This window comes from Varanus komodoensis, unplaced genomic scaffold (genome assembly GCF_004798865.1).
Source record: "Varanus komodoensis strain SLA01 unplaced genomic scaffold, ASM479886v1 scaffold6_4, whole genome shotgun sequence".
NCBI classification, from domain to species: domain Eukaryota; kingdom Metazoa; phylum Chordata; class Lepidosauria; order Squamata; family Varanidae; genus Varanus; species Varanus komodoensis.
In genome coordinates this window covers 14,385,239-14,961,954 of record NW_025336347.1, presented here as the reverse complement: position 1 = coordinate 14,961,954, position 576,716 = coordinate 14,385,239, and the positions used below count along the sequence as shown (strand labels likewise).

The window sequence follows — 576,716 nt, the reverse complement described above, 5'->3', positions numbered from 1 at the left end:
GTTAGTATGGACACACCTTCACTGTTAAGCCAGTGCATTGCCTCCAGAGTCTTTTCTGGAAGCATCTCTTGTCTTCTTTGCTGCTTCTTTGCTGCATCTCTTGTCTCTTTGCTGCTTGAATCTAGCACTGTCTGAGCCTAATAGGCTCTTACCCAGTTTGGCCTTACCCAGTCAATGGACTATTCATTTTTGTGAGCTATTGATTTGGTATCTTCATCATAGGAATCCAGAGAATGGGATTGATTCCTGACTCCTAGACCTTTCAGTGCTTTGATCTATTTGGCACAGAGATCCGAAGCTGGGAGCTTTGGATGTTGGAATCTCTGTACATGAAGAAGTACTTTGAACTGAAGTCTGATCTTGTTTTGGACCCTTATTCTTCAGAGCCCTGGATTCACAGTCTCCAAAGGGTCCAAACCAAGTGGTAGGGTTGCTCTTAGTCTCTCGGTGTGATTACTCAGGCCCTCTTCTGGAAACATTTCTCTTTTCTCACGAGTAATAGGGCTCAGGTCCTTCCTTGTCAGAGTTGCGGTTAAGGTGTTGCTCAGATCCTAAGACCAAGACTGACAGCAGTCAGAGGTTCTAGCTAAGAGGCAAAGTTGGATAGATCTTTATGGAGGTATCCTGGTAAGTCAAGCCAATTTCCCTGATAAATAGAGAATGCTAGTTATAGTGGAGGCTGGCGGCACCCATGCTGGTGAGGCACTGTAGCCTTGCTGAATTTCAGTCTGAAATTTATTTATTTTATTTATTCAACTTATATTCCGCTATATTAGTCTGAAGACTCTCCAAGCAGATTACAATATTAAATAAAATAACAATATTTCATAAAATAACAATAATAAAAACAACCAACAATAAAACAGAGAAATATGCTTAAATTAACATTTATTCGAGGTAAAAACAGCATAAATAATATCCAAGTATAAAATCAATTATTAATATGTCTGGAGAAGAAGATTGTTTTCACCTGGCGCCAAAAAGATTGTAAAGATGGCACCAGGCAAACTACTTTTGGAGGGCCATTCCATAAACTGGGGTGGGGGGGCAGCCACTGAGAAGGCCCTCTTCTATTTGCCATCCTCTTTACTTCTCTAAAGGATGGCTCTCTCAGAAGGGCCTCTTCACCAGATCTTTGGGATCAGGTACATATATATGGGAGCAGGCATCCTGATCCCAAGCTTTACAGAAATGTACATGAGCTGTCTGTGGTGCTAAGTCAACTTTGAAGATGGGAGAGATGGGAGGTTCAGCCTCAAGCACAGAATACAACCCAGAATGGATGCACCACTTCACTGTACAGCCTCCACTTCTCCTATTTATCAGGGGCAGTCTCTGCCATTCGCTACCTCTTTATGGTAAATCAGCCTCTCTTTTTCGTCATTGGTCTTTGCCACTACAGGATGCCCTGCTTACTCCTGTATGAGTTGCTGGTAACGTTCTTCAGGATACAGCCCTTATCCCCAGCGGCTCTGGAGTTACATCTTAGAGTGAGGAATGTGTGCACCTTCACTCCAGCAAGCACTGGTGTAACTGCACGTCTGTGAACCTTAAGATATCCTGCCATATCAAGTGCCAGAATTGCTTTATTAAAATACTGGACAATTCTGAGCTGTTGTTCCATATTTAGAGCTGTTGAAAGCACATTTCAGAGCAGTTGTGTTCTAATATATGTTGAATGAAAAGAACCCACGCTGCATGATAGAGAAGTACAGACACGAGTGGAGTTGCATGTTCAGCACTCTGTAATTAGTGGGGCTGGAATCTAGGACAGCCATCCTTGAAACAATTGTGGTATTATAAGATTGTCCCTACTTTCATCTGTGCAAAGTTAGAGGGTATGGAACTGTGAGTCTTTTACTTGTATATGTAAAAATCTTTCCTTGTCCAACACATGAAATAATGAATGCGACAGAGTAAGGAAATGCTTACCAAACCCAATGGGTTTGCGGGGCTTTCAGACTGAGCTCATATTAGACAACATGGGCTTGGGACAGGTGGCTTGAGACTTTATAATATGTGACAGGTAATAGTCAGTCAGTCATAATATTTTTCTCTTAAATGGCCTTTTCCGAATATCTTGTCTGGAAAGGCTTTTCAGCCATCAAAGTTGATTAGGGAATACACTTGTCTTAAATGCAATCCTTACCCATCATTCTAGTGGATCAGTCTGTCAGAGTCGTAACGGTTCAGCATCCATTTTGACTGGTGTCGATTTCAACCACTACTTAGCTTATTAAGAAACACTTAGAACATTACCCAGGCAGCGAGGAATATAGATCTTGTGTGTGCAAACATGGGCATGTGAGTCATTTCCACACCTTTTGCCACTGCTTCTGGGTTGTGTGCAAAGTGAGATGGCCAGAAGAAAATGCCATTTTACATCATGTATATAAAATCATATTTCTTATTTGTATTCAGATATTTCCTCAAGTGTTACCTCTTTTCCAGAATGTTTGCATACAGTCCATATAATGCCTCTTGCATTATAACCTGTCTGATTGTAACACATTTTTTTGGCACAAGAGCTTCATGTGATGCTCTCTTGGGGAACCACATGTGCATGCACACTACACACATACTTCCCACAAACCTGGTAGCGATAGCACTTTCCTTGCTGCCAGCAGTAGAAGGAAAAGAGCAGTGTGTACGAAGATCTCCAGGGAAGGGAGTAGAAAGTACAAGCAGTGAGAAAATAGTTGGGAGAGCATCAAGTCACCCTTGGGAGGCACAGTAAAGGCTTTGGAGAAGTACATGCTGCTCCAAAGCTACAGGTTGTGCTCCCCTGGTTTAGCGATTAGGGCAAACATGCAATTTATGGAATTCTCCTTGTGTCTCTCTGCATTTGTGCAAGGCTACTTAATGAGTCCATTTCCTTGAAGTATGTTTTCCAAAAGTTACTTGATCAATACATGTAGAACAGTGTTTTTCTCTGTGTAGATGAAAAGATGCAGGCTAAGCTTTAACAACATACTTAGTAAGTAATACTGATCCAGTTTTAAATCAGGTTATTTTTAAAGAGAATCTTTTAAAAAAAAGATATCCATACTGGTATAGCATAAGAATGTACTAGTGCCATTTTAAAACACTGAGATAGGTTGGGGGAAAACTGATGTAAATAAAAATTAGTTATGAAATGACATTAATGTAGTATCTCTGTCCATGTATTTAATGATGGAACTAGTAGGAAGGATGGAGTTTGGTTTTTGTTCTGTTTTTCATTGTAGCACTAATGAATGTTGGTCTGATTTTAGGCAGGGAGAAAGCTAATTGTCCAATTGGGAATATGCATTGAACAACTGTTAGATTTCCTAATTAGTCTTTATAGGATTTCATTAATCTCTTCACTAGACTAAAAGAGTTACAGTCTCTGAAGCACATTTGTCCTGAGATGGAAAAGAAGCTTAGCAATGGCCACCAGATAAGAGGTACCTAGAAGAAGCACTTTCCTTGCATATTAGCTTAGCAGATTTTCTTTGACCAGCTCTTTGGAGTTCATCTGTAAAGAAGGTCACATGCCTTCCAAGAATGGGAAAGAATTTTCAAACAATGACTGCATATTGGAATGTGGAACTCTCAAACTCTGCTTATGCCTGAGTAGACATTTTTGTACAATAGAATGTACCTGATATTTGCAGACTATTTAAAATAAGAGAGGGGATTTGCTGGGAGTATCAAAATGGGCAAGTCCAAATTGGTAATTTGGTAATTCCTCCAAATTACCTAAATCTCTGACTTTTAGAGGCAAAGGAAAAGGACAAATGGAACGTGGGTTGAGAGTATGATTGCCGCAAGCATATCCACTGTAAGTCAAAATTAGCCATATTTTTTCAGTATGCTTGGTAGTACAGAATCTTTAATCCTGCTCTAGTGGGGTTGAACCTGAAGATTATCTGAGGTTAACACTTACCTGTAGACTTTTGACAGGGTGTCCTATTTTTGAAGGGAAATGCTTTCAAGTATCAAATAATGTGTCTCACACCTTACGGTGTCCCTGAGTCGACTGGCAGCTGGCAAAGATGGCAGTAGAGTTGGGCTCATCTCATTGTGATGTTCTGCAGTGCTGTGTCACCACTAACCATCCCACTTGCTAGGCCATTTAACCAGGCCAGATGGGGAACTTGATGGGAACACAATCCTCCTTTGGAGATTGCCTTTGTTGTACATTAGGAAATGAAGAGGGAAGCGATGGACAGAGTGATGAAGGTGGTAACAAAGAGGAGAGGAGAGGCTTAATGGGGAAAGAAAGCTTTTATTGATAAAATGCATGTGCGGAGAGGAAGGAGCACATATATTGGGCTGAATCCCATGCTGTCATGGCAGCCATATCAACAGTGGAACCAGGAGGGTGGGGAGATTTCCCTAAAGCACTCAGAATCTGCTGCAGACGGTCTGGAAACTCACTAGAACAGAGGGGAGGAAAGAGGGAGAAAGCCCTGCTGTACTAGTAGATCATTAGTGTCATACTGGATTTACCCTTGGTCACCAAATGGTTTAATTTCATTGCTTCGTGAGATAGGGGCTGTAGCCTACTAGAAGTTCTCAGAATGTGCTAATATTAGTATCAACTTGCAAAGTGTTCTGTAATGATAGTTACATCCAAAGATAGGAGATGCATCTGCCATTAAGCCAAAGTAAGGTAATTTGCCTTGCTCATCTGTAATTTGCCTGTGAGTAGGTATATAACAAATGATAGTCAGACTTTCCTTGTGTGTTACTTCTCAACTGCAAGCCAAACCCACTCACTGCAAATGCCTGTGTGTGACTCAGATCAGCCCAGCCATAAGTGTCTCCAAGGCCGGCATGTCCAGGGCTACTTGTTACAGTGATGGATGTTCTTTCGGGCATCAGAACTTTATAAATTAAAGCCGATAAACATCATTCCTGTTAAAAGAAACAGTAAGATGAGGTTTTGCTGAAACATTTAGTGATAAATGGGAGTTTGTGAGAATACCAAAAAGTACAACCAGGCCACTTTGAGTAGTGACACCAACTTCGCTGTGTGTTAACTGTATGCACCTTATTGTGGACCCATTTCAGCAGTGAAGGTCCATAAGCCGAACACTGATTATTAATGGATTGTTACTAGGTAGAGGTGTTATGTACCCATTTTAGGAGGCAGCAACAGCCTTTGCAGTGGTAAAATATTAATTGTAAAGCTGACTCTCTTTTCCATTTTGCAGATGACATGGAAGCCATTCCCGTCAAACAGTTTGTTAAGCATATCAGTGAACTGTATGCCAACAACCAGCATGGGTTCTCAGAAGACTTTGAGGTATGTGTTAGAAACCTTTTGCTATGAGATATGTGTTTGAAGCATTTAGGACGTAGATTTTCTCCATGGTGCAGTTTTCTTGTTGCAGTCAGGCTTCAATAAGGAGAAGGTGAACCGCAGTAGCATGATCCCATGATTAGACGCACACCTGATACAAAAGACAGGAGACTTTTAAAGCATACAGTATCCCTCTAGCATCTCTGTTCCAAAGTGGATATAGGATCGCAGCCATTGTATCAGAACCTTTCTAGCGCCTCTGCAGTAGCTGATTAGGAAGTGGGGAGAACGGAAGTCAGGGCAGGCTGCCTGAGTCCTTCAGTGAACAGTTGGGTCATGTGGGAGGGAAACGTGATCATGGATTCCTGAAATATTGCTTTCTTAAGTCAGACAGCCAAAGAGATAAGTTGCAGAAGCACTAGGCTGGCAGACTCATCATGTCCTGGTCACCCTCTTTTGAAAGATTTTGCAAGATGTGGTAGGATACAGCTTATATGTACTTTATCAAAAATACATTTTAATATGGCAGCATCACCAGTGGATGAACACGTACATACACACGCAGGTTAACATATACGTTTCCACTATGCTAGAAGTGCTTCTGAGTTCAATGTACGGTAATTCTGCATGCTGCTGTTTGTGAAAAAGTAGCTTTTGCAGTTCAGTGCATTTAAAAGCAGAGGTCACACGTTTCCTCCATCAACATCGCACATAAAGGTAAACGAAATTATTTAAAGTTGTTGTATATCTACAGTGCAGTAGTAGCAGTAGAATATGGGGAACGGAGGCCTGAACATTAGAGACACAGGGAGGCCATGAGAGCTGAAGACATTTTCGGCTTAAGCACAGGAGTGCCGACAGCTTTGCAGCTGTGCGCAGCCCGTCCGCATGTGCTCCGTGGGTTTGGGGACTCATGTGGCTTGCATAAATACCGTTTCATGCTTAATGGCAGTGGCAGACTGAGGCTCTAATCAGCAAAAACAGTTCTCCCAGAAGCCAGCATTAACCATTCTGTTCCCCTGCGTTCCTTTCAGCCTGCCCACGGTTCGGCTTTGAAAATACTGTCAGGAAGGAGGGATCCTCAAACCTTCTCAACCAAAAATAGTGTGCAGCTGTTGTGTCATCTCCACCAGGGCAAGAAGAGGGAAATAGAGCTTGGGGGTCTGACATGCTTAGTAGCCAAGTATTAAAAGTGCATGACTGAGTCATAAAAGGCAGCTGTATTTACAAAATAAGATATTGTTGCTAAATTGCTGGTTTCCTATTAAACCATTCCCCCTTTCTCCACGCAGCAGAGATCAGGCCACAACCATTGTCCTTCGTGTGGCCCTTTCAACCCTGTTCTTGCTGCTTTTTGCGTTAGCCTTTGTGATTAACTGCACTGTCTGATCATTCGAAACCCAAACCAGAATAACAGGAAAAACCCTATTGTGCCAGTCACCAGGCATTTCGTATTCATGAAGACAGCGGCTGTGCGAGGTGTTAAAAGTGATTTAGTTAAATTGACTGTTGGCTGGATGACTGAACAGGGATATTGAGGCATTTAACAATGTTGATGATATTCAGGACAAACATTTATCCTCGGGAGAGCGAAATTTGATGGGAATGATCAAATGCAATGCCGTCTTCTCAATTATTTATGAATTGAGGCCCCAGTCCTATTCATCACAGCTGGTTCTGACACCATTTAATTATTCAAAATAATCAGCTACACATCTGTAAACTTGCACTGACTTAAAGTGGGCTTTGCTTCATCTGTCTCCGAAATCACTGCCATTAACGAAACAGGGCAGCTTCTGTCTGCCTTGTGCAGCGCATGGATGCATTACCGAAATGGCTGTTCAGAATGCTTATCTCCCATGCAGCCTGTTAGTGACTCAGTAAATATTGTTTTGCCTATTAGTTGTGATTTCTGAACTTGAGTATCTCCTACTAAAGGGAAGTATAATAATTTTATAACTGCAATTTCAAAGCCAAAACCACCCTTTCTCTGCAGTGATAAACTTGAAATGAACCCATCAGGGATTTACATAGGTCATGATTTTTAAGGCCGCCCTGCAATTCAGCAAACAGCTTCTGTTTTCTGTAGGCTTGCTATGTTCCTAATTGATTCAATTCGGTATCATTCTTGGAACGCTTCTTGAAAATGAGCTGTGGGTTTATCCTTTGACCCGCAAGGTGCCAAGAGAGAGATGTCTGGATAACTCATTCTTGTCAACCCTGCTATGTTGGCTCAACTTCCTGCCACAGCAGACACTGCCCAATGAATCGGGGATTAGGATGTTCAGGACAGCAGGAGAGCTGTCCGGCAAGGAGTTATGACCGTTGCTTCAAGTACTGACAAAGCCACAACTGAACAGCATTGATATTAGCACTGCTCCCACACCCTTTCCTTGGTCCCACCAGGGCCCTGATCTCAGTCATCTGAGAAGCCTGGCTTTTTTCTCACAAGTAGGGTTCCTGGGATAGTCGACCTTGTGCTGCTACACAAGGACTGCACCTTTGGTCCTGCACTTCTGCAAGACACACCACTATCCATACTCCTGGTGATCTTGGTGGGTCTGCACCATGGAATGGTACATTGGTCCAAACCTGCAGCCTCCTTAAGTTGGATATCTTCCAGTGCGGTGGTCTTGGAGGGGTTATTGATGACTGCTGACTCATCTAAATAGGGTCAATAACGCATTCTTTCTCCACTTCGGAAGTCACTAGATGGCCATGAACGTAGATGCTTTAAAGGGTGATTGGACAAATTCATGGGAAATAAAGCTCCCAGTGTGTACAAGTCGTGATGGCTTTGGACCTGATGGCCTTATTGGCTCCTCCCAACTCCACTATTTTGTGATATTGCTTCTCTGTTGAGAAGCGACATGGTTCTGAATAGCAATCACTCTGGAATAGCAGTGGGAGAAGGCTGTAGTTCCCATAGGTACCTGATAAGCCACTAAGAGAAACAGGTTGAATGGACTACTTAGGCTTCTGGTTTGATCCAGCAAGGGTCATCTTATGCCTTGTTGAGTTCTACTTGTCTTGCCAGGAAGGTGGAACACAATTGTAGATAGCCAAGGTCAAAGTGGCTCTTGAATGCATAGCCAGAAGTGTGGCTTCTAGATTGAAAGAGGTATTACTGCCACTCCATACTACTCTGGTGCACTCACAACTGGAGTCTTGTGTTCAGTTCTTGGCTCCACATTACAGGAAGGATATAGCAAGATTGGAATTGGTGCAGCGTAGGGCCACAGGGATGATGACTGGATTGCACAGGAAGCCGTGTGAGGTGAGACTGAAGGAACTGGGTCTTTTCAGCCTGGAGAAGACTGTAAGGGGATTTGTTGGCGACATACGGGTATGTGAGGGGGTGTTACACAGAGGTGGGTAGAGACCTGTTCTCCCCTGCAGAGGAAGGCAGGACGCGCTCCAACAGAGCAAAGCTCAGGGAACCCAGGTTCCATTTGGATGCCAGGAAGCACTTCCTGACAGTCAGGACCCCGAGGGTGTGGAATGGGCTTCCACGGGAGGTCGTTGAGGCCCCATCGGTGCGGGTGTTCAAGGACAGGCTAGACATGCACATGGTGGACATGTCGTGAGTGGAGCCGGCTGGAGCCGGGGTCAGACCAGATGGCCCGGAAAACTCCTTATGACTCACTCTGTTTCTATGTTTCTAAAACAGTTCATCATGAGGTGCCAGATGAGGTTTGGTGCTATATGATCAATATGGAGTCATTCTCTCTGTGAAATGCTATCAGAACTCTTGACTGAATGGAAAAGCCCACTATAATGGCCTTATGATATTTTTGTTTGGTTGCATATACCCTGCCATAATACTCCTATTACATGAGCCATATTGCAAAAGCATATTATGAGAACCATCAATAGACACAATGCCTGCCTCTTTCAGCATTCCTTCCACTGTCAGATGAGATTTCCAGGGCATTTTATTTAAGTATCCAAGACTGGAACAATAGATCTGAGGACTGGGTTGTGTATATTTATTGTCATTTATTTAAAGTATTATTGTGCTGCTCTTTAACTCCAAAAAGTCCCCAGGATATCTTATAAACCATCAGTAAAGGACAGTCTGCATACAGGCTTATAGTCTAAAAATGCACAACAGCCAAGGAAAAAGAAAAAGAAGTGGGAAGGGAAAAGAAAAAAAATGAAAATTCCAGCACGGCACCTTGCTTTGCCTCCAAAGTTACCTGTATTTGGATCCTTTCAAACACGGCTTCCTGTGTAACAGCTTTCAGATCCCTTTGTCAAGGGGTGATAGGTCTAAATTGCTGCAAGTGGAATGGCCTCATACAGGGGTGATACGGAGCCACATCTGAGACCTTGCTCAGATTGCTGCCTCCAAGGGAGGCCCTGAGGAGAGGCAGCAAAAAGGAGGGCCTCCTCAGTGGTAGCCCCCCAGTTTTGGACTGCAATACTCATTGAGTCCTATCTGGTATCAGTGTTGCCATTTTTGGTACCAGGTTAAGACTGCCCTCTACTCCTAACCATTTAATAGCATATAATAGGACATATCCATTGTTTAAACAAGTCTAGCTTTTACTGAGATTGTTTTACTTTGTTTTAATTTTCCATGTTGGGATTTTGTTCTGTATTTTATTGTATTTGTATTTTATTGTCATCCATTCTTACTATTGTACCCATTTTAATGAATTTTTGTCACCCACCCAGTTAGAGCTGTAAATATTTTTTTATATTGTTATTATACTGTACATTTTTGTATATTGTTATTTATTTGATTGGAAGTCACCCCGAGGCTTATGCGAATGGGGCGGCATACAAGCACTCCAAATAAAATAAATAAAATAAATAAAATAAATAAATTTGGTGGTATTGAGGAGATGATGATGATGACAGAGGATAGATGATAGAGAACGAAAAAGAAGGACAATGGAAAAACGTGGCATGTGCTGTTCTGTGAATATGCAAAGCATTCAGCTCCCCTTGAGACATTTTCCCAGAAGATTCCTTCATTGTACTCACCACCGTGATGGAAGGATCAGCAGACTAGATAGGCTGGCAAAAGCTGCAGAGCTAATATAAGGAAGTAGTAGAGCTTTGTCCTTATTTGGGATTCTTCTTTTCATCCTGCTCTCTAACTTATCTTTCATTCATTCATTTCATATAGTATTCAGTTCCAACATGTTCTGCCTGCATTTTGGCAAACCTAGTAGAAGGCCTGAGCATACATGCCCGGAGGGAATCTATGTGCGAGAAGACTCTTTGCCCCTCTTAATGCAATGCCACTTCTCTCTCTTCATCTGGGAACGTTAATCTGGCTTTTACTAGAATGTTGGAAGGAGGAGGTTGTCTTAGTTCTGTCCTTTGCATTTCATGAAAGAGGATTAAGCAACAGAATCCCCAAAGAGCAGGCACCAAATGTTTACAGTATAATATGTATTGGATTTTCGAACCCAGACAATTTTGTTTGCTTTGCTGTGAATTCATTAGTGGGTTGGTCATCTCTGCTGCTAGAAAGATTAGCAATGGTGAGTATAATCTTCCTAGCCTTGCCTTGTACTTCTGGAGAAACAGGAGCTGGTGACTGAGTCCCAACGTGGAATCTGAGCTGAAAAGCAGCCGTGCACCTTTGTTCTCACAAAAATCGTTTAATAGCCTTTCCCTGCAAAATGTTCTGAATGGCCAAAGCAAAAACACAAAAACAAAAATAAGAGACAGGCCATGATATCTGGTGAAAGGATTCTGTACTTACTAACTTCACTTTCACAGAACTACTAGACCATTTTGAAAATGGCCATTTATTGAATATGCTTGAATAAAAGGAAAGGGGTGTGAACCGTCACAAGAGTCGGTGCAGTTCTGGAAAGGAAGTGAGGCAACTGGAATGAATAAATGATCTAACATTAACTGACTTCATTTGTTGGTCCTGGTGGAGGTAGCACTGGTATTGTTGTACTGTTCAGTGATGCTTATTAGTAATTATGTTCATTGTTACCAATTGTATTGTTTTTGGTAGCTTCATAAAATTCAAAAATAAAAAGAAGTAACTAGACCAATGCAGGTATTCAGTCTGCACGGGCAAGCCTGACAGTGGTGAGCCAAGTGTGTGCTGCAAGCCTCACCTCGAATGCCCCCCCGCCTGGCCTCTCTCGAGGCCTTCAGAGGAGGGTGTGCAGGAGGGCTGTAATCCCCTTTGCAAGTTGGGTGCACTTGCAGTTGCCCTCTGGACCTCGGTCCTGCACGTGCCGAGCTTGTCAGAGGCGCACGCTGGCCCACGTCATTGGAGGAGGCAGCGAGCCAAACTGTGTTGTGCAGTGACCCATTGGAAAGGCTAGCCCACACATGTCCTTATAAGTATGTATGCTGTTGCTTACTCTCCTCTTTGTCCTGGAGTTGCTTTGGTTTGGCAGAGTAACTCGGTGATGGAGTGGTTCTCAGGGTGATAACTTGCTCACTTGCCTGAAGTTGTATCAGAATGTCTGAACAATCAGCAATTCCGGGGAAATTTCTAGCTCATTATGTCATATTAACAGACATGCAGCAATTGGATTTTACACGTAAATTTACCAAAAGAATATATGAAGTTTATAAAACTAATCAGGAACTTGTTTCAGAGGGACATTGAAAATGAATGAGCCATTAAACCTGGGTGTATTAAATCCCAATCAGTTTTAGCATGGACAATATAATTAAAAGCTAAATTAGCCATAATGACACGGAACAGTTTTAACTGTGACTAAAGGTTGATTAAAACCAAGTGCTTTGGATTTCAGAGTTGTCGACAATACATTTGGGTGGACAAAATGATAAGAACTTTAGCTGTTCATCTTTAAACAGAGTTAACGTTCTGGGAAGTTGAAACATCAAGTACATCACAATAGTCAGCTTGAACCAATGAGTCAAAAAGTGAATAAGAGGAAAATAATTCCAGAGCTTCCACCACAGTAATATTGCCTCAAAGCTTTCCCTTCAGAAGCCTAAAAGTTGACAATACAGTCAATTTATTATTAAGTTCCATGTATATCCCACCTTTCTTCCTCTCCATTTTATCCCCGCAACAGCCACCCTGTGAAGCAGCAGGCTAGGCTGAGAGACAGTAACTGGTCCAAAGTCACACAGTGGGCTTTATGTCTGAGTGGGGACTAGAACCCAGAATCCAGCTTTCACCCCCTTGATGCAATGATCCTGCCCTCATTTCAGCCTGATGGGAGTTGTAGAGGTCACCATAACCCATTTTCTTCATGCCTTCCAGTTGTTAGCAAATAACAAGTGGAAGAATGGTGGCTTTAAACTAACCAGGACGCTGCTGACATCTCGTAACAAAACGCAATTTCATTTTTCCATTTTTAAAATGTATTAAACATCTCAATCACAACTTCAAACTACAAAAATATTAAAATTCACAAGACTTCAGCTATGATTTCTACTGTATTAATTGGTGGATCTTTGGAGGCTTTATAGTTGAACATGAGATTTCAGCTTGTGTTGGGGGCTGTTCCTGTCATAGCCACTTTTCAGCTTCATACATGGAGGGAGAAGGTCTGTACAAGGCTTCTGCAGGTTTTGTATGAGCACTGTCTTCTTCACCAGCAGCCTGGATATGCTTGTGTCAAGAAAGACATAGAGGATACACATTTTGCCTTGGTCTGAGCCATAGATGCCAAGTGCTTCCCTCTTTCTGGAAGCACAAGTGCACAACACAGAGAGGTACACCAAAGAAGAAATGAACATGCACCCTAATTCAGAAAATTTGAGTCAGGGACTGAGGAGGTGCCCTGCAGGAGGTATTCCAAGAGAGGGAAAGAAGCAGGCGAGGAGGACCTCAGAGCCAGTGCCCTGGTGGACCCATTGTGCCTGTCCCCCAGGCCACCTGCCATCAACAGCTTTGTGGGAAGGATGGTGAGGGGAATAACAGCAGGCACCTACTCCAGCTGGATTCTCCCTTTTCTCAGGCCATGGTCCACCAAGTACCTTGTGGGACAGAGCTTGGCGGTATAATGTTATTAACTGTGACCTGACTATTTTTGTGTGATTGAACGCCTCCTTGGTAGGATTTATAAGCCAAAAGGTGGCTTATAAATCATTATAATACAATAACTTTGTGAGGAAATACCATAAACTCAGAAGACAGTGATTGGCAAATATACATAACTGCAGAGCATCTCTTTAAAAACTGTATTCATCCCATATTTGCCAAACCAATTGTAGATTAAACCACAGTTCACAGCATCATTCCTAGACATCCTAACTGAGTCTATCATTGTTGTTTCTGATTTTCCCATAGGAAATGACCCAGTTTCTCAACCAATAGGAATACATCATATTACACTTGCTGTTAATGGACTGGGACCTCCAGACATCCACTGGATATAAATCCAGAAGCTTCTAGGTTTATAGGATGTATGAAGCTTCTCCCAAACACATAAGATTTATCTCTGTTATAATCCATTTTTGGTACCACAAATAGTAAGGTCACAATAAAAACATTAAATCATCAAGATCTGATCCACAACCGGTGGACAAGGGCCTCAGGCTGCATCACATAGCCTGCATCTTCCTGGCTGGTGAAGAAAGATGACTCTACCTGTTCTTAGAAACCCTGCTATTCGGTTTAGAGGAGCTATAAATTATACATTGTATTCCTCTCTTTCTAGTTGTCACACCCACCCACCCCTTTAACCTTATGAGAAACCTATGAGATATATGTTTGTTTATTATATTTATACTCTGTCTTTTTCATGTGAAGAACTCAAGGTGGCATACATTATTTATTTTCATTTATTATATTTATATCCTGCCTTTTTTTCCTTCCAAGGAACTCAGGGCAGCTTACATAACACTCCTCTTTTACTCAATCTTATCCCCACAACAACAACCCTGTGAGGTATGTTAAGCTGAGAATCTGACTGGCCAAAAGTCACCCAGTTAGCTCCATGGTTAGATCTCCTGAGTCCCAGTCCTTCACTCTTAACCACTAAAGTATTGTTATCTCCCCCCTATTTATCTTTACCACACAACCCTGTAAAGTAGGTCAGGCTGAGAGTCAGTAGCTGGCCCAAAGTCATCCCGTCAGCTCGATGGCCACATGGGGACCGGAGCCAGGTACCCTGGGTTCCAGTACAACAGTTACTGCTACACCCTGCAATCCTGATCAACATACTCTTTCCAGGATCAGAGGGATGCTTCTCAATGCCAGTCAGAGGAGCAGTGCTTTTTTTGTAAAAAAAAAAAAAAAAAAGTGCCAGAACTTACCTCTTGGGGGTCACACTTTTACACTAAAAAAGATTTTCAATTCACCAACTTTTTTTGAAATAAAGAACTTATTTACCTTTTGCACATAGCCAGTCACTCTACACACACATAAACATAATGGTCGCCGCTGGCAGTAAGCACTCAGCGCGCGACCACACGACCGATCCCAAGCTGAGCAGCGTCCCGAGCCGAGCAGCGCCCTCACAAGCAGCACGGACACACAAGCAGCCCGCAGGCACTATTTTAATGCTTTCTGTTGCTGACCTGCTACGCTCGACAGGGCGATTCACAATCACATGGAAAAATCCGTCAAAAAAAGGTGCCAGAATGCCGTTCCGGTGCGTTCTATGACAAAAAAAAGCCCTGCATAGGAGAATCATTGCACTCAGTCCAATATGGTAACTGCTGAATTGGGAGCCAGTGAATCCACAGTTGAAGCTGGGTTCTCCCCACCCAAAGACAAAAACAAAACGGCACTACAGTACAGTAGTTATAAAGCTATTGTATTGCAAAGAGCCACCTTTGTATGGATATGCCTAGTCTTTTTGGTTTTATAGTAAGCCTTTGCCAATTTAATCCTAAAAATCTCTGCTGGTGTACTTAACTGGCATAACCACTTTATTCTGGCATAAAACATGCACATTAGTATCTTCTAGTTCATGAGGTTTAGCAAATATTTTCACAAAATTAACTGACAGTTGTAACAGGCTCTCTCCTTTTATGAATCTGGACTTCAGCATCTGTTCCCAAGTCTCCTCTTTCTATTAGTTCTGTATGGACCAGCTGAGACTTCAGTACAATGGAGAAAACCATAAACTCTAAGCATTAGTAAGGTTAATTAAAGTTACTGACCTTGGAAACCGTCCCTATTTGGAAAGGCCCTTCAAAATGTAATGGCATCTGATCCATTTTCAGAGCATGATTTAAAATTATGGTAGATAAATCCATGGCAAATACTAAAATCTGTTCCCAACATGGTAGGTCTTTGGAACAAGTACACTAGCTTTGTTCAAATTGCTTCTAAAGTATATTCTAAAATTAATTCGATCAGTATTTTTTCTATAAAAAGGCGTTAAATCAACCAACATGAAATTGTACTGGAAATGTTTGCTTTCCTTTTGTGCTATCACTCGTCCCATGTAACATGCCGTACACATTTGAAGATGCTAATAATCAATTAATTAATAAGCAGCAAACTCCACAGAGACATTTTTCCCCAAATAGCACCATAGGAATTAATGCACACTTATTGAGGACTCTGATGGTAATAAATGTTGTAATTTAATCATGCACTCTATGAAGAAGTATTTCCTTTCCACTGTCCTGAATCTCCCACAGCTCAGCTTTGTGGAATGACCCCAGGTCAAATAATATGAGAAAGGAAGAAAAGCAGCACCCCATCCATTCATTCCATGCCATACATATTATAAACTTCTATCAAGCCCCTTCTTGTGCGCTTATTTGAACTAAAAAGCGCCCAGTGTTGCCATGTGGAAGCAGCAGTCCACAAGCAGTGTCTTGTCCAGGGGTTCCACATGCACCTGGAAGCAATTGCTTGGAGTTCCAACTATATGTATTAAAGTTGGTTTCCTTTCCTTTGGTTTTGGGGATTCAATTGATCTTGGGGGAACATGGATCTAAAAAACCAAAGCAAAGAGGAGTGAAGTGATTCCGAGTAGAGCCTAAAATAATTTAAGGGAAGGAATTTGCAATTCCTCCTTCTTCCTGGGTTTTGGAAACTGGTTCCCATCCCCCATCCCTTTGGCAAGTCAACCCTTCCCCACCACGAGCCCATTTTTAAAGCCAGCATCTTTGGTAACACAGCACTAGTGGAAGCCTGGCCCCCATCGCTCTTCTTCCTTCCCAGAGTGCCTGTGGAAAGGACAAGGGTGCTGGCATGTCCTGAAAAGGAGGAGCAGCAGCAGCAACCAGAAGACTGCGGCAGCCTTCACACCACTGCAGCCTCCTGCAACACCAGCAGCTTAAAGAAATGGAAAAGAAAAGATGTTTCGAAGAAAAGATGGAGGGGAGGGGACGGGAGGGGAGATAAGCCCCTGTTGTAATTGTGAGCCTCTTTTCCCTGTGAAACCAGTTTGAGGGCCACATCAGAACTCTTAACATGGAATGCAAATGGTGCAATAAATCTTTGTATCTGAAAGCAAGAACTGAAGCCCTCTCTCTTTTAGAACGGAGCACCTCCTAAATTCTCCATAACAGCAATGGTTTGCAGAGGATATGTGTGGGAAGTCAATGGGAAAGACACACAGGGACACACATTTCCCTTTTTTGAGCTTGCTTTTGACTTCGGGCCCCACCTCCCATCTCCCCACCCCCACCAAGTCCAGCCATGCCCACTGGTGGCATGTGGCTCTGAACAGTTTGCCATGAGGAAATGTGCAGTGGCCCTTCAATTGCAGGGGGAAAGATTGCCCTTGCCCCTCCTGCTTTCTATCCCAGGCTACCAATAACATCTTAGATGGTGTGCCATGTGGACTGTCCCATGCTGTAGCTTGATTGTAGCACTGTGGTACCTCTCCACATCGTAGCCCCCATCCACACCTTGAAATGTTCTCCCCACTGCCATGATGGCATGGGCAATTCCCCGCTAGGCACTGACTTTCAGGGAGCTTCAAAGAGGTGCAGTGCGTGTCTTTCTACTAGCCTTTTGGGTAAATTATTGATGCAAAATGATGCAAAAGAAAAAAGACCTGTTGTGGCAATGAATTTCATATAAGGATTACACCTGACACCCAAGTGTTACTTGCTTTTTTATTTTTTTGAGAAGGACTGCAGAGGTTTGCTCACTGTCAAAAAAGCAGCATGGGTACCTGAGCATAAATGTCTCCATTTATACTTGGATTTATGATACTTCGAATTTTCAAAAGATATATAATTGTTTTGGGGCAGAGTTGGCAAGGAAGCTATGAATTGCTCTGCGACTCCTTTATGACATTTCTGCATAATCCTGTCCTCTCGTTGCATCTGCTGTTTTTCTAACATTACTCTTGATAATTTCCTCCATCACTTAGCTCCTCATCCTTCTTTGCAGCAGCTGTCCAGTACTAATGACTTCCCTTATTAGGAATCTTCTGTATTAACATGTAAAGCCCAGAATACCAAACAATTTGACATTTTTGTATTTCTGCAGAGCACTTGGGTACGGAATGGTATTGGTGGTACCCGATGAAGTAACTTCTGAGCATCATTCACTTAGGGTAGATTAAATGAAGAACTGGCAGTGTATTTTTGTTATCTTAATAAGGGTATCAAATTTGCCTTCCCTAACCTAGTGCCTTGCAGATATTTTGGGCTACAATTCCCAGCCTTTCTGGCCATTGGCCTTGCTGGCTGGGGTGGATGGGAGCGGAAGCCCAACACAGCTGGAGGACATCAGGTTAGGCAGTCCTGCTTTAGAGGAATAAGTTTTAAGTGTATGATTAAGAGGAACTCAGAAGAGTGTACTTTTCTATTAACTCACTAACTTTCTGATATATTTGTATAATTCACAAGAAGGCATTCAAGACAGGCAATGCCTGCAAAGTAACCCATTGCTATAATATGAAATCCAATAAGCAAGGAATCACTGATACCATGAAGAACAGAAAACTCAAAAAGTTTTGAGTTTGAGCCATCATGGTTGCTTTCCATCAGTGTCTATCCACAAGCAGAATGGACACTGCTGGCAGATTGAATCCCCGCAAAAGCACACAAGCTCATTGTGCACCCCCACTTATATTTATTTATTTACTTATTTATGTATTAGATTTATATCTCACTTTTTCCTTACAACGAACTCAAAGTGGCTTACATCATTCTCCTTCCCCCCTCAATCTTACCCCCACAACAACAACTCTGTTAGGTAGGTTGGGCTGAGAGTCTGTGACTGGGCCGAAATAACTCAGTTGGCTCCATGGCTGAGTGGGAACTCGAACCCAGATCGCCTGAGTCCCAGTCCCATGCTTTCACCACTACATATCTTAGCTAGAGTGTTGGGAGATCCCCCAAAGCAGATCTGGAAGGGGTTTATTTCAATTTTGAAGAGGAGAAAGGAAACTCTTGCTGAATTTAAAGCATTTATGGGGCTCAGGGGTGTTGTATTGATTTGGCATTCACAGTAAATATTGTACCATAGAGAAGACATCTGCTATAACATTTACTTAGCTTTTCCCTTTTGGGATACTTTTTGGTGAAAAGTATGCATTTTAATTATGTCTCTGACCCTAATGATATGTTCTGCCCATTATTTTATGTGTGCCCCCTTTCAGACATTATAAATTCAGTTGCTTCTAAATTGTACATCTTTTCTAAAATACTGTTTTATATTTGTTGTGCATGTGCTCAACCTTTTCCCGACCCTACGGAATAGCCACTGCATGTCTGTTTTCCGAGGTGCTTTGTTCCCCCATCTCCCTGTGGCACAAAACTGGCTCCAAGCAGGTTTTTAAATGTATGAGAGTAGTTGCTATTTAGGATAGTGTATTTATTTTCTAGTTTCTGAAAGTGCCTGATTTATAATTAAGTTGTGGATAAACAGCTAGCATAAAGCTTGCGACCATGTTGTATCCATTTCTGGGTGACATTAAAGGAAAGACAGACAGATGTAAAAGCTTTGTGTGGGATTTTGCACCTGAGTGAATTTTAATCACCATGGATTTTATCAGATACTGGGAACCAGGCAATATCCGTAATAGAACTGGAGTATGTTTAAACTGTATTATGCTGAGAGAATACTCATGGGGGAAGAAAATCAATTACAACCCAGAATTTCAATACGTTCTGAATGAGCTGCTTGCAAAATGAGACAAACAAAATGTTTTGCACTCATCTGCCTTCTTCAATTTAATTGTTTTCTTAACAGGAAGTACAGCGTTGTACATCTGACATGAGCATCACTGCTGAACATTCCAATCACCCTGACAACAAGCACAAAAACAGATACATCAACATTTTAGCATGTGAGTAATAAAGACCATAAGAAAACCTGTTAACAACAGCAAAAACTGCTGTGCTAAGAATGCAAGTGTCCTCAGCACGAGGTTAGTCAAAGCAACAAAAATTAATTTCATCAAAGGGACAAAATGTCCTTCTGTTGAAATTGCAGACTTTCTGAGAGGGATAATGTTGTCGACAGCTTGATATGAGATTCTTGTGGATTTTGGTTAGAAAAAGCATCCCTCGCCTAAACATTTCACAATGGAATGCTGTGGATGAAATTTCTGTCTCACCTAATTCTGAAACTGACTTAAGGGCAGGCATTATGAAGCAAAAGCTGACATTCATCATTGCTAATGGATGCAATGGAACATTCTCTTTTTCTCCTCCCTGTTGCAGCCCTTACGTGTCTCCAGAAGTGGAGGGTACAGAGGCTGCAGGATGGAAAGATTCACTCCTGCCCCTGTCCTGCTGATATTGGCAGGAGACCACAGATGCGAATTCATCCAATTTGCTTAATTGGCAGCTCTTAGGATTCTGTTGCTTCCCAAAGTGCCTATTCACATTTTCAGGTGCTCCAAGAAAATCCACAATAAGCCGCAGTAGCTGTGTTGGCCATTATAAACTTGAAAACAAAGAAAGAAACCCAAGTCCTTATTAGTGTGATACTTCTATTAAGCCAATGAAAAGGTCACCAGAAATGTATAGTTTTTAATATCTGCAGATCTCTTTACTGAGCAAGTCTCCTCCACATTCCATATTGTGATCCTGATCATGCAGTTACCAAGACTGCACAACCGAGTCAGCATTTTTTCTGACCTGATGGAAAGATTGGGAGATCTCAAAATCTCCAACACTTTTGGTGACCTTTTCATTAACCTGTCAGGTTATGCAGTGGCCTATAAATTTATAAAGAAATAAATGGACGAACAGGAAGTTATCAAGAGGCACTAGTTATTTTTTCTGAACTTTTTTGTACAAGAAATTATTTCACTGCAGTAGTTTCTGATATGGAACAGATAAACTGGTGGCTTTAGTTTGCATATTAATTTCCAGTTAGTGTCATATAGGTAGTGAATCATACCCAAAAATATTCACAGATTGTATCCATTTTAATTCCCTAACATGTTGTGTTCGTTTCCCTTTTCTGCAGATGATCACAGTAGAGTGAAGTTAAGACCTTTACCAGGAAAAGACTCGAAGCACAGCGACTACATTAATGCCAATTATGTTGATGTAAGGTTTTTTTGGTTTTTTTTGCTTTCTCGCTTCTTTTGAGAAAGAACAGTGTTACAGAAGAAACAGAAACCATTATTGCTTATATACTTCTTTCGTATACTAACTTCAACCCCTAATTCCTCAAATGTTCAGCAGGAAAGGCATCTGTTTCTTAATGTATACATTATTAATATGCCCGCCATGCAGATACTTTCATCTTGCTTTGCATTGTGGTTTTCTTTGAAGGGTTACAACAAAGCAAAAGCCTACATTGCCACCCAGGGGCCTTTAAAGTCGACATTTGAAGATTTTTGGAGAATGATTTGGGAGCAAAACACTGGAATTATCGTCATGATTACAAACCTTGTGGAAAAAGGAAGAGTAAGGGCAATACAGCTTTTCAATACCTACTTTTCTCATTTCTCACCCTGAATGTGCAGCTTTTTCTTCAAATACGTTAAAGGCTGGTATCTGTTCCATTAATTATAATATAATACAAACTGGTATTTACAAGTATATACTTCCATTATTACTAGAACCATTCTATAAAATCTATGCTCAGAGAAGCTTACCATAGCTATGGGAAAAGCAACACTTACTGAACATCCATAATCATAACAGTTTGATAGTAGCAATAATAAAAGTATAAATATCATTATCAAAAATTAATTAGACTAGCAATAGCAGATTTATACAAGACAGTATAATAGGCCATAAATACCATGAGCATAACTTTTCATAAATAAAAATCTGACTTTAATACACACAGTACACAATCCTAACTAAAGCAACATTTCTATAAATGTATATTGAATGCCTACATCCCCTAGTTGTGGTTAAACATTTACACATTCTTTGTAAACTTATTCCTACTAGACCCAACACAAAACACCACCAAAAGATACATAAAGGCCACACAGAGCAATAAGAGGTTTTAAAAAATCCCAAAGCAGTCCAGAAAATTTAGCCAGAGTCTGAACACTCTAAGCCAGGCTCATCCTTGCAACAGGTTGATCAAGGGGTTCACACCTGTTCTCAAATCATCAGCAATAAGAAAAGGATACCAGGTAATTTGAGTGTCTCCCAAGAACCCTCACACCACGTTTGCCCTTTCACCCTAGGGAGGTTAGGCCCTTACCAGTACCTCTTTTTAAGAGACAATCCAACAGTGAGATGTCTTTTAGAGTTGCCTCTTTGAAGGCAACCCACCACCTTCAGCACATTCTGAAGGAACTACTTCCAGCCCAGTAAGGACTGGAAAGCACCAAGTAAGACATTTTTGCTGGCAGGGCTTCCCATGAGGGCTCCTGGCAGACTCTGGCTCCACTGTACTCTCTCACTCATTGAACAAAAAATACCTGAGAGATGAAAGAAAATAGAAGAAAAGAATGGGCTGAGAGGAAAGATAGATGGGGTAGTAAGAAGGGCTGAATATCATGTTGATTTGAAATAACCCGCTAGATCTCGGATGGTAGCCTCCTAGTTGTTAATCCCATGTTTTCTAGCGTGCTTCAAAATCTAGTACCTTATGCTACCCTTCCTTTCCTCAGAGAAAATGTGACCAGTACTGGCCAACAGAAAACAGCGAAGAATATGGCCATATCATCGTTACATTGAAGAGCACAAAAGTACACGCTTGCTATACGGTCCGCCGCTTCACAGTCCGGAATGCGAAAATGAAAAAGGTGAGGAAAGTCATTGCAATGTGGTTTAGGCAAAAAATGTCCCTCAGGGATGTTGCTGTCAAGTGTGGTATACACTAATCAGCTGTCCACTAGATCAGCCTCCCCTAACCTGTTGTCCTCCAGATGTTTTGGACCCCCTTTCCGATCAGTCCCGGCCAACCAACCCACTGGTCCTGGAAGTTGTTACCTGAAACATCTGAAGGGCAGCAGGTTGGGGAAGGCTGCACTGAATCGTTGACAAAATGTATGCTTCAGTATTGTTTGGCATACAGCAAAGGTGCCTGACATATACAGAGGAAATGTGTCTGCACATTTCAAGAACTTGAAAAGGTTAAAGAAACTAGAAATGTTACAGAGCAATCCAGTGTATGTTTAGACAGCTGGCTGGGGAATGCTGGGGTTGTAGGACTTTCTTCATTTGAAACATGCACGGGGCGCACCCTTAACACATCGATTGTCTGTCCGCCCATTCAAAGCTGGGAATGATGGAAGGGCAATAGATGGAACTTTGTACATTTCCTCCATCACTGGGCTTCTCAAGCCTGGCTCCGGTGAATCGCCAGAAATCAGAATGTTGGTCTGAACTTGGCTGTTCTTGCCTTAGACACAAGAGATAATCAGATGAAACACAATGGCAAGGGTTAGGACTATGTGTATTGTCAAGATGCTTTGCTGAGCACTAAATGAAGAATACACAATAAATAAATAGAGGTTATGCAAGGGATGAGAAACCTGTGGACATCCAAATGGCAATAAGCTCAAAATCCCATCATCCTCACCCAGCACAGCCAGTTTTGGGAATGCTGGGAGTTGTAGCCGAACAATATCTGAGGCCCACCCATGCTTTAAAGCAAGCAAATTCAATCAGGAGAAACTGTGAAGTACCCTTAGGTCTCCTGCAAGGCCATGGCACAAGGGCTGTCGCATACTGAGAGCCATGGGGTGATCTCACAGGATGAAGCAGCCTGGCCTGCAAGCATCCAGGTCATGACTACTTGTCCAAGTTGGTATTGGTCATCTGAACCCAAGACTTTGAGCTATGCAAGGGCTAAACTACCCTTACATAACCTTAAAAGGAGACATGAGTGCTATGGGGGTTGTTTAACCCTCACAAAACCCACCATTTCCATGTTGGATGACATAATAAGCCATGGCCATGACTTGGATATTCAGAATGGCCTCTCAGGGTGCCATGGTTTGTTGTGACTTAAAACACCCACAAGAAGCCCCAGTGATCAAGTGTATCTAGTCTCAGTGTTCACAAAAGAGCACCTAGCAGAAATTGCCTCTTAAAAGGAATTGAGGGAGAATCCAAGAGCGTTAGACAGGCAAACTAGTTTCCCCCCAATATAGAGCGCAAGTCAGTTTTGAAAAGATGCAATAACATGGCTTGTTGTTGTTACTTTGCATTTATATCCCACCATTTTTCATCCTGTGAAGAACCCAAGACGGCTTACATAGTTCCATTTTATCCTCACAACAACCTTGTGTGGTAGGTTAAGCTGAGAGTGAGAGACTGGCCAAGTGTTGCCCAGTGAGCTTCATGGACAGATGGAAACTAGAACCTGGGTCTTCCCAGTGCAAACACTCTAAAAATTCGATATACCTTTTCAAGTAGAATCCCTCTTGTCCTGGGTTTCTCTACTTCTGCAATTTTCAGAAGGAGATTAAATGAATAATAATAAAGGCAGGAATGCAGATAACTTGGAGTACCAGGCAACTTTGACATGTTAAACTGCCAACTCTTAGATGAAAGAGGAGCCTTTTTCCTTTAATATTATATTTATGTATTAATATTATATTTAATATTTATTCTACCAATAAATATTTTCTGATTGTATTGTTCCAAGGATGAGAGAAACTACACCAGGGAAACCTCCTTTTGACACTGAATCATTAAATGCAAGATTACAAGAGCTTTGTCTCTGTCATGGGACGATATCCCAGCTGGTAAATTGGGGCTGGGGTGCTCAGACATTTACATATACAAAATGTACAGAAGCAGGTATTTGAAAAAATAATGTTGCTTCTAGAATGAGACAGTTGCTTTGCATATGCAGTTTCCAACTGTGTTACGGAGAAAACACACTCTCAGCAATTTGGCGTAGGATGTAGAGCAGAGATGGTGAAACCAGTGCCTTCCAGATATCATGGTGCTCCAGTTTCCGTCCACCCTTGGCAGCAGGGATCCAGAGATGCACAGGATTCACCCTGTTGAGGTAGAGGAATAGATCTCCTGGGGACCAGTCGCTCTGTTGGTGCCTTTGCTGGGGGGCCATGGATCTGCTCCTGAAGAGCCATGGACCCACACTGTGATGCGTCACGGCACAGCATCTCTGGGGTCTTGAAGACAGACTCTGCTGTCAAGAACGCCCAATCCTTGCCCCCCAGCAACTGGGCATTTGCGGAGCGAGCTTAAGATTATTGCCATTTTTATAGCTAGTCAAAAGAAGGACAGATATTGTGCAAGGAGCATCTCATGCTTAGAAAAGGCATGGTCCTATCCTTATCTAATGTGTTTTCTCACCACACATGTGTTGTCCATTCTGGATCCAAAGGGGAATCCTAAAGGACGTCAGAATGAAAGGACAGTCATACAGTACCACTACACACAGTGGCCTGACATGGGCGTGCCAGAATATGCACTGCCAGTGCTGACTTTTGTGAGAAGATCCTCTGCAGCCAGGACTAGCGAGACGGGTCCAGTGGTTGTGCACTGCAGGTACGTCTGCACAGGATCAACCCCATTTTGTGTGCATCGTGTTGTAGGTCACCTCTTGTTACTTTACCATCTCTCTGTATTTAGATCTCCTTCTGCATTGTGTGCATTACAATAGATCTCATTCATCCTATTCTTGTTCCATGGCATTGTCCACACACGCACTTTGGAGTGCAAGTTTTCACGTGGACATAAAAGGACGTTTGCCTGTGGCAGGGTGTACAAACAGCAAATGTATACACAGTGTTTTTATTTGAATGGGGACTAGTAAGTGAGGAACTGAGCTCAAGCACAGTTAACTGGGGGAACTTAGCTCACACATTCACTGGATTCAAAAACGAAGCAGGATCTAATTTTACAAAGATTATTCTCAGCTCTATGCACAAGTATTACTGAGAAGAAAAATGGCTTGCTTTGTATGCACAATGCTCCAGCACATAAAGCCATATGCTCATTCTTAATAGGCTTAACTAATAGGTAGAAAAGACACAGATCTGGGAAATTTGCATTTGCCAAGTATGAAATGGCGGTGGTGCTCAGGAAATGGCAGAGAGGAAGGTTGGAGGCCTTCACATCCAGGAAAGTCTGGGGAAATAGTGGACTGTGGGGGCGGAAAGGGATAGATTGAGGGGAGAGGGGAAAAGAAATTAATCATGACCTGATGTAGAGGAAAAAGAACTTGACAACCGCACTTCTGGCTTGACTTGCAAAAATGTTAAACATGCAGACCACCCTTGCTTGTCTCGGTTATAGTACCAATTTATAATAGATGGGGTGTTAGCTGCTTAGCATTTGGGTACCTTTGAGAACAGTGTTGTCCAGGAATAGTCATAGAATACCCTTTAATAGTGATAACAGGTTGGCATGATACAGATGGAGAGATTAAATGGAGGCTAAGTTGTTGTTAAGGACCCTGAGGCTGCAACCCATTTGAGAAATGTCTGTTTACATAGAGAGTCTTGCCAAGACAGCACCTCCTGAATCTTTCTCAGTTAGATCAGAGGTTTAGCACTTATCCAGGGTTATGTGGTAGCCGTTTCTGTACACTTTAAGCTCACTGCCAGACCACCAAAGCCAGCAACATGGCCTTCAGCGTTCAGTGGGGACAGCAGCAGGACGTGGAGCACAAGCCTGCGCAAAACCGAGCTGCAAGTTACAGAGCTGGTGGAGAGATTTGTGCTACATGCGGACCTGGGCTCAGACTCAGCGAGTAGAGTTTGCTAAAGAGTAAGATGTTCTGTTTCTGGGTGGGCAACATACTGTAAATAGATCTTGCTGAACCTGTTTTGCTCTGAAACAGCAGCATAACTGACTCCTAGCTCAGAACTCTGGGCTAAGCACCAGGATAGAAGAGGGAGCTGGAGAAGGCTGTGAGGGGTGATCGATGTAACACTCCTAATGGTGGATGTCCAGACAAGAAGGAGGAGGACCATTCTCACTCACAGGCTGTTGTGGCATTTTGCATTGATTACTCCCAGGCTAGGCCCGGGCTGTGTCAAAGCAGAGAGGGCCTATCATTGCTTCTTACCAGTCATAGAAGGGGCAGTAGAAGGTAGAAGGTGCAGTGAGGCGTCCTGCCCCTTGATTCCCTTCACTTCTGGCTGGCTATTCAAGTCCCTCTAGCCCAGTGAGAATAAAAGGAATGATTAAGAGTGCTTGGAATATGGCTGACGGGGCTTCTGGTCTGGTTGGGAGGTGGAAGCACCTCAGAATCAGGTCGTGTTTCCCACCAGAGCTATTTACCGGCAGACACAAAAGGGGCTCTCTTAGATAGTCAGCTGGGTGATGGCAGAATAAGTGGGTAGACATTCACAGGAGTTCCCCAGGGATAGGGAGACCTTCCCTTTAATCAAGGTACAGTTACATGTTCAGGGTAGCTTTTTGCTGTGCACCATTCCCAATGACAATGATTTTCCTGGCAGCTGTGCCAGTCTTTCCTTTTGTGGCAAAATGGATCCCCAGCACTAACATGTCAAGGCATTGTCGAATAAATCCAAGGGCACAAATTCATGTGAATGGAGAGCCAGCATTTTGGGAGCTCCCTGTAACCCCAGGAATAGGGAGGATGCACAGCAGAGAATTAAGTCTGTGTAACTGTAATGCCATAAGGCCATTGCCTGAATCCAGGACTGAACCAAGGTCTGTGCAAACTGTTTCTGGCTCACAACTCACTCGGTCCACTCATTAGTGGGAAATTCCCCTATAGATAAGGATGACTTATCAGGAGCTCCTAACTTTGTGTACATTTCAGGCATTTCCAAGTTTTGCGGCAGAATTTTGTTTCTAGTTAAATGAAAGCTAAGGCTCCTCCTGCAGTCAGTCAGCCTGTGAAACTTTGAGGAAATGCAGCATCCCAGCAGTTCAATTAAAATGGAACGTTTGCAGTCATGCATTGCGATACTCTGAAGAAGACTTCGTGAATTTCAAGGCTCTCGTGTCAACAGTAGTATTTAAGCATGGTGTGTGTTTTTTACTGGTACTTAACTACGCTTTCTCTTGCATCTCTTTTGGCAGTGCTGGTGTTGGCAGGACTGGTACCTACATTGTGATAGACAGCATGCTGCAACAGATAAAAGACAAAAGCACAGTTAACGTCCTGGGTTTCCTGAAACACATCAGGACTCAGCGCAACTACCTCGTCCAAACGGAGGTGAAAATATGGAGACGTATTCATTGTCATAGCAGTGAACGGTTAAAATTAAATCTTTCTACACAGAGAAAGATTTGCCAAGTATAATTTCCATGAGACTTTCTCTGTTGAATACATACTATGTTTCTGATATTTGTTTTAGATTCAGCTTGGAAGGGCATGTAGATATTATTTATCATTTGTGTAGCACTTAAAATAAATATTTCACAAAGAGTTTTTAAAAGGCCAAAAGCTCATGGTCATATGTAGTAACAAGACAGAAGTGGGACTTTTAATATGTAAAGGTAATGAATCCTTTATAATATGCAGTGCCTTAATTTAGGTGGAGAGTTATTGAGAAAAATTAAATGATGTTGCCCTAATTCCAAACATGTTAAAAACTTTTTTGGTAACAGTAAATCATGAAAACTCTGAGGGATGGTGAGGACAGGAGAGCCTGGAGGAATGTTGTCCATGGGGTCGCGATGGGTCGGGCACGACTTTGCGACAAACAACAACAAATCATGAAAATATTCATAGAAGAAGCAAGCTGTGCCAGAGAGGAGGAGGAGGAGAATTCCATGCATTAAGAAAAGTGAAAGAAAGCACAGAAAATGTATGGAGGGGGGCAGGGGAGTAAAAGAAAATAGAACAGGAAAACTACAAAGTGGTCTAGGAGGTAGTAAAGTTGTTGCATGTATAGCGCTTGCCTCTGAAACGCCTGAGCTCCAGTCACTCACAATGGAGTTGCTTTGAACTACGCCTTGTTTGTACCTGCCATTCCAGGAGCAGTATGTATTTATTCATGATGCCTTGTTGGAAGCCATTCTGGGGAAAGAGACTGAAGTTTCTGCCAACCAGCTACACAGCTACGTTAATACCATTCTTATACCAGGCATTGGAGGCAAGACTCGACTAGAAAAACAGTTCAAGGTAAGCTTCTGCCTTTGCCCTCAGCCCTGCTGCTCTTTCCAGGTCAAAGTACCAGATTAAAACTGGAATTTTATCAAAGGGAGGATGGTCTGAAAAGCGTGTTCCAGTCCCCAGGAAGAGAGTTCCCATTGGCACTGTACTAGAGGCGGTACAGCACAGCATCTCAGAGCGTGCGTGCCTCGGACTGCAGCCGGGCTCCTGGATTCAAGGGCAGAAACAGCCAGAGGCACGTGCACACGGACACCCGCTTTAGCTCTGTTCAGAGTAAATGAAAACACTCTTGTTTGTAAAAAGTGAGTGTGGGAAGAAGAGGGGACTGACCATAGAAGGCAGTGATCCTAGAATCATACAATAGTAGAATTGGAAGGGGCCATGAAGACCATCAGGTCCTCGCTGTTGCAGGACACGGTTTGCACCATCCCTCTCAGGTGGCTGTCCGGTTTCTTTCTGAATGTCTCTAGTGAGGGAGGGCCCATGACCTCTGTAGGCAGCTGGCTCCACTGTCGTATTGCCGTGATGGTGAGGAAGCTTGTCCCCCCTCGGTCTTCTCTTCTCAAGGCTGAACATGACCACTTCTCTCAGCCTCTCCTCATAGAGCAGTGTTTCGAAAACCTGGATCATTTTTGATGACTAAGTCCTGCTGCATTCCCCACACCCACATTTCCAGTATACTATGTATCAGATCCCTTGTATCAGTGCAGACAGAGATAGATCACTGTAGATCTCTCTCTCTCTCTCTCTCTCTCTCTCTCTCTCGCTCATATTTAACAGTTTGCAAAGTGCAGCCCTCAGGGCCACTTCCTCCACTGTCTATAAGTTTCCCCAGCAGATTTTCAAGAAGCGCAAGGGGAAGGGGGAATCAACAAAGATTGCTTTTCCACAATTTGCCTTTGGGATTCCTGCCCTCCCAGATCCATCCATAGGACTTTATGCTGGATCTGACTTTAGTAAAACTGAAACAATTAACAGATTATAATCTAAGAGTCCCAGATTGTAAAGTATGGTTTAAATGTATTAAAATACCTGTTTGGGGAATGGCAGAGGCAGTATGAAGAGTCTTTCCAGATCTTACAGCGTCCTGTATATTTCAACATTCTGCTAGTCATATATGAGTTTCATACCATCTCATACCTGAGACTCAGTCGGAACACGAATGCTATATAACAGTTCTGTCACAGATTCAGACTACAGTCTCCCACTCATTTCTCTGGAAGTAGGTCCTATTAAACTAAATGGGACTTCTGATAGCACTGTGACCTCAGCCTCCTATGGGCATTTCAGCTTCCTACAGTTGGCATCACTGCAAGCATGATATTTGGTGGTGTAATTCAGGTGAACAGGCAACATAGCAGAACAAATTTGTTCAGTGACAGGATACCATTACAGCTACTCTCTGCATCATTACAACTGTTTGTTTGCTTGTCACACCTAAAGCCTTTCTTTCCTGCATGGAGTTCAAGGCTGTGGACTTGTTTCCCCCACCCATAAGCAGGCATTTTATCTCAACATAGTTTGCTCTAAGAAATAGTGACTGGCCCAAGATTACTCAGTGAGCTTCATGGCTATGAGCAGATTTTAACTGGTCTCTAGTCCCTTGAAGTGCACCTAGTCGAAGCTACATTAGCACACCCCAACCTGGTGCCTCTAAATGCATCGAGTGGCAATTTCCATCAATCTAGAGCAGCATGTCATGGAAACAGAGTGGAAGCTCTCTTGGTCACGTGGCCCAAAGGGCTACCAGGACTGGAGATACCCTTGGCGGCTACGAAGTCCTGAAATAACAAACTTGCATGTCTACTTCCTATATAGCTCCTGGCAAAGCATGCTCGTCATCATGAAACTTACCTCTGGCCTCCTCCATCAGCCAGGGAACCAGGTGGACCAAGCCTCACTGGGAGGCTGCACCCGCTGCCTTCCAGGGTTCACTTGATGCTTGTGCATAGGTGTGAGCCAGCCAGACAGCCTTGGCTACTGGGCTGTATAGAAATGAAAACTGATGATGAGTCCACTGTTCACTGGGCGTATAGAGTCAAGGCTTGAGCAGATTAATCTCACCTCTCCAAGGATCTTGCCCACATCATATGACAGTTTTAAAAATTAAAGTATCTGTAACAGTAGAACAAACCAAAGCTACGTTCATTGTATCTGCATTAATTATGACATTTAAGTGGGAAGAAGTGCAAGTGGCCTTATGTCTAGAGTGACTTGCAGATTGCACCACCGAAGTATCACACAGTTAACTTGGTATGCAGAATAGGTTATCCTGGAAGTAACTGACCTCAGCTACAGTGTTCATGTTTGCAGTTGCAGTAAGGATCCTTAGGCATAGTCCTGTTGTAATGCCTGATCACTAAATGAGGGAGCTTTTCATTTCCTCAGTGTTGCTTCTGACCTGTGTCTACCTTTAGGGTTTTGAAAATAACTTTAGAACCTGTTAAATCACATTGTCTAAGGGTGGAATGGAACTCCATAGTGATGCAGACCTGTGCGAACTGTAGGTCCAAGAAGTATTTGTATAAATGCATTTCTTTAGGCATAATATGGGTTCGCCTGGTATTTTGAATGTCACTAGCAGATCTAGCAATACAATTTGGTCTTCCACCCATTCAAGTTTCTCAGATGTGTGTGTATTTTAAAAGAACAGCTAACCAAAGAATGCTTCAATCTTGTTTCCACTTTGTTCAACTCTTTCAGCTGGTTATGCAATGCAATGCAAAATATGTGGAGTGCTTCAGTGCTCAGAAGGACTGCAACAAAGAAAAGAACAGGAACTCATCAGTAGTGCCATGTAAGATTGATTGCTCCTTTGAGTCTGACTGCTGCTTGGCATAAATTACTTCTGCTAAGTTCTGGATTGTGTTTACATGAAGTGTTGCAGGCCCTGGTTTGGATTGTTAAGCATTACTGGGTCAAAGCCCTCTTTAAATAAAATTGAGTTGCTGGTCCTGGTGCCAGATACCAAATAATGCATTCCAGGACGAAATACAAATCAGGAGTTTCAGACTTTGTGAAAATCAGTATAAGAGTTTTATATATTGTTGAAGGGATCTTAAAGTCATGTTTCAGCATCTTTGGGCTAACTCAGTGATGCAGCTTCACCCCTCAAGGAATGCTTTTCATAAAGCATCTTCTCTGAGCCTAATGGTCATTACTGCTAAGCAAAGCTTCATTGGCTTGGAGAGGAGAGCACAGAGAAGGGGTGCCTCACCTTTTCCTTGCCTGGCATTCCTCGTATAACTTTTTCCCTGCAGCTGTTCCCCCATGTTCCTCCATGGGCATGCGGTCTGTCATTCCGGCCTGGTGAGCCCCCAGCTCTCTCTTGAGCTAGGCCTTGCATAATTTAAAGATCTCCTAATGTGTCTCATCATAGGCAGAACATGCAGTAGTTCTGCTCTCTAGGCCCAAGATACATTTCCCATTTCTTTCTGGGCTGATATAATTGCTTCCCCTCAGATGGCCCAGAGAGCTTCATGTTAGAGGAGGAATATGCTGCTGCCTGTTACTTGGTGCTTTGGGCATTCTGGGGTTAGCAGAAAGTCTTAACATGGTATTCCTAAAATGAAGTCCTCACACGAACTTGTCTTTAATCATTTCATCTCCTGTGTCAGTGCAGCATGTTTCATTGCGCTGGGGCTGGCCCTGGGAGAGATGGCAGTTGTGTTGTGATGTTTCTGCTGTGATTGTGAGCTCCATTTGATTCGACTTTTTGTTTGATATTGCAGCTGAGCGAGCAAGGGTGGGACTGGCTCCGTTACCTGGAATGAAGGGAACTGATTACATTAATGCCTCTTATATCATGGTAAGAAAATCAACATTCCGGTGCAAGTAAATCAATGGAAAATAAGCAGATATACGATGCCTCCCTCTCTACAGAAGATGAAAGAGCATTTTGTCTCGTATTCCAATGAAATGATTCTGAGGTTTGTTTGTTATTTGTTTCCTCAAAGAGCACTGTGCGAAGCCCTGCTGAGCATCATAACATGCTGCTAAGAATTACGAGAATTTCCATTTTTATAACGTAAAAAATAAGGATGTGGCCCATCTCCTCCTATATGTGTAGTTCACAGTATGAATTTGCTACAGAGCTCCTTGGAGTTTTCAAACTCTCCTCCCACCATAGCAGGCCAAACGCCCATTCCAAGTAGCAGCTGGCATGCTTCAGTGCATGTGCATCTGTCAGAGAGCCGAGTACTTAAAGGGGCCATTCAGCCCCAAAGGGAGCCTCTCCCGCTTCCATATAAGCCTGAAGTACTTGATCCTGCCTAATCTTGGAAGCTAAGCAGGGTCAGGCCTGGTTGGAATCTGGATGGATGACTTAATGTTGTGAACTGCTCAGAATGCTTTGGCTACAGGTGGTATGGAGATGTAACGGATAACAACATCAACAACAACAACACAGAACTCTGGGAGTTGTATGTGTGAGCAAGAGGAATATATCAAGCCCTCCGTTTCAAAACCTCACAGTAACCTGTTCTTGACTGTTGGGCAGTTCAGTATTATTTGCAATCACATCCTGCCGAAGGAGCCTTTATAAAGCATCCTAGGTGACACTTATTGTACCAGAAACTGAATGAGTGGCATCACAGAAGGAACACAAGATATCCAACAACGATGCCTCGGGGACCATTCTTTCTAATTAGCATAAGCAATTATTAGCTGCAGCTCATCATATTTGTTTCCAGTATGGCCGTCCTTACTCAGTAGGTTGCCATTCCTAGTGCAAACCATTCAGTTAAGTGCTACATGTTTACTGAGTTTATTTTAAGTTTACATGTTCCCCAGTATTGTTGTTAGGATAAATGAAAACAGCGGGGAGCTGAAAAAAATAGCAATCAAATGCACTAGTTTTGTCTGTTCTCAAGCAAGAAGATTAATGTTGCCAAACTATTCCATACCCAGCCTAACTGCTATGTTTGGTTTCTGCTTTGAAAGGGCTACTACCGGAGCAACGAGTTCATCATAACACAGCATCCCCTGCCACATACAACTAAAGATTTCTGGAGAATGATCTGGGATCACAATGCACAGATCATTGTCATGCTTCCAGATAACCAGAGCTTAGTAAGTTTCTTGATTCCGCACTCTGTATATTGATGATGCAGCAGGGAGCAAGAACTGGGTCACTTAGCTACACATTCTGGCTGTGTTTAGGGGAAGGCGTAGTTGATGTCTCAGTTAACAGCTCCACAATCTACAATATCCTAAGAAGCCTGGAGGGAGGGAGAGGAATGGCTAAGTCTTCCACTGTTAAAATGTCCAGGCTCTGTCCGCCCTACTGTGAAGACAAAGTCAATCCCCTGAACTTTTTCTAACAGAAAGAAAGAAAGTCTTTGCTGCTTTTGTACCATTCACCCCTGAAGGCTTTCAGCTTAACATCATGTCCATGGACCGCCACTGAGAGATTAATCTGCCTGCCTCAGCAACAAAATATGTAGATTTATTTAGCTAAAGCTCTCAGGAAAACATACTTAACATAAAGAGAAACCAATGATTTTATGATTACTGTTGCACTGTATCCCTATAAATAGGAGTTGGACATAGCTGTTGTTTTTATGGAATGCCTACTCAATTCATCACAATTCTTTGCTGGACATTATTTGAGTAGCTTTGGTGAAAGGCAGCCATGCACAGTGACTGCGTTTGTGTGACATGGCAGCAACCTATCATGGGTAACTAGCCACAACAGGTCCTTGTTTTGTCCACACGCAGACCGCTTTGCTGGTTTCTTCCTAACTCGCCAGGCCCAGTGAGCAGAAAAGCAGCCAAGATCATAATGGACCTTCCCAGGATAGCTAGTTGCTTCATGGGCTACAACTCAAGTTTACTAGAAGGCGTATTCTTGCAACTGCTCTGGGGTTAATTCTCCTCAAAGTAGTTCTTCATGCAGGGCATCATTAAACTCACAAATCTGATAGCACATGATGCCCATCTATGTGGAAAGCTTTATGGAGGATAAGGGTATCGATGGCGACTAGTCTTTATTAGATTACACTGGTATCTTGCCTTTTTTCCTTTTGCAAGGAACTCATGATGGCGTTCATTGTCCTCCTGCTTCTATTTTATCCTCACAATTCAGTTAGGCTGAAAGTAGGTGACAAAGTCACCAGTACGTGCCATGTCCGTGTAGGGACCAGGACGCTGACTGCCCCCATTCTGGTCCAGTCCAGCGCTGTAATCACTGCACCTAACTACACAGTCTACAGATGACCTCGGGGAAGCGCTCATTACTGGAAAGCTATTGCACTCACGTCCCAGTTGCAGGCTTCCTATAGGCACCTGGTTAAGCATTATGGGAACAATGCTGGACTAGGTAGAGGTTTGATGTGACCCTCATGAGCATAGCTCATGTTTTCTTACATTCTCATGGGCTCCTCTTGTGAGGACTCCAGGGTAGCTTGTGGGAGCAAGAGGTAGGCCATGATCCCTTCCTGCTCCAGTGTCCCTAAGGAGTGACAATTTGACACTGAGTTTAGGTACAGGCCTAGTCTGGATCCCTGCACTTGTGCTATAAGCTGGTGTTGTCCTTGACAAGTTTCTTCACTGCTTCAGTTTCCCAGAATTTAATCACATCCTCTGGGTCACAACCAGCCAGGTGGTGATATTTTTTAAGACTGATGATTTTAGCAATAAATATTAGCGATATTTTCAAGAAAAAGGGTTTTTTTTTTGTTTTTCAGAATTGAGATCTTTTAACAACTGAAAATACATCTCCAATTTAATCTTAATTTAAAAATATGATCTTTCTAAGTTTGGAAGTCTTTACTACAGAAGGGAACCCTGAGTGTTTGAATTAAAGCCTAAATAGATTAAAATAACTGATTAATAGCTAATTAACATTGTGTTTTTAAGCAGGTGCCTGCCCCAAGGCATAAGCAAAAATACATTATAATGAGATTATATTTCTGGAAATGTGTATTCACTTAAAATTTTAATGATATAGATACATTTTAAAATATATATTTCCCTGTGAAGCCAATTAAATATCAGACTTGCTGTGTTTGACAACTAAAAGTAAACCTACAAATGTCATACTGTTGCTTTACATGAAAGCGTTTTGCAGAAAGGTAGTTTGTGATCCTGCCTATAAACCAACTTTTGATCCACTGAATTTCACCCATATAAATAAAAGATAGAGACGTATATGAAGAATGTTTGTCTTCTGTTTGGTTCACTTGTCTTCAGGCAGAAGATGAGTTTGTGTACTGGCCAAGTCGGGAAGAATCCATGAACTGTGAGGCGTTTACTGTGACCCTTATCAGCAAAGACAGGCTGTGCCTCTCTAATGAGGAGCAGATTATCATCCATGACTTTATCCTTGAGGCTACCCAGGTATACACAACATCCTTCAGAGGTGAATCTGGAATGTGCTTGACATGCAAAGTGCTGCTGATGTCAGCCAGCACTCTGGCGAAGGTTGTCGATGGGCTTGGCTGGACAGCTCTGCTTGGCCATCGCAGGTCTATCAGCTACACTCCTACTTCCCAGGGGGCTTCCTCTTGTTTCAGTTTTCTTTTCAGCCTGCCATTTCCATAGGAATGCCATCTGATCCGAAAGCAAAACTGCTTGGCAAGCGGACAGCACACCAAGGGATCAATACAGGGCGGGACTCACCCACCCGTCCCCCTCTGCAGATACCTGAAACCACTGATAATGAGGAACACGCTATACTGTACAAGACTGTTCTTTTTTCACAATTTCACAGATAGAAGATTCATTTTTACCATACATCCTAGCAACCTCAGCATATGATTTCTTTCTTTCCCTACTAAACTGAGTATTTTCACTAAAGAAAGCACTTTGCGACTCCTCTTTGCCACTTTACAGCACTGCCCAACTTCTCCTTGCCACTTTATGACTTCTCTTTCGAACCAAGGTCCACCACAGTTAAGTAAAAGCACAGCCATTGAACCAGCACATATGGGGGAGGGGGGGGTCAGCTGTATTTTCTTTAGAAAAGGCTTATGAATACTACAGTTCTGGAGCCCCTGGGAAGGCCTCTGAGCAGCCATAAAGTATGCCAGATTTTTCCCTCCAAGGATGGAGAGTGAGGTCAGCATTTGGAGAGACGATCCAGTTGGCAGAGCTCTCCTCCTGGCAGCCATGGAAACCATGGAATCCACTTCTTCTCTGACATCAGAAGGGAGTGAGGTGGGGGACAGCATTACTGGAAGAGATTAACTTTGTCCCCTGGAAACCAGCAGGAGGGAATTCCAAGGAAAGTTAGCAGCCCTGAAGGGGTCAAAAAGCAAAAATGTTGCTTCACCCTGATTTCCGCCCTGCTGGTGAGAGCCTAGCAGTGTTTTGCCCTGTTCAAAACTTCCAGTTCCTGCAAACCCCCAGCCCCCGCTTCAAGTAGTTTTGCCGTGGAAGAGTTCAGTCCAGCCTTCCGTGAGCAGAAGTCCACTTGCACAGTCAGATTCCCACCTTCTCCTGTCCTTTGCAGCCCTCATGACCCCTCCCCTCATGCTCCAGAGCAGATTTGGTGGACATACATAGGCTGCAGGTGGGAAGGGATCTCTGTCACACATGTACTTTCCCTTTTGCTGATGCAGTAACACCATTGCACCCAACCCTATGTTCCTAAGTCCAGTTTTACCCGTTAGAAACTATAGGGGAATGCTTACTAGAATTCTCTGGATACGTTGTGGCTCTTTTTGAAAATGAGCCATACCTGACCCCAGGTAGACAAATTGGGTTGCATCCCATTTTTGTGGGGAAGTTGGTATCCCCTAAGAGATACCAACTTCTCTCTGAGGTTCTGTGCTTTTCCTGAACAAATGGCAGACTAGAAGTAGATCTGTTTCAGCCAGCCATTTGGAAGTAGGTCCATTCCTGAGTAAGCAGCATTCTCTAGTCCCTGTACACCAAGCAGGCATGCCAGCAAGGCATGATGCCTTCTAACCCCTGCCATAGTCCTTGTGCTGATGTCTGAGTGTGTGCATTGCCACTGTTTACAGAAAAAGCAGCATTGAGACAGATGAGGGATTACAGTAGACAAAGAACAAAAGAAAAGGCAAAATGGAACATGGTAGTGGTGCAAACAGCCTAGGCTTTTAGGCGGAAAGGTTTTATTGGACTACTGTGTGTTTTGCAGCAGGAAAGCAGGCAGTATTGCAAGCTTCAGAGTACACTGGGTATATGGATCTTTGGACAGCTGGTGGAAAGATAATTGTGCCTTTGGGGAGAAGAGGAATGGATGAATGACGCTCTTCTTTCTACAGCTTTCCATTTGATTTCATTTTCAACCTAAGGCGTGCCTCACAACTACACCAACCAGGAACCCTTACCCAGCATTGTCTGTTCAAGATTGTGCTGCTGGCTGATGTAGGCCTTGTCTCCTATGGTCCTTGCTACCATGTAATGGATCAAGAGACCAGTAGATTCTCTTGGTCTGCACATGCAATCAGTATGAAGCATAACCACCATTCTCCATGCTACAGGCAGGTGGGGCATCCTTCATCTTCCCATTATATCATCATGAATGAAGACCTTCCTGTTTGCCTGGAAGAACTCCTTACTCATTGTATTCAGACATTCTCCTCCTTCCCCTCAGGAACAAATGTTGTTTGTTGCTAAGACCAAATGCAGCTAAGACCACTAAAAGACTTGAAATGCAGTTAAGTACCCAAATAGGAAAAAGGAGCTCCAATTTTAGGGATGAAAGGTACAAGCTTTTCTCATCCAGAGCAATCAGAGAAATGGTCAACCGCTTTGCAAATACAGTGGTGGGAGTTAGGGGTGGGTTTTAAGCATAGAGGAAGAATGAAAATGGTGCATAATTAGGTTGGTTTTCATTTCAGGATGACTACGTTTTGGAAGTACGCCATTTTCAGTGTCCCAAATGGCCAAACCCAGATGCTCCAATCAGCAGTACCTTTGAGCTTATCAATGTAATTAAGGAAGAGGCCTTAACAAGAGATGGCCCCACTATTGTTCATGATGAGTATGTATATTCGCCGGATGACATTGGTGACTACAATGGATAAGAAAAGTTACAGTCGAAATGGGAGTTTACTTGGTCATTTACTTGGAAGGTGGAGGGGGTATTTTTATTACTTTTAAGTTTCACAATGATTCATTTCCAGTATCTTATAAGATACAGTAGTCTGTGTACAGTAGCTGAAGCACCTGTGAGCGGAGCAGGGTGACTAGCAATAATCTCATGTGACTGGCAATGATCATGAGAGGCAGCGGGAGCATCATGGCTGGTAGTCTCTGTATGCAGCACTGCAGTGCCCCTTGCTTAGATGCCCCAAGGCCACGATATCCTCTGAGAAGGAATCAGAAGAGGATTGAGGAGGAGACGTGAAACAAAGGAGAAAGGAGTCCATGACTCAAAACCTGCCAATTGACGAGGTTGCTTGCTTGTGCCTAAGTGATGCTTCGAACAGAGTGAAGCACGGGGGGGGGGGGGTCATTTACTGCATGATTCATTTCAAAAGCAGTTTCTGCCACAGCATCAGGTGTGGCTGCTCACAGTGGGGCCTTAAGCTGTCCATGGATTATAGCCATGAATTAAAGTGCAGCCAAATGGTCATGAGAATTGTATTTGATTTAATGTCAGAATGTGCATCTTTAACGAGGGGGAACCTTTCCTTGGACAGCTAGGCAAACTGCACACAAATGAAAAATAGGTTTCTTGTATCTTGAATTCCCTTTCCAAAAAGAACTGACTGTGTGCAGGAAGTGTGGATCTAAAAGTAATATTAAGTCAGTAAACCGGCTCAAGGCAGCAGCTGTTTTCAGGGTTATGCATGTATTTAGTATTTCTGCCCTCCTCTACTGGAGGAGGTATCTAATTATCTGTTGCATTCCTACAATGTGAGGATGAGGAAGTCCTCCTAAAAAGGACAATTCAATTCAGGACTCCGCAGGCAGGTTTTCTTTACTACATCTTGCCTTGCTCGTGCACAATATAAAACACAGGTGCTTTTGTCAGCTCATAGTAAGTCATGGCTAGTTTTATTGCGTACCTCATCTGCGGCTGCTTTTGCTGCTCTTGCAGTATTCAAAATTGCTTTAAAAAAATTAAGACAGATATTGATTCAGGCACTTCATGAGACACTTTGAACAAATCAAAGCTGTTTCTAACAGTGCTGAGTCATTTCTTCAGTAAATTGCTTTTCGTATTATTTGTTGTATTTGCTGGGGTTTATTTTTATGCCGTAATACATAATATATGGTCCACTTTTAACTGCATTCTGTGGGAATGCAGCTGAAAATGATTTTGTTTCCTTCTGTATACTTGACTTCATCATCACTTCAGCTATTCATAGGGCACACGAATCCCAAGTGTAGGCAGACCAATCCCAAGTGTAGGCACACCTGCCTGGTAGGAAATATATGTTGCCAATAAAAGAAAACCGAAGCTGAGAGTGGCCTGGTTCGCACATATTAACTTACAACATGGGTTGCTGAATTCTGGATTGTTGTGCTGTATGAATTCGGCCATGCAGACAAACTATGATTTCTTAATCATGAACAACCCAGAAGCAGGATCCATGGCCTGCTGTGGGTTTTGAACTCTGGGTTATGTGAAAACCAGATCCATGGGTTGTTCCACCACATTGCAAAGATAGTGGGCAAGAGAAGTCAGAAAAAAGAGCAGTCGCTCCAGTGCCTCCGAGGCATTTGGGATTCAGAGAAAGAGCAAATAAAGACAGAGGAAAATGAACTGCCCAAGGACTAAGAAAGCAATTGGTTTGTTTGATCATCTACAATTTTTTGATTCTGTGATTCATAAAAGTTGGTGGGGGACAGGAGACAAACCATGGGTTAAATAAACTGTGGGGCAGCATTATGTATGAACCAGGCCAGAAACTCCCAGTGTTTATCACTGCCTGACCAGAGTCCCGTAATTTACTTGTGAGTGTCTCAATGCAATTGTTATCTGGCTTTGCAGGTATGGAGCAGTGGCAGCTGGAACATTATGTGCCCTTACCACTCTGTCCCAGCAGCTGGAGAATGAAAATGCTGTTGATGTTTTCCAGGTGGCAAAGATGATCAATCTGATGAGGCCTGGAGTATTTACAGACATTGTAAGTCCTGAAATGGGAGCAAGTTCTTGAACAGAAAATAAGTGCTGAACAGAAAACCATCCCATTAAAAGCTAAACACACTTTGTGAACAATCCTGCGCCAGTCCCCTGTGCACACAAATTCACACTATCCTCACTTTCTCTGCCTATACTTGTGGAATCTCCACTAGTTTTGCCCTCTGCTCACACACAGAGTACAGCATGATTTTTGATCCCTGTAAGTCTGAAGTAGAAATTCCCTCTGCTTTCCAGTTTGAGTAAGTGCAGTCTAGGAGAGAGAGTATTGCCATTCAGCTACTTCTTCCTTGTTTACATGACTGCAGGCTTGGCAGTAAGCAACAGCAGCAAAAGGTCTTATGTGCACTGGGTCTTCACATGAGAGATGAATGAAAAGTACATACAGTATTACAATGGCGTAAGCCTAAAGACCGCTTTCTGTAGAAGGTCTAGTTTTTGAAAAAGACTTGAAAGAGGAGAGAGGCTCTACCGTGGTAATGCAAAACTAACAAAGCTGTTTGATGTGGCAAAAGATGTTGAGCTAGGAGAGTGACAAGACTGAGGGTACGATCTCGTGCGTGTTCAGAGGGAGGAGAGTCCTATGAATCCTGGCAGGCTGAAGAATGCTGCGAGTTGTGGGCTTTTTCTGCCTAAACACAGATTTATTTTTATTTATTTGTTTTTCGATTTATATCCTGCCTTTTTCCTACAAAGGGCTCAAGGCAGCTTACATCATTCTCCTCCTCCATCTTATCCCCACAACAAGAACCCTGTGAGGTAGGTTGGGCTGAGAGTCTGTGACTGGCCCAAAGTCACCCAGTTGGCTCCATGGCTGAGCGGGGACTAGAACCCGGATCGTCTGAGTCCCAGTCCCACGCTCTTAACCACTACACCACACTGGCCCTCGTATTGCTCCCTAAAAATGTGTAGGTGAACATTCTACATGCTTGAATGTTAGGTAGCTTTAATCTCTCTGGTCTTTCCATTCCAGGAGCAGTACCAGTTTCTTTACAAAGCAATGCTAAGCCTAGTCAGCACTAAGGAAAATGGAAATGGCCCCCTGGCACTGGACAAAAATGGTGCAGTGATGGCCAACGACGAATCAGATCCTGCAGAAAGCATGGAGTCTCTTGTCTAATTGGAATACTGAAAAGGCACTTAATTTGTGGAATTTCTGAAGACTGAGTGAACTTTTTTGAGGCCTTTTTTGCCAGACTCTAGGTTATACAATAACCCAATTACTTTTTTACACTGATAAAAAGTTTTGATATTTATTTTTGCCATTTTATGTCTTAATGGTATCCTACTGAGCATTTGCACCTCTGTTTATTTCACACAGTGAAACACAATTTTATCTAGTTTGCACTATACGATCAGTGTTAACTGCCTATAAAGTTGTAAGACAAAGCAAGCAAGCAAACCCTGATGACATTCCATGACAACAAACACGCTACTTATTAGTTGAAATGCCGTGAAGTTTTGTTAATTTCTTTGAGCCTTGACTTTAAGTCTTGAATGCTAGACAAGAAGGATTCTTTTTGATTTACAAGAAAAATGCTGTACCCTTACATACTCCAATATTTATTGCTTAATTTTCATATAACTTTGGTAATTGTTATAGGTCTTCTGTATTCCAGTAACATGAATGAGTGTTCATTTCTTCTTCCTTTCTTTCTTTCTTTTGACAAAGTGGTGGTTGATCACTAGCTAGAGTGAAGTGCAGTAGCTTCTAGAGGTTGAATAGTTGCTCTGCATTGTCTTGGATTCCTCTTCTTGGTTACACAGAAGCCTATGAATTGTTTTCTATGGAGCATATAAAAGTACATTCCCAAAACATAGAGCAACTGAGATCTGAGATTTAGTTTCAAGCAATGTCTTTACAGCTTCATTGATTCCCCAGTTGTTCTTAAGAACATTTTAATTTCAATATGGTCATAGAATATTTAATAATTCACAGTACAACAGTGTCAGGTCATTTTATTCCAAGAGCATTTAGGTAACAATATTCCCAGCTATTATACTATTCACCATTTTACATTATATTTCATAATTCTTCTGAAACAGGATCTCTATCTTAACAGCATGTTACATGATGGAGAAAGGAATTTCTTAATTTCATAGCTGTTAGATGACGTTTTTACAGGTGTGTGCTTTTCATACTTTAGTGCTAAACCATACTGATCCATATTACTGGCAAAGTGATCTAATAAAAAAAAACTACCTATAAGAGTACATTCTTCCTCTTTTTTTAACAAAATTATTTAGGAGACACCTTCTGATTTTATAGATTCATTCCCATACATTTTACATTATACTGTGCAGCCCTACAGTGCAATCCTATATACATATCTACTCAAAGTAAGATCTACCGAGCCTTACTCCCAGATACGTGCGTATAGGATTGCAGTCTTAACCTCTTTCAAACCCAAGAAAATGGATTTTCATGAGTTCACTTAACACTTTAAGTTGTTTCAGTTTGCTTAAAACTGTTTTCCAAACACCTTTCTGTGCAGCTCATTTAAGTGTGGATGGTCCCCCTGTGCTGCTTTTTATTTACGCTGTAAGACCGGGGAATGAACTAAATTCTGATGAGCTGCTTGGTTACATTGCCAAACCCATCTGCAGTCCTCAATAAGCCATGAATGCCCACAGGAGAAAGATTCCATAGGAGACCTTGTTCCTATCAAGACTGGCTTTAATGGCTAAAATTCCTAATTGTCACACTAGGGCTGCTCAAGTTAATCCAATTTAAATGGCTTATGCTTGGAGTTTCTCCCTGAAAATATTTGTTTAAAAAGGACGTTTTCTGCTCTGAATTCACTTTACGATGTCTCCAACTTGGTGTAGAAAACATACCCACATATGAAAACATTTAGATACAGGTTGGCTTTCTCTCTCTGCCTAAAACTTCTGCACTAGGTGTTGGTGATGAACGTATCTGGGCTTGCGTGAGAAGGATATCTAGGATCAGCCACTGGTCTGCTTGTCACTGGAATGGTAGACCTTCTGGGCTGTATTAATTCGGACTGTAGGTGGGGACTCATGCAATGGCTCCATACACAAATAACTATTTCCTGGCCATAGAAAATTAGATGTCAGGCAGAAGCATTTTAGCCCAGCGTTCTTCTTGACATCTCCTTCTGCTTGTGCAGGTCAGCAGGGCATTTCTTTCTCCATCATGTGAGCCCCAACTGTGAAATGTTGCATCCCAAACCTAGGTTCAGAGAGACTCCAGAGAGAACTAGGTTATTGTGACTGGCTGCAGACAATATAATACTCTGCACTCAGATTGTGTATGGGTTAAGTGTGGATTGTTGTTGGATTCTAGGTTTTTGCTGACGTATGGCTTATGTTTAAACCCAACTTAAGGAAAATCCCACAGTTCACAACCCCACAGCAAACCATGGGTTCTCTTCCTGGGTTGTTTGTGGCTAACAAGCCATCACTTGTTAGTACAGCTGAGTTCAGACAATATGTAATCCGTGCTTCAACAACAGCTCATGGTTCAGTGACAATCAACACTCAATCCTTGCTCTGTCCTTGAATGTGTGCTATCATGCTGTTTGAAGCCAGGCATGTTCAAGACCTCCGTATCTCCTCCATGGAGCTAAATTTACCCAGAATAGCTCTTAAACCAACCAAACCGCCACGAAAAATTCTAACATTCAGTAAGGACTGAAGAGCACCATCATTTATGAAATTGTTTGCATTAAACAGTTCCGGCCACTGCTACAAAAATGTCCTATAATATTACATGCATCGCTATGCAAAAATTTGGTATTCTTGTCACTGCAATGTTCAGCCTGCTTTAAACTGCAGTTTCCTGCAACAGCAGGGAGTTGGACCCGATGGCCTTCATGGCCCCTTCCAACTCTACTATACTATGATTCAGCATCTGTGGGACAAAACCACTTCTTCCTTTAGGGAATCATTTCAGTTCTCTCTGCAAACATCTGAGGGAATGTATTTGGGCATTAAATAACCATTCAAAATAAAACATATACACTTTTAGGGAAAACTGATATAAATGGCCATCTTTCCATTTACAAACAACAACAAATGAGCTTTGTTATCTCACACCTCTTGAAGGTATCTGCTTTTGTTTTCATGGATTTCTTCATAAGGGCAAATCTGGATTGCACCAGATGAACACACATTTGAAACTCTTCACCACTCAATTTCAAGTAATCTGGCTGTCCTTAAGTGGAAAAATTTCAAGCTGTTGCTATTAACATGGGATTTGAGATACATGTATAATTGTCGTTTCTTGTGTCCACAATCAAAATCAAATACTACATTTTCTTAAGCAAATGCCTGCTTCTTATAATACTTCTAACAGTGCCCTCCTGAAAGGGTGTGAAAAGGATCAACATGGCAGGGAAATTGTCCAGCCAAGCAACAGCTGCTCTGAAATTTATCCACTGAGCTGTTGCTTATAATTGTTTGTAATCACACAGTTAAGTGCCTCTGTCACATTGCTGCCCATTTTAAATTTACTCTTGAAGATATCCATGTGGCATTTTAAAAAATAGAGTCTTAAACCGCAGGAAGATCCTGCTTCTGGTTTGACAAGTCTACTGAGAAGGCACTTCCTTGGAAAGTGAGATAAAAGGGGCAGCCCCTCTTGCTCTGAACTCCATCAGCACCATGTACACATTCCACCTGTGGGATGAAGGTGCCAGTGTTCCCAGCCAGTAGGACGCATGGCGTGAAGCTCCCCGGAGGGGGGTTGAATGAGGCCATTGCACTGTGTCAGAGTTAAGATTGCTTGTCCAGGAGCTGCACTTCACCATCAAACCCATTTCTAGTCATGCCGTCTGTCCTGCTTCTGCTAGGACAGAGAGGCTCTGCTTGCATGGCATCAGGGACTGCAGGCCTCCCATTGCTGGCAATGGGCGCTGCTTCAGGAAATTACAACTTTTGAGCATGAGATTCATTTTGCTCATTTCACATCCATGATTTTGTGACAAGAAATGGATTGGTTCAAGAAGTTTAAAGAGGCATTTAGTGGCACATGTGTGTTTGTGCGTATGTTTTCATGTTGACTTTATCGGTTGCTTTCATTTCTGATTTTGTGGAGGGGATGCCACATAGGAAAATGAATGTGTTTGTGACAAGACTGCCTGGCTGTGCTGAAGCCACTTTCTTAATCTTGGTACCACATTGTGCAGGAATATGTTTGGGTGTAAAGTTTAAGTGAAAATTAGACCAGCATCGCTGATGTTTGGCTGTTTGCAAAGCCAGTGCCAGATGAATTGATGATGTAGGATTTCCTGTCATATTACATAGGACTTAGTAACAAGTCTATAATTTTCTTTAACATTCAATAGCCTTGATATTACATGGGAATCAGGCTATAACTTAACATTGCATTCTGCAGGTAAAGAAGGGAATAATAAAGATGCATTCTGGGGGAAGGGTCCAGTTTAAGAATGAGCTTCATTATCTAAGTTCATGATGACATGAAAAGCTGCACTTCCCATTTGGTTCTGGAGCAGCCATATTAAAGAAGGGATGGGCGCCTTGTGGTTCTCCAGATATTTTGGTTGCAATTCCTATCATCAATGGCTACTGATGGGAAGTGCTAGCCAAATCATCTGAAAGATCTTACATTGTCCACCACTGTATTAAAGATTTGAAACCAAATCCAGAGTAAGGCAGGACCAAAACAGGTGTGCCTGTAACTGTGTGCATTTATTCAGCATGCATCTTTGTTATGCAAATAGAGAGAAGCCTGAGGAATCTTGGGTTCATGTGGGGGTTTGACCCTTTCTCCCTGCCCCAGATCACATGAAAAATCAAAGTAGTCGTTTTTCAGAAGCCCTTTTTTCCAGAACCATGGCAGGGACAGAAAAAGAAATGCCCCCTTTTCTCTCATTCTTCAGCAGCTCTGAAGTTTCTCATGCTTCTTCTCAGCATCTATTTACATAACAAAAAGTGTGCATTAATTGCAGTCACTACAGTTGTCCTTAATTGAAATGGAAATCAATGGAACAAGTTAATCAAGTCCCATTAATTTCAACTGTATTTCAGCCCAACTAACTTTCCCTGGCTGGGGTGGTTAGGGTTGTTCCAAGACAAACTGCTTAAAGATTATTACTTTCTTTATTTTTACATTTCAACTCTGCTTTTTAACCAGTGGATCTTGCAGCTGCTTATCTAAGGAATATTGTAGCATTGCTTATCAGCAGAAGTTCTGAATCTATATGAACAGATTAGTAGTCTCAGATTTGGATGAGAGACTGAGATACTTGGACTTCCTGCTAGACTCAAGAACTAGATACTTCATATGGGAAAAATGACATCCTTGTGATGTTGCCTGGATCTTTATTAATTTGAAAACATACATCCTTTCCAATATTAGATGTTCTCAGAGAATTGAACATTTAGGCTGCAATCCTATACACAGTTACCTGGGAACAATCCCATTTAACTCAAAGGACTTACTTCCAAGTAGAAATGCATAGGATTGCATAAGACTGATGTTTGACTATCCTGGCCGGGCTAAGGTGATCTAGAAGCAAAGGGAACATGAAATGTACCATATTGTTTCCGTCTGTCTTTTGGTATTTACCTTACAAGCCTGGAAAATAAATACAAGTAAATGCCCTGAACCCTCAAGCTAAAGGAAAGGGCAGAGTCTAAAAAAAAAAAAAAAAAAAAAACTCCAGCCATTGGTATTCCCAGCTTACAGCCTTGGGGTTCAAACTGCATGATTTACGTTATACTTTTTTAATTATTATGGCAGTGAATATGAAAAGCCACTTGCATAAATTACGTTCATTACACATGCACATTGCAGGAGGCAAACCAAAACGTTTATTCTGACAAAAAAAAATCGTTTAGCATTTTGGAGAGACTGTTCAAGCGATGAATGAGGCAAAAGATTGTGTGTGTGCATATGTGTGTGTGCATGCAAGTCCATGCACATGCATCTGTATGTGAGAAAAACATACTTTTAGAATACATTCTAGAGTTAGTGCGAGCATAATCAGATGGGCAAAGTTTGCGTCTTCATTCTCTGAATGATTTCTGAGAAAGCTTCATTGGAATGCTGTCAAAATACTGTCCCGTTTTAATGACATAGCACAATGACCTTGTTATGAATACCTGTTTTCTTTAAACTGCTACTGTATTTTAAAGTAGAGATATCAATTTTACCAAAGAAAAATACTAATTCTTAGCAAAAAAAATAGTAAAAATATATATAGTGGAAAAATTAAAGAAAAAATAAGTGTAGTTGTCTTAGGCTGCAATCCTATACTCAGTTTCCTGGAAGTAAAGACTCAGTGAACTCATTGGGACCTACTTTTGTGTAGACCATGTATAGAATCGCACTATTAAAGACTTAGCAGTCGTACTCTCAAAATTCATTCTCTTCTGCCACCCACTCCTGTGATAGATGGTTAAATTAAAATGGTGCCAGTGAATTTTATATGAAGGGGAAATGTCTCGTTGCTTATCCACTGCATTTCATTTATTTTCTGTTTGAGATATAATTCTCTGCTCTTGTCAATCCTTTGAGCTTTCTCTCTTGGTTGCCATTATAAACAATGTATACTACATTGGCTTTGCTTATCTATATAGGGAAGGCATGCAAAACAAACAGGAAAGAGAGCGTACACAAAGAAACTGCAATGGAAAGACTTGGCCTCAGACATTGTCTTAGCTGTTCAACTGTTTTTAGTATTTTTGTTAGATATTTGCAAAGGGAAGCCTTTTCTACAGAGGATAATTAATTAATTTCAAGAAAAATGTCTTGAGTTTTAAGAATAAACATGTCTCCAAAAGAGGAGATCGTCAATTTTATAAAATGTCACAACTCTCCAACATTTGGGGTAGTGACCTTTCTTTCTTTTGTTAGACCTTTGAAACTAGCAAGCAGCCATTGTTTCTAAAGAACTAAGTATTCATCTCTATCCATTATTTTCATTTCTTTCATTTTTAAATAGCAGAAATCATTAAAACTGTAAATATTTTGTTGCTTGAATAAGCATCTTCTGGGAACTTTGTATCTATGGTATATAATCATAGAATTTTATATTTTCATATAAAGCTAATTTTTTTCTAGTTTCAACTTCTTCATAGTTTTTTTTCTTTTGTGGTGGATATGTGAATACATATTTTATGTGTATTGAAGTAGTGAAATGCCATCACATTCCAAAAAGAATTCAACACAAGTTATTTCTTTGGGACAGTGATTGTCAATGCTGGATTTCTTTAAATTCCATTGTCAGTGTGTGCAATAGGAATTAGACTTAACCAGTCACTGGATAAGTTTGTCTCATTGACCCATTGGGGATATGTGGTGTTTGGTTTGGGGGGAGTTATTAATTCCTTTGGTTTTTTGTTTTCCTTTTTTGTAACTTGAAGAATTTCCTTTTGTTATGTTTAAAAGTATATCAAATCATTCTATTATAGTGTTATTTAATATGTAAATTGTATTGCTATACATAAAATAAAGTATGGTTTTTGATGTATTTACAATACTGTGTTGCTGTTTCCGCAATATTTATACATATAATGTGTAAACTGAAACAGATGTTTGTCCTAATCCAGCATGAAAAATCAGTGCATGAAAAAGGGGGGACTGATTCCCATGCGTTCCGCCTGGGTGCGAATGCAGCCACCACTGCAGCCTATTTCAAAAATAAACAGCATGCATATCTCCTTTGCGCTGTGCACACAGCAGAAGGCACACAGAGCGACACCCATCTGCAATGCCTGGGAGCCAGAGTCAGTCATATCTAGAGTCCAACGGAACCAATGGGTTTGAGTTAATCATGACTTTAAGTACAGCATTTATTTCAATGGGTCTACTGCTAGTATAACTACATTTTATCCGACCCAGGATTTGGAAGGATAATTATGCACATTCCTATTTTCCTTGCAGAGCAAATGGAGAGGTGTGTGCCATGTGCTATTTTAGGTCATTTGTTGTATGGAATGCTGCAGTTAATGAAACTGGGCTGAAAGGTGAAAGGATAATATATTCCACATTAAAAGCTCAGAGCTGCGATCCCTGCTTAAGCCAAACTGCTGCACCGTGGGACAAGGACAAGATGGGGGGGGGAGGCATCCCCAGGACTTTTTGGGCACATTCTTATGCTAGGATAGAGCAAAGGTCAAAAAAAATGCTGGAAGTTGTAGGTCTTTGTTCTGTCTAACCTTGTACAGGACTATACATTTAAGGGCCTAACTTTGTTCACAGAACTGATTATCTGGCAAAAACAAAAGCAAAATTATTCCATAAATTTCTATATTATTATAGTAACTATTTCTACCACCCAATATTCAAGCTCTCTAGGAAGTTTACAAAAGATTAACATCTTAAAATATATCAAACATAACAAAAATACCATTTACAAAACACTTTAAAACATCCAATAAAAATCCCAGCAGTTAGAACTTTATCCTAGGCTGTCAAATGTCTGGGAGGAAGTAAGGGATAAGCTTAACCTAGCACTGAAAGGAAGGCAGTGTTCATTCAAGACAACCTCAGGGAGGAGAATAGCCCATGATCAAGGCACCACCGCCAAGAAGGCCTCCTCCTTATTGACAAACTTTTGGAAGAGGCCCTAGGGGGGAAAAACCCTTGGATTACTGTAATGTTTGGGCAAGTTTATACGTGGAGAGATTCAGTGTCTTACTACATGTGCAAGTGCATTGTCTGGGCATATATAACTGTTGAATGGCACAATAGAACGCAGCTTCCCATAAACCCTCAAACATGGAGGATTTCCTTCTCCCAAGATCAGGGCTGGGGGAGGCAGAAGCGCTGCCAAGATGCCTCATAGATGCATCATACCCCTCCTTCGAGAAGCAAAAGCAGCTGGGGTGGGTCTTGGCCCAGTCATGACTTTTCGACTATCCTACTTTCCAAGGGAGGTTTCAGAGAAACATGCGTGATGCTGCTTCTGTCCCTTGGCAGCAACCTGACCCGAATCCCCACTCGTTCCAAACCTATTTGCCTCTCAAGCAACTGGCACAAATCACAGCAAGTAAAGAGCAGCTATCAGGCCTGGAAGCACGGAGGCAGCAATGCATATCAATAGGTACAGAAATACCCAACAAACAGCAAAACTACAAAATGAGACTTGGGAAAACAAATACATTTAAAAGCTCTGGGGCAGAAAAGGGAAACTATGTGTCCCTCTTAGGCTTATTTCCATATGGATGACCACAGTCACACCCAGCCAACTAGTCCTAAGGCAGAACAAAAGACAAAGCGCCTCACACAGTCACAACAATGTCACTTCCAGTGAAGAACAACCTGCTGCTATATATATGTTCGCCTCGAATGCACAACTCTAATGCGCAAGACACGTGCCATTTTTCTCTCTCTCAAAACAAACACGCTTAGAATAATAGAAGAAAGTGCAATGGAAGCATTGCATGGTGCAAATCAAAGCACAACAGAAGAGGAAGCACTGGCATGGTGCCACCGGTGGGCTGGGTCCTGTACTAGCACCTGATCCCTGCACCCAATTAAACTACCCAAAGTGATGCCGTACACTCCAGAAGCAACAGTCTGTGTGAAGGTTACTGCAAAGAATCTGGCAGACAGCCGTGCGAGTGGCAACTCCGCTCTAGCTGACTTGCAGGAAACCTTCATATATCACAGCTGGCTGCCGCGGGCATAGATCTGCACCCCGTTTGCAAGAAGAAAATGTTCTGGATAAAAATGGGCATTAGTGCATGAAATCAGCTTGTCCTCATAGCTGTGGTATTGCTTCACTAATGGAAGCAATTAGTTCTAATCCAGGCTACTGCATAGTGTCCAATCCCATGCATGTTTGGACTAGAAAAAAAGTCCTAGAGCTGGCTGAGGGCGCTGGGCATTGTGATACTTTTTTCGGTTTCAGCAAGCCTCGACTTACATGCTTATCGTCTGTGAAAAAAACGGTACAGACCCCCTAGGAGGAAATGAAGTGTCAAATATTGAATTCAATCTGAGTGCCCTACCTCTGCTACTTCCTATGCAGTTAGGGCATTTGTACTATGCTTAAGAACACGAACAAATGTTCCACAAACACTTTCCACTAATAGTGGGAAGACTCAGTTAACAGCATGTATCAGAAGATCCAAACATTATATGGAAGAGGAATTTGGCCTTTAAAAATTCCAAACCTTAACAATGGTCATATTAATTGTCATGAATAACCATGACATTTCTATGCAATGAATGTAAATGCCATTTGCCGCTTCTTCAGGAGACTATAGTCTTTGGAAAAAGTTATTAATGTAGCTGCCTGAGCTCGGCAAGAAGGCAGCCAGCTCCAGTGCTCACAGGAACTTGGTCTTTATTGATCACCCCCATTTTATGTTAAGTCTTCGTTTCCAGTCAATGGTCCTTGATGTTTTCTTGATTTCAAAAGGGAAGCATCAACATCCAGTGTCATTTCTTCCTGTGTTCAATTACTCTTACAAGAAATGTGCTCTTCTCTTTGAAAGCTATGAATTCCACAATGGCCTGAAATCTAACTGAATTTTGCCTTTGTCCATAGAGAAAATCAGATTGGATTAAGACCGTACCTTTTCTGGGACTAAAATCCAATACATGTAAAAGTATTCTGCAAGACCTTGACATGTTCAGTTTTCTGTGCAACACAAGTGTTGACAACATTTTTCCTTTAAATTTATTAAATTTTAAGTTTGTTCTCTTAATGGTTTTACCATTCATTCTTTCTGAGAGTTAAACGTGACTCAGATCAGGGTTTGTTAACATTTCCATTTATACACACACAACAGTCTTGTGGCACTTTAAAGACTAACAAATTCATTCAGGCACAGGATTTCGAGTACACCGTCCCCTTCATCAGACTGTGTCCCTAACACTGACTTTTTTAAAAAGCATTTTAAGTGCCACAACATTCTTAGCTATTTTTTGCCTCAACAGACTAACATGGCTACCCACCTGGAAAACAATGTTTGCTATTTCTTCACAAAAGCTTCACAGAACTATTCTACAACAACATAAAGGCAACAGAAGCCCCTGGGCAAGAGCTGCTCTCAAAGCTTGATCTTCGAAGCCTGGTGTTAATTTTTAAATCTTTAAATGGCTTTAGGGCCAGGTTAGCTCAAGGATCATCCTCTCCTGTATCTACTTGCCTGGATCAAGATCGGAGTCCTGGGTCCCCTTGGCAAATGGCGCGAGGCAGGTAGCCTTTCAAGTGGTGGTACCCCAGCGAAGGAATGCCCACCTGAGAGAGGCTCCCTGGCATCCACGCTGTCATCAAGTCAGCACTAGGTGAAGATCTCTTTATTCTCCAAGACATTTTAGGCCTTCGGTTTTACAAAAAGTACTGTGTTTTTAGGTCTTTATACCACTTTCTGGCTTTTGTTCTTGTTTTTACTCTTTTATACATTTAAGGGTGTTTAGGTCAGGATCTACTATATAGTTACATTTTATGTTTCTAAGTGTTGTAAAGCAACCAAGAGCTTTGACCATTATATGGTATAAAAAGCAAAATTAATAAGACAATAATAGACACTTATTTATTTTAGAATTTATAAAGCACGTCAATAGTCCTAAAAAGGACTTTCTGGGCTGTGAACAATTAAACCCAAAAAATACAAAAATACAAAATTGCACAATTTAAACAGCCACATAAAACAGTTAAATATTAACAGGTATAGTAAACTAAAACCTTAAATAAATTCATATAAAATTTAAAACCACTTAGTTACTAAAATGCCTGAAAAACAAGACTGCCTTTGCCTGGTACTGGAATGACTGCAGTAGGAGTGCCAGGTGTACTGCTCTGAGGAGCCTACTCCACAGGTGGGGCACAACCTCCCCCAGGCTATGCATCCTGTCCTTTAGGGAGAGTGCAACCCTGTCCGGGACAGGTGGAAGGCCCCACGACTGATCAGAAATCCCACCTACCAACAGCATCTTATCTGGATTAAGCTTCAATGGATTGGCCTTCATCCAGTTCATTACCACACCCCAGTTCAGAATGGAAACCGAGGGCCTCACCTGGGTTTGATGAAAATGAGAGGTAGAACTGAATGTCATCAGTGTGCTGGTGACTTCTCAGACCAAAGGACCTCTCCCAAAGGTTTCATGTAGATGTGGAAAAGTACAAGGGATGGTATAGAGCCCTATTGGTACCCTGTGTATCAATGCCATGACGTAGAGCAACTATCCTCCAGCACCACCTTCTGGACACAGTCAGCCAGGTGGGAGTGGAACCACTGCAGAAAACTGCAGTGAGGACCAGGGGAATCAACGGGATTGCACTCCCACTGCTTCTCTCCCAGCAAAGGTCATCCCACAGGGCGACCAAGGCAGGTTCCATCCCAAACCGCAGCCTGAAATCCAGTTGAAATGGATCTAGATAATCTCTTCCATCCAAGAGTGCCTGAAGCTGCTTGGCCATCACACACTCAACTTCTTTGCTCAACTACCTTGCCCAGCAGAGACCTTACCAGTCTATGTTCGGTAACATCCCTTGGGCCCAGGTTTTTGGCAGTGGTTTGATCACAGCCTCCTTAAGGACGGCAGAACTACTCCCACTCTTAAAGAGGCATTGGTAGCCTCCTGGGCCCAACTGCAAACCCCCTGTTTAGATCTTTTAATGAATCATGATGGGCAAGGGTCGAGCAAGCAGGTGGTGGAATGAACCATGCCAAGCACCATGTCCACATCATCAAGCCACAATTGAAACTCACCCATCAAAATCAGACCAAATTGGGCCACCCATCAAAATCGGACTTGCTGCAAGAGGGCAGATGGAGTCACAAATCAGGGTAAGAGATATTCTGCATCAGTGAGGAAAAGCAACGCAACATGAAACGGTCCTTTGGAACAGTATCCCATGTTAGTCTTACTGGGTATTAACTCTAAATAAAGAATCCTCTCCACAGCTTCAACAGGGCTCTCCCTCTCATACACACAGTCCATTATTAAAAAGGAAGGAAAATAAAGGAACTGACAGCAAAAGCTCAATTTAACAGAACACCTCTGAATATGAGGTTCTTTCACTCTACCTGGTGGCTCACCTCTGCGTTTTCCTCATGAGTGCAAAACACTGTTAACTATTTTCTGCTCTGCAAGTCCTGAGCACCATGCATGCAGGCATCATTAACCTTCTGAAATGAGATTAGATGGTTTTAGCAGCGCTGTTCCATATCCTGGCTGCCCTACAGAGGTGGAAGTATGTACCAATTTTCTAATGCCACCATTCTGGTATCCTTCCTGGTTGGTAGGAAGCTTTCATTTTCCATAAAATAAACAATCCTTGTTTGGTTGCTTCCTCTGAAACACACTGTGGCACTGACATCAATGGAATATTCAAGCACAGGCTCTGTTTTAATGTAATTTTAACATTTTGCATCACCTGCTTCCAATGGATTTTTAATAGCACTTTTTTCCCCTTATAGGCTGATAATTCCAAAATAGGTATTCTTGCCTCAGATGCCATTATCTAGGCAATACAATGCCCATTATAAAAGCTAAACAATATAGATATTAGAAGTCAATTTCTACCTAGGTTCTTGACTTTTAAACTACTTTTAAAACCAATTTGATAATCTTAAGGAGCTGGAATCTTAATCTTGGTGCTTTATTTTAATTATTGTTCCATCACAATTACTTGGACGGCTTTTTGATGTGTGTTTCTTTAACCTTTCACCAATAAAGTTAACCAACTGTCATTACATAACAGTACTGAAAGAGTGACTTGTCTTGCTACAGTTTCTGCAATTCAGGCAAATGGCTGTTTCAGTTTCCTTGAACACTTAAAGTCAGGAAACTGGAATCACAAAGAGAATTAAACATGCTGCCTGCACCAACTTGCTACTCAAAGATAATCAAATGATGCTTAGAACCAAGCTTAAGGAAGTGATCTTGATTCCTCTATAGCTTCCCATCCCTATAAGTGGCCTACTTACAGAAACATCACTCTAACCATTATGCCGTATCCCTAATGGAAGGGAAGCACATGGACCTCTCCATTCAGACTGCAGTCTCTTGATTTGTACTTCCCTGTACTGGATGGATGGATACCAACAACTGCCTACAGCAATAATTTATTATTTAAAGCTCACCCTTCTACTAAATACAGATAGATCATAAACATAAAGCCATACCATATCATTATAAAAGTACAACTACAAACAAATTTCTAAAAACAGCAATAAAGAACATATAACCAACACTTATAAACAAGACAAAAACCTAAAAGCAGCAAGGGAAAACGATATGACATGTTATCACTGGCAGGAAAAACCCCAGTTTTGTGTTAAACCCCAGAAAAAAGAAGAGTCTTCAATATCCTAAAGAAGGCAGCACAAAGAGGGGCCCTCCATGCGCACAGTTACTAGTGTGGCGTCCTCCACCTTCATGAACCTGCTCCTGATGTGTGTCCTCAGTACCAATGAGGCCCTGCTCCCACCATCACCCAGTATGAATGAAATGCACATCCAGCCCTCCCTTGTGTCTGAACATTTTTAGGGGTGAGAGCAGTGGGCATGCTAACTTTCAAAATAATCATTTGCTGCTGCTTAGCTACTCGCTGAAGAACGGAAGGCTTCCTCAGAACACAGTTTCAAAAGTATTGCACTAATTCCTTGTATGTTGATTGTCAAAATTTGAGAAGAACCTTCTCCAATCTAATTTACCAAATATGGGGGATGTATCACAGTTCTTTCCCTCATGAAAAGCTCTTGAATCCAGCAAAAGTGTTGATAAATGAAAAGGAAAAATTTGCCTACTCCCACCTCCCATCTACAGCCCTCTTGGATCTGCTCCAGAATTTGGGGAAAACTTTACAAACTGTGAGAAGTGGCATAGGTGGCTGCAGGAGAAAGGGGGAATTTGTAGGGACCTTCCCCATCATTAATGAATCAAAAAGTCTTCCATAAGAAAACACTGCTGGATAAAACCCAATATTACCATATCAATTTTTACTATTGCATTTGTATTATTTAGTTTTGATCCTCCATCATTAGTATTTAGAATTAAGATTTAAACCAATATTATTTTTTCATATAAATTATTATTTCTGTGGATTATGGGATGCGGGGATTATACCAATACATCTTACAAATCAAAAGCCCCTTTACCCCTTAGTTAAAAAAATAAATAAGGGACAATCTTATGCAAGTTTAAACAGACCTATAACTCCTTATAATTTGTTTGGCACGGCCAAACAAATAGATATTTTCTTTCTGTCTAAACTTGCACTGGATTGTGCCGTTTGTAACGTTTCAGTCCCATTATATCAAAGAGAAAATCAATTTTATTTCCTAAAGGTAAATGGATTATCTCACAAAGTACAATCACAAAACACGGATTGCTTCATGAAGAAGATAGTAGATTTATTACAGTAGTTGAGAAAGCCCTCTTCAATATTGCTAAATTCCCAAGTAGAAACCTTATTAGTGCGTTGCTGCAAAAGTACAGAAGAATCTTGTGGCAAGCTCACTGCTCAAAAACTGACATTTTCACTGAGGCTTATATGCTGTGGGGCAGAAGGCTACTTTATTAGGAAAAGAAGGGTATCCATCCAAAGCGAGGCCATAATATGTGACAGAGAGCAGTAGCGGAGTCCTTGTGCTAGCCACTTGGAATGGTTTCTAAGGGGGCAACCCCAGGCAAGTGTAGGCAGAAAAAATGCCCACAATGTCTGGCGGCAGCCCTAACAGCCACTCTGAGGGCAGCATCACAAGGTACAGGGGAATCCAATGTGCAGCCACACTGTGCCACCAAGTGGAGGTACGGATGTAGCAACAAGGAAAAGCCCTGCAAAATGAACCCAGTATCAATGCTGTCTCCATGGCTTTTTGATCAACAGTCTCAGCAGGACTGGACAACACTGGCCATTCCATCTCGGTTTTGCTCACCTGTGGGCCTATCGGAAGCTGTCATCTGCCAACACTACCTTCCTGCCACATAAACATGAGTTAAACAAAGAACAAGTTATGTTTCTATGCAACTGCATAAATAAACACAGATCAGGGACTTTGTGTGTCATCACTCGCACAACATTGGATGAGCGTTTCTTTTTATCAGAACATCCTGTAGCAGGCCTTGGAAGGACACTGCATTTGTACAAAAGCAGGATACCAGCATGAAGCCACTGAACTGGAATTCATGAGCAAATCCGACACTAGAATTTGGACTCCAATAATGTTCCTGGGCTTGATGAGCTCATTAAAGAAATGTATCATCCCCCTTTAGGTATCTAGCATGCCGTTCATCAGCAGGAGCTAGGAGCCCATCCTACTCTCCCTGTGACGTATATTCCATTGACCAGCACTTGTATTCATTTGTGCTCTGTATAATAATGCAACACACCCACTGCTTTCTCTGGCATTGCTTGACCTCACTTTGTATACATCCCCCCCCCCCGTGCTTCATTCTGTCCTGAGGCCATATAATAGAAGTATACTCTGCTTGAAGGCTACCATTTCATGCATCTGATGAAGTGCGACCTCCCTTACACAAGCTTGCATTGTACCACAGTATATTTATTAAATCTTAAAATGGCACAAAACCTTTTATTCTTCAGTTTCAATTTGGTTCATGCTTTAACAATCAAATTATGCACAAGTAAAACCATATATTGTACGATGGTTTTATATTTTATTTATTAAAGGAGGTATGAACAGTGTAATTTATTTAAAATAGTGCACTAATTCACAATCTTTATGTAGTGCAAAGTGATTAAACATATTCAAAATAATTTGTATCAACTCTGTTCACTTTGAAAATGATTTTCTATCTGCATTATTACATAATGGGTCTTGCAGATGTTTAAAGACACTGATTTCCTGAATCTACCAGTCTAATATTAATCTTCAAAACTATCAAATAGAACTGTTTCAGAGAAATCTCCAACAGAAAAAGGCAGGGAGTATTATTCAGTATGTATCAGGAGGTCAAACCATTTGGCCTTTCAGCAGAGCTCATTACATGAGGGTCATAACATGCCTAGTTGCTGGTAGACCGGGCCCCAGGATGCCGAAGGAAGAATGTGTTCAGGAACACAACACAAAGAGAGGGGGTGAGGAAGTACCAGTATCAAAGGAAAGGGAGCATCATAGAGCTCAGTGAGGTGGCTGAAGGAGGTCAAGAAGCCGTGCATATCAAGGCAATGCCCCCTAACCAAAAGGCAGGGATTGAGAGCCTGCCTAGGGAAGGGTCAGTCAAGGCCTGGGATGGTTCTGCAAAGCCCCGGGGTTCAATTAGCGAGAAAGCCGCTCTCTGTGGGAGAAGGTGTCTCCCGCACTGCTTTGGAGCAGGGCTGCTGGGCCTCGGCTGCAAAGAAAAGCGCCCTGCTGGAACAGGACTTGTTTTTTTATTCATTGTTAGCATTTTTATGCCAGTTTATCTGCTAAAGACTGTCGAAGTGTGCTACAATAATCTAAAACAGTAACTCATTAGAACAATAAAAGTGAGAACAGTAACAACCAGGAAATATTAAAATTATAGATTCTGAAAGGCTACCGTGAAAAGATGCAGCGTGGTGCATCTTCATATGTGGGCAGGTGCAGAATGAGGCATGTGGTCCTTTAGCTTGCCAGGTGCTGAGCCATTTAGGCTTTGAAGGTCGGGACCCACACCTTGCACTGAACCCAGAAAGCAATCAGCAACCGGGGTAGGTCTTTCAGGACTGGCTTCATCTGGTCTCGATGCCACACAGCCTGGCTGCTGTGTTTTGCCCAGTCAAACTTCCAGATACTCTACACCTGAGGGAGGCCCGATGGAAAGCACACTGCGATCACCTAAATACAATGTAACATAGGCAAGGAAAGCTGTTACCAATTCAGCACAGCTCAGGAAGGGGTGCAGCTGGTGATTAAAGTGTGGTTGTGCCAGTGTGCCCCACGCCGTCTCTGCCCCTGAAGATCCATGGATAGCTAAGACCCGAGGCACTCCCAAGCTGCACACCTGATCCTGCAGGTGGAGCAAAACCTCTTCTCAAACTGGTTGAGCCCCAGTGCCTTTTCCTGACCACTGGCCCTCTGTTGTCCAAATGTAACCTGCTTGCTCATCCTCATCCAGCCTATTATGAAATGCAGGCAATGTTTAAATTATTGATTTATAAGATTTCTATCCTGCCTTTCATTTTTAAAGCACTCATTCTCATTTCTTTTTTAAAATGCTTACATCATTCTCATCCTCCTCCTCTCAATGTGATCCTCACAGCAACCCTGTGAGGTAGGTTGGGCTGAGAGTCTGTGACTGGCCGAAAGGCACCACGTTGGCTCCACATGGCTGAGCAAGAACTAGAACCCAAATTGCCTGAGTCCCAGCTCCACACTCTTAACCACTACACCACACTGGCTAAGTAAATCTTAAACAAAATCCAGGAGAAGGCAGAGCCTTGCGGGACACCACAGGCCAATGGCTGTAAAGCCAAACTGTGATTTCCCAGCACCACCTTCTGGACAGGGCCTGACAGAAAGGATTAGAATTACTGCAAAACAGCACCTCAAAGCCCAGCTCCATCAGACAGTCTGGGAGGATATCATAGTCAGTGATCTCAAAAGCCAGTGAGAGATCTCAGAGAAGTAACAAGGTCATGCTTTCCCCATCCACATCTGGGTGTCATTCATCAAGCTAACCAAAGTTGACTTAGTCCCACATCCCATCCAAAGGCTGATTGAAATGGGTCCAGATAATCTGATTCTTCCAGTTACATCTGGCCACACACTTTTCAATCTCTTTAGTCAAGAATGGTACATTTGAGACTGGCCCATCATTCGACAGATCTCCTTGGTCAAGGGTAGAGTTCTTTAATAAAAACCTTACTGCTGTTTCTTTTGAGCAAGAGGAAACAGCCCTCTCCCACAAAGAGGCATTAATTGCTTTCCTTACTCATGACATCAGTCCCTCTTTGGCTGATTTAATCAGCCAGGAAAGGCAAGGGTCATGCACACAGATGTTAGCCTTCACCACTCCAGATACCCAGTCTGCATCCTTAAGATCCACTAGTGGAAAATAATTCAAAAGAACTGGACAAGTGTTTGCTGAGGTTTCACACTCTGACCTGTGATCAGTGCAACTAGAGTAACTTTATCCACAAAGAATGAAGCTAATTGTTTGCACTGAGCCACCGCCTGTCCACTGTGTTTCTGTCTGATAGAACAGAATGGACCTTATGGTACGCTGACCTGTACAAAATTACTTGAATCTCGTAACCAGTGGGCTTTTAACCCTATTTGTAAAGTGCATATGATCTCATCACCAGAACAAAAAAAAAAAAAACCCACTGTAACTCCCCAAATGCCTCAACGACTCAGAGAAGTAAGATAGAAATGTTGTTCTGTTATTAAGAAGAACCACTCTCAGGGTTATCTGACATACATTTAACTGAAATTAGATCCTATTGAACTCAACAGGGCTTGCGTTTGAGTACAGCTGTATAGTATTTTATTGTATACCTATGAATTGGGCTTATATATGTTTGAGAAGATTCCAAAGTAAAAAAAAAAAAAAATCACAGAAGTGCCAGTTTGTTTTGTAACAACTTGCTCAGTGTTTTCAAGATAAACTCCTACTTCGAAGATGATCTAAAACACAGGATCATGTATTATTTAACATTTATGCATCAAAAACATGCAACACAAAAATACTGCAAACTAATTAACTGCATCCATCCACAAATGGGTTGCCATCTGTGAACTCAAGAATGAGGTTGATTAAAGTAAGAGTTCTTCCCTTCTGATGAATGTGTTTGCTTCTTTATAGAGATGGGGATTAGTGAGAGGTACATGGGAGTTAAAGTACTTCTCTGTTGGTTGCTGTTACTCAAGTGAACTCTAGAGGGAAATATGTGCACTTGTACATGCAAGATACAAATACACCAGCACGTCTGTGCAATAGGGTGTTTTAGAGCTACATTAATGTGCCACGATCCCTTTGGGACAACAGAAAGGGGAGAAAAGTGAAAGGGACAAAAAATACTTCAACTGGCATCTTGCTTGTAGAAGCAGAGAAAACAACTGCAATGCCTGAACCCTTTTCACAAAAGTGCTTATGCAGCATAAGCAGCAGAGCTGGGAAAACATTGCTACAGGTTTGTTCTGCAGGAACCATCCTTCTGTGTCAGTGGATCAGTGATGAGAGCAGCTTCCTACAGCTTACCATGGCTGCTTCTAATAATCCCACAGGCATGAGCTAGGAAACCCACATTGAACAGAAGGCAGACACATGCAGAGATGAACTCTTTCAGCTAAACACTGTTGGTCAATACCAATGTCTTCTTCTTTGGTATAGAGTAATTTTACCCTGCTCTTCAACTGAACGACTCCCAAGACAGACCTGCCCCTCACACTTAGGCTATAAAGCAGTGATTCCCAAAATGGGCGATATGGGCCCTCTGGGAACTGGATCTTTCGATCCAGCAGGGCAATGAGTGTTTTTTCAAATCTGTAGTAGAGCAACAGAGATGTGGTGGTACTTGGGTTATCGCCCAAGAGGGAAGTGGGTGGCAGCCTAAAAAGGTGTGAGGACCACTCCTCTAAAAGGAGAGAACAGGGTTGGCTAGAAGAGAGAGGGGGAAAGGAAATACAGACAAATGTTCTTTCAACGACTAGTTCAGATGGAAACCACACAGGGAAAGAAGTCAAAGAAACTCATCCCTCAGCAGAATGGCCCTTTGTCCCACCTCTCCCTCTGCCGCAGCCTCATGAAATGCTAAGGGACAGTTTGAAGGACAGAAAGTTTGTGCAATATTTCCTGAATTGGATTGTAACCAATAGAGAACTAAGCTGAAAAATGATGATAAACACAGGAAAACATAACCCATTAAAATTTATTACAACCCCCCCTTCCTACCGATTTTTACAGCATAGACTGCATCCTATTGCTCTGACAGTGAGGAAGCTTCTCCTGATATCTAGCCTGAATCTGGGTTGTCACAACTTGAATTCATTATTCTGTGTCCTACACTCAGGTATCAGTGAGAAGAGATCTTGACCTTCCTCTTTGTGACAGCCTTTGAGGTAGATATCATGTCCCCGCTCAGTCTTCTCAAAGCTGAACATGCCCAGTTCTCTCAGTCTTTCATCACAGGGCTGTTTCCAAACCCTGGATCATTTTTGTTGCTGTTTCTAATTTTTCTGCATCTTCCTTAAATCTTGGTGCCCAGAACTGGACACAGTATTCCAGATGAGGTCTGACTAGTGAGGAGTATAGGGGAACTACTACTGCTTGTGATTTGGAAGTAATACTTCTATTAATGCATCCTATTAATATTAATGCATTCTATTAATGAAAATGGGGAAAAAAGGCACAAGCCTCAGATGTATTTTCCTTCCCTCCTTCTCAACACACAAAACAAGAAGGTTTAAGCCATGGGTCCTCAAACTATGGCCCAAGGGACAGATCCGCCCTACCATGGCCATCCATCTGGCCTGGCTTGCTGCGCAGGCAGGGAGGTGGTGGCTTGCTCGCTTGGAGATGGTTTTGGACTTGCTGGGAGATCTCCGAGTGAGCGAGCGAGCCACCGCCACACGTGCCCGATGCCACCTCGCATGCACCCGAAGCCACCTCACTGGCCCACACCCCCAAGCACCCCCACCTCACCGGCCCATGACGGTCACCACAGCCTTTCAACTGGCCCCCTATTCAAAAAGTTTGAGGACCCCTGGTTTAAGCCTTCTGATCACAATTCTGAACACAATTTCCTATTACACATGCATACAAGAAACTATAGATTGTTCTGGTCATAGTTAGTGCCAAACTGATTGCAGAGTCCAGTTTGTAAATTTGTGAGTAGAAAAAGACACAGATCAAAACGAGAAACATTAAACTTTTTTCCCTTCTCACTTGAAAGGGGAGGGAGAAGGCTTTGAGTCCAAAATTCATGGCAGCTCATCCTAATCACAACATTCAGAGTTGGTTGTGATACCTGAACCAGGTCAATGGGCCTATACTACAATTTACTTCTCATACTTATATGCGCTTCTTTCTTAGAAGAGAGAAATTGAAACAGAAAAATCCCAGCTAGGGGGCAGGGGTAGAGAAATAGTAGCCAGAGACAAGATACATGCTAGCTCCTTACGAAAGCACAAAGCAGCTCAGTAGCTTCCCATAAAGACCATGATTCTATTTCAATCTTCCTGTCTTCAATACTGCAAAGTCAAGTGTGCTCAGACCATTCTGGAGGTTATGTGATGCAAACAGGTAAAAACATATATGTTATATGTATGCATATTTTAGTTGCATATGTAAAAGTTTAAGAAATAAATTGCAGAAAAATCCTTTTGCCTATGTTCAAAGGGACTCAGTACTCAATATACATTTCAGAAGCCCCATCTTTTAAAGAGGCATATGGCATCAATTGGCATTGATAAATGAAAGGATATAACAATAAAATGCACTGTGCTAAATGCTAGTAAAAATGACAAACTAAAATACTATTCCCATAAAAGGAGCAGTGGTAGGTACCACATTACAAGCCTAAATAATATATCATGCATTACATACTTAAACATTTTATTCCACTTCCCTGTAACTATTTGTATACATCTGAAAATATCAGTCCATGACATCTTTTGGAGAATACAATTAACAATGAGTTGGATGAGAATCTTTTATTGTTTCATGCTATTGTATTTTAAAGCAATTTCTGACTTCATTAGTTGTGTTTAAGTGCCACCTAGTGTTAAAATTAACCAATTTCTCTTCAAAAGACATAAAGATGTAGACAAGCTCTTATGGTAGGACAGTCAATTTCCAATTAAGTCTTTAGACAGTATTGTTTCCTGGTTGTGTGTGACTATTTTAGGCTTCGGCAAGGGGCGGCACAGAAATGTTATAATAATAATAATAATAATAATAATAATTTAACAATCTAATTATTATTTTTCATGCTATGATGTATTTCTAGCATCTTATACAACATTTGTCAGGAAAAAGGCCTACCACTCCCAGCTCCCAGCAGTCTAACCTTGCCCAGGGGTATGCCTTCACTTACCAAAGTCCCTGCCTGCTGGAAGGTTCTCCCAGGCTTGGTGGTAGAATGGTCAAGAAGAGGAAATGGGCAGCACCAGTGAGGAACACTGACTTCTAGTGTGTCTTGTTTGCACAGATCCATCGACAAACATGGCAAGAATCTATGCCCATGGGAAGGAATGGGGACAGCAGAGGCCCATTCCCATGCCACCTCCCTCGACACTTTCTCTGTGCGCTGCTGCTCCCCTCCCAAGTTGGGAATGGGTTGGGTGCAGCTGAGGACTCTTGGCAGTCATCAGGGCCAGTGGATTTCCAATCATGCCACTAAGAGTACTGGTGAGGCATTCCTGAGTTGGGCATTGTGGTCTCAGATGTAACTTCTTGGGTAACTCAGGTGCTTAGGATGCAGCCTCTGGGAGAGACACATTCCCATGTGGAACAAGAACAGCAGTGACAATGGTAATTGTCCGGCTGCTGTGTATTTTTACCAGTTAGCCGCTTTTGGCTGTCTACTGCTGGCTTTTCAGGAGAGGGGGGCTTAAGAATACCTTTGCCTCTGTGTTCCTCTTGCTCTGTATAGGTTGCCCGTTGTTCTGCATGTTCAGAGGATTATAGGCAGCCCCACTGGACTGCTTGGTGGATTTCAACCATCACATTAACACACAGTTATAAACAGCAAGTGGATTTTGTGGAGGAAATAAATAAGTTGTGGTTTTTGGCACATATAGGGTAGCACGCACAAAAGAACAAGATTCAGAATGTACCAGTTTGGGGGGTGTTCCTTGATACATCTTTGACACTTGGAACTCAACTGGCATCCATGGCTCAGAGTGCCTTCTACCAGCCTGGACAGAGGGATCCTGGCCTCAGTAATTTATGCTCTGGTAATCTCTAGATTAGATTACTGCAACACATTCTATGTGGCCCTTGAAGATGGTCCAGAAGCTGCAGCTAGTGCAGAACGTGGCAGCCAGATTAAAAACTAGGACCTGGAGGTCCAAACATATAGAGCAGTGCTAACCCATTTGCATTGGCTGCCTACATGCTGCCAGGCCCAATTCAAGGTGTTGGTTTTAACCTATAAAGCTCTACATGGCTTGGGACCACTCTATCTGCCAGGCATCTCCTCCAACCCCTATCTGCCAAGACACTAGACTCAGCCTCTGGGGCTCTCCTCAGGGTGTCAACCCATCAACAGGCTCAGAGGGTGCCAACTAGGGGGAGGGCCTTTTTGGTGGTGGCCCTCTCAACTTTGGAATAACCTCCCTGCTGCAGCCAACCTAGCACCACATTTGCCTTCTTTTCAGTGTTAGGTTAAGATAGCTCTCTTTGCAGAGGCCTTTAAAGACCTCTCTGGTCATTCAGGGGCCTGGTATGATTAGCCAGATGCCTTTTACTCAGCTTTAAACTGTATTTTAATTATCTTTTAATGTTCTTTAATATTATTTTAAATATTAATTGTATTGTTTTTATCTATTGTATTATATGTGTGTGTGTGCGTGTGTATATATATATGTATATAGTGTTGCACACTGTCCAGAAAACTTCAGCTACGGGTGGTATAGAAATGAAGCGAAATAAATAATTTAGTTGCAGAGCAGAAGGCAAGGTTGGCTTCCGCTCGGCTGTCCTCCTGTCAGCAGTCTGACACATTTTTATTCATGCAGGCCTCTGGTGTATAAGCAGTTCTGCTGGGTTCAGTGCTGTTTTTATTCTCATGTTGTTATTTAACGCATTTCTTTTATTCTTGTTTTAAACAAGTTTGCCTATGTTTGTAACTTATCTTGTATGCCACTTTCTTGCTAAAAAGGCAAGATACAAATCAATCAATGTATACACTAAAAATAAACTCAATTTTCAAACAGGTATATAGCCAAAACACTACCACCCACAAACAACTTATTCTAGAGAACAGCCACACTGCAAAACTATCTCTCGCCCCCTCAAAAAATCATGGAGGTGGTGGGGGGCAAAACAAGAACAGAACGAGCAAACAGAAAACATAAACTGATTGCTGGGGAAACAATGGAAAACATGAGGAAGTGAGAAATGTGGAGTTCTGGAAGTGGACATGGGCTGGCTAGTACCCAAAATCGAAGCATTATGCACTTTAACATTTAGTAATAGGTGCCACTGATACATAAGAACATAAGAAAAGCCATGCAGGATCAGACCAAAGGTCCTTCCGGTGCAGCGTTCCATATACCCAGTGGCAAACCAAGTGCACCCCAGGTCACTCAAATGGGATGGGTGCAAGACATCCACTGGCCCATGCTCCTCAGCGAGTGGTGCATGCAGGCACACCTCCTCTCGCGAAGGAGGAAGCACACACAGCCAGCAAGGCTAGTAATCACTGATAGCGAATCTCTTTTTGATGCAATGCAGATTGTTGGCCATCACCACTTTCAATGGCAATAAATCCCATAGTTTAACTATATACTGTGTGAAGTACTTCCTCTTATCTGTCCTAAACCTCCCACCATCAGCTTCATGGAATGAGTCCGTGTTGGAGTGCTGTGCGAGAGGGAAAAAATGTCTCCCTCTCCACTTTCTCCACGCCATGCATTATTTTAAGCACCTCCATCATGTCTCTCATGTCTCCCTTTACTTGCCTTTTCCCGGGCTAAACAGTCCCAGTTTGTCATAGCTGCTCCTCACTGGGGAGTTGCTCCAGCCCGCTGACCAGTTCTGTTGCCCTTCTCTGTACTTTTTCCCAACTCAGTGTCCTTTTTCATGTAAGGTGATCAGATCTGAACACAATATTCTTAAGTGAAGTTGCACCTTAGATTTGTGTAAGTAAGATCTTGGCAGTTCTGTTATCTATTCTGTTCCTACTTATGCCTAGCATGGAGTTTGCCTTCTTCGCAGCATCTGAGCAGTGGGTCAACATTTTCATTGTGCTGCCCACCAATAGCTCCATATCCCTTTCTTGCTCAGTCATTGCTAGCTCAGATCCCATCAGCGTATACTTGAAGATGAGATTTTTTTGCCCCGACATATATTACACATGCTCAAATTGAAATGCATTTTTCATTTTGATGGCCATTCTCCCAACTTGGAGAGATCCCTTTGGAGCTCCTCAAATCCATTTTGGTTTTAAATATCATAAATAGCTTGGTGTCATCAGCAAACTTGACACTTCACTACTTACTCCCGATCCCAGATCATTTAAGAATAGAGTGAAGAGCCTTGGTACTAATGCAGAGTCCTGCGGGACTCCACTGGTGACCTCTCGCTACTGGAAGAAATCGCCATTTACCCCTACCCTCTGTCCTAGAAAATTCTTCAAACAGATGGACCATAAAACACCATTAAAATATGACAGAACAAGACGCAACAACACACTAACTTTACTCCGTAGCAGGGAATTTTAAGTGCTGGATTGTCTATCAAAGAAGAAGGGGGGGGACAAAGAACCCGAGGAAAAACAACCACCATCACCCCTACCTCCCCTGCCTGTTCTCAACTTGGACCAATCCTTTACCCGTCCTAACGATTCTCTTCCTAAGCTTCAAACTATACGCCCCGCCTTGTTTTGGAGGGTCGATTATAGCAACAAGCATGCGCAGTAGGGCACAGGAGTAGAAAAGCAAGATCAGTCCGCTGCTGTACTCACACCGCCTACCAGGCGGGAGAGCCAATCAGAGTCTTCCCGCCTTCGCTCTCCTTTCCTTTCCTCCCCCCCCCCCCCCCACTGGAAGGTAACGCCGGCGGAGTGTTCGTGGATTATCGTAATGGCCCTAACGGATTAAAGTGTTGCTAGCTGTGGCAGTGTCGTGAGATGGAGGTAGTTTCTATCACGCACAAACATAGTTTTCTTAAGGTGCTATCCTATACCAGTCGAAGCGGAAAAGAAGGCTTACAAACTCCGGCTGCCCCAGCCAGGGTGGGGCATGCTGGGAGTTGTAGGCCTTCTGGCTAAAACTTGCATAGGATTGCGCCCTTTGATACGGAAGTGTGCACTGGCCTGCTATTCTTACAACCTCTCCGCTTTTCCACATCACAGAGTGGTCCGGCTGTATCACCCGCTTTCTTGCCCCGCTCTTCTCTCTGTGGTATCATCCACCAGCCGTCATTACTTCGAAGGGCTCTTCTGCGTGGCTTCCTTTTAACAATTCCTTTTGCTCCGCGCTTTTGCATAGACCTTCGAATGGGTCCGTTCCTCACAGTCTTTGAAAGGAACTGAAAGAAAAGGGGGAGAAATGGGGATGAGGGAATGATAGGTGAATGAAGGCTGTGCTCGCAAGGTTCCTTATTGTAGTTGTTTCTAATGCAACAGTACCCTCCTTCAGTTTCAGCAGGCAAGAGCCTCTCACTGTTTGGAGTAAAAATGTCGTTACGTGCTGTCAAGTCGACTTCAGCCTATGACGACCCTATGAACGAAGACCCTTCAAAATGTCTTAACCATGACAGCACCACTGGGGGAAAATGCCCTACGGTTTGCTGGTAACAGTTTCAAGAAGAAAAAAAAACTGCAGTTGCATCTTATGAAATTTCAGGCTGTACATTACTTGGCACCTTAGGGTGTTTCTGTGTGAGGTGTTATTTATGTTGTTATATTTCTATCCCACCTTTTTTCCTTTCAGGGAACTCAGGGCAGTTTACATAATTCTCATCTTAATCTTATCCTCACAACAACCTTGTGAGGTAGGTTGAGCTGAGAGTCTGTGACTAGCTTAAAGTCACCCAGTTAGCTCTGGTAGAATGGGGATTGCAATCTAGATCTTATGAGTCTCGTTCCCATATTCATAACTGCTATACCACACTGGCTCTCATCACCTGCCAAATTATGCCATTGCCAGCAAAATTCGTAGATTTTTGTAGGTGGGTACTTTGGATGATACCTTGCACCCCAAACCCTTCTGTGTCTACCCATTGCTGCTGCTCTATTTTTTTTCTACTATAGAAAACCTGTTATTGAAGGAAAGACAGAATAGCTGTGCTTTTTCACTTTGCTAGTACTAGGAGCCTTCTCTCCAGAAGTATATTTAGTGGTAATGCACTAATCCACCAAAGACCAGCATCAGAGATGGGCACCATGAGGCAGTTGCCAATCATCTGAGAGGTATTCCCAGTATCTTGAGGCAGGCAGACACCAGCCCAGCAGCAAAAAGGTCAGTTTTGCTGGCCCCTGCAACTTCTGGTGCCTGCCATTTTAATTCCCCCTCCCTGTCTCTGAGGTCCCAACAGATTGCTGCAGTGACTGTTTGTGCTGTCTTTTAGAGAGACTCTGGGACAATTAAAATGGTGAGTGCCTACATCAGTGCTTGCTGGCAAGGCACTGTTTCTTCTGCTAGCACCAGTCAAAGGGAATGGAGCTGCTGCCATCCAGGGGAACTTCTCTGGTGCCTGGCAAACAGTTTTGCCACCATCTCCTCTACCATGTGGTTAGCGGACTTTGCCACTATATCCTACATTGTACTGATAGATAACTTTGCCTCTTCCTGGCCCAAGGGATGGCTTGGTAGGGAGGACACTGCAAAGGGCCCACCAAACCTGAAACTGGCTGTGCATCCACCAGGCAGATGCTTAACAGAAGGTGGGATGGGGGATGCCAACTGAAGAACTGCAGCTCTAGCAATTCGAAGTAAAATGGTGAACAGGGTTTCTCCAAAAAGTGGAGATGTTGCTATCCACCAAACAGAAGCAAAAATATATTTGTGACCCCTGCTGTCAGGTAAACATTTCTCATCCATGTTATTGGATTCATGATTTAGCAGATATTTGTATGTGGGTACGATATAAATTGCATTTATAGCCTGCCTTCTGTGATAGAACCCTGATTGTTGCACATAGGATCCCAGGTGGTCTCTCATTCCAGCACAGAGCAGACCTATACCAGCTTAGCACCAGCAGAGTTGCTAAGGATCATGTGGCAGGAAGTTTGAATGGTGAGCGTGAAAGATCTTGTAAGAGAAGAGGATCAAATCTGTAGCGTTTCTGGGCAAAGCTCAAATGAGAGAAGTACAGTGATAGTTCACAACAATCAATAATTGACTGTTTTCTCAGTCTCTACGGACTTAAAATTTGCATCCTAGACTAGTTAGGTCAAAGCTGGTATGTGGGAAGTCCTTCCTAGTCTGGGCAGGGAGAGAGGTATTTGCCACAGTGAACCGTTACCATGCCCTCATTTCTTATTCAGTGTGTGGAGCAAAGTCAATGTTTTGTTGCTTGTAGTGAGTGAGGGAAAATAAAGCTTGAAGAGAGGCTGAACTAATCCAGAGCTGGAAAAGTTATGACTGCTGAAATACTTCTCTATACACTTCATGTGAGTAAGCACAGTGAAAAGAGATTCCAGCCTCATTTTGGCAAGATTATTTGGGAGCAGGCAATTGAGCATCCACATTTAGTGCCAGAGTAGCCAGGCACCTGTCCCTGAAAATCTGATAAATCTTTGTCTTATATGCTTTGGGAAGGCATGTGGGGACAGAAAAAATCTTCAGCTACAGTTACCTGAACTGCTCCTGGGTTGAATGACTTGCACCAGAATAGCTTTAGGCCAATCAGTGTTTGTGTGACATTAACATTGGCACTCTCATGTACACACCCAAATGAACTCAACATATTCAGGCATGCAGCAAAGTAATGTTGACATGCTTCTCCAAAATTCATTTCAAAGAAGGCAAAATACCATTATTTTTTTTAGCTTGAGAAATGTCTCTGTGGTTGTCTGCTCCTTAGAATAAGTGAATCTCAGGATAACCTTATTATGGAAAACCCCTTTGACTAATTAAAACAGAATCATACTGTGTCCAAGGAGCATTTGCCTTTATTAGTGAAGGGTAGCTACACTGCAGTCCAACTAATAAGAACTGTTTATAGGAGAAGAAGCTTCTGCGCATGTATCATTAGGAATTGTGATAAATCTGATGCATATATAAATACTTGTGCTGCCTAGCTTGAATAAGCTGAACGCCTGGATGCATGTGCCCACCAGTCTACCTGATGTAACTGGTCATATTACCTTTTTAAGTGCACATTTTGAAATTATAGTTGAATCACACGAATTTCACTTCTAATTCAAATCTTTATTATACTTGTGTGTTGCACATTCCTCTGCTGCAGATTTGGTAGTACAGCAATTCCATGTGCAATTGCTAAAGCTGAGTTCGATGTTGGTTTCAAAGTTTTCAGGAACTTGTATGTTACTTAGCATAATTCAAATCAGTATCTTGGAATCCTATGCTATTTATTTTTCTAAAGGGTATTGTTATCTTTGCTTCTTATTTTGTTTGATATTGGATTAAAAGCTAGGAAGCAGAGGGTAAGTGGAGATTGTCTTCAAGCAGATGTGTTTCAGTCTCTGTTTATATGTGCAAAGAAGGAATTAAGTTGAATTTAATGTGAGCTACTGGCAAAATCAGAAACTCTTGACTTTCTTCTCTTTAACCCCAATTTAGGAGATCATGTAATGATACCATAGTTATTGCCCATGGTTTATTTAACTCAGTTTGTTGCCCTACCCAGGGCTTGTTTAGTAGGTGATTGAATAGGACATGGTTTGTTTTCTTATTCATTGGGTTGCTTGTTTCCCTCCACAATTGCTGCTTGCTTTCTATTACACAAACGCCTTCCTCACATTGTAGTACTAGCATGTAGAGGAGTATCTGCTGCTGCTATTGTTGTTTTAGCTCTTCCCCACTGCCTCTGTAGCCTAGCAAAACAAGCCACGAAGAGCCCATACATCTGGGTTTGCATATAACCACAGCCCATAATTTAAACAATCCAGAGTTAACAATGCAACAGCAAACCATGAGTTTTCCTTTGGGTTGTTTGTGGGTACCAAACCATAGTTTGTTAGTGTGGCTGCAGTTATCATTGTTACATGCTGTCAAGTTGCTTCTGACTTTATCTCCGCCCTTTGAATGAATGCTTTCCACCATGTCCTGTCCCTGACAGGTCTGCTCTGTGTTTATAAGGGCTGAGCTGTGGCTTCCTTTATGGAATCTATCCATCTCATTTGATGGTGGTGGTCTTCTACATCATCCTCTCCCACTCCCGCCTCCAACTTGCCCTAGCATTATTGTCTTCTCCAGTATTGCTCCCCTGTGATGTGCCCAAAGTACAATAGCTTCAGTTTCATTGTTTTTGTTTCCAGGGCAAGTTCTAGCTTGATGTGCTCTAGGACCCATTTGTTTGACTTTCTTTTGGTCATGGCTACTGACTAAGCTCTCCTTCAGCACCATGTTTCAGTCCAGCAATGTTTTCCTGACAGCTTTCTTCATTCTCCAGCCTTCACACTCATACATACAATAGCATGGATGATCTTGATCTTCATTTCCGGTAAAACCCAGAATTCAACAACTCATAGCATGCAAAAAATTATGTGCAAACTAGGTCAGTGACTTCAGAATGGCCTAAGGAGATAACATAAGGAGAGCACATGCAGACAGTCTCAAGTTCAATCCCTTGTTAGGTAAAATGAATGTCAACAAATGATGGGAAATACCTGAATATGAGACTCTGGAAAATATCTGCCAAACTAGACAATACTGAACTAGATGTACAATTAGATGAGGTCTATGGTGAAATACTATAGCATGTTCAGTAATATCATGTTAGCTTTGTGTCTAAGCTGCATCAGCTACTAGTGTCATTCAGTAGGTCCTGTTTTGTGAAGTGGTTAGTAACATATGCATTGTACATAACCATGTACATTCAAAAACAATAGTAATGTAGGAAAAGAAATAGTCATAAGTATAATAATAAGTATGTAGTCTTACAACTACCAGTGTCAATTTCCAGTCCATGTACGATTCTAAATACAGCTATGTCCATATTATTTCTTTTTCTTTTCTTTAATAGTGTGGTAAAACTGGGTTATTACTCACCTAACTGAAGATGGCATCCTATTTAGCACAAGACATTCAGCTTGCAAAAAGACATGAAGAAATGTAAGTACTTATTTCAGAAGATGCCCTGCCTCTAGGTGTTAGAAAAATACACTTAACAGTTTGACATGCTTGGCTAACATTTTGACATATTTCCCTGAACTGTTTACACATATACCAATTTGTGATGTAATTTACCAAATAAGACTAGCTGGAGAGTTCTACATGAAAGATGTTTTGTAACTATACAGATACTCCAGAAAAAGTGACAGTTTCTTACACTGTAGACCTCTGCTGTGTTCAGTAGGGCTCAATCCTAGTACTTCCCTCTCAGTGTTTATATAGGATTGCCGCCTTACAGCAATATAATTTACTTTCTAAACTCAGTGGATGTTGTAACAATAAAAAGCTGTTCTCTTCTGTCAAAGACTAGGGAAAATGTACCCTCTGGGGGGAGCTCTGCTGCTTTTCTGATGAATTGCTAAATGAATCTGAAGTGACGATCAACACTGAATAACCTGATTAAAATTCTTGCTACAGCTGAGCAGTTGGCTTCTGCCTTCCTAAATTTTATCTCAAGTTTCATTTCAATACATTTTCCATATTGAAATTAAAAATGCAGATTGGTAAAACATCTTATTAAAAGTTTACATTTGGATTAATAACAGTGTTTTAGCTATACTTAACATAATTAGGTTTCTCACCCAAAAGGGGATTATAAAATTATCATCTGTAATGATTTTTATAATTGTATCAAAGAATGTCCATATGATTAGAGTGTTTGGAACTCTTAAAATAGGAAAAGCTCTGTTGTTGTTGTTAGTCGCGAAGTTGTGTCCGACCCATCGCGACCCCATGGACAACTTTCCTCCAGGCCTTCCTGTCCTCCACCATCCCCCAGAGTCCACTGAAGCTCACACCAACTGCTTCAGTGACTCCATCTAGCCACCTCATCCTCTGCCGTCCCCTTCTTCTTTTGCCATCTATTGTTCCCAGCATTAGGCTCTTCTCCAGGGAGTGCTTCCTTCTCATTAGGTGGCCAAAGTATTTGAGTTTCATCTTCAGCGTCTGACCTTCTAAAGAGCAGTCAGGGTTGATCTCCTCTAGGACTGACCGGTTTGATCGCCTTGCTGTCCAAGGGACTCGCAGGAGTCTCCACCAGCACCACAATTCAAAGGCCTCCATTCTTTGGCGCTCAGCCTTCCTTATGCTCCAACTTTCACAGCTATACATTGCAACTTGGAAAACCATAGCCTTGACTATACGCACTTTGTTGGCAGGGTGATGTCTCTGCTTTTTAGTATGCTGTCTAGATTTGCCATAGTTTTCCTCCCCAGGAGCAAACGTCTTTTAATTTCTCAGCTGCAGTGATGGTCTGCAGTGAACTTGGAGCCCAAGAAAATAAAATCTGTCACTACCTCCATTTCTTCCCTATCTATTTTCTAGGAAGTGAGAGAACTGGATGCCATGATCTTAGTTTTCTTAATGCTGAGTTTCAAGCCAACGTTTGCGCTCTCCAGTCAGCTCCTGGTCTAGTTTTTAGTGACTGTATAGAGTTTCTCCATCTTTGGCTGCAGAGCACATAGTCAATCTGATTTTTGTGTTGACTGTCTGGTGATGTCCATGTGTAGAGTCGTCTCTTGGCTTGTTGAAAAAGAGTGTTTGCTATGACTATCGTATTCTCTTGACAAAATTCTACCAGCTTGTGCCCTGCTTCATTTTGTACTCCAAGGCCAAACTTGCCTGTTATTCTGGTTATCTTTTGGCTTCCTGCTTTAGCATTCCAATCCCCCATGATGATAAGGACATCATTTTTTGATGTTAATTCTAGAAGGTGTTGTAGGCCTTCATAGAACCGGTCAACTTCAGCCTCTTCAGCACCAGTGGTTGAGGTATAGACTTGGACTATTGTGATGTTGAATGGTTTGCCTTGGATTCGAACTGAGATCATTCTGTCCTTTTGGAGATTGTATCTCAGTACTGCTTTTCCTACTCTTTTATTGACTATGAAAGCTACTCCATTTCTTCTGAGGGATTCTTGCCCACAGTAGTATACCTGATGGTCATCTGAATTAAATCCACCCATTCCTGTCCATTTTAGTTCACTGATTCCTAAGATGTCGATGCTCAGCCTTGTCATCTCTTGTTTGACCACATCCAGCTTGCCTTGATTCATGGATCTTACATTCCAGGTTCCTATGCAGTATAGATCTTTACAGCATCAGACTCTCCTTTCACCACCAGATACATCTGCAACTGAGTGTCCTTTCGGCTTTGACCCAGTCGCTTCATTCTTTCTGGCGCTACTAGTACTAGCCCTCTGCTCTTCCCCTGTAGCATATTGGACACCTTCCGACCTGAGGGGCTCATCTTCCAGCGTCATATCTTTTTGCCTTTTGGTACTGTCCATGGGGTTTTCATGGCAAAGATACTGGAGTGGGTTGCCATTTCCTTCTCCAGTGGATCACTTTTTGTCAAAGCTCTCTGCTATGACCTGCCGTCTTGGGTGGCCCTGCATGGCATAGCTCATAGCTTCATTGAGCTACGCAAGCCCCTTCGCCATGACAAGGCAGTGATCCATGAAGGATCTGCTAGACCAGTCCAAAAGTCTATCTCCAGGGCCCACCAAAGTTTCAATTCCTCCAAACCACAGGTCACAACCATCCACCATTTGAGAACTACAAGTTACATGAAATGTTTTTGTATATTTCAAATTTAAAACATAACATAAAAATAGCATTATACTTAGATGGTTTCCATGTTCCTTGTATGTATTCTGAAGTCTGTTTGATAAGAACAATGTTCTTAGAGGATGCACATAAATCCTCCATATTTCCCAGATGAAGCCTTCAGAAATTGAGTAGGAGAGAAAGGCCTGGGATTGTGTAGATTAAGTCTTCCATATCAAAGGCCTTATGGAAAGGGAGAAATGTCTTGGAGGAGACAGATTAATGCTGCCTTCCTAGTTGAGGCAGGCAAAATATGGGTGGAAGAGAAAATGGGGAAATGCTAACTGACCATAGTGTGAGTCTAATTCCTCCAAGGTGCCCTGAAGGGTGGAAATATCAACTCACCTCCTATCCTTTAATAGTCTCCTGTTTCTTTTACCTTTTCTAGGTTGTGTTCATTTCTTTCGGGCTGATTCTGCTTTCTTCTACTTCTCCTTTCCACGGTCTACACCTCCGTGGTGGTTACTTATGTATTCTTCCCTTCCCTGTTTCTTCATCAGAGACGTCCTCGATGTCTGTCTTGCATTTGGCCAGGCTGTTTCCATTTATTTTCTGTCCTACATACCAGATGCTTCCCCTTTGCTCTCAGCATGGCTGCAGAGGGCAGAGATGCTGGCACCTCAAGGAGGATTCAACAAGACCAAAAATTAAGGAACCTGGACCATCTGAAATTTTCAATAACTTTGGAAGTAATATGAAGACCTGTAAATAAACAATTAAGCTGCAATAATTTATGCATGCCAAATTGCAGAGGAAATAAATAATGCTAATGCAGTGATTCCCAAAGTGGATGGTACCATCTCCCTGGTGGGAATGGAGAGATCCAGGGGGACAGTGATTGGCTGCTTCAAATTTTCAGTAGAGCAATAGACTTAATACAAAGGAAAAGGTGTGGGGACTCTAGATTTGTTGTCCAAGAGGAAAGGCGTTAGCAGGTCCCCCCAAAAAAACTGAGGATCACTTTTCTGTGTATATGCATCACATAGCACCACATCAGTATGTTACAACAGAAGTCAGTAGTTGCAACATATGCATGTCACATAATAAATGGAATTCCAGTATTTTATTAGAAATGGGAGAGTTCACATACCATAATAATCCACCCTACTTCTGGTGCACCCAACAGATGATTGGGTGCATCATGAGTAGTGGGACTTCTCATTCTCCCTCTTCTCCCCTTGGGCTTCCCACAGATATCTCAGGAGACATTGCAGGAGCCTTCCTTGGGGCAAAGTTCAGGGGAATACCTGCTGCCAAGAGGCAGTAGGTGCACCTTGGACATTCCCCCAGCCAAGGCTCCAAATCCACTTCTCCTCTGTCCCTCTTGGCTTCCCTTGATAGTTTGCAGAAGATGAGTTGTCAAAAGAATTCAGTGACCTGAGGGATCTTCTGGCTGTTCTGCATGACTTATATGCCCTTCATAGCAAGGGCCTCATCTTTTTTTTCAACTTACACCTTTAGTGCACAATTTGTGCTTTGTCCCAAGCCTCTGTGTGCTCCGGAAAGTAGAAAACTGCACCTCCTTTTCCAAAGGGGTAAGGCATGTCAACACTCTTGATCTCTTAAAAGGGGGTGAGTAGGAAATGGGTGGTCTGGGATGTGGACATGCCTCCATGTATGCCCCAATCCAGATCTTCTTTCCTCCAGGCAAAATGCCCTTTTTAAAGGACCTGGAGTTTTGGTGCTAGGTGGCAAAGCTGCCTTATTCCTTTAAAAGTGTGGGTGGATGTGCACATTTTCACTTTCTTAAGCCCCAGAGACTTGGGACAAAGTGCCTTATGTGCACCCCAATGTGAGCCAAAGGAGAGGGGGACAGCGAAGTTGAGATCTCCTGCAGAACAGTCACAAATGGCAGTTTGGGGTCAGCTGGCAGTAATTAATGCCTGAGAGTACATTGGCAAGAGTGGCAAGGAGTTTTTTTGCTGGCTTTGTCAAGTGGCTCACTTGCCATTGGGGTTGACCCATGATGTTGTCCAGTCATGGGTTAAACAACACCTACAACAAATCATGCCTTATTAAAATGGGTTATAAGCCAAACTCAAGCCACCTTGATAAAACCAATTTCACATGACACAACAACCCACTGTGGCTTATGACTGTGTGTGCTAGATCCCCTGGCACTCTAGTTTCCCCTCCCTACCACGGCTTATAAAGCTTCCTCAGGAACTATGTAGACCACTTTTTTACATTATGAAATCCAGTATCATAAGAAAAATTCTACTTTCTCAACTTGCTATATTTTCACTTATATACTGATCAATTAATTAAGGCCAAAATAGCCAAGCATATCATTGAGTGCTGATTACTTCATCTGGAGAAAAAAAATCAAAAACATATTAAACATATTAATTCTAAAGAGAAAAATAAACATATGCTCATTTCATTCCCCCCAGATCCCTCTCAATCTTATTCCCTTAAAATTTGCTAGCGCAAAATTGGTGTAAGCTAAAAATAATTGTAACCCAATTTTCCACAACTAACTCTTTCTCTAAAATGTACTTATGCCCCAAAAAAACCAGTCACCGTACAGGAAAGATAATGCCTCCAAAGCATCCAGGAAGGAAAATCAACTGTGTCTTTATAAAAATGCAGTTCACAATTTCAAAACAAAGTACACATCAAGCTTAATGCTTGCAAATATGCTGTCAAATTAGTACTTTCATTAAAAATTTCAGAGGCCAAAGAATCAAGGATGACTGTCCAGAATGCTTCCCTGGGTAATGGAAGTTTGTCCATATAATCTCTGTTGTGTTCTCAAAATGCTTAATCAGAAAGAAAAAAAATCTTCCTGTCTGTGAGACTTTCAAAGCTACGAAATACCATCTAGAACCTTCTCCTTAATTTTACTGTGATGTTCAGATATCCTTGTTTTCAAAGATGTCATAGCTTTGCATATGTATCTACTTGCAAGCACATATTATAAAATAGATGACAGGTGGTATTGCAGCTGGACATATGGCATAATTTTAAATGCCTATCATCCATCAGATGTATAAATTCCTAAATTTGAAGGGATTGAGGACAGTCCACATTTACAGTAGCCTCTTAATAGTCTCATTGTCAGGGCTTATATAGGAAAAATTGGAATGGTCCTTGAAGGATGTGGTTCTTAGATAACTTACCATTGGTACATCAAAAATCCAGGTAATTAATTCATTATATACCAACACTTTCTAATAATCTTAGTGATCAAAAGGGATAATTGGGAATACTGCATAGAAAAGATACCAATCATCAATGCTTGATGTGGAATTATGTCTGCACTCTTTCCTGCCAGCTGGATCATCTGAGTCAGATATCCTTTCTTTTGTAAATTTACACTTAAAGGTACTGCATAGCTAGTTGGAAGGTGGGGGTGACATTTACCAGTGAATAATTCATTCAGTCTGCTGTCTGCATATTTGTCAAAAGCTTTTTTGGTATACTGCTATGAAGATAGATTGATGGAGATCTCTATCTATCTATCTATTGGAGCGTACTTGTTGCTGTGCTTACTGATGCACTCAAACAACTCCAAAAGATTGGTGAGGTAGAACTGCCTTTCTTGGAAGCCATGCTGATTCCCTCTGCAAGACTTGTTCTTGTTTAATCATACTGTCTAGACAGTTTGTACAGCCTGGGGAATGCTGGCCAATTTGTTACTAAAAACATTCTGCCTCAATGTGCTTCAGACATTGAAAAGGCAGAGAGAGTATTAGGAAAGGGTAAAAATAGTACAGAAATTGTTATAAGTTTAGTACAGAAATCTGTGAAAATTCTGTGCACTTTTCTGGTTGTTTCTTCTCAAAGAGGAAATAGCAGAACTTACAATGTACAACAAGGGCATTACAAATTGTTGCAAGTGTAAAAAAAAGTAGATACTTAATAGAACTAGACTGAATTAATTAGGAAAAATATAATCAGAGTGACAATGCTATTTAACATCTGAAGTCTCAGAAAGAGGTATTAGAAGAAATCTGAAAGTAACTTATACTTACTGATACTTACTTATTCAGCAGAACAAAGCTGTTTCCTTTAGTGGAGGGAATGCAGCTCAGTGATACAGTACATACTTGACAAATGGAAGATTCAAGGTCAGGTCCTTGGCATCTCCAGTTAAAAGAAATTCAGGATAACATAGGAAGTAATGGGAAAGCCCTGGACAGATGTCAGCCAGTAGAGGACAAAGTAGGCTAGATGAACAAATAGCCTAAACTTGCTTGCTGTCCCCTTTTGACTTATTGATTTAAAATAAATAAAATAACCTAGTGATACTGTGTGCCACACTGGCAATGGAAGGTCTATCTACCATATATTGTACTTTATTACAATGTGTTCACAGGCCCATTGTGCAAGCTGCCCCTCACACCAATTCTGTGGGGTACTGCTTGTGCAACAGAGATGTGTCAGTTCCATATCCCCATAAAACAAAACAAAACAAAACAAACACTAACTTCTTGATTGAGACAAGTCAGTAGAGCTCCTTTCTGTGATCTCTGTTGACCTGTTCTGCTCTAGGAACAAGCGTTTTTGCTCATTTCTGATTGTCTGTGAAAGTGCTATATCTCTGTAGTGCAAGCCATGGTTCTTGCTTGCAGGGTAGAATCATTGGGGATGCAACAGATTTGTGGGGGCACACTAACAAATCATATACTGTGCTGTGTAAATGATTAATAGACCTGTTCAGTTTCTCCAGAAGAGAGTTAAATCCTTCTGCTGGAAATTGTTTTTGACTGTGCCCAAAGTGACACTGAAGAATTACCTTATTTACCTGCAGTGCACATTCAAGAAAGAGCTTAACATCCCTGATAACCATGATGGGGTGGTCACTGACCTCAAGCCAGGCATCCTGGAATGTGCAGTGAAATGGGCCTTAGGAAGTCTGAGCAACAACAAAGCTAGTGGAGGTGACAGCATTCCAGCTGAGCTATTCAAAATCCTAAAAGACGATGCAGTTAAAGTGCTACACTCAATATGCCAGCAAACTTGGAAAACTCAGCAGTGGCCACAGGATTGGAAAAGGTCAGTTTACATTCCCATCCCAAAGAAGGGCAATGCCAAAGAATGTTCAAACTACTGCACCATTGCACTCATTTCACATGCTAGCAAAGTTATGCTCAAAATCTTACAAGCTAGGCTCCAGCAGTATGTGGACCGAGAACTACCAGAAGTACAGGTAGAATTTCGAAGAGGGAGAGGAACTAGAGATCAAATTGCCAACGTATGCTGGATCATGGAGGAAGCTAGGAAGTTCCAGAAAAACATTTACTTCTGCTTCATTGACTATGCTAAAGCCTTTGATTGTGTGGATCACAACAAATTGTGGCAAGTTCTTAAAGAAATGGGAGTACCTGACCATCTTATTTGTCTCTTGAGAAACCTATATGCGAGTCAAGAAGCAACAGTGAGAACTGGGCACGGAACCACTGATTGGTTCAAAATTGAGAAAGGAGTTCGGCAAGTGCATACTGTCGCCCTGCCTATTTAACTTATATGCAGAGCACATCATGAGAAAGGCGGGCCTAGATGAATCACCAGTTGGAATTAAGATTGCTGGGAGAAATATCAACTACCTCAGATATGCAAATGATACCACTCTCATGGCAGAAAGTGAAGAGGAACTAAGGAGCATCTTGATGTGGGTGAAGGAGGAGAGCGCAAACATTGGCTTGAAACTCAGCATTAAGAAACTAAGATCATGGCATCCGGTTCTCTCACTTCCTGGAAAATAGATAGGGAAGAAATGGAGGTAGTGACAGATTTTATTTTCCTGGGCTCCAAGTTCACTGCAGACCATCACTGCAGCCGAGAAATTAAAAGACGCTTGCTCCTGGGGAGGAAAGCTGTGGCAAATCTAGACAGCATACTAAAAAGCAGAGACATCACCCTGCCAACAAAAGTGTGTATAGTCAAGGCTATGGTTTTCCCAGTTGCAATGTATGGCTGTGAAAGTTGGAGCATAAGGAAGGCTGAGCGCCGAAGAATTGAGGCCTTTGAATTGTGGTGCTGGAGGAGGCTCTTGCGAGTCCCTTGGACCACAAGGCGATCAAACTTGTCAGTCCAAGAGGAGATCAACCCTGAACGCTCTTTAGAAGGTCAGATCCTGAAGATGAAACTCATTTTGGCCACCTAATGAGAAGGAAGGACTCCCTGGAGAAGAGTCTAATGCTGGGAACGATAGATGGCAAAAGAAGAAGGGGATGGCAAAGAATGAGGTGGCTAGATGGAGTCACTGAAGCAGTTAGTGTGAGCTTAAGTGGACTCTGGGGGATGGTGGAGGACAGGAAGGCCTGGAGGAATGTTGTCCATGGGGTCGCAATGGGTTGGACACGACTTCGCGACTAACAACAACAACAGCAGCAACATATCCTACTCACTATTCTATGTGATTTCTGGCTTTCCCCCTATGTGTAGCTATATTTTTCTTTCTTCTATTCTATTTCCAGAGTTAGGTAATCCATATAAGCAAATGAGCTTGGAGGTTTCTGGTGTTACTGTAACTATACCATAGGTTGCTCTTCAGATTTCTCTATTGTGTGCATGTTTCTCTACAACTCATCACTTTAAACAGCTATCAGTTGTTTCTGAATGCTTGTTGCCAAGTTCTTCCTTATCACCTCTTCAGGGATCTGAAAATTTTACACAATTATCTTTCAGCTATGAGTCATCCCAAGCCAGATACATCACAGCTTTTGTTGGCCTTCTCCCACAAGATAGTTTAAACCTGCTCTGCAACCTTTATGATGATATACTTCAGAAGCCTTGTTCCATTTTGCTTCAAGGAACTCTCTCTTTTGTACAGGTGTGATTTGCCTCAAAAAGTTCTGCAACGTGAACAAAGTATTCTACCCTACATCACCATTTCACTGAAACCCCTCAGCTCTGCTAACTGGCCCTACATACACATATGAAACAGGCAGCATTTTTGCAGATTCTACTTTGGAATCCTAGAGTTCAATTTTTTACTTAGGTGCCTTAGGCTTCCAGAGCTTCATGGTGATGTTTTCTCAATAGTGCTGGTAATAGCATGCAGCACAACCACTAATTCACAGTATCAGCCTACTTAGACAAAATGTGAAGTCTGCAACCATTGTACCAGCTAGGCAAGTTACCAGGCATTTATTATGTCTCTCTCAGACCTATTTATGTTTCTAATTAACAAATTTCCCAGTACTGATTGCTCTGTGGGAAATTATCTCCATTGCTGCAGCATTAACCTCCTGAATTGATAAGAAAAAAGTATCCAGGGATCCTTTGATGTAAAGGTTGATAATGTTAGAGAAGAAGTTAGAATTTTTTAGAATTGAGAGTACAGCCCTGGAAAAACCAAATGTAGCAAGTATTTGAAAAGACCGTTTCTGGCAGAAGCAAATGTATCTGATATTTACAAGAGATCTTCATGGGAAGAAAGAGACGTTAACAAGCCTTAGAGTATAGAAGCCAGTTGAACAGATATATAATGCCAGGAATAGGAATGAGACAACCATCCTTCTGAAAATGGCATCACGTGTTTTCACAAAGCTACCCACAATAGCAGAACCCAGTTAACTGATATAACAACACATGCCACAGATTGCTGATGCTGCCTTGCAAGCACATTTCTTCTGGGGTGTTCATTGCTGGATGTCTCATTTGTGCACAGAGACTGCTTGTTGTACAACATGATGGTTACTTTCTCCACGGGAGCAACAGCAAGGAAGGGACTTCCTGTGCTTTTTTCCTCCTTCAGTGCACCCACACTGTAGTCAACATAATTAGTAGAAAATTGGGTGAGGCTAAAAGGTTGTTGTTTTTCTGGCTGTTGTGCAGAAAGAATGGTCTGCCTACTTATCAGAATGTTTCCCTTTTGTAGCCTGTCTCAGAGATTGGTGCTGCTTCAGCAGATGGAGAGTCATCTAGGAGACAAAGAAGCTGAGAAGACATGGCAAATGCAAGAATCTAGTGCAGCTCATAAAAGAAATGTTGCACTTTTAAATGTAAGTTTCTGTGACTTTTAACCAATAGATGCTTGGTCAGAGTTCCATGTGATGTTTTATATCCTTGTTTTCTGCTGGGTTATCAAATCATGTGTAACATATTTGTGACCATGCAGAGAAGGAAGGAAAGAACTTAAATCTCATTGTGTGATAAGCTATTCCTCATGTTCTTGATATCATAACAAAGATGGTAGAGATTCTTAGACTTGTCTTGCTGGACCAGACCAACAGTCTATGACAATATGGCATGCTTCGACAGTATCTCTCATAATAACCAGACAAATATCCCTGAAAATCTCTAATGTAAGGAATGATAGAAATTCTCACCTGGGAAACGTATACCTGTGTTGAACAGGGAAGCATCATTTGTGCTGTCATATATGAGCATCACTGATATCCCTTTCTTTGTACCACTGAGTCTCAGAAGAGACCCATGAATCAGCTGTCAAATTTACATTTCAGCAGGGCCATATAATGCAGTGGATGAAAGTAATCAAACACTGGATATTTGCCCTCCACTTTTGCCCCTATCTTACTGTTGACCAAATCTTGTACCTGTTCATTTAAAAAAATGTACCTGGGACAAATATTGTACTTGATTCACAGGTAGTGGGTGATGATATTTATTCACAGCCAATGTGTACGCTTCCATTTATTGTCACTGCTGCCAGTGGTGAGGGTCATTGCATTATCATGCCACTTCTCTTCCTTCTTTCAATTCCCTCCTCAAAACTCATCTTTTTCTATGAAGCCTTTTGCACAGCCCCGTATGTCCACATTGTACTCTTACTAATCTTAATTGTGCATAACTGAAAGAAAAGCACAGTCTTTCCCTATTTATCTCTGCCTCCATTTTCGTCCCGTTTCCTGCTGCTCCTCTGAGTTGATTTCTACATTCTGACCATCAAAGGATCTATCCCTTTCATAATTTGCAAATGACCTGCCAACACACACACACACACACACACAGAGGGAGAGGGAGAATGGCACGGCAGGGCACTGTTTAAATACAAACATAAAGTAATACTCAAGTGCACTGGATCTGTTATAAAATGGAACAAGTGCATGATTAGATTGGGTGGGGACAAAACCAGAAACATTTTCAGCATTACTGAAATTGTTTAAGTGGCATGGTTAGTGTTCAGAGTCCTTGACACACACAATGGAACACCATTTAGTTGCATAACAATTCATGGCAATCCAGAATTGAAGAATAGTGTCTGTCCTCTTTTTCTTTCTGTCAAAGAAAATTCTGGGAGATTTATTTCTGTTACTGTGTGGGAATCTAGTTCCAGGTTCATTTGGTTTTAAGCTTAGGCAAGAGCCCTTGGTTCTCAAATGTTTTCCAGCTTGTGTGGGTCAAATCTGATTTTTATATTTTTAGTAGGACAGACAGGGTGTGTTTGGAGAGAAAATTGTCTATAGAAAACAGATTCCTCTCCCCAGAAGGATTCCTATTGATGACCTGTTTTCCCAGTATCAGGGCACTGGGCAGATTTTTCTTTCACCATAATTTTGCATGAAAAGCAGCATTTCACATGTCCCCCATAGGAACTAATGGTAGTTATTCATTTATATGGAAGGAAAAATGGTGTGCACTCCAAAATACTAGTGGCTGGGGGCTAAACCTTTGTGTTGTCCTTCTTTACCTCAGCCATTGAGAATGAAGCCTGTCCTTCTATTGGCCTAGCACCATTTGAGGTTGTTTATTACTCTAAAGCGTTGTGTTATGTTACAGCAGTATTAAGACAGAAGATTTGCAACTGGGTTGATACTGATATTGAACATAGGTAGGGGACTTGTGGCCTTCCACATGTTGTTGGAACTAGAACTTCCATTATCCCTGCCCACTGGCCATTTTCACTAAGGGGTGAAGTCCAGCAATATCTGGAGACCTTCACATTCTCTATCCCAGAAAAAGATGGAAGTTTTAAAAGGCATATGTTGGCCAAGGAAGCCTTTTGAGAACAAAGATGAACTCTTGACAGAAACAGTCTAAATTGATGGAAGGCACCTTCTTTTACTTTATTTCAAAAATTATTTTGCCTGTAAGAAATTATTTCAGTTTGCAGTGTCTGAAACATTTAGTGGTAAGGTGCAGAGTTACCTGGAGTGTGCTACAGGCAATAGATTTCTCCACATCCTCATTCATCACACTGTAAAGACAAAGCAGTCCTTTGGGCACTTCTGCAGTCCCTCCAAGTAAGTTGCTATGAGCTCATGATATTTCTTTCACACTTGCTCACCCATTCCAGCAAAGCCTATCTCCACAAATTTTATGACAAAACATTTCTGTAGGAGTGAGCCAAGACATGAGAGTTCTTCTTCTGGCTCCAATTCAGCAGGTTCTACTGTCTCTAAGGAAACCATTTCCAACTGGCTGCTTACTGACACTCCCTCTCAGCAAGCATACACACAATTCCATTTGGATATTAAGACATTCTTTTCTGTTGTGATGGGCCTGATCGTTTTCTCAAGTTAAGCGGCTTGCTGGTCAACTGCCTGTGGTCCACTGTGCATTAGTGAATCTGTTTCCTAACTTACTTGATTTTGCAGTGCATTTTTCTCTCCCACCCTTCCAATTGAAAAGGAAAGCATGCATGCATTATCATTCCCACAGGGAATATATACAGATAGATTTTCAACTATGCTTTAATGTTCACCTTGTTGCTCTGCTATTGCTTGTTGTGCAGTGTCATGTTTTGTGACAGAGTGTCGTTTTATTTTTCTAGAGACATCCCTGGGGCCGTTCAGTCTTAAAAGACTGGGAATGTGTCACCTCTTCCTTTGAAAAATAGGAAATTACTTCCCTTTAATTGCTTTGTTCTAAACATGTTATGACAGATCACCCACTCACCCACTCTGCTCTTTTTGGAGCTGAGGGTTTTGTAACCTTCTTGTGCATATTTCAGTTCAGTGCATATGGGATTATTTCTGTCTGGAGCTGAAAAGGAAATTTGTACATGATGGGACTCTTAGTTCTTCACAGGAACTGCATTTGGCTACATTTTGACAGAATGAGCAGTTCAGAGCTTGGAGAAGTCCCAGTCTGATCTTTGAAAAGAAACAGCCGGGGGAAAGATGAAGATTGTGTGGAGAGGGGAGTGGTTTGCTATGGCCGGCCTTCTGTGATGAGCCACATTCAGTATCAGACAGGCCTAATTTATCTCTACATAATGTATGGAGTCTAGTGATTCCACAAGGATGTTGTAAGGCAATGATCACTGTGTACCTTCTGTATTCCCCAGAATAGGTTTCTGCCTTGCTGGTATAACTGAAAGGTCCCTATGAGGGTAGAATGTAAGATGAAACATGGGCCATTTTATTAATGTGAAGCAAGGGCTATGGGTTGTTTAGCAACTCTTGTGGTGAATGCTGTGTAGCCTCTGCATTTATGTGTATTGGAGGAGAAGGAATGATTGTAACCTAACTTGTTGAAACCCTAACAATTATTTCAAATATTGTTTTACATAAACATGTGGTGATTTCATATATGCACTTTATTTTATGCACCCTTTTTGCTCACCAGATGTAGAGCAGATGCCAATAGTAGCATGGTAAAACTGACTTACACTGGCATGAAAATAATAGGCTGCAGATCACTATAGAATAAGTCTTTCATGTTATACAGAATATTCCCTGTCTGCCATCACATTGCTCTGAATAATTTCTCCAAGTGTCAGAAATGTTAGAACATTCGTGGAAGAAATAAAAGCATATGTATGACCATCAAAACAAATTGTCTGGCAGGAAAGTGCAGCATTAGTGAGTTTAGATGTATTAATTTTATTCTGGCTTTAACAGGCATGCAGCACTGCAGATGCTTTCTGATAACAAAATAAAACAGGAATGAGATCCATGCAGAATACTATATTAGAACCTTGAAAATAAGGTTCAGATTTATGTGCCAACTTTAGAAAATTGTTCCCGATAGCAGGCATTGTACATTTCACAGTTACCATGTGGAGAGTTGTTGATTTGGCTTTCTCAGAAATACACCGATGCCATGATGAGGTGTCATTGTATTTGCCTGCATTTAAATGAAACTGTGTAAAATTATTTCAGTTTTGTTTTTAGCTATGAAAAGAGTTATTATTGCTCTCTTGGTTTCAACTGAAATTTCATGCTTCCAAAACTGAGAAATGGCTGAAACACAAATATTCAAACTTGGCTTGCTGTATTTGTTTTATTAAACAAAAGAGAATATTAAAATTAGGATAAATTGATTCTTTGAAATGCAAGAGTATTGTGGCTGCAATTCTATACATACTTGCTGGGGAGCAAACTCTACTGAATTCAGTGGGGCCTGTTTCCAAGTAAAACTCAAACAGTTAATACACCAATTTTGCATGTTGGTATTGTCATTTCCTGCCCCAAGTATTAATCGCTGTCTGAAAAAGAATGCTACTAGATTAAAATAATGTTGCATAATAATTCTGTTGTAAACCACCCAGAAAGCTTCAGCTATTGGGTGGTATAGACGTTAGTTGAATAAATAAATGTAACAAACCTGATTTCCTCCCCCTCTACCCAAAGCCATTGAATACACTTTTGTATTCTCATTTGCACTTATTGTTGTGTTTCATTTATATTCCACCTTGTTTTCCTTTCAAGGATCCCAAGGTAGCTTACATAGCCCCCCCCCCCCCATTTTCTCCTTCCAACAACAGCCCTGTGAAATAGGTTAGACTGTGACAGGTCCAGAGTTATCCAGTGAACTTTATGGTCAAGCAGGTCCTAAAACTCACATCTCTCAGGTCCTCAGTCCAACATTCGAATGACTGTACAACACAGACTCTTACTTTTAATTAAACTGTGCTGGAAGCAAAGGATGAAGTCTTTCCTGTAAAAATCTCCATCTAGATTATTCTAAGACATATATCTTAGAATGCCTAGCAGTAGCCTATTCAACTCCCATGCCAGAGAATGGCCTTCTTGACTTTATTAAGATCAAGAACTGATTTATACAAATGATAGCTGATATCCTTGTTCTTTGCCATATTCTTATGCAATCACAAAATAAGAGTGATTTTCCCTGTGAATATTGAAATCCTGTTTCTGTCCCACACTTTCTATGTATCACAAAAAAAAAAAAAAAAGGCTGACCACCAGCTCCACTGTAATTAATACAGGATTTCCTGGTCTCAAGTCTGCATCAGATAATGCTAGGAATGGTTATATATGAATCCAGTGTGTTCCTGCTTCATATTTTGTTATAGGTTTATCTCCATTGAAGCCACGTGTCTGGGTTGGATCTAGAGTTAATCTTATTTAGAGTAGACCCATTGAAATCAATGTCCCTTAAGTTAGTCATCACTAACACAACACTAAGTATGACTACATCTGGATCCGACTAAATCTAGATGCAACCATGTATGTCTAAAGCGTTAATTACTTATGACAGGAATGGACTCACTCCACACATTCTAGCAGAGCCAACATTGCAACAAAATTAAAACCACAGAAGGTCAACTTCCCTTGGGAAAATCTCCATCAATCACCTCTGTAAAAAAGAATGCAGTGCCATTTGGCTAAATGGTAATGTGCTGTCTCTAGTACTGTTAGATGGTGTATAATACTGAGCGAAGCAATGAACAATTTAATAGGAGACAGAACCAGTGCGGAGGATAGGATGTTGGATGCCCACCTGGGGGTATAGGAGTCCAATTCCTTACGGAAACTCATTGCATCAACCACTGTCCCTCACTTTAGACCAACTATTACAGTTGTTGATAATATGAGAAAAGGGGAAAATAGGATAACTGAATATTTTCTTGTTGCAGGGTGTTTGAAAAACAAATGTGACATATAAAATACACTTTTAAAAAGTGTTATGAGCAATGTAATAGTTATTTTGTGAAGTTATTTATAAGCCTGCAGCAATATGTATATACCCTTTTCAATTATCTGCTTAAAGCATTTAGTAGCCATCCCAGAAGCCAGTGGTGACTCAGTGCATTTACTTTTCTTTCTCTATCCTGTTACTTCTAGTGATCTTTGAAAGTTTGATAAAGCCAGGATTTGAAATCACAGTATTTTTAATACACTTAATATGCCAAAGGTGTCTTCACTGGTGACTTTTAAAATATTGAAAATCATCGCCAAAAGCAAACCCTGTCAGTAAACCTTAAAGGGAAGAAAAGACACACACAAAAGAAGACATGGCAGCCTCTAGCTATCAGCAGCCTGCAAAGGTGCCATCTAATATTTCAATGCCATCACTTCCCCCCCACCCTTCAAGGCATATTTCAGCTTCCAGAAACAATTTCTGTCAGAGCCTGTCATTAAAACAGCATTCTGGATGACAATAGACTTCGAAATATGCTGCAACTGGATAGGAGCAGCAAAAAGACACATCTGGTATGTGGACTGTGCCACAGTGCCCTTCTCAACTAAAACCAACACAGCCCAGTAATATTTCCTTTTGCCCCAAAGAACTGTACCTACCATCATAAACATATTTTAAGAAGAAAAAAGCCACCAAGTTGATCTTGGATTGGATCATGTAATCCTGTGGAAATGTCCCCAAAACAATGCTGAGGAACAGAAACATGGCAATGAGATTATAACAATCTGCTGTACAGCATCCTAGAAAACTTGCTTTGATTGGAATCTGAGGTCTTGTTATCATGACAGTGGATTGCTTTGGGCCAGAGTAGGTGTTGCAAGGATACATTTTATGGTGCATCTGCTCTGTCATTTAATTTCTGGAGCTGTTAGTCTGACATTGAGAACTACCCTTCCTTAGAGAGATCAAGAGGTCTTCCACTGCTATAAGTGCAGTTGTGTGGGTAGGAGGAAAGGTTGCTTTCCCTGACTCAGCTCAGCATGTTAAAAATCATTCAGATGGTCACTTCTTTTCATTGCCATCTGCATGAAATTTAGTCTAGAACCCTCAGTCCTTGTTCATGATATTTCAAGTGACTACTCTGCTTTTTGAGATATAGACTGTCCTTGGTTTGCAAACGAGTTCCATTCCTGAGAAAATGAACATTTGCCTTTAAGTTGAATTATTATGTAAGTCAAATCACATATAGGTAACCCTCCACATTTGCAGGGGCTAGGGGTGCAGGACCCCATAAAAACCATGAATAACTCTAGGCTCTCCCACCTCCTAAACGCACCAGTACCTCCTCTTGGCCGCAAGGAAATGCCAGAGAGATTTCCCTCTCTGGATGTGTGGGGCAGGAAGCCATACTTTGGAGGCCTCCCTCTCTTCTCTTTCGCTTCCTCTCTCTCTATGCTGATGACAATTTTCACAATATTTTTTAAAAAATTAATAGGCTTTATGGCAGGTCATTCATAAGTTGCTCATGACTTGGATGTTCATAACTTGGGGACTGCCTGTATTTCAAGTAGTTACCCTGCCCATTTGGAACTTCATTTTTTGGGGTTCTGTTGCACCGGGATCCCAGTTCTTTTGAGCTGCCATGATTTGGGAATGATGGGAAGTCCCTTTGGGGATTTTCCTCCTTTAAAAAAAAACCAACAGCAAACCTTAAATCTGAAAAATGCTTTACTCTCCACACTCACTTTCTGCTCCCGATGATGCCATCTGCTATACTCTCTTCTTCCATTTCTGTTCAGCATTGGCTTCTTCACACCCCACTCCCACGCCCCTTCCCATCTCTCTTAATTTGCCCAAAAGGCCTGCGCTTGATCTCTTTAATGTTTGTATATGAAAGCCCACAAAAATGAGGGGGGTGTTGCAGCTTTAAGGAGGTGCATCTCCTCCCCCTCAAATTGAGTCTTGTTCTTTACAAACCCAGCACATGGAAGTAGAAGCCCATGTGCAAATTTCCTAAGAAAAGCTAATAGAGGTGAGTTTTCACTGGAGTTTGAATGTCTGGTGAACAGCTTGCTGCCTTTCTACATCTTTGTGCACATGTTATGAATGCATATTAGCAAGTCATCTTTGTCTTGAGCAGGGAAGAGTTTCAACAAATTTACTGTCTTTCTTTGTAGCTTTGTTATTTGTAGCTTTCTTTGCAAAAGATTATTGGCTTCCTCTCATGTGCACAGCAAATGCTTTTTTTCCTAATAGTGACTCATCTTAACTGTAAATCACTGCCAGTACATAAAGGTCAAATTGTGTGGTCAGAGCTCTTGATAAAACATACCTCAGTAATACAGCCAACTCTCCTATTCTGAAGACTGTTGTCAGGTTACAGTGGATCGTTAAAAATTTCCATCATATTCATCTTATTTTAGAAGTTCTTTCCCTGGAGATTTTATCTTATCATACAGGAATGGGCAGCATGTATCCTCCCAGTGCAGCCCTTGCCATATTCCACTGTGCCCTGCAATTTATTTATTTTTTTAAATAAGCATTACGGCCCTCCAGCCACACCCCCAAACCAAGTCATCCATATTAACTGTGGAGTACCAAAACAGTTAATTTAGCTTGGCACAAGAAAGGTTACATTTAGCTTGAAAGAGGCAAATTTAGTCTTTATAATACTATGGAGGTTTGCTGACAAATTTTGCTGGCAAACAAGCCAGTTTTGTTTTGCCTTTTAAAATATTGCTTGTGGGGGAGCTGTCCTGCAGACTGTTCTATTCAGACCTCCCAAAATTGCTGCCACTCTTGTAAAGTGAATGATACCCACTTCCATGTGATTCACAGATTTTGAGGGAAGTAGTGAAACATCATAGGTCTAGAGTTAGAGGGATTCCTCATGGGCCATCTAGTCCAACACCCTGCGTGTTGCAGGAAAGTCAGAATTAGAACATCCCGAGCAGATAGCTGCCCTCCATCTGCTAGTAAGGGAAAGGCACCCCCCACAGCCAGGTAATTGCTTCCATGGGTCACATGATTTTGCAGTCTTTCTCTCAGTGCTCCTGATACCCTGCAGCTTAATCTTACTAGATCTCATCTTGCACTCTGGGTCAGCAGAGGGAAAAATATTTACGTCTTCGATGTGACCACCTTTCAGGTATTTAAAAAGTGATTGAAACCACATAGTCTTCTGTTCTTCAGGCTGAACTTACCCAGTTCCTTCAGACTTTTCTATAGTCATTGAAATTGTTTTTCATACCACTGACCATCTTAGTTGCCTTCCTCTAAATACATTCTAATTTGACTACATCCTCCTTAAAGTGTGGTGATAAAGTGAACACACTACCCCAGGTCAGGTTGAACTTATGCTGAATAAAGTGGAACTGTTCCCATATCTTGGGAACTGTGGATTCACTAATGCAATCTGAAGTGGCATTAGTCTTTTTGCAGCTGTATTACATCCAACTCATGTTCAGCTGTGACCAATGACAGTTCCAAGATCTCTTTCACATGTATTGCTGCAATGTTTAATTATTTTCTCTTAGATTTGGGCTTCTGTTGTCATGAAAATTCAGAGTAAGGGCCATTTCACATATTCCATGGTACATGCCCCCCTTCCCCAGGATGTATGATAAATACCTATATGATAAATGTTTTCACTTGTATCGTACATATGGATTGTATCCATTGTTGGTCTAACTGAAATCCCATTCATTTCAATAGGTGTATTTTAAGTAGGACTAACATTGGATACATCGTACAATGAAAAATATGTGAGGAACATCAAAACTTGATGGGATCCAGAAGTGAGGCACTTTCTAACCAGATTTTAGGTACAGTTTGCACAAAGTCATGGGACTTTGGAAAGAGCTTCTGTTGCATATCTGTGGTTAAGTACACTGGTCAGAGACAAAGGAAGCAGGATATTTGACCATAAGAACCAATAAATGGTGGAAGGTGCCAAGGAAGCTCATACTCCAATTCTAAACATTAAAACTGTCTTGTCTGACAAGCAGTTAGTGGTGAAGGATCATGCCTGTTCATCTTAAGTTTTAGAAACAGTTAATTATCCTAAGTTGTTTGTGTATAGAGAAAATAATAAATATACATGGGGAGGGAAAAAGAATGAGTAGATTTGCCATCACTGGCAAGGTAAAAGCGATGTTGGCATTACAACAACAAAAAAGCAAAGATGGCTGAGCTGGCATGCTGCTGTAATACTTGCATTGGTTGGCCTGATAAAGGTATTACAGCAACCTGGGTTTTGGAATGGTGACATCGCACTGGACCAATGCCCGTTTTTAACACTTATTCACTGAATCAGCAGAGGCATCAAATCCAATAAATCTGTAGTTTATTGGTTGAATCTGTTGATTTTTCCTTTTCTTTGCTCAGTCATTTGCATACCATTTCCTTGTGCAATCCTCTTGTTGCTTGAACAGCTTTGATTAGATATGTGAAACAGCTGATAATGCAAAACAGCTGCAAACAAACAACCTTACTGTGTGGGCAAATCAGTTGCCGATTAGACCAAAACTGTATTCAGCTCGATTATTGGGACGATTATTCATACTGGTTGAGTTGCGTTGTGCCCATTACTTTGGGTTTTGAGCACTTCTCCCCTCAAAACCTACTTTTTTCAAGAAAGTCCATAGCTGCCCAGAGACACTGTAAAGTGTGGGATACAAATTTTTAAATAAATAAATAATTTCAGCCACCTCCCCCTACCACCACTGCACACAAAATAGCACAAAGAGATTTCTAAGTATGTATAATGGCATCTGCTTATATTTTGTTGCCCTTATTTTGCATGTTTTTCACTTGTGTATCCACATTTCTGATTTAACTTCTGGCTGAAATGCTTTATGAGAGGTATGGCAATTTTTTAGAATGGGGAAGAAATTGTGCAGAAGCCAGGAAAATACTACAAGCTAGGTGGTGGTATGGGAAGCCCGCTGGTGAAATGGAGATGTGATGAACCCCAGAGGGCCGGAGTTGAGCCTTGAACCAGAGGTTCAACACCCATGCTTTAAATTGTATGCATCATCTTTGTTCACCTAAGCTACAATGCACCATGTGCAGTATGATGTCACTTGTGATTTAATATCAGTATGCATGGGTAAAGAAATGTTTTGACATTTGTTGTTGCTAAAAACAATTTTTAATTTCATGCATGTGGATTCTGAGAGCATCACCATTTTGAAAAGGTGCTCTTGTGTTGTAGGATGTAGACGCAGCATGGAAAAAGCTACAATCAAGAGATCACTTACTTCTGCATCCTGATATTGTTAATCTTGAGGTAACTTGGTAATCCTGGTAGTCTTGGTAAGGCAGACTCCCAGCTTGTGATTGTGTTTAACTTAAACATTTAAGTTCTCTTATTCACATTAACTTCACATAAGCTGTCTTATTCAAAAAAAATTGAAAAAAACAATATTAGTGTTCTGCTGCAGCTTCAGATTTTCTTAAGACCCTTTGTTTGGGAAAAAATAGATCAGAGTAGATTTTTATTTTCATCTGCTATCAGCCACAGCAATCCAACAATGCAGTAAGTATGGTATATCTGATGCTGCTTTAGTTCTATGTTTTTATATTCAGATTTTGGAATTTGAACGTCTTTGAAAGAGAGGTTCAACACCCTTTTTTCAGCTCACTTGATTCATAAAGACTTTTCCCAGCGATGTGAAAAAAGAGTAATAAAGAATTGTTTGAAGGCGCTTAGCATACATTCATGACTGTGGGCAACAACCCTCTTTCCCCTTCCGTTCCTCCTAGCTTCCAAGGAAGCCTGAGATTCTTCCGTGTCATACCACATTTTGGAGGGAAGCAGAAAAGTACATGGACAGACTCTAGACTTCCTCCTGAACTTGAAGCTGGGAAATAAAGAGGGGGATTATACTTGGCCCTACCCTTTGGAGGCACTCTCCACTCTTCAAACGCTGCAACTGACATCTGAGGGAGTGTCAGGCACCTGCTGAATATGCATTGTGGCTAGCTTCTGTTAACGGAAGAATGATTGGAGACATGATGGCAGCAGGGCAGTGTGAGGGATTGGTGGGTGGAGTCAGAGTGAATGACAGTTGAGAAAGGAGTGAGAAGAGAAAATTTAGAGTTACAGTGAGGAGAGAGAAAAGAGAAGGTAAAGCTTGGTGGTTAGGGTAGCTGTTCAAAGAGGGAAGGCTAGGGTAGGCTGGGAGATCAGACCCATTTTTGGTATTCTGTATAAAACGACTACTTTAGTTGTCATCAGAATATATATCAGTAAAGGATTTTAGTTCATGACTGTGTTTTGATCTGGGTGGTTCTCTGGTCAGGATTATTTATCTCACAAGCTTGCTTCCAGTTATATAGCCAAAGAGATACATAGGAGAGGCTTACTACTCTTTGTAGATAAGGAAGGGGAGGCAACAAGTTATTTGGGGGAATATATGGGGGAACTGGACTTACTGGACAGGGTGACTGACTTGCTTCTAGAGCCTTGTGGGCAGGGTGGCAGGGGAAAACTTTCGAACCTAAAGGCTTCCAAAGCCAGCCAGAATTTGTGGACCTCTGAAAAGGTTTCTGAGTTTTTTCTGGGACATAATTCCATTGCCTTGTTTGATGTTGTGGCTATATCCCTTGCAAAATTGATTTTCAAGCAACTTCCAAATCCTTTAAATCAATATGATCTATTATTGCACTTCTGTAAATGCCAAAGCACCTTTAGCCCCCAAATAATTAACATCGTTTTGGACAGGGATTTTAATTTTAATAATTTTGGGATAATGTTGTAGTTCACAGAAACATAACTCCTGTTTAATACAAGGAAACGTTTATGAAGTTCAAGGATTACCATTCTAATACAAGACTCGCCACAAGAGGGCACATCCAATTATTGCAAATTTACTTAGGCATTGAAATTGTTCCAGTCTCCATTATATTGTATAATTGAGGGATTTGAGATTTAGCACCAAAGTAGTTTGGCCTTTTCTAAATTACTTCACACATAAAACAAGAATTAATAACACATTGTATTCTCAGATTGTTTTGTTGATGGGCTGGTAAATAGTATATTATGTTGTGAAGGAGAGTTAAATTGCTTATTGTGTTCTCTCTTTTCCAGACTCGTTATTGGGCAAAAGTAGAAGAATCCATCCCCAAGTGGGAGCCATTTTTTTTAGGAAGAATACAGGCCCCTGTTGGCGTTAAAAAAATCAAGCAAACAAAGCAGTACACAAGTCTCTCAAAAGGATCAATTTTCAAATAAGCAGGAAATGACAATCAAGTAAGGTTCATGGGGAAGACCTGCTCAAGCCTCCAAATGCTGGACCATCAAATGGCTCTTCTAAATGTTAGTGGGATGAGCACCAATCATTCCAAAACTGTACTGAAGAATTTTCCCAAAACACCATTATCTATATGGCTTTCATTCTGAACATGGATGATACACTGAAGGGTGGAAACTCAGCTGTCATCCATTTTACAGAAGAGAAGTTACTTTTCCCAATAAAAGTGGAAGCAGATATCAGTCTGGTTGTCTGTTCCATGTATGGATTTGCTCGAGAGAGGGAATGTGGTACACAACATGTTGGTGGGTTGTATTCAGTGAGTGGGTGGCTGGCAGCCCAATAAAAGCCCAGGTGATTCAGGCTTCAGTAGTGGGGAACCGGGGGAGGGTGGAGGACAGGAAGGCCTGGAGGAATGTTGTCCATGGGGTCGTGATGGGTTGGACACGACTTCACGACTAACAACAACAACAAGTGGGGAACCACTGCATTTGCCATCTCTCCTCCTCCTGAGTTGCATTTCATCTATGGAAACTTGTTCTGTGGCGACACATTGATCTGCCCTCTTACAATAATTCAGTTTGAATCAAGTTGGTTGGTATAAAGGATTTAGTCATAGGATTTTAGAATTTTTTTTCAGTGCCGAAGAGAATTCAGTTTTATTCTTGGGATAAATAATGTGCCAAGACTCTTCCATTGCATACAGTAGCAGAAGCCCATATCAGACTATGTACCTTGTCAGGATTGAACAGGCTGCAGGTGAGATCTCCAGTGTAAAAAAGAAGTCACTGTATATGTGAGTTATAGTTACACACCTATGTATACAGTCATGCACTATTTGTGTGAAGTCCATTCCATTTGAAAGCGGTAGATACTGCTTGTAATCCTCTCTGTGGGTTCACACATAAAGGCACTTACCCATCATGGTGATGTATCATGAGTTGCTGTTAAGTGGCAAACAGCCACAATGAGCCTGACAGATGATCCATTTAATTTTGGCTGCCTTGCTCCGTTCCCCTACTTCATTCTCTCTTACTCTTCCTAGTATCCTCCTAGGGCATAGCACAAGTTAGAATGGGGCTCCTCTCTTTCACAGTGGCAATCAGGAGTCAATTCCCACTTGCTGCAACTGTCAAAGAGTGTGCTGTACAAACAGGGCTCGCTCCCTGAAGCACAGCAAAGAAAGCGGGAGCTGATCAGGCACCCTAATTTCCTGTTTCAGAGGAAAGCTCTGGAGCAGGGGGTGGGGTGCCACTCAGCTAATTATCCCACTTCTGCCTGAGTGACTTTCTCTTGAACAGGGAAGAGAGGTAGATGAGGCGGGTATGCTTCCTTCTCCCTTCCCTGATCTTCAGGAATGCCGCAGGGAAAGGGCTTGTCAGTTGCACCTGAGAGGAGCCTCTCAGGCATGAGGGAGAAACCCTAGAGCAGACCAGACCTGCTCTTTCTTATGGTTTCCAAGCATGGGGACAGGCAGCATGATAAAGAACCATTGATAACCATTGTTAACAATCAATGGTTGCTTGTTATGTCATGCAAGCCCAGTTAGAGTGTGGTAATTCTACACACACATACATATACATTTATGCCCCCTTCTGTTTAGATCCGAAAGAGTTAATTCACTCCTCCTGAGTACCTGAGATGATTGTATCCTTCATAACAGAGGATTAAAATGTATAATTGTTCACCGCATAAATGAGGAAGATGAATTGTTTCTTGCAGGAATAACGATTACATAATTTTTGATTGGAGTCTTTTATCTCACCTGTGAATTAAGCAGAGGGAGAATGTCTAGTTCAGGGTCACCCAGTCAACTGTGCAGCTGGAAGGAGATTTGGAAATGGGGTTCCTCCAATCAAAGCACCCCACTAACCATCATGCCACACTTGTTATAAACTGTCAACTGGCTCAATCTCCTTGCTTTGTATCCTACTTGTCCATGAAAATGGATACTCAGCATGTGGCTCAGTGTTGCACAAGAGTAAATAAAGGGTAGAGTTGAGGTGGGAGAAGTCAAGGATAGTTTTCACTTTTTTGGAGAGCATTGTTGTTTCTCTTGGTGGTTTTGTGGATAGTTTCTTCTTGTCAAGTGGGCAATCTTTAATTCACTGGCTGAGAAAAACATCCAAGTAATTGTAGGACTGTAGCAGCTGAACTTATAAAGCTCCCCGGAGGAGTGATGAGAACAGCAGGTGGAAGCGGATGCTCCGAAGAGGCAAGTAGCACGACTTGCGTCCAGCAGAGGGAGCAGACACACTGCAACCATATTTTTCCAAAAGATCGGAAGGGGTGAAATGTGTAAACCTATTTTCAGAAATTTCAGGGAGTCTGTGCTGCTTGCTATTGTTATCCTGGATACGTAAATTTCAATTACTCTAAAACATATTAATAGGATTCCTACTAAGTTGCTACTTCACAAATGTTTCTATTCTAAAATGGAGACTGAGAAGTTTGCTGTCAACTTTTTCCTTTGCTGCAGGAGTGTCCATTAAACTAATCAGGTTCGTTCTCTCTCTCGCTTTCTCTCTCTCTCGCTTTCTCTCTCTCTCTTTAACAGAAACTGCCATCTTAGAACTATCCTGTTGAGTGGGTGTTGGTGTTTGTAACAATAACGTTGTTTTCATAATATGTGATGGCAGATTAGCACGCTTCTCTGCAGTGTTGTTAACAGTTGTAATTAAGGAATAAACAGTAAAGGGTGTCAGTCCGATGACAATTTCATCTATAGTGTCACAATACAAAATGTCACAAAATATTACTGTTATATAACTACTAAAATATCAAATTAGGCTTTCATCTTAGAAGCAGGGAGGATTTTTAAAAACAAAAACAAAACCTGGCATAGAGGCCATTGCAATTTTATACCTACTCAGTGTTCTGTCATGAAGACAAGTTGGTAATGTTTTCTTCTGTAAGATTTGGTTCTTTGCCATGCAGTTGAATTATGAAATGCGAATCTACGGCTTGGGCTTTACAGACACCACTGAATGTAGGAGGATGGGGACAATGCAACTTGCTGTGGGTGATTTTGGCTTCTTGTGGGAGGATTTTCTAAAGCACATAAACTAAGCATTCGGTTTTAGGTGCATCTTCAAATGATTTCCTTAAGCATTTACTAAAATCTGTTCTAATACATTTTAATTCAAAGATGGGGGGATTAAAAAAACTCAAATGCTTAAAGTATCCTTCCTTGAGTTTTCAAGCCTGTAAGATGAGCCTCACTGGGGTGGTACAATCTGCCTCTAGGGGAGGTGTATGCAGATTGGAAAGTTTGAAATAGCAACCTATGAGGAAAAACTAAGTAAAAGACAACACAAATTTATCCTATTTCTGAAGATGAATATTTGATTATTTTTTACAAGTTATAGCCTACCTTTTGGTCCAAAGCCATGCTGCTAGAAGCCCTTTCACATTGGTATTGTTGTTGTTTATATCCCACCATTTTTCCATTGTGGAAAGTACATGTGGTTCTTCATCGTGGTGTCTGTGCATCACACATATCGGCTCTGTGCCTGCATAGTGCCTGTTGTCAGGAAGATTTTCCCAGCTCAGCTAAAGTTTTGGCGGGAGCCCCACCTCCTCTCCCTCTAGTATAAGTAGGAGGGGCTCCCGCCATTTTCCGCAGTTCTTTTCCGACTGCCATTTGAGTACTGGCATGTTAGCTCTTGCTCTTTACCTCAGCTTTACCTCAGCTTTCTAGAAATTTCCAATCCCTAATTCTCTTTATAACGAAGTAATATCTCTTACTCAACTCCCTTCTTTCTTCATGCTTTTTCTCCCTATGAACGTTACCCTTTTTCCCCCCTAATCTTTCTATCATTACCATTTTCTTCATCTTACCTTTCTTCTTATTGCTCCCTGATGGAAATGCTTCCCTTTTGGAAATGTGTCCACTGTGGTGTTAAAATGCAGACAGACATTCACTCTATCTATTTTGCCTAAGTGAGAATCACTGAGTTGACTCTTGCCCCCAGTGCCACGTCTTTACCCAGCAAAAATCGGGCAGGGGGTCTGAAGATTGAGATGTGGAGCCACATGCTCATGGTTGTTGACTCGGCCACCTCCAACCTTCGTGAGCATCCTTTAACTTCTTGGGCTTCCATCTCCTCTCGCACGCCATCACCGTCTTCTAGAGCTCCACCAGCATTCCATCTGCTCCAAAATTAACCAAGTACTCTCAAGATGAGGAGAAGTTGAAAAAAAGGATTAATTTTTTTTCACAAACTGGTGGAAAAAAAACAAGATGGCAACTAAGATGGACAAGCAAAAACCCTTAAAACATGTCCAACATCACTCAAGCATTGGCTCCATCAGTACACATCCAATCACCTGTCCTGCCAGCAGCCCAAGTTCCCTTGTTTTAAGGGACTTACCAAACCATTGGCCCTGTGACATACCAAACCATTGACTCCACCAAAGGTCCCAGTGCTAGTTCCACTCTCAGGCCCACTTACATGAGCGGAGTCATTGGTGTCCCACTCCTTCTCCAAAGGGGAGATTTGGGACACACTACCCCATACCTCAGCTAGCCCACTAGTCGTCTGTCCACCCAAATCCACTTCTTTGAGGCACCAACAGTCAATACCTTGCCGGCTGCTCAACCATATTATGAGCCTATTTCCCTGACTCCCTCCCATACCTCCATCAGCCAACCAATGAGATTACCTCTATCTTGGGACTGTGACACTTATCGGGTGCCTCCACCAGCAAGCAAACTGTATTACCCCTGGGAATGGAGCACGGTTCAACTACAATATTACACATGTGAGCCACCCACGTATTGATAGTAGGAACCATGGACTTCAATGCCCCCAACTCTGCCTCCAGCCTTGACAACTCTGAATGACTCTGCTTTCCCAGCTGCTGACACCATCCTGACCATCACAGCCGCTATCACGACAAAGACAGTCTTCACCTTCCAAATGTTGCCTTCCTCTGACCCTACAGACTATGCTCCCAACTCAGACTTCCCAAAGACTCAGTGTTGACATTTCCAGAGGACATCATCACTACCAAGGGTCTGGGATCCCCCTCTGAAGACCTGGGACAGTTCTTGAAACAGGTCCTCCGAAAGGCAACATCACTCCAACTGGAGACTTGACAACAAGCTTCTGGAGACTCAACAACTTACCAAGCTTACCATTCTATGATGTCATTCTAATAGAAATCTCCATGCCAGTGGCCATTCCATTCCTTTCCATGCTCCTTCACTCTAAGAAGGAACCATACAGCACAACTGCAACTAACAACATGCCATTTGGAGAGCCATTGGTCCAGGAGAGGAACATCCTATTCTTGCTACACCACCCAATCCATCCCTCATCACCGTAGAGTCAGCACAGGGACGAGTGCAACGGGAGCACAACACCCCCTGCAGATGGTGAGGGGTGACACCTTGACACCTTGGTGAAAAAAATCTACATAGTGATGGACCTGGGCCTGTGTATCTCCGATTATGAGAGATACCAGGTATTTCTCTAGGAGAAGATGAGTGCCCTAGCCAAGTTCCTTCTGAACAACAACAAGGGTATTCCAATCAGAAGCCATCCTCCTGTCTAGGCAGCAGATAAATGCATGTGGATTGTGACTCTTGGGCCCTTGTCGGTGCAGTGGCACGGGAGGCATGCCTACCTTAGAGTAGCAAGTCTTTCTCAGAAGGCACTGGCCCCCATTCAGGACATGCTTTTTGACAGGGAAGGGCTCTTCAATGCACAGCCCAATGACAAGCTCGACCCCATCCAGAGAGCCAGGACAGCAGCAGGGTGGATGGGCTTCAGTCCCACTGAACCACCAACAGCATATAAGTGGACTTGGGGCCTATCCTTTCAAAGCCACAGCAACTTCTACTGCCAGCAGCACCAACCACATGGATGTGACATTCCTCAGTTCCAAAAACCTGCAAAAAAGTTCCCAGACACCACCGCTGACTTCTTGGGTGAATCACCCAACCACTTTGGCTCCAGTCTGTTTGAGGACCACCTTTCCATCTACCTTTCTGAATGGGAAGTCATTGGTGGACTCTCTCCATTGTAGAGAACAGATACTGAATGGAGTTTGACATCATAACAACCCTCAGGACAGTATGCTCAACTTCACCTTCCACTATTTTGGCAGAAGAAGTCACCACACTGTTCCTGATCGGAGCGATCCGCCCTGTCCATCCATCTGATCTCAGTTATGGCTTCTACTCTCAGTACTTCACCATTCTGAAGGATGGCGGTCTCCGTCCCATTTTAGACCTGTGGGATGTCAACTTACCCCTCACAAGTAGTGGTCTCCCTACAAAACCTTCTTCTATTACTGTGCTGAGGGGACTGGTTTGCATCAATTGATTGAAAGGATGCTTATTTCCATACATCCATTTACCTGGATTACCACTTCCTTAGGTTCCAGATTGGGAATGGGGCATTTGAATTTCTGGTCCTTCCATTTGGTCTCTTCCCAGACATCCAGATGTTCACCAAATGTATGACCATGGTTTGTGCAAACCTACATCTACCTGGAATTTAGATCTTCCTGTACTTGAACAATTGTCTCCTGGTTGCCCCATCCTGGGAAGATTAGTTTCCTTTCAGGAAACTTGTAATCTCTTAGACCAGGGGTCAGCAACTTTTAACACTCAAAGAGCCATTTGCATCATTTCCCACACAAAAGAAAACATGGGGAGCCGCAAAACCCTTTTGACATCTAAAATGAAGATAACACTGCATATATCGTTTTTTACCTTAATGCTATGTATAGCTTCATTATGATTTAGCTGCAGCTCTTGTTCAGTCACTAAAAACTGTTATTTTTAATCTTACATTATAAACTAGTAGAACTCCTTTCATATAGTTTGAATAGAACAGCTTCCTGAAGAGTCAAAGTCAGTGCTAAAGGGCTGCATGCATTAAACAGCAAACCCCATAAGTTCATCAGCAGTAAAAGCAAATGAATCTACCCACGTACCATTAAACTGTTTGGTTTTCTTCAGAAACTTTTCTTCGATTTAGATGTGCAGGAGATATAGGTGTGTTTAGTGACTGATTAGCAGATAAACAGTCAAGTGCTGTGAATTGTGACAGGTCCCAAGTGCAGCTTTTAACATGCAGACAGCAGTGTGTTCCTGCATTCCTGAGTGGAGCCTCAGTGGATTGCAGATTAGGGCTGTGCTGCTGTGTGTTTTGAGCGACGGAGCCACAGCAGAGGGGTTCAAGAGCCACGTGTGGCTCCGGAGCCGCGGTTTGCCGAACCCTGTCTTAGACAGACTGGGATGCTGTATTAACAGTGAGAAATCTCTCCTTCTCCCTTCCCAGTCAATCCTGTACATCAGAGTGCATTTGGACTCGATAATAGATTGAGCATGCCATCTGACTGGCTCTCAACCATTATTGCTCCTGTCTTACACCCCCAGCTCTAACCCAGGATAACTGTCCTAAGGGTGCAGCAAGTCTTCAGATACATGGCCTCCATGGTCCACTTCATGAGATTTCAGATGTGACCCCTGCAGTTGTCCAGTCCTGCCAACCCCAGCGGAACTCAAGCAGGAAATGTATTCCACCAGCGTGAGTCTCCCTTGGTGGATCAGCAAGCACAGCCTAGTTAACAGAATTGCCTTAACCCCAATGGAATCATCCCTAACTTTAACAACAGACACCTCCCTCCTGGGATGGGGAGGCACGTTTTTCTATCTTTTCCTGCCTTTTCCTATGATTAGCAGAGCCCTGTCCAAAATCTGACAGGACAAACCAAAATTCATCCTGGTGACCCCATGGTGGCCCTGTTAACCATGGTTTGCTCACCTCCTCCACATACTGAATCACAGGTTCATCTGACTCCCAGAGACACTGGAAATCATCTCCTGAAACCTGGGAATGATTCTCCACGCAGACATCAGAACCCTCCATCTGACAGCATGGAGGATCATCCAATGGACTGCAACAGCTGTCTCCAACATGAGATTCAAACCGCTCTGGTTGTGTCACTGAGGCCTAACACATGCCATTCCTACATGGCCAAATGGAATGTGTTTCAAACCTTTGCAAGGAAAGAGTTCTTCAACCCTCTCCAGGCCTCCATCCACCAAATCCTAAACTTCTACACTCACTCCATATCAAAGGACTAAAACCATCACCTATAAAGTTTTCCCTCGCTGCCGTTTCATCATTCCACAGAGTGGTCAAGGGGTTTTCAGTCTTCTCCCACCCCCTCACCCAATGGTGCCTGAAAGGACTGCATAACCTCAATCTACCTGTCCATTCTATTGTGCCAGGATGGAGTTTGTCTGTGGTTCTTCAAGCACTGATGAAGCCCCCATTCAAACCCCTCACCACTGTAGACCTACATCTCCTCTCTTGGAAAATAGCCTTCCTTATAACAAGCATCTCTGCCAGGACAGGACTGTGTTCCCACCATCCTCATCTTCCATAAAAACACAGTAACCCTCTGACCAGACTTTGCATTCCTACCATGAGTTGATAACCCAGGACATTGTGTTACCAGTCCTTTTCCCAATGCCTTTGATTCCCCCCGCCCCCGGGTCCCCGAGACAGTTCTACATACATTGGACGTTCAAAAGGCCCTAGCTTTTTACCAAGCCTGAACCAAACCATTCCAACAAACTCAAAGACTTTTTGTTGCCTACAGCAAGTGATCCAAGGGTGGGGCTGTCAGTCTGCAACAGGTTGCCCACTAGACTGTAGACAGTATTAAACTGACATACCGTCTCCTGTGACTGCCGCTCCCAGAGCATCTGAAGGTGCATCCCACAAGAGCAGTGGCCACCTCCGCAGCATCACAGGCACCGGCGTTCTGTTGCAAGAACTCTGCCGCACAGCAAGATGGCCTATGCCTTCTAAGACATTCAGTCTAGCTCTCTAAGGTTCCCTAAATGGCCATGTTCCTTTCCCCTGATTTCACCTCACTTCCCCAACTGCTGATTGAAGGTGGTTTCCCCACTCTAAGAGGCTCAAGTGCCTCTCCTAAGGCTTAGTTTCTGGCAGGAAAAGATTCCGGCTCAAATATCTGCGCATTTCTCTCCGATCACCTTCCCCTTTAATTCCAGACACCACTGGAATGCTCCCTTCCACTTCAACATAGCTCCTGCCACCCAAACACCCATTTCTCACATACTAGGCCTCAGTGCATCCAACTTGCACTAGGAGAATCCAAGGAACTTGACTACATCTCATGAGTCAAATGGAACCCAGGTCCCCCAGCTTGCTTGGTCCTCAAAGGTTAGAATCAAAGTTACCTCAGCTGCATCCTAATAACTTTGATCAGAGCTTTCTTTGGTTTGTGTTAATTAAACATGGCAATTTCCCTTGCCTGAACACTAGTCTGTTGTATGCAGATCTTCTGAAATGTATTACCTGAATAAAAAGATGTACATAACACACTTAGCAGGAAGAAAGTCTCAAACATAGGATAGCATAAACCAGAATAATCTAGCTTCAATTATCTATGTTCCAGTAACCTCTAAATTTGATTATGCCAATGTGGTTTACATAGGACCGCCCTAGAAAACTGTTCTCAAGCCGTAGCTATTGGCAGCCAGATAAATAGCAGGGAGCAGAGCGTCTAACACCAGTTCTGGCTTGCTGACATGGGCCACCTGTGTGTTTCAAGGCCCTTTTGAAAGTGCTGGTTTTAACCAATAAAGCCTTACAGGGCTTTGGTCTGGAATACCTGAAAGAACACCTCTCCTGACCTGAATCTACCTCCAACATTGATGCTGGTCAGCATCAGAGGTCTTTCTCTGAAGAAGTAAGATTATGGAAAGCTATCCTTACTACCCTACTGTCTTAGCTGTTTAAAATTTTGTATGTTACAGACTTTATATTATGGTTTTAATATGCTGTATCTGTAGTTTGTGATTTTTGTGGCTCTGCCAGAGATCTTTGACCATTGGACAGTATAGAAATGAAATAAATAATATTAAGAATAGTAGCAAACATGCTTAAGTTTGCACTGTACATTTCTTAATGACATGACTGTACATGTCATTAAGAAATGTACTTTGACTTTGCTTGAAGGTTGCAGTGTTCCAAATGGTGTCATGGTCCAAGGCCCTGACCCCTCGTCTTCAGAGGATGAAGACCCTGAATTAATGGAACAGGGTTCTCTTCACAAACTGGCCTGAAGTTGACCACAGAAGCTGCTCACAAAGCTTCCACCTCCTGGGGACTGAATTCCTGGGGAAGGCCTGAGAGAGCAGCCCCGCTTTGTCCAGGGGAGGTCATGCTGCCTTCCTAAGGTTCTGAGGACTCCGTCCATAAAGCCTCAGGCTGCTTTGATCCGATCACAACTTAGGGTTGCAGAAACAAACCAGCCCCCATTAATACAGAGGTGGGGTTAATCAGCATAAAGGAAGCCAAAACCAGGCCTTTGGCACATTCAGGATCTACTGCTTTTTGAAGTAACATATGTGCAGGCTTGTATGGCGTCCAGCCCCAACGTTTCTCTGGTTCTGCTCTGTTGCTTCTCTAGAAACTGGATTCCTGTTTGTTCCAAATCCTCTGAGCCTGACTTGTCCTAAAACCACACTGTGAACTGGACCTCACAATACCCAACTACACCCGGTTCTTACTGCAACAGGGCTTGTGGGCTGAAACAGAACCGTAAATTTTCATTTTGTCTCAGTTTTTCATTCTGCATAATGAGATTATAAAGAATCATACAATTTAATATGCATTTGTCAAACTTCATCAGGATTTTTATTTCCTAGCCTTATACTGTGGATAACGTCTTCCCTCTAAAAGCAGGTGGGTTTCCTTAAACTGTATCTACCTGCCCACACAGTCAAATCCCTTCCCTTGTGACTTTTCTAGACATCAATCTGAAACTGTATGCCAGTTAAAGAGAGAGACAGAAAGCTTCAGAGGTGGTGCATATTCATAATCACTTAATGACAGTCCAAAGGAAACGAGATCAGCTAGCCTTTGTGCTTTCCTGGAAAAAAAATACCCGTAATAGCAAAACTGTGAGAGACCTAATCTCTCAAAACTGGTTTGGTGCCCAAACGAAGGAAAGTCTGTCACGGTTCCTCTGTGTTGTCTATGAACTGCATTTAGAATGCGCCTGAAGAGCCAGCATTGACCTACACTATTCTGATTTCCAGACATTTCCTCTTCCCCCGTCCTCACCCCCAAACATTTGATTGCCAAGTCATTTGTTGGGCACAACTGTGCTTTTTTGCCTACAGTCAGCCTCCACTTTCTCCTCGTGCTGGAAGCCTTCCGCGGTGGCACAATCCAGGCTCCTGACATCCCCAGTTGGTTAGCAGGATGAATCAGAAGGAAGAGGCTGGTTATAGACATGGAAAAGCTTCTATTTCTGCAGAGAGCCTTGGCAAGTGGTACTGCGAGCAGGGAAGGAAGCGGAAAGCGTCATCCTGGCGGGCCGCGGGGCTTCGGAGAAATATGATGTGGAGGGTCCTGGACCGGCTTCCTCCTGCAGGGATTGGCTTTAAAGTGCCTGTCCTCGCTTACTCCAGCAAGATGCTTCCCTTTACGAAGGACGGACTGAGGAGGCAGGGCTGGCGTGGCCGCGCAGGATGTCTCTCCCCTGCAGGCAGGAACATGTTGCATTCCTTCCAGCGAATGCTGAGACCCAGCAGGAGGGAGCGGAGGCATGTTCTGTCCTCCCTGGCACAATGCCTGTGAGTCCAGTTCCTTAGTTCTCCCAGTTGGAATGGGCAGTAGCCGGTCGGCCGTTTACATGGAAGAAAAAATGGAGGTTGGAAGCTGCAATGAGGGTGGCTTGCTTCCAGCCTCTGTTTTCCCAGGGGACTGAGAAACTGAGAGCACACTTGACAGACCCGACAGAGCCAGTGGCAAGAGATGATGGGAGCCATAGTCCGAAAATATTTCAATGGGCATACCTGGCCCATCCCTGATGTATGGGAATGCTTGGAAGTAGCTAGTTTTTATAATTGCCTGGGCTGAGAAACCTGTGTCCCTCTAGAAGTTGCTGGACTACAGCACCCATCATCTCTGGCTGGGGGATGATGGGACTCCAGTGACATCTGGATGGGCACAGGTTGCCCACCCATTATGTACAGACAGACAAGAAAGGGAACGGCAACAAAATGGTCAGGGAGAGAGGAAGAGAGAGAGAAAGAGAAAGCTGCAAGTCGAAATAAACGGCATAATACACCCAGTCATTGTATCACCCAAGGCAGAACGTCACACAGATGCAAAACAACATAAGAAATTAGACGGGTAACCCTTTGCTGCCCGTTCACGATGCATGGAAAGCACTGCCGGGGGCAGCTGCCTCATTCTACCTAACAGTAGGACCAGCCTTGATCAATAAACGCTGGGGCCAGAAGCAGTCACCAAAAAATGGTGAGCACTCTTCAGCCACAGGGGCCTTAAAGAGCGAACTTCCTCCAGCTATACATGCTCTCCTAACTTCATAATACGCATTCTGCTACTATAGGAGGTGGACCAAAGAGTTCTAGATGTGAGGCGGTTATCATACAGAATGTTTTCTTCTCTTAAGCTAAATTGACACATCATGCCAATTTTTCCCACTAGGTTGGTGAGATCAGCTGATGGCTGCAGATCTTTTTATACCCCTTTACAGACTGTGATAGGACTCTGATCTAGTGGTTTGCCTCTTGACTATACTAAAAAAAGATAGTATAAATTCTCTCCTTTTCCCAGAACAATACTCTCTAGTTTCTTCTCTAGAGTCGGTGGAATCTGGGAAGTTGCCATATGCTGCATCAGACCGTCGGTCCATTTAGCCCCGTCCTTCTGGAGAGCAGCAGCTCTCCAGGGCTTCAAGTGGGCCTTTTTCCAGCCCCATCTGGAAAGGTTGGGCTGGAACTTGGGATCTTCTGCAAACCAAACAGGTATTCTGCCACCAAGTACGTACCCTCCGCTCACGCCTCCTGGATATATCCTTAGGTGCTGCAGTGCACTTTGGAAATGCACAACGATTGTCACCAGGTTTCAAGTCAGGCCTCATCTGCTCCGGAGAGCAGATTCCCACTCAGCAAGGCTGCTTTCTCCTACGTTTTCCATCTCAGTGTCTCATAAGTTAGTCAGCAGCCATTGACAGGGGAGGGTTAAGTTAGAAGAAATCTTCATTGGCCCATAGTGGTGTCATCATAGAATGACTCCACCGTGTTGGTTTCATGCGGTGATTGTGTGTGTGTGAATATACCCTCCTCCCCCACATACTTACCTGGTGGCAACAGATGGTGTTTTCCACTGCAGTGGACAAGCTTGAGTATAAACCGTCTCCCTGATGTGGTAAATACCAGCTTTCCTTATGTGCTTTGATGAGAGAGTCATCACTGAGATTTCAGGATGTTTGGAAGAGCTTCTTAGGCAGAGTTACCATTCAGATGACTGGGGTAATACTAGCATCACTATTACCTTGCATTTAGGCCTTGCCTGCTCTGCAGGGACTTTAAAGAGCCCACAGACTTTGCCTGATAGCACACCCAGGTATAATCATCATGCGGGTGCTTGTGAAATTCCCTGCCTACATCTCGGGCGTCACAGAGAGCCACAGCTCTCTCAATATAGGGATGCTATAACGGTGGCGACATGTAGCTATGGATGTGCATAAAGACTAAGCGTTCTTACACGTTCCTGACTCAAGATGGGTTATGGCCTTGGGCGTCAGACTGCGAACTGATCAGAGTGGTTTATAAATGGTCCACTCGGCGTGCAGAGCCGCAGCCTAGACTTCAGACATTGCCCAGACACCACCCACTCTGCTAGTCGAGAATGTGAACTCCCACTGACCAATGTGGGCACTTTCCAGTGGGCACTGACGCTTGTACGTGCGTTTCCCAACCTTGCTCCCCCCATGCATGTCGACAGGGCAGGGCGCACACTCCTTTGTTCATATTGCCGGGTTGTGTATATACTCCATGCTTTTATAACATGATCACGAGCATTTAACCAATGCCATGCATCACAGTTCTATCTGCTTCACACCAAATGCAGCCAGGATTTGGTGCTTGCTGTGTGTATTTTATATTGACCCACTAAAGAAGCAAACACACACATGCACAGAAGAAGTCTCCATTACACCAATTTTGCGTGGGGCCTTTCTCCTACAGTGAGCAATGTTTCCTAACCCAGAGGTGGACTGTGCTTCCAACACTGGAAAGCAGACATGTTGGGCAAATGCTCAGGAGCTTGAGTTTCTGCAGACACGTCACCCCGGTGCGCTGCGCTAACGCCTGCCTTTCAAACCTCCACATGCCTGCAGCAAAGGCGCTTGCAGCTCCGTGCCCACTGGGTGAAGCCCTGCTGACCTCCCCACTGTCCCGGAGCTCTTGAAATAACAGGGCCCGCCTGTTAATCTGGCCCTACTAGGCCTGAGATTAACCCAGATTAACACCACCTCCCAGTCCGTCCCCAAGGCTTAAGCGGAACCCAGCCATGGTAAAAGAAACGTTGCCCCTCCGGAAGACTTCGCCCTAATCCCCGACACTTAGGGAAGGTTTTAAACAACAGTGTATGAATTTTATTATCTCTGCCCAAAATGTAGTGCGTCCACAAATCCCCATTCATACCCTAATTGGAAGCTTTGCGGTGGATTGCCCAAGATGGAGGAGCAGAGCTTAAGGATGCGAGGGAGGCTGGGCGATGGAGGGGGGCGGGGGACAACATGCCAATGCATTTCCCATCCCGATCGGGGCAGTTGAGGGCGCCACTCCATCCCCGCAGCGGGGGCCTTTCTTTTCTTTTCCCCACCAGCTTTGAGCAGGCCTGTTTCAGATTGGCCTTTTTATGTTTGATCTAAAGAATAGTTGTTGGCCAATTCCATCTTTTCATCACTGTTCTGCCAGGCCTAGATCCAAGCGGCTTGTCAGATGCTCATTAACTCCCCCTTTGGCTCTTTGCAGTGTGTCTTCTAAGCTCATTGTGCCAAGAACTCGCGCTTCTTTCTCTCCCTTTCTCTGCTCCATCAGGGAGACAAATTACTTTCCAAAAAGGGGGATCGCCAGGGACGGTTTAATGAGAATTTCTCTGGGCCTGGCTGTGGAAAGCGATGTAGTTAACATTCGGTGGACTTAATTGGACTTTTCTCTTCTGCCTCCTTCAAAAAAACTCTGAAGCTATCCTGTTAATCTCTCATTTGTAATCAATTGTGTTGACTCAACAAAAGTCTAGGTCGTCCTTTCTTCCTGTCCCAGACAATCCTTTGTTGCCTCTAAATGCCTCATTCTTGAGTGCTCCTGGTCTTGTAGATGGGCTCGATTGTTGACAGTTCATTATTGCGCTTTTGTCCATTTAATCTCCCTCGCTGTGTTTTGCATGTGCATGCCTTAATGAGCTCCGTTGGCAATTAACATGTTTCTAGCAGCAAACCGGTTGCTCAGACGTTCGGAGAGAGGAGTGCAAGAAAAGGGCAACGCAGCTGCCTGGAAGGTGCCCCGCTTCCCAGCCCCGCACCGCGCCGCGGCTCCCGGCCTCCCGCCCGGGCACCTGGGCCGCCTCCTGCCCCGGCCCCCCTCCGGCGGGAGAGGTGAACAGTTGCTCGGCTGCGTGCGAGGGGAGGGGGAAGGCTTGGAAAGCTCCGCCAGGCGAGCGGAGTTTGCACCCAAAGGGATGCTTATTTTTTTATGAAAAATAAAAAATCCGCACGCCTGCAAATGCTGGCAAGTTAGTAAGTGTCATTTTTTACATAGAGGAACCTCTAACCCCCCCTTAGGCACTAGGCCTGTTCAAGCTGTTGTGTTCATGACTGTGGCTTTGGGAAAGGGTTTTTTCCCCCCTCGGTTTTTTCCCTTTTTTTTTTCTTTTTTGGAAAAAAAAATATTTGAAGCTTGCTGGCAAGATTGCTGAAGTGTGAGCAGTCATGGACAGAAGAAACATCTTGTGGGGGAAAAGATAATTGGAGCCTTTTGTGTGTGTGCGTGTGTGTCTGACAGAATTACCCTCCCCCTGAATTTTAGCATGTTAATATCGAGAGTAGCCCAGGATAGGAAGCGGCATCAGTGTTCGAGCCCACCTTTGCTGCAGAGAGGCGGTCGCGGGAGGGACTCGAGGGTGCAAAATGCAATTCATCCCTGCCCAGAAATTCCTATCCGGAAAGGAAAGGGAACTTCCCTCCTCCCATGACCTGCGTAAAATATACGTACATGGTCAGTGGCTAGAACTAAATACCTGCTCTGTCTTGTATTTCTTTTGCCCATTACAAGCTGCAGGCACCGACATATCCACAGAAGCCATCGGGAGGAGTTCTTATCCAAACCCACATCGCCTCTGCATCGTGCCTGCCTGCTGGGTGTTCTTAGCCCACTTTTGCAGCTTTAGAAGGGCCCTCACCGCGGCTCGCAAGATTACACAGATGAAATGTTATCGTTCAAGAGTGACCTGCAAGAAAAGTGAGCTTGCCCCGGCTTTCAACCAGCTAGCCAATGCCCCTTTTCAGGGCGCTCCATTACATCCCCCGAGTGCTTCCCCCCGCAACTCAGCCTCCTGTGCCCACTGCCCATATTCGGACATGCCCAAACGGTTTGAAGAGAAATCCCTTAATTTTTTTAATTATGCAAATAGTGGGGTCCCCGAGGCTTGCTGCTACCTCCTCCTTACGCATGGGTGGTGCTTGTTTGGTTGTCACACTTGGATAATGAGTTTGCTAATTGTATAGAGGGAAAAGAAAGCGGTCAGTGGCCCAGTTAGCCCGGCGCAGCCTCCCTTTTCCGATAGCAGCTCTCCTGGATCCCAGGAAGGCCTTGCCCGCGCGGATCGCCTTGGACCCAATCCGTGCCCAGTCTTCTGTTATTCCCAAGGCGGTTGATATCCTAAGTCTTTAGGAATGCAAAAAGAAAAACAAGGCCTGAGAAACTCCAACAGTGAGGCTATATCTAAGCTCAATGCTTTTCGGACCTGTGAGATCCTTTTTTTTTTTAAGTCACAGTCAGTTAAATTCTGAAAAATAAGCGATGGATGATCTAGGGCTGTGCCCTGAACAGCTCACAGAAATCGTGACTGTTTCTTCTGCACAATCATGAGTTTCTCTGGTGGTGCAAGAAGGGTTGGAGTGTGAGGGGGTTTGTTGCCATCATAACAATAATGAGCACCACAATACTATTGTATTACTGGAGAAAGAATGGGAAAGCATCAGAAGTGCTTCGTGGAAACAGACCGAGGTCCATTGAGCACCCGGCTGGACAAACTGGGGCCCACCAAACTGGGGAGTGGTGCTGGGCTCCTTCAGCCCAGGCTGACCGGGGGCCAGTGATGCGGGATTCTGGCAGCGGTGGCCTTGCAAGCTCCGCGCAGCCACAGGCCCCCCCTTCCCCCTTCCTGTACACTGTTCCGTTGCCAGTGGCATCCAACCAGATGATGGCAGGCGTTCCAAGCAAACACGGCCCGTTCCCTATGGCTTGCCTCGTACGCCATATTTCAAATGCAGCGGTACATTGCGGCATTCCAGGAACTGTCACGATCACTGTCCGGAGACAAAGGGAGGGGCCTGAGCCCTGCCGCGGGTCCTTCTCCCTTCCCACCTCCCAGGCACCGTGCATCCTCGACTCTCCTGCAGCGCACGCGTCCGCTCACAGGCATCCGTGCATGCTGGAGCCACCCGCCTTTGCGCAGCCTTGCTTTCACACGCAGTAAGATGGTTAGGGCTACATCTCTTCTCAACTGATTCCAAAATCTCCATTCATCTATACTGCTACGTTTACGTTTTACCCTGTTTACGCTTGTAAGAACCGCCAAGTGACTTACACGTCCCCCTTCTAACAGCAGCCCTGTGAAGGAGTATAGGCTGTGGGATCACACCTGACCCAGAACACCCACTGAGCTTCATGGCAGGCTGGAGACTTGAGCCCGGGTCTCTCGGGTCACAGCCCGATGCCCCAGCCGCCACGCCACGCTGGCACCATATTAATGTAATACTTTTCAGTGGGCCAGAAAGAAGATCGCCAAGTTATGCAAGCTTGAGATGGCCGTGTGGCTTTACAGGTTGTTATTATTGCTGTTGCTCTTTTCCCCTAAAACTGCTTTGTGTAACACCTTCCCTGAAAGAGAGCTGGACATTTCAAAAGCTTGCACATTTTTGGTGACCTTCTGCTGGCCCAGGAAAGGCTATGAATGTTGGAATCCTGTCTTTTAGCCTATGCTTTTGATCAAAGTTATTTGAAGCAGTAGCCCATTCATTAGGTTGGAAGAGCTATACAACTGGGTGTGGCTTACAGTCAGGGAGAATTAGAAATAGTTACTCCCATATGATTAATTTGTACTGACAACCGTCTTCGCTCAGTTGGACTAAATTTGTCTTGCACGGAAAATGCAAGTACCCCTCTTTTCTCCCACTGTACTCGAATTCATTGGCCCCTCTGTTGCTCTGCTGATGCAAACAGAACTTCCATTCACCTGAATCTCTTGAAGCCAAGGCTTAAGATCTGTTGCTGTCCACTTCAAAGCACTAGTACAAGTGGGGCCATCAGGGGAGGGCTTTGAAGCAGAAGTCTAAGGCCCCACTCCACCGGCTGAGCAAGAAGGATCCCAGGACTGGCTGTCTGCACATTCTGAAGTACACGAAGCAATGCACATTCCCCCTAAAGTGAAGGGCGCTGCAAGAATGTTGGAATCAGACTCTAAGATGATCAAAGAGCGCCACAGTCTGAGGATGGAGTGTCTCTCGGTCTAGCCAGTGCGACAAAAGGCATGTCACAAGAAAGCTCCAACTTCTGCTGCAGATTGAGGAGAAGCTGAGATACTGGAGAGGTGGACAAGACTGGGATTGGTATAAGGCTTCACGGAGAACCTGTGGCCCTGTGACCACTTGTGAACATCATCCTGGCTTCATGCAGACCTCTGACCACCTTGGAAAACCCACCCATGCTGGGCTCTGGTTCCACCTTCGTTTGCCTCCACCTGCTCTTGAGTCTGGCCAGGCTCACCGCTGAAATGCGGTTCCCAAGACATTTTGTCTGAAATAATGTGGAACACCATGGGAAGCCTATGGGAACGTTTAAGTGTTTGTGCTCATAGAATCATAGAATAGTAGAGCTGGGAGGGGCCATGAAGGCCATCGGGTCCAACCCTCTGCTGTTGCAGGACACTCACTCACACCATCCCACTCCTGAAAGTGCTTGTCAGTCCTGAAGGGTTCCAGAGACATCTTCTGTATCATGAAAGCATAACATGCCAGCATTGGAAAATACACAGTTAAAATTCCAGACTCTCCAGCTGCTCAGGGTGATGGGGTAGGCATTGTTGTCTGATCTCTTCTATTGTGATTGAAATGGCTGCATTTAGTTTGAGTTTCTGCAATTACAGCCCCATGTGAAATATCACTTTCCCAGGTGTAACAGAGACAAGGACTTAGTGTTAAAAATACAGAACAGGCAATCCCTTTTCAGACCTGCACAAGGCAGAAAATGCTGGAGTAGCGCCTCTTGAAGCCCTAAGAGGCTCCTGAACTGTGGGCCAACTTCTCAGGTATAAAACGCACTGCAGCCAATGGGAAATTTGCCACTGGCTTCACGAAAGTGAGGGTGGGGATGCCTTTCTTTTTTAATCCATATTGTTATGTAGAGGAAACACCCTTGTTAACCCTTGAAGGGGGGAAATGAAACGAACGTTTCTTTTGCAGAATCAGAGACGCCAGTGGGGAGGAGTTTTCTAAAACGCGGTTCTGTCCCCGTTCTTCCTCTGCCTCAAAGCCTGAAACTTTTTAGAAGCGCACGTTTTCTCAGTGCAGGCTCAGTATGAAGATGACACATTTAGTCTTTGCTGAAGACTTAAAGCAGATGCAAGCTCCAATTTTTAAATGCCACTGATAATTTTGTGATATGTATCTATATATAGAAACACACACGCACTTAAACATACAGAGGGAGTGAAAGTGAGTGGGGGGGGCTCTGTGATTTCTTAATAATATATTTTACAGTATGTCCTGGCTATTCATTGCATTCAGTCTCCTTCTCCTCGCCTTGCTATAATGGATAATCTAGGATACATACAGTGGCGTGGTCACCTTGCCTTTTTTGCAGAGGCTCTTCGAAATAACGTTAAAACCCATTCAAGATGCTTGTGTGGATCTAGAGTTGTTTATTTAGCACTGCTGGAGCTAAATAAATCTTACTTAGTAGTAACAGTAAATGTTTCCTCGAAAGCCGTACATTCCCATGGGGTCAGTGAAAAATCAACTGAAGGCAAAAATAAAATTCCATTCATGTAAAGGGCTAGGCATCCCTCTGGTGCAGCTAAAGAGGCATTTAGTGCAGAAGATGCACCGATTAGAAGGTTACAGAATGACAGCTAGCTGTCTGTGCGATTTAACCAGTAAGCACATTACACTGTAGAATAAGATCTCCAGTTTATCTGTAGCTTTCAGACTGAGAAGAGCATGTTTACCTGGCTGAGTGCGCACATGCGAGCATCAAGGGATGTCTGTCGATCACTTTGAAGAAATCCAGTAAATGTTTTCTGAGTTTGCTACTGGGAGGGAATTGGGAAAGGTCTGAAGCCTCTTACCGTTCAATAAAGCTGCAATTTTAGTAGATCCCTCTGGATTCAGTGCTGCTTACACAGGAAGCATCCTAGGTGGACATTTATGTCCCTGACAAATATTGTTAGTTAATCCCTTTTTCCGTAGTGCCAACTGTGGTGGCCACAGTGCCAATTCCGTATTCTGTGGGATGTCAAATTGATTTTCAAGGGCCAGTCAGACTTACCACTGTCCATGATTAAATAGAGAGAGATTCTGTACAAACCCGCTCTCACTAGTCTTCTAGAAACCTGCTCTCTCTAGTCTTCTAGTGGTAGCTAGAAAGCAGGGCAAAACCTAGAGTAGGGGAGGGCAAACCGAAAGACTTGTGAGAGTTCTCTCCCTCTTTACCAAAACGCTGAGGTCCAGCATCGCTGTTCTGGATGTTCTTGCTGTCGTTATGTGCCATCAAGTTGACTCAGCAACCTACAGACCCCCTCAAGAAGCCCCGTCCTTGGCTGCCCTGCCAGGGGTGGGGGGCAGAGCCAATTACTCACTGAACCCTATACAGGGATGAGCAGCACACAGGAATACTGAAGCGCCTCTGATTTCCAACGGAGGAGGATTCTAACTGTCTGATTTAGGCCTTAAAGTGGCTATTGTTAACGAGCTGGGAATTAGGAAGCCCTTGCCAATGTACTGCAAAGCGCCCCAGATCGATCAGTAGATCAGAGTCTTTCTGCCCATCCCTGATCCGGAGAAATTCCCATTCATTTTCTCTACCAGTGTCATCGCCTCGCCTCTAGGACAGCCCTGTCCAGCACGGCCAGAAGACAGCGCTGCAACGGAGTCAGCATCAGGGCAGCCCTGTGCGCCAGGGAAGGGCCATGGCTGGGGAGAAAGCACAGGCTTTGCTCTCAGAAATCCCCACTCGCATCTCCATTTAAAGGTTACACCTCTGCTAAGAAGAGCTCGAAAAGGCCTCTGCCAGTTGGAGAAACTAGTAATGGATTAGACTGTCAGTATGTGCATGCTGCCTCATTTGGCCAAGTGCCTGATAACGCTTTAAAAGTAAAGAAATAAGCCCTTAAACCTGGTTATTTTGGAAGTCTGTTTGGATATTTGTAGCATAGTTGCATTAAAGCATGCAAAGGACCATAATGTAACATCCAACATAGGTCCTGAGTAGAGGAAAACCATTGAAATTGATGGACTTAAGTTAGCTATGAAATCCCATTCCTTTCATTGGGACTACTGTAAGAAGGGCTTATACCGGATTTTACCAATGAATGGCATGAGGGTAGGTAATGCATTATAACACGAAAGAGGCCTTTTAAAAATATGGACAGAAACACTTTAGAAAAGCTTGACAGGAAGCGCTCCTTTGCCACGCTGTTACCTTGGGTCAGAAGAAGGGTTTTGGTTTAATTATCAAGAAATAGGGAAAGAAGGTTAAAGGGGAATGAAAATTATTTCTGAATGAGCCGATATTGGGAATGCAGAGCAATGATTATGAATGAATATGGAAGATATGGTTGGTAGGGGAAAAAATACAAACCACGTTGCTTGACATAAAGTCTCGTGGGAATGCCTCCTGTATTAAACATTATGAGATGTATCAAAGGCCTAAGAGTATATCTTATAATTCCTCATGTGTTAATTCTCCACTGGGTATCTTGACATGTGTGGGAATGGTTCTCTAGTTAAGAAACTTTATGACTTACAATTGGATTTCCTTCTGTTTTTCCCCTCATTGTTTTTTGTTAGCACGAGCTTACGGTTTTGACTCATCTAGATAAATGACAGCGAAAGGGATTTTTTTTTACAAAGATGCTCTAAAATAATTAATTATCTTCTTTCTGTGTTGATTGTTGTGATGAAAACTAGACCAAGGAAAAAATGAACAAGAGAGAGAAGATCTATATTAAGCATAACGTAAATGGCCTTTTCCGCTACTCAGTCTGAACAGTCCTTTATTAAACCTGCTTGCTTATCAGCATTTAACCACTCAATTAACCAGAGGAAAGGTGAACTCCAGATGAAAATGCCCCCAGACAATTGCAATGTCCTGCTTAATGCTCTGTTTCATTGGCGAGCTTGGATTGAGCAGCACGCACACGGGCGGCCGGAGAATTTCGTTTGCTCCGCTGTAATATTATTGTGAGCGGAATTGACATTGCCGTATTAGAGGGCTTTGTGAGGAGAGAGGGAGGTAGACTAGGCAGAGCCCCCTTCGTTTAGGTAATCCAAGCTCTTGATTATCCATATTCCATTTTTAAAATGCTATGAAGAAAGCGTTCAGGGGCCTGCTGTGGATGACTGCATGATTAATGTAATGCGGTTTGAAGGGCCTGTGTTTTCTCTCTTAATTTGGGTCATTATTCAGAAAGCAAGCAGTTAAATCGTTTCATTAGCGTTCAGGGAGGAGGAGGAGGAGGAGGAGGAGAATAATATAAACACTAAAGTCAAAGAGAGAAATAGTCAATCAGGAAATGACTTAAATAGATCTTAATTGAGGGACCCCCAAAAGCTGATAAATTACAGTTGAAGGAGACAGAGTTTAGTTTCCAGTTTAGCGCTCAACACCATTCGGGGGGCGGGATTCTGCATCCCTCCTTCCCAAATTAGTGGGAAGCTGGGCTTTCCGAACCGGAGATCGGAACAAAATTATCCCCCGGTGGAGGACAAAATTAAAACAAAACTGCGAAGCGACTGGTCTTGGTGGCAGACGGCGGGGGGGGGGGAGGCCGGCCGGCCCGCCCGCCCGGTTTTCACTTGCTCGTCGCGGGGGGGGGGTGCCTGAACAGCATTTTCAAGCCCAGATCGCCCGGATTCTTCCACGTTGCAAAGCTAGCCGGCTCGCCGGCAGCCGCTTCCCCGCAACCGAGGCGCCTCCGCCCGCGCGGCCGCGACAGCCCCGCGAACGCCGCTCCTGACCCGCAGCAGCGGGACGCGCCGTCCTGCCGGCCTTCTCTCGCCGCCCGCCGCCCGGGCTCGGGCAGACCTGGGGGGCCGATCCCCTTTGCCTTGCGTTTCTTTACACGAGATCCTCAGCCCGCCTCGGAGGATGCAGATCCCGTTCGGAGAAGCGGGTCTCCAGGAACGAGCTGCCTAAAAGAGAGGCGCCGAGCCCTCCTCGTCGGACATAAATCTGGGGAGCGGGGGGGGGGGGAGCCAATTAAGAATAATCCAGCAGCAGAAGCGAGAACACGCGGGCCCGCACCTTCCAAACTCCGCCTTTCCCCCTCAGCTCCGGATTAGCCTGGGTGCTGCGTGCAACCGAATGGGCGCCCCTCTTGCGGAGCTGACACGCTTCCGGGCCCCGGGAGAGCTTGACACTCGGACCCGACCGCTTTGGGAAACCCTCCCCTGAAACTGAACGGGGAAAACGCCGTCCACTTCAGCGGGCTTTCGCGGAAGTGGTTCGGGGGGGGGGGGTCCTACCCATGCCATTAAAACCCTGATTTCCCCTCCCCCAAACCTTTGCAATAACTAATTTGGAACCGGGATTAAAAAAAAAATGCTAGGTTTGGGGGGAGCTGGAAATAAGACTCCTCTAAAGCGACCTTTTTATTGCCTCGTGGTTGATATATTCCTTAATTATTCGGCCGTACATTAAAATGTAATTTTACAGTCCTATGTACAGTCCTATCTAAAGTAGGATCGGCCGCCGCCTCGGAGGCCCTTCGGAGTTTTCAGTTCGAGATCCGCAACTATGCCCGTAGTTGAATCCGTAGCAGCAAGGGAGTTTTAAATAAGTTTCTTTGCAATATATATATATTTATATAACTGTGTCTAGCCCCCAAAAAGAGGAGGAGGAGGAGGAGGAGGAAGAGGAAGAAAAGTGATTGTCTCATCAGCGCGGTGTGTGTGCATGGCGGAGAGGTCGGTTTTGTGGATGTCTCAGGCCCCTTGAAAAAAGTTCAAAATCTCCGGCAGTCTCTGAACGCCCCGCTTCGAGCGCATCAGAAAGACTTTGCTCGCTCTCCTTGCATTTTGCTTTACTTTATTTGCACGCGTGTGGATTTTGCCTAGCTTTGCACGGTCCTAGAGAGCTCCTTGGCAGAAGGCGCGGCGGCGGCGGCGGCGGCGGCAGCGGCGTCGTGAAGTTTCCGCACGTGTTTCTTTAAGTCAAAGTTCCTGCAGAAGCCTTTGCCGCAGGTGACGCACGTGAAAGGCTTCTTGTCGTTGTGCGTGTGCATGTGGAAAGTCAAATTGTAGATCTGGTGGAAAGCTTTATTGCAGATGGTGCACTTGTACTGCTTCTCGCCACTGTGGGTCAGTTTGTGGTTTTTATAATTCCCTGTTGGAAAAACCGGAGAGAGAGAAAGAGAGAAGTGGAGATCGGAGAGTTAGTTTCAAGAGGGCTCGCCTGAATCTCTCTTCCCCTCCACCATTTCTCTCCCAAGATTTAAGAGTGTATATAAATATTTATCGCTGGAAAAACGCGTTCCTGTTGCAAGACTTCATTAGGAAGTGTCCTGCAAGGGGCAGTCACGGAGTTGTCAAACTCAGTCTGCGTCAAGGCAGAGCCGCATACAACCGGCGAATTAAAAAATTAGAGGCTGGGTCAGCGTCGTGACCCCGAGCAATTGGCAGGCCCTGGATTAGGACCAAAAAGTGGGGGGCGGGGGAGGAGGAGGGGGGAGGAGGGGGACGCCGCTGCCAAGTGGAAGCCGCGCTGCTGGGACAGGCGAATTTCCCGCCGGATCCGGGCAGGCTGCTCCCAGACGCTCGCTCCCAAGCCTCTTCCCGAGGAGGAGAGCCCGGGGCGCTTCGGACCCCGGGCACGGGCAGGGAGCGCGCCCCGCGGGCCGGCGGAACGGCCAGTCCCTCCGTCGCCTTCGGGGCAGCCGAGAGCCCCGATCCGCCCGGGAAAGCGCGCCCGGAGCCCCGCGGAGGCAACGAGCGCATCGGCCCGGCCGGGACGCCTCCTGGCGCCGCCGCGTTCGTCCCGCTGGATCGCAGGAGCGCAAGCGCGGGTCCCTTCCAGGCGCCCCCGATGCCCGCGGACGGGCTGGAGCGGGCCTTTCCCGCAGCCCGGGCAGCGCCCCCCCCCCCCCGAAGGCAAAGCGGGGCGCTGCGAGCGGCGCGGCGCCGTCCCGGGAGGCCAGCGCGCCGCACGGTCCCTGCGCTCGGGACCGGCGAGGGGCTGCGGGCGGCGATTGTCCAGGCGCCTCGGTCTGGTGGGAAAAGCCCTCGCCGCCTGCCCCGCTTCCCCGCTCCTTTGAAAGCGGCACTTCCAGCTGAATAAGTCGATCCGCGGCACTTCCAGCAACAAAGGGCGCGACCGGGAGCTCCTTTTCTGCAAAAACGAGCCCCGTCCCTCCTAAATGTTAGTCCTCATGCTTAAGCCCCGCTCCCCCTCCTCTCCCTCCTGCGACGGAAGCTCGAAATAAAGACCCCGTTTTCTCTAAATACCTTTTTGATGAAATCCTTTGCCACAGAATTCACACACGAAAGGTTTGTAGCCCGCATGGATTCTAATGTGAGTATTGAGCGTGGAACTTCTATTGAACGCTTTCCCGCATTGGTTACACTTGTGGGGTTTTTCCTGTTGGGGGGCGGAAGAGGGCATTTGAAAGAGGTAAACGAGAGGGCAGGACACCATCCGCCAGCCGCTTCGCCTTCGCGGCCACAGCCGGCCGAGCCTCGGGGCCTCCCGCCTTCGCACGCCGGCCCCGCATACCTGCGTGTGGATGATTTTGTGTCTGCACAGTGTGCTGGCCTGGCGGAAGCCTTTCCCGCAAACTTTGCAGACGAAGGGCCTGGCGCCCGTGTGGACGGGCATGTGTCGGGTCAGATTGTAATGGGCGTTGAACACCTACGAGGAAGCAGACAGCAGGCAACTTTTCAGGCCGCGCAGCTCGGCCCGCTCCCCTGCGCCGTCCCCCGCGGAACCCGCGATCCACTTCCAGAGACAAGGACACGGGGATGGGGATGGGGATGGGGATGGGGGGGGTCGGGCGGGCAGAGCTTCTCCCCCAGCGCTGCTTTCAGGGGGCCCCCAGGAGGACCCAGGTGCCGCCACCGGGCTGCGCGACGCGGCCTGCGCAGGCTGCGGCCCGGCGGCGCCTCGGTGCCACGGGAGCGGGCGCCTGGCCTGCGGTGCGGCGGCGGCGGCGGCGGCGCCTGGCGGTTCGCCGAGCGCTCGCCGCGCCGCTGGGACCCGCGCGGGCCTTTGCAGGAGAGCCTTCCTCGGAGGGACCCAGGCCGAGGAAGAAGAGGCTCGCCGCGGAAGGTGCTGCGCCGCGATTCTGCCGGACGGGACGGGGGTAGGTCGCCCGGAGGCGCAGCGATGGACTCGACGCTTGTCACTTGGACAAGCATCTTTGTCCTGCTAATAGTAGCAGCGAATAATAATAATAATAATAATAATAATAATAATAACAACAACAACAACAACAACAACAACAACAACAGCGTCTACCAATTCGAACGGCGAAGAGTGGGAAGCGTGTGCAACTGTGCGGGTGACCCCCCCCTCCCTTGGATGACTGGTAAAGCACGTGGGGCTTTTCTCGGTGGGGAACCCCGGCAGGAATTCCGCTCCCTCCCCCGAGACCCGGAAGACGCTGGGGCAGAGCCCGGCCCTGCCCGGGGCCACGCGCCCCCCCCCCCCGCCCCGCGTACCTTGCCGCACACTTCGCAGGTGAAGTTCTTGGGCTTGCCGTCGGCCGAGGCGCCGCCGCCGCCGCCGCCGCCGCCGAGCTTGCCGTGGTGGGCTTTGGCGCCGTGCCTCTCGCCGGCCAGGGCCGAGTTCTCCTTCATCACCTGGTCCAGCTGCCCTGGGAGGCGCTCCTTGTGCGGATACTGGGCGTTGGGGAACTTCTCCGGCGGGGTCAGGGCGGCCAGCTTGGCATTTTCCAGCAGGAAGAGCTTCTGGTGAGCCGAGAGGGCGGCGGCGGCGGCGGCGGCGGCGGCCGCCGGGCTTGGGGAGTGGAGGAGGCTGGAGCTGAAGAGCTGTCCGTGGAGGAGCTCCGACGGGTGGTACGAAGAGGCGTCCAGGTAGTTGAAATAGTAGAGGCTGGATCCGTTGGCCGGCATGGCCAGGGCCTGGTTGATGGCCTGCGGCTTGATCACGCCGCGGCCGGTGGCGGGCAGGGCGGCCTGGCCGAGCGGCGGGTGCTGCTGGTGCTGGTGCTGGTGCTGGTGGTGGAGCTCCCCCTTGCAGCACACGCCGCAGCTGGCCTTGCAGAAGCCGCCCGCCGTCGAGGAGCCGCCGCCGCCCGCGCCCAGGGACGCGCCGCAGCTCCGCAGGCTGCTCTTCCACAGCTCCGAGTAGCTGAGCAGCGCCTTCGAGGCGGGCACCTCGTAGCCGGCCAGGGGCTGGATGGGGATCACGCACGGGATGGGCGCGCAGAGGCTGAGCAGCTTCTTGCCGGGCGACTCGCTGCGCCGCGCCTCGAAGGCTGCGGCGGGCTTGGCGTGGTGCGGCTGGGCCGGCGGCGGCGGCGGCTCCGAGCTCTTGGCCATGATCCGCTCGATGGAGAAGGCCAGCGTCTTGGCCGGGTTGGCCGCCCCGGTCCGGACACAGGCAGGAGGCATGACCGTCTCCAGGGAAGCCGAGGAGGCCATCTCTGCGCCGCCGAACGGGAAGGGCGGGGAGGAAAGAAAAGGACACCCAAACTTGAGATGAGCAGCCGGATCTCGCCCATAAAAAATAAGAAGAACGAGAATAATGAAATTTGGAAGGGTGGGGGAGAACCCGAGAGTCAAGTCCGTTTCTCTGCCTGATCTTCCAAGCTCAGTATTCCAGAAAAGCCAAGAGACAAATCAAATTAATAAGCACCCCCCTCTCCCTCTCCCTCTCGCTCCCTCTTCCCCCCACCGCCAACCCCGGCATCTCCTCCCCCATTTACATTCAAATGAACACAGAACAACTGCGCGCGGGGAGACCAGATTGCTGCTCATTAAGCACAAGGCAAGAAACGGGGGGGGGGGGGGGGAGAAAGTAGCAGGCAAACTCCCGAGACCTCGTGGAATGGGCCTGGATTTGAGAAGGCGGCGGGAAGGCGGGGGAGGGCTCGCCACGCCGCCGCCTCGTCCGATCCCTTTCGCTCGGGTCCCACGGTGCTACCCCCGGGGTGGCGGGGGGGGAGGGAGGCGGGGGGCACAAGCCTGGCCTGGGATGAATTACCTTTGCTCAACGCCGCGGAGACGCATCCAAGCTCCGCAGTGCGGCCACAGTGTCAGATTTTGATAACAAACATTTTGCCGAGCGTCAGACCGCTGTCTCTTGCATTTGAAGCTGACATCGCATGAAGTCACTTCAAGCCGAATGACATGGGATTTTGGCCACCGTGGAGGGTGGCTGTGTGTCGGGGCGGGGGGGGGGGGTTCTCTTCCCAGCCAAACATTCAGCTCAGGTTTGGAGGAATGGGAAGGGAGGGGGTGAAAGGAAAGGACCCCCCCCTTCCAATCTGAGGCACGCCGGTGATTCTCTTCTGTGCTGGCCTTTCCGAGGGGAAGAAGGGATGGAGAGGGGGGTGTGCGGAGGGGCGCGGGGGTGGGGTGGAAGGAGCAACTTGCAAATTTTGCATGTGGCAAATTAGGAAGGGAAGTGAGATTCACAAGTTGGGTGTAAAGCAAAGCGTGTACTTAGAAAAGCCACCGAAAAGCAGAGAGCGGAGTTGTATTTATTTTAACAACAACCAAAAAAGGGGGGGGGGTCACAGAAAGAGAATAGGAACAATTTCCAGGATGATCCTTTTCTGCCCCCTCCCGCCCCCATGTTCCAATTTAGGCAACGCGTCCTCAATCAGATCCCTTGCAAAAGCGAGCCGGGAAGATCAAGTGACAATTTATGGACGATCAGCTCTCCTCCCCCCCAGAGCGCGCATAAATGAATAGCTGGTCCATTAATTAGGTCCTGGCCGCGTTAATGCGAATTAAACTCAGTTGAGTGCTGGCGCCCAAGCACTCTCTCTCTAGATCGGCCCTCAGCTTTGGCAAAAAGACGGACAGGCCCATTCAAAGAAAGAAAGAGAGAAAGTAAACAAACAAACAAGCATAGTGAAATCTTTCGGCGGTGGCATCTGATTTTAGTCTGGACCAAGTCCCCTTTTCTGGAAGCGCCGAGATTGTGCAGCAACAAAGCGGAGTGGAGCCAGTTTTTTTCTCTTCTTCTGCCGTTACCTTAGAAAACACCCCCCCCCCCGGGCTAGTAAGTTTCTTTTCTAGGGTGGATGTTTGCAATCATAAAATTAGGGGAAGAACTGTGAGCGCGGAGGGGAGAAGAAGAACGAACCGCCAGATGCCCGGAGGGTCTTTGGTGGGACGGTGGGAGATGGCCCCGTCCCCACCTGGCTTTTGAGGGCAACTCAGCCTTGAAGGGGGCTTGGCCCCTTGCTCGGTTATTCCCCCTTCCCCGTTTCCCCCTCGCGATTCAGAGCTGGCTCAGGCCTCATTCAATAGGGAGACACTATAGCGCTGCGTGGCACCTGATTTTGTCTGTTTCGACAATAAAGAGAAGGATTATTTGGGGGAGGGGGCAGAGGAAGGGTGAGAAAGGAGGCTTATGTAGTAGGTAAAGTAAGGCATGAAAAGCGTCTCCCCCTCCTCTCTTCCCTCTTTCTATTTTTGCAGTCCTCAAACACACACACACACACACACAGAGGCGCACGCACGCAAAACCACCACCCAACTTCGGAGGAATTCCGCTTGCGGTGCGGCGCTCACAAAGGCCGAGTGCGCGCCGCCGCCGCCGCCCCTGGCGGGGGCTGTTTGCAGACACGCCGCTCCACCTGCGCGGCCCGCGGGCCCCCCGAGAGGAGGCCCCCGCCCGGCCCCGAGCCGGCCCCGGATGGCCGCGGCGCGGGAAGAACGGGGAACCGGGCAGCAGAGCGCCCGGCGAGAGGGCGCCCCGCAGGGGCTGGGCACGGGTCGAGGGCCGCTTGTTCACACGGCGGCTTGCCCGGAGAGCCGCCCCCGCCCCCGCCCCCGAGGAGACGCTGCCTCCGCGTCCCCTTAGGAAGCGCGTCGGGCTCGCCAGGGAGAGAGGGAAGGCAGAACCGAAGTGGCGTTTCCAGCCCGCTTAGATCTGTCTCTCCTCCGGTTACTAGACCGGGCGAGTAACTCTCACGCGCAGCGGATATCCCCAAAAGCGTCGGCCTCGGGCTGCCGAAAGACCCTCACGGCCAAGCCCTCCGCTCCCCGCTGGCTGCGTGCTCCTGGCACACGGGAACCTCCGGCTCGGTCCTTTTGCTGGCGCTTCTAGCCCTCACCGAGTCAATCCGGGGCAACGCAGCCTTCCAAGGCGTGCGAGCTGCAGAGGTCTCGGGCGGCTTTTTGAATCCGGCGCACCCTTAGCCGGCGGAAAGAGGCCCCACGGGGCTTACTTCCAGGTAAATGCACTGTGGCTGGGCTGCAGCACTGATTGCCTTTGGCCCCGCATCCGAAGCACAGACCTGGAAGTAATTTTTACGGAACTGATCGGTGATACCTCGGTCCTAGTGACTGCTTTTTAGGTTAGGATCAAGGGGGTGGCGGGTAAACTCTCCTTTTGAGAATTGCAGTGCTTCTCGTGCAAACGGGCGTGCCCATCGGTTTGAGGGTGGGCAAAAAGTAGAGGGAGAGCTAGAAGTTAATCTCTGGATTTCTAAAACTCCCAATAATTTTATCAATAGCAATATAAAATGACACCCAGATCTCTTTCCCAAATGAATTGGTTTTTTAAAACTATTTATATACTTCTAGATGGTATAAGGTTTCAAGTATATGAAAAAATGTGCTGAAAAGAAGCAAGCAGTGGGGCAGATGGACAATCAGGAGTGCGGTTTTGTGTTGAAGGACTGAATTTGGTTCAGTTCTGGTGGTCAAAGCACATTTCCTGACTCAGAAGTCTCTATTTCTATGTCTTTGCAGCTGACTTGGTTTGGTGGATTTTGTTATTCTACTGTGTTTTACATTTATATTTATTAGGACACTTCTGTTCCATCTCTTGCCTCTTGCAAGGAAGTAATGGTGGCTTACATGCTCCTCCTTCTCTTCACGTATCCGCACAAGGGAGCTTAGGCCAAGAGCCCATGACTGGACCAAAGTCACTGCACGGTCAGTGGGGGCTTGAATCCAGACCCGCCAAGTCCTGGGTCAGCAGCAAAAAGATGAGAACACACGTCCTGACGTCTGCTGGCTTTACGTTCTTTACAATGGGGAAAGGAGGTAGACCAGCATCTCCTGGGGACAACAGACCACGGGGGGGAGGGGGCTTTATTACGGATGGTCCTCAGGGGTGCCACCAGGGCAAGTCCAGGCCCCACTCAGCAGAATGGGCAAAGGGGTTCCGAATTCCTGCAGGGCTGCCTCATCACATTTTGCAGCAAGTCAAGGGTTGCTCGACCCACAGAGGAGCCGGACTCGAACCTTACATAACCACCCCGATCTCTGGGCTGAAGTTTTGCGCTGATCTAAGAGTCCAGGGCTGTGTGTTCCTTACTCAGAGTATGGCCCGTGAACTCGGTGGGTCTTTCTTGGAGTACCCACGCACTGCAAGGCTGCAATCCGGTGCACACTGACTTGGAAAGGAGTCTCCCGTAATCGATGGGTCTTGCTTGCGAGTAAGCTTGCGGCGCACCGTGCTGTTGGTTTCCGTGCCGAGGTTATTTTGGAACGTGCGTGTCTGAGAGAGGAGCTTCTCTGCTTGTTCCAGAAGAGGCGGGGATGGAGGAGAAAGTTATCCAGGGCCATTAGCTGCGATGGCTGGACACTCCCACCTGCATGCCCGTGTCCACACGAGCGGGACCATCGCTGAGAGGGTCCTGACGTCCTGCTTGGGGTTGCCGTGAGCAGGTGGCCACTGTGGAGACGGAAGGATGCTGGACCGGAAGCAACGTGGCCTGACCCCGCGCGGCCTCTGGGGCCACTCGCGAATCCGTGGCGAGCGCTGTCGCCGTCCCCGCTGGCCACGAGGGACGCGACCGGGAGGGAGAAGCGCTTTGCAGGTAAACAGCTCGGGGTCTGCGCGCCGAAAAGAAACCTCAAGTTTCCTGCGCTCCCTCCTTCCGCCCACCCGCGTTCTCGCCGTCTATCTGGAGCTGACAAAGAGTTTCTTATCAGTCTAGCCCAGTGAGGCATGTAATCCACAATTGTTCCAGCAGCAGCAGCAGCAGCAGCAGCAGCAGCCTCTCCCGGGGGGGGGGGGGAGGGAGGGAGGGAGGTTTCCCCTCCCCAGCCCGCCTCGGGTCCCCCCTGCGCGCCGCCGCCGCCTCCGGCCCATCTGCGCTCGCAGGCTGCGGCGTTCGTGCCCGGCCTGCGTGGCTGGCGAGCTTCGCGCGCGGGAAGGGCGCTCGGAGTTGAGGCGCCCGGGGCGCCGCTTTTGGCTCCCGCAGAAGCGCGCTGGTTTCAGCGAAGTATTTAATTAGCCTCCACAAACTTCTTCTCCCCGCACCCGCCCCTCCCCTCCCCCGCCTTTAACTTCGCCCGCAGATTATGCCGAGTGGAGGGTTGGGAACTATTTTACACCTTGCCACTCACACGTTAATTAATCTCTATCTAACCCTAATTGCAGCTTATTCGAGCGCCGCTCAACAGCTCACCCACACAATAAAAACACTGAGCTTACTTTTATCCATCTTACTCCACGCTAACACGTCGAGTAATTAACTCCAGTACCAACTAACAGTGCAAACAAATATTTTCTGTAAACGAGAGGATGGGAGGCAGGAGGGAAGCGGGCTGCGGAGACGGGGCGGCGAGGCGGCGACTGCTGTGCCGGGTCACCTGCGCTGAGTCTCCCGTCCCCCCTCCCCCCAGCCCACTTCCCCGCCGCCGCCGCCGCCGCCGGGGATGCGCTCCGCTCCCGCGCCGCCTCCAAGCGCGCTCCGCTCCGCCGCGCCGCCGCTTCTCCCGCGCGCCCGCCGCGCTCCAGGCCGCGAAGCCGCCTTTCCTCTGCCCAGCCTGGCCCGCGCCGGCTCGCCTCGCCATCCCCAGCCCGCGCCCGCGCCCCTGGGTTCAAGCCGGCCGAGGCCCTTTCCCGCCGCCGGGTGGGCCGCGACGCCTCCCTGCTGCCCGGCCCCGCTCGGGCGTCCGCTTCTGCGGGAGGCCCGTGACCCCGCGCGGCCCACGCCGAAGCCGGGCCCGCCGTCTCCTCGGGGCTCGCAGGCCTGGAGAGCCCCGGAGGGCGGGCGGGCGAGGCGTGGGCGCCCCAGGCACGCGGAGGGCCTCGCCGGCCCGCGGCTCCGGCTCTCCGAGGCGAGGCGAGGCGCGCACCGCGGCGCTGCGCTCCGGCCCCCGCGCGCAGCCTCCCCCGCGGGCCTTGCGCCTCGGAGCTTGCCGGCCGGCGGGCAGGCCGAGGAGGGGCCCGGGGCGGGGGTTGGGGCAGGCGGGCGACCTGGGGATGCCTGAGGGGCGGCAAGCGGGCTCGCGGAGGGAGGTGGGGCTTGCGGCTCCCCGTCTGCTGCTGCGGGGACGGACGGCTAAGGGGTAATCCGACCGCGCGCGGAAAGGAGCGAGAGGTCAGCCCAGGCGACGGGCGGGCTGGTGGGGAGAGCGACTGGCCCGCGGGCATTCTGGGACGGCTGGGCGGAGGCGGGGACCGGCTCGGCCGCAGGGCTCCTCCCGCCCCTCCCGCAGCCGCAGGGAGACGCTCGCTCGCCCGCCCGCCGTCTCGGCGGCGGCGTCGCGCAGAACGGGCGTCCGCTTCCCCGTCGCGGCCTCCTCTGAGACAGCCAGCTCTGGTTTGCTGGACGGCCACAACCGGGCTGCCTCAGGGCCTTGCGGGAAGCTCTCGGCTTCTTCCGTTCCAGGGTTCCTCTGACTCCTTGCAGCGGGGCGGCCTCAGTCCTGGACGGGGTGGAGACAGTGAAGACATGATGCCCCTGAACACAAGCAAAATGCTTTCACTGCTATTCGCAGCGCACTTCCGACACAGAACTGGGCTCAAGTGGGCAAGGGAAAAGATTGCAAGCAGCTGCAGCGGCTGTAGGAAGTGCCCCTTCGATCGAGACCCATTTAGCCTCCCTAATTGCCTCCTGTCACTGGTGCAACCTTGGTCCAAATTGGTTGTCCTCAGACAGCTGCGAGACCTGGATGTCATGATTTCGCCTTTTACTTTTCGGTCATTTAATGGCAGGGGTGAGAATATGAAAAAAGGGCAGAGGACAACATAGGAAGTTCCAGTGGCTCCAGAAAAAGTTAAGGGGCAACCCGAAAGCAAAAAAGGACATGTACAGGAGGTGGAAGGAAGGGCAGGCCACGAAGGGAGAAGAAGGAAAAAAACCAGCTTGGAAGGAATCGGAGAGATGATGTAAGGAAGGCTAAAGCAGGAAATGAATTGAGACTAGCAAGGGATGGTAAAAGCAACAAGAAAGCCTTCTTTGGATATGACCATAACAAAAGAGAAATGAGAGAGAAGGGGGTTCAGCCACTCAGATCGTCACAGACAAACGACAAGGAAAAGGCAGAGCTGCTCAACTACTTTGTGTCAGTTCTTCTCCCACAAGAAGGTTTACAGCTTACCTGCTGAAGGGGAAGTACAAGCTGGAAGTGCAGGCTGGCAGCCCAAGATCGACAGAACCTCTAAACGGGCTAAACGCATCCAGATCTCAAGGGCTTGACGAAGGCCATTCCAGAATCACAGAAGAGCTAGTGGAAGAACTCTCAGAACTACTGTCTATTATTTTAAAGAGATCATGGAAAACAGGGGTGGTGCCGGATGACTGGAGAAGGGCTGATGTTGTCCCCATTTTCAAGAAAGGGAAAAAAGATGAACCTGGGAACTACAGACCGATCAGTCTGACATCAATCCCTGCAAAAATTCTGGAGCAAACTATGTGAAAAAATCAGACTGGAAGCACCTTGAAGAAAACACAGTGGTTAATAGAAGCCAACATGAATTTCTTAAATCCTACCAGACTAATCTAACCTCAGTTTTTGACCTCCCAATGGATAGTGGAAATACTGTGGACACAATCTATCTTGTCTTTAGAAAAGCTGTTGACACAGTGCCCCAAAACATCCCAATAAACTCACAAAAAGGGGACAGGATGGAACACAACTTGCTAAAAATTGGACTCAAAGAGTGTCAATCAACAACAGTTTCTCACACTGGAGAAAGATAAGAAGTGGGGTGCCACAGGGTTCCACCCTGGGTCCAGTGCTCTTCAACATGTTTATTAACAATCTAGATGAAGGATAATCTAGATAATCTAGAATTAATTATCTAGATGATAGTCAGATTTGGAGACAACAGAAAAACTGGGCAGAATAGCTAATACCCTTGAAGACAGAAAGAGGATCCAGGGTGATCTAGAGAAGCTAGACTGCTGGGCTGAAAGCAACAAAATAAATTAAGACAAATGACAAATAACTCTAGCTAGGAAAAAGAAACAAAATGCATTGATATAAGATGGGTAACACGTGGCTCAGCAGTACAGCAAAAGAGAAAGACTGGAGCTGTTGTGGACAGCAAGCTAAATATGAGCCAGCAATGTGATGTAGCTGCTAAAAGGGCAAATGCTATTTTGGGATGCATTAGTAGAATGATCACTTCCAAATCACGAGAAGTACTAGTTTCCCAATACTCAGCATTAGTCAGACCTCATCTAGAATACTGTGTCTCGTTCTGGGCAGCAAAGTTTAAGAAAGATGCAGTAAAAATAGATAGGATTCCGAAGAGAGCAACAAAGACGATCCAAGGTCAGGAAACAAAGCCCTTTGAGGGAGAGACTGCGAGAAATGGACATTTTTAGCCTTGAGACGAGAAGACTGAAGGACTATGATAGCACCCTGAAAGTACTCCGAAGGAAGGAAGGAAGGAAGGAAGGAAGGAAGGGATTTGTTCTTGCTCATCCCAGAGTATAGAACGCAGAAGGATGAACTCAAGTTGCAACAATCCAGATTCAGACTAGACATCGGGAAAAAAATCAAGCAATACAACACTGGAACCAGTTGGAGTTGGACCTGATGGCTTTCTTGGCCCCTTCCAACTCTGCTATTCTATGATTTTGGCCTACACTTCCATCATCCCTCACTCTTGACCTAGGGCTGATGGGAGTTGTAGGCCAAAATGTCTGGAGGGCCACAAGTTGCCCACCTTGTTTATGTCTATATCCATGTACGATTCTGACTGAAGTTTATTCACTACATACTCCTGTGGGGCAAGCCATGTGCACTGATCGCCAATTGCCGTAACCACGTTCATTATAATCATCAAAGCACGGACTACTGCGCAGGCAGCCCTACAGCCCTGCTCTTTGCTGGAAATGCAGAAAGTGGCGTGGGTCTCCCTCTCTCAAACTTCTTTCAGCCCTCTTCTCTTGATCATGTGGGCATGCAAGATTAAATAATCCTAGTGGTTCATACTGCACATATTTCTTTTCGTTTCTCCCCCTCATTTTCTTGCTTGTTCTTTTTTATTCTCCTTTGCAGGGGCGGGGGAGAATGCAAAGTGCCTTAAAACAATTCTCAAATCAGGTCTTTATTATTTTGCTTTTACTACAGATAGGTAACTATGTGCCTTATCTTGCTTAAGGCCAGCGGGAGAGGTCACCAGACGGGGGGGGGGGGGGGGGCTGGCCTGAGATAGAGAAGTCCCTGTGGTGCCATCATGACTCTCCCATAGTCCAGGGTCCTGCCCAAGTTCTCCGTGGAAAGGCTGCTTGCGTTGGGATGTTCTGGGGGACGCTTTCACCCCTATTCTTTGCGTGCTTGCTCTGACCTAAGCCCCACTAGCTGCAGTGGGGCCACCTCCCAAGCAAGCGCACGCAGAGGGCCAGAGCAGCAGAGAAGCCAGCGGGGAGGCGGCAGAGGAGCAGGAGCGCCCGCCCAGCGGAATTGGACCAGCGCGGCCCGAATCCGGGAGGCAGCCCTGCAGCCCCTCCCGCTTCCTCCGGCAGCCCCACGTTCGCCGGCCGGCCACCTCCGACCCCGCGGTGGCCCAGCATGAGGGACGAGCGCTTCCCCGGGCTGCGGGGCGGCGGGTCTCCGACGGACCCCACCAGATCCCGGGAGACCAGGCGTGGATGCCCTCTTCCAGCGAGGGAGCCGCGCTCGCTGCCCTGAAAGCTCTCGGGCCGCACTCCAGGGCTAGGCGGGCGCTAAAAGGGGCGCGGTGCGAAAAGGACCCCGAATGCCCGCCTCATTTCGCTTACGGCTCTTTCTGCCCGTAACGCTGCCTTGGGAGGGGATGTCGCTGTCAGGGTGGGGGAAACGGCCTTGCTGCCCGCATATGGCCAGGAGAAGACGGCCCCTCCGTCCGTGGCGCTCCGCGCGTGGCCCTCGGGCAGTTGCGCCCCCTGCGGGGGCTTCGGGAGGGCGCCCCGGGACGTCCAGCCCCAGGGACGGCCCGCTGGAGGGCCAGGCTGGCGCGCGGCGTGGAGACCCGCCCCGCTGACCCGGGGAGCGCCGGCCCCTGCTGTGCCGGCCAAGCGGGGACCGGGCGCTAAGTTTTGGGCCGCCGGTTCCCTGCCTCCCCGGGACGCCCGTGCCTCCCCCTCCCGCGAGTTCACTGCGAGGGCGGAAAGAGCCGCCCCAACGCTTCCCTCTCCCTGCGAGCGACGCAGGGCCCGCGCCGCTTCCCTCCCGCTCAGTGGGCTTCATCCTCGGGCGGGCCGCGGCGCGGCGCTCAGGTGCGGGCCGGCTGCGCAGCGAGCCCCGCGCACTGCCCGGCCTCCCTCCTGCGCGGCCGGCGCAGCGCGTCCCTCCGCTGGCGCCAGGAGAGCCTGCGCTGCAATCCCGCGCGCTCGGGCGCACGCCCTGCAGCGCGCAACGGGACTCACGCCCGGGGGGAGGGGGGCTCGCAGCAGTAATGCCCGCCGTCGGCCCAGTTCTGCGCCTTTTTCTGTTGCCTCTTCACCTTGGCAGGCATCCCCGAGCTTAAATGCATGCGGCGCCCCGTCCCGCCGAGCGCTCTCTTGGCCGTCCAACTGCAGGGAAATCCAGAGCGGCTTCTTTACTCGGGGGCAGCCCAAGGATCTGCGCCCCCAGAAACAGCGCAGCCGCCACGCAGGCTTGGCCGGTTTTATGTGGTGCCTCCTGCCCTGGCTTCCCGACTTTTTCTCGTCCCAGATTTTCCCTGCGTTCCTCACACCTTCTCGCTTCCCGGAAAAACGAAACTTTGCCGGCAGCCAGCGCTTATCGGGCCGCCGGAGCCGCGCGGGAGAGCTCGGGATCGCCTTTCCACATCCCAGGGTCCAAGCGCCCGCTTTCCAGGAAATCCCCGGGAGAGCTCGGGCTGCCCTCTGGACAGGGAGGCGCGCGGGTCGGGATTGCTGACCATTCGCGCATTCCTTCCCGCGTGCGCCCATGGGATACTTCGCCTGCAATCCTATAGCCGCATGCCAAGGAGTGGGTCCCTGGCAAAGGGGTTGACTTCCGAGTAGACATGCTAGGATCGCGCTGCCAAGAAACTCTCGGCCTCCCCAGGCTCGCGCAGCCTCCAAAAGTGGAAGCGGATTACTTCAGAGTAAATAGCTTCAGGACGGCCGTTGCCTGATATGGGCCACGCTCCGAGCTGCCGACCATGTCCCAGTGTGCGAAGCCCCACTGAGTTCAGTCCCCACCCGCCCCCGGAATCGATCTTGGCCAGTACTCCTCAGAACAAGGAAATGAATTTTAAAAGCCCAGGGCAGAGGGGGCAGCGTTCTGGGAACTGCTCTGGGACTTAGGGGTGCAACCCCACGCTTGCTTACCTAGGAGTAATCCCGCCGAACAAAATGAGTTCTCCTTCCGAGTAAGCAGGCATAGGCTTGGGATACAATTCCCGGGAAATCTTTAAATACCGCGGATGATTTAATATCGGTGAATGAATGCTCCGGCTAAAGAGTGAAACTGAAGTTTCTATGAATCAGAGTTTGACTTACGAATTACAAACTGAGTTACAAATTACTTTAAATACCGGAGGAAAAATGTGCACCCCCTCCTCTCACTCATATTCTCTCTCCCCCCCCCCCCATACACGGAAACGTCGTTTTGAAGGGCGAACTTTTATTTTATTAAGTTGTTTCATGGCTTCAGTCTATGCCTGCAGAGAAGCAGATGTAAACTCTTCCCTCCTTGTAATCTCCATCATTGTCATCGCCTTCTCTTGCCCATTCTTTTGGGGCCCAGACAATACTTTACAGACTCTTCTGATGTCACTGCTGGGTTGCAGATGCGTGCAGCCATTTCAAATCACCGGGTGGGGATGCAGTCAAATATTGGCCTATCTCACTGGCAGGAACTGGGGAAGGTAGGCAAGAAATGCACATACAAAGATTAAAAAAAAGGGGGGGGGGGAGATTCGGTCTGCCATGCCAGGTGCCTCTACGGGGGAGCCAGTGCCGCTCATTCCCGCGGTACTTCTTGTGCTGCGGAAAGACTTGCTTTGAAAAAAGGGAAGAGCAGGAAATACCTGGGGAAGAAGTCAAAAGAGGGATGTGAAAAGGGGTGTGTGTACAGATGGCAACGAACGCGAAGACGTTCTGGCGGCGTTATTCGTGACTCGAGAAACAAACGCACCGGGAAGCGCGAGCAGGGCGAGCGGGGAGCGCAGCGGGCGCTGCGGCTCGCCTCGGCCCGGCCCCGCGCGGCATCGCCCTGGGCCGGAGCGAGGCGTCCTTCGCCAGCGCGGCCGCGGCCGCTTTTCGACGGAGTTTCCTGGGGAAGTCGCGCCTCGCGCTGGGCTTGCGTTTGCCCCGCTCGCCTTCTCCCCCTTGGCCCGCTGCCTCCTGATCGTGCCTGCCGGGTGCAGAGATCAGGAATCTGCGTCCTCGTCTGGGATCACCCGGCGCCTTCCAAACAAACACACAAGCCCCAGCAACCGTGACTCAAGGACAACATCGCCTGTCCTCCCCAGCTCCTGGGATGTCTTATGGACCCGTCAGTTCTCCCTCCCTCCCTCTTTCTCTCTCTCACACACCCCTTTCCCTTTCTTTTCAAAACATTTATGCTCGGCTGGTAAGATAAGTTTTCGGATCTTCCTGGTGATTGAACTTGGCAGTTGCTTACACTCCACCGTGGAGGCTGCCCGAAGTTATTAGCATTAAGCTGGCGAATAGGGCGGGGAGGGGCGGGAAGAAAGGGACCCTCTCGCGAAGGCCCGCTCGTGGAAGGGAAGGCAGGCAGGCCGGCCGGCTCCTCGAGGGCCCAGCCTGGACGCGGCCTTCTCGCACGACGAAGCAGGAGCCCTCCGCCGGAGGAAGCGCGCCCGGCGAGGCGGGAGGGCACGGCGGCCTTTTCTTGCGGGACGTCGCAGGGGGCGGGCTGCCTCCGAGCCGGCAGGGCGCGCGAGGGGCGCCGCGCGAGGCCCGTCTCGTTGGCGGGAAGGGCGCCCTACGCAGCCCGCGCCGCCGCCTCCCGCTCCCGGAAGGGCGTGCGATGGGGCTGCCCAGCGCGGAACCCCCCGTGCGATCGGAGCTCTCGAGGGCCCTCACAGAGCCCAGGATTTGGCTAGATCACGTGGAAACCTCGTTTGTTTCGATCGGATGCAGGCAGCTTTGTGGGTCTGAGAAAGGGTTTTTTTTTTTTTTTTAAGGTCAACAGGATCTTGTAGTTTTCTGTAGATGAATCCAGAGGGCGGCGGCGCCGTGGGGAGACACAGTGCTTTTTCGACCAAACCTCCCTGAGTTGCCTTTCTCCTACTTGTTTGGACCCGTACATTAAACGGGGAGAGAAGGGACCTCATCCCTCAAATCAGTGGAAAGGGGATAGTGGAAGGTTTCGTTAATCTCTGTTGAAGAAAAAGCGATTAAGAAACTACAAAAGCTACTGCCTGCTAAGAAATGTTTCACCACATTATCTGTTTCTTTCTCTCATGTTCACAGATGCACTCTTTATTGCGTTTCCTTATTCAGAATTTTTTAAAAAGTCAACCAGGGCCTGCAAACGGAGCTAGTATAATCATTCCTGAGATCTGTGCAGTCCTGTGCGTCCCATTTCTTCAGGAGATTGCTTTGTGCGCAGCGTTTCTTGCTAAATTAATTACCATCGAACATATGCATTACAACCTAATATCAGCAAGGTCCCACACAGCAAGTGTTAGCTTTGTAGCTTCACCACAGGCATCGCACTCCGGCAAGGCCCTTTTGCCTGCTGCAGCAGTCAGGGTGGAAGGCTCTCTCTGGCAAAGCTGTGGCTAGGGAATAAATCTGCTTTCTGAGCAAGGGTCCCTTTAGCGCAATCAGGTGGGTTGGTTTGTAGCCTCCAAGCATTGCAATGCTCCACTTGCTGCATCTGTTTGTGGCTGGCTGCCTTTTCCTGCACTGCCCCTCGAAACAGAGGATTGAGGCGCTGTAAAACTGCCATATTTCTCCCCTCAAGGTGCTACAAATGCAAGATACACAAGGCTAAAGGATGGCCTCATTCACATTCAATGCATTAATTCACTTGAAGTACTACTTGCTTATCCCATCATTTTTCCTTTTGAAAAGAACCTGAGTTGGCTGACAGAAACCTCCTCCTTTCTATTCTCTCCTCACAACTACCCTGTGAGGTAGGTTAGGCTGGGGCATGCTGGGAATTGTGGGACTTTCTTTCTCTCTAAACATGCATAGGATTGCATCTTTAAGGAGGAAAGCATGAAAAAGCTGCTTAACACCCTTTTGATTGGTAGCAATAGAAGCACAGCAGTTAGCTGTATAATGCTACAAGAAAAATGGCTGCGGATCACAGAAGCCACTCACATTTTCATGGGAAGGATGCAATGAAAGATACTTATTCAAGGTCTTCTTAGAGGTCTGTACTGAAAGGCTAAGAATGTATCAGCTAGAAGGAGTTCCTTAACTGTGGGACCAGCACTAAGAAAGTCTGGTCCCTTATGTGCATAAACCTAACTGTTCTTCCAGTGGGAACATGCAGCAAGGATTCTGAAGCAGATCTGGGCATATGGGCAGGACCATGTGAGTGAGGAGGATCCTTAACATAACTTAGTTCCAAGCCATTTTGGAATAGCAACACTTGGAGTTGCACCAGTTATAAATAAGGTACAAAAAGGTGGCTCAAACAAAAGATATGAAAGACCGCTGCTTGCCTACATTCCGAAAGCCCGTATCTGCACCACTGCCAGCTATACTTCCTTGTTTCCTTGATGTGATCCTTCCCATAATCTTGAGCAGTATAAACATGGTGCATCCTGCCACAATTCCCCGTCTTTTAATGAGACTCGAGCTGCTTGTTCTGAACCGAAAGGAATTGCTAGGGAGCTTGATGCAGAGATCGGAATGTTCTCCCACAATGCTGGAATCCTGCTTCCCATGCCATTATGTTAGATTTCCCGTTTGGCTGGGTATTACTCTGGAGTTTACTTGGCATAACGATTCATTCTTCTTCATGGTCTCTCCATCACTTTTTTTTGCAGTTCCCATTTCCCAGTCTCGAGCAACAGATTTCTATGGAAAATCTGGCTGCCAGTATTAATTTTGGCAGATTCTATTTGTGCACAATTTCATTTAATATGGCCAGTTCCTAGCTGTGTACATAAAGACCCTCAGTGCTTTTCTGCACATGCATTTTTCTCACTGTATCATTGACTTTGTACTTTTTCATTGGCTGCATAAGTTACTGGTGGTTCTTGTGCACATATGGTACACTTGCAATGACTCTGCAGCAGTGTTTAAAATACGATGAGAAGGAAGGTGATTTGGCATGAAAATGGTGAAATATTACAGGAGTGAGATAGTGTGGTGAGAACAGAACTTATTATGAGAATATGTAATTCTCATTCATATGAGTGTAACTTGTAAATGGATCCAAAGCATAGTTGATTTTTTTGGGGGGGGGTTGCAGAGAATCAGGATTCAGAAGGGAGGGAACTGTAATGCTTAATATGTAAGTATTGTTGGCTACTGATTGTACAGCTTTTTTGCATTCATGAATGAATACCAGGTTCATATTACAGGCTCTTTGAAACATGTTTGCACTATCATTGATAACGTGAACACATGTTTGACCAGGATGGCCACACATCCTGATGAACACATGTTTGAACTTGGGACCTTGCTGCCTACTCCCATTGGAGCCATTATTGACAGCCTGTTTACATAAAGGCATTAACAGAAGGCCCCCTACCCTTTCATCAGAGCACGCAGTCCACCGTCTGTGGGCTGCATGCACCTCCCATCAGTGGAGTGGTGGCAAATTTTGAAGTGAAAGCACTCTTAAGGACAGTCTCCATAGCCATGACTGGCAGTTAATTCTGGCAGGAAACCTGTCCCAGAAGTTTTCCCATCCGCCAGGAGATCTTGGGTTCCAAAATCTTGTTCCTTTGGACAGACTCACTCTAAAATACTTTGCCTTTCTGGAGGGGTACCTCGCAGCTATATATCATTCCTGCAAAAATCCACACACTCTCTTCCCCTGCCACCTGTGAGGAGTGCAGCCAAGTCCAGAGGGAACAGGGAAGGTTGAAGAGGGAAGGTAGAGGAAGCCTTTAGTCAGCTGCTAGTCAACAATTCCTAGCTCCTTGTCCTGCCCAATCCATTACAACAGTGCCTCCTGTGTTCTGTGCAGTCCTCCAAGACCAAAGCCACTCGTGGAGACAATGCTTCTACCAGTTCCCGTCTTTCAAATCTCCCTTTCGTGGAAAAGCATCTTCCTACTACTTCTAAGAGCCACCGTCGGAGGACTGGACTCAGAGCTGTCTGTGAGTGGCTGCCATGTTGCCTCCTAGCAGCTGCAGTTGGAGTTCTGTGATTCTTTGCTTTCGGTTGGCCACTTTCTTGTCCTGTTGGTGCCAGGCAGAGAACTATTTCCCCAGGCATTATAGACATAATTTCAGTCCTGCTGATTGTGCTTATCTGGCTTCTAACATCTTGTTGGCCTTTCTAGTTCTTGTGTGCATGTGACCATTGACCTGTATCATTTGTATTTTAATTGTTTTATACAAAACCAAAAAAGCAAATGAAAACAAACCTGTTTGGAGACATCTTATTGGCTTGCATCATGCATCTTTGTTCCATCAATAGGACACATTCCAGACTGCTCTGGAGGGGAGTTGAAGGGTACAGAAAGAGGGCCAGTGTGTATGGTGGTTAAAAGTGTTGGATTGGGCCCCCAGGAGATCTGGGTTTTAGTCCCTGCTTGATCATGAGCTTGCTGGGTGACTTTGAGCCAGTTACTCACGCTTAGCCTAACCGAAATCACGGGATTGTTGTGAGGATAAAATGGAGTGAAGGAGGCCTGTATATATTGTCCAGGTTTGTTGCAATTCAGTGGGAAAGGAGAGGCTTTGGTAGTCCCATTCTGCCAGTTTTAGGTGCTGGATCCAAAATGTTGAAGGACATCTGCAAATAACATACAGAAAGAAAAACAGATGGCATTTCCAAGTGGTCTCTGTCTAGACATACCGTATTTTTCGCTCTATAAGACGCACTTTCCCCCCCTCAAAAGTAAGGGGAAATGTCTGTGCGTCTTATAGAGCGAATGTGTGTGTGCCCGACGCCCGGGATGCTGCCGGCCACCTGCACCATGTGGCACCACCTGGCCCGGCACGCTCTGCTCCTTTCCCCCCCTCCTGCGCAGGTGAGAGCTGTGCCACTCAGGGGGAGGCGTGCGGAGGAGGAGGAGGTTTTCCATGTCACGTGTCTTCAGCATCATCTATGATTGGTTAGGGACTGCACTTCATTCAATGGTACACTTAGGCAATGTTAGACTCTGAACTTGATGATCTTATACCTTCTCTTCCTTAGGTAGTATTATGTATTACTGCACTTTAAAATGAGATAAAGCAGCCCCACCCCATCTGGAGCCCCTCCTAATTCTTTTGCATAGACATCTGCTCCAGAGTCCTGTCCTGAGTGAGCCTTGTCTTGTCTGCTTATGCTCTGTTATTTAACATGAAAATAATTCTAAGGCAATCTGGTCATGTGACAGGAAAGCCCCTATATTAAGCAATCAAGGGGATGCCTCAGCCCCCTATCAGTACCAAGTACTCTTGTCTCTGTGTTAGATACCTCTTTCTGCCTGGTTCTTGTGGTATAGATTTATTTAAATATTACAGTTATAGTCTGCCCTTTTCACTTTTAAGGCATTCATAGTGGCTTACATAATTCTCTTCCTCTCAATCTTATCCTCACAACAACAACCCTGTGAGGTGGGATCAGCTGAGAGTTCGTCTTTATTCCTGTCAGAAGCATCACGGTTAAAATAAAGCATATTATAAAACATATAAGAAATCTGTGACTGGGCCAAAGTCACCCAGTTAGTTCCATGCCTGAATGAGGACTAGAATCCAGATCTCCCGGGTCCCAGTCCTGCACTCTTAAACTCCACCCCACCCTGACTTTGAAGTGACATTGAAAGAACATGGTTGCATTACAGACAAAAGTTCACCCCAGATGGGACTTGAACCCACAATCCCTGGCTTAGGAGGCCAGTGCCTTATCCATTAGGCCACTAGGGCTACACAATCACAGCTGCAGTCGCTATCTTACATTAAGCACCAAGGTGAGCTTTGGTCGCCTCTTCCTCCCACCCTTTAAAAGTCATCCCAAATCTGGGTGTGGGTATGGAAAGACTGCTTGGTCCAAGAGCACCTGTGCCTGGCGTGCCTCCCAGAGACTCGCCTGTGCTGGTGCAGAGCCGGATGCCTCCTGTTCTTTATGTCCCGCGCAGGACAATGTTGCGCTGATGCGATGCTTTTACAGCCTGGTGCTACAAACTGTCTTTGCAGCCAGGGAGAGGCTGCTGCCGCGCCAGCCAGCCAGCAATGACACCCACCCTTGGAGCCGTGGGCGGTGTTCCAAACAATAGGAGCTAGGAAACCAACATGAGAGTCATAGGAAGTGCCACAAAGAGAGCAGTTTCCTGCAGATAGTTGTCTTTTTCCTCCATCATCACCTTTAAAAAGTGTTTGAAGATTTTAAGCACACACACAAACACCGTAGGTGTTTTTAGGAGAGCCATGCTTGGTTCCCTTTAGTTAATAATTTATCTTGGCTGTACATTTACCCTTCTGTTTTCTATGTTACTACTTGTGAAATGTTGTATAGATTTTATTATTTTTGTACATAAGCACTCCAACTACCATTCAAGAGTGTTTTGTTATTTCTTTAAATAATCCATCTTTTGCCTTTCTGCATGGAAATGTACCTTAATCATCAGGCCATATGATACAAAAATGCAGCCATACAACAGTCCAAATTAGCAGCTGCTGGACTTAAATGGACTTCACTTCTTGCTGGCATCCAGGCAGTAAGGCGGGCGATGGCACCTCTTAAGCAAGCTGTCTCACAACTTAGGTCCACCACTGAGAAGGCCCTCTTTTCATATCCCCTTGCTTTATCTTGGGCAGCAAGAGAACGTAGAGAAGGGCCTTCTCAGTGGCACCGAGTTCTTGGACAAGTTTGCAATACAGTTAGTAAAGGAATAATATGCCGGGTTCCTGTTCTTGGAGGCCACATTGGGCATTTTGTGCCGCCCCTGCCACCCATCTCTTTCCTGTCAGATGCCTCTGGCCTTCTACTTTTTCTGGCGTGCTCTTCATTCTCAATTGCCTCATTTCATGAGGCTGCTATACATGAGTCTCTGCACTGTGCAGATCCCATTTTGTATGGGTCCATATGCATGGACTGCGATGGCAGAAGTTATTGTGAGGAGTATGTGCCAGCCCCATATAAGGGTTGCGGAGATCACGGCACACTTGATCCTATTAAGAACACGTTGCAAGATCAACAAGAAACTTTGCCTGTTTCAAAAACCAACCTTCTTGTCAGTCTGATCCAATTCGACCACCTGGCTTGTCTTCCAGTCAGACAAATAAGTCATAACATGTTTGTTTATTTCAGTGACTGTCTTTGTTGCATAACAAATGAGCCAATATGTCTGTGATGGGCACGGCAAAATAACATTGTGTTTGCAATTGCCTTGCCCATCTCTCAGCTTCTGATGCCTTCCCATATACCCACAATCTTATTTTTGTACTTCTGGCACCTGTGATTGACTTAATCTTCTTCCAGGGTTTCCCTCTCATTGGTGCGGCCGTTAATTTTAATCGGGTTGATCTTCATATTAGCTGCTGCATTTGTTGCTCAGGGTTTTTCTTTGTTTTGACCTGCAAGCTACTTTCATCAGGGCACAGGGCTTTGCCAGCAGATTGCTTGTAATCTCTCTCTTTTATTCCTGGTCTCCCCAGCCCATAAAAATTTGCAGCATTACGATAAATGCAGATTTAGACTCTCATCTAAAACTCCATGTCACAAAAGGGTGGTGGATGGGAATGGCTATTGCCTATTTGGATAAAGATTAAAAATCCACAAGTCAGGAAAGATTTGAGACTATTGTTTTGAGGTGGCATACAGTTCATACAATAATCCTTCTGTGCAATTAAGAGTGCAGTTAGAGATGAAGAACTGAAGCATCTCTCCTTGCAAATTCACAAGATGCACTGAGGTCACAGAACTGTCTTAATCTACCAGGAAAACCATATTCTCCACCGGGACCGGCATCCTCTCCTCGACAAAGGAGAGATTTCTGTGTTGCAACAGTTGCACCGTCACTTAAGTGAAGCAGCGCGTTGCATGTCCTTGGGCAAGCATTCTGACTGCACACATTTGTACTGGGGATGGTATAAGCAGGTGACTCCCACTGAAGGACCATCCTCTGAAGCATCCGCCTTTAAGGATTGTTGTAAGCCGCCCCGAGGCTTCGGCGAATGGGGCGGCATAAAAATGTTTTAATAAATAAAAATAAATAAACAAACAAACAAACAAATAAATAAAATCTGTTGGATACGCACTGATAGTAGCAAGACAGCAGAGTATGCGGCCAGACATGCAGGTCACCTGGTTGCAGGCTTCCACACAATTTTCTGTATTTTCTGTATTCTATTTAAATTAGAGTAATTTCTCACTTTCCATCTATTCATATATATGTGCACATTTTATGAAAATCGCTGCTACTATCTGTTCTCATTTTTCTAGTGATGTATTTTCCTTTTTATCCGTTCATAGGTGGACATCTGACTTGATGTTCCCACAGCCCTTGAGTGGCTAACATGCATCTTTAAATTCCTCCTAATTTGCTTCTTAACCTGCGCCAACCAGGACTCTACTTTTCTTTTGAAAGAACACGGAAAACAATATGCAGTTGTGGCGTGTGGATGGCTTTGAATTATGAAGAAAACAGCCACCTTTTAATCAGGAAATTGGCTTGGTGTGGGATTAAGGTGGCAGGAGAGCTCCTTTAGACCAGGAAACATGCTTTGCAGCAGGGAGAAAGTCAATTGCTGGAATTTGAATCAAATTGGATTAATAGGTGGTGACATGTGTCAATTTGCTTGCCTTTCCAGTCCCCATGCCTCATGAATTAACACTGCCAAGGCAGGGGCACTTAGCTGGGCTTCCAGAAGATGAGAGAGAATTTGATGGAGCCAGGCACAGTGCTGTAATAGTTGGCGTGAGGCTGGATTCTCTCCCAAGTGAAGCTGATGCCCAGCAGGGCTTCAAAACAGAAGTTCTCCGGTGTCAGTCACTGCGGAGAGAACTGGTTGTTGTCATTTGCTCCTCCCCACTACTGCATACAACACTTAAAACAGTTTTCTGCACGAAAGGGGCTGCTTTCTATGTCTCAGAGCTGGTGTGCAAATATGCATCAGCCGTGCTTATTTTAACTGCAGATGATTTGGGATTCTGTCCATTTTGAAACTTCTTGAACAAGAATTGTGTGGTCAAAGGCAGAGGAGTATGAGTGCTGCTTCTTAGAAGCTGGCCAGGGAGATGCTGCCAGGGCCAGAAAGTTCTGCATGCTGCAGCTTTGTGTTCTCATCTGTGGAGTCTACCAGGTCAGACACGAAGCGGGGGGGGGGGGGGGGCTTTTAGGAAAGGCCTAGAACTCAGAGGAAGATCTTCCTGAAAGCTTTGGAGATTTGCTGCCAGTCAAAGTAGACCATACCAGGCAAGTAGTCCAACATGGTAGAGGGAGGTTTCCTGTCTTCCAGAAGGACATGAATGCAAAAACTATAGCCTGTGAGCTGCAGGAAGCTGCCAGTCTGGCCCCCAAACCACCCAGAATCCCCTGTTGCCAAGACCGGGAGACAGGTGGAAAACCACTCTAGAAACATGCTCTATGGTTCCTGCCATAGAAGCACCATCTCTAGACTGTCCCTGAAGCATCCTGGGAAGTTGTACAGTACTATAGCTTCCTTCCAGCTTCCTAGGGCATTGTGGGCTCCCTAGAGGGTGCAGTGTCTAAGGTGCAATCCTTTCCTTCATCTTGACAGGAAATGGCTGGTGTTGCTCCAGGACAAGGTCGCTGGGATTTCGGAAGGAGGTGTGTGTGTCTGTGTGCGGCTCCCATTGCCCAAGCGGGCACCCTTGTGCTCCTCACAGGCCAAGAGGCTGTGCTCCCAGCATGAGGGCTGAGCTTGCACGAACACTGTGCAGCTTCGGCACTTCTCCTCCAGCGTGGCCTTGAGATGCTTATCTCCTCAGCAGCAAGTTCCATTAAGCTTGCTTGCAGGCAGTGTTCACAGTGGGCATGTTGAACCTTTCCAGCCCCAGGGCTGAATTTTATTTCAGCAAAGCTCTGCATTCAAACAGTGATTTTGGCTGGATGCAAAAGGGGAGTAGCCAAGGACACCCTCCTTTTATCTTAAAATGCCTATTGCCAGAAATGTAGACTAACGAGTGGCATTTAAAGCTCTTAAAATAGGGGGGAAACTCCACAAAAGCTGAGAAACCCTAGCTGGGGGAACGGGGCAGAGGCATAGCCATCTGCAAAGCCCTGGAGGCCCAGATTTCTGCCCTGGGCCTGTGAATCTGTGTACTTGGTGCATATGATTGTAGTTTAAGTGAAATGGAGCTTTGGTTTGTCTTTGGGGAAGATTTCTCTTCCCAGGGAGAGGGCTCTGTTGCAGCTCAGGTGACCATGTTACTTGCTTCTACGAATCAGTGCAGCATAAGCCAAATGTAAGATGGGGTCGCACCAGAGATCTGTGGTAGACCAGAAGTTTCCCAGGGATTTTGGTTGCACAAAAATATTTTAGATGTGTCAGTAATATCTGTTGAAAGCTCTTGAAATAAAGTGGGGTTTGGGTAGAGATTTCAGCAACCAGAAATAGGACCATTTCTTGGTGGAGGAAATTCCCATCTAAAGCCTCTTTCATTTTCTGAGAGTTCAACACGTATTGCTAACACATCTAAAATCCTTTTATTGCCACAATGAGGCCTGTATTCATGCTAAACAAAGAAGAAACCAAAGCCAAATTGTGCTAGCAATTCCACATTCCACACGGTGCATGAAATATACTCAGTTCTGGCCCAGACCTACTGCTAGGGAAGGAAACAGCGCAGCTCAGTGCCACTGGTATAGATTTTCTTTTACTATTGAATTAAATCCTGGTCAGTTAGCATCAAATCAACCCATGGATCCATTCCAGTTAATACAAATTAATGCTGGATAAAGAAAAACAAATTGAAATTCAACCCAGACAAAGTGGAAGTGCTTCCTGTTAAGGGTTGGGATCCTGGATTAGAGGTGTGTCAGCCAGTTCTAGGTGGGGTTGCACTTTCCTGAAAGATCACGCTTGCCGTTTGAGGGTGCAGCTTGACCTGGCCCATCAGATGTCAGCACAAATAGAAGCCATGGTCAAGAGTGCTTGTTATCGGCTTCAACTGATTCACCGTGTATCTTCCTGCAGAATGACCTGAAAACAGTAGCGCACACACTGGTAACCTCTAGGCTCAGTTTCTGCAATGCACTCCACATAGGGCTTCCCTTGTGCCTACTTCAGGAACTGCAACTGGTCCAAAATATGGCAACCAGGTTTGTCTCTGGGGCATCATGGAGAGGCTGTATGTCACTGATACTAACATCTCTGCACTGGCTGCCGATAGGTTTTTGGATGTAATACAAAGTGTTGGCAATTACCCTTAAAGCCCTTCATGGCTTGGTTAAAAAAAACCCTTTGCCCTTATATTTTGGCTTGTCTGCTAAGTTCCTCTGGGGCCAATCTGCTGAAGTTTGCTTCTGCAAGATTAATGTCAACTATCCAGAGGTCTTTGTCAGTGGTTGCCACTAAGCTATGAAATGACCTGCTGGGAAAGATGTATCACATATTCCAGACTGCTACCTTCAAGAGGTAGTTAAAGGCATGTCTCTTCCAACAGGCCTCCCCAGAGTAGCTTTGTTTAATATATCTTTTAAAAGTCTAAATTTGAACTGTTGTTGGTTTTAGTTTCTTGTAAACCAACCAGAGTCTATGGAAATGGGGCAGAATATAAACATCAAAATAATGAAAATCAATTTTGGCCTAATGAAATGGTGTGGGAGTGAATTTGGCTACCTTTATCCATCCTGCCTCCAGGAACCTGCTTAAAGACATATGCAGGTGAGGTAGCTGAGGTTGAGAATGGTCCCAGAGGTGTTACCCAGGAGCACTAGGACAGTTGGTCTCAACTCAGCAGTTGCTTTTCCTTAAAAAATACAGCACCCACTTTAAAAAGTCATTGTAAAAGGTACAACAAGCTACTGTTTGAAACACATCTCTCTACTTCTGTGCAAACATTTGGAGCTGCATAACTTTTGTCCCATTTGCTTTATATCTGTGTGTTCTGGTGAGATTCCCAGGTATGCATGAGAAGCCGACTGTTTTGGTGGGACTGACAACTCCGAGTCTGAGGATGATGGGGAGTTGGCTGACCCGGACAGGGCTGAGAGATTGAACTCTGATAACAGAATTGTTGTAACAGACAGGTCTCTACCTGCAGCCCCCATTTCTTGGTATCCATCTGTGTCTGCTCAAGATGAGTTTAGTTCAAGGGCAGCCATGGGACCCAGTTCACCTGTCTGGGGGAATGAGGAAGAACAACAACAAGGGTTCCACAGCGCCCTTCCTTCCTGAGACAGGCCCAGAAGGGTTCATAAGCAAGCTTTGGGTAAAGCGGGCAGAGAGGGTTCAAGCTGTCATGAGCCAGGTGTTTCCTCCCCAGCAAGACAGACCCTCCAGCACTTCTTGTAAGCGTCTTTATTCTGCACAGAAGTCTTTGGGCATACGCGAAGTGAGATGTTGAAGCCTCTCTGCCCTCCTTTATCCGAAGCTTTGCTTATGAACCCTTCTGGGCCTGTCTTGGGTAGGGGGAGTGCTGTGGAACTGGGTGCAGCTGCTTTCTGCATTTTGAGGCCCTAATTGGCCAGCCTGTGGCTGTGATGATGGGCCTTTGGGTCCACCTCCTCAGGAGGCTGGAGTTCTCCATCCGAGAGACTCGGATCCATCCACATCCCCTCCTTCCAGATCTCCTCCTCCTCCATTCCCACAGATGGGTGGACTGGGCCCCATGGCTGTCTTTGGCTGTCCTTGATCTCATCTTGAGCAGGCACAGATGGGTACCGAGAAGCCGGGGCTGCAGGTGGAGGCTGTCTGTTACAACAACAATTCTGTTAGCAGAGTTTGAGCTCTCGGCCCTGTCTGGGTCAGCCAGTTCCACATCAACCTCAGTCTGGGAGCTGTCAATCCCACCAAAACAGTTAGCTTCTCATGCATACCTGGGAATCTCACCAGAACGGGAGCGCATGACAATCAGTGCTTAAGGTGTGATCTTTGGAGAAATGCTCTGAGCCTGGGAATCGAGGCATGGAAGCATGCCTGGGCATCTTGGAATATAACCACCTTTAGTTTTCCCATTCTGAAACTACAGTTCTAGGCGCATATACTCAGGAGGAACTCTCACTGAGTGTTGTGGGTTTTCTCCTAGCGATGTGTGTGCAAGACTGCAACTATTCAGCACAATGGGATGTGTACTGTGGACAAAATCACATTGAGTCCCATACAGTCTTGCTCCCAAGTATGCTAAAGCCTGAAACCTTGATTCCTAAGTTCTGAAGCACTGCCTTTGCCTGTACCAGCCCTGCTTATAGCTGAAGCCAGTGGCCAAAGTGCCTCTTGTTTACTTACCTTTGAGAACAATCCGACTGGTGGGCATGAGGAGTAGAGCTCTTTCAGTGATGCCACCACACTTATGGAAGTCATTACTGGCTAGGAATTGGGTGAGGCCCTGTCTTTGCAATCATTCAGAAAAGTCCTAAAGATGCATTTATTTGCAATGACCTTCTCCTCAGGGTTTCCTTGATGCTTGATGGAATCCGTTTTAGTGTGTGATTGATTTTAATGCTTATATTTAGTTTTAGTTCTATTAACTGAGTTATATTAGTAGATATGAGATGTTAATTGTGTATTACTGATGCTTTATGACTTTTGTAAGACATCTTCTTTTGTGACATAGGCAGCCTATAAACAGAATTAAATAAATGAAATCATAAAAATGTTTATTTAGAAGCAGCCTCCATTGTCTTTTGCAGGATCCCTGCTCATTAAATGTACATGGGGACATAGCCTTAAAATGCAATTGTATGCACACTTCCTTGAGAATTAATCCTATTGAGCTCAATGGGACTTACTTCGAAGTAGCTGTATATTAGGTCACACTGTTACCTGGAACTGAATGTCTACTGACTCAGTATTTATAAAAATAATGAACTAGTGTGTAGCTGCTGTGAAAATGGAACACTTTAGAGGCCTAGTTAGGAAATAAAACGGCCAACATCACACTACCTCTGTATACAACTATGCTGTAATAAAATACTGAATACAGTTCTGGTTGCGGCACCTAAAATAGAGTATTACAGAGCTGGAAAATGAGAAAAATGCAATTAAAATCATAAATAAAATGGAGCACCTCAACTGTAAGGAACGGTTACAACATCTGGGATAGTTTAGCTTAGGAAAAAATCAAAAGGAGACATGATGTGGGTGTGCAAAATTGTACATTGTGCAGAAAAAGCGCATAGGAAGTATTTTTTCTCCCTTTTTCATACTGTTAGAATCTGAAGTCATCCCATGGAGTACTGGAGATTCAGGATATACAAAAGGAAATAGTTTCTTTCCATAGTCCAACTATGGCATTTACTTCCACAAGATTTAGCAACGGACATTGGTCTGGCTGGGTTAAAAGGGGACTGGACCGATTTCTGGGAGAGAAGGCTCTCAATGGTGATTCATCCTGATTGGCTACATGCTGCAATCACTATGATTTGCTGGGGAATATGGTGGGGATGCCACTGTTGCAATCATAGCCTGCTCCTGGGTTCCCTCGGGCTGGTATAACCAGCTGGTGTTAATAAAAATTCTGAACCAGAGGAATCTTTGGTTTGATCCAGCAAAGTTATTCTTATGTTCTTATGGTCTCCCACCAAAAGCCCTCTCTGGCTGCTCCTCTCATAAAAGTCGGATGATTTAGGAATGTAGGAAAAATACATTCAGTTGGTATTTTAATATAAATATTAAATTTTTGAATATTTTGAATCAATATTAATTTTGAATTTCTGAACCTATAAAGCAGGGTGGGCAATGTAGGAAGGTTGAGAATTGTTTTTGTTGACAACAAAAGGGAGAAAAGAGGAAGGGAGAATAATTTTTTTAAAAATGGTGACCAGGGCTGCAACCAAGTGCCAAAAGGGTTAACTTTAGTTTGCAAGCAACCTAATTTTGTTTTGTAAACAAATACATTTTCTTCAAAATGATCACTTTTTCACATTTTGCAATGAAATTTCCCAACTAAAAATGCATACAAAACATGTATATTTGGGAAAGTTGGCACAAACATGCATATAGCAATGAAAATAATGTGAAAATTAGTTATATTAGTGAAATTTCCTAGTAAAATGCATATATTAAGTAAAACTGTACAAAAGAAATATGCATGAAAATGTGTAAGAGCTTTTCTGTGACCTTTAACTAAGAAATCCTTTGAACTTTCGCAGAAACATGATGAGCCATGCTTAAGAAGGAAAATGAGAAACAGAGAGAAACCAAAACAGCCAGAGGCATCCATCCTTTGGGGTTTCAACCAAGGCAAGGTCTTTTTCATCTGTGGCCCTTCTGGTACAAAATGTCCTCTCCAAAGGAGTACACCTGGCACCCATCATATTGCACTTCAGGTTAACACCTTTTTCCTCCAGCACTTTAGTGAGTTGACTTTTGTTAAGAATGAGTAGTTTTTGTGAGCATTCCAATTTGTTTTACTGTTTATAGTTTGCATTATCATTATTGCTTTTATGTCATCAGCTTTAGGGCCATTGAAGGAATAGGAATACAGGCCAGTAAGCTGAGTTGCCGGAATTGTTTTCTTCTTTCAGTTTACAAAGGCTGACTAGGACAAAAACTAACGCCTCTGCTTAGCTACCTGATCTTATTCAGGTTTACTTAAGGAAGTGTGCTTCTTAATGCCTTTGCAGTCCTGTTTTTAAAAGCAAATCACAAAAAGATCCCCTCAGTTAACAAACTATAAAGGACATCCATGTGAAAAGAAAATTCCTTTATTCTAGAAGATGGGGAGGCTCTTACATAGATTTTTTTTAAAGTTAGCTTAGCTTTTGTTTTCATTTTCCTTTTTCTAAGACAGACATGAAACGACTCTGGCATTTACTCTTAGGACATCTGAATAGTTATTTATTGAGAAGCCACAGTTCTCACACTTTTACAACTGTCGGCTTGTATAAGGCAAAAAAGCAAGATGGATACACTATATTACACAGAAAATAAAAGCTTCTGGAAGGTAACGGGGAACCCAAGGACATGCAAGTTACTGGTCCAAATGCAATGTACATGACAAGATATAAAAACCATTGTGAAAACAAAAGGAGATTTAAATTATGGTTACAATCTACTAAAAGAAATCTTCATATATTGTTATTATTATTACCATTATTATCCTCATTATTATAAACACATCTGTATAGTCTAAGATTGTAATTAAAGTTGTCTTTTTTACAAACACAGTTATCGGAACTCTGAACAAAAAGTGTAACATTTAGAGGGGTAAGACATTGACAGAAAACAACCGCTCTGAATCGTAATGTGGACATGGTGATAAAGATCAACCTCTTGTGGCGATATGGATGACTAGTATTCCATTGGCATGTCACTTCTACAAAGTTAGCTGTGTATATTGAGGGAAAGTGCTTGGGTATATTAAACAGGAATAATTCCAACTTCTGTTTTACATGTTTTTCCCCCCAGGTGTACAAAAAGTGTCATTTGTAGTAGCCTCACTCTTTTTTGAAGCAGTTGGCATCCACAGGAGAGAAACAAAGATATGAAAGTACTTGTTTCACTTGTATTCACAACAATTTTACCATCAATGTATATACAGTACATTAATGAAGCATCATTTATACTTTAATTATAACAGGGACACACCTAGCATGTTTTCTATGCAGAATTTGTTTCTGTTAACAGTTTTAAACAATGGTGTTCCATATTGCTTATGAACATATAGATATGAAATTAGGAAACTCAATAAACCAAAAGAGAGGTGCTAAATCTTAAGTACCACACGGCTAAAATGGCAATTGTATTGGTAGACTTTCCATGGGCATTTAGAGCGGACAGAAAATTTCCTAATGTGGCTAACTGAATAACAGACTAGATTACATGCACTGGTTTCCAGGCTACATCCAGGTTGGGGGCCTCTACATCCAGAAAGCTAATCATCCTCTTCATCCTCTTCATCACTGTCTTTCATGGTGATCCCTTGGAGCCCTCCACCTTCACTGACAGAGGCTGTGGCTTCTTCTACTGTCAGCCGGTTTCGTACTGTGTCGTAGGTTTTGCTGTTCAAGGTGGAATCCAGAACTCCTTGCAATCGAAAATCTCTGTATGTTTTCTAGACAGAGGAAGTTTATGTTGTGAAAGTGAGGATAGGAAGCACAGAAAATGATAGAAAATGGGATTTAACTGACTTTCTCCTCAGACATGGATATTTTATACTGTATTTTGGCCATGTTTTACACTTACCCTGAAGGGGGCTGCTGAAGAAAAAAGTTTAATAGTTAAGCTTATAATGTTGGCGTTCTGAATATAAATATTAATCTTGATGCAAGAGGCAAGATTAAGGGTGCAATTCTGTGCATGCTTTGACAATAAAAAGTCTGCAATTCTATAATTTTATAGATTATGTATAATTATTTTTGTATTATTGGTTGCTTTAATTAGTGTAACATTATAGCCCCTTCTTATTCTATTCTATTTTATTTTATTTTCTCTTATTATTGTTATTAACTGTTTATTTACTTTGGCTGGTTACTACTGATTTTATTGTCATTATTGATTTCATTGCACTTGCTGATTTTACTGTATTGTATTGTTGTATCGATTATATTGTAAGCCACCCAGAAAGCCTCATCACTAATCAGATAGCAAAATAAATAAATAAATAAATAAATAAATCTGGCCATAGTTGCAAACAGATGCACAGTTTGTTTATCAAAGTGCACTATAAAAATTATCTGTCTACAAATAGTTAGTCTTTGTATTTCTCTAACTTTAGAATCTTTTTGATCTTACAGAATGCAACTGCAATTTAAAAATGCACTTGCCATTTGACATCCTGAAAACTTTTAAGGGTGTTTGGCTATCTTACTAGCTTACACAAATTGTTAAAATTTGCATTACCACATAGATCAGATGGCATAAAAGACATTTTCTATGCGTTTCAGTGCTCCCCAAACTAACACATAATAATAATGTGATGATACCTATTGCTTTTATTTATGAAAATTAAAATTCTTTTCATAATTTATTCACGCCTTGATTATCAGAATGTACAGTTCTACTCTTCAAGAAGATGCATGACACAGAACCAAAATGATCAAATATGTATTTACCTCCTCCTGTTATCTTATTATTTCATGTAAGCCACTGAGATTTCACACTGAAATAATTATCAAATGTTCAACATGTGTGCTTGTGCACGGACACACACACTCGGAGAAAAGAGGATACATTCAGGATATCTTGTCTCCCCTTTGCAATCCCTTTTAAAAGATTGTAGACACCTGCTGCAAGGGGGATTATTTCAATTAACAGTAGGCATAATTCTGACTTGAATTTTCAGCAGCAACCTCAAAGACATTAGTGGTGAAGATTTCCATCTAACAAATTTGCATATGTAAATGCCCAAAGGAAATGTATCATTTGGTACCATCCACAGTTTGTCGTTTCAGTTAAACACAGAGGACTGTCCCCCTAGTTGGGGTAGGGAATGATGAAGCGTGGGTCACCCCTGGGTGCAGAAGACCAGCTAGCTCTGGCAAAGGCCTTGTCTCCAGGGCCGAACCTCCTGAATGAGGTGGGGCCTCCACAGAAATCTCCAGTTGTTTTTCTTGCCTTCACATCCTTACATGTGTGGCCCACCACAATTTCCTCTGCTTCAGCTCCAAGCAGGAATCAGTTTCATTTTAGGATTCTCCCATTTGGCTCAGCCATGGCCCCACAAGTCTTCACTAAGGTTCTGCTATCCTTAGTGGCATTACTATGAACCAAGGGGGTCCAGATCCACCTGTGACTGGATGACAATTTGATCTGCTCCCTGACACTGGATTGCAGCCTACAGGACATCCAGTACCATGCTCTCAACATTGTGGAACCTGGATTTCCTGGTCAAGGAGAAGAACAGCTGTCTCTCCTGACCCAGACCGTCCTTCACCTGAGGGTGACCCTGGACACTTGGGGGAACAGTGCAACTCTCTCCAACCAGATAGTGGGCCATGAGCATCCTGGCTGCCTGCATTCAATCCTAAAAGACTGTGAGCCTCAAGAATCTAGCAATTGGGCATGAGGGTCTCCTGTCCAGATTCCATGTGTTGGGCAAAATTTCACTCCAGGCTCCTCCAGACTTTCCTGCAGGAGTTCTAGATAGAGATCACACTGAATTGTAAGCGGACAGTCTTCCTGCCAAGGGAGGTCTCTCTCTCCCACTAGTGGTTGCAGCCAACCAACCTAGCAGAGAGTATCCCCATTTTCAAGCTGGACTGCATCATCTTCACAAGGAACACTTGCTTCTACAGCTGAAGAACCATCATCCGTGAACAACCCAGTCAGGCACACTGGTCCAAGAAGGAATTCCAGTTGTCCACAAACCTGCTGAAACTGAGGGTGATCCGTGTAGCTCTCCACTACTTCTTCCCTTTGATAAAGGACCAGGACAAGCTGGGCTAAATGGACAGTACAATGGCCACAGCCTATATCAACAAGCAAGGTGGAACTCACTCCAGGGGGAAGACCTGAAGTTGTTCCACTGGGCAAGGATACAGCTCCAGTCCATCAGGGCCAAGCATCTGGGCGAAATCCTGAACGTCCAAACTGATGGCTCAGCTGGACTTCCCTGGACCCTGTACCCAGAAGTCTTCAAAGCAATCTTGCAGCGGTTGGGTGCTCCCTACCTTAATCTCTTTCCCACGCTACAGGATGCAAAACTCTCTGAATTTGTCACCCATTATCAGTATGCACAGAGGACGAAGTGGTTGCCCTGCAGTTCTCATACAAGGGCACTCTCCCTGAAAAGGCCATTGAGGCATCCATGACCCCAACTAAATGTGCCAAGATACCCACAGGAGCTGGCACACCACTGGAGGTGTAAGCCAGAACTGCCGTGGGAAGAAAGGGGAGTCTACTGAAGCCAGCAGTTTATCCAGTTGAAATCTGACTCCAATGCTTAACATGCTACATTTGCCGTGTTCACACAACATGACAAGCAACCCTGTGTGGTTACCATGGTTCATGAGTGTTTACCATGACCAACCTGACAATCTAGTGGTTTCTACTTTATTGTGGTTTCCATCATCTCCACTCAGTCCTCCCCCTGTGGACATGTATCCCATCATGCCTGAAATTCAATCCCAAGGTGGATTACTTCCTGCCTGTGTTGCCTGCCTCTTCCTCACTGGTCTACACATAGAGTCTGGATGGTTGGAGCGGCTCCTGCAGTTGCCATCCTTTCTGGAGGATCTGCAGTGGTCACATACCAGGACTGTGGAAACTATGCTCCTGAGTTCAGACAAAATGACAAACAATGGTAGCACAGAGAAACCACAGAAGAAACTGTGGTTTCTAAAGACTAATCTTACCTGGCGAAATACCACGACTAGGATCAGATAACACAACAGACCAATAATGCTGAAAAACCACCATAGCTTGTTGTGCTCTCTGAACCCAGCCACTGACAGCTCATGACAAAGGCCTCATTCAGCAAAAGGTCTCTCAGTAATTATTCTTTGCCTGGGTTTCCCAGTTTTGATTTTGTGCTGCTACTTCCCATTTCACTCTTTGTGTGCAGAGAATGTTTCCTCCAAGAAACACAACACCACGCGTAAGACAGCCAGTATGGCAAAGCAGTTAAGAGTGATGGCCTGAGACACGGGAGAGGTGGATTGTATCCTTCACTTGGCTGTGAATCTCACTGGGTGAATTTGCCCAGTTCACTGACTCTCAGCCTACCTATCCACATAGGTTGAGAGGATAAAATAGAGAGGAGGATTATGTATAAGCTGCCCCGTGTTCTTTGTAGGAGAGAGGGTGGGGTATATATACAAGAAACAAACAAATATATTGCACAGACTCACCTTTACTATTCTAATAAGAGTTTTCAGTTGATAGATGTGAAGCTGAAGGTCCATGCGGTCTGTGAGCCAGGTGCAAATGATGTTCATGGAGCTGGTGTACCATTGCTGCAAAACAAGCGAGAGATCTCCAAGGGGCATGGCAAACAAGGGAAACAGGATGTGCTGCGTATAAACACAGTCCACGGGCAATCAGGCTCTATCAGGCGTTTCAGTTCAATCATGGAAACAAGATGTACTAAGAGTAAAAATTTTGGCCATGAAGGTTCAGGAATTCTTGTCTAGCACTTCCTTGAGCACTCTTAAAGCCAAAACAGACATTAACTTTAAATTTGTATCTAGCAGCTCTCTCACTTTTTTATAGTTACTTCAGAGTAGAACAGGTGCAGGCAATTTATTCAGACTTAGTTCATACTTTAGCATGAAGGAGTAGGGAGATAGGAGATCAGCCCCTGCACTGATTTGACTATAGATTAAATTGAAAGTATAGACATAGCTGCTAGATGCAGATTTAAAGTAATGTATGCCTTGGTCCTTAGAAAACAACCTTGAAGGCATCTTTTCCAGGTATTTGCTTTGGACTTTGTTTCCAAATTCTTAAAAGGTTCGAATGGGGGATAGCAACTGATCTTACTGCTTTTTATCTGTCAGTCTCCCTTGCAGCTGTTCAGTTTCAGAGAGGGAGCCTAGGGGGGGCCATGAGCTTCACAGTCCCACTGCTTAGGCAAACTTGCACAACATTCCAGGAGAAGGACGCAAAGTATACAAATGTGTGTTCCAATGGTGGGAAAGGAACCTTTGAAAACATTTCTGCAAACTTTTATACGACCTAATTGGAAAATAAAAACATGTGGTCAGGGTGCAAAGTGCATGCACAGCCCTTCTTCTGAACCAAACTCCAAGGACCCATTGTAAATGTGTGCGACATATAAATTCGCTTCCACACACAGCCAAATCAGATTCTTGGAGGAAAACCGAGGCCTCATTTCTTAAGCGGCAGGGAAAGGGCACAATTTGGAAGGGAGGAGGCATAAACAGGGAAGGAATAACACTTCAATTTTCTGCCACTTCTTGTGGGCGCTTTGCTTCAGCCAAGGATCCCAGATGAATCTGCTGCCTCTGGGAGAGAAATAGCTGCGGAAAAGGCATGCAGGGGGGAAGCAATGACATTTTAAGAAGGAAGGGGGTTAAGACACACATTTTAACTTGGCGTTTCCATACTTGTTTAAAGTTGCCTTCATTTGCTTCAGAAGGGAAGTACAGAAATACAATGAATAAATAACACACATTTATTTTAATTATTACATTTCTATTCTGCCCCAGAGCCAAAGGTCTCTGAGTTTATCACAAAACAAACTTAAATATGTAAAATACAAATAATAAACTCTTGACCTGCAGCTTCACCCTTTCAATTGGCCTTTCCCTGATTGCTCCCTGGTCTCTTGGCTACATTTATTTATTTATTTATTTTTATACTGCCCATGAGTCAAAAGACTGTCTGGGCACTTAACAAAGTTAAAAAGAACATATAAACAAAAAGTTAATTAATTTATGTTATGTTAGATATTTGTATTTTATTTGTGTAAGCTGTCCTGAGGCTCTTGCAAAGGACAGCATACAAATATCCTAAATAAATAGATAGATAGATAGAACAGAAATAACTGTAGAAAAATAAAACAACTCAAACAGCAGTAATAACAACTGCACAGCCACTGCAATTCAGTTGGCCCAGAGATACAGCAGCAATACATTATACAGGCTGTCCCCAGATTACAAATGAGTAATCTGTAAGTTGAATCTGCATGCAAATTGGACCACGTATAGTTGGCCCTCCACATTCGCAGAGGTTAGGGGTGCAAGACCCCTGTGACAGTGGAAAAACGCACCCAAATTCACCAGGGCCTCCTGTGCAGCAAGGAAATGGCAGAGAGATTTCCCCCTTTGGAAAGGCAGGGCAGGCAGGTGTGCTTTGGTGGCTTCCCTCTCTCCCATTTCGTTTCCTCTCCTCTATGGCGATTCTTTGCAGGCCTTTCCTCTCTCCCCTCTCAAGTCCTCCCCCCCTCCCCCCTATCTCTCTGGTAATGAAGACTTTCTGCAGTATATCTTTTTAAATGAATAGGCTTTAGGGCAGTTCATTTGTAAGTATGGGTGATTCATAACTCAGATGTTTGTAACTTGGGGACTGCCTCTATTAAAACTAAAGTAAAAATTAACTGCTAATACCTGGAAAATAAAAAGGTTTTCACTTGGTGCTGAAAAGAAAAGAGTAGGCACCAGACATACCTCTTTGAGGAGCTCAGTTCATAAATGGGCTTTCACAACTGCGAAGCCCTTCTCCTGGTTGCCGTCCTCTTTCCTTTGGAGGGGGCTCCCTGAAAAGGGCCTCAGAAGATGTTCTTAGGGCCCGACTAGGTACATATGGGATGAGGCGTTCCTTCACATAACCTGGCCCCAAGCGGTTTAGGGCTTTAAATGTTAATCTAGCACTCTGAATCAGGCTCGGACTTCAAGTGGCAACCAGTGCAGCTGAAAGAGGACTGGCATAATATGATCTCATGGCGTGGTTTCTGTTAACTGTCCTGTTTTGAAGCAGTTGAAGTTCCTAGAGCAGGGGACTCAAACTCAACTGACCTGGGGGGCCACTGGAAGTAGAGTCTGGGTGAGGCTGGGCCGCATCAAGTATTCCACCACTGCGGTGGTGGTGGGCCGCTCATCCCGCGTCGCTCCCGGAGGCCGGCCCAGGCACCACCGGTGCTTGGAAGGCTGCAAGGCCCCTTCCCCGTGCCCCACCGTCCCGGCAATTGGCCCGCGGGCCGCGAGTTTGAGACCCCTGTCCTAGACTGTTTTCAAAGGCAGCCCCACACAGAGTGCATTAGAGTAATCCACGCAAGAGTTACCAGAGCATGGATTACTGTAGCTAGGCTCAGTCCATCCAGATAGAATCTTAGTTGCCTCAGCTGATACAAAGTGCTTTTTACCACGGAGGCCACTTGTGACTCAAGCAACGGTTCTGGATCCAGGAGCACCCCCAAACTATGAACCCTGTCCAGAACAGGTTGACTGCCCCCCAGATCGAAAGGTGACCCACCCACAACAGTACCTCTGTCTTGTCTGGATTGAGTCTCAGTTTGTTGGCCCTCATCCAGTCTACCATGCTCAGACACTGATTCAGAACAGTCCCTGTCTCATCTGGTGTTAATAAAAAAGAGAGGTAGAACTGAGTGTCATATGGATAATGATGGTACCTCAGCCCATATCTCTGGATAGCCTCAGCCAGTGGTTTCATGTAGATGTTAAACAGCACAGGAGATAAAATGAAAACCTGTGGTACCCCATGGTATACCTGCTATGGCACAGAGCAATAATGCCCCAGCACCACCTTTTGGAATTGGGCAGTCAAGTAGGAGCAGAACCACCACAACACAGTACCTCCTACTCCAAAGCCAATCAGCCTATCCAGAAAGATACCATGGTCAATGGTATTGAAAGCTGCTGAGAGATCCAGGAGAATCAACAGGGTTGCACTCCTACGTCTTTCTCCTGGAAAGGTCATCCCACAGGGTGACCAAAGCAGATTCCATTCCAAAACCAGGCCTGAAGACTGACTGAAATGGAACTAGATTGTCAGTGTCATCCAAAACTTCTTGGAGCTGCTCAGGCACCACCTGCTCAAGAATCTTGCCTAGGAAGGGAGTGCTGACCACAGGCCCATAGTTGTTCAATCTTCTGGGTTCAAGCTAGACTTTCTCAGGAGTGGCTTAATCAACCTCTTTCAGAGAGGTTGGCATCACTCAGTCTGTCAAGGAGGCATTTGTAGCCTCCTGAACCCAAGTGTGAAACCCTTCTTTAGTTCTAACAATAAGCCATGATGGGCAAGGGTCAGGCAAACAGGTGGTGGGTTGAACTTGACCAAGCAACTTGTCCACATTCTCCTGCCTCAATAACTGAAGTTCATCCAACAAAACTGCACCAGACGGTGCTCTGGATACCTGTGTTAAAGGAACTGCATTAATTGTGGGGTCCAACTTGTGATGAATCTGAGTGAATTTATCTTCAAACTGCTGTGTAAATTCATTACAGTAAAAGAGTTCCATAGCTTCTTTCTCTGGCCCAGACTGTAAAAGGCCAGGAACCACTCGGAAAAGCTCTGCTGAATGGCACTGAGATGAACTCTCTCGTCACCACCTTCACTGTCACAGAATAGGCTTGATAGTGAGCTCTAGCCTATGTTCATTCGGATTCAGCACAAGTTTTCTTGCACCTCCATTCTAGCTGTCTCTCCTCTTGCTTTATTGCTCTCAGCTCAGGTGTATACCAAGGAACTGGCAGAGGTGTGCGCAAGGGAAGAGTGCTTGGGTGTGATCATGTCAAGCTTCTAAGCCATGGGTCTTCAGACTACGGCCCACGGGCCAGATCAGGCCCGCCATGCCCATTCATCCGCCTCAGAGGTGTTGGACATGCTGCGCGCATGGTGAGGCGATGCCTCGCTCGCGGGGAGATCGTTTTGGACTTGCTCGGAGAAAACGACGTTTGCGTGAGCAAGCCGTGGGATAGGGGCACCCCCTTGCTTCCCAAAGTTACCCAGAGACACCTCCAAATATACAGTAAAACAATTAAAAGATGTTAAAACCAACCAGCTGCTGTACCTCAGGCCAGTGAACTGCAGTTGCTGTGGGGTTGTCTTCCCCTCTGCCAAAAACCCCTGGCACCCAAACAGGTGCCAAATGGGCGATGCCCTTTGGCAGCCACCCAAGGCTGCTGCCCTAGATGCAGGTCCCCTGAAGAAGGCTGTGGTGGTGTCGGTACATGTCCAGCTCGGATCAATGGCATTACCAGGTTACGGGAATTCTGAACAAGTACACAACAGACGTCTCAGTTCCAGCACTCTCTAACTGAGGGTTGCGAACTTATTTCTTTGGCAGAACTTCTGCGTCTTTAACAATGGAATGAGAGGCACCTGCTGCACCGAGGAAAAGCTTTCCCTGGTCAACTTTAGCTTGCCATTCCGCTGTTGGAGGCACAAGGGTTTTGCCAGCTTGCAGCACATGACTGTAAATCAGTGATGGGAAAGAGTGTGCAGTTGCATCTTTCTCTATTATGGCAACTGCATAAATTGAAATTCATTTCTTTGCAGACTGGGGCAAGAGTGGCTAGTGAAGCCTAGTTGTGTTTTTCTGTTTTGAAGGAGAGCAGCAGAGCGTCCGTGGCTGCCAAGTTCACAACAGGATCCCTGGGGCGACTGAGTTGGGGTGTGACAGCTCATGTTTTCAGGCGGTTCCCCACTTTCCTTATTAGACTTGCACATCAATTCAAGAGGGGAAGTTTTTCGTTCTGTAACTTACTCTAAATTACTCAGCTCTGCCTTTTTTCAGACTGTCACAAACAGAATGTTCTCATTCTCTCGGAGGCTTTTGGGCACAGGCTACCCTCATAAATATTTATTGTTTCAGCTTTGCATCCCAAGGTAATGAGGATCTCTTGTTTAATACACGCTACTTGTTCTTTTCTACCCATGCAACCCTGCAGCCTTTTCAATCCCAAAGACAGCTAAACTGATACGATTTGCCTATGGTCACAGCAATTTTCAGGAATTAAGTGATTACCTTGTTTGCTTTCCTGCTCTTCAACATTTATTCTGAACAGATTAATCTCAGATGGACTACTTGTATCATTTAAGATGAATACTTTTCTCTGTTAACAATAATAACAGTACCATACTATACTTCATCACCTAATGCATTCTGCAAATTTGAATACAAATGTTATGAAATAAAACAAAATGAAGGCTGCAACTCTTACCTGATAGAAAGCTCTACTGAACCCAGTGAAACTTCTGAATATACCGGCATACTGATTTGTTCTGTAAATCTGTTACCTTCAAATGTGCAGCCAGCAATGCAAGCCTATATCTCCTCAGAAGTAAGTCCGACTGAGTTCAAGGGGACTGAATCCCACATACAGAATTGTAGCCTTAGTGATGTGTTGATACACAGAGGCTGCACACTTATAGGATAGATAACTGGAACAAAGCTAGTAGCTAATGGCCATCAATATCAGTGATGAAGACTGTAATCTTAAGAACACATTCTAAGTAGATGGTTTCATTGTCTCCAGGATGACTTGTATAAACATGCTGAGCTATAAAGTGGCAGTTTACAGGATTAGTTTCCTTGGTTGATAAAACTGTATTTCTATCTAAATACCCTGTAACAGAGTTGCTTCCTGCAGGACATTTAACTTTTAGGAGACCAAATCTAGATCCTTATGACAGTTGCTTGTGTCACATTTCATATGAGAGGAAATAATTGGTTAACACTAATTCTCTGCTCATTTACAATACAAAGTCTTGTAAATGGTTGTTCTTGTACAGTTTAATTTATGAGACTTTTAATGCATTCACTAAAACAATTTACCAAGTTTTGATACATGTAGGTTTGACTGGAAACCTTTTCAAGGTCTGCTTTATCAGCAGTAAGATTCGGGACCATTTTTTACACATTCCATTGGGAAGAGACGAATTCCTGGGAGCTCTCTGTGGCATGTACCCATGTGAGAAATGCATTTTAAAAGGTTTTTAGAACCCATATTGTTACATTTTTAGCATGTACAATATGGGGCATGCTGAAAACATAGCATATGACACAGCCTGACAGCATAGCAGTAAAACAAACAAGTATAATGAGTAACGGCAATACAGTCTAGCTTAGATGAACTTAAATTATACTACTTTATCTGAATCTAAGGAACAAGCTTGTGGGATAATATGCAACAGAAAGAGAGAAAGAATGAGAAGGGGGGTAGGGACAGAGGAAAAATTACCAAATTTACCAAATTTTGCACTTAGGCAAACAGAAACCCTGTTATCCTTTAAAATGTGCACTCAAGTTTTCCAGTCAAGCACTGGGTACAAAAATTTGCATACTAGGGCAAAGTGCATACAAAATGCGTACATTATTGAAAATAACACTGAAAACGATGTTATTATATTAGGAAAACTGCTTTACAAAATTGTGTAAAATATTTTAAATTGCATTAAAACCCATGTAGTGGGAGAAATGAACATAATACGTATACGCTGTCCTGCAAACTTGAGATTTCTGAATGTAAGATTGAAAACCTCAAAATTTGAGACACGCCACTTTAAAATTAGAAGAATTAGAAAGTGAGAAACCCCAAAATGGGCAGCAGTGAGCTCTAGTGAGATGGAGGGTTTTTCAGCAGCAGTGGGCACAGCTGGTGGAAAGCAGCAACACTGACAGCAGCTCCTGCCCCTCTGGCAGCTCAGGGATAAGCAGTGCTGTTCAAAGTCCCTTCCTGTTTAACCAGGAGCTTCATGCTATGTCAGCACCATTTTCACAAGGCTCCTCCTCCATGTGCCGACAACATACCCAGTGTTTACGTTCTTGTGTTTTCAGTCCAAGATAACACTCGCGGTGGTAGGCAGTCAACAGACATTTGCAACATTTGGTGCTGGCTACAAGGAGGCCCTGTCCGAGTCAGGTCTTTTCTGCATCACCATAGACAGACCAGATCATGTTAAAAGCAGCATTCAGAGCAATGGAGACAAACTATTCTGGATCTTGTGAACTTCTGCCAAAAGTCCTAAGACCAGGCATGGGCTACACGTGGCCCTCCAAGAAGTTTTGGCTTACAACTTCCAGCAAGGCTTTCCATTGGCTAGACCTGACGGGAGGGTGTAGGCCAAACCCTTTGGAGCGCCACCCGTCCCTGTAGGAAGGCAAAAAGCAGTGTGAAGTCAGCTGCCTTTAAACCCACTCATTGGTTACGAAAAGCATCCACAATGAAGCGATCTGAAGGCTGGCTGCTTGCAGTCAGTGCATTTATTGTGGTCTCAAGCCCACCCTACATAACGGGTGGTGTTAAAGTGATTCATTAGGGCTCTTTCCTATGGAGACCCAAAGCCCCAAACCTCTAGGAGGCCTTCTGCCCCATCACCCTGCTGTCCATGGGCATTTACTGAAATAAAGGCCCAGTGGCCCTGAAGATCTCCGTCGCATCTAATTCTCCTGGATTAACTGGCTTTTTGCCTACGTGAGCTTCACCTCCTCCCCTGCCCTCTTGCCTGAAAGGAAATACCTTCTTCTCCCCTGTCCATACATTCCTCTTCATGCATAGGAGCACCCTTAGGAGTCAGGGTCCTTTAAACACATGTACACGCATGGGCACGCACGCACACACAGAATTTAGCGCACATGTTAACTGGCATATGCAAATACATGCTTTTTGTTTTTGTCCTGTGGGCATGAGCCACAAATCTTTTTGATACCTAGCACTGCCCCACTAAATAACAGTAGGTACTGGGGTAAATTTTCTAAATTCGTAATGTTACTGATGATGCCAGTAATTTCCGCAATGGAACTGTTAGTATCCTAAGAACATAGCTTTCCTATTTTATGGGGAGCAGTAAGATGGCCCCACTTGCTCTCCAAATGTGGTCACATGACAAAGCACATGGTGGCAGTGCCATTTCTGGTCACATGATCTTCATTTTGTTAAAGTGACTGAGAATATGGTGATCGCATGACTGTATTTTGATAGCAAGGAGGGTCGTCTTCAAAACATTCAGCTCGACCTGGTTACCATTTCTAGGTGATCAGCAACAATGTCTGCTTTGCAATGGCAGCATCTAGCAGCAATAGCTAACTTCTTTTTAGCAAGCTTTTGTAGTATTCCATATACACACAACAGTAATTTGGCTGAATCCACCTCACTTTAAAATCTACAGAATAGTTGATAGAAAAGCTAAGGCAACTTTCCACTGATTATACTGCACAAGGAATTTTAATTCCCTATTCTATTCCTCTCTGACAGTCTGGATATCACTACCTTCCAAAAGACATTGTGGCAGCTGCCCAAGCCTTGGGATTGTATAAAGATCCAGTGAATTCCTCCAGTGATGCTGGAAGTGCTGAAGCACTCATGGTTGATGGCCCCAGAACCAACAAATGCTCAAGCAGAATATATTGCCAACCAGCACTAGATAGTGATAAATTGCAATAATGAAAATGGCAACATCTCATTGGCCAACACTATAAAGTCTACTGTCAATCTAATTTCTCCACATAGAAAGATTGCCTCTCTATTTTCAAGACTGAATTTTTACATAAAGTTAATTTAGCATGACAATATGGATCAAACTGCAGCTGTCAAGACATTGAATGCCAAGTCTTTCTAGTTGCTAAAATTGCAAGTGGAGCTGTTGCTTTCCTTTTAATATACCTAAATCTTAACGCTACCCAGCTAGAAAGAGATAGCAAATCAGCTGAATGCTTAACAACCCATGGAGGAGTATTAAAAGCAAAATATGTTTTCCAGTCATTAGCATGAGTTAACAAATAAGGCTTATGATATCAACCAAGAACTTGGAAATTACACCCTCCATCCCAGATTGGCAACTTCATGCTCTTATGATATTCCTGCCAGTAAAGTGCTTATTCAGTTAATCAGTTGAGAACAATCAATATACTAAGATCCCTTATGCTGGGGAGGCTGGTGACTTAGTGGGGCTCCTCATCATTCACAGCTTTTATTTTGAGCTTTATAGGAGCTATCTGTGGTGCTGAACTCCAACCCTCCAAATAGGTTCACCATTATGGAGCATCATAAATAGCTTCTATAAAGTTCAAAATAAAACTTGTAATGGATAAGGAGCCCCACTGACACAGAAATCAGCAGTCCTCCTTGATTTTATCACATCTGGACACCAACAAAATTGTCACTTTGTAACTACATTGTTAGTCTTGATACCATCTTACAGGCATTAATTCGTATTTTGACCAACTGAATGTATAAACTAAAAGTGCACCAAAACTATCATTAATCTTATTGATGTTGGTACAGAAGACTCTAGTGTTCTGATAAATAAAGTCAGCTGTGCATGAAACAATTTTATATTCAGTGTGCAAACTCTTAACTGTTTCTACATGACCCAGTTGCACACAGCAATAGTTCTGAGTACAAATCAAACATCAAGGGAGATAGAAACAGCCCTGCCTTGATCCCTGCTGAAAACAAAAGAAGTCTGAAAGAATTCTGATTTGCTATCACTCATGACACAGATAAGATAAAATTCTAACACATCTTCCGTGTGGAAATCCAAATTTTTTCCTTGATCAATATAATTTGTCAAATGTTTTCACATCATCAAGTAAAATAATTGTGGCTGAAGCTAATATTTTAGAATTTCGAGCAATCAGATTTACTGCAAGCCTTAAATGATCTTTTCCCTGTCATTAACAAATAAATTCCACTCAGTCGGGATGTATTCATGCTGCATCAGAAACTGAGGTCTTTTAATAAGAATGGCACCTAGTATTTTAGCATCTACACTGATGAAAGGAATCAGCATATAATTTGCACCACTGGCATAGTGTTTGCAGGTTTAGGGTAACTGATTCATAAGCATTCTATAAAGACAGAGTCTGTGATTTGAAATGCAATAAATGCAAAAAATGCAATTTTACAATAAATGCAAAAAAAAAAAAAGGTTAGTAGTCAAGAAATCTAAAAATATCTCCGTTCTAAAGGATTTGTAGGGAGCTCTTTTATTCCTATATAGTTCAGAATAACCAAAGCAAATAGCCTGGCTTTGTCACAAAGAGCTTTCCTGATTGTGTTCAACATATTTTCACATCTTCTTCTTCCCAGATAAGGCACCAAGCTATGATTCCACCTCCCTTATTTCATGGATGGTAGTACTTGGTACTTTTCAAAGTTAATAACTTTGATTTCCTTCTTCCTTGTTGACTTTTGCAGAACCTTTATTCGAGTTTGCATTTCTAAATGCCCTTCCAACTCATTCCTTCCCACCCTCTTAACAGTGCAGTCATTTCTAAAAACAAAAGCATCAGAGCACAATCTATTGTGAAGGCAACACATTCAATTTCTGTTTGTGAAAGAACAGCTGGTGCTTAGAGCTTTTTGTGCACGCCTTTGCACCCCTTTCTTCGTATGTCCCAGGACTGAGCCTAAAAATCTCTAGAGTGAAGTCCTCCTTCAGGGTAAGATGTGTTTCCTGCACTTGAACTATTCTACTTACGCTGCTTAAATATCTTGAAAAGCTACAGCCAATCACAACTTCCAATCAGCCGTTCAGTGCAGGTGGGTTGAAATTGACACACATTGTATTGTATCGTATCTACATGCAGTTGGTGTGGCTTTTCCAGTATGGAAGAGCAGACCTTGTAGAAAATGAATTATACTTGAAGCAGCTCTCAGGCGAGATCCTCAATTGCATAATTTTTAGAGTCCAGTGGAAAATGATACTGAAAAATCACCTTTTTCTGTTCAGGAGCTAACTTCTGCAGGCAAAGCTACACATCTTCAGATTTCTGGCTTCACCCTGCTTTCTCCAAACCAGTATTTAAGAGCATTTATTACAATTTTTAAGGGCTTCATGGTGTAAGCTAGCTGGTTTATACACGAACCTAATGGATTCTAACCTGACCTTCAGTGTAGCAGGTTCAGTGTAGCTTTTCCTGCCTCTGCCTTCAACACACACACAGCACATAGATACAAAAACATGTCCACAGGATAAAACTATCCAGCACAGTTTTGGGTGGTTTTACACAGCTGCTTTACCCCACTAGAAATTGATTTTATGATCCCCCCATGGTAAGGTTCTCAACTTTTCAACTGGCCTTGTAGCTGGGTCTGTAACCAAAGTCTAATATGTACAAATTAGCTGGTGAAGTTTTTCATAAGCCTGGAGGCATATATTATTGCACCCGCTATGGCTGTGAGAGTCATAATTAGACGTACAGCTAACAGAGGCTGGCCGAAAAGCAGTTTGTCTTAGCCTAGACTTCTATGTTGTGAAAGCAACTAACATACCATCTTAAGAACAGAGCTTGCTCAAATTCAGGCTAGGATAGTTGGGGCTGCAGCCAGAGCTAGCCCGAGTGGAGCAGAGAACATGCCCCTTCCCAAATTCAACGTATAATTATGCAAGACCAATGCATTTATTTAGGCACCTGAGACAGAAGAATGCCACAAGTACTTCCCCCCACCCACAGTAAGGATAAAATAATAAATTACATGACTAACAATTTGCTTTCCTTTCATGACTTTCCACTCCTGGAGATGGCTGCCTCAGTCTCCCTTTTGGCAGGAGCAGCCCTGTAACCCCATATGTAATCACTAGTGAATATAGCAGAAATGTTCCTGTTATCTGTAATTATCCTTGCTTCTATTGACAGCCCAGGAAATTCACCTTTTTGAATCTGCGGCAGTGGTCTGTAGCGTAGCAGAACTCCAACACGCATCTCTGAATATATAAGCCGCGTGGGGTAAAAATGATATGAATAAATCTGCAAAGTAACACACAACCGACGGCAGTGGCAGCACATGTGATGAAAAGCTGCGCTGGGGTCCTGCACTCTGAGGGAGGTGGTGTCATTACACATCCAGCAGAACATCTGCAAGCTCCCGTTTCCTTTTGGTAGCTTTGAATGGGAGCCTGACCTCCTGTTCCTTGCCATGAACCTTGAGTTCACACTCACATTTTACATGTTACAGGAAGCTGCAGCTCACTCCAGGGGTGCTGCAAACAGAATCTCATAAGCCAGATGCAATCCTCCTCCTTCATGCACCTGAAGGAGCTGTTTTTGTCATCACCCCCCCACACACAAAGTAGGGGGGTAAGAAAAAGGAAAAGAAGAAGCCCACATACTAGTAGCTTAAGGTCACTCCAGCTTTTGTAAAGAGGCGGACAAAACCAGGAATGCTTATGGGGCTGAGTTGTCAGCAGGGTAGCAGAGGGATTACAAGAAACCTGTGACTCTGCCTCTTTCTGCCTTTGCTGGTAGCATTGTGTGTGTGTGTGTGTGAACAAGTGCCATACAACAGATTGAGGCTGGTATAAAGGCCTGGGACTGTGCAAGGAGCCCCCCGCTGGGCCTCAGCTGTGCTTGCAATTAGCAATAAGCATGAAATGATTATTGTTGTGGTGGCTGATGGCAATCTGAAGTGACAAGTTTTATGGGGGGAAGTTAAAGTAAGTGTGTGTGTGCGTGCGTGTGTGTGTATGTATGTGTAAGATGTTCAGCAAAAGTTTTTCCCTCCCCCTTGCTTGCAAACCATTAAGCAAAGGCTCCGGTGCAGTTTAGTCAGAACGATTTTTTGTCATTCACAAAGGTCTTACAAAGTCTGCTGAAAGAAATATTTTTTTCTCCTCTCACTGCCTCCGAGTGGAGTTTTTCTAGGTCACGGATTCTTTACTGCCCTATTTAGTGTCAAAAATACCCATTTGCCTCAAATTAGCAGAAAGCTTGTCGTGAAGGGCGAGAGATTAAGCATACAAAATTACTCAGCGGGCGGCTGCAGGGTGGATTTGGGGGGTTGAGAAGTCTTTAAAACTGACTACACGACATTATATACTTCTGACAAAAGGACATAGTAATCCTACCTGCTTGCTTTAACCACTGTTGTTTGTCCATTATTATGTGCTTTAATGCCCATGAGAGCAAAACTTCAGGCGATGCTGCTCAATAACCATAGTAACTCACACCCATGACCCCTTCGTTCAGTACTGGCTTCCCAACCAGAACGAATCCAGCCTGCTCAGCCTTATTAAGAATAAACTGAGGCAGGCGTTACACTGAGAAACTCCAAAGACAAGGCTGCCCTTTCTCTCTTGCCCACACTACAGAGCCTGTTTGAAAGGACTTGAAAGAGGGCTTTGCAACAGATCTTTGCATTCAAGGTGTTCCGAAGGTAACAGACTCAATGGTGTGAGGGGATTTCAGCAACACCCGGAATAAAAGCCACAGTCAAGCCAAGCAACAAAGGAGGAATGTGCTCATATGGATGATCACAGCCCCTTTAGAGTTTTTACCGAGAAATCCGCAGTTCAATAGCAATGTTCTATCCACAACTTCAATAGATCAGTAAGATACAAACTCTAAAGCTGGGCATGGTGTTCATTTTTCAACACATCTTTCTGTCATGCTTCCACTGGGCTCAGCTGCTGTGGGTATGAATAAGAATGGGATAGGAACCCACACAGATTTAATGTTACATGAGAGCCTGCTGCTCTCCTCCCAACAAATGGAGATTTGCTACTGGGGATTCTCCCTTCTTCAGTGGCATGCCACAGAAAATGCCCCACGGGGCTAAAATGTTTGGTCCCCCTCTTTGCTCATTCCACACACACTTTTTTTAAAAAAATAGACAACAAAGGATTTTGTGGCACTTTAAAATTTGTGGACTTATTAAGATGAATTTGTTATGGTAAAAATGCATGCTTTAAATTCCTGTGGACCCTGTTCTCAAGACATGGTTTGGTAGGAAGACTCCCCCTCCATTTTGAGATTATGTGAATTTATTTCTTGATTCTAGATCCAAAGCGACTATTGTTAGGAACAATGGAATGTCATGCCAAAGGTTCATACATTTTTCCCTTCAAAAAGGGACGACCATTTGACATGCTGGCATTATTGCTATCAATATTATTAGAGCGTCTATATTTAGTCACTTAATTAGATCTCACCCTTCCACAACCTGGTGCCCTTCAGCTCCCACAAACCCCATTTAACCCCAGCCAGCAAAGCCAAAGATCAGGAATGCTAGGAGTTGTAGTGTATAACATCTATGGGGTACCAGGCAGGGAAAGGCTGAGATAGATTAATGGACTAAATAATATTTAAAAAATACCAAAGGTGTCCTTGATTGAACAAACCACAGGCTTTTTTAAAAAAAATTATTTTCAGAGCAACCACTTACAAAGGTACATACATGAAGTGCCATTTGAGAAGATGATTTTCTTTCCATGTGGCAGGAAAGGCGATTATCTCTTCTAACATAGTGTCTGCTGTCAAAAAATGTAGGGATCATTCTTCCCCTCCAGTTGTGTTCAACGGCAACTCCCAACATTCTAGCCAGCATGGCCAATGGAGTTGTGGTTCAACACAACTAGAGGATACTCAGCTGGGGCTAATGGTCGCCATGCTGGCTGAGTTGTAATCAAATATATCAGGAGGGAATCAAGTTGCAGAAGGCTGGCCTACATCATAAGCAAAAAAGAAAGCATGCCCCCACCTTTACAATTGTTTTCACATGTGCAAATTTATCCAGTTGAATCTACTGATTCAGGAAGACATAGAACAAAATTCAGAGAATTGACAGAGATTCGAAGCAGCCTTAGATATTATGAACTAGAAAAAGGCAATCACAGCAAACGTTCTTGAAGTATAGCACTTTTGTCCAATGGACAGTGCCATCTTATGAATCTCTGCTCAGAAGAAAATGTCACTGGGCTCAGTGAGGCTCGCTCTGTGACAAGGATAGCGGCCTTAATCCTTAATAGATTCAAAAGCAAGTAGATTCATTTACTTCTTTCTGAGCAACTCCCCTTGCTAAATTTCTTTGTCCCTGTTACTGAATTTTCTGAGGCCTCCTGTCCTGTTTCTGGTTAAAGCACGGTGGCCAAGATTGTAGGAATCACTTAAGCAGGAAATGAGCAGACCTCAGAGCTTTGGGGCAAATGATTGGTGTACAACAGAAATATATAATTAACATGTGGTGCAGGTTTCATAATCGCAAGACTTCACTATCTCTGTCCCCTCCATTGTTTGTTCGGATCATGGAAAACGTATCTTGCACCTGGGTAGACTGCTGTTGTCTCAAAACTGTACTGCAGAAAGAGAGATCATGATAGAGAGTCACTTCTGACAGACAGTCAAATCACAGTGGATTATTACATGCAACAAGCTATATGTGAATAGCTCCAGCCCTGAGAATATTTTGACTTCCAGAAGCCCTCAGTCCTGATGACCTATTTCCTTTGAGGGTCAATAGTTTAATGCTGGGTCAAGGATAACAAAATTGCATAGTCCGGGGCATTATTAATCTGTCCCTGTGGGGATCCAGGATAATTCTACATGTTGTATCCATAGATGTCATTCCACAACTGGCAAACAGTATAATGATTTGGTTTTTATCTTGTTTCATTTTTACCACTAAGAACATTAAGCTAAAATAAGTCAGCATTTGGGGGGTTTTGCCCCCTTTGCCTTTCGCCCCACCCTGTTTTGCTTTTAGTTCCACTCACATCTGAAATGTGACCCCCGAGAGTTTCTCTGAAGCTGAAGTAATATGAAAAAACTTAAACACCCTTGCCTTGTACCCACTTTAGTAGAGGTTTAACTTTGCTCTGGTCAGCATTTGCAGTCAAGAGGACAAAATATGAAACATTTGGAAATTAGCTGCATGAACCATCTTGCTTTAGAAACAAACTAAAAATAGACCACTCTTGTCTACTTGGACTACATGGGTTCTCCAGGGTCTCAGGCAGAGTCATCTTACAGTATCTGCTACCTGGCAGACAGGGAAAATGGCTGCACCTCCATTTGCCTCCCCACTGGGATTTTTGGGGAAAATTATCATTTGAATTTGTGACATGACAGTCAATGACAGCCTCTATTTAAATAATGACAGCCTGTTTTCAGAACAGGAACTATTTAATAGAACCCTCTGAGAAATTTAGCCCATAAAGCAGGCCTTATCTGGAAGAGCCTCCAAAAGACCATGGCTGAGGGTCACGTTTTTAATGATCACCATCACCCTAACAATTACTTAAGTAGCATGAAAAAACATCTTACATAGTAACAGGATCCCTGAAGGATTAAAAATTAGAACTTCGCATTTTGAGCTAGAGTTAGGCTCCACCCCTTGGACTTCTATTTGCTGTTTTTCAGTTTCAGTTTCAAGTGTATTCTTTGCAGCCCGCAACAAAGCGGCTTGTTTGTTTACCTGCCCTGACAGCTTGTTTATTCTGCAGTTGTTCTGCTGAGTGGGGCAGGAATGGGTGCTCACTGCTCATGGGTGAAACAGAGAGATAAAGTGATCTGCAAAACCCCCCTACTTTGTTACCCTTCACTCTTTTAAAGCACTCACTATATTCACAATCATAAGGGCTATTTTTCTTGAGAGCTTGATGGCAAAGGATGAAAACAGTCTTAGTGGAATAGAAACACTGCTGTGCATGCCACAGTTAGCCGGCTGGCCGGCCACCTAGGCTGTAACTCAGGCCTAATTTCTGATTTTCCCAATGTGTGCAGCTCAGCATGAGGCCTTTTCAGGGTTTCTGGGCAGAAAAATCAACCCAGCAACCAGTTAAAAAAAATCCAATTGCTTTCCACAATTAGTTTCCAATTGCTTAGTTAGTCCTTTATATTTCAACCTGTTAAAAAGTTTTCCTTTGATTGTCCAACAGGAAGGAGTATCTAAAGGTCAGGAACAAGACAAGAAGGATGGTCCCTCAAGAGGAGTTAACAAACACACCCTAAGGTATTTATGTTCTCTATACCCTTCCCCGTGGGTCAACATTTTTCGTTCTAATTCAGATTGATCAGCTTTAGGGACCTTCAGCAGTTCAAATGGGTTTAGCAAATTTGGTTCTTGCATTTCTTGAAGGAAGGGCAGTTAACCTTATTTTTCATATTTTTACATTACTTTAATTCTATGAAAAATCAGATGCTGCAGTTCTAAATATTTCTAGATGTTATGTATTTTGCTCTCTCTGAAAAAGTTAATTTTGAAGCTAACATTAGAAAAACATTCTCATATGCTTATTCAGTATTTTATATGCACATGAAATGAAATGTATTATGCACTAAATATTTTTTCTTTCTCTGTTTCTGAACCTGCTTTTTGGACTGGTATTGTCATGATACAGGACTAAAACTGAACTATCAAGAAACCAAGCTCCATACTGGTTTTTAATGTTTGGTTACAGCAGAAACAATTTTCATGGTTATACACCTTTTGGTATCCTCTTGTTCATTCTATCCTTAACATTATTTTTCTAATGAATAAAAAATGCCAGTCATTAAACTTCTGATGCTTATACTAAATATTCTGTTCACTTGTCCTTTATGAAGCCTGTTACTTAGTTTAACACATGCTCTGCATGGAAGAGGAGTGAGGGGGAAAGTCACAGCCTTTCTCTTCCCTGGTCGGATCTTCACCCGTGGGGGAAGGGGGGCGATTGACTGGCCCTATGTGTCACCCCACCCCAAAATGGTCCATCTCAATACACAGAAAAAGTTTATGCTACATATATAAAACTGGCTCTTTCCCATCCTCGATCACAGGAGTGACCAATATTTTGGGGCTGGGGGTACATTTGTTCCCACAGACCCCTTGCGGGGGGGCATACATGTGGCAGGGGCTAGAGGGTGGGACCATAACACAGACACTCCGTCTGACACACACACAAGATTGCTGGAGAGGAGGGGCAGCAGGGAAACAGCAGTCTTGAATTTCTACATCTATGCATGCCTACTCAGAAGTCAGTGAGATCTATTCCCATATAAAATATACGGAACTGCTATCTCAGATAATCCATTGGAGTTGAAGTAGTTGATTACGGGAGCCGTGGGTAGATTAAAAAAGGGCAGAACCCCAACTGGTTGGGCACAGAAGAGGTACAGGACCTGTCCCTGTGGCCATCGGTGCCAGTCCTTTGAACTTTCAATTCCAATCGGAATCCTTAACATATCTATAGTCTTCTTAAACTGGAGTGCATCCATCTAACCAAGACATCCTGATGGATAAATCTGCATCTTCATATGCCTCCTAAAAGAAGTCAGTGAGAAATTGCCTCTGTTACATAGCAGTATAATTTAATACCACCAATATCCACAGAAACTAGAAATGAGCTAATGTTGTAGGCATTGATCAGCAAATTTTAACAATTAATGCTTCCAATAATAATAATAGTTTTGGTTTTGTTTTTTTAAAAAAGCAAGCTCCCTTCATCCTTTTATTCACTAGCATAAGAAATTAAACACTTGTGGGCTCTTTCTAAAGAGTGAATGAAATTGAATAAGCTACCTAGTACTTGAGTTTCACAGCGAGTGCTTGAATAGAGCAAACCTCCTAAGTTGAATAGGTTGCCTTTTGGGACCAATTTGCCTCTTTTCACTCTTTAGTATTCCTTTTTTGCTGACAGATGTACAAAGGCGGAACTGCGCTGTGCGGCTTATCTACATACACCCTCAGCAGCTGTCACTTTTGTCGAGCAAGTTAATCAAGCAAATGCCACCATATCCCACTTTCTATAAGGAACAACATGTTATAGACAGTAGTCTTGGGAGAGAAAGGGAGAGGGAAAAAGACTTTATTTTAACTTTGATTAGCTTGATTTTTTCCCCTTACTTTTTAAATGAAAGATGGGGATTATGCACACACACACAGGCACACAAACGTTCATGGTGCAATTTTTAGGGTTTTTCTTTTTTCTTTTAAGGAATTGGTATCTTAACATTTTTATCAACAAGGGATGAAAGAAAAAGTTTCTAGCCCTCATTGATACAGAGAAACAGCAGCTGCATTGGGTTTGAAGGAAAACGCTAATTGAACCCCCCCACACACACACAATTGGGCTACTTGACCCCCCCCCACACACACACAATAAATTTAAATATAAGTTTTGATGGAGGTGGACAGGAGATGATGAACAGGAGAAATCACTTTTCAATATTGTTACTGCCTGTCTTGCCCTCTGTTTACAAGGTCTGCTTGATGTGTTTTTTTAAATAATGATGTGAGAAATGGAGAAAAAATGGATGTTTTTGTTTGTGGTAATGTTGTTTAATAGCAATATGTTACTTTTTTATTGCTGAGCCACAAAGATTACTGCAGCAGAACTTATTTTCTGAATAGCGTGAAAGACTAGCTTTATTTTCTCCTTGCATTTCCCTGAGAGTTTGAACTTCCAGTTCTTATTTATATATGTTCCTTGATAAATTCAACTTATGCATTTGATTTTTATTTTTCGAATATCTTCCCTCACTGGCTACATAAAAGTGCTTAACATGTTAGAGGGAAGTTGGAGCATTCCTTCCTCTGTTAAAAGTATTTCAACCTATCTAATCCAGGAAGACAAACAGCTATGGAAACAAAATTTGTATATAATAAATGATATTGCTGTCCACTAGTAATGAATATTTCTACCACAAGCATTCATTCATGAATTATGCCAGGACTAATTAACACAAAACTTTCTGAGTGCAGAGCAGGCTGCAGCGCCACTAAATTAAAGCAAAGCACCTGGATGCAACTCTGTTACTTCAAGAAGGCTAATGTGGTTCTGCCACTGTATTTGCTGATACGCCACAGAAAGTGACCTGCTTCTAAAGGGACTAGACAGTGATAGTAAGATTGATACCATGATCAGAGCATTCGAATCTAAATTTATCTGTGCTGGTTCAGCACCTTTTATGACTGACATTTGTGTCTATTTTAAATAAGAAGGTTACTCTGTTAAAATAACAAAGCAAACAGGTATATAGAAATAGATGCCTCCTCAGATTATATATTTTCCTCATTCACTCATATTATTTCATACACAGTTTCTTTCAAAAGGGTGAAAGTAGAAAATTAAACTCTCGGTGTTTCGGGGATGTTTGATTGGTTTTGATCCCAAACAAATATAAAATATCATGACATCTTAAATTTTGTAAATAACGCATTAGTCCAATGAAAAAGATCTTCCTTGCCTGTAAAAAATCAGAAATATCTTCATTCATTCATTCTTGTTTGTTTGTATTTTCCAGTTAAAGTCAGTGTACTGGTGAGGATTTAAAAAAAATGTTTTACCTACCCAAGTAATCTATTTTATTGATATATTATTGAAAATACCAGTCTAACATCTAGGCGATTTTCCATGGGGAATCATAGGAAACATGTTAGCTATTTTGAGTATATACATACACTTTGGTGATCCCACTGATAAATTTAAAAAATAATGCTGCAATTATTCAGTTACCTTAACACTGAGTATAATCCTCTACGCCCACTTTACTTTGCACCGTCTCACAATTTGTTGCCTTGCTCCAGTATTATATCCATCACCAGTGAAGTCTTACTCACATCATAAATAAAAATGATGAAGATAGGTAGGAAAGTTAGTGAGCTTTGATATTAACATCATTTGCATTGTTATTTAATAATGCTTCCATGTTGGTATTACATAATAGGGCTAAGCTGCTATCCTGAACTATCAATAATCTCTCTCGGCATTGAATTACATCATCCTTCCCCTCCCTTCACTGGCTAAAATAAACCACAAAAACGTAGCTTAAATAGTGGAAAGGTCTGGTCTAGACAAAACAAGGAAGTGGGTTAAGAAGAAAGCTTAAATTTGCAGACACACATTTATGCTCATGTACAGCAGATTTTTTTTTTTTTTTTGCACTACATATGGTCTATAAGATCACCCACTGTTGAGGGACTTCTGTGATAGGCGATTTAAGGATGGGGTTTCACTCTTAATTGGGATTAAGTTTGACTTGAAGCGGTTTACTGTATGGAATTCCCATCATTATTAATGCATTTTATGTGCTGAATGAAGTCCCATGGGTTTTAACAGGCTGCACTCCTTGGGTATATATTTTCAATACTGAATGTATGGACATATGACTTCCAACTTCCATGATTCTTAATGGGAAATGCATGTTTAATCATCTACAAGAAAATATATTTTCTCTCTGATTTTAACACATGTGTTTCTGTTTCTGTTTCTGACATGGGCATACCTGGGCTCAGTCTATTTTAATAAGTAATAGCCAGAGTTATACCTTATTTCTTTAAAAAATGACAATCAGGTTTAAAAATATTCCTTCCCCCACCATACATACACAAATCTTTTGTGCTGCTATACAGTGTAGAAGATTGAGTTGAACAAATAAGAATAGCCATATTTGTCTTTTGTAGGAAGAAATTAAAAACTTCAATTGGCACTTACATATTAACTGGTTTATGGTGGCAAGACCATTCTACAGAACAGCATATTTTAAAGGATGCATGAAGGGAGTTTGAAATGTATGCAGAATGTATACAGGCTGCTCCAGTTCAGCAAATAAAAGCAATGACTAGGTGCATGTTTTGTATGGATCATCTTCCCAATGTTTACATTGGAATGCTACTGGGGGAATGGGTACCAATGGTCTGCACTTGGATGATTAACTCTAACAGACCATGGTGAATGTGAAGTGATGTAGGTATAGATTTAATATATCAATTAAAAAGTAAAAAGTCAAGTGGTAAGCAGTGTGAAATAGGGAAATAGTTACACTTCATTTCCACTCTTTTTCATGAATTAGACATCCCAGTCTCTGTATTCTGTAAGAAAATTGGCACACATGAATAAAATGCATGCCAATAACCAACCATATCCAGTTTTGATTATCTTTCTTCAGGACATTAAAAAAAATCAACTGATGTAGATGTACTTGATGGACCTGCATCTTCCAGCTGCTTGGTAACATCCTGTTTTGAAGCAATGGAAAACACTGAAATAAGGGAAGAGGGAATGCTTAGCTCTTCTTCGCTCCATGGTCCTTTTCATGTAAAAAATACAATTGATCTCCTTCCTCCTTCCCCAATCCCAAGTGTGACAGGGAAGATCTGTGAACAGAATATTGTTCCATTCACATCTAGTTTGGTGCTCGGTTCAGGTGTTTGAAAGAGGCTTTTTCAGGTGACTGTGGCCAAGGTACTTGTACCATGTCCTGTGTTTCATTGCCTTTGTCAGGGCTAGTGCCAACAGCTGACATCCTTGGGCAACTGTCTGGGTCACCAGATACCCTGGCAGGACCCACTGAGATGCCTGTACTGCTCCCCCCCCCCCCGATTTTACCTGCCCTGCATCCTGGCACTAGGTATACTTTACATTTCCCACAGTGCTCTATAGCTATACAATGGGGAATTGTGGGAATTTTAAAAGATGGAGAGGTCCCAGTGGACATCTGTGTCCAGGAGACTATCCAGTTCTGGAGCTAGCCCTTGCTTCTATGAAGAAGAGCACCGGATTAGGCTGAAGTTGTCATGTTGTGCAACATGTCCAACTAGCCTACTGTTGGTCCTATAGTGTACTAGTCTGCTTTCATTAGCAGTGGATCGTCAAAACTGCGGATCAAGATCTTTCCCAGGCTTGGTCCTTCACATACTTGGACACAGGCAATGCCACATCTGAACCTGGAACCTTCTGCATGGAAGGTCAGTGCTCTATCCTTGAATTGTAGTTTCATCACAGGATGAAAACCCAGTCAATTTGAAAAAGGTGAAATATAAGACAGGAAGGGGAAATGGTAACAGCTCTAACAAGAATGAAAATCCGAAGATCAAGAGATAATGGTTTCCCATTTTTCTAGATAATGAAGCTTTTCTTAAACTCTAAGTATTTGAAGTTATATTTGTACTTGGAGATTTTCCACTGAGGTACTTCTCTGAGAGCCCTTTGAAAGAGGCTAGAAGAATGGCTACCCAGGGAAGGGCCTTTTCTGTGGCAGCGCCCTAACTGTGGAACCTGCTCCCCAGAGAAGGCACCTGGCACAGATGCTTTATTCATTTCAGTGCCCGGCCAAAACCCTTTTGTTCACCCAGTATTTTACTGTATATTTTTATATATTTTGAAGACAGGATAAAATGTATTAAATAAATAAAGTTGCATATTAAATGAAGGCCACTTCATATATTCAGATGTGTAGCTCCCCTGCACTCCATATGCCTGAGTGATTGGGCTGGATATAGTTTAGGGCTATGCCTTGATCACAGAAATTGCTTCTCATTCCGGCTTGAAGCCCTCACTGGAAATCTCTAAAGAATGTACATAGCCTCTACTTAAATATTTGGATTTACTTCGGGAAGGATATGATTGAAACAAGCTGCTGTTTCAATCTCTGAATTGATCCTGAATCGGTGTATTTTGGAGGGCACAGTTTGACATTGATTTTAGTGAGTCCATATTCAAGTTACAAGATTTGTTGAGGACCTTGGCACTGAAATCAATAACTACACTAACTGCTATATCATAGTGATGCCAATGATACGTACAGAATCATAGCCCATTTGCATAAGCATACTAAAGTGAATTCAGGTGCACATGTACTTAAGATATAACTTGAAATCCAGAAATGGATTGCTTCCAGAAAATGTAAAAAAAAACCTCCACCAATTTGTCTAATGTCAAATATGGGAATAAATGTGGACTAAAGGGCATTGTTGACTTTGATTTGAAAGATGCAGATTTGAATTTCAACCCAGCTATGGATTCACAGAATGACTTTAGGAAGTTGATATCTTCAATCTGAGGCATCCATTTCTAAAATGAAAGGCTTTTTTCTCTTTGGTACACATACATTATTTGACTTCCATTCCTTTCCATAACACATTCATAAAGGTTCTTAGTGCTTTCTTGTTGGAGTCTTCATTTATAATTCTAATAGAATGTAAATGATTGGGGGACTGTAGTAATAGGTTCAGCTTTAAGCATGTTGTTTTCATGTTTATTAAAAAATAATAATCTCACTAAAGACATTTCGGACTTTTCAAGTGGAATGAAAATGCCTTGTATTATGTTCCTATAAGACAGTTCCTAATATGTGTAACACTCCCTCTAGTGGCTGATCCTTTACCAGTAGATAAGTACTTGCACCAATGCATTCATACAGTTGCTTTTTGTATAAATAAATAATGCTTCTCAGCAAATTATCTTCCTTGCATCTAGATTCTTTATCTGCTTCATTGCATGTATGCACAAACTGAAGCAAAAAAAGCTTCTACATGCACGCGCAGACATAAAAACAGGCACATTTCTTGTCATCTTTTTCTGCACAGGAGTAATAATCATAAAACAGTTCCAAGAGGACTGACTGCTGAAGTTCCTGAATTCACACAAGGCATAAGACAAAGTATTTCAGTTTGTTTTAGTGATTAAGGTATTTTCCCACTGTTCTTATTTTGCCTTGAAGCTCATGAGACTCTTCACTTACCAGAGTCAATATGCCAGCCTAAATGCCCATTTCCTGAACCCTCTGCATGTAGTGGGTTGGAACCAGACTCAGTCATATCTAGGGAAAGCCCTTGAAAACAATTGAATTTAAGTCATTAAGTGTGTAAGCCCTGCCTTTGATGCATGGAAGCCTCTGGACTTGGAGACTTACGTGCATGCAGTGGATGGCCTGAGATGCTATGGCAGCAAACTCCACTGTGCCTCATCCTGTGCATTTTAACTAGATGGTTATTTTTGTGTTGGGAAGAGGAACTGAAGAAGGCTGGGGTACCAATGGGAATTGCCATATGGAGATGGCCCCAGCCTCCTTCCCTCCCTGCCCACTTACATTCTTCTAAAAGTAGCTCACACAGTTCCTTCTGCACTGGCTGCAAGAGACATGGGGTGAGGCCTCAGCCTTTGGAGTCCCAGCTTCAAGGTTGCATCAAGGGACTCCAAATAATCCACCCTAATAAAGTTGGATTGTGCTCTAACTATGAGTAGGTCTGGATCCAAGGTATGAGATTCCATATGTCTATCCATTTCTATGATCTCTGTTAGTCCGTGGCAATAGTGTGTGCATGCATGCATATGTATGTGTATGCATATGTATTGGTAGCATCCAGCGCTAAAAGAATGCCAGGTACATATATGTATTGGCAACATCTGTATTGGTACTGAATATGTATTGGCAGCATCCAGCGCTAAAAGAATGCCAGGTAGTGCTATTGGAGTTGAGCTGAAAATACGAGGTGAGACACAGAAATAACCGGACTGCGCTTAGGGCTTTCCTGGAAAATTGTCTGGAGGTCAGCTAGACGTACATCATAGAACTATATCTCCTCCTACATGTCCTCTCAAACCACTGACTGGCTAGGTATATCCTATGAATAGCCTGGTCAGTATTCGAACCGCACTTGCTACACGTGTTGCCGTGATAATGTTGGGGGGGGGGGAATCGAACAGTGAATCAACATCGTACCCCCACGCACGCTTTTTCTGTAAAGAAGTTTTTGAGTGGAAAAAACATTCCTGTCCTCGATCATCCTCCTTATTCATCTGATTTAGCTCCCTGTGATTTTTACATGTTCCCGAAAATCAAAAGTGACCTGAAGGGAACACGTTTTGCGTCAATGGATGAAGTGAAGACAAAAACGGCAAGCCTCATGCAAGAAGACTTCCAGCACCGTTTCAATCAATGGAAAATACATACGAAGTGGTGTAGAGATTGGGAGTGGGGTATATAGAAGGTGACAATGTTCAGAATGCCATGATTCATCAATAAATATATTTTTAATTACTAATCCGGTTATTTTTGTGTCACACCTTGTATGTGTTAACACAGTATAATTATCTACGTAGCTCCTATCACATTACATACTGCCCTGTATATGTAAGCATGTACAGTATTTAGCTTATACCATGGAGTCTTCCTTTTTTAGAGAATGGAGATTTCCTTTAAACTATAACACTATGGGAAACATATTGTTTAAAGCCCTGTGGCAACTGGGCTGCTCCTTAACATGACACTTTAACTGGATAAGAGCTGGGGACGGTGGTGGCAATTTTGTGTCACCCACGAAGGCATTTAAAGTTCAGCAACGGTGTGAGATGAACTCATGGAAACACAGAGGTTGCCATCCTATTCATTGGGCAATTCTCTTCCTCTTGCAGCAGACAGAGTCTGGATCCACCTGAGGTTGCTCTTTTTTTAAACGCAGTATTCTGTATTTCAGAGCATTAGAACTCCCAAGCCAAACATAAGCCTTCTGTCAGAACTCACTCATGCCTGCATTATTCCATATGACCCAGCTGAGGCACTGGAACCCTGGAGGCTTCAACTAACTTTGAGGCTATTGTGATATACTGGTTACATGCTAGACTAGGGGAACAGAGACCCAAGCTCAAATTCTTCCTCAGCCATTAAGATCACTTGGGACTACCTCTTGACCATCAGTGCCGCTATTATCTCCTTGCAAGAAAGGCTCAATATTAACAACAGAAGCAGATACATTTTAATTGACAGATATACTGATATGTTTACCTATATTTTCCCCATAAGGGTTTTTTTTAAGTTGAATGAATCAGAGGGATTTCACATGACTTTCGCATCCATCTTTGGATTTAATATATACCATGTGCATAATGTGTAAATATACGTATTTGTTTATAATACTATACCCAATCTTGTGTCTTACAAGTTGACAATGCGTGCTTGCGCTGCACATTGGACCACTTGTGAAGGTATAATTTTGTGCAGAAAACACACTTTTGGCCCCCAGAACATTGTTTTGCAGACAACAGTCCTTGAGAACATAGTCATAGCTGTTGGCCACCGTGGCCACAGAATAAACACTGCAGCTCCAGGTGATCTCTTACTTTGGAATAAAATTGATCTGGGAAACGTATGCCCCTGCCTTATTTCCATGAAAACTGCTGCTTGGATTGACAGCTATGATCATTACAGGTTCTCCAGGCGGAAGCGTGAGAGACTGGGTAGATCTTTGTTAAAGCTGCGAATGGAATAACAGCTATGTAGCTATCAAGTCTGTAGAAAATAATCTGTTTTTTGTAACCCTGCATTAACTCTATATTATTTAAGTCTTTTTAAACAGACACCTGAAACAGTGAACTGTAGAGGGTCTCAAAGGAAATGTATAGCCCTACTATTTTTAAAAGACTCTTTTTGAATACTGTATTCTCTTGTTTGTTCTCTTAAAAAAAGGAATGTTGATATTTTACACTCAATTCTCATATAAAGGTACTTAACTAAACAGACTACCTACATAGCAATTTTGTAAAGGGCCATGCCCTTTCCTAGTCAATGGATTGCAATCCAGCACCAGTGTAATTGGGATGTAATGTTATTTGCACGTTGCAATAGAATAATGATGGTCATACGATACTTTAATTGTATGGGTATTTATGCTTAAACACTAGAAGAAGAATCGAAAGACGTCACAAACTGGACTCCGTAACCTTAATCGAGTCCTCTTGTGTAGCTTTCACATTGTAAGAGGAGTGTTTTAGGGCAGCCTCGGTATTCACTGTGAACTGGATGCTCAGTGAATAGTTGAATAATGCCCTTCCAGTCTCATACTTGGGGTTGCAAATAGATCTCCTGGCTCTTTGTAAGCATTTTTGTAGGCTGATATCATAAATGCAGAGGGAGATTTAAAGTGATACTGGGTGGGAGAAGAAAAGAGCTTCAGATCAAGAGAAATAAGTGACCTATGACTGTTAATCTGTTATGTTCCAGTGATTTCTTTGGAAGTGCTGGTACTTTGGTGGGCAGTGGGTAGAGAGAGAGTTAGGATTCTGTCCAGAAGTGGACAATATCAGCAACTAAATTTTTCAAAATACCACTTCAGTCTGGTGTTAAGTGCTAGGAAATTTCTTCAAAATCCATGTCTATGGCAAGATGGTGATTTTAGTAGTTTCTTCTCATATCAGCACATTCTTGCTTTAGGAGGAGGAGGAATTCTATCACAGCTTGTCCATGCGATTAAGATCCTGCTATCCCCGTATTGCTCTAATTCATACATGCTTCACTTCTAAAAGCAAAGCAAAATGTGACATTCATCATGTGCATCTGTTTATTTTTGTTGTGCAAATAGCAGCTGCAGAGTAACCTCAGCAGCCTCAGAATAATTCTTAACAGTTTCTTCCTTTTCCCCTGCCACGCTTGTAACAAAAATGGCTTCCCCACAGCTATTCCAACCATGAGATGGAGTGACTCCGTAAGTGGATTAACAAAGCCGAGAATTTACAATTGCTGAACAGAGCTGTCATGGATAGGACATTTTGAGAAACTTTTATTCATAGGGTCACCATAAGTCTGAGATGATTTGATGGCACATAAGAACTACAAGCTATTTACATTTGAAAAGGAGCTCCCATGGGTTCTAACGGGGGCTTCCCTTCAAGGGCACATAAGACGCTTTGGAGAACATGGGGATGCAACTGGAAACACACACTGATCCAGGGAGACAGCACCTTTTTGCATGTATCAGGAATGAACCAGTGATGATTGATGCTGTGCTAGCATAAACTAACATTTGTACAACATAAATAGCACAATGGAGAGAAGCAGCTATTTGTTTCTGAAATTTCCAAATTTCAGTGGCAAATTGCCTCTTTGTTCTATTAGGACTGGAATATCATTGAACATTCCTATGTAGTAGAACATAAGTTTAAAAATATGCATGAATGAAAAGCCTCATCTGACTAACTGTGGTACTGAACAGTATCGAGATGTATAGATAACAATAATGCAGGCTTCTATAATCATGATGTGGGTCTAGGAAATATGATATTTGAAAGGAAGCACTTGGCAGTGGCCTAGGAAAATAAAATAAAAACACCACTGGAATAGAGACTGGAAGAATAGTTAAAGATATTTGTATAAAACAGATATTTGTCTAAAATAGGGTTAACATACTGGTTAACTCTAGGTTGAATGTGTATTAGTGTATTTGGAACAAGGCTTCAAAGATTCTTCTGTCAATAGTGTACAGTATGTAAGTATGCATCAGGTACCCTGTTTTAGAAGTTCTAATCATTTCAATTATATCCCAGTAGTCAGTCTTGATGTAGACAAGAAATCTTAGTCATATCTTCCTCAAGCTGAGTTCATGCAGAGTTTTGGGTGACTCCTATCACCTCCAGCCAATATGATGAGGGATGATGTGAACTGTAAGCTAAACTGTCTGTAGGGACCTAGGGTGGGGGAGACTGCTCTACAGAATCCCACAAATTCCAGTGGGACAATGTTCAAGGTGGTAGCTGGAAAAGAGGAACCTCAGTCCTCTACTGAGCTACATTGTGATATATTTGATTCTTAAATCAACCCCCTCCAAACAAACAAACAAACCAGTCCAGGAGTGTCTGATGCCCTCAGTATGCTTATTAAAAATAAGCAAATTTTTCAACAGAGACAATATGATACTAAACATGTCAGCAAGACTGTCAAGTAAGAATAATCCATCTGATTTCTCAGGAAGCAATTCAATGACTGTTTACACTGATGTAGTCCTATTAACATACATGAGTCTGCACCAATGTAGAATGATTAGTGGAACAATCTCCTCTGGAAAAGAAAACCAATTAACTGTCTTCACCAAATGTCTGCTGGAACATGAAAAGCTGCTTCAGTAAAGACCTTTAGGAGCATAAACTCCTACAAGCATACAAAGCCAAGTGACAAATCTAGGACTTATTTTATTAAGGGTCTATCTAAAACAAATTAGACTAAACCCTGCTTAAATTAATACTTCACAAGAAAATAAACCTCCTGACATATTATAGATAGCAATTCCCTATACATGTGCAACTCCTCCACATTTGTGCGGAAAACATTTCCACGGTTAATCAAATTGTCTCTTGTCCTTTTCTTGGTATTGGATGTGCAATTAAGAATAAGCCAAGAAATGCTTTGGAGCTAGTATGTAGGCTTGATGGACACATGTACATTAGACCCAAGACAACTTTTCTCCTCTCTGCCTACATAAATTCCATAGAAACAGATCATCCATATAGTGCTCAAATTACAGAGAAAAAGAAGACTGCAATCCCCATTCCCGACCCCACCAGTTTCAGCTAAATCATTCCCCATAGCATTTTAAAGCAGCAGTTAAGGGAGGGCATAAAAATGGTAGGGCCCTCCCCACCCGCTGTGATTTGAGTACTGAGTCTATAGCTTGTTCAGAACTGGAGGTGACTTGTTTGTGTCACCTTAAGGTAAGGCATTCAACCTCACAAAGCCCGCTACCCTGGCACAGCTCTAAGCCCCTGATAAATAGTTAAGTATGTAGGACATAATAGAAGTAATTGTAGCAGTAGTGTAAGAGCTAAGACTTAGGCCGGTTTGCCTTACCTTACATTTCAGAATAGCACTCTTATTTCCTGCAGCATCACAACTAGCTATTTTTATAACATTAGATGTTATGAATAAAATAGTGCCTAAATTTTCAAAACAAAACAAAAATAAATTTTCTTGGTTGAATTAATTACAGTTCATGAGATGTTTCAGAAAAACAGTATGGTTTAAAGGCTATAGTCAAAGGACTTACAAAGACTTTAAGGAATACAGTCAACTAGCCTGGGTTTGCCAGTCTCACTATTTACATGCTACAAATGAACACAAACCCTTTTGCCAGATGGTCATTTTCGTGTAAGGATACTAAAGATTGTGCAAGGATACCAAACTGATGAAAAGTATCTTGGTCAGCAGTCCACACGCATCAGTCATATGGCAATTACGTCTAACAGCAAAGGTAAAATGATACATCAGAATTTATTTAATGTATTTGTAGTCTTTTGGGTTTAAGCCCTCACAAAACAACTTCCAAATATACACACACAAATATATAACTCAAATTTACCCATAAAGCAGCAGTGATATTACTACTAATAGTGAAGTTCAGGCAGGCATACTGAAGATGAAGTAAATTAAAACTATTGCACCACCAAGTCAGACAAGCACTCAAACTAAATATTTCTAAGAAAAGGTGGATCTAAACTAATGTACAAATCTCACGCACTGTTGACTTGCTCTGCCCCCATTTCCCACTCCTGTCCTGGGCGAAATCTAAACATTACGATGGTTGGGATTTTTGGTCAAAAATGACATGCAGGCAGTGTGCTGGGTCTCTCACCTTCCATTCTGTGATGACTTGCGCTGATGGGGGCAAGGGGGCAGGAGCGCCATTCGGCAGCCACCTCGGGGCGGGGGAGGGGGCATTTTCAACGCAATGAAACAGCTTGAGAGAGTCTGCTGTGCAACTATGAAGCAAGCTGGTTGGAGCGGCCTTGCTTGCTTAATATAAACTTTGACACTGCAAGAAAACGATTTCCCCCCCAGAGCAAATAGTGAATTTGCACAGGAAAAATCTAGAAAAGCACTTAAATACAAAAAGAATGTTTATTACCAACGATTGCTTTGCTGTATTTTTTGTGCTAGAGCCTTCAACAATGAAAGAAGCCCAGACCTTTCTCTATCTCTGAGAAGACCGGCTTGCAAGGTCATATGAACGTATGAATAAAGTTCGCATGGGGTGTAGCTTACGAGTCTGCTTACTCGTTATAAGGCGAGCCTGGTGATCCAGCTCTCTCTTGCCTGCCTCTGCGTGTCCATCTATTGGCATGAACTCATTGCAATACGATCTGTGTAAGGCCACTGATCTACATGGGGCGACGTGCCCACAAGCTTGAGCCCCCGGTCGTACCGGAGGCTCGGGCTGAGCCGGGGCGCGCAAGGGAGGCTTTCCAGGCTTGCTCGCGCCGTTTCCCGCCAGCGCGCCGGGCTCCGGGGAGGCTCGCGCTCCCGCCTGCCCTCCGGCTGCTTGCGGGCGGCAGCGGCATGGCCCGCCTCTCTTCTCGGGCCGACCCAGGCACTTCCAGCTTTACCGGCCGCAACCAGCACCAAGGGCCAGGAGCAGCGACAGCCAAGCGCCGCGGGAGCGCCCTGTGGGGAGGTGAGGGGCGGCTGGACGGGGCGGCGGGTCTTCGTGCCACGCTGCTCCCCCTTTATCCATACCTCATCTCTTCAGCAGGGCATGCACGGATTCGGCTTGCGCCGGAGCCCCTCTTTGTTCAAGCTGCCCCACCAAGTGGAGCCGGGCTGAGACCGAAGCTCCGAGCGAGCCCGTCTCCTCTCACCCTTCCTCCCTCTTAATAGTTGAGGTGAACGCAGGAAGGGAGGTGTGAAATTGGGAGTCATGGGGAGGGAAGGGGAGGGAGAACTGGCATGGCCTTTAGGCACTAGCCCCCCTCAAGCAAAACCGCCCTGTGCCCTTTAACCCAGCCGCACTCCTTGGGGTAGGCACCGCGTCCAAAGATTGATGGAGCTGTATATCAGGCAGGCCTAGCAGAGTGAGATATGGGGGGGAGGGAGCATGGCATTAGAAAGGAGCGGAGTTACCACAGTGGATGGAATACACCCCCTTTTGTAAATAAAAGGGGGGCACCACAGCTAACAAAAACAAATAGCAAAGTGAGATACCACTATCGATCAACAGATGAAAAAATACTTAAGTGCATAAATGGAAAAGGGCAGAATGCAGGGGAAGAAAGTGGTCCTAATTCTACCCAGGTTAGGGGAGGTTCAGACAAAAAAGTACTTAAAAGTGATGAAGGAAAACCCAAAACAACAAAACAGCATTAGCAGGTACCCTTGGGCTTGCTGTGAAGTGGTGCCTTGGGTGGGGAAAGGTCCTGCGCACAAGGCTGCATGGGCAGCCATGAACCCATGGCCTTGTAAGTGGCGCTGGGTGACCCTGGGGGGGAACCAAAACAGGAATAGGGGACAGTGTAGAGTGCATGCCATGTGCAGAAGGCCCTCATATGAGCAATCTAATCACCTTTGCAATGCATTTTATCAAGGGTGGCTAAGTAGCTCTCACATACATCGAACTGGGGTAAGGGGTCAAAGCTGCACCACTGGCAACATTATGAGAATATATAATGTGTTTGGACAGGTCCCCGGGATCAAATCACACATGGATACTGGAAATTCCTAAAGACTAAGGACAGAAAAGAGATATGAAATGCAAGCAAAGGAAATGAATCATGCAGACATCACAGACACCTGTGGCCAGCAAAGGCTGGCTCCCCATGAGAAGGATTGAGGCAAATATATGTGCCAGACAGATGGCAGGAGGAAGGGAAGACGCCACCAGTTGGTGAGTGAGACTCCTTATCAGAAGGGAAATCCCCGGGCCAGCCAGCATCCTGAAGGAGTTACAAGCCCTTTTGGGCCACCTTGATTTTGCCTGTAAGATGTGTGCTCAGAGTCCACCTGGCAAGGGCCACCGCCAGCATACCAGCATTCAGTTAGTACATTGGAATCACTCAGGAATGGAGTATGGGTTTCATTTTTGGAGAGTGGAAATGCTATTGCCAACCAGGATCCATCCCCTCTCACCTCTGGTAAAAGTATTTAGTTGAAGGCATAGACCTTGAGGTTCACTCAAACACATCAGGCAGCCTGGGTTTGGGGGTTTATTACCAGGGCAGATGGTGTTTAGAGATGTGGCTAGAAAGCTGGGTATACCTCAGCATTGCCAGGGATATCACATTCCTGGAACTTTTCCCCACTGTGGTAGCTGCCTGCACCTGGCAAGAGGAGTTTAAGAACAGGAAAATGCACTTTTGGTAACAGTGCTCAACAAACAGCATGCATTTAGGAAGGAAATATGGACTTGTGTGCTTGTTGGCTATTACAGCCTTCTCAGCACGCTACGTTCCAGGCTTGGACAACCGCAGAACAGGCACATTGTCTTGCTTCCCGGAGGAAAGGTTTCAGGCTCTGGAGCAAGGGACAATGTTCAGTCCAGATCCATTCCTGGAGAACCTTTGAGCATTCAGGAACATGGATTCAGTTCAATTTCTCATTCTGCAGAGAGATCACCCATGGTGGTCACCACCTTCATGGCATTCATTGCAGCAGCCAGTGGGGCAGCAGGCACCTGGTCAAATATAGAGCCCATGGTTTTGCAATATTTAGCATGGATGAGCTGTAAAGGGCAAGCTCCAAAAACCATGGGGATGTGCTTAGCAGTTATTTCCCTTTTTAGCAAGATGCAGGGTTTTGGAGATCTATGTTCAGCAAGCATTGGAGGACTGGCTTAAAGGAACACCACCTAAGCTGGACAACAGAAGGCCTTATAACCTCCATATTTCCTGCTTGTCTCTTATATAAGGTCTCAGCCATTGGTTGTCCCTTCTTTGAAACAAAGCTATTTCAAATGGCCTTTCCATTTGCCTTTTATTTCTGAACCATAAGGGTGGGGGAGTTGGTTGCAATATCTAAAAAGAATTGGTCATAGGCTATGCAAATCCAAGACTTGTCAGTCAAGACAGGTTAGGCCAAAAACAATCAGAGGGGTCAAGGAGCCAAGGAGCAGCCAAGAAATGGGGGTCAAGCCCAGTAAAAACCAGTACAAGCAAAACTGGCTCATTCCTGATTCATCAAGACAGCCCACCACTCACCAAGGACTGGTTCACCGGATTCCATGTCTTATATAGCAGCATTGGGCCTACCACCGGAGGAGTTCAGAGCTCATTTCTTTGGGACAGGGTGTCAACATCCCTTAATGAAATGGGGTTGCCTGAGGTAGCCATGAAGGCAGTTGGAAGATGGAGGTCCTCAGCTTACCAAGCATACTGTTGACCTCACCAGGTGCTCCCAAGCAATCACTGAAGCCACAGGTGCAGCCACCACATTGACTTTACAGCATCTCACAAACATTGCCTGCCATAGCACGTATGACACCAGCATTTAAACAATGTGGTAAATACATTTAGACATGGTCACAGAGCCTTCTGCCATATTCCTTAAACCAGGTGGGCAGGTTTTTCATCCTTATATTCCTAGCCTGCTGATTTTGGTTACTTTCTTGGGGCAATATCCCGCTGTATCACTCTGTTGGGACAAACACCACTGTGCTAATGAAAGCTAGGTTCAAAATTATGTGCAAGAAGAAACTCAGCTAACATTATGTTTGGTTTATGGTGGTTTACTTTTATCCGATATGATTTCCTATTTTTACTATGCGTGACAACCAGCACTGCATTGGAAGGATACAGAAAAGAGGATAGAAATATTTTAAATTGTGATAACTCGACCCTAAAGGGTGGCTAACAAATCATTTGAATGATCGTCCATACAGAAACAAGCTACCTCAATGTCTTCTTATATGCATGGTAGTGGAGAGTGCCCCCTGGTGTTCTTCAACCTGAGGAAGAAGTTTATCAGCCAGGTAAGCATTTGAAATGGCTCATACGAGTATCTCCCCTCTCAACTTGTCAAGATACTTCTCTTTTCCTCATTAAGTCTCATTTTGAGATCTATTTCTGTGCTGCATGGAGAAGTGATTTCTAAGTAGTTCTTCTAACAGGGAGCAAAATATTTGTACAGCACGGAATTGTACAGCTGATCATTGCAAGCGACCGTGAAATGGTAAGTCAGACTCTGCAAAAGCGTAGCATCCCTGTATCATCAGGCCCTATCACTACATGATTAAGTTCTTACTAGACTTTTCAGTAAGGCCAACCTTCCTGATCCGGTAACTGTCAAGGGCAAGCCAAATACACAGAGTCAATCTATGAACATTTAATCTCTGCAGAGAAGGCAGATTAAGTGTATAATTGACCCATATAATCCACATATCATCTCCAGTCAAATGCTTTCTATGTCCGGTTTAGACAGACAGGGGCCCTATCAAAGAAAGCTATCAGAGGCCGCGTATTACCAGGGCTGTGGATCTCATCAGAGTTCGAGATGGCTTTTTAATCATTGATCTCAGAGGCTGCTAGACTTAAGCAGATGAGCTAGTGCTAAGCACATCTGTTTTAATCCTTATCTTCTGCTCAGGCAGGCTCGTGTCTTCAAGAAGTACAAGGAGGGGAAAAATAAATTAATTTTTGTTTGGATCTTTGCAATCTTAAGAGCTTCACTGGATGATTTGATTTCTCATATCAAAAACATGTTTTTTAAACTATTTTTTTGAGGAGAGGGCAAGATATTGAATTAATCATTGGAGAGGAAAGAAAAATGCCATCTGTAGCCTTTGTGGACTAGGCATCTATATCTTAAGAAGCACAAGCACCTGGATTTATATCCCACTTTTCAGTACTTTTTACTGCTTTCTTGTGACTGTAAGAATACACTTTTTCATAATCAATACACCAGTTATCTGTGTGAGATTTGTGCTGATTGTCTTTCTGAAGCCAAGGGTGGCCATGTGCCAAGCTAAATGCAACCTTAATCACATGATTGGCCCTTGCGTGCTTCTTGTTCCTACATTACTTAATAGCAGCCTATGTAGTGGTGGGATCTGTACCACATGGCAAAGGGGCTTTAACCTCACCCTCGCATGGCCTTCTGGGTCCAAGTCAGGCTGCTTGCATTGGAAGGGAACTCCTTCTGATGTAACGTGGCAGTGGCTTGGATCCAGCATCTGCCTTCTGAGCGAGAGGACTCCCCTCATGGAAGGTCCCTCCATCTGGTTCGTGGTGAATTCCTATACCTCACATATCACAGCAGTGTCTCCTGACTCTCTGGGCATATTTTAGGGGGCACAAGAAGCTGCCCTGGAAAATGGGGTAGGGAGATTTACTTCCACCAGCACAATTGATGCAGCTTAAATGTAGATTCAACTGTTGCAAGTTGGCTAGATTTGAATAATTACCCTTGGCAACACAGCATCTCATGTCCAAACCTGGCAAGTGTGGTTTGTTGGGGTGGATCATAAGCTAGCCTGCCTAAGCATGACAGCCCAGGGGTTCTGAGTGGTTTGCTACCCAGGCCGGCAAGCTAACTTCACTGTGTTAGATGCTTTCCAGTGAGGGAATTTTGCAGACCTGCCTGGCACCCTGGTGGCACATGGACAGAATGTGCAGGGTAGCTAAGCCGTGGTGACTTGTTTACAACCCTACATTCCTGCAGATCAGGCCAATATGTCCCTTACATTTGGATGCCCTGAACTGGAAACTGCCAGCGTTTCTGGAACTTTGCAATTTCAGTGTAATTACTATTGTAATCGGGTCTGGTTTTTTTTTTTTTTTAACAATAAAGGAATTAATGGTATTTGTATATGCTGTATGTTCTTGCAGTAATACTTGAAAGCCACATTTTACTCTCTGAAAATGCTCATGTAACAATATACTCATTTATCAGTGCATATATCTCGTATGGTATGTCCTCTACAGGGTACATACTCTATCATGACTGCAGTGTGCCTGCACAATGTATATGCACATGAGGTCAGTTTAAAAGGAAAGTATAACTTAAACGTGTTACTGGGAGCACAGCAGGTATTCATGGTATACACATGTCCCTTACTGTAAAACACAAGGGGGGAGCAAGACTGTGCCATGTAGCCGCAACTTGGATGTCATGTATGTTACACAGGTGTCTGTGCATACATATGTGTTTATGTAGGTTCTTCCTTGCAGATGTTCACACTGTGTGTGTGCACATGCAGGGAAGGGCAGCTTACATAATAGGCAAAATGTCAGGGATGGAGCTGCTATAATTACACTTAAGATGATAAATCTCAATGAATATAATGTAAAACACAACAAGCTTAAGTGAAGTAATGGGATTAATAAAAGATACTGATAGAAATCTGATATAACCTGATATAATCAGTTATGCTTCTAATGCATGGAATTTAATTCTTGCTGTAGTCAATGCACTGGAGCTCCAATCTTGAAGTTCCACTGAAATCAAAGAACTGGTGTTATGATTATTTAATTGTTCACTCTGTGTTCTAGCCACCATCAATGGGCTGCCAAAAATTTCCCATAAACATGAAAGTAAACTGGAGTTCTACATGATCCTGTGTCTCTTGTCATTCAAGCAATACTGAATGATGTCTTTTTGGAAGTTACAGTGTATTGTTAATTGCTATATGCATCACAGAAAATGTTTCTGGATAATGAATTATACTCAGACCAGTTTGAAAGAATTAGAATACCTAAGGGGTAACTTGCTTCAGGTAGGAGGCTGGCCATATAAGCTCAAGTAAAAGTTACAAAACTTAAATAAAGGAACACAGTGAGGTACATCTAGCCAAGAAGTACAAATACTCTGTTTCTTATTTGTTACCAATGACCCATTCAGATTCATTACAGCCACCACATTATGGGGACAAGACAAAGAAATCATGTGAAATTCCAGAAAATAAATCTTGGGGAAGAAAATAGCCTTGTTAGATGCTTATTGCCAAACCTTCCTAACCAATCTGCTGCTTTCCCTAGTGACCTGAAGAGAAGATTTTTAAAATGATGATGATGACTTTATTCCACAGTAAACCTGACTAATTTACTGTATAAAGGCGATTAAAATGTAGACCACACAGTAATATTCAGATAATCCCCTACATACCCCAATATCCACCAGGAAGAATAATTCTGCTATTATAGTACACATGGGACAGGGGCCTGGGGAGGAAGTGAAGACTAAGTAGTATAAAATGAATGAATGGCTTCAGGAATAAAAGAAAATGCAAAATTGGCATTTTGAAAATGAGTTGCCAATAACAAAACAACAACTAAAATTAATATTTTTCTTTTGGAAGTGAAAAATGAAGACTGGACAGGGGCAAGGAGGAATCAAATGGAAATAACATTCTTGAGAAATAAAATGATATGGGGTGACTATCTTAAAGATGAATAGTACAGCCCATGGAAAGTAAGTCAGGTTGTGTTTGAGTTTTGCATCCATGGAAACCTGCATAGAATTGCAGTCTGTGCTGTACTTGCTGATTATTTACATTTCAGCAAATGCAATGCAAGGCCTTGGAAAATTCAGTCCAGTCTGCTCTGTGGTCAGGCTCCCATGGTTTAGGGCATGGTGAGTAAGGTGCATCCCTCCGGCTTTTGGACTGTAACTTCCACCAGCCCTTTCTCATATAGCCAATGTTGAGAACGATGGAAGTCCAAAAACATCTGGAGGGCTACATGTTCCCCTTCCTTGCTTTAGGGTAGCTTCCTTTAGGTGGGACTTTCCAGATGATTTGGCCTACAACTCTCATCATCCTCGACAATTGATCATGCTGGTTTGGCTGATAGTAATTATATGTCAAAATTCTGGAGGACCTAGGTTGGGGAAAGCAACCTTAGGATGACAAAGGAGGAGTAGCATTCTGTACCTGTTCTATTCCCAAGGAATATGGCAAGCGGATCAAGAACTGAGGTTTTCATCAGATACATGTAGAGAAGAAGTAATCAGTGTGCTGGCTTAGGAAGGCTAAGGGTTTTGAAGTTTTGGATAGGAATGGCACTTGGCAGTTTCTGTAGAAATGGAGGCTTGGGCATATAATGAACATTTAATATGTGAATGAATGAATGAATGAATGTGATAAATAAAATGAAAGATTATGATTGGAGATTAAAATAAAAGCTACAATTTGAGACTGCAAACTGCTGTATGTCAGTGAGAAATGGTAGAGAATGGGGCACCCTAGAATATAGCAACATGCATGGTTTTTAGTTATGTTCCTGTATCCTCACAATGGGAATGAGGCTGCCCTACGACTGCTTGGATTATGCTTTCAAAGGGAGACATGCCAGCTTTAACCCGGTGTTGATCCTAGCATGGAACCATGTTCTTTAACGGGACTTATATTGCTGAGACATGCACTTCACTTTGGAATGTAGCTTTAAATCAAGCAAGTTCTTGCATTTGCTCTTCTGCAGAGACACCGCCTCAACATTCTAAAAGCTAATTAACAGAAAGATATTTATTAATGCATGCATCCATTCATTAAACTTAAATCCCACCTTTCCATTAAAATGATGCTCTCAGGGTAGACATATGAACTCATAAACCATTGTGTGATTAAACTGAAATATTCCTGTCAACTATTTCTTTTGTAAAGTCCAAAACAAGCTGCCTGGATGCGCACAAAACTGGAAAGTAGTCAAAGAAAAGTCTGGCACTGAAAAGAACAGTCCCTGGAAATGCACTGCTAATAGAAGGAATTTCAACATAGATGGGCAGAGTACTAGCAGATCCGTAACAGAGAGGAAATGACTGCCTCTCTTGTCATTGCCAAGTGGATAGGTGATTTGTCTTTGGCATTTTTTAATGCTTGAAATTCTCTTAAGAGGAAAGGAGTCTCTGGAGTGCTTTATGCATGAATGAGGCATTCTCAGTGGATATGGGTCATGCTAGTAGATGTACACGGGAAGATTATTTGACTCCAATTCATGCCACTTGATATAATGTGATAAAACATTTGACATGAGAGATAAGTTCCATTTTAATCTTCCAGAATATCAGGAAAGGGGAGGTGAAAGAAGAGAATTATGCAGGAGGTAGAGGTTTCAGTGGGAAAGGGAAATGGGAAGAAAGATGTCTAATATTCAAAGGATGCATTTAATGGAGATTTGGGGTGGTTGCTGTGGGAGAGAAAATGCTTTTCTTTTCAATGTAAACAAGGGAGCAAGTGAACAAAGCATCGCAATGCCTGAAAGCTCTCATAGCTGAGTGGCAGAACAGAGGGAAAATGAGAGTGCTGAGAAGTGGAGGGGGAGAAAGGGAAGCTGCTTTTACAGTCACACAAATAAAGAACCATCCCAACAAATTACTGAAACAATAATGCCAAGCGCTGCTTCAAGCATAATGCTACACTGCACGATTGCTACAAGGACAGAAAAAGTATTGCATAGCAAAAGCAACAGAAAGGCAGGAAAGTCCATTAACATGTACTCCATCCTATTTAAAGTAAAATCTCAGATATTTAAAGTAAAATCTCAGATGACGTTTGGAAGCTATCTGGCACTACAACAATGGTCATCTCTGACCTTCTACCTACAAACTGGAATTGCATTAAGGAAAAAATGAATCTTATGCTTGTTGATAAGTACCATCCAATTTTTCGAAGAGGACCCTACTTCAGTTTAAAACACAACGAATGTATTGTACAACACAAAAATCTGATCTAAAAAAATCCATTTTCTTTAATTCTTTAATTTTTTGATGGGAGGCAAAGGTCAAATTTATTTATTTGACCCTTCAGCAGGACAATTCACTCCAAATCAAATGTGCATTCTATCTGACTTCATCACCCTCTCCCACTCTTCAAAAGCAGGACTTTAATGATACATTCATTAAACATGCATCAGAATGATGTATTTACTTAAGGTGGTATAATCCGAAATTTAGACAGGAACTGGGACAAAGTGGAACGGCGTAGAGCATTAAAGCAGACAGAGAGCAGATACGCTGAATTTTGATAAGAAGCAAAAGTAACACAAACCCGTTGCCAAATATCTACTACCGATAACTTATCTCAAAATGTGACTTATCCTCCTGTCTCGTTTTGTCACATTTTGCAGTTTCTCCACCTTGGATTTCCAAGGTGGAGGAGGCATTTACTTACATCAAATAACCTTTCTATATACATCTCCTCATTGACCTTATCACGCAGGATGTCCTGAGAATGGCGAACGAAGGTCACGTAGGCGTCAGCAACATCCATTCCTGGTTTCTGTGCAGAGAAAGGTGGGGAAAGAAAAAAAAAGGGGGGGGGGAAGTATGAAAGTGGCAACTTTCAAGACAATTGTAAGAATTCCCTCCCCCATCCACTGTTATCCCTCACTCTGGGCTAGTCTTCTAGTAGATCTCCGTGACATATTTGGGCATCCGTGACTGCTTTCTGCTTTGTAGGTAGCTGAAGCCACTAACTGCTGGCTTGCACAGCACTGGAGAGCTCAAGGTACACTGTCTCTTGTCCATTTTTTCCTTGAAGGCTGGACTCGCATATTAGTGCTCAGAAGTTCTCTTTTGAAATATTAGGTATGGTGACCTAATCAGTAAAACAGCAATTTCTGCTATCCCCAGTCATCTGTATATCTCCTGCTACAAAAAAATCTGAAGGTTAGAGTTAGTCTGTTTTCATTCTCTTAAGGCTTTTGGAAAACGTATTGCTTGCATTTTAAAACATCATCAGATCCTTAGTGCATGTACCTCATACTATCTCTGTAGTTTTCTTCATTCCATTGTGGGACAATTAATATTTCTGTATGTCTAAGGGTGCAATCCAGTTAAAGTTAAACACTTTGGCAATGTATTGATTTCAACAGAAAGTTAAGCAGATAGTTAACTTCCACTCATTGATACTAATGGGGCATTAAGTCTACTAAGCTTTGGCTTCATTGTGTCCCAAATCTATAACTACTTAGGCCCCAAGCCTGTGTAAAGTTGCCCACAAGTAAGCACTGTTGAACGAAGAGGGACTTAGTAAACAAGCATTGGACTGCCAGTGGCATCGCCAAGTAATATCGAACTATGAACTTTGTGATCTTATTGCGAAGAAGGTGGAAACTTCAGACAGCTATGCGCATTGCTTCAGTTGTGTTAGCATTTCCCCCCCCTACACCACTGCTCCGTGTTTTGTATCTGGTTCTGCATACCTGATGTGTTAGAATGAAACAACGACATCAAATGTTTGCAATCCCAATGGTTCACAGCGCCATCAGGACTACTAGAATATTGCGGAGTCTGCCAATCTAGGCGCTGGCCTTTTTGTGGCTGTTCCCATCATCTGCAGTGGTCATTTTGGAGGCCTTGGAGCTCTGGAGCCCCGGACTTCAGCACCAAGGTCCATCCCTACTCGTGCTACTGAGGACTGCCTGTTACACTCCCACCTTCTCAGTGTGTCTCTCTGTGTACCTATTTCCCTTAAACCTAGTCTAATAAAGCTTGCAATATTTGTGTCGGTCACAGCCCAGTTTGTCTTTCTCTCACAAGAACAAGAAATGGAAATAATTTGGGGGAAAATAACCACTAAATAAGTTCACACTCCTTGATATGTTGGAATCAAACTTATCTCAAAGGAAACCCATTAAAATGCTGAAATAAGAGTCATTATGAAAGGTGCCACACAAATCTTAAATGTCTGTGGCGCATTGGAAGTTTCTTAATAATGGGTGTCATTACTTTTATTACTGTGATTTACTGCAGATCACAAAGTATCATTTCTCTATGAGATGCGATTGTCAGCCACTGTAAATTGAAGTTAGTTAACACTTCTGTGTAATTTCCAGGGTGAAAATGAGGACAGTTTGAGAAGCAGTAGGAAAGTAGTTTATAGATATATGTATTAAAACAGAAATACAATTATCAAGCAAAGGGCCAATGGTTGGCCCTGGAGATGCCAGTAACATTTTTAACACCTACTGAAACAATGACAAGGTATTAATTTAAAAAACAACGAGGACAATATAAAATGTGGCTGTTATACTTTTCAAGCAATTTCCAGCAAGTGGATTGTGCCAGCTTTATGATGTAATAAAGACCGCTTCAATTGTCCAGTACAAAACAATTGTCTTCCTAGTTGAGGAAACAGCTATCTGGTTAATACCAAGAGAGCAAAGCTTTTACCTGATTCTACAGCTGTTTGTTTATTTGTTTGGCTAGGATGTGGTAGTGGCTTATCATTCATAGCATTGCTAGTCACAGGGAAGAGGGTGTAGGAACAGATAGATTGGAGATGATAACTTAATTGTGAAGATTAGAAGGTAGCTGAGCAAGGGGGACCTGAAATTGGATCTAGCTTCTGTAGAAGGAGTCTTTTTGTGGAAAGTCCCTCTGGTCAATTTTCAGGGATTCCCCATCACCTGTATCCAATTCATCCCGATGTGTAATGTTGCCTGGGGACTGGAAGGGCTGCCCTGGTGAAAAGGGGGAAGGGAAATCTGCTTCTACCAGACCAGTTACTCAGGCCTAAAACTGGATCCAGCCTCTAGGATATTTTCGTGTCCGTCCTTTCTCCCAGTGAATGTATTTGCAGGCGTGCAAATCTTGGCATTAAACTGTAAGTGCAGTTTCTTGGCATTTCCATCCTAAATGCTTGTGTGATGAAGTGGTCTTATGAAATTGGCCCACCCCTCCAACATCAGTGTGGGGGAGTATTGGATTTGTACCAAGGAGACTTAAATCTTTGCTTAACTGGAGTGCTCAGGAGGTGCACTTAGAATCATAGAATAGTAGAGTTGGAAGGGGCCGTGAAGGCCATCAGGTCCAATCCCCTGCATACTATGGGTCACTGGCTATTATTTTTTAAGTTTAACTTGCTTAAAGTTAGATGGTGTTTCTTTGACTGTTTTGAAGAAACAGCAGGAATTTTACAGAAAGATAGGTGATATGGTAAGATCAGAAACTACAACCACACCTTTCACCATGTAAAAACAGAAAGGAATCTTGAAGTGTTCTATGGACAGCTAGTTTGCTACCCTGTGAGCAGAGTGCTGGACTGGACAGACTATTCATCTGATCCATGACGGCTTTTATGTTCTAACTTCCATGAAGATATATTGAAGTAACTATAATTGATGTATTGAGTTACAATTCCTATTATCCTCAGTTAGTAGGGATATTGATTCTGCTGGCTGGAAATGGTAGTCTATCTCAAATGGAGGACACCAGGTTGGGGAAGGCTGATTCAAGTCCTACCCACAACTCTAGCTTCTATTTTCTTGACTGTGTAACACCTTTACAAACATGAATTCACATGCAGAATGTGGATGATAAAATTAAAATCTGCTTGCAAATTATCAGAACAAAATGTCTGTCCGTAATTGACTCCTGCTTTATCAGTCGTAATCCCTGGCTCCAGTTGGTGTTCATATATTGCACTTAAACTTAATTTAAATGTTAATTTCTGGTGAGCAGAGTGCTTTGCCTGGAGTCTTTAAGAGTGCTCTTCATTATAATCCAAGCTCTAAATAGAGAACTGTAGCACCATTTGCCCTTTTAAAAATGAAATAATAAGGTTGTCTCACAGGAAAGGCTCCAAGGTTGCTTTTGGCATACACATCACCAGCTCACCAAAAAACATTTCTCCCATATTAAAGTTAACATTATATGAGCACTTAGGAAAATAAGCATTAAAAAAGAATTAACATATTCAAGGTCCCCTGTAATATGAGGTAGACTGTCTTTGTTAAATAATACAACAGTTAAAAATGAACAGTTGACAACCTATCAGGTAATTGAGTACTTAGGCCTGTTATCTCTGTGTTGGCTTGTGGCCTGATTTAAAAATAGGATCCAACATCTGATTGTTTTGGTTCCTGGACCCATTTTGAAGTCATGCCTTGTCAGCAGGCTTGTCATTCCAAGGGAATTCCCATTGTATGTTCTGCCACTGTATACCAACTGCTGGGGGATCTGGGCAGGAGCAGAGCGAGGACCCATTTAGTCCAGTTTCCTGATTATGGAGGCCACACAGCTGCCTGCAAGAAACACCTAAGCAGGACATGTGCGCAAGAGTCCTAGCAACTCATGTATGCAGACAATACTGTCTCTGATACTGGAGGTACCATATACTGATCAGAACTAGTAGCCATTAATGGCCACCTTGTCCATGAACTTATCCAGTCCCCAGTTAAAGCCACCCAAATTGCTTCACATCTCATGGAAGTAAATCCCACTGTTTGCTTTGGGAAGAAATACTTCCTTTTATCAGTCCTGAATTTCCCATCAACCAATTTAATGGGATGGCCCAGATTCTAGTATTAGGGAAGAATGAGAAAAATATCTCCCTGCCCACTTTCTCTGCACAATGTATAATTCTGTACCGCTCCAATCATGTCTCTCTCTACTTGCCTTCTTTCCTAAGCCAAACAATCTCAGTTGCTGTAACCTTTCTTACGGACGAGTTGATCCATCCCCTGGATCTTGTTATTTTCAGAACTGTTCCCAACTCTACAATATCCCTTTTTAGGTCTGGTGACCAGAACTGTACATTCTAAGTATCCTGAATCTGACAGCATTTTTTGCCCAATGCGCATCACTTTACACTTGCTTACATTGAACCGCGTTTACCATTTTGGTGCCCACTCTCCCAGCTTGGAGAGCTCATCTAAAAGTTTTTCACAATTTTTGTTTTGTTTTGTTTTTGTCTTTGGTAGGGGACTCTGTCAAAAGCCTTTTGGAAGCTGAAGTAAACAAAATCTGTCAGAAATCTCGAGTCCACTATATTTACTGACATTGTCTAAGAAATCTAAAATGTTAGTGAGACGGGGGGAACGCGGTGGTGCAGCGGGTTCAACTGCTGATCTGCTGTGCTGCCGATTGAAAGGTCAGCGGTTCAAAGCTGTGCAACGGGGAGAACTCCCACTGCCTTGTCCCTGGATCTTGCCAAACTAGCAATTCTAAAGCATGTAATGCAAATAGGTAAATAGGTACCACTTTGGTGGGGAGGAAGTAGTGCCCTGTGACATCATGCTGGCCGCATGACCGCGGGAACATCTTTGGACAGCGCTGGCTCATGGCCATTGAAACAGAGATGAGCGCTGCCCCTTATAGCCATTTCAGCCAACCGAGTAAAATCCACAGGGACTCAAAAAAATAAAAATAAAAAAAAAATGGTGAGACAGGACTTGCCTTTGGGGAAGCCATATTGATTCTTTCCTTGCCTTCTGTATGCATACTAATTGTATCTTTAATAATGCTTTCAACCAATTTTTCCAACAGAGATGTTAAGTTAACTGGTCTGTAATTTTCCATATTCCCCTAGATCCCTTTTAAATAATTGGTGTTACACTGGCCATTCTCCAATCCTCTGGTACAACAGCTGTTCTCACAGATGTGTTACATATTTTATTAGAAGATTGGCAATTTCATATTTCAGTGCTTTTGAGACTGCTAGGATGAGTAATATCTGGGCTGGATACTTTATTAACTTTAAGTTTGTCAACAAGACTGTGAACTTTTAATTTTTGTCACATCATTTGTCTTTATTTATTAGATTTGTATTCCACCTTTTTTCTTTTTAAAGGACTCAAAGCAGCTCAAACCAGTCTCCTCTTCCTCTCAATCTTATCCCCACAACAACAACCTTTAGGGCTGAGAATCTGTATCTTGCCCACAGTCACCCAGTTGGCTCCATGGCTGAGTGGGGACTAGAACCTGGACTGGCTGAGTCCCAGTCCCATGCTCTTAACCACTACACCACACTGGCTCTCTGTCCTTTATTTGTCCTGCATCTTCTGCACTAGGGACAGCTCAAAAGAATTTATTCAGCTTCTCAGTAACCTCTTTATTTTCTTCCTAGTATTTTTAACTCTATTATACAACAGTCCAACTGTTTTCCTAGCTGGTTTCCTGCCCCTGATATATTTAAAAACATAGGAACAGATCGAGTCAGAAGGAGCCTCCTGGGCCATCTAGTCTGACCCCGGCTCCAGCCAGCACTGCTCATGACATGCCCACCATGTGCATGTCCAGCCTATCCTTGAACACCCACACCAATGGGGCCTCCACGACCTCTCATGGAAGCCCATTCCACACCCTCGGGGTCCTGACTGTCAGGAAGTGCTTCCTGGCATCCAAACGGAACCTTGGCTCCCTGAGCTTTGCTCCATTGGAATGTGTCCTGCCCTCCTCTGCAGGGGAGAACAGGTCTTGACCCACCTCCATATGACACCCCCTCATGTATCTATATGTCTCCTTGGAGTCTTCTCTTCTCCAGGCTGGAAAAACCCTTTTCCCTCAGACTTGTCTCATAAAGGATTCTTTATTGTTGCCTTAGTTGTTGTTAGCAATATGTGCCACAGAATGCATTTCTGCAGCTCTTACTGTCTGCTTGCATCTCCCTTCCACTTTCTGAAGGAAGTCTTCTTATCTCTAATCACTTTGTTGCCACTGCTCATTAATTTTGTTGGTGATTTGGGATGTGTAAGGAATCCATCTTATGCAGAAAATCTGCTGGATTCCCTGTTTTTGGTTTCTGCAATCTGATCCACTTTGCAGTGGCCCAGAGTTCAAATTCCTTGCAAGTGTGCCCTGGTTTGTGGAATGCTTGCCTGGAATTGAGCCTCACACACTATGCAAGTAGCAGCATTCTTCCATGGCAGTGGCAGGGAGTGGGGAAGAAGGCTGGCTTCCATGCCTGCTGTTGCCTCCAGCAGCAGCGAGGGGAAAAGAAGACTGGTTGCCAGGAATGAGGCATTTGAGACTTAAGAGCATTCTTGGACTTCCATTTGGCTCAGCTCACTTTGTAGGGTTGGGCCAAACATGAGAAGAAGTCTATGGATTCTGATGGACCCTAAAAGGGTTTGTCCCAACATCTACTGGTGACCTCTTGGACTTGATGCCTCTTTTCCTAACAGGTGTCATACCCTGTATTTCAGCTTCTTTTATTGTACTTTTGAGTAATCTCCCAGCATTTTTGAGGGGAAAGTCTCTTAACTCTTTCAATTTCCTTTTTATCAGTTCCTTCATTTTAGAGAAGTTTCCTTCTTTTGAAGTCAAATCTGACTGTGTTGAAACTTCCTTGGCAAGTTTCTGATGACACTGTTGTCAGCATTTTCAATGCACCATTTTCAACAAGATTTGCTTCTCATACCAGGTCCTGGGCAACACTGTTTAGAATTACACCAGGATTGGCTCCCTCTGCCAGTTTCATGGCCAGCTATTCCGGGGCACAGTTGGTTAGGGCACTGAGAAATGTAATCTCTTCGTTGCTACTGGAATATGTATTCACCCAATCAATGTGGGGGTAATTTAATTCACCCATTATTAGAGCATTTTTTACTGGAGACCTCCTTGCTTTTATTCATGTCTCAAGATCATTCGAAGTATTCTGGGCTGAGGATATTAGCATATTTCTGGTGCCAACTTAGTTTTGGAGCCAGGAATTTTCACCTACAGTGTTTCTGTGGAAGGATCTGCCTTTTGTATGTTTTCTAGTCTGCTGAGCTGATGCCTTGTGGGTTCTTCACATGGAGTTGATTGGCCATTGAGTGAATAGAATGCTAGAATACATGGACCAGTGGCCTGATCCAGCGTGGCTTTTCTTATGTCCTTAAAGCATGAGCCTAAGACAACTGCACATGAATGACTGTCCTTAAGAACACCGATGTTTGTTCACCACTGTGTAAGGTGTTACATCCTTACACTTTGTTCAGACTCCTTCCACATCTCAGAAAGGAGTAACCATGTCTTGTGATCTACGTAAGGGAGAATGCCAAAGACAGTGCAGCCACATAGTTGTTGATTCATATGCAGTGGTGAAGACTGAAGGTTTACATGATGTTTGTTCCATATTCTTCAATGCATTATATTTCACATTTCACTGGGTGATAAACACCATATGATGCATTTGACAGAAGTCCATAAAAGTAGGCATCACAAGAGGGGGGAAATGCTGGAAATGTTCAGAATGAATCAGCTCTCACAAAACCTTTATACAAACGTCTCAGGTTTCCATTGGCTAAGCAAATATATGTATGTGCCTGCGTATATGTAAAATTGCAAAAATGACACTGTCCCTAAGCCCATTTGTTATTAAAAAAGAGAGACCCTTGCTTAAGTCATGCTTACGGGCACATCCACGTATTTGGAAGCTGCCTTCACCTGAAACAGAAAGATAGCAGACTTTAGATTAAAGTGCCTTGTTTTGAGATAAGTAACCAATACTCAATCAGGGTAACAAAATATAGTACTTTTATTATTAGAAATACTATTTTTGTTAGAGCAATTAAGTTTGACTGAAGGATAGATTATAATTAAGCAAACTGAAGCACTTAGTTGATAAAAAATTCTAAACATATTTGCACATGCATTAATCAAATTTCAAAACCAGGGAGCACAGTATTAAATAAATCAGGTAAGTGGTTTGATTTGAAATGACAGCACAACTTCAGCACTAGGCGGGGGAACAGGGCTCTGTTTCCACCTTATTCTGTGAGGCTGGGAGCCTCTAAAGGCTGATTCCTCCCTGTGCTGCCAAACAAGCATGGAAAGCTCCAGGCCACGCCACCCTGCAGCTCATCCCATGTGCCCTGTGGGTTCTCACAGTACCCTGGCGAGGCTGCTCTGCAGCAACTCCCCTGCCTACTCTAGACTAATGTAAAAAGGAGCCCCAAGCGCTTAGAAACTGTCTCAATGACTAGTGGCCTGTGATTCGCCATATTGACCATGGATGAGATTCCATGGCATGGGGCAGTTGGGACCGATTACATGAAGAAGAAGAAAACCATCTATAGCCCACACATGAATTGGATTTGGTGTTTTAATATTCTGAGAGCCAAAGGAGAGCTTGCTTTCATTTTTACTCTAGTGTAAGCACAGGAGCTCCAATCAGGATAAAGATCTTACCATGGAGTATAGAGGCTTTAGCACTTTCCCAAGCCCATATGCCTAGCATTTAAAGTCATTTATGTCTTTTGATTAATTTCTGCTTTGACTCTGAATGTTCCAAGATGATGAGACACATTGTTTATATCTCCCTATTTCACCTTCCTGCAAGCAAAGGGGAAACCACACATGCAATGCTATCCTTTAAGCCTCAGATGTTGACCGAGATGGGATGGCCCTGACCAACGTGGTTGTGCTTACTTGGTGCAGTATCAGCCCAGGACACAAGCCTGTGGCAGTGTATAGCCCTGGTCCATAGCAAAATCACCTCCCTCACCGGGGGGGGGGGGGCTTTTCAGTCTGGAGCAAGGTTCACTCTCCCAGTGACAGTTCCGTGAGACATTCTCTCCATGTCCATTTCACTGGGACCTTGTCTCACTGTGGCCTGGAGAGATGTGGGAGGCCATCAACATGACCGCTCTTGAACGTCCTCTCCAGTCTGGAAGAACCCACACTGCTCCTTGGTATTCTAGGGAACTGCGGGCAATGAAACAAGCTGGACACAGTGAAAATGGTGAAAGACTTGGGGTAAGGATGAGTGAACACGTGCTGGAACACACACTTGCGCCTATTTCATAGCAGGGGAGGCTGCAAAGAGGCTTGCTGTGCTGCTTCCATCACATTTTCTATTAGTTCTTCCATGTGGTTCAAAGTGTGGTAATATCAACACAAATGACGGAGGTGTTGATAGGCATAGGACCTCACTGCGACCAGTTGGTGTAACACTTCAAAGGCAAACTCACTCTTCTTTGCAACGGCCTTGACTCAGCTGTTGTTGGAAGTGCTGAGGCGTCCGAGGCACCATTTGCTTTAGCTCTCTGGGATCACTTTCAGTTTCCAATACCAAGCATGTGAGAGGATGCATGCCTGCCATTTCAGCCAATGTCCACATTGGGTGATTTGAGCAAGTTGGGAAGGGGGCTTGTCCAAGTGGGCCTGGCTCGTGAGAAATGTTTCCACGCATGGGGGAGCAGTGCCTGCCACTTTAAAGAGCCGGCAGTGCACACACTCTTGAAAATGCCCATCCTTGCCACAGAAGTATCTGAGGATTACCAGCCAGTGGCAAACACTTCCTTTCTAGGTAATGTGTTTGAAAGGGTGGAGGAAACAGATTATCTAGATCCACTCCAAACTGGTTTCAGGGTTTCTGATTTTGGGACAGAATCAGCCCTGGTCACCCAGCTGGGTGGGGGGTTAGGGTTAGGGAAAAGAGTGTAACCCTTTTGATTCTCCTTTATCTTTTAGCATCTTTCGGTATCATTGAACATGATATCCTTCAGGACCAGCTCTATATGCTCAGGATGGGAGGAGCTGTGTCGCACTGGATAGAGGTTGAATTTTGAGAAGATGGAAGCACTGTGAATAGGTGGATCCTATGTGGGGGGAATTAGGTTAAATGTTCTGGATGGGGTTGCACCAGGTTCATAGTCTGTGTATGGTCCCTGAAGTACTGGAGGCTCAGCTGAACTCAATGACTAGGAAAGCCTTTATCAGCTTAGCTTAGTTGGTGTGCCATCTCTGGATGCTCTGGACTGCAGACAGTCTGTCCATGGTGTTCCATGTATTGGTAATCTTAAGGCTGCATTTCTGTAGTGTTTCTAGGTGAAGTTTCCCTTGGGACTAGTTTGGAAACCAGCCGGTGCACAAACCAATGGGTTGCTGAGCAGAGAAGCATAGTATAAACATGCTACACCTTCGTTCAGAGGACTTCATTAGCTGCTTAACGTACTACAAAATGATGCTATTGATACAGAAAGCCCTAAAGAAGTTGGAACAAGTTGCGGGAGGGAGTGCTTTCTGCTTGATTGCTGAGATCTATTGGGGTGGTGGTGGTGCTTCCATGAGTTTGAGTCTAACTGAAGTTTCAAGATGGACAGAGAGCCCCTTTTACAAAGGTGCCATAATGCATCCTATTTGCCTTTCTGTAACATAAAAGCATTTAATTAGAACACACCATTGGTCTCCAGCCCTGTTTAGGTTTCTGAAATGCTTGCCTCTTTCTAAATATCTGGTAAACACACGCATGCACACAGTATTGTGTGATCAACAAATACAGCTGAAACAATGATGGAGACAGAATGTGTGAGTGGGTGGGTGCTGTCCTGAGATGTCTGTGTGAACAATTAAGCGAGGCAAGGAGGCATATGGGGCCATGTGAGCATGGCTGGCTGAAACTGACCCTAGTGTAACCATGTAAAAAGCATAGAAGAATAGACAGGGGAGGGGAGGGGAGGGGAAAAGCCACTGCTATATATGCATAAATTGCCTTGCCAGGGAAGATTAGAATTTAAAAGGTGTCATTGATAAATCTTGGATCCCAAAAAGGGAATAAGACAAACTGTTGAAAGGGTTTCTTTGTCATGCCTTCTCCCAGCTGCTGTCAGAGATCCACGGAAAGCCCTCGGAACACCTTGGATATTCATTTTTTTCCTGAATAATTTTCTGTCTGCTGGGAAACTGTCCCCTTCCCTGATAAAGCAGTTGTGCAGAGTGATGTACATTATTGGGGAATTCTGCCATGTGCATTCTGATTGTCCTGGATGTGAATGTGCATTCAGCTGCACAGCGGAATGTGTTCAAGTGCTGTAAGATGTGCATATCTCGTCCTGCAAAGCCTAGCTTGTCCAGCTGCCAATTTTTTTCCAGCTCAAGTAAATTGGATAGCATTGGACATAAGGCAGGTTTGGAATAATTGTCCACACCAGTGGGACAACACTTTCCGTGATGGAAATCAAACCTGGCGGATTACTGCAGCATCCCTAAGCACTGGTAATATTGTTGCATTTCAAGTTACATATGAGAATGATTCGATTCTTCCTCTTATTAATTTTGGTACTTAAACACATATACAGTCGCTTATTCTCTGGGAAGAATGATTGGATTGCAATGTTTACTACCAGGGACTTCAGTCACTGAGCAGTCATCTTAGGCCACATACAGGCTGTGCCCAGCTTTTCAAAAAGCTGATGGCTGCACTTGAGAACAGTCATTGCCTAAAATAAACACCTTCATTTCCCCCAGTCCTTCTTATGCTCTCCGGTCAAACTGATTTTGGGAGCTTTGGGAGCAATTTCCCTGGCAGAACATGAAAAACCTGAAATTTATTCCCAGCAGAGAGATCAACACTGCTGTTTTGAATGCATGTCTATTTTGGCAGGACCCTTCCAGATATCTGTGTTGACTTATGCTCATAAGGACCATGGGGAAAGGTGTGGTTGAAACTGCCCCTTGCGGTCTCTCCTGTGCTCAGCTGATCAGCTGGAACCAGCTCAGCCATGAGGAATACGAGGTGTGCTTATAGGCAGACCCTGCCTTCCATTCTTCCGTGCCATTCAGTTGTTTGCTGTCAACCAACTGAGCAGTCAGTGGGAGAAATCGCAGAGAAGGGGAGGTTCAACCTCCCCTCCCATGATCCCACTGTGGTATTTGAGTGTGTGTGAGAGAGGGAAAGAGGAAGAGGATGCAGTATGAGGTTGCCTGCCTGGGTGGGACCCTGCATCTCTGCCCCCTCTTCCCTGCTGCTTATCTGACCACTGCCAATCATCTGAGCATCATTGCGGAGGAGGCTCAATTCTTTTCTCCATGATTTGTCTCCACCTACTCAGGTGATTGGTGGAAAAAAACAGAGCGGCAAGGGCTGAGGAGAGGTGGAAAGGCCTCAGAAGGAGAAGCTGAGAAGAGTTATGCAGACTCCATGGGCTGAGTCCAGCCCATGGGTCACTGGTTTCTCAACCCTTGTACACAGCACCTTGAATAACTGACACCAAATAAAGACCAAATAGCAGCAATGGGAGTCTTTAAATTGCTGACCTACATATTCATTAATACATTTGTCAGATGCTGCAGTGTCTGCAGGAAGGGAAAATATAATGTGTTTTGCTATGCTACTAAAACTAGGAATAGAGAGATAATTATAGAACTTGGACCTATGAAAAATGGTATTTTAAAAATAAGCCAGGAAGAAGGAGTCATGGAACTACAGCAAAATAAAATGAACGTTTGCCATGATAAAGATATAATATAGTAATAACTCAATCTGTCCTCCACATTGCCTTCTCACAGCCCCCAACCCCAAGCATAAAAAACAACAAACTCAACCACAACTGCTTGTTTTTCTTGAGTGTAAAATTTGGCTACATATACAGCAATTTCCACACAGCCGGATGTTGTGTGATTTTTTGCTAGGCAGTAGCTCTTAAGGAATTATGTGACTTTTCACATGAAATTTCTCAGTGTACAACAAAAATGTGTGCCGAACAAAAATAAGATTGCTGGTAACCTCTCCCAAGGGTAAAATGCACTTTCTAGTTTTAATTAATGTAGCAGTTAATTCATTCCCCCCCGCCCCCCCCACTCACTTCAACAAGAAGAGACTCTTCAGATTACATGGGTCCTCGACAGCTGTCATCGGCTTGGTTGCAATTCATTTCATAGGCATAGAGATACCTGCCTAATGACTGGATTGCCAGGTTCAAGAAACATAACTGACTGCAGAAAACATCTGACTTCATCTATCTAGCCAAATGTAGAATGAGGTTCCATTTAGAAAAAAATCTCAGAGAATACTTTATAATGATGTTAGTGAGAATGCTATTAGGACAACTGATGCATTAATTTTAAGCTGAATTTCACAGCAAGGATTGGAAATGAGGGTATCCTACTAGGTGATAAAACGGCTTGTCACAAGACCCCTGGTGACATGTCATTTTCAGAGAGGCTGGACAATGTTTGATAAAAGAAGTTGGTAAAAGGCTGAATTTTCTAAGGTATATTTTAAAAAGAAACTCTGACCACAATATTTTTTAGGATAATGTGTTTGTACAGTAGGAGGAACAACAAATGGACGATAATAGGAATTGCCTTTCTTGTTAATCTGAATCAAAGATTATACTAGGAGCCTAGAGAAGTTTGCCCTCTTGGTGCTTCCCTTAGGCATACAGACACAAGCATAGCGGACGTTTCCTCAGGACATCAAATTCTTTGGCCCAGTTCAGATATTTAGTTTTCAGCTTGGGAATGAACAACCAGACCATGTGCCTCTCTCCCACTGCCTCTCTTTCTCGGCATTTATGTCCTGGTTTGATTGATTGTAACGTGGTGTCCTGCAACAGCAGGGGGTTGGACTCTATGGCCTTCATGGCCCTTTCCAACTCTTCTATTCTATAATTATAGTTAGCAGTTACATTTAAAGAAGGAATGTTTAATGTAAGTATACTCAATGGGATCTAAACCAGTGTCAAACTCTAGTTTGTAAACTGAGATTTCCATATAAATGTTAGATCCTTTCAGTTGCCTGTAGGTAACGAAAATGGTGGCTAGTAGCCATCACCACATGGTCTTCTCTGGGAAGAGATACAGTAGCTCTGATGCCTCAAAAATATAGATGAATGTTGTTCAGTATCATCTGGTCCTCTTCACCTTGCCTGAAGTTTCTAATGTGCATTTCTGCACACCAGAGCAAGCAAGCTACTTTGAGAAGACCCAGTGAAGTGCAGCTAAAAAGATTGCTTCCCGATCAAAAGCCAGTATTAGGATGATGTGGGAAGTGTATTTTGTCACTATTCCAAAAGCAATCTAAAGCCATCAGCTTGGGTTCTAACTGAATCACACCAAAAGGGTTGGTGGAGCAACCTGGCTTGGTACTTGAGTATGTGCATCTGAATACAAGAAGTAAAGCAAAAGTTGAGCATATTGTGCCATTCTATTCCTGTGCATCTGCTTTGACTCTGAGAAGTATGTATGACTTTATCTGAGCATATACTGATTAACTGGTTTGCTTTGATTTGCTTTGCGCCTCACCTTTCTTCCAAAAAATTGCAGACAAGTTGGCTTACAGATACAATTAAAATTGATTAAAAGAATAAAACAATATATAAAATATAGAATATAGAATTAAATATAGAATAAAAGAAACATAACCTTTACAGATTATTAAAAACAAAAGCAAGTACAAAACAGCATCCAGCACAACAGACCCACTTACATGCTGATGGCCTTCTTGAACAAGGCAGTCTGCCTGCCTGTGGAAGGAGAGCAGAGGGCTTCCTTGAGTTTAGTTGGAAAGGGGAGACAGAGTTGGAGTTACCAGCATACTAATGGCACCAAGCCCTGATACTTTGGATGATCTTTCCCAGAAGTTTCCCAGAAATGTTAACTAGCATGAGGATAAGATGGAAAGACACCACAGGCCAACAGTCACGCCATCAAACAGGAATCCCATAGTACTACCATCAGACATCACCCCTCCAAGAAGTACTGAAAGTGATTTGGGTGCACTAACGGGGGACACACTCCGCCTGTCTGGTTCCCAGCACAGATCCTCTACCAAGGCAACCAAAGCAGCATGTATCCCACCACAAGACCTGAAAACAGGTCAACATGGATCAGTGTAATTTGTTTCATTCAGAAATCACTGGAGCTGAGAAACTGTTGTTCTCTCTAGCTCTTGCCCCAGAATGGAATATTAGAAGCCCACTGGGAATTATCCAGCTCACTGGGCTTGCAGGAAGGCTTGCCTTTTAACAAAAGTCTTACTACCTTGACCTTTACGCAAGATCGAAGCACACCTTGCTGGAAAGGGCTCTTCACCAAATTCCCTTGCCCACTCAGCCAGTCCCACCTGCTAGCCAGGAATGCATGGACCTGGCACACAAGTGCCTGCAAGGAACCTGTCCACATCCTTAGGCTGTACAAATTTAAAAGTAGCCAGTATAACTATATAAGCAGGAGCGAAAATTACATCTCCCTGTTTACTGTTTATTCATGCTTATCCCAATATTATGCAATTCCTTTTAAAACTCAGGCCAAGACAAGGCAACACCATGACATCTGCATTGATGGACGCACATTACGACTGCCTTCTTTTAGTGGGTACTGGAACAGATGGCCCTTGATCTTGTGCTGACCGTACCCAGAACTGCAAGATGACACCAAGTACACTTGACATTTATATTGTGCTTCAGAATATTCCAAACAATTAAAATATATGATCTTGCTAATGTCTTTTCAACAATCATGTAGGGTTGGTCAGTATTAGCATTATCTTGATACTGAAGATGTGTGGCTGAGGCTGAGCTAAGAAAAGCTGTAACTTTAAATGAGTTACAGAAAGAAGGTAGAATGCTGATGGCTCTTGTATACTTAGCATTTGCATATCAGATTGCCACCTCCCAGTTAGCCTGTTCAGTAATCCAGTTTTTCAAAATGGCATAGTTACCTGGGGAATTCTTAACTCACCCAGCTCTTGTGTTTCAAACTCAACCATTGAAAGGCATGTCTGCTGTGCGGTGTCCTGAGCTGCTAGTTTGGTGCTGCATGAAGTTCTTTCTTGCACAAGACACTTGCCTAGTTATTGTGGAAAGCTAATCATGCACAGGGCACAATGTGTGTTAGGAACCACTAGCTGTGTGAATGACCTGTATAAGCCAAAGTACCCTGCGGACAAGGATTGCAAGGATCAGAAGTACCGAAAGTACACTTCTACTTTCGTAAGTTAAAGCCAATTGGATGTGCCCCAAACTTCATTGGCACAACTGCAGTAAGCCAGAACTTCCATGCCACGCACTGCAAGCAATATTATGCAGTGCTGGAAAGGTAGTATCCACCGAGGAACAGCTTGTTATCTCAGAGAATGAATTGGTCTACTAGGGCTGCTGCCTCCACATCCTCTACTTCTGGCATCCAAAATGCATTCTCTGCTGCTGGCAACTTTTAAAGGAGAGGCAAGCTTGAAAAGCCTGGGAATTATTCTCCAACTTGGATCAGAAGTTGGAATTGGAGAATAATCCAACAGATGAAATTTGTCAGGGTCCTTCTTTGTTTCTTTGGCCAGAAATCAAATACATTCACATTTCAGTGGAATTTTAACCTGTAACAAACTGGTGGGGAAACAGTTTTAGATGGGGTGAGATGAACCAGTCTTCATCCTGCTTGCCGTGGGCGGGATGATATCAGTAGATGTGGCTGATGTCACTGCCTCCCTCCCTCCCATACTGCTTTTCTGTGTTGAGGGAGACAGATGAGTGTTACACGTCTCTGCACAGAAGAAAGGATGCTTCTGCCATCACTTGCGAAACACCCAGCTTTGTTCAGCACTTCCCTATTTACAGGGCTGACCCACACCACACAAATGGACAGCCAGCTCTGGAAAAGGCCGTCATTCCTGCAAGTGCTACTTCAGTTCCCAGTTGTTCGCATTCCCATTGCTATTTCTGGAGCAGGAGGAGGACCCCTGGGGACTGGATTAGGTCCCCAGGCAGAGGCTCACCAGAGGTTCAGTGTGTGAAACAACCTTTTCACTTTCTGTCACTAGTGTTGAGTTCTGCTTTGTTTAAAGCTTGGATTGCTTTTGAAATATATATTTGCATTAGTACTGATTATAGTGCATGGTTTGGTAGAAGAGATATACATGCTTTGCAATAGGGTGATGAAGAGGCTGTAAGGCCCAATTTGAGGACAGGAGAAGGGACCATTTCCTAGTGAGGACCAGTGGAAATTATGCTCTCTTTCCACATTACTGGATTGCATCCCTATAGGGTTTTTCCCCATTCTCAATGCAAACCAGTAGGGAATCTTTTCTCTATTATGGACCCAGCAGAGAGATGGCAGGAAAGTTTTCCAAGGACCCTTGGACTGGAGTGGAGTTTACAATTTTGGGGAGAAGTTCTCTGGTAAATTTTAGGGTAATCTGAGGTATGCTTCAAAGAGCTAACTTGTCTTGATTCTTACTTTTGAAGCAACAAAATTATCTCTTTATGTGATGGTGAGCACAAAGGAGCCAATACTATTGGGTTTTACTGGATTCAGTTTTGAGTTATAATTTTAATTTTTTTCCTGTGATCTCTGTACAGATCTTTCTATAGAGTTAAATGGAAAGCAGCACGAAAAAGTATGTTGAAAGGCAGTCCACAAATGCCATAAACAAGCCAATAATAGAACAGAGACATATTATCAGGTTGCTAATGACTCTGTGGTCATACACAATGGAAAGGACAATGTAGGGGAGAGAAACAAAGACTAAATGACTAAAACAATGGAGAATGAGGCTGTTCACAAGAAGGCCATCCATGGGTGAATATGATCAACTCACCACAGCGTAATTTATACAATAAGCTCACCTGCCTTTCTGTATTGATGCAAATCTGTTCTGATTTTCACCCCCTTTTGGTCATGTATTCTAGCATTTTGTAAAAAGCTTGGAGTGTTAAGATGTTTATGTTTGGATGGCTGAATCTGCCATTTCTTGCTGGCGATCCTGAGTGATGAAGATATTTGATTCTGGTTTGAAAGTACTGTTTAGAAAGTTTCACAATTTGGAAATAATAGGAAACTTGTTTAGCAGTTCATGGTAGACCTCAAAGTTGAGTGCACGATCAGAAGAGGAAAGAATAGAGACAAAGAGAATGTGTGCAGATACAAGGCCCGTTTCTGATGTAATGAATTATGGTATTATAAAACTGTAATATATGAGCCAGGCCTGTATCACAGGCATTTCACTATCTTGAGAACCACTGTAATTTTCTGATCCAGCAGTTTATTACTGGCACAGGAATTTTCATCTGTATATGGATCTCTTCTATACCTGTGGGCTGACCCACTTCAATGGATGAACTTGATCCATATATACTCTCCTTTATACCCATGGATCAAACCCATCTACCGAAAGGAACAGCAAAATCTGAACATGGGTAAGATCTATCACACATGTCTTTGAACTTCCTTGTGGTGTTTATGAAATGTGTGTTGATTTTATATGTGATGATACATTTTATACTGTGTGCTGAGTATTTGTTCAAATGCTTAGAGCCAGAAATGTACTCTTGATCCTGTCTGAATATGTTTTTGTTTTGTAGTTACAGCTATCGATTCAACAAATTAAACCTGGTTTGGTTTTAACTGTTGAAAAATGATTTCATGCAATTATAAACCTTGATTTGGGATTTTACAACAATTGAACAGTATGCTAATGTTTATCACAGGATGCCATTATTTCAGGAATTTGGATCTTTAATGACTTCTGGAGGCAACTAGTTTGACCCTCATGTATCTCATTGCCTTTATTCTGGCCTAGAACATAGAATCACTGCTCCAACATTGGCCAACCAGTCCTGAAATCCTAAGCATGGGAGAGACTAGAGATGTATAAGAATTTTCTTTTAGTTTGTAAATCATCTGAACTTGCCTCTTTGCAATCTTAATATGAATGGGTTAGGGTTTTTAAAAATGTCAGCATATTCTTGAACATGCAATTGTGTTTGAAAAATACATACATTTTGAAAAATGCATACTGTGAAATGTGCATTTTCCAAATAAATAAAAGCATTTTAACACTTATTCAGTGAGGGAAAGTATGCAGTTCCCATTCAAATGAATGCCAAAATATGTTGCAAACAAAAGTGGGAGTGAGGCCCATGTTCAGAGACTATCCCTGGTTCTTCCATTCCTAGGGAAAACCTGTTCCCACTGCCTGGACCATTGCTGGAAGCAGCCAGTGAGGCAACCTGTCAGCTAGAGGTTTCCACAGGTACTGAAGAGGGAGAAATCAAGACCCCCAGTTGTCCACCTGCTCCTGAGAAGAGTTCCTTGCTGGCTTTCTCAGACTTAGATCACTCGTCTCCTGAAAGGGCAAACACTTTTCTGAAGAACTATTTCAGCCCACAGAAACCTTCAAATTACTACTACAACATTCTAGGTTGTTGGCTGGGACTCTGTCATCTGTGCAGCCCACATGTTGCTGAACTTGAGCCTCCACTGCAAACTGTACTCATTTATTCACCTGTACTCCACCTCCTTTTGAGATGGAGTGGCTATTTCCCGATCTGACACCTCTGTTTCTGGGCAGCAGAATGTGAACAGGAGGGGCTTCGGTACTGTTCTTCATTCTGGGTGGGAGAATGAAGGAGGGATAGGTCCCCCATCCCTCTCTTTATCTCAGCTTTATCACACCCGTCCCTAAGAAGTGTAGGCAACATAAATGGTTCCCCCATTTTAGTTCCACAAGTATGCTAAGAAGTAGGTTAAACAGAGAGACAATGACTGGCCCAAGGTTGCCATGTTTGTGGATGGGTTTTTGAATGGGTGGAGATTTGAATGATAGTCTCCCCAGACTATGAGCTGTATCCAATGTTAGTCCTACCTAGAATAGACCCTGTGAAATGAATGAGACATGCATTAAATCAACACTGGATACAGTTACATTTTCCTTTACTTGGATGATTATAGTTTTATTCCTTTCTAACACACTATTTTAAAACTTTCTTTCTCCCATCAAGAAACACAAAGCAGCATCCAAGCTCTGATTGGGCACAGACCATGCTTCCTTGTGATGTTAAGTATAATCATCCTTCAGTCATCCTGTTCAAAGCTATGAACATTAGATAAATTTAAAGTAGAAATGCTAATGCATTGTTTTATTTTATAAACAGAAAAAGTGGGACATACAAAGTAGTGACAATAAAGGGTGAGGGAGAAAACAACTCACAGTAAATGAAAGGAAAGAAGAAAATAATGTCCCTTCATCATATCTGGATAGTTTGGCCAGGACTCCTTCCAGGATGGTGACAAACTGAAGTGAGAGAGAGAGAGAGAGAGAAAGAGAGAATGAGAGAGAGAGATTTCAGACACACAAAAAATAAGCCAGCAGCCTCTCTCTCGCAAATTATGATTGCTATCGAACAAATCAAAAGTAAATAGTAGGGCTTTACAAGTGAATCAATGAGTTTCTGACTAGATAGGTTGCTCAAATGGATTGACATGGTACAGATATAAGAGCCTATCTAATTAACGGGGAGAAGATACGAGAAGGCATGGGTGCATGGAACCCATTTGACTCTTCTGAAGCAGAAGGAGGATGCAGCTTGATCTATTAGCTCATGTTGTGGAATTAGTTCATAAAGAGAACCAAGAAAATACCCCTCGCTCTTTTGGCATGACAAAGCGCTAGTGCAAATGTGCACACCTGGCTTATGCCAGGAGGGTTTGTAATAATGGCTAGTTTCTGCAACTGTTGTTGTTGCCATTATTAGTAGGTAACTGGGACATAAGGACAGGTGAATTTTCCTTTTGTTCAGTTCACTATGCCCATTTCTGCATCAATTTGAACATTTTGTTTTAAAATGTCTGCAAAAATTGCATACAGGATTTTGTACACATTTCTTACAATATACGCATTGTGTGTACACTTTTAACCAACACACATGCTGCTTGTTGAACTTAATTACAGCATTTGGAAATGTGTGGATTTTAGAGCACAAGGTGTTCCAGTTCATGTATAAATCCGAGGAGCATGAATTAGGTGCATTTGCATCAAAATGTGAACCAAACAAAATTCTCATGCATCTCTACTGGAAAGCAGATACAAAGGACAAACATTTCTGCGAAAAATGTTTTACCCTTTCTTGCCTCCATCTAAAACGTTTTCATCTTCAACTGTTTGGGAGGTTTCTCATTCATTTTTCTGTTTTGGCAACAAAATCACATCAAAGAACAAAACTCCTTGTTTTGTGATATCCCAACATTTCCAAAAAATCTGTTGCTCAAAAGTGAATAAATAAAGGTGAACTTTTTGTGACAAAAAATTAGTCATGTTCATTAAAATTCTTGCTCTTTGCCTATTATATTGGTCATCTTGCATACACTGGAGGAAAGCCTGCTATGTGTGTTACAGGAGCTAATGAGAGTGCGACCCCCAAACATAAGGTGCAAGAAATATATTGCTCCTGGAGAGTAATACCAAATGGAGAACAGCTGGTAGGTCCTTGAAGGAGATCCAGAATGGCGCATGTTGGCCCATATGTTCCACAGGTCCTTACACTTCTTATGTGTTCCTTACAGTGTTCTGCTGGTTTGACTAATTGAAGTTAATGAAGAAATGCAATCATGCAGTGTTACACGGATCACAGGCTGAAGTCTGTGTTGCAAGATGGTTTTCAGTCTGGAAACTGAAAACTAGATGAAACAGCATGATAAATGGCTGTTATCCCCATACAATATGTCATACTCCTACATAGGAATGCTTCTGAGTTTAGAGCACACTTGAACCATCTTTGCAGCCCTTTATCTGTTGATAGTCTATGAACAGTAAGCTGTACTCTCGTTTCTGATAATGTAGCAATTACTCTTCAGTGCATGAGAGTTCTGTGTAAGTAGGCTTGGGCTTATCACTAAGATAAAAGGAATGTGAATATAGGCTTATTTTTCTAATCCCAGTATTAGAACCATTATACATGACCCCGATATCCCATGTCTTAGACTACTATATTTTGTATGTCAGTCTACAATTACCTGGAACCGAGTGGAACTTAATTCTGAGTAGACATGTATATCAGTGTATTGCAAGTTTAAAAATACACTTTGTACTAAGGTGGAAACCATTGCTTATGTACATACAATCAGTTACCTCTACCTAGTAAGACCACTTATATTTTACTTCCATATATTGTAGGAATGGTTTTGTGATTCAGGTTTGGGTCATGGGTGGCATTAGTAAAAGGAAACTGAAAGTGGGAATTAAGAGAGTTAAATCCCTTAAAAATTCTGTGAGATTACTCAAAACTGCAATAATAGAAGCTCAGTATATATAGCACAAGAATAGGAAAGGCAGCACCAAGTCCAAGATATGAACAGCTTGGTCAGTGGGCAGTATCAGAAAAACTTTGGGATAAGAGGGCTTCCTTCAGAAAATGAACATTTCACCCAAAAGAGGAAAACAAAAAGGAGCACAAGCTTGCCCAAGAGAGATGTAAGCAAATGCATTTTGATAAAAGTCCAGAAAGAAAGAATTCCTTAAACATATTAGAAGCAGGAAACCAGCTAGTGAGGCAGCTGAAGGAGTATTTAAGGAGATCTCTGAGAAGCTGAATGAATTCTTTTCATCCTTTTTCACTGTAGAGGATAAAGGCAGGTGCCTGAACTGATGTTTTCAGGAAGGGCGTCTGAGGAACTAAGGCAAATAGTGGTGACAAAATATGAAATCCTCAACATTACGGACAAAGGAGACAGATAGGATCCACCCTAGTGTTCTCAAAGAACTCAAACATAAAAATGCTGATCTTCTTACAAATACATATAATATGTCCCTAGGATCAGATTCTGTAACAGAGAGCTGGAAAATGGCCAAAGTAGCAACATTTTCCCCCCAAAGGGATTCAGGTTGGTTCCAGGAAATCGCATGACAGTGAGCTTAACATCCATGCAAGGTAAATTAGTTGAAAGTGTTATTAAAGATAGAACTGGTAAGCACATAGAGGGACAAGTGCTACTTAGAAAGATGCAATAGGGCTTTTGCAGAAATTCTCAATAACTTACTAGAGTTCTTTGAAAGTGTCTGTCACCTCATGGACAGGGGTGAGTGATCTAGTAGACATTGTTTACTTAGACTTCCAAAAGGCTTTTGACAAAGTCCCTCATCAAAGACTCCTGACCAAACTCAGCAGTCACAGAATAAGAATAAGAGGGAAGATTATGTATTAGTAATTGGTTAAAGAATTAAAACAGAGACTGGCGATAAAGGGTCATTTCTCCCAATGGAGGGACATTAACAGTGGTGCTTCACAGGGTTCTGCATTAGAGACATTCAGTAGTTTTCAACTAAATTTATAAATAATCCGGAATAAGGAGTGAGCAGTGAAGTAGGCCACATGTGCTGATGACGCCAAACTATTTAGGGATCTTAAAAATAAAAGAGAGATTGAGAAGAGCTCTTCAGACTGAGAGAATGGCGTCAGAATTACAAATGCAGTTCAATATACAGTAAATAACAGTACAGATATACATAGTGGGGCAAAAAATCCTACTTCAAGTATAAGCTGATGGGCACCGATCTGGCCATGACTTATTAAGAAGATCACAGGGTTTTGGTGATGAAAATTTCAACCTAGTGTGTGGCTACTGTGAAAAAAGCAAGCTTAAAAAATTAGGCATAATTAGGAAAGGGATTGCAAATAAAACTGTCAATCTCATACCACCTGCATTCAAAATATTGTGTACAGTTCTGGTCTTTTAATAACTTAAAAAGACATTAGAGCAGAAAAGAACAACTTTAAAATGATCAAGAGGCTGGAACAACTCTCCTGTGAGAAAGGTCACAGCCACTGAGAATGTTCAGCTTAGAAAAAGCCAAGTAAGAGGATACAGGATAGGAAACGAAATAATTCATGGTATCAAAAAAGGGGACAAGGAGACATTTCTCTCCCTCTTCAATGATGCTAGAACCAAGGGTCATTATGTGAAACTGGTGGGAGATTCAAGACAGATGAATGACAGCGTGTTTTCACAGAGCACATGGCCAAACTACAAAATTTACTTCTATGAGATGGCTTTAAAAGGAAATTGGACACATTTATGGAGGAGAAGGCTATCAATGGCTACTTGTCCTGATGTGGTACCTCCAGTATGAGAGGCAGTATGTGTATATATATTATTGCTGGGGAACCTGATGGGAGGGTGCTGTTCCATGCATATCCTGCTTGTGGGGTCCTGTGGACAGTTGGTTTGGCCACTGTGGGAAAAGCATGCTGGATTAGATGGAGCATTAGTCTGATCCTCATGTATCCAAGCTTCTTCTGTTCTTATATATCCCAGGTCTGTTTGGAAGAGGTTTCAAAGAATGCCTTGTTGATCTTTGGCAGCTGCATTTTGCTGATAGCCATTTCTCCTTGGGCAGGATTAAATGATTGATGGAATGAGCAGGTTAAAGGTGGGCAACCAGGCAGGTAAGAGGATCGCCACTTATTTGATATATTCATAATTCCTCCTTTTCAGCAATTCCTGTGTCTACAACATGGCCAAATCATTTAAAAATATAAAAGCTGATTATAACAAGAAGATGCTTTCCAAGTACAATGAATCAAAAATTGCAGTTCAATACTTATCCAAAGTCTGGGGAAAGAAAAGAAAGGTCTTCTTTGTCTGTTTTCTAAGGATAGAAAGAAGTCAGCAGTGCAAGTCAGAAAGGCAGGGTTGCTCCAAAAACATTACTGCCTGAAGAACAGCCCAAACAGTACCCTGCCAACGCGTTACAAACCCTGGTTACAGCATCCAGATGCTCATTTCTCATTTATCAAAGGCACCAAGGAAAGGATATCCCACAAGATCACGGTACCATGGGGGAAAGTGGTGGGGAGAAGAAGGTGTGTCTTGAAGGAGCTGTGTGCGATGGAGAGGGTAGTGGAGGACCTCCACAGAGATGAGGTAGGCCCATGAGATGTGCCTTTGCCCATGTAGCTCACAGCCTGGCAGTGCAAGCTGGCACTGAAGGATCACAGCTAAGAGGTCCAGGTGACACAGTCAGGTTCTGAAAATTGGAACTTAACCATCTGCATCATGACCAAGCCACAGGCTTCAGCTCGAACACTCTTGTTCTGCTCAATTTCACACAGATTGCAATCATGAGATATTCAATCTGTCAAGCCTAAGTGATGTCTGATCTTTTCTGTGAGAAACAACAAACCACCTAAACTTCTTAATGTGTCACATTTTAATGGAAATGCTATTTAAGAAAAAAAAGTGATGTTAACAGTGAATCGTTTCACCTGAAGCTAAAGGTTACCTTTGCTACTAGGAGCGTTATCATTTCTTTGACGGTTTCTTCAATTAGTTCATCTATTTTTGAATGATACTGGTGCTGAGGAGGGGAGGAAAGATGAAGGCAAAATATTATTAGCATAGATCAGTGGTTGTTATTGTATTGGTTATATTTCAGTGCCATTAAACACGTGCTCTAGTATCATTTACAGTATATGGATTAACATTTACGAAAGGCTTTTTTTAAAACCAAGGAGCTTCTGATAGGATTTTGTGAATGATGATCAAATCCTAGCTTCAGTTCCATGCATACAGCTGAACTAATATTAATGAGAATCAAATGCATGCACCAGAGGACAAAGTCCAGTATTGTTTTGCTATATGCAGATAATGATAATTGGAAAGCAACAGAGGTGAAAGAGCACATTGCATCTGTTCTTTACTTCTGATCACTTTAAAGTGTCGTAATTAAGATATTCACATTTTTTAACGATTTAAGCAATTATTGAAAGACATCTCACATGATAGAACAGGGCTGGGGACTGTGTGGTCCTCCAGATGTTGCTGGGCTACAACTCCCATTAGCTCCAGGCAACAAAGCCAATGGTAAATGATGGGAGTTGTAGTCCAACAACACCGGAAGGGCCACAGATTCTCAAGCCCTGCTGTACAGCAATGCAGCAGCTGCCTCTTGATGCAAGGCTGAACTGCCCTTGGTCAGAGGGAGCCTACAAAGAACTTGATTATAAGCAGACAAGCTGCAGTAAGTGAAACCACTGGGTTTATATGGTTGCCCAGAAAACTGGGTAGAATTTGACTGTGATTCCCTACTTTGCAATTCATGTGCCTGCGAAGCACTCGAGTATAAGAATGATCGGAAAATGGGTGTTCTGACACATGCAAAAGATGGCAAGTGCAGCACTGAGGCCCTCCATGCTGGGGCATTAGGTCAGTGCCGACTTATAGACAAGATCGACACCAACTGAACATTCAGCATCACTTTCTACATGGCGCCCGGCACCCAAAGGCCCCCCAACCACCCAATTACTGACCATCTCAAACCTTTCTGAGCTGTGAGAAAATCACCAAGGAATGTGATTTCAGGCAAGAAATCTGCTATTTTTTAAAAAACTAAAGTCTACTTTTAAAACCAGACTTCTTATTACTAAGGAAACACTATGGCATATTCTTTTGTTTTGCCAAAGAACAGCACAAATATTTAATATATGAGGATTTTTTTCCACATTCCCTCTTCCACACATTAAATAAAACATGGAAAGCGCTGATCTTAGTCACTGTATTTATTTCCACTTGTTTGCGCTAATGTTATTTTAAAATGTTAACATTCAGCCAACCCCCACCCACCCCCAACAACATTAGAGGAGACAGATCTGCTATAAATACTAAATCACGCTTTGGGGAACAAGGAGTGTGAGGGGCAATTAGAAGTGTGAGACGTTGGTCCCTCGGCAATGACTAGAGTTCCACACTAGTTTGAGCTGCTCAGTGTTTTACTTTCTTTCAATGGAACAGTCACATATTACAACAGGAACTTGGAAGAAAAGAAAACAAAATGTAGGACACACTTACCCACTCTTTAGCAAACTTTCAGATGATTGGGGACAGAAATAAAGAGGAAGGTGCAGAAGACAGGAAAAAGAACATATGAAGGTAAACAATAAATAAAAACAAAATCTTCAAAAGAAAATGGGACCTTCTAAATGGTGGGCCATGAAAAAGCAGCAGCGTGCACAGAAACAATAAGCAACAGGAAATGAAAATTATGAATAGAGTCCCTTTTCACTGAAATACCTGAGATGGCTACCAGAGATAATCACGGAGAAATTCAGAAAGGATTTTGAAATGTGATTGTTGCACAGAACAGAACACAGACACAGAACATCTCTAGTGAGACAGAGAAATATCATCTTTTTGCAATTGGAAGAATATATATATATATATGTACAGTTCAGTGGCATGGCAGCTGTTTTCTCAGTTTCAATGGACAGACTTGTTACATGCTCCAGTTTGGTGATGGCTAAAGGTTGGTTGTTTCCCTCTTGCTCAGATTCAAAGGTTCCTGGCCCATGGGAAGAGATGACACCCCCAGAGATAGGAGCTTTGTCCAGTATGTTCACAGGCCACAATAAATTGACTTTTGACTATTTTCCTACCTATATGTATCATCAGTGTTTTTGGCATAACCATCATAATGTGAAATTATAACCTTAAACTGCTTCTGGTTGTATTTTTATTTACTCAATAGAATCTATTGCATTAAGGCGCCATCTTTAGATCTCAACAAACAATAAATTTAAGTGGGACATGGCTGAACAGAAAATAAGCTTTGAACTTCAGAGGTGGTACAGGGCATCCTTTCAATTCTTCTTCCACTGAGTGCACCTTCAGATCCTAGGATGGAAAAGAGGGTGCATGTGGAACGTTGCAGCTTCTCCACAGAAGCAATGCTGACCCGGAGGCTGCATCTACACATAAAGCAGAATGAAGTGGCAGAATCCTGAGGCTATAGGTTAGACTATATGACTCAAGCTATAGGCAGAGGGTGCAATTTTTGAATGCTCCCCTATGGGGGAAAAATTCCTTGCAGAGGCTGCGCCTTGGGACCAAGACAACAGATCACACACAGAAGGTCCCAGTTTTAGTCTCTGTTCTAAGAGAGAATCATGTAGCAGGAGTTGTGAAAGAACTTGCTTGAGACTCTGAGGAATTGCTGCCAACCAGAGCAGGCAATATGGGTCTGGACTAGTCTGTCTGGTATAAGGCAGCCTCCTGCGTGACACATCAGTGCCTGGTGCTACCAATCAAATCGAGTTTTAGGGGCACATACAGGTGTAGAGTTCCTTCTATTACCTCAGGACCCTTCCATCCCATTCTGCTACATGCGTACCTTCACAGAGAACCACAGAAGGTAGTTCTTTATGTATAGGTCTGTGTGTGTATGTGTACGTTGGCGTGCATGTGTGTGTTGTGTGTCTGTAGCACTTGAAAGGAACACGGCAGCACCCGGGTGTGCACGTGTTTGCGTGCACTGGAAACGGAACAGAGGTGCTGGGGAGGGTGGGAAAGGAGGCACTGGCAGCGAGGTAGGGGCCGAGAAAGAATCAGCAGGAGATGCTAAGAAAGCAGCAGCACTTCAGAATCCCAGGGCTTGTTTCTGCATCCCTTCCTCGGGCCAAGGGGCTAAAGACTTGGACCCCTGTAAAGTGTGGGCGCTGAACCTCTTCCAGCCAAAGGCTGCACTGCATTTCGGGGGAGTTCCTTGGGGCCGCATTCTAGTTGTGAATATGGCCAAAAGCAAAAGGGCCAGGGCCAGCGTAACAATAATGTCAGCTTCTCTTAGCTTAATGCTTTTCCTGCCAGGAACTAACCTTTAGGGAAGGCATTTCAACTTTTTAGAATGAAGGCAAAGCTGCACAAAATCCAGGTGACCACCCCAATAGGCAGCATTCATTGATTTAGTTTGGACCCTTTTTTCTGCAAAGGAAAAGCCAATTGAGGCAATGAGGGCGAGGGCAATGGGGTGTGGCCTTCTGGGGAACCCCAGGGGACTCAGCCAGAACCCCAGATTTGGGCCTAGCATTCTCCTGTAAAGAGATCCGCTGCTGAGCCAGGCAGATGTGTTCAGCACAGACCTCCGTATTTGCACAGGAGACGGGGGACTTGTGGAAAGCGAATGGAAATAACAGAGGGAAGGAAGCAGAAGCCAATGTAAGTCTTCCTGTGTTTGCAGTTGGGGGGCTCAGTCTCCCCCAAATCACAATGATTTGCACAGCCTTTGGGCACCCATCCCCAGCCTCCCCTGCTCCCTCTCCCCACTTTGCATAATCCTTGGTTCCACGTGCAGAGCCCCTCTTTTTCCAGCAGCCACAGCCACGTTTGCAGATATTTACTCTGGATGGTGGGATGCAGGCAGCTCTGCCGAGGAGTAGCATGCTATACCATGAAGAACGTGCTTGACAGGACGACTCCTTGGACGCACAAAGCAGCAGACATGTCCTGCAGGATGTAACCCTTTGACATAGGAACACGTGCCACCCACGAAGCACAGGACAGACAAGACTTGCAAATGCACTCCATGCACACCGGCAGAACTGTGTTGTGTCCGGGCTCCATTTTGAAAAGCACAACAAGGCAGGAAAGATTTTGTGCACAATGCTGTACATGCCCAAACCTGGCATACTCCGGCTCTGATAGACATGCATGGAAATGGGACCCCGACTAGCATGTTAGGCTGAGCAGGAGTACAGCAACGCTAATGGACGGGCAAGCTGGACAGGTCCAAAACGACATCTGTGCTTTTGAAAATGCAGCCTTTGGGAAATGGTGGCGATGCATGGACTTGAAAATAAAAGATTCTCTTAGCGGATTGGTTCGTTCTCCCACTTGGGTTCTCCATTTAAATCCAAAAGACATGCTTAATTTGCCACATTATCATATTGTTTTAATCAAGGACTTTTCTTTGGTGGAGGTGAGGGAGGGTGAAATGTCTCTTGTTAGTGTTCATTTTCATTGGATAAATCATGAGATTTAACTAAAAGGATGGCTAGGTGTGTGCAAAATAATGCAGTGTGAAATGTATTGACAAATATATTTTCAATTAAAATCTTGTTTACAACGCAAATAAGAACGGTGGCGGCGGTGGCAGCAGCAGCAGCACTAGAATACAGCCAGAAAGACTGCAGACTCGCTGTCTGATCCTCCAGCATCCTCACCACGGCAAGCTCCATTGACACGAACAAAGCTTGTGCTGGTGGAACTTCTCGGAGGATTGCGGTCAGAGAAAAGGTCCCTCACCTGCACACAGCAAGCACTTTGGCTGCTGGCTAAAAGAAGCAATGTTGCTACTTTCTTCTGAATTTATATTGCTGGATAGAGAATGTGGGTGAGCTAATTCAGCACAGGTTGGTAACTTCCAAGGATCCGGTGCCAATTTTGGCCCGCTGAACCTACCAGGGTGTGCTCCTATCATTGTTGAAACCACTGCCAATTTTCTATTGAACAGTGAGAAAATGCTTCATTTGCTCTTTGGTGTAAGGTGCCCTGAGATGCACATCTTCTTGTAATGCACAACTGAAGTCCTAGAAATCGAAAGGAGCACAATTTTGCATTAAAGCCAAGTGTGGATTCTCTGCATGCCTGGTTCTAAAAGGAAAATGCAGTCTTTTCTCACCACTGCTGTTAAAATTAAGCTGCAATTCACTAGAGGTTTGGAGGCAGTGGGCGCTGCAGGTAAAGATGGGGGTCATGCATGCAGCTGCTATGTTGGTGCCTTCTAATATGCACTGAAGCGAAGTTTTACTCCAGCCGTAAGTTTGCCAATTGTATTTTGTGAACCAAAGCTTAGGAGCTCTTCTTTGCTCCCACATAGTTATTTCTATTGTTTCATAGAAATGGTAAGAGAGGAACACAAATTTTAAGTCAGTGTTTTATTAGGCTATTCATTTTGCGCTGGTAGCTGAGATACGGCACGTTTTGCCCATGTTCTGATTGTGCCACTCTTCAGTCTGGATGATGCAGGTGGTTGATGTATGGTGCAGAGGTGGGTTAATATGTGGATGATCCTGCTGCTGGCAGACATTGGCATGGGGAGCAAGGAGCTTCGCCACGGAATCTCTGTGGCCCTTTTAAATTTGTGGCCCTGAGCCTGCTCCCTACTTACAGCTAACAGGGTCAACCTGCTCATTACCATGAGCAGCAAAAGCCTTCTTCATTTAGTACACCTATCTTTGGCTTTTCATTTGCAGAGTCCAAGGCAGCACGCAGGACCCTTCTCCATTTTGTTTGGACCCTTTTGTTTGGCATGCTACACATGTGTGGTTGCTTGCAAAATTGCAGTTCCTGTTTAAAATGACGTTGCCAGCAGATGGTTTGTGTCTTTGGCTTTTTAGAAAACATAAAAGATTAACTCAGGGGCCAGTCTGGACCTCAACACTGTCTCTGATTTGGCCCTCACACTATTTGTCCATCAGGACTAGAAGTTCCTTCTGGCAGGGAGATGCTTAGGCAATGGTCTTTTCTATCACTTGATAATTGTAACTGAGGACAGCAGAGATTGGACCTGAATACAGAAAAGCATCTGCTAATAAGTTTAGATGAGAATCCTTTATATTCATCTAGAACATGACTTTCCATCAGTACATTCTCTCCTGTATGGGTGTTTTGTTTTTAAGAAATACAAAACTTGCAGTCATGCATCAGGAACCACATACATGCTTGGCTCCACTGGAAAAGAACAGGTCCCAGTCAAAGTCTCTAGAGAAAATACGGAGCAAGCCGCTTAGGAGAGGGCCTTGCAGGGGGAGCAGATGATTGATGGACAAAAGTGCTGCTGCACTGCCCACCTCCGACAGCATCCGTGCGGGCAGACACATGGATGGACAACTGTCAATAAGAGAAGCCACAGGAGAGCCTTCCCCAACCTGGTTCTCCCCGGATGTATTGAACAACTCCTATCATCCCCAGCAAACACACTGGGTGGGGATAGTAGGTATTGTAAACTAATGCATCAAGAAAGTAGCAGGTTGGCAAGGCTGCCATAGGTTATGAGGTCCAAAGCAGAGCTTTATTCATATAAAGACTGTTCTTTTACGCCAGCTACTTTGGGTATGTCTTCTCTTTCCAATCCAAGCTCTACTTTACCCTGCATTGCCCCATAAAATTCATAACTTGTGGCTTCCCTTGCTGGTTCTACTTCTTGTGTATCTGTCTGGAAAAACTGGCAGATACACAAAGTAGTATCTGCATCAAAGTAGGTGTTTGGATTTCCCAACTGTACCTAACTACTGGGAAACTTTAGCTTACTTTATTAGTAGGTAGATATAAGTTCATTTATATTCACTTTACAAAGCGAATTCCATTTGACTTTGATGGGTATGTGAGAGGTACGTTTAAACATGGAGTCACTGACAGATTGTGTGTATGCTGCATTTCTGTTAGCGACCATCTGACCTTGGTAAAGAAATAAAAACATACCAGACCAACAAAGAAATGTTTGATACATGTTTATGCCTGTCAATGCATTAAAATTCAGAGGAAAAAATAAATATTTAAGGTGGTAAATTATGTCTGCCAAATGTCTGAACAGCTGCCTTTGAATATAAGGATACAGATAGAATATGGGTGTATGTATTCCAAAGTGTATTGAAGTCTTCCATATTTAACCATACCGAAGAATTGCAGGAATGATTGGTGGCTCAATGTGATATAATGGGTAGGTCTGACATCCAGTGAGAAGTGGATGAGAATACTGAACTGAGGATACTGTGAGGAAATCAAATAACAGTTCAAAAGTTCATTCCTACACAGGGGAAAGGAGAAACTTGTTTAGTTTCTTCTCTAACTAATGTCAACCTTTTCACCACTCTGTAAAGGCTACAGAGCATCAAAGAAGTCACATTTAGTTAAACTTTACCTATTTACCACTTTGGGGAGGTAAACTGGGTTATTTATTTATTTTTTGCTACTGTAGCAAATTTTGGCAGCATAGTGGGGTCTGCTGGACCAAAAAGTCAAAAAAATGGGAACTGGGAGCATATTGAGGAATTCTGGCAAGAAGAAAGGGCCAGGGTCCTGTGGCACCAAGGACCTGCCGTGGCTTTGGGATCGGGCTGTGACGCAGCGATGAAGAGCTCAGATGGGGGATGGAATGCCTCCCAGCAGCAGCAGCAGCTTGTAGGGACGTGGCTGGCATGAGGCGGAAATGCAAGCACAGTGGGCGCTTTGGAATGGGGCTGGAAAGAGTGATGGTGGAGGCACCTCCATTGAGTTTGAGCAAGGAGGTGGGTTGGATATTAGAGTAACTGGGACGAGTATCACTGGACATGGGACAAGCCTTATCAGGCACTCGGCAGGTTAACGATCGTTCATCTTGAGACGAATAGGAGAAAACCAAAAAAAAAATGGGCTGGCATGAACAACTCAGATGAGGTAGGAAGCCATTAAAATGAATTTAAAAGAAAAGAACGATGGAAGGAGGAGGCGTGTATGATATCCTGCTGTCCTAATCGGTAGCGTGGGCACTGATATTTCACATCTGATTTACAGGTCTGCTCGCTGAGCTATCTATTTAAAACTTCATACTGTAGCAACTGCTACTTCACACAGTGGCTCCATAATCTTTGCAGAACTGTAGCAAAGCCTTCTTAAACAGGCCTACACGGATTGCTCGAGATGCATCAAGGCTGATTCTTTGTGCAACTGAATTGCTGCTTGTTAACAACCAGAATGGGTCATGGCTTGGCGAGAAGAATGTTGGTGACAAAGCAAGTAAAATGGGGGTTGTCCAGGAGCAACTGAGACCAGCAGGTGCCTTTTGTCTGTGTTATACCCGATGGGAAATGAAACTGATACAACTGACAAATGGCAAACGAAAAACCTACAGAACCAAACTTTGCAACAAAGGTGCAACTAATTAAGCTCAATCCTTGCCTTGGTGTGTAGAGAATTTCTAGCATTTATTACAACTAACATTTATTATTATTATTATTATTATTATTATTATTATTATTATTATTATTATTGGAACTTATTATGAGAGGTGCTGGTAGATTATATTTGTCAGGAGATTTGTGATTCAGACATGGAGCACTGAGAATCAGGTGCTGGCTCTAACCAGGCCACTGCTAAAGTTCAGAAGTCATTGTCAGGCAATCATAAGCAACCAACCACCCCCAATTTTCTCCCAGGGACTGTTGGTATTTTTTTTTAAATCCTGAGCATCTTATTACAAAAGGAAGCCACTTGTCTGATCCACTGCATCTGGCAGAATATTATCCAGTCTGCCTACCTATTCTTTGGCATGTTATGCCCCACCTCACCTTCTAAACATGGACTGCTATTTTTGTCTTGGCATAAGCCTGGTCACAAACAATCGATCTCATTAGCCTAGAAGAAAGTGAACAAGGGGGTACTTGATAAAGGTGTATAAAATTATGCATGGCATGGGGAAAGTGGAAAGGGAGGCATTTTTCTCCCTCTCTTATAATACTGGGACCCAGGGAGGCAGTATTAAGAAGCAAAGTGGTGGACGATTCAGGATAGATAAAAGTAATTCTTTGTATAGCATATAGTTAAGCAATGGAATTCACTACAGCAAGAGGTAGTGACACCTACCAATCTGGACAGGTAAATTCATGGTGGATAAAGGGACTCAATAAGCTTCTAGTCTGGATGGGTGCATATTATGTCTGGTATCGAAGGCAATATGCCTCTCAGTACCAGTTGCTGGGGAACAAGAGCAGTAGGGTTCCAGGGAGCTTCTGGGCTTTGCTCATGTGCTTACAGCTTGCAATAGATTTCATCTGCCATGGTGGCTGGAGTCTGATCATGCCAAACCTTATGGACAGATCACTTCAAAATACAGATTTTGCCTCTGTGGGGCTCCCATATTTTTCTGTTCTATGTTTGGAAAGTGATATTAAAAAGGTCTCTCTCCTTAGTTCCTGAGCTCTCTTTGGCTTATACATCTGGCATAAGTCATGAATCATACCGGCATGACATTTGGATGAAAAAATTATTGGGCTTCAGCAGATTAGGTATGATGCTCTTTCTTAAAAAGTGCTGTGAAAAAACTGCACAAATTGAGATGCTGGAAAGTACATCCTGTAGTTCTAGGAACTAAGGGTAATTTCAGGCCAGGATAATGGAAATTCATCTAAGTTCTTGCTTTGACTATAATTGTTTCCTGGGATAAATAACAAGAAACGACTTCTGAAAGAGCAAATGATATATCAAACAAACAAAAAGAAAATGAAGACAAAAGGACCCAATCCAATACTCACTGTAATCAAAGCCTGATCTTGCCTTGCCTTCAGTGGGCTCTGGATTGGACCTTACTTTATAAGTATCAGAATGAGGTAAATATTTTAACAAAACAAAAATTGTAAGCCATCTGAAGTTGATTCTGAACATGAGAAATTGCATTGCTGAAAATGAGACAGGAGAATCCAAGTCCTATGTCTGGACTGGTCATAAACAGAGATGAAAATGTTGAACATTGTTGAAAGCCTTCTGAGCATAAACAGATTGTGATGGTGCATTTCATCTAGCCCAATTCAGCATGTCTTTCTACTTTACATTACATGTAGACATCTTTAAGTTGCGACAATATCTCGAGAAGTAAAACAAATTAGACCAGCAGATGATAAAACTGGACCAGTTTGGAACCTTTGAGTCATTAAGGACCTGGAAGTATTATAAACGTAGATCTTGGACAAATAAATTCAGGCAAGGCAGCATTTCATTTAAGAATAAATGGGTTGAACAATTTAGTTTCCCTTAGTCAGAGGCTTTAAGTCCTTTTGTTTCTCAAAGGATTTTCTTTGTCTGCTGGTCAAAATAATAGTCTGCTTGCAATTGGGTTGTTGTGTGTAAGTATTACAATTGTAGACAAATACATATCTCGTTCCAGGGTGGAGTTAATGACTCAATGTAAAACATTGTCATGCATAAATAGGCTTTAGAAGTACCTTGTATACATCACAGTTCTTGCCAACAGTCACTTCTAAGTGACTGAGGTTCTGAGAATCCATATTCATTATGGAGATTTGTTAGACGGGGTGACCCTGCATTTTCATCTGCATAGTCTATATATAGAAGACTAAATCCAAAACTGTTAGAATGTTTCTGAACCTAGCAGAATATGAGATGCACATTTGCTTATTAAATGTAAAAAAATGCATGAATTTTACCTCTTGGCCCATTTCCATACTGCAAAGTTTTGTTGATTGAGCTTTGGCATCAACCATAACATTAAACATGGTGCATATTGATTGAGGAACTCTGAAATCTGTTGACCGGCTGGTTTTTTGCAGCTTTACTTCAAACGCAATTCTGGTTCTATTAAATATAAGAAGAAAGGGATATTTTGGTTTTAAGAACCTGCAATGAATAATTACTGTGATCAATGCAACATTCAGAAGATTGCAGTGCAGTGCTATTCTGCGTTCTGGGATGAATGCCATAAAACCAAATGGGTAGACTGAGAGAATGGTATTAATAGAGTAGGGAAGCAAGCTTCCTAGCTGCATAGAACTTCAAGGAGGAAATATGAATTTTGCCTGAAGAAAAATTCAGTGGCACTAAGAAACTTGCCAGTTATTATCAGCATTAGTTGGTATGGTGAAATGATTACCTGGATCCTTTCTCTCTGGCTTTCTGATCAATAGGACAACTGTTCTTGTAATATAATACCCAAACAGTGTGATGTTAACTAAATAGTGTGATTATATTATCAAGGCAAGTGATAAAAATGTGCACCTATCATATGACTAGTATTAACTAATGTATCGCTGAAGTACATGAGGGACTAAACAGAAAACTCACAGCATTATAAGAAACCGTATGGGTGCTCAGTGCTTAGCACAAATTAAAGAAACCCGTGAATTGCTTGACTCTACAGAATTATTGCATTTATATTTTGTCATAGCGTGACTTGTTTGCCTGTATGCTTCACAAGCCACTAAAAGTTTTTTCTTTGACAAATAAATATATAACACCTCCTCAGGTTCCATTGTAAAGCAAGTAGTTAAAATGAGTGTAGAATCCTGCTTGCAAATGCTGCCGTTTCCAGCAGTCCTATTGAAGTTGATTTCTACTGTAGACATAATGAGGACAGGAGGCAGAACTCTGGCTTTCCATGGGAGAGAGGAGCCCAAGACTAGTCAGATCTCACCTGGAATACTGTGTCCAGTTCTGGGCACCAAGATTTAAGAAAAATGCAGGAAAAAATAGAAAGGGTCCAGAGGAGGGCAACAAAAATTATCCAGGGTTTGGAAACACTGTCCTGTAAGGAGAGAATGAGAGAACTGGGCATGTTCAGCCTTGAGAAGAGAAGACTGAGGGGGGACATGGTATCCCTCTATAAGTACCTCAAAGGCTGTCACAGAAAGGAAGGTTAAGATCTCTTCTTGCTGATACCAGAGTGCAGGTCATGGAATAATCGACTCAAGCAGTGACAATCCAGATTCAGGCTGGACATCAGGAAAAGCTTCCTCACTGTCAGAGCAGTACAACAGTGGAACCAGCTGCCTAGAGAGGCGGTGGGCTCTCCCACACTAGAGACATTCAACAAGAAACTGGACAGCCATCTGAGTGGGATGGTGTAAAGTGGTGTCCTGCAACAGCAGGGGGTTGGACCCAATGGCCTTCTTGGCCCCTTCCAACTCTACTATTGGAAGAGTCTATGAGACTTTCCCTTTTCTTACGCAGGAGGAGGAGGAGGAGGAGGAGGAAAATGAAGGATGCCACAGTGATTGGTGCCGGTGCCAGTCCCAGTGGAATTTTGCATACTCAGGTAAGAGCACTTGCTGATGTTGGGTCAGTGTGCTACTGCATCCATCATGGGCTGCTTCTGGGTAGCCATTTGTGCCCTGTAGTCCAATCTTAGTGGCACCACTGGAAGTAGTAACAGCACAAAATCGTATGTGATTAGTGCACTAGAAGTTTTGAGGAAGCAGGCAGAACATAAGAAACAGCACCATCTGTGATGGAAGTACCCTTGCGTTTCTCCTCATATGTAGGTCTGCCCTGAAAGCAGTTCTTGCCTGAATTATGTTAGGCAAGTTGTCTTTCAGAGAAGCCTGTCTACAGTTACTGATTTTCTTACTGTGGAAGAAGTCTTGCAAAATTCCAGGGACTCAGTCTTCTCCAGAACTCTATGGACAAAGAACAACTGAGACTTTGGCTCATCTAAAGTCAGATTCTTCCAGGCTTAAAGGGGACCTGACTGAAGAAAAACTCTGTCATCTGGCTCTGTCGAGCAGGTCAAATTCACACCTCTATGCTACTGAGTGCCCTTTCCATGTGGTTTATTCTTACCTCTTCACACAGGACTCGATCATATCACTAGCCATAAGTTTTAGGCGCTGTTCTAAGTGCTTCCCAAATTCTTCCTCAGGCCAATGAAGATCCCTGATGAAGGTCTGTAAGGCATCTAGTTTCCAAAACAGATCTTCTGATGTTCCTGATCCATTGCTGCCAGGGCAAAATCAAAGACATAAATGGCAAGAGAGGTTACAGCTTGCTCCCTGGCTTTGGAAACCTGATGTGGAGATTTTTCTTGTACACGTAATGGGGGCATAACAGTGACTGGAAACACAGAACAATGCCAGGAGAATCTCCATCATCAGGGTTTAGGATTTTACACCACACACTTTGTTCTAGTCTACCTAGCACTTACAAGTCTTTCCAGATGACACAAGGAAGACAGGTAAAATAAGAAGATATAGACATTTTTCTGGAAACAGTGCATACAGAGGAAAAACCAGCCTTTTTCAATAACCACACTTTTATGTAGTTATTGAATCATAAGCTCTACAAGGCGAAAGGAAATATCTAGTTGACAATAACCACAGTACATAGATGTATGTGGTTATTTCTAGGTTTCATGCATGTTCTTTCCCAAATTAGAAGATCTGTTTTCTCTCCTTTCTATGATACCTTCCCCTCTCAGAAGGGTTTCAAGGGAAAAAACCCGGTGCTAACAAGTGGTGAGCGAGGACACATTTTTTGAACAGCTGATGATTCGCAACAGGACATCCCTTTATGTATCTCAAAAAGGCTGACCACTGTACCTCTTTTTAATTTGGATATTTTTTTGGTGGGATGTGGTACGGAGAGAAAGAGAGATCGATATGTCTGACCAGGCTTCTGCAAGATCTTTCTTTTTTCCAATGTCTTTACAAATCAGATTTCGAAAAGTGCAGGCTTTCATACCCAGGTCTTCTCTACCCAGTTGGAAATAGTTTTCTTGCTGGTGATTAGACTTCAGTGCAGCTGTAATTATGCCTAAGGGTTCTACTCACAGGATGAAATGCAAGCTTTGGACTATGCTTTATGCTTAGAAATTTATGCATCTATGTATTATCCTTTCTCCTTCCCTCTCTCATTGTCCCCGCATAATAATTATGACCAAGGGAACTTTAAGAGGCTTATGCCACTCCTCGCATACCACTAATGCTAACACAGTGATTTATATTTACACGCCGTGCATCACCAGGTTATGCTGATATCGTCTATAGAAACAAATGAGGAAGGGTGTTTCTATTGTGACAGATGCCAGCTGCATTGAGTGAATGCTACAGAAAGGAAGATATAACTAAATGTACACTTGGCTACTGCAGGGTGAAAACCATATTTCCAACATGCCAAGAAGAGTCCTTTACATCCCGTACTGGCAAAGATAATCATCTGACGAATGCAGACTTAGTTGTAGGAATAGACGTTTCCATGTAAGGGTGTGAAAACACTGAAATATGTTCTTAACGGGTCAAAGGGAGCTGGGGTCAATGAAAAGATAGAGAATCAGGCATTTCTTTGAATGATTGGCTAGTAAAAGAAGTCGCATGCATCATATCTGAATCATAATTGACTTCGCATCATTTCAGTTTAAACCTACACTGGGAATAATTACCTTTTTAAAAAATCCAGTCTAACCCTGCTTTTGGAACAGAGTGTATTTTTGTTTTATGCAATTAGTTATCCAGGAATGCAATAACTGTTATTTATTATTACAACATGATGACACCCATCTGTTTCCAGAATTTTCAAATTAAAAAAAAAATCTGAGTTGTTTTGCATTTCCCATTTTGAATGGATTTTTAGATGTGGGGAAAAATACCAGGCATTTAATTTCAAACTGATGAGTTTAATTGCTCATTCAATAGAAGTAACATAATTTCTCACATCATATTTTAAAAGAAATGTTTTATATACATGTTCTATTTTTATTTAAAAATCCTTAGAAGGACTGCTCCATTGTGATGTCTTGGGCTGTGATCCTAAACACATGCACTCATGAACATGGGCAATTAGTACTGTTCAGTGAGACTTTCCCATGAGTAATTATGTTTAGGACTGAGGCCTTGATTCTTATCTTTTCAAAAACAAAACATAACATTATCACAGAGCATGCACAGTGAGAATTTTTCCCCATTTACTATTTACATATACTGCCTAGTCTAGTCTAGCCTTTAATAGGTCACCTTAGCATGAATATGGGTTGCATTTCACAGAATTATTTCTTTCATTGTTAACAACACACATGTTTTAATAAATCAGCACACAATTCTCTTGTACAGCAGCTCACTTGACCTGCTCTTTTTTAAATCATAGTGCTTTGGTAGAAACTATCTTTAGATGAAATGTTAATAAAAGTTCCTGCTCCCAAATGATTGTTTAAAGAAAGTAATGTAATCAGTTATGAACTAGACTTTAGATATCACATTAGGTTTAAAGAGTTGCTCTTATATTAATTGTACTGAGTTACAACCAAATGCCATACAAGAGACTCATCATTTGAATCTATGGGTTGCATCCAAAGTTAATCCAATGCAAGTCCCTTTTATTTTAATTGATCTACTTTAAGTGGACCAACATTGGATACAGCTCTATGATGTATTATGTGTGGAAGGAGGTTGTGGTTGTGGCTGTGGGAAGATTAGATTGGGACTAAAGTACTGTGGAAGAAGAAAGCTTGATTCATTCTTCTCCTCTGTACTATTTTCCCTGGTAAACATCACCCTTCCAAGCTGTTAGATTGTCTGCAAGGGAAAACATTACAAAATTTTCTTTGGAGAATGGGGAACATATATGAATTTGAGAAATGGCTTAAGAAAGGGTCAGTGCACTTATAAAGTAAATGGCCCTCATCCAATCCCCCAGTTTTCTTTTATCCGAGTTCTTGATAATGTATTTCCAACATCACATTTACTTTGGCTCTTGTTAATTCACAAATTTGTCAGTGCATGCATGCAAAAAGGCACACCTTTAAAGCTTATAAATTTTGATAGACCAGCTCTTGTGTCTGGAAGAGATGCATGAGGAACAGAGGTCTGTTGGGTCAAGCTTCCATCCTAATGCTGGGAAAAACTTGTCCAAAAGCAAAGAGGTCATGCTAGAAGAAATGGTGGCACACCTATGTGCCATCAAACCTTATGCATACTGACTAGGAGGAATACGCTTCCTCTCCTAAATCCAGATTCCTCCCACTCAGTGCTTTACTTTGGCTGCCAGGTTGAAAAGATTCATGTATTTTAACTCTTCAGATGAACTAGGGAAAGGACAGCGTGATTTTTCCTGTTCATTCCCTTCTGGAACTCTACTTTCAGCCCCACCTCTTCAGCTGAACAGGACTGCAGGTAGAATGTGCAGGAGGCAGGATAAGGTGGCAGATAACAGGAGCAGTTATTTGCAGTGGTTAGCCACGTGCATCACATAGACATTGGGCTGGATCCAGGATCTGCCCTTCTTGAGAGAAAGAGCTTCTGCCACGGAAAGCTTCCTCCACCCAATTTTTGGGATCCACCCTCTCTGCCATGTCACAGCACTCCCCGTTCAGCAGGGTCTCCTAATGCACATTTTCAGAGGGCTGGAAGGGTTGGCATGGGAAACAAGGAAATCCATTTTCACCATTGCAGCTGATCCAACATAAATCTGGATCCAATCCATTGATTCCCATACCTGCTCACCACACCACACCTCAGGTAATGGGGTTGTAGGGTTCATGTACAAGGCTGAAGTCCTAGAGATATCAGGATAAGTACTGAAGCAAGAGCAGGTGAAGCTAGTCTATATTTTGTAGATGCATAATTTCCAGTGATGCAAGGAATCCTTTTAAGACAATCATTCAGGAAAGGAACTGTGCAAACAAAACTCACTGGGTTTCGGTTTTGATATAATTCATGCACAAGGCTCTAAAGGGCATGACAGAATATTAGAAAAACCGCATGCCGCCACCACTGATCCCGTAGCTCACGTGTCGGACCATATATCACAGTGGGATTTTTCTATGCTGGACAGACCAGTTTTTTCAGCAAGTACATTGACTCAAATGTCAACTGGGTAGAAGAAAAATGTCTTTAATTTATGCAAAATTGTAACAAATGGCTTGCCAGATTTTGTCAGGTTTTTTTTTAAATTTTTTGCTACAAACAGAGACATGTCAATCTCGGCTGTTCTTTTGAAATGGCTATATACCTAAATACGATGGAGAGAAATAAACAACCCATATCCATGCCAAGAGTACTTTTGATTTAAATGAGATCTATTGAACTGAATACACACTCAGCATCATATATAGCAGCCATCCATGACGGTGCGGAAAAGGCAGGCATTTGGGGGATGCCTAGCGGGATGTTTACTGGTAGATTTGGAACTTTAGGGAGATTCACATTTGGTAGATTCACATTGGGCAGATTACTTGTTAAACTCCTGTGGAAGAAACAGACAGAAAGAAAAAATACCATCACGGTGACAATGCAGATGCAGCAGAAGCACAGTGGCACTTATAAACAAATCTGCAAAGTTCACGGCAAGACAACAGTCAAAGGACTCAAACCAAAAACATTTCAGAGAGAAGCATGGACATGGAAGGCATAAGTATGGGAATTGGGCATTTTCCCCTCAGCAGTCTGCAATAACACCACCACCACCACCAACAGCAGCAACAACAACAACAACAGCAACAACACATTGCTTGAACAAAAAGAGAGCGAAGACGACAACACAAGGAGAAACATTTACAAAGTAGCAAATCAAAACATCAATACGAAGGACGTAATGTCTGGCCCTGGAGAACATTTCAAAGTGCAGAAACTAGCTCCTAGAGTACAGGAAGGATCAAGGAATTAATAGGTAAGGATATACTGACAGAACTACACTAGCAGTACAATCTTGTGAATGTTTATTCAGAAGAAAATTCCAGTGAGCTCAAAAGGTGAATTCAGAATTGCTGCCTAAAAGACCTAATGGGATTCCTTCCCCTCTTCCAAATAGCAGGTTTGGCCACTGAATGCAAAATCAGAACTTCCTTTCTCCAAATAATTATTCTGTTCTGGGCTCAGGGAATAGCATTTATTCCTGCTGAGTCTCAGTTACCAAAATAAGTCCCTGTTCACACAATCTGTATTTAGGCAGATCCCTACACTGCATGATCTTATACGGATATTTTAATGAACTTCCATGCTTGTATAGGCTTTCCCGTTTACTTCAGCTGAGCGGGATGGACACATAGCTTCCTTTTCTATGCAAGTGAAAGAGGAATCCTTACATGCACAAGTTATTATGGGCATTTATCTCTAGAAGCATGCAACTGTTAAGGGAGTCCCCTGAATACTTCTGAAAACAAAATTTGAGGGTACTTTTTGGTTCTACTCACACTACAGATACATTAAACCTTTCTAGATGTTATGCTCAGAGGCCTCCTTGCCTGCAGTAAACTATGTTGGAGAAATGTGTGAAGCATCAGAATGCACAAGAATGTGGCCCTGAAAAGGATGTTTCTGAAACTTTGTAGAGGCAGGTGTAACATCACAGATGCCTCCATCTGCAGTTAGAAATACTCCAGCCCAGAGAAAAGTCGATCAGTAAGAACAAGGCCCTGTAGTTTTTAGTTGCTTCTCTGAAATATAATTTGACTGACTCTCTCTACTGAATATGTTACAATTTCATAAAATGCATGTTCTAGATAAAATTCACACTGCGGGCCAGTGCAGATGTTAATTTGATGAAGCAGGTATGACCAGAAAACAATGACTTCATAAAAGAAAGCTGATCATCTTGCTATATACAAGGGCTCTCTTTGAGGAATTTTACTATGCTAACAGGAAACAAACATTTTAAAGACATAAACAATGTTCACTAAGGACAGCTGGTTATAGCAGACATATTCAAGGGATGACAGTAAAAAATATTCTCATATCAGCCATTTTTATAAGAAGCAAAATGTTTTAAGTACCATCTGCCTGGTTTGAGAGAATCAACATTCCTATCTAACCAACTGTATATATATCCCATACAATATAAGGTTATTTCAGAAATTACTTGCAGTTCCATTCTGAAAGCAAATCTCAATGCCCTTTCAATCTTAGAATTATACATCAAACTATTAATATGTACTTAAGCATTTTATCATTATGCCAGAGTGGTCAATATTTTGTAAGCTCGATTTCTTTTCTTTATTAGCAGCATTTTCTTGACCCCATATCAAATTTAATTGACACTTGAGAAATATTACATTGTCTGCATTTGAGTTTTGCCTGAAATGGGACACAAGCAGGAGAGGTAACAATGGCTTGGAAGGCAAAGAAGTGAGATCCCTGTGCAAAGCAGAAATGTGTGTTCAGTTGCTGCACTGGATGAAAAACTTGCTTGCCTGTGATTTTGCCCTGGATATGTCTCTTGAGTCTTTGGATCCCAGCCATTATATTTGCACCTAGACTCTGACAGCCCTGCTCAGAGTCTGACCAGCTATCAATTTTTTTAAAAATGCTGTTCCAAGCCACTCTCCAGGAGTAGATTTCTACAGCTGTCTTCCTATTTCCTCAATGCAAATCTTAGATCATATTTTCTAGTCATTCCAGATGAAAAACATTTGATTAACACCAGTGGATATCTCTCTGCTTCAGGTATAAAGAGTGGCTTAATAAGATTTAGCATATTCTTGTGATATCTCCCAATCTTTTCAGGCTACAGGAGAAGACACTGCTGAAGATGAAGACCACATTTACTCAGAAATAACCTCTCCTGTGTTCGGTGGGGCTAATACCTACAATCCTAAATACTGGTCCATGAGAGTAAGTTCCACTAACATTAATACTACTTTTGAGTAGAAATGCATTGGATTATCCTGTAAGGGTTATTATTGTTGCCATTATCCTCATATTCAGTTCCTTCGCTAGAAGATATGGTCTTGCCACCATCCTCCAAAAAAGAGGAGGAAACTCCACAGTACCTCCATCAACTCAGGCTTGCAGACTTTAACAGCCCAACCAGCTTCTCCAGAGTTGACCACACCACAGACTGTGGCTGCCTACGTAAGGCGTCAGATGACTTTACCTGGCTTCTACAATGACATCATCCTATGGTTCTAATAGGAAATCGTTCTAATAAGGAAGAACATGAGGGAAACATACTGGAGCAGAGCAAGGGCACATCTAGCCCAGCCATCTGTGCACCGAGAAGTCCACCAGCCACAGAACCCTACAAGCTGGGCATGAGGGCCACTGCACCCTCCCGAGTCTCCCAGCAACTGGTGCATATTTCATCTGATACCCGAGGTACCACACAGCCATGAGGACCAGTTGCCAGGAAGCTGTCAAATCCCCTTTTGAAGCCATCCGAATGAGTGGCCACCACTACATGGCTTTCAAAATGAATTCCATCATGTAGCGATGTACCGTGTGAAGAAATACTTCCTATTCTGTCTTGAATCTCTGACCAATCAGCTTCATGGGATGACTCCATTTTATAGTATCAGGAGAACAATGTCTCCTCATCCACTCTTTCCACACCTTGTGCAATTTTGTACACCTCGTCTACCTACCTTATTCACTTAAGACATTCTGGCTGTTGTAACCTTTCCTCTTGGGAGAATTGGTCCAGCCCCTTGATCACCTTCCTTGCCATTTTTTTCCAACTCTACAATATCCTTTTTTTTTTTTTTTTTTTTTAGGTGGAGGGACCACAACGCTACATAGTATTTTAAATTTGCTCATGCCATAGATTTGGGTAAGGGCAAAATGATATTGGCAGTTTTATTTTCAATTCATTTCCTGATTATGCCTAATATGGCATTTGCTTTTTCACAGCAGCTGCACACTGGGCTATCCCCTCGAATTTCAAGATCTCTTTCTTGGTCACTTAGCGCTACCACATATCCTATCAGCTTTTATTTGAAGTTGGTGATTTTCCCCAAAGTGCATCACTTTACACTTGGCTACCCTGAATCTGACATCTTGCACTTGCCATTTTGATGCCATACTCCCAGTTCAGAGGGATCTTTTTGCAGCTTCTCTCGATTCCTTTTTTGCTTTAACCACCCTAATTACTTTGGTGTCATAAGCATATTTGGCTACTACACTGCACACTCCTAATTCCAGATCATTTATGAATAGCTTGAAATCATTGGTGCTGATACAAATCCCTGTGGGGGACCATTTTTTACATCCTTCCACTGGGAGAATTTACTATTTCTGCTCTTATCCCATGACTGCTATATCTGGTCAGGTGTCTTTGGTGAAGGACTTGGTGAGAAGCTTTTGGAAGTTCAAGGAAACAAGGTGTCCTTGAATACACCTGCCCAGGTGTTTATTGACACTCTCAATGAACTCTAAAAGGTTAGTGAGGCACGACTTACCTTTGTGGATGCAGTGTTGTTTCTTTCTCAGCAGGCCTTGTCCTTCTATATGCTTTCAGTCAATTTACCCAGAACAGACATTTAGCTAACCAGCCTGTAATTTCCCAGATTCCCCTTGGAGCCTTTTTTTTAAAAAAACTGGACATTGTCCAGTCTTCTGATACAAATGTTGATCTCAGCAACACATTACATATTTTTCTTAAAAGATCAGCAATTTATTATTTGACTTCTTTAAGAGCTCTAGGATGGATACCATCTGGATCCAGTGATCATTAACTTCCCATTTTTTTCAATAAGGTTGAGAACTTCTTTCATTACAACTATTTGTCTTAGTTCCTCAGACTCCCTTCCGGCAAATACCAGGATCTGTCATATATCTTCTGCAGTGATACGTATCACTTCAAAATAACAACAAAATAATTCATTTGGCTTCTCTGCAGTCTCTCTATCCTCCTTTCATACTCCTTTATCTTCATTCATTATCATCCAATGGTCTGCCTTTCTAGCTCATTTCCTGCTTTTAATATATTTTAAGAATTCTTCATAGTTGGCTTTTATGTTGTTGGTATCATTCACCTCAAAATGCTTTTTTGCATCTCTTATTGTCTGCTTGGCACGAGGGGCTGTTGCTGGGACAGCTGAATGCCTTTGTGAGCATACAGCAAAATGCATACAATGATTTGGACCCCAGATCCTGTGCAGAATTTGGTGCGCCTCAGCCCACTGAAGCCTATGAGCAAAACTCAACTACAGTGCTGGCAATTTGCTGCCCAATCATAATGCTCAAATTCTGCTACCTGAAATTGTTCAGGTCACTTTGCCTCATGGCAGGACCAGCCTTGTGACCCTTTCTGTGATCCTTGGAACCTGCCTGAACATCAAGGGCCTCTGAGTGCTTCTGCTGAATTGTCCTTAGGGACAGGGAAAATTGTCCACAGTTCAATGTGAACCAAATTAATTTGTACTTCTCATGCAAATGCATGAGCTGAAACAATCTTAAGTCTTTTGTATTCACACTTTTCTGAATTTTGTGATGGAGAATTCTAACAAAAATGTACATAATTGGGAAATGTGCACAAAACACATATATTCATGACAATAGCATACCGTAGTGTATATACTCAGGAAAATTGTTTGGAAAGCTACTTATATTAGGTAATATTACATACAAGATATATTACAAGTAAATGTGTATATATTTTCATACACATTGGATTTTTTCAAAATGCAAATAGGATGGGATAAACCTAAGATTGGAAAAATGAAAAAGCAAGAGAAATGAAAATTAATCCATCCCTATTCCTCCTACCTTTGTTGTGTTTGGCTCTGTGTCATGTACAACATATTGAGCTGTGCTTCTGGAACTGGCCTGATTCTGGAGCTGATGTTCTGTAGCCTTTCTGTTTCCAATCTAAAGGCCTGCATTCCTCACTTTAAGTACAAGGTTCTTTCTTCCAACTGCTTGTTCCTTGGTATGTTGTTTGTATGTCCTCCTCCTTTCTCTGACATTTAAACTACGGGATTCAGTCCTAAAGCTAGTTCAGTAAGTCACTGGTTTTAAGCTTGCTGAACAAAGGTTTCAGTATCAGGGCTCTGCATCCTAATACTTGATTGAGCTGGGATGCCAATTTTCTGCCTGATCATTCCTAATTAACATTTGGCAATCTGCAACCTGAATAGCAGCGGCGAGGCTGTTTCTGTGGGCCTATATGGAAACACACGTGGGCAATTCTCCACTACTGTCTATGCAGCCAGTGATGCCAGTTAACCTCTTTACTGTGCAGTCCATCTGGTCATGCAGCAGCTGAGCTGTGAGGAGAAGACGGCTGCTCCAGCACTGAAATTAGTGGTGTGGGGACAGCAATCTCATCTGGGTCACTGTGTGTGGTAGCATGGGAGAGGGTACTCACCTCTCCTACTGTCCAGCAATCTCCAGGCAACCAAGGTCCCTGTTAGTGGTGGGGAAACTGCAATCACAGTGAAGTTTGCAATCACAATCACTCAGCAATGGCTTCCCCCTCCATCGTGGAGCAGATGGGACTTCTGGCGGGACAGAGGTTTTCACCTCTCTTCTCCAACAATCCCTAAGTGGGGTCAAGTGTGTGTAGATGTGCTCCCAACCCACCATCCAGTCCCACAAGTGGCCAGACAGTTGCCAACTAAAGCCCATTTCTTACACAGGCTTAAAACCTCCTCATTGTATATTTCCATGGTAGTTGTAACTCTGCATCTTTCTGTGAAAAAAATGCATTAAATCACGTCAGAGTGCAGTAGTGCTGAAGATGCTTTGCGAACAAGTAGAGGAAAAAATTTATTTTTCGTAAGTGATTGCCTAGGAAGGATACACTGACGTTTCTCTGACGTTTCGATTGATGTGACGCTCTCACTCAAGAGCTCTGCCGATCACGCTCCACAGTGCATTGAAATGAGGCTGGCTATGGCGTCCTTTGGGGCTTATTGCGTGACTAGTGCAATGGCGATGCCGGCACGATCCCTCACCTCATGCGACTGTATATTAAATCAGTCTGGGAACAGATTTTACTTGCATATTCAGTGTTTTGAAAAATTGTGTTAGGGCTGCTTTCTTGCTTTGATTCATTTTCCCTGCACAATTTTGCCCACACTTACCAGCTGTGCAACCTTTTAAAGAACAAGTTAACTCATCTTGGTGGGTTTTGCAGCTATTGCAGAGTGAACACAAAAAACCAAAATGAAATAAAGCAAAGTAAAAAACCAAAGGAGGAAAGAAAAAAAGGATATATTTATACAGCATGTCAGGAAATCTTTGATGGTTACAAAACTTAGCTGCATAAATGGCTCAGATTCTTTCTAAATCACTGGACAGCATCTATTTATCAACCTACAGGACATCTTTGCCACACATTTCAACTTTACTTTGCAGGCAGGTGTGTTGCACAGTCTGTTTTAAAGATTCTGTGTTGTGATAGACGTTCCTCGTCCGTACAAGATAGTAAGGTTCCATTCACGTGATTTGACTTAATGATTAAGGAACAGAAAGCTCAATGAGACTTGTGCTTACCCTGCTTTCCCTCTCTGGGCAAACTGGAAAGTCCTTCCTCAGCTCTCTCCAAAGGAAAGAGATTAAATATTTACCAATGTTGCCTTACACTTTATTAACATAGCGGTCAGTCCTCCAATGATCATGTGCTAAGAAGGCTCACCTTCCAGCATCATTCAGAGTCCCACTATGTTTAGCAACCCAGTTCTGAGGCTTTGACTCGCTGCTAGGTGTGATTGACACTGCAAGAAATAAAGCTCCTTCTCTCCAACACAAAGAGATAATATAATGCTAGACCGTGGGCAGACTCCTAAAGGCTGATCTATCCTGCTGGGTGGCCAGCTGTCCAATTTTGCAGAGGACAGTCCTTCATTTAAAGGGAGGTCCAGGTCCAGTTCAAAAATAAAAAAAAAATATAAGAAGGAAGAGCAGCGTCTGTCAGCCACTTGCATCGGGACAGCTGACTGAGTAAGCATATCATGAAGAGTGCCTGGTCATCTCACCCGTGTGAGGTATACTCTATTTCTATTGAAATGAGAGGCATGGAGCAGTATCAGACTCGCCCACTCTGCTTCTGCCACCAGTGCTGCACTGTTGCAAGCAACCTCTAGCCTAATGCCAACAGTGTTGCACTAGAAGTCGCGTACGCCAGTACTGTGACATTGGCTGCATTAGGCTCGTTTAGACAAAAGACTACAAAGGCCGGCATCCTGTTACCCACAGTGGCCAACCAGATGCTGGTGGGAAGTCTGAAAACAAGACAAGCATGCAGTAGCTCTCTTTCCCTCTTGCTCCTCAGCAACTAGTATGCAGAGGTGTGCCGCTCTCGATCCTGAAGGAAGTGGAAGGCCATCATGATCAGAAAGTCTTTGAAGGGCAACTGAGAGGACCCTGCTGTGAGATAAGATGATTGCTTGGGTTGCCTTCAATGTTAGTCTAGAAGAAGTAGAAGTAGTACTACTATAGGATGGAACTCTCAATAAGACACCAAACGGAACCACTGTTTGCTGGAGTATAACACTCTGAGCCCCTTGTGGGGCGAAGCCAGAGCAAATGGCCTCGAAACAGCCACTGAAAAAAGACCCCAGTGTCTGCATGCAAAATATGAGAAGTTGGCACCAGATTTACATGCACGGTAGCAGATGATGCCAGGACATGACTACTGGGTGGTGCAAGGATGAGCGCAATCCAAGGGCTTGCCCTTAGTGACAATTAAAAAGATCTGCAATTTTTGGATTGGATGCTGGGCCCCTAGAAATACTGCCAACTCAAGCAACAGTATCATTTTCTTCCCTTTTTGGTATAGTTAGGCCAATGGTGTGTATTGTAGCTTTTCCCTGAATATTTCATGCAGTAATGATGACAACTAAGAGTTCCCATGGACTTATCTGGAATAAATGCACATTTACCTGTTTGATATCTCTGCAAAGCTGTAAAATAGTTTCCAAACAATATTATGATTTTGGAAAGATAAGGGACTGCAAAGCAGTTGAAGAGATTTAGCAATGTCTGTAAATATAACTATCAGCTCGCTCACACAACCAGCAGGGTTGTTAACTTCCAGTGCTTTCCACTTGTTGACACTATTCTTCCCAGCAAGCAATAGTCCATGCTTGGATCAGGTTTTATCTTTGCGCCAAGATACTGAACATTCCACTAAGTTTTCAAGAACTTTGATTTCCATTTGCAAATCAAAAGTGATATATACCCTTCAGTGCAAATCCAATGTGGCAATTTAGCTAGGTGGACAAACTATTGGAATATACAGTGCATAGAAACAATAAAAAGACAATTTAGTATGATCCTGTTAAGCACTTCTGATTCCTGTAGATTTTAATGGCTCAAAAATACCCTTAAGACCGTATCTGGACTGTGCCCATGTTTGGCCTAAAGGACATTTTTAGATGTATTTTTCCAAGAAGTCATTTATATAACTTAGAATATTACAATAGTACTCCAGTTATTTGCACATGACTGCCACTGGAATCAATGGTTCATGCCTAGACCCAGTTATTGTGATATACCAGAAATTCAGCTCAGGCAGAAACAGGAGGTACTGCTCAATAGTCATAAATCATTACCAACAAAGAGTCTTATAAGCAAGGGAGCTTGTGTAGGAAAAAAGTGGAGGTGACCATTGCGGTTTTTTTATCATGTGCCTTGGGATATAACATATACTTACATCCTTAGGCCTTTCTTCTTGCTTCTTGTTAACAGTAGGTTAAGAGAAGAAATTGCTTCCCAGTACAAAACCCAGTATCAATTCACACCATTTATGCGCTTTTTACATGCCACCATACTTTGACTGAGGATTATACATGCATTTGTATCTCTCTCTAGGTATAAGATCTGACTGAATATGGAAAAGGCACACTTCCTCTTGGGGAAAGAAAAGCTGCTTATGGGTCAAACTACACAGTCTGTTGAATGACTCATATGCTGGCTCCCATTTTGTTTCTTGCTCTAGAGTCAGTAAGTGTAGCTCCAAGAGAACACCAGGAGGGAAGATTTAAAACTTTGCCCTCAGCTCCTGATGTGAGGGTTGAAAAAAAGAAAAGGAAAAACCTTTTATTGGTGTCCATGGAGGCTTCTCCCCCTCCTTTTTTGACCTCCATAAGTGGGAGGATTTCAGGAACCGAGTAACTGAAAGGGAAAGTTTTAAAAGCTCCGTCCTTGGATGTGGAGTACGTTCAGAAAAGCCTTTGTAGGTTAGGACCATTAGACTGAGATTCACAAAGCCCTTTTTCTGAGTACCTGGACTTGGGCTTAAAAGAGGGCTGACTCATTCATTCTTCGCATTGGCTCTGCGGCTGCTTCCCAGTGGCTTTGTCTTAATGCTGCCCAAGTATCATCACTGCCTGCAGGCAGAGACTTACAACCTGCTGGACTGGTTGACCTGTGTCACTGGCCACTCCTTGGAGCTCCATCAAAAGATGGCCAACAGGCTCTGGGGACAGTTTTTTTTTTTTTTTTAACCCCAAGTTACTTCATCAGTTTTCATCTGACCATAGCAAAGGAAATTGTTATCACTTACCAACTCACCATGTAGGGCAAAATGTGTTGTTTTTCTAGGTTCTAGGAGGTCCAGACATGACTTGAGTGATGTGGAAATAAGGCACACCACTAGTTGACATATGAATTGTTTTTTCCTATCCTGGTTTGCAATTTATTAGAATGGCTTAGTAAAAAATATGACATCTCACCTGGCAGCTGGTTCAGTACTCTGATTATGTGGTATGTATTTGGGGCTATAAAGAACTGAAAGGAAAGAACTGATATCGTCTTCTGTGTCTACATTCTTGAATGTAATTCATCTGAAGTGATGCGAACAATGTATAACATACAACAATTCATCTCTTATCTTTTTCATAAAACCTCTGAATTTGAAAAAGTTCTTAAAATTTTAGCACAATACCAGAAAATATCCACAGAGCGTCTAACATTTGACTAATTTATCTGCGCATGAGTCCTCTTGTACCCGAAAACTCCAATGTATCAAAGGAGATTTCCTTACTTTACTGGTTCCCATGACTCCCGCTCAAAGCCCCTGTGAATTGATTGTGCAATTGAGGACTCCATGAGATCGACATATCTAACAACAAGCGGAGCAAACAAGTCTTGAAGATGTTTGTGGTATTTTCCATTGCACAAATTATCTAGAATGAATAAATAAAAGTATAGTAAGACATTTTTCACAGTTAACCCAAACCAGTCATTTTTATTACACAGCTTGTATCTTTTCATAGAAACTTGGAGCAAAACAACTCAACTGGCAAAACAGTGCCCAATGAAAAGTTTTGGTAATTAATTGCAGAGGAATTTCAGTAATTTCTGTGATTCTATAAGTAAGCTAACTGCAGACTAACTGCATTAACTGAAACAAGGAAACGATGCAATCTTATCTATTAGTGGCAACACAGCTACATTACCATTTTTTGGTTATGAAAATAGTGAAAATGCTTTGGTGTACATCATAACTTTGATAGCTAGTGTAACTAGTGCTTTTAAAATGTGTGATTACTTTAAGGTTGCAATCCTATATATGTGCACTTGGGAGTAAGTGTTGCTGAATTAATTGAAGTTTCTCCTAGCAGCCATGTAAAGGATTGCATTCTAAATCTATGGACTAAAAGAACAAACACATACTGCAGAGGAAAATTGGTTTCAGACAGTTTGAATACTGAGAGTACCCTGATAATTGCAGTTTTAGATGTGCATGCAAAATATTGTTAAAAATCTCTGTCTTCAGAACTTTATAAACGTAAGTGCCAGAAGTCCTTGTATTATTTATTTCTATTTATTTATTTTTCGATTTATATCCTAGGGTTGCTGTAATATGTGCATCACAATCCTATGCTGTGTGCTTGGACAGTCCCTAGCAAGCGTGTTTAGGATTGCAGCCTTAAATTGACTGGGATTCGTAATATAGACATGGCCTTATGCAAAACATTTTTTTAAATGCAGGCCATCATGAAATTCCTTCAGTACAGACCCAGATTTTTCTTGGACATTTGTCTTTGTTTTGGATTCACTTGTCAGTCCTCGCACAACAACAATTACATCTTCTGGCACGCTATGCGCAACACCCACTGCCTGCAAGCTCCCACAATCCAGACAGTTCTGATCCATCAGTGGGCTCACTGGTAGAAAGAGAGTCTGGTTAACTGCCATGAGAAAGATGGAGTGGGATATTATAGTCATAAATAAAACATATGCACATGCAAAGAAAACCTCTGCATATTCTTCCTGTGAAGTTTCTATTAATGCTGTTGATGAAGAAAAGCTGCCTTTCTATAAAAATGTGACTGTATCCAATGATAATCCTACTTATTGAAATTAATAGGACCTGATTTAGACTGATGCTGTATATATGATATGGATTCTTTCCATTTCAGCATGAGCCGTTGACATGGAAATATTGGAGACCCTCTTGTTGCAAATGCATATCATTTCCTTGGATTGTGACCAAGAATAGTGCAATAATTCATATATATGACAAGAATTATGCCTTTCATTTTGGGAATTTTCAAGAACAGGGGGGTGGGGATGGGGGGAACCATCAGAGTTGATATGCATACATGCCAGAGCACATTTAATGGGGCTTTCCAGAGTAAACCCATTCCATTCTGTATGGCCCTAGTTATATTTATTTGCATAAAACTCCAATTTAATCCAACAACACTTTTTAAAAGCTCCCACTAATACCAGAGTTCAAAACAAAAAAGCCAATGTTGCTTCTCAGATAATTTCCAAGAGTAATAATCTTGTTGCTTTTGTTATAGTTTTGCTTCTGAGACAACTGATATACACATATATTTTAATTATATATAAATGGAATATATCTGGGCAAGGATATTTTTGGAGAGCTTAGGACACTATAGAGACTAGGGCTTTCCCTGGACCTTTTTAAAAAATACCATCTTTCTATACATGCCCAAACTCTTCTCAAACAGACTTAGGTTTACTTATGTATTTTTTTCTTGAACCTCTTTATGTACCACTAATCTTCCACCAAGGATCAGGAAAACAGTGAATACTACAGGCATTAAACCAATGTGTTTGCCCTACCAGAGAAACAATGTTAAATGGGTAAAATACAATACATACAGTCACTACGAAGGGAATCATTTAGAAGCTGAAAGAGTGGAAAGCTGTCCCAGGAATCTGGGGGCTGGACCTCTAGAGCTGCATCCATATCTACCGCAAACAATGAGAGGAAGGTTTCCGCATGTTCAACCATTAAATCTGACCACCAAGCAAAGGCCTTTAAATGCAGTAGGAAAAAAAGTGAGGAAAAAGCGTTAGTGTTATCCTAAGCCACATTAAATGCCAACTGTGTTCAATAGGCATTTTTTTCAAAAAACCCCTAGTGAACATCCTGTAGAGAAATAGCTTTATTGTAAAGAGAACAGCCACACACTCTGCAGGTATGGTACAAACTGCATCCATTAAGCACCTGCAGCTTTTAGCCAGGAACGTCACAAGGCATGTGGAATCAGAGCCGTGTTGCTCTGCATATCTGTCATGCAACGGAGGAGGTGTGTCTGTTCCGTTTATAATAACCCGCTTAATTCCTTCTGGATCATGCTGTATGCTAGAGGGGTTAACTGATTCTTTGTCTAAAATATAGAACATCTGGGAGTTTCTTCACTGTGTTTGCAGGTTTTCTGCTTTTCTTTCCCACAAAGCCTTGAACAATTTATCTAGGATGATTATCATAATGTGCAAATAGCCCTGGCATGGGGATTTAGTGGCCCTTAAGTATTCCACATTTAAAATTCAAAGTCAGCCAGTGGATAAAAAATAAACTACCTTAATTGTACACATTTAATTCTTAAAGTTGCTCCACTAAATTGAAAAGAAAAATCCAATTTTAGAATGAAAGCGTTAGAAACTACCCACAATCAAGTCAGGCCGCAATGGCAACAGGAAGTAAATCTAAAGTTGAAAACCAAGAAATATCAGTGAAGTAACTCATTGTCATGCGCATGGGTCCTTAAGAATTCACTGTACAGCTTCTCTGAAGTGACATTCACATCATACATGACTCAGATGTGAATGCGTCTGGGACACATGCACGCGTGTTTAGAATCACTGCTGGCTTAGGAACATGCAGCATGAGTGGCATCGTCAACAGGATTTTGTGCAGTTGCTATTAGGCAATATGGAAAGTAGCCAACAGCTCACTGTTTATATATGTTATTAATATTCCTCAAAAGGGAGAGAATGTTAGACTTGAAAGGAGAAAAGGGCTAAGTATATTTAATTAAAGAGCTGCTACCATGTTAAGATCTACCAATGAAGCACTGTTCCATGTTCCGGAGGGGTAATATTGTAATTCAGTAGGACTGGTGCCTTTTCTGTGGTGGCCCAAAAGCTGAGCTGCAGGAAGTGCGCTCGCGCTCGCTCGCTCGCTCGCTCGCTCTCTCTCTCTCTCTCTCTCTCTCTCTGTGTGTGTGTGTGTGTGTGTGTGTGTCCTTCTCCAGTCTTTTTTTCCCCCCAGAATTAGGTGAAGACTTTTTTGTTCTACCAAGCATTTCTGAGTTAGCTGGGGACTTTAATTGTTGCTTTCATTAAAAAAAAAAAAGTTGTTGCAACTGGAAAGTTTTATAGCAAGTTAGATCCAGGTTAACCTGTTAAACACGTTCAGTGGGGAAATGGGATGGAAGAAGAGGCAGAAACTTAAGAGCCTGTAAAAGGACAACATGCTAAACAAATGGGTCAATTAAGCAGAAACAGGTGATCCCACTGTCTGGCACCTGGGCAGTGTGAGCCACAGTGAAGCTGGAGTTAAGACCTTTCAGAAAAGGAATGAAGGAGTGAAGTGTTTCCATCTGGATCCAGATCTTCACATGGGCAGAAACTCATATTTATTTATTTAGGATATTTTTATACTATCCTATACCAGTTGTCCCTGGACGGCTTACAATGTGATAAATACCCAATAAATACAACAATCAATAGCAAGATAAAATATGACTGAGGGTGTTAAAAAACATGATTAAAATATTTAAACTTTAAAATATTGAGTAAATAAAAAGGTTTTAACTGGGTGCTGAAAAGCATGTAACGTCAGCACCTGGCAGACCTCTCTGGGGAGCACATTCCACAGCCAGGGCACCACTGCAGAGAAGGCCCTCCTCTGGGTGTTCACTTTCCTAACCATCTTCAAGGAGGGTTCCCGGAGCAGGGCCTCTGCTGCAGATCTTAAGGGGCAGGAGGGCATATAGGGAAAAAGACATTCCTTCAGGTATCCTGGTCCAAAGCCATTTAGGGCTTTATAGGGCAATACAGCACCTTAAATTGGGCCTGGACTTCAATGTCCCACTAATCATCGGGCACCTTTCTTTTGCATTATGTGCTGGTAAACCTGCTGAGCAATGCTAAAGGACTTTGTTTCTAAAGCTTTCCTCTGCATCTGAAGGAAAGGAACACGGGCAGGAGTCATGCCCACCCCAAACAGAGGATGCTACTATATATGTAAAACAAGAGGGCTGGTATATCTGATGCGTCAGTCAAGCACTTTGGGTCTTGCTTTTTGCCCCTTTGGTTTGCACAGGGAACTTACATGTGGACAGCTGCCAGGGCCTGAGTAGGTGACCTTTTTTTTTACAATGAGCGCCACATAAGATGTTGGCTGGTGGCCCGCTGAGTGGCTTCTGTATGGCTGAGAGAGGGGAAGGACCTTTCCCTGTGCCAACTCCAACTGAGACAGCTGCTTCCTCACTGCCCTTAGAAGCAGCGAATCTTCTAGGCTACCGTTAGAAGCAGAGGATCCCGGTTGCTTTGGGATGGCTGAGGGAGGGGGAGGAAGATGGCGTTTCTGCGCAAGCCAGGTGATAAGCTGGGCTGCTGGGAAAAATGGGTGGGATCCCCCAGGATGCAGGTCACATGGAGAGCATGAAAGACTGTGTGGCCCATGAACTACAGGTTGTTAACACCTGGACTAAGGAATCAATAATAGGAACACATTGGCATAGTTTAAGAGTTAGAATCATGTGCCTTGGGATTTCTAGAGTTATATGGTTCTATGGAAATATGTCATAAATATTAGCTTTAATGGTCTATATTGCTTGGTCATTTGAACCTTATTACTCCTAGCATTACTTTAATATTTTATATACTGTACCCCTTCCATATACTAGTTATTTATTACATTTCTATACTGCCCAATAGCCAAAGCTCTCTGGGTGGTTTACAACAGGTAAAACCATAAAATACACTAGCATGATAAAACATAATATATAAATTTTCAAAGTTTCAATAACCCAGAGTAAAAATCAGTAGCAATGTAAAGATCTAAAAATACAACTGATTTAAAACAATGAAAGCTGAATAACTTAAAATGCCTTGGAGAATTAAAAAGAGTCTTCACAGAATACCAAAAAGACCACAATGTAGATGCCAGGTGAACTCTTCTGGGGAGGGCTTTCGCCACCAGGGCACCACAAGTGAAAGGTCTCTCTCCTCTCTAGTCATCTACTTCATTTTATTTAGTGGAAGGACCCAGAGGAGGCCTCTGAGGACAGTCTTAGGGTCCAGAGAGCTAAATATTGGAGAAGATGGTCCTGGCCCCAAGCTATTTAGAGCTTTGAAAGTTAATTCCAGCACTTTGAAATGGGCCCAAAAATGGAATAGAAGCTGGTGCAGTTTACAAAGCATTGATGTAGTATATTCATATAGACCACCCCCTCTTAACAACCTTCTAGTTTGGACCTGCTGGACGTTTCCAGGCCCTTTTCAAAGACAGCCCTATGTATAGTGCATTGCAGTTAACTGGACAAGATTGTTAGTGAAGCATGGATAACTGCGCCTATGCTATGTCCCTTTGCATCATAGCTAGAGTTTAAGTGGAAAATCTTGTTCTACAACAGTTGCACCTACATAAATTAAGTATGAACATCAGAAGAACACTGCTGGATCAGATCAAAGTTCCATCCAAAATGTTCAATCAGATGCCCCTGAGAAATTTCTAGGGGCAGCAATCCTGAAAAGCTCCTCACGGATAAAGATCACTGTATTCAAAGCTCTCTGCTATACCAGCTTACATCATCACTATTATCATTTATTACTATATCATTGTGTTTATTCTAAGCACTATAATAATGCTGCCTTGTAAATTAAACTGAATAGGCAAGGCTTAAGAAACCTCTTAGTAATTCTGTTCATAAATAATACATCAATCCATTCTTGGGGAACCACAAAAATGTTTTCTCCAAAGGCCAACAGAATTATTATAGAATCTGTCAATTAAAAGCCTATTTCTGTAAGTCGGAAAAAAATAGCATGCTTTAGGAATGTGGTTATTTCCAAATAACAGTATTTTTCATTTTTTTAAGTGGCATTCAGCTACCATTTAATAAGTAAGCTCAATCATGCCCAAGCTATTGCCCTACGATTGCATTTTTCTTCCTTGAAAATGAGAGAAGTAACATGTTGTCACCCAACAATCGCATTCGACAGAGTAATAAGTTCACTTGCCATCTACTTACCTTCTTTGTTATCTTCATGAGGAGGAAGAGTCATCTCTAGAACACCAAATCTATGACTTTGTTTGACCATACCCATGGGAGCTCATGTATATATGCATGTCTTCAAGGAATTAAAATACATATATACATATTCATACATATATACATATGGAGAGAGAACAGCAATACTGAAAGCCAGTGCCTTAGAAAACTAGTTTGACTGTGTAATTTTGCAAAGGGAAAAACACTCTGAGACAAGTGGCATAGACTCAAAAGCACGTTTGGATATGAACAGCTACTTCAGGCCTCGTGGTCTCCATTCTGAATGGATCATTTTATTTAATAGCTAACCTCTCCAATTCACTCTAAAACTCTTCTCAGCTTCAAAAGTAGCTTCTTACGTGGCATGAAAGGGGTGGGGGTATTCTTTCCTCAACAATTCAGATTCAAAGCCTGTTTATTTACATGGAACAACTGCACATTTCTTTGGTACCTGAGTACATACATAATAAACAGCCTCTTCCTTGTTCTGTTGTTTTTTCTTTGCAGCTCACCAATAGCCTTTTTATTCACCAGATGTTTTAATACATAGATTTATATTAATATTGCTTTAATGTGAACTGTTTTATGCCGTGTATTAATTTAATCACCAGGAGATGTCGAAATACTTGGTTTAAATCAGTGCTTTTATTCTTGTCATAGGTTTTTTATCTGTAAACTGCCCAGAGAGCCTCATGGGCTATGGGGCTATGTATGCAAATATTATATATATATATATATATATATATATATATATATATATATATATATATTGTTAATGCACCACCTGTGAATTTACTTAGGAGAAAAGCTTGTTCATGGTAATGTTTTCCAGTATGGTTTCCCCAAGATAGCTGTTTCTCTTCTGGCATGGTTATGATAGCTATAAGAAATTTTAAAAGGCATGTCCACTGCCTATGCTTTCTAGATCTTTTCAGTTGCCTGTCAAAACTAATCATCAATAAGCTGATGATTCACTTCTAAGACTGAAAATTACCTATAGTAAGTCACACAAAACAGGGAGACATTCCTAAAGGTACAAAATCCGTCAAAATGGAGAAAAAGGCACCAACAGCCTTGTGCCACTTGCCCTACACTTACATTTTTACACAACCCTCTTGAAGCACAGACCATCAAATGAATTGGGCCTTGCTTCCTCAAGAGCCAAAATACCTAGCATCAATTGTTAAAGGCTGGTTAATACATTATTATTTCATTATGGCCCTGTTTGGCCGCTGCTCCCCAATGACTCCTTGCCACTTGATTGCAGTACAGTCAGAATAGTGGGATCATGTACTGGTGTGTTAGCGTTTCCAGGTAGGTTTGTCTCTTGTTCCATGTCATCAACTGCCTCCCTTATGGAACCTGTGCTTTAAAGTCACAACCACTTGCCTCCTGGCTTCTTTGTTATCAGATAATTATATGTTTTTCAGATAGTATGAGATATATTCATAAATCATGATAGCGAGGTAGGAAACAACATCATTTTCCTTAGACATGTCACTACAGCTCACAGAATTATCCCCTTTCTAGACTATACTAATACTTCTGAACAACATGAAAACAGATGTTGCTTCACTCCTCAATCCTAGATAATCTCTCTCCATACATAAATATTGTATATATTGGAACAATACACACAGTGAACAAAATCAGAGGAAGGGTACTGCCCTCCTAGCTAATCATTTCTCACTCTTGTCTATTACCAGCAGGTGAACTACAGATCAGGTGTACACTGAGCAACAGGGGAAAACAACAGGCTGAGGAAAGAGCCCAGGCAGGTAGGACAAGTGTTGGGATGTAACTGCAGTGCTTGTAAAAATATATCCATTGCTACATGCACGGGCTGGAGAATTTCCCCCACATCGGCCCTGCCATGTAGGGCTACAGTTCCACAAGCAGTTCAGTCTGAACTTGCTGTTACATTCCTTGGATCCAAAGTTACAAAGCGAGGATGACCCAGGGAAGATCCCAGTAGGAAACATGGCACCGAGAGGACATGCACGAAATATGACAGGAGGTGACTTGTTTCATTCAGCTTAGCCACATACCTCTTTTCCCTGCCAGGATCATCCAAGATTGAATGAACAGTAGAAAAACAGGGAGGAAATTTAAATATGCAATCAGGAATTAGTTGGGACTTGTGGATTGCTGCTTTCTAGAAATAAATTAATTTTACTTTGCTTTTATTAGACATCTTAGTTATGTTTTATTTTTAATGGTGACATTATTTATGTTAAAATGTATTTAATGCAATATTGAAATGTCAATGAGGAGGAAAGCAGAAAATAGGGAATTAATGTTACAGCATTGAAAGTTATAAACAAGAAAAATTTTATTAGAATTTTAAAATAATAATTTATTCTGGCAAGTCACTGATGTTTTCAAAGCATATTGCCTATGATTGAACATAGAACTAATTTCATATATGCAACAGCCTCTACATGGGAGAGTAAATCCTGTCCCCATGGAACGAGAAACCCACAGTGACCACATGTGGGTCAGAATGTCATATAGGAATGAATGAATCTCTTAAATTCTAACAGGGCTTCTGATCTGATGAAACGTTGCAACCTTAAATGAGAATGGGAGTGCGGATTTCAGAAAAAGCTTGCACTCTCCTGAGCCTGCAGTCATGCTAGGAAAATGTGAATATTTAAAAAAATGTTTCATATTTTTGTCCATGGAGAGAAGTTTCCTATTTGGATGTGCACTTCAAAAGGCACACATTTTTTCGACTGAATAAATGAAATCCTCCAGAAACCGGGGAGACATGTCCAGCTGGCAAGGGTGAATGTTAGGATGGGTGTTCAATTTATTACAAGGTAATACCTTCCCCTTTTTACCACTGTGTTGGTGCAGCTGAAGTGACTGAGTGCTGGCAACATCACTGCTGTGCATTATGGAAATCACACAAACCATCCTGGGAAGATAATGTTAACCTAGCCATCATTTTTCCATTGTAAAGAACACACTAGACCAACTTGTACACTTGCACTTGTATTTATAAAGTATAAGTAGTGTTCCCTCAAATGGTAGGAAGAACCTCCTGTCCAAATGACGGTCCTGAATTCCAACTCTTTTTGGAAAGGAAGATGTGATGAGGGCCAGGAGGGAAACTTCACCCTGTCCTGAAATAAACAACTAGTTGTCAACTGAAGTTGGTTAAGTTCTAGTACGGGCTTTTCAGTACATATAATATGGCTTTAAGCATCTCCCCACAACAAAACTTCGATACATCATAACTCTCCCCTTAACTAGCTATATTTTAATTTGTAGTTACACAGCTGTTTAAAACCATTTGGCCAAAGCTTGCTGTCAGTACCACTAATAAATGAGTATATGTATGGTTATTCATGGAAAGCAGACTCCAAAGCTGAAGATTACCACTGGAGTAATCCAAACAAGAACACATTCTGTTGGGATAAAAACGTCTTTGGATTTTGCAAACCAGGACCATGAAGCTGGAGAAGGGGGAGATATAATCTCCTGATTCTGGATGTCTCTTACAAAATTTACATGGATTTGCATTCTGGTAGAGCATTTTTACATGGAATCCCTCACAGGCAATCTTCTGCAAAAAAAAAATTAGATTGGAATAGTCCCTGAAAACACAATCTGGTGATTGGAGGGTCCTTCCTATCCATCAGGAACTGCTCTAATTAAATCCAGTTGAACTGAGCTTGTATGTAAGTGACATTATGTTCTTAGCACTTTAATACATACTTTAAACGTCTTTCTCTACAAGAGTATATTTAGTGATATTTAGTGTTACTTTGGGGTAGCAGTGGCTTTGCCTTGCTCAATGTTCACCATTTGGTATAAAGAAATACACACAGGAACACTCTTGCTCCAATTGCTCTCTGCTTAGAAATGTTTAATGCATTGCTGCTCACCTCTGCATGGTGTTCTTCATTCTGCTGTAGAACTTCAATTACCAGTTCCGCCAAGCGAATTGTATCTTCTAGCTTTTTGGCAGGTGTGACTAACCGACCTACATTTTCTGTAGTACAAGAACTTCAATTAAAATGGAGTGAGATAGGATAGGCTCAATGCAAGGCCAACAGATTAGGTGGTTAATTAAAAGCATCAACAAAACAATTCATAATTGTAATTTTAAAATCTACATCATGCAAGGGTTAAAATGCTATGTAGTTAGTACTGAGCAAACCATAAAGCCACGTTTGTTGTTATACCATGAAAACAGTGCTCCAGCTCTGAATTTAAATATGTGGTAAAAATTGTTTTACTTTGCACTTTAGATGATGGCTAGCATGTAACTAGATGGATCTGAGAAATTTACATTTCCTAGAGACAGCATCTTGGTATTATCTGCATGGAGAACATTTGATTTCACAGTTTATGGATACATATGCTTGTTCTATGGATCTTAAACAGCGTTACAGTTTTGTATGTTATATAAGATGATTATGATGTTGGAGCACTGGATTTAAGTGAATTTATCCCAGAGGGTTATACTGTATTTAATTTAAATTTTCAAGAGCAGGAAGAGAGTTCAAAGAGGTAAACCCTTGGTTCACAGCCTCCAAAACCAAATGCTAATGCAATGATATATAAGGGGTGAATGAATCGTTCACCCATGAATTATTTCAGTCCATTAATCTTCAAACGTTAAAAAAACCTGTACAAAAATGTATATGTAAATACATATTTATATATTTTTCCTTTAAAAACCTTCTATGCATATTTCCCTCAAAATATGCATTTAAAAACATATTTTAATCCTTTTTCTTGAGCAAAGAACTGTGTGATCACAGTCTGAATATAACTCAGTACTGTCCTGTGCATTGGTCCAGGAAGTGTGGGTCAGTTCAGAGTTCACAAATATAAAAATTTCTTAAGCTTTCCTATTATATTTGAGATCAGGCATAAAGGATGTAAAGCACAATTCTTTACCCAAAGCTTGTGCCTTGTCAGTAATGTATTTTTAGAGGCACAAATAATTTCATCCACTGCAGTTCTGCATGATCATGGTGAGGGGAATCAAACCTTTTTCCTCTGGTTCTATGGAACTCTTTCTATGGAAAGGTAAAGCAGAACTCTTAGGATTTTGAAACTTCAACTACTATTATGCTTGATTTTTAGCAGTCAGCATGTTTTGAGCAAGAGTGGCAGCTCAAAATGTTTGTGAAAGACTATCAAATCTTTTACTGGCACCCCTGAACAGGAATTAATGGGGGAAAATTAATTTTCCCCTCTCCTACTCCGAGGAGAAGCCTGACAGGGCATAAGGAGTCATGATAGCTCCTCCATGGCCATTCCCTTACCCAAACCCATAGGTGTGACAGTGCGGTCCTGTGTAAGTCAACTCATTTCTGAGTCAATGTGACAATTCAAGTCCCTGTCACATTGAATTCAATGTGGCTTATTCCCAAGTAACTGGATAGAGGACTGAAGCTCTAAGATCTATGTTAAATCAGAACTTTTATAAATTATTCTATTAAAAGTTCCAGTGCTTCTGAATAGTTTGTAAAGCTGCAGTTGAACATGTAGTTACTATTAAATGTATATGATAAAATGGTACATTATGTAATTTATTCCAATTTGGAAATTCAAGTTATGGATCTAAGTTTATGGTGACTGAAGTCATTATTGTGAAATGACTTTTCTGACTCAGACTACAATAATATAATTTGCAAGTTTTTCTGCTATAAATAATATTACTTTTTTCAATGGAAAACTTTGTATGCAGGCCAAGAAAGGAATAGTATTGGCAGGAAAGAAGGCGACCTTAAAAGTTCTGACAGAGAGTGATCTGCCAATTGTTACAATAACAATCGGATATTACAAGCCTTTGGTTAGCATTGGTATGATGTTACATCCACTCACATCATACTTGCAGAGAGGCCAAAATGCAAATATTTAACAAGCCTTTCTGCAGTAATCTGTCTCTAAGCTAAAATGTAGATCTCTCTTAAGTGTTATTTGCTTTACAACAACTTTTGGGAGTAGGGGAAAAATTCTACAATATTAGTGAATCATTTTATATGCAAAAAGCTGGAGTACTGGTCAATGCAACAACATATGTATCGATATTTTCATACATCCTGTAAATCATACAGATTCACATATCCCATGCAAAATGTTATGCAACAACAATGTTATTTTGTGCTGACGTTGATATTTGAAAATGTTGGATATGTCAGACATTGCTAGACAAAAAATGTGGACATTTTGAAACTAATGCTATATCTAGAAGCGTTGCACTAGGAATTTCTGGATTAAAAGCCTATGCTTGAGACTAGCTTCCTAAAAACTAAACTACAGGAAAATAAGAGAAAGGCTAAACTAGAAAATTCTGAAAGAAAAGCAAGGAAAACTATTACGGTACTTGGTGTTTGCTTAGGTATGCCTTTCAGCATCTGATTTATCATGTTAGTCTGCGTTTGCATGGATGAAGTGGGCCCAGCTGGGGGCTTGGGCACTGAAGATCGAGCTGTTTGTGAATGACGTAGAGAGACAGCAAAAGTAAAGACACACATGACTTCATAAACAGTGACACAAAAGATGAAAACTTTGAACAAAAAGTAAGCAGAAAGGATAAAAGTACAAATGGAATAGCTGCTGTTTTGCTTATCGTCAACTCAAGTACTACACAATTATGACAACAAACATTTTTTTCTAAAGTTGACAGATTCCACTATGCTATGAGAATTCACAATCTAGGATGCTTAAAATTCAGTGTGAATGCTAATTGTTATTTCATGTAGCCAAGTGCAAAAAGCAGGATTTTAGTACAATTTGTTGTTGCTGTTGCTGCTGCTGCTGCTGCTTTATAAAACCTTTCATCCACATGTGTCAAATGTGAAATAGCTTTGCCTGCCTTTTAACTCGTATAGTACCAAGAAATATTGCCTAATGTAGTTTTTGTCTAGATATTATTAGCTTTATTAATTGAAAAGGCAGAATAATGAATTGCTTTGCAAAGATGATAGCATTTTACAAAAAAAAATATGACACCATCTTGGAATAAAAGATAGTTATACAGCATTCCTTGTGCAATTTAAATATGTATTCAAATCTCTCACTTTTTCCCAAAAATGTGTGGTTTCTGATTGTTTCCAGCTCATTATTTTCCACTTGGAATTCTAGTGGCTTTTATATTCTGGGTTGAATCATATATAAAAACTTGCCAGTTCTATCAAATATGTTACTTTGCTGTTCCAAATGTTAGAGTACTGCAAATCAGGACTTGACCCATCTGTCATATAGTTTGTTATATCAGCCTTGGGGAATGAATATATATATATACACACACACACACACACATATACATACATACATACATTCCTTCTGTATGCACACAACAACAAATTCTATATGATGAATATACTTCTCCTATAGTTTCTGCTATATTTAAGACCAACATTTTAATAGCCAAAGCACTTCTCTAAACAATTCTGTCTGTAAGGAGTCTGGCATATTTATCTGGATGGTTGGTTGCCAGGAGCCCTTCTCTTTTGCTTGCATTTCCAAGAGATGGAAAAGTGAAAAAGAGAGACCCCAATAGTTTGGCTGCTTATTTAAAGAAAAGGGATTTCTGGCTGGTTATAATTTTAAACGTTTTATAAAAAGAATATAAGGGAATGTAAGATCAAGGACAGTAGTGATACTAGGTATGGGTGGATACCTGAACAGGGGCCTGCTGGCAAAGACCTTTGAGTTGCTCCTCCTCTTTACTGTTTTATTTCTGTGATTGATTTATACCTCACTTTTCTATCAATAACTACACCCCATCTATTTAATAGATTTTATATTGTTGCAACCAGCTTGTTTCTCTGCCTCTCAGTCTGCCCCATACAGTGAAAATGGTGAGGAGGAGCATTGATAAATGCCACTACTTCCTTGCTCACTGGCTCTCCACCAACCAAGGCAAGTGATTGCAATGATGAGAGCAAGTGACAATGGTGGTAAGATGGTCAACCGACTGGCAGGGGAGGGGCACTGAGTCTTTTGTTCTGCCACTACTCTGCTTAAGGCTTAGCATAGCTGATGTGTTGGTCGGGACATGGCTGCAGCATGCATCTCTCTCTATATATTGTTTTTTCTTTTCCAGACTGCAAGGTCAGGGTTCAGGAACAAGGCTAGGAATAGATCCACACAGTGAACACAACAGAACGTTCTAAGTGGTAGTGGGCTTGAATACATTTTGCTCCAGCATGGAGCAAAGAAAGACTAAGGCTTAAAGAATTGTGTAGCTGGATTCAGATTGGCCCACCTTCCTTCTGACTGAGCCTTTAAAGGGGCATCGCCTGTTCTGGTAATCTGAGGCTGTGATATTGTGGGAATTCCTGTGGCATGCCAGTATCATCACGACCTACAACCTCATGACCATCATGACCTAACCTACATCCTCTCCTGATCACAGGTACAAAACTGGGATGTGGGTGATAGAAGCCTTGTGACACCTGTCCATGGCTGAGCCTTCTCTTAATGCCCTTGAAACCTCTTGCCCAAGGTTCCTTACAAACCTGGAGCCAACATTGATCAAGATAATGCAAACACTTCCCCAATAAAACAAGCCACCACTTTCTCCACTATTCTTTAGCAGGATTCCCAGTTTGTCTGCTTGAATTCTACTAAAGTCAACTGGATTTAATGAACCTGTTTGAAGCACTGTAATCTTAATCTTAATCATAACCCCTTCCATCATCCAAACATTACAGGTCCAAGCTACCCGTAACAGATTGCCTCATCAACCACAGACTGATTAGACAAATTAAGATTCTCTTATGCTTGATTCTCATACTTTGTTTTGATACTATTACTTTTTCTCGAGGTAATTTTAAAAGGCATGCCCTGCATGATGAATGTTGCATTCAAATGCACCCTAAGGGGAAGAATCCACGTTCACTTTGTCCCAGGATCTATTCCTGGCATCTGCAGCAAGCAGCACTGAGAGATCTCCAACAACTTACATAGTATCAAAAGACCAATGGATCCATGTTCTGACTCTACTGAGCTATTCAGAAGGTCCCCCTCAATGCAACAATATGGAGAGATTGCTCTACTCCCCTTTACAGTTAAATGCAATCATAATAAATACATGCCCAATAAGTTAATGCCCCTTCACGATATCCAGATTCTCCTGTATGAAGTGGCCATCTCACTATCTCTAACGGCAAGCCCTCTAATCAGCACAGATTCAGTGCCTGTTTTACCTTGTATAAGGAATAGAAACTTGTATATATGGAAGACACCTATAACTTACAATCTTATCTATTCTATGTCCCTATTACAAAACAAAGTGAGGTATATGTACTTGAATATTTACAAAAATGCAGCAAATGTTTTTAGAGGTTCAGGTACAGAAAACCTTATAGGCGGAATATAAGGATTCAAGACACAAAGGGAGATTATGAATTAAATTTAACACATAAAAGTTTGAGGAACTTGAGGAGTCTTAACAAGATGTTTGAATTTTCTGTATAATTTATGTATTAGGATTACCTACAGATATTGTAGCTTGATCTTTCCTTCCTTCCTTCCTTAGATTTGCCTCGAATCCATTGATTAATATCTCAAAACATCATAAGCTAGTTTTTCACAGGTTAAGGAAGGGAAGGAAGAAGTAAGACTATTCAAGCCTTTTTTCCTTTTATCTCAAGTAATTATATCATTTCTGATTCAAAACCTTAATAGGGTATGAAGTTGGCTACACATTTCGTTCAGCATTTCCATATGGATGGGATTCCTGTCTGTTTAGGGGCTTCCCTGGTGAACAGATGCTCAGCCAGTTCATTCTTCTATCCTTCTCACTGCAGGTCAAGTGTGCATTGTTTAACAAAACACTGCAGCAGACAGAAGATTGGAAGTCTCCTTCCTGTTCTAGACCTCTTAAGAAAACATGTAGGTAATCTTGGTTACAATCTGGATTTTGTGATTATTTTATGACACATATGTAATCCAACTGTATTATTTTTGGATGATCTTTTTTATTAGAGTCTTCAAGAAAAGTTCTCTAATCTCAAATGTGGTAAAGTACTTTGGGGTCTCATGAAATCCTGTTTCAGAGCAAAAGTCTATAAGCCACCATTCATTTCAATTTCTGTTCTGAATTTTCTCCTATATAAAAGTGCAACCTTGCTCATTACATAAAAAACAGAACTGTGACAGTGTGATGGCAAAAAAGTTTTTAATCTTACAGCTCCTGAATTCTGTTCTTACTTCAATGCAATGGGGAGTTAATATTGGGAGAGCTTTAAGAGACTTGGGTCATTTTATCAGGACTCCGAAGGAATCATAAAAAAATGGCATGGGGTCTTCTGAATTTTTGCATCATTTCTGAATTAAAATAGAATGATTTTGAAAGAAACCCATCTCTATATAACTGTAAGATGGTAGATTAGGTTGGTGACTACACGATTTGACAATGAATGATTATGAATGATCCAGTAAGTACCCTATCAAAGCGCCTTTCAAGAAAAAATAAGATGGAGCTTCCTACTCCTTCCAGCTGAAGGTTGGACCCTGCAGCACTGAATGAGAACCAAGGTCAAATTCACCATGGAATGTTGGAAAATGATTCTGTAAGTTGCACATGCTTTGCACTGTGCTCCCTGTCTGCCAAAAAGGAAGTAGCATAAGATAACACATTTTGCAAATGAAAACTGCATAATGGAATAAAAGGGCAAAATTTAAACATTTTGAAAAATATGTAATTTTATTCCAATGAGTTGGCCTACACATTTTGGCCTTGAAAAATACATATTGGCCTTCTTTCTAGAAATGCCTACAGAGATTGCGGCAGGCACTTTGAAAAATACACATCTGTGAAAAAAGCCCATATAGAGAGCTGAAAGATGGGACTAAAACTACAGTTTTTCAACATCTTGAGATGGCATCTCTTCATTCCATTGGACATTTTGGATGCATTTCAGTTTTGTCTGACTAAAAATAGAGCAGGGGACCCACATTCTTAAAAATGATCTCTTTGACAAACCATACAACAACTAACTGGAAAAGAGCTTCCAATTTCCTCTTCTATTAGCTACTTATAGGGTCATTCTCCATGAATCTGACTAAGCCTCTTTTAAAACCACATGAGGTTGTAGCCAAACCCAGGGATTCACTTAGTTTAAGAATGCAAGGTAAGTAGACGTGCTTCCTTTTGTCTGTTCTGACTCTCCAAGCATTTGGCTTCATTGGACGCCACCAGGTTCTAGGACTATGAGAGAGGGCGAAAAACCCTATCTGATTTCTTCACACCCTACAAAATTATATGCATCTTTATCATAACATGTGACAGAATAGAATGTCACCCAATCTAGACACTGTGGACCAGGGAAAGCAGCATGCCTCTCCCGGCAACTATCTCTGCTTCTTTAGAGATATGTCCTTTGTTAGCAACCTTGATGCACATACACAAACATATTTACTAATTATTAAGCCACAGAATGTACACTATCTACAGCGCTCCCCAACATGTGCAGCCCTTGTAAAAAGACACAATCCCTTTCACCCAACAAGCAGCAGTTACTTCATTACTGTTGTGGATGATTTTCATCTGACCTGCTCCCATTCTGTTGCAGTGTGATTGGCAAGTATGCGAGAGATGTTTCCTCAAAGGATATCAAGGCTGGAGGAGAATTGCGCCCATGAGATACAGCTAACCTGCACAGCAAGCCCTGCAGTGATCCTAGTCTGCAGCAGCCTTGAACATGTTTCAACCACTCAGTTTTCCAGCAGCTGCACATTTCTGGCATTTGCTGAAGACCTAGACACCTACAGTGACCTAGCTGAAAAATATATTTCAGAGCTGATGGACATTTAAATTCTACAGCTGTCAAACATGCCTGGGTTGTGCAACTGCAGTTACTGTGTGCACGTGTACACAAAGCAGAATAATTGGGGAAGAGAAGGAAGGAAAAGAAAAAAGATGGGGGGAGGGGGAGGGAGGGAGAGAGAAAGAGAGAGAGAGAGAAGCATAAGACAAAGTGGCCATAGCAGCTAGCCTTATCAAGTTATTTTTAAAATATAAAACACATGACCTACATTAGACTGGATTGTGCTGTTGTCAGCAAACTGATCCACTGTGGTTTCATTTTGTTTTTTTGTTTTTTGTTTTTTTTAATTGAAATAGTAAAAACAGCAACAGAAAGTGTTTTTGAAAGCAGTCAGAGAGGATTTGTGCATATTTCCCTGAAGCTCTGCAACATGCACCACAATAGTAATTAAAATACCCCTGCTGATTCCCTGCTGATGCCAGCAAGTGCATATAGATAGCTCTTGCCAAACACTGGCATGAAAAGTAATTGCTTCATACTATGTTATAAAGGCAGTGGGTAGCAGTAGGAAGATCAATTCACTGTCTTAGAAAAGTCCAAATTCGAATCTCCTCTTTACTGCTTTCCGGATAACACAAGCAGCATTTTTTAAAAAGTACCCTATTTTTATTTATGGATGTATGTGTACTAAACAGACCTCATTTCCCGGGGCTGATTCACACTAGCTGCTGGCCTCCATGGGAATACCCGAGATAGCAGAGGGCTGGCTGGCTGGGTTGCAGATGGGCATGGCTTACGCGGAGGCCTGTGCGAGCTGGCATCCCTGTACAGCTACTGCCTCTGTGAACCCTCCGATTTAGTTTACTGAAGCTGCCACCAGGATCACTTGGAAATATTGATTCACACAAATGAGGTGAACATGCCTGTCTGGAGCCCTGTGCATGTTGGATGTGCTCAACTGAGCCTCTTGATATTCTTGATGGGTGGCATCCCACCTTCTTTTGGAAAGGTTACAGAGGAGGGCAACTCTTTTTTTATTTACCTGATTAACTTGTACCATCCTGAGGATGTGCAAAACTAGGAAACTGCAAGAACATTGGAAGTTTACTGCACGCTCAGAAAATGGTTTCTTTAGCCACCTGTGTGCAGCTCTTTCCTTGATGACACAAGGCAAGGCATTTCCCGTCCCTTACAAGTTGAGAGGCTTCTTCTTTGATATAATAAATACTGGCACGCTCTCCTATTGGTGCCAGTAGAACTATCAGTGTTGTTGCCCGAAGGCAATACTTTTTAGGACTTCAGGAAAGACTGTCAATAGCTCTTAACACTCATGTGATCTATCTCAATGGGCGTTAAGACAGCATGGCTCAACCTTTCCCAGCCTAGTTCCCTGCAGAAGTGTTGGAGTGCAACCTCAACTGTGGGGGGCTAGGCTGGGGAAGGCTGGCACAGGTGATGGGTGGAGATGATCCATCCTTGTACTCCCATTACTATTCATGGAAAGGGATGGAGCCAGACATCTGCATGAAATTAGAAAAGCAAAGCAGAAGGGACAAGACTAAACTTGAATACAGAATAATACTGAGGAAAGGACCAAGCTGGAGTTCCTTTATTGCTCAGAGTTAGACATCTGATGTGGGAGTGCGACGTCTGAAATACCTGAACAGGTGTTTAACATTCAACCAGGAAATGAATGCCAATCTTATAAAACTTCAGTCAGCCTCCAATGAAGCCTTTCATTCCAAGGGAAGCTAACTCCAGAGTAAGCACTCTAGCCTTAGAAATTCGCACCTTCTGGAGAATCGAAGCACACAGAAACAATATAACCCAGCACACAGATAAAAGGTCAAAGCAGATAACAAGTACTGCCCATTGCTGTGGGAAAATCAGTGGTACCACTAGTTTGATGTCTAATAATGTTCTCTTTCAGATGAAGCCCTCCAACTTTGAAACCTGTTCTAGTTAAATCAAACACTCAGCTCTGGGTTAAAGAACTCGGGAATCACCAATGGCTTGCAATTGCATTTCTTCTTTTGACTAGTCCTAGTGGGAAAAGAGCAGGAAAACACTCTCTGCGTTATGTCTGAACATCAGATTGCTTTCTAGAAGTGTTGTGATGTAAAACATACATGCCTTTGCCACTTTCTAGCAATTTCTTTAGGTCTACTCTCCTTAAATTTAACTTCAAAGAATCTCACACACTAACATTTTTGTCATTTTCCTGGACTGCAGAAGAATGGATGGAAGAATGTAAGCTGGGAATGAAAAACCTTTGGCCCTCCAGATATCACTGGACTAATTCCTGATCATTTCCCATGGTTGATGGAATGACTGGGAGTTGGATTCCAAGAACACGTGGAGGATCACAGACCCTGAATACCAGCAGTGAGGATGTGAAGACTGAAATCTTGCTGAAATTCTGGAGAGCTGCAGCTAATCAGAAAAGCCCATCCTGGGCCAGATGGGCAAATAGTTTGTCAATGTGTGAAACAGTCTATGGGAGTCCTACTTTGGGATTATTATGGGACTAACATACTATGGAAGTCCTATTATGGAGGGCCTCTTACATGGCATGCTGAACCCACTTTAGTAATAGGGAGATTATGATGATTTACGCAGCAAAACAGTGGAGCACCCTTTTGCTGATTACAGAATTACAAAAGTGGCAATAACCATCTGTTTGTAAATCACAGCTGTAAGTACTCTTACTGCTTATGTTAAGGATGGGTAACTTGTGACTACTCAGGTGCTTTGGCCACAGGTCCCAGTGATGCCACACCATTGGCTATGAGGGCTTGAGCTGATGGAAATTCTAGGCCAAGGCATGCAAAGTGCCACAGGTGTCCCACTCCTGCTGAGTTATGCTATAAAATGGGTATATTTTGGCTCCAGTATTCATTTCCTCATGTTTCCTTCCCTTCTCCATTTAACATGCAGGTTGTCATTTGCAGCTAATCAACACCTCCTTCCTTCCCCAGACAAACGATACTCTTACTAAATAAAATTAGGACCATACCTATACAAGGAATCAGCTACAAACTGCAATACAAAATAAACCACTGCGAGTGACTGTAAATGGCAAAATTTGATTTGTAAGAAGACTCTCAAAATCCTATTTTTGCAGGACGTATTATGCTTCTTGAACAGACCAAATAAATTGCTGTTGTGAGAATTACAGTGATTAGGGAATTTCAGTAGTGAAGATGTTCAGTTAGCTGTTCAGAAGCATTACAAATTATATCTACCTAAATTTCAGATCCTATAGATTGCTGAAATAATTATTTTTGAGCTGATTTCTTCTAAAAATTCATATGAAAACTTGAGGAAATCTTCTACATTATATTATACGCCATTTGCAATGCTACACTTCAGCCGAACCAGAGTTCTTTATTAACTTCAGAAGAAATGTATATGGCTGCAATTCTCTCAAAATACTGTCTGATGCTAAGTTCACTTCTTTGAGGTTCACTATATTACCATTTTCTCTGGACTAAAAGATAAGGTAAGCATAATTTCATATGAAACATGAATATACTGGATAGAGCCATAATCCATGTTTAATAGAATGGGATGCACATATATATGTATATATAATGCTATACAGTATGGCTCAATTAATCCACAGATTATATACATATACATATACATGTCCAAAATGTGGACAGTGTTGACCATTAGAAGAAAATCTCATTCCTCTGGTGATTATTCAAAAATAAAGAGACAGACTAGTGAACCATCATGTTCACCAAATACATAAGATTCATTACTGTAAGCCCATTATTTTGGCCATTTCACAAGATACACATGACATTAATTGCATGTCATCACAGCTGCCCCCTTATTTTGCAGATATGCATCATGTCCAGTGTATACTGAGCCACCATTTAACTCAAGTAGATGTGGATAAAGCTAACTGATCCTGTCAGGCCAACCCTAACCATATTCAGTGAGTCAGTCCAGAACTGCACTGGGGCAGAATATCTGATAACTTTGCAGAAATATATTATTTAGTTAAATTCAATAAAGCTGGGGGTGCTGCATGCGTGTGATACTGTGGTAACACAGCCACACAAACTGCTGGGTATGTTGCTTTACTATCTCTTACAGGTTTTAAGAGATAGTACAGGTTTTCTGACTCATTGCTCAGTTAAATGAGTAGAATCCCATTAATTTCAATTAGACTGAAATACTATCACGTAGGTCAAACTAGCATTAAGTAACATTCTGTGCATAAAACAATGAAATAGAGCCTGCATGGTCATTCTTACCCAGTGTGGCTTAAATAAGCCACCATAGTTTGCCACATGCGTGCAGTCTATTCTTGTCATCTGAACCTGGCTAGGGTGGAACATGGGTTTTGGGTAGTTTGTTGACCATTCCAACAACCCACACCTGACAGGTTCAGATGAATATACATGGTGTTCAACATACATACATACATACATACATACATACATACAAACTGAGGTTGTGTTACCAAATGGGTGTCCTTGGACAAACTATGGTGGGTTATTTAACCCATGGTGGGTCGCATTTATCATACAAAATCTCACAAAATTACTTTGTAATAGCTTTTTTCAGAGTTGACACTAATGCAACTCAGGATAGAATTTTGTACAATATTATGATTCTTTTCTTTCAAAATGATTTCCTTTCTTTAAAAAAATAATATTTAGACTACCTGTTTCCACAAAACATAAATGAAAGACTTGGGGGGAAAATAAAAATTAAATTAACAGTTCAGATTTTAAGAAATTTTAAATACAAACTTCTTATATAGTGCAATCATGATAAAGGTAGCATGGCCTAGAATCTGGACAATGCCATTTTTTCTAGTTAATTTTTAAAATCTGAACTGTATAATTGTTTCATTACATCACCACATTACAAACAAAAATATTACGACAAACATGACTTTTCTCTGACTGTATTGTTAGTACATATTAACAAGAAACCATTCCACCCAAATAGGGAATAAAAAAGAAGATATGAAAAACAAAAATGAGAATTAGTTCAGATATCAAACAGTGTTTTGAACAGCAAGCCAGACCGTTAATAGTACTGGGCATCAAAATGTTGTTTCAGGATTGATTTTTGAGTAAACAAGTTATGTTTTAATTAGATTGTGTCTCATCTCCTAGTAAGGTTGCACTGCATTCCTGTTGAACTAACTTACTAAAGAGGGGAGGGGAACACTAGCTACATGAATTAAGACAGCACAAATTAACTCCTTAAGTATTACTGCAACTCCAACTTCTCTCTATAAGGAGTACAAATCTTAAGGAGCTATAAAAACAAAGATAAATAAAAACTCAACAATCCTAGCAATTTATAATGCATATACAGTTGTTCACCTGCATCCTTTTGATTCTCTATATGAAAGAGAGAGAAAGCAACAAGGAGAAAGAGAGAAAAACAAGAACAGATATGCAGAATTAATGAGCAAGTGGATTAAAATGCCCCCCAGTTATGTGTGATATATGACATTCAAAAAAAGAAGAAAAAGTTGCCCAATCTCTCCCACCACCCTGAAGCATGGGATCATCAAAACAACTTGTTTTAAGAAGAAAAAAAGTTGTAGAATTGGTGGTTAGGTGGTAGAAGCTCTCAGAACAAACACTAGCTATCAGACTGGTAAATAAAGGTACATAATAGTGAGTAATAAGAATAAAGAATCCAGAATAGCGTTCTGCTTGAAAAATGACAGGCAAGGGACACAAAAGATAAAATGTAGAGGGACATATTGTTCTGTGGTCTTATACACATGTTGTTAAACATTTTAAAAACATAGTATTAGGGGAAAATAGGGAAGGCTCTTTCCCAGTGTCTTTTATCTGACGGCTACTCATCTCTCCCCCATACAGTTGCTAACCTTTTGATTGTGTACCAGTGACAAGTGTTTACAAATTGGGGCTACACAGAAGCAAAGTAAAAATGCATTCAGGTCACAGACAGAAAGAACTGAAAAAACTTACAGACAAATTGGAGTTCATCACATACAAATACAGCTTAATTTTTCTAACCTGCTTTTTAGGCTGATAAAAAGTGACTGGACTTCTCACACTGGGACTTTCACAGACAGAAGCAACAGACAAGCCAATGCTAAAAGACTTGAAGCAAGGAAAGTGAGTTGGTTTGGCTCTGGATTGTACTGAGGTAATGAAAACAGAAAAGAGTGAAGACGGCATGGTGAGGAGGGTGGAAGGTACTCACGAATGGTTAAATCCATCACTTGAGAGGCCAAGCAGAAGACAGGATGTTCATACATTTCTCTCTTTTTCCCTATAAAAGAGGATTTGGGCATGCAAGAGGCTTAGGTCAGAGGTAAAGAGGTTAGAGGTCATAGGTCAGAGGAAAACTTTACATTAGCTCAAAAGGAAAGTAGCTGTAGAGTATTTTGGGATACACACAGGATAAAAATAAAAAAGGAGATTTAAAATTGGAAGTTTACTGGATTAACCATTCAGCATGCTCATGAGTCACAAAAGAGATTGTGACCATGATTCTAAAGGTTTGTTCTGAATTGTTTGCAGGAATATAATGGTCAGAACGTCATGAACAGAAGGAAATAGAATTCTATTGATTTAAGGCTTTGAGATACTAAGGAGTTTAGCCTTCAGTATCTAAGGCTTTCACAGGTATTTCTTCATAAACATAGCCTCAAGCAGCATTGCTGCTAATTGTTTCTTAGACCGAGTGCATTAAAAATTCAGCTGTCTCAACTTAAGGAGGCATTTGCTTTCCAAATGGTAGACTCCTCCAGAAAAATGGGTCACACAATATTTTTATAGTAAATAATAATAGTGTTAAGTTTTAATGAGTGGACTATGCTCATGAAAGAAAACCTGAGGCATGCAGCTTGCGGATGTTGGGTTGTTTGAATTAACAATCCCAGCATGCTTTGAAACTGATGCAACCACTTTTTCATAGAGGGAGCACAGAAAAGTGGCTGAATCAACTACGAACAAGGAAGGAGAGAAGCAGAAGAGAGCAGGTAGTGTGGGATGAAGTACTTCTCTGAAAACAACAGCTGGAATTAAAAAGAAAAAAAGGAAACCAAAAGAAGGTTTGTTGCTTCAAATTTTCCCAGACCTAAAAGTCACAGTGCCAAAAAAGAGGGCAGATAATTAACACAATCAAGAAGAATTGAGGCACAAAAGGAAAGTACACACTAACTGTTCTATGTTTTGGGAAATGAATGCATTTTTACTTACAGATCATAAAGATTGTTTTTGCAAAGATATATCTGAAAGAAGAGAGCAAAGCTTACCGACAGAGTTAGTGAGCGTTACACAGAGACCTAGGGAGCCCAGTGTCCTTTCAAAAGGAGACTAAAACAACAACCCCAAAGCTGCCTTTGAACTGGATTCTCCCATGTCCGCATGAAGCATATTTAAACATTGAAATTTTTAACAGAGTTCACCAATTAAAACCGTTCTGTGAAGCTGAGTGCTTTGATAGATTGCTTGATAGCATAGCGCTCAAGAGACCTGCGTTCCTTCTCTATTTTCATCGCTCATTACTAAGTCAAGAGTTGATAAACATCCTTTTAGTGCCCAATTCTTAAGCGTTTCTCACTGGATGCATAACAATGAATTCATTACCACTGGTACACAATTTGCATTGTCAACGGGGAAAAAACATTGAAAATGATAGGAGGTGTATAATGTCCAGACCCTGGAAATATGTTACTTATCACAATAATCCAGTCCTCCTGAGGAGCAAGGACTAGGGGAAAAATTGAACGGTGATATTGTTTTCTCTAGTGATATTATTCTAAGGGAATTAGAACACAGCTTTAGTAAAGGCTCATAAATGACAAGAAACCACAATCTCTACCACACAATTCCATTTATACATCTAACAGCAAGGCTTTTGCCATGTTGTGTAGGAGTTTCAAATTACTACAGAGCAACCAACAAGGTAACAATGAAATTGATTAATGTGTAAAGATCTATCTGCATGTATAGAACTCTTGCCAAAAGCATATCTCCAAGCGAGTTTTAAAATGTCTTTTTGATGGCTGCATGTGTCTCTGGTCACTAGTTGTTATTCCTTCATAATGTAAAAGGTCAAAAATATCAGCTGTGGTGAATTTAGATTGACAAGAATGAAATCTGATGCAAGCACAGGACCAACTGATTTGACAAGATCTGCTATGCATAAAGGGAAGGCAGCAAAACATTACCCAGGGAAAAAAATGAGCATTTTAAGTAGGCTCACAAATGAATGAGTACAGTTAAATCATTCTTAATTCCTAATATTTCAATTGTTCTATGAACCCCACTGTCGGAAACAATTAGCTGCATTTCCCTTTCCAGTGACAAAAATGGCATATTATGTTTATCTCACTGTTTTGTTTTCTGGAAAAAATGGCAGGCATGAACACCGTACTATTGGCCAAACATGCTTACTTACTCTCCTATGCAGTAATGATTCTGTCATTCATTCACGGTTTTGAAAAAATAAAATATTAACCCTATCCTATCCTGAAAACAAAAGTGAAAATGATTTTGTTTTGTTTTTTCAGTTATATATCCTATAGTAAAAGAATTACTATGGTATAGGCTAACTTTTCTTTCTTTTCTTTTTTAATAAAAATGCAGCTGTCGCATTAGTCTCACTGAAAGACATTAACACCCAAAATGTAAATTTAGTAATAAAATCATCTTACCTTCAATTTTGGCATATTCTGATAGTCGTGTATAGTTAGTCAATGCAGCTTGTTCTAAGCATTTACGGATGACGGCTTTTACCTCCTCTTGAGGAACTGGAGTAACTATGTCTTTCATCAAAACCTTCATACAAGAAACACTAATTTGTTGTGTCATCATTATTACATTAAAAACAACAACAACAATAGAACATTTCATCTACCCTCACAATGCTCTTTGTCTCCCTCTCCTGGCCAGCACATGGACAGCAATAGTATTATCCATTGTTCCTGGGAGTTTCTTGGACTTGACCATCCAGTTCCACTGTTCTGACTTTCCTATTTATACTTTGAAATGGTATGTGGAAGTGGTCAGAAAGTTTCCAAACATCCCTACATCGTAACAGTGCAGATGAATACGTGAAGCACATATATTGTAAGAATCCTCATGTTATCTGTTATTTACATGTCATGCAGACGTGGTTCAATATTGTCTTGACTTAATGCTTGACCTCTTATGGAGTTGAGTGTTGCAGCCTGATACAGGAATGCTGTCTGATGATGCGGATGAAACCGTGCGCCCAGTAAATGTCTTTAAGATGCCACAAGATCTTCTTTGAGGCTGCTTTTCACAGTTTCAAAACATAAACAGGAATCATGCAAAAGGGGAATCAGCATTCTTCTTGGCACTAGCATATTGACCCCCAAAGAACTAGTTCCGTTAGTGATTGAGTTTAAATGCTTTGTTCTCACAGAGCAAATGCTTCAAGTTACAGGTTAATACAGTATGGTTGATGGTATGGTTGATGTAAGTTTGATCTTCTTGTGTTAAGATTTAAAGTAGTAAACTTCCAAATTTAATTTAGGCATACGAATTGTTTGTTCAGTGACACTAGACTACAGTCCCAGTTTTAAGGTTTCTATTGTTTTTGTTATTAAAATAAAGGCTTCAAAACAAATAAAATTGGAATTAGAATTTCAAACATTATTCTGTAACATTACCATAATTAACACATAATTCCATGTGTGGACATGAAGCTTCAGTTAGTGTGTACAGAGCTCGTTTGAAAGGCTGTGAAACTATAGAACCATATAACTGGGATGAGCAAAAAGGTTCGTCTGCCCAAACAGAATTTGCCATGAAATCTAGATCATGGCATGAAAACGTTGCTTGTATAAGACAAACCATGCACCGCAGGAAATGAAAAATAACCTCTCTGTCCAAGGAGATCAGAAGGAAGATGGTTTCCTAACAGATATATAATCAAACCAATTTAAATTCTACTGAATGAAAAGAAACACCTATGGAAACTCATTTTTTCACCAGATTTTCAACCTCCTTATGCTTACCCGTTCCAAGAGTGATAGTGTGGCTTTTAAAGCTCCTTCTGGTCGGCCAAATGGGAAGCAATACCTAGGGTAAATATATTGCTTTTAAAGCTTTTCCACTTATGCAATTATATTAACAGGCTTTACAGTGATTTGATTAAAAGGATACTTCCCCAAGACCTCTGAGTGATTAGTCCTTTTCTTCTAAATTCCTTTATTTAAGCTTCTGTCTAAGACAGAAGGAATCAGGTTGAACTATACTGTTAGTAGGACTACAGTCTTATAAGCATCTGATCCTAGGAGTGAGGTGTGATGCCAGCAATCTCCCCTTTTTGGTCATCCAGCTGAACTGCTGGAGAAGGAGAGGGAAGGAGAATGGGATGCTGAATGGAATCAGTGTGAGCCTTTAGCCCTGGCCTTCTCCACAGCCTGCCCTGTGGCATTCCCCCTTTTGCCTTCTCAGAGGCCTGCATGCAACTTTTCTGGGGTGGGTGGGGGGAAGCTGGTGAAGGTATTTTGGCATTGGAATGGGATGAGCTCCCAGCTTTGGAGTCCCAGCTCCTAAACCACATGATCTTGAAGCTGAGATCCCCAAGAATTCTATGGCCTCCGAAATGATGCCAGGTTGGCGGAGGCATATTGGAAGTTGAAGGTCCTTTCTATGTAAAATGTACGGGATTATATCTTAAATTAGTGGACTTTAAGGAGTCCAGGATTTTCACAATATGGCAATAAATCTAAACATTTTATTTGATTGATGAAAGAGTTTTTTTAGGTCGAGAACCAATATTGCACTGTATATTTGTTTTCTTACAATTTATACTTATAATATAATGGATTTGTATATCACAGACTTTTTTTTTTTAAGATGGGGGCTATCAAGAAAAATCTACATAAAGGAACACACAATTGCTTTGTGGCTGTGACCTTTCAGTGATATTACAGTTAATTCCAGGAAGAAAATGGATACATCTGGGAATTCCAAGTTGGAGCTGAAGAGAGGAGGAACAGCCAATTGCTGACAATAAAGAGATGGGGAAATGGAAGCAACAAGGTAAGAGAAAAGATTGTTTGCTTATCTTGGCAATCGGCCATATTGCATGCTTTAGCTATTGCCCCTATGTGGTGCAAAGTGAATAATAAAAGCAGAATCAGAAAAACTGGGGGACCTCCCAAAAAGTTGATTTTTTGAGGGGGGCAAACAGAATATGAATGTCTAAAAATCAAACTGGCCCCTGGTTTCCCTCCTCTTCTAAGTGCTTGCACTTGATAAATATTCAAAAAAACAGATACAGAAAGTGACATTTGTAACACATTGAACTATTTTGCCATTTTGATGTTGTGTCAGTGCAACGTTCAGTAGCAATAATGCAGCAGTAGCTCTGCGTAAGCCTTTTGTCTAATAACTCCCATCATTGGTAATGCCATATTTTATGCAACCATGCTAGAAACATTTTAAACATTAGCAATGCAAGCATTCATCATTACTGCATCTGAAACTGGATCTATGTTTGGAAGACGAACAGAAGCCATTACCTAAAATGTGTGATTTGATTTTCCAGTAACACCCGCAGCCTTTCTTTGATTTCTTCAAACCGTTCCTTTTCTTCTACTGTTACAGTTCCTATTCCATCAGGTCTGAAGGAAAAAGACTGAGATTAATGCCTATTTTATCTTATGGTCCTTACAGTCTGCCATCCTATTTCCAGTGAAAACACGTATAGAAATAAAGAATAACATTTGAATCCTGGGCACCCACAGAACTGATTATGTGAACTCAATGACTTCAAACTAAACTTCTCTTGAGGCCCCAGTGCACATGTGAAGTGTTGTCCTTCAAAGTTTCACTTCACAGTCCTGCCTCTTAGCCCTGGACAGAGTAACCTTGTTTGGATACTTTCCTGGGTTGCATTCAGTGAAGCCCTTAAATGTACGGTCAATAGTCACGGTGTAACTCAATTGTCCTATGAAAACATTTCTCATATGTTTTTCAGGTATGTCAAACCATTTTGGAAGTCTCCAAGGTTTTTTGATTTCAAATGTTCTTCAGTTTGGGCATGAATATTTCCCATGCGCAGGTACAATCACTTCTCTTGACTTATGATAGGAGGTGCAAAATTCAACAGCAAACCTTCATACTTCTGGGGTGCACCTTTAAATGGCTGTCTTGAAAGTGGACTGGTTGTGTGTGTAGAGAACAGCTTGTGGGAGATCGCTCCTTGAGCTAATATAGATCTTGGTCTACCTGTCATTAGTTATTAAGATCAAAGCTGAGATATGCTATCTGCCCTATTCAGGCATCATCAAAGTCTGTTGTTTAAAGAGACAAGAAGGGGAAGTGCACTGATTGTACCCAATCCATTGTCACTCTCATTGCACTGACCATGTGGGAGGCTACAGTTTGAAAAAATGAAACTCCTCTGTCCTAGCAGTTCCCATGTGATCCATCACACCGATTGATCAAGTAGAGCACAATGACAGAGACAATGGAGAAGGCCTAGTCAGCACACCTTGCCTGTTTAAACAACACAATTTGAGAATGCCTGAAATGGGTTCATGTAGTATGACAAAGTACACATTTTATTTATTTATTTATTTATTAAAACATTTTTATGCCGCCCCATTCGCGGAAGCCGAAATGATGATTGAGGTATGGGTAAATCCCATGTATACCCAAGCTTAGCTGTACTTTACTTTACTTTATTTTATTAATAGATAACTAACTAAAAATCCTAGAAAAAGTTTTGGTGAAAAACTATGGGAACCCTAAAAAATCATTTCTTAAGAATATATATAGAAATCATGATAATCTTTTGTACGTTTCAGAAGAGTGACTTCATCATAATCAATTTCAGAAAGAGTTTTTCCAGTGCTATTATATGTATTACTTTTGTGTATCAGAGTATATTGTCTAGCACAATAGGTAAGCATTTTATCTATCATATACCTGTGATGTGGTACAAGAAGTTAACTGTGTTATAAAACATGCATGGGGATACACAAACTGATAATAGAACACAATCCTATTGTTTGAACTGTTTTGAAAGAAAACAGTCCCAGAACATCTTGTCCTGGGAGTGGCAGGACCTTCTGCTATCCAACCATTCATAGGATTGAGCCCTTAGACTGATATGGTCCGAGAAAGAAATGGCTGCAGAGTGATGGGAATCTTGTGATTCCTCCAACTTTCCCTCATTAATTTTGTTGCATTCCAGGAAAGATGTTGACAAGCCAGAATAAGCAGCATGGCTTCCTACAATTGACAACAAATAAGTATATGGATTTGTTTACCACTATGCAGTGTCCAACTGAAAGCATTTCTCTGCTTTTAAGAGTATTATAATAAGTCTTAAAACTGAACAAATGTTTTAACTTAAAGGCCTCCTCCAGAGTTTGGATTAAGCTTTGTAAATCCTTAGTACTAGTCTAGTTCGGCTATACAAAAGAGTTGGCAAGGGATTACAAAGCTTCTAATGAACCTCCTGTCAGGGGTTAATTGGTAAGCTTTATTTCCCTTTTAAAGAATCAAAATGGCCCTAAGATTTTTTTTTAAAAAATCTGTTAAAGTCAGTATTTCATTGACTTTAAGAAGCACAGATGTCAAAATATAATAAATAATTAATAGCGAAATAATATATATTTAGCACTTAAAACTCAATAATTTTAGACAAGGACATTATACTATTTGTATTTTTCTTTTAGTCTTTGTTTTTTTTGAAATTCAGTGCACACACAAAGTAAATGGTTAAGATTCATGCATATGTCTCACTGCAGCCAGAGGGATTTGCATGCATTTAATTATCTGTGGGGTTCTGTCCACTATACTGGGAAAGTAGTCCTATGGCCCTATGGATACTGTCCATAGATTTTTGGAATCTCAGCACTGATACTGGAAAATAATTCCAATCCTGGAGGTGTGACTTCAAACTCAGAGTTCCTCTTCGCTCTGATGTTGCAAAAACTCCACTGAGTGATTCCTCAAGGTTAGGTAATGGCAATCTTGGGAAAGCTGCTTCAGGAGAATTCCAAGGGGCAAAGAGGGGAAGTGACTGGTGCTACCAAGTTATGATACATCCTGGAGGTGCCTCAGTCACCTTGCCTGCCTTACCAAAACTGGCCATCTGGTTGATTGCAGAAGGGGAGGAGTGGTGACCTTTGCTTATGCATTCCTCCCAACTTGAGTAGGATGCTTGTAATTCTCTGAAGTCTGGAAACTTCTGGGCAGCCCCATTAGATTCCACCTTTAGATTGTTGTGTTTGTAGTTTTAGTAATAGCAATCATAGGGCCAGTATGCAATGTCTAGGGTACCAGACAATAATTTAGATTCCCATATCTGAGGCTAGAGAAAAAGCTCTGACTTTAGAGGTGGGGGGGTCTGTGGTTTGATCCCTCTCCCACACCTCACAGGCAATGCAGAACCACTCTGACTGCCTTTCTGAGGTTGGGAAATCAAGCTCAGGGAGAGGTTAAGAGGAGAAGGCCCTAGGAGGGCAGGCAGGGGAAGAAAATGTAGACTGTCTTGATGGCACTTTAGCCTCCTCGCCTCCTTCTCCAAAATACCTCACCTACATAGCCAAAATCAACCTGCTAGCTGAAATGTGGAGTGGGAAGTACACGCAGATGGAGAGTTTCTCTGCTGCATGTTCCACTCTGCATGAGATGCTCATAGGCCTCAATTTTAAGGGCTTCCAAGCAACACAGATGCAATCAACAGGACTGCTAAATTCAGTATGCTTTGTGCCCTAATTTTAAAAGAACCAACAGTGTGATCCAGTTAGACTGTCCATAACGCTCTGAACTCAGAACATTATCAGCAGCCCATGGAGGATGGAGGGAATAGTTTTGGCCAGGATGGAGGGAATACACTCTGAGTTCAGACTTCCAGCTGCAATCTCAAGCAGGTTTTCAAGGTTGTAGTTGGAACTCCAAATAGACCTATTCCTGACTAGACTTCGTCTAGCAGCCATCGGAGTGTGCCCTAAATGGCTTTAGTACAGTGCAGTCTCATATGTCTGCTCAGAAGTAAATCCCACAGAGTTCAATGGCACAAACCTGTAGCTACATGGGTATAGGATTCTAGTCACAGTGAATGAAAACTAAGCAAGCTGTTTAATTTTACATGCTTGCTTACTGAAACATTTAGAAAATTTTAGATTTCACATTCCATAAGATAATACCTTTCCTATACTTTTTCTTTTTTTTGGCAAGGGAGCAATGAAACTAAGGAAGTGAAACAGGAACATGCAGTTTCAAGTCATGAATTGCTCTGTAAAGGCCACACAAAGCACCTCCTTTTATTTTCAAACAAACATAAAAATGCAGAATCTTAAGTGACTCAATAAGGTTATTATTAATCTTTGGATCCAGTGCTTTTTTTTAAAGTCCTATTTAACTAAAAGTAATTTTCAAGCTTAATTAGTCTAAAATATAGGAAAGGTTCATTTACTGATGGAATTTTAATGTTTGAAATAAAAATGCCAGCAAGAACACAAGTTATGTTTTTGATGTGATAATTGCAGCTATCACTTGATAACCTGAATGTGTGAATCTGTTATCACTAGTTATTACATGATCAGTTATCACAGATCATTGCCTCCTAACACATCAGGCAATTGCCCAATGAAGGAGAATCCAAGATAAGAGGTGATAAGCTTATCATGTAGTTGCCCATCTCATATTGTCAAAGTATTATTAAACTAGATGTGTGAATTTTCCCTGATTGCAGCATTAACCTATGAAGTGTTTTACTGAAAATGTCTTAATGTAAGCCTAACTGCAGGAGAAAGCAAAGCATGGCTCAGAAACTTGTTCTTTTATTTGTCTCCTTTCTTAATTCACTGTATCAATACTCTACATTTTTTCTACAGAGAACACAGCTCATTCTAAAGAAGCTGAGGTGGTCACCATTGACTAGTAATGGCTGGCCTGATTCTGAATCCATTGCAGGGGAACTTACTCCCAATGGTGTTTGGTATCAGAGCACCAAGACTGCTACTTGCTTTGCTGTTCTGCTAGACCCCAGGTTTCAGACGTCCAGGCTACGGACAACCTGTACTTAGGAATGAGTAAAGTCCCACCTCATCTTCAAGCAGCAAGCGGGTGCTGTGCAGCAAGAAGAGGAAGGAAGGAGGGCAAGGGAAGGAGAAGGGAGAAAGTGGTGTGGGCAAGCAGTTAAGTCAGAACTAGAAAGCATCCCCAGTGGTAACCGCAGACCCCTCCCGCAGCACAATCAAACTCTGACTCTCCAGCACCAGGCCCATCTGCATCATCACCCAGTCAACGTTAGGCTTAATGTTAGCTCAAGAAGTGCTAAGAATTAATAAACTTTTTACTATTTGTTCTACTTTCCTATCTAAACTGTTTGAAGAATTATACTGTATCCCTACCCACATCTGTACAGATTCACTCTCTCAATTCAGTACCTGTAGTTACTTTATTATTAAAAAGGTAAAGGTTTCCCCTTGATGTTAAGTCCAGTCATGTCTGACTCTAGGGGGCAGTACTCATCTCCGTTTCCTAGCGGAGGGAGCCAGCATTTGTCTGCAGACATTATTACTGCATTATTATATCATTATTACACTGCTGTATGTTTAAGATGTTTTAGTGTATATGGAAGTGTTTCTTAAGTGTTTTATAATACACACACACACACACATATATGCCTGACTCACATACAGATTCAACTTAACATTCTTAGGAAAAGACCTGCCTGTAACTCAGGGACTACCTGCACTTCATCACTACTCTGGAACTAACATTTTTAAATGCCAAGTGATCTTGCCTGTCCATCGTCCAGCAGAAGCAGAAAGTATTTCATTTCCAGCTAGCTGTTTTCTGCTAACTTCGATAGGAGTAGGACTTACCATACTTCCCAGAGGGTAGCCCTGCTGCTCTGCTGAAACAAAGTCAACAGAGAATCTTTGTTGAATTTATCACAGCATGGCTGAAGCCTTGTACACACTTGCATGAGAATAAGGCCCAGGTTTACAGGATCAGACTATAAATATATTAAAGAAGACAACTGACAGATTCCCAACTAATTCTACTCCGTATTGGTAGCTTAGTACTTATGGCTCTAAATCAATGTGAATTTTTAAACATGTATAAACTGCCTTTGTATATTCAAGACACTTACAAGTACAAATGCAAAACACAAAACAAACCCAAATCAGTGGCAAAGTATTGCCTTGTACATTGCCCTCTGAGGAAACTTTAAGAAACAAACCTTATGTTGGCATTTTCCAAAGAGCTATCACTGAAAAGCCAGAATGTGAAGGAGTTTCCCACTGGATACTTTTCTCTGCCGTACTTCTCTGGGAGCAAGAGCAAATGGTTGGCTGGCTGGTGAAAGCAGAGCTCTTGTAGGCCTTGCACTTAATGTCTGGTTTTCTCCAATCATTTTCAGGCCAACTGAATGCATGGGAATTGGAGTTTCCAATACCTCTTACTCCATGAAACATTGGGAACTACAGTAATCAGAGGCATTTGTAGGAGTAATCACTTCTTATCATGATCAACACACAATGGCCAAAGTTGCACCTGCCAGTTCCATCCTGCTTAGACTACTGTGATTTACTCTGTGTGGGGCCGGTCTGTCTCCAGGCATAATTCAGAGTGCAGGCTATGAGCTACAAAGTCCTTAACAGCATGGGGTCAGGCTTCCTAAGAGGCTGCCTTCTCCCATATGAGCTTGCTTGGGCTTTCAGATCTTCTGGTGAAGATCTACTTTCAAGATTACCACAAACAGAGGTGTGTTTGATCATAACAAAGAAGCAACTGTGGCCACTCCCTGGCTGTGGAATTATTTCCCTTTTAGTTGAACTTTGGTTAAGAAACAATTTTACTGCATTGTACGTGCAATCCTAGAGATCAAATTGCCAGCATATGCTGGATCATGGAGAAATCTAGGGAATTCCAGAAAACCATCTACTTCTGCTTCATTGACTATGCTAAAGCCTTTGATTGTGTGGATTACAACAAATTGTGGCAAGTTCTTAAAGAGATGGGAGTACCAGACCATCTTATCTGTCTCTTGAGAAACCTATATGCGGGTCAAGAAGCAACAATGAGAACTGGACATGGAACTACTGATTGGTTCAAAATTGGGAAAGTGGATGGCAAGGCTGTACATTGTACTCCTGCCTATTTAACTTATATGCAAAGTACATCACGCAAAAGGCCATGCTAGATGAATCACAAGTCAGAATTAAGATTGCTGGGAGAAATATCAACTACCTTAGATACACAGACAATACCATTCTGATGGCAGAAAATGAAGAGAAATTAAAGAGCCTCTTGATGTGGGTGAAATAGGAGAGCACAAAAGTTGTCTTGAAACACAACATTAAGAAAACTAAGATCAGGACATCCGGTCCTATCCCTTCCTGGCAAATAGATGGGGAAGAATTGGAGGTAGTGACAGATGGTGACTGCAGCCAAGAAATTAAAAGACACTTGCACCTTGGGAGGAAAGCTAAGGCAAATCTAGACAGCATACTGAAAAGCAGAGACATTACCCTGCTGACAAAAGTTCGTATAGTCAAAGCTATGGTTTTCCCAGTTGCAATGTATGGCTGTGAGAGTTGGACCATGAAGAAAACTGAGTGTTGAAGAATTGGCTCCTTTGAACTGTGGGATTGGAGAGGACTCCTGAGAGTCCCTTGGACTGCAAGGATATCATACCAGTCAATCTTAAAGGAAATCAGCCATGACTGCTCTTTAGAAGGCCAGATACTGAAGATGAAACTCAAATAGTTTGACCACCTAATGAGAAGGAAGGACCCACTGGAGAAGAGCCTAATACTGGTGGGAACAATTGACAGTAAAAGAAGAAGGGGATGGCAGAGGTCGAGGTGGCTAGATGGAGTCACTGAGCAGTGGGTGTGAGCTTGGGTGGGCTCCAGGGGATGGTGGAGGACAGGAGAGTCTGGAGGAATGTTTTCTGTGGGGTCACGATGGGTCGGATGTGACTTTGTGACTAAACAAAAAACACTGCAATCCTATGGCCACTGGGCAGAGCCCAGTCAGCATTTTGGAATTGGGCCCTGGGTTGTCTCCCACAGGTATTACAAATCAACCCTCTCCAATATATGCAATTCCATTAGCTAAATCAGAAACAATTCTATTCAGATTCTGAAATTATATTTCCTACATTTTTAAATCATAGCAAGCTTTATTTTGCTGCCCTTTCCATTGTAAAATAATGAATTATTGCCCTAAAGTCTATTTCTCTCACAAGTTCACACATGATAGTCAAAATTATTAGGAAGCTAACTCAGAAAGACTTATAGGATATCTGTGAAACAGACACTTGGAATTTTCTTCTAATTCACCAGGTCCTAGTGTCATGTATTTTAGAGCTGAACAGAATTGTAAAACAAATATTGCTGGTTGCTTTAATTCCCAAATAACACTGCTCAAAATCGCACTGAAAATATTGCTTCCAAAGAAAGGGCCAGCCCTATCATAAAGCACAGTGAGAAGGCCACCTCAGGCAGCAAATATAGAATGCCAAGGTGTCCTATTTTATAAAAGGCCATCCTCTATTTTGATGAGTTGGCAGATGGTTTTCCTCTATTTAAAAAGATATCCAGTACAAATGTTTTTAAAACAACCATAAAGGAGAGCAGCCAGAGCCTTGAAGTTGACTATCAAGAGTTAGTACTTGGAGAGCAGACTGCATAAGCCCATAAGTAATTTAATCTGTGTTTTTCAGATTATATGGTGAGATATATAGGAAGAGAAAATGGAAATTCTAAGGGCATAATTTATTTATTATTTATTTAGAACATTTCTATGCCGCCCCCTTCGTAATTGAAAACAATTCCAGCAAGTACAAAAGGAAGAGTACAACAGCAGAAGCCAATATGTCTTCACAAAAAGCTTAGAGATTATCTGAAAACAAAACAAAAAATAATAATAATATGAATAAGAAGTTGAAGGAAGGCCAGGCTACAAAGGAAGAGTACAGGTAGGTAACACGGAATTGCAGGGATGCCATCAGGAATGCTAAAGCTGGAATGAACTGAGGTTAGTGAGGGATGCTAAAATCAACAAAACAGCCTTGAGATTTATCCACGATAAAAGACAGAAGAAAGTTATGTGTAAAGCAAAGAAAAGATGACAAAGAAAAAGCAGACGTGTTCAATTCCTACTTTTGCTCAGTCTTTTCCCAAAAGAGGGTCTATGACCCTCCTGATGAAGAGAAAATACAGGCTGAAGGAGTAGGATGGGAGCTTGAAACTGATAGGCAAATGGTCAAGGATCACCTAATTTGTCTGAGTGAGTTCAAACTCTCAGAAAAAACTGTTATCTTTAAGAAACCATGAAAGATGGTGGAAGTGCCAGGTAAGTGGAGAAGAACTAATGCTTTCCCCATCATCAGGAAGGGAAAAAAGGAAATGCATGGGAACTACAGGCCAGTCACTCTGACATCAATCCCTGGGAAAATTGTGGAGCAGATTATAAAGCAGTCAGTCTGTAAACACCTTGAAAATAATATAGTGATTACTAGAAGTCAACAGGAATTTGCCAAGAACAAATCCCACCAGACTAATCTGATTTCATTTTTTGATTAGGTAACCTCTCTGGTGGACTGTGGGAATGCTATGGACATAATATATCTTGACTGCAGGAAGCCATATTCTGGCTGAACATCAGGAAGACCTTCTTGACTGATAGGGCAATACAACAGTGGAACCAGTTGCCTAGAGAGGTTGTGGGCCCTGCCACACTGGAGGCATTCAGGCTGCAGCTGGACAACCATCTGAGAGGGAATATTTAACTTGGAGTCCTGCACTGAGCAGAGGTTTGGACACGATGGCCCTCTGACCCCTTGCAACTCTACTATTGTAGGATTCTATGAAATGTATTTGTATTTAAATTGCATGTATTGTTAGCCCCTATATATATACATTCATATATGCAAAAGCTACACAAGCTAGTGGTCCTTCTTGTATATTTTTGGCATGTATTCCCTCTCTTTTGTTGACCATTTATTCCCTCTCTTTGTTTAAGTGGCCATTCTAATTTTGGGTGTCATGAAATGGCAGAAATGTTAGTTTACTCTCAGAGTAAAGTGGTGCTCAGAGAGTTTTCTTTCTCAGCTGCCAAAATAATTTGGATGGTCTTTGGTGCTTTGTACCTTGACAAGGTGGGAGAAAGGGGTGTTGTTTGCTGCTCTGCATTAGGCAGCAAAACATCTTGGGACTACTACACTGAACTGGTCCCAGAGGAACAAACGGTGCCAGTGAAAGTGCTCCAAAATCTTCCCCAAATCTCCCATTTGGTGTACTATGGAAACCACCCCATTCCATATTTACTTTATTAAGCAGTAAGTGTTGCATCAACAGTCCTTTCATCCCAACAATCATTTTCATTACAGCCCCATTCCCCTATATCAGTAATATTTTTAAAAAGCAAAGGCACCAACTTTCTACATTGACACCTCATTTGTCGCTTTCCCTTTGGTGCCACTGTTCATCATGCCCGGCTGGTGAAGGCGGAATCAATTCAACAGTTCAACTGCTGTGAATTCACTATGTTGCGATTTGAAGCCTGCTTGTACAGCATTATTTGGAAACTTTTAAACTTTGATTTTTAAGCTGCTTCTTCTGGAACAGTCCCACTGCATTAAATACTATGTCCAATACTATGTTTTCAATAGGCCGAGACATAACAAGAAATCTCATTATGAACTTCAGATAAAAGGATGCATTTGTGCAGCTATTACACAACCTGACCACACCTCTGTTAAACTGAAATAACAATAAGAAAACTGAGAGTGAGGGTGGTGTACTGGTTAAGAGTGCAGGACTGAGGTGATCTGGGTTCGAGTCCCCACTCAGCCATGGAGCCAAGTGGGTGACTGTGGGCCACTCACAGACTCTCAGTCCAACCTACCTCACAGGGTTGTTGTTGTGGGGATAAAACTGAGAGCAGGAGGACAAAAGTAATGTAAGCCGCTTTGAGTTCTTTAAAAAAGGAAGGCAGGATATAAATTAATTAAAGAAAGATACATACATACATACATACATACTATCACCATGAATACATCCATTGTGTTGGCTTGATTGTAACAATTTCAACTGAGTTTTAACAGATTAAATTGGTAGCACATAGCATGGGTTAATGTAACTGTCCTCTTTAACGAAATGCACTGATGGGAATCAATTTTGTCCATCCTAAAGGCCGAATAGTAACAGCAACAATCTAGTCATCAGCTTTTGTGAAAAGTATTCCTATTCTGCACAGCTGTCCAGAGAAAGCATCCATTTTCACTGTTGATTGCATTATATATGTGGCCCTGTATAAAAGGAGACAGCGTATTCTCCAAATATGTATTCACAAGACTAAAGACCAGTGACAAATTATCTCATCTTTTGCTGCATCATTTTCCTGTAGTCAATCTTATTAACATGGGGCAAGAAAATGCAGATCATTGTCTCAAAACTACAGATGATGAGAGTGAATAATCATAGTGTTCAGTAATACGACAGGAACAACAGACTTTGGTGTATCATGTAGAGACAAACTTAAGACAATCTACAGGTCAACTGTAGCCATTTTTGGAGCGGCTTGGATGTCTGGAAGGGCCTGCCAACTAAAAGCCATCACAACTGCAAGGACTTCCTTTCTCAAACAGCTGTGGACTATATTACATCTGACATGATGAACATCTCTTGAATCTACCTTTCAAATATTCGGCAAACCATTTTCTCACTGTCCTTCACAAAGTTGACATTTTCGGCAGCATGATAGGAAAGATGTCATGTCGGCTGCTTTTCAAGTTCTTGTCACAGTGGTTAGCACCAGTTCTGTCATCTTTACTCTCCTCACAATCCCCCATCTTTAGCCATGTCACAAATAATAATACTTCCCATGGTTTCTTTTTTGTCAAATTTTAAATATTATCACTCAGACGCACATCTTTGGAATTTACTGGTTATGTTAATTTTTGTTGCTCATCTTCCCAGAAGCTGGAGCACAAGTTCATTAATTAACCACTAATCTGCAGACAGCACTATGCTGATATAAAAATAAATTAAAAGCCCGCGTTTATTTTATATACTTGCTAAGGGTGGGGTGGGGGGAATGTGTGCACATTTTCTACATGTGCATATGAATTTTTTTTTCAAATACAGATGTGGGGGTTTCTTCACTTCTCCCTTCATTTGGAATGTTGCCTTGATGAAATGGGAAATTTTGGAAAAGAAGGCATTCTGAAGGAGAATAAAAGTAAATTCACATTCTTGCTATTTTTTCTTTGAACTTTCCAGTTAATTCAGTATTTGATGTTTGCTTTAAACACAAAATTAAAAAATCTGCTATTGGTGCACCTTTTGCTTTACCGTTCTACCTTTAATGGCGATATATGCATATGTTATGTGCATCACACACACACACACACACACAACATAAAATGGCACGTTTTAGTTGGGGTCAGGGTCAGGAATAAAAAACATGAAGGAGGAGAGAAGCTGCAAAAGAAATGTCAGACTTATGGTGCCTGTAAAGCTCTCTTCAGTCACACAAAGAATTGCAGACACACTCAGTGTATGCATCTCTGTATGAATTTAGGTCAACCTACAGAATTGGAAATATCTGAGACCTGAATGGTAGCAGATTTTTTCCTGTTTGATACAGTTTGGATTCTGCCAGAGAAATCAGTAGGGCACTTACAGATTGAGTGGGTTGGGTGGAAGAGAAAAGAGTAGGGATAGTGCGAAATATGCCTTTACCCTTGATATTAAAATCCTGAAGCAGCTATTTGCATTGTGCATTTTAAAATAACATGAACCTATTGCACACTGGAAGCTTTAGTTTATCTGCCTGAATCTAATTTTTGATTTCAATCATTTTAAAGCTTTAGAGAAATATTGCAAAAGTGAGTTGTGCAGCTTGCAAATAAATATTTTTAATGTTGAAGACAGCATTTTCTTTAGACTACTTCTTTGTGGAAGCCACAAGGTTAATTATAAATTATAATTAGGACCAAGGGTCCTAAGGCCACTGTTTCTTTCTGGAAACCCTGCCTCCCCCACCATGCCCTTTTCTAATTGTACTCCATTGCCTTGGGGGCTAGTTATGCTGCTAAAACAAATATATCAAAATCACCTCTTTTTAAACCAAAGAGTAATACATGAGGCAATAGCGTGCATTTGTATGTAATTAGAACTACACATGCTAGCTGGTTTTGGGGCATCATCCCTTTGACAACAGCCTGTTCTGCTGTGAGTCTGAAAAGAATATTATAGTGGCTGTTGTACCTGTCCTGATAACCATTCCCATTCTTGGGAAAACATCCCAATAAATATCCAATATAAACTGGTAACATTTAAAAGATGAAAGCAACCCCTTCTTTCCCTGCTTTGCTGTCACTGTTGACACCACGGCCCCTTGAACGTGTTCTCAGGAATAGTCCGTACCCAAGCGCATGGCCTACTGGGGTGTTATCTAACCATGTTACGGGCAGAGTTGAATGTGGGCTGCTCCCGTACATGTGGTCACACCTGAGTTTCATATGAGTCATACTTTGTCAGCCATGCAATTTCACGAGGACAACCCTTTCAAAAGAGAGTGTGCAGGCCTGCCAGCATAAAGGTTGGTGGCCAAAGCATGGAGAACTACTTGTGTGAGCAGTGAGTTAATTCATGAGTATCCCATGAACCCGCTCACATAGGAGGGCAGGTTGAGATGATGTGATCCTTGCTGAATCAGGCAAAGAGTTTTTCTAGTCTAGCATGCTGTTCTCTATAGCAACTAGCCATATATTTAATTGGCATTGCATACCACCTGTGAGCATGGATGTCCTATTTAGTTTATTTAGCTAAAAGTTGTGGGCAGACCCATCAACTTGAAATGTGTCTAATTCTGTTTTAAAACCGTTTTTAAAGTCTTGTGAAAGGGAATTCCATAGATATGTGGATATAAATGAGCAAGTCCTGTTCCAGGTATTCTCTGCTTGGGTGATCACATCTATGAGGGTACGGGGCACAGATTTTTCCCCTCATAATTGGGTCACCAGTTATGGACTCCTCTTCTAAACAAAGCCTGACAGAGAAGAACTATGCCTGTTTTTAGGAAAACCTTAAAAAACTTACTAGATTAAATGTGTCAGAAGTTGTGATGCTAAGAAAATTCTGTGAACTTTTAAGCACAACCTTCTCCAAGAAGATGTTTTTCAGATGTGTTGGGTGTTGGGTTGCAACTCCCATCTTCCCTGACACCATATGCCACAGTGACTGAAAAGATGGGATTCCAATACCTTTGAAGGGGACCAGGTTGAGAAGGCTGTTTTAGAGCTTCACCAGTAGAGAAGGTCTCTTGGTGAGGGGATTCAAAGATCCCTTATGCCCCATTTGAGATTGAATACTAAAATTTAGGGCAGAGGTTTAAGGTATTAATTTTCTCTCAGCTTTTATGCTGTTCCAGTTTTTTTCTTTCTTTTTTTGTGTCTTCTTGTTTTTGCTGTTGTACTTACAAAAAATGTTTTTATAACTGTGTCCTGGTCTTACTGTGTAGAAAAGCAAGGGAAAAAAAATAAAATTATGCATTGAATGGCAGGTTCTCGTCCTTAAGGGTCAAACGAGACATTTCTCTTGATATGTAACATGCACCTACCTACCATTTTTGTAAATTCTTGTTTATCAAATTAATTAGATGAGGAATTCATGCAGGAATGTCATACATGGAAAAGGCTTGTCTTTATATTCCCAGCGAGATTGGAGCCAGTTTCATCCCTTCCCCTGTTTTAGGAAAGTCCCAGTGGTTGCCAATAGGGATCCTGCCCCCCCCAGCCTTCTAGCCTAGTGATTACGCTGAGGACAGAAGAGAGAAATGTCCTCACCAAATACAGTGTGTGCTCTGCAGTCTGCCCCGCTCCTGGGCTTGTAATTAGGTAAGCAAAGCTCTGAAACATAGCTGCATGCTATCTCTTATGTGGTTGGCCCTGAAACTCTGAAGGGGCTCTACAAATGCTCTAAGGATGCCTGAATTGGTTGTAGAAATTAAATTATCATGCAGCATAGCAATGCATTGCAATAGTTAGACAATGCTTTAACTGGTGATACTTCCCAAGATGTGTGTGTATACACACACACATCTTGGGAAGTATCACCAGTTAAAGCATATATATGAATGAGAGAAATGAGAATTATTTCTTGCTTGAATTGACTTGCACAAAATGATACAAAGCTAGCGCTATGCTTTGCAAAATCGGGAGTCATATATTGATGGGACATTTTAGACGTTTGTTTCTCTTGCCCTGTCTGGTTTCCTTTCTTAGACCTACTGCTACATGGGCAAATTTTTCTTGGAGACCTGGATAAGAGACAAGGAGGAGTGAGAGTACTAATAGGTGAAGTCAAAGAAGAATCCTCTAATGTACACTGGAAATCTGAATGGGAAAACTCCTAATCAGGGCAGGAAAGCTCACCTTCTTCAGCAAAGGAGACACTATAGAAGCAGAGGAAAGATTTGGAGAACAAGGTAGGGAGTGAAAACTGGGGACACAGAGCACCTCCTGAGGCATTTGACAAATGGGTAAAATAAACCCGTGAGGAGAGGGCCTGGTCTAGCCCTCCTCCCCTCCGCAAGCATTTCCGTTGCCTTTTGCTGGTGGAGGCAGTGTTCGCAAGAGGAGAGCCTCTCGTATCTCCACATAATGAAGACTGCTGGGAAAAAGTCTAGACTAAACAGCAACAAAAACATGAGCGGCAGGTGATGAGGCTTCTCTCGCCTCTTCTTACACCTGAACAGGGCTACTGTTAATTGGTTAATCCAAAGTGTTTTCAGTGAACAGTCTTTGACAGGATCTGTTACTATGCCAATGAACGGCTTGCAATGTTGCACGTCAGTGCCTGAACTAATCAGTCAACGACATTATTCACTTGCCTTTTGAAAACTGTGTAAAAGCCTATTTTGGTGGGGAGGTTTTGCTTTTCGTGTATGTGTATTAGTCTTCTGGAATTCTTTGTTCAAGTGTGTTGGTGATATGTGTTTTAATGTGCCGAGAGTTCTTTAGGGATTTAATAACAATACTGCTGAACTATAGAATCATCATATCACATATAAACCATCTTTACACATCTCTGGATCAAAATAACATTAACACCATAATCTCAAAATAATGATTGTTCACTTTTAAATACACAGGAATAAAAATTAAACAAACCCTTGTAAAGTACGTTCTATTCTCCCCATAATGAAACATCTGAGGAATAGGTTTACAAAAAAATTCCCTGCAAAGCCAGAAAATACGCGGTGCAAAAGTCTCATTGTTCTCTGTAGACATTTCACATGACATGGCACCAGGTCACAGCTGAGCTAGAGGTGTATTTCTAACAGCAGCCATTTTGTTCCTGTCCTGCGTTGACACTGATCAGATAACCAGACTGTATTCGTGCAGCAAGACCCTGGACAGCATCTAGTTAGTTTCTTTCTTCTGATGGCCTGTCATTCTGTCAGTCCTGACCTTCAGGCTGTCCTGCACCATCTGAATCACACTCTCTCTGCACTTTCTCACTGACTGCAAGCTACTGTTGTCTCACTGTCTGACCTTACACAAACACAATACAAACAGACAACCCACCTCAGCTCCATCACTGTCTATCGCTTACACAGGAGATTGATAGCCACACAGAATTCTCTCTCTTCGACCTTCATTACCAGAGTGGCATATTCTGACTGACAGCCAACCTCATTTCACAGAACGCTAAACTACCAGTTTCGGTGGTATAAGCATTTAGTTTCAAAAAAGAAATGAATTTACTCCCAATTCCAAGACGAACTCTAATAAGAATATGCATTCTTATAAGAGAAAATATGCCTTAAAAATAAAAGTGAAGGAGGAGGAAGGAGAGAACACTATTATGCTAAAAGGCAAAAATAGTAGTTCAGCCATGCAGGATTTATGATCTTTTTTCTTTCCTTTTGAAATTCACAAGTGCAGATAAAGCAACAGTTCACAGCTCAGGTGTTTTAGAAGAGCCATGCTAGACCATAATGGCCCTGCCGTACTTCAGAAGGAGAAGAAATAAAAGGGTTTCCTTGCATTCAATGTTGTCAGGCCACCAGTCATCTAGCAGGTACAACTGGGTATGGATGATGAAAGGAGTGAATGGGCGTGTGCTCCCCTCCACATGGGCATTAGAGTCGTGTGCTTCATTGATACAAGGGTAAACATTTCATTGTCCCAGTTGCTTATACCAGTCTTACCCAATTTGCCCTAATGCATACAGTGGAGCTACGCTTATATGATGCTTCCTGTGTTGTGCTCACTGCGCAGTGTGCATCTTCACATTTCTACAGCTGCAAATGTTTGGGATGGGACCGCAGCACCCAGGGAGGGGAGGGTTAGCCCTTCCCTCCTCTGCCAAAATAATAAACCAGCTTTGGCTATGCATGATGCTTAAGCCCTTCAGATGTTTTGGCCTACACCATAGCTAACCATTGGCCACGGCAGCTAGGTCTGATGTGAGCTGTAAGCCAAAACATCGGGGGGCCAGCAGTAGCCTATCCCAAATACATTGTGGCTTTACATCATGAGAAGTCTCATGCTAAGATTTGCACGTGAAACAACACCAGTGTGTTTTCTGCTCATGGTTCCTTGGGTCTGAGTCACTGAGTTTAGTGGTTGACGTTGGGATACTTGGAGGTGAGATCCATCTGGCTGGCTGGCATGAGACAGATGGTCTTGTCAGTGGTGCTTTCCTTCCCTCACACAAGTTGTGGAATCCTATTCTGACTGAGGTCCATGTATCTCATCGTTAATAGCTTTTGGAGGGGTGTCACAGACTTATTTGTTCTGAATCCATATTTCTTGAAAGTAATTGTACCATTGCTGCTTGACCTATGCTTAATTGCTTTATTCATTTTAATGATATTATTTAATTTATTTATTTACATGTATTTATAGGCAGCCTATAATTGCCAAGGCCTTCCTATTATGCTAGTGTATTGCTGCTATTTATTGTTACTGCTATTTTAGTCCCATTATGTGCCTATTGTGTGGTATCCATTCGCTAAAGGTCCAAGTTTAGCTTACTTTAAAACAGGTGTCCTCAAACTTTTCCATCAGGGTGCCAGTTGAAAGCTGGTGGTACTGGGTGCAGGCTGGAAAGGTGGTGCCGGCGGTGTGCGTGGGCTGGCGTGGGGGTGGTTTGCGCGGGCGCGCGCACTGAGGCGGGGGTGGAGCACGCGGCAAGGCCAGGCAAGGCGAGGTGACGCGAGGCATGGGCTGGCGCGTGCAGTGAGGGGAGGCGAGGCGAGGTGCGGGCGGGGGCGGGCATGCGCCACAAGGCGGGTGCACGAGGCAGCGGCTTGCTCGCTTGGAGATCGTTTTCTCCAAGCGAGCAAACCGCTGCCTCCCCACGCATGGGGTGAGGTGGGAGGCAGCGGGCATGGGTGCGGGTGCGGCGGGTCCAAATGGGTATGGTGGGCCAGATAAATGGGCATGGCAGGTCGGCCCCGGCCCCTGGGCCATAGTTTGAGGACCCATGCTTTAAAACAAAACAAAATTCATGTGCTTCCTATATTCAGGCGGGTAGCAGAGGTCACACAGGGGACCTGAGCTACATGGTAAGCACCCCTGGTTTTTATTGCAAGTTTCCTTGTGAGGGCTTGGTCCTAAAAACACCTAAACTGAACAAATGCATAGCAAATACAGAACACTGTATCAAAGTACAATTGCACCAAGTGCTGTTTCTTACCTTTTGGGCTCTGGAGGTGGCTGGGGTTTGGAATCTTTCCTCTTTTTGGACTCCTTTTTGGAATCCTTTTTTGGCTCTACTTCTGTAGCTGGGGGATTATTTACAACTGGCAGTATGCCACCTAATATCTCTTCCATTTTTTGACTTGGAAGGTGATTAGGGATGGTTGTAAGTGAAAAGGTAAGGACAATCAAAACAGAAAGAAATTGAAAGAAACAAAGATGTTGTAACAGAACAAATTAAAGAAAACAAGCTGAAGGGAAATAAGCATAACAACAGTAACATAAACAATGCCAACAATAAGTCAAGAAAAGTAGTAAAGGAAAGACAGAACAAAAAAGCAAACGAGAAGAACCCAACTCTGTTGCCCTGGCAAGATGGATCAAATGAACTGTGACTTGAGTGGCAGCCTTATAATGTGAAATATCAGCAATGTGTATAATAATTCATGATGATGTTTACCAGAGAACTTACAAAAACACTTCATTATTTTATAACACTCTGTTATTCAGTAGCATATGTAGAACAGAGTGTGACATCTCACTGTATAGAATGCAACTTCCAAAAAGAAAACCTTCAGTGCAACAAATACCGTAGCAGTCTCTATAAAAAGAAAAGCTATCTTGTCAGTACTTTCAGGCATAATATCTACATTATTCTAAAAGCAAGAGTGAACTGGAAATGTCTGTGTCGCTATTGTGGCTGTCAAATGGCAAAAGAGTTTTACATGTTGAAACCTTAACTTGCAACCTGCATGCCATCTGATACATGATCGCAGGCTGAATGGGCACAGCTGGGCATGGGGAAAGCGCTTGTAGAACTTATGGGTCAGTAAAAATCAATACAGCCCTGGCAGACTCTCATGTGAGGTTATTGTTCCATAATACTGGTACAGATTGTTCTGTTAGCGCAGTCTATAATGATGGCACAGAGGATTTTGGAGGGCAAATATGAGTTATCAAATGGATCATCCATCAAGAAAAGTTGTGCGAATTAAAATGGAGCTGAGGACAGGCCAAAGGGTAGATTCCCTCTTGCTTCTCTTCTTCCCGTCATGATGTGATTCCTAATGAACACATCCCTGCTTTACCCCATCCAACACAGAGAGTGTTTGGGACCAAAATGTATACAAGTTCTTCATAGGACTTAAATATACTCTGCAGCATTTCTACAGACCTTTTAAACAATTATGTGAATGATACCACCTAAATCAAATAAAATGTAGAAGTTGTTTAAAGCAAAAGTATCAAAAGCCACCATCTTGTATACAGCAGTCTTTACTAAATTAAAACCAAGACCAAAATCTGAACCTACATTTTTAAGCTACTGTCAAGGTGTCTGTTAAATAATCATTTAAATAATTAAATGATGCTTTACATCTTAGTAAGTGCAACAAAATTCATTGTCTTGCTGTGTTTGTTTGTTTGTATCTAACTATCTCTAATGAAAGCGACACACTTAAAATACATTGTTGTTGTATCTCATTAGAAGCTATATTCTGCAGTCTCAAGCTACCCTGTGTTTTTCCCAAACATATGTATAAAAATAAAGGCAAATAAAAACGAACAGTTAACTTGGATATGAGTTATTCCTGTCTTCCTTTAGATAAGAATCAAAATGAAAAAACAAACCCATCCTATTATTGGATACTTTGTGCACCAAATGCACAATAGTAAGAACACAGACATTAAGGACTGTTGTGGAACATCCAAAGAAACCTGCATTTAGAAAAAGGACCTTCCCTCTCTGGTGGTATCAAACATGGTCCGCCTTACCTGTTGCCATGAACATGGGATGCACAAAAGGCGAAACTGTAGTGAAGCAGGGTGGGATCGATCATCGCTCCATTTTCTGCCCGCTCAAGCAAATCACTGAGGTAGCAGAGATGCCTGTGGCAGCCTCTGACTCCATTACGTGCGCAGTACTCATCTAGCACAAATACCTGGCCAGGACTGAACCAGCCCTGTGTGGAAAGAGAGATACCTTTCAAATGCTGAGTTAAACAGCAGCAGTAGCAGCAGCAGCAGCAGCAGCAGGGGAACGGGGAGGGCATCAAACAAGGCAAATATTTAATGTAAATACATCAATACATAGCCAATCGTTTCTTGAGTTTAACCTACATCAAAGTTGTGTAGGTGACTGTGCTTATGCTGTGGACTTCCCCCATCCCCTTATCTCCTGGAGCGCCTGTGCACTCTGCAAGATCTGGTCTGGGGGGATTCCCAGTCCTCTAGAGCAGAGTTTGGGAGCAGGCAGGGCTGCAGGAAAAAACCTGCCCCGCTGGTGGATGTTACCCAGGCAGTGCGGGATGGACAAAGCAGGATTTCACTGTACGCATCATCATTACAGCACGCCTGTCAATACAGTCAGAACGTTCTATCACATGAGGAGGCAGAACTGCGTGGCGACGAGTGCACAAACGGGTCGGAGGATGACCGAGGCTGTGAGTCAGGTCCCTTCTGGTATCTGCTAATATAAATTAGGAAGCGAGTGGGATAGGAAGCGAGAGGCAGATATCACCTTATCAGGACTGCACCCACTGGACAGGAAATGCCTCGTTTATGAGGAAATTCCTACTTCACTTCATAGTTGGACACCACCACTTCTGATAAGGGAAATGACTTCAAATGCTCCTTGGTGTACACATATTGGGTTGGATCCACACTTAAACATCCCCATAGTAGGCTTACTGAAATACCCAATCTACTGAAGAATTTTGATAGGTCTGCTCCAAGCGTGACTGAATCTGAGCACAACTCATGGACCCATTATTTTTTTGATGCCATGGGAAAACCATTTTATTCAGCCAGGTTTTCAGATTCCTGGCTTGGTCTGGCTTTTATTGAAGTACCCCAATGTTGGTTACTGATATTTTTTCTGGGATTTTGGTTAAATAATATTTTAACATTATTCTTAATTGTTTTGAGAAGCTCATTATACCTGCAAAGTGGTATGCAGATGTCTGACAGAAGCAAAAGCAAACCAATGGCTTATTATCTGAATAATAATCAGAATCTGCAGCATGCATTAATAAGTATGATGCTTCTCTGGTATAAGTATCAGTCCATGAACTGGCAAGCATATACATTGCCTTGTATATTGCTGGATCGGACATTTAGAACTTCTTCACACACAGATGGAGAAGTAGCCCTTGAGGTTGCAACCAGATAGATGATTCAGTGTCTGATGCGGTGCTTCCATGTTTATATCCTGGACTGTTGCAACCTATGTTTCTGCAACGAAGTCTATAACTGCTGCTGCTGCTCATAGTACCACCACCACCGCTGCTATTAGTATTCATTTCCTCTTTTTGCCACCCTTTTGCCAAAGCTTTCTGGGTGGCTCAGCACCATCACCACCTCCACCTCGTATCATTTGCTGCATGTGCATGATTTATGGCTTGGAAGTGACACTGATATTGGTGGATACAATGAGTCAGAGGGCACTTCTTCCACACACAGCCATGTGGCACAAATATGCAAAGAGGGTGCATTATCAGCAATCACGACTGCATGTGAATCCCCACTGAGTAACTTGTATGGTGACAAATTGTGCACCATGCAGGGTCATGTCTTGGGTGAAGGAAAGTGGGCAGCCACTGAGGGTACCAAAGAGATCCAGGACCCCATACGACCTGCAGGCAGGCAGTGGCAAGAGTGGCTGGCCAGGCAAAGTTTGGGGCACAGGAAAGGAAAGTGGGTCCCATGTGGCAGGCTGGGAATGATGACTGGGCATGCTGAGAATCACTGAACTAAAGAATGCATGTATAATGTTCCAAACAAAGGCTTAAAGCACATTATGGTACACTGAAAAATACTGTCTTGCTAAAGACATAGAAATGATCAGAGCAGATATCAATATACAAGCAAACTTTCCTCTTCTGATGCACCCGTTCCATGCCACTCGCTGATTGCAGTAGAGTGGCAAGGCACAACATTGTACCTACCAAGGTACCGGAATTCCCTGAGGCAGCCATAGCCCGAGAGCCCGTGTGGTGCAGGGGTTAAGAGTGCAGTCCTGGGACTCACCCCTATCCGGGTTCTAGTCCTTCCTCATCCATGGAGCAAACTGGCCAGTCACTGACCCTCAACCCAACCTACCTCATATACCTCACAGGGTTGTTTTGAGGATAAGAATGCAAAGAATTATGTAAGCTGCCTTCACTGTCTTGAAAGGAAAAAAACGTGGAATATAAATATAATAAATAAAATATAAATACATAAAATGTAAATAAGAGAACATCATGATGCTATTGAGCTTTTGCACTTGATCCTATGGGATATTGCATGACAATAGTTTCCTTTCAGACTGTGTGCTTTTCCCTTGAATTATGCATTAATGTACAACAGTACAATAGCATGATAATAGTGTATTATCATGCTATGGAAACTATGACTGGGAACAATGTTTTGTCACTGCTTGGGAATACAGCTCAATTATTCATTGCCTAATATTAGCATCAGTGCCCTATATTTAGTGTACTCTCTTCTATTTTCAAAGGTCTAGTTGTCTTTATGGGATACGAGAAAGGAAAAATGCCAGGAAATCATGCAAGTCATTTGCTGTGCAAATAGAAAAACTGTCTGTTTTTGTCAGCTGCTCTGGACCTTGCTTAGATGAAAGAATAAGGTTGCAAGGACTGTTTTGAATAGGAATATAATACATATGACCATGTAAAGTTTCTCAGCTTGAAAATAAGAGGTGGAGTATCCTTTCCTCTTCTATAAGAAATTTTGTGTGTCTGAGAACACAAATTAATTCTTTGAGATACCTTTTAATAATACATCACAGTCAGGGTGACTTTAGTTTTAACATGGATTATAACTGATTTATACCTTACCCTCTTGTAGATTCAGGGTGATTTGATTATGCACATGAGTGTATTAAAGACTCAGACTAGATAACAAAATAGAACTTGTCATCCATGTCCACTAAACAATCCAGCTAAATCTAAATTCCTTACCTTATCTATGAAGGAAGCTAGGACTCTCTAGTAGAGTTCTACAGTTAACAAGAATAGTCCTTTGCACATGTTTAACTCTGTACGGATGGATGACTCTGCACACGTGTTCGCGTGCACAGAATTCCCATTGCATCTCACACCTCTTCCCCATCACTGTTCTCAATGCGCTTGACATCCTGTCTATAGAGGGGTCTCTATGCACTGATGGCATGTAGCACCATTTTTGGTGGAAGATGGGTAAAAATTCAATCAGTAGTTACAAGCCATTGTGAACTGGCTCAGACTACATGGAATACACCCTCCAAAAACAGAAGATAAAGATCAGTGTAAGGAACCGGTGCATATTCCAGGGTATACGTGCAGACATTGTGGGCATGGGTTCTTCAGTTCATGAGACTAGGGAACATTTGAGATCTCAAAGACCACCTTGGTGTATTCTTCTGTACACACAGATGAAATGCTTGTGCAGGGCTAAAGTGCATTTTTTCTCTTGGCAAGAGAGGTGCTCCTGACATCTCCAGGTAGGGCTATGAAAGAAGGGGCCCTCTCTCACATAGGAAGGTCTTTTAGTATACACAGGGCTTAAGCTGTTAAAGGGCCTTACAGGGCAACAGTAAGGACCCTGGAGTATGATTCAAAGGGGACTGGAATCCAGTCCCTACTTAGGTGTCTTGCAAGCATAGCAGTATTATACTCCCGGCAGCCTATGGTGTTTGCATTAGTTGATTTCTCAGAACAATCTACAGGGGCAGCTGCACATGTTAAGAAGTGTTATAATAGTGAAGTTTCAAGGTTACACAGGCACAAATTAATAAGGGACTATCTTTGTAAATCTATCCCAGCATGCCAGATCACAATACCATGATTTTGAAGATGAAAAAGTGTCATTATGAATGCAGCAATAAGAGGTGGTCAGGTAGCAATATCCCCTATTTGGAAATTCTGTACATGCATGAGAAATGTGATCATATCACACATGCAGAGTCTTCAATATTGATAGTGAAGCTGAACAATTGATAAGATGTATCTCTATAATGCTTCAAAACTGCAAAATCTTTCATATTTTAATTGAAAAGTTCCTGCGGCGACTAGATCAGTGCCCTGCCCCTTTAGGCAACTTCTTTGCCACCCCATCTGCCACCCCAAATGCTACGTCTTTGAAATGACGCTGCTGTGAAAAGATTAAAATATATTTTCTACCACTCGGATGACACCAAATCTTTTCTGGATGCCAAAATAGCTACTGTTGAGGAGAGTTGAAGAAATATCAATTAAGAACTCCGTCGAAGGGATTTGCTTATCCTTGTTGGGCCAACTCCAGAACAGATTGAAAAGTGATTAAAATAATGAGGGGCAGAATCAAAGGCATGGGAAACAGACATCATTCCTTTCATTACTCTAATCGCCAGAAAGCGCATGTGTGAAATTGAAGATGCCGATTGAGAATAACGCAGAAGGTGGGCTGTCATAAGAGTCCTCTGATGGCGGTTTCTTTTCTCTGTTTCACTTCAAAAGAGCTACTGAAAATTTGCTTTTTAGTTAGGGCTGAAGCAGAAATATTTCCCCTACTTAAGAAATTCCAGGTGGTTCCTATTTTCATTAACATTTTGGCAATATGCAGGGGGGAGGAAATAAAGTAAAAGGCACACTGATTTCCAGGAGCTGGAATTTAGAATTTCAGAAAAATATTGCAGTTAATGAAAACAGTTACTGAGAGAAAGTGATGCAGATTCAGATACACCTTGTATATGTGTAAAACAGCAGCACACGGTCTTTTTCTGACCATACTTAAGAAAATAGTCCAATGAGTTGAATTTTTCAAGAACAACGAAATGCCTCTTCAAGGATGCCATTTTATTCTTTGATCTCAATGTACAGCTTACCCTAATATCTGCCACTGATATTTGTCTTCTCTTTTTCAGGGCAGTCATAGGCTGGCTATATATGGGCTTTAACTACATCAGGGATTTTGCTGAGACACAGAAGCAGAGTTACAGCTTGTGGTGAAATGCCTACAAAGCAAAGGATTGTAGAAAACTAACGTGCATTATTTGATATTTGGCCTTAAACACCCTGAAAAAAGATAGATAGATGGATACACAGATAGATAGATGGAATGAATGAATGAACGAACGAACAAATGATTGCAGTTATGCTAGTTAACTAAAGACTTTTTCAGTTAATGTTCTATATTTGTGAATCTATGTTGTTCTTTACTTGTATTCTCTTTGCTGCAAATTTCTTTTCTGAGCATGTTATCGGCCCTGAATATCTTTCCAACTTGTCCCTTGTCTGCGTGCCACATTTTTCTAGCCTTGATCACAATTCAGGATTGAGTTACTACAACTTATATCTGGGAGAATTTTATCCTATCGCTTCTTCTATGGGCTCTTTCATGCAATGCACCATTTGAGACCCCCATGGGAACTTCTGTGGTCAGCATCATTCCTGCAGATGGTTGATGCCTCACTCCTTTGTGAGTCTGTATCCTCTCCAGACCCAAATCAACAATCACATGTCATCTCGCAAACTCTCAGCCAACTTTTAGTCAGGGAATAGAATAATATACCTCAGTCCTTCATGACACTTTACAGATCATTATTCAGGGCTGAAGTACTGTTGGGAAGCAGTACTAAACTCTTAAGTATCAATCCAAAAATCTTTTCTGATATAAAAAATGAAATGGTTCTAGAATGAAAAATGGGTAACTTTAGCAACTTCATAACAGTGCTAAAATTTGAAAATGGTCTCTCCATGCTGCACTGGGAATATTTACATTTTAAAAATGTAAAAATCAAAATTAAAAATTTAACAAGAAATTGCCAGGCAAGAGCGAAAGAGAAATTCCCTAATACTTCAAGACTGGGCCTTCCAAAATTTCCTATTGACTATTTCAACAGCTGATTCTTCCATGATTCGGAGTAATGCATTCTGCCATTTTTACAAAGCCTGCATTTTCTCCAATTTTCCATGTGACTATTTTTGCACCAAATCTGATGTTTGAATATAAATATTCCATTAAAAAATCTGCCATTTTTGCAACCTTAAAGAAAATAGCTGCCCTACCTCTGTGACCTCTGAGTGCATTTCAAGGGTAGTAAGATTGGATCCATTAGTCACCGTGCTAAGTCTGCAGGACAGATTTAGCACCAGTCTCAGACACCAGTCCCAGCTATGGAAGGGAGCATGTGCAAATGATGGGCGGCACAGGACTCTTCTAAAAGGCCCTTTGTAGAGATGAACTCATGGAGCCCATGGCTATGATCGCAGTGGCAGGCAGCTCCAGTGAATGGTGCCAGCAACACCCCTGCTTTTCCTCCCAAATGCTTCTTCCTGCCAAGAAGCGTCACCTCTGTCTTATCTGTGATAAGTCAATCTCTTTGTTCACATACAGAATTCTGTCTCTGTCAAAGTGTGAGAAATCAAGCGAAGCTGCTGTAGCAGCCTTCCACAGCCTGGCACTCTCCAGATGTATTAGGCTGCAAATGCTGAATGGAAGTCATGCCTGAGCAGAACTGAAGGGTTCCCCATTGAGCACGTGGTCCCCACCACTTGGACCATTTTTTTTCATGGCTTCTGGGGCAACCGGAAACATTTCTTTCTGGAAGGAGGCAGTGGAACGCACACAAGGGGTTTCACCACTTTGCCTTCTTCCAGAAACAAGTGTTTCTGCTTGTTTGGGGTATTTTCCCAGGAACCGCTAGCTCTCCTTTTTGTGAGTAGTAGGTTCTGTTTCTGCAATGGAACTGGTGGAATGACTAACTGCAGAAACGAACAGGCAGAGACATAACAGTCCCACTGGAGCCTTCCCACTGAGTTTACCAGAATAGGTGGCCAGTCAGGGCTGTGATCACCTGTTCACTAGTTTAGTGTTTAGATCTTATTTGTAGCATGAAAATTGGCTTGAGATATCAAATCTTAGTTGGTAGGTCGATCATAATTGTGGCATGGAAAACCTTAGTGTGTCAACTGTAGCATAAAGCCCAGCAAACAGAGAACTTGGCCTGAAAGCTTTAGTCTGGAATTAGCACGTCTCTCTCTCTCTCTCTCTTGCATGCACGGGTGCACACGCATGCACGCATGCACACGCACACACGCACAGAGAGAGACACACACATAGAGAAAGAAATGGGCCCAACTTCTATTTACTGAGCTTAAGTTTTTAAATTATTCTACATATTGTGGAACAAGAATATAAGGTAGTTTTCTTTAGTGCTATTGTTTAAATGATAAAATATAAAATCTATGCTACTTTTTGAAGGAAACAACTCTGCAGTCAAAGCATGAAAGCCTCTATACCCTCGCCTACCCCTTGCTTGAAATGAAGAAAATAGTGAATGGAAACTGGGGCCCATGGCTCAGCAGCAGAGCAGCTGCTTTCCATGAAAACGGCCCCAGTCTCCTTCCATGGCTTTTCCTAGCAGAACTAGAAAAGCTCATGCCTACCACCCTGGAGATCTACCACCACTCAGTATGGACACCAGGGCTGGTTAGAGGCCTGGCCAGACATAGGCAATGTAGATACCTAGTTTTGCTGACTCTTGTATGGTATATGCACACATTCAGGCATTTTTCCCTCCCAGTGACACATGTGCAGATAGCACCACTTTCATTGTCCTACACTGAGCCTTTGTGTCTACGACTCTCTTGTGTGTGGAAAGATGATTCCCTGATATATTATCCACATACAAATAAACCCATGCTGTAGGATCTGATAGAAGGAGAAACTCTGCCTCATGCATGAAAAGAGATACCTAAAATAAATAAAAGTGAAAATAAAATAATATGCACTGATAAACACAGTCCAATTTGTGGTAAGATACATACAGATTGTTATTCATATGCCTTCATTTTGCTGGAAGGATTACAGCACAATTTATGAACAAACCCTAGAGAACCAGTTCCAAAGCAAAGATTTCATGTGATGTTCTTTAACTACTACAAATAAAAAACATATACACACAATTTTACTTTATACATTGTTCACAGAGCAAATCACCTCTTTCAAATAGTACAATACGAGTTAGAAGAAATCCATGGCCCTCAGTCAAAGGTGGCAAATACATGCTAATCTTGCTACATATGGTGAACAGGAATTAACTTAAGATATACAGTGAAGGAAGCTTTTTAATAAAGAAGGCTGTTCCTTTGCTCCACCCAAATTATGATAAGCCATTGATGTGCTGTAGTTTTACTCCCAGGAAGACTGAAGATGCCCTTTTTTGAGGAAGGACCTCTCACAGAGGCTGCCGAACCCTTCTCCCATTTGGGAGATTCTCCCAGAGTGAAAATTGGGTGGGTTGGCCTTCTGGAGAGGCCAGCCACCTGACACCTTGCTTTGGAAGAGGGCTCAGAGGGAGAGAGGAGGGGTGACTCTTCCTCCTGCAAGGAGACCTGCTCGCCTGCCATTCTCCTCTCGTGGTTGAACGTTGTGGGGGTGGTGCCATTCTCTTCTTGCCTGCCATTCTCCTCTTGTGGGGGTGGTGGGGAGCATGGCTGGATGATTGTGGTCACAGGGACGCCCCCAGCAGCAGGAGGAATGGGATCCATTGCCTTTCCCAGTCTATCGCCTGCCCTGAGCTGGAGATTATTTTTATTTTCTTTTTAAGGAGGGCCCAGGGCAGGGGACAGCAGTGCACCATGATTGAGGTCTGGCAGCTGCTAGGGTGGCCACTCCAAAAAAGAAGGCATTTATCACCAAAAATGCCAAAAGAGGATAGTACCCATAGCTGAGGAAGTTACATGGGATTTGAGATGGAAAAGAGACACGAATGCCTTTTCCTGGGAATGCCAGTGTGACGGCAATAAACACCAACAATTTGCTGCCCTTTCATGACACCCAAAACTAGGCAGCCATCCAGTTTTGCAAATGTTAGGGTTAAATATAGATGGCCCTACCTAGCATGACTCTTGTTATGTTAAAATGACTTCAAGAATATTGACTTAAACTGACCAGTTGTAACATATTTTGCAGGTATCAAAAAGAGAAGGGAAAAAAGAAAGGGAAAAAGAGGGAAAAACTTCACCCTGCTCTGGCTTTTAGTTTACCTCCAGGACTTAAGCATTCATTTATTTTCTGTGGCTTCTTCATAATACAGCTTTGCTTGGCTATCTGCTTAGATGTATTAGTTTTTGTTGCTATCTTACTGTGCTGGATGTGCTCCTGAATTTGGATGTGCTTCCAAATTATTGTTGTCAGTTCTTATTATTAATATTCCAAATTGTTAGTAATTTGTATTTATACTGGAAGCTGCTTTTTAGTCTTAAAAGCTGTCCATAAAACTTCTAAATAAATAAATCAGGTAGCAAACAAATTAAAGATACAGGTTTTCACTATCCACGTAGGGGTCAAGCCATTCTTTAAGAACTTTAAGAAGCAGGTGGCGAGAATTCTCTTCTCTTCAGCATTTAATTAAGTTTGTATTTGCTGGTGTCTTGGCTGTTTCTGCTTTTTGTCTATTTATTTATGTCTCTTACATCCCTTTCCCCCTCTTGTAGAACACCCAAGTGGCTTAAATTGTCTTCCTTCTCTTCTCCATTTTATCCTTACAACAACACTGTGAGGTGGCCTGGGGTGAGAGTCAGGGACTTGTCTAGACCATCTTCATAGCAAACTGGGGACTAGAATGCAGATCTCTTGAGTTTCAGTACAGGACTCTAATTATTACAGAACATTTTTTCTGCTCATTGTTTCTATCTTATTACAATTAAGGTACATCTTTATTGTTCTGTATTTTGAATGGGTAACTCAAAACAAAATTTTGAATTTTGTGACATAATTCTTGTTTTAAAAGTCATTGGTGAAAGTTGGGATATCAGTTTTCCTAATTAGTATTGTATTCTATTGGTTCCTCATCATTTTCTTCTGTCAAATGATCTGTGATAGTGCTGAGAAACATCAGTGAAAAATCACAGGCCTAACATGCAAGTTGTGCTAATCAGTAGAAAATCACCCACATTGACTTTCTAAGGGTCAAACCAGTGTGAAACCAGGAGCAGAGAGGTTAACCCTGCTCCCCAGGCCATCTTTCCAATGAAACATTATCCAACTTGACAGTAACCCACATTAAGCTACATATATCATCCTGTCTGGCAATAGGGGAGCAGGAGAAAAGGAGAAAGACTACCCATACATAGTCAAATTACTGAACCTAATAATAATAATAATAATAATAATAATAATAATAATAATAATAATAATAATTCCCTCCACACCTGTACTGGAACAATTAGTTAACTTTTAAGTCTGGTCTCATGCCTTTTAGAGCAACATGTGACCATGCAGATGTAGTTGGACTGCATCTCCCATCATTCTACTCCATCGCCTAAGCTGGCTAGAGCTGCTGGGAGTTTAGTTCTCTAACATGTGCAGGGCATCATGTTCCCAGCACCCGCTTTAGACTGGAATGTGTATGACTTACTCCAAAACGTGGTCACCAATTCTCCTTGACATCTGCAGTCCTTGACATCTGCCTGTACACTACCTCCACCCTCAGTAGCTTTTGTCAATACTTGTTGGAAAGCACAGGAAATCCTTTCCAGGCTTGCCCTGCACTCTTTGGTCTTAAGATGAGGCATCTATTGTCCAGGCCCCTCTGGGCAAAGCTGGTTACAAGATGAGCTCCTGGTAAGCGCAAGTCCAAATTAAGTTGTGAAGAAGTAAACATATTCACTTTTGTTTAGCTATGACTTGATATACTTACAGAAGAAAAATGTACTTTTAAATGGCAATAATTTCATTAGCATTATTACACAAATTAACTCACACTATTAAAAACAAAACAGGTTGTAATGTTACACATTAGTTAGGAAAAAATATTCAGTAAGAAGAGATTTTTGGAGATTTTCTTCCAAGTAACCATATAAAGGATTGCACTCAAACAGCACAATCCTGTGGATGTTTCCGCAAAGGAAAGTCACCCTGCATTCAGCAGAACTCTTTCCCTAAATAGAGGGTTTAAGGTTTCAGTCTTGTCCTGAAGAATTAACATTTTAATAGTAATAATTTAAAATCTGAAACTGAATCATTTCCCAAAGAAAGTTGACCAAAAAGTTTTTAACACATTTGAACCAAGGCCCAGTGTGGTATGTGAGAACTGTAATTCTGCCATCATTTCTCACAGCATGAGAAATATAAAATTGCCTTTAATAGGATACACATGTAATATTCTGGAGGCTCTAACTCAATATTTGGCATCTTCGTACTTACCAAACAGAAATGCTAAGTTTCTATGGGATCCTTCCTGTCACACACATTTCCAATGGCCATTTTTTTTCATGATGCCGCTCTGCTAGGATGGTAGATACCATCAGAGGCAAATGTGGACACTGGTATATGAGTGACATGCCTTCTTCTTGCCTGATCATATTTCCATGTTAACAGCACATAGTCAAGGGAGCACGAATCTCTGCACTGCATGGTACTGTTGCTAGGCTAGATAGCACATCAACACGGGATGTTTCTCAAACACAGTATCTCTCAGGGCCAAACGCAGACCTGGAGTAAGCAGGCACTACTTCTGCTAATCGAAGTGGCCTGGCACACTTTCACCAGATCAGATTTTGGTGCCAGACATTTATATTGCATAGAGCAAAGAATATACTTGCCAGACACGAATAGGAATCATTAAGCCTGTGGTCCAAAGTGAGGCGCTGAAGCATCTCAAAGAGTGCAGCGTGGTCAAAGTTACAGGGATTGGAAGAGATAAATTCATCCATGCCATGCTTTTGAGCTCTATCTGCATCTGTTTGTTTATACATATAGAGAAAGACACAATTTAGACAAACACATTGCATTGCATTAGATGCATCAAATACACACCACGAAGCATGAGAACTGAGTTGCTTCCTAGCCCTTAGCTGAATGTCAGGCTCACAAGCCTCCATCTATTCTTCAGCTTCCATTGTCAACTTGCAACACGTATTGATTGGCTTACTGCCTTTAGGCCAAAGGTACTAAAATCAGCTCTTACCCTGCTGGCTGGAGTGCATTTCTGCTGTACTTAACAAGAGAACAAAACGGCCAGTAACTTTCTCTTCCTTTATTTTCAAAAACCAAAAACAGTTTACCCCAAAAGAAATCTAGCATCTTGGATTGTAGCATTCAGCTGGTTCCTATTTATTTCTTTCTAAACCAGTGTAATAGATTCTGCCATTCTAAGGAAAAGTGGTTCATTGTGTGTGTTTTTTAAAATTATGTTTGACTAAGCATTAAAATTATGTTTGACTATGGATGTGAGCCGCCCCAAGGCTTCGGCGAATGGGGCGGCATAGAAGTCTCCTAAATAAATAAATAAGCAGAAATTCATTTAGATTTTTGGGACTCAAATATCATCTGTTTTTCTGCTCAACCTGCAGTCAAAGGCATAGATCTACTTTTTTGGTTTACTGTTTGTTTACAGCAGATTTTAAATCTTTTCCGAAAGAAACAACAAAAATGCTTCCCTAAATATTGTGGGAAAGTTAAATAGAGGTACAAGTTCAATTTCAGTGCTTGGTGATTATTTTTAATGCAACTGCTGACAATTGCAACAGAAAATTCAAATTATCTCAAGATTCTGCTTCTAGTTTTTCCTTTCTGGGAGAAGAGAGATACAAGAAGCGGAGTGAGTCTATTCATATTTACTTGGCTGCAAGTCCCATTTAATTCAATGGAACTTACTCCCAAGTAAGTGAGCAAAGCATTGCAACCTCATTTTCTTCAGTATACTCCTCAGTTCATTTTTTGGTGATGTCTTTCAGCACAAAGTTCTTGAAGCTAAACTAATTATTACTCACACAAATTAATTAAAATATACCTAAATAGCAGGAAGCAAGCACAGTAAGGGGCTTGGCTACAAAGACATTCTTCTCAGTTCTGATACAGATGTTTTGTTCAGTCAGGAGAGACTGAATTAAAATACACTTTCCTCTCAAATTCTTTTCCCCATTGACTCAGTTTTCTGCTACATGAGATTTTGCCCAAATCCTTAATAAATAAAGCAGGAGAGCAGAATTTAAATCCCCATCTTGTTTACAGCTTCCTAGGATCTTAAGAGAATTAGCAAGCTGAAGGGCACAGTAACACATTTAAAATGAAGACCTCGAGTTTCCTGGGGATGGTTCTTACTTCAAAAGCACAACAAGAAATAAAAAAACCTGGATTTCAAAAATAGCAATAGGAACTCTGCTTATAAAGAAACAAAGGAGATTTCTGCTAGAGGTTTGTTAACTGGAAAGCATTGCATCCAGTTACAAATTGCTTTGTGAATGTCTGGCTGATATATTAGGTAGACATGAGCCTCATGTATTAAGCAGAAGACAAAGAAGAGAAATAACCTTTATATTGCATTTGTCACCACCTACTTAAATGATGCTGGCTTCCAAAAGGTTACATAAACAAAGTAGAAAACAAAAATTGCAAGAACAGTAAATTAATCAATTGTATTATTTTCCTGATTGTGCATGCTTTGAACTGAAACCTGATCTTGCATGTTTACTTTGAAGAAAGCCCCACTCAATGCCTTGGAACCCACTGCTAAGTCAGTGCTGATACACCTGCAGCATACCAGTGCAATGTGCTATATGATTTCGGGCTATAATCTTTACAAGTTTTGTTCAGTGCTGACATATTTTGGTGTATTTTGTTCAATAACTGGTTTTCCATTTGTTTTATACCTAGCAATTAGAATATAGGTTTTACTTAGCTGGATGCTGCCAGCAGATGATTTGGTATGAGATCAGTGCAGAGTCATGGAATATCCACATGAGAGTTCATTCTTGGATGTTAGGTCTGGCTAGTCTCTCCTGATTCCCCTGCTGCTAAACTAAATTGTTTCCCTTCTAGATGGATCAGGCTGCAAGTTTTCTCTCCCTCTAGGCATAAGATCTTCAGCACAGTCCAGCCTAACCTTGGGTTTCAAATTGCGGCACTCAAAACACTCTCATCCACCAATCAGTTGGCTTCTGTCTGTTTTGACAGATGATGCCCCGTTCCCTCTACTCCTCTGGGCCAAGATCGATTTGATTAATACAAATACACCAGTACTTTTTTTAAAAAAAGAAAAATCTGCTCTCTTCCAGTTTCACATTCTACAGCACCCAGAATAATTAAATAAATAGCTTTGCAGTTTTAACAGGCTGCATCAAGCTTTTTATGCTTTTGATAGTCAGACTGTAGCATTCAAATTTCCCCATGTAGACTGCAAGCTGACAAATTGGCTGGAGGTCTTCATTTGCCAGTTCTGCTCAGATATTTCGTGACTTTTCCAATTATGAGCCATGGTGCCTTGTCAATTATGACGCTTTCATAAGAAAGTCAGAGTAAGGGGCAAAGAGTTTGAAGGGCTTCTTTCCTCTGTGCAAGGCAAATCCTCAAGGAACAGGAATCATATATCTGAACTATGCTTTCCTCTTCATTGTTCAGACTCTTCTCAGTTATTCCAGATTAAATGAACTATTTTGCATGTGTGCATGTGTTTTAGCCACTGGAATCTTATACATGTCTCTTTATATGGGGTACAATAGTAAGCTTGGCTTTGTGTATGGCTGGAGTATCATGAGCATTTGTGCTGTGGGTGGGCTGTAGAAACTGGTCTTAAGAATGGGATCAGTGCGTAATATGAGTCCCGTTCCCAAAAATGAAGCACTGGGTTTTCAATGCAGAGGCAGTCAAATCGAGCTTCTCGCCTTGCCTGCTCCATCAAGCACGAGGGGCAGCTCATTGCCCAGGCATCAGTGCCTGTCCCTGTCCCTAAGAACAGCCCACAGACCTGCTGGCCTTCGGACCGGGCAGCTCCTCAGGAAGGGCCCTGCCTGCCTGAAGGTGTGCTGCGCTCGCTCGCATGCAGCCACCTGCTGGGGAAGGGAGTCCACAGCCCTCCGTTCTGGGTCCCATCCCAGTGCTGCCAGTGTGTTCTGAACTGCAGCACATCTGGGGGGCAAAACTGCTTCTGGAATGTGCCATTTCGGTCTGTGTGTGGAGGGCTGCATGGCTGAACATTTCCCCTGAAAACTATTTCAGTTTTGCATTTTGTATGTACTGCCTGTACATAGAAAATGAATAACCATGGAGAAGATTTCTAAACTAATCCTCCAGATACATTATAATTTTCTATGTGTAGAGATTCCCTATCCTTCATCAGGAACATTTATTCATACTGCCCCCACCTTCAGTTTAGAGTGATACATTCCAGGGGTGTTTCCCCACCTTCTACCCTACAGCTCCCATCATGCCTAGGAAGCACAGACAAAGGTGAGAGGTGAGAAGAGCTGCAGGCCAAAACATCTGGAAGGCCAAGGTCACCCACCCTGGGTCTAGTCAAAGCCTGCTTCTGCCAATATGGGGCAGTTCAATCCTGTCACAGGACAGATGGCTGTGCAGATATGCACCATGATGTGACTACAAAAGGGCAGCATCAAGAAATCTCATGATGAGACAGGGTTACTGTTGGGTGAATACGGCCTATGAACTTTGTATGGAGTGTGTACAACAAACTGGAGGTTTCACAGATGCCAACCCATCCTCAGCCTTGCTCCAAGCTTTACAACACCTGGACACCTGTATTGGCACCTCCACATGAGCACCTTGGGGGTGTATAGAGCTGCCATCGGTCTTGCGGCTGATGTGGGGTGTATACACAATCCTTAAGAGTTCAGGGAGCACGGAGCTGCTAAGAGCAACAGCTTCTTCCGTTTCACACCTGAAACAGCTCTGCATGAAGTTAGCATTGCTCCACCAAGCTGTCTCTGTGACCTTGTCTCAAGGTGAGCCACTGGCGAAAGGAACTGGCTGGTCCACTGAAGAGTGGACTTGTGAAAAGACATAATATATACCACACTTGTGGGTTTGATCTCAGTGCATTCCAAATGGGATTGTTTTAGCATGGGTTCCCTGTAGGAAACAACTGGAGAGCCAGATATAGAAGACACAACATCATTAGCCTTACCCTCTCTATATAAATGACGTTCATTAAGTGCTAGCTTTAGACTGTGATGCTCAACACTGTTCTCTTAGAGAGGCAAGATTCCTAACAAAAGACCTTGCCCACAAAATCCAAATTAAACATGTTTCACATCAGAGCTAGATTTCAAAGGTAACTGTTTGGCATATTAGAATCGAAGATAGAGTAATTTCATTTATGTTCTACCTTTTATTACGGAACTTAAAATGTTATGCTTCATAATGCATTGCATCTTTTTGGAATACCTAGCATCTATGCTTGAGGCTAAAATCATAATTAGCATCCTATGTTGGCAATGCTAATTCTTTCCCCACCCCCTGCCCCCTGCCAACACTATAAAATAAATGCTGTTTTAGGGAATTTGATTGGTTTCCATTTTTAGCAAGTGTTGATTTGGCTGGGGCAGATATATAGACTTGCACTAAAATATTCTCTATCAAGCAAAAGGAAAGCATCTAAACCTACTCTCTCTTGTTACCTTCCCTCCTGCTCTAATCAAAATTACATATGGAGGCCATGGTGTCAATTTAATTCCTGCCAGCTTTATTAAAATATAAATAATCGGAATAGACTGAAAGTATTGTAACCAATTATCAAACAGAATTAAGATTTTATGCCATTATCAAAATCAACAGATAAACGTTAGACGTCTTAGACAATCACTGGTCACAATAAAATATTTTGATTCTTTTAAAATCCTGAGACTTTATCAATGACAACAATCACAATGTATACTTCAACAGTTACATAAATCTCCTTTCCAAGGTGTGCTGAAGCATGTGGCTTATTTAAGATTCATTCAAAACTCTACTGAGGGCCAAGGAAATGGACCATTCAAGATGGGAGTGAATTCCAGTAACAGGAGACTGGCATCACAAACAGATTTCCATGCATGTTTGGAGTTCCAGCCTTTCATAGCACAATGCTTTTCATTATCTATTTTTGTTTGCATGCAGCCTTTAAAAAAAGATGGTAGTAGGGATTCACTGAGGGCTCGCCAAGCACTCCTTCCTGATTACAGTCTCACTGTGATTCTTGAAAAGCTGTCTCAAAGAGCAAGAGGTCCTCTTGTGCAGGTCAGTTAGGTACACTGGGACTGCCACTGAAATGCGGGGGAGGTATACTTTTCATGGGGTACAGATGGATGGGCCCCAAGAGGAAAGATATAGAATATGTGTTTTCATGCAGATTCCCAGGTTTGCCTTTTCTATACAAGGCATTGATTGTGTGCTCATCATTCCCTACTCATGCTTGTTTACAGGTTCTTTAAATGACACTGTGACTGTTCAGTTTTATTTCTGTTTGAAAAAGCACTATAGTGAGGTCTTTAGTAACAGTAGGGCAAATTAGCTATTACTTGTGATGGTGAAAGAAGGTGTGATTTCTGCTCGTGCATTTCTGCTATTCCATGATGCCACAGTGCCATTTAGAGGTTATGAAGCAGGAAAGCAGGAAAGAAATTTGTCCTCGTGTAGTGCTTAGATCTCAGTTTTACAACATAATCAAAAGTTGATGGTAGCAGACTAACTGCTATTTTGTAAAATAAGGAGTTTACTTTTTACATGCGATAAGCTTGTTATAGAAGGGCTACTTTTGATGTGGAGTCTACTGATCAAAGTAAACAGAAGGTAAAACATCTTTCTCTATTTTTTTTTCTTTCTAATTTCTTGTCACTGCATCAAGAATTTTGTCATATGTTGATGGTGCCTTACAAATGGATGCAAAACTGCATAAAGGATTCCTGCTATAAAGTCTGCAATGTATTTATTTGATTGTACATATTTAAAACACTGTTTTGTTTCCCAGGGGAGATGTAGCTTTGTTTTAGCTCAAACAGAAAATGAGCATCCGATTACATTTTTAGAACAGATTTGTTTATTTAAAATGTTCTTAAAAACACCAACAACCATCCAATTGTAAATTAAAAGGTGACTTTGTATTTTATTCATCTGGAAAATGTGTGCTTGTCATATCTGCTTGGTGTTACAAGAATGAAGTTATGGTTTGGACAGTAACAAACAATGACACTAGTCAACCTCATCAGTAGACATGAAATAAAGGAATGGCAATGATTGATGGCAGCTACTCATTTACAGATACTTCTAGAAGATTCTTTATTGGCATAGTCAGGCTAGCATGGTAAGTTTTCCACTGTTGTTAACTCTTTAGCTTTGTACGACTGTAGATGAGAGGGCAAAATGGATTTCAGGCTGCACCAAGGTTTTGGCACACACAGTTGATGGTGTGCTCGGAAGAAATGCTATGTTTCTCATTGGTTTAAGCTGCAATTCTGCAGCCATTTACCTGCGACTAAGCCCCACTAGAACTCAGTGGGACTTACTTCTGGGAATACCTGCATAGGATTGCATCGGTAAGCTGAACAGATACATGAAAATACCTGACACCACAGCAAAGTATCTGAGAACAAGCACACTCCAGATTTTCAAGGGGACTCCCTACCTCTTCAGCAGAATAGAAGGCGATTCTAATCACTGTCTCATTGGTTATCTTGCCATTTGGTATACCAAATCTAATTATAGGAGTGTTGCTATCTCCCTGGCTGTTTTAGAGTATGCCATAATCTGGCCTCCCCTTTGAAGTAATCATGATAATTAATATAGGCCTACTCACTTTTTGCATTTTTTACTCATTTGAGTAAGATTTGCTATACTACTGATCCTTTCTTTGGCATGATTTCACTTTTTAAAATAAAATTCGCCATGCTTTACAGTGTTTTACTCTCTATGGCATAAACCAGAATATTCCTTTACATTTGATTCTATGATTTCTCCTTAATAGTGCATTTCATAGTCAGTCGGTAAATGTGTTATAAATTGAGATCAGAAACAGTTTTAATATTTAGTGGGCTAAGTTTAAGAGTTTATTAGAACAAACTACGTGACCCATTCAGTAAGTCGATTTTAGAGAAGAAAATGGCATGCCATTTCATATTTTAAAATCTTTTAAATTAACTAATGGAACTGAGGGCTCCCCTGATGTTGAAAGGCCAGACAATGATTTACAGAATATTTAAAGTCCATGCAAAAATGTGAAAACTACTTTTTATATTAAAAGTGCATTCCTGTAATGAAGGCATCTGCAAGTTGACAATACAAGAAAACATAGCAGTGTTCTCATGAGAGAGATAGACTGAAGCAACTAAAAGCACACCAATTGTTGAAAACAAAACAACTAAGAGAATAAACAGGAATGCATTCTAGTGCAATATATATACATACATACATACATATATATATATAATGCAGTCAGACCAGAATTCGTTCAGTCTTTCTTTTCTTTTTTCTTTTTCTTTTTTAAAGAAACAAAATCCAGATTTCTACCAAAACTGTTCTATTGCAAATCTGATCCTCTTCAGCTCACCCCCACCAACTTATTAAAAAAAAGGAAAAAGAAAAAGAAAATTGAATAAAGGAGGAAAAAGAATAAAATAAAGTATTTGCTAGAAGTGGTGAAGAAATTCTGCCTGGTATCCAGGGTAGGCTTATGGGAAAAAAAGAAAAGAAAAAAGGAGTATTGTCTCATGGTCAGGAGGTATAAATCCACCTGCTCCATTTCATTATTGCATTCAGAATACTCCAGATACATATTTGCCAGCTCTCGTGACCAGTAATTGATCCAATTCCCTCTTAAGTAAAGGGGCACTCACCATTTGTTTGAGGAACAGCTTTTTGAACGTGAATAAAGAATCAGTGCAGTATATTGTTGCTTTAACATGGGGTGGGGGGTGGGGGGATGTTTTATTAGAAAGCATTCGGCTTGTCTTTCTTTTAAAGCCCAGTATGTTACTAGGGAAAAGTAAACAAAAGGAGATTGAAAAGTATAGAGTCTTACTTTTTTTAATAGTGCCTTGCCACAAAAGAATTAGTTGAGATCGTATGCTAAACATTCATTTTTAACGGATTTTTTTCTTTCTTTCGTGGTGTGGTGGAAGGGTGGAGAAGGTGAGGCTGGGATAAAGGAAGAAAACCTACTGTGTCTAGGCTATTTTCTCTCTTACGTGCTATATCCCATGCATGTGTGCATACACACACACACACACACACACACACGCACGCATTGCACACACACGTATCTATCTACATGTATTAAGAAAATAACAAAATAAGCACCACCCTGGTACCCATTTCTGGCTTGAAGATAATTGAAAGCTGCTGACCCATAAGTACGCATTCTTGTACCCACAGGGAATTGGTTATTATCGTTGTTGTTAATTTCCCCCTTTAACATACTGCACCTTCTCTCATCAGGCTTACTACCCTACCTTTCTATTCTTGGAAGTGTCCAGGGTAAACACCATTCTGCTGGTGCACTACACCATGCTAATAATTAGAAGGGGAAAAAACACAAAAACAAAAGAACGGTAGATTGGCAAAGTGCAGAATGATCTGTGGTCAGGCATTAAAGCAGTCAGACTGGATGTTAACTCCATGAAAACAAAAGTAAGGTAATAGTTACGGTCTCATTGTGATGTTAATTCATATTTACAACCTTGGGATGAAAAAAAAATAGAAAATGTTAATGGTTGGCTTTTACTAAGAGGATCAGTTGATGCCAATATGAAAGCCAGGGAGAGAAGGCAATTATGCAAACATCACATGCATCCTAATTTCAGTATGGAAACTTACATTTCAAACCTAAATTCAGGAAAATAATATGGATTTTTACTACAAAATCTAAACATGAGAAAGATTTAAGAGGAGGGGAAAAAAGCACATTGCATATGTCAGATAATCGACTCTGATTATCTGAGCTGTGCTAGCTACAGGGAAGCACTTACCCTTGAGTCCAGCTAGAAGTTAGCAGGGTAAGAAGGAACAAACCAGAATAACATAAAGACTAGCAACAAGGCTCAGGAAAGCAGACAGGAGTTCTAACCTAGCAGCTAGAGTACTTGGGTTCAAGCAAAGAATGAAACAGAAAATAAGGAAATTAAATGCAAAGAAAACAACTTAAAGAGAATAGGAACAAACAACAACAATTAACAGCTGGAAGTTTCTTAAGAAGCTGAATAAAACCTAGCCATATAAATATATATGTATATATAAAAATTAAAATATATAAAAGGGTGAAACAAAGGATCACACAACTTCTCAAAACAACAGCCAAATTTTTTGAACTTGATGTGACTAACATCATTGAATAGAACAGATATTACAAATAAAACTGAATGAAACATGAAAAGAAAAGCACAAGTGATATGTGAAACAATTACGGAACAATCTTTCATGTTTAAAATAACTTTAAAAATAAAAATAAGAGCTCTCTTTGTGTGTCTGTGTGTATTTGTGTACATGCGTGCAGTTTGGCTAGTGTGCCAATAACAAAAGAGAACAGACAAAAATTGATATCCCCATACAAGTGGCCATTTAATGAAATTTCATATATTGCCAAAGGGTGTTGGGGAATATTTTAAGAGTAAAGAGCAAAGGCTTTGGGGTGGTTTTTTTTTTCTTTTTCTTTTACTGAAAGCATATATAAGATGAAATGTCTAGATTACGAAGGCTGCCATCCTATACACACTTGCCTGGGAGTAAGCTCCATTGAACACATTGGGACTTACTTCTGAATAAATGTGAATAGGATAGTGCTGTTGATTTACTTTTGTAAAGGCAGACAACAGCAACAACAGCATTACTAGTTTTCCCACAAAAAGGGGTTGTATAATGTTACAAAACGGGTGAATAGCAGGATCTATTGTTTTCTGCATTTAAAATGCATGTAAAAATACACTCCACTTTTTTTAAAAAGCTATCTGTTTCATTCAAAGTTGGAACCAGTTATCAAACAGAAAGTCAAGTGTTGCATAAAGTTTATATTTGCTAAGACAAATTAGGTGGGAACCAAATGAATTCAGTATTATTCCCAAGTTTCCCAACTGTAAATGTGTTGTTCTCAAGTTTCTGTTTTACAGACAGCTTCATCCTAAGACCGGAGTGTTTGTTTTATTTTCCTGGTTGGTAACACAAAGCAGTTCTGCCATCTTTAGGCAATTTATGTCAGCTAAGAAAGTATTAACAAAAATTTCAGACTAATAAAGAGTGCCCCTAATGTGTACTTTCTTTCAAGCCTTTCATGTACCAAGAATTAAATGCCTCTGTGAACAAGGAAAAGTAAACAAAAAGGATATGCAAGCTAAATGCACAAGAATAAAAGCATTTCTCACAACAATCCTTACCTTTCAGTGGGCAAGTTAGAAAAATGAAATAAATCCCTTTAAAATGCAATACTTGATTTAGATGCGATCTGAACAATTGGTTCTATTGTCTTATAATACTTGACAGTCATCATCATGTGTGCATAAAAAGGACTCACTTCTGATGCTTATATCGCTACCTGCATAGATGTTATTGCCCACTGATGTATATTAAAAGGTGCTTGGTGTGTTACAACGCAAGAAGAAGAGATGCAAATATGCAGGCATTAATAAAGCATGAACTTGCACAGCCCCAGCTCATGGGTGTTTTGGTGAGCACAAAAAGCAGCAGGGATGCACTGGTTCAGGCGAAAGGCCTGTGCACATATTATGCTTTGGCAAGACTTACCCCTAGGCTTTTGCTTAGTTCATTCCATCCCTGGGTAATTGCATTTTATCTCAAGAATACACGAGCGGTTTTTTCACAATTGCCTCTTGGTAATTTTCAGTTATGAGGTTATGGATTACCTCTAGCAACCTCTAGTGGTAGGTCTGCAGCTACTTAGAGCCACCTATTACAAACATGGTCTTGATCTGAGCTCTTCCACCTTCACGGCATATTGCTATGGTTGTCTTTTATTACTTTAAGAAGCAACAGAAGACCAACTGCACTGGGAATTAAGAATAAGGTTTCCTCCATCTGCTTTTCCCACTTGCTACATCAGAACCAGTGACCTTTATGGGCAGCTTTCTAAAATGGAGCTTGGAGGGCCTGTTTGCTGGTACCGTGAAGGAGAATTGTGCAGAAGCGAAGAGGACCGCTTCTGCCCACCAAGGTTATTCCAGCTTCCCTTCTCTTGCTTACAAAGGAAGGAATTAATGATAAAGCTTGCAAGTGAGGGCAAAGCAAACCATGGAAGCCATGCCTTACAACCCTGCCAATTATTGTCCCCACCAGATGACATCAAGAGTTCACTTTCATGAAATGGTACACTAGGGTGGAACGTCAGTGCTCATTGTAATACAATTTGGGGCTTCTGATAGTGGGGGAATATTTTCCTGTTTAGGTAAGCAGAACACATGTTCATCCACAGAGAGAGATGATACATAATGTGTGCACAAACCCCCCTGACATGCTTCTATCTTTCTCTCTTCGCATTGAAAAGTTGCTCGACATGGAATTAACAATAAAGGACTGCAAGAAGGGGACAAACTGGGGAGGGAAGAAGCCACATTCTGTGATATGCTTGGTCCATTCCAAAGCAATGGAGCAATCTGGTGCAGTCGCTAGTCTGGATTTCCCACAGTCTCATTTTGTAACAACACTGGGAATATTTCCCTCATGATATGCAGCAACTTCTGAGGCTGGAGGCATCATTGTTTACTGAGAAAGCCACAGAGGAAGGGGCTAACCGGAAGTAAAAAGAAGAGAGGAGGGACATTTAGAAATAATTGTGAAGGATCCAGATTCTGACAATGGAGACCTCAAGTGGGTGAGCATATCCCACATCTTGGTTCCGCCATACTGGGATGACCGTTTTTAAAGGAACAGAGAGGAGACTGCAAGTTCAAAATACTGAAAGGGACCTTTTGGGCTGCCTGGCCAGGTAAAGTTAAAGCACATGGAATGCAAGAAATAGGAAGAACACAGCTTTAAGTATGAATACTGGGAAGCAAATATTCCTATTATCTATTTTGGGACCAGCCAGTCATTCGCAGAGCTAGGAGAGGCCACCAAACTGCTCCGTGGCGCCTTTGTGCAAGCAATTTGGAAACGTATGCTGTCGTTACTTACCTTATACGTGTCATAAGCGTGTCGTATAAATGGGATAAGGGAAAACAGGCTGTTCTTAATAGGGCCTTTCTGTTCTGCGTGTGTGTTTGTGTGTGCGCATGTGCGTGTGTGCGCACATGCCTAAAGGGGGTCGAATTAATGCACATGCCATTATAAGGCCCATTGTTGCAGCATTTCACTCAATCAGTCAAACTGCCAGGAAAGAGCAATGGAAATTGTCCTTGTGTCATGTAAACGGGCAACAAAAATGAAAACATGAAATGAATCATCTTCATCCAACTTGCATCATGCCATGTTTTCATTCATATTGAAATGAAAACCAAGCTTTGCTGGGCCATAATAAAGACAGAGTAAGAGTCCAAGCTATGCAAGCATGTGAAAAAAGATAAGCATTATCTAATAATTATCAAACATTGTAATTTTTCATAGATACGCTCTGGGGCGAATGAGGAAGTAAGCATTACCAATAGCAACATGTCTAAGAATCTGCATATGCCATATCAGGTTCCTGAAGGAAAAATTGATACTATAAAGACAAGATTTCAGATTTTCCATAGCCTTTGAACATGAAGGCGCACAAAATATTGAAGGAGATGAACACAACCACAGGGACCTGGCAGAAACTATCACTGAAACGAACCTAATTTAACATTTTAATCCAGGTATCTTTGCACCAAAGCTCATATTACCTTAATGACATAGCTAGCAGTTATGTCTTTTACTGTTTCACTCCACAGCAACAGGAGGACCCTAATCTGGTTCAGGATCGTGGCAGTGGAAGTAAGTCCACTGGCTTAGCCCTTCCCAGCATTGCGGTCATAATCCAGGTTGGTCCCGCTGCCCCTGCAATTTATATTGGCAAATAACAACCCATTAAAGCAAATGGATCAATATTTGGCAATATATTTTCCAGGTACATGGAAAAGCAACTATTTAAACCCAGGACCTCTCTTTTTCAGGATCAATGTAAAATATTTTATTTCAACTAACTTTGGTGGCCAGGAATATGGAGGAATGGGGTTGAATCACAGAACCTACATTTAAATAGGGCAAGGTATAAGTCTAATAACTAACTAACTAACTAACTAACTAACTAACTAACTAACTAACTAACTAATGATGGAACCCTATCCCACCCCCAACAATATCTGGAAGAGGCATAGGACAATTTGGAGACCCTACGACCTCAGAGCTGAGACTCCAATACAGAACCACTGTCCCACGCTCCTCTCAGCCAGCACAGAACCACACTGACTGCTGCTTCAAGGTCAGAAATGGGGCTTGGAGAGGAGGACAAGGATGTGTTGAGGCACATAGGGGAGATGAGGGGAGGGGAGGTGGCTGGGACAGCAGCTTTCAGTGTATCCAGACAGTACTCCAGCTCCTTCCAGCTCCCTCTGCACCTCTTCATCTAGACAGCCAGAGATGGCAGTTTGGATGAAGTTCACAGAGTGGGGTGCAGCATGGCAGAAACTGCCATTGCTGTGCCTCACCCTCAATACATGGAAGCTTCTAGCTCTGATGACTTACATCTATCAAATGTGGAATGCACAGATTTGCATCCTAACTAACTCCGAAACTGACTGACTAAAGTCCAAGCTAACTAAATTGCACATACTAAATTAACTCATTAAAAACTTATTTCTAGGACAGTTTAAATCTATTTGGGGGCATATTTCTATTGATTAAATAAATAAGTCATTATATTTGTATGCCACTGTATAACAAAACATAATTTGGGAAAGTTGACTTAGGGCATATGGAACAGTTAACATTTGTAGAATTCCTTACAGAAAACTAAGCTTCAGATCCTTGAGTTCTGCAGTTAATTTTAAAGGCACAAAATGTGTACTAATAAGCAACTGGACATATCCTACACATTTGCTATTCTGCTGGTAGATGGGGCCGAACGCCAAAGAAAAGGAGCCAAAATGCAAGCATATTTTAGCTTAAAGCTCTAACTGCCACTAGCCAAGCTTTAGGAGAGATGTGTCAACTTTTCAAATAATGAAAAAATGCACAAATGCTGAGAAACCACCAAAGCATCAGCAGTTGTGGAAAAGAGGATGACTGACAGAAAGGCAGAGGAAGTGGGAGTGGCCACCTGGAGCCCACCTGAGATTCTGTGCCCCGTTTTAGAACAAGAGCAGCTGCTGAATACAAAATGTCCTTCCTGGAATAGGCCACTAGTGTGACCCTCTGCTGTCCTAGAGCAAAATGACAATCTTTAAAAGTTTTGTGATTAGCTATTCACTATACACACACAACACCACAGCCAGTTTTCTAGGTGACAGAACTGGGCTGTCCTAATCACTTGACCCAGGAAAAAAGGAAGGACAGTTTAGCTTTGCATGCGATTTTATGGGAAACCCTGTAAGCTCCCAAAACCTATCCTTTAAGATAATTTCCATCAAGTATTGCATTTTAGCCTTTACTCTGGACGTTTCCCCAATATGACTGTTTTCTTGGTCCATTACATGTATTATTTGGAATCCTTAGATGTAAAGATAAACCATGAAAAATTATATGGAAGGAGCATGATTCTTCCCCTCCAACCCTGCCCCATCTATGCACAAACAAACTGTTGAGCAAAAATGGTTGCTGCAATGAGAATATGTTTTACTTACAAAATTGAGAGATTGGGGCATCAAGTTGGGGCACATTTCCTCCTTTAGCATTAAGTTTCTGAACTTGAGTGGGTGGCACAGGTTTGTGGGACTGGCCAGTGGCTCGGTACATGGCTTGGACCCAGAGGATGCGGTCCTGTTCATCATCGCTTGCAAAAATCACTGTGTCTCCTTCTTTCACTGCATTGAAAAATGCTCTGCCACCCTCCAAACCTGGAGAAAATCAGAAAGAACTCATTACAAGGGCCGCACATGGAGATTTGCTTTGTTATGCAGCATTGTGGCTTGGTCCCAAAAATAAAGGGTTGCATCCAGTGCTAGTTCTACATAGAGCAGACTGGGACTACGGTTATCCAGACCAGAGGAAGTTCCTTGTTTCCAAGAGGGTTTTCCCGTTCCCTTCTTCCCACTTGATCTCTCCCACCATGCCTGAGGGTCATGGGGCTCTCCAGAGTGAGACGCAATGCGCTGCAGGAGATTGCATCTGGGAGAAGGTAATTTGGGGCCCCTTTCCCTTGTGTGACCATTCACGCAAATGGCTCTTTGGGCTGAATCCAGTGAACACAAAGGGTAAAATTCTGGGCCAAATGGCCCATCTCACAAAATCTTGTGAAGCTGGGATACCCCAAAGTTGGCAGTTTGAGTATTAAGCTCTTATCTGTCTTTACTCAGAAATAACATGTGTGCTACCGATTCAAGAATAACTTCAGACCTGTCACGGTAATAGCATATTATTTATTCATTGCAACTTCTTTTCATAGGATGGACAAATGCTACGTCTGTGTAATGCTGACCATCCTAGTCTTCACTTTTTTGCCTTGCGCTAATGAAGTCAACCCCTTGTTTCTGGGCCTGGAGACCACATTTTCTGGTTCTTTGCTGATGAGACAGTTCTAGTATGTCTATTTTGGTTGAGCATGGTCACATGGTACTGGGATATAGTTCTGTCTGTCAACCAGACAATTTCTAGAATGAATCTAGAGGCAGGAGAATGACCTCCTGGGGTTGAGGAAAGAAGTGTTGAGAGAGATGTTTGTGGCCATTCTTCCATTGCGTATATATCAGACATGGTTAAAATGTACCATTGCATTTATCTGTGAGTCTCTGGGGGAAGGAAACATTCCCTCCCAAATCCTGCATCAGTTGATGAAATTGTTACTTAATGGGGAGGTGCCAGGCTCTGGAACTCTCTGCCAAGGGAGGCTGGTTGTGCTCTTTGTTGTCCTCCTGTTGGCAGGCCAATATGTCTTCCTTCAGGCAGGCCTTTGGCACAGAAACTGATTTCTTGTTGAAGGAGGTTTTAGCAGGTTGATACATGCTTGCCTTGATTGTTGTGCTATGTCTTGGGATTATATTTTTATTTTATAGAATGGCAGATTTATAGTTTATGATATAAATCTAATAAATCACGCTAAACAGCAGAGCTCATGATCTGCCTGAAGAAAGCACCCAGTTGGCATTGAAACAAAGCAACTCAGAAGCGGCCTCCTGGGCCATCTATTCTGACCTTTGGCTCCAGCTGGTTCCACTTATGACATGCCTACCAGATAAAGCATGACTGGTAGTCCACACCAGGAAAACCTGAACCTGGGATACTTCTACACATCCAATCAGGTTGCTTCAAAAAGGTCAAATTGGCCACCAGCTGGTTATTTAAACTAGTGGGGGGCAGTTATGTTTTCTTCAAAAGGGATCTGACAGTGCCCTTTTCTCCAAGATGCATGGAGGTTAACATATTTATGTTCTGCCTTTCCTTGCAAGTTCAGGTGGCTAAGAAAAGAATAATCCATTTATCAATGAACAGTTTTTGCACAATGCCAACCAAGCCAGCCACAAAGAAAGTGGGTTTGGGCATGTCTGACATGTGTCTTGTCTAGTAACTGGTGTCGGATCAGCAGCTCCTGGGGCTTATCGTCCATGTACTTGCTGTGCTTATTGCAGACACTGCTGTGAAATTGCTGAGTTCTTTCTGACAATTAACAGTATTTCTTAGATTCTTCAACACATACAAGCAATGTCAGTAATGTGATGTGTGTTTGTGTAATGTAAACAATTTTATGTTGGAAATACATAAAGGATCTTCTGTACTATAAGTGAGGTTCTTGGCTGTTGAAATGGTTGTTGAAAATGTTAAGACCCTTCCTAGATAAGCAATAGAGTACATTATAAAACTAAAAACTTTGGCCCCATAAGGCCTTAATAAGGAATTAGATTGTTTATTGTAATTGAGTTTTACCCTTTAGTGACACTAATCTGGTTTTTCCTGTGCAGTTAAACATCTATACAGAAAAAAGAAGCTGTTATTAGATAACCCAGAACCCTGACTTCTTATCTCTGTGAAGTTGTTAGCACCTGTGTAAGTGACTGCCTACATCCAAATACAGGATCGTTAATCAGATGGATCTAGTAATGACTTTATCTACCAGTTATTTAGCTAAAGAAATACTGAGCTCTCAGAAGGCCATTTTAAAGCAAGGAAGTACGAAGACATATGCAATTTCTGAATGTATTAACTGTTCTTTACTGTTCATTTCAATAAAATGTGCACTTGTACCTCTTTTATAGCCTGAAGAAGGCACCTAAAGCAGCAGGCCCCCTACTGAAAATAAAGGTGTATTGTCCAGCATCTTGAAACAGGTTCTTTCTTTGTAGATTCAATCTACACAATAAGCAACCTGCATTCAAATCTCTGGGGCAATTCAGAAGCTCTCATATGGTCCATAACTGTTCAGCAAACCTACGGACAATCACAGAATAAAAGACACTAGACAACTATCTTGCCTACCTGGCTGTGGGTCCGTGTAATCTACTGTGTATCCATCCAGTTGTAGCAGCTCTTGAGGCTCAGCTTTTTTCTCTCGGTAACTGCACATCGCAAACGTATACTGGCTAACCTGCAGAAAATCATAGGCTCAGGTAACGGTGGAAGAATCTGAAAGTGGAAGCTCTTGAAAATATTTATGCATTCACATTTTATCTCCACTGAAATACTAATACATAAGAGCTCTCTCCAGTCATGATGTACCCAGTCCTGACATGCTATAGCAAATTTGGCAATAGAATACCCAAGTTTCTGCTCATCCCTGATCCCATAATGGAAGAGGTTAGCACTTCCTGGCTGAGAGATATGACATCTAGTTTCAGGTATATCACTCTCTATTTCTAGTCCAGTGGTGCAGAACTCCAGAAGTTGTGGCCAGAGCTTGATATGGGGTGCTTTTGAGAGCAGTTTGGAAACCATTTCTGATGAGAACTGAAGCATTTGGAGGGCCGCAAGTTTCTCACCCCTGTCTTAGCCTAACTGCATTGGGCTGTTCACACAGTACATTTAGATCATACCAAGCCGAGGTACAGCTGGTGATGGATAGTATTGGAAAGGAATCTGCTTTCCCTCCCCTTGGTTTAAATTGGTACGAACCACTCAGACAGGTTTAGTTACTGGACAGTACAGAAATTCAAATAAACAAAAAATGGCTGTTTTTATCTTGTTTTATTACCACTAGATTTATCCGCTAACATTACTGAAGAAATAATTGTTGAGGTGGACATTTCACTCTCTGAACTGATTCCAGGGCTTTCTTAGAAGACAAGCAAAATCTATTGTTCGAAAAGAAGACTCTACATGCTCTGAAAAGTCTTATCATTCATTCAGACACTGCCAGAGTGACACTCTGTCAGAAACAATGTGAGCTAAATAAGTGGTTACCAGTCAGATTAAAGCAATCTTGAAACCCCACAGACCTGTGCAGTTGTTGTCATTGGTCCTGCAAATGGCAGCTCTCACTCCTCTGAGTTACAGTCTCTGACATGATGCATTCAATGTCAAATCCTTGATGGCAGTCGTTTTATTGACTGCAGGGGCTTTGACATCGCCTTTAGGTGCCCATCAGGCTGCATCAAAGCCCAGCTTGTACTGAACATGTTTTAAAGCAGGATTGTCTAGAAGAAGGCAGTTAGAAAGCAGAGGATTCTCCTGTGCTCTAGGCTAGGAACAGGGAAATTTACTGTCAAATGATTTCAAAATGACTTTGTTAAGATTGTGTCACATCTTGGATTCCTTACATAATTATATTGGTTTGGACATTTCTTTGACCTCTGGAGGAAACTTTGACTTCTGATGGGCCCTCAAAACTCCTGTATCAATGGATTGTGTTTGTCATTTGGGAGGAATTGGAGATGGGGTGGAGATTATCCCCTCGTACACATCCAGCAAATGGCCAGGATGTAAGGGTCTGCCGGCTATGGTCCAAACTGAGCTCTATGATACTTACTTTTAAACCACACCAAAACTGTAAAAATGAATGCGATTTACATCCAGACACACTTGCAGCTATATCGTAAAAATGTGATTTATGCATAGGAGATTTTTCAAGCAAGTCATGGTAATTCAATGTGATGCTGCCCTCCTCTGGTCTGAAACCAGTATGCTCATAATCCCCAGCCCTGGAACTTGCTACCGTTGACATTTTCTCCATTCTGTCATGCTTCATATTTCAAATATTGCCACAAGATTATTACTATTTGCTTCAAAAAACCCACATGAGGGAAGGGAGCCATTGCCCAAGGTTTACCTCAGAGGAGTTATCACCAGTCACAACTTATCTGAGTGTCTTCATTCACACTTCATATCACACAGGGTGCTATCATAGCCCTTTTGTGTGTGCCCTGTGTTCTTGTTAGCTTTTTTGGAGGCCTTTGCAGGTGTTTCCCCAAAAGATTATCAGCTAAAGGGGTGAGCATAAAGGAAAAGCAAACTTTCCTCACAAGCACTAGTCAGAACAGCCACTTTCTCTCATAGCACACAAAGGTCCATTTGCAACTTCCTCTTTAAAATCAACTGTGGTGCAGTGCTTGCAGTCAGCTTCATGAAATTGCAGGACTGCTAATCCTCTGGGAGGGCTGCCTGAGACCACATCAATGCTGATGCCGGGGCCTTCTAGCCGATCAGAGAATTTGTGCCTCTGTGGTTCTGAGCCCTGCTGGCGTCCACCTCCTCTTTAACGCTGGATCCCAACCTCACTGTCTCTTAAGTATACCCTCCTTCTCTTTGGAAGCACGTGAAAAGACTTGGACATACAGGATCATGGCACTGATGCACATGCATATATTTTGGAGTATGGGATGGAATTTTCATTCCTCTGGAATGGGGATGGGGGCTTTGGAATATGCTGAGGCTTTCATCCTGCCAGGCCCCCAAACAACCAAACTGTTCAAGGCTCACAAGGCACTGCTCCTGTTTCATTATTAGCACTTATTGGGAGTTGGTAAGGTCAGAGGCCTTTACCCAGTGTTTGAACTTGTCCTATGTATCCTGTGCTCATGCACAAGATCCCTACGGTGGGATCCCATCCTATCTCACTTATTCCACTATCTTTGTTCCTCAGGGAAAAAAGCGGAGCAGGCGAAACCTCTCCAAATCCCAGGGTTGTAGAAAGGGGACTTCTAAGACAAAGAGAATTCTATTTGGTTTCTGGCTGTTCGACTTCCTAGCTGTAGCAAGTGCCCCATCCCAGTTTTCCCTTGCACACTTTCAGCATGCCCTTGTCAACACCAACATTTATTTATTCATTATTAGAGTTTAACAGGACCCAGAAAGGCATCACCAGTCGTCAGTCCCCCATCATTGGCTTTCTTGGCCTTTAACAGAGTGAGCACTACAGGCTGAAATGTTGAGTGATCTATCACCAGTGAGGAACTGCAGACATGATTCTAGTGTTGCATTTATTGCATGAACCCCTGAACTGCAGCACGGCCTCCTCAGGGATGTCTGTTCGGATCCTCTCACATTCTCACCCTTCTGCATCCAGTGCTCTCTTGTTCTCCCCCAACTCTCTCCCCCCTTCCTTTATTATCAGTGGCAAGCCATTTCCTGTGGTGTTTTGATTAGGCAAGCATTTCCATCACCTCTTTCTCCCTCTGAGCCTCATCAGACCCCATGCAAGTTTGCCTCATTTTTACTACCTTCCTCTTCTGATATTAGGCAGTAGCCTCCCTTCCCTTTTTCCATCTAAAATCATCCACATTCCACTCCACTAAAGTTATGTCCCTGTTCCCCACATCCCACCCTAGAATTAACCAATTAGCTACTTCCCTTATCTAATTTGCATGCATCTAGTCATCTCTGAAACAAACATGTGTGGGTTCAGTCCTTTTTTTGTTGCTAATTCCCATTTTCTAGGAGAGACTCACCCTCAAAGTCTAGGACAACATTTTCCCACCTGGTACTCTCCAGATGTATTGGAACTACACTCCTGTAATTCCTAGATGGCATGGCCACTGGCCCTGGACTCAGCAGTCATAGCCTCTTGCAATCGATGCCTACCTTTTAGACTACGGATTCAGCCCCTGCTATATGTGACCCACAGAGACCCCATGTTCTGCTTCTCCACAGAACTATACCTTTCTTCCACACTCATATTCCATTCCTTGCCTCAAATTCTAGCATTAGTTTTGCAATTTAGCATGGCACAATAACCCAGTGACCCAGGGTTAGAATCATAGAAGAGTACAGCTAGAAGAAACACCATTGGGTCCAACCCATTGCACAGTGCAGGGCTTCAAATTAAGCACCCCCCACGGATGGTTGTCCAGCTGCTTCCTGGGTGCCTCCAATGTGGCAGAGCCCCTGACCCCCCTAGGTGGCTGGTTCCATCGATCCATTCCATTGATCTATCTGCTCTATTAGTCAGAAAAGTTTTTCTGATTTCCAGCCAGAATCTGGCTTCCTGTGACTTGAGCCTATTGTTCTGTGATAACACTCTGAGAAGACTGAGAGAAAATCTTGGCTATTCCTTGTGTGGCAGACTTTCAAGTACTATTATATCTCCCCTCAGTCTTCTGTAGACTAAACAAACCAAATCCTTCCAGTCTCTCCTAATAGGGCTTTGTCACCCTCTTCTGAATCTTTCCAGTTTGTCTGCATCTTTCTTAAGCTGTGGTGCCCAGAACTGGACAAGTGCTCAAGATGAAGCCTAACCAATGTTGTGCAAGGGGAAACTGGCACTTCAGGTGATTTGGACTGATACTTCATTTAAAGTAGATCAAAGAGCATTTGCCTTTTTTGCAGCCACATTGCATTGCTGGCTCATACTTAGCTTGTGAGGTTATTTTCCTATTATATCATTTTCAGGAATCCAAGCTACCATGTACATAAGCCATATATTCCACACATTCTTAAAAAGAATCGGTGGTCCACATGATACTGGAACAGTCTTTTGTCCCTGTTCACCCAAACTAATTTTAGTATTTACTCTTTTTCTCATACTGGGCTGCATGCCTATTCAAATTTATTTCTAAAGCCAAAAAGTGGGGCAAAAGTGCATAGCATTTATTTTTAATGCATGACAGAGTTCATGACCAAGCTAGTGCTCCACCTATAGGTCACCCCTTGACCCTGCACTCCACATTTCACTTCCTTCTCCCCACTTCATGGCCTTGGTGTGGCAGCCATATTCTCCTCTCACCTGTCCTTCTTCCGTACACTATGGGTGCCTAGAAATGTGCTGATAAATCTTTGTCACCCTGAAACATTGCCGTTGAAGCGTCCAAGTCTGAAAGGCCGTGCATGGAGATTTGCTTTGTGCATCGTGGCTTGATGGTCCTAAGAATAAAGGGTTGCATCCAGTGCTAGTTCTACATAGAGCAGACTGGGACTACAGCTATCCAGACCCTGGATACAGCTCAAACGAGGAAGTTCCGTGTTTCCAAGAGGGTTTTCCCGTTCCCTTCTTCCCACTGTGATCTCTCCCACCATGTCCAAGGGTCATGGGGCTCTCCAGAGTGAGACGCAATGCACTGCAGGAGATTGCATCTGGGAGAAGGTAATTTGGGGCCCCTTTCCCTTGTATGACCATTCATGCAAATGGCTCTTTGGACTGAATCCAGTGAACACAAAGGGTAAAATTCTGAGAGCCAGTGTGGTGTAGTGGTTAAGAGCATGGGACTGGGACTCAGGTGATCCGGGTTCGAGTCCCCGCTCGGCCATGGAGCCAACTGGGTGACTTTGGGCCAGTCACAGACTCTCAGCCCAACCAACCTCACAGGGTTGTTGTGGGGATAAGATGGAGGAGGAGAATGATGGAAGCTGCCTTGAGCCCTTTGTAGGAAAAAGGCAGGATATAAATCAAAGGAAAAAAAACAGTTCTGGGCCAAATGGTCCATCTCACAAAATCTTGTGAAGCTAGGATACCCCAAAGTTGACAGTTTCAGCATTAAGCCCTTGTCAGTCTTTACTCAGAAATAACATGTGTGCTACCGATTCAAGAATAATTTCAGACCTGTCAGGGTAATAGCATGTTATTTATTGAGTCTGAAGACGAGAGTTCATCAGTTAATAGTTATAACACACATGCTCTTCATCTCAGTAAGAAGTTTTTGTCTTCTCTTATGCTGTATGTTGCTGCCACCTGCTGGGCAGCCAGGGAAATCATAACACAACGTATAGTCATCGGCTTCCACCATATGTGCGCAAAGGGAGAGATGCCAGCAGATAACGCATTTCTGAGAGGACTGATTTCTTTATTATCTAGAATTAACAACTCATCTAAAATTTTTGTCCTGCAATTGGTTTTTTTTAAATAAGAGAATATGTTCTCTAATTGAGCAAGCCTGTTTTTAATTTGACATCTATTTGGCCTTTTTGTCTGTTGTCCTGAACCTTCATTTAATTGGGTTAACTCAAGAATTTTAGATGTATAAGAGAGGAAGTAAAATGATCTCTTTTCCTAGTCCATTCCTAGTTCTCTGTGCATCACCCAACTTGTTCTAGTCCCAAAGCCTCCGACAGTTTAGCTGCTCTTTTAGGCCAATCTGCTTTTGTGCTATCCTTAAGATGCACTGGAGGGCAACTCCCTTCATTCTCAGCCATCCTGACTGGGGATAATGACAACTGAAGTCCAATAAACATAGAGGGCACCAGGCTGGGGAAAACTACAGGCAAACTTGTCAAGTGAGTCAAGCTCTTGGATTTGGCATTAGGTGACAGGGGAAGGTTAAATTTAGGAATCACCACCAAAAAGTTTCTTTGGCAGTGGTCACTGGCCAAATAAGTGGTGGGAGCTCCAAAAGGTTTGTCACAGAGTCATAGAATAGTTGTGTCAGAAGGGGCCAAGAAGGCCATCTAGCCCAACCCTCTGTTGGTGTAGGACACCAGTTCACCATCCAACCAATAATGGTCTAGTCGCTTCTTGAATGTCTCTAGTGTGGAAGAGCACATGACCTGTCTTGGCAACTGGTCCCACTGTCGCACTGCGCTCACAGTCGGGAAATTCTTCCTTGTGTCTAGTCTGGACCTGGTGTATTGTAGTTTAGGTTTACTGCTCCATGTCCTACAATCTGGGATGAGTGAGAAGAGGTCTTTTCCTTCTTTGTGACAGCCTCTGGGGTACCTGCAGAGTGCTATCATGCCACCTTGTACTCCTCTTTTGTGAGACCTGGTCACCGGAATCATGCAAAGTGTTGTACAAACTGTGGATGCACTGAGGTGAAGATACTTACAGTCCACAGTTGTGAGATTCTTGGAAGATACCCATCTACAGCAGAAGCAAGCAGATGATTTGCTGGGGAGAACCACTGGCTGTGCTGCAAATTGAGGGCACGGTGGGAAGCACAGGTAGCAGCAGTGCTCAGGAGCAGGCTGGCTCAGCTCAAGATGTCCATAGCTGATGGCCATGCCAGGATGGTGACCCAGCAAGCAGGTGCTTCCTGACATAATGGCAACAGAGATGTGTTCTGCTTTGCTGCCACTTCCCAGTACTGGCTTGTAAGAACCCATTCTCCCTCCCTCCCTCCCTCCCTCCCTCCCTCTGTATTGCCCTTCAGTGGTAGCTGTGATTCTCACCAGAGAATTCCCTCAATGACCTCCAATTTGTATGATGCCACTTGGCATAAATTCCGGAATAATAATTTCTGTACCAGCAAAAAATCCATGTATTTTCAGCAAGAATAGCTTAAATATATGTATGGCTTATTTACTTGATAGCTTGGATAGAGCACCAAGAGGAATCATTCCTGTTTAACAAAAGTGCCATGTAGTATGTCTTATCACTTCCCTGCCTCCCTTTCTTCATGCTATATCTATCTCAAATACTTCAGGAAATCACTCCTGTTATACATTCTCACTACATTTATTTGAAGGAGAAAATGACAAGATACTTATAGGATAATAAGTGATTGGGTTATGGCCTTGGAAGATCAAAAGCTATGTCTTCCATTTACCACGGTAAAACTGCTTAATTTATGATGTTCTCCAGCCAGTTACAAGCATTAGATTGACTTTGCCATGCATTTCCCTGATTTATGATGCTGTGGACACATTTTCATTCCTAACCTTGGGGTCATATTCTGCCATCACTTTCACACGGCATATTTCAGAATTTACAATCAGATGAATAACAAGTCTGTGCCATGAAATTTGCATCTAATTAGCATTCTATTCATTTCAGAGGGTAAATTTGCTTACCAGAGTGGTAAGTGATGTACAGAAGTGCACACAGCAAAATCAAAAGAGAACATTCTACCTTCTGGACTTGCTGCCACAGACACAAATATGCGTACATATTTCTTAAAATGTGTACCTCTGTCTGTGACTTTCCAAACAGGCATTCTTGCAGCCTTTTATGCATATTAAGTTACATTTTTGAGAAAAAGCAGAATGGGATCTGTGGAGAAGGAAGGCCCACAGTTGAGTGCTGAAGCAAAGGCTTCAGCTTAAATCCTCCAAATCTCCAATCAGAGAATCTCTCAGCTAGCAGGGCCAGGAACAGAACTGCATGACTCCCCGGAGAGCTTCTGCTACACAGAATAAACAACCATCAGCTACTAACTCTTAGCAAAGGGCAAATACATGGGTAAAGCAGTATATGTTAAAGCAATAATTGTAGTGAAAGGTGAAAACACATCCCTGTTGTAAGCTGTCCTGAGATGTTTGACATAAAGGACAGCATATGAAAGTTTTTAAATAAATAAATAAATAATAAATCCCTGTCATATTAAAGCTCAGCCCGTTAACTGAAGTCATTGGAAGCATAACAGACTTGTATCCATCATCCAACCCCTGTGTCTGTTGTGGCTTTCCCTGTTGAAATGCAGCCTGCTTCAGCAGGAGTTCTTTCCTGTTTAAAGAACGCTGCCTGTGATGGGGGCGAGTGTCATTTCAGAGGGATTAGGGAGGGGAATCGTGCAGCCTGGAGAAAGTAAGAAGAGCTGCTATCAGCATCACTGCAGTGAATTCCCCTCGTCACCCGGAACTGGTGGAACCATTTTGTGGTTCTGGAACCACATACCCCTGACAGGCAAAATCAGCATTTGCAAGCAACCATGCCAAACTTGATTCCAAACTTCGCGGGAAATGACCAAATATCTCTCTATAATATACAAAGGTTTTCATTGCAATCTCTGTTAACTCTTCCCTACTTCTTTCTTTCATGGGATGGAAGGAAGGCCACCAAAGATCCCTAGAGAAATAAAAATAATCTTTTGGGGTTGGTCTTAGCTTTGTTTGCACTGAGGTCAGGGTCCAAACAATACGTATAAGTGGTAAGACAGTGCAGAAAAAGGTACTACCCCCACCTCAAAAAATACTCAAATGATGCTTCTAATTAATCTCTCTATACTGAATTGAACTAATGGGGAATTTCACTCCTAACTAGTTATGAAACCTGGGGGATAAATGTCTAAAATGTAAAAGTTACTGGTCCAAGTAGGAAGATTGATGGCCACGTAGAACTTTTAGCATCCACACAAAGTATTTCACACTCACTGTGTACAAACCTCCATTGGGTAGATAGGCATCATTTCTCCCTTGCCCTGACAAAGTGAAGTTTAAGGTAATTATTCAGTGAAGGTCATCCATAACCGAAATAGAATATGGAAGACAAGCTTGAATTTTTAGTATTTGAAGGGGTCACATAAGGACTAGCAGTGCTTTGTATTTAGTGGGAAATTGACAGCAAAGGTGGGAGAAGAGATGCAACAGATCTTTACTTATGCCAGAGATCTTTGGCTGTTGAGCAGTAAAGAAATCAATCAATCAATCAATCAATCAAACAAACAAAAATCTAATTTCTTGGCTCATATAAACAATACTGTAGCTTGATTTCAAACAAACATTCAAATCCTGTACGTGCACCATCTTTATGTAACGTGATCCGTTCTCTAAAATCATCTTCCACAAGCATGTAAACTGCCATGAGCTGAATGCAAACTACACGTCAAAAGCCTGGAATATTCTACCCCTTGGAATAGGTGGTAGCATGGACCACAACACACCAGCTCCTACCATGACTTAGGGTGACCCCTGGTGGCAGATTCAGGTGGGGGGAGGTCATACTACCTAGGGAACCTTATGGGGCTAATGGGGTGGGATAAAAACCAAATAAATAAATAAATGTTCGTGTTATAGAGAGGAGGCCAGCCTTTCCAGGTTGCCATCATCCCAATTAGCTCGTCCAGATTCGAAATGGGAGGTGGATGAACAGGAATTCACAGAGGTCTCTCAACCATTGAGTTCACCATGCAAGATTGCTCAGCCAGAGTGTGGGAACCAAACTGCTTCCAGGGAGGTGTAGAGACTGAGGTGGTGGTGGTGTGTGTGTGTGTGTGTGTGTGGGGGGGTTCTTTGACCTATCAAGAGGCATCTGGTCAAGAAAATGGACCAATTAAATATTGTCAACTGCTGTGGTTGTCCAGCCTTCAAGCAGTGTAAGCCACCCTGAAGGTGGAGTCAGGTTCTTTCCAAAAAGGAGAGAAGGAGGGGAATGTTCTAATTTGGAGTCAGTTCTTCACATGGTCAGAACTAGTATCACATAGTGAATAGGTTGTTTTATGCAAATAGGTTGTTTTAAATAGTTATGCTGTATATTTATGATAAGTCTGCTGGACTTTATAACTTGATTAATTCTATGTCTACTGGACAGAGGAAAAAAGGGCAGAGACATGATCCCAACCCACCAGCCAGACACAAAGTACTTCTGCTTTTGCTTTTATAGAAAAGTGGCCAGTGGTGCTCCTGAGAACCCTTATTTGATGCCTGTCAGGTGGGGAAGGGTGCCTTCGTGGCAAATACTGCTTACATTTCATCTCCTGGCACCTCCTCTCAACAACATGTTCATCTATTTCATTGCCATGCTCAGGTCAAACCGCATGTAATTGTTTAGTACGCAGCTCTTGTCTCTACTTTTCCTTTATTCTAAAATAAGCAGGGAAGGCAGATTTGGATCGGGTCCACCATGTGTGGGAAGTGGTCTGAATTTTCTCCTGAATTTCTGTGCTCCCTCCCCCACCCCCCAGCTGTTTCATAAGGGAAAATAACACACATGCTCTGTACTTGCTTGGGCTGGGGAGGAAAGAGGAGAGGAGGAATTTTAGGAGAGAAGCAGCTATGAAGGGAGGATTAAACTTCCTCTTGCTGCATGCAGTGGTCTTAACACAGAACAGTCCCCCTGGATATAGTCCTCCAACTCCACCTCTGAATATCACCCACCATTGTTTTCAAGAATCTCTCTATTTTGCTCTTCCTTCAGTAATTCAACCTAATTGGTTAACAAGACACTCCAAAATTTGCTTGAAAATTAAGTGCTTTAAAACATCCAAATGTAAAACATTGTGAAAGTGTGTCTCAGAAACACAAGCTTTGGGATTAAATCTGCCAATTAAGGTACATCTATTTCCATGTCCCTGGCTATTCGGCTGTGCTGACTAACTGTATCATGCTTTTGTAGACTGCTCGCATTATCCCAACAGTGTCCATTTCTCTATGGCTACTTTTCCGTTAATATAAATTATCTCTTCCATCAAGACCCTGACACACTGGACTTTGTGACTGATCTGACGTGGTTAATGACTTCATGGAGGCAAAGGGAGCCAGCCAGACAGTCCCCCTCCCACAGTTCTGGCCCATTCCGCCCCGATTCCACATGTTAGGGGTATCTGTGCAGAAAAAGGATGCATGCGTGTATGCATGCTCTTGTTCTGATTTGAAACTCTCCTCAACATGCATCGTAGAACATGGGAAGAGCCTGGATGTTCTCAATCGCTTTTTATTTTGCAGACATGAACCTAACACATGGACAGTGGGGAACATGAGGAATGTGATGGTGGGGGTAGGATACACTCGCATTCAATTTTATCCCCTCCTTGCAAATTAGCTCATGAGCTTCTGCTGATTATCTTTATATTTCAGGTGGTAGTGGACAGTCTGAAACTGAAAGAATTGCAGTTTATCCATTCCTTATTGAGTTCATGGATGAGGGGAAACCTGAACTGCAGATTTTTCCCCCAGTCTTGAATTTATAGCTGCTGCTACACTTAGCATTCTCAGCATTTCATATTTTCATAGAGAAGATATTAAACAGAGCAGAGCGAGCAAAGCTACTCGCTTTAACATAAATAGCAAAAATGTCCCCTTTTTCTTGAAATATTACCTGGACCAGCACAAAGAACCTTTTCTTCCACCTCTTCCAGACATTTTTGCCAATGGCCCACAAATACCTATAAAAGAGGCAGAAGTCTTTTCATTAGGGTTTGTTTTTTTGAGGAAAGTGGGGAAAAAGGATAAGATCATGTTGAGCTTCAACTAATAATTCCAGCTATTGAACAGCAAGGTAAAGTTGTAACGATGTATAGAAGGTGGCTGCATGAGCCCATTTATGCATTTATTCCATTTCTAATCTGCCCAATAACTGACATTCTCTGAAAAGAGCTATTGCAGGAAAAGCACCCTTTTTTTAAAGTGGAGAGAAGTCAAAGTAACATTAGAGCTACAGGCACAGCTTAAATTGCATCTAGGCTTTCCAGTGATCTAATCTTGGTACCTACTTTGAGTTCCATAGTTTAAATAAGAACTTAAGCTATAAACATGCTGCTAATGACTAAGGGATGGATATGAACAAAACAGAAAATATCTTGACCGAGGAAAAACATTTTAAAATCCTATGTTCAGTGTGCATCTAGGCATGTGCATGCATAAATAATATTTTTTCTGTGGGGGGGAATGATCTTAGGTTCTGCTTTTCTGGTTAGCGCAGCATGAAATGTACTTGTGCTTCATTTCAAACATCCCTTGAAAACCGCACACATTCCTGGGAATATGTATGGACAGGAAATAGAAGTGTGAGAAGCATCCCTGAGAGTTTCACTACTGAATGCTGGCTGTGTGACCTAGGCCTCTTTGCCTGTGCAAGTAAGAGCATTGCTAGACTGCCAGAGAGCCTTAGCTCAGGCAGATGTAAGAGCGCTAACACTGAAGAAACCGCAGCTGAGAGCCCAGTTTAAATGAGATGCTGGGCACACACAACCCAGGGCTATTTTCCTTGCCTGCCTAGTGTCATGCTTAAGTCAAGCCCAAATCTATGCAGATAAAATTGACAGGCATTTGGCCTACATGTTGTTCATTTATGCATAACTTAGCAGAAACATACTAGGATGCATTATTTATGGCTTGATCAAAAGTCCTATGAAGTTAGTGGGAAAATTGTAAATGACTTCAGAGAGGTCTGGAGCACCAAATTTGTAAGAACAGGGCAGATGGCTTAATCATTTAAATGTACTGAAGACTTCAGAATCAACTGTGAGTCAAAAGGAAATGTGACAAAAAGCCAAAGCTAATTAGCTTCTAAGGAAATGAAATATCAGTGCTGAATGAAATTCTACAGAGGATAATCTAAAGTCTCAGATTGGTCAGCTACTTATTCCAGATGGTGTAAGAAAGATAGCCACCATTCATGGAAGCTGTCTTAGCCTGTTCCTAGGATTTGGGTTTCTATGACTGCCCCTGACAAAAGAGCTCTTATTTCTGAAATGTGTTGGATTGGATGCATTGGATACTTTTCACTTTCATTTCTGTGTTGGCCTTCTCTTCTGAACTTCTCTACATGCATTTAGTTTTCTTCCATTTTCACGGTAGGAGGAAAATGCTTTATTTACATGTGCTGTCACCCCACAAGGGTTTGCTTTTCTCTGCTTTCCTAGATCTATTAACCCACCACAAGATGGTGCTGTGCTGTGGTCTCTCTGTGGCGTATTTGCAACTTCTCACAAGGCTTTTGTTCTGGTTTGTTCTGGTGCAAGCTTAATACCAGAGTTCATTGCTCAAAAAACAAGCAAGCAAGCCCCAAGCAGAAATGACTGGAAAACACAGGTGAGGCCCTGGGGAACAGCAACTTCATGAAAAGGTCCCACAAATTACTGTGAGTGAGGTGTCATGACTGCACAACAAATATCTCAAGTAGAGGAATTTTATTTTGGTTTTTTTTTAAATCCAACTATATTTCTAAAAAATTAATGTCATAGCTTTCTTGACTCAACAGGTTAGATTTTGGACAACAGCCAAAAGGTATATAGCATGGAGCCATGATTTTGGCATGCTTCCTTTGTTCCTAGATGCTGAGCAGTAAGTATTCATAGACAGTAAGTGAAAAAATCTTCCTGCAAGAGGTAATTTAATTCACAAGACAGCAATATGGAATTGGAACCCAGTTCAAACTTCTCATGCATTTACTAGATGTATTTGGATTCTTTCTTCAAGACCTACTTCCATTTCACAGATGTTACCAGATCTGAAATATGACCTAATGAAAATACTGTATCACCAAACAGTATTCTAAGGACATAAATTACTGTCTATTGAATTACTTCCAACCTGTACTCCTAGTGGGACTTTCCTTAGATGATTCCTTTTGCAAAACAGATTTAGTGTAAATAATACTTGTTTCTATTAATGTTCTTATTATGCAGCAAGAAGATCGATTTTCTGAGAATTCATTAAAAAAATCACACACTGATGAGTATAAAACAAATGGGTTAATTCCCTGTAAATTCTGAAAACATAGAGTGCTGGAACTAAAAGTGTTAGGGTGGCTTTCACATGCCATTTAGTTTAAAATAGTAAAAAAGGTGTGTGTGTGTGTGTGTGTGTGTGTGTGTGTGTGTGTGTGTAAATCAATTATCTTTTAAAGGAAAAGCATAATGTGTTGCTTAATTTTTAAATCTTAGATAAAGCCAGGAAGAAATAGGCAAAGCTTCACATTTGTTATCCTTTATAATACCTGTGGAAAAATGAAATATGCTCACATGCAACCACAGTAGCCCATGCAAAATTGCTTACCCTGAATGCTTCATGTTTTGAGGTTTATCCATTCGGACAGCAAGTTTGATTTTTAGATCCTGATCAGGGCAGTTTTTGGAAACAGCCATTTTGTGCCACTCTGATTGTTTTGGACTGTTTGGTGTAGGATGAAGAACAACCTGAATGAGACAAAGACCAACTTTAGCACACTGAGATCTAGAAGGAACCTAAGAGCAATGAGATTTGCAGTGGGATCCTACACATTCTACTCAGAAGAAGAAAGTCATAGGTAAGTCTGTATAGGAATACAGGCTTAAAGAGAAATAAAATTTGATTTTCACTTTTGCAATGTTGTTGTACCAAGGCAGTAAAAAAATAAAATAAAATAAAATACAAGAGAAAACTGTGGAGCTTTCAAATGAATGGCTTCTGCATAGCAAGCAAAAGGCACTGTGCAGCTATTCCAACTGCACTAGTCTAGTCTGACCTCTGGCTCCAGCCGGCTCCACTCACGACATGCCCACCATGTGCTTGAACACCCTCCTTGAACACCCTCACCAATGGGGCCTCAACCACCTCCCATAGAAGGCCATTGTATTTTTGTATTTAATGGTAATTTATTATGTTCTATTGTATTTCAATGTATTTTATTGTGTTGTAAGCCGCCCCGAGGCTTCGGCAAGGGGCGGCATAGAAATGTTAATAATAATAATAATAATAATAATAATGATAATAATAATTCCATACACTCAGGGTCCTAACTGTCAGGAAGTACTTCCTGGCATCTAAATTGAACCTTGTTCCCTGAGCTTTGCTCCATTGGAGCACGTCCTGCCCTCCTCTGCATGGGAGAATCACACCTCCGTGTGACACTCCCTCACATACCTGTATGTCACCAACAGATCTCCTCTGAGTCTCCTCCAGGCTGAAGAGACCCAGTTCCCTCAGTCTCGCCTAATATGGCTTTCCCTGCAAACCGGCCACCAACCTGACGCTGCACTGACTCTAACCTGGCTATATCCTTTCTGTAATGAGGGGCCCAAAACAATACTCCAGTTGCGGGCGCACCAGGGTCGTATACAGCAGTAGTAATACCTCTCTTGATTTAGAAGCCACACTTCTGGCTATGCAACCAAGGCTGGCGTTTGCCCTCTTGACCACTGCATCACACTGCTGACTCATGTTTAGCCTGCAGTCAACCAGCACCCCGAGGTCCCTTTCACAAGTGCTGCTCTCCAGCCACTTGTCCCTTAACTTGTAATTATGACACCTATTCCTATGCCCCAAGTGCAAGACCGTGCACTTATCCACCTTGAACTCCATCCTGTTGTCTCCTGCCCACTTCCATAGTCTGTCCAGATCCTTTTGGATCTGAAGTACCTGCTACTTTTCTTGCAAGATGAAAAAGACATAAGAAGTAATGGGAGGACCTGCCTAGGCTTCCAGACTGCTGTCAGTGTTGTTACTTATGGAATCTGTTCAAGCTACAGAGTAGGGAGGTAACAGAATGCATACATAATTCCATCAGCACTTTCCTTTACCCAGTGTGAGACTTTCTTGGAGAGCAGGGAGAACTAGTTCAGGTGTGTACAGAGAACTCATTTCTCATAATGAAAACTTTAATGGAGGAAATGGATATGCATATCATTTTCTTCATCCAAGCAAATATGATATTATCCAGTAGACAAATCTCTCTGGGTGAGTCACAAAAATTAATAACAGGTACACTAATAAATGAATAGATGAACATTTTCAAATTGCCTTCTGTAACCATGGACTTTCATACAATTAAAGCTGAGATGATCAGGTAGAAGATTTTGCACCATAGTTCACATTCTGTCTGAGATGTTGCACATGTAAGTTGCAGAACACAAAGACAATACTGATAACCCCAAAGGCACGCCCTTTAGTGTTATTGAGGGAACAGGGTCTTTTCACCCTGGAGTAGAGGATACTTCAAGGGAATCTGTTGGTACCATATAGGTATGTGAGGGGGTGTCACACAGATGTGAGTAGAGACCTGTTCTCCCCTGCAGAGGAAGGCAGGATGCGCTCCAACAGAGCCAAGCTCAAGGAACCAAGGTTCAGTTTGGATGCCAGGAAGCACTTCCTGACAGTCAGGACCCCAAGGGTGTGGAATGGGCTTCCACGAGAGGTCGTGGAGGCCCCATCGGTGCGGGTGTTCAAGGATAGGCTGGACGTCCACATGGTAGGCATGTCATGAGTGGAGCTGGCTGGAGCTGGGGGTCAGACTAGATGGCCCAGGAGACCCCTTCTGACTTGCTTTGTTTCTGTGTTTCTATGTTACTTCCTTGAAAGGCAGACAGATTTTACGGAGAGATTTTGTCTTGACCTCATTTTTATTTGAAAGGGGTTTATCCATCAAATATTAGCATCTCATTATTAAAATCAATATATTTCAGTTGGGTGTGAGGAATTTATGACTGTATCACTAGGAAGAGTAATGTACTGCATTACTTACTATAACAGCGGAAGTAAAAATGAAATAAAGAGTCCCTGAACATGCCCAGGAGGCAAACACACTGAATACAAATTATGGCTGTGTTAATCATACTATGTTAATTATAAATGTAGCTATTGACAATTGCAACATAAAAAGATGAAAAACATTTAAATCTGTGTGTTACAGGAGAGGCTCATTTTACTGGGTAAAATAAGCTAAACTTTAATCTATGGTTGAAACTAATCCAAGAAGAGCAGTTTAAAATCATACAGACATGGAAAACACTATGGAAATGATTGCACAAAACAAACAAAAATGCTATTGAGGTTTATGGAGATGATTCAGATCTGTGTGCTCCAACACAATTAAAAATATAATGAATCCAGAAAATTACAGTAGCTTTCAAAATATACTTTTTGAAGGAGTGAGTCATGCTTCTCTATATAATTTGTTTTCTGTTTGTGGTTCCTCAAGAGTACAGACTTTTTAAACAATTTGTCACTTTTAAACTCTGGCAACTGTGGTTCCCCCCCCCCCATTCAACTTGTTCCAATGCCTTATCTCATTATTAGGCTTCTGCACCAAGATTAATGTCCTCCTAATGCAGGAACCTTAAGAGTATTTACTTTCATTCACTTTAATGGCTTTTTTTCTTGAGCAGCTATATTTTCCTAGAACTGATATTTTATTCAGCTTCCTAATATTACCTTGATCTGCTGATTCAACTGAGAATAGGTAGTATCTGGTACATAATTCCATTTGTACTAATGACACTGGGCTTCCAGAAACCCACCCCACTCAAGCAGAAACTAGTGGAATAGAGGCAGAGAAACTGATTGTGGAGTTAGAAGTCTGGCTAGTGAGAGCTGATTCTGGAGACTGCCTGCGCCCCAGTGGTGTACCCTTTCCGCAAGTGACGGAGCAAGCATGTTGTACTCATGATGAAAGCACCAATTTTCTGGCCTGGGGCTCCTGTGCCTCATGGGGACTCAGGTAACAGACCTCTGGCTGGCAAGAACTTGAGCAACACAAGTATTTTTCCCACCTCACCCTCCTTTATGCATTTCTCTAGCAAGCACTAGTTTTTACACTTGGCTAGTGCTGCTTCCACTAGCATGTCACTAGTGGCAGTGGAACTGCATCACTGGATACTGTCCTATTATTTCTGTAACAGGAGTATAACTGAAGTGGTTGCAGTTATAGAACTAATGGCTTCAGTGTGCGACTCAGAGACACTCTGATCAATATTGTGTGTACTTCCCCTCTGTAGCCTACTATAATCTCTTGGTCAGCTGAGGAGATCAAGGCCCTTCGGCAGCAGACACAAGGCACAATCTGCTTCTTTGGGAAGGAGGCAATCAGGACATCTGTCAGGACCCTCCTGGCCAGAAGATACAACCCTGCCAGCATCACAGCCTGGCAGAACCTCCATCTCTCCAGCCTCTCAGAAGTCCCAGGCCACAAAATCAAGCACTGGCCTTTTAACAATGCACTCATCTCCGTTAGGAGGGGCTGATCTGATCACAGTGCAGATACCATCAGTCTATGCAGAGCTTCATGAGGTTTTCCCTCTCTGCTAAGACATCCTCCTATTGTCCAAGGAGAGAGTTTCTGTCCCACCTAGATCTCACCATCCATCCATTATAGCGTGTTAGTTGCTTCATTTCTACCTCCCCACCCATTTAGGCAGCCTCAAGTCTGCAGCAAAGACAAAAAATTTATTGAGCCTCAATGGCTCCCCCTACAAGTATTTTCAGCTTTGTCCAGATCTATGAGATTTGGCCTAAACAAGAAGGCAACATCATTGCTGTCAGTGTTTTCGTAGCATCTTTCTCTTCCTTCCTTCCTTCCTTCCTTCCTTCCTTCCTTCCTTCCCCACCATTTTTTTCTTATCAAGGCCCTTGAGGGGAGTTTAAAAAATTCTCCTCCTCCCTTCAATCTTATCCTTATTCAATCATATTCAATCTTGATTCCATTTTATGCAGGAAGGTATGCTAAGCAAGTTCTTGGTCTTCCTTCTGGCTGTTGCTGAGGGGCAATGGGACTGTGGACATTACACACCTTGTTTTTACTGCCACAAATAAATTGGAAGGACCAGCAATCACTGAGCCAGAACTGAAATACTTTAAGTTCCAATCAAGCACAAAATTGGTCTCAGGAAAACATGTGTGTTTTGTTTTAAACTCCTTGGTGATGTTTCCTTTGAGGTGCTTGAAATCAGTTTTGGTAGATACTCACCTGCAAAAACTGATTTGTAGTTATCTGAATAGCTAAATCAAGGATGAAATGCTATTTTGAATGAAAATAAATCTGCAAATTCAGCTACGCAGCTGTGAAGCAACCTGACCAAAAACAGCTACTGTGAAGTTTCCTTCTGATACTAATTTGTCTATGAGAAGTGATGGCTGGAAGAAATGTCAGTCCAACAAATATTACACTGCACCAGTTGTGCATTAAATTATTGGTTTTTACCAATCAAGTAGAAAAGGCTGTACTATTTTTGTGGAACTGTGAAGAGAAATACCAAAAGTCAGGAAACACTTTCAATAGGATCAGCTAAAATGTCAAAAATTTTGAGTAAGCTTTAGAGTTTTCGAGAACTCTCTATCAAAGCTGAGGGACATCTGTACTGGTTGCCATCTCAGCATGGGATTCAGGCTTGAGTCACTTGATTAGGAATCCCTTGGTATCAGTTTACACCTAGAGAAGCTCAGGCAAACAGATACAAAATGTTTTATTCATCCTTTGCAAAAATACAGAACCCCAGCAGCATTTCTTTCTCTTTCCCCCCTTCTCTTTTCTCGTTTAGGAACCTATCTTAACCTATCTGCTTCCTTGAGCAAAACCCCCTTTGTAAGCAAGGAATTCAACCTTGGATCTGCATTTCTTGAGAGGAAGGGCTGGAAAGGTTACTGTGGGAAGGCGTGGAGATGGGTTCCTTCCATTAGCCCAGTTCATCCAGTGTAAATCCTGATCCATCTCATAAAAAAGGTATTGCCCACTTGGCAAAAGTCATCACAAGCTGAAGGTGAAAAAAGGCAAAAACAGAAGGTGGCAAAATTCAGAACTGATGTTCTTTTAAGAAACAGATTTCAGATTATTGGCTCAGTGAATCTTCATTCCAGAGTACAACTGTAGGAAACCAACAAGCAAAAGTGCTGTACTAAGATCATGAAAACAATAGATCATGAACTTAATCCCTGTGAACAGAGAGAAGGTTACTAGTTCTGCAAAGTCCAAGACATTTGTTTACCCTTGATAGCAAAAATATAAACCATATGGTACTATACAGTAGTACCTTGGCTCACAAATGCCTCAGTTCATGACCAAATCGGGTTGTGAACAGACATTTTGGAAAAAAATTGCCTCAGGTTGCGAACTCCGCATTGGGTGATGATCATGATTGCGGCCATGTTCCTGCATGAGCACAATCGCGATTGCAGTCGTGCTGCAGGGGGGAGGGTCGCAGACAGACCTGTAGTCACTTGCTGTGAAGCTTATTGAAAAATGGCTCCAATGGAAGTGAAGAGCAAGCATGGTGGTAAAAAGAACGTGTAGAGCCGTAATGAAAGAGACAAGAATGTGCAGATTTTTTTTTGCCAAAATTGACCCTGAAGCTAAGAGACAAAGAAGAGAGGAAACCCCTGAAGGAGATCTCCCCAATGTCCTTATGGAGGGGGACTCTCCCTCCAAATAACCTCCCCCCTCACCCAGGTTAGTGTTCTCCACTGTACTGTACTTTGTTATTGTTACTTTGTTTAAGATTTTTGTGATTAAAAAAATATTTACAGAATGGATTAACCTTGTTTACATTGAACCTTATGGGGAAATTTGACTTGGATCCTGACCAATTCGGGTCGGGACCAGAGTCGTGGAATGGATTAAGTTTGTGAGCTGAGGTACCACTATACTTATTTAGTGCCTCTTTGTAGGTTTCCTTGCACTCCTGTAACATTCAGGAAGTGGGCAGCAGATGTGAGAAATCTTGGTGGAAAGTTTTGTTGGCATTGCTGGGAGTCTTTGCTTCCCAGTTTCCACATTGTCTGCTGAGGAAGTGTCATCCCAAAAAGTTTCACTTCAAAATTTCATCAGAGGCAAAGCTTGTCAACTACTTAGGATTGTGCTCACTTTCCCATCCATGAAACCCTTCTAGCTGTGGAAACATTGTTGTTTTTTCCCTTGAAATTTTTTTAATGTTTTGCTTGAGCCCTCAAACTCACCTGAAATTTTAGTTTTAGTCAATGCTTAGTGGGAATTCTAGCTATGACTTGTGCTGTCTGCACCACAATTATTTTGCATGACATACTCATTTAGCCAGCTCCTCTAGGCTGTTTGTTTATTTTGACAGTACATCTGCCTATCCTACTATAATTGGGATTTAATTCTGAACATGAGAAGCACAGAGATTCAAAGTACCACTGAAAGCCTAGATAACTGAAAGCCTTACAACTGAACCGATCTCACTATCTTTTATTTTATTATTTATTTTATTTATTAAAACATTTCTATGCCGCCTCATTCGCCGAAGCCTCAGGGCGGCTCACAACATAAAATTAAAATACAAGAAATAACAATATCTAAGCTACTCTTGATTTCATATGGAACAGGGCTCGGTGTTAGTGCTGAAAAATGGTTCTCGTGTTGGAGTCTGGTGAACTGTCAGCTTATATTATACATCATATGCTGATAAATGTAATAAATATGGAGTGTAAGAAAAAAAAACGATTCTGTTCATTCAGTCAACTAGAAAGGAAGAAACCGGGTGTGCCTTCTAAATGAGGTGTGAGTATATTTTATTTGAGGTGTTCTATTATTTTATTGTTTTATCTTTTTTATCAGATTAATGACTGCTGTATTGTAGTTTATGTATGTTTTATGCTCTAGTATTGTAAACTATCCAAGAGAACCTTCGGGTTATGGGGCAACATAGAAATGGAATTAATTAATTAAATAAATGTGAGGGACCACATATATCAGAGGTCCGCAACCATTTTGGGCCTGTGGGCATATTTGGAAATCTGAGGGACGGCTGTGGGCACCACCACTAAATGGCTCCCTCAGTAGAAGTGGCCACTCACATAATGGTTCCTGTCAGAGCCTGGCTAGTCGAAAGAAAGAGGAAAGGAAGAGGAATGTGTTTGTGGGAGAAACAGAGATGCTAGAGGCTTGGGGAGAGGGGACACTGCAAGGCAAAGGGATTGAGGGAAGAAAAGAGCAAGGTTAGGAGCTAAACATAGAGGGAAGGAAGGCATCTTGGACAGATAAGCAAGGATCGGCAAAGTGGGAAGAAAGAGAGTGAGACTGGAGAGTAAGTGGGGTGGGCTGTGGAAAGAAGGTGAAAAGGAACCATCTGTGTGGGTGGAAGAGATGATGAAGGGCCAGAAAGTGACTCTTTCCTTCTCTGCTTGCCTACCAACAGCTGATCTGCAGCAGGTGCAGGAGGGAGGTCTTGGTGCTCTAGCAGCTTTCTAGATTTGTATTAAAAATAAAGTTTTGAAGGGGGCAGGGAGCAGGCAGCTTCATTGGCGCCCTGGAGGACTCTGTAAGCACCATGGCAACCAACAGGCACCAAGTGCAGTGAAAGTAAATGCGAGGGCCCGTTCTCTGGAGAAGATTCCTTTCAAAGTGCAGTCTCTCCATTTTTGAAGGACCTCGCGTTTAAAGAGATGGATGTTCCTTATGTCTCAGACTAAAACAGGAGAAGAGCAGAGGGGGTAGGTGTGGAAAAAACAGAGGCAGGCAGAGAATTCATTGGCAATTATGTCTGCCACCAAGATAAATTGTGCAGCTGCAGGCTCTGTGAAAACAGAAATCAATGATGGCTGACTGATGTGCCATAAAGCAACAGAGAAGGAACATTCAGGGGCTGTCCATGTGCATAGCTGATGGCACTTGGGGAAAAGGCAGAATCACAAAGATGGGGGTTTTAAACATGGGAGAGAAAGGGACAGGCTGCAGTTAAGCCAGCAGGGAATCTGTCTCTAAGAATGCTAAATTATTTACTATAAAAGCACTTTTCCCAATTCCACAGCACACTGAGTATCCCAGATTATTAGCTTGAAGACTTCCAACTGAAGTGGAGGCAAACTGTGGGTCGCCTCAAGGGAACGCAATAATTTCAACCCTAAAACAAACAGCTGGAAGGGGCTGTCCTTCAGTGGGAGAAGTTATGGATGTGGAGACCTGGTTTGGATTTTCCAATATCACCTTTCCTCACCTCATCCCACTCTTTGGCTTGTAAGAGCTAACATCTTTGTTTGACAAGTCAGTCAGAACACCAGGACTTCAACTAGAGAGTCTTCTGCAAGGGCAGACAAGTTAAAGTAGGCAAACCACTCAGTAGCTAAGCACATGCATGTTCAGCACAAGGACTGAGGGCCACGCCTGGCTCCCACTCACACGATCTGTGACAGTCTTTCTGGTCCATTCACGCTTTGTCACTCTCTTTGCAGTACCTGCTTACTCCCACCAGGGGCACGCTTGCTTTGCCTTCTTACTGGAGTTGGCGATTGGCTGGCTGCTGCCATCTATGCCACTGAGTTGGGGAAGGAGGAAACCTGCTGCTCCTCAGCCTTAAGGGGGCTGGTGGGCAGGGCGAAGGAGAAAGCAGCCAGTGAGGAAGAGGTGGCAGTGGCGGCCAAGGAGTGATGTGCCCCAGGAGGAGCTAGATGAAGTGGTACATGGCGCAAGCATGAGTGGTAGGTAGGGGGAGTGAAGGTGCATGTGAGAGAGTGAGCAATGTGGCTCTGTCCTGGGAGATTTTGCAGCCCAGTGTGGAGCTGGGTGGACAAAGAGCCTCACCACTATCCAAGGCTTGCCTGATGACTTGGAGACTGTGAAGCACCCCAAAAGCCTCTGAGTATAGCAGGACACAGCACCACAGGTTCACTATGAGATCAAGAGGAGAGGGGCCCATGGCTGAGGAAAGCCCGAGTGGCCAAAGTGGTGGTGCCCGGAGTCCTGATTGTGAAGTAGTGCAGACCTCTGCGCCATGGTAAATTAAGCATCCCTGAGAAAAAGAGAGCTCGGAATTTGACATTTCCCACCTCCGTATCCAAACTAATGAGAACTAGTGCTTATAATATCTCATGCTAACAGTTCTCAATCACTTAGTTGCTTTTACAATGCTAAATAAAGCTTCTTAATGAAGCTTTGTCACTAAGTACTATGAATTCTGCGACCTAATATTACTCTATTAAGTCATCTTTAGGCCCTTTGTTGTTGTGTTTCACCACTTGGTAGGTGATGTCCAATTCACACCTTCCTTCAAAGCAAGTCCCTTTTCTGATTGTGAGGTTGACTGAAGAGGGATCTAGCCCCTACTTCTTGCCCTTTTGCATCCCAGCTCTGTTGCAGTTCCTGTTCTGTAAATGTGCATTTGTGTTTGTACTTTTCCACGAGCTGCCAAAATATCCCTTCCTTGTTCAGGGGATGTTTGGCCAGCTGTAATTCTGCCAGTGAAGTTATGCCAGCAATGAGATATTAAATGTTCTCATTCCCATCACTGCAGGGTAGAATTCCGTGCTCTTTTGTGACTTGGATTTTGTAAAACTGAAACTGCGGTTGCTTCCTGGGAGCCCTTCTTCATCCTGTAAACAAAGCAGGAGAGGCTTCATTGCCCTTACCCGCCCAAGTTCTTTGTCTTCTAATGCCAGCACACCAGTGCTCTCTGTAAACAGCTTCACCTTCACTGCTGGAAGGGCATGCGTTGTGGTGAAGTCACCCTGAGTCCCCCAGCTGTGAAAACATCCACAAGAAAAGCATTAGAAAAGAAGCAAAGGCTCTGCTAGCACAGCACTTTCACCTTGGGGTGGAAAAGGTTAATGCAAATGTCACCAACTGTCATAGGCATTAAAAAAAAAAAAAGCAGCAGGCGTGACATTGTGTTAATTAATTAACTTGGTAAGAAAACCCATACGACAACAAATCAGCAATTCCACAAAGCTTTATTTAAGAAGGCAACAGACTATCATGAAGTCAAAGCAGGAAAAGCACACCCCTTTCCTTTGGTTTATTTTACAAGTCAATAAAATCAAGAGTTATGAAAACATTTTTGTATTCAAAGTTTTCATATAGGTTGCAGAACTGGCCATCTGGATAGCTAGCTCTCCCTTATTACTGCAGCATCTGAGTAGTTAAAAGCAACCAGTAGGATTCCAGAAGCATACGGTGTCTACAAATTTGTCCACATTCTGATGCAAAGGAATCAAATCTTCTGGATTTGCAATAAAAGCACACTGTGGAGAATGATGCAGAGATACTGATTTTTGTAATGTATAAAATTTATAGAGCCCTTAATACAGGTTCAGATTGTGTTTGTATGTAGCGCAGACTATTTCAGCACTGCATGTGAAAGGATGTGAGAAAGGGTAATTGGGGTAGAGGAGAGCTTTTGGGTTGTGCTGTTTCACAAACCCTATTGAAATACACTGAATCGTGGCATGTTATGTGTGGGTGGGATAGATAATAAGATAACGAAGTATGACCAGGAAAACATGAGGAAAGCTAAACAGGAACCTGAGAAAATTAGAATGAAGGACCCTGATGAAGGACAAGAGCTTGTACAAGATGTTCTCTGCAGATATTATAACCCTGTTATTCTGTGAAAACAGGAACTGCTGAGAGTTTTGCATGCAGAACAATAAAATGGATAAATCATAAATAAATAGAACACTCTGAACACCACAGAGCACTTGAGAGGCTTTCTCACCACTCTCTCTAGCGGATTGCAAAAGAAGTTCTCTCATTTGTCTCACTTCTAACTTAACAATCATCAAATACAGAGAAGTGAGTATTTTAATTATACATTAAAAGAATGCATAATAAAGACAGGAAGACAAGAAGAAATATGACCCTTGAAAAACATTTGTTTTAAATGTGAAATATATTGCACTACATTCTAATAGATTATAATTAGTGGAAAAGCATGTGGAATGTGGATATTTGAATGCTTTACATTGTCTCAGATAAGTTCAGGATTAATTCAAAGCAATGTGACACACGCAATCCATCCCTACCATGTATGCAATTGCTCAGGAGTAGCCTAAGCCCTGGGTTGGAGCAGGACTACTGAATCTACATATTGGGCCTGATCCAGCACTAGTGGCAAAGATGTTGCACTTGCACTAACCAATCCTTATATGGTGCAACTAGAGCTTGCTGGAGCACTGGGGAAAAGTGGCGATTTGTTGCTGAATTTTGGCAGCTTTCTCCATTGCCCTAGCCAGCATAATACGCAAGTACAAGAATATTAGTGCTGGTGTTATGGCACAGTTGGATCCTACCAGTTGGATATGCAGAAGGTTTCAGCCTTGGAAATAATGGCTGGTCAGATTACAACATGCCTGGACAGGATCTGATGGATTTGGAAGACAAAGAGAAAGTAAGTGGCTCTGTTGTGTCCAGATATTGCTCTCTAGATGACCTCCCGATGTTTCCTCCAGATGTTCAGGACAACAACGGTCAATATTCTTGATGATTAGCCATGCTAATGGAGCTAATGGGAATGGAAATCCATCTCCCGCTACATGTTCAGACTAACATGTAAAGGGACATGTAATATTATACATGATTAAAGCCTTACTTAATATGGACATATTAAGATACCATATGCTGAAACAGATCCCTAGAGTTCCAAGGTCACAGCAGAGGTCTTTCCTCGCAGTTACCATCTGGGGTCATTTAACTGGAGGTGTCAGAGATCCAACCTGGCACCATAAACCTGCAAAGCAATGCTCTGCCACTGAGCTTTCATTCCTCTCAAGTTTCCAACATACTGCTTTTTGAAGGAAAACTATCTGGGTTGCTGCTAGCACAATGTTGATCCTGATATTCACAATGCAAAATTTCTTGCAGAACTGGATAGAAAATGATCTATCATTTTGGATAATTTTATAGTACTTCTCAGAGGACTAAGTTCTTCACCATTTTAAATATATGTAATATCCTCAAAGAGGATGATGAATCAGTCTACTGAGGCCTTTTTATCACTGACTGGGGTCTGAATGTGTGTTTCTGATACCCAAATCCAAAGCGTGACTCTAAAATTATGGTAACTGTTTGCAATGAGGAGCCTTCCTGATAGCTACATTTCTAGCTGAACAGGAAGAGAGAATTCCCTTCCTCTCCTGCGTTCCTCATACCTTGGACATAGTTCAGACGGAGGCTGGGTCTGCCACTTCATGCCAGGCAGCAGACCCTTGTCTTCCCTGGAGGAGCAAAGAAACTGATTCTAAGATCCAAATGACAAGTTACATTAAAGATCCATCTCGCAGCCATAGCCTTTTCTTTTCACCCTAAAATAAATGCAGGGGGGCTGATCCAGATGAGTCCCTAGCATATCGGGGGAGGTGGATTTAATTCCTCTATCTCCTATTCTAGTCCTGATCTAGCTCACCATCTCCACACACACACACACAGAGCTGCAAGTTTCATTTCCCTAAAGCAATTCATTTAAAAATGGCTGTTTTTCTACAATGAACTTGTACCTCAGCAACATACTGAGAAGCAAACAGTCAAAACCATCTACAGCTCCGGCTAATCCTTATTTGCCCCCAAGTACATTTACTTTACAGTAAGACAGACATGGTTACCTAATACATTTTCAGAGCAATGTGTCACCTGGTCCAAAAGCATGTGCTTCCCCTTCATGCTTAAATCAACAGGACTTAAATCTGCTTACCTTTGGGTGGACTGTGGCTGATACTTTAACCTTACTTCATTTTATAAAATTCCCACTCCACCTTTTAATCCTGAATGGGTTTTCAAGATGGCTCCCAGAAACAAACACAAAAATATAATACCAACAAAAATATAGTTTGTAATACCGATTTGTAAAAAATGTATGAAAACAGACAACTCAAACTTTGCAGACAGGTACCCTAGGATTAGAAATAAACTTATGCAATCTCATAGATGGTGCTGGTTTACAAGCAACAAACAGTTGGGTCAATTCACAAGAGGATTCCTCAAGCAGGACAGTACGGTTCTGATGTTGATTGAGTGCTATAGGGCTGGGACAATTGAGGAAACTTTACTTGTCTGAAAGACCCAGGAAAAGTGTTCCAGCGAGGAGAATAAGCAGAAAGCAAGTACAATTTGTGACACAGCTCAACATCACTGGTGCTTTAACTCAGGTCTTAAACCAGCAGGTTTTCTTGATTGTTGAATATAGGTGCAATTGAGTTTAACAATTCATAGCAGCCTTTCTCTCTCTAGCTCTGGAGAGAACACAGGGAACTTTTCATTATGGCTGAAATGGATTTTCAATAATCTTCACAGCTCATTTAATTTTGTTTCTTGAACTTTCAAGCTGTGCTACCATTTTTTTTAAACAAATGGTGCATTGGTTCTTAAAAAGGTAGTGAATTCTCTCTTCTCCCCTTCTCCCCTTAATGAAATACATAAAGCTCAATAAATCCAAAGGAAATAGCAACAATATTCCTCTTTTGTACAAAGAGAACAGCACGATTAAAGTACAAGGAACATTGTCAACCCATTCTGCATGGCGACTACTGTATTCCCCATACCTCCAGTGTATTGTAGGGGAAAAAAAGATGCTCTAATGCATGACTACTTGTGCTAGTGGTATTAATTAGCTGGCCAGTTACAAGACCTGATCAATAAGGATCTGACCAACTCCTCAAATGTCTTGCAAGGAGAAAGTGGGAATGAGAATCCTATATGCAGCCAGGTAGTTCCAGATTAGTGCTGTTCCATATTTGATAACCTACTTTATTGAATTTTCCCATGTATTATTTTTCTGCTCCTTTCATAGGGAGAGGGATAATTTCCCTCACTGGGGAAAAGGGAAGGAATGATTCTGTATGTCTTTTTTTGGGTGGGAAGTCAATAAAGGATCTTATATTTCTCTTTTAAATTTAAAATTGCTAGCAAGAACAGGTTCTGGTCCTGAAGTCCTGAAAGCCCTGTTCTTGCTTGCAGCAACATGGGTCTCTTAGCCAAGAGACTTTTCTGAGTTAGCAACTCTTCCTGAGGACCTGTGAAAGTAAACAATGCCAGGTGGACTCAGGAGACTTTAGCAAGCTCTGACAGGTTAAAACCTTTGTGGAAAGGACCTTGCAGTACTGCAGCAATGGGTGGGACATTTGCAGATTCAAAGAAAAGTGAAAGATCACCGCTTAGTCAATGCTTTGAAAAAATTTAGCAGGCTACAATGCTACTTTGAATTTTGAGAAAACGTCACACATCTGAGAAATGGATTCAGATTATGTTGCTTATTAGCAGGGAAGACCTCCCTCTGCATAGTGGAAGGTGCATCTGGTAACTGTTCCACAAGTTTCTCATTCTTCCAGTCTTAACATTAGCTTCTTCAGAACTTTTGGACTTCATTCAAATTATTTGGACTTCTTGGATTTTTTTCATTTTATTTATTTTTGGACTTACTGTCCACTCTGTCAGCCCAAAGGCTCCCTGTAAAAGTTGACAGGAAAATTCATAAGCATTTTATGAATTTGGTATACAATTTTCTAAACACACACATTTTTACAAGTGATTTTTGCAGATACAATGCATTTTTGAAAATTATTTTCCTTTAATATATTTTTGTTATTATTAAGTTTGTTTCCTATTATTACAGAGCCCTTGGGATAATACAGCAGAATATAAATTTGATAAATAAATATAAATGTATTTATTATTAAATCTAACAACAACAACAATATAAATGTGTATAAATATTATAATATTATGTTGATGATGTTGTTACATTATTAGTATCAGGGCTTTTTTTTTGTCATAGAACGCACTGGAACAGCATTCCGGCACCTTTTTTTGACGGATTTTTCCAATGGAGTGAGTTTGAATCGCCTGCGGGCTGCTTGTGTGTCCGTGCTGATTGTGAGGGCGCTGCTCAGCTTGGGACGCTGCTCGGCTTGGGATTGGTGTGTGTGGTCGCACGCTGAGTGCTTACTGCCGGCGGCGACCATTATGTTTATTTGTGTGTAGAGTGACTGGTTATGTGCAAAAGGTAAATAAGTTCTAAATTTCAAAAAAAGTTGGTGAATTGAAAATCTTTTTTAGTGTAAAAGTGTGACTCCAAGACATGAGTTCCAGCACCATTTTTTTTAACAAAAAAGCACTGATTAATATTATTAATAAATTATGTGAATATTACAAATTTTGAGTACCACTTCCTTCCTTGGTGGATAGGTGAAATATAAGTTAATATTTAAATTTTTGTATTCAGTTCCCCTACTATAGATATTTCCAATGTTTGAGTGGAAAACTCTACTGCAAAATGTGGCAAAATGCAAATTTTTAAGGCTAATGGGTGCCTGAGTTCACATATTTGTTTAAAAGTTCAGGCTAGGCAAGTTTGTGTTACAAAGCGAATGGAGCAAATTTCTCGCTCGGCCCTATCCCGTCTCCTGTTTTTAAACTTTTTACCTCATTGTAAGCAGAGGCGTCCTAGGAACACCCCGAGCACATCACAGAGTTTTCTTGGTCTCTCAAGGACACCACAAGGGCATCACTGACCGTGTAGGTTAACCTCTGAGGGCTGCTGGGTAGAAGCAATAGGAGTAACATTGCATGCTGTCCAGTTGTAGTTTTGCAGCTTTTACATCATATTTGAAAACTTCTGACCATAATTTCTGGCTGATATTTTAAAATATTGACCAAAAATATTACAGAAGCATAGCCCTAATGAAAAGCAGACCGTCTTTTCATGGTATTTTACAATCTAGGATAGGCTACTTCAGCCTAAAGTGAGCATTTATTCTAACTGTACCTACCTGGCTCCATTCTTCCAAATGCACCTACCTAGACCCTGAGATCATCTTTGGGGGTCCTTTTCTGGGAGCCCCTTCCAAAGCCAGTGAGGTGGGTGGGTACTGGGAGGAGGCCTTTTTGGTTGTGGCACCCAGTTTTGGAATGAGTTCCCCAAAGATGTGTGCTGGAACCTACTTTGTTTTCCTTTCAGCGCCAAATGATAATCTTTTTATTTTACCAGAATTTTGACAATTCAACTTTTAAACTTTGCTTTTATATATTACATTTTATTCTGTATCACTGCTATGCTGAAACATAGTAATTTCTATTATGCTTTTGTCCTTTTCAATCACCATGTGTACATGTCTTTTTAACTTTTCTTTAATTTTAACTTCTGTTAACTGCCCAGAGAGCCTCAGCTATTGGGTGGTATAAAATGAAATAATAAATAAATAAATTTAGAACCCTGCTGGGGGAATATCACTGTTTATAGGGTTATTCTGAGCATTTATACTATAGGCCAAATGTTGAATGGTTGTCTTTTTATAATTCCCAAGGCCTGGATTCCTGCAAATAAGCAAACAGAATGCACTGTATATCCAAACTGCCTGTATTCGTTGGAAAGATGTGGATACGTGCAGGCATGGAAACCAAAACACAGATGGTGAAACTAATTTTAGGTCTACCAGAAAAGACAGAATTGCTTTAAGCAGTTTGTTTCCTTGACAATATCTCACTGTGTGCTCCTTAAACCACTGAATACCGTAGTTTCCTGGATCTGCCGCCAAACTTTTGCTTAGAATGAGATCTTTTCTTATAATATGCTTTCTTCTTCAGACCTGTACAACAGAGTCCTCTGAATTAAGTTTATTGGTAATCTACACCTGAATAATGGAGAACATCCAGATCTCCCACCGCCATCATACACAACCAAAGTGCTATCCCTAAAAAGAAAACAAAAGTATAATGCTCAATTTGAAGATGTGAACTGCTGAATTGTAACTGTTCATTAGTTTCACAACCTTCTGCCTCTGCTCTACAGGGATACATTTCCCTTGTCATATATAAGTACATAGGACCAAAAGTGATTGGCATGAGTTCTTATTCTTTATTTATTGTGGCATGTATAAATAGTTCCCATTTCTTTTCACAAATATGTATACTTTCCCAAATACTGGTGTCATATGTTTGATGCATGTCTGTGCAATGGAAGGTACAAGACTTTCACCCTTTAGCCATTATTGTGCATCACATGTGCAATTGTCTCACTTTTGCATTTTCCTCCCGTCAAATAAATATTTTATTTATTTATTTATAAAACTTACATTCTGCATTATTAGCCTGAGACCTGTCTAAGCAGATAGGACTTAATTGTACATCATTCCTCATTACAAAGTACAATTGTGACTTGCTTTCACATTGATCTTCATACCAAATTCTTTTAAGAAGAACTGAGACAATGTAATTATACACCATTTCCAATTCCAAAGGAGGAACCATTCCAAATATAGATTTCTGACTGCAACTTTTTGTTTGCTTAATTGTGTATTGTTTTCCAGTCAAAGGCAAACGCTGAAGCATTTGCCAGTCTGAATCGCTGTTGCATAACTGGCTTAACTGTGAAATAGTTTGCACGATGTTTTTCCATGTTTCCTAAAAAATCCATTGTGAGTGTATGGGAATGTATGGATAGCAATACATGTGCCAGTTGAACACTGGCAGTTATGGCTATTCTCAGCATCCCTAAGTATTTGTCTCTCATGAAAATGCAACATATATTCACATCATGTAATGGAAAAAGTCAACACCATTATTGGTGCTTTAATGTTTCAGCCTTAGAGGTGACCTAAAAATAATTTTGATGATGATTATTATACATAAATTAGTTTCAAACATTAATAGCTGAAACTATGCAGTTTTGGGGCTGGGAGAACCAAAGACTTTCTAATAACATTTTCAATTGTGCAAGCAGGGAGACTGGTACTAAGTGTGGCTTGTTAGAGAAATGGACATGGGTCTAGTAGTTCTGGATTACTTAATAATCAAGTAAATTAATCAATCAATTAAAGATCAAGTAGTCTTGATCTCTATATTTATTTATTTATTAGAATCTTATGCCACCCCATTAGCCCTAGGTGGGTTACAAAGTCTAAAAATATACAATAAATATACAATGAAAATAGCAATTAGTGTAACAATAAAATCTAACATTCCAACAAAGTCATGACATTATAAAACTTCACAGACTCATAATTTATCCATGGACAGGATAAAAGGCACAGCAGCAGATTATAACCAATTGTGAGGTGTTACAAACCATTACAATCATCCTAGCGATTAAAATATCTGGAAAATAAAAAGGTCTTCTTCTGGTGCGGAAAAGAGTACAAAGAGGGCACCAGGCAAACCTCTCTGGGGAGCTGGTTCCAAAGTCGGGGTGCCAGTGCTGAAAAGGCCTTTCTCCTTGTAGCCGTCCTACTTCTTTCTTGTGGAGGGAGCTGCCTAGGAAGGACCTCTGATGATGATCTAAGGGGATGGGCAGGCACATGTGGGAAGGGAAGCTCCTTTAGATACCCTGTCCCAAGCCATTTAGGGCTTTAAACACAGTGTTAACCCCTTGAATTGGGTGTTCCTTAATGAGAGCAAGGAACCATCTGTGCCATAAACCAAGACAGGGAGATGTCTCTGCCTTCTTTGGACGGTAGAGGACTCTGCTACTCAAGCCCCCTCCCCAGCACCTCCAACTCTTCAGTGAGATGTATAAGACCCAAAGCACATCTTTCTCAAAGAGGAGAGCAGAAGATAAAGCAGGGTGAAAAATTTAAAAGAAAAGTCTATTTTGGGTTGGGTGAACTGTATTCTCTGCATAAACTACTCAGAGTATTTCCAGCTAAAAGGCACATATAATAATTACATAATGTGAATGAACTGGGATACATTGAGAAAATAGGTATTCTTCATGCTCAGACTTCCATCCAGGGCAAGACAAAATAATTATGGTAAAGCTTTCAGTATGGTAAACTACTCACCACTGCAATACATAAGACATTAAAAGTAAGAGGCAAACCTAAATCCCATGTTTGAAGAAGTAAAGAGAAACAGTAGAGGGCAGTGTGGTCATGAAAAATTCTACGAGGTGTCTCTATCCAGACCACACCTAGTCTATAGTTGGAGGTTAAAGACAGCTATAGCAATCGAAGGCAATTAAATCAATGGCAAGCACGCTTGCACACGTCCCTGCACACACACTCATACAGCTGCTGGATTATTGTCTTTGGCAAACAGGTTTGGCAGTTTTTTGAATCACTGGAAAAACACACAAACAGCTCTCTGTTTCTTGCCTGAAAGCAGTCAGTAAGGAGAGCTTTCAAAGACACGGATGCACTGACACTGCCATTAGGTTTCTAAGGCATGTGTGCGCATGTGTGAAGGCAGGCAAACATCTGTCTGTTCCTGCTGCCTTGATTTGCTCATCGCATGTGGGTTACTAAGGAGGACCCAAAGGCCCAGTTCAGATCCTTGAGCTAAGTGGCAAGCATAGACTTTGTGGTGAAAGGGAAGCCATTTGGAACTAGCTGCTAATTTGCCCTGTGTCTTCTGATGTATTGTGCCTATTCAAGATGCTCTCTGCAGCAATGCTTCTTACAGTCATCAAAGTCCTAGACCTTTTGGCTAGCCAATGACAAACAAACTGCTCTCATTTGCACTTTGGATGCTTCTGCTCAGCAATCAAGAAGCATATGCTCTTAAGGGCAACAGTTCCTGCTGAACTGGGACTGAGGTCAAAAAGCTGAAGCCCTTAAATTAGTCGTCCCCACCTCCCCCAACCCTCTCTCAGCTGTAGGTGCCATTTCGGCAGGCATCTGATTTCAAACTATGTCCAACAACAACCGAATCAAAATATCTTTTTTATGATTGCAAGTATGGGGCAAAAAAAGTATTCTACATCCTTCTGGCTACCTCTGGGCTGTGAAAGAGCAAAGCTAGCTCTGCTACATCTCTGAAATTTCAAGTTGCCTATCAGATAAAATGCATGCCTTTAGCCCTTTTTTAGCCTTCCAAAATATTTGGCTAATTTACCTTCTAATAAGATAAGAACTGCTTTTGCCTGCACAAGGCTGGAGGTAGTTCCTTTGGCAGACTGTACAAGATGCCTTCAAGAAATTCCCAAGGAAAATTTTTGTAGTTTCTTCTTGCAGGAAGACATTACCCATTTCAGTTTAGAATGTGGTATCTACTCTCATATTAGCAAAATATATATCCTTCCCTTGCTGAGCTAGATGGAAGACGTGTATTTGAAAAGATATGTTTTTAACCAAGTTACGCTAAGAAATATGTAATGTTTAGAATGGCAAAATTTCCTGTTCTGATCTTGCACTTGCAAGCTAGGGCCAGGGGGACAAATATAACATTTAATGTGAAATTGTAAAATGGCTGGCAGTTAACTGCTTATAATAAACTCTGCAACTGGGAATCTTAAGAGTCCCCAGGATTTGGAAAAAGTGAGTCATTAGATCAAAAGCTAAGGTTTCAATATCATATATAGTGATTCGGGAATTAGTCCCATCAACATCAGCAGAGCTTCTTTCTAAATATTTATTTATAACATTTCTATGCCGCGCCCATCGCCGAAGCCTCGGGGCGGCTCACATAGAACAAACAATTAGGCATAGAATGATATTAAAAATTTGGAGTTTCTCGGCAAATATAAAACCATTAAATAAAAACCAGTTAACAATTAAAATATTGTTTAAATAAAAAGGTCTTGGCCTGGCGCCGAAAACCAAATAACGATGGCGCCAGGTGGACCTCTCTGGGGAGCACATTCCATAGACTTGCATAGCATAGCATAGCATAGCATTGCATTATCATTATGCATTATCAAAAAGCCTCTGTGAAGCCTAAAAGTGGGGAATGAAAATGCAGTTCACCAGCTGTTTTGGGCTTGCCGTATTCCTGACCATTAATCATGCAGGCGAGGCCTTCAAGGAGTTGTGCACATGGAAGGCTACCTCTGCCCACCCCTCTTCTACCCCATTTATATATGTTGTAGGAACTGCTTCTGAAACCACAATAAAGACACAGTTGGCACACCTGTCCACTGCTGGCACCGAAACATCCATGCTTGGAACTGGATCAAGTCTCTGCCTTGTGCAGATACCACTGGACCCAAATAACATAATGCGCCCTTAGCATCCAAACATGTGCATGCCTGATCAAGCCTGCTTCTGCTCCAAGTCTTGCAGCATTCCCCCAGGGTTTTGTGCGTGCGGGCATGGTTGTTATTTTCATTCAGGTCCCAGTGTACCATGACCTCCTCTCCTCTGCGGGGCATGCAGTTTTATTTCTGGCCACAAAAAACCCAAACTATACAAAACTATTCCAAACCATCCTTCCTCCACCACCAAACAAAACAAACCCAAAACAAAACAACAAACAAGCGTGCGTGCACACCCACGTGCACACCCACACACACAAGCAAAGTGGCAGTGTCTGTAAGGTTGAAGCAAAACATTCTTACAGTTTCCATCTTCCCATTCTCGTAAAGTCTTTTCAGTCAGTCATACCAGTAACAACCAAATCAACAATTTGATCTGCACTCCAATTGACAGAAGACTGGATAAAACTTGGAAGATCAGAAAACAACAGCGCATCCACATACATGTAATAAATAAGGTGTCAGAGGTCAATTTGTTATGGAGCATAGCCAAAGGCTAAGCATTGCCCAGAATCTGCTGCAAGAGAAGGCTTGATTTTAAGGCATTCAAGAGAGAAGGCACCTTTATCACCTAACATGGAAGTAGCTTGGAGACTTATCTCCATTGCAATAATGTCAAGGGATTCAAAGGAAAGATACATGAGTTTGTTGGAAACAGAGATAGAAATGCACATGTTATCTCTGCTATTCTAATCAAAGGAACTATCAGCCTGCATGGGAAATTGCAAATGCCCAAAAATGGCTTTATCAAGCTTCTAGGCTGTGGTAAAAAAAATGCTTAAGCTTTAAAACTCCTGACCCTAGAACATTTGTAAAATAATGGAATCTCTATTCCACACTCTTGTTTTCCTCAGAGCTAGCATTTTATGGCACTCTGTTAAGGCAAGCATTGCTGTTCTGATGGCTAGAGATAGGTGGGAAGAAAATGGAAAGCAAGAAAACAACATAATACCAATTTCTATTTATTCCCCCAGTAAAAAGTAAGTACTGCACATTAGACAACCAGTGGGAGGCAGAACCTGGTTCTTCAGGCAGTCTGAGAATTGCTTATTTAAGAACAATTGTAGATTTTTTTTTAAACGGTACAGAGGAATGCTGGGATGTGGTGAAATGTGCAGAAAGATAACTGAAGAACACAGGCGGAAGTAGTTAAGTATACTCTCAAATGTTCAAATGAACTCAGGATGAGGGAGCAGGAAGGAAGGACCAAATGAGTGCACAATCATCCACTGAGGACACGACGCCAAGCAGAAATTTTAAATTTCATCAACAAAGCTTGGGGGATTTAATATTCACTCTAGAGTAGGAAGATAACTCGATACTTTGTCTTCTGAGTCAATGATAATACCCTTCATTACAAAGTTGCTGAATCAGATCTGAAGTTCATATGCACTTTCATTGCAGATAATCACATTTCCTCAGGAAACTTGCAAGAAGAGCATGATTAGGAAAGAGAATCTTCTGTTGTTTGCCTCCAACATCTGCTGATCAGAGGAATAGTACCAATGGAAGCAAAGATCCATTCTTAGTTGTTGTTAGTTCTGCCTGACCCATCACAACCCATGGACAACATTCCTCCAGGCTCTCCTGTCCTCCACCCTCCCTCGGAGTCCGCCCAAGCCCACACCCACTGCCTGTGACCCCATCCAGCCACCTCAACCTCTGGCATCCCCTTCTCTTTTGGCTGTCAATCGTTCCCAGCATCAGGGTTCCTTAGTTGTTGCTTACAGCTAATACAAAGAAATAGAGCTATCCGTCATCACTTCTCTTGAAAACTCATCTTTGTAAGTGGCCAGTTCCCTATCAACTGTCTTTGAAGAGTATCAAGAAGTTTCAGCTAGTGCAAAACCCACTAAAAGCTGTTGTCTAAAGTACACTCAGGATCTGAAGCCTTTTTCCAAAGGAGGATCAAATGAGGGCAATAAAGAAGAGAACTATCCCCATTGCCATCTTTTTGGGGGATGGGGAATGCAGAATGCTATCCCCATGGCCAGTTTGATGATGGTGATGACAACCACAACAATAACTTTCATTTCTATGCACTCTGAGACATTTCTGCCTATATTCCCAAGCATTTCATGACATACGATGAGCTCTTTAATGCATCCGTTTTGTAGTATGGTGTATAATATAATTCTTCTTAGCTGTTTTAAATTCTGTATGTTTTAAATTTGTTCTCACTTTTAGTCTTTCTTGAGAAAGGCATCTCAGATAGAGACAATGTAGCATCACCATACTTGGATCAACTGCACTGTCTCCTGGTTGATTTCTAAGCCAAGTTCAAGGTTTATAATCCTTAAACAGCTAAGGCATTGGATATCTGAAAAGTCACCTTCTTTCATAAGAACTTGCCTCAAACTTGCATTTACCATGTGAGGACCTGTTATAAGTCTTGGAGAAGTGGGATTGGTGGGTATTTGAAGCAGGGGCATTTGTGTAATACCACCATAGGTAAGGAACTCCCTTCCCTTCTCTCTGTTGTCTTTAAATAGTTGGACACAACATTGTTCCACCAAGTTTTTAATAAATGCCCCTCTCTGATTTCATGGGTTATTCTTGTTTCACTATACAACTTGTCATTTATAATACAGCTAACATCATAGAGCTTTTTGTAGCTTATTTTTTAATTTATGCATAATCTCAAGCACTAATTATGCAAAGCAGCAATACAGAAACATTTTTCTTATAGAATTAATTTAATTTAATAAAACATTTCTATCCTGTCTTTCACTAAACGTCTCAAGATGGCTTATAATAGAAATAAATAACAACCTTACATTTATTATATGCTTCTGAACTATCTTCCTTTGTTTGTCTTGAATCTAATGCCAATCACTCACTGATTACCTTTAATATCTAAAAAGATGTTGTGAATTAGCCTCTAGAAAATGAAAAAGATGTGTAGGGTACTAGTCCACTTTTGCCAGAACTTCTGCACTTGACTAGAACAGGGCTGCAAAGCTTAAATCACTGACAAAGACCTTATTAGTACATATGTACTAATAATAATTACTGGGTATAAAACATAGAAACAGGAGCCATGTTCAAACTTAGTCATTCTTAGAGGAGACCAATTGAAATCAATAGGATATAAGTAAAACAGAAATTTGAGTCCTATTAATTTCTATGTGTTTATTCCTGGAATTGTTATGGAACACTAATTGAACATGAGTTGACAATGTGATGTGGCTGCAAAAAAGGCAAATGCTATATTGGACTGTATTAATAGAAGCATAGCTTCCATATTATGTGAGGTTCTGGTTCCCCTCTATTCAGGACTAGTTAGGCCCCATCTTCAATACTCTGCCCAGTTCTAGGCACCACATTTCAAGAAAGATGCAGACAAACTGGAAAAAACTCAGAGGAGGGCAACAAAGATGATCAGGGAACTGGAAACTAGCCCTATGAGGAAAGAGTAAAAGAATTGGGCATGCTTAGCCTTGAGAAGAGAAGCCTGAAGGGAGATAATGTTGTGCATTTCAAATGCATGAAAGGTTGTCACACAGAAGATCTCTTCTCAGCATCCCAGAGTGCAGGACACAGAATGATGGGCTTAAGCCACAGCAAGCCAGATTCTGGCTGAACATCAGGAAAAACTGAGCAGTATGGCAATGGAACCAACTACCTAGGGAGGTGGTGGAGTTTCCAGCACTGGAGGCATTCAAGAGGCAGCTGGACAGCCATCTGTTGGGAATGCTTGAACTTGGAGTCCTGCACCGAGCAGGGAGTTGGACTCGATGGCCCACTCTACTGTTCTGTCATTCTATGATCCTTTGTCTCGCGCTGGCTCTAATACAGCGATCCAAAGTATGCATGGGGGTGATGACAGGCTGCAGATCTAGGTATATGAGGCACTGCCAGGTACTTATTGAACTGCTCCCGAGACTTGGGAGACTCGGATTCTAGTCTGCACTTGCCTTTGACACTCACTGGCTGAATTTGGGCTTGTCATTGCCTCTTAACCCAACTCACCTCACAGCGTTTCTTGGAAGATAAAATGGAGAGAAAGATCACACATGCCACCTTGGGCTCCATGTACGTGCCACGAACGAATGAATGAATGTATGAATGATAGCATAAAGGACCAATGAGCTTCACTTTGCTCTTCAGTCAATAAAATCAACAGAAATGTTGCACATTCCATTGATAATAAAAATCAATCGGTGAATTACCTTAGTGAAATTACTGGAAGCAATTCTTAGCAGTAGTTCATTTGCCTCCTCCCTGCAACTCCACATTTTTCTTTCACACCGTTGATTAGATCATATGGAACTACTGTCAGTACATCCAAATGGAAAATCTGGGATCCCAGCAGAATATACTTGAAACTAAGCAGAAGAATGTTCATTTTTTAAAGCAGAAAAGTACTGGGAAGAATATTCTCTCCCGGAAATAAATTATGTTAATAGTCTCCTCTGTTCTGAATGCAGTTCACCGTGACTGTGCATTTCGGTTCTCTGCAACCGAATGTCAAGCAAAGCAAATGAATTAAATTGTTTGCTTCCTCATAGATTTTGTTCTCAGATCAACTACCTTCCAGCTAGAGCTGGTTGTCATTACAGCATTTAACCTTCCATCTTGGTGCATTGAACTGCCAGCAATTTTGAGCAGAAATTAACCAAATATCTTTGTAGTATTTAAATGCAAAACCTACAGTTTCAAGAGTTCCAGAAGTATCCAGACTTGGCAGGTATAAGGGATGTTATACATTTATTAGTGGCAAATGAAGTAAATTATCTTGAATTAATCAGGAGAAAGGAATAGCTCAGATTTTTGCTCACATTTTACAGTTTATTTTGTACTCTAAATCTAATTTGCTTTTCTCCTATTGGCATCTTCCCCTCCCACTAGATCCACTGAAGGAATGGATGAATAGACTTCTTGTAGGGGAGGTGTACGAACCATAAAGGAATAAAGCCTTTTTCCACAACCTTGTACTGTGTATTTTGATAGCATCTGCTTTATACAATGCCTAGTTCTGCTTACTATTAAAAGCCTCCTATTTGCTGAAGCGTTCCCAGGCCATATGTTATCAACAAATGTTACTAACCAAATGCAAACAGTAATTTCCATTAAGTTTTCTTCATGAGAGCAGCATTAGTCACAAAGGGAATAAACCAAATGAGAGTAAACACACATAGCAAACCTTTTGACAACAATGTGGCACTTATAAATTCATGCTTAATAAAACTGAGAAATATTCACTTCATTAGAGTAATGACAATTCAGCAATGGGACTTAGGGCAAGCTGGATTTTAGGATGATATCATTAGTTGCCATAGAGATGTTCAGCATAAGGACATATTCATGCCACTGAAATATGTGTTGCATTCATGCTAAAAGCACAACTTCTATGCACAAGATTTTGTGTTTGAGTTCATAGAAATTAGCTGTAGAGAATATCGAGATATCAAGTGCTACCAATCAGAGGCAAACAACATAATTGCTTGGGCTTCCTACCAGACAAAACCATCCACAGATAAATGATGATCACATTTATTTCAGTTTTGTTTTTTGCCCAAACTTTGGGCTGAGATTTATTTATAAGGCACCACAGAATCAGCTTTAGAAGGGACTTTAAGAACCATCTGCTCAAGTTGCGACAACCCAGGTTCTGGCAAGATATCAGGAAAAGTTTCCTCACTGTCAGAGCAATATGACAGTGGAAACAGCTGCCTAGAGAGGTCACACAGAAACTGGACAGCAATTGGAGAAGGGATGGTGTGACTTGGTCACCTGCAACAGCAGGGAGATGAACCCAATGGCATTCTTGGTCCCTTCCAGCTCTACTTTTCTATGATTCTGTGATCTAGATGGAACGTTTTCTGAGATAGCAACAACCATACAATTGATTGATGGCACATCAGTGAAGAACATGTTTGTACCCACCCACAGCATGGAGAGTTAGCAAAAATTGTCCTAATTATAGTCAACCACTTCACAGCATAATATATTTGTGATTTGAATTCACTTACTGCACAAGCCCTCTTTCTAACACAGTAATAGGCTTGTTTTTTCCTTTAAAGAAGAATGCATAGGGAATGCATATATGCCCTTTAAACAATCAACAGATTAGGTTTAAAACATATATGAGATCTTCTTGAAATTGTCACTTTAAGTAGGGCTGCAATTCTACATGCAGAAATTCTTGGAACTGGTTAATTTAATGAGGTGTTCTCCCACTGGAGCCCTCTACAAGTTTTGCATTACAATTCCCAGCATTTCTGATCATTGGACATGCTGAGAGGAACTTATGGGAGGGTGTCTGGAGGGCATCAGGTTGGGGAAGGCTAGTTTAAACCAAGGAAGGGCAGAAAACAGATCTCCAGATGTTCTGGGCTTCAGTTCCCAAAAGCCACTGGCAGGATGACCAAAGGTCAGAAGTGCTGTGAGCTGGTTCAAGATGTGGAAATCTACTTTCTGTGCACACTTTACTTAGGGTACTTGGTGATTTGCAATTATTTATTACATTTCTGTACTACCCAAAGTCTCTTGGGGGTTCACAGCAATTCCAACTAGTCTGCTGAGGAAGTTTACCCTTAACTTAACGAGATGCAGTAAAAAAAGATCACAATCAGCTAAGCTGTTTTGTTACTTTCAAGCATTAAAAAAATCAAAATAGCATGTATGGACATCATCATCATGATCATCATCATTTGCCCAAATTTTGTAAGGGGGAAGAAATTCTGCAATTCAGTGAGCATCACCTGCTTGATAAATGGTTGTCTCTGATCTGCGTATTGTTTATTTCAAGCCCAGCTCCTTAGTGATAAAGCTTTTCTGAAAGTTCTGCATTCTTAGTCTGCAGAGTCTGACTAAGACTTAATCTGAGTCTTAATAATTCATGCATTATTCCTACATGGTCTAAATGAAAACCGAGAGTGATTTCCTCCCTTTCCCAAAACCCAGCATCATTCAATGAAACTGAATGGTGGGAAATTCTGGCCAGAGAAAATTAAGCCTTTCTTCACACAGCACATATTAATCTGTGGAATTCTTTCCCACAAGATCCAGTGATGGCTGTTAACTGAGAGAGCTTCGAAGGGGATTAAACAAATTCATGACAGCTACAGCTATCAGTGGCTGTGAGTCATCCTTGCAATATGCTGCCTCCAGGATCAGAGGCATTGAGCCAATGACTACCAGTTGCCGAAGAACAAGAGTGGGACAGGGCTGTTGGCTTCCTGTCACGCTTGTGTATTCTCCAGAAAATCTGCTTGGCCGCTGTAGGAAACTGGAAGTTGGAAGAGATCAAATATTGTTTAGTCTGATCCAGCAAGGCTGTCAGTATGGTCCTTATCAGAGCTTGAGTCAGCATGGATGCACACAGATGGATGTGCATGTCCTCCAGGTACTTAATGCTTTCTAGACTCTTTTTCACTGAGAAGTAGACAATTGCTTTTAAAAGTGCAACCTCTTAATGCTTGGTAACATCAGAATGGAGGACAGATTGGGACTTGTGGCAAATGCAGGCAGTGGGGAATCCCCCTGTGGGAACACTTGATTGCTTACTGCAAAAAGCTGAACCATGAATTATTGGTGGCAGCCAATTAGCAATCAAAGAATATTGTGTCCAGCCTCTTCATCAACTGAAAAAAAAGGGCCCTTCATGAGTGAAAAAATGATCCAGCCAAGAATGCTTTCGATTGTTTATTTCTCTAAACTACATATTGCAAGTAAATTACCAGCCTAGTTTTGCTTATTTATAATAAAATTTCAAACACATTACTGCTGCAAACACTTGTCCTGGGTATGTAGAATGACCTTTCAAAGCTCTTGTATAGCTTGCTAGCTGAGCTGAGCTGAGCTGAGCTGAGCTGGCCAAATTATTTTGGCACCTGAGGCAGAAAATCCAACGAGTCTCTTTTCCTGGCAAGCAAAAATACAATCATAATAAATTAAATAAATAACAATTTGCTGCCTTTTAATGACATCCCAGATCAGCTGCCTGAGGCAGCTATTTAACTCTGCTGAAGCGAAGGGATGAACAGCCACTGAGGACTATTAGCTACTGGTTACTGAGATTTGCAAGACGGGCTATCACTGCCGAAGATGTTATTATAAATGATGTAATGTTTCTATTGCAGCGGTGCCATAGTCCAATCTCCCAAACCACAGAAGAGTGTGAATTTGCCATGACACTGTGAAATTAATGGGAGGAAAACAAAACAAACTGAATGGCATTCTAAAGTTTTCAAAGTTTCACGATGGCAGGCAAGAAATAGGTATCCTATGATGCTATTAGAACCACGATATCAACACCATTCATTAAGCAAAGAGCTATTGGTGTGTGGTGAACAAATTGCATCGTTTCAGCAACTCAGCACATGGCCTGAGCATAAGGAGAAAGCTCTAGAGAGCAAAGGCACCAGTTGCAGGAATCCTCTGCAGTACACGGAACCTACTGAACATTTCCTGCATGGAAACAGAGGCTCACAGAAGAGTTTCTTACCTGAAATACTGACAGTGATGAGAAGTAATTCTATGAGAAACCTCGCTATTTGCAACCGAAATCCAGTCTCTGACTTGCAACACATTGCACATGTGCTCGGGATGGGCAACGCCGAAGAACTCAACCCAGTTGTGTTTGATGGATGTTGACGTACCTTGCTGACTCCAGAGTGAGAAGTGGATGGGGTTGTCTATGTCACAGCTTCTAGTTTGATCAGTGATTTGCATTTTTAAGGCAGGGGCATTTGAGTAAAGCATGGATAGCTTGTGCGGTCATATTTACAGAAATTGTGGTTGCATTTGACATAAACTGTACAGATTGTGGCTGTATTGTACACATATTTCTCTGCCTTTAAAGAATGCAAATCATGCCCGCTGGCTTAACTAGGCGAGAATCTGGGGTGCTGAGCCAGGACAATCTGCCAGTTTTTTGACCCTCCCGTACAAGTTCCTTGCATATCCCTAACAGGGGGTTGCCTTTGAGGACTGCTTAGTTCAAAATGCTGTTACTGGGAGGTTAACAGAGGCCACAGGGTGGGGACATATCTTGCCAGAACTTAATAGGCTCGGCTGGCTCTGACCACACTTCTGACCACAGTTCAATGTACGCATGCTGAACTTTAAAGCCTAACATAGCTTGAGGCCTGGATACCCACAGGAGCAGTAGCTCCCACATAAATATGGGAGCACACTTGGGTCTTCTTTGGAGGCAGGATGACTGTGATGAAAGACAGGCTGATAGAGGGAAGGCCTTCTCTTGGATGGATGGATGGATGGATGGATGGATCCATCCTATGTATCTTCCTTTCAGTGAATATGCACCCAACACTTACTTTCATCATGTTTTTCTGGCATCAGATAAGTTTTTTAAAGTGCTCTTAGCAGCAAAGGAAAGCATAGAGAAGTGACTGCCCATGTGCCAAGCTCCTTCCTTATGCCATCCCTCTAAGGCTCCTGAGTTTAAAACTGCTTGACACTTACCCATTTTAAAATTGATTTAATGCTGTAGTACTACCTGCTGTTTTAGTCTTGGGCTATTGTGTTTTCTGATGTTATTACTGCTTTGTGTCATCAGCCTCTCTGGAAATATGTGGAGTGAAAGATGGCATAGCAATGAAATAAGGAACAAATACTTAATGGATCTGGAAGAGGATCAGATTGGATGGATACACCCAGCGGATGTAACCTTCATTATTTTAAAATAAGAAAGAATTATCCTCTTACTCCATGACTGCCATTAATGAGGGTCTGGAAAACTATGGTTTGCACAAATCATATAGCTTATATGGTCCAGAGGTTAACAACAGACTCGAGTGAGCTCATTGGGCCAGCTCTGCATTGCCTGTGTTACCTGGCAGCAGTTTTCCAGAGTTGTGGTTTGGAGTATCTCCCAACTCATCAGAGAGTTGTCATATCTCTGTTGCAGGACTCATTCTCTGAAGAAGACCTGGAGCTCCCAGAGAAAGATGCCATTGAGCCCCGCACTGTAAAAGGCCAGGAGAAGCCTTGGCCCTTGGAGGAGATGATTGCTGGACCAGGAAGAGGCAGAGGCTGAGAAAGCCCCTCAAAGCCCAGAATGTATAATCGCAAGCCCAGTAGGGGTCCTGTGAGAAGGAGAAGAGGTCCTTGCTGAAAAGGGCTTTTCCAGAGCAAGTGAAGCCAATGGAGAACTGCTGAGCCTTGGTGGGGCAGAGCAGGCTCTGAAGTCAAAAGCCTTCTGTGTATGCCTAGACAGTGCTTGGAACAAGAACTTTCTTCATCTCCAGTTATCAGTCAGCATTTGCATTTCTCAAATTTTTCAGTGGGAGTGTAGTCCATGTGAAATGCAGATAGTACTGATAATATTAGTAAAGATAAATGCATTAGGAACATTCATCTGGAATATTATGTGCAGTTCTGGGCATGAAGATTTAAGAAAGATGCAGAAAAATTAGAAAGGGTCCAGTGGAGGGCAACAAAAGTGATCTAGGTTTGGAACCTTTGTCCTATGAGGAGAGACAGAGAACTGGGCATGTTCAGCATTGAGAAGAGAAGACTGAGGGGGGTCATGGTATCCCTCTCTAAGTACGTCAAAGGCTGTCACAAAGAGGAAGGCCAAGATCTCTTCTTGCTGATTGCAGAGTGTAGAACATGGAATAATCAAGTTGTGACAATTCAGATTCAGGCTGGGCATCAGGAAGAGCTTCCTCACTGTCAGAGCAATATGACAGTAGAACCATTTGTCTAGAGAGGTGGTGGGCTCTCCCACACTAGAGACATTCAAAAAGAAACTGGACAGCCATCTGAGTGGGATGGTGTAACCTGGTGTTCTGCAACAGCAGGGGGTTGGATCCGATGGCTTTCTTGGCCCCTTTTAACTCTACTATTCTATGATTGCAAAATGTGCATGCTGGATAATATTATGTATAAAAATGCAACTAGTAGGAGAAATGCACTCACAAATGAGCACAAACTTCCACTTAAAATATTCTTAGAGTTCAGGGTGTATTGAATTTAAGCCTCAATGAAAAAAGGAGAGGCACCAAACTGACAGATTTGCACATTGATTGTTCCTGCACACGAGGTTAAATTTTTCAGGGTTTTAATTGTTGGCTCAAGTTTTTCTCCTGCAATGTGGAGGGGGATTGTCTTAACCACCAATGATATTTTCAGCTTGGAAGCAAGAGAATGGAGGAGAAAGACCTCTTATCTTACTCCTCAGTTAGGTACCATTTAAAGTAACCTACTCATGGTAAAGCTGGTGTTGATGGGCCCACAAGTTTCAGCCTGTTGATTCTAATGCCTTCACCTAATGCATAGTTGACGATTTTGGGTATTAGCACAGGCCTGCACCTTAGAGACACTGGCTGGTCTCTGGAAGTTAGTAAGAGTGAAATATATAGGGAAGAATGGGATGGTGGGGCAGAAACACCCTAAAACTAGAACGGCCTTTCTGGAGTCTCTAATGACATCTTAAACACTCTTTTCTACATCACAGCCTCTACCATCCATTACGGGGCAGTGGCGATGGGAGCGGATCTAATGCCCATCATGGTTTGCTGGACAATGGCAGCTTTAGGCTTCTTTTGCACTCGACTGTGCTATGTTTCTCTCTGCCTGATTTCTTGCTCCTGTACCAATTAGTTATGTTGCTTATCTGGTATGAATGTCTAGAGAAATTGAAAGAACAGTGACCTTTAAAGTGAAGAATGGAACTGTCTTCGTATATAACTCATTTCCAGCTTAACTGTTCATTGGATTGTTAGAGCACGCAAAGCCGAAGCTTCTGTCCTCCCCGAGTCATGTCTTCTTGCTTTCTGGCTACTAGATGGTGCTAGTGAGCTTTGAATGTTCTTCAACTGGTTCTCAGCGCTGCCGCTAACTCACTCCTAAACTAGCAGTAGTCTCTTGTGGATATTTTGATGATCTGATTTTGCACGAACGCTTCATACATTACTGAGAAAACATTGGCTACACTGGTCATATAAAATTTACTAAGTATTCCAAGGAAAATAAAATGCATGCTTGTTTCTTTAGAACTCAGAATTCAGAGTTAATGCTATTTTATGAAGATTGGAGGGGACAGGAGAATGAAAACAGAATGCCAATGATAATTTGATTTGAAAATTTGTTAGAATTTACTTGTGTGGGCTTCTCCCTAAAAGTAAAATGCAAAGATAAAAGATGCTTGCCCCTAATTTAAGTTTATACATGCACGTGATCTGGCTGTCCTCTACTTTCTCAGTGCTGCTAAAGGTAATTCCAGTGAAAACAAGATATTCAAGCATGTATTAATTTGTGGATGCAAAACAAATTACTATCTCAATTCAAATCAGTGGGACAGACCACAGTTACAAGAGTCTCATATGCATTCTCCTACAACTCTAAATAGGATGAGTGTGGTAACTGAGCAAACTCAGAAGAAAAGGTTTCAAACACAGATGGATGCATCTGTTACATTTTACTTTACCCAGTTTCTCATTTTATCCAGTATTATGTTCATTCCAAATTATTTCCACATCAATCTGAACATTTTCCCTAAAAGTCATACCTATTTTGATGTGTAGCTCTCCAGATATACACATTTTGTACACTTTTTCAATGTCCTTATTTTTTGCAAACAATTTATCCTAATAGAATACATTTTGTGTACACTTTGTGCATTTTGTCAACCTTTTTCATTTGTGAAATGAAATATTTTTAAGTGTAGTTGAGGTGTTTTAATAACTGGAATTCTGAAAGGACTAGTAGCAAGTGAGTATTTGATGCAGAACCTGTTTGGAAGTCTGACTTATTCAATAGTTCCAGCAGAAAGAAAGCCTGGCAGGAAAACTTCTATATCCATATAATAAAATTTATGTGAAATTAAAGGTTTAATTTAATGGGGAACGCTGGTAGTCATAAGACTCTTTTGTCTACTTATGCCTAGGATTACACTATTAGGAGATTGTGGAAGTTTTCTTGTACTTCTAAAATTGTCTTTCAATAAAAGCTATTTTTATTTAGAATTCTGAGTACTACAGAACACTTCAGTTGTGCTGTTATGCTGGTGGCCTGCACATATCAGCATAGCTTAGTAAGGATTGCAAGCAAATGTCAGCATTATGAAAGAAAGAAAAGCATCTCACTCTTACTCCCATCATCCATTCTTGTTACTTATTAATGGCAGTGCTGTAGTTACAGAGTGGTGGGGCATGCCTATGGTAGTAATGCATGGAAAGAGCTAACCCTTGTCCCAAAGTAGAGAACTCTTCCAATGATGATATCCTACTCTACCAAATCTGTATGTATTCTCTGTGAGCCGCCCCGAGGCTTTGTTGCGATGGGGGCAGCATAGAAATGTTTTAAATAAATAAATAAATAAATAAATAAACTATCAAGACAAGTGTGACTATCACTATATGACCACATTCTAGTTTGTGCATATATTTGGAAGGTGTGGATTTACTAAGTTTACATACAAAGGCGAACAAAATGGATTTTTCACCCATCACTAATTTCATCAGCAGTCAGTATGCCTTCAGGCCAAAAATTTAAAGTGACACTATATTCAATGCACTTTTTAATGTTGTTTTTATCTCTTACAGTTAATGAAGAAACTGCCAAGGTCTTTTCCCTCTCTCTTAAACAAGTAAGGATGATCCATGGAATCTATCATGCTCAGCTATGAATCTGTCACTCTCAGCTATGCTTTCAGTCCTGCAAAATGTTGGCCATGTGACCTTTAAAATATTCTATGCATTGCCATTCTTAAACAACAAGTTCTTACACAAGATCTCTGAAATCCCATCAAAGTTAGAGAAACACATCCTAGAAAACTAAGAAGATAGATGGAAACTCTAGACTGAAAATTAGCTACCTCTTAAATGAGCACTTTCTCAAATACAGAGAGGTAATGACAGTTGGGAAAGATGGTACCTGGGAAATACTTGGCTTGTGGGGAGGTTATTGACCCCACCCCCTCAAAATAGTGAATAAGGAAAGAAGAAGAAGGAAAGAGTCTGCTGGACCAGACTCAGGGGACCTCCTTCCATTCACACAGTGGCCAAGCAGCCACTACGCCCCCGCCTGCCCCCCCCAGCCCATGCCAGTTCCCCAGCAACTGGTGTTAGATGCATACGGCATCTGATACTGGAAGTAGCAGAAACCCTCCAGGAGAAGTAGCCATTGATAGCCTTCTCCTCCATGAATTTGTCCACCTGTAAAGACTATTCGAACGGGTGCCATCGCTTTACCTTGTGGAAGTGAAGTCCACAATGCAACCATGTGTTCTGAGTACGTCCTTTTATCTGTCCTGAATCTCCCACTCATCAGTTTCATGGGATGACATTGGATCCGAGTGTTATGGGAGAGGGGAAGAATGTCTCCCTTCCCACTTTGTCCTCATCATGCCTAATTTTGTACACCTCTGACCCCCGACTCTCCTTTTTAAAGCTAAAAATCTTGCAGCATAAAAGGCTTTTCTGATTGGGGAGATGCTTCGACTCCTTAACCACCTTAAATGTTCCTTTCCGCATGTTTGCACCTGATTATATCCTCCGTTGAGTACAGTGATGAGACTGTACACAGACGGCTAAGTTTAGTTGCAGCAAGGATTTGCATATGCGCTGTATGATATTGGCAATTTTAAATACAATAAAATTATTATTTATTCCTAATCTCTGCTCTCCATTCACTAAGCAGTTACTGATCTGTAAGAGGATCCCGCCCCCTTCTTCCACAACTGGCTTGTTTGCTCAGGAGTCTTGGCTGACTGGCTTGGTGAAAAGCCTTTTAGAGTAGCAAGTACACAATGGTTTGTCCTTGTCCACATGCTTACTGGCACTCTTAAAGAACTCTTGATGAGCCCAGACTTATCTTTGCAGAAGCCACCTTAATTCTTTTTCGGCAGGGCTTCTCCCTCTGTCTGCTTATTAACACCAGGCTATGTGATGCTCCAAGGACTGCAGGACTGAACCTCTGCCTGCTACACTGGAGAGCCACTGCCAGTTTGTGCCAGCAGTGCTGGGCAGCATAAGGCAGCTTTTCAGAGCCTGTATTTAAATTACCCATGGTTCCGAGTGATGACCCAGAAAGAAAGACCGAATGCAGTAAGTGGTCGATTTTCAAGGGGAGGAGTAAATGATAAGCACTTCCTGAACATTTCCAGGGCAGTTGGCTGTCTCTGTTCTTCCAGATACACAAAGTACAACAAGTGCAATATAACCCAAAACTATTTCTCAAAAGTAATGATTATATTGGATGGAAGCTCACTGGAGACTTTGCAGTGCAATCTTGAATTCTGTGGGAATTGCTTCTAGATAAGGATATATAAGTTTGTGGCCTCAGATTCGTAGTAGTAGTCATCATAGTAGTAGTAATAATAAGCTTTTCTATCCCGTCCCCTACAGAACATCTCAGGACGGCTTACAATGAATAAAAAGAATAGCTACTGCATGTTTTACTATTTGTGTAGCAAGAAGCTAAAGGTTAGCGCCCTACCTCAGCCCTCCAGCCTGATCTAGTTCCTAGAGTAAATAAATATCTACCCCCACACTATGCAATTCACATTACATGTAATTTGTCTCCTGGTCTCTGGGGGAAAGGTATGATTCTGATGGAAGAGCGAACCCGACATGGCAGAGCCATTCACTGGTATGGTCTCTTGAAATTAGGTTATTTTAGTTCTTGTTCCCTTGGGGGAAAAAAGAGAAGGTAAATATGGGGCAAATTTTTGGCTTCAGCCTGTCATGGCTCTCATTTCTGGGACCTTTAGTAATTAGATGCTTACTTGATGGTGCCATGGCAGAAAACATTTCCTTTCATGTTCTGCTGCTGTTCAAGTTAATAACAAAGAAAAACTCCAAAGCTGAAATGCAAAATGCGATTCAATCAAAGGGCCTGTGAGCAGCTTGCAGATAGCTGCTTTACAAGAGCTGATCAGACATGAAAAAGAGAGGCTTTGGAAATGTATGCCAGTAAATTGGAAGTAAACATCAGAAGAGATTTCTGAAAATTCATAATTAAGCAGGCCACTAAAGCATGTAGAGTGCCTCTCTTGCAATGAACAAATGATAAAGTACACCAACATCCAGCCTTGAGCTGAGTCAGGGTTCAAAGCCGCTTGGATCTGGCTTGCACAACAACACGAAGGGGCTGGTGAAGTATTGCCATTGCAAAATGGACTGTACCTCTTACAAACTGAGGTAGGGAAAACACAGTTTTTAAGGGATTCCTTACGTTAAATCAACCAACCAACCGGAAAACATCCAGAAAGCTAGCACAGAAAGGAGTGAACACTATTATAGCCTTGTTCCCTGTGATGCTCGTTCTCTTCTTGTGGGAATTTGCTTTCTGTGAAATTAAAATGCATTATCTATTAGCTGCCTAATTTTAGAACTAGCAAGTAAAGTTGATCTGGATTAAATGCAATGGAAATAAAACTTGCAAAACGTTTAGCTTGTCAAGGAAATGAAGAACATCTTATCATAGCCTTTTTTTAACAGCAAGGGATCTTCATTCCATGCTTGCTTTAAGGGCAGGATCTGTTGCAGCAGAAAAAGGGATTGAGAGTTTATGAATGCCATGATTTACAATAAATTAGCCCATAAGACTGATTGGTCTAAGTCATTTCACTGAGAGGCAAAGAAATGAAGGCCACCAGCAGGCATATATTGGGTGCAGCAAAAGTGACAGAATCTATCACAAAGGAATGGAACACATCAGGCCTTTCTTTGTTCTTAAAGAAATCAATACTGCCTTGAAAATCCATCCTTCCATTCAAATCATGTACTGCTTCAACTATTTAATGCAACAGTTGTCATTTCAGAGAAAATACCAAATAAATTTTAGAGCTTCATCCAAATTTGGTAGAACCATATTTGGTTTGCTGAGAGGCATTTGTAGTAATCATAAAACAAACAGACAAACCTGTATGCACAGGACAGAAATACCAAATCTCTGTGGGGTGGTGTACGGACACATGTAATTTCAAGTTTAACCATGCAGCATCAGGGTTCTGGTGCAAAACGGCTTGCACAAACACAGTTGGCTTGATGTCAAATGTTTAAAACAGCACGAAGATGCAACTATCACAAGAATATGTAATATTAGTTGAACCCAGCCTGAGAGTTGGCACAGGATGACTCATTATTGAAATATGTCACCTGTTTCAGAGAAGAATTTTGAATGACTAGAATCTTAATAGTCAGCCCACATTCCACATTTTTGCAATTTTCAGTGGCAGCACAAAAAGAAATCAGGATGCAGCAGGAACAGCACTACTTAGAACCTTGTCTAGACTGATGCACTATTGATCGACAGCCTAAATGACAACTAGGATTTAGCTGAAGGGTATCCAAGATTGCTCGTTAATAGCTCTTTTCTGCACCTAGTATATTAGAGAAGAGGGAGCCCTGACTGCAAAATCTGGCTACAAAATAGAACGAGCAGGATAAAAACAATGCTTATTGCCTTTTATGAGAGATGTGTATATTAAGAATATGTATTTTAACATCTACAGTTTAAATGTGTGTTAACACGATTGCAACCTCAATAAATTGTAAGCTCTTCCTGATAATAAATACTTCTATTTGTATTAAGGATTGCAAAGAGGGCAAATTATGATCATAAAAGTATCACAATGAAATTTGAATGCATTCCTACAATGGAATGTTTCCTAACTATCTCTTCAAAAGATAATTCAAAACAAGTTACAAGTTCTGGAAAGAGGGTGAAATAATTAGGAGTTTTTAGGTCACACTGCAATAGAATTTCTTCCGCAGAACAGAATGCAGAATCAGCAAGAATTTGTGCTACTTTTGAGTTCACCAGTTTTCATTTCAGCAAAGCAATTCAGCATATACTGTATTCTAAGTACTTATATGTCTCACTAACTTCAAGAAAACTAAAACACATGCTATAAGCCCTTGCAGACTCATAGCTTAGGATCCGTTAATTCACAGGAGAGTGCTGATTTTGCATGCAGAAGTACACTCCCTATGTAGAAGGCGGAGATGAGAATCAACCGTGCATGCCTTCCTCGCTTGTGCTAGGCTAGTGAAGAGTAAGCAGTATAGTGGAGGTCAAGAAACACTTACGTTGGTTTTGAAGCTTCAGCCTGATCTGTCTGTAGTTTTTCTCCTCCTTCCACTTCCATAGTACAATATACAATGCGGTTGGGTGCTAAGGATTTGAGTCCCTGAACTTCCATAATGACGACCTATTAAAAAGAAGGAAAGTATCTTGGAGGATGTCCTGGAAACAAAAGCAGTTTATAATGCTTCTGAGACAGTGTTGGTTATGTGAAGCTACTCTGCTAGACCGAGGTTTGGCAAATGTGGAGCTTGTGGGAGCTATTTCTTTGCCGGAATCACAAGATCTATCAAACACAGTCTATTGGAATTAAATAATTCTGACCACTTGGAATTAAATAATTCTGAGCACAGCAATTTGTTACAAGTAACAGAACTCCTGCTCCTTGTGCCCTCCCCTCAACAAATCCCTTCCAGGTGTCCCAAGTTCCCCAATGGTGGGCATGTCATGAGCAGAGCTGGCTGGAGCTCGGGGTCAGACTAGATGGCCCGGGAGACCCCTTCTGACTTGCTCTGTTTCTATGTTTGCTCATCTAGCAGCATCATTTAGAACAAGGGGTGGGAGTCATTTTTTGCTAGTATAGTTAAAATGTCAGGAAGCAGGAATCCCTGTTGAATCTCTTGGGAATCTCTAGATAATTTACTGATCTACTGTCTGTCCGTGAATTAACTGAATGATCTATATCTAGATCGATAGCTGTGTAAGTGTGGCATCAGCTGTTTGCCTGTGGCACTCCCTGGCCCTGCCACCAAGACCAAAATCTTTCCCGCTCTTTCCCAGCACAAAAATACTTCCACCAAAGTCTTGCTTGCTCATCTCCGGACCCCACACAGGCTTCCTTCTTTTGGAGTGTGAGTTACAATAACAGCCTATTGTTGATTAGGGGAAAGATCAGCCTTGCTCTCAGAGCCACTTTGCTTGGAGCTGGTTGTGGCTTGTGGGAAGCATGGTGGCCCCGCCATGGGGATTCCCCTGTGGTAATCTCAGCTTTGGAGCAGCGCCGATGGGTTTGCCATGATGAGGCTCAGAGGATGAGAAAAGAGGTGAAGGCATGGTGGGTGTATTTGGATGTGGGCCACTCTGAACCTGTGTGCATGAGTGAACTTTTACAGAATAATGGATACTCCATCCATCTGTGTTACTGGATCTTTTTGTCTGAAGTTGAATGATGGAGCCATGCAGAAACATACAAACAACTAAAGCTAGGAGGGAGTGGTATTAGTTGCACTACTTCAGCTTTTGAATTTGAGTCCATTCTTAATGTCAAACAGCAAAAAACACCACATTATTCAATAAAAACAAACTGTGCATTTATCAACGTTAAAATTATGTGGGAACATAAGCTGACCTTTTACCAAGATTTGTGTTCCCTGTAATTTTCTTATTTTTCCTTAATACTTAGAAATCAAGTCTCACTGAAAACTGCAGGTGACACCTCTAATTAGCAGTAATCTAATTCAAAGCATGCAAAGAAAGACAATTAAGTAATTCAGACACCAGTATCAAAAAAAGACGGTCCCTGTGAAACAACTCTAATGAATATTGCATTAGCAAAAGACCTATTTTTGACCCAAACAGATCAACATTTCTTACAATATGCCATGTAAACTTTATTGTTCACTGAAATGAAGATGAGGAAACTATGACATGAAAATGTTACAGTAAGTCAGACACTCTTTCCAGGTTATGCAGGGCTCAAATGAGATGAAAACAGAAAGGTGGGGAAACTTCTGTATCATGCACGGCTGTTCCCCATGACCCCATCGCAATATTCAAAGAGGGGACTCTGTGAGTGGCTTAACTAATGTGGTTGCTTCCTATGCCATAAGCTGGTGTGAGGAATAACCCCACCGGTTGGGTTCCACACCAGGTGGGCTCAAGTCATGTGTTACCAAGATGTCATGGGAAGCATCCACACTTTCAAAGCTCCCATGCTGCTCAGGTAACTTTTTAATTTGGATTATGGCTACTTAAACTTGAAGCCAGGGTAAGAAGGAAAAAATACATATTACACTGAATAAGGAACTAGTACCAACAATGGGAAACTCCAAGTCAAATTTCTTTTTCCACTTTGTAACACCTGTTTCAAGATCCCCATGTCTGGATACCATTAGACTGTGTATTGCTCTACTCATCTGCACATCACTGGCTACTACTGGTGGACCAGGACTGCACAGGTGGAATGATATCAAGAAAGAGGATAGGTTGAGCTTGGCATGGAGAAGGGCACAACACAACACGGGGTGGCGATAGCTTTACATTATTTGTAACATTTGGATCTTCCCATAGCTGGTCTTCACAAGGGCTGTTTACAAAAGTAAATGATTGGTGAAGAAAGGGAAAAGGAACATGAATTGCAATCTAGTTTATCTTACATAATATTTTCAATGCGTAGGTGAAGCATGTTTAGCATCTCAGGTTTCCAGACAGCAAATGCAGTTCATATTTTTGCACAAGAATAATGTTCTGAGACATTGTGGAAATCTAAGATGTGTAAATCAGGATGAACAGCTTTTGAAGCCCTCTCATAACCCTGAATCAGATTTTTTTCCACTAAGGAAACAGTCCTACATTTAGTTAATTGACTTAACATTTACACATCCTGTTAGGCTGTAGAGTAACCAAAAGTGCAAATCAAAAGAGATGTTAAAGGAATGGTTGTTTGGCTAACTGGGGGATTTGGGTCTTGTTTGCTCATTTTTCTTTTAATTTCAGACTCTAATCAAACTCTGGATGGATGGATGGATGGATGGATGGATGGATGGATCGATTGATTACTGGTGGTTTTTAGAAAAACTAAACCTGAACATTGCCAACATGTCTGACAGATCTGAATGAAACTTGTCTGTTTACCTCCAGGGAAAAAGACAGCACAACATCAGACTTGGAAAGCTGGTTTTCATTTTCTTCTCCCATGTCAATAATGGAGGTGTTGTGACTGCGCTTCAGCTTCTGTAACTTGAACTCAGAGCCCCCTTTGGACACTGGCATGCTTTCCAGGTTTGCCATTAGCAAGTTGACTGATGACTTTAGCTCTTCAATGTACATGTTTTCCATTTCTTTGGATACAAATTTAGGAAATTTGCGTTCCTGTGATTGAAAGACAAAACTCTAATTAACATGTGATCAACAACTTCAAATTAGCTTGCATTTATAGTGGTATTAGCAATTTATCTATAAAATATATCCAAACCCACTTACCAGTAGGTGCCAACAATACAGTGAATGAAAACAGAACAGCATCGTCATTAAGTGAATGCAACTGTGTCAGTCACAGTAGCTGGCAAAGGCATTCAGAATTCCTGATGGGACTACTGTAATGTGCTCTACGTGGGGCTGCCCTTGAAGATAAACTGGTTCAGAATAGAGCTGCCAGGTTGTTAACGGTGACTGGCAGGTATGAACATATAACGCCAGTCCTTTTCCAGTTGAAGCCCAGGCTGATTTAAGGTGCTGGTGATGACCTATAAAGCCCTAAATGGCTTAGGGCATGGGTACCTGAAAGAGTGTCTCCTTCCATATGTGCCTGCCCACCCTGTAAGATCTGGGGTAGATGCCCTTCTCCAGGTGACCTCCCTGAAGATTAGGAGGGTGGCTGCCTGGAGAAGGGCCTTCTCTGTGGTGGCACAGAGCCTTCTCTGTGGTGGCAATTGTGGAATTTGCTCCCCAGAGAGGTTCGCTTGGTGCCGTCACTTTATTCTTTTTGGCACCAGGCCAAAACCTTTTTATTTTCTCAATGTTTTAAGACCTGACTGTTTTAATTGGGGTTTTATTATTAGCTGAATTTTAGGACACTGTGTTTTAAATGTTTTACATTTTGTATTGTTAAACAATTCCAAGCCTTTGGGAATGGGATGGCCTATAAAAGTTTTAAATAAATAAATAAATAAATGTGCCTTCACCTGCCACTTGCAACAGCATGGCATGGTTCACCATGTCCATCCAGAAAGTCGAAGCAGAACACATGATAAGACTTCTGAATACAACTCAAGATGTCAGACTATATGGGGTAGTAGAAAAAGTTCCCCATTATCTGAATGTTCCCCATTATCTGATGCTTCAAGATATCTTGGCCAGCCCAGGTCAGACAGCTATGTATTAATAATTTAATTTAATTTTTATTTGATTTTTAGCCTACCCATTAGCCACATGACTCCCTGGGGGGTTACTTGTGAGTGATAAGCCTCTCTCTCTCATTCTCTCTCTCTCGTTCTCATTTTACTGAATGCTCCATTCCTTCTTCATAATAACTGTGTGCCCTTCCACTTTATGCTTCACATGTTTTATGAATGCTTCTCCTACTACAGACCTAACAAAGCACTGGCTCCATTGTACTTAAGAATTTAATCTAGGATTTGGATCTGACTTTCACAAATCTCCATAGTCTTTTTAACACTCTGAGTTGATAATCTTATTATGCTTTTCACAGGCTAATGATGAATCTAATAGATGAAACAAAGAGAAAGAGGAGGAGGTTGTAGCTGGGATTTTCCCAAGGAGACCTATTTGAGAAACGCTTGTTTCTTACAGAAGTGACAAATTTCAATGACTGTAACGCAATATAATGATGACTAATACTAGTATCTTCTTGTTTAGAAGCAGAATCATAGAATCATAGAGCAGTGGAGTTGGATAGCCTTACAGGCCATCCAACTCGATAGCCTTATAGGCCCCTTCCAACTCCCTGCCCAGTGCAGGACTCCAAGTTCAAGCATTCCTGACAGATGGTGGTCCAGCTGCCTCTTGAATGCCTCCAGTGCTGGAGAAGCCACCACCTCCCTAGGTAGTTGGTTCCATTGCCATACTGCTCTCACCGCCAGGAAGTTATTCCTGCTGTCCAGCCACAAGCTGGCTTCCCGTAGCAGAGGCCCATCTTGCCATTCCTCTTCGCAACAGCCTTTCCAGCATATGAAAAGTGCAATCATATCTTCCCCCAGGCTTTTCTTTTCAAGACTAAACATGCCCAGTTCTTTCACTCTCTCCTCCTAGGGCTTTGTTGCCAGTCCCTAGATCATCTTTGTCACCTTTCTCTGAACACTTTCTAGCTTGTTTCTTCATTTGTTTGAAATGTGGTGCCCAGAACTGGTCAGAGTACTAAAGATGGGGCCGACCTAGTGGCAAATAAAGGGGAACCAAAACCTCACGTGATTTGGAAGGCATACACCTATCCATGCAGCCCAAAATAGCTTTTGCTTTTTTGCAGCCTTATCATGAATTATGTAAACACTTCACACTGATCCATGTCTAACTTCTGGAATCATGCCTATGGTCTGTGGTATCTTGGCCGTGAATTTTCATTTTGATGAAGAGACAATATGCAGGTTTGCATGACGCGAGCCGCAGCCGTTTGCTACCATGTCGGTCTGCCCTGCTGTTGGAACCTAGTTGTGATATTTCTGAACAGCACGTTTAGTCTTTGTAAACCACAATGAAAAACAAGGGTTTGCTATATGATTCCTCTGGACCGTGGCGGCTTGTTGTATTATCTGAACCTAGAAAACACAACGCTTCATGCTATGAAGCCCAGACAAGGGGCCTTCTGGGCAAGGCAGTTGTGCTGCTCTTGCTGAGGGGCGAGTTGCAGAGCACCACCGACAGCTGCCACCGCTGGCTGCCAGAGCTGTGCCCACTGCTCTTGCCTTCGTCCCTTTGGGGCAGGAACTGCTCAACTGGTTGCCGCCCCACATACAAGTGGGAGAAGGAGAATCAGCTGGGCAACGGTGCCTGGAACGGGCAGTGCCACTCAGCTGCCCCACCCCCCTACGCACATGAGAAGAAGCCTCTCACGCCCAGTTGGATGGTGGTGGAGCCCAACTTTTCATGCCCCAAAAGAGACACCTTTCTCTCCGGCAAGGGGGCTTGGGCTGATTTGGCTTTCCCACTCCTGCTTTGGAGAAACCCTCCCCAGGAGCTGCAGGAGCAATGAAGGGAAGGCAGCGCTTCCCCCTTCCACTCTCCTGCTTGGGAGAAGGGCGTTCAGGCAAGAGCGGGGAAGGAGAGCCTGGCCTGGGTGGGGCACTGCTGCGAGGGGGGCATCTGCGCCTCGCTCGGTTTCACTCCTGCTTGAGAAAAAGCAGGACGGGGGAATCAGCCGGGTGGCAGTGCTGCCAGCGGGGCCTGTCGCCTGGCTGATCTTCTCTCCCCTGCTCATGCAGGACAGGCTTCCTCTCAGGCAGAAATGGGGCAACCCGCGGAGCAGCGCTGCTCCTTTGCACCGCTCCACCCAACTTCTTGCCCCTGCCCCTATTTTGCCCTCTTGTGCCCTCTGGAGCAGGGTGCCTGAGCAGCTGCCCCATCCTCTCTCCTGTGCATCCAAGCAAAAAACAAAAACCATGGAAACCCTGCAGGTTGCCTGCCCTGACGTGTGAACCCAGCCAGTGGGTACCACATAACCAAAATCTCTCCATCGGGGTGCCATGAGAAGTAACATATCATGCTGGACAGAAATGCACACCCTTGAATGTGCTTGCCGAGGCAAAGAAAGCCGGCTACTGAGAGATCAAGTCTTTCGGTCATTTGCTACAAAGTTTCTGATCTGATCATAGTCCTTTTGTCTTTTTTAATAGGCTTACTTATTGGCCTGTAAGGACTTACATAATGATTACTCAACCGAATGAAGCAAGTCAGGCAGAATGAGCTGCACTAAGTTACAGAAGTTCAAACGTGTGACCCAGGCTCCGCTCCGCTCGCCTTTGGGCGAGGCGACGTTTTGGAGGAACCGCTGGAAGAGCGGGGCCGCTCCCTCCCGCCGCAAGGCGAGCCGCTGGCTCAGGAGGAGGCCGCAGGGGTGGCGGAATGAGTTCTGCCGCCCGCTCCGCCCACCGCCTGCCGCCATCTGCCGCTCTTCAGTCAGAGCGAAAGCTGCCAGCGGAGCGGGCGCAGGCCGCCTTCTCTCAGAAGCTGTCAGCCGCTGCACCCCCAGGCTGGCTGAGAGGAGGACGAAAGGAAGGGAGGAGCGGCAGTGACCTTCTGCCCAAACGAACTGCATTCAGCGCTACATCGGAAGTGCAGGATGGAGGAGCACATCGGACTCAGAGGCAGCGTGAATCCAAGTCCGGCACCTCCTCCCCTGCTGCAGACTCCTGTTCCAGTGCAAACTGGCTCTGCAGCGCTTGTGCCCATGAGGGGTTGGACAAGGCATCGATGCAGCGCTCTCTCTCTCTCTCTCTCTGATCTTTCGAGTAGCAGCAAAGCCTCTTCTTTCCCCCCCACTTTGCCTCTCCTCCTGGCAGTAGCAAGGAAGTCCCAAGGGCCCTCAAGAGCCGCTGGCTTTCCTTTCCTCCTTCCCCGAACAAGAGCCAATGGGGCTAAGCAGAGGCACCAGCAACGGAACAGCACGGCTGACCTGTTCCCATTCCCTGCCATCTTGTTAAGAGTGTAAAGACTGTAGGAGTGCATTTTCCAGCTCCGTGCCCCATCCTAAGATACGAGCTGTTTCGAGAGCAAATGTTAGGAAAGAAGACCTACAGGTCCTGAAGGATTCCCACTCGTTTCCTCCCAGCTACTGCATGAAGCTTTGCTGTGCTTCACGTGTTCCTCTAAGGTCTAGTCCTATGGCAACTCCGGATGTTGTGTTCGGCATGGTTAGAGCTGCCTCCTCCTTCATATTGTACTTTTAAATGGGGGTATAATCAAATATGATCAGGTTAAATGCAAATGCAATACAATGATTCTGTCACCTTTTAAAACAAGCCCCTGTCAGTTATCCAGTGGCTTTGCCTAGTGGACAGAACGCTGGAAATCAGGAGCAGGTTTTACTCTTTATTAAGCAACTGAATTGAATGATTGAATATTTTCCCTAAACTGTAAGGAAAGCAGAACATTCTGCTCTACCCTCCACTATCAAATGGCAATAATTCTTCTCAAATGTTAGTCTATTGTACACTAAACTGGGAGTAAGTACACTGATTGCAAATGGCACTGTTATTTCAAAGGAAACACCCACTGGATTACATTGCTAATTCCTAGGCATTAATTTCTACAGAAATTGGTATTACCTTCTGCAAGTGTCCTCAGCTTTGTCAACTATAATTTTTTGGCATATGATTAACAAGTACCAAAGTCTGTGGTACCAAACTGGATTTAGATTATCAGTAGCAAAGTCACTCCATAACTTTTATTTGCAGCTGTTGATTTATTCCTTATGCTTCAGGAAATAGTTAAGTATATATTTCAGATTTCCAGGGTGAGGAATCAGGGTGGTCCAAGGATCCCACCTCCCTTTAAGCATGTGGTGCCAGCCTGATCTTAAGAATGAGGTTATTGCCTTGAGCAGGAAACACCTGATTTAGGATGTCATGAAATGCCAGCAAACTTATATTTATCCTTGTTGTCTTTATATTGCCAGATAGAGGTACTTGTAGGATTTTGCACCTTTGGGCCTGGAGAAGAGAGTAAAATTTGCTCTTCTACTTCAGGCCGTAAAATGCCTTGAGCTGTCCCTAGGGAAGAATCCATTTGTCATAAAAGTGTCTATGGCTAAGGGCATGCACCTTTAGACATGTGGTGAAAAGCGTGGGAGCTCCTGGAAACACATGCAGTAAAAACCGTGAGGCATTTAATTGTGTGAGGCACTTTCAGACCCATGAGGGAAGGTACTCAAATGCGATAGGTACGAGGCCTGCTGCCTGCCACACTCAGTCCTTGTACACATGAAGGTCTGACAGAATCTCCTTTCAAGATGGAACTCATACATTTCTGCACCCAAGTCCTGCAAGATCCATGGCTACGGCTGACCCTTGCAGAGAAAGCTCAATGCATGCCTCTTCTGGATGCCCCCTGTGGTCCTCTTGTAACATCCAGTTAAGAAATGTGGAGTATGAGGACTTCACATTCTGCATTTCCTCACACCCACCTTTCCAAGAACTGGAAAAAAAACCCTTGCTCCTTCCTTCTTCTAGAAGTTAACAAAGAATAATATGGAAATGTTTAGAGGATCTGCAGTAGCTGAGCAATTTCTAATTGGTGGCAGCCCTGCTTGCCCCCAAGTATTTTGTTGAGCCCTGACTAGAGAAAGAGTTTGTAAATGAGCAAAGCACCGAAAAGATAAACTACTGCAATTGCTTGATTAGTTGCTAAAGATGTTATCTCTCCTGGGTACTGTGCCAAACACAGCTGCAGTTACGAGCGGTACCTAAGTACCATTGCTGGGAACAAAATACGAGACCAAATCTCAGCATTATCCTGGTCACCACTAGCATACCAACAGGGCACTTAGCTAGCTTTCAAAGTGTCCAGTGGGAAACTCTGATATTGGGCTCCCACTGGTTTCTGGTCCTTTTAGTTAACTGAAATATGTGACGAGGTTCTGTGGCAAGGGTATCATAAATCTCTCAGCTGGAGGGATGGATTCAATTTCAGAGGCTTCAGGGAGTATATTCCCATGGTGAAAAAGACTGAAGGCAAAAGGTAAAGACCAATGTATGAGTAGCAACTGAGCTATAAGCAGGGTGTTTCAACCTTTTAGTGTGGGGAAGAACCATGCAAAAAGCCATAAACCAGCAAATAGTCCCGGATTGGGGGGAAGTTTCTGGGAGCAGGGGAAGGGGCCATGATTCCCTGGGAACAGGATTGAGACCCCGAGTAGACCAGATTTGCCCTACATTCCTGAATTAAACACCACTGCTCTGTGGAGAAGCAGGATCTGATCAGACTGTAGTGAGTTGCATGTGGGATACATGTGCTTTGACACGGAAGCCAGCACTGACTATTCATTGAGATGTTCTCTCTCTTGAGTGAACGAAGGGAATAACAGCATCCAGCAAGTTAACCACAATTCAGCGGGAGAAGATCAAGTTCCACAAACATGAACAAGTATATTTATTGCTGAGACTATACCCCTTCCTTTGACCAATCAGTAATTTGAATCATTACAACCTTCTGGAATCAGTTGCCTTTGCATGGCTTTTGTTCTAAATTGTTTTTACTGCAAACTTCAGCAATAAACAGTTTGTGTGCAAAGGTCAGAACTGGAAAGAGTTTTAAAGATTCAACTACGAATATGATTTTGAGAAATGTCTTCTGCCTTAGGAACTGACAGTTCCTGATGATGTAAAATAGGTTCATAAAAAGTCTCCTAGGATTCAAAAATGAAACAATGCCATCTTTCTCCCAGAAGAACTTTCTTAAGCAAGTCAGACAACTCTGCATCCTATACTCTGCCAATATTTGTTGCAAGCAACAAATCTGAAGATTGTTAAAAGGTTTCTCTGTTAAAAAGAAGGTCGTTATTTGTTTTTCGGCGCCAGGCTAAGACCTTTTTATTTAAGCAACATTTTAAATGCTAAATACAATTGAATTTTATCTGGCCAGGGCGGCTTATTTTATAATGTGTGTTTTAATTAAGATTATTTTATATGGATATTTTAACTTATTGTTTTATCTATGTTGTAAGCCGCCCCGAGGCTCCGGCGAATGGGGCGGCATAAAAATGTTTTAATAAATAAAAAAAATAAATAAAATTACTTCAAAATAGCTTTTCCATCAAATTATTGTAGTTTCCCAGTGCACATTTCAAGTTTCAGAAATTATTTCTCTGTGTTAACTGAGCCAGACTATAATGCACAGGATATATATAGTTAAATATATAGCTACTTGCCAGGAACTAGTCTCTGAATTCTGGAAGGATTTGAACTTGGGGTCCTCATATCCAGTCCCACCCTTCCTCTCTCCATAATCCTTTAGCATTGAAACTGAAGTAATGAAATAACAGATCGCTCTCTTCTTACTTCCACTCTGAACCATTTCTGCAAAATCATGTACCCAGTCCTTGTTCTCCAATTTCAAAATATGTTCCTTGGTTGCCCTTGGTTACCCATTGCTTAGGGCCATCTCTTCTGATTGGTGAGAAACCAGGTTAAGGATACTTGAGCTGTCCATTTGTTGCAATGTAGAACCCTCAGGCATTGACATATCATTCATTCATTCATTCATTCATTCATTCAATGCCTTTCTATCCCCTCCTTTGACCAGGATGGTAAAACAATAATTACCGTCCATCATTGTGGACTTAAACTGAGAAATGTGGTTGGATTCTTGCTTTACATAGACTGCTCCATTTAAAATAATGGCACTGATGTCAGGGACTCTGGGCACCCATATGGGGTTCGTTTATTTGGAGCTCATCGTGGCTCTATTACAGGAGTCCTTGAATGAAACGTTTCTAAGAACCAGTGGCTCTAAAGAGATGGATTCACTCTCCATTCTTTCCTGAGCCGAACTGCTGGCGCTGGAGTCCACACTTACCCTCTGCTCCCTGATGAGGTACCTCTAACAAGGAATGGACCTTGGATTCTTCGAGGGAGAAGGGACCTCCAAGGAGTTGCCTCCAAAGAACCCTTCACAAATTTGAAACTTGCTGCCTAGACCAACCATTCCCAGCTTGGTGCCCTCTTAATATGTCGGACTACTGGAAGCTGTGGAATGGAGCTGTGGAAGCTGTGGAAGATTGACCTGGAAGAAGCCAACAGCTGCCCAAAAAATTTAAGACATGTGGTTCCTGAACATAGAATGAGCATCTCTATCTCAGTCTTGGTGTCGCCTCAGCGCCCAGGTAGCTCCAGAACCCCGGCTGGCCCATGCCCATCTCACTTGGGCCCTCACCTGTTCATGGTGGGGGAAACTGCCATGGATCACAACAGTGTAGCTTCATATATTATGACAAAACATTGAAGAGTTTTGTCTTGCTGGGATGCCCTACAACTTTGTCTTTCCAGAGGGTGACTCTTATTGTGCAGAAATGTCCATATCACTCTTGTTTTAAAGAAAGCTCTGGAGGAGAGGGCAGAAGCATGTTAATAAGTATTTTTAATACAAGGATGTATTCCCGAATAAATAAAAAGCTCCAGATAGCATTGCACTGAAGAGCTTCTGCACTGGGCCACTGCCAAGTAGGTGGCCTATTTAGATTTTTTTCAGTAACCCTTTCAGAGGATAAAAATGGTATCTCTTTTCATAATTCCTACCCCCACTATCTTATTACCATTTATGTAAAAATATGGTAAACAGTAAGCTAAACAAACAAACAAACAAACAAACTGAAAGACAGTATTCTTTCATCCACCATTTGGTTTTATGTACTTTCTTAAGAAAGCACAGCCTAGTATTACACTCAAGGGAAAAGAGGACAAATATTCCATTTTAAACAGGACTGAGAATAAGGATAAATATATGGGGTCTTCTCTGCTACATTCCCCCTTCCCCAAGAATCTACTTTGGTGTACCGCATTTGTCCAAACCTTAAAGTGGGTTTTATATTCTGGGATTTCCTACCCAGAATATAAATGTTTTTCAAAAACAAAATATACAACATAAGGACAAAGAAGCAAAAGGAACAGTGTTCCTCCAAATATGGTTGAAAATAATGAATAACAATAACAATAATGCAGCTCCTCACCTGGTTGTCTCATGACAGGTTTGCTCAGAAATCGCTACCCTATATTGAGATTCTGCAAAGAAACTGAGCAAATGCTGGTACATAAACATTGAATTTGGCACTTATCCTCTAGGGATTTGTGGCTCTCTCCAGGGGGACTCTTGTACATCTGTGCTTCTCTAAAATGAACTGGAGGGGGCCGGAACTGGTAATATATTCAGCTGCATGGGCTGTCAAACACGGTAAGGATATATCTGGCTTTGTCAAGAAAACACTACATCATATTTGTTCTCACAGATGGGAAGGCTTGGATAGAGATTCCAGGTTTTTTTCTCTGGGAAAGATAAAAAAAATCACCTGGAAGCCCTCAACATTATGCCGTGCTGTATTTCTGACATTCCCCACCAGACTGTCAGGGATTTATTATTTTTTTTATTATTATTATTATAACATTTCTATGCCGCCCCTTGCCGAAACCTCGGGGCGGCTTACAACATGATAAAATACATTGAAATACAATAGTACATAATAAATTACCATTAAATATAACAATACAAAAAATGCATTGATTTACAAATACAAAATTAAAATTATCAGTATAAAATAAAAATATAGGAGGAGAAAGAGAAGGAAGAAGAAGTTGCCCAGGCCAGATCATATGTTTTAACAATTGAAATGATGTTTAAATAAAAAGGTCTTTACCTGGCGCCGAAAAACCAGTAACGACGGTGCCAGGCGGACCTCTTTGGGGAGTGAATTCCATAGGTTGGGCGCCACCGCAGAGAAAGCCCTCCTCCGGGTACTTACTCTCCTAATTTCTTTCATGGAGGGTTCCCGGAGAAGGGACTCTCCCGCAGATCTCAAAGGGCGGTCGGGCATATACGGACGTAAGCGCTCGTTCAGGTAGCCAGGACCCAAGCCGTTTAGGGCTTTGTAGGTCATAATCAACACCTTGAATTGGGCCCGGGCTTCAATGGGAAGCCAGTGAAGCTGATGGAGGACTGGAGTCATGTGAGCATAACGCCCCGTCCCCGTCAGCAACCTGGCAGCTCTATTTTGCACCAATTGAAGTGTTCGGACTGTCTTCAGGGGAAGCCCCACGTAAAGCGCGTTACAGAAGTCTAGGCGGGAAGTCACCAGTGCGTGCGTCACCGTCGCCAGGCAGTCGTATTCCAGGTAGGGGCGCAGCTGATTAATCAGCCGAAGCTGACGGAAGGCGTTCCTCGCTACCGCTGTCACCTGAGCTTCCAAAGAAAGCTCCGGGTCGAGGAGTACACCTAAGCTGCGGACCTTATCCCTAAGAGGGAGTGTTGCACCATTCAGGACCAGGTCAAATCCACCCTCTCCGAAACCCGATCCGCCAACCAACAGGACCTCCGTCTTGTCTGGGTTGAGTTTCAGTTTATTGGCCCTCATCCATTCCCTTACCTCGGCCAAGCACCGGTTCAGCACAGCCACTGCCTCACCTGGATTAGTGGAGAATGAGAGGTAAAGCTGGGTATCATCAGCGTATTGATGATTCCGCAGCCCACACCTCCTGATGACCTCTCCCAGCGGTTTCATATAGATGTTAAATAGCAGAGGGGATAGAATGGAGCCCTGTGGTACCCCATGACATAGCTGCCATGACGTAGAGACATGGTCCCCCAGCACTACCTTCTGGAATCGACCGTCGAGATAGGAGCGGAACCACTGCAAAGCAGTGCCTCCAACCCCCAATCCCGCAAGTCTATCCAGAAGGATACCATGGTCGATGGTATCGAAAGCCGCCGAGAGGTCCAGAAGAACCAACAGGGATGTACTCCCCCTGTCCTTCTCCCTGCACAGGTCGTCGTACAGGGCGACCAAGGCAGATTCAGTACTGTACCCAGGTCTGAAGCCGGACTGAAAAGGATCCAGATAATCAGTTTCCTCCAAGAGTGCTTGGAGTTGTCCCACCACCACTCGCTCCAGCACCTTGCCCAGAAACGGGATGTTGGCCACAGGTCTATAGTTAGTGGCCATCTCTGGATCCAGTGACGCTTTCTTCAGGACCGGTCGTATTACCGCCTCCTTTAAAGGGGCAGGCACTCGACCCTCCCTCAGAGAAGCGTTAACCACTTCCAAAATCCAGGTCCCAATCCCGTGCTTGGAGTTATTTATTAACCAAGACGGGCAAGGATCCAATAGGCAAGTGGTGGGACGTACTCTTCCAAGCACCTTGTCCACATCATTGGGCCGCAATAATTGAAATTCCTCCAGTAATTTTGGACCAGACGGTGGCATTGGCGACTCCTCAGAGACCTCTGATTCATTAGTGGAGTCCAGCTCGTGACGAATCTGAGCGATTTTCTCCCTGAAATGCCTGGCAAAGTCGTCACAGCGGGCCTTTGAGGGTGGCATCGGATCTTCCTTAGGACCCAGGCGAACCAGGCCTTGCACCACTTGAAAAAGCTCCGCTGGACGGCATTGTGAGGAGGCAATGGAAGCAGAAAAAAACTTCTTTTTCGCCGCCTTCACCGCCACAGCATAGGCCCGATAGTGGGCTCTCAAGTGTGTTCGGTCAGATTCATCCCGTGATTTCCCTCCACCTACGCTCTAGCCGTCTCCCAACTCGCTTCATCGCCCGTAATTCAGGTGTATACCAAGGGGAAGAGCGGACTCTGCCCGGTGGGAGAGGACGCTTAGGAGCAATTGTGTCCACAGCCCTGGTCATCTCTCCGTTCCACAGTTCGACCAGAGCCTCGACAGGAGCACCAGTCTTGTCAGCCGGAAATTCCCCCAGGGCCCCCAGGAATCCATCCGGATCCATCCAGCTCCTCATGCGGTTTACAGCCTGTTTGGAGCAAGGGCCCGTACCCTCTGTCTGCATTACAAGGAACTTGTTTTATTTTTCTTTTGGCTCACAACCAGCACTGTGCCTATTCTGGACTGTATTCAATGCTGGCAGGACATTAGCTCTCAATAGGTGGTGCTAGCGAGAGGGACCGCTAGCACCATCAGAAACTGCAAGGCACCTAGATGCCAGGCACCTAGGTGAAGCTACCACTTCTGGAAAGGAACAAGTCAACAGAGCTCCCTAGGGCAAGCACAATTCCAGAAGCGGTCACATTGACTAACTTCCAGAGTTCAGCTTCCTGTTGCCCTGAGTTCCTGCTAGCACAGTGGCAGCACTGGGTATCGTCTTCCATCTTTTCAGCTTCCTCCTGGGCTTAGATTTTCCTCACACTGAGAATATTTTTTCCTATTTGCTAGTGAGGAACAACTGTAGCCACATGGCTAGAACACGGTGACCAGATTTCAGAAGTCTGTGGCTTGCATTGCACTTCATTTTATGTTTGATGCTCACCTTTGATCTACACAAGTTGTAAATCTTGGTCTGGCAATATGGAAGAATATAGCAAGTTTCCTTATATGCATTACAACCAGTATGAATTAAAACGAGGAACAGAAACTCCCTGAACTGAGGGATGATCACAGACAAAGCACCTTTTCAGCAACTTACTTGTGTTATAAAAAGATATATTAAAAGAATGCAAAGAAGCACCTTCTCTCATATTCAGCTGCCTGACAGTGCTTGCCTCAGGATGTGGAGGTCCCTTGGACAAGTCACCCTAATGGTGGTGAATTACTTTCTCACCACCATTCTCACCAGCTTCTATTGTTCCTCATCCTTATCATTGTTACCGTTTGTTTGCTTGACAGCCAGAGAGCCAGAGAGCGATGGCATCTACTGCTCGTCTGTCTCATCACCAGGATTATACAGGCTACGGTGAGGGACAGGAAAACAAGCAGGCTGCAGCGGCAAAGAGGAGAACAAGCTCAGAGGGAGCCTGTCAATAGTTCCTTCTCAGGTGTTCATCCAGACTTACTCTTGACTCTCACACATGCATTGCATGCAAACATCTCAGGTACAATCCATGATATCTCCAGGTAGATTTGGAAAAATGTCCTCTTTCAAACCTTGGAACAGATTGCTGCTAGTCAGTGTGGACAATATTGGACTAGATAGACGATGTCTGATTCAGTTACAAAGCACCTTCTTACATTTTCTTCAAGGTCTCCATCAAAGGCCCTCTTCTGGTATCTATTCCAGGACAGGTGACATAAGTGGTAACTCAGGACAAAGCGTCGCCACTAGAATATGCTCCTAGACAAGTGGGTGAGGGGCCATTTTTTAATTGTTTTGATGCCAAGCTGGACGTTTTCCTTCATCTAAGTACTGAAGGGGTTAATTTTATGATTTTTAGTGGATTTCACTCTCTTTTAGGATCCATTTCAAATGTATTTTGGACAAAGGCCTTTTTTAGCTGTAAACTTGTGATTTTATCATCGTTTTATTATTCCTGTATTTTTCTTAAATGCTTTGAATGTTTTTTTTATTAGAAAAGCCTCATGTGCCTACTTTAAATAATTATCAGAATAAATGCAAGTATACAGGGGGATGCTTCCCCGTTATTATGCTTGTATCCCGCCTTCCTTTCAGGGTGCTCAGGCTGGCATACCCTGAGACTGGCTCCAACTCTTATGTGCTCCATACTTGCCATAGGGAGCATGACACTGCGCTCTGGTGAGTGTGGCAAGACAAGTGCCTTCCTCCCAAACTTGAGGCTCACCATGGATGGGATCATGTGGGCAGCTCCACATCCTTTGCTTAGCTCAAAAGGTGGGAGGAAGACACAGATGGGCTGGGGATGGAGCCATGTTCTCCACCTCCTCTCCCTATTGGAGAGGCCAAGAGATGGGTGCTCCTGCAGTCCCTCCTTAAGTGCCAAGCAGTCGCCAACACCTTCATGTTCTTTGCATCTCCTACCATAGGAGGGAGAGGAAAGGGTGCTTCCGCAGCTACCTGAGTCCCGTTGCTGAACACTGGCGGATCCCCACATGCTTTCAGCTTCTCTTTTCTCATGAGAGAGAAAGGCTGCCCACTTGTCAGTCAATGCTCAATGAACGGGCTGAGAGGACCTCTGACTGGCAGATCTCACTATTGCTAATTGTGTGAGTGACAGTCTAGTTTTGTCCTAATGCCTCTGGTTTGTCAGGGGCCACACTCTGCACGGAGGCATCAACAGGCAAAGAAACACATGCCTGTCTTAATAAGCAGAGCCTGTGTAAATTCCTGGCACAGTAAGTAGTAGCATTGTTACCTTGGCAATCTGATCTGCCATCTGAAGACGTCCATCTAACTCCCGCCTGATTTGTGCTGCTTGTTCATCTGGATTGTCCAGCTGCACAAAGGGAAAGAAAATAATTAATACTGACATAGCAATAATGAAAGAAGAAAACATAACCTGTCGTGAAAATGTGATGTTACAGTATTTCTTGAAATTATGAGTACTTTATTTACTGGCTAAGAGGCTAGAAGGTGTGAAACACGGATAAGTAACATATAAACATGTGATTTTAAAACATTTTTGGTACTACTAATTCAGCTGTTTATTTGGTGGAAAACCTTCCATATTCTCTGACTCTACCTTTTTAATAACATGATTTCCTATTTTATTCAGTCGGTAATTTCTAAAGAAAGAGGTATCTAGTGTCAAGAACTGAACCATCTGTCATTTCTCCCAAATTCCAGTATGGATTGGTTAACTGCACTTGCTCAGTTCATAAATTCACTCTGTAGATACTCAGAAGTATTTTGTGTGTTCTTGGTATAAGTCCAGGTTTGGGGGTTGAGAGACCTTAGAAAATTAAGTCATGCACAACAGATGCGGAACTTGTACTTAATTTGGAATCTTGTTTCGGAATTGTACCTATTATGGGAAATATAAACGTATCAATTTGTGTGCTACAGGGTAAAAAAGATGTTGGAAGTCACATTTCAAAATGTCTAGATTGCACACAGTCAGATTTCACTGAAGGACCGGAGCACTTTTGCTTGCCGACACATAACCAAGACTTTGTTAGCCTAACATGTGGCAGGGCATTCTGTCCCGCCCTTCATCTGTAGAAAACAGGCTGGAATAATTACTGTGCTGTCCCTCCACTGCCTCCTCTCTTTGCATCAAGCAAACCTGTGTGCAAAAGTCACAGCGGACTTTTGTTCATCATGAATGGCTATGTTGGAATTTTAGTTCAGTTTATTGGGATTGCTGCGTCTTGCTCCTAGAAGGAAACTTAGTTGAAAACACCCACTGTGGGGATCCTAAATCCTCTGCTTCCCAGGTTCAGGAATGCCCAGCACTTTCTCTCTGGATAGCATGAACTCTTTCTGTGCCTTGCCCACCAAAATCCAGATTAGCTGTTTGTGTAACCATGAGTAAGAGAAAACTAGCCATCCAAATATATTTTCACTTCTCTCTCTCATTCTCTGTGTGTGTGTGTGTGTGCGTGCATGCGTGCGTGCACGTGCACACGTGCGCATGCATGCATGCATGTGTGTGCATCTGTAAGGACCTTAAGGCAAAGCTTAAGACCATTTTTAATTCATGGTTTTGATCTGGTATGGGCAATGCTGTGAAATCGATTTTATTCCTCTCTGCTGGTAGATATTTTAGGCTGTAATTTATGTGTCATAATGCTTTTTGGGAAGGACAATAGTGTGTGCTTGTTTTTTAAAATTATTTTTGCAAGCTGCTCAGAGAACCAGGTTATTGAGCAACCAATTCAAATACCACAAATAAAATAAAACCTGTTGCTTTACTTGCTCAAGACAGTCACTGTCAATCTGCAGTATCAAATTGAGGTTATTACACCTTTTCTATTGAGAAATTGTCAGCAAGATGGATTGCTGGAAAAACTTTACTACTTAAATGTGCTCCCTCATTATATTTATATTAACAGATTTGAAAGCTTTGCAATTTATACTTTCACTGACATCACTTTGGGATCTCCTTCTATTTCACAGCCATACAGATAATTGAAATCTATATTACTTATTGACCGAGGCCAAGATGATGATAGCATGTATGCAAATGGCAACATGCATTTCTTCTCCAAACATTCCACTCTTTGTCATTACAATTTACTGGGAAAATCCAAGCCAAAAACAACCTCAACCAAATCTTGGATTGGATCAAAATGAACATTTGGAACAAATGAAAATTAGCCCTGGTTATTGGACTGTATGGGCCCATAATTATTTGGACACAAGGGATTATATGGGCCCAGCCATCCATGCAAGCTGACATATGAGGCTTTCTGGGCTTTTGTCTCAGAGAGGGCATGCATGCATGCATGCATAAATAAGAAGAAAGAAAGAAAGAAAGAAAGAAAGAAAGAAAGAAAGAAAGAAAGATTCTGTAGTTATTCTACTTAGGTCTGCTCACAGTAACCACCTCTGCAAACAAACAAGGAATTCTCTTTCATAATCGGCGTGGGTCATTCACAAGCCACTGTTTCTCTCTGTTGTATGAAACTTACTATAAGCGACATCATCTTGTAATGGATGTTTTAGGATAAAGGAGGACTGAGTCAGGAGATTACAAATCACCTGCCTAGGAGGGGAATCAGGAGAATTAAGGCAGGTTTCAACAGGGGAAAAGGCCTACAACTCCTAGCATGCTCCAGTCAGCACGGCTGGATGGGGCATCCTGGGAGCTGCAGACCTGTCTTCTGCCATACACAAGATGGCACCTTTGTTGCACCACACCTGAATGGGCTCTAGGCACTTCAAATGAATGGAATAATTACCCTCTTCTGGCTAGAGAGGTCTGCTGTTGCTGGACAATGTGCTTACTCTAGGGTGGCCCTGGAATATAGACACCTGAACCTTGTCCTGAACTTCTAGCTCCAGAAAAAGAAGGGTTTTAAACTGAATAGGAGTGTAAAGCCCAACCCTTACTGTTATGGGGAATACTTTCAATATGTACCATCTGCATTATATTTGAAATAGCTGTAGCCCAATCGTATGCTCCCTCATTTACTGTGTTAAAAAAGCCCCTGTGTTCAATAAGCCCTTCATGAAATTTGACTATTTACGTCTCATATTGTATCAAGATCTTCCTCCGAGGAGGCGTGGCAACATTTATAATTCCCCTTCTCATGTTATCCTTATAACAACCCTGTGAGGTAGGCTAGATGGAGTGGTGGTTATTAGAGCAAAGGGCCAGATTCTGTAACTGGATCTCCCTGGTCCACGTCCAGCATACCAGCCCCAATATCATATGGTGGTCATCTGGTCTCACCCTATCATTGTCAGATGCTTTCAGAGCAGTTAGATCGATTGTTGATCGATTCATTCCCCGATACCAGAAGCTCTGGGTGATCCCTTCCAGTGAGAGGGGAAAAATAATAAAATTACCACAAGCACTTTGTGTACTGAAGTGCTATTTGCACTGACAGCTCTCCATAAAACAACTTTATAAGATGGCTTGGGGTTGCTGTAAATACTATCCTATATTTTATCCTTCTCCAGAGACAAATTGCTCCATACAGGAAATGCTTGCTTGGTGCAGTGCAGTCTGGAAAGTTACAGCCGCAGCAACCATTACGGTTTCAATTCCCAATCTGACTAGACATGAGCACTTAGGTTATAGTTTTCTGAATGTACTTAGCTACGCCATCTATCCATCAACGCATTACTGAATTTGCAGGCTGCGCCAGCTGCTCAGGAAGCTGCCTTCTGTGCACAAGCCCATAAGCAGGCGTGTGGGTTTACAGGCATGTAAGCGTTATCTATTAATGCAGACCTACACAGACCTAATGGAGGCGTAGTTCAAATTTCTGGCTGCTCCTGATAATTTCTTCCCCAACCAAAGGATTGCTAAAAGGGGTGCTGGGTCCGATTCTGCATTTGACAAGGGTCATCTGCAGAGTTGTCTCTTCCAGGATTAGATCCCGGTAACCAGAAGCAATCGTATGACGGTCCCCTATGAAAAAATGCATTACAGACAGGCATCTCCACTGCATTGAAAAGACAACTACTGCAATGTACTCTTTCTGCAGTTCACTTGTGAAGGATATGCAAGGTCCTACAGCCCTGATTATTTTGTTGCTTTGGTAATTCAATAACGGCACATGATGTTTGAGCTCTGTTAATTGAGCTTGCCTGCATTGCCCAAAATAACTTGCACACTATATTTGGAAATGAAGAACGTTATTTAGCCTGAAAAATTTAGCTCCATCGTACAGAAATTTTCTGAGTTTTTTGGGAAAAGGAAGACTAATAATTTGTATAATGAAGTTAACTCTAAAGCAAAATTCTCAGGTTAGAGTCAGGTGACTAAACCTTTTTTATAGCCATGCTTCATGGACCACAGAAACAGTGCCCTCAAGTTCTCAAGGGCATCAGCTTCTGTTATTGGAAATGAGCTTTCTGCCTTTGCAGAAAAGCAAAATATCAAGCATTAATGCACTTTTCAAAAATGGCAACTTAAGGACTGCATCTTCCATTTTGAGCTAATCGCCTAGCACTGTTACTGGATATGTGTAAGGAAGCTGTGGATTAGCATTCTGAATTCCAGTTTCGTACTGGCATCAGTTCACTGTTATGCAAATAGTCTGGCTCACAGATTCATATCTCTAAGATGGGCTACAATTTGTTCATTAAAAAAATCACTGAGGATATTTGTGTGAAACTTGTGCAAATTTAGAATGATTTGTACAAAGCATGATCTGTGAACTATGTAGTTTCTGGCTTCGGGCTTGTGCATATAGCAGAAATGTACACATTTCCTTAGATTTTTTTTTCAGTGTGCAAAGTGCAACTCATCTTAAAGATGGGAATCCATGGGAAAAAAACCCCAAGTCACTGCATTACAAGTAGGCAGGATGTCTGTCACAGTGAAACAAGCTGGAGTTCCTGGCATCAGCACATCTGCTTCAAAGTCTTTGCCCATGACACATGTCACACAACTAAGTTTTTCTTTCAGAACCACCCCCGCCCTCAAATAGCAGAATATTCTGCTTCTAGAAGTCAGCGTGCACTGTAGCTTTAACATTAACATTTTCTTTTCATTTCTAGATAATTCAGGAGAAGACATCAAAGAAATAGACATCTTTGGTGAAACAAGATTAGTTCCCCATCTGAGAATTAAGGCAAACTTGTCTAGATTTGACTTGACTGAATAAAATATGTGGTCCGTTCTATCTAAATATCATCATTATAGATTTATGAAAAAAGAAAAGAACATTGATCCCTCTCTTCAATGCGTACACAAAATATATTTTCTTAGTGGTCTGGTTCATACCTTAACACTAAGCCTTGCTGAGGTTCATGTAAATCTGTCCTAACATGGTGTTCAATGTTACTAACAAAGCCCAAAAAAGTCATCATTTGTCATCAGCTTACAAAGTCTGGTTTGTTTAAATTATGGTGCGTTATGATGTCTGAACCCAGAACTGTGGTTTGTCTGTGGCTTGTCTAGGTTGCTGTCCACCTTGAAACCCACCTACTACTTTGCCTGACAAACATGGCTGGAAAATGAAGCCACTTCAACAACTGGTAAAATGAGTGGGAGAGAAACAAACTAGAATAAGGGAAAGCAAGTTGATACACTGTGTGGTTGAATCAACAAACCATGGTTGACATAAGCCATGGCTTAGCATTATGCGTGAACACTGGAGAGCCAGTGTGGTGTGGTGGTGAAGAGCATGGGACTGGGACTCAGACGATCTGGGTTCTAGTCCCCACTCAGCCATGGAGCCAACTGGGTGACTTTGGGCCAGTCACAGACTCTCAGCCCAACCTACCTCACAGGGTTGTTTTTGTGGGGATAAGATGGGGGAGAAGATGTAAGATGTAAGCTGCCTTGAGCCCTTTGTAGGAAAAAGGCAGGATATAAATAAAAAAATAATAAATAAACACAGTTATTGAGTAGAACTGCAAGGTTTAACTTGATTGAATGGGGTTAAGTAACTATTTGACTAATAGGTAAGGACCAATTTTATTTGGTGAGGTCAATTTTAAACAGCCTAGCAGATCTGAGTGGAAAATCATAGTTATGTCACTGCTTAGAACTGAAAGCCCTATGAGAGTGAGCTTCCCAGTGGCAGAACCCTAGGGAGAAGTCAAAAACTGTCCCTGGACTGCTTTTGCCAGGCAAAAGTGGGACCTTCCATGGTGGACCCACATTTTGTCCTCTCAATGCCTATGAGGCACCACTACCCACCGACTTTGAAGAGGCCTTGAAACTCTGGGTTGCTTTCCCCAGCCAAACCCTCACAATCCAGAAGAAGCTGATAACTGTAGGAAATGACCTTGTCCCAGATAGAGAGCCGAAGAGGAAGAGCTTCCAGAAATCTTTTCCTGGCTCAGCCATAAAACCCCTCTAGTCACTGTATGCTAGTGTTAGTTCTCAGGATGGCTTTCTGAACTCACAACATATCCTGGGCTCATATCTATGGCTACCAAACTACTTGTGCTTCAGTTGCCTGTCCCATGCTATGCCTTCTCACCTGGGCTGTTGTCCAGAGCAGGAGATGGAACCCAGAAGGAACAGGCCAACTTATATATTGACTCTGGTTGGTTCCTGTAATGAGGCGGTAATTATGCTTACCTGGCAGAAAGTTTCACTGAACTCACTGGGGCTTATTTCTGAGTAGATGTGTATAGGATTGAATTGTAAGGAATCTAAAAAAATCAAGATGGTCTTTCCTTCAGTGACATGGTTGCTTTTTCAGTCATCAAAAAACTAAAGATGTTTTGTATTAAGTTATAACTTCTATCATATCCCCTCCTGGTAATTTGCACATTTATATGAATCCCAATAATTAATAAATTAGTTAAAAGAGGAGATTGTTACCACAATGCAGCCCTATGCGACTATCCTAGTCTTAATGACTGCAGACCTATAATACATCTTGAGCTTCTGCGTGGGCTAAAAGTCTAAATAAATAATCTTATACCAAAAGTTTTTCCAGTGACTTGTTTTATTATTTATGCATTACTCCTGCCAGTCTGTCCTGTTCCTTTTTGCTTCATTAGAAACACAACTCAGGGATTTAATGGGATGTTCAGTTCTTTTTGTTCAGGTAGCTTCCCATTCTTCCTCTGTTGTTTCAGCCTGTTGTTCTTCGGCTTGCCTGCAAACGATCCCAAGATGCATCCTGGCATTTCCAGGGTTGGGAAGACTCCCATCTGAAACACTAGGAAGCTGCTACCACAGGAGAGCTGCTACTGAACGTGATGTGCTTGGAATAAAGGAGCCCCTCTGTTTGCAAAGTGTTGGACCTGCTCCCACGTTATTTTACTGAGTGCGCATTGCATTGCATTGTTTTAGCTTACGTGGCAAGTTGCCCTGAGCCAAAGGCTGGATAAAAGCATTTTAAGTAAATCAGACTAGATGGTTTGGCAGTAGCCCTGTGACAGAACCACAGCTGTGAGTTACTATAGATGAGGCTGGGATAAAATTCTAGCAGAGCTGCAAGTAGGGCCTAAGATCAGAAAAGAGGAAAAAACCCCGCACTGGCAAGGTTCTGTAAAAATATCTTGCTAGCATGACATTGACCCAGAGCTACAGCAGGCCACTATTGGGGTCTATTTTACATTGTTGTTTCCTGGAGCTACAAGGAAGAGAAGAAAGCATGTGCATGAAGGAGAAATCAAATGAGACTTTGTCCCCCATCGCGATTACCTTATAGGCATAATCTAAATATAGCCAATATATAAATAAGGTTGGCTTAGTCAATTAAGGAGTGAGGGTATAAAAGGATTACAATTTCCATGGGTATTAGAAACAAAAACAAAACCTTCACATTCTTCAGATTTTTTCTGCAACTGGTTACAAACAAGTAATTAAACTGCAGCTTTTCTTCAGATTATTATACAACTAGTAATTAGTAAACAGTATTTTTCAGGGCTCTTCTATTTCACTGCTTTATTCCACTCATTTATCCTACAAAAGAGAGCTACTTTATAATAAATGATGTGGTGTTTATAAAGTAGATGCCGCACAAGATATATAAATATAGGAGGAAAGGAAGAGACAGAGCAAGGGAGTTCATAGAGTTGTTTTAAATCAACTTTTTCATCCTATTTTTCGAAGATTACTTTCAGCCAAGCCTAAATTACAGAGTTGGTATAAAGTAAAATTCCTGCTCTGAATTCTTTTGAGGAAGGATAGGCTGAATTTACTAGGATGAGACCTTTGCATTAAAACAGTTTGAGGGGACCTAAGAACACAGAGCCAACAATAAGAGTAACAGTGTCACTCAAATTGCAGTGGATTTTCCTTTTAAAAGAGATGAAAAAATCGGCGGCATTCTTGCAGGCAGGCTGCAGCGATGTTGCTCTGAAGTAAGTGAGCAGGCCATGGTTTATTGTGAGCCCTTCGCAATGATCACGCTGGTGGTCAGCCTCCTGGGCTTCCCACACCTCAGTTAAAGCCCAGGGGGAGACACAGAAAGTCAACTGTTCCCACGGGCCCTTTTCAGATCAAGAGGTATGGACAGCTCAAGGTGTGGCAGAACTATGGAGAAACCTGTAATAAAAAGAAGAAAGGAACACAATACTCTTGGCCACCTAGCAATAAAGTAAGCTCAACAATGCCAACAGAAATTAACACCACTGCACTCACCCCAGAAAAATAGCAGCTCTTTTTATAGTGGAAGAAAACTCTCAGGAAATTGGAAGACAGATTTTGGAAATGTACTGCACCAGCCCTCACACCTTTCAGATTGCCACCTGACCAGAAAATCTCTGTTCCAGGGGTGGCAGCCTGGCTTACTCTCATGCCTTGAACAGCAGCTTGGTCTGCAAAAATCACAGGTAAAGCTTTTCATGGCAAAGGGATCATCATTGCTACTTGCTTAAATGGTGAGATTAAGCTACTGTTAAAGGCATAAAGGAGCAGAAATCTCTATTCAGTTTTCTAGAAGTAGAGCACAATTTTCTATTTACCTATTCATCAGTTGGTAGCTCATCATCAATGATGCCACTTACTCATATGGCTATACATTGCAGGTAATGACTCAAGATCTTCAGCCTACTGTTACTATCAACTTTTCTTTATTACGCAAGCACATGTCCTTCTTATTCATCTGTTTAACCATCAAAGACTGAACTACGAAAATAAGCAAAAGATATAAGAAGAGCTATTTATGGTAGCTCAGGAGACAATTCAGCAAGAATAAGAGCGAGTGCTTCTTCCCTTAGTTAATGAAATCTTATTTCACAGTTCAGAGACTTCAGGCCTCCTGCCTGGGTGCACTAAAATTAACGTATTCCCAAAAGCTCAGGCAATCCTGAATGCTGATAACAAAGGACAAAACAACTTTATTACTATAAATAAATATACAGCTCTGCTTGAAGAACCTATACTTTCTAGACGTCATGTAATCAAGTCAGTGTCAACCTTTGGATATTTCTGGCAACTCTGTTTACTCGGAGGATGTTCTGCCCATTTGCTTTAGGAGGATTATGTATTTATCATCCATATTTTTAACCTTGTCTCACAAAGACGCAGGCCGGCATCAGTATTTTGAAATGTGCAATCGAAACATTTGTGTGCCCTGCTCTGTCCGATTGTGCTGACATGGCAGTGCCCTTCCAATATCCCAGCCTCGTCTTACAAGTACAATAGACCTCAGGATTAGAACCATGGGGGCAAGTAAGGGGCTGTTGTTGTTACTGCACTGGATAATTTACCCAGGGATGCCCTGCTGGATCACCTAGTTGGCATTCTGTTTCCCACTGTGGCCAACCAGTTGTTGTTACTGTGATTGTTGTTGTCACCGTTACTGTTGATTTCATTTCTATACCACCCAGGAGTTGATGCTCCCCAGGCAGTGTACAGCAGATCATAAAAGAATACAGTCAGACACAACATTTTGAAACAAATTAAAAGCAGCTAAAACCACGTATGATACTGGGAAACACTGGAGATGCTCCTGAAAAACTTGGAACGTCCTTGTGCTGAGAAAAGAAATAGTTCAGCTCCTCAAAGAGGAGGACGGATTGATAACAGAGGATGAAGAAAAGGCCAAAGTGCCCAATTCCTACTTTGGCTCAGTCTTCTCACAAAAGAAGTTCTACGACCCTCCTGACAAAATTAGGTGCGAAGGGACACTTGGATACAAAGTCAAAAAGTGCTCATGAGCAGTACCTTCTTGGTCTGGGGAGATATAATGAGTGGAGTAGGGCAGGGCTTAGTCCTGGGACTGTGCTCTTTACTATTTCTATTAATGAATTGGACAAGTAGATGCAGGGAATACTGATCATATTTGCAGATGGATTTGCAGATGTTCTATCAGAGCAGTACCGCAATGGAACCGATTACCTAGGGAGGCGGTGGGTTCTCCCACAAAGGAGGCATTTAAGAGGCAGTTGGATAGCCATTTTCCAGGAATGCTTGAATTTGGAGCAGGGAGTTGGACTCTATGGCCTGATAGGCCCTTCCAACTCTACTGTTCCATGATTCTATTTCTTTAAATGCCTTAGCACTGAGAAGGATGTCCTCCTTCTAACTTCCCTCTGAGCATCCTTTAGAGTAGGCACCTGGTGGGAGACCCTGGATGTTGACTGCAGAGTCCAGGCAAATTGTGGCTGGAAAAGGTGAGTAGCGTGATCCCAAGCCATGTGAGGGTTAAAATGAGCACCTTGAATTGGCTTGGGAGAACATAGATGGCCAAGAAATGCATAGGTGAACCAGAACTGTTCTTCTATGTTCAGACCCACAGATCCCATTTTTTAGTCTGGATGCTGCACTGCACAAGGTGCAGCTGGTGAACAGTCTTTAAGAGTAGCCCCATATAGAGTGTATGGCAGCAACTGAACTCAGGGATTACCAGAGTGCAGATTACTGAAACCAGGCTGTCCCTGTTCAGGTCCATGTCATCTGCTTCCCCAAGTTCATAAAACCAAGCTTGGAGAAGGAATGGGGGTGGTGGTGGGGGGACAGAGGCAGTGAGGGAAGAAAATCCCTTTCCTCTCCATCCGAGTCTAGGAAACTTGTGTGGTGAGAGTTGGAGGATGCTAAAATCACTGCCACACTCTTCCCATCCTGCGAAGGAAGCCTGTAGCCTTCCAAATTTAGAGGCCTGCAGGTATCCCCACTGGATTGCACCTGAAACTGTAGAAATGTTGGCAAGAACCTGCACAAAGCTGGGGAAAGAGAAGACCCTTGGTGGGTGGAGGAATGGGGCTGAACCAGGAAAGGTGGGCATGGCTTTCTGGGGGAAAGTTTAAGGACTCCAAGCAAACTGGATTTAGCCTGTGGGTCTGAGGGTCCAAACCCCAGACACCAGAAATTATGCAATGGTGTGTGGTGTTGGGTGAAAACTAAGGAACAAAATCTTTAATCGTGTATAAGGATTGAAGGTGCAGAAAATCCCAGTGTTGATAAAAGTGATTCCTATTATTTGGGATGTCAGTTCCCTTGCACAACAGTTACCTACATTCTTGAGAAGCAAGGAGATGAACAGCATTTTTTCACAAAAATGGTTACATAAAGGCAATTTCATCATTAAAAGCAATGGTAAATAGAGATAATTGGTAGCATAAAACACACCTCCCACACATTAAAAAGCGTATTAAAAATAACAATACATGATGACAAAAGCATTCTTGTACTGCAGGAGAAATTGCACCTTAGGTATATGAACAGACCAGTCAATCATTAAATTCTTTGGTAGTTGGTAGTCTGGGGGAAAGTGAGGGACGGGGCTGGCAGGGAAGAACATAGCCATCTGGGGAGCCCTGGGGGGGTCGGATTTGGTCCCCTGGCCTGAACGTAAGCACTCCTGCTTTAAAACCACAAAGGGCATCACAGAAAGGTAGCAATTATGTATTCTTTATTATATTGTATGGTAATGATACTGCCTAACAGCCCAAGTTTTCTGGACAGGTAACAGTGATTAAATTACAGCATAAAATACAGCACAATCTACAGTTTAAAGTTTAAAACTAAAGTATAACATTATGATCAAAAATGGGCAGATTTATGGAAGAGGGGGCTCTCAGTGGCTGTTAGACTTGCAGGCTGAGTGCTTCCTCCTCGGTGGCGCACCTGCGTGCAGCAGTTGCTGAGGCACTGGCCAAGAGGAGGCCTTGCCCCCATCCTGCTTGAGGGGTCGCTTGGGCAGCTGTTTGCCACCCTGTGTACAGAGTGCTGGACTGCATGGACCTTTGGTCTGATCCTTCATGGCTCTGCTTATGTTCTTATGATGAAAATGCCTGCGAAAAAGGTCCTCACCTGCTACTGGAGAAAATGCATGTCAGGTGCCAGGTGAGCCTCTCTGGGAAGCACACTGCACAACTGGGATGCCGCAACGGGAAAGGCCTTCCTCGTAGTGTTCACCCACCTCACTCTTTTTGGTGGGAGCTCCCGGAGGAAGACCACTGACGGTAACCGGGCGTGAACACATGGGAGCAGACGAGCCTTCAGGGAACCAAGCTGTTTAAGGCCGTGACTCTTATTAACAGAGTAAAACACATTAAAACCAATTGAAACCTAATGAATTAAACATCTATAAAAGCAATTTAAAAGGGCCACAGCATGCTGGCTAAATATTTAAAAAAATCCTTAAAAGGTATATCTTCGCCTGGCACCGAAAGGAAATTAGAGATGGCGCCAGGCAAAAATCCCTAGGAAGGGAGTTCCAGGGATGGGGAGCAGCAGCAGAAAAGGCCTAGTTGCCACCCCCTCATCTCCCTGAGGGGTGGTTCTCACAGAAGGGCCTCCTGAGCTGATATGAGGGGGCGGGTAGGTATCTATGAGTGCAGACGGTCCTTTAGACTTTGATTCAGGCCTGGAGATGGACTGACAGCCAGTTCTGGCATAATTAATACATCCCCTTGGCCAGTCCCTGTGCACCATTTCACTGGCAATACGATAAAAAGCTTGCTATGTACCCCCAGCATTTTACAGAGAAGGGAAGAGAGAGTAATGACTTCAGCAAATCGGAAAGAGCAGGCGCTGTGATGTTTGCTGGCACTGGGTCTCCTGGACAAGGTGTGCCTGAGAGCAAAGGGGGCAGGAGTCCGTGGCACCGTGGACACGTCCCCGGCGAACGGCAGCCAGATCCTGGCCGACGGTGATCTCATCGACCGGGGCTCGTGTGGGACACGGTTCCCGCTAACCCGTGCTGCGCTTGTTCTGCCTTCCCACGTTGCCATAAACCACTCATGCACCTTCCCATTCCTGTCTGCTTTGTAATTCACAGTATGCTGTAGAAACACTCGCTCACTTTTATATTTGGGACGTATGAAGGATAATGAGCACTCTGTGCCCTAACTTCAGCACTCCTGCTTCAAAACTTCAAAAGATACCACAGAAGTGTAGCATCTCAAATGCAGCATACCTAAGAGAAGGCAACAGTCCAAAGTGTGTTCAGGCTCGTAAGCAGCATTTCATTCCCCTGCCTGTCTTATTTCAACCAAATATGGCAAAGGATTCATTTGGGTTTTTTACAGAGTTCCATTAAGCTTACTTATAACCACAGAAGCTGTTGGGCAATGCTAAAAGAGGGCTGAAAGTAAGATTATAAAATTCTTTAGCTTACATATACAAGCACCTTTTTACTACAGTGTTGTATACCTCAGTTATAACACTGTGTAAAAAAATACATCTCTATTAGCGACATTAGCAATTATGTTAGGTATTGGCAACAACTCTACAACAGTCTAGTAACAATCACCACTGTGTAATTACGAGCAGCAGCTGCTACAATCTTACAGAAGCTTTGTTTAAATAACTACAATTCTCCTATATGATTAGTGTTATATTTTGCTGGTGAGCGGGCTGTTTGGTAGAAGTCTAGCTTCATTGAGTGTTTTTGGTTATGACATTCATTATATTTGTACTATAATAGATGGATTATCTTTTTTTAAAATTGAGAGTAACACCTGCTCTATATATTTACATGGCACCCATTGCCCGTATCTCTTTAAACATTGTTTGTGTTAGGTAGAACATATATTTTATGATGAGATCCATGCTTTGCCAGTTTTAATCTAGATTACTCTATCATCACAAAACAGGAAGGACTAGAACTAAAGCATTATATGATTATGCTGTTAATGAGGAATAGGATGGTAGCTTCATTTTGAACTCTGGCTGCTGAATATTATCTAAGGTACAGGTTCAAAATACCAGTAGCAGCAGATTGTTCAAAAGGACTAGCTGTAATCATCATGACACCATGGAGAAATCCACAGGTAAAACGGGTGCTGATTTTTACAGGAACAGTGGTTAAATGTTCTGACCTATATCTGACCTTAAGATAGATGAGAATAGATTGAATTACTGCCGAGAGAAAAGTGTCTCCAGTTAATATCAGCTCTTTGATTACAAAGAGCTGAACTGGAAATACTTAAACAGAGCTGACCAAAGTATGACATATGATGTATAAACATCTTTTATGGCATAGGCCATCATGATTCACAAGTAAACAAAAGCAAGAAAAAATACAGTAAAACAACCTTTAGAATGAACAGAAAGACAAACAAAGCCCCTTCTAGCTTAACCTCTCCAGCCCATTTCTGATTCTAATAGCTCTCCAGACCAAGTCAAAAGCAGGTATGCTTTTAGATGTAGCCTGCACTTCAAAAGCAGGCTACATCTAAACAGAGCAGAAAATATGTAGAAACCCATCAAGCAGAAGGGAAGACACCCAAACAAAGATGTATTGTTTGAAAATGCTTTGACCACTCTCATGCTTCCTCGATGTACCCATATGCACAGAATTGGCACTGCTATGCCAGATTGTCAGGTATTTCAAAGCCAGATGCTTGGCGGGCAAGACAGTGATGTCAGGCTGCTGTCTACCCTTAGAAGAAGAACGTCCAGGGATATGGCCTGGGGGAACAGGGGCAGAATCAGTGGCCATGGAAAACCACAGCAGGCAAAACCAGGATTGCTGTATTTGGCACTGCCAAACCTGTTAAAGGGTTCTGCATAACTTGTATGCACACAAGTTATATGATTTTTGAAGCATTTTGTTTCACCCTAATAAAGTTAGTACCCAACTTTGGCCTTGCCCCCATTCCCCTGCACAGTTACAGTTTTATAATTTAAGAACATTATTTGAAAACATCTCCATATTTTTCCACTTTCCATATTTTCCAGAATTTTGGAAAATATTACATAGGCAAAACTTCTGTGCAGCATTGTATGTTTCAGAATGAGTGATTTTAAAGTAATATATTTTTTAAAAATATAGTACTGCAAAACTGCTAGATCAAAGATTTGAACCTAGTCCTTTCAGAATATATGATAGTCTTGTAGTGTAGATTTCCTAATCTGAATGGTCCCCAAAAGCTGGGTTTTAGGGCTGAAGAACTACCCATGGTTCCTAGTATGATTTGGTTAGACATTTTCCATATTTCTTTCTTTCACAAATCAACCAACCAACCAACCAACCAACCAACCAAGAAACAATAGTAAGGGTGCAATCCTATGCATGTTTGGATGTAGCTGGCACTGCAATTTTGGGAACTGCATTTTTTTTTGGTCAAAATATGCATAGAATTACATCCTAATTTGCCTTTTGAGAACTGGTGTGGTGGGGTTAGGGCTGGACTGAGGAGCTGGAAGACCTGGGTTCTCGTCCCTGTTTGACCATGGAGCTCACTGGGAGGCTTTGGGCTGGTCACTCACTCTTAGCCTATCGCACAAGGTTGCTGTTGGAGGTTAACATGGAACTATGCAAGCTGCCTTGGGGTCCTCGCAAGAGGGGGAAGGCATGATATAAATGCACTACAATGATGACTACTAATACTACTAATATTCCGGTAGAGTATTCTCCCCATGAGAACTTTCAGAGGAAAACACACACCAACATGTTAGAAAGAAGGTCAGAGGCTGCAGTGCTAAAAGACAGCAGACCATGTGCTGTGGCAAGAAGTAGGGGTGGATCCACAAAATCTGCCCAGAGCACTAGAAGCAGCGCCAAGTCACATTTCCCAATTCTGGCGTTGGCAGTGAGTTGTCTCCATTCCTCACTGTAGACACAGAGGGCATAGTGGTTAGATAGTCAAAGGTAAGAGAGATCTGGTTTCAACTCCTTACTCATCCATGAAGATGATGTGATGACTTTGGCTTAGCCACCTTAGCCTACCTTGCAGGGATGTTGTTATGGGAGTAACATGTATGCCACTCTGCGTTCCTCTGAGGTGGGTAGATAGTTACAGAATACTGATGATGAGAAGGAGGAAGAGGCGCTTGCTAGGAAGAGTACAGAGAAGTTGTACTTCCAAGTGCTCCTTATGTCTGAAATGTGGAACACCCACTGCTGGTAGGAAAACTGGAAATGGATTTGGGGGGTGGGGGTGGGGGGAGAATTGCTGCCTTTTTGTTTCCATCCAGTAGCATCAAAAGCAAGATGGAATTCTAGAAGCAGCAGCACAGCCTGGAATGAGTCCAAGAGCACAATCACTCAAACAGATTTTGAAGGTTAACAACTCTTTTACTCCGAACTCACTTTTTATAGAATCAGTTTTTCTTACTCTGCCTCCTTAATACGTGACTAGCTACTGGACTGTTCCCTCGTTCTAGCCAGATACATGCTTGCTGGTGCATTATTTATACTGGATTGAATTTATCTCTGTTGATATCCTACTGCACAAGACTTAATGTGCCCAAAAAGGATTTATTTGACATACTGTGAACATTTTATTTGATTTAGATTGGATTTTCCTTTTGTTGCTGACCAGTATTCTAGTTTGGTGAAATCCAATATTCTTCCTTGGAGTCCTCTTCCTTGTACTTCATGGAATTTATTAGTACTGGGCACAGATCATTATTAATGATTAGTAGGATTTTACTAGGATTTTACTAGGAATTTATCATCTCCTAAGAGGAGTTATTAGGTAGCCACTTGTAAAGCCAAGTCAAAAGCCATAAAACTCATGTTCTGGTTAAAGCAGCTTTGATAGCTTAGGTTATCAAGGAAAGAGATGTGGTCTGAATTAGTTTAAAGCACAGAGGGCTTTCAGGGTAGACTCTCTGCACTAGGCAGAAGCCTGGGTGGGAGCAGCGAGCCAGGGTGAATCACTGAGACCTCAAGCCATGGTGGACCTCAGGCCTTCATGATCCTGCGCATTCTGGAGTTCTTGCTCCAGAACTGAGACTCCCTTGGAAATGCCAGCTGGAACAAAATGCAGCTGCCAAGAGATTGTGGCTGGGTTGTATAAATCCAATATTATATCAACATTGCTGATAAAATATACACTTCCAGCCACAATCTGAAAAGCTAGGTTTGATCTTTGAAGGCAGAGCTGGTGTTCCCCAGATGTTTTGGAAGATTCCTTGTGTTCCTGATTATAACACATACTGGCCGGGTCTTGTGGGAGCTGAAGTCCCAACCATCTAGAGGGAAGGAAGGTTTAATGATAATGATACCTTTGTATGGCCACATCACAGGGGAACTTGCCTCTGAATGGCAAGGTGAAGGGCAGTTTACGGAGGCCCTGGCACCACTGGGTCCTCTGAGGAACCTCCCTGGGTACACAACGGGCATCTTTCCTCTGCTTGTTCGCTTACCAGTTCTCCACATTGTGAGGCTCTCTACTGAAAAGGGAAGATGGTGACAGCTTCCCTTTGATGTACACTTGGGATGTGCGAGGAATCTGATAGCGGGGTGAAAATCCAGTGGATTTTCATGATTTGGTTCCCTGGCTTGCAGTTCTCCAGCTTTTTGCTGGTGCCAACTTGCTATGGTGTGAGCTAAGTCTGCTTGTAGACCTCTGCCTTTAAAATAGGCTGAAATCTGTGTGTGTGGCAGGGGAGGAATGTGCCTAAGATCAGCCAATTTGTGCAATTTAAGGTGTTAGCTTTGACATATAAAGCCCTAAACAGTTTAGGGCCTGGTTATCTGAAAGAATGTCTCCTTCCATATACACCTGCCTGAATTTTAAGATCTTCTACTGAGGTCCTTCTTCAGGAGCCCTCCCTGAAGGGGCTTAGAAGAGTGGCTACCTGGGGAAAGCCTTTTCTGTGGTGGCACCCTGGCTCTGGAATTTTCTTCCCAAAGAAGGGAGCCTGGCACCAATGCTTTACTGTTTTGGTGCCAAGCCAAACTCTTTTTATTGTCCCAGTACTGTAAGGGTTGATGGGATCTTTAATTGAAATTTTTATTCTGTATTTTGAATGTGCTGTTATTGATTTGAGAGCTGTCTTGAGACTCGTTTTGGATAAAGATGAGGTAAAAATGTTTTAAATGAATACATAAATTTTTAACCTATAGGCTAGAACTAAAAAGCTCTATAAATAATGTGAAGCATGAAAGAGCACATTTGTTCACAAGATAGCACTGTTTTAGTAGTGTTTTGCTGCCGATCGCTGGGGCAAAAGGCCCATTTTTCCTGTCTTTTGTCATTAATAAATTAGCCAGTGTGGTTGAAGGAGGGGTATTTGGAGGGTAAAAATGTCTCTAGGCTTTGCTGAAGTTCTCTCCCCCAGAAACAGAGGACTTTCAAATAAAGGACTGTTCAAATGGGACATCTGGCTATCCTACAATTCTGGCTACAGTTCATTTAAGAATGCCAGGCAAGCTGGTCTTAGGAAATGACATTAGCAAAAGGGGGCTCTTGGCAGGTGCCCACGGATGTCATTTGCTGGTGCTATGCTGATTGGCCTTCCCTCTTCAGGTCCTTTTGCCATCAATCACACACCACAGGCTCAGGAATTACAGGGTCTTCTGTACTGTGGCACCAAGGTCTGGAATACCTTCCCAACAACTCCATTTCAGCAGCCAGTAAAAAAAGCAACCCCCTCCCCCATTTTGACACAATTACTAGTTGAATAGGTTCTGTAATGTGATGCACCTGCTCTCTGTTATAACTTTTGAAATTAGTTGTTGCTATTGTTTTAAATTATGCCTGTCATTGTTTGCCTATTCTTATTATAGTTTTGATGCATTTTATATTGTTAGTTGATTTGAATAGTTCATGAAATGGAAGGAATACGAATTAATTTCATCTACAAAGTCTTCCTTTCACTATACAGTAGCCACAGAATATTAAGAAATCAATAGGATGCATTCCATCTATGATTTTGTTTTCTAGACAGGAACTCATTTGGAGCAAAATAAGGTGGTAACAGTTAAAGCTACTATTTATTTGACCGATTAAAAGATGGTTTCTTGTAAATATAATATGAAAATAAGCTAGAGAAATAGGAATTTGTCCCTGAAATTCACATTTAAATATATGTTACAGATCTAATAGCATTAGGTTTGAGGAACATTGAAAAAGCAGCTTAATTTGGGGGCAAACTCTGATTTCAACTTCAAAATACAATTTCAAATTTTGATATTTCAATTGGGGACAGGGAAATGCACATCTTTGGGTGCATTTTGGATCTTTTGTGAAGCCATTGGACATGCATAGATACTATTCTAGAGTACCTGCATGACTGAGCTCTCAGCCAGATATTGGAATTCATTGACCACATCAAATGATGTTTGTATGAGAATATACTTTCCTGGAGTGCCTCTATAGGTTTGGTGCAAAGCACAGTCCATCTAAGTAGACCCTGGTTCTGTGTCTGATTGCTTTCCTCAGTTCTGTGTATTTACTAATAAAGGCCAAAACAGACATTGCTTTAATCTAGAATCATAGAAACAGAATGAGTCAGAAGGGGTCTCCCAGGCCATCTAGTCTGATCCCTGGCTCCACCTGGTTCCATTAATGACATGCCTACCATGTACATGTCCAGTCTAGCAGCTACATTTCTCTTTTTTCAATTGAAAGACTCTGAGGGTGGGAAATAGAGATGCTTTTAAGATCCAAGTTGGCCACTGTGCACCTACTTGGGAATAAAAATGAATAAAATGACATGAGTGTTAGATATAGCTTTAAAGTAATATGTTGAGATATAGGTTTAAAGTAATATACTTGTTCTGGCTCACCAAGTATTCCTCCCACAGATTACAGTTCTGCAGAGCTGAAAGGAAGAAAACTCTGGCCTTATCCATCAATCAGACAGCTGCTGGGTTCTGTATGTGAGTAGTTGTTGCAATCAGTTACATGCCAACAGAATCATCTGAGCAAAAGACAAGGCATGAGTCTTTTGAAAACAACCAACCAACCAACCTCCCCTTCCCTTCTTGAACTCTGTCTGTTCACTTGTTAATTTTCTTCTACCTTACAGGATCCCCACATGACATGCTCACTCCTCTGAATTTTGCAGTGCCGTTCTCTAATTTAAAAAAAACAAAACAAAAAACAAATGTATACAAAAATATTCATCTTCTGGAAGATAATGTTTAAAAATGCATTATATTAGGAAAGATGCTTGCAAAAATCTGCATGTTAATATAACAATATAATATAATAAATGAACATACACATGTTATAAGAAATGTGCATAAAATACTTATGAATCTTCATGAGAACTAAAAAAAGAAAAAAATCAGATTTAGGAAGTACCAGCCTTAAGACTGGACACATGTGACAACGGAAGAAGTTGAAATTTACCCATTTGTCCAGGCTTACAGTGAAAGGGGACAGTGAACGAGTGTGTCCTGTGCCCCCTCGATATTGTATCTCAAGGTTTATTCAAGGACATGGGCCTTTTCTTTTGGCAAAGGCTCTGTGACTTTAAGAGGGAAATGGCAGACAAGAAATTGAACCTATGCTCCCTCAACTATTGCTGGCACTATTGTATAATGCAGAGCCAGCAAAAGAATAACAAATTTATTACCGTAGAGCAGTTAAAATGCTATGCTTGTTTATGCCACAGTGGCCCATTCCTAATGAAGTATTATACATATTTCAGTAAGCTGCTTCCTGGGTGGGAAGTCAATCAAATGTTTTTCTGTCTGATACGGTAGCATCATGTTAATGAGCAATCCAGATAAATAATGGTCTTAATTTGATTAAAGAGAAAACTGGCAACTTACTAGGAAAATCATGCCAACACAAAAGGATTTTAGGAAAGAGGAAGCAGTTTTAGTTAAGTTGCTAAGTGCATCAAGTATAGCTAAGATTTGGAAAGGTATTTTTATGCTGCTTACAACTGTGGGTTAATGACAAAAGGCAAGGCTGATATGTATTTGACATAAGGAACTTTCTATGGTCATTAATCAGTCTAAGCAAAATTAACCTCATATACTGACTGAGATGACATTACTGAAAAAAGGGGAAAATACAGAATCCAAGCTCTAATATTCTAAGGAACAATCTAAAATTCGGTATGAGTTAGCACTGGAACTGTGGGAGCAGGATAGCTCTGTGTTTATGGATTAAGTTGGCCGTGCAGCCTATTAGACAAAGCATAACTTTTTAATTAAATTGGAGTGTGATGCTTGCAATGTACCAAGACGGCGGCTGTTCCTGGCGAGCTCCCAGTCCCTGAGTGCTGATCAGCCATAACTTGGACCAGATGTGATTGTGCTGCTCCATCTATCATGCTTCTTCTGCTCCTTCCCCAGCCTCTCGTTCCTCTGGTGTCTGCAGCAGTGGCTGTTCCTTCCAAGGTAATCATCTGTAATTTCCTTTTTGCCCTTCCTGGGTAAGAGTATATGCAGGTTGGTGCTGTAAGGTCTGGTTGGCAAGAGTGTAATCAGGTTCTTAAGGTGCAAGGGCTGCCAGTTAGAGTGACTGTACCTGCACAATAATTTTTGGCTAACCGAGACATCCCTTTAATTCTTGTGTTATTTATTCCTATATGGTGTAGGGTGAAGAAGAGACAGATTTTTGTTGGGTTAGGTTCAGTAACAGGAAGATTCCTTCCCTCTGTGAAAAGCTTCTTGACACAGAAGCTCATGTCTGCAGTCACAACAGCAGAAGGTCTGCTGATTGCCCCCCCCCGCAGTCTCCTCTGTGCCCCTCGTCTTCTGAACAGATTTGGAGGCCCCTCAGAACAGCTGCGGCTTCAGCAGAAGAGAGAATTGACCAAAAATACCTCCTGCTACGTTCCCACCAGTCCTCCTGTTTACCGTCAAGGTTTGCATGGGTAGTGCTTCTGCTGGCAGGAACACGGCATCTGACCACTTGAATATTTCTATTGTGATCAAAATGGATATTTAGTGTGGCTGTTTTAATATATTACCTTCTGTAATGACAGAGGGCAGAGGGATGCATTTATAGCAACAAGTAAACATCAGGAAAAATGTGAAGAGCTCTTCTTTCATCTAATGATGAAGATTTCCCCGTGCACATGATAGACCAAGTGTACCCTTGGCTTTGGTATAATAAATCAGCTCGAACTCAGCTGGCTGCCCATACCATTGTGGAGGCAAAGCAGTTCCAAGGCAGAATTACAGCTCAGCACCGAAGCAGAATTGCTTATAGGGCTCTGTGCTTTCATCACAAGGTATCTCCTGCCGCCCTGCAATGTCTAACCCCTTCCTTCCTTTGAGGCTTAGGCCTTCGGCTCAACAGTTTGAAGACCCTTTGTGGCTTCAGACTGGTCACTCGTGGCTGCTGAAGTCCTTTCAGCATCTGGGAAATGACAGCAAGAGGGCTCATTTTGGGCTGCAGCCCGGGCTGAACAAGGGCCTTCTGGCTTGTCAGACTCCTCAGGAAGACTCACAGACATTTGACAGCAGATGGTTGGACTTCAAAGAGGTTCTGGGGTTTTTAAATGGCAATCATTTCAATAGTCTTACATTTTTCTAGGGAAATTATTTTACATTGTGGAACAATATTGTATTGGAAGGGTATTAATCCCTGCAAGCTGCCCAGACAGGTTTAGGTGTTTACAGATTTCTGTAATAGATGAAAATGAAACTCCTGGAGTTTCTCCTCTGGTGTACTGATGAAAGTGTGTACATGTGGCTAATATGTTCCTGAGCAGCTCCCTTCTTATGGGATTCCTAGACCCTTTAATCATAGTCAAAGCTATGATTTCTTATAATAAGGACACCCAATTTAAACCTAAGAATGGCAAGCCTCAACACCTTTCGCACACTCTTCTTTCAAAGGATGCTTCCAGGTGAGAACATCCTAAATGCTGGAGCCATCTAGAGCTCTGCTAGTCCATTTGGTGCATCAGCAATATCCAGTGGGCAGTAAAAGACACAGAGAGCTCTAGAACACGTGTGTGTGTGTGTGGGGGGGTACATTCTCCCTCATCAGTTTTTTTGAAATTTCTGCCCAAACAAAACCACCCCCATTCTCAAATTCAAGTTAAAAGTCCAGCTGAAAGGAAATCAGTCTTAGCTAGGAATTTGTTGTTGTGACGTGCTGTCCAGTGACTTACGGTGATCTATGAACAGGTGCCTTCCAAAATGCCCTGACCTTGGCAGCCCCGCTCAGCTCTTGCAAACTCAAGACTGTGGCTCCCTTTATGGAACTGAGCCATCTCAGATTTGGTCTTCCTTGTCTGCCTTTGACTTTCCCTAGCAAGACCTCCCCTAGCATGATATTTAGGAATACTTGGCCATTGAGAAGATTGTAGTCCTATTTCGGCATGGTGCCTCATGCAATTCCCATTGTCGGAGAAGAGCAGGGTCATGCAATTAGAATTTGAAATCAGAAGGGAACGTATGTGCAGAACACGCTGCCTGCTTCTGATTCCCACCTAACTCGTGGAGGGTGGTGAGGCCAGAAGATGGGCTGTGCTTGAGTGGCAGACTGAGAGGACAATTTTGTTCTTCCCCTCATGCAGCTGAAGTGTAATTACTGAATAGGGTGTACATCATTAATTAAAATACAGCTCATTCATTTTTCTTAACTACCCTTTTATCCCAATTACCCTTAAAGGTCTATTTATCACCTACTGTTGCACTCTGTTTGAATTGGAGAGTTGTGCTGGGGGAACTACGTCAAGAACAGCTAAAGGAAAGCCTACTGTAAAAACACAAATGACTAACTGGTATGTAAAGGTGTTTTTTTTTAAAGTCTAGCTCTGATTAAGTGAAAGCATCCTAATGACTTTAATTGACCGTGCTTAAGCCTTGACCATCTGCTTGGCAGGGTTTGGCTCCTCTTCACAGGAACTATCGACCAACCTCTGCTGCAGAAGATATTATTATGCTATAGCAGATGCATCTGGTATAATGGAAGAGTTAATTCCTTTAAATTTAATCACAGCAGCTATATGTTTTCTGCTTTACCTTTAAAATAATGCACACTATAAAAGTAAAGCACAAACATATAACCTTTCAAATATGTTTCACACATCCATATAACCTTTCCCTCAGTTCTATATTGCTGATTAGATGTTCGAGGCTACATAAATGAAAAGCTCATATCTTCTGAAAACTCATGTTATAGATTCCCCACTTGTGTTAACCGACCAGAAATGTTATACAGCAAATGGCTTCCACTCATGCAGTGGAAGTCATTCCACTTGCCAGATCTGCTCCAGAGGGTACCCCGGCTGTCCACACCAGATACAGGGGAAGCAGGAGGGGAAATCCATTTATTGGAAGACTCCATTCAACTGATGGATGGCCAGCATTGGATCCAACCAATGAATTTTTTCAAAATCCAGGCGGGTACTGATTTTATGAGATGTTGTAGTGTTAGAGATAGTGTTATGAAAAATTCAATCCACAATACTGATCATTAAGCAAGATTCCCAGAAGAAGGAGCATTTCCAGAAGAGTAGGAAGTCAGTTTCTGCAAGAGGCACAAGAAAGTGCTCATTCAAGTTACTTGATGGAACTCATGCTCACGGCATGGGTTCAAGGCCATTAGAGTGGCTGGCATGACAAAGGGGGGGGGGTATGGATTTCATTTATTTATTTAAAACTTTTCTATACCGTTCCATCACAGATGTCTTGGGATGGTTTACAACAAATTACTACAATACAATACAATACAATACAATACAATACAATACAATACAAATAAGAGTAACAGTTGCACAGCATCTGATGTTAAAATAAAACCACTAAATAAACCAGGTTAACAATTAAAATACTGGGAGAATAAAAAGGTTTTCACCTGGTGCCAAAAGGAAAGAAGCGTTGGCGCCAGGTGAACCACTCTGGGGAGCGTATTCCACAATCGGGGTGCTGATCAGGATTCCAATTCTGCCTGTGCAGTTGATCCAATGAAAATCCAGCATAAACCAACCCTCTGCTCCCATTATCTGTCTCTAGTGTGGCCTGTGATGTGCACTATCCAAATCTGAGGAGACAGGCAGCTCTCAAAGCAAGTACATCCTCTGTTCTGTGCAAGATATTTACCCTTAATCAGACAGATACATAAAATCAGAGCACTGGGAAGGGCCATTTGGACTACGGAGGCCAGTTCTCTGTTCAGTGCAGAAGTGTAGCTTAAAGCATCCCTGACAGATGGCTGTCTAGTCTCTGCTTGAATACTTCCAGTGATGGAGAGCCAACCACCTCCCTAGGCAGTCAGTTCCATTGTCTGACTGCTTTGACAGTCAAGAAGTTTTTCCTGATGTTCAGCTGAAATCTGCCTTTGTATAGCTTAAGCCCATTATTTTGTTTCCTGCTGTCTTGGATGACAGAGGACATGTTGTCGTACTCTTCTGTGCGTCAGTCCCTTAAGTACTTGAAAAGTGCTATTTATCCCCTCTGTCTTTTTCTTTCAGTGCTAAACATCTAAAGTTCCATTAGTCTTTTCTTGAAGGACTTAGTCTCTTGATCATCTTTATTGTGTCTTGCTGAACTCATTCCAGTTTATTTTAATCTTTCTTAAATGTTGTTTCCAGGACGGAACATGGTACTTGAGGTGAGGTCTGACTAGTACAGGACAGAGGGAAAAGTAGACTTCCACTGATGTAACCTAAAATGGCATTTGCCATTTTTGGAGAGACAGCTGCCTGCTGACTCATATGACGTGTCTGACAACTCCAGGACAACTCTTTTTCACAGACATCATTGCAAAAGAAAGTACCCTTCATCTTATACCTGTGCCTTTGATTTCTGCACAACTTTCTAACCTAGCAAGAGGTTTGATTTGTTTATTATTGCATTCAAACCCTAACTTTTTTTCTTCTTGCAAGAAACTCCAGATGGATTACCTGGTTGTCCCCCTTTCCCTTTTATCCTCACAATAACCCAGTGAGGTAGGTTAGGCAGAGTGACTGGCTGGCTGAAAGTCACCCCTGGGCTGAAGGGGAACTAGAACCCAGAGCACTGGCCATTTTGAATTTTGCTTTTTCATTACCTATTAGCTAATAATAATTTGTATCAGCAATTTTGTGTCCTCTGCAGATCGGACAAGCATTGTCCTCCACCTCCGAACTGTCAATTAAAAAAAATAACCTGGACAGAGCCTAGAACTGAGCTTGTGGCCTCCCACTCAATACTCCCCTGCAGTTTGATGTGGAATCGGGCAAGCACTCGAGTGCAGATCTCCAACCACGTGTGGATGCACCTATCAGTCAAGCCACCCAGCCCACACTCAGCTGGCTTGCTAGGCAGAGTATTGTGGGGAACTCTGAAGCCAAGAGATACTGCGTCCACAGCATTTCCAAGGTGTGTTAAGGGCATTTAATACAAAAAGGAAGTAAGATCGGATTGGCCGTGGCTGCTGCATTGATGTCAAGGTGTCTACACTGGAGGCATTTTATAATCTGCTCTACATTCTTCTCAGGCAGGTTCTAAAATTTTCCAGTTCTTCCTTTTTGCCATTTTTCAAAACAGGGGCAATGGCTGCCCACTTCCAGGCCTCCAGTATGTCACCTGTTCCCCAGGATGTCTCAAAAATAATAGCTAGATTTTCCAGGAGTTCATTTACTAGATCCTCCAACACCTACAGATTCAGTTCATCTGTGCCTGAGGACCTGAATTCATTCAAGTTGTTTGCACATTCCCTGAGCACCGCTATTTTGTGTTCTTTGCAGAACAGCTTATTTACCACTGCTTTTATTTTGAACACATATGAAAATGCCCGCCTTGTTATTCTTAGCATCCTTTGCCAATCTCAGCTCATCCTCAGCTTTGTCCTTCCTAACCCACCTCTGCAATTCTTGGCCATCTTCCTCTAAACGCCCTCAGAAAACGGTCCCGTCCTCCAGCTCCTCTATGCAGCCTTCCTCATTTCCAGCTCATCATGAAGCCTTTTTCTGCGACACAGTCCTGTAGCTCGTCTTCCTTGCTAAATGGGACAGCCACATTTCGGGGTGGGGAAGCTTTAGGGACCATGCACAGAAGTAGACAACCCTGGTAGGAGTGTGTGAGTACCCCCTTGTGCCTGTCTCTTTCCATGTGCTCTGATCTTTCCATGTGCTCTGACCTCCTTTAGAAATGAGAGTGAGCACCAGAGCTTGGCTTTGAGGCCAGAGTAGTGATCTCAGTTTTAAGTTCCATCCAGAAAACAAACTTGTGCACTCTGCAAGGTCAGGAAAGGCAGAGAGAATTGAATCCTTTAGCATGTGTTTGTTAACTCTTACAGGATCTGCCCTTCTAGTCTTGTTCCTAACCTTCTCATTCCTGGCAGACAATTCTAAGACAACTTTTAAAGTGCTTGATATATAAAGTACTAGCCTAGTAACTGGAAACTAATTGTGGAAAGCAATTGGATTTTCTTTTTAACTGCTTGCTGGGTTGATCCTTCTGCCCAGAAACCCCAAAATGGCCTCATGCTGAGCTGTACACATTGGGAAAATCAGAATTTAGGCCTGAATTACAGCCAGGTAACTGTATGCACACAGCAGTGTTTCTATTCTAGGGATGTTTTTATCCTTTGCTATCTAGACTCAGGAAAAAGAAAAAAAAATATTGTCGCCATGATTTTGCATAGTGACTGCCCCAAAAGAGCAAGAAAACTTTAAGCAAGGGGGAAAAAAACCCTTTGTAGATTTTGCGTCTGACCCTAACACCAGTGCAGAACCACAGGAGAAAAATTTCAGACGGCATCTGCCAATTTCCTCTCTCTCATTGTATCACTCTCATGGTTTCCTTTACTTCCAGTATACTCTGTTCCTCTCCTTGCAGAACTCCCTCTGCTGATCCTGCTTTCCTTTGTATTTTTGAAAAACCACATCAAGGTGCAAAGGACAGTTATTTTCTCTTTTTAAAATACCAACATCTTTGCAGACGTCCATGGATTTTTGTTTCTTGATACGTGTCGTATCTACCATAAACAGTGCCAGAGGGTGCGGCTGGAGGTACATTGTTCATGGATGAAAAAAAAAAAAGTGCTACTTTCACTGCACTGTTAAAGACTGAGGATTCTCCCACCCTTCGGTAAAGTTGAGCCACTGGAAAGACGAAGCGGTGTGCCATCCATCTTATGGCTAGTCTGGACAGCCTTTAGGTCACCCCCATGTCCTTCTCGCAGTTGCTTTTTATGAGAGTTTCTTCGAGCAGCATGCGTGCCTCCCTGGCCACACACAGTTCAGAATGAAACTCATAAAAAAGCATATAATAGTATTTTAAGCTTTGACATCCACATTTAGCGACGTAGAGCCTAATACGCAAGCACTATGCATTCAGAATTTATTTCATATAAATATACAGGTAAAAAAAGATCCTACTAACTGCTGATATTATTTGTCCTGCTTCCTTCAAGCACAGTACAGCATATTATAATAATATAATATAATATGAATTTTAATGACAAAATCATCAACAAAGTAATCTGATCCTATGGGTGATTCAACAAAAAAGCTTCCTACAATTCCTAGCAGTGCAGGCTGGGGAACGCTGAGAACTGTAGAAGTTCTGTTCTGATGAACCATGCACTGGATTGTGCTTTAAACCTGCTTAGTTGGGAATAAATTGCCATCCTTTGTTTTACTGCCTACTTCTTCCACCAGGGATGGTCACATGAGAGCGGTTTTGATTTATCATCTTTTTAACACTGCAAGTGAAAAACCTTCCAAAGTCTCCAGAATTTACATTGGGAGTTGACAGTGATGCCTCCACTCTGCCCACTGAAAGTTCCAAGAGTAATTACAACCCTACAGAAGGGCTCTAGGCTGCCATTTCTGTTACTATGGCAATAAATGCCGATTTTCTAAAAATAGATTTATTAGGCTTTGTAGTGGTCTTTGAAACTCCAGCATTTCTGTGAGTACTTCAGCCATCCCATTCCCCAAACAACACTGGTAATATAGGCAGGGCTTATGCAACTGTGCTGCAAGGCTTTAAAGGTGTTCATCTTCCCAGTAGTGGCTCACAAAGGCTAAAGGTGTGATCCACCCCATTGTGTGCCTGCAGCTGGCACTCGGAAGTCTGCAAAGTAGGGCTAAACTGGAGATTATGGCAAGTAGCCCAATGGAATGAAAAGACAAAATCTCGAGATGTTGATAATTTTACTCCTTGAGATATCCCAATGCTTTTTGACCCTGTATAATAGATGTAGGCTTTCTTTGGGGGTCTAAAAGTACCTATGGAGATCTCTGGAAGAGACATGGTAAATTGTTGCTTTGCTAGGCTGAGGGAAGAAGATGAGTGAGGAAGGCAGGTGTGCTGAAACTGGATGCAGGATAGAGGAGAAAGCTGATTTCGGCTCCCTGTGGAAAATCTTGAGATTTCTGAGGAGCCACAGGGATCTTTTGGGCTAGGAATGCCATGGGTGGTTATCTTTAGCTCACTGTGAATAAAATTTTTATGAAAGAAATTACGCAGGCCTCCAATGTTCTTCCGTGCAAACTGAAGTCTAAGTAAGTGTTGGAACCCCCAAAAGTAGCAGTATGAAGCTCATTTCAGGGGTAGCATTCACTGCATAAGTGGAAGGATTCCCATGTGCATGTGGGCATTTGTTTATGGCCAGTATGGCTCCCGTTGCTTTTCATCCACACATGCAGACCAAGGGAACCAAATACAGCATATGGACCTGATAAATGTTGAGTCCAGAATGCAATCAGTCACAGCCGTTCATCCAGCACAGAACTATGCACATGCCTGGCTTGAAGAATATAAGGAGAGCCTGCTGGATCAGGCCAAGGGTCCATCTAGCCCGACATCCTGTTCACATAGTGACTAACCGGCTATCCGTGGAAATCTACAAGCAGGGCAGCCGTGCAACAGCACCCATGCTCCCCAGCAAATGGAGGTACATAGAGGCATCACGAATAGTAGCCATGGGTGGCCTCCTCCCTTGTGCATTTTCATCTTTGTTTTCTTATCCACACCATAACTTGATAGCAACTGAGTGTAGGAATAGGAATGCCACTTTAATAACAAGATTATTTCCATGTGTGTTGCCTATTACTGCAAGCGCTAGCTTACAGCTTTCCAGTTCGATATCTCTGGAGATGACAACAGTGGCAAATTAGAAAAGCATAATTTGAACACTTAGCTACTGCTGGTGACATGCACAAGGCCTCTAAAGGAAATGTTTTATCGGCTTTTTAACCTTGTAGCATTTCAGAAAATAAATTAGGGGAAAAAAACAAACTCAGCAGCAGTCAGTGACCTATGGTAACAAGCATGCTAAATGATTGTTTCTTGGCATTAGGTGGAAATATTACAGGCACCTGAAGCTCAAATTCACAACAAAATAACAATGAAATGTAAATACTTAGAAATAGTATACTGGTTTCTCAGTTCTTGATGTCTGGCTTTTTCAGTATTGTTGGGTTTTGACCTCTTGTTTGGAAACAAATCTGTAGCAGATGAGTCCACATATGCTATTTGAAACTCAACAGTGCATCTTGATGCATCATTATTGAAAGCAGCATCTTTAAAGCAAGTATGGTAAGGGCATATCTACATATCCTTTTCTGCAAAGCACCTGGTAACTTCTGTCTTTGTTGTGATGCTGCTGGTCTTTTCTCAAAGGGACTAAGGTATTTGACTTCAGCTTGGGGCCCCAAGAATTACTGCTTTTGAATAGAAATTGTAGGTGCTAGGGCCCCAACTGGATTGGGCTCCCTATATTATCTCAACAGTTAAAAATGGAAAAACTTTGTCTGTTTGGACCATCTGTCTTGGTCCTTAGCGCAACCAGACTTAAGTGGCATTACAACTTTGTCACATGATGCATCATTAACTTGCATATGTTACTGGCTCAAGAGGTGCTAATGCCTACTGGCCAGAATGCTTCACCCCCCCCCCCCGCCCCCCTTTCCCTTGGTAATGATAGGACAAATTCAGATCTATGATCACTATTGACAATTGTATTTTCAGGCCAGAAAGGTGCACCAGAGTTATTGAACAGCTTTCATCAAAGGTAGCATCTCTGTGTCTCCACATCCTGCCTCCCACATTAAACTGAGTAAGGTAAAAATGTGGGGTGTGACATCACTGCTTTTGGAGTTTCCATGTATCGGCCACTGTTCACAAGCTATAAGCCGCATGTTAACCACGGTACATGTTATAAGAAAGGAAGAGGAAAAGAAGATTCAGGCAAGTGGTGGCAGCAACTGCAACCTGCACTTCCAGTTCACATAACTGGTGAGAAACAGCAACTAGGGTCTAGTTAGTCACACTTTGCCTGTGAGCAGAACTAGATTTGGTTCTGATCAGGCAAGGAGATGAATGTGGTCTATTCCTTCCCTGGGCATCTAGATGTGCTTTCATATCAGACCAATAACATCAGTAATGCTTCTGTAATCTTATTTTTTTCCTTTTCTGTATTATATGTCTTTTAAGAAAACCACACAAAATTAAAAAGTAATGCTTTTGCAGCCCTGAAGCAACTGAATGTTCCAGCTGATCCCCAGTTTCTGACTTCTACACAGCTGATCAATATGCCACTTTCTGAAGCTTAATCTGCAAGTTCCCAGGGAACACAGAATATTTAGATTACTAGGAGCTTTAGTATTAGATGTCATCATAGTTTTTGAAAGAGAAAATCACAGGATTAACAGTGTAATCCTAAACATGCCAGCCTAGAAGGAAGCCCTACTGAGGTCAGTGGAGATTACAGCTGAAGTATCTTGCACCGATCATCACTGTTTCATTTTTTTCTCTTTCCTTCCTTCTTTCTCTCAAAAACACTGTGTTGTATTTTTTTAATGAAGCTGCAGGACCAGATGTTATAGAACACTGCTGAACATTCAAGGTGAACGGCAAAATTGGAACTTCCTGGAGGCTGGAATATTCCTATGCATCATAGTTTGAGAGGCAATGTCAGCAAGCTCATTTTCATGGTCATTCTGCGCTAAAACCTATTATAAATCTGCTCTTTCCCTGCCTAGTCCTGAATCTATCCTTCTCTCGCATTGTAGGCATGCAATTACCTCCCTAGGAAGGGTGTTCCCTAAAAGGGGCACCACCACCGAATCACCCCTCCCTCTTGTAGCCACCTTGCCTTATTCGGTGGAGTCACCCTGGATGAGGACCTTCGGATCTGGGTAGGTATGGACCTGCTTTACAACTGAAGAACAAAACTAAATAGCTTGAAATGGGAAACGGATAGCATTATATACCTAGAACAGAGATAGACAGAGAGGTGGCTACACAGTCAAATGGGAGATTTAAACAAATTTCCCCAGATATGCACAAATCCCCACATTTGCAAATTTTCCTCAACAGATTAAGTAGTGCTAATTCGATGTGCAGATAAAATTTGCACAAATTAAGACATCTGCACAAATACAGGGGACATGATGAACATGGAAATGTGTTGGAAATGTAATTTATGAATATATTCTGAGGACATGTCCACACACTCTGACTCAGAGCTTTGACTGGAACATGATCCCATGCTCTGTGAACAATGTGCTTATACTTTTCTAACTTTGTGTTGTACTACTGATGTGCAACCATGTTGCTACCATGATTTGTGGCTTCTAGTCAATCAAATGATTGACTATGTGGCTTTATGTTTCACCATTGCCTATGTGAGGAGTCCTTCCAGAATGAGGAGTGAGCAATAGATGGCTGGAAACAAGAAAACTGTTTGTTAATGTAAGAGAGAAATGGAAACCAAATTTCTAGAATCCTGTCCTCCAAACAATTAACTGTCATGCGCCAACTTTAATGCACAGACAGGTGCCAATTTTCTGTAAATCATTCTTCAGCTATCTAATTTTAGGCTGTTCATAGCTGGTTCTCATTAGGAGCTCTAGTCTTACCATTCTAGATTTAATGGTAAGAATGCAAAATCAGAAGAGGTAGAACAAATAAAGTTATATTGTTGTTCAGTCACAAAGTTGTGTCCAACTCTTTGTTACCCCATGGACAACAAACATTCCTCCAGGTTCTCCTGTACTTCACCATCCCCCAGAGTCCACCAAACCCCATACCTACCTCCCCACTGACCCCATCCAGCCGCCTCAACCTCTGCTGTCGCCTTCTCCTTTTGCCTTCAATCGTTCCCAGCATCTGGGTCTTTCCCAGTGAGTTCTCATTAGATGGCCAAAGAATTTGAGCTTCAGCTTCACTATCTGTCCTTCTAAAGAACAGTCAGGGTTGATTTTCTTTAAGATTGACTGGTTTGATTTCTTTGCAGTCCAAGGAGAGTCCAAGGAGTCTTTTCCAACACCGCAATTCAAAAGCATCAATTCTTTGGTGCTCGGCCTTCCTTATGGTCCAACTCCCACAACCATACATTACAACCAGGAAAACCATAGCCTTGACTACACTAATGAAGCTATGAGCTATGCCATGCAGGAATACCCAAGATGGAGAGGTCAGCGAAGAGCTCTGACAAAAGGTGACCCACTGGAGAAGGAAATGGCAACTCACTCCAGTATCCTCGCCATGACAATCCAATGGACAGAATCAAAAGGCTAAAAGTTGAATTATGCTTCTATCTAATTCAGACCTCTTGAAAGAACAGGAATGACATTCATTAATTTGGGTTTGATTATTAGCCTTCAGTGCCAAAAGGGACAGCTCTTCATCCACTAAAAGATACAAGAATGGATGGTTTGGTGAAAAAAATGGATGAAAAGGGAGGAAGTTGTCAAATGAAAAGACAGGGAATATATTAATTCCCTGTTTAAACAGTATAGTCTAGGCGGTCAGATTTGATTAACTGAATCTCATTTTTATCAGTTTGTGAATGTGACATCAATTAGTTCCTTTGATTGGTAGGGATTTCAGTCACACAACAAGTGGAGCTAATGCAGCTGTGTGGAAAAGCTACCTGTACCTATTTACATTAATTAAACTTTGTGAATTTGGAAGGTGTCCAGACAGAAAAGATGTCCTTTTTGCTACAGAAAGTTCTCATTTTCTACTTTAATGTCACCCTTCCGGCTTTTAAATTCTCTTTTCTGATCATGTGGATGGCTTTTACTTTCAATATATAAGATCAGAGAGATGGTGCATCAGTTTCTACCACATTAAAACTAATCATAGGAGACTGCACTGGTATGACCATAGTGTTGATTCTTTCTCTTTTTTAAAAAAATCTATTTAATCTCACTTTTAAAACCCTCTTCCCAGAAGTGCATTTCCACAAACTGTGATACTGTGACTTAAGAAAAGTCCAGCAAAAACTTGTGTGCATATCATTTCTGGGTTAAAATTTACCCCTCACAGAAGATGCTTTGGCCCTTTGCAAACTTGGACAGAAACTCCTGCTGAGTCTACCAGGACTGACATTCTTGCGTGTACCACTTGGACAGCGGCTTAGTTTTCATGGTTGATTCAGAGCACAACAAATACGCACATCTCTCCTGGGCTTTCTCTGGAAATTTCTGTATGATTTCTCCCCTGAACAGACTTGTCTGTCTATGAAGTGAACAAAGCACGAAGTCCCTCCTACATCTTTCCAGCCGGGCTAGAATTAATGAGGCTCCGCACAGCTGCAGGGCTGAGTCAGCAGGCACCAATCAGCTCCTCCACAAGAGGCCCAGAGGCGCTTCTTGTTAACCGAGTGAGCCAGCCTTTCCCACTGTCATAGAACCCTTCCGTCTCGCGCAACACCAAGTGCTACAACTGTTCATCTTGTGCCTTCCGTGGGAACGTAAATCCCACCATTGCAATTTTCAGATCCTTTTTTTCTGCCCATGCCTCAAAGTTTATGGGGGGTGGAGAACTGAACAGGAACCCTCCAGCAGGGGGGATTACATCAGTCATATGCAGTTGTTTCCTCACAAGGGTGTCTTCTAATTTTTGTTTTGCAGGACTTTTAGAAATATATTTTACTATTATTATATTGCATTTATATTTTCTCCTTTCACATGGGACCCAAGGTGGTGCTTTTCCAGTCCATTTTTATTCAAACAACAGCAGCATCCCTGTGAAGTAGGTTAGGCTCAGAGTCGGTGACTGGCTCAAAGTCTCCCAGGGAGCTTCATGGCCAACTGGGAGTAGCTCTCCCAGGTCCTCAGTCCAACACTCTGACCATCCACTTGGTTCCCAATGCAGCGTGATGGTCAGATGATGCGGCATGGCGTACACAGACAACACCCAGTGATAGGCCCTGTAGAGAGGGGGCCCAGAGGGGACCCAGTTCTCAGACATTACAGTCTGCTCAGGTAGATTTGTCTTATTCTGAAGAGGAAGAGGAGGGGCAGAGTTGGGAAGAAGACTTTAGAACTTCCAGTTTACCTAGTGGAGGTTCTTGGAGTAGCATGAGAATCAGCTTGCCTTGGAAAAGTAGGGGAACATTTCAGAGCTGAGGAGGGGGAAGGAGATTGGGGCAGATGGCAGGGAAAGCTAATGAACCAAATAAGGAGTGTGAGTTTCCACTTCAAGTAGGAGGAGCCACCCTGAGCCCAAGTCAGAAGCTTCTCTGAAAGGCAGGGAAGGAGATGTTTCCATTTGGATGGGCAGAAGTGTCTTTGACATCCCAAGGGGAAATCTACTTTGATGTTACTGCTCTGTAAACTGGTGTGCTTTAATCATTATTAAAGCACGATTATTTAGAAGCACAGTCCTTTTATAAAAGGACTGTGCTTCTAAAGTTTCACTTGGGTATGAAGGACGGGAAAAGAAAGAGGAAGAGCCCTACTCACGGAGCCACTAGAACTGTGGGCACTGAATTGTTGAACTTGGGTGTCCATATCCCATGACCGGATGCGGCATGAACAAAGTCAGCCAGTGACTCCAGCTGTTGGTGTGTGAGCGTTGTGTTGAGCTCTTGCTGTCAACTGGGCTGCGGCACGGGAGTTGGGTGGCAGCATGTCAAGCCTATTGTCCAAGCACGTTGGCTAAACCAAAATTGTGCTTGCGCAGGCATGACGACTGCATGGATCTCGCTTCGCACAAGTGCTAATAGCAACCCATGGAACTGGAGAAGGCAGAAGGAGACAGGGCGGCAGGAGACAGCTGGGCTGCCACGAGGCCGGGAATGTCACAGGGTGGCCCCCAGCTGAGTAGCTCAGAGACTAGTTCTGCTGGCTTAAGGGGCCCTGATTCTCGAAATCAAAATTTTGCCCGTCTTGAGGTTCTTCTTCAGATGATCAGATCTTCCTCGTGGAAACAGGTATGGCAGTTGAGGGATGGATGAGGCAGGAAGGTGAGCTGGCTATATTTTGGGTACAGCATTTGACACAGCATAGTCCATCAGGTGTCTGCAAAGGATCTTGATCACATCTGACCCCTGAAATGTCTAACTTGCATTTTAAAATGAAGGCATCTTTCTAGAGGTCAGAATGCAGAAACAAGTCCTCAGGATGGACATTAATTTCTGATAAACCTTCTAAGGCTAAAGTGGATTTCCTGTCCAGTCCTCAACCCCCTTTTCTATTTTCCATTTTGAAATTAGGTCATGAGTAGCTGTCCCTTCATTAACCAACCGGACAGTCACTGTTTCTGTTGATCTGGATGGAATTTATGTTATAGGGAAAGAACAGGAGCTTCAGGAAGAGGAATTTTACTAGTGGTCTGGCCGGGTGCTTTTTAGGAATTAGCACAGGTGGGGTGAAAATACAGTAAACTCAAGATCTTTTTGTGACCTCCCAGGTTTCTTCCTCATCCACAATATTTTGCTCTGGCTTGTCCCTCACCATCCATACCTGAGCCTAATTTCCAGCTTCCTCAAGCCTCCCTCAGGACCCTGCAGGTTCTGTCCTTGCTCTGCTTCTGACCTTCCACGTGCCACCGATTCCCTGCAATCTGCTTAACTTTCTTGGTGCAGCTTGGTAGAAGGTGGTCACCAATCCATTGTGCAATTCACTTTTGAGTGGGGAGTGGTGCAGGAAACTGCCTAAGAAAAACAATACTGATCTAATTTGAAAGTGAAAAATGTAGGCTGAAACTATGGTGGGCTATGTTTAAACACACACGCACACGCACACACATGCACACACAGTATGTTGTCTAAACAAAGCAGAGTTTGGACTATGAAATCCAAAGTATTACATATATAGTGATATCCAGCAAGCAGCACAGTTTACCCACCTGGCCAACTGATTTATTTGTCTGTTATATAGGTTATAACACTCGTGTCCAGGTGAGATAGGAATCATAGCAATGTAACTGGACATTAATCCTTACTGATAGCAATCTGACTGATACATTCTGTGTACGTGTAATGGCACTCATTCATTATCATGGTAGTCTGCACAAACACAGAGCACATTCAGAATAAAATAAAAGTGGGCCACTTTGAACAACATTCAAAAGCCAAGGGAAACTTAGGATGGTTTTGGAGCTCACCTAAATTAGACTGTCAGGGTGGTGGATGCAAGGAATAGGATTAGAAGAGACCAGAGGCCTAGATTCTATTTCTGGCTTTCACCTTGCATCAGTCTTTGAGCTTTGGAAATCCAGTTCATTACTGCATATTATGCCTTCCATGTTTTTGCTTGGAGTATGACCTTTTTCTCCAGTTGTAAGTGTATTGCATGATGGCCAGATTAAAAGATGCTTGGCTAACTAACTGTTAATATAAATAATGATGCTGCATCTTTTCATTTGCCATAAAAGAAAACCAACATGAAAGGAGGGGGAAAGGAGAAACTGTCTCCTTGGCTCCCTAACAGAGAGAAAGCAGCTTTTGTAATTAAACTCTTGACACCAAGGCCCCGGATTTGCTACCGATAATTGCATGAGTGTTGTCAAAATACTTTTTTGGAAGCAATAAAGAAACACCACTGTTAATGATAGTATCTTAATCCCAGAGTGTGAACTTTATAATTCAGCCAGCTTTTGTCAATATGGATGATCAAAAAAGATCACCACTTTACTGCATAATTGCACACCCAGCCACACTAAACTCCAAAGCTTATGCAACCACAATATCATTGTTTGTGTGCGGTGGTGGGGAGAATGAAAATCCAAAGTAAGCTTATCTAAGCATGAGTGATTGGCTGGTTAGCTGTGCTTGCTGCATTGTATCAAGAGCTTTGCAGAAAAGTATGGCATTCAGATAGCCAGTCAAGGAAAAGTACAAGATTTTCCAGCACCAGCCTGCATCATGCAAGGCAAAGTCAAAATCAGAGGAATACACTTCCAGACTAAATAATGTGTTGCATTAAGTCACTCATTAAAAGCTTCATTGTCCCTCCAATTTTCAAGTGTAAGATGCATTTGCAACAGCATCTTCATGCTCTTGAGCTGTTCTGCTGTTGTTGCAGATTTAACAGCTTATGGTGTTGGTCTGGCTTTCATTTCTTATTAATACATTTAAAAATGCTGACTACATTGCCTCAGTGCCCACTGGAAATATCACAGGAAGGTATCCTCTTATCAAATTTCTTGGTTTCCACAGAAGTTTGGAGTATCTTTTTGTAACATCTTTCCACTTCTATATCCCTGCCTTTGATTTGGATTGCCTGGAACAGCGTTTCCCTTTCTAGTCATTCAAGGCACCTTGGGTTGCTAGCTGCTAATATGGTTGCTGGATCTCCCTTTCCACTGGTTATGATGATCAGCAAACCCTGAGAACTTTGAGCCTTGGATGTTCAGCTACTGAGTGAGGGGACAGGTGTTCTTGTGCACATTGTGTGAGGAACAGGAAGGGAGGAAAGGTGATCTTCACCTGCATGAGGGCAGCAGCCTACAGGTCTTGTTCACTGTTCGAATGTGGTCATTCATTCATTCATTCATTCACTCCCTAACTCTTGTCTTCATGGAATTCAAGGTGGCTTACATAATCCTTCTCTTCCTCTCAATCTTATCCGTATAATGACCCCATGAGGTAGTCTATGTCAAGAGGTAGTGACTGCCCAAAAGTGAGCTCTGTGGCCAAGTGGGGATTAGAACCCGAATCTCCTGGATCCCAGTCCAACACTAGAACCACTACCCTTCAGTGGTTCTAGCCCTTGTCCCAGCCGGCAGCCAATTAGCTTCTGGAATCATTGATTGGAATCATTGATTGGACCTGAGAGGAAACTTTTGTTCTTTGGCCCATCCTTAGATCTTTAACAGGGACCTGAACCTGAGATTATTGCTGTGAATCAGGAGATATTTGGCCAATTAAAAGAGCTGATAGATCCTCCATGTGTAAATTATTAGATTTTTGTTTTACACAGATCCAAACAAATACTGTATGTACAAATGCACTATTCACACAGCAATGGTTCCTGTGCTCTCATACTGATTTCGAACCAGCCACTGCTAATAAAACTCATCGCTTTTGATTTCAGTTTCAAAATATATTCAGAAATGAAGCTTGAGACCTTAAGAGGTAGAGACTCAAAATGTTTGACACATCCTAGCTTATGCTAAACTGAAGTTTCACACACCCGACTGCACTCTTGAACTCTAAATTAATTATCTGAAATAACCGTCTCCCCTCTTCAGCAATATGAATGTTCTGCACTGGAATGGAGAAGAATCCATATGTTTATTGCTACCACGATTGTCAGAATGGTAGGGAAGTTAATGTACTAACATGAGAAAGCGTTTTGCATGTACTTCTGGTTAGCAAATTTATCATCCACCAAGAGGAAAGCATACATCAATGCAATGTGTTAATTGGACATACTTGTCTTCCTGTTGTCATGACACTAACTCTCACAGGGGGTGAGGCCGAAGAGGTGCAGGAAGCATTTGAGGGTGCGAGTTACCCCCAGAACTGGCTCTGAAGACCCCTACTACCCCAGAAACTCTAGACCTGAAGGGGACAGTGTCTGCCACCCTCTTTCTCTGAGGACTCCTGCCCAGAAGCACCTTATGCCAGAGTAATCAACAGCTGCTGACCAGAGAAGGTCCCTTGAAGCAGAGAAGATTTTTCCACTGGGAATGGTGGGAATTAGCTACCAATCTGTGCTATAGCTCAGCCAGAGGTTATCCTCTTGCTGAAGCAGTGCTCTAAATTTGTTCCATCTTGAGGTACATGCATGAACCTGTCTCTGTTGAAGCCTTTACTTTTTGCCTCACCTGCTTCCACTTTCAGGAACTAGAATCGCTTGCTGTGACCTTCTACATAGCCAGAACCTGATATACACCAGAGCCATTACCTGGTTCAGAACACTTAACTGTTGCAGGTAATGCAACATTTTAAGATACATCATTCACAGCAATGCAAAGTGCAATATAAGCCCTGTGGTAAAATTAGCTAGTAACATTCTAGCGGACAGGACACTTTGGAGAGCGTTCGTTCACAGGGTTGTCCTACGTTGGAGGTGATTTGATGGCACATAGCAATGAAGTAGAATGTAAATCCAGATACAAAAATCAGTTACCTGAAGTAACTGGATAAAGGAGGCACTGGTAATTCATATCAATTATTGGATTTTTTTGGTACTGTCAAAATAAATACCCTCCCTTTTCAGCAATTGCTGGCACTCCTTTGTAGGCACTCCTTTGTATATCTCCATCACTTGACCTTTACATTGAACTGCCTTCACTTGATTTCAGTGACACAGCAAATACGATTGCTTCTAATTTTATTGCTTAAACTCCAGAGGCTTCAGCGCATCACCCAAGCAGTGTGATATCTTCTTCTTCATCCTGTGATTCCTGATTGGGTGAGAACAGCCATGTGCCTCAAGAATAAGCAGCCAGTAGGGAGCAACAGTTCTGAGGAAGCTGCAGACTGTGGCAATGACACTGCTGGAATAAAAAGTGTCTGGATATTCACATAACCCAAGTCGGTATAGCTAGATGTGACTTGATAATCCAGGCTAATTGTTCAACACAGCTGAAAGTCCTAATTCCAGTCTACTTCCATCCATCCATCCACAGATCCATCCATAATACAAAGTATTCTTGTGAGCCATCCAGAGAAGCCTCGGGCTATGGGGCACCATACAAATGCAATAAATAATAAATGTCAATTTTCGAATGACTGGTGGGTTCATAATTTTAGGACGGCTTGAGGGGTTGTCTGGCCATATGGTGGTGGGTTGATGGTGAACTTGTCATGTCAGTAGCTCTGGGATTTCTGTCATTTTCAGTGAGTTTCTGTTCTCATTTAGCCCTTTAGCAGTATCTTTTGCCACAGGGCTCTCACATGGGTCATATTTACGTGGAGAAACCAGTCTTGAAACAAGACCCTGTGCATGACCTAGGGATGTATAAGAAATGTGGTCCAGTTGAGCAGGATTTACCCAGTCTGCACCTTCTGGCCCAAACACGGCTTTGGGTGCAATTGGGAAGTGAAGTCTGTGCATTTCCAGGCTTGCCATGTGATTAGTGGACATAACATGTGCCTTTAAGAAACATGCATGAAAAGTGTATGAAATGAGCACTTGTGGGAAAAAAGCTCACTTAATGAGAAGAATGGGTATATTTCAAAGATGTATATATTTGGAAGAACGTATAGAACAGTATACATGGCTTTTCATGTGAAAAGAAATTCTTGCAATCTGACATGAACTTCAGTCAGAATGAGCTTTGACACTGAATTTGGAGAACTTCAGTGAGCTGGAGTTCTACTGAATTACAGATCCCTAGTCCAAAGATGCTGAATTCCTGCTCTACATGGGGACAGATCACTCTCATGCTCACCCACCTCACTAGGAATTGTTGCTATAAGAATGCTGTATCTTGTGAACCTGATCCACTCAGGTACCCAATCAGGGTGGAGCTGGATGAAGTAAGACCTCCCACATGAAAGAAGGATATAAAGTTTATTGATTGCAAAGTGGGAATTTGAATGTAGAAAACTGACAATAAACATAAAAGAAAGCTTACACTTCCCTGATCTAAGGTGAACTGTTTCCCTGGATGTGCCAAGGGTTGATCTGTGGGTCTCAAAAGTTGCCTAAGTAAGCAATGTGCCAATTCCACAATCCAGGTGAAGAACAGGCAAACAGGCATCTGCCATGGATTTTATAGGTTCTTCTCTCTACCTGCTCAACGGTGTCAATAAGATATAGACTGGAGCCTCCCCTTTCTGAGAGACAAGGGGAGAGAAACTGCATTTACTGACAGTAGAGGCTTAAATAAAGCAAACAGATTCACTACTCACAGCAAAGTAACCCTTATCTAAGGAATATAATTGGGGAAAGAGGCTTCAAGGCAATTATCTCTGGTGCTCTTCTTAACAAATAGAAGCGAAGGCTATGTGTAGACCCCTAGTGTGGGTCTAAGAAACTACCCTGATTTATGGATGCTATGGAAGTCCGTACAGTCCTATCGAGCCTTACTAACTTCCTCGCCGTTCTTCCAGTGCAGTCTGGCCCATCCAGTACAAATGCACGAGCAGTGGTGAACCATGGGTAGAGTGACAGCAGTGACGAGGGCAGGGCAGCTATGCAGAGAGGGGAAGCCGCAGGGCCTCACTTAGCCAGGTCTGGAGGGGGGTATGGTTGCCGGAAGTGGGGAGCAATGAAGGTGGCCCCGAGGCTGCAGTGAGCATGGCCAGAAGGTCTCCATGAGCAGCGCCATCACCCCGTGATCTGGGTGAGCTTCCAAGTACGTCCCTTGATCAAACCCAACATAGGGAGTCTTCATTCAAATGATATGTGAGCAGAGAAATGACAAATCAGCTTGGGCAGTGCTCTTCAATGTTTCAGTCTTCAAGGAGCTTTGGATGTAGATCATATACATAACAAATGCAATACTGGGTTAGCTTTCTGCAAATAAATATCTGAGCTGTAAAATTATCTGAGCTGTAATATTTGAAAAGCGGTTATCTGATACTGTGTCATTTCAAGAATGCAAAGCTATCCACACATTTTTTTGCTATATGCAAAGAAAGCATTTTTATTGTTTCAAATGGAAGTCTCTTATGGCTTGATTATAGAAATACAATTTCTAAGATACTTCTTTGAAATGCATTACAATTCTTCTGTATTTTTTCATGGCAGAAAATAACAATAATCTAGGGAGCAGACAAGATTGCCTATTATCAGCATTCTCTCCCTGCTCTTTTTTGTGCAACCTCAGCAGAATCATCCATCATATATTAATCAGGCAGTGTAACACAATCAAGGAACATATATTAAGGGTTCTCAATATGAATGAAATTCTGATACATTGTTCCACATCTGATAGATGGAAATAGATCTGGAGATATACTCAGTAAATTCATGAGTTGAGCTAACTATTTATGGGATGGATAAATTTGGTAGCCTGTCTGATAACAAGGGATTATAATGGTTTACTGCAAAATAAAATGAGATACTAATTTTAAAATTACGGTGACCTCTTCCTATTCGTTAGTCTGAACATCTCCTTTTTAGGATATATTATTAATATAGTGCAGAAACAAGTGAAACATTCTGCTGTGTAATACCAGCCTGCCTGCATTCTTAGATCTGCTCAGGAGGTCCATCTTATCATCACCCCATTGTGGTGGGCATGTCATGAGTGGAGCCGGCTGGAGCCGAGGGGCAGACTAGATGGCCTAGGAGGCCCCTTCTGACTTGCTCTGTTTCTATGTTTCTATGCAAGTCCTTAGAGAGGTGATCTGAGACATAACCTTCTTTGTATAACATTCCAGCACCAAGCCTTCTGCATTGGAAGGGTTGCAGTTTAAAGAATATTAAACTGGAACATACATAACAATATTACCCATCAGCTGTTAACATCTGAAAAGACTGAAGAGGCAGGCAAGCAGGGGCCCTGGTCAAAGTCTTCTACTCTGTGGTGAGACATACTGCATTTCTACTAGTATCATCATCATCATCATCATCATCATCATCATCATTGCTGCTGTTGCCTCATTGCAGTTGTATTCCCCCGTCTTTCCTCTTGTGAGCAACCCAAGGCAGCATACCTAGTTCTCCTCCACTCCATTTTCTCTTCAGAACAACAACCGTGTGAGGTAGGTTGGGCCCAAAGTCTGTGCCTGGCCCAAAGACACCCAGCGAGCGTCAAGGCTGAGCAGAGACTAGAACCCCCATCTCCCGGGGACCCAGTCCAGCATGCTGGCTCTCAATTACTTATAACTGCAATCGTTATATGTAAATTTGCATCTACACATATAAATCATCATGTTTCAAAACTTTCATTTTACTCTTAACTAAGTGGTGATTTTCTTTATAATTTTCCCCTTCCACCCTGCAGTCCTTGAAGAAATCACTACCACCCTGGAGAATGTTCAGCATGATGATCCATCTCTCTGTTCCTCATTTCACCACCTCCATCCAGGATTTTGGGGTGCCATTTTTGCTTAGTCTTAAGGCTACAGCTTGTTTATGCACACCATATTTCTATATCTGGTAGAGCTGCCTATTTTATAGAGGACAGTCTTTTATTCAAAGCACTGCCAGGGGACACGGTGCTATTTGAAAGCATCAAAAGTTGTCCAATTCAGTTCCATTTTAATAATGAAGAACTGCTATCCATCACAGTTAACAGCCGACTGTCCAGGTACATGAAGAGGTCACCCGGTCACAGAGACAGTTGGTGGGATGTGCTGTATTTCTGTTAAGAATATAATAATTACTTCGTTATTGTTATCTATAGCAGACTTGAACTGGATAGCCTTTAAAGGACAGGACAGACCCCTGAAAAGGGGACAGATAGCCAACCTGTATAGGGACAAACTTGTACCAGGCTATACCACTCTTAATCTATATAGAAATACCACCCAAAGGAATATATCACACTGATACCCGCCCCCAGGTAATTTAATTTTGATCATGTAACTGTTTTATGACTGTGCACTTATGTAAAAACAATACATTGTACCCAAGCCTGGCTGGAATTCCTACGAACTCTGTCTGTGAACCCTTCATTTCTAAAAATTAAGACCTGTTTTCAGCAGCTGCATGAAATAGTGCAGGAAATGAGCTGAAGGAGATGGACACAGATCCAGTGAGATCAGGAAGAAGTCTAGGACAAGCATTGGTCACAGCAAACTGCAATCACAGTTTCCCACTTTCTTGGATATTATCATTTTAATCTCCACATGCAGTGATTCACAAAGATCCTTATGAAATAGTTAAATCCTTCCTGATAAGGCTATGAGCTCTCTTTTATTTTGTTCCAAGAGATGGCTTATATAAGATACTTTTCCCCTAGAGAATCTTTGTTAATTATCATCCTTATCATACACATATTAAAAATAGGAAAGTAATCCTTGTGCTAAGTGTTTGCGTTCTCACTGAAATGCGTACTTCTAACAAATCCCTAATTAATTGTAGGTTTGCTGGTTTAATGAGCAATAAAAGAACATAAATAAAACCAGGCAGTGCATCATACCCAAGCATTTAAATGGGCAGTGGAAACGTTGCACTTGGAACAAGGGTGAATTCAGTCCTGAGGGGAGCCCCTTGACAGCAGGGCCAGCTGGGCTGCCGTTCCAACCTCTTCTGAAAGCAAGGCAACCATGGAGTGGCCGTAGGGATTTGTGTAAGAAATATGCTGAGAGGCAAAGCTGTTGAGAGCTGAATAAGGGAGCTGCGTCAAGGAACCATGTTTTTATTTTAGTCTAACCACAAACTTCTAGAATTGCAAGAAATGAAAAATCCATGTCATTGTCTTCCCCACCAAAATGCGGTCTTTATCAGCATCTTTCTTTATAGACTCTGTGTTTCAACTTTATGCAAGTTTACGTACACCTCTTGTATAAATGTGGCATCCAGTCTGTTAGCACTGAGTACAATGAGGGCATGGGACCCTCTGGCACTACTTCTATCCCATCCTCCACACATACATTAAAGGACCAGTCTCAGAGCTTTGAAAATCTGGTGCTAGGGGTACAGGCAGAAAGGAAGCATCAATGCATGAGGCTTGGTCATCCTGCAAGCCAACAGTGCTGCGATTCCAGCTTCAAAGGCAATTGCCTGGCAGTGTTTCTGGCAGGAGTTCACCCATGCAGACCTGGCCATTTTCAGTGTAGTTCCAGAAACCATATTTTGGCGGCTTGTGGCAATATAGTTAACATCTCTAGATCTATGTAGTTAGCCACTTCTTGTTGCTATGTGCCCTCAAGTTGTCTCTGACTTAGGGCAGTCCTATGAATAAAAGCCCCCCACAAGGCCTGGCCTTGACAGCTCTGCTGAGCTTTGAGAAACTCAAGCCTGTGACTTCTTTTAGGGAGGCAATCCGTCTCATATTAGGGCTTCCTCTGCCGCTGCTGCGTTGTCTTCTCCTCCTTCTCCTGCCTTCTACTTCCCCTAGTACGATTGTCTTCTCCAGTGAGTCTTTCCTTCTCATGATGTGTTCCAAGTATGACAGCTTCAGTTTTGTCATTTTTGCTTCTAGGGAAAGTTTGTATCCAGCTACTCCTAATGACAATCAGGTCTTCATTCAGTTGCATTTAATTTGCCCACCATATTGCTTTCAGTGACAATGTGTCCTTCTTTACAGAAGCAGTTCTTTATTCGAAGGACTGTCAGAGGATGGTCCTCTAGTAGTTGAAGACTTCCTTTTCAAAATCTGCCCTGTCCAAGACCAAGCTAATGACACATAGCCATGAAAAGTGAAATTGGGGCCTGGAAGGAGCTCATCAATAGAACATTGGACTGAGCTTGAGTGCAGGACACCTGATCAACCTTCCCTGATTGACTGTAATAACATGCACCATATTTCTGTTTAAATGTGTGAACTGTTCCTGGTACACAATTGATTATCATGATACTACATGGCTTTAATCTTTGTTCATTTTAAATTCCATTTTACCTTTCTTGTTATAAGTTAAAAATGTTTAGGGGGTTTTTTGTGTGTATCATACATGCATTTTTTAAAGGAGATTTTTAACTTCCCTGTACAGTTCTTGGGATTTTGTGATGCTGCACTTCAAAGAAACAAAAAGGGTATGTTAAAGGGATCTATGCACAAAAATGCATGAATGAAGACTCCATGCTCCCCCCCCCCACACAATGCTAAATAAAAAAAGAATTATATAAGGAAGATTATTTGCAAAAAAATAAGTCTTTTAGGCAAAATGTATATAAAACATGTAACTAAATAGAAATGTACATGAAAATTCACATGAGTTTTCATGTGGGTTTTTTAAAGAAGTTGCAAACTAATGCGGAAATGAGACAGAATGAGCTGAAGATTAGAAAAATGGGAAACTCAGAGCAACTGAAATTGATCTCCATCCCTCTGGACACAGGCAAGAACCTGCAGTTTTGACAAAGTATTCTTCAAATTAGAAAAGCCTTTGATGTCACCTGCCTGCCTCTTCATTTCCCTAATTCTATCCTTGATTCTCTCCTTGGCTGGGCAGCAGAATTATTAATCAGATGGTAATGCCCACTGTCTTCTTTTGAACTGTAGGATATTTCTCTCATTTTTGACTTTGAAAAAACAGAGAGATGAAAAAGCAAGGAAATTAATCTGTTCATGAAACAAAAATAATCCCTGTCTCCTGGAAATGAATATGTAAATCTGGGAAGACAAGTACAAAATCATGGAATTTGCTATAAAAAAAGAGGCATTTGGAAGATCAAAAAAGAGAAAAGAAAAAAGACTAGAACATTCACATATAAAAAGAAACTACAGCTAACAAGGATACCAACTAATACAAATATAAAATGTGTTGTATCAAAACCACATTGTTTTCCCTTGTATATAAAGCAACTTTTTTTTTCAGCATTCCTTTACAGTCACTGGTGATCAGGAACTGCAAACAGGTGAATGCACAGGCTTCTGTACAGGCGAGGGAGGGTGGAAGGCAGAGAGTCGCAGCGCTCTGTTCCTCCTCTGAACCCAGCACAGAAATGGAACAAGTTGCTGGTGGACGGCAGTTCCCCTTCTACACCCAGCAAAGAAATGAGGCCCTTTATCCCTCCTTGGCCAATCCTGAGCAATTCAGTAATTTTTAAATTACAGGCTGCTATCTGTTGTGGTCTTTTCTACAAGATTGATTTAAATAGCGAATATTGCCTGAGCCCCATGGAAGAGGACTGGGAGACCCAGCAGCTTCCAGACTTGTCCAGTAATTTGTATTTATGCTTTAAAACAACAAGATCCCTTGAATGTCCTATCCATGTTGCATAAGTTCTGCAATACAGACCGTTTACTCTTGACTCAATGGCCATGGCTTTTTCTCACAAATGATTTCAGTTATGCAGCGCACTCAGTTCTACTCAAACCCTTCTGTTTTCCCATATCACTGTTGTCAGGGCATTCCTTTTCAAGACCGATCCTTATTCTACTCCATGGATCAAAGTGCATTCTCCAATTTTTGCAAAGCTACACAGAATAAGACACACTCTGTACTTGGAAAAATATCCGTAGTATTTCTTACTTTGTATGAAGGCATACCAGGAGTGCAGCGCGTTATGAAAAGGCCACCTTGGTGCCCTCGCCACACATGCTGTGCACAGTGTCACATTATCTCCCTTGCTCCTGGGATGTTCGCAGCTGAAATTTAGCACCTGGTGTCAGTGGGAACGTGAACGCACTGCAGCAGCAGCTCCAGCCTCAGTCCACCAGAAAAATAACTATTCCAAAACACAGCGGTCGATTAAATGAGCTCAACCAGAATGGAGGTATTGGCAGAGCAAACAATCAGCAATGAATGTGAAAGGACTGAACGCAAATCTCCGTGAAATCAGGGAAAGAGCGGTGTGTGTGTGTGTGTGTGTGTGTGTGTGTGTGGTCAATGCCATCAATCATTTTGAAGGGAACTGTCAATGCATAGAGAAAGAATAGCAGAATGAGTTGTCCTTTTATTTTCTTCTAACATTGCCATTGTCACATCTTTTGCCATGTTGCTCCCTTTAGGTACTACATCAAAAATGTGCTTTATCCTTCTTTTCCAAATTTGGCTTATCTGGAGGACTCCAGACCAAATTCTTGGACAACCTTCACCATTCCTTCTGTGCTGTTCCTTCTCCATCCAACTATCCTTTGCCCCAACATCACTACTCATGATCACAGTGTGCTTAGCAAGCCACTGGCCAGGGATGTGTGCCAGTTGTGTGCCAGCTGGATCCTTGCTGGTATGGCTTGCCCTGTCTTCTGAACCTGGGCAACATGGTTTGTTTGGGGAAGGGGCATCCATAGATTGTAGTGTTATGTGGGACTTATGATTGCTTTCTGAAACAAGCCATGATGTCCCAGGTTTGGAGCACATGGCAAGATGCACCAGCAAGGGTCATCAGAGAAATCTGGCCAGCACACTGCGTGGAATGCCCCACTGTCAAAGCACGTCTGCCTTGATGCTTTATTTCAGCAGTCAAAGCCCTCTGGCCAGGGATTGTGGCATTGTGGTACTTCATGAAAGTACCAATGGCTAGAGGAGCAACCACACGAGTCTAAGTTGCAGTAAAAGCAACACATGAGTTTTATCTCCCCTTAAAGACTAAGCTGTTTATCATGGAGTAAGCTTTCCCACAAAAATTTGTGCCACAAGAGACAGCACCCAACTCAGTACTAACAAAGGTAATATATTGTGCTAATATAAGCCACTTCTTGCCCACCACCAACAGCGCTTGCAGGCTTAACAGGCTTTGCTGGAAAAACTGCTGCACTCTTGGCCTTGGGCCTGATGTTGCTCATCGTACTGCAACAGAATTCATGCTAGTGCTATTTACACCAGCCCAATAAATGTGCTGGTTTTTAAGGTACCACAAGATCTGTGTCTATTATATGCAAGTAGCTATACTGTACCGTGACCCTCCTCTGCTATGAGGGAAAAGCCCAGTGGTGGAGCACCTGCTTTTCATATAGAAGGGCCATGATTTGGTCCCAGAATTGGTAGGAAAGACTCCTGTCTGAAGACCTGCTGAGCCTCTGCCAGGCCATGTAGACAGTGATGCGCTGGATGGACTACTCAGTATAAGGCAGCTTCTTGCACTTCTACTAAAACAGCAATGGCTTCAGCGTTCAGACACACAGTACTTCCCTTAGCCAGATGGAGAACAGTAAATATATGGAATGCAAGTCAACTGTGAAGTCAGAGCTGATGGAAATCTATGTAAGATGTAGCCCTCAATATCTTCCTACTAGAATGCTTATAACATTGCCGTTTTTATGGCATTTGCATTGTATTTTATTGTTCAATTTTATACATTGTTGTAAACTGCCCAGAGAGCATTGGCTATGTAATAATAACAATAGAAAGCACATGGGCGGCATCAATGAATCACCCTGTTGAAAGACATTCTTGTTATTCTTCCACATATGCTGCATGCCTACAGCAGTATTTTCTGTTCTCCAGGAAATATTCCATACAAAATCTCATAGAAATAGTAGCAACTAAGATCTGCCTAACAAGATCCTCTACAACCTTGAATGCCAGCTGCAGAGAAGTTTAGGTAGACCAAGTGAGCATTTCAGCATGGGTGAGCTGTATCCACGTTGCCTTCCGCAGGTCAAGATGATGCATCTGCTTGTTTTCGATGTCAGGCAGGCAGTTACTATAACAGAACATCCGTCCATTCATTCATTCATTCATTCATTCTAAATCTTCCTACCTCAGTTCTTAGAACAGTGCCCTCATTAGGCAGTTTCCAAGAACAGATGAAACACCTCATTAAAATTACAGTATACACTTAAAAAAATCCAAACATTAGGTCAAATTAACCATCTAAATTCAGCATAAAATGTATCAGTCAGGAGAGGTTTACACATAACAGGGATCATCCCAGAAAGGCTAAACAAAACAAATAAATAACTTTGAACTCGTTTAAAAGCAGCCAAAGAAGAGCGCATAAGCTTGTCACCCACCCCTCATCTATCTAGAATGGTTTTCTTCCCACAACCATGACACTGTCTATGTCTATCTCACCTCCAGAATTCTATACAGCCCTTGTTTTGAGGATCATAACATGGCTTAAAAAGCTGAGATATGATCAAGTTTCAAAAACATGCAATCAGCTCCTTTCATCTTCCTTTCTTGGAGCACTATAGTGAACTCTAGATGTCTCCAATTTGCCACAGTTTTCCATTATGCCCCAAACCAAGAAACCATGTTTACCAGATTCAGAACAAATCAGGATTTTAAACCAACTTCAGATCATGGTTTAAGATCTTGGCTTGTCCTAGACACAGTAACCATCACTTCCAGTAACCACTTCCCAGTAGGAATCTATGCATTTAATAATGGTATGCTGTGAAGTGAAAAGAGACGCGCTTACATGTCCAGGTACAGGCCTCACTCACCTCTAGGCTTATTAAGCCTGGAATCAGCCTATGATCCTCTGAACCAGCCCAGTACTATTAGCATAATAAGAGTTAAAATCCACCTGTGTATCATCATAGACAATTTGGTACTCTTACCTGACATGCATTGTACAGAAGTTGATGCTCAAATTTCTTGATTCCCAAGATATTCTGGAACATCTCATACAGCTGCTCCTTACTGAGGATCAGCTCTGAGGCAGCGCTCGCCGTCATTCTGGCTTGTGCTTTACGTGGATCCTCCTCACCCCGATATATTGTATCAAATTTTGTCATCCAGGAAGTAAGGACCGTTTCCTTGCTGAGGCCATCAATCTCCGGGAGACTACGGACCCTCTTTTCAATATGTTTCTTGAAGACTTCTCGAGAGTCGTTAGCTGAAAACCCACCACTCTGCACCATTCTGGCAACACGGTCACTTTTCAGAAATACCTGCAAGGAAAGCAGATGCAGAAATGTCAACACTCCTGGAGGTTTTGGATCCTCCTGGCTGTGAAGGGGCCAGAGACACATTTCATTCTGAAATGCCATATGGCTGCTCAGGCACTGGTGTCAACACAGGCAACAGTTCTCCTCTCCTCTCCCGCATGCTCATGGCTCAGTTCCATAAAGTGGAACAGAACAGCATCCACACAGTGTGAACTTTTTGAAAAGCATTTTTAACAATTAGGGTTTTGGTAACCTTCATGAAATGGTGTGGCATTTTAAGCTGAATGCAGATTGATTAAAAGTCACTGTATAAGCAGAATGGTGATCTCTTTTTCTTGCAGGGACTATTTGAGTGCAATGAATTATTAAAACAGCAGAGTTTCCATGTGGGAAAAAGTGTATACACTGCATCTATTGGTTCGGATCCAGATTTAGTTGTGCCTAAAGAAAACCCATGGAAATCAGTGGTACTTCGCTCAGTCATAGCCCACTGATTTTAATGGGTTTTCTTTAGGTGCAACTAAATCTGGATCCAACCTATTGTCATTTATAATTGCAGAGTCATCTGTTTTGCTGCTGTTTCTGAGAAATTTGTCACACATACTACAAGTACACAACCAACATGAACACAAAAATGATTGAGAGAAGTGATTGCAGGTCAGACAACTGGTTTACCTAGCCCAGTATTATCTATGGTTGCATTTCTGCTTGTGGCATTTCTCCAGGTCTCAGGAGGAGGTCTTTCCCATCACCTGCTACTTAATCCTTTTAATTGCAGATGCCAGGGATTAACCCTTAGGTGAGGAAGTAAAAGGACCTATGAGCAAATTTTCAGACAATACAAAACTGTAGGGAATAGTGAACACCCTGGAAGACAGAATGCAGATCCAGGGCAATCCTGATAAGCTTGAACACTGGGCTGAAAGCTACACAATGAGATTCAACAGGGCCAAATGCCAAGTCCTCCGCCTAGAAAAAAGAAACTGAATGCATCAATACAAGATGGAGAATAGGTGACTCAACAGAACTGAAAAGAAAAAGACCTTGGAGTAATTGCGGACAAGAGGCTAAATATGAGACAACAATGTGATGAAGCCACCAAAAGGCTGTAAACCGTCCCAAGATGTCTAAGTATGGGATGGTATAGAACAGGGGTTCTCAAACTTTGTCAACGGGGGCCAGTTGAAAGGTGCCAGTGGTAGGCATGGGCTGCCAAGGCGGTGCCGGCAGGGGGGGGGGGGGGGGGGGGGGGGGGGGGCGGGGAAATGGGGGTACGGGGGGTTTGGCAAGGGGGGGGGGGGGGGGGGGGGGGGGTGCGGGACGGTGTGGGGCTGACAAATGTGCGTACGAGAGGTTTAGCAAGGCGGGGATAGGGGGAGTGCGTGGGGCGAGGCACTGGGTTGCTTGCAAGGAGTTTGTCTTCTCCAATCAAGTCCAAAACGATCTCCCCGCAAGCAAGCTGCCACCAGGGGCGCACACGGCAAGGCGCTGGCTTGCTCACCAGGAGATCGTTTTTTCTCCAAAACGATCTCCTCACAAGCAAGCCGCACGCCTGATGAGTGCAAAGCTGTGGGGCGGGCCAGTGAAATGGGTATGGTGGGCTGGATCAGGCCCGCAGGCCTTAGTTTGAGGACCCATGGTATAGAAAATAAATAAATCAATAAATGGGCAAATACTAGTTTGGGAAAACATTAACAAAAATATCATTTCCACATCATGAGAAGTAGTACTTCTTCTATGCTCCTCACTAGTCAGATCTCATCTGGAATACTGTGTCCAGTTCTGGATACCAAGATTTAGGAAAGATGCAGAAACACCAGAATGGGGCCAGAGGAGGGCAACAAAAATGATCCAGGGTTTGGAAACACAGCCCTGTGAGGAGAGACTGAGAGAACTGGGCATGTTCAACCTTGAGATGAGAACACTGGGGGTGGGGGGGCATGAAAGTCTGTGCCCAAGAGGAAAGGCAAGATCTCTTCTTGCTGATACCACAGTGTAGGACATGGAATAATCAGCTCAAATTGAGACAAACCAGATTCAGAGTAGATGTCAGGAAAAGTTTCCTCACTGTCAGAGCAATATGGCACTGGAACCAGCTGCCTAGAGAGGTCATGGAGTCTCCTACGCTAGAGACACTCAAAAAGACACTGGACAGTCATCTGAGTGAGATGGTGTGACTTGGTGTCCTGCAACAGCCGGGGCCTGGATCTGGTGGTCCCTTTCACCTCTACTGTCCTATGATTCTGTGAAGCCTGGGCTTGTGCTGGCAGAGAGTGTGCTGGCTGTACCGCTGAGCAACAGTCCTTCCCCAAATCATCGCTCAGTTTCATAGCACAACCTCTGCAAACAATTTGCATGATTTTCTTAAGCTGAAATTTGCCACAGAATGGGATGTGAGGAGAGAACACAGGAATGTGGCCAGATTCTTGAACATATGAAGGAAGAACTTGGGTTTCAGAAACATTGTCATCATCATCTTACCATCATCATCGCACCACATTGATTTTACAGGCTTACTAACAATGAAAATAAGATGTTTCAGATATAAATGAAGATCAGTGTGCACATCAGTACGGATTCTAATGGAATCCAGTTTCAGGATCTTTACACTGAAAATACAATTTAATTCATAGCGCTGGATTCTCTGATAAGTCCCCAACCTGGTTTCCTCCAGATGTTTCGGAGTACATCCTCCAACATTGCTGACAGTTGATCATGCCAGTTAGAGCGAATTAAAGTGGAAGTCCAAAAGCTCTCAAGAGCATGAGGTTTGGGAAGACTGTTCTACTGCATCATTTTCTCAACTTCTAGGTAATTATTAGGGCATTAACACCACAACCCTGTTATGTTTCTGGGGATCTTTTTAAGAGTTGTCACTCTATGTCACTTCTGTCTATTGATTTACAATGGACATGAAAGCAAATTGACTTTCTGCTTGATGTGTTGTGAAAGTATGTCGCTGTTTTTTATGCAAAGTAATGAAATTGTTTCTTTTCCTGCTCTTTGTCCCATTAAGAGTACAATGTGTGGTTGAAAAAAAAAAGATAAGCAGAGTAGAAAATTACATACTTTCCTTGTATTGCCTGTGGCTGTAATTATATCAGCTTTGACTCAGGGGTCCAAAATTTCAAACAAGACCGCATCTAACATGGCAGTTTAGGGCCTCATCTCTTCATCCCATAATTGGCCTGACCAAAGGCCTCTGCAGTCCCGTTACTCACAGGGGCTCATGGGGAGCCCCATAAGTGCGCTATAAGTGGCATCATACCTGTTCTCCAGCAACTGAAAATCAGAAACAGCCCCTAATATTCATCCATCGGAGCCTAAGTCCCCTGTACAGCCCCTGATATAGGCCACAGGCCTTATCCTCCGTGGATTTCCCTATCCAGCTTTGGTGACTATCAATGTACCTTGCAGCATTTTAACTATGCACTATTTAAGTATTCATTCCTATTCTCTGTGGCCACTTTAAAAAAAATTCTTAAGAGCACAGTGTGAACTTGGGTCTTTGCTGTAAAGGTTGCTTCAGTGAAAAATTAGTCATAACTGAACTCACAGAATAGGGGCTAACTGAAAGGATATTGAAGAAACCAACAGCAGTCTAAATCAGTTTGGATTTCTGTGAATCCAGCTTCCAGATCCCACAGTAAGCTTGTTTTTTTCTGAGTAACATGGATCCTACAGACTTGTGTACCAGTTTTGCACTTTGGGGTGGCAGTGCAGCTAATCTGAATTAGCACTAATGTGCATTAACTAATGTGTTAGCCCTTTTTTACAATTGCATGTTTGCACTGGTAGGATGAAATTCTGGTAAAAAACAAACCAGCCTGATTCCACCAATAGGCATACAATGGAACAAAAGTTGCTTGTTCATCCAAGAATCATAGATAGAGCAGAATTTTTAAAATCTGTGCATCCCTAGCCAATAGACTGGAACATGACTGGAAAAATCTGAGACTGGATTTCTAGTACTGTATGTCCTTTTTTTAGAGAAGCACCACCATGAGAAAAGGCTGTTGATTCAGCCAGCTGAGTGGCACTCAGGGAAGAGTGTTTTTGAGGTTTTTTTCTTCCCTAGTCAAAATTGCCCCACCCAGGTTGCTGTTTTCTTGCCAAGGTAAAAAAGATAACACATAACAAGTGCATGATCATAATGTTTTAGCATGCAGTGTTTTAATTCCAAGATTTAGCAATAATCTGACTGCACAAAGACACTTCCCATATCTGGATTCCTTCCCCAATTCTGTTTTTCTGGATGTCTGACTGCCCCGATCATTTGGATAACTGCAGTCTGGGCATTCAGTGTCATGTGCCCCCCCACCAAACACACCTAGACAGATAGGATGTAAAATGTTGTAAGAAGGATGCATTATCTGATGTCATTATCAGACAAGCTGGGATTAGACCTTCTACCCTCTCATATGCAGCCTAATAAACTTTCCAATATATTGTGCCCAGCTAGGACCTTCGTGGCATCATTTAATTAAAAAGAAGATTGCAGCAAGTGACAAGATGCTATTTCAGAATCGGCCACAGCGCAGATCTCTGTTCCTTGGTGGAGTCTAGTGTGAGAAAGGCAATCTGTGTTTCAGGCTATTCTGAGGGTCTCTTTTTATCATGCCATGCAGGCATATGGAGTACAAAGCAGAGGTCAGATGCTGAGGATGAAAAGCATTTGACATGATGACAGCCACTCTGGGGAGGAAAGAAGAAAACCATGACATTTTTCTCTCTTCCTAGGAGCCACCTGTCAAGAGTGACCTCTTTCCGCAAAGGTACAAAAAAACTGAAAGAAGAAAGGGAAATGTCCACCCAGAAAATAGCATCATTGCTCACATGGGGAATAAAACATGACACATCTCTGTTCTCTGAAGGCTCTTCCACCAGGGGGTTGGGCGTGAAGTGGAAGCATGGATGCTATGCAAGCCCCATGTCAAGGCATGAGCACCAGCCCGCCTTCACAGCAGGGCTACCTGCTGCTTTGCTACTCAGTGTGGAATTGCACATGGCAACATGAAGTGAACTTCGTTGCCACCTGCTCATTAGCAGCTGGTGATCTCACATCTTTGAATGTTCATGTAAATAATCGTAAGGCCTCGTCCTGTGCTGAACCCAGCTAAACAGGCTCTTGTCTGGGTCTTAACCAGACACGAGCAATCCTACTTCTATCCCTCCAGCATGCACAAAGAATCACAGAATTGGAAGAGAGTTCAGAGGCCATCTACTCCAAGCCCACTGCTGAGCCAGGAAACACACTGCAAAAGCATCCCTATCGATGGCTGTCTGGTCTCTGCTTAAAACCGCCCATGAAGGAGGTTTCCCCATCCAGAGCACCCCCCTGCACTGATGCCTGTTCACACCAACTGCCCAACGCAGTTCTTCCTTGCGGACAGATTATGGACAGAGACTCCCCACAGTCAGGCACACGTATGAAGCGACTGTGCTGCTGCTCTACCATGCGCAGTGTATGAAATGGCACCAGGTCACATCTGTGTTACAAGGAATGGCAACAGGGCGACAGCAGCCATCCTTACTTTGGGCATATGTCTGCGTATGAGGGAGGAAGGAGGAATGCTACAGTTCTGGTATGAGCAGAGGCAATGAAGAGAGGGAAGCACTGCGAAAAGGAGAAGATTCTAGTGGCAAAAGCATCTGGATCAGGTTCTGTGTGAGCAACCTTACCTTCCCCCACCCCACAAACCAAATTCTGAATGACAGTAATTTGTTAGAGACTTGATTGTTAGAGTGTTTGAACATCAGTGCAATGCAGGGATTTCAGGAGATTATTACCTTCCCTGAGCCCTTAGGATGGGGCCTCCTAGAAATGGAAACGTACCTTGTTGATTTGACCCAGTGACCAGTTCCTTTGCATTGCTGCTGTTTGATTGCTCTGGGTTAGACAAGCACTAATGGTTTGCCTGTAAGTAATACCTGGCCAGAGTCTGCAAACTGGATGAAGGAACATGTAAATAGTCCAAGTTGTTCAACTGATGCCTGGTAAGGAGTCTAGAGACTCTTGGGATATCTCAGAAGTATCTGGGATAGGAAGCTTCCAAGGTGATGCTTCCTCCACCCCCAGCTAAGCCGGGAGAGCTGATATAATGTAGGTGTGTGTGTGGGGTGGGGGGGAGGAACAAAATAGTCAGACTGGGAACAGGCAGAGGCAGCAAAAGGGGTTAGCGGGAAATTAACAAATTTGGAACATGTTGGCACACAAGACAACTTCCTCTGAAGAAGTTATGCAAGATAGTGGATTTCCAACCTGGCTGCTGGGTCCGTGTTGCTTATCTCCACTTAAGTTTTACTTTGTGGAGGCCAGAGAGTAGACCAGTGTCTTCTAGCTTTCCTTTGGGTGCTTCACAGTAAATGGTCAAAGGGTCACGAATAATAGCAGGTCAAATTGCAAGTAAAACTACATGCAATTTCTGGCATGGCTTGCTTTGTGTTGCTTGCCTATCTCTTAGCATCCCTGTTGTTGGAAAACATGAGTATTCATTGTTTGCCTGTAGCCAGGCCACTGCGCAACTCTAATGGCCAGGCTTAGAGTTTTGTGTTAGAATCTCTGCTCTGAATCACTCAGGTGTACATCCATACTTTTGTGTTCAGGACATCCAAGAACGTGCTTTTTGGGGAGGTAGGTATCATTGGAGCCTCCCCTGAACTACCAGTTTGCCCCAGTCTCTGTCTAAAGCCATGGTTTTTTCTCTGAGGCTGTGGTGCAGCTAAAAGCAAAGTGGATTCTGTAGGGCAGAAGGCAGATGTTAGACCTCCTGACATCATAGAATCTTAGAATCATAGAGTTTTGGGAAGGGCCAAGAAGGCTGTCGGGTCTAAGCCCCTGCTGTTGTAGGACACCAAGTTACACCATCCCACTCAGATGGCTGTCCAGTATCTTTCTGAATGTCTCCAGTGTGGGAGAGTCCACCACCTCTCCAGACAACTTGTTCCACTGTAGTATTGCTCTGACAGTGAGGAAACTTTTCCTGATATCTAGCCTGATTCTGGGCCGTCACAACTTGCCCACCCAGAAGCAACGTTATTGGCTGGGGGGCATTGAGCAGAGTGGAGTCTCAGCTCCAACCTTGGAAGGGCAGAAGGGGGATCCCTCTTGGAAGCTCATAGGGGAGCCCCTTCTTCCCTTGCAGCTGGTGTGGTTCTTTCCATGCTGGCTTGGCTCCAAAGATGGAGCCAAAGTGAGGGTAGTGGCATTCCAGGAAGCAGGAAGGGGAGGAGAGAGGTACCACTATCCTCTGAAGACCCATGCAAGTGCCACAGCCTCTCCTTGAAAGGAGGGGGAACATGTTTAGATGACAAAAATATCTAAATCTTTTTGAGGGGAGAGGAGCAAAGCAACAGTCCCAGCCTACGCACTCTCCCCACTTCCCACTGGATGCTTGTAATTCCCACAGTGCAGAAGGATACAGGTGGCGGTATGGGATGGTATCCTTACTCTATACCACTGCATGTCACCAGTGTATAACATGCCAAAAGATAAAACTTTTAACATACAAAAATCTCAAACAGTTGAAAACAATTCAAATCAATTCACAATAAAATTACCAGAACCCAATAAAAGGCTAACATTTAAATCCCCATTTAAATGGGGAGAACATTCCATAATTGGAAGCCACCACCCAGAAGGCTCTCTTCTTCATTTGCACCATCCGAACTTCCCCTTACATTTGTAAGAGAAGTAGAAAAAATTCCAGTGCTCCTTCTTTCAGGGGAAACCAAGCCTGGGGTTTGCTGCACCATCCCTTGGCAAAGAGTGGAAAAGTGTTGAATATAGCATGTGCCAGGTTTGGTTCAGTTCTCTCTACTTATTCAGAGCATTTCAGAGCTGAAGCACACTTGGATTTTGTCAGGGAGTCCAGGAAAAAAGCAGATCCACAGGGAATTCACAGGAAACAAACCTGAGTGCCGGTGATGGCGTGAGTTGTACTTAAGGAAAGCAAGGGGGAAAGGATCCAGGTTACTATGAAGCCCCATCAGGGCATACTCTGGAAGGCATGCAGTGGAAGGTGGAGAAAGGGGATGGATGTCTCTTAATGCAACAGAAACTGGAGGCAGCCTGGAGGTTGTGTAGTACTGTTTTATTAATGAGGTTGAGGAGGACATGAGTGCAACACACTGGAAAGAAGCAGAGCGACAGAGGAGCGTATCTGCACATAGTCAATAATTAAAGAACTCCAGGATGACCTGAGGACATCCAGCGTTTGCTCTGCACTCAGCCTGTGAAATCCAGAAAAGCTCTAAAGGCTGATGACGGTCTACATGGCGCATTGCATTAGAGGAGGAGATGAGTCTTCCCATCTACAGAAAAGGAAAAAAAAACACGCAAGAGAACAAAGGGAGGAATGCAAGCCCAAGGATTCTCACCCTTTGCAAACATGAAGAAAACGAGTTCCAAGTCTCTTCTTACACCCTCTGAACAGGATGGCATCCTCCATGCTTTTTGACTAACAAAATAGAAGCTGGAGAACATTTTTGAAAGAACTGAAACTGGTCTGAGTGAGGATGTCATGCTAAATGCAGTCTGTGTCTGTAGACACGTGCGAGAGAAACAGCGAGAGAGACTGGAGCTGTGTTTAGGTGCAATTGCATATGACTGCTACAGGTGTAGGTGTTCCCAAAACATAATGTTTTATTGTGGAAACAAGGCTGGAATTTTGGTTGGTTGAAAGTGAGCCAAGATTAGTGTGTTGTAAGAGAAGACCCTGCTTGCAGAAGGCAACGTAGTGCTTGGCTCTTCAGAGATGGGGCTTTGAGGCTCATTGGCCCATGGGGCATAAGCTTACTGTTCTCTGGGACATGCAGCTGCATGTATACAGAGCAGTACCTAGATAATACCCAGTGTATTAGGATCAGCCCACAGTCATGGAATAGTGAGAACAGAATAGAGAATAATCGGACAATGAAGGAAGTGGAGAGGCTGGCTGAAAAGAGCTAAGACTGCATGGGAAAGGCAATGAAAGAGACACAGCAAGTCAACAAACAGTACAACACCACCAGTTCAAAATTCGAAGGGGCCTCTTTTCCCATCTTCAGGGAAAAACACTTGAGCTTTGCACTGCAACAGAGACAGCTCACAACAGTATATATTGTGGATGAGAAAGTGTGTTTCTCCCAGCATCAGTGACAGTGCAGCTAAGATATGAGGGAATGAAGGCGGTGGCTCTTGATGGTAATTCTCCCTGCTAATCAAAATGCCTCTGCACTTCAACCCTGCTGGACCTGGCACTGCTAAACCACTGAGTCCGCAGAAGTCTTTGCTTCCAAGTATTTCTGCTCACAGATGAACAATGCGTCCTGGGCCCATACTCCACCAGAAGCTCCCTGACTCCCCCTGCACTTGCTGTTCTTCTTAACCATTGGGACCTGCTCATTCATCAGTCTCTGGTTCTGGCCCAGACCATGACCGAATTCAGACAACATGATAACCCATAACCCAGTGTGGGTCCTTGCTGAACCATGGGTTGTTTTCCAAACATGGGTCATTGTGCTGTTTGAACCATTGCATCGATAAGCCACATGAACATTGATAAGCCATGAACAAACAGCCCACGAAGGAAATACATAGGTTCTTGCTGGGTTGTCAACTTTGCCTTGTTCACCATGATATGTTATCTTTGCTGGGTTCAGACAACATAAGCCACATTTCAACAATGACCCATGATTCAGTGGCAACCCATATTCAACCATTGCTCAACCCACGAGTGTGGAATATCGTGTTGTTCGAGGAGGAGGAGCAGGTGATGTTGAACACAAGAAGGAAGAGCGAGAACAGCTCTTGCCAATGGCAGTGAGAAGGCTGACTTACTGCAGGAGGGGACCATTGAGGGTGTCTTGTCCAAGAGCCTTCTAAAACTTAGGCACAGCAGGTATATTGAAAAAACCACCCAAGAGAGGTTGTTGCAAACAGTGCAACGGGAATAGCTTAGGATTAATATGGTTTATGGGTATCATTTGGCAAGGTTGCTTGAAACATGACTGCACGCAGGCAGTGCCAGACAGCAAACGGTTAGCATATCATGGAGCCTCGCATGGTTCTGTCCATTTTGCCAGTCTTTTGTAGCTGGGGAAAGGGCAGAGCTTAGACACTGAACACCTGTTTTGCCGTTTAGTAGCACAAGTGGAATTCTGCTTGATACGTAGAGAGTCCTCAAAAAAGACAAATCGGATGGACCCAACCATTGCATATCAAGTCAATACTTCTCCTTAATAGACAGCTCGTCTTGGAATGCTTTCTTTCATCTTAAGGCCAATAATCTGAACATGATGGCAGCGACTGTTACTACTTCTCCAGTGGAAAGTTTACAGTCCTCCAGCACGCAGGCTGGGATTTAGGACATGTATAGGAAAATTGCACATACATGATTTATGTCCCACTAAATGGAGGAGGATAGATGAATCACATAGGCAGGGCGTAAGATTTGGGGCTGAGCTGAAATTCTGTGTGTGGTATTTGGACAGGCTGCACGCTTTCCCCAAACATGCCAGACCATATGGACAATCTGTACAATGTATCAAAAGCATCCGAACCAGTTCCAAAAGCTAATCCATGTGTTACCAGGGCAATATTGTGGTTTTATTCATGCCTGGGTCCCTCACATAATAGAATAGGAGGGCTGAAATATCATGAGGTTGTCAGGAACCTGGGGCCACCACCTGTGCCCACCGCAGCAGCCCATCCTGCCTGTTTCCATCCTTTGTTTCTTGAATAAGTTATAATTCAACCATATGCAAAAAGTATTTCAACTCTGGTTACATATGAATCTGGCCTACATTTCTAGCCTTCATCACTATAGCGTACACTAGATACATGATTTGAAAATTCAGGAATTTGCTGGCACAAAACTCATTTTAACTTGACCTGATTATCGTGTGGGACCAGAGAGTTTTTTATTGGGATACTCCTCCTGGCTGTATTATGTAGCCAGAAGCAATCAACCATCTTACATCTGAACATTTGTTAACTAGATCATGACATGGAATATGAGGAATGGATGGTTACATGTGAGTCTCACTGAAAGAATATTCAGCTAGATGTTCAAGGATGCCTCTCTCCCTTTTGTAAATAGTACAACAGTCTCAAATGTAAACCTGGATGGCACACAAAATACTAACACATGATTAACCCATGGTTTAGTGCCTTACTAGGCTTTGTCTGGCAGATTGTTGAAAAAAATGAGGTTTGTTTTCTTAAATCCTGGGCTGTTTCTCTTCTCCTTTATGGTAATATAGTACTGCCAGGCAGAGTGGCTTCTTTTTTAAACCACTCCTGCTGCCTCTGTGAAACACCTACACACCTGTGTTCACAGGAAATAACAATCCATGATTTCAACAGCTCTGAGTTCACAACCCAATAGCAAATCATGAGTTCTCATTCTTGAAGTGTCCACACATAACAACAAATTAGTTTTAAAACTGAGTGGGTGTGCTGTAGGCAAACTGAGGATTAACAGATGAGTTGTTTACAGAAGGTTCACACATCAGGTGCTCTACAACCTATGAATGAGATAAAGATGGGCTGTGGCATAAAAGTGGAAGAGGCAGGCAAGCCGCAGCTCTTGTGCCTGCTTATCCCTCTTTCAAACTGATAGGTCGTCATTAAGTGGGAACCAGGGCTCCTTGTTTGTGGTTAGTAAATCATGGCTTAGTAATGTGCCTTGCTTCAGACATCCCATGGCATGGGCAGGTGGATCCGAGGACTTAAGCCTTACACCCTTGGCCTCCTAACCCTAAGCCCTCTCCCTAAAATATGTGGTTTATGACTTAACCCCCACCCCATCTAGCCATATTACTGGTGTCACATCCAATTAGGCCGTCAGGAAGCCCTCCTAGGAGAAATTTATTTTTTTTGTTTATTTTTCGATTTATATCCTGCCTTTTTCCTACAAAGGGCTCAAGGCAGCTTATATCTCTTCCTCCATCTTATCCCCACAACAACAACCCTGTGAGGTAGGTTGGGCTGAGAGACTGTGACTGGCCCAAGTCACCCAGTTGGCTCCATGGCTGAGCGGGGACTAGAACCCAGATCGCCTAAGTCCCAGTCCCACGCTCTTAACCACCACACCACACTGGCTCTGTGGAAGAGTATGCTAGTCAGAGCAGGTAGTATTGGACTAGGTAGATCAATGGGCTAATGCAGTAAGAAGCACCTTCATATCTATACATGGCATTGCAGAAGCAGATATGTACTTTGTATAGGTTTAGGTTGGTTATATGAGTAGAAATCCTACTTCAAGGTAAATAGGGATCTGCAAAGTTCCTTCTCTGACACCCAGAGCCCCAGGGCATGGTCTAAAGGGACCAGAGGTAGCCACTTCCTCGAAGCTAAGCCAGTCTGGGTCTGGTTAGTGCTTGGAGGGGAGATCAGCTGGGAACCCTTTAATTTCACAAGAGAGGAAAATTGCGGTATAAATATAACATATAAATAAAAGGCAGCAGTGCATTCACATAAACTATGCAAGCAAGCATTAATGTACAAGGCTGTAGTTAATAAAACACAGTTATCCCCCCTCCCTTATTTCAATATGAACTCAAACAATAGATGATGAAATCAAATGAGTTATTTGACAATGTGCAAACAGTTATGGATGCTGTGATTATTGGGCCCACAAATTGATTAGTACACCAAAGGTTTCTTTGTTAAACCTAATTAACTGCCAAAATATTGATTCTTTCAACAAAGATATTGCCTAATTGGAAAATAACATTCCGTAAATTTAAATTTATGACCTCTGAAAGGAGAAAAAGACACAAAATAATTTAATGACTGAGTATTGTAGGTTGTGTACTTCCCCTGTTCCACATTAGTCTTTTTATTACCTCTTCCTCATTTGTCACTTGATAAAACAAGCTCCCCGAGTCAATATAAACTTACTGAGAATATGCCTTAGCTACTAATTTTGTGCATAGAGCACATGCCCCAATCCTCCAAATGCATTCGCCAGAGTAAGCTCATTGCCAGCTATCCCCGTTCAAACAGCACATGCCTTTTGTCGGCAAATAACATGTTATGAAAGAATAAAAGCATGTAGAAAAGGCTTTCCTAGATCAGGTCAAAGATCCATCCACCCTCCTGGCTCCTGTAGCGGCCAGCCAGGCATCTCTTGGAAGCTTCCAGGAATGGCCTGAAGAGGAGAACGCCTCACTGCTGGCCCTCAGCAACCGGCTTGCACAGGAACACTGCCTTTGAACATACAGTTGCTGTGCAGGCATCATGGTCAACATCCATTGAAAAAGCTTACCCTTCTCAGTTTAACTGTTCCAGGCAAACAGGACCTTGGGATACCAATCCAGCCCTCCTTGGGTCCCAATCTGGCTCTCCGGGGTTTACCAGATAGCCAAGCCTCTTTGCATGGCTCCACCTTATTCCCTGATCACCAATTGTTTTGGCAGTCCTCAGGTTTCGTGCACTTCCCTGCCTCCTTCTAAAGGCTTATGGGTCTCTTGGACATAGTTACTAACAGTAAGAGCTTTAAACTACTATATGCTAGTATTTTTGGCCCTGATTCTGTTGCCTTTGGCCTCACCCACCACTGAAATGTTGCCCATGAATACTTCTTCAAAATGAAATGTGCTCACCTGGGGATACAAAACCATTGAAACTCTCTTGCTTCACTAAGAAGCAACTGCTGAGCATAATTTTTAAAAATGTGAAGAATTAAACATCACCATCATTAGCAACATAGTGAACTACTCTGTAACAGGACAGATTATGTCTCTATCAGACAGCCAGCAGCTCTCAAACAGAATCTTTCACATGACCCATTTATCTCTTTAATTTCTATACTGCCCAATAGCTGAAGCTATCTGGACGGTTTACAACAGCCATGGGAGATGGGCAAACACCGGAACCAAAAGCTTCTGTCTGCACGGAAGGTCCCCTTTGGCAGGGAGACCTCAGATGCATAAGAAGAGGTAATGGAGTAATGGACCTCCATGCTCAGGGCACCCAGAAAACTACTCTGCTGAATTTTCTGGACATTTCATGAAAAGGGTGCTTTCTGGGAGTCTATTTTTGGGGCTCAGGGGAGAAGTTAATACATAATGATTTTGCATTTAGGAAAAGCATGTCGTGGGTAGAGTCTTGGACCGGAAGAAAGGAGATCCAGATTCTAGTCCCCACTTTTCTGTAAAGATCACTGGATGATCCCTGGTCAGACCCTGAGTCTCAGCCTAACTGGTCATTCAGGGTTGTTGACAGAATAAAGGAGAAGGACCATGTAAGTCATTTTGGGTTCCTTGCAGGCAAAAGGCAGGATATTTAGGATTCAGTCCTCTTCATAGCTAGACAGAAAAAGTGTTACAATTCCCAGCTTTCCCTGCAGCTGGGGCACGCTGGAAGTTCTGTCAAAACATGTAGAGGATTGCACCCTTAGGTTGATTTGGGATGACAATTTTATTCTAATGTATTTTACTTGTTGACTGAGTTATTATTTGTACAACACTCTATTTTTTAATACAGAAAAACATTTTATAAGGTACAATATATCACAGAATCATAGAATAGCAGAGTTGGAAGGGGTCAAGAAAGCCATTGGGTCTGACCCCTGTTTCAGGACACCAAGGTACACTGTCCCACTCAGATGACTGTCCAGTGTCTTTTTGAATCTCTCAAGCCCACAACCTCTCTAGGCAACTGGTTCCACTGTTGCATTGCTCGGACAGTGAAGAAACTTTTCCTGAACTCTACTTGAACTGATTATTCACTGTCCTACTCTCTGGTATCAGTAAAAAGAGATCTTGTCCTTCCTTTTGGGCACAGCCTTTCAGGTACTTATAAAGTGATATCATGTCCCCTCTCAGTCTGAACATACCCAATTTCCAAACCCTGGATCATTTTTGTTGCATCCTCTGGACTCTTTCTAGTTTTTCTGCATCTGGTGCCCACAACTTGATGCAGTATTCCAGATGAGGATTGCCTAGCAAAGAGTACAGGGGAGCTATTACTTCGCATGATTTGAAGGTGATACTTCTATTAAACGCATCCCAAAGTAGCATTTGCTCTTTTTGCATCTACACTGAATCAGAAACATAGAAACAGAGCATTGCTGGCTCATATTTAGCCTGTTGTCCACAATGACTCTTTTTCTCTTTTGCAGGTCTTTTAAAGCACATATTCCCCATCTTTTATTGACACATTTGGTTTCTTTTTCCTAGGTGGAGGACTTGGCATTTGTCCCCATTAAACTCATTCTGTTGCTTTCAGCCCAGCATTCAACCTTTTATAATCACCTTATATCTATATCTGCATCAATATCTATATCATGTATGGGAAATGGAGATTAAGAGACTAATGGCTTGTCTAAACTTTGATCTCACTGGCGAGATGAGTGATGGTATGAAATTTCTATCGGCAACTTCTTGGTTCAGATGTCTGTGGCACTATCTCTCATACTCCTCAAATTAAAATGCAAGGGTGCTTTCTCTTCCCCAGCCAACACGATTGATAGCTAGTCCATTAACAGATTAACATTAGCAGATACCTAAAAGCAACATAAAATACATTTAAAAATTAAGTAAGGTATCCATTTGGATAAGTCTATAAAGGATAGTGGCTTTGGATTAAGCACTCTGACAACGCAATACTACTTAGGTCTGTTTATTGAAATCCTAATCAATAACTGTGTCACTAGACCATGAAAAGGTCACACTGAAAAACCTTCTGACCTCTTAATGAATTTCTGAGATAAAGCCACCTTTCAGCGTGGAGATGCACAGGAAAATTCATGGAAAATTATGGGCAGGCTCTCACATCATGCTAAACCACCCTGAGGATAAACCACAATGTCTTGGTTGTTCCCTGATCAACTCCCTGTGTGCCCCACATGTTATTAGGCTCACTATTGGTTGTTCTTCCTGCTCCTGCCCCTCTCTACTCCATTCCAGTGGTCTTCACAGCAGATCCCGTCTTGTTTTCCCCTTGCCATTCCAATTGCTACTTTTTTGTTCCCTGCCATTTTACATTTTATTTTTAGAGCCTTAAAAAAGTGCTGTTTTTGAATCACTGAAAATTGTAGCATGTCATTAAATTAGTATGTATTTCTGCTGTGCTTTTAGAACTTCAGGAGAACCACAAAAGCAGCGGCAAGAAGTCCTCTGAGAAAGAGCCACATGAAGTGAGGGAAGCCAGTTTCTCCCCTTTCCATGGTGGCTGGAGAATCAGGCAAGGGTTGAAAAAGTGAAGTGCACTGAGAACTGCCAGTCGGACAATTAAAATCAAGAGGATTACATTGCTAAGTGGGTGACCTCACCATGATCTCGCTGGAGGGCACCTGCTCCCCACACCCTGTTCATCAGTGCTTTTCCCTTGACAGCTGGGCAAACAACAGCCGTCTTTCCATTTTGTATTTGGCAAACATTAACGTCACCCATCAGTTTCTCCCTACATTGGGCCTATTAGAATGAGCACACTGTTCGTACACTGTGGCTAGTAAACCAACCAAGCCATTTGTCTCTTTGGCAATGTCTGTGTCCTTTAAAAATAAAGCCTGCAGTCTTTCTTTGAAAGTTTTTGAGCTAATTCCCTCACTTACATGTAACTGTTCTCTGCTTTGCTAAGATGCAGTTCCTATTTCTGCTGCATGCATGAAATGAGGATTAAAAAAAACCTATCCCTAACTGCCACAGTCTGGATGAATTTCAGGTGCAGGGATCGCAGATGGGGAGGCAAAGGCGCTTTGGCGAGCTCCTTCTCCTTACATGTGTGCACCTGTGTTCAGTCCCTGAGTGCCATTTTCCTGAGAGTATGCCAGCTTTGAGAAATATAGATTGGGCATGTATCCTCATCCCCACCCCACCCCCCAGAGGACAGGTTTGAAGGTCTGCCTGAGGACTGTCTCATATTTTGAAGACATTCTCTATTTGAAGGGCTGCCCAAGCCAGGTCTGATACAGCATTGGGAGGAAGAGCTGAGCTGTGAAGCTGCTGATCAGGAGTGCCTGAAAAGCAAGCTGGGCAAGGCATAATTGCCGCCTTCTCAGAGACTTCTACAGTCTATTCACATTATAAGAATTATTTCTAAATTTGCAATAATTATGTATTTCAGTTTCTTCTTGTCCCTTCTCTCTTTTCATTTTGCAGCACATGGTTTATCTTTTGGCAGTGTGTAAGTGGAAACATGGATCTATCCCCACCTCTGATGCCATGAATAGCCTAGTTTGTTTGGAATAATTTGAGGAGTCATTTATGTCCTTTAGGGGGGGTTTTTTTGGGGGGGGGGTAGGTCTCTTTATTTAACTGCCTTTCATTTCTGACTGCTTCATTTGTATTTATAGCCAGACCCAGTCAGAACAGATCATGTTCCTATCCTTGCTTCTGATCATCTCCAGCAAATCTCAGCAGAGTTCATCTACTGTAGAATATACCAATTTAGATGGACCAGTCATTTGACTCATGGCTTCTCTTCCTGGATTGTTCATGGTTAACAACCCATGCAGCCTATACTTTTGGGTTCACACATAAAGACAACTCGGGAGTCAACTACTCCCAGTCTACCCATATTACGAGTACTGTTAGTACGAATCAACTCGGTATATTGCAGCTTCCAGTGGTAGGTGGTCCACAGAGGAGGCTTAGCAACTGACTCTAGCATCTTCAGGTAGTCTTATACTTCAATCCTATGCATGTTTTCTTAGACATTGAAAGTGCATAGGATTATGTGATGTCCCACTAAGTTCACACAATCCTGAAGTAAGTGATGCATTTGTTGCCCTTGAGCTGGCTTGGCACACACATGCAAAAGCCAGCTTGTCTTTCCTCAGACTGGAACTTTAGGAATGTCCATCCCCCGAAACCTTGGAAATGCCACTCTTGTTTTCTTACCTCGTAATAACTCTGGACAGCATTCATGAAAGCCTCATCTGCCACAATCTGAGTTTCTCCGTTGAGGAAGGCTTGGAAGCGATCCTTGACTGTTTGGAGCTGCTGTTTGCTTATCTGAAAACAGGAAAAAATATCCAGGTAAGTTTAGCATTAAGATCAAAACAGACAGATACTTTTTATTTTTAACATATGGTCAACAAAATCCTTATTAAGGAAATAAATCAGCTCTTGTAATTTGTAAAATTAGGCACATGAATCATTATTCTGCATACATTTGCAAATATGGTATAATTTGTATTCCTTCTACCATTCATAAAAAAGGTGATAAACCAATTGCTGTGGAGCTCTACAGCCTTGCAAAGAGGAATAGCTGCTTTGGCACTGTCTGCTTTCTGAGACTTTGACAATCATTCTCTTAATATTTATTTTGAAGCTGGTTAAGAGACAGAACTTTTAAAATAAATATTGTAAAAGCTGATATGGTTCAGGATGCTGAAATAGCAGTGAGATTTTCATGGTCACTGGTATGAGCATAGCTGTATGGATGCGCGCGCACACACACACACAGAGAGAGAGAGAGAGAGAGAGAGAGAGAGAGAGAGAGAGAGAGAGAGAATGTACACTGGAAAGGCAACAGAATTTCTCATTAATGCCCCTATTTCCTGGCATAAGAGATAGATCTACTTAGGTGTTAGTGTGAGATCATGCCTACTTATACCAACAGGCCCACTCAGAGTCAAAACAATGTTTACAACGGGGAAAATAAAACAGATTCTGTATTATATAAAATCATGCAAATTAAATGTATTCGTGTATATTATCTAACACACTATATAATTTGTATTCTTTTTATATGCTGGCAATATATAAGCACAAAGAAATGTGTTCATCTGTTTTGTCAGGAAATAAGTCTTTTATTGGGATATTCTTTTTTCTTACGCAATGCACAATGTTCAGTGTATATACACACATTCATCCAAACCTATGAAAAAACCTATATATGTACAAACGTTATGCACTCACATTTAGTCAAGGTAACAAGGAAACTCCCTATTAAGGGTCTCCATGTGTGTGTACAACCTACACATGAACTCTGAGCTTCCCCAGACTTTTCCAGGCATTCTTATGACCATGCATAAGGGGCCTGGTGAGCTCTGTGGGCAGGCTCGTGCCTCCAGACCTGCCTAGTGCTCGCGCATTACCTTTTTTCATGTATTAATAGGAGTACATGGAACAATATGCTGTGCAAAGGACTGAAAGAAAGGTCGTTTTCTAGCAATACGCACTTGTTTATTACACGCTTCTGTAATTTTCATCATGATGTAATTCTTTTTTTGATTAAAGATTCGGGGTCTTATTTGGGGACTCTTTGTTAGTTAACTCATGTCATAATAAAAAGTGAATAAATGGAGAGGAATGGCATGTCTCATCAGAGCGCAGGGCTTGATTTGTATGAAACCACAAACCACGAATAATCAGTGAAAATAATAACTGCCAGCTTGGGAAATACCAGGTAATTAAATCAATAATTTGCGATCATTACAAGGCAAACGCAAATCGTTTGAATGCCTTTGTCATGAAACAAAGTTCCATTTCATCAACTGGCAGTGTTTTATTCAAGAAGAGCTCTCCCTCCAACCCCTCTGACATGGGAAATGAGATGTGGAAGGGCCTGCCCCGTCGCTGGGGTGCAGTAGTGCCCCGCCACAACCTGGCAAGACCCTCCATCCTTCTCTCGGGGTGTCCCAGAACGGAGGCCCACATGTGAGGAAAATGCCTGGAAGAAGCCACAGTGACACTCCAAGAGTGAGGTCTTGACCAGATCTGAGCGGAGTCGGACACCCCATGGGTGGAGTAGGAAACAGGACACCCCGTGAGCTGGGTCAGGCTGGGGAGCAGGAGAGGTGGCTACCTCTGCCCCACCTGGCTACTCAACAGCAGCATGCCAGGATGGTGGGCAGCTCTCCTAGGCGGGTCACGGCAGCTGCGTGGCAAGCAAGAGGAGGGAAATGGGCAGGGGAGACAGCCGAGAGCGCAGGCTCTCTTCTCTCTGCACTTCAGCCCATCCCTTGCTATCCTCTGCATGCAGAGCTTCTCCATCTTGCTTCTACACATGGAGAACAGAATCGTTCCAGTGTGTCTGGATATTTTCCAGCTTTTCTGAAACGGCCTTAGCTGATAGTTAGCAAAGCGACGGTGAGGCAATGCCATGAGCGCAGGGGCGGTGGTGGGTCAACTGTGGCTGGACCTGGGGCCAAACCCAGGGCCTTGCAACCTGGTGGGCTCCTAAATAGCTACCCAGAGAGTGCATCAGGGGAGGACTCATCAGGCCCATTTCCATTTTGTACCTGCACTCCTGATGGTGCAAAGATTTAAGTGTGTTCAACAAAACTCCACATGCACAGAGCATTTTCTTTTAATCATGTATACATGTGAACAATATATGAATTTTTATATTTTCATTGTAAACTTCGCTGTGGAGTTTAAGTTCCAGGAAAAAAAAGTCCACCTGCTTTTTCAGTTACAACCACCTCCGCTGAGAAGACTTTCCCCTTGTGAATCCATTTTAATAGGAGACTGGTTGAGCTGCACTGAGAATGAATGATGCCCACTGACATTGCTGAAGGCTTTAGCCCTGCGTAATGACGTCAGAGTGTATTGTGAAAAATAAGGCTGGGATTCTCCTGCCCATAGTATTGTTTCCCCTGTACCCCCCCTCTTCCCCCTTCTCTATATATGTATGTATGTGTGCCATGTTAATGCTGTGGGGGTTAAAATGCACTACTCGTTTTCAGCAAGCATCATAAAGTTTCCTCTAGCACGCCTTAATGTAATTATTTTGCTGACTGCAAAACAGCAGTCGTTTATTGATCTCCCCCACCCTGTTTCAATAGCTATCAGTGTTGTTAAGGGAGTGAGTCAATGCCTACGAGGAAATTCAATTGCTTTCATATTCCGTTTAGCATTTGCAGAGCTATGATAATAGAGGGCTCGAGCCCACCTATGAGAAGAATTCTTGTTTTCATTTGGTATTATGGCAAAGAAAGCAGCAGAGCAGAGCCAAGAAGGCTATCAGGTCCAACCCGCTGCTCAGTGCAGGACTCCAAGGTCGTCAGTCCTTCTCAGCTGGCTGTCCATCTGCACCTTGAATGCCCCTAGTGTGGGAGATCCCGCAACTTCCCTAGGTATGTGTCCCATTGCTGTACTGCTCTATCCATTGGAAAATTCTTCCTCATGTTTAGCCAGAGCATGGTTTCCTGTAACTTGAGCCCATTATCCTGTGTCCTGCATTTTGGGAGGGCCCACCTTTTCTTTTAGTTTTCAGGTTTACTAGCTGGCTTGATGACAGCGAGTGGCCTTACCATCATCTGTCACAGAAGCATCGACACCGCTTCTTGTCATGAAACAGATACACCACTCCTTCCTCACCAGTTCCACCTTGCTGGTATGTACCAACACAGCCAATCCACAATTCCTTTCTATAGCAATGCAGCCCCAGGTCACTCCGAAGTATGTATGAATGAAGGAATAACGCAGGAAATGCTAAAGGCATTAATCTTTCCCACTTTGCAATGATGTTGTATAGAATCAAACCATGGAGAAAAGGTTCAGAAGTGGCTACAAGTTTGTGGGAAAGGGAAAAGCATGTATGTGTCATAGTTCAGGCCTGACTTCTGGGTGCTTCTATGAAAAGTCAGAAAATGGGACAAATATCACATGTATGAAATGGAATAGCTGTATTAGAAAATGATGTAGTTTGAAAGTAAGCTGAAAGTCAAGGACATGGGCTTATATTTCTTCTAAATGGCAATTAGATTTACATCTAGGTGCTTCATTGCACATCAGCTGACTCTTCTAAGAGCTCATCATTGCGGCAAAGTATGTTCAAGCAAGATTTTGAAAGCCTCATAGCAGTACATTTCTCACTTAGTTACTTTCAGTAATATGCTTACAAATTGCATTAAAGGAAGCCAATGGAATTGCTTTTTTGCTGAAACAAGTTGGATGGAATCAATGCTATACATCAGGAGTCCTCAAACTTTTTCAATAGGGGGCCGGTGAGGCGGCGTCGGGTGCGTGCGAGGTGGTGTTGGGCGCGCGGGGTGGTGGCTCACTCGCTCGCTTGGAGATCTCCCAGCGAGTTCATAACCATCTCCGAGCAAGCAAGCCACTGCCTCCAGCCCAAGTTGCAGGGCAGTGGCGAGTGAGTGTGCGCGGGGGAGGCAGGCGGCGGCTCGCTCACTCAGAGATGGTTTTGAACTCGCTGGGAGATCTCCCAGTGAGTCCAAAACCATCTCCAAGTGGGGAGATCTCCCAACTAGTCCAAAACCACCTCCTCCGAGTGAGCAAGCCACCATCTCCCACCCGTGCGCAGGTGCGGGCGGCGGTGTGGCCAGATGAATGGGCATGGCGGGCCGGATCCATCCCGCCAGCTTGAGGTTTGTGGTTTGAGGACCCATGGCCGTGGTTTGAGGACGCATCAATGACCTTAGTTTGTAGGAGTCTGTATCAAGACTCAACCTTCTTGGATGCACACCTTAACATGGTAAGAGACTTGGAGTGTCAGAGAAGCCAAAAGTAATGCCACTAAGAGGCCAGACTCTCTCCCACTTGTCTCGTCTCCTACCAGGGTCACCAAAGGTGGAATGGTCAAAGAGGAGATACCAGACTAAGATACATCCATCCTCTTTGGAGCAACAGTCACATCAGGAGAAGATGTATGGATAATTGGATATATCTACTGGTACTGGGGGTGGAGAAACTCCCGAAGGGCAGCTACTGGGCAGCACTGGTAGTTGAAAGTGATACTGGAGGAGGATCGTTCATGACAATGGCAATGATGCTCAAGCTAATGCTGGTACATACTGTACAAAAGCAGGAAACAGTGAACCAATTCTAAAGAGTCTTACCTTATTTATTTACAATTCAACTTTTCAGTGACTATCACCCAGTGATTAAAAAACCTTAGTTAGTGCAAAAAAAAAAAAAAAAGGAATGGGAGAAGAGAAAAATGAGATCTCTTCCAAAAGATCCAAAAAGTCAAGGAGAAATTCCAGCCTAGATTAGGAATGCTGATAGACCAAAAATGGGGCGTATTATCTGACCAGGATAAAATGAAGAGATGGTGTAAACATATACAGAAAAATACAGGAGAGTTAAAAGGATATCAGACTCTTTTGAAGAGGAATCCTGTGCAGAAGAATCTGCAATATTAGAAAACAAAGTGAAGGCTGCTCTAAAGGAACACGGAAGGCATAAAGCGCCTGGAGTAGATAGGGTAGCAATAGAACTATTCCAAACTGCAGATACTGAGGAATTGGTCCAAATCCTAACAAGAATATGACAACAAATATGGACAACATAATGGTCCACGGATAGGAAATGCTCAATGCACATGCCAATAACCAAGAAAGATGCAAAGAAGAGGAGCATTGCACTAATTTCCCATACAAACAAACGGATGCTCAAGGTGTTGAAACAAAGATTTTTACCCTGTATGCCTGATGTTCAAGCTGCACTCTGAAAAGGAGAGGACTTGAGATTGTATCATGAACATACAGTGGCTACTGGCAGAAGATGCATCAATAATTTAAGAGATGCAGATGATGGCGTCTCACTGGCAGAAAGCAGCAATGATCTGGAATGGCTCCTGATGAAAGTGAAAGAGGAAAGTGTGAAATCAGGACTGCCGCTGAATACTAAAATGAGTAGAGGATCTCATGTTTAATGTCAGCAAAGAAAAAATGAATTGTGAAAGATTCTATATATGTTGACTCAGTCATCAACTCAAATTTTATCTGAGAAATTTGAAGACAACAGACATGGAATGAAGGAACTGGAGATGGTCAAGTGTAAGGATGTTGCACTAGAGACCAAGGTGAATTTTATCCACACTACTGTATTCCAAAAGCTGTGTGAAAGTCGGACAGTGAGGAAAGCTAAAAAGAAGAAACTTGGGTCATTCAGGAGAGCTTTCAAAACATCCCAAAACTAAAAGATGAACAAGTGGGTCCTAGACTAAATCTAGAACATTCCCTGAAGCAAAAACGGCAAAACTGAAGCTGTTGTACTTCGGGCATATCATAAGAAGGCAAGACTCACTGGAGAAGACAATCCTGCTAGGGAAAGTTGAGGCAGAAGAAGAAGTTACCTGAAGGAGCGCTTACGTCCATATATGCCCGCCTGCCCCTTGAGATCTGCGGGAGAGGCCCTTCTCCGGGAACCCTCCGTGAAAGAAAATAGGAGGGTGAGTACCCGGAGGAGGGCTTTCTCTGCGGTGGCACCCAATCTATGGAATGCGCTCCCCAGAGAGGTCCACCTGGCGCCGTCGTTATTTGTTTTTCGGTGCCAGGCAAAGACCTTTTTATTTAAGTGTAATTTTAATTGTTAACAGTATTTGCTTATTTTATCTGGCCAGGGCGACTTCTTTTATATTGTTATTTTATATTTTATATTGTTACTATTGTAATTTTTATTATGTTGTGAGCCGCCCCGAGGCTTTGGCGAATGGGGCGGCATATAAATGTTTTAATAAATAAATAATAAATAAATAAAGTGGAAGACCAAATATGGACTGAATCAATTCCAAAAAAGAAGCCACAGCCTGGAGTGTACAAGAACAGAGCAGGATTGTGAAGGACAGGACATTTGGAGGCTATTATTCGTAGGCTCACCATAAGTCAGAGATAGCACAAATATCAAAAGTAGCACACTACTGCATTCGTATTGGGTCTATATGCTTGTGTAGAAGTATACTGAAAATAATAAAAAATGAATGCACAAGTGAAAAGACTCACACAGGTAAGTAGTAACATTACGGTTTATCAGGTAAATGAGTAATGGGCTCTTCTTAATTTTGAAGATTATATAACATGTACATCTTCTGTCCCTACAATCCAAATTCTATGCTAAGAAAACTATTTCCAAAATCAGACTGGAGCAACAGGTTATTGGAAAAAATCCAAAAGCAGCCACTGTTGTGTAGGCAGCCCTGTGGATTCTCTGCTGTAAGTTGAGCCCAATGGTTATGGAATGGGCATGTAATGCTTCCAAGGGCATTCAAATCAAATTGATTCAATTCCACTCATTTCTGGAATAGGGCAGACTGGGAGAGGTCACATAAGTAAAGTCCATTGACATGCCCTGTTCCAGAAATAAGTATTTCGGCTCCCTTCAAGTCTTACCCCCTGAAGTGCTAAAGCTCCATTGTACAAGTGATATAATGAATTCAATGGGTGGACCCTGTGAACTTACGGGCAGCAGTGGACACTGCCCTCTGTGTGCTAAGCCCCATCTTCTCATTAAACAGGTGCGTGTGTGTGTGTGTGTGTGTGTATTTACAATTACAGATATATGGGAAGAAGAACATGACTGGTGGGAGCAACTGGTCTAAAAGTGCAGTCTTTGGGGAGGGACATTGCTGTGAAAGACAGTGAAACTCTATCCCCTAATTTTTGAAGTTCTCTGGTTACTCATTTGTAAACTTGGTTGGCTTTTCTTACTGGGTTTATACTATTTTTAATATATACATTCACCTCTGAGTAACCTCTCTTTGAGAACCAATTGGGAATTCAACTAATCTGAGCTATCTCTATATCAGAAAAATGAAAAGCATGGTCCTTCTGGAGATGCCTCATAAGAGCCCTTGATCGCACACAATCCCTTTGTTGATTGCTATGCTGCAATGGTTGTGGTTAGATACACTGGGAAATATTTATGTTGATTCCTGTATTTTTAGAAGGAAAAATAACATTATAGTCTGTTTCTCTGGGAGAAGAGGATGTAATCCAAGCAAAAGCAACCAGAACATAAAGGTGATGAAGCCAGCCACAGTTAGGATTTTTAATTGGCAATCAGAGCGTTCTGGATGTGTCAAAAAGCTTCCAGAAGTGGATTCCAGGGACTAAGAACTGACAGATACAGTCAAACAAGATGCTATTTTGTAGCTGATCTGACAACAGACATTTTAAAGGTAACTAAGGAGTAAATGCCAGCAGCTTCATATATGAATTGCTTAGTATAAATGATGCAGGCACTCAAGGCTACCTGAAAAATTTCCATTATTCTATAGCAAAAACACTTCATTGCAGGAAAACACACAAAAGCCTCTGTTGCCTGTCTTTTACTGTGAATATTATGTTCTGTAACTGTAACTGCCTACTGCATCTTGGCAGGTGTGTGACATGACCACAGTGGAAGAAAGGCTGTGAAAAGACTGCAAGCTGACCTTTGAAACTGAAAGAATAGAAAGCACCCTGATTTGTAGGAAGAGTCTTCCTCCCGCTCCTTTTTTTGGTTCTGCACCTCTCCTTTGAAGCCGGCAGTGTGAGCTGCACCTTATAATGGTGGCCAGCCCTGCATGAGATGCCAGGCCCACCCACTCCTGTTATAGGAGCTCATCCTTTGGATACCTGAACCAACCTTGGACTGCAGGAGAGGAAATGCTCCCTGGCAACTGGGAACATAATTTTGAAAAGGGGACAAGAGTGGATGGGGATATAGGAGGCACCCGTACCATACACTTCCAGAAAGCTGCACTGGGGTTTGGAAGATTTTCCAAGGAAAGATCTATGCCGGCAGGCTGCAAGGTGTATTTACAAGCAGACAGAGGCGCACGTGCACAGGGACTCGTGCTTTATTGAGCACAAGCTTTGCATGCAGAAGTTCCTGGGCAGGGCTAGGAAAGAATCCTGCCCAAGATCCTTAACAGCTGCTGCCAGTCAGTGTCAACAATACTAGATAAAGCAAGGATCTGACTCAATATAAGGAAGTTTCCTATGTTTCTATGTTTACATGCATCGTTACTCCGCCTAAGTAATTGGTTGGGTTAAAGCAGGTTTCCTCAACCCGATGTCTTCCAGAGAAGAATTACAACTCCTATCATCCCCATCCACCATGACCATGGCATACATTTGAATACCATAAACAGGTTCTGGCTACATTAGCTCACTCTTCCCTTGCTTGGGAACTTTTGGTTGGCGTTTCATGCACAAAGGCTATTCCACAAAGGCTATTGGGGACAATAACTTTATTGTTCATTGTTTAATAATGGCCACTGGGTGATTAACAAACAGAGAAGACTGACCCAACAGGCACATTCTTTCAAGTTCAGGGTGGTATAAATATTTTACTTCTTCACAGAAGCAGCAAATTCAGCAGTAACTAAAGCCCGTTAACAAGCATTTCTTTTTACAGTCACCTTTACCATCTGGAGGAGTGACGTTGACAGAAGTTGGAGGTTCCAAGCCAAAGGTGTACAAAGAATGTCCAAGTCAATTAGAAAAGGTTCAGTACATTCTGTGTAATTATAGTGTCTTAATATGGTTCTGTTTTTCACTGAAAAGCTGACAAGACCCTCACCTGTCATGGCATTACCAAGGGACACTCAGTTCAGAAATAAGCAACTCATGCATAAGTGGAAGAAGTCAAGGGCAGGGATGTGAAAATCAGCAGAAATTGAACTGATCAAGGTTCTCTGAGTTCCACCTTGAAGTCCATGTCCTACCCATGTCCATACTAGAGTGTAAGCTTTCTTCCCTCTCTTATACCTGTGAAGTCCTTGGCTACAAATTCAAAAGTATATCATCCTCATATCATAGTTAAATCTGGATTAATGTGTGTTTGTGTGCACCTTTCAAAAAGTGCACATTTTAATGCATATTTTCACAATGTATGAATTTTTCGAACAGATCCACTTCCATGAACAGCATCACAAGTCTAGGAATATACAAGTTTTCATTTTAGATTACATTCATGTTTGGGCTTGAGAGGTATTAAGAGGCTAAATTCTAGCCATAAACAAACTGAAAGAAATCTCCCATTCTTCCCTAAGGGCACTACAATTTCTAACTTCCTACAGAAGCAGAAAATCACCCACTTCATCCAATCACAACAGCTTAAACAATACCATTGCCAGTTGCCTAATGATCCATCTGGGCATAGGTTGTCTTGTCATCCAGTCCCAGGTAGAATGGCTTGGTTGATTGGGAAACAACCCTCAAATAACCCATGCTCCATTCTTGGATTATTTCAGAGTTGTTTCCCCTTCAAACAAGCCATACCACCCAAGTTTGGATGAAATAGCATGCCATACCCAGCCAAATAATTTGGCAACTGGTGCCCAGCATGTGCCAATGTGCATTGTGGCTTAAATAAGCCAGAGTGGCAGGTTTAAGCCACTGTGATCCTAAGAACTGGGCCAACTAGTGTATGTCACTTATCAGAAAGGATCATGACAGCTTTATCATTACTTAAAGAATTTAAGATAGCCTTAGTTGCTCTCTGCTCAAAGATCAATCTGACAGCCAATTTGTTCATAAGCAGATACAGCAAGTGCAGCCATTCTCCTCTTAGCATAAGTCAATAACTGAATTAGAAAAACATTGCCTACTCTCTAGCAACTTGCGTAATATTACCTTCCCACAAAAGCCTTCCAATTAGACGCACCTCTTTGCTCTTGGGTACGCCCCTCTGCCTCCATGTGATTGATAATGGGATTTTGACTCAAATCAACAAATGAAATTGAAGCAATGGAGACAAAACTATTACAGTCTGTTCTACTAAAATGTAAGGCAACTGCAGGTTATGTTCCCCATCAAATGAAATCACAGGGTAAAGTCTCCATTAAATCTCACAGGATAACAGGTCTCCAAAGAAACACATTTCCTTCAGCAAGCACACAGCTAGTTCTGTAGCCTGAGCTCAAGGACCTTGTAACAGACGGTGTTCCTTGGCCATTAAATGGGCTCGCCAGGGCCAGGAGGAACAGGGTGCATTCCAATCACATCTGAGAAGAGGGCTGGCAATTATTTGGCAGTATCCATTGGTATCATTCAGGCAGTGCAAATGACTTCATGCTGGCAGAAACTAGGTCCTGAACTCTACTCAACAGAAGAACCCAGCTAAGGTGAAATTTGCACAAGCACAATTGCACAACTGGCTGCACATCACATTTGCACAACTACTTACAGAAACACAACAATTGTACAACAGGAAGATTTGGTGGAGTTTGGCCTGTGCTATTTGAGCGTGTGCTATAACATTGGTGGATACTGCTCATTTTTATTGCATAATGTTAGAGTAGACCCATTAAAATTTTAGTTAGGCAAATACTGGATGCAACCAATATACAGCACTCTATATATATATATATATATATATATATATATATATATATATACACACACATTGAATTCCTATAAAAAGTTTCAAGATCTGAAAGTTTTGGACAGAAGTGTGGAAAGGAACTTATCCAGTGAGTTTTGCACATCACATGTAGTGAAGCACTTCTCAGCAGTCTAAACTTGTCAAAATGCTCATTTGAATATATATTTAAATTTTGAGAGGGGGTTTTTAAATCACAGATGAATGCAAAAATGGAGCAAAATTAGGAGTACCAACATGCAAAAGTGTCACAGACTGGAAAAAGGTAGATTTATCTTTACCTGTTCACAGTGCATAGCAAAACGGGTCGCTGATCTGAGATGTCAGTAATATACATCTCACCGGGAGAAACAACAGATGAATGCAAACCAGTGCATTAATATGTACTTATACTTTCTTTCAGCTGGAGAACAAAATTAAAGGATGAAGAGGCTTCTCTGCTGGCTGCCTTTAAAGGTCAAGGCACTCACTTTGGCCCTTTGGGATTGGCTGCCCAAGCTTTGAGCAAGTTCAGCATCCCAAAACAAGTCCATAGAAAAAGACTAAAGAAGGCACAATCACCACGTGTCATTAAATTGTCAGCTTTCCCTCAAGACCGTAACTTTTCTTAGCCTAATAGCTTTGCACAGAGAATTGCTATGTTCAAATGGTAAAGCTGCAATCCGTTCCTCCCTCCATCCTACCCCTAGCAGGACTCCTGTAATTTTATCCATGAGAGACAGAAAAGGTGGACCCTTTTCTGAGATGATACAGTAGCGGGAGAGTGGCCAATTCTGCCTTTTTTGTCAAAGTAGAAGGACCAGGATTGAACTCCAACCCTAGTCCTGTCAGAAAAAAAGATTGGCAGTCCTAGAAAGACTTTATTGTTTTTTGGGGTGCAATTGTATGTGCTTTAGATGGGAAAAGGAGGCCTTTTTCCTGTATAAATATGCATCAATTTATGCCCTTAAGTCCTTAACACTTTAACAAGATTTACATGTAGGTGTTTTCATATGGCTTTTCAAACTTACGGCCACTTAGAACAAGAAGCCAACCGGTGATAAGATGGTGACATGACTCCTTGATCTCTGTGCCTCAAATTAGGATAGTCACAACACTAAAATGCAACACTGAAATTCAGCAACACTTCCCGAACCATCAGTGTCAGGAAGAGAAAATTCTCCCTCACACCCTTCCACACCAAGTACTTTTGCAGTGCCTCCAATTTTAATTTAGCTTGGTAAGTGAGAAGGACTCTTTAGGAGGTCCTCAGCAACTTATGTTGATCTCCTCAGATTTCCCCTGCTCCACTCCCAAACAAATACCACATCCCTACATTATGGGGGAGAGCAAGCTGTTCTTCTTAGTTACCATACCTATAAACTACACCCTGTGTTTTGAGGGAGAGATTGTTTCAGCATGCCCTATTCATCTCCCTAGGTCCCGGTGCAAACACAAGGCCTTATGGAGGCTACTGAATTCACTGAGTATTCAAAAACTTCTGTGAAGTCATATGCATGTATGCTTGATATGCTGCCCCTCATGTTCTTTTAGCAAGCACAAGTAGCTGTTCCTTCCAGGAATCTTCCATGCTTCTCTTTCATTACAAAGTTCAGTGATTTGCCCCATTTGTGATTTCTCTTATTATAAACTGTTGGTTGTTCTTAGAAATCATTCTGCATAGCAAAAACCTCCCTAGTAGCCCCATCACACTTTAATCTAGCCATATGGAACGTGTGTGAATAACCCACCTAATAGGGACCTAACTGGCTATTAGTGTGCTAATCAGAGGGCCAAGATCCATATACTATATGCCTTTGAGTTGGGCGTTTGTTTATTTTGACAGGTCATTTCACATATGCTTTCTGTTGTTTTCATCATGATAATGACACTTAAAACAGTGGAATCTCCTGAGTATTTACTTGTACCTACAAGGCCAATTTAACTCCATGTATGGTAATTCATAAAAAGATCTGATTCCACTGGGTCAGAGGTGCAGAATGCCTTTCAGGCTGAAGGTCAAGCTCCATTTGGGAGAAGTTCTTGACAACCTTGTTCCAGAGGTGGGTGGTGTGAAGGCATAATGGGGAGGACCATAGGCAAAAGGGAAAGATCCCCGGTACCTAAAATGCCAGCATAATTTAGCTTAAGGCTCTTACTGCCAGCAACGAAGCCTCGGGAGAGGTGCTTCAGCCTTTTAGAATCAGGACAAACAGAGCAAGAGCCAGGAAACCACAGAAAAATCAATTACTTGTAAAGATTGTTTTTTTTTAGTCACACCTAAGGAAGCACAAATTATTCCTTCGATTGCCTTACACAGGCAACCGCAACTGGGGCCTTACCACAGGGCTACTGTAGGTTGGACGGCACATCTTTTGCTGTGACAAATGGGTAGGGGTGTGTGAGAAATTTGTTCCGGTGCATTTTTTTTATCAGGATTTTACCCAGTTAGCACCTTTAGGACTAAAGCCAGCCTCAAATGCAATCTGCAGTTGAAGTCCGTACATTATTGAACTTGTGATGTGATCTCTGGACCCTCCCCAAAACTGTGTTCAAGAGCACACTTTTGTTTGAAAAATGCGTAAGAGTAAATGTGAACCTTGGAAAAATGCTCAAATATATATGGGAGGGAGCATTACCTGAGCGTTGGCCATGGGAGTTTTGGTTTCCCAGCTCTGAGGCTGAGGGTTGTACTCCAACTTTGCAGCTGGGATTTTGAGCGCCAAGGCTCCCTCTCCCTCCCTGTCACAGCTGGTGTGGAAAGAGTCACACTGGTTGCTTTCAGAGGTTGGGAAAATGACACTGGAGAATGATAAAAGGGGAAAGTTTTGGGGACTGGGAGCAGAGGAGCTTGAGGAAGAAGCCCACCTGGTCAAAATGCCCAGCAAGAGGACTGGGGGTCAGTGATAGACTCTGCTGCTCCTGGATACCCACACAACTTCAAGATGCGAGTGGGAGGCTACAGGTACCCCCATAAGAGTGTGCCCTTAATCAGTGGCAGAAGAATGTACACAAGCCAGAGATGGATACAGCTGATGTGCAGTGTGTGATGTGGACATTCGGAAAAATAAGCACTGATTTTCACATGAACCCTCCGTTCCTGCCCAAAGCTGATACGGCCTTGAGTCAGAACAAGTGTCAAAACTGAATTCAAAGAATGTTAATGAACCTGAAGTTCTGGTGGGGTTAGATGTTTTGCACATCCCTACAAATAGAAAGTCAGAGGAGTGGTGAAGCTTCCTAATGGCAGGCCTTTGGGACTCCACAATTTGCCTGGAGATTAGCAAAGCATCCAGGGTCATTACTGAGAGCCAAACTACACATTACTTTTAATGTATTTCTTGAAGTAGTGGCACAGCAATGTATCTTCCTTAAATGGTCTGTCTTATTCCCTTCAAAATTTATCTCCTTTTTAGCATGAATGGTATTGGGATGAAAGGGAATTAATACTTCAAAGTGCATGTGTTAGGCCAAAGTAATCATCTGTGTGAACACAGCTTAAGGCTCTAAATGATTGTGGTGATGAGGGATGGACATGAGGTAAAATTTCATCACCCTAAAGATGGTAGGCTGGGGCTGTGGTGGCAAAAAGAGAGGCCTTGCTGTTCCAGGAGAGAAGAAGAAACATCTCGAAACATTCATTTCCCACCCCATGGGTTGCCACCAGTTTGCTCTTCCACATCATTGTTAAAATCCCCCTCCCAGACAACATTAACATTCATTTATACAAGCCCATATTACAGATTTATTAGTGCTTGTCAAAATTTCTGAACCAAAGGAATTCTGACACAGATGATATTTGCAATGGAGGTGGAGGGGAAGCCTAAGTAGAAAAGGCTGCCTTTGAGGAGGGATTTGGGGACTGAAAGGGAAAATACTGTGAATATTTGAGAGAGCAGGAATTAGAAAATGAGGCAAAAGATTAAACTGGGGAAGAAGATGAAGCAAAAAGGACAAGACATTTTCCTAAAGAACCAGATTATATCATGGGGAATCTTTTTTGGAGAACTTCAGCTAGGGATGGTATAGAAATATAAATAACAACAGCAACAGCAACAGCAACACCAACAAGAATTTTGTTGAGGATAGAATATTTGGCTTTGATATGGCAAAGATGGAGACACGGTTGACTGAGACACAGGAGAAGGTCCTATTTGTGGCCAGGCCTACCTATAAAACTCCCCAGGAATTCAGCTAAGTCTCCTCTTTGTATTTATTTGGTAGGCCTTTAAACTGTAAGTTGAGCAATTGTACTGAATAAAGCCCTTGATTTGTAAGTTCTTTTACCTGTTACTTTTAATGTTAGGGTTAACATTACCTGTTACTTTTAATGTTAGACAGCTAGTCCCATCATCCACAACCAGATAAGGCTTTATAGACATCGAAGTCCAACAACATATGATCATTTGGGGTGTGCATGCATAATAGATGTAAGCCACCTTGAGATTTTTTTGGTGATAGAAAAGGACGTATAAATTCTCTTAACAATAAATAAATAAACCAAAATAGTTACCTAACGTGCACTAGGTAGAATTGTCCATTGCCTTAGGTAGCATTTGGTATGAAGACGAAAATGGCTTTCCATTAAAGAAATTCCTGTTTTCCAGCAGGTTTAGTCAAGCTTGCATGGCTGTTTTATTACAGAGTTCTCTGTTTTTCTGTAGTGAAAAAGCAGAGCTGGGGTGGGTGAAGCTTATGTGGGCTGGCATGACCCAGCAGCCCAGGCATTATGTCACAAGGTTTTGTTTCTTAGCTCCATGGCACACTGCACATTAGAGAGGTGTCTGAGGAAAGGTGGAGGAAATGGTCATTTGCATCCCTAAAGTCTCGTTCTCTCATTTTTTAAATGCCTGTAATCACAAACTGTTACCAACATTTAAGTGGTTAGGTTTCCTTTCCCTGACATTCACTGTGCAGAACTTTAATTACAATTAATTTACAATTTACACATTTGGATACTACAGTCAACTTCTGGAGCTTTCCTCCAAGTGCCAACTCCAAGGGAAGTAGGGAGGGTGGCAACCAGGGGGAGGGATTCCCTGGTGGTGGCACCCGTCTATGGAATGGCCTCCCCACTGTGGCCTGGCTGGCAGCAAGTATGCCATCTTTTCAGTGCCAGGTTAAAATGACTTCTTTTTATAGACCTTTAAGGACTTATTTGGCCACCCAGGAGCCTGAGGGGGATCACCAGCCACCCCTTCTGCCATTCTTTGTACTGTTTGTTTTTATCATCTCTTTTTAGCTCTTTGAAACTTTTTAATGTTTTTTTTCCTGATACTTGCATTGTATTTCTATCATTTGTTTTTATGCATCATGTAACCTTCCCAGAGCACTTAATAACAATAAATGCTGGGTTTGTTCTCAGACAGATTTCTTCAAATACATATATCCAGAATACATTTGTGTGTGGGCAATGTATGGGGAACAGAACATACTTGAGCACGCTGCAAGGATCTAATAGACTTCTAAGCAGTGCATACAGTGGCTGAAGTCCCTCACTTTAGACTGGGAATCAACTCTCTTTCAGCATTGGGGAAGCTCTAAGGCACATTTCAGTGGTGGGTGGGGAAAACGCAAAAGGGGGTGGAGTCAGAACCAAGGAGGGTGGGGCTAAAACTGACTTCAAGCCTCTTACCACCAGTAACCAAGTCATAGGATCACAGTCTTTCAGAATGGGAATTAAATACACGTGGAAACTTGACAAGTGATGGGTAGTCAGGAGAGAGAAGAAGAGCATGGGGAACAGGAGGGGCCATTGGAAGAATCCTAGAGGTCAGGATTAGGACCCCAGGTGAGCTAGGATTACCTGGCAAGCCTGAGGCTCAGCCACCATGTTCTAGAGCAATGACTGCCTGCAGCTGAATCTTTGTTCTCCCAAGGGACCAGTGCAGGCTGGTGGCTCCAATATCAGTGGGATGGTGTATCCACTCCAGGTTTTATGCTGATCTTTTAAGTAGCTATACAGTGTGCTAAACCCTAGCTTTCAAAGAGCTCCAGCACCACAGATAGTTCATTTAAAGTTCAGAGTGTGATGTGGAGTCGATGTTCCCTGACGTTGTTGCTACCAGCCCCTGCTGCTGGGGACCAAGTTTGTGTTGGATCTTTCATAAATACTGTAAGATAAATTGTGATAGAGAGTGTGGATATATCTCTTGCTGGGGAGAGAGACCCAACACCATAATGGAGTTGTATGCACTGGAAGCTGGTGGGGTAGTAGGTATATCCAATCCGGGTTTTAGGCTGCACTGTAACGGAATGATCCATGGTGCTAAACCCACAGCAGGTTCAGCACCATGGATAGCTCCTTTAAACTCATAGTGGGCACACTGCTCCACTGACACTGGAGCCATCCTCCACTGCTCTTACACTACCTGAATGTAAAGGTCAGATGATTTCATGCAACCTTAGATTCTCTCTTGAGGTCAAGGAAAAGTGAAATAGTTTAATCCCAAGGTCCTGTCCTGAAGTTCTTGTGGGCTCTATGGGTTTGTTGTTAGTTGCGAAGTTGCGTCCAATCCATCACAACCTCATGGACAACATTCCTCCAGGCCTTCCTGTCCTCCACCATCCCCCAGAGTCCACTTAAGCTCATGCTGACTGCTTCAGTGACTCCATCCAGCCACCTCATCCTCTGCTGTCCCCTTCTTCTTTTGCCGTCAATTGTTACCAGCATTAGGTTCTTCGCCAGGGAGTCCTTCCTTCTCATTAGGTGGCCAAAGTATTTGAGTTTCATCTTCAGTATCTGGCCTTCTAAAGAGCAGTCAGGATTGATCTCCACTAGGACTGACTGGTTTGATCGCCTTGCAGTCCAAGGGACTTGCAGGAGTCTCCTCCAGCACCAGAATTCAAAGGCCTCCATTCTTCGGCACTCAGCCTTCCTTAAGTCCAGCTTTCACAGCCATACATTGCAACTGGGAAAACCACAGTCTTGACTATCCGCACTTGACTATATGGGTTTAGAAGCTGCCAAATTCAGAGAGAGATCTTCCTGGGCACTTAAGCTTCTCATCTTCACTACTTTCTTCACTACACAGGCAGCCATTGCTCCCCACACCCTGGAGATGTTTATTTTAAACATCATCCATTATCCTCTTCTATCCAGTCAGGATGTCTAGATGGCTTACATAAAAATTAGAACAAAAAAGCAAAGGCCACAGCAGCACTTTAAAATATAACCTACAATATATATAAAATCTGCAGTAAAAACATTCTAACCATTAAAATTCTGGGCAGATAAAAAGGTCTTTCCCAGTTAGTATCTAACTGTATAAATTCTTATGGCAATTCCACATGGGAACAATGTCTTTTTTTTACAAGAAATATATTCCAAATAAGTTATTTTGGGAAATGTTTGAATAATCAAACTGTACCACTTGGGGATGAGGGAACATGACAGTCCTGCTTATTTCTTCCTTCTATACTTTGTTCTGATCTGATGAGTCCTGCCTTGTTCCTAGACTGTGTGTGTGTGTGTGTGTGGTGGCAGTAGGGAGATAAATTTCAGTATAACTAAGGGTTCTTGAAAAAGCAGCCTTATTATGCTGAGTTCAGATTTATGTCTTGAAAACTCAGTAAGAAAAATCTGAAGATATGTCTGCACCGAAGAATGTAATTCATAACAAGAATCCCAAGGAAATGCTCCTGGGGTCACCCTGCACATCACTTCCCATCCCTTGCTAACTCGCTATGAATAGCTTTAATAGCCTCTCTGACCACTGATTCCTAAGTGGAACTTCAGCAGGATGGGATCAAGGGTTGGCACGGCTGGGCACTTGCCAGGGCTTGGCGGGTCCCCCCGGATTTGCTCCCTCTCCCTACCATATCAGCCTTCTGCTTGCCCTGCCTCTAGTTCTGGCCCAGGCAACAGAGGTAAACATGAGGAATGCAAGATGCCCCTCTGCCCTTGTTCTCTGGCTCTCTGCCTGCCAAGCCAGGAAGTGATAGCAGCGATGAAGAGGAGGAGGAGGAGGAGAAAGAGCAGCTGGTGTGCATGCTGGTAGGAAGGTAGATTCATTATGGGAGGGGACCCACCGAGGGTGATTGCCCAAGGATTTTCAGAAACCTGGAGGCAGCCCAGCACTGAACTCCTGCCAAGGTAGCCTGCCTCTGAATACCAGATGCTCAAAAAGGATTGGTAGAAAGTTGCACTTTTATCTGGCTTGTACTGGAGGATATGGGTGTCAGTGATTACTTAACAGGATAGCAGTGCATTACCTTCCACATCAGAGGCAGCATGCTGAGAAAACAAATGGGAAAACAGAACTGCTGGACTAGATGGTCTGATGTTGTTGTTGTTATACATCATCAAGTTGCCTCTGACCCTACAGTGCCCAATCCATGACAACCCTGCTCAGCTCTTCTAAGTTCACAGCTGTGGCTTCTGTTGTGGAATGGATCCATCTCATATTTAGTCTTCCTTCCTTTCCCCCTTCTGCCTGCAACTTTTCCTAGCTTGTTGTCTTTTCTAGGGATAATCCCCTGATGCGTATTATTCTGATCCTGCGTGGTTGTCCCCATGATCTTATGTTCAGTTACTATGAGGAAATCTAACTGGGTCTTTGTATGATCCAGCAAAGTAGTTCACAAGCTGTTATGGTTGAGAACAGAGCTGGTTGAGAACAGCACAATTCTATCTTTCAGCTCTTTCTTTACAAAAAGTAAACAAACATTTGGACCCTTTGGAAGTGCTAAGTGAGAGGATGAGGAGATACTTTTGTCTTCTGCCTGGAGTTCTTACCCCCTTTTGGATACCAGATGGAAAGGGCTGCAAGAGGAAGGAAATAAAATTACTTTAACTTCAAATCTGAGAGGGGCAGCTTAACCTGGAGTCCTGAACTGAGCAGGGGGTTGGACCTGACGGCACTCTGGCCCCTTCCAACTTTTCTATTCTCTGGTTCTGTGATTCTATGAAAAACAAAGGAACGGCAAGATTCAAAGGGCAGTATGCTGAGTGTGGAATTATTTCTGTAATTCCAGTAGAGTAAGTTCTGCAAGAGAACACCTCCAAATGGCACAGATCACCACATGGGGCCTGCTGCGGATGGCAGAGTGTAAGGCCCATTTGTGTTAACGAAAATGACTTGAATCGCTCTGCTGGTGGCTCTGAAACTTTGCCATTTGCCTTCCAGAACTCTAAAGCAGTGTCAGCTGTTTGTTACTTGCTCTATAAATGACAGAGAATACCATGCTAAGATTTAATGTGTGATCTTGTAGATATTTATTCAGGAACAGAATTTAGTTGAATATTTTTCCCACTAAGTGTACTTTTGAGGCTGCAGCCTAAATGTACTTGCAGAAGATCCATGTTACAGTATGACTTTCTATGTACATTTGGAATAATGTTTTAAATTGACATAATTTGTTCTTACAAGAAGCTAGTAGATATATTGCAGAACCTAAAACTGTGCTGCCATGAGTTGGGCCCTCCTGGTAAGCCCAGCTGCCTTTGGGAAGTAAAAAGGGTTAGTTCTAAGGAAGGGTCCAGTAATTGCCTGAAGGTCTTCAGACTACCTATTCAGTGACTGCAGACAGCCTCTCCCAGTGGCATTTTGAACCACACCGGAGTGGATGGGCTGGAATTGGATCCAAAATGTGTCTATATAGCAAGGCTGTATGTGGGGAAATGTATTCCCAAAATCGATTCCAAACTTCCCAGAATCCCCGCTCAGTTAGAAAGAATTGGCACAACATCAACAGAAATACAAAACACACCATGTGAGGAAAGACTGTGATCAGACGTCTTGTATACTTGCTCAGACTGCTGTGCGGTGCTAAACGTCGATAACTAAATTCATGGGCCTCCTCTCAGCCCAGCTCCCCAGGCTTCTGACAGTTCTCTAACTTTATAGTGAATCTGCAAATAGAGGAGGCCTTGAAAAGAGGACAGTCTTGTGTAAAGTAAGACACATGTCCGCCCTAGCTTTCTCTGCCACTATGCCCACCAGTTTTGGCCTCGAAGGGACATTCATTCATTCATTCATTCATTCATTCATTCATTTGCCTTTAGGGATTTCTTGTTTCCTGCTGGATAGCATTTAACCAGATTGCTCCTGGGCTACAGAAGGACCACAGATGTTCACATTCATGATTGCAAAAGGATCTTTCACATGGCAGCCCTACTCAACATAAAATGCAGTGGTATAAAATCAGAATGAATAAATGAAATGTTGCCAACCTGGGGTTAAAATACAATAAAGCATATTTGCTCCGAAGTAAGCCCTATCGATGGAGCCAGCTTTCAAGGAAGTGTACTTAGGATTGCACCTTCTTTTGATTCCTAGTTTATGATGCAGTTGACTGAATATGAAAAGTGCCTTTCTTTCATTTAATCCCAGGGGCCCAGAAACTGAGGGAACAGGTAGGAGGCGTGAGTGTTTGCCTGTATGGACAGTGACCATTGCTTCATGCAGCACCGCCTATGAATATTGGCTTTGATTTAGGACACTCAAATTACGTGGACCATGCAATCCCCGTAAGTAACCGCAATCTGCAGCTACAGGATATACCCTGATGGGTGCCTGACAGAATACATTAAGACTGTGAGCCTCCAGTGATCTGACATCAGCTGCCCTTGAATTATATTGGGCCGAGGTTCCTGGAAGCATGGCCTCGCTGTTTTTCTTTCTCTTAAACATAACTCCATCAATCTTTAGAGATAGCAAGAGAAATGCATTTATCTAGTGCACAGAATGAATTCCTGGCAGTTCCTAATGCTGGTCAAGAGCTTAATTACCGTAACCAAAATGGCTGCTTCCAGCCACTAGATTTCTTCACTGGTCTGAAAAGACTGGTGTGCTGTCAGAGAAATCCTTTGCATGTGTGCATATTTTGTTTGTGTTTCTGCCCAATTTTCAGGAATCTTTCTCTGCACCACAGTTTACCTCATGCCGTGGGGTCTCTATGTAGCTTTTTCATGAGTTGAAGAAGCTGCCATGGGGAGGAGGGCTGGGGAAGTCTGCTTCTGCCAGCCTGGAGAGGTACATTAAATCTGGGATGAATGCAGTGACATTTATGAAGAATTCTGCCTCTGTGCCATTTTGATGTGATCTTGAGGAGGAGATTTTGGGCAGAGGAACCACTGCTTCTCAAGCCAGTCGGCCAGGGTCGAAACTTTGTAGAGCTGTTTCTTTCCTCCATGTGTTTGCCACATTATTTTTATTTATTTTATTTATTAAAACATTTTTATGCCGCCCCATTCGCCGAAGCCTCAGGGCGGCTTACAACACTAAGCTAAAATAAATATAATATAAATCAAAAATATAAATATTAAATTAAAAATACAAAAATACAGTATAAAATGAGCTGCCCTGGCCAGATAAAATCCAATAATATTAACAGTTAAAATGCCGCTTGAATAAAAAGGTCTTCGCCTGGCGCCGAAAAGCAAATAACGACGGCGCCAGGCGGACCTCTCTGGGGAGCGCGTTCCATAACTTAGGCGCCACCGCAGAGAAAGCCCTCCTCCGAGTACTTACCCTCCTAATTTCCTTCACGGAGGGTTCCCGGAGAAGGGCCTCCCCCGCCGATCTCAAGGGGCGGCTGGGCATATATGGATGCAAGCGCTCCTTCAGGTAACCATTAAGGGAACATTAAGGGGAGTATGTCAGCTCTGGGCTGGAGTAGTTTAAGAGTCCTATCTCTGGGTATGTCATGGTGCTTCAGATCCTGTGGATCCAAGGCACCCCTATGTATCCCTGAGATTATCATAGGGTGCCCTATTCTGGCCACTACACGGAGCCTTCTGCAGGTGTATCAATGCACGTTTGGGACTGAGCGCTGTTCCACCGGCCACGTGGCACTTCATCGCGTCAACTGGCCCTGGCTTTACAGTTACACTGTGGATCAATTAAAATGCCCAAGAACATAAGAAAAGCCTTGATAGAACAGGCCAAGTTTCTATCTGTCCAACATCCCGTCCACTCAGTGTCCACCCAGCTGTCTGGAAGAAGCCCACAAGCTGGACATGAGAGGAAGAGCCCCCTCTGCCCCACATTCTCCATCAACTGTGTAATTAGGCATACTGTCTGTGCTACTAGAGGAAACATGCAGTTGTCAGGGCTAGTTGCCGTCGGTAGCCCTCTGCTCCGTGAATTTGTCCAATCCCCATTTAAACTTGCAAACATTAGAGACTATATTGCTACCTCTCATGCGAATGAATTCCCTGGTTTATCTATGTGCGGTGCAGAGCAGTACTGCCCTTTATCAGTCATGAATCTCTCCTGAATCAGTTTCATAAGATGATCCATGAAAGATCATTATGAGGGAGAATAGTATCTCCCTATCTACTTTCTCCACACCGTACCAACCATATGGACTACTATTTGTTTAATCAAATCACAGTTATTTGTATTGAGAATGTAAGCCAAGCCTCCATGAGCCAAAATAATGAATCATTACTTTGCCCTGTATAGACAGAGTTCAGAACAATTCCAGACTAGCTGCAAATTAGTAGAAAATGCCTTGTGTACAGTTGTAGAAGAACAAGCAAAGACTTGCATAGCATGCCAAAGACTTGAGACTTGGTCATTATGATTTGTTTTGAAAATAGCATACATCATATCCCACCACTTCCCTAGACAGTATGATTGATCTTATTCTGTGGGGCAGAAACAGATAATCATTTGGACTCTTCAGGACAACTGCAGCTAAATGGTAACCACAGTTTTTGTAGCTGAAGCTCTTTGAGCCCACATGCTCTTGGTATTATTTATTTCATGGTTAAAAGTGAAATATTAGATACATTAAAGTGCTCAATTTGCTAAATATTGCCACTGTCTGTTATGTCTGACAAGCAGGCCTTAAATCATTTGCCGGGAATGGCAGAATGCTTTCCTTAATGAGGCTAATTAACTATCAGCCTATAAAGATGGATTCTTCTTCTTGCTTCATAATTATTGGGTACTATTTGACATTCAGCCATAATTGAGATCATTGTCATATTCCTATGAATTATTTAAATGAAAGGGATTTTAAATGGGAGTTCATGATGCTTTGCATACAGCAATATGTGAAGTAAATTCCAGTATGTGAAGGATGCGAGTGTAGGTGAACCAAATACCTTTGTGGCACTGCACAGAGAAGGGAAAAAACATACTTCCTTCAGCGGTCTGGGCCTTCTTCTTGCTGCGTGTCTTATTAAGCAGACTTAGATATAGGTGCCAAAAAGGCATCAAATAATCCAATGTTCCTATTTCATTTCATTTATGGATTTAGTATCTTTTATACAATGTAAGGCAGCTTCCATTGAAACATTGGCTTAGCTTCAGAAAGGTGGGTGTATCTTATGCAGCAGCTGCCTTTGGACCACAGGCTGAGACATTCCTACCCCTGATCAGGGCTTCACTGGAATGGAGCACAACAAATCACAGACTTAGGACCTGTCTTCAGTGGCATAGCTCACATGCAACATAAGAAACACTAAAGGCCAGACTGCCTCTTTTTGGCACATTGGTTAACACTCTCACATCCCTGAGTATCCCAGTTGATGCTCTCCCACTGGTCAGTGCTGGGACTAGATTTCTAGGCAAAAAATTCTGGAATCTACCATAGGCTTCAGTGCTGCTTCAGTCTCTCGAATTTTTGTGTGGACATCAGCACTGTAACAGTGATGTGAAGAGAACTTAATGGCTGCAAAATGGCCATTGTAGGAGATATTCACAATACTGTTTGCATTTCTTTAATATTTCAATTATTGCTCCTTTCTTTTGCGTGGAGTGAGAAATTGCCCCCCCCACCGCAGTGCCAAAAATCAGTTGAAGGGAAGTGCCCTGTTCACCCAAGAGTCCCCAGTTTGTGGTGTGTGTGTGTGTGTGTGTGTGTGTGTGTGTGTGTGTGTGTGTGCCCCCCTTTCCCGCCATTTTTCAGCAGGCTGGTTTTTGACGCCTAATGGGAGCCTATGAAAATTGGTTGTATAGGCTTGTATAGAGAGCAAAAAAATGTCCCCTACTGAACACCGGCTGTGCCCCAGTCATCCTTGGGGGAGCCCTGCCACCCCTAGCCATTTTTTGGTGGGGGAACCTCCTGCCCTCCATGAGTGAATGGAGCAATCACTCAATTCACTTGCACAAAGAGAAAACCGCCTGCAGGGGGGCTCAGTTTGGCCTTGTGGGTGCAGTGGGGCCCCAGTCCAGATTGGGATTGCTGTACGTGAGGTTTGGGGACCGCTTGCCTCTTTTCTCTTGTTCTGCTTTTTTGCTGAGAAGCGACCCCTTTCCCACCGGCTGCTCTTTGCCCCGGAAGGTGCTGCTTCCGGCAAGCCCCTCCCACGTGCTGCGGGCTCGGCCTGGCTGCTTTGCCGTTGCGAAGCGCGCCTTTTAAAAAGCTTGCTTAAAAGAAGGTGCAGTTTGACCCTGGCCTTTCAGTTCTTTAAAATAGCTCGTGTGTTGAGAGCGGTAGCGTTGACCACAAGGTGGGGCAATTTTCCTTGTCTTTGGAAGTTTAACAGGACGATTCTGATGTTTACTCAGAAGTAAGTGTGTTGCATTCAATGGGGTTTGCTTCCAAGCAAGTGTGCATAGGTTAGGCTTTAGCTCTACTTCATTCAGCCAGAATGACTTCTACGTTTGGTTTAAAAGTTGGTCATCCTTTACCAGACCAACTCTTTCTTGGCATAAGAATATGTCAGCTTCTGAATTACACAGGAACATTTGTTAGGCTTAGTTATTCAGCATGTCTGCATCTTCCAAGGTTCATGAGGCAACATCTATCCAGACCAGGTTAGAACTGCTTCAGAATTGGAAGTGAATTTGCTATTCACAATTTCCCATGCACACAGAATTGGAAGTCATTTACTGTTTCATCTCTCGCATCTTTCAATGGCTGTGCAGATGAGAGAATTTTTCTAGCAACAGATATTCAAAACATAGTGGCACTGCAAAATAAGCTACTGCTGACGCACCTTCTTCTACAAAGTTACAAGGCTGCAATCCTATATTCCCTTACCAGAAAATAAGCCCCATTGAACTATGAGAAATATCTGAGGAGGCAGCCTAGGACACAGTGTTAATGACTGCTTATCACTGTTGCCTATCTCTGACTTAAATAATCAGACACTTATTCAGTCTTCATATTTCCATTTTGTAAGCGAAATTCCTTTGCTGTATTCAAGAGGCAGTACTATCCAAAGCTTGATTCCTTGTATTCATCCTTTATTTGCAAAGGAAAATATGAAAGAGAGAGGGAAAGAGAGAGAGAGATCTTCCATGACTCTCTCACATTGGGGATTTCAAATCTGCATGCTGTGCATATTATACACAGACTGCTGTTACACTGCTTCTAACTGAATGAAGGCACTAACAACACTGCCCTGAAATAAAAAATATGTAGCAAAAAGCACCAGAGAAAAGGGTGTCCCAGAAGGTGCGCCCAGAAGGGCATCATGGGACCCCTGGCACTGGTAGGACTTCCCCACCCGTTTTCCCATGTTCCATAGCCATGAAGGTAGAGGGGACCTTATAGGCCATCCTCTCCAACCTGGTGCCTTTGGATTCCAATTCTCATCAGCCTCAATGTGCATAGCTTATGGGCAGGAATGCAGGAATCTCAGTCCAAAATGTCTGGGGTGGGGTGGGGATCAGGCTGACTGAGCCCCTGTTCAATGCAAGAACTCTAGGATTAGATCATATGCAGCGTATGGTTGCCCATGCTGAACCCCTCCAGAGGAAGAACCCCATTCCTGACGGTTATTGGCGCCATTGCTGAGCTGCTCTTACCGCCAACACGCGTCTCCTAAGGTTCAACCTCTCCTAAGGGCCATTACCCTCTTGTAAGTCAACCTTTCTGTTCTGAAACATTTCTTCCAATCTTCTGACATGTATGCGCGCATGCACACAGAGAAGAGAAGAGGGGAGGGGAGGGGAGGAGAGGAGAGGAGAGGAGAGAGCTGCACTCTGTGTGCCTTCTTCCCAACACACGTTGCTTCCTTACAGCCCACCAGGAAAAAGAGAACCTACAGCAGCTTTCTAAAGGCTGTAAACAGAAGCTTGTTGGTAAAAATAACTCTCATGTGCAAAGCTGCCCTTAGATGACACAGTCACTCCTTAGTCATACTTGACATTGCTAGAAAGAATCTGAAAATCCTTAACCCCTCCCTCCAGTGCGGCTGCTTTACACCGAGGAAGCCTGCCAGCCTCTCTCTTCCACCATTGTGTCTTCTGACTGGTGGGATGTCTCCAGTGTCTCAGGCAATGCGCTTCCCCAGTGTGGCAACTTGAAATGACACTCAACTGGCCTTCAAGGTGCTGTCTGGGGATTCTTGGCATTGTAGTTCAACACTCCTGGAGGAAACCAAGTTGGCCAAGGGTGCACTAGATGCAGCCAGGACGCTGTGCTTGCGGGAGGAACCAGGAGATAGCTAAGAGAGAGACATGGCACTGAGAAAGCTGTCCATAACTTGTAGTTTAGGGAGCGGGATCTTTTCCTGGTCTCCTCTTAAAACGCCCACCTACCAGCACAAATATTCCAGCTGATCACCGTGGATTGCTGCAAGCAGCAGGGACTGAATGTGAGCCCTTATACTTTCCGGACATGTACTCTGTTGCTGGTCTGTGCTCTTTGTTCCCCAAACAACTCCCCCCAATCTGACTACGCTGTACCCAACTGCACACGGAGACAAGGAATGAAGGAGGCGTGCCAGTCAGAAGAGCCGGGCCCAGCCTGTGCTGGCGAGTTTTATGGAGCCACTGCAATCTATGGGGCTAAGTTCTAAGTAAATATGGTCAGGATTGCCCTGCAAAAGATTTTTAAAAAGCCCTCAGACTAGCGAGTATTTATATATACTCCATCTCCTTAATGCAGCTTTTTGCAGGCAAATGCTAAAATACTGAGTGCCTAAAAGGAATGATGCGTTTCCCAGTAAGGCAAGGTGGGACCAGACACTTGCAATTACCACTAGCTGTTTGTCATCTATTCCCCAGGAAAGGAGCCCAGCAGGGTGAGCTGGTGGAGGGAAGCACTGCATCCAGGAATGCTTCTTTGCTGCGCTGGTGCCCAAGACCAGCAGATGTGACTGGCCAGGGCTAGAATGCCTGCAAGGCTCAGAAACAGGCTGTGCTGCACTACGTTGCAGTGGGGATGGAAGCGGTAACTTTTCCCCAGACAAAAAATAATTGCACAGTAATTAATTAATTGGTCTAGTTTCTATGATAGGTACACTGTTTAGCGCAATGGAGAGCCCCCCCCCCCCACTTAATCTCTGCCCATGTGAAATTATTTCTCAGTACCCCTGGAAGTTTGTTTGTTTGTTATTTGAAATGTTTGTATCCTGCCCTTTACAGTATCTCAGGGTCTGCATGCTAAATAACTACCAATAAACAATTAGGCAAGGGTAGGCAGATGTTAATTCCATTCACATTTTGACACAAACTTACCTCATTTCACACTTTCAAACTACTATGCGAACCAAAATTATTTTTCCTTTAAAATGTGCACTTCTCTGTGTTCTCCAATTAAAAAATGCATCTATTAGGAAAAGATGGTGTGGGGTATAGTGGTTAAAGTACTGGACTGGGGACTCAGGATTCCAGGTCTAGTCCCCATTTGGCCACAAAATGCACTGGGTGACTTTGGGCCAGCCATTCACTCTCAGCCTAAACTACCATTAAGATGATGCGGAGGACTAAGCCAGCTGCCTTACATTCATTGCAAAAGGAAACAAAAGTTGTGATATAAATGTAATGTGATAACCAAATAATAAAAACAGTCTGACAATTTGGAATTAAGCTTGAAAAAATGAAACAGTGGAGAGAACTATATCAGAAAGATCCATCTACCCCTAGTACGAAATACAAAACAAATGCATTGGTTTGGTTTGACCTAGCTAGTAAATCCACCAGTGCTCAACTGTGCATGGTGGTTGGATTGCGTTTGCCTTTCACAAACGAATAGACCCAAGAGTGGCTCTTCAACCCTATTGAGCACCTTGTCCCTCCTCCTCAAATCTGAAAAGGTGCCCTTTGCAGAAGCTCCACAGTTTGATATTTTCTTCACCTGGCAACTGTTGGGAATCCCAAGGTATTCGTTCCCCAAACTAGCCCCCATCGCAGATCAGCCTGCTCTAGTTGTGAATGTCCTCGTATCTGTGCACCTGAGATAAGGTTCGTGCAATGACTTGGCGGTGATTTATCTTGAGGAGACACAAAGAACAATGTCAGCAGTCTCTATCTCTGGAAGCACCTCTCCACCTTGCACATGCTTCCCCGCACACATTCACATGAGCCGGCCAACATGCATCCCAAGCCAGTCAAAACATCCAGCAAAGCCCAGCAGCTCTGCAAGACCTGGAGGCCGGCACCCAAAATGGCACTGGTGCATCGCAATTAGAATCCATTTGCATGCATCTCCTTTTATCTCGCAATAATCATCCTGCTGTAGATGTTCAGTGCACTGCAGCAGATTCCCCCATGTGAAGCACAGACTATATTTATTCTGGAACATTTCAGTGGGAAGCTTTAATCTGTGTAATCGCCTCAGAGAAGATTTCATTCAGTGAGGGGAAAGCAATTACCATTTCATTTGCAACTGGTTGCCTTCCCAGGATTCTCTCTTAGTGTCCTGTCAGCCTGTCTACCTGTATGGACTTTTATGGGACGGCGGGTGCACATTTCAGACAGTCGTCTTGGCTGATGTGCGTAGTGGGGGGTGTGGAGAGGGCTTTCCAGAGAGCTTCCGCCGTCATTTTTCTCCCCATCCGAGGTACTGCTGTAGTATTTATCAGACTTTACATAATGCATGAAGAAAACAACTGGATATAATCCTAGATTAGAAGGATTGCGACACAGAGAATGAAATGCAAACTCATAAACTCAACTCCTATTAGAGCTTGCTGTCGTCATTCAGATATTCCAGATTTTAGGGGTGGGGGAAAACAGAATATCCAGTGGGGACATTGCTTAATCTGTACTTCTCGCTGATTTTCCGAGATGGATGTTAAGGCAGACAACAAAGGAATGAAGGGATGGCTCTCTTTAATCAGCATTGTGAGATATTAGCATTCTCAGAGCTGAGATTCTTGTAATGGGAAAGGGTCGTGACCAAGGCTTTCATTTTGCAAAGGCTTTGTGCTTTTGTGCCTATGCAGATCATGAGCAAGAACAGCTCAATGATAGTTGAGGCTTCTCAGGACTGTACCTCCAAAATGAAACGCACTGGTGCTTGAGTCAAATTCACTCCCTTTACTCTGTAGTGCTGGCCCTCCAATCCTGGTGGTCGGAAGATTCTGCATGTGATCAGGAGCACAGTTTTTAATAAAGGATGACCTCACATTCCTAGGTTTCAGTTTTAGCCCTGGGATTAAAATGACCCCAGGACTAAACCTAGGTGAAATCCATGTCAGAATATTTAACTGTGGCCACACAGACTGACAAACGCTGCAATGAGACTCAGATTTGTATTAACATGCAAGGATTTGGAACAACTGGGGCTCGTGTGACGATGTCAGTTCCAGTTCAGGTGTTTTTCCTATCCATTCTTCATCCAGGGAACTCAAGCAGCATATGTAGCTTCCCCCTTGAATCTTCACAGCTCTGTGAGGCAGGATAGGCTAAGGAAGCACAAGTGGCTTCCTTAGCCTTCGAGGGCTTCGAGGATGGACTTTGCTCTCCACCCTCAGTGCCTCTCACACCAATCCTCAGGCCAGACTGACCCTTTGGTCTCAGCCCGAGACAGGAGGTGGGATGAGGGGCCACAACCTGACCCAGTGCTCTGGAGCACGGACCAGCTCCACTCCTTGCCCCTCCCGGCACCACAGATCCAAGGTGTGCCAAGAGGTGCCTCCCTGCATCAACCGTCCACCTCCTTCAGCAGAAGGCTCTTGGGTGAAGCAGACTACGAATGCTTTGCTGTGACTGAAGATGGGCTGATGCCCTGGCCAAATCATGGGCTGAAGAGCACTGTAGACTGGTGATGCTGGCCCTAAGGGAGTGCTCTTCTCTGAGCACATGCCCAGTCAATGCAAGCCGAATAAAAACATAGAAATAGGGTGAGTCAGAAGGGGTCTCCCGGGCCATCTAGTCTGACCTCTAGCACCAGCCGGATCCGCTCACGACATGCCCACCATGTGCACGTCCAGCCTATCTTTGAATACCCTCACCGATGGGGCCTCAACGACCTCTTGTGGAAGCCAATTCCACACCCTCGGGGTCCTGACTGTCAGGAAGTGCTTCCTGGCATCCAAATGGAACTTTGGCTCCCTGAGCTTTGCTCTGTTGGAGCAAGTCCTGCCTTCCTCAGCAGGGGAGAACAGGTCTCTACCCACCTCCGTGTAACACCCCCTCACATACCTGTATGTCGCCAACAGATCCCCTCTGAGTCTCATCTCCAGGCTGAAGAGACCCAGTTCCCTCAGCCTCGCCTCATACCCCATCCCCTGCAAACCAGCCACCAGCCTTGTGGCCCTACACTGCACTGGCTCTAACCTGGTTATATCCTTCCTGTAATAAGGGGCCCCAAACTGAACATAATACTCCAGTTGCGGGCGCACCAGAGTCATATAGAGTGGTAGATCCCCTCGGAGTCTCCTCTTCTCCAGGCTGAAGAGACCCAGTTCCCTCAGTCTCGCCTCATATGGCATCCCCTGCAAACTGGCCACCAACCTTGTGGCCCTACGCTGCACTGACTCTAACCTGGCTATATCCTTCCTGTAATGAGGGGCCCCAAACTGAACATAATACTCCAGTTGCGGGTGCACCAGAGTCATATAGAGTGGTAGATCTCCTCGGAGTCTCCTCTTCTCCAGGCTGAATAATCCCAGGAGGCAGGATTGGATGGGGTGAATGACTTGTGGGTCCCCAAATGTGATACACTACAAATCCCATCATCCCTTATCATTAGTTATGCTGTCCAGAGCTGATGGGAGTTGCATGCTGAAACATCTGGAAAGCTACAAACCTGCCCCTCCCCCGGCTTTAGGGGAAAGCCCTCCATTGATAAAGAGATACCCCAGGAGACTACCAATATACCTGGCTCAACCACATGCACCCTGAACCCCACTGCTTCACATACAGTGACCTCTTCCAAGGCAGGGGTGGCTGGGCAGTGGGGTTCCTCAGTGATTGCAGCGATTCATTTTGAAACTATTAGGAGCTATCTGTGGTGCTGAACTCTCCCCCTAAGGCAGAAAGCAGCATGGATAGCTCCCAGAAAGCTCAAAATAAAACCTTCAATAGATCAGGCATAGGAGTTACCAGTCTTCCCTGTTCAATGGTCTGTGCATCAACCAGATTAAAATGCAAACTAGCACAAAGTCAATCTCTAACATTGCCATGGAAGGGATTAAAAAAACCTCTCACATAGCATAAGCCTTGTATCTGTGACAATTTGCATGAAATGGGGTGGGGGGAATTCCTAGGCCCAGCAGGCAGTGAGTTGATCCCATGCTGAAAAAGCAAGGAAACACGGCTGAGGTGCAAGCAAAGTGTGGCCTTTTGAACAATCCACATGGAAATGTGGACTTTTCCCATGTGAAAAACACACTTGAACTATAACAGCACAAAGAAAAATTGGTTGTAGGCAAAATGTGTGAGACATGGCAATTAGCTTGAGTATCCTTGGTTTTCCCAAAGCCACTTCAGATATGTTCATACACTTCCAAACATATTCTAGGTTAGCTGTCATTTTCCAGTTTTAGACAACATTTTCCAGAAGAGATTTTACTCTCTTGACTCTCTCTTGTGCCTCCTTATTTATTTATTGCAAATTAACTTGGGCCACCTTTTCAAGGGTTGAACCTTGCAAGGCAGTGGCAACCAATCATTGCCACTTTGGATGGGTTTTTTCTTTCGAAATGACGCAGGCCTGTGTTGGGCTTTCTGGGCAACGTTCATTTACATATATGTTGAATTTAAGCACACTGTCAGGTCTACAATGATTGCGCAACAGATTGTCAGCATGGCTTCGGATTCAGTCTAGCTTTTCCTGCTCTCTAGTTCAGTTCATGAATGATTGTTCTTCTGCATAGTCATTTGCTGACACATTGGCTCTGTTGTCATCCAAATGACAGATGCTTGAGTTCCCTTCTTCCGGTTTCCATCACTGCTCCTTCCACCCTTCCAATCACTTGCTTTGCTAATGGGTAGAAATGGAAAGGAAGCAGAATCCCGCTGAATATTAGGAGAAATATCCTGATGGTAAGAGTTGTTAACAGTAGAACAGACTGCCTCAGGAGGTGGTGGGAACACTGGGAGATGCTTGAGTAGAGGCTAGGCTGCCTTCCATCAGGGAGATCCCTGTACTGAGGGGGGTGAGGAATTGACCAGATGAATCCCACAGCAGAGGAGCAGAGCAAACTTCTTGCATGTAGGTGCCATTGCCAGCATCTATGAGCCACTAATGACCAGCAGAACAGAGCCAGTTCAGGCAAACTTCTAGAGGAGCAAAGATACACCAGCAGAGTCGTCAAATAGCAGCTTCCTGCCCTTGTCTTGACTCTGAGCCAATTGCCATCGTCATGTGGGCAAAATATCTGCGTAGGACCCACACAGAGAAAAGCCCGAGTCATAGACCTGAAACATGTGCGTCCTGCAGACAATCCAGGAATCACTTGTATGTTTTGGCCCTATGCCTGTTGGTTTTCACATATGAAAGTCCCAGATAAACATTATTCTCAAGCAATGGGTTGGATAAATGTCTCTGTTTTGATCTATAACTCTTTCACATGTTTTTAAGCTCTACTTTATTTTCACATTGTGTGTGTGTGTGTGTGTGTGTGTGTGTGTCTAAATAACACCTATGTAAAAAAAAAATCACTCTTCTTCTCATGCACACTTCTACAAATAGGTGTGTTTTTGTATATACTGTCACCAAATTTTGCAGGTTTTTCCAAGCATCTCTCTCCCCCAATATAATGATTTCGTATGCTATTAACGTACCCAATTTTGGTAAAGCATTTTCCTTAATATCCTAACCCATCCATGCATATTTTGGAGAACCACACTACACAATCCTGAGAATTGGAAAAAATGATAGCTAGCCATATTTCAATCTGTGTATTAGTTTGGGAAGGGCACATTTGATGGGTTTGTATTAAAATGCCAAACTAAATTCCCTTCTCTTGATACTCAGGTATGAAGCAGACATCTCATGGGTATAGTGGGGAAATGCAAATTCTCCTAGAATGTATAGCTTCTATCCTCTGTCAAGTTAATTTCAACCAGATTGTGATTAGGGTGAATTTGGGTATGCCACATATTGGAGGAGGGCTTTCTCTGCGGTGGTGCCCAATCTATGGAATGCACTCCCCAGAGAGGTCTGCCTGGCGCCGTCGTTATTAGTTTTTCGGCGCCGGGTGAAGACCTTTTTATTTAAACGTCATTTTAAGTGTTAACAATATTTGCTTATTTATCTGGCCAGGGCGACTTCTTTTATATTTTTTATTTATTTTATATTGTTAATCTTAATTTTATATTGTTATTTTTGTATTTTATTGTGTTGTAAGCCGCCCCGAGGCTTCGGCAAGGGGCAGCATAGAAATGTTCTAATAATAATAATAATAATAATAATAATAATAATAATAATATGCATGCAGAGCACTTCAGCACAAGGAACTTGGGTAAGACATGTAGAAGCAGCAACAAGATGGCAGCTAGGTGGACAAGTTGCTAGTTCATAGTGAACCAAAAAAAAAAAAAAGCTGTTAATGCTGATGCACGAAAGCTTCCACACATTCTCTTCAAATTAGCTATACATCTTAACAAGTTCCTGTTGTAACCCAGTGAAGCAAGATTTGCCATTGAATAAAACAAGCTGTTATCTGATTTACAGCCCATATTGATTTTTCTCAACAGAATTTCACGGGGTGTATTTCTGCACAGATGCTTGCAGAAAGAGCCTTAGGAACTGATCTTTGGTTGAAATTAAAATATTGCTCACCGGAATGATTCAAATGATCTCCACAATTGTCCACAGCAGCACATACTTTCTATATTTCCTGCACAGACTTCCATAATTGTCCTAGCAGTGGACATCTGGAGCCTTGATTTTTCTTAGAGGATATATCTATATGTATATTTTGCAAAATGGCGCCAATCTGCAAAGGCATTTAAGCTGCATCCAGTGCAGCTCACACGAGAATGAGCTCCATGGAACTCAGTGGTCCTTCCTTCTAGGTAAATAATTCCTCCAACCTGGTGCAGAAAAGGGGGTGGGACCATATGCTGCCCCGCAGCCCTCTGTGCGCTGTATGATGCCAAGTGTGGTATCAAAAGAGCTGGAGTGGTGTAGTGGTTAAGACTCAGGAGATCTGGGTTCCAGTCCCCTCTCAGCCATTAAGCCCACTGGGTGACCTTAAGCCAGTCACAGATTCTCCGTCCAGGGCGGGTGTTGTGAGAATAAGATTGAGAAGAGAAGGAAATTTGTGTTGGCTGCCTTGAGTTCCTTGAAATAAAGGAACTCTCCCTTCTGACGCTTCTTTGGTCTGGACTGCCCTCCTTCTAATAGAGGATGCCTTCAACAAGAAGACTGTCCTCTGACAGCAGTTCAAACAGAGGACTGCCCTCCGTAATATAGGGCACCTGGCTACCCTAGCTGCATATATAGCAAGAATGTGGAATAAGAAAATAGATCCCCTTGATCTACAAGGCCCAGCCTCAACAGACTTTAACATTTCTTTCATTCACACTGGTGGCTCCACTGGGATGCATTGATAGACAAGAGCCCTTTGGCCTTTGCACATGTACAGGGGTATTATATTGTGGGGTTAAAGGGGCTCTGCTCCCCTCGGCCCTGAATCCCCGGCTGAACTTCCGGCCTGTCTCTGACACCAGCCTGTGACTCAGCCCTGACAGGTAGGCGCCTCTAAGGGGAGAAGAATCCTGATTCAGGCATAGGTGAGCCTTCATGGCCCCCTTACAAGGCATGGATGCAGAGTAAATGGTACCGGATGAAGTGCAGGTTCACTGCCATATGGGACAGATGCAACGGGTAGGGAAAAGGCCTACAAATGACACAACCTGCAGATCTGCTTGGCTGAAGCTGTCCATCAGCAGAGATCCTCTCCGGTGGGCCTTCTCCAAATGCTTGTTTTCAGAAGCAAGAAGGCCTGTGGTGGTGCTCAACCCATAAACAGCCCCCACCTTCCTGGCACGTGCGTCTGGCACCTCTTTTGCTATCTTTTAGGTGCCAGGCAAAGCCTGTCTTCTTCTCTCATGCCTTTAATAGCTTTTAATCTTAAATGCATTTGTTCCTCCTTAGCATTGCCTTTGCACTGTTTCGCCGTAGTTGTTAATTGGATCCTTTCCTGCCTGGCTTTTTATCTCCAGCTTTTTTTGCTTGCTTGCTTGCTTAGTATTTTGTATATCGTTTTATTGTGTTGCTGTTAGCATTTCACGGGAAGCTGCCTGAAGGCTGTTTGTTGGTAAACTGGGGCAACCCACTGTAGCCCTAACTAGTGTAGCCGGGGTGAAGGATGATGGGAGTTGTAGGCCAAAACATCTGCTTTCTGACCCTGACATAAACAGACAAGCAAAAATGCACACAGAGACAAGCCTATTATGTAAGATTATTTTTGAGGTTTACTCTTCACATTGCAGAAATAATACACACAGATCTCTAGTGAGTAAAGCTGGAGTAAGCACGTGGCGGTTTTCTGTGTGCCCTCTGGTCTGGTGGATCTCTGAGGTCCATGCTCATCCGTGCTGCAGGAGATGCTGAAGCAACTCAACTCTCGCTCCATCACATGTTTGGCTATTTTTAGGATTTACTTTGAGATGAAAGCTCTTGCATGTGTTTCAGGGTTTGCCATGCACTCAGGGGCCATTAACTGCACGAGTCCTGAGAATCCATCCCCTATAGGGGGAAGGCATGGAGAATGGGTTTCCTTAAGTGCTTAGAAAAACCTACCTGGTGACTTGACTTGCTCATAACTTTTTAATAGCCTCTGAGCTCAAGGAGGCATAATTCCAAACTAGAGAGATTTTTCTTAAAAAAGAGGGAGGGAAATGGAGAGGGAAAGATCATATACTCTGATAATCCTATAGAAAGAATGTCTTTCTCCTCCTGGCCAGTCTCACTTCAAGATATAAATGAGGAAAATGAAATGGTTATACTCAGACAGGAAGCTCTCCAAAGAGAAAGTACGAGCAGGTTCCACATTCGCTTTTAATCTCATCCTTCACAGGCAAGATGGCAGGGAGCTTGTGTATGTCCTCAAAATACTCTTTGAGGTCTCATTTCCAGAGAAAAGCAACAATTGGTGGCGATATGGAACAATAGGGCATCTAACCTGTATCCGCTGAGATAATCACCATTCTGCCCCCTGAACACATCATAGCATCCTGGTTTAATTCACTCAATCCAAATACTGGATGCTATTCCTTCTAATCTTTTTGTGAATAGAACATAGGTTCAGAGAAACTTGATATATAGCTTTAGTCCTGCTCAGAGTGAACATGATGCAATTTTACTGATGCATTGCATGTATTCAGACTGTAATGCTTTGTTGCAAAGAGGGGACAGTAAATATTCCCTAACCTTCTTTCAGTATAGGCTCTCTTTTAATGTTATCTCTGTGCTACCTCGGTGCATTTCTCCTTGTAATAAATCCAGTGTCAGATATTCATTAAAGTCCTAGATCCCACTGATAAAGTCCCTGTTGGATGTTTTAAAAGATGTGATTGTCGTTCACCAACTTATCTTTCCCATTCTAGTTTCCTTCAGTTCTGGTTTCCTTTACAAGGGAAATATCAATGGATGCCTTACTCTAGTTCTTCCTGCTATACCAGACTAGGCAGCATGTGCCCCATTGCCAGAGAATTCTGCTGCAGGGCACATGACTTTAAAATCCAGCAGGTGGTGAGCCTGACTCCTGTTTTAATGGCCAACTGAGATCTTTCTGGGTGGCCTGGGAATGCTACGTGCCTTTTAAAACAGGACACTCATCACCACATACTTTGGTTTAAAGAGGAAAGCCACTTTTCTGCCTTTACCACTATGCTGCCAAATTTCAGTGCCAATCCCCTGCCATCATGATTTGGACAGCAGGGTGTGTGTGGCCCTCATTGGAGTCTGAGGGCAAAAACTGGGCTTTGAAGACTTTGAGGTTGTCCATCCAGGTGCAATAAAGTCAGTGTGGCTGTCCTCTGCAAATGATAGCTGTGTCTGAAACTGGCCACTTCTCCTTCCCAGCAGATCAGGACAGAAGACTTCTAATTGCAATCCTTATTATGTTAAAACTGGCGTGGTGCAAAAAGTTGTTAACCAAAGACACCAGTGAAGCTATTAGGGAAATGTGGCCTAATGCTAAAAAGTTGTTCCAAACTGATCCCAAAAAGAGTTTGCTGCACCTTCAGGGTGGTTCCCAGTGTTTGTTGGCCAGATGGCATGAACACAGGATGCTACTCAGCTTGTTTGCTCTTTTGAGCTGGCACCAGACTATGGGCTGATCATGCTGCCTTCGCTTCCCTCTAACTTCCCCTGTTCAGCAGGGTCTCTTACTGAACAAGACGTGGCCTCATTCTCACCTGCCTCTTGGTGTATCCCTAAGACTTCAGGCCCTGGCGTTTCAGCTGCGAATTCCAATTCACCTCTTCTCCTGGTTCTGATTCAGATTTTGAGGTAACAACCTTGGAAGGCTGTAGTTTGGGAGAAGTGGGAGAAGTCCTGACAGGGTGTGTGCTCCTTGGATGCTTATGCCAATTTAATAAAAGACATGCAGATTCAGAATTGACCATTGACCAGCACAGCATTGAACTAAAAGTCAAGAGACTGGATAGCAACCGACCAATACCTCCCACAAAACAAAATCAAGTATATTTGGACCCATATAGAAGGCGACTCTTACCTTTGCTAACAAGCAGTGGAACATTCTCCTTATCTACAAAAGTTTAATAATATTGATTTATTAACCGGCAACACGTCCTCTCAGTTGGAAGTGAAATCGCATCCACTCCCCAAAAAGGTAGAAATTTAGGAATAACCAATCTTGTAAAATAATCAGAATATATTATAGCCTAACAAGGTCCTAACAACGTCTGGGTATTGCAGAATGTTGATAGCAGCCTTCTGCAGCTTTTAAATTATTACATTTGAAGCCCTAACACAACTGAAGGGCACCAGACTCAGAAAGACTGCTGCAGAGATGATACATGCTAGCACCGCAGATCTCTCCTTGCTCTGGAGGGATCTGTTTTCTGGGCTCATGCTGAATGATAGATAGGTACACCTAATTTGCCACTTACACAAAGCTGCATTTTTCAGGGCCATCTTTTTCATCTATTCTAAAATCAAGGAAGCTCAATATAAGATGGTTTGCAGCTGGCAAATATCCCCAGAAAGCTTTATTTCATACAGATTATGGCCTATTATGTTGAAAGGGTTATGGCTGAACTGGCTTCCTTTCCCCTCTTTGGCCTGTCTAAAGAAAAAACCAAACATGGTGGATGAAGTAGCAAAATTTGCCTCCTGTAGGGAGCCGCTCAGCAGGGAATTGGATACACACAGGCCTCCGAGTTCAAAGGGTACAGTCCTATGGGTTTGCTTTCTTCTTGTTCATTCACATGACTGAATATATTTCAGTGCAAAAAATATACTTTTTTCCAATATGTGTCAATATTTTTGTATTTGTTGGGTTTACCCTACTAGTCAGGTGGTCAATGTATATTGTTAATTGCATGTTTTCTTCTTTGTTGTGTTTATATGGCCTCAAGTCATCTCCACCTTATGGTGACTGTATGAATGAGAGCCCTCCAAAATGCCCTGTTCATAGTGCATGCTCTGCTCAGCTCTTATAAAATCAAGGCTGTGGCTTTCCATACGGAATTAGTCCATCCCATATTTGGTTTTCCTCTTCTGCCTCTGCTTTTAGCTTTCCCTAACATGGTTTTCTCCAACAGTGAGTTCTTTTAGCTATAATATTTTATCCTTGGAGGGAGAGATAATAAAGTTAATGGGTTGAATCCAGAATCTGCCTTCTTTAGGGAGAAGAATTCCACTTGCACGAAGTCCATCAAACCTATAATCAATTGGAAACATGCACATTTGCATTTAAGAGGCATCTCCTTGCTTGGGGCAAGAGCTTCAGAGAGGGAATTCCACTGCCATTGTACTGCTTTTTTTAGAATTAGATATCCAGCTTGCCTAATATTTTGGGAATCTCTCTCCAACACACCACAACTGTCCCACTTGGGAAGTCTCCTGACTCTCTGTGCAACATTTTCATTTAATGCCAACTCTAAATTGATAATTATATAGACATTCTGTTTGCTTTTGTGGAAGTTGTGCATAATTGCTGGAAAGTTATATACACTTAATATGACACCCATTCCTGTGCCCCAAGTGCAAGAACTTGCACATACTATCCTCACTGAATGCTGTCCTGTTGTCTCCTGCCCACTTCCATAGTCTGTCCAGATCCTTCTGGATCCGGAGTACCTGCTCCTCAGTTGTGGCCACTGCCCGCATTCTAGTATTGTCTGCAAATTTGATCAGCAGACTGTTCACCCCTTCTTCCATGTCATTGATGAAAAGAATGAACAGGATCAGCCTCAGGACAGAGCCCTGGGGGACCCCGCTTGTCACTGGCCACCATCCTGATGATTCCCCACTAACGGTTGCCCTCTGCTTTCGGTCAGACAACCATGCCCTAATCCACCGGACGGTGCTTTGGTCTATCCCAAAACTCTTCAGTTTCCCCACCAGGATATCATGGGGCACTTTGTCAAAGGCCTTGCTGAAATCCAGGTGAGCCACACCCACTGCATCCCCTCCATCCAGCCACCTCGAAACCTTGTCATAGAATTCCAGGGTTGCTTGTTGTGAAAAGCAGGCCCAGCCAGAAAGTCCAGAGACATACCAGATAGGGTCAGCGTTTAGTGGGTCATTGCACCGAGTCCAAGCCCCCACTTGGCCGTGAAGCTCACTGGATGCCTCTGGGCCAGTTGTTGACTCTCAGACTAACCTCCCTCACAGGGCTGTTGTTGTGAGGATAAAATGGAAAAAGAAGAGAACCTTGTAAGCTACCTTGGGTTCCTTGCAAGGGCAAGAAAGGCAGGGCATAAATAAATATACATAAAAGTAGTGACAGTAGTAGCGCAAAGGGACAGATTTGTCCTTCTAGGCCAGGATTCTTAGTCTTCAAAGTCTTGATTGGAATCTCTGTCACTTTCAGTGGGTTAGAGCTGAGTTAGGCTTGCTGGCTCTGCTGAGCAGCCATATGGCAGGCAGGTATTCTGCAGTCCTCTCCATGCTGTAACTATTGAATTTGGCTGGTGCGGATAGCTGCAAATTTCATTTCAGTTCATCTTTCATAGGAACTTAACAAAATCCACAAAGTTCTTCCAATTGCGGAGGGAAAGAATTTGAGGTGTTACAAGCCCAGGTGCAGAAGAAAGTGAAATGGAGATATTCATCTATTCCTGGCTTGCCCATCTCAGGCTGAAGTCGAATCAATCCACAGCAGGGCAGTATTTCGCCAAGGGAGGTGTAGTGTATGCCATCCTGAGCTCCTCTGCAGAAAAGGGGGTGCCATTTTGAGTTTTAAAAACCTCTCTAACAGTGAGGTGGTGCAGATGATGCCAGTTTCTTTGGGTTGTGAGAACCACAGAGACTCTAAGGTTTCCATCAAAGTACCTTGGGAAGGATACTGGTCCTCTTTTACCAGAATTACAACTGATGAGCTGGCAAAAGGGTGGCAAAAGGTTGGACCCTAAAAGGATAGACCCCTGTCTCAGTGTCACAAGCCCTTAAAGGAGCACCCTGTTTCTCTTTCCATCTCCCCGCCCCACAGACTGAGAGATCTGTCAGCTGTGACAGGATGCATAGGGATCGGATGATATTTGTTGAAGGGAACAGGGTTTGAGGCCCATAAATGGATTATGGAGCATTATATTAAAAAAAATACTTCAAGCTCACTAATCCATCTGATGGGTAATGACTCACCCACCCACCCCAGAGGGAGGATTATTATTTGGATGCTATCAGCTTCACAGCAGAAATATATTTAAGACTATACAAAGAGCCGCTGTGCAATCCCTTTCAGTTTCAATCCTAACATAGCATGACAGGGAGAGGGGTGTGGGAAGCGAACCCTGCAATCGCCCCTCTTCTCATGTGACAGGGATTAAGTTCCCATATAAAGACAACCCAAAGGCACTGGCTTGCATCAGCTGCCAAGTTAAGTTCTCCATCAGCTGACACAGTTATGGATCTCGCTGGCTCGCTCAGAGGAATAAAGACACCTGAAGAACAAAAGGGGCTTCTCATTCTCAACCAATTACCTCTGCTGCTTGGGTCACCGTGGTGTTAAGGCAGCCTGACCCAAGGGAGTGAGCATCTTTGTAAGGCTGCAGAATGGTCTCATTAAAAACATGTTGTTATGTTGGGTGCACTCTCTCCTCCTCTCCTTTCCCCAGAGAGATGGTGCTGACACCGGGGTTAAGGAAATGTAATTTGTGGTAACTTTGTGCATAAGCAGGGGTAGGTAATTGATGCATTGCCAGGGCTCCCACACTGGGAGAGGGAACATGTGGCAGCAACTGATTCCCTTAAAAGTCTGAACCCACAAGAAGAACCAGAATCCAGAAGAAAGCCAGTGCAACTGTTCAGAAAAAGTCGCACTGTCTTGCTTCAGAGTGAGGAACCCATGACTTTCCAGATATTGCTGGATTCTTAGTCCCATCTGCCCAAGCACAGTGGCCAATTGTCAAGAATGATCAGATTTGGAGTCTAACAACATCAGGGGTCCTCCCAGAATCCCCAGTCTTAGCTTAAGGCACAGTGTTTAACATTTTCAAAAGGAGGAAGTAGCTTGAACAGCGGTTAGAGTATAGGAACAGATTCATAGTAGAGCAGGGCTGGCCACTGGGTCCAACCCGGCTGGCCCAGACACCATCTCTCTGCCTAGCTTGCAGGGCTGTTGTGAGGATAAAAGTGGTGGGGGCTGAGTGATGGATGCTGCTTTGTGCTCCTCAGAGGGAGGGAGAGAAATGTACTGAAATGAATGGATGGATGAATAAATGAACGAATGACTGTGGAAAATCTCTTAGGCTGTTATAACTTAAAACTGCACTCCTTTGCCTTATGAGTAAAATGGGGGGACAAACGTTTACTGCACTCCCTTTAAAATTTGCTAGGGCAAAGTTTGAAGCCTGATAGAGCAGCTGAAGAAGGACAGATCCAGATGCCAGGCTGCCTGCTGGCCATGCAGATATAATGCTGCTCTCAGGGTCGATAGGAATGACTTGAGCTGCTGAAGCTTTGGGTTGCCTGCACAAGGTTGCTGCTGGATGCCAACCTGAGATCCTGCTGCTTTCATGTATGGGATCACCACGGCTTGCCATGAGTCCGATGCTCTCCTGACCACCCAGCTGTTCCACAGTCCAATAGCTCAGCTAGCCACCCATGCGGCTGGGTATGATGGGGCTTATAGTCCAATTCACGCACAGGGCATCAGGTGGGCAGTTTATGGAGGGAAGACATGCCAACAGTAGATCAGCAGCACCTTCTCTGGGTGATGGGTTGGGCCATGATGCTCCTTCCAGGAGCGGGGAGACAGTCTCTCAGGCATGGGCCCCATGATTCCACAGCTTGATTGAGCGTGGCCACCTTCAAACCTGGAGTCTCAGCAGTTGGAGCAAAGTAGCCATGCTGGCCTAGAGGGGGCACAGCTACAGCTGCTCCATCTTTGGCTAATGGGCGGGGTAGGTTGGTCTCCCCTTAGCAATGATATTCTTTCTGGGTGGCAAGGAACACAGCTTCCCAGGAGCCCTTGCTCTCCTGGCCTTTTCTTCTAGGAACACTAGAAACTCCTGAATACTGAATGGCCCCTCTGGCACCATGTTGTCAACACTGCCTAGAAACATCTCTCCAGGGCTCCAGGATTTGTTCAGGCCAAGCTGGAGATGCCCGGCATTGAACTTGGGGCCTCCTGTGTACAAAGCCTGTGCTCTGCCACTCACCTACTGCCCTGCCACTGACGTCGTTCGGTCCTCTTCTCGTGTCCAGGCGATGGGAAGCCCTCCGTGCCTTTGAAGTCTATCATCAAATGGAGAGCAAGAGCGGGAGCGATAGAGCTTTTCCTTCCATATGTCGGTGCTTAGTGCAGTTCAAAGGGGAGTGAAATTAAGGGCAATTTTTTTAGAGACGAGAAACAGAGCACAATCCATAGTCTAACAGCTATCAGACCTTACTTTCCATGGCAACACTCTAAGGGGAATAGAAAGACTATCAAGAGGCTGGACATTTTTATCCATATTTTGAGTAATGTGGAAACCTTGCCCTTTTTAACAGTCTTTACTAGTTTATCTAGCCACTCAATTGCACTTCTGAGCAAATGATTCAATAAGATGGCATATTTAGCCTTGAAATCCTTTCACATTCTTCTGAGATTATTTGTTGTTGTTATTCCTATCTTAAAGTTGAGAAAAGGAGGCTGATAGACAATAACTTGACCAAGAATCCTTGCATATTTTGAATCTGAAATGTCAGTCCCTGTTGATTCAACAGCTTCCTGGCATGGTGAGGTCTCCCTTCCACAAGTACGGCTCCAAGATCCTAAAAACAAATGAATAGATGGGGTCTTCTTGTTTTCTTTCTCTCCCACATGAATGTATAGGGAGATGACAAGAGAGAACTCCAAAATTTTCAGCCTTCCCTGTGTATCGGCAATGACATGGTGACAGAACATGCCGTCTGAATGTGTGTGTACCCCTCTCTATTGTGGCCATTTGTGCACCTTTGAAAATCCATTTGATGCACTGTGAGGTAGTGTAAAATAAACATCAGTTTCTTTTATCATCAAGGGCGTACAACTTGTAATCATGCATTATGCATGGCGGGATCGTCTGTCTTATTGTGCGAAGCTGCAGCTGCAGGCGCTGCTTAGAGAGCAATGTTACAAAAGGTGATTGGATACATCACCATACTGTGAACTTAAAAATGAAGCAAAAAGCACCCCAAAGGCTAGCTGTCTGTCTAGCACTCCGCAAATATTGCAAGCTACTGCAGGCCACATCTAGGAATGCAGAATTCACCCATTATCTTAGCACTAGGGCCTGCCTCAAGCAGCCCCTTCCCAATTTTGCAACCTCATTCATGGACTGTGATTGGGTGCATGTGTTTGGGGTATATTTAGGAGCAGGGTGTGAGTTGGGGGTGGAGAACTCAGCTCTGCTGTCCAGACTTCTCAGCAGGTGCTGGCTGGTGGCTGAAATGCTGAGACCAGACAGCATGTGATGATTCAGCACCGGTTTGACAGAGGCTTATAAAGCAGTCACAGCTGCCAAGTGCTTCTTCCCAGAATCACCCGTCATGCTGACTTGAACCCCGCTATGAATGCAGGATCTGCTGCAGTGACTTGCATATCCACTTATCCTGTACTAGGGGGCTTAATTCCAAGCATCTGGGGCTTCAGGTGTGGAACAGAAACTTGGATCTGTATGACCCACTATGTGTTCTCCTGATCCTTTCCTTCAGGGCTTATTTCAGTCCATTCCGGTGGACTGAACAGAAAGATCAGGGCGTGGTGATTGCATCATGGCATGATGGCACATTCCTGCAAATCACTCCTGCAAAGACCTTTGCATCCAGATGCCTATGCCAGCCATCATGCAGCCACAAACATTCCATTCCTGAGTAAGGGGTTTGAGAGCGTCTACACGTGTGCTTGAAAGAAACAGCTATGGACCCACTCCAGTCTGGATTCCCCCTCCCCACCCCATTTTGGGATGGAACCAGCCTTGGTCACCACGATAAATGAACTTCTTCAGGAAAGGGGCGGGTGAGTGTGGCCTTGTTACTGCTCAATTTTTCAGTGGCTTTTTGATCCACTGGCCATGGTGTTCTCATGGGCAGACCTCATGAGTTTAGAGTTGGAAGCACTGTTCTACCATGACTCGAATCATACTTGCAGGCTGGATCCAGAAAATAGGATTGGGTGATTGCATCCTGGGTATGTGGCACCTGAACTATTGAGTGCCTGTTCCTGCTGCCACTTAAACGTCGATATGGAGCCATTGGGTGGGCTCTGGGAAATCTGGGGCAAAATGTCATTAGTATGCTGATGACACCCAGCTCGGTTTCTCTGTGGCATCTGAATTGGGAGCGGCCGCGCACAGTCCAAACCATTGCCAGTTTGCCATTATGACTTGGAGGAAGGCTAATAAGCTGAAGCTAAATCTCAAGAAGACAGAGATCCTATGGGCGGGCAGTTCCCAAATTTGGTAATTAGGCTGTTTGCCTGTTCCGGATGTAGTTGCATTGCTTCAGAAGGGGCAGGTATGTGGTTTAGGGGGACTCCCGGATTCATTGTTCTCATAGGAGTCCCAAGTGACCTCAGTTGCCTGGGGAACCTATTGCCAACTTCAGCTGGGACAACCGGTGGTACCTAGGGATAAGCCAGCCACAATGATCCTCTCATGAGCGCCTGATGATCAGAACGCTGGCGTGCCTTCTGTGTGGGTTGCCTTTGTGTCCATTCAAAGGCTGCAGCTGGATGGCTCCCTGGGACCTCCAGCTATGCTTACATAAGATCTGTGCCAAAGAAACCACACGGGCTGCCTGTCTGCTATAGAGCCATGCTCAGAGTTAAGTTACTGCCATACAACCAGGGGCCAGGATATCTAGAGGACCAGCTTCCCTTACGGCACCCAACCAATTATTCAACTTGTTGGAAGAGGCCTTGCTGGTTATTCTGAAATTAAGGGAATGTTACCATCCAATATTTCAATGGCAGACCTTTCCAGTTGTGGGTCTCTCCCTCCAGAAAACTCTCCTCCGGGAAGATTGAGAGGCAGACAGTTTGGAAGGCAAACTCATCCCTTCATCCAGGCTTTACTCAGCCTGTAATCAAGTTAATCACAGCAGTACATTTTACTGATGCTCATACTACACTGTATTATTGTTGCAGCTGGAACTGTTTTTGTCTCAAATTTTAATATTATAATATATTATAATATTTTATAATATATATAGTATTTGTAATTGTATCTTAAATGTGATGTTAATATTTTTATGGAATCTGCATAGGGATTTATTAGATCTGCAGGTAAACAAATGCCACAATAAATAAAAAATATTGCACACAATGTATACTAATACTAATATATACAAATATTTACACTACAGAGATAATAATTGTGCTATTACACATACTTATATAAAAGAGTGACATTTTGCAGTAAATTAATATGCTATCAGGATGAATGGCTTTTATTTATAAGGCCAGGAAATATTCTTAAATAATGCCCAGAAGGTAACCACACTGAAGATTTTTAAGATGGATTTTGTTTTGTTTTATATATCCTTTGCTTGGTAAGATAAACATTAAAAAGATGATTTAATTTCCCTGTGATTCAGAGCTCTGAGAGGGACACTTAGTGCAAAATAAGAGTCCCACAAAATTAAGATTGGCACAGAAAAAGAAAGGGATGACTGGAGGGGAAGATAATCCTAAAGCTATCTGAATAATAATAATAAAAATAAGAAGAAGCCAAGATGAAATTAAAATGTCCAAATTAAACATATCTATATAGACGCATGCCTCAAAGCATTAAGCCAGAATGAAGACGGCTCCCAGATATATCATTTCTGCAACCCAGCTTCCTTCAACCTGATGCCCTACAGATTATAATGGCCTGCAACTCTCATCATTCTTAGCCATATTGGCTAGAAATTCCCAGCTTCCTGGTCATGCTGCCTGGGAAATCCTGGGAATTGTAGTACAGTACATTAGGCTGCTATAAACTTTTTTATTTGTCCTCTCCTTCCCAGTGATTTTTCTAGGTAAAGTAGGCTCATATGTTGTACTACATTGAGAAATGTGAAATCCCTGGCTGATCCAAACTTGCTTGTGTACTTTTATACTTCCTTGGTTTGCTTATTAGAGATATTTGTATATGACTTTTCAGACCATCCGCAAAGCAATGTCCAATAAATTCCAAAAAAGCCAACAGCGATGCAGCAATATTCTTTGAAAGAAGAACAGACACACTTTTAAAAGCCAACGCCTGGATGAAACAGCCTAAACTTCAAAAGGGATGGGGCTGGCCTGACCTCTGTGGAGAAAGAGTTCCCCAGTTCAGGGTTTTCATTTTAGTAATTGGGAAGGAGTTCTTGGAAGCACATGGATTGGTATGTCACAGTATGGTAAATTAAAGAGTTACCGATCCCATTGGGCTAGATAGCTGTGTCTGGGCATCACTGGAGGTGATGCACGTCTTTGGAAAGGAGAACAAATTATAATCAAGATTTTTGTTTTGGGGTCATGCCCCAGGTGGCTGAGTTTGGGGGCTGAAGAGAACTAGGTGATCAAAACTGAGGTTCTCTGCTCTGTCACAGGCAGATAATGTTGGTAAGAAAAGGGAGAACTACACAACCCAGTTCCAAGTGCTGCTATTTTGTTCTTCCTTGCTGATGGAAGAGGAGATCCCAGAATGGAGTGTGTGGGTGCACGCATGCATATTTGCATGTGTGTAACTACACACTCCTTTGCTGGCCATTTGGGGTCAGATATTGCCCACAACCTTGCTGGCCTGTCACAGAATCATTTCAAAAGAGGTTAGTCAGGATCCCTGACCCTGCTAGGTAATGTTGACTCTCTTTGATCATCAAACTCTGATTCCAGCCTTAAGCATGTGAATAGAAGTGAAATGTGAAGGCATTTTATTCCATGATTGTTTGAGACAGGCTTGGAGAGCGTGTTCATGTGTGGGAGGGAGAGAGATGGCAAGGCAGTATTTTGCCAGAGCCTCAGGATTTTTATCTTCATGCAGAAACTGCTCCACTATTCACGGGCCATGATGTTGTTCCCTGTGACAGTGTTCATAGATTCTTATTTACAGCCCTGAAATGATTCCAAATACATCCCAGAATGATAATTTCCATTTTATTGTCATTCAGAAATGTGTTAAAAGGTTTTCTACAATTATCACTTTGTTTGCGCAGCAGTGTTCTGGGCCACATTATATTCAGCCTTCCTGTCCTTTCTTTTAAGGTAGAGGTTCAAATTTCAGGAGTTCCAGGGATTATTTTTGCCGCCACATGGGTGCCACCTCCCTCACTCCACAGTATCAGGAAAACAATGGTGACTTGGGCACTTTCAGAGGGCCAAAGGGGTCAGAATCAGCTAACTTAAAAGTTAATGTTGACTTCTTTGGTGCCCCATCACTGCAATCGAACTTAAAAAGCATCTAAGTTAGTTTGCAAACAAGCTAATTTTGACCCTTTTGGTGCCCCATAGTGGGTCCAGATGCATGTTAAAAAAGGCAAATCTGGGCGGGGGCAGCAACACTGACAACAGCCAGAGGAGGGGGCAGAATGCAGCCCTCAGGCTGCCCGTCCCTGCATTAAGGTCTTCAGAAGCCTTGGTGTTTCTTATTCATTAACTTACTTCTTTTTTATACCACCCAATAGCTGAGGCTCCCTTTCATTTCTGGGACTTCTGTAGACAATAATGCCCCCTCCATAAGTCTGTCTCAGTGAATCATCTCTGAGATCTCCCTCTAATCAAAGCAGAACTGAATACTGGGCCTATGACCGTACTCTTTCGACAAGAAGCCAGAGTGATGCTGTATCATCAGTTTGACTCACTTGGGAGAGTGTATGGACCAGAGAGCATCCATCCTTACCATGTCTCAACAAAGCAAATAATTTGTACAATTCTAAATTTTCTGAAAGGGCTTTGAGCACTGTCTGGGAATTTGCACACAAGTCCTATATGACACCTGAGAAATTGTGAGAAATTCATGCGCTGTGCACACCTACCCGCCTAATCCCTTCGCTGTGCAGGTACATTTTCTTCTTGCCCCATGAAATGCTGAAAAAGCAGGTCTGAAAGCTTCAATTGATGTATACATAATTCCTAATTCAGGGTATCTGAGCCTAATGCATGCTTTTATAGTTTATATATCACTCATTTATTTTTGTGAAGCGCCTGGGTATTCAGATTTGAACACTTTTCTCTATTGACATTTCCTTTGGTAAAATATAAACCTTACTCTTTGGACTTTCCTAGTTTTAGATAACACCTCACCTGTAGCAGCCAACCTCCAAATATCAGAGCAATAAAGGCTCCTAACTGATGAGAAGAGACCTGGAAAGAGCCAAAATTGGGTGGCTACACCTTTTTCTCTGTTTTCCTTTCCACTCAGGGGATGAAGGCTTGTGAGGCCATGGCATTTCCCATGAAGGGAAGGCCTTGGGCCCATGGAAGCTTCCAGTGGTAAAGGCAGGGAGGTGGTCTTTGCTGCCCCGCCTCTGGCTACCTGTATCACTGCTCCCTCTGACCCAGGCGGCCCTGAGCAGATGTTCAAGGGCAAAGGGGGCTGCAGGGGGAGGCAGTGACAGCCACCGTCCTGCCACAGCTGAGAAGATCCAGTGGCCTCAGCTCCCTTCTCTGGATCTCAGGTTTCAGGCTTTCCTTCTTTTAACAATGCGTTCCCTTGAATGTACACAAGGCACACAAACAAAGTCTTCTCATTCAAATCTCTGTACTGATGTTCTCCAACCTGGTGCCTCCAGCTTCATGGATGGCAAGTCCCACCATTCTCAGCCAGCATGTTGGAATGTGTGGTCCAGGAGAAAGGCATCAAGTTGGAGACAGTCGCTCTATAAACTTATTAGCTTGCTTGGCTGTAGGTTCAGTGTGCCAGTGAAGAGTTTGTGCCTATCAGCATGGATATATAACAATATTATATAGGCTGCCCTTTAGAGCATAATCCTTATGAGATGGAGCACAACAAACGCCCACACACTGTATTGTAAAATATGATGAACTTTAAATACATATATTGTTTGTACAGCTCTTAAGCCGGCCTGTTTTATTCTAGTCTTGTTTGAATATTTTCCTGCTGAATTTGTCATAGAGGTGTGTCAGACTGACAGAAATATTACAGAGCACCACTCTCTAAATAAAAGTGCCTTTTCAAAGAAATTCACCTTTTCTTTTCTTTTCTTTTCTTTTCTTTTCTTTTCTTTTCTTTTCTTTTTTCTTTTCTTTACAACCTTAGCCTCCTTATCCTACTGTTACTAATTTTACTGAAAGAAATGGCTATTTATCTGGCTTCAATTTGCTCATTTTTTTCTCCTGTGAATTTTAAATTGTAAGCCTCCTGGAATACAGATCTCCCATTTTGTACCTGGCAGAGTATATCAACACTGCTATATAAACAGTAACAGTAAATTGACTCTGTGCATCTTTTCATCTGTGCTTCGAAGTGAGGGATGCTAACTTGCCTTCTTTAATTGAAACCTAAGATGTTTAGGAATCCATATTGAAATTCCACACAGACTTCTCTGCAAGAGGACAGATATTTACTCCCTGCTGGCCCACTGATATTGGAATGATCTTCCCACTGAGACCCATCTAGTACCAACACTCAATCTTTCCATGCCAGGTTAAGGCCTTCCCCTACTCTCAGCATTCAGCAGCAGACATTATATGTTTGACACATAATGGTATTTCTTACTGTTGACTCTTAAAATTGGTTTATATTTATATATGTGTGTGTGAATAGTTTTCATATTATGTTACAATATTCTATTTCCATGGTTTTTAATCTTTAAAAACCCAGAGAATTGGCGGTATAGAAATCTAACAGCTGAAATGAAATAATTATTTCTGAAGGGCTTTCAGAACTGAAGCACTAATAAAATACCCAACATTAAATAAATACTTCACACAAGTCCTGCCTGCAGGCCTTTCAGCTTCTGGAAGGCAAAGAGTCCTGCCATAAGCCGTCACAGAGCATCATTGACCCTGTAGCCCGTGCAAACTGCTTTGGCCGAATTCTCACATTCAAGGCAATAAAGACCAGATGGTGAAAAAGGTAAAACGTATCACTCCAAAGAGCAGGTTCCTCAGCATTTAAAAATCTATGCTCCTCCCTTTGTCTCATCACAGGTGGCAGTAAATGTTGTTTCTGCTCATATAGTTTCATTGTTCCCCTTTTCTCATGAACTAAGCATTTTTTTTTTACTCAATACGTTGATATTGCAGGTGGTGGGAACTTCTGTGGCAGTTTTTCTTAAGGGATGCTGCTGAAACACAAGATTGGGAAGCCAATGCTGAAGTCAGTTCTGGTCCAGCCTTCCGCCACTGATGACTTGGAGATAATGCCTGGCAGTTTCCAACAAGACTGACACATAAAAAATGGACACTCCCACCTGAAATCAGAAAGCGGGGGGGGGGATCTTTTGTGACACTCACTGTTTTCTTTATAGGCCTGTCCCATGATGTCAAGACATTTACTAATATACCAAGTTATGTTGATGTCAAAGATGCACGAAATAGAGCATCCTTTAGGGCCACAACAGCAAAGAGATGTGGCTGTGTTGTTTATGTTTCAGAAACACACAGCACAGCTGCACCAAACAAAATTTGTGATGATACAGAGGGCCAAACAGTAATTGCTCTAAATCTGTATCTAGCAGTATCTATCCATTCTGACTGGCTGAAATGCTTTTCCTAAAGTTTAATCACAAACAGTTCAGTGACAGCAATCCCCTTACATAAAGTATGTGCTACCATCCTTACAGAACTCTACCACTTCAGACTGGAGGATGGCAGGTTTTCTGGGGCCAGAGGATTATTTGAAACTCATTTTCTTGACATAAACTTGAGCTAATGGTTCTATAGACCTGTCTTTTAGACCAATGATCTAGCTCCTGAAATCTGGCAAACAGGGCCTGATTTCGGGAGTTAGCAGAGCTCCAGTTCACATTGGATCTATCCATTCTTGCTGCCTAATTCAGAGCCAAATTATTTGGCTTGAGTCCTTATTTAATTAACGACAGACTGGATGTTTTCTCTCCATCATACTGATGTGCATGATGAACTATAAGCTGGGCTGCAAAATGCACCAGGGTTTGTTGGCAGTGCAGAGTTAATTTGTACCTGCAGAAGCTGGACTGGGCAGGGGACCTGATGCACAGATGGCTTTGCAATTGGTATAATGGGGACTACTTCTTCAACACAGAGGGGTTGGTTCACTAAGTACACATTATGTGCTTGTCACTTTGAATCACAGACATCCAAATGGGAAATGTCTGATGTTTTCCCATCCCATGACATTACAGAGGCGTTTTATGGCCTCACTGTCTTGGACAAGGGCACAGATGGAGTAAAGCAGATCTCTTGACAAAGGAAGAGAAGGGTGAGTAGATAAGATCTGAAAAGTAAGTAATTCCCAATAACAACTCAATAGGACACCATGCTGTCCATTTTTTTGCAGTGAGAAGCCATCAGATATCATGATCCCAGCCTTGAGTAGCACCTGAGGCTCAGACAAAATGGAGGAGGCTCCAGTTGCATCTCCCCTCAGGTGGACCCCAGAGCCTAACCATAGTGCACTTGGTAGCGGCTCCAATGTCAATGGTGGAGTACACCACTCCGAGTTTTAGAGTGAACTTTAAAAGAACTATCCATGGTTCTGAACCCTAGCCCCCCACCAAACAGCTTACATATCATAGAAAGCACCTTAAAAGTTCAGACTGAAACCTAGGGTGGATACACTGCCTCACTGACAACAGAGCCACCTGCCTCCATTGCCTGGGAGCCAGCAGCCCCTGGGACCAGATCCTCCCTCAAATGGGATTTCTGGAGACACAGCTCCTCCTAAGCCCATTGCCTCCAGTGGCCTGAGATTTACCACACCAGGTACCTTCCCTTCCCCAGTGGCTGCCCTCCAGTGCAAAGGCACACTTACTGGGAAACATGGGGTCCTTGGGCCCAGGCCCAAAGGCTGTCTCCTCGAAGGATCTCTGCTCCCCAAAGCGGGTGGAGCCGGCAAAAGGCAGTCAGAGACTGGAGAGATGCATAACCTCAACAGGATGTCCTTGTTTGCTTTTAGTGATCTATGTCTGGGGTCTTGCAAGTCTTGTGGCTAATCCTAGTCATTCCTCTGTGTCTCTGTATTCTCTTGGGGTGATGGAGGGAATGGAGAGCATAGATGGAGTCAAGGAAACATTAATCACTGGAAGGGGTTAAGGTCATCTGCTAAATGTGCCTCTGCCATGCAGCCTGCGGTCAGGCAGGTTCACTACTTAGAGCTAAGCCTGGATGTCCAAGTACCAGCCTTATATGATAGACCCCCTGGGGCTTGGAAAAGCCTGGTTTTCTTCTGACATTGCAAACACACACCCCTCACTGACTTTACTGTCTGTCTAGCCTCCATGACCGATGGAGGCTCCACACAGTTGCTGGAAATTTAACAGGTTTATTAGCAAGTTTTATACAATCCTCTTAAGCCAGGCCTACAACAGGAAGTCATTCAGCCCAGAGAATACGTTCAGCAGGAATTGAATGGCAAGAAAGGCATTCAAGAGGACACCTTACTGGACTCTAACTCCAAGCCACAATGCATGGCTAGAGGGCTGCATTCAAATCCCTAAGTCACACCTTGCACAAGTCCCTTTTTCTTTCATTACATCCAGCTAATCAGCATCACATGTTCGATCTGCCCATAAGTACCAGATTTTTATGCATCCCAAATATATGCCTTGTAGGCTCACTTTTCTGCTTAAATATAGTTTGCACTATCTAGTTTCCCTCAACCTCAGTCCCTGTTCCACAATCTGGTGCCCTCCTGATGGGTTTTCAGTGCCCATCAGCCCTAGCCAGCATGGCCAATGGTCAGAAATGCCGGGAGGTGTACTCCAAAACATCTGGAGGGCACGAGGCTGGGGAAGGCCGCTGACGCACGCCACGGCAAAGGCACTCCAGATCAGCCACTTTGCGGAAGTTTTAGTGATCGCCATGAATCAAAGGGGGAGCAAAAGAGACCACCGCAGTGTCAGGTAGATAAAAGTCAAGCATGCACGTAGTTTAGCAATTGAAATTACCTATGCAAAGAAGCCCTGCTTCGGGGAAGATGTCTAGACCATGTAGAACATGGCTCTAAATAATACTCTAGCATACAGAATTCTGCTCTGCACACAAAAAAGCACAACCCAAAGTTTTCTATGCATTGCAGCCATTTCCATACTAGTCTTTCTTGGTTGATAATTCACTTTAAAGCATTAACTGTTGGGGTACTAGGAACAGTCTTTACTTGTAAACACCACACCCTACATCTTAAAATAAGAACTTGAGTTAAAAGGCATTTGTTTTCTTTCTCCTGATTAAATAAGTTACAGAGCATATAAGTAGACAGTGAACAGCAAACATTTAAATTCATGCAACTTAAGCTGAGGCACAGTTGCAACAAAACGAATTGCAGGAATATTTTAACAGGAAGGATTACTGTTCGGTATATTCCAGGTATTCATCTCTTTCTCCAAATATCATTTCAGACACAGCATGTCTCCACTAAACATGAGAGAATTCCAACAAAATTGGTTCTTTATTAATGTAACTATAAAGGCTGCTTAAAATTGATCATGAGAGATTTTGCGCATACAGTTTTAATCTAATTTTAACGTATTTTAAAAGAAATTTCTGTCCAAGAGTTTTCCTATCAACTTAAGCCAAGAAAAGAAAATAATACTCTCTACAGAGCATTCATGAGGTGGTATTTGTTGTTATTGCTTCTGCTGCTACTTCCAATCTTTTCTTTCATGGCAACTTTTCAGAGCAGAACACTCGTTTTACAAATAAAACTACATTGCAATTCTTTTCTTGCTGAGTGGAGCCTACCGTCTTGGTATTGCGTTGGCAGATCCCACTTCCTGGTGTCACTGCTTAAGTTCCTTCCCTTCAGCAATCTGTGTTCTTTCTTTAGTTCTTAATTTATTCATCCATTTTGTTTGGATGATGAACTAAATCCATTTTATGAAGAAGGCTGGCACCACCTTTATATTGTAAAGACAATGACTTTCCTTTACTATATGAATAAAGTCAAGTATTCTTTTGATGTGCATGTCTCTTGGAGGCTTTTCTTTTACAAAATAATCTTATGGCTGTGTTAGATCCATGAGTGATGACCTTATTCTACACACATTTTGATTGATATGGCATCTGGAGCTGTAGTCTTATAGGGACAAAAGTGCCTGAAAGCCTTTTCTGTAGTACTGCAGTGGCATGGGAAAGGCTTTGCTACACACCCTTAGACTAGCACTGCCTAGGGGATACCTTCCCAAAACCTATTTTAATGGCTTTTGTTGTGCTGAATAAGTTTCCCAGACATTCCTTCCTCTAGCCTGCTTCCCATGTAGAATTAATTTAGATAAGCTTACCAAAGGTTACATTGCAATAAGCTGGCTTGGATTCTAGAACAGCATAAGGCAGTTCAGAGGAGGGAAGTTTCCCATTTGTGCCCCCTCCAGGCACCCCTCTGGCACTGCTCAGGAAGACCCTTAACCTCATTGGAAGAATGTGCATCCCCAGAATGTGACCACATTTGATCCTGTGGCTATAAGAAACCTCTCGACCAGTTTTATCCAAAGATCCCAGAACAAATGAAGCAGAGGCTATATCCAATATTACGTTAGGTCCCATTCATTTCAGTCGGTCTACTCCAGGTGGGACTGATAGAGAATACAAGTTAGTAGATTTAATTCTGGGATTATTTCAACGCATCAGACTTGATGGGTTGCCTTGCCGCTGTCCAGTGCTTTGCTTCCAGTAGTGGGCACACGGCCATAGCCAAGTCATGGCAGGACCCATGGTCTGGCTCTCTTTGGTCTGCTCCCTCAATAGCTACCTAAAGCAGTTAGAAGAATGATAAGTAAGGCCATAAACAAGAGCAAGAAAGTTGTGCCCTCCAGAAGTTTTTGCCCGCAACCCCATCATCCTTCATCACTGGCAGTGTTGGCTAGGGCTGGGAGGAACTGTGTGGGAGCTGATAGGAGCTGGAGGGCCACAAGTTGCCCACCCATGATCTAAAATCACCCTTCGCTTATGTGTCTTTTCTACAGCGATTAATACTTGGAAGAAGGAAAGTAGCTCAATGCGTAGTTAATGCGAAAGGGGCATTTTTCCATAAGTCTGAAGCACAGTCGCACAGGAACTGCTGATCCATTGCTAGATATGTTTGCTATAGATGAGGTCTTGAATACTCTACCAAAGGACAAAAACTGCCAGACAGAAAAGGATGACCACTGGGTCAGTGCAAGCTCATTGCACCCACCACGCTGGAAACAACACCCCAACCGCAACCACGCAGCTGCACCCAACCAGGCTTTGAGAGGTTGTGCAAAACCACAGAGACAAATGCTCTGGAGCAGAGCAGCTGGTCCACTGGGGTTTCACCTTTCCCAGAACACCATTTCTCTCCTTGACTCCTTCTGATCTCTTCTAAATAAACCTTGCACTGCAGCACTTTTTGAGAGTGTACCTGGAGATGCAGCCGTAGTACTTCAAAATCATGGGCTGATTGGCCCAAAAGGCCAACTAATCTAATGCCTTGCCAAAACACTGAACCAGGCACTCACTGTCACTGTCATGGATAGCCCCACACAGTTCAGACCACACTCTGCTGCTTAGGGGTAACAGGATCGGTGCAGGGCAAAAAGCTCTAAGTGATTCTATCAAACCAGCGAGATACAGGTGACAGGGAAAGGCTCTCTCTCCCTCCCTCCCTCCCTCCCTCCCTCTCTCTCTCTCTCTCTCTCTCTCACACACACACACACACACACACACACACACTACCTTCAGGCAATATGAAAATAGACAAAAATCATTCTTCACCCAAAAACATTGTGATCAGGCAGAACTTCGATGAGAGCACAAACCATTCTCTGGATCTTCCAACAGCTTTGAAAGGAGGTGCTTAATGAAGGACTACAGCATTAACTATCAAGGACAAGGCAAGCTTGCGGCACTGAACGGCTGCCCCCTAGACTGACATCAGCCAGTCCTTAAATCGCATATTGCCCTGCCCTGAGAGTGAATCCTGGCAAAGGGGCTGCAGCGACGGCCAAGAGGCACCCCACACTGCGTGCCCACATTGCAGTTGTTGTTGTTGTTGTTGTTGTTGTTGTTGTTATTATTACATTTCTATGCCGCCCCTTGCCGAAGCCTCGGGGTGGCTTACAACACAATAAAATACATTGAAATACAATAGAACATAACATTGAAATACAATAGAACATAGTTCCTCTCTCTGACCTCCTTGGTCCCTTTTGTCCTGTTTCTTGTCTGTATTAGACTGAGGCCAAGGGCTCATTTTTTCCATCAGTTACATAATTTATTTTAACCACCATGGTGGTGGCAGTGGCAGTGGCGGTATGATCACCACAAAAATCATGTGGATGACAAAGACGTTTGGTTTTGGGTTGCAATGGCAGGCTGTAATCCTCCTCCAGCATTTTACTTGGACTGATGCAGGCAAGAGAGCCCCCTCTTAAGTGCCCCCATCTGCAACTAGTCTCACACATTCCCTGCTTTTGGGGGGGTTATCTTTCCATTTTGTCTCAGAAAAATGTTCTGCACATCTCCAAATGATGCAGACTCTTTACAAAAACATAAGCAGGTCCATTAAAGAAATCGCTTTCCCCGTGTTTTTCTTTTAAAGTACAGATGGTAGCATTACCAAGCCAGTACAGGGTGCAGTCTCAGAAATTGTCACAGCCATTCCAGCTTCCATCTATTCACCATTTATCAAAAGTGCATATCATTGTATTATAGTGCTGCCTGTATTTTATGCTTGATAAAGGAAAAGCAATGGATGCTGTGGGATCAAAGATAGATGTGTCCATGGTATTATAATGTCCTTGCACACTAGAACATGGTAATTGCTTTGCAGAATTACATCAAGGACCATCTAATCCAGGGGAGGCCCCAGTCCTGGCTGCCATCTTCAAACATGGTGCCTAGGGATAATTTGCTCTTTTCACAGCCTAATGAGGCTCCCAACAGCACACCAGACAGATATGGTTTAAGGCATGTGGAGCCCAATTTTGTTGGTGCTTTCTATTACTTTTTTACACCTGAGCAGGAAGCAAAAGATGGAGGAAAAGGCCCTAAAACTCCCTTCCCATGTGCAAGGCAGCTCCTATCCAGATGGGGGTCATCCGCACTTACCCAAGAGAAAAAAAAAACAGGTTAACAGCATGCTACACAATTGACAAACCATGTAGTTTTGGCTCCCAGTCCCAACGTGTAGCATATAGCTTGAGTTTACATCAAATCTTTGCATTCTGTTCCCCACTTGCATCATCTGGAGGGATCCTGTTGGAGCTCTAACAATCTTCTCTGAATGTTACTTTCCCAGATAATAGCACGTCACCTGCAAAGTTGCCTATTGCCTCCCCACTCGCTTCAGAATAAGTGAAATAGTGCCAGTCCTGATACAGAGCCAAGCCAGGAGAGCACCTGGCCTTTGAGCGGTGGTTTCACTAGCCAGCATGGCTGAGTCTGATGTGGACCCTGCAGAATCATCAGATAAAGCCCACCAATGCTCCTCTCAGGACAGTGAAGATTTGTCAGGCTGGCACTCTGCAAAATCCTTTACTAGGTAAGGTTTCACTATCTATGTTCCTAATAGCATGGGCCCCGATCCTGGCCCTGAATCTATTTCCCAAAGGCCTAAGTCCTCTTAGGCCTTTGCCCTCCCGCCCGCAGAGGCCCTCCTCCAGGAATCCTCCGTGAAGGACATTAGGAGGGTAAGTACTCGGAGGAGGGCTTTCTCTGCGGTGGCACCCCACCTATGGAATGCGCTCCCCAGAGAGGTCCGCCTGGCACCGTCATTATTTGTTTTTTGGTGCCAGGCTAAGACCTTTTTATTTCAATGATATTTTAATAACTTTTAACATTAGCTTATAGGTTTTAATCTGCAGCCAGTGTGGATCTGGATTTTATTTGTATTATGTTTTATTTTATTTTATGTAAGCCATCCTGAGGCTATGAGATGGGACAGCATGCAAATACTCTAAATAAATTAATAAAATAAATAAGTGTCCATTGATGCCAGCATAAGATTTCTTTCTCTCCATCACTGCCATGCAGGGGCAATTTTCAATAGGTAGCCGGGGAGGGGAGGGCTAACACCCCCCCACATTCTGCAATCCTTCCTTCCCCATGGCAGCTAGGGCAAATGGCAGCATTTTCTTCTCAGCTTAATTGCATGGGATGGGGGCAATTTTCTCCCAAGAGCAAAAGAGAAAGAAGGGGGCAAGGTGAGGGGGAGAGACTGCCAATAAATTGCAGTGGAAGGAGAACTACTGATTTGAATGATCTGGAACAAGATGAACGTTCCTTGATGCATTTATTTTATTGGGGATGATTTGGATGAGAAATTAATTGGCTGGCTTTGCCTTCTGGAAAATTAAATAAATGCTAGCAATTATTGCTAAACTTATATAGTATGTATGTACACACATACATACGCAAACTGTGCACAGATTTGTGTGGGCTTCTTTAACTGCTTAGCAATGCCCCAAGGGAAAAGAGTTGTTTTTGTATTTCTCTTCCTATTCCCCTAAACTACTTCAGTAGAATTGTCAAAGCCCTCGACACATGCGATGAAGCAAGCCCTTCTTTCATTGCTCTTTCACTATACCTCATCATCCCGTCTAGAAGGTGGCAGCTGATGCAAGTGCCTTGCCATCTTTGTCTGCCCCAGAAATACAAGAAGCCGAGTCTGCCCCACTCCAACCCAGTTCCTGATCAAGAGGGTAAACAGAGGGGAGTGTAGATGCCTTGTCTGTCTGTCTGTCTGTCTGTCTGTCTGTGTTCCCCCCCCAAAAAAAAAAAAGAGAAGAGGGGGCTGCCTGTCCCTTTTGTGGAGACTTGGGAATCTCAGTGGTGCAGGAGTACAAGATGTGTGTAATGAAAAATAAAAAAGGAAAAAGCAAAGCCAAAATTTTCTGTCTCATAATGCTGAAGTCTCTGTCAGCAGTTCCAAAAAGATCTGGAACAAATGAATCATTTCAATGTAGGAAAGCAAATACATTTCCCCCTTAAAATCAATCTGTCTTGAAGGTGCATGTGCTCTCCTTACAACCACTCTGAAAATATCTTGAAAATACAGTTCAAATTGTCCAGAAAGAGACTTATTGGTGCCAAAAAATAGAGATATAACAGAGCATACAAGGATAATGCAGGAGTCTGACTGAATTCACTTCTTAGTCTGTTGGTAATAAAAATGTCCAGTCATGAAACAGAAATGAACACATACACAATCATTTTGCTACAATTAGCTGCAACAGGCATAAGTTAGCCTGAGGCTGCAATCTTAGATAAGACAATGCTTGTCTATGAAGCCAAAAGGGAATTTTGACCATGTACAAGCAAGTAACGGAATCATTTCATGCAATCTCCATGAAAGTGCTAATTTCAGAATATGAATGAGAATCTGCCCTTTAGACACAGCTGGAGACTCAAGGGGAGACCACAGATGTCTTCCCCGCCTCAAAACGATTTGTGGAATATCAGTGAATGATATTTTTCTCCTTACCTAAACACAGGACTGACCGAATTTTGATTCCCCTGAGAGAAACAAAGAAAAGAAAGGTAAATATACTTCCATCTATTGCAGTATACAAATGCCAGAATTATGGGATCTACTTTGTTTCTTGCTAGGAATCTGGGGTTGGCCAGTCACAGCTGGCGACCACCAGTGGTTTGTGGATGGACAAGCATGCACTGTGAGTTAAGGAACAGGGACCACTGAGCATGCACTGAGTTAAGGAACAGGGACCACTGAGCATATGCAGGTTTTCTTCAGGCTCTCTTTGTTTCAACAACCTAATTTGGGGCTGATGGTGGGGAAATTCTGCTTTAGCTATTAACTAATTAGGAGTTTGAAATCCTTGTTGATCTAGATCCTGATCCATCTTCTGAGATTAGAGTCACCCCCCCTTGAAGTTGAGGGACTCCTCAGGGCATTGGACATTACAAAGGCGCCAGGCCCTGATGGGTTATACCCGAGAGTACTTAGAGAGTTGGCAGGGGTTCTCTCACGCCCGCTGGCCTCCATTTTTGAGACCTCGTGAAGAACGGGTGAAGTTCCAGAGGAATGGAGGTTGGCATCAGCGGTCCCAATTTTCAAAAAGGGTAGTAGAAAGGACATGGGGAATTATAGACCGGTTAGCCTTACGTCCATTGTAGGAAAAACAATGGAAAGGCTCATAATAGAGAGAGATCTAGTGATGCTAGATAGGGAAGGGAGGCTGGCAGCCACACAACATGGCTTCCGCAAAAACAGGTCCTGCCAGACAAACCTTGTGGACAAGACTATAGACTTGTCTATGACAAGGTTTTGCGATGGCTAGATGGAGGGGATGCAGTGGATGTGGTATACCTGGATTTCAGCAAAGCCTTTGACAAAGTGCCCCATGATATCCTGGTGGAGCAACTGAGGAGTTTTGGGATACACCAAAGCACTGTCTGGTGGATTAAGGCATGGTTGACTGACCGAAAGCAGAAGGTAACCATTAGTGGGGAATCATCGGGATGGCGGCCAGTAACAAGCGGGGTCCCCCAGGGCTCTGTCCTGGGGACGATCCTGTTTAATCTTTTCATTAACAACATGGAAGAAGGGGTGAACAGTCTGCTGTTCAAATTCGCAGACGACACTAAAACTGGAGCAGTGGCCACAACTGAGGAGCAGGTACTCCAGATCCAAAAGGATCTGGACAGACTATGGAAGTGGGCAGGAGACAACAGGATGGCGTTCAATGTGGATAAGTGCAAGGTCTTGCACTTGGGGCATAGGAATGGGTGTCATAAGTACAGGTTAGGGGACAAGTGGCTGGAGAGCGGCACTTGTGAAAGGGACCTCGGGGTGCTGGTCAGCTGCAGGCTAAACATGAGTCAGCAGTGGGATGCGGTGGTCAAGAGGGCGAACGCCACCCTTGGTTGCATAGCCAGAAGTGTGGCTTCTAGATCAAGGGAGGTATTACTACCACTCTATATGACTCTGGTGTGCCCACAACTGGAGTATTGTGTTCAGTTTTGGGCCCCTCATTAAAGAAAGGATATAGCCAGGTTGGAGTCAGTGCAGCGTAGGGCCACAAGGTTGGTGGCCGGTTTGCAGGGGATGGGGTATGAGGCGAGGCTGAGGGAATTGGGTCTCTTCAGCCTGGAGAAGAGGAGACTCAGAGGGGATCTGTTGGCGACATACAGGATTGTGAGGGGAAGTCACACACAGGTGGGTAGAGACCTGTTCTCCCCTGCAGAGGAAGGCAGGATGCGCTCCAGCAGAGCAAAGCTCAGGGAACCAAGATTCAATTTGGATGCCAGGAAGTGCTTCCTGACAGTTAGGACCCCGAGGGTATGGAATGGGCTTCCACGGGAGATGGTTGAGGCCCCATCGGTGAGGGTGTTCAAAGATTGGCTGGATATCCACATGGTGGGCATGTCATGAGTGGAGCCAGCTGGAGCCGGGGGTCAGACTAGATGGCCCGGGAGGCCCCTTCTGACTCGCTCTCATTCTATGTTTCTATGTTTTACTGCTATCCCAGTGGATACACTTTCTTTGGGTTCTTTTAATTCGAAAAGTGGTTCTGCTTAACACTTTGCCATTTGCCTTTGTTTTAGCCAGTTGTGTCACATTTACTGCTTAGCTCCTGAAGGGTGGGGAGCACAGCAGGTTGCATGCGTCTTTCACAAAGATTCACGTCCCAGAGTCAGTTTCTACAATTACCATGTAAAAGGATCCCACATATGACAGCTGGAAAAGACTCTCACCAGAAACCCTGATCTGCCAGCTAGGGCAGAGCATACTGGAGTACGTAGACCAGCTGCCTGAGCTGCTTCAGGGTTGTGCCACATGGGTCATATGGGAGTCCACTGCCTTTTTTCCTAATCCAGTTTCTTGTTTTCTTCTTTAGGAATACTAATTCTCATTTCAATACAGCCTGACTGATTTTTGCAGAACAATTTTTCCCACTGGTCTGCACATTTATGATCTTTCCCACTCATTCTTGAAACAAGCTGGTACATTCCCATTTTACAGATGGCAAGCCAAGGCGATTGGCAACCCAAGCCAGCCATGAATCACGGCAGAGCAAGTATCTGAGTGTACCTATTCCATATCAGACCTCTGTAATCTGCATTGTCCTTTCTGTCCACCATCAGATAAAATTATCATTGCAAAAAGTATTAAACATTTCATTGGCAGCGTTTCCTTTCTTGTGTAACATGGTGAATTTATAGAACATTGGGGAAAACAACAGCAAATGAATAAGTGTCAGCAAGATGCAATGTGTTTGAAAAAAATAATATTAAAATAAGATATGTACTATTATCAGTTTATCCCTCCTAATTAGTAAAAATGCATGCATATTTGACTTGCTATCAACTACAATCTCTCCTGCCAATGCTTTCTACAAACAGCCTTGACCTGATATTCTTTTCTAACTCTTTATGCTTAGATGGGCTAATAATAGCAGTCTGGTGTGTAAGAACTGAATGAATGTCATTCCTATCAATATGTCCTAGAGACTTATTCTGTTCAGAAAGGACATTGGCAGCAGTGGAAACATCCAGAGTCCCTGAAGCTTTATTTCCAAGGATCTGTGGATGTAAATGTGTTTTGCATTTTCCCTTGCCTATTTTTAAAGACAACAGTAGACTATTAAAAAAGCATTATATAGCTTCAGAATGGACAATAGGAAGGGAGGCTGATGCTTCTGATGCTTCTGAGTTGCCTGGCATCCCTGACAAAACATAGATACTCAAACTAATTTGCTGTGATAGACTACACTACTGTATATAGTCATGATGCCTTTATAAATCAAATGTCAATAGAGACCCAGTGTGACACAATGGTTAGAGCGTGTTGGACTGGGACTTGGGAGATGTGAGTTCTAGTCCTCAGTAGTCCTGAAGCTCCCTGGCTGATTTGGAGCTAGTCTCTGATGCTCAGCCTGATCTACCTCACAGGGTTGCTGTTGTGACAATAAAATGGCCAGGAAGAGGATTATGCAAGTCACTTTGTGCAGGAAAAAAGGCAGGTACAAATATAAGGAACGAATCCATCAAACAATAGTAGTTCTTTTGACTGGCTGCCAAACAGTGCTGCCTGTTTTGAAGTCCGTGTGAGTCCCCTCACGCCCACCTTATTCCTGTTTTCTTTGTTTGATACAAGACTTTCCCTCTAGTCTTTGGCAAATACATCCTGTAGGTCAAGTCTGCGCTTTGCCTGGAGAGGAACATTTCTTCATGCTGTAATAGAAAGCTACGGCTGATTCAGAAATATAAAACCATCTGGTTGAAAACATGTTCTCCTGGTGAAGCCTTGGCAACATTGATTTTACTTTACCATCCTAGGGTTCTTATCCCACAAGCATGTTGATGAATCCCTACTGAACCTACTTCAACTCAGTACCCTTCAGGGGTTTTCGACTTCACCTCCCAGCTTTTTTGTCCATTGATGGTGATGGGAGTTGAAGTCTAAAACATTGAGAAGGCCCCAGACTGGGAAAACTGCCCTACTGATTCCAGAGGAAACATTCCAGAGCAGAAATTTTCAGGTGTATGACCTTCATTTGCATATCAGCATTTGTAACAGTAGGCAGGAGAATCTGCAACCGTTCTTAAACACAGAAATCTGTTCGCCTCTCCCTCAGAATTATGGGAATGCAAGCTTAGCAATTCAAAACTGAAATCTACTGTACTGTAAACAATCCAAACTTCGGTTTAATTGTACGATGCACCACTCTACTCTGGAAGAAGACTTTATAGCATAGCCCACGGCTACTAAACTAGTGGGAGTTTTGCCATTGACTTCCACAAGACGCAGATCCAGTCTTTAAGCTGCAGTCTCACAATGATTCCAAGACATCCCATTCAACTTATTTGCAAATAAACATTTTTAAGATTTGGATGTTCAATTGAACTGAACTCAGAGATCTCCTGTAGCTAAAATCCCTGCTTTCCTGAGAGCTCATTGGATGACCTTGGGGAAATTGTTTACTGCCTCTAAGACTTAGTTTCTCAACTGTAAAGCTTGGTTCTGCTTCACAGGGTTGTTTGCCAGGGCAGATGGATAGCAGTGCTAATGCACTCCACATATTAAACCTGCTAAATGATAAGTAGAAAATATATTGACTAGGTGATAAAGGATAAGAGTTATTGGATTTATGACAGATCTTTTAAAATGTAATTTGTTCAGATGGCTGGGGTGGAAGCAAAATATTAGGCACACGAGCAGTGCCTTCTCAGCAACCTTGGCTGCTTTCTTATTTCTTATTTTTTAAAATTTGGATGTTCAGCAGGACAAACAAACATTGACACCAAACATGGGTTCTGCAGGCACCACCGACCTGTCCCCAAAGAACTGGGCAGAGCCCATCTGGGGTGCTGTTCCCAGTGTGTCACGAGAGAAAGAAATAGGGGCAACAGCGAGAGAAGGAAAGTGAGTTGAACTTAGCATGCAGCTTGTTGTACTAGTGCTAGAGATCAAATGCTGCACTGAGAGGGCTTGCGGCCGGGGCTCCTCCGGCAGGGACACCGAGGCTTTGATGCAATAATTGGTTCTCACAGCGGGCGTGAGCACGGCAGGCAACTGGGCCAGCATAACCTTTGCTCGGAGCTCCCGGAGAGACAGCAGCTCGGCGGCTCCACTCAGGCAGCCACAACACCAGTCACCTTGGAAGTGAGGGACTCAAAGGGAAGGCAGGGTGGGGGGTGAAGGAGCCCTTCGGGACGACTCTTGTTCTCGGCTCGTGACACGCCGACTTTGTTTCAAGATGCCAGCCCCCTCTGGCCTTCACTGCAGTTACATAAGGCAGGGGGGAAAGCAGCCAAGAGAGGATATTATGGATCATCACCTGACTAGAGAAAGGGACTGTTGCCCATCTGACAACATTATCCCTGGCCAGGCGACCGTGCAGCAGGAGGGATGCGGATCCGCCTGGCTTCTCACTGGCCTCCTCCTTAAATGTTGGGAATTCCTGCCAGGTTCCTCATATTCTGCCCTGAGCAGCCCCACTGTCCTCGCCCGTGAGCCTGGGCTGAGGCGAGGCCTCTTGGGGAGCCCCTTGCCTCTCCCTCACGCCCTTCCCACTGCCCCTGCTGCAGATTCCTGCTGCAGGCAACTCGCGGACCACACTCGGCCGGCCGCTCCTGTCTTTGTAGTGTCATTGGCAGGCAGCTGGACTCGGACCAAAGAGGTTCAGGCTCAAAACCTCACTTGGCCACAGGGCCACAGAGCGGGGCAGCCTCTCAGGCAGCCCATGGCTGGCGAGTAAACCTACAAAGAAGACCACCCTACGCCCGGGCGTGTGTGTGAGAAGCTCTCCCTGAGGTGCTGAAGTAACTTGGCCAGCTTCGGCTCCCCTGCACCCCATCAGGCTGCCCGATGCCTTGGGCCAGCCCTGCTCAGCCCTCTCTGCCCTCCTCCCCGACAGAGTTCACCCTTGCTGGGCTTCAGGGACTAATAACAACCTCCCCCGAGGGTTTGCTGCCAGGAGGGACGATGATATCATTGCCGCACGTGCACTTTCCAGAAGGGGTGCCTGGCAGTGGCGCTCGGGAGGACGAACTTGCCTGGGGAGGGGCCCTGCCTGGCCCTGCCGGCCGGAGAGCTCCGCGGTCCTGGGGCCAGCCTACGCCAAACTTTCGGCGGCAAGAGAGCACCTGCACCTGGAGGGCACACTCGGCACCTTCTCGCTTCCTTCTTGCTGGCTATATTACCGAGACCGTGCCCACTATCATCCTGCCGCCACTGCTGCTGCTGCTGCTCTTTGCAGCAGGTCTGGCTCACGCTATTGTTCTCCACCCCAGCCCGGCCGTTACCTTCTGCTGCCTCCTGGCCATGTCCGTGGGCTGCTTGGCATTGAAGGGGTAGGCGATGCACCTCATGACGAAGACGTAGAGCTGCAGCTTCTTCTTCCTTTCCTCTTCCTCCTTCTGCAGCCTCTCCAGCTCTTCCTTCTCCTTCTCGCTCACCACCGACGGGCTGGGGCTGGAAGGCCGGACGCTGCTGGCGCTCCGGCTGCTGGGCTGCAGCCCTCCGCCACTCGCCCCGCCGCTGCCTCCCCCGCCGCCCGAGCTCTCGCTGGTCCGGCTGGGAGAGAGCCGCGCTCCCGAGGCCGCCGGGGCCAGCACTTCCTTGCTGCTCTCCTCTTCCACGATCTCATCGGACTCTTCCTCGCTGGACGACGGGTCCAACATGTTGCCGGCGAAGCCTCCTTCGCGGGCAGCGCCAAGGGGCACGCGGCAGAAGGATCACCGGCAGGCGGGCGGCCGGGCAGGGAGGCAGCGGCGGCACAAAGCCTCGCTGTACTTCCAAGATGCCCTCCTCCTCCTCTCCTCTCCTCCTCCTCCTGCCCTCACAAGCACATCCGCCTCGTCTGCCGAAAGGTGCCCGACAGACCCACCGAGCGACCGGGCGAGCCTCCGCCGCTTCCACAACTGGAGCTGAACGAGCGCTTCCGAACCAGCCAGCCGGACCCGGGGAGGAGACGAGCAGGAGCGAGGCTGCCCGACAATAAGGCAAGCTGTCGATGCCGCGGAGAAGCCGAGCAGGCGCCGCCGCCGCCGCCGCCGCCGCCGCCGCCTTCCCAATCGGAGCGAGAGCGCCCGAGCGCTTACGTGGGTTGCTGCCTTTAACGCTTGCCTGCCCGGGGCTGCGGCTGCCGCTGTGCACACACGCAGCGCGCGAGCGGGAGGGGAGCGCCGGGTTCAAAGCGGCGGCGGCTGCTGCTGCTGTGGCTGCTGGGCGAGCGAGCCCGCTCCTCCTCCGGAGAGGCCGCCCGTGCCCCTCCTGCGGTCGATCAGTTAATCTGGGGAGGCAGATGGTGGACTCCGCCGCGCCAGCGCTGGCGCTGCCCGCCTCCCGCTCCGCTCCCTGCCAGCCAATGAAGCCGCAGGGCCGGAGGAGCTGGCCAAGGTGCTGGATGGGAGCAGCCAACTTGCCGCTGCACGGAGAGCGCCCGGCGCAGCGGCAGTGCCCACCCCGTCTGCGCAAGCTCAGTGCGCCCTTCTCCTCCCCAGCACCCCACCCGCACGCAAGCACCGCACATGACCGTTTCGGAGAGTGAAGCCCCCCCGCCCGCTGCCAGAAGCATCTGCCCTTACCCAGAGCCGCCTTTCGCGGTTCCCCCGCCGCGCCCCCTTTCCTATTAATCTGCGCGGAGTTTTGGCTTAATTGGCCGTGACCTGTCTCGCCTGCGTGCTCGCGAATCACGGGGCGGGCACGGAGAGGGGGAGCGACTTCGCAAAGAGATCCTTGAGAAGGAGGCGAAGCTCCGCTCTGGGGAACGATTGCGACGCTTGGGGCTTTTTCAGTTTAGGAGAAAGGGCGAGTAAGGCGGTGGGCGCGAGACAGGTGTGCAGAATTACGCAGGACAGGGAGAAAGTGGAGAGGGATCCGAATTTGCTCCCTCTTTCATCGAATGCCCGTGAATAGTGGGAGATTAAGGACAGATGGAGAGGAATCCTCCTTCACACGTGGCACAGCTGAAGCATGGGGATCACTTCTAGGAGATGTAGCTATGGTCGCCAATCTGGACAGCTTCAAAAGAGGATTGGACAAGGCAGGGAGCAGAAGGCTACAGCAAAGGCAGTGGGGCATATAGCTATCCCTACCCCAATTGCTGGGGAACATGGGCTGGAGGGAGCTGTACATTTGTGGCCTGGTTGTGGCCTCTCCACAGGTAGTTGGCTGGACCAGACAAGCCCTGGTCTGGTCCAGCTGGGCTTTTGTTATGTCACTGTGCTGGAGCGGCTGACAGATGAAAGCGAGGGTGGGAAGAGAGTCGACCCTGCGGTAGAGGAACAGGACTTTCTTTCAGAAGGAAATGGGAAGACATTGAGGAGGAATCGGGAGGCGGCAAAGGGGGAAGGTTAGGAGATGCTCAGCCTGTGATAGGAGCGCATCAGAAGATTACGGGCACCCGGGAAAAGAGATCTGTTCGTGGTAGCCAGTGGGGCAGAGTGAAGCAGCCAATTCAGGGTAGCAAAACCAAACATGTACCATTTCTTCCAATGACTGTATTTTCCCCCCAGGGAAGGGCCCATGTGGATTTTCTCCATGTCCTTGTTCAGCCATGGACACTCTGGACCTTGACTTGCAGAGAAGGCAGGGTTTGCTGTCCTGCATCAGGAAGCAGGTCTTGGGCTGGTCTTGGCAAAGTAGCTCAGGACAGGAAGGGACAAAGGAACGGAGAGCAGATCCAGGGAATGGAAGGCCTGCGGGTCAACTGCAGGGGGAGAGAACAAGCCCTGATTCTGAGGGATCAGCAACCAGGTAAGGGAAACTGACACTGTGGGAGAGGAGCAATGGTTGCTGGGATGACTCTGACACTCTTTATGGAAAAATGTGATTATTCCAAGAACGCCTAAACTGAAACCATTAAAATTTAAAGGTCTTTCTGATCAGTCTTTACATGTAGGATGCGCATAGCTGAAGATCTGGGCTGCCTGTGGAGAGTTTTACAAGTCCCCTGCAGAAGCTAAGAGTCATAACTGTCATGGTTCATTTCTCTGTTGAATGGGAATAGATAGAATGGACAGGCATCAAGCGAAATATTTGCATCCTTTCCTGTTTCACACATAGTTTAGTGGTAGCACTCTTGACAGCAGGCCTGGTTCTTCTCTTTCTGTACACTGTAATGCTGTCAGCTCTGGCTTACACATAGAAACTTGAAGTTGTTGCCAGTGGAGCTATTAATATAACTGTACAGCTGTTCATCGGAATGTAGTTTTCATTAAGGGAAGCGTTGGGTATTGGTCTGTAATCTTCCTCTGGGAGGGTCTTTTCTGAAAGCCATTGATGAATTACTTGAACATCAAACAGCCTAAGTGATTTCCATAATTTCTGTGTGAAGGACAGTCTTGCTGTTTTAATGATCAAGTACATTTACTTTCTCTCAATGATTCAGCAGGGTTTTCACAGAGCCACAGAGGCACTGGAAATAGTGCCCTCCAAATATTTCAGATGACAACTCCTGCTCTTCCTGAACATTGACTATGCTAATGCAGTCTGATGCAAGTCCAAGTCCCAAGCAATAGGGAGCTGCCAGGCCAGGGGAGGCTGCTCTATGAATGGAATCAAGGTTGCCAACGTTTTTCTAGCGTATGACTGCTGTGCCATTAACAAGTGGAAATCCAATGGGGAAACTTTGCCTCATTTCTCAAAAAGAAAAGATTCTACTGCTGATGAAAAGGGGGGAAAGTTATACAACTGTAAAAACAAAAACCCTTAGAATACCACAAGGAAAAAATGGACTCTGTAGATATTGTGGGCCTTGTATAACTTTTATTTTTGTAAAATCAGAAAGTTGGTGTAATAATTTGACCATGACATGAATGTATTTAATAGGTTTGGACTCTGACTTTCTAACAAAATTAGCACTCAAGGTGGCTTACCTTCAGTGATAAAACTTGATAAAAATAATAAGCAAATGCATTAGAAACAATTAAAATCATGACAATAGAGTAAAAACAACATGCAGTTCAACTCTTGCTGTACACCAAAGGCCTGCTTGAAAAAGGCCTGCTTGCGTCAGAAGGACAAAAAAGAAGAAGCAAACCTAGCCTTCCCTGGCAAGGAATTCCAGGGCCAAGGAGGGTCCACTAAGGAGATCTTTTTTCATGCTGTCTTGAATATGGCAGTCTCAAATGAAGAGTCTTTCCCAAACACCTTAAGAACTAGGCAGCTTCTTAGGGGAGAAGGTGGCCTTTTAGATCATCTGCTCCCAAACCATTTACTGTTTTATGTATTGTGATTGTCGAATTCTGCCCTGAGTCAGACCAGCAGCCAGGGAAATTGCTGGCTGCAACATTCTGGAATAGCTGAACTTTTGGAACAGCTCTTGAACAGCCCCAGTCAGAGCACGTCAGAGCAGTACAGATTGGATAAAATGAAGGCGTGTATGACCATTGTCATATCAAACACCTCTGTCTTACTGCCCCAACTGCATTTGGTGTCTGGTTTTCAAGACAACATGGTTTGCATCATCTGGGGTCTAGACTTTGCTTGTCAATGTTACCTAACATTAACTTGCTTCTGCTGGAAAGAACCCCTGTTGCCTTCTTGTTGTATCTGGACATCTGAGTTACTATCACAGTCAGCTGACAGTCAGCTGACCATGAACAGAGGTCTTTCTTTCCTGCATGACTGTGCGTCCACTGGACAGACACTTCCATGGACGCTAGAGAGGGGAAAGAGACTACATTGTCTAAAACTGGCTCCAGGAAGTCCCCTGGCTCTATAAATACTTCCAGGTCAGGCCTGGCTATTTTCTTTCAGTACAACTCACCTGCTTCCTAGCTTATCTTCCCAGTTACTTCAGTTCAGTATAACTTACTTCTAGGCAGCTTAGTTGGGTATATTAGCTATGAGTCTGGAGGGGCAGGGAACCTCATTTTCAGGGGCCAAATCCAGCCCACCTGGCCTCCAAGGATTACCAATGGCTATGCTCTCTTCCCCTGGCCCCATCCCCTTAACCCCAACTCACTGATCAGTTTCCCAGCTCTTGTGCAGCATCTCTCCACCCTATTCCATACGATTGAAATACTTTAAATGTTTAATTAAGAATAAAGGCTTTACGCTAAAACATGCAGCCCCACCCCTTTTATCTTTGGCCCCACCTCCCACTGGAGCTTCTCTGAAATTGAATTTGGGCCATGGACAGGAAGAGGTTCCCCACTCCCATTATAATTTGATGCATAACCTTGTTCCCAGTTTACTTTAGTGAATGACACTTACCCATCCTGTTACTGGATGCTCCTAACATATTGCTACTGGAGCTCCCTTTCATTGCTGGTTCCTGAAGCTGGTGCTGTTCGGTCCACTTAGGATCTGAGATCTCTCTAGCATGGTCATAGTTGGCAGTGGCAGATAAAGAAAAATGAGTTTGTAGAGATGGTTGGCAAAGTGTAGGAGCTAATAATGCAGTGGAGTTCCAGGTTACCATATTTTTCGCTCTATAAGACACACTTTTCCCCCCCTCAAAAGTAAGGGGAAATGTCTGTGTGTCTTATAGAGCGAATTGTGTGTGCCCGACGCCTGGGATGCTGCCGGCCGCCTGCACCACATGGCACCACCTGGCCAGCAAGCGCTTGACGCGCCCTGCTCTGGGCCGCCCCCCCCCGGCGCAGGTGAGAGCTGTGCCGCTCAGGGGAAGGCGTGCGGAGGAGGAGGAGCTGCGGGCTTTAACCTGCTGGCCACATGGAGAGACGGACTACTCACCCCCACCGCCCGGGAACTGCTCACCCCCACCGCCTGGGAAGACCCGCCACCACCGCCGCTGCGCCACCCAGAAGACCACCGCCGGCACGCTGCCGGCCCCACGTGGCACCACCTGGCCGGCACGCACTCGGCACGCCCTGCTCCGCCCCCTACTCCGGCGCAGGTGAGAGCTGTTAATCACAGGTCGGTGTGTGTTTTCAAATGGCAACCCATCTTTTAATGAAGCCCATGGGGAAGTAATGGGGAATGTGCCTGTGATTATCAGGAAGCTTTCCATGGATCAGTTATCTGTTAGTTGATCAGACACATTTTTTTTAGGATCAGTGGGTATTTGAACAGCATTACCTTTGTGTATGAAGTTTATTCTTCAAAGGCTACTTAGTCTGCTGTGTGTTTGATTTACTGTACAATATCTCATTTTTTGTCAGAAGTTTTTTTCTATTATTTACTAGTAGGGCAGCGTGGACATTACTGGCTTTTTTAGATTTGTTATTGAATTGTCTGCAGCAGCTCTTGTATAACTGGTGTAGATTGTGGATTCCTTCAATAATTCCACTACTGGCTAAGAAAGTGATGTCAGTGATTGTGAGCAACAGAGCTTCATAAATTCTGACTCTAGTGATGATGAGTTCTATGGGTTCAACGAAAACTAGAAGAGTACTCGAACTTTAAAGTCTCTCTTTTGCTAATGACAGTGATGATGGTTCTTAATGCCACTGTTGACTGCTGTTCACTTTACAAGGTTGAAATACGGCATTACTGTATTCTGTTATAGTTTATTAAATAGTTTAGTAAACCATTTGATTCAGAATTTTTTTCTTGTTTTCCTCCTCTAAAAACTAGGTGCATCTTATGGTCAGGTGCATCTTATAGAGTGAAAAATACGGTATGTAGTTTCAATAGGCACAGTTAGCGTTCAGCATCTTGGACAGGAGCTCAACCCTTCCAGGTTTCTGTGGCCTTATCACTGTCCCATAAGCATCAGTGAGGTTATAAGACTGGTTGGCTTTTGTATCAGTCATTGGAGTTAAGCAAGAAAGCAATTGGCAGTTGCCTAGCAACCATCACACGTGTTCTCCTTGAACATGGCTGGGAATATGTCTTTTATTTGCTAGGGGCAATTGCCAAGGTCCATTGTGACAGACAAAAGAATCAGCCAGGAGTAAAGCAGTGTTGCCAGCCAGGAGACTGGGAATGATGAAGAAGGAAGTGGAAATGAGGAGCTTGTATAAGCCCTGAAGCAGTCCTTGGTGGGTTAGGCTCAACGGCTTGGGAAACTCAGAGTGCTGTGATCAAAAGCTTGAAAAATAACTGTTGGGTGGTAGGCTTTCCAAGCTTTTAATGCACAAATCTAGCCCGCATACCTATTGCTCAGACATAAAATAACCGCCTTTGTTCCAGCTTCCTACTCCTTTAGCCTACATCTCACATGCTTATTCCATCCAGCTTCCATTCCTGGAACGAAAACAGAAAGACACAAGTAACCCCTATGTATGGGGTCAAAAGATGCCTAATGTAAGAATCACACCTGCAAAAAACTGCATCAGATGATAAATGTGGTCTTTCGTATGTCTGCAAAACAAATAAAAATGTGTGCCAGTCTATTTTTGCACTATGCTGAAAGCAAGCAAGGTGACGGGAGAAGGGATTGCAATTATGCATACACAACATCCAGTAGCAATTTTTCTTAATAGTTGATTGCATAAAATTCCCCACTCTGGACTGACCCACTATGACTAGAAAAATGAGGGGGCCAAATACATGTTGTGTAGTGGGGTAGCCATCTGGTATTGTAGCAGGGCCAGCAAAGGACCTTGTGGTACATGAAATCTTGTGTTGCAATAAATCCACAATGAATTTCTTGCGGCATGAGGCTTTGTGGATTAGAGTCCATTTCTTTAGAAGCTTGCAGAGCAGCGCATGGGAAAATGATAAGCAGTGGAGCTCAAGACATGTAAGAGGAAGGATAAGGCTGTGACTCCACCTTGCATGCAAGCTCGCCCATCTATAACAGCAACATAGGCGATAATACCCTGCTTCTAACTATCCCTTGCGGTACCCATGGTGGGAAAAGAACCGCAGAATCTGAACAATGCAATGAAAATTTTCAGGTAAATTCTATTCAGCAATTTCACATTGGTTTCTGTTTTAATTTTATTCCAGATTAAGCGATCTGCTGACATAAAAGGAACCCCTGCTCCTCTATTTTGTTGCTTTCTTCCTGGTCACATGGACCACAATTCCAACAAAGATCATTCTTACACAAGTGTATGCACAGGCTCATTTTGAATTCATACATGGTTGAACTGTTTAACCTCTAATGATTCTTGTAAAAAATTGCTTTAAAGTATTTCTTCAGATAACTGCTGCTCTGACATTCCTATTAACTGTAAAGACTTAGATGTCTGTTTATATACACTATTGTTAAGATAATGTTTATACTTATGTTTATATCTTGCCTTTTTCCTTTTGCAAGGAAACAAGGCTCCTTCCATAGTCTTCCTTTTCACTGTTCTATTTTCACAACAACCCTGTGAGGCAGGTTAGGCTGAGAATCGGTTCCTAGTACAAAGTTATCTAGTGAGTTTCATGATCAAGTGGATTTTTCTTTCTTTGCAGTGACTTTTCAAGGAAGTGGCAAAGGCCTGTCCATTTAGTTTTTAATCCCCATCTCCACTGGGAGTATTCCCAGTAGGGTACTGAATGAGAATAACGTAGTGTATGAATGCTCAGAATTAATGATTTTTGTTTGGTCATGAACATGGGGATTCTGGTGGGAATTTCAGTTTTCAAAAACAGTTTCCTGTTTGGGGCATAGCTGTGTTTCTGAAGGTGTTTTCTTCCTGTCTTGGCAGGATAATAGATAATCTTGCCAGAATTTCAAGTGCTGTGGCCTTGAGGAGGAGCAGCAAGATGTCAATGGACCTGACTATTGTCAGCACTTGGGGTAGGACTCACAAGTGTTGATGCTTGCAGAAGTCACTGAAAAATAGCCTTGACAAATATTTAATTGCTTTGTTACTGAATGTAATACATTAAATGAGACTTCTGATGGGAAATCCATGACCTGCTGTGGTGATGTCTTTGATCTCATCAGGGTTCTTTGAATATGCTCACACTCAGAATGGCCCCTGAAAATGCTTTGATACCATTAAAAGGTTGCCTATAATGCAGCCTTTTAAAGCTACAGCAGGTGCTTGGCTCTAAATCATCTCCTCATGGTTATCTACAGTAAAGCACTCTTGGAAGGTCCTAGGCCCATCTTTGCCCCCTGGGTTCCCCATGAGCCACAGCTCACTCAGGGGTGCCTATCATAGGGAGAAATACAGTGGTGTCAGTACCTAGTATAGAGAGCCCAAAGGTCTTTTCTCCTTAGACAACTTTTGCTTTCAAGACATTCAAGGCTCAGTCCTGTGAGTATCTGGACAACAGAAGAACCGACAACTCCTCACATGTCCCGTCCACCATAGCTTTTTTTCCTGTCTTAACACGCACAGGATTGTTCTGTACAAGGCTCAGGATTTCAATTTGGTACAGTCTAGTCATGGTGGAGAATATAAGAGCCATGTTGGATCAGGCCAGTCCATCCTTCTGGCCACAAAATGGCTGCCCCCAGGATCCCATAGGCAGGATAGGAATGCAATGGCACTCTGCTGTCCAAGTTCCCCAGCAACTGGTATACATAAGCATTCTGCCTCTGCTACTGGATGTAGGAGATAAACATCAGAAGTAGTAGCTATTCATAGCCTTCTCCATGAATTTGTCCAAACCTCTTATAATTTTGTCCAAATTGGTGTCCATTACTATGTCATAAAGGTAATTCCATATTTTAACTAAGTGCCGTGTGAAGAACTGTTCCCTCATACCTGTTCTGAACCTCCCACCAACAATACTAATTCAGTGCCAGCAGCAACCTGAATGTAGAGTGAGAAATGAAATCCAGTGTGCTGTGCCTATTAAAGAAAAGTAGACAGGGGAAAATAGAACCATATATTTGCTATAAAAATATTTGACCTGGGGGTACATGCAAAAGATGGGTGGAATCATTTTATAAACAACTGGCAGCTAGAATGCTGATAAGAATATTGCTATCCATCCAGGAAAGAGTTTAAAATTGCATTATATGCATATGATGAACTATTCATACTGACAAATCTGTATCTGTCAGTTACAGCTTACTGGTACTTGATCGAGGAAAAGAGACAAAGAATTGGACTGTGAATAATATAAATTAAACATTATCTGAGATGTTGTAAAGGAATACCCAAAACTTACAGTGCAATCCTATGCAACTTTAAACAGAAAAATGGTCTATAATTTCCTGCAAGCTGCAGGCAGCTCTAGGCACTAGCTTACGAGAGACCTAAAAGGTGGAGGCAGGTCTGGGAGGGAGGGTGAGGATGCCCGCAGGCAAGCCTCGACCCCAAACGCCTGCCCAGTCTGCAGCCTTCCCATCCTGAGCCAAGAGGTCAGAAGGGGATTCCACGCACCTTCCCTTGAGTGGCAGAAGTCGCCACACAAGGGAGAAGCCTGAGTTGTCACTGGGGATGAGTGAACGTTTCTTCACTTCAGGTTTGGTGAGAGTGTGCCAAAATTTGCCAAGTTGCCCACATCATGGACAAAAGGAATAGGAGGTTTAAAAGCTTCCATTGTGGGAAGAACTGCAGCTGGACGATTCTTCTGCCTCGGCCCATGATTTTGACTGCTTTGTTCCTTAAAATCTAGGTTTGAATCTCTGAGTATTTAACCATGTTACCATGTTGCAAACATGACTAGAAACCTGCTCAGACTTTCCCCACCAACATGGGAAGGTGGGGGACTGGGCAGCCTGGGAAAGAGGAAGAGGAGGAATATAAATGTAGATGATGGTGGTGGTGATGATGATATGACAGGGCTTGGGTGCAGGCATCCCCCACCACTTTCAGCCTTCATGCAAGCAGGGTGAATACTGCACAGGGTTGACCTGCCACCAGGGCCCCTGCGAGAGAAATATTTCTGCAAGGCCTGGAGAAAGAAGAAACAAATGATACTGAAATGTCCACTACATGTGAACTGAAGACCTGTTCCTTTGAGAATCTTCCTACCTGCATTAAAACTGTTCCTCTTCTCATATTCATAATCCTAGTTAAAGGGAGCCAGACAAAACATTTTCTTAAGCCTGGAACCAATCAAAGCTTTTGTGACATGTTTGATGAAATGGTACTGAGTCAACAGAAGGAAATATACAGCAAGGAAAGCACCCAGCAAAGCTTTCCACCGTCCTGGTGTTGGAGCCCCTTCCCTACACTTGCCCCCTGGTGTCACATGGTACCTCATGGAGGAGCACTTTCTGAAGCAAGATCTCACCTTTTGAACATGTGCTGAACAGATGGCTTGCTAATCCGTCCCAGCCTCTTTGTTTAATGCATTTGCTGATTCAATTACAAATGGAAAACTGGGCTAATGAGCAGAGGTAGCAGAAATCAGGCCTCTTTAGCCTAGTCAAAACAATCCAGCGAGGATACAATCCCACTCTGCAAATACATCACTGGGGTTAACAGCACTGAGTGGTGAGTCATTTAGGAGACAATAATTAATGAGTATAATATTCCATTCACAAAGTTAGGTGGACATTTAAAAAAACGTTTCCTAGCCTTTTTGCTGGAGGCAGGGTGCAATAGCAAGTGCAGGGGCAAAAGGAGAAAGGCCACTTCCTGCCGTGCCACAGGACCTGATCGGGATGCCTCATCCCTCTCACGCTGATGATTGAAGGATGGGCATACACACCCTAGGCCAGTGGTGGCGAGCCTATGGCATGAGTGCCACAGGGGGCACACAGAGCCCTCTCTGTCAGCATGAGAGCCAAGTCGCCCCAGCATCACCCCAGCAGCCGAACATCGGATGACAGTGTACGTGGGGGCCATGCGCCTGCTTGGAAAGGAGCAGAGCCACCAGGTGATGACGTCATGAGCCGCGACTCATTGGCTGTGACTCATTTGAGCTTTTGCATGTTCGGTCAGTGCATTGCCATGGATGGATGGATGGATGGATGGCTGGATGGGTGGGTAGGTGGGTAGGTAGGTAGGTAGGTAGGTATGTAGATAGATAGATAGATAGATAGATAGATAGATAGATAGATAGATAGATATTTGCTTGGACTGGGTGTGAGGTGTTTTTTCTAAACTAAACCCCCAGTTCCCAGGTTTGATTGCAGTGTTGGCACCTTGCAATAAATAACTGGGTTTTGGGTTGCAGTTTGGGCACCCGGTCTCTAAAAGGATCGCCATCGCTGCCCTGGGCGTTCACAAGAGCTGGCAGGGCTGGCGAGGACGGGCCATTTGTACAGCATTCGTTGAGTGGGGTCTCCCTAAGTTGAACAAAACTTGACAGCATGTAGCAACCCCTACAGTGCCGGTCCGTGCCAGGTCTGTTTGGCCCTCCAGGTGCTGCTTTGGTTGACAGTTTGTCTCTATGTCATGAGCTGAGCTTCTCCCTCCAAGCAAGATCAGTCTCGCCAGCATTTCTTTGCAAATGATTTTTATTGTAAAGTGTGAGCCTCAAACACTTTCTGCTGTAGCCTTTATGAACCCGTCTGTGTCTCACCTCTGCGGGTGCTGCGAATGGGTGGGAATGCCTCGACTTGACCTCACCCTTTGGGCCCCTAACTGGGCTTCCCTCTGATGACGATGACAAATGACTGGGTCTACCACTTTAAGGGGCGGAGGATCCCCATCAGAGAGACTTCCCATCTCAGTGCCCCCTCCCTCCGGCTGTAGCTCCTCCCTATTCCCATGGCTGAGGGACTGACCTCCCCCCCACCCCCGGTCTGCTAATCTCCCCCACTGGAATTTTCCACTGGGTTGCAGGACCTTGAATTGCAGCCGGAGTTTGAACCATTTCATAAACAGCCTCATCATCAGAGTCTGAATCACTCCAAGAGTGTGCCTGAAATTTGACAGGATGTGCACACACGACACTCTAGCAAGGGACCAGGAGCTACCTCATGTTCTTCTGCTGCTTTGGACACTAACTTCCATCAGCCACAACCAACATGGCTAATGATAGGAGTGTATGGGAGTTGTAGTCCAAAGCATCTGTGGGTGGGCACTACTATGACTACCCCAGCTGAAAAAAAAAAATCTTTAAATTCCTGTAGCACTTGCAGCTAGGGACATTTGAAACAGGGATGGGCAGAAGGTAGATCACTGAGTAATTTATTTATTTATTTATTCTTATTTTTGGAGTTATATCCTGCGTTTTTCCTACAAAGGGCTCAAGGCAGCTTACATCATTCTCCTCCTCCATCTTATCCCCACAACAACATCCCTGTGTGGTAGGTTGGGCTGAGAGTCTGTGACTGGCCCAAAGTCACCCAGTTGGCTCCATGGCCGAGCGGGGACTAGAACTCAATTTGCAGTTGCTCCCTCAGAGTTTCCCCTTCTATTCATTCCTGCTGTTCAGAACAAATGCCTTGACATAGACATGACCTCTTGTGTCTGGGTCCATTTAGCAGATCTTGGAGTTCTAGCCATAAATCAAAGAAGATGTTGGAAACCTGTCCTTCCTCCTCCACTTTCTCCTTCCAAGCCACATCGAGACAAGAGGCCTCTAACTACAGTCTTTATTATATTAAAGTGGGCAAGCCAGGCTGGCTTTGTGATACAAAAGGAGTACTGCAGAGGGTGTTTGCAAAAGCCACCAGTAATTAGAAAGCCAGTTAATTGGAAGTACTGCTCATACCAAGAAGTTGATTTCAAACTGAACCTCTCCATCCCTGCTCGGGGAGGTTCCAGCTGCTTGAGGGCCAGACAGCAGAAATGAAGGACACTGTTCAATTGGTCTGGTTGCTTGATCTGGTGTTGGACTCCAGGACTGATCAAGTTACAGCCACCCTGTTCTGCCTCTGTCTCTTCAGCAGGGTTTTCCTTAGAACCCAGACGTGATCTGATTCTTAACAGCCGGTTGCTATTTGGGGGCCAGCTGGCTGCTAAGGATTCCAACTCTGCCTCTTCTTCCAGTCCAGATTCAGACTGTGAGGCAGCCACCTTGGAATGCTCTATCTTCAGAGAGGTGGGTCAATCCTTATAGTTAATCCCATGAATCCAGCCATGATGTAAAGAAATGCCTGATCTCGCATTAATTAGTCTAGGCACCAAGGTTGTCATCTGCAGGTCTCTTCTGGAGAGCCCCTCTGTTAAGGGTCTTCTCCAAATAGCCCCTCTGAAGTGGGTGGTGGGTTACTTTGAAGAAGGCCTTCTTAGTGGTGGCACTGATTAATTCTCTCCTTAGTTTGCTATCTTTTTAGCACCGAGCAAAGATGCTTTATATTTTCCCAGGCCTTTCATCAGTACTTAACTCCAGTGATAATGGTGGCAGCAGAATAGCTGGCTTGAGCAGCCACTTCTGGTGACTTCTTAGGGTGGAAACCTTCACCTGGATGCTGCTTTATATTGGAGCTTCCAGAAAGATGAACAAACAGGATTACATTCAAATTTGAGCTGGATCAGCTACAGCTCTAGAAGTGGATTTCTCCACACTGTCCTTCATATAGTGGCCCCTCCAATCCCTTGAAAAGAGTGAGGAGACCCTCACTCAGTGGGATGAGGTGTGGCTTGAACAGAGAGAGAAAGATGCCTCAACCAGGTTCACGGACCTCACACAAGGACAATCCTTTCTCTTGAGAAATGCAGATGCTGGATCTAACTCACAAACTATGGCCATCAGAATAAGTACCTATAATTTACCATATTAGCTATTGCTTAAAATTCTGCCTTTCTTTAAAAAGATTTCCCCATTACAGAACATACTATTTTGGCTGCGGGAAGAAAGGCTTTAAGATGCAGCGCTGATTTGGGATGGTACAAGCAGAACGTATTTTGTGTTAGCCGAGGGACATCCTGTCATTTCAGTGTACGTACTGATTATGTGGTACAGCAGATTGATCAAGGAACAGCTGCATGGTTGAAGGAAAATAACAGCAGAAGCTAAGAAAATTAATAATCAGGTGTGGAGTGGGCAGGCTTCAGCCAAGGCATGCTTTGTTTTATGTGTAAATACTGTCCAGTTGGTGGCATTGTGAAACCTTGCCTTTCAAGGGCTGCCAGTAATGATACTAATTTACAGTAAGGAAATTGTGATCCTCTTTGGCGGGTTTTTCTTTTTGCCACACTCTTTGCAATATCGACATGTCCTGAAATAGAACATCGGGCTCATGGTGGCTGCAATTTCTTATAGGAGCGCTTAAACCATGTTGAACAGCAGGATGCCTTGAAGCCGCCTCTGCGCCTCTCGCTTCTGTCACCCTTGATCTCTTCTGAATTTGGGGGTGTTGCTCAGATGCCTCTGAGTCAATGGCAAATGCTGCTTGAGTAGTTCTGTATCTACTGCCAGCATGGAGAAGTCACAGCCCAGTTTTGGAAACTGGGCTGCAGGAAGATCTGATCCATTTTTTTGTGAGGAATTTTTAAAAAACGCAAATCTCCCCCATCCAATCAGTGAAACAGTGATTTTGAGAAATCATTTATTTCAATCAATCAATGAGAAACGGTGATTGAGCATTTCCACTGCCTATTGCAGCACCTTTTAAATTAATGCAACTTGGGCTTCCGCTAGTCGATCGCTAGAGAGGACTCAGTTTTTCTGTGGATGCATCTAACCCGACCCTGCACCCATCCAAACTAAAAACAGTCATCATCATCATCAATAGCAGCAGCATTCCATTTGTCTGTGCTCATTGCTTCAGCAGGATCAGAAGACTGGAGTTTAATTTAAGTCAGTGCTTAGATGCATTTCCCTCCAGGGAACATGACCCCACTGTGAGAGATGCTACTGCAGGCGTAACCAAGTCACTAAAATGGTTGAAACAATGGATATGCCCCCAGGGCACGACCAGACTTCCTGTCTTTGGATGGAAATAATGAAAAGGGCTATAATAAAGAAATACAGCATTTATGTATACATGTACATATACATATACAAGATTACCAGCAAAATATTTCATCCATCTTTCTCAATCAGCTTAGTGCTAGCCCAGACATACATATTCATCACTTGACTCCAAATCGGAGCAATAACTTTCCAAGCATTTCTCTCTTCTTAAGGCTTTCCTTGAGTCTGGATGCAGATCAATGCAGATTTAAATAAGTTAACTCTGCAGAAGACATGGGAGGAAAGTGAGTGCTCCCTCTATGCAGACCACTGGAAAAGCCTTGCCCAGGGTGTTGGGGACCCTTTTGAACGTGGTGGGAAGGGAAGCGAAGGAATCCCCTGAATCCGGTGGTGCCCGACCCAACTCCCTGTCATCCCACGTTGTCCTTGTGCAGAGACTTTTCAGAGACTTTTGGTGGTTGTAGTAGGAAGGACAGAAAAGGATGGTTGAACTTCCTTAAAGGTGAAATCCTATAATGTTTAGACAGGAAAAACCCCATTGCTGGCTGGGAATCGATGGGAGTTGTTGTATTTTTTCTTTTTGAATATATATAGGATCACACCCTAAGTCAGTATCTTAAGTTACAGAACCAGATGAAATAATTGCATTCAGGGCCACCAATTGCTTGACTTTGCACATATATTCAAAATGGACAACACAGATATTTAAAAACGATCAAGATGACATTTTTGTTTTAAAACCCTGATTAATGAGAGTATGAAATTAACAGAAAGGGGGGGGGGGAAATTAGCAAAAAAGTACTAATCTCCATGCCCACCACCCCCAATCCCAGCACCAGTGGGAATGTCCCTCCTTTAAAAGCCATGCCTATGCCAGACAGCAAAATGAATAGGTGACGGGGCCAGCAGGCTTCTCCGAAGGGACCGTTCACAGGACTGCTAGAAGGCCCTGTTCCTCGTATCAACTTTCTGCATTCCCATCAGCAAGGAGCAGGAACTGTGACTGTGAATGAAGTATGTAGGAGCACGTGTGTCAGTGAAGGTGTTCTCATGTTACCCACATCACAAAGTTTCTGGCCTTGAGGAATAAGAAAAGAAAAAAAAATGCAACTTGCAACGAATCTGAAAATGAACAGATAACGCTTGAACACTTGCTGACAGAGTGGCCATGTGTTCTTTTGCAAAGAAGGCAGGTCTCTGTCTGAAGGACCATCCTCTGTTTCGAACAGTCCTTTTCTTGAAAACAGAGGATGGTTCGACTCCAGTATAACGAACCATAAGAATTTGGAAGAGCTGAGCGGAGAAGGCTGGCATTTGTCCATCAGCATTTAGCGGCTGGGCAGCAGACGGAGCAAACACACAGGTCTGTGGTCATAGCCTTCCCAACTCAGACTTCTATTGCAATGCTTTCTAAACATGTCGATTGTCATATACAAATGTTATGTGTATTGATGTCCTTGTTTTTGGTGGTGTGTCCTCTTTTGGGGGTGAGGTATAGGTGGCCACCCTGCCAGCTGAACAGAGCTGAAGTCATCCCTTCCACTAGGACTTCTCCACTCAGCAGCAGCATTTTGACCAGTGGAACTTGCTGCCATTTGTACACCAAATCCATGTACCACTTCGTGTCATTCATACACAGAAAGATTAGAGAAACATTTCATAGATAATCTCAAATTGTGTCCATGATTTCTACTTTCTTTATAAGCTCAAGCTGTTTTAGTAATGACACAAGCTTTGAGGATCCAAACATGGTGCAACATTAAGGAATACAAAAGAAGCAAAACCACCGCTGGTCCTTTCTTCTGCCTAAGATACCAAAAGAAAAATAACAGCAGTGTTACCTGCTCAGGTAATGGACACATTCTCTCCAGCACTGTAGGTAAACCCTAGAGGCCAGTGGGCATGCCAAATAAGCGGATGGATAGGAATAACTCCTGAACTGAGGTCACCTATTCAGAAAAATGTGCATGCTTTGCCCAAGCCCACCTGCTTATTCCTGAGCATACAGGTGGGTCTCGGCCATGATTTTTCAGAGGCAGTGGAGATGCAATCAGTGTGTGCTCAGAGACATAATTGCCATGATTTCCCATATTCCAACGCTGGTCTGATTTCAGGTTGGCACCAATTACGTCCTGATGAGAAATGCAAAACTGCTCAGGTAATTGCCACTTGTATTCCTAGAGTGCCCCTCATTTCCAGAACAGTATAAAAAGTCTAATGGTTTGTCTGCAGTAATCTCTACTCAGGGCTGAGCCATGGAAAGAATCCTTCATGAATGCCAGAAGCCAGGATGTATCTTTATCAAACTTGAATTTGGGTGTTAAACAACACACCCTTGTGTTTGGGCAAAGCCTGAACATGTTGGTGCCCGGCTTTTAAGATCAGGGAGTCAGGCCCATTAATAGTCTCATAAGAGACATCTCAGCTTCCATTTCCACTGTCCTGCTCTTCTGTTTTAAGAGGCAAGCCATGTCTTTAGAAAGTATCTCTGTGCTTGTTTATGGTGATGTTAGAATAAGGAGAAGAGGGCATTTTGTGAAGACTGGTACTAGAACAGGGGCGCAGAATGACAAGCACGTGGTTCCAACTTGGCCCCCTGGGAATCATGGGATAACCACAACCACAACCATGCCCCCTTCTCCCATCTTGAGATTTTTTTTTGAAAATAACCAGGCCGTATAGAAAAAAATTAAATAAAATAAATTATCACCACTTGTTTGGTTAGACTGCTTCTCCCAGTGCTTAGTTCAGGCCCACTAAGAAGTAGTGTGCAAGCTTAAGGAATAAGAAATATACGAAGCCCGCTTTGGCAGCACCTTCCTCTGCCTGAGAGGCCGTGGGAGAAACCGCAGTGATGCTGGCAATGCCGCTTTCTCAGGGAAGGGCTGGGATCTCTCCAGCACTGCAGGTAAACCCTTGAGGCCGGGGGACTCCCCAGATATTGTGTTGTAAGCCGCCCCGAGGCTTCGGCAAGGGGCGGCATAGAAATGTAATAATAATAATAATAATAATAATAATAATAATAATAATAATAATAGTATGTGGAAGTGTCAAAATGGATCCTGAAGGGGAGCCACCTATTCAGCAAAGCATGGATTTGTCACCCTCTGGTCAGCACTGTGTCTCAAGCCCTGCTTATTCCTGAGTGCACGGATGTGGAATTTTTCACTGGCAATGCTCGTCTTTTGGTATGTTGGTATTTTGAGCTCTGTTCCTTTGGCTTTTGGCGAGGCCACCACTCAAAAGAAGCTCCAAAGAGCTTCTCCAAAATGCAGCGTTTCAACACCCCCGACATTTGGACCAGGAACACAGGGATCCATCCCTAGCATCAAGCCTCTGATTAATTTATTCTGGATACACTCCTACGTATGTTTAGGCAGAAAAAGGTCCCAGCCGGCGTGGACTTCCACTCTCAAAAGAGGCATCGGATCGTGCCCTTCATGCCCCCATGTTGCCAGCTTGTTGAGGATCCTTCATATTTGCAGAAGCCCTTCCTGAGCCAGCCCAAGGGGCAAAAGCAGCAGTATAAGCAAGACATCTTAAATAAGCTTCACAGCTAGGCAAGGACTCGAACGGAAGTCTCCTACAGCCAAGATGAATGTGCTGTTACCAGAGTCTGGGCTGCAGGGCTGCTGTCAGGGCCCATAAAATCCCAGGCATGGTGTCCCAGCTGCTGCTCCCAGCCAGGCCTTGCTGAAAACCTCCCTCGGCAACTTCGGTAGATGCGCTGTGCTCGATTAGAGCCTTGCGTGGTGCTTTGAAAAGCGCCCTGTGGTTGGCTCCCTTAGTCATCTTAGGTCATTCCAATCAAGACTTTTTTCCCTCCTCTCTTGTGTTCAGTAGGATTCACCCCATACACAGAACTACAGTGGCTGATCATCAATTCAGTGGTAATTACAAGCTTGCTGAGCGACGGCTTCCTTGAATGCGCTGTACTCCCACTGCTACAATAAATAGCAAACAATTTCACAAAGGCCTGGGAAATGATGGTGTTTGAGCATGCAGGCCGGATTCCCACATTGTACCGTTGGACCTGAACAGCACTGTGCAGACACTGGGAGAGAAGGGACTCGTGCTGCCCGTGAGAAGATGCTGTTGAAAAGAACGGTGAGCACATGGACGAAACAGTTCTCGAAATAAATAAATAAAATGGTTCGGCAATTGCAGCTGACATTGTTCAGGTTCTTGGGCAAACAAATTCCAGGGTCTACTTCCAGAAAGGAATGGTTCTGTTTTGGGACAGATTTCCCATGGTGGTGCCCGGCAGATGCTTTGGCTTTCAGCTCTCAGAATTCCTGATCCTTAGTCATGGTAGCTGGGAATGATGAGAGGTGGTCTCCAAAATCTGGAGCAGGCCAAGCAGGGAAGGCTACTTCAGAGAGCTTGTCAAAGCCACAAGAGCCAGGGTGGGCAGCCTTGCTCAACCCAGCACCTTTCCAGATCGGACTACATTTCCCATCATTCCTGAGTCTGATTTTGCAGCTGAGGTTTGAAGTCCAAAGCATGAGAGGACGCCAGGTTGGGGAAGGCTGAGATGGAGCAGAACAGTGGGGAGATAAAAATTCCAATCCCTTCTTGCCCATGAAACCGAGCAGGCAATCTCAAGCCAACAACCATTTCTCAACCTGGGCGACCTCAGAGGATTGTTATGCAGGCAATAAGGGGATTGGGGAGCTTGAGATGGGAGGAAATGGAATCCAAGTGTATTCAACAAGCACAAAAACTCACATAGGGCCCATCTTATGTATCTGAAGGGAAATACTGAACTCCAGCTCTCACCACCTCCTCTTACAGGCTGCCATTTCCAAGCATCTCATCTTTCTTCTTTCCTGAGCTGTGGCTGGCAATGGGGCAAGGACAGGGTTCAAGCCACCACACTGCACTTTGGCTTCAAAGGAGCAGTGAGTACATCTATCATGGGCCTAAGGTTATCTGAACATCCTACTTCAGTAAGTAGGACACTTGAGCAGAATGCTAGGAAGGGAATAAATATTTAATGTTTATTAATTCCCTGTTTAGTGTGAAACATGTTATTAAAATGCGCAGTGTACTTGCACTGGAAACAGCCAGCTTAATATAATTCAGGCTGGGGGCAGTATTATGTTGTGATGCTGGCGAGTCTCACACAAATCAATTGCTCCATGCTTGGAAATGATTGAATTTCAATTTCTTCTTCTCTGTCAATATAACTGTTCTATCCCATTGTGAATATCACCTATTGGATTGGATGCCACTGAGATGGTGACTTAACAAGACACTGGGACTCTTTTTGTCTCTCCATGTACCTCTATTTGTTTATTTATTTATTGCAGTTACAGAGCAATCTTCAATTCCCAGATCTGCTGGATGGAGGGGTTTAAGATGGTGCAAAGGAAATGGCACATCTCTCCTGGATATATACCCTCAAGTATAGCTTCTTATAGACATTCATTTCTATACTATTAAATAGTCCAACCTTTCTGGATGAATCCCAAAAACTAGATCTCCTGTAAGCGATGTTTCTGCTAGCAGAAGCTACGAAACAGGGTATTCTTGGGGTGTGGGTGGATTAGAGGCAGTCTTGGATCCATGCCAGGCAAGGGCCCCTCATCCAGAGAGGTTTCTTCCTCTCTCGTAGAAATCAATAGGCGGGGGGTGGGGGAAGGAAAGTCAGATCACTTCTGTTTTTGAGTCTGGTCAACGGGAGCTGGCAGGCCTTTGGAAATGGCAAACCATGGACCATTTTCTCATCCTCAGGCATGCTCTGCTCATCAGTTTCTATCATGGTATTAGGGTTGCAAAAACTGGTTTTCTTTCTTTCTTTCTTTCTTTCTTTCTTTCTTTCTTTCTTTCTTTCTTTCGAGTATGGATGGCTAAATCTGTCAGCTTCTCATCTTCTTCCATATTTGAATGTTTTGAATGTTTGGCATGGGACGAACAACATAGGATATTTCCAGACAGAGGGCTTTTAGTGCTGCCAATTAGACAGTCTTGTGTGACCATTCCGGTTTTATCGCCTTTATTTTTTGTAGTAAGAAAAAAGAAGATGGAAAGATTTGATGGAGAAAGGTGGGAGGGTTAGATGTGAAGATGATACTCTATAAAATTCTGTGAATGAGACAGGGTGATGAGAAATAAAAACTATCTGGAAGTACTCACAGTCTTACTTTAAATCTATATTTCTTCCCCTCCAAAAAACCCATTCATACACATTCCATTAATTAAGTACAAGAGGATGGATTTCCTTTGAAATCTTCAAATTTATGCTATTATTTGGATTCTTTATTTTGAAAAAGATCTCTAAGACAAATGCATTTTGTGCACTTTGGTACAGAAGCAGGAACCGTGAATCTCACACATGGGGGCATTTGACCGTGCTCCCAATGCCCCATGGTGATTTGACTGAACAATAATTGCACATATGTCTGCGTGTAAACAGACATCATGAATACCAAATGGATGTTGACTGAAGTGTGGAAATGTGCCATATACCCTGGGTACAGAAGATTTACAGAAGCATTCTAGATTTGACCATCAGAATTATCTGATAGCTCAATGAGCAGGGATGGTGAACATCTCTGAAAAATCTCTCTCTCTCTCTCTCTCTCTCTCTCTCTCTCTCTCTCTCTCTCTCTTTCTGTGTGTGTGTGTGTGTGTGTGTGTGTGTGTGTGTGTGTGTGTGCGCGTGCAGAATTGAACTCCCTGAGGTCAGAATCTTCCCTACCCACAGCTGTTATAAGGCCAGCCTAAGTCACCCTCCACCATTTGCTTGGATTGTAATGCTCTGCAGCAGCCCTCAAATGTTCTACTTTCCCTCTTCCCTTCCTTTCACATCCTCTTATACTTTAAGGGCAGGGAAACAGGTTTCAAGCCATATGGTTCTTTTAAGCTGGCCCTGCATTCTGTTTTTTATTTATTCTATTTTCCCCCACAGATGTCTCCAAACTGTATAGAAAGAGTCCACCCCTTCCAAATGGAGATTTATTTATTGGAAGTTGTTATAGATCATCTTTCTTCTCACCAGGGCCCTAAAGGATATTCACAGTTTAAAATAAGAAAGCAGCCACACATCGCTGTACGCAGGTAAGAGAGCACCAAAGTCAGCATCCATTGCTCAACAGGAAAGGCATGACCTAAATATTTACTAATTCACCCAAATTATGTCAGGGGCTTGGCAAGGTCCATACAAGCAACAAGTGGAACCCGCTCCCCCCCCCCATTACTCCATCCAGTAGTAACTTCTTTAGAGGGATGAATGTCCTTACGCCCTCTAGCAAGACCTACAGGGAAACCAGGCGTCTTTCTTTTCCAACCACTCCAAAGGGTTAAAGCAGACGCCTTCTCTGAGCCTGGCTGCAGACTTGTCAGTGTTCCTTTGAAGCTCACTGGGGAAACTAGTAGCATCCCATGAGAGTCAGAAAAAGCAAAGAAAAAGAAAACAGGCCTTGGAGATCTGTGGGGCCTGCCAACCCGAACTCTTTCCTAATGCAGCAATAGGAGAACATTTTCTCAGCAGGGAACTAAAACCCCTGAAGTCTTATGCAGGGCAGTCAGCTTCACCTTTCCTAAACGAGTTGCCTGGACTTGCCTGAATCTGGACGTTGCCCTGGACTTTGCAGGGCTGACCAATGGAGGTTCTACTGGGGCTCAGAACCAGAACCAGAACCAGAGCCAGAAAAGGGTGGTAGGGTTGTTTCTTTCAGGAGAGCGCAGAATAAGGAACTAATTCTGACCCTTGGGGAAATATCTGTGTGTGTCCTCATGAGAATCCTCTGCTGCACCATGGAAGGTCTGAGGTGGGTAGGTGTCACATCCAGAAGCCATTCCATTCCCAGTTGCCATGGCTTCCGCCACAGCCAAGCTAAGCTTAAGGTGGATTGTTAGGCTAAGCTTAAGGGGCTTTCCTAGGGTTCTGCCATGCCCCTTCCAGAGCTTCCAGTGGGCCTGCCCCAGCAGGACTGAGGCTGGGTGCCCACTTAGCACAGAACAATATCAGCTTCGTAAGGAGCAAGCCAGGAGGGCAATTCTGAGAAGTATTAGACTACAAAGGAGGATGCCTCAAGAGGAAAGGTCGCCCAGGAGCAAGGCCCTCCTCCTGAACAGGACTTTTGCCGGGGGTCTGCAATGCAGCTGACAGTGGCTGGTGCTTAGGATGCTAGGAGCCCTTCCTTTCAGCCTAGGGTGAGCTGGCACTCGTTTGGGTAGCTCCAGTGTATTGCTTTCTTGACTCTGCTCTGTGCTGCTGACTTCTGGAGCCCTGTTTGTTCCTGTCTGCTTATTCGTGTCTGATTTTGGCTGTACCTGAGGCCTTTCCTCCAGAAGCATTCACATGCCTGCTAAGACTGCGCTGCGACCATTGCCAGCCTCTGGACCACCCCTTCCTTAGCCAGTTCCCATACTTCATGCTTGACCATTCGTCTGCTTCCTTGCTTTGCCTTTTGGATTGCCCCTCACTTGCGCTAGCTTTGAGTCTGACTCGGTGCTTGCAAGAGCGGAACTTGCAGCGAGAGTGCTTAACTGGTTCCCTGCCCATTATGGCTCCGGTAAGTTGCATTCATAGGGCTGCATCATCCATCTACCTCTCAGAATCCCTGGAAGCTCTGTCCCCTTCTGTGTGCGTATTTTCAGGCACACAAACTAGTCTTGAACCTTAGAGGAGAACCAGTCTTGGCTGCTCTGCCATGGGCACCAGTGGGAGGGCCTTTTGAGGAACAGATAGCATGAGCCCTGGGGCTCCCACGGGCTTGTAACACCTACCACCTTCCCTCCAGCCCTTTCTCTGGAGTCCAGCCATGCCCTTTGCTCTTCCTCCTTCCCTCCCTCTTCTCTGGGCTTTCCATGCTTCTCTTCCTAGCCACGGAACCATTCCAGTCTTCCCCGATGCCCTCCTCTTCCTCACACACGCACTGATACCAAGCCCCTCTGCTCCTGCTCTGGCCCAGTGCAGCCTCGGGATTTCACAGGGCTCTGGTTGGCTGATGAACCCCTGGCACCCCAGTGATGCCATATTGATGTGACGCTTCAGCAGGAGACTGGGAGGTGGAGGCCCTGGAGATGAGCTCCTTGGGATGCGGCCCCTCACAGCACACAGCAACCACTCAAGGGAAAGGGCCTATCTTCAAAGCAAACCAGGCAGCAATATTAAAATCCCACAAAAGGCAGTCGAAATAGAGCAGCTTTTATGGCCTGCCTCAAGTACACCACAGAGAGCCAAGCTAATCTTCCCTGGAAGAGCCCCACAGTCGGGTGCTGTTACAGAAAAGGCTCTGTTGTGGTGTGTTTCTTGCAAGAATACCATATCTGGTTTATCTTTATCATACCTTCGATTCTTTTCCTTCTTTTCCCCAAGACTTTAACATCCAAAGATAACACTCTTAGAGTTTTAACCATATCAAATTAAGAATGTGTATCCTTATTAGTCCTTTGTGCTCACCCACAAGTCCACCCCCCAAAAAAACAGAAAAAAGAAAAAAAAAACCCCCACTTATTAATTAAACCACACGAGAAGCCACTCTTGCAAACACTTCTATTTTATTTCCCCCTCCTCCTTCAGGATACATGATTCTGAGCATTTGCAAAAACCCACACAAAAAAGGCAGGGGGTTGAGGAGAAAACACAGGTTGATTCAGCTCCAAATATCTAACTTCTATACCCTCTATTATTATCTTAACCCTTCATTTAAAAAATTTCCAGTTCTTTAGTTCTTCATTTTTAAAAACTACATTACTCAGTCCCAAATTATCATTATCTCATCTGCCCTACTTATATAATATCTTATTTTCTCAGTTATCTTAGCCTAAATAATATCACCTGTTTCTAGTTAGCTTTATTTATGTATTTATTTATTTAAAACATTTATACTCTGTCTATACAAAGGTTCTGAATTACACTATACCTTAAATTACACTAATATACTGAACTAATTTAATGCACATATCCTAATTTCAAGTTATAATTGACTTTGAATACATTCTCCAAAATCATGACCAGGAATGTTCTTAGTCTTTCTATTCTCTTTCAGCCTAGCCGACCTCACATGTTTGTTGTGAGCATAAAAGAGAGAGACAAGGATTGTGCACTGCCACAAAGTTGCTGGAGGAAGCTTTGAATATGGGTGTAGCAGCACCCACAAGAGTTCTCCTCGGTTGGCCGAGGAGAACCTTCCTCTGCAATCACACTGCCCTGTCCACATCGTGCACCATGATCATGGCCCACGCTCACTGGCTCGTGCCGTTTTCCCTTCACTTCCCACATGGTGCCAAATGTAGTTTTGCTCAGACCTGAGGTAGTTGTGTGAGCATTTAATGCACTGAAAGCACAGCCTGCAGCCCAGTTCATGTTCCTTCTACTGTCTACTGTTCCTTCTACTCCCAGTGGCTTTGTGATGGGTTAAATCAAGGAACCTTTCTGGATCATAGACACATTGGGCAGTGCCCTGGGTGCCACCACATATTAGTTTCCATGCAAGGTTTGTCAAAAGACATAATATGCCCAAAGGTCAGAGTACAAGGTTGAGGTGGGGTCTGAAACACTAAAGGAGTCCTCTGAACTCACAGTTTTCACAACTAGCAGAAACCTATTTCTCAATCCCATTTTTTAAAAAGGTAGTAGGGGCAAAGCACCTTGGGTAGTACCAAGAAAGTTGTTTGGGGGTGCATTAGCGCTCGTGGGTACCATGTTGCCTCCCCTGGGTTCAGTTTTGCCCTCCCTGTTGGCAAATAATGACCAGGCTTGTGAGGAGTGCAGCTTGGGTGAACTCCTTCTCCTAGGGGGTCCCAGTCTAGGGGGTCCCAGTTGCCAAACCAACTGAAGATTCAGCAACCTGCAAATACTGACACCAAACATAAGGCACCGAGCATCGGAGGAGCAGAAGCCTGACTGTGAGAGACTCTGTACGGCAGCATTCGGCTCTAGCAGACTGGCAGTCTCCATCAGAAACGTGAGGGTAGGATGGTCCGCTCTGTGTACTCAGATCCATCCGAAAATCCAATAAATAAATATTTTATGAAGCATTCACTGAGGCAAATAAACGCAAACACATGATGACTGATAGACAACAAGACTTTGGTCAGCTTATCAAATAGGACGTAACTTTTCCCGGTGAAGGTTATTCTTCTCCAGCCCTTTTTAAGATGAAGGCAATAGGAAGGGCACAGACTTGTTCAGGCTTGTGTTTCACTGAACTCAAGGCACCCCTGTATGGTTGTTTGCAAGGGTGCTGGAAAAAGGGTCTCCATAAATGCCCACATTAGAGTACTCATGGCTCTTGTTCTCTGCCTCGAGCTCGTGCAAAAGTGGGTGACAAGCCCTCAGGTATGTGCATGAAATGAGTACAGCTGGAAGGATGAGCAAAACGAAGTAAAAGCAAGTCAGGTGAGTGGGACAAGACCAAAGAATGTTGTCAAAAACTACCCACGTGATTCCACCGTCCTGATACATCAAATTAGGCCCAACACTTGTCCTCATTTGGCCTCTAGAGTAAGGAGGCAAAGGAAACACATTCTCCCCACTCCTCTTAAGCATCTTAATTTAAAAGAGTGTGCCTTATCAAAGATGAAAGATCCAGAGAATTAATCTCCTCTCCATGGCCTGCTTTAAATAGTTGGCATCTACTTTGATTGCTCTTAATTGATGAAAAGAGAAAGTGCTGTGCTGCAGAGTTTCTGAGACTGGGCATCTCTATCCAGGATATCTGGTAGCAGCAGCAGCTAAGGAACAAGAAGAATCTACAGTTTGATATTGGCTTTAAAAAGCTAGCTTGGAGTTCTTCCAAGACTTTATGTGCAGTGAGATTCTCACCATCCCCTCTCAAGAGTTCTTTGTCGAGATGAGGCTCTCATTGTAGATACAGAATTGTCCTTAGTAGCTGATTTTATTTTATTTTAATTGTTTAAACAGGGCAAGGAGCTCCTTTTGTTGAAACTCTATAATTTCCTAACTTTTAGATTTCCTGAATAATGCATCGATAGAATTCTTTTTAACAATTAACTGGAGGGAGCAATGATCATAAGGAGGGACAAATCGCCACAAATGACAGCAAATCTAGTCTCTCTCTCTCTCTCTCTCTCTGTGTGTGTGTGTGTGTGTGTGAGAGAGAGAGAGAGAGAGAGAGAGAAGAGTTTAAAGGGATGGTCGGTCAGCAACTGCCTAAATACAGTTCATTTTGGATCAATTATTTAAAACAATTTATAAAGGATAAATTATTACCCTGTATATAAGACTCCCCTATTGCACATAAGAGGACAGTCCTTTATTTGGCTTCACCAGAGTGGCAATTAATCATCCCACAGCTTCACTGTTTTCCTCAGTGAAGCAAAGTTGATTGCACTAGGCCATAATCCATACAAGGAAGGCTAGTCCAATGTCAGGATCCATCTGCTCTCACCAGAAATTATGTGCTCATTACTACTGCTTGGGGTGTGTTTGCTCTGCTCGGGAAGCTCATGCTACATATCAATTAATAATACAGTAAAAACACGCCACAAGTTAAACAACTTCCCCCACAAGGCCCCAGCCACTCCCACATCAGATTAATCTTATCAATTAGATTCTCACCAATACACAGAGGTTTAGAGCATATTGTATTTTAACTGCACGCAATTACTTTAATGGATCGGGGAGAAGGGACATGCCACTTCTGGCAAGCGTTCCATGCCTGCCACCAAATATTTCACAGCATGCGCCACTGAATGTAATTGATAATAACTCAGTTTCCTGGGATAAGTACTTCTGGTGAAATACATGAATGTGTGATTATTGTACACAGCCCTTTACATATTTTATATAGGGATCGTCTTTCTGCGTAGGAATCTCTCTGTATCCCTAGGGGGTGCCATGTCGCAGGCACAATAAGGTGTCTAAAGCTGCTTATGCCCCGAAACACGTTCTGCATCCAGGGTACATTATCTCATGTTTGATACAAGCCCAGGAAGGCGTGGGGGCAGCCCCAGTGGTAGCTCAAGGCAGGTGCTGCATCCATGTGTCACCAAGGTGCCACTTTGCGGTGCTGTGCTGGAGCGGGACATGAAACCCCCCTCATGCCTCAGATATGCCTTTAATTCGCCTCGGCTCTGGCTGCCTCGAACCTCTCAGGCACAGAAGGGACAGAGTTGCTGGAGCGCAGTCATGAAAAGCAGGCAAGTCGGCCGCTTGCCTCAGTTCTCACCCGCTTCTCCCTACCTTGCCCAGGGCATTTTCATCTCTGTGCTCTGACTCAGGACCAGCCTTACAGGAAGGCAGGGTGGGGCAGCCGCCAAGGGACCTCAGCCCCGTAGGGATCCACTGGCAAGAACCCCTGGAGTTGCTCCTCCTCTTCACCGCATAATGCTAGACCCTGAGGCCATCCCATGGAGCTGATCTGTGGGAGATCTAGGGCAGATGAAAGGAAGTACTTCATCGCACAATGCACAGCTAAACCATGGAATTCACTGGCACAGAAGCAGTGACAGCCACCAATTTGGATGATTTTAAAAGGGGGTTGGGCAGATTCATGGAGGAGGCTCTCCGCGGCATCTAGCCTTTCTGGCTATGTGCTGCCTCCTGCACACCCCAGTTGCTGAGGAGCTGGGCAGGAGGAGGTCTTGCGCCCACCCTGCTTGAGGGATCCTGAGGACTGCTGGTTGTGAACGGTGTGCTGGAGAGAGGAGGCAAGGCAGGCAGAGCAGAAGCTGGGCGGAGGAATGGGTGACTGGAGGGAAGATGGCTCAGACTGTCCCAGAAGAACCAAAGGCTGAAGAAGGGGACAAGAGCTAGTGAGGGCCCAGCCTTTGAGGAGCTGGAGCTGGGATCCGGAGCAGCTCTCCCATATCGTGTGCTGAATCCCCAACCCACCCAGGGGAGTCAGGGTGGCTCCAGGATTATTGGGAAACGAGGATGCAGCCCACTCCCTCACAGGACCCCCCCGCCCCAGCTTTCCACTGTGTGGACAGAGATGGCCAGTATCCCCTTGCGCCCCGTTTCCCTCATCCCAGGCCTGGCTTCAGATGCCCCTTCCCTTCACCACTGCCCCCCCCCACTCCCTTCCTCTCCCGCCAGCATCGCAAGACGCGCCTCTTCAGCAGCGTCTGTTGCCTGGTGCGCGCGCGCGTACTTTGGCCTTCTGCGGGGGCACGGCAGGGTGGTAACAGCCTTCCCCACAATGGTGATTTGTACTGTATTTCGATCTAAATTACAGTCATTATTTCTAAATTTGCATCTCCTCATATAAATTAGCATATGCACATTGGCGTGCCTTTCTTTCCTTTTTGGTGATGCTCCTATCTGTCAGCGAGGTGTATCTGGGTGTAGCAACCGCAGAGCGGAACACGCGGGGCCTCTCCCTCTCCCCTCCGTTCCCTTTCAAAGCCTAGCTTGTCCGCGCAATCTTGTGCCCACCAGGTGTCCCGGGCGCAGGACCCGTGAATGCAAGTCATCATTTGCATATGCTCCAAAGTCTCTGTGTGTGTGTCCTTAAATGACCCTGTCTTCCAAGGGGAGGGGAGGGGATTTGATTTAAAAAAACCCCTCAGGCAGAAAGATTCAAAAGGGGGAAAGCAGGAAGTGAAGAACATGTGAGCAAATTCCAGGGAATCGGATGCCGCAGAGATCATCGGGACCTCTGAATCTTTATTTCTGCAAGTGTCCAGGGACAGCACGCTTACCTCCCAGAGAGTCAGGGCTCCCGATAAAAGACTGGGGGCACCAGCCCTCCTCTCCCACACCCTCGCACCACCTCAGTGCACATGCAGTATTATGGTACTTGCCTTCTATCCTCATATAGTTTTAGGCCCGGGCACCCAGTGCAAAGGTGGAGCTTCCTGTATGTTTAATCATTGCAGAGGAGCAGGAATGGCCGGCAGCTCTTTGTACCTCTTCCCAATAAGCTGCTGTGGCCACAATCCGATCTTCTACATGTCTATGGAAGAAGGAGGAGCCTCGTCTTTCTGCAGGCACCTGGTTGTTCTTAAGACTGGAACAGCAGCTACGCAAGGAAGCATGTCACTCTCCGAGAGAGTGTTACGCTGTACTGCATTCTGTAAGGTCTGGCACAGGATGGCAGGATGGCCAAGACATGTTGCCTGAGGCAAGATGGCGGCCCCTCGGTTCCAGGTACAGAAGACAACAGGACTGGCAGCAAATCCTTAGAAACATAGAAATGGAGCAAGCCAGAAGGGACCTCCCAGGCCATCTAGTCTGACCCCCGGCTCCAGCCAGCTCCACTCATGACCCCTTACTTCAGTGCTGGCAGAAAGAGCATCCTCCACCCATTCGGGGAAGCGAGCGAGCTCAGAGAGAGCTGAAGGGGGCATTCAAGTGGGACAGCTACTGGTGCTGCTGGGAGAAAGATCTAGAGCCAGGATGTTTAATAGCCAGGCTCAGCTCTAGACCCAGGATGTTCAAGGCAATGGCTGAGTTCACATGACATGACAGCCAGAGTGCATTGGTTTGTGAAGTGCCCGTAGTGAACCAAACCGAGGAGTGGGCTCAGGCTGTATCCTTCCCTCCCTCCTCCCAGGCAGTACCCCAGAGGACACCGTGAGGAGGACTGAGGCCCTTCTCTCTGATAGCTACAACTGTGAGCTGATCCAGCACCTGTGGCTGCCAGAGAGTCCTTGTAGCACAAACAGAAGTTGTGCCCTGGAGCGCAGTGGTGTCGACGTCCAGCTTCAGCTGGGACAACGTGTCTGACATTTCTCGCTGCTCAGAGATGAAATGGGTTGAAACAAACATCATTGAGGGAGCCACAGGTTGCCCACCTTTGCCACAGAGGGATGAGAGAAGGCAGCTGGGCTCTCTCAACCAGGTCTGGGATGCTTCTTTCTTTTTCCTTTCTGACACAGCACCTGTGGCTGTCACTGTGGCAGGAAGGATTGAGAGCCACGTGTAGCAGATCTGGCCGGCAACGATGCCAGGCGTTGCTCCAGAGCCCCTCTTTGTTACGCGGCAAAACAGAGCCAGAACAACAGTTCACAGAGCCAGTCAGTCTTCGACAGAGTTTAGCAAATTGGAACCAGCTGTTGGGCTCCAAGTGGGACCAAGAGACCAACAGCTGACATGTTTCCTTGCATCCTCAAAAGCCTCTGAGACGGAGCAATGGCAGCACTGCTCTCCCTGTCTGCATAGTGCTGGAGCATCTGAGCAGCTCACTCGGTTATCACACCAGGCTGGGATGTCTCCATTTAACAAGATACAGCGTTAAGACATGCCTTGTGCTAACAAGAGCCGTGGGGGACTCCGCGTGCCTGCATGGGCCGCTCTTGTATCCTTTACTTGACAGCAGCTTGATCATCAGGAATCAGCCTTTCTTCATTGAGAGGAAATACATTGTCAACCTGCTAATGGAGCAAGATGGTTTAACTGTTAAGATCACAGGAGCAGGAGATGGCAAAAAGTTGGCAACCGTACTTGCCACTCATCTCCTCAGTATAGCTCTGTGCCCTTAGCAGGTGTCTGAAACTCTGCAGCAGCAGCTCCCTGTCCCCATCACTGCCTTTCTGTGCCAGTAAAAAGCAGCATTGTTTGAATTTCTGTAGATGTATGTTAGAGAATATATCATGGTAAAATGTCATGATGGGCAAAGGAATTGTCCTTCCCTACTGTTGGAAGTATCTTTTATTCAGTTGCTTAAATGCAGGAAAAATGACTTTAGCTATTCTCAGGGGTCCCTCTCGAAGATAAGCAGTTTCTAAAATTGAATTCTTGGTTAGTGAGACCTATGAAGTCATTTCCTTTCATCCTTTCTGGTGCTAAGTAAAAATATTGCCATATACATGATCATAAAGGTTGCTGGGAACCCTGAGGAAAGAAACCTGTTGAGGTTTGGATTCGCAGTCGTCACAATTTCCTTCTGTAGGTGTGAGGAAGAGGTCATTGGAGCAGGGGTCCCTCTGGCTGAGCTCTCAAAGGTGGGCAATGCTCCTAAGGCCACTTGAGCCTCCGGAGACAAAGATGGATTATATCACAATGCTAGACTCTTGTGTTTTCATGGGCAGAGCAAGCTCATCCAAAACTTGCCATTACTCAGTCCTGGGCCCAGGAACTGCCCGCCCCACTCTTGCTGAGATCAGCGTAAGTTTATCAGCCCTCACCCAGTGCATTAGTGTCTTCAGGCAGGGATCCAGCACCCGTCCAGCCTCACCTGACTCAGATTACATGGAGAAATAGAACTGGATGTCATCAGCACACATTCTAAGAATGGCTGCACGATACATTTGTATTAATTATTAAAGCATTACAATATTGGCAACTTGTTTTAAATTATTGTCATAATGTTCCCCTACACAAAATGCGTCTTTTGCACAACTGCAACTCACTGGATCAACATTTTCACTGAACTAAGTGGCAATACCCCAAGTGCTCTTTTCTGGTCAGACACTACCAGCTCAGATCCTGTTAGGATTCCAGCCTGATGCCCCACCTAGTAACAAACAAATTTTATTTACTAAGATTAAGCCTAATTTGCCATTTGTTGCTTGGCTGGGAAGAAGTCTTTGAGAGCTCCTCATAAGTGCTTTTATCATGTGGAACCATTTGATATCACCACAAGTGTGGTCATTTCACAGCTTACATTTAGGTCTAGATCATTAATCAACAAGTGAATAAGATGCAGTCCCAGTAATTTGGGGTACCTCACTTTTTACTCCCCTTGCTTTTGTGGACTGTTTGTCTATTCACCTGTGTGTCACATGTAACATCCTCAAGAGTTCTGTCATGTTGAAGATTATGCTTGCAGAGATATGTTCTTCATCATGTAGGCCTATCTGGCCTTCTTGGCCTGCCCAGCACCACAGGTCTTTATGGCTGGGGTGCAGAAGAAGCTCAGACACGGGGTCCACGTCTGGACAATCGCTGGCTACTTGCCCCTCCCGTGTTCTTCAGATGGCCGTGTCCCCTTTCCCAGATCCACTCTTTTTTCTCCCGGCCACCACGGTCTGGTGGTTTCCTGCCATTTGTACAGTTTTCCCCAGGCCTCTCTAATGGCGTGTCTGCTTGAAGGAAGAGTTTTGAGCTGGAATATGCTGGCATTTTTTCCCTGCCCCTTTTGTCTCTGGCTCTACCAACCATTGGGAAGCATACAAACGTTTGTCTCCTGCCACAAACTTCACCAAAAGAGAGTTTGCCCCGGAGCTGAAAGGGAAAATTCTGTCAAAATATTTGCATCTGGATGCTCTCTTTCTCTAAGAGATGCAATTGCTTTAACTTTTCATCTCTACTTTCTGCTTCCTTCACATTATTTATCTGGAAAGTTGTGTCACCAATGAAATAGGTAAACCCTTTCCTGTTTCACAAGCAGAAAGGTGCTAATTGACCTGCAGGGTCACATCTCAAGCCTGGTGATATGATTCAGCTCCGTGTAGAGCTTAAAAAATCAGATAAAGGGGAAAATAATAAATAACAACTATTGACACACATGATTGAGTCAGGCTGTCAAGGACATTCAGCAGCTCAAGTGATTGGGAATGGTGTGACCAATCATTTCCAGTCTTTCTGCTCTGGAAATACACATCGTATATTCTTGGAAATTGCCAATCTATTAAATTGCTTGTTATTATTTTCAAATGTGTTAAGATGCACATGAGATCTGAAAATGATTTATAGCAGTTCCATCTGTTGGGAACACTTTAATGGTCTAGATTTGTATTCCACTTTAAAAAAAAAATATTTGGCAAGCTAGGGACAGGTGGGTTACCACTTATTTTGTAGAGGTTTTTTTTTCATTAGAAAGTTTAGCAAGTATAGTATTTCATCCTTTTACTGTCCATACTGTAGCATTTAAGAGTAAATTCAGTTGACTTCAAGGTTAGCAGCATCTATGGAGGGTATGGATAGTGGAGAACTGTAGTATTTTATCGTTGAACTTACTTCAAGAGTAAATTACTACTATTTTGGACTGAGTTGGCAGTGTCAGCCCTATAGAAATGAAGTACTTGGTCACTAAAGTTACTACTGAAATAAACTGGCATTGTTTCAGATCACAGGAGCAATGCAGGTCCTGCATACCTGAAAGTAAAGCCCACTTGGTACAGCTTTCATGTACTCCTATGCCAATAACCAGACAACTGCAAGTGAGAATGATTTAACGTTTTCCTTAGTTACTTTTCGAAACTTCTCTGTTCTCCTTATGTATAACATTTTATTGTTCTGTACCATTAGGATTTTCCACCATCAGTTAAAGTGAGTTTCTGTAGGTGAGGGTGATTCTTTAAAAAACTTTCAAGACAACATTAATTGAGCAGATTGATTGATTAATTGCTTAATTAATTTCCGATTAAAATATTCTGATTTTGGCCAGATTTGTCCCTTATGCAAGAATGTTAGCATAATCATAACCAGTCTTCATAGATCTCTTGCACTAGATATTCAGTGGAGGAATACATTCTTGGAGTGATGTTTAAATATCCGCAAAATATAACATTTATCAGGACACTATCATGCTTATTTTATCTGGTGAATTAAAAAAAGTCAATCTGCCAAAAATACTTTAATCTGCTGACTATTTCTGAATGCATCTCAAGAGGCTTCTCTAGGAGATGAACTTATTTTAGTCATTTTTAGATTTATTTGGAGATTTGCATCTTATGACGTGTCCCCTCACCACAGGGCACGAATGGCTGTGACCCTGTGGCCAGTTGCATGGTTGCAATGGGACCTGGGCGTGCATAACTCTAAGGAGGGTGGGCAGCTTCGTGCCTGCAGGGGGGCTCATTGGGGCAACAAGGGTTTAATGGCTCTAAACGCCAACCCACATGGGTGAAAGCACTCGTTTCCACAAGGGGGAAGCTTGTGGGGCTCGGAGAAGGGAACTCCACTGAGGCGTCCTGATCCAGCAGTCACTGTTCAGTTCATTTCTCCGGTAGCGTTAGCACCACAACCTCCCCACTGCACAAGCAGTTGTTCCCACAAGCTCAGCACAATCGGCTAGCACTGCAGTCGCCTGCAGTCCTGCCCGGCACAACTCCTTCTAATAAGGGACGCCCTGCTGTGGGGTATATCCCCACGTGCAGCTCTGCTTTCTTCTTGAAATCTGGGTCTTAGAGCTGGGATGATGGCTGTCGAGACACAATATGCAGAGTCTCCGTACATTTTTCATTCATCGCTGAATCGGGGACCGGATGGTTTGCTGTTCCTGCTAAAGGCCCATCTCCTGTTCTGGCCCTTTATTTGCTCCTCTGCACCTGCGGTAAGAACCGCAACTTCAGCTTAGCCTTGCAGTGAGCGTAAGAGGCGTGGGGAGGCACTGAAGGGACCGCAGCTGCCTCACTTCGTGAGCCTTCAGCAAGCCTGCAGATCGCTGCGAGGGGAGGGCACCCAGCTGCCCCCACGCTGAACCTTTCCTGGGCCAGAGGGGTCAGCATCATGCCTCCCATTTAGCTTTCCTCCATGCTGTAGGAGGAGGAATCTCCATCTTGAGGTTGTTCTACCATCTTGAATTTTTTAAAATGTAAGTCAGTAGAGAGGAGAGGAGCAGGAGCAGGAGGAGGAGATAACGCAACACAACACAACACAACACAAAAGGCATGGTGTTCTTTGCCTCTTTCAGCACAGAGAAAGTGACTGGACTGGTGCTGGGAGAACCAGATGCATCTCTCTCTCTCTCTCCCCCTCTCTCTCCCTCTCTCTCTCTCTCTCTCTCTCTCTCTCTCTCTCTCTGCTGGCCATGTCCCTGGCTTCATACACATCCGAGTCCCTTGCCACCTCTGATCTGAGAATGGAGATGGCACCCAGGTCTCTCTCAGGGAAACTCCGTGGGCCAGGTTACCCCCAGTGGAAGGGCCTCAGGCACGTGGCTGTCCCTGAGCTGTGGTTCCCTTCTCGGTCCCTGGGGGGGCTTCGGATGCTGCAACATGAGCCCTGGTGTAGGAGGTCACGCGGCAAGTGGCTGCCTCTGGGATGCTGCTGCAGAGGCGCAACTCCTGGCGTGGGGCCACTCAGCTCTTGCGGCACAAGGCGAGCTGGGCCTGCTCAGAAGCAAGCCCTAACGAGTTCCACGAGGCTTATTGCCGGGCAACTGGCTATAGACGGCAGCCATGGCCACGTGGGCTCAGTCGGTCACCTTTTCCTCCACCTCAGTGGTAACAAAAACTAAATATTGTCTTGAAGTCATGCATGTCAGTACTCGTCTTCCCTGGGCTGGTGGTCCTGAGATGTTTAGACGTTCCTGTACTCCTGAATGTGGACAGGAGCCAGTGGGAGTTGAAGCCCAAACCAACTGGAGAGCACCAGTTTCAGGACTACTAAACAGCTATTTTGGGAGTCTCCAGATCATTCAAATACCCACACCCCCGAAATACCTGGGCCATTTTTAATACACCACGAAATCATCAGCATTTTTGCCTAATTTGTATTTCAATGCACCAAGCCACCAGTGCTAAAAGACACAAAAATACTCCTGCTCTGAAATGCTCATGGGTCTTCTGGAGGCTGGGTAGCAGGTTGCAGTCTGTAAATCTGCTAAACAACATTTGGCTGAAATCTCAAGAAGGAAGGAAACATCACTTCGTTTTGAATTACTACAGCTGCAAAGATATGTCACCAGACTACACAATTGCTTAAAGAGTCAGCGTTTTGGACTGCCACAGTCTTACAGATGTCTAAGAATGAGACTTGCACTGTATGATTTCCTTTTGGGAAAATCAGGAGACATTCCAGCACACCTCATAAGGATATCGGGGTGTCACTCACTGACAACACTAAAGGGAAATGCACAGTGGGCTCCTTGAGGGGTGTGGTGTTCCTAAATTTGTATGAGATCAGGCTGAGCCCCTCTCCCCCCATCCCAATCTGCAAGACCTGAGAGATGTCGATTCCACCCCAGGTAAATGCAAAGGCATCGAGGTTCTCCAGTTCTACGGCAAAGC

The 576,716-nt window shown here is 43.1% G+C and overlaps 4 protein-coding genes and 1 non-coding gene across 16 annotated transcripts in view; 2 read left to right on the top strand and 3 right to left on the bottom strand.

The window, feature by feature from the left end:
* Positions 1-49,131, top strand: part of PTPRG (protein tyrosine phosphatase receptor type G) — a 634,931-nt gene extending 585,800 nt beyond the window's left edge. For all 6 annotated transcript variants that reach the window (XM_044451810.1, XM_044451808.1, XM_044451807.1 and 3 more), the window contains 15 exons: positions 5,184-5,275; positions 19,353-19,449; positions 20,580-20,662; positions 20,891-21,025; positions 22,195-22,329; positions 24,888-25,051; positions 27,563-27,698; positions 28,464-28,610; positions 31,305-31,398; positions 32,333-32,409; positions 33,543-33,671; positions 35,793-35,939; positions 38,411-38,553; positions 40,513-40,648; positions 41,636-49,131. In XM_044451810.1, coding sequence (XP_044307745.1) covers positions 5,184-5,275; positions 19,353-19,449; positions 20,580-20,662; positions 20,891-21,025; positions 22,195-22,329; positions 24,888-25,051; positions 27,563-27,698; positions 28,464-28,610; positions 31,305-31,398; positions 32,333-32,409; positions 33,543-33,671; positions 35,793-35,939; positions 38,411-38,553; positions 40,513-40,648; positions 41,636-41,782 — 1,862 coding nt within the window. In that variant the 3' untranslated portion in view covers positions 41,783-49,131. The remainder of the gene's footprint in view (positions 1-5,183; positions 5,276-19,352; positions 19,450-20,579; positions 20,663-20,890; positions 21,026-22,194; positions 22,330-24,887; positions 25,052-27,562; positions 27,699-28,463; positions 28,611-31,304; positions 31,399-32,332; positions 32,410-33,542; positions 33,672-35,792; positions 35,940-38,410; positions 38,554-40,512; positions 40,649-41,635) is intronic.
* Positions 49,132-68,219: 19,088 nt separating this feature from the next.
* Positions 68,220-97,359, top strand: CUNH3orf14 (chromosome unknown C3orf14 homolog). Its single transcript, XM_044452049.1, has 5 exons — positions 68,220-68,345; positions 73,364-73,452; positions 83,950-84,073; positions 95,077-95,151; positions 96,955-97,359. Exons 2-5 carry the CDS (start codon positions 73,400-73,402, stop codon positions 97,096-97,098), a joined length of 396 nt encoding a protein of 131 aa, XP_044307984.1. The 5' UTR covers positions 68,220-68,345; positions 73,364-73,399; the 3' UTR covers positions 97,099-97,359.
* A 24,189-nt stretch (positions 97,360-121,548) lies between these two features.
* Positions 121,549-125,095, bottom strand: FEZF2 (FEZ family zinc finger 2). Its single transcript, XM_044452022.1, has 4 exons — positions 124,151-125,095; positions 123,207-123,341; positions 122,939-123,071; positions 121,549-121,820 (listed from the first exon to the last, which is right to left on the bottom strand). The coding sequence occupies exons 1-4, from the start codon at positions 125,093-125,095 to the stop codon at positions 121,549-121,551; spliced, it is 1,485 nt and encodes a 494-aa protein (XP_044307957.1).
* A 17,664-nt stretch (positions 125,096-142,759) lies between these two features.
* TRNAR-CCU lies at positions 142,760-142,832 on the bottom strand. The gene has a single exon. It is a non-coding gene; the product is annotated as a tRNA-Arg (tRNA).
* Positions 142,833-153,909: 11,077 nt separating this feature from the next.
* CADPS (calcium dependent secretion activator) lies at positions 153,910-540,010 on the bottom strand. Of its 7 annotated transcripts, XM_044451839.1 has the most exons (30): positions 539,633-540,010; positions 471,949-472,062; positions 453,787-454,119; positions 402,876-402,956; positions 388,230-388,466; positions 385,382-385,503; positions 356,050-356,161; positions 346,000-346,139; positions 343,319-343,385; positions 331,684-331,792; positions 328,899-329,111; positions 313,989-314,125; positions 302,194-302,381; positions 282,245-282,346; positions 280,730-280,793; positions 279,401-279,524; positions 276,081-276,098; positions 262,876-262,982; positions 261,031-261,039; positions 254,577-254,733; positions 252,484-252,625; positions 241,879-242,025; positions 237,634-237,789; positions 235,506-235,653; positions 224,822-224,896; positions 219,755-219,838; positions 207,460-207,492; positions 199,511-199,618; positions 157,826-157,930; positions 153,910-154,089 (listed from the first exon to the last, which is right to left on the bottom strand). In XM_044451839.1, exons 1-30 carry the CDS (start codon positions 540,008-540,010, stop codon positions 153,910-153,912), a joined length of 3,990 nt encoding a protein of 1,329 aa, XP_044307774.1. The 7 variants fall into 7 exon arrangements, with proteins under 7 accessions (XP_044307774.1, XP_044307775.1, XP_044307776.1 ...); XM_044451840.1 differs by lacking the exon at positions 276,081-276,098 and having other exon boundaries at positions 241,879-242,013; XM_044451841.1 differs by lacking the exons at positions 241,879-242,025; positions 261,031-261,039; positions 276,081-276,098 and adding an exon at positions 276,940-277,008.
* Positions 540,011-576,716: the final 36,706 nt, after the last annotated feature.

Coding starts and splice junctions, on each gene's coding strand:
- CUNH3orf14 (XM_044452049.1), top strand. CDS start 73,400: ATGGCATCCTATTTAGCACAAGACATTCAGCTTGCAAAAAGACATGAA. Junction 73,453..83,949: donor GCAAAAAGACATGAAGAAAT/GTAAGTACTTAT, acceptor TCCCTTTTGTAG/CCTGTCTCAGAGATTGGTGC. Junction 84,074..95,076: donor GAAATGTTGCACTTTTAAAT/GTAAGTTTCTGT, acceptor CTTGTGTTGTAG/GATGTAGACGCAGCATGGAA.
- FEZF2 (XM_044452022.1), bottom strand. CDS start 125,095: ATGGCCTCCTCGGCTTCCCTGGAGACGGTCATGCCTCCTGCCTGTGTC. Junction 123,342..124,150: donor CCTGCGAAGTGTGCGGCAAG/GTACGCGGGGCG, acceptor GCTTCCTCGTAG/GTGTTCAACGCCCATTACAA. Junction 123,072..123,206: donor ACAAAATCATCCACACGCAG/GTATGCGGGGCC, acceptor GCCCCCCAACAG/GAAAAACCCCACAAGTGTAA.
- CADPS (XM_044451839.1), bottom strand. CDS start 540,010: ATGTTGGACCCGTCGTCCAGCGAGGAAGAGTCCGATGAGATCGTGGAA. Junction 224,897..235,505: donor GTATGGAAATGGGCCAAGAG/GTAAAATTCATG, acceptor TCCCCTCCTCAG/CACCAGTATCATTCAAAAAT. Junction 157,931..199,510: donor ATATAGAAAGGTTATTTGAT/GTAAGTAAATGC, acceptor CTTGTTTTGCAG/CAATGGTACACCAGCTCCAT.